The sequence below is a fragment of the Perissodus microlepis genome, chromosome 17 (assembly GCF_051167445.1).
Source record: "Perissodus microlepis isolate ML-2025 ecotype Zambia chromosome 17, ASM5116744v1, whole genome shotgun sequence".
Taxonomy (NCBI): Eukaryota; Metazoa; Chordata; class Actinopteri; order Cichliformes; family Cichlidae; genus Perissodus; species Perissodus microlepis.
In genome coordinates, this window is record NC_140477.1 from 29761499 (window position 1) to 30236543 (window position 475045).

At 40.1% G+C, this 475045-nt stretch overlaps 20 protein-coding genes, 6 long non-coding RNA genes and 2 pseudogenes across 40 annotated transcripts in view; 14 read left to right on the top strand and 14 right to left on the bottom strand.

Moving 5' to 3' along the window:
* Window positions 1-43635, top strand: part of atp11b (ATPase phospholipid transporting 11B) — a 50355-nt gene extending 6720 nt beyond the window's left edge. Inside the window, exons 2-31 of one of the 3 annotated variants that reach the window (XM_084911052.1) lie at window positions 2069-2185; window positions 3976-4065; window positions 5280-5360; window positions 5692-5799; window positions 7356-7484; window positions 8238-8341; window positions 9742-9789; window positions 9986-10050; window positions 10183-10264; window positions 10345-10495; window positions 11522-11719; window positions 11971-12129; window positions 12262-12449; window positions 14050-14118; window positions 14317-14390; window positions 14588-14691; window positions 15523-15704; window positions 19526-19729; window positions 19863-20016; window positions 20156-20258; window positions 20355-20500; window positions 21265-21324; window positions 21807-21934; window positions 22248-22386; window positions 22787-22810; window positions 23756-23821; window positions 24499-24602; window positions 27422-27587; window positions 34771-34934; window positions 40026-43635. In XM_084911052.1, the coding sequence (XP_084767178.1) occupies window positions 2069-2185; window positions 3976-4065; window positions 5280-5360; window positions 5692-5799; window positions 7356-7484; window positions 8238-8341; window positions 9742-9789; window positions 9986-10050; window positions 10183-10264; window positions 10345-10495; window positions 11522-11719; window positions 11971-12129; window positions 12262-12449; window positions 14050-14118; window positions 14317-14390; window positions 14588-14691; window positions 15523-15704; window positions 19526-19729; window positions 19863-20016; window positions 20156-20258; window positions 20355-20500; window positions 21265-21324; window positions 21807-21934; window positions 22248-22386; window positions 22787-22810; window positions 23756-23821; window positions 24499-24602; window positions 27422-27587; window positions 34771-34934; window positions 40026-40107 (3489 nt within the window). In that variant the 3' untranslated portion in view covers window positions 40108-43635. Of the gene's footprint in view, window positions 1-2068; window positions 2186-3975; window positions 4066-5279; window positions 5361-5691; window positions 5800-7355; window positions 7485-8237; window positions 8342-9741; window positions 9790-9985; window positions 10051-10182; window positions 10265-10344; window positions 10496-11521; window positions 11720-11970; window positions 12130-12261; window positions 12450-14049; window positions 14119-14316; window positions 14391-14587; window positions 14692-15522; window positions 15705-19525; window positions 19730-19862; window positions 20017-20155; window positions 20259-20354; window positions 20501-21264; window positions 21325-21806; window positions 21935-22247; window positions 22387-22786; window positions 22811-23755; window positions 23822-24498; window positions 24603-27421; window positions 27588-34770 lie in introns of all 3 variants that reach the window. The other 2 variants (XM_084911051.1, XM_084911055.1) reach the window with 2 other exon arrangements.
* Window positions 43636-45469: 1834 nt separating this feature from the next.
* mccc1 (methylcrotonyl-CoA carboxylase subunit) lies at window positions 45470-60409 on the bottom strand. Its single transcript, XM_084911056.1, has 19 exons — window positions 60141-60409; window positions 59613-59656; window positions 59209-59348; window positions 57913-58008; window positions 57663-57784; window positions 57434-57581; window positions 57113-57234; window positions 54540-54651; window positions 54241-54322; window positions 53997-54124; window positions 53736-53919; window positions 53353-53462; window positions 52937-53153; window positions 52770-52856; window positions 49945-49994; window positions 49598-49735; window positions 49043-49150; window positions 47532-47603; window positions 45470-47433 (listed from the first exon to the last, which is right to left on the bottom strand). Exons 1-19 carry the CDS (start codon window positions 60194-60196, stop codon window positions 47302-47304), a joined length of 2148 nt encoding a protein of 715 aa, XP_084767182.1. The 5' UTR covers window positions 60197-60409; the 3' UTR covers window positions 45470-47301.
* Window positions 60410-60892: 483 nt separating this feature from the next.
* On the bottom strand, window positions 60893-65197 carry lamp3 (lysosome associated membrane protein 3). The gene is made up of 7 exons (XM_084911057.1): window positions 65060-65197; window positions 63466-63582; window positions 62970-63049; window positions 62256-62381; window positions 62002-62074; window positions 61726-61896; window positions 60893-61211 (listed from the first exon to the last, which is right to left on the bottom strand). The coding sequence occupies exons 1-7, from the start codon at window positions 65145-65147 to the stop codon at window positions 61072-61074; spliced, it is 795 nt and encodes a 264-aa protein (XP_084767183.1). The 5' UTR covers window positions 65148-65197; the 3' UTR covers window positions 60893-61071.
* Window positions 65198-69845: 4648 nt separating this feature from the next.
* ankmy1 (ankyrin repeat and MYND domain containing 1) lies at window positions 69846-77132 on the top strand. Of its 2 annotated transcripts, XM_084910809.1 has the most exons (20): window positions 69846-70240; window positions 70382-70528; window positions 70595-70784; window positions 70977-71026; window positions 71110-71348; window positions 71427-71643; window positions 71749-71910; window positions 72027-72082; window positions 72230-72731; window positions 72837-73015; window positions 74141-74312; window positions 74447-74587; window positions 74688-74789; window positions 74922-75029; window positions 75118-75240; window positions 75424-75525; window positions 75758-75887; window positions 76030-76096; window positions 76239-76393; window positions 76612-77132. In XM_084910809.1, exons 1-20 carry the CDS (start codon window positions 70007-70009, stop codon window positions 76818-76820), a joined length of 3285 nt encoding a protein of 1094 aa, XP_084766935.1. In that variant the 5' UTR covers window positions 69846-70006; the 3' UTR covers window positions 76821-77132. The 2 variants fall into 2 exon arrangements, with proteins under 2 accessions (XP_084766935.1, XP_084766934.1); XM_084910808.1 differs by having other exon boundaries at window positions 71110-71643.
* Window positions 77133-78779: 1647 nt separating this feature from the next.
* Window positions 78780-82936, top strand: LOC146369849 (E3 ubiquitin-protein ligase RNF14-like). The gene is made up of 7 exons (XM_084910131.1): window positions 78780-79047; window positions 79500-79630; window positions 79749-80684; window positions 80884-80962; window positions 81103-81312; window positions 81782-81948; window positions 82036-82936. Exons 1-7 carry the CDS (start codon window positions 78894-78896, stop codon window positions 82168-82170), a joined length of 1812 nt encoding a protein of 603 aa, XP_084766257.1. The 5' UTR covers window positions 78780-78893; the 3' UTR covers window positions 82171-82936.
* A 1583-nt stretch (window positions 82937-84519) lies between these two features.
* On the bottom strand, window positions 84520-106571 carry zmat3 (zinc finger, matrin-type 3). The gene is made up of 6 exons (XM_084910132.1): window positions 106360-106571; window positions 99435-100177; window positions 99202-99342; window positions 98585-98751; window positions 96620-96723; window positions 84520-93601 (listed from the first exon to the last, which is right to left on the bottom strand). The coding sequence occupies exons 1-6, from the start codon at window positions 106481-106483 to the stop codon at window positions 93393-93395; spliced, it is 1488 nt and encodes a 495-aa protein (XP_084766258.1). The 5' UTR covers window positions 106484-106571; the 3' UTR covers window positions 84520-93392.
* An 830-nt stretch (window positions 106572-107401) lies between these two features.
* On the top strand, window positions 107402-132040 carry pik3ca (phosphatidylinositol-4,5-bisphosphate 3-kinase, catalytic subunit alpha). The gene is made up of 26 exons (XM_084909828.1): window positions 107402-107823; window positions 108227-108301; window positions 112410-112516; window positions 112729-112897; window positions 113184-113310; window positions 113630-113839; window positions 114227-114321; window positions 114418-114573; window positions 115518-115763; window positions 116115-116200; window positions 116777-116882; window positions 120153-120305; window positions 120437-120571; window positions 122678-122802; window positions 123427-123508; window positions 123742-123906; window positions 124183-124286; window positions 124420-124591; window positions 124715-124821; window positions 124904-125025; window positions 125455-125533; window positions 125633-125803; window positions 125978-126095; window positions 126737-126888; window positions 126996-127158; window positions 127303-132040. The coding sequence occupies exons 3-26, from the start codon at window positions 112461-112463 to the stop codon at window positions 127408-127410; spliced, it is 3207 nt and encodes a 1068-aa protein (XP_084765954.1). The 5' UTR covers window positions 107402-107823; window positions 108227-108301; window positions 112410-112460; the 3' UTR covers window positions 127411-132040.
* A 43-nt stretch (window positions 132041-132083) lies between these two features.
* kng1 (kininogen 1) lies at window positions 132084-137804 on the bottom strand. 3 transcript variants are annotated; one of them, XM_084909831.1, is made up of 9 exons: window positions 137639-137804; window positions 137349-137448; window positions 136250-136396; window positions 135862-135978; window positions 135671-135746; window positions 134171-134340; window positions 133963-134073; window positions 133792-133890; window positions 132084-132812 (listed from the first exon to the last, which is right to left on the bottom strand). In XM_084909831.1, exons 2-9 carry the CDS (start codon window positions 137412-137414, stop codon window positions 132489-132491), a joined length of 1110 nt encoding a protein of 369 aa, XP_084765957.1. In that variant the 5' UTR covers window positions 137415-137448; window positions 137639-137804; the 3' UTR covers window positions 132084-132488. The 3 variants fall into 3 exon arrangements, with proteins under 3 accessions (XP_084765957.1, XP_084765956.1, XP_084765955.1); XM_084909830.1 differs by having other exon boundaries at window positions 132084-132815; window positions 137349-137445; window positions 137639-137803; XM_084909829.1 differs by having other exon boundaries at window positions 132084-132815; window positions 137639-137802.
* Window positions 137805-140427: 2623 nt separating this feature from the next.
* On the bottom strand, window positions 140428-148270 carry LOC146369853 (E3 ubiquitin-protein ligase RNF14-like; annotated as a pseudogene). The gene is made up of 7 exons (XR_014797376.1): window positions 147521-148270; window positions 146939-147069; window positions 145896-146831; window positions 141948-142026; window positions 141600-141784; window positions 141217-141389; window positions 140428-141110 (listed from the first exon to the last, which is right to left on the bottom strand). The product of XR_014797376.1 is annotated as an E3 ubiquitin-protein ligase RNF14-like (transcript).
* Window positions 148271-149706: 1436 nt separating this feature from the next.
* stxbp3 (syntaxin binding protein 3) lies at window positions 149707-159498 on the bottom strand. Its single transcript, XM_084910324.1, has 19 exons — window positions 159396-159498; window positions 158006-158055; window positions 157722-157803; window positions 157532-157608; window positions 157369-157441; window positions 157166-157266; window positions 156142-156287; window positions 155587-155680; window positions 155196-155320; window positions 154963-155061; window positions 154819-154876; window positions 154637-154702; window positions 154304-154384; window positions 154013-154148; window positions 153535-153641; window positions 153356-153454; window positions 151050-151135; window positions 150609-150757; window positions 149707-150328 (listed from the first exon to the last, which is right to left on the bottom strand). The coding sequence occupies exons 1-19, from the start codon at window positions 159439-159441 to the stop codon at window positions 150225-150227; spliced, it is 1779 nt and encodes a 592-aa protein (XP_084766450.1). The 5' UTR covers window positions 159442-159498; the 3' UTR covers window positions 149707-150224.
* A 787-nt stretch (window positions 159499-160285) lies between these two features.
* Window positions 160286-167922, top strand: LOC146369855 (fibronectin type III domain-containing protein 7-like). Its single transcript, XM_084910323.1, has 11 exons — window positions 160286-160534; window positions 161762-162022; window positions 162928-163188; window positions 164257-164520; window positions 164985-165239; window positions 165324-165581; window positions 165732-165986; window positions 166275-166529; window positions 167285-167545; window positions 167741-167770; window positions 167891-167922. The coding sequence occupies exons 1-11, from the start codon at window positions 160429-160431 to the stop codon at window positions 167920-167922; spliced, it is 2238 nt and encodes a 745-aa protein (XP_084766449.1). The 5' UTR covers window positions 160286-160428.
* A 2736-nt stretch (window positions 167923-170658) lies between these two features.
* Window positions 170659-213315, top strand: fndc7b (fibronectin type III domain containing 7b). The gene is made up of 62 exons (XM_084909347.1): window positions 170659-170712; window positions 170807-170825; window positions 171020-171280; window positions 177355-177437; window positions 177584-177636; window positions 177953-178233; window positions 178361-178621; window positions 179026-179295; window positions 179611-179874; window positions 181456-181574; window positions 182027-182168; window positions 182509-182772; window positions 184105-184365; window positions 184554-184808; window positions 185568-185822; window positions 185948-186208; window positions 186301-186564; window positions 186689-186949; window positions 187057-187317; window positions 187452-187709; window positions 187884-188144; window positions 188766-189023; window positions 189748-190008; window positions 190208-190474; window positions 191353-191616; window positions 191772-192029; window positions 192126-192386; window positions 192694-192954; window positions 193655-193915; window positions 194427-194690; window positions 195033-195293; window positions 195735-195995; window positions 196233-196493; window positions 197054-197323; window positions 198101-198364; window positions 198455-198715; window positions 199473-199736; window positions 200415-200675; window positions 201044-201304; window positions 201519-201779; window positions 202386-202646; window positions 202759-203016; window positions 203282-203539; window positions 203620-203880; window positions 204148-204197; window positions 204488-204698; window positions 205029-205289; window positions 205466-205726; window positions 205852-206112; window positions 206541-206801; window positions 207030-207290; window positions 207400-207657; window positions 207834-208097; window positions 208240-208500; window positions 209513-209773; window positions 210000-210260; window positions 210358-210615; window positions 210806-211066; window positions 211195-211482; window positions 211931-212167; window positions 212379-212444; window positions 212537-213315. Exons 1-62 carry the CDS (start codon window positions 170659-170661, stop codon window positions 212827-212829), a joined length of 14700 nt encoding a protein of 4899 aa, XP_084765473.1. The 3' UTR covers window positions 212830-213315.
* Window positions 213316-215709: 2394 nt separating this feature from the next.
* henmt1 (HEN methyltransferase 1) lies at window positions 215710-221357 on the top strand. 2 transcript variants are annotated; one of them, XM_084910045.1, is made up of 9 exons: window positions 215710-215811; window positions 216063-216175; window positions 217648-217782; window positions 217915-218097; window positions 218204-218390; window positions 219219-219381; window positions 219497-219581; window positions 219691-219848; window positions 221172-221357. In XM_084910045.1, the coding sequence occupies exons 1-9, from the start codon at window positions 215728-215730 to the stop codon at window positions 221279-221281; spliced, it is 1218 nt and encodes a 405-aa protein (XP_084766171.1). In that variant the 5' UTR covers window positions 215710-215727; the 3' UTR covers window positions 221282-221357. The 2 variants fall into 2 exon arrangements, with proteins under 2 accessions (XP_084766171.1, XP_084766172.1); XM_084910046.1 differs by lacking the exon at window positions 215710-215811 and having other exon boundaries at window positions 216098-216204.
* A 44-nt stretch (window positions 221358-221401) lies between these two features.
* Window positions 221402-243025, bottom strand: eeig2b (EEIG family member 2b). 2 transcript variants are annotated; one of them, XM_084910048.1, is made up of 11 exons: window positions 242740-243025; window positions 236017-236137; window positions 234548-234577; window positions 233992-234108; window positions 233586-233632; window positions 232863-232957; window positions 229047-229145; window positions 227894-228122; window positions 226400-226536; window positions 225762-225831; window positions 221402-224089 (listed from the first exon to the last, which is right to left on the bottom strand). In XM_084910048.1, exons 1-11 carry the CDS (start codon window positions 242883-242885, stop codon window positions 224047-224049), a joined length of 1134 nt encoding a protein of 377 aa, XP_084766174.1. In that variant the 5' UTR covers window positions 242886-243025; the 3' UTR covers window positions 221402-224046. The 2 variants fall into 2 exon arrangements, with proteins under 2 accessions (XP_084766174.1, XP_084766173.1); XM_084910047.1 differs by having other exon boundaries at window positions 229047-229148.
* A 1267-nt stretch (window positions 243026-244292) lies between these two features.
* Window positions 244293-256220, top strand: LOC146369859 (mitochondrial adenyl nucleotide antiporter SLC25A24-like). Of its 2 annotated transcripts, none has more exons than XM_084910226.1 (10): window positions 244293-245030; window positions 246814-246940; window positions 247029-247116; window positions 248118-248229; window positions 251600-251758; window positions 252577-252729; window positions 252885-252992; window positions 253523-253690; window positions 253874-254024; window positions 255257-256220. In XM_084910226.1, exons 1-10 carry the CDS (start codon window positions 244851-244853, stop codon window positions 255436-255438), a joined length of 1428 nt encoding a protein of 475 aa, XP_084766352.1. In that variant the 5' UTR covers window positions 244293-244850; the 3' UTR covers window positions 255439-256220. The 2 variants fall into 2 exon arrangements, with proteins under 2 accessions (XP_084766352.1, XP_084766353.1); XM_084910227.1 differs by having other exon boundaries at window positions 244921-246716.
* On the bottom strand, window positions 250270-250810 carry LOC146369860 (uncharacterized). Its single transcript, XR_014797363.1, has 2 exons — window positions 250523-250810; window positions 250270-250438 (listed from the first exon to the last, which is right to left on the bottom strand). It is a non-coding gene; the product is annotated as an uncharacterized LOC146369860 (long non-coding RNA).
* Window positions 256221-257327: 1107 nt separating the features above from the next.
* Window positions 257328-259143, bottom strand: LOC146369861 (transmembrane protein 69-like). The gene is made up of 3 exons (XM_084910228.1): window positions 259018-259143; window positions 258423-258467; window positions 257328-258328 (listed from the first exon to the last, which is right to left on the bottom strand). The coding sequence occupies exons 2-3, from the start codon at window positions 258465-258467 to the stop codon at window positions 257546-257548; spliced, it is 828 nt and encodes a 275-aa protein (XP_084766354.1). The 5' UTR covers window positions 259018-259143; the 3' UTR covers window positions 257328-257545.
* A 2563-nt stretch (window positions 259144-261706) lies between these two features.
* tm4sf4 (transmembrane 4 L six family member 4) lies at window positions 261707-266039 on the bottom strand. Its single transcript, XM_084911173.1, has 6 exons — window positions 266009-266039; window positions 265572-265786; window positions 264445-264534; window positions 263241-263389; window positions 262547-262727; window positions 261707-262223 (listed from the first exon to the last, which is right to left on the bottom strand). The coding sequence occupies exons 2-6, from the start codon at window positions 265740-265742 to the stop codon at window positions 262209-262211; spliced, it is 606 nt and encodes a 201-aa protein (XP_084767299.1). The 5' UTR covers window positions 265743-265786; window positions 266009-266039; the 3' UTR covers window positions 261707-262208.
* Window positions 266040-267664: 1625 nt separating this feature from the next.
* Window positions 267665-280264, top strand: LOC146369863 (uncharacterized). 2 transcript variants are annotated; one of them, XM_084909087.1, is made up of 12 exons: window positions 267665-267899; window positions 270824-270977; window positions 271055-271208; window positions 272002-272208; window positions 273385-273537; window positions 273619-273709; window positions 274779-274950; window positions 275853-276009; window positions 276592-276774; window positions 277141-277225; window positions 278310-278405; window positions 279582-280264. In XM_084909087.1, exons 1-12 carry the CDS (start codon window positions 267800-267802, stop codon window positions 279725-279727), a joined length of 1698 nt encoding a protein of 565 aa, XP_084765213.1. In that variant the 5' UTR covers window positions 267665-267799; the 3' UTR covers window positions 279728-280264. The 2 variants fall into 2 exon arrangements, with proteins under 2 accessions (XP_084765213.1, XP_084765214.1); XM_084909088.1 differs by having other exon boundaries at window positions 267791-268155.
* A 245-nt stretch (window positions 280265-280509) lies between these two features.
* On the top strand, window positions 280510-289528 carry tm4sf1 (transmembrane 4 L six family member 1). The gene is made up of 4 exons (XM_084909089.1): window positions 280510-283086; window positions 286039-286107; window positions 286609-286751; window positions 288359-289528. Exons 1-4 carry the CDS (start codon window positions 282907-282909, stop codon window positions 288555-288557), a joined length of 591 nt encoding a protein of 196 aa, XP_084765215.1. The 5' UTR covers window positions 280510-282906; the 3' UTR covers window positions 288558-289528.
* Window positions 289529-293089: 3561 nt separating this feature from the next.
* Window positions 293090-307999, top strand: cp (ceruloplasmin). The gene is made up of 24 exons (XM_084909086.1): window positions 293090-293411; window positions 294999-295243; window positions 295335-295547; window positions 295803-295976; window positions 296124-296215; window positions 297343-297505; window positions 297598-297736; window positions 297826-297965; window positions 299589-299729; window positions 299816-299860; window positions 299961-300175; window positions 300717-300867; window positions 301019-301231; window positions 303040-303244; window positions 303749-303888; window positions 304078-304206; window positions 304440-304546; window positions 304631-304686; window positions 304788-304859; window positions 306348-306439; window positions 306546-306685; window positions 306769-306825; window positions 307563-307668; window positions 307756-307999. The coding sequence occupies exons 1-24, from the start codon at window positions 293251-293253 to the stop codon at window positions 307779-307781; spliced, it is 3222 nt and encodes a 1073-aa protein (XP_084765212.1). The 5' UTR covers window positions 293090-293250; the 3' UTR covers window positions 307782-307999.
* LOC146369866 (uncharacterized) lies at window positions 295440-299254 on the bottom strand. Its single transcript, XR_014797273.1, has 3 exons — window positions 299141-299254; window positions 295818-295888; window positions 295440-295536 (listed from the first exon to the last, which is right to left on the bottom strand). It is a non-coding gene; the product is annotated as an uncharacterized LOC146369866 (long non-coding RNA).
* A 24681-nt stretch (window positions 308000-332680) lies between the features above and the next one.
* LOC146369867 (uncharacterized) lies at window positions 332681-342237 on the bottom strand (annotated as a pseudogene). The gene is made up of 14 exons (XR_014797297.1): window positions 341909-342237; window positions 341117-341323; window positions 340904-341014; window positions 340570-340669; window positions 339522-339589; window positions 339352-339422; window positions 338724-338864; window positions 336695-336795; window positions 336480-336511; window positions 335326-335471; window positions 334199-335243; window positions 333368-334017; window positions 333222-333275; window positions 332681-333136 (listed from the first exon to the last, which is right to left on the bottom strand). The product of XR_014797297.1 is annotated as an uncharacterized LOC146369867 (transcript).
* Window positions 342238-402817: 60580 nt separating this feature from the next.
* On the top strand, window positions 402818-405310 carry LOC146369868 (uncharacterized). The gene is made up of 3 exons (XR_014797455.1): window positions 402818-403042; window positions 404147-404258; window positions 404988-405310. It is a non-coding gene; the product is annotated as an uncharacterized LOC146369868 (long non-coding RNA).
* Window positions 405311-408882: 3572 nt separating this feature from the next.
* Window positions 408883-411821, bottom strand: LOC146369869 (uncharacterized). 2 transcript variants are annotated; one of them, XR_014797278.1, is made up of 6 exons: window positions 411396-411821; window positions 410805-411297; window positions 410161-410312; window positions 409805-409913; window positions 409586-409699; window positions 408883-409443 (listed from the first exon to the last, which is right to left on the bottom strand). It is a non-coding gene; the product is annotated as an uncharacterized LOC146369869 (long non-coding RNA). The 2 variants fall into 2 exon arrangements; XR_014797279.1 differs by having other exon boundaries at window positions 410161-410317.
* A 15730-nt stretch (window positions 411822-427551) lies between these two features.
* LOC146369870 (uncharacterized) lies at window positions 427552-435188 on the top strand. The gene is made up of 6 exons (XM_084911201.1): window positions 427552-427933; window positions 428438-428476; window positions 431282-432319; window positions 432414-432569; window positions 433920-434009; window positions 434627-435188. Exons 3-6 carry the CDS (start codon window positions 431297-431299, stop codon window positions 434942-434944), a joined length of 1587 nt encoding a protein of 528 aa, XP_084767327.1. The 5' UTR covers window positions 427552-427933; window positions 428438-428476; window positions 431282-431296; the 3' UTR covers window positions 434945-435188.
* A 17459-nt stretch (window positions 435189-452647) lies between these two features.
* On the top strand, window positions 452648-455563 carry LOC146369871 (uncharacterized). 3 transcript variants are annotated; one of them, XR_014797288.1, is made up of 6 exons: window positions 452648-453074; window positions 453173-453665; window positions 454158-454309; window positions 454557-454665; window positions 454771-454884; window positions 455027-455563. It is a non-coding gene; the product is annotated as an uncharacterized LOC146369871 (long non-coding RNA). The 3 variants fall into 3 exon arrangements; XR_014797289.1 differs by having other exon boundaries at window positions 454153-454309; window positions 454557-454884; XR_014797287.1 differs by having other exon boundaries at window positions 454557-454884.
* A 3792-nt stretch (window positions 455564-459355) lies between these two features.
* On the bottom strand, window positions 459356-461657 carry LOC146369872 (uncharacterized). Its single transcript, XR_014797429.1, has 3 exons — window positions 461433-461657; window positions 460217-460328; window positions 459356-459487 (listed from the first exon to the last, which is right to left on the bottom strand). It is a non-coding gene; the product is annotated as an uncharacterized LOC146369872 (long non-coding RNA).
* Between the last annotated feature and the right edge of the window lie 13388 nt (window positions 461658-475045).

Sequence of the window (475045 nt, forward strand, 5' to 3'; positions counted from 1 at the left end):
CAGTCATTGAACTGCATGTGCTGCATTCATTTTCACGACGGTCAGATGGGAGAAAGATGAAGAGACTGAGAACATTACAAAGATGGGTGCTAATGGTTTACATGTGTCCCTGAAAAGAGGTTGATCTTTCTGGGAGTGTAGTGACGTGACCCAGATACATTCCTTTTTGTGTGGTCGGGTGTGCGTATTGCGTCACTTACATTTGTGAATAACAGGAAACGCCTCCTTTAGTCGTCTGTGTACAGCAGTTGGGTGGGGTTTGTCAGACCAGTCAGCGCCAGAAAATCTTAGAAATGTCACTCGTTGAAAAGTTCACCTTGTTTGTCATTGGTGTTATTTTTCTTACATGTTGAGGGTGTAGTGACTATCAAAGACCTACCAGAATATGCTGGAGATTTGAATTGCTCAATCTGAATGTAAATATGTTAGAGGTTTGTTTTAAGTAGCATGTTTATGAAATATTTGCAAGTGACTTTAAACAACAAGTGCTGCTTTAAAAAGAAATGGAATGCTTTAAATGTGAAATTTTAATATGCAAGTAAAACATGAAAGGTTGTTATGTAATTACATACAGTTCAACCAGAGTATTTAAGTATGGAAGTTAGCTTTGGACAGATTTATGTTAGGGTTAGGGTTAGGGTTAGTTATTCATGCCTTACCACATTGTTTGCAATAAGGCTTGTCTGCATCCAAGTTGATGGCATTGCTTGTAAAGTTGTTTTGCTTTCATAAATGTGTTATGTTTTCTAACTGTCTGAAAAAGTGAAAATGATTTGACTCTAGGGCTGTGCGATATGACCAAAATCTCATATCCCGATATAAGACATCTATCGTCCCGATAATGATATAAATCACAAGAATGTAACATTTTCTGTAAATTCTGTGAATCTCGGGCAGCTCAACTTGCGTGAAGTGTTTCCAGCTGGGCGTCATGTACGTGGAGTTGAGTGTTTTAACCGATGCATGAAATGATACATTTTTAGACATAAGTTGTAACGGATGCCTTTTTTTTTTTTTTTTTTTTTTTTTTTTTTTTTTTTTGGAAGTATTTATTACACGGCGTGCTGCGGGGAAAAGCCTGTTCTAACGTTTGAGTCTAAGGTATATTTTTAGCACCTGATGGCTCTCTTTTGCTTCTCATCCGTAAATACTCTGCTCTTTCACGTGATTCTGTTTATTTTGAAAAGTCTCAACAGGATCTTGAGCTTTATTGTGAAAGAATAAAATATTGTGGAAAATAAACAAGCGGACACACGGTGGTTTTACCGTCGTGCATAAAAACAGGCACTTGTCCGTCTGTAGTGTGGTTATCTTAAATATAAGAGAAAGAGAGAACTTTAAGAAATTAATATAGCCACTACAGTGACCATCAAAACGATGAAAAAATATTGCCGTAAACAGTTTATTTTGCGACACCACGAAACAAACGATAGCGTAAAATGAAATGATAGACGTTTTTATATCGTCATCCGATATATATCGTTATATCGAACAGCCCTATTTGACTCCATACTAAAACTGCAGAAATTTTTACCAAGTTTGTTGCATTTGGCTGGCTTTTCAGACATCTGCTTTTTAATGGAAACATACAGTCATCATAAAACAAGGAATGCCACATTGCCATATTCTCACTCTTGATATGTGTATTTACATTCTGTAACAATAGCATCGTGTCTGGTATTGCTTCTCTTTCTGTCTCTTACTGTAAAATCTATCAAGCCCCAAACTAAGCTGTGCTGCACTCGACAAAATAACAGCCCACAGAGAAATCACTTTACACTCCCAACTATACAGCAGCTGAAACCACAATGAATAGAAGCACAAAACGTTGCTCCAGGTGGACTTTAGTGCGGTGTAGACTTGCAGTGGTTTATCACACCACCAACAGTATTAAATAACTTGGTTTAAAATAAGATCATAATATTGCAATGACATCATTAACTGCAATTTTATAGTTAGTGTGGTGTTGAAGTGATGATGTTTTAAATCTGGGTAGCTATACAGTTTTGTTTTTTTAACCTTTCCTTACACTTGTCTGGTGTTTCTGCCTCACCCTTTTCTCCCTCAGGGCTTTGACCCCCCTCATCAGAGTGATACCAGGACAGTGTATGTAGCTAACCGTTTCCCCCAGAATGGCCACTACATACCACAACGCTTTGCTGACAACAGAATCATCTCATCCAAGGTATGTTACAATTATGATCTTAAAATTTGTGTCTAAAGTGCAAGAGAAAAAAAAAACCCCTCTTGATATGAACGCTAACATTTTGCAGTCACAGCAACTATGGCTACAGAAAAATTGTCATTCAGAGAAACTCTAAACTCAGTCTGGTTTCGGACACCAGTGTTGACCAGTGCTAAATACATTAGTGTGTATCTCTGGTGTGGTAGGAGAGAGATAAGCTTAAAGTGTGATTTGTTGATAACAGGATTAGCACAGACAGAAAACTTGTGTGTTGGTGAGAGGCTAAGTAGGTTAGCTAGAGCACTGGCAAGACAAAAGGATAACAAAGAAAAGGAGCTAGGGCCTGCCTCCAGCAATCATGACTGTCATTGATTAGCCGGTAGATTAAATGATTGACGGGAGGGTTAAAGCACCTGCTTTAGTCAGGCATTGATTTCAAACTGATTTTGGATAAGGTTAATTCTGCCATTCGTGTGTACTCATACAGTTAAGTCCATATGTGTTTTATATTTTTCCTCTTTGCACAGCAATAGATTTTTTTTTCAATTAAGATTAGCTTGAAATGCAGAGCTTTGATTCAAAGGGTTTAACAAAAACATTGCATTAACTGCTTAGTAATCACATTTTAATATATGGTCCCCATTTTCAGCTGCTCAAAAGTTATTGGACAAGCAACTGACAACCAGTTTCAGGCAAGGCTTCATTATTTTATGTTAAATGGGGGTGACATATATTGGCTGTTGATTCCAAATATTCAACTTGTATATTATAGCTTGTCAATGGAACTCCTAAAATGAGCTTGTGATGTATGCGACACACACACACACACACACACACACACACACACACACACCGTTTTTGCTCACGATCACGTTTTTATTTATAATAACAATGCGCCGTGACAGCTCGTCCCGGTCCAGCCCTTTCAGGAGATGAGAAGAACTTCAGGAGGGGCCACATCTACAATCTAGTACAATAACCCAGGCATGTATGGGTGATAGTGGAACTGGGCTGCTAGTGTTTACTGATGATGTGACTGCTGATAGAAGCAGCAGGATGAATTGTGAAGTGTACAGGGCTATACTCTCTGAGCAGAGAGTATCTCAACACAGCATTGATGATGTCCATAGGATCCAGAAGTCATTGACAGCAAAGGATTTTCATTCAAGTATTAAAAATTCCTGTAATTTAAAATGATGCTTCTTTACTTCTGAGCCTATGGAAATTTGGGACTTGATTCAAGTCTTGATTGTTGGATTTTAAAATCCATTGTGGTGGTGCACAGAGGTAAAACTACCAAAACTTTCATTCTTCAGAAACTTATGGACCTAACTGTCTGTAGTATTTTATCTTAATAAAGTAAGACAAAGACTTAAACGGCACATTTATTGAGTAAATTACGCAGAGCAACCAGTAATCAGTTTATCTGAAGCACACTTTAGCTCAGCACAGCTGCTGTACTCCTTTATCTCAAGCTCCAATTTGGAAATGCCAGTGAACACTATAGCCATAGACAAGATCTTTTACAGGGGTAATCAGAATATCATTTAACTATATTATTGTATTCATGTAGGGTCTTAAATATGGCCAGTATAAATATGACACAGTAAAAGTGTTTTTTTTCTGCTCTAATTAACAGTTGCTACAGTAGTTTGAATACCTCCAATACACCATCTATGTATTTGCAATTCAATTCCTCTGTTTTACTTAGTAAAAAAGAACCTTTAGTAGCAATTATTCTGTCTCAGTAAACCCTGAAAGATGTTTTCTTTTTTTTTTTTTTATTTCAGTATACAGTTTGGAATTTTGTCCCCAAGAATCTGTTTGAGCAGTTCAGAAGGATAGCAAACTTCTACTTCCTCATTATCTTCCTTGTACAGGTAACGACACACAAATGCATGTGAACACTCCTTGACGTATTTCCTCCTCTTAATACAAATGCCTGTGCTCGTTCTTGTGCTTGTGCTTCCGAGCATTGAGTGACTCATCGACTTCTAGGTACCAGAGCAGAGACTGGTCTGCCTCTGTATGAAAGCGACACACTTACTCACTTAGTAATATGTGTGTCTTTGCAGCCAGCCCTAAGCATTAGGCCTTCACTGTGCATCAGTCATTTTATGCTGAAGTAGGATTTGGCTTTCAAATTTTTAGCCTTCTGATTTATTCTGCACTGTGTAGTGAAGCCAAAGCAATCGCCTTGACTCTGTCTACTTCACCCACTCAACTTGTCAGTGAGGCTGAAGTCAGCTTAGCCTCAAATCACTGAGAGAGGGGCCTCTTTTCATCTAAGATGGCCAATTTGACCATTTAAAGATTGCTTTAGATGGGTTTCTAGATGACTGGTGAATTCTTCTGTTAGTGTAGCCATTTACAGAAAGTGTTAAAGTGTTAAGATATCTTTGATCTTTTCCTTGAGGCGTCTTCCTTTTAAGCAAAGTTTCACTTTACATTCAGTGTTGCTTGCCTAAAGCCTTTGTGGTTACGCTTGAAGCCTAACAAATGTTGCACATTTTCCTCACATGAAAAGTTTGCAGTGCATTTGTTTTTTTATGAACATGCATTGTTTACATTCATGTTGCTTTCTTTCTCATTTGTCTGCTCAAGGATTTTTTTTAGAGTAATTATTTATTTTGTTTGTTTTTTTTTATTGGATGACTACTTCCACCTGTAGATTAGTGCAACAGTGTGAAAGAGTTGCCAGAAACCTGCTTATGAAACCCCCCCAATCAAAACTAATATCCACTAATAAAAGCACTGCTCAATGGCACTAAACCATTTTAGCTTGGTCTTCAGTTTCACACACTTAGCTCAGCATTTCGTTGTGATTATTAAGACCAGGATATGGGGTGAGGAAATATAATATCCCAGTGACCCTGCTTACAAAGACAGTAATTCAAAAGTGTGTGTGAGACTTGTTCTCATCTGATCGTTGACCTTTAAGGGAAGTTATACGGGTTTCCTGTTTATGCACATTGGCCACTACTTCTGTCGTATTTTTCAAGTTGCTTGTTGTTGCAAAAACCACTACCACTTTTACAGTCCCTTTTTTAGTTTGGCAGCATCTCTAAACTCTGTTTTGTATTTTTCTTTGAAGTTAATGATAGATACGCCAACTTCCCCAGTAACCAGCGGCCTGCCTCTGTTCTTTGTGATCACAGTAACTGCCATAAAACAGGTGAGAACATAACCACATAGCCGCTTCCTCTTCCTCATGAAAATGTGGAACAAACATGCATGCGTCATCAATGATTATTGTCTATTTGTAGGCAAAGCTCAAAGCTTTTGTTGTTGTACAGAGCACATTTGAAATTATAAAGTATTGATTGAGAACATTTGAAGCATTCCTGTTTCTGACATTAAACAAGTTTGTTTAGAATAACTTGTTAAATTTGGTGGCCACTTCTGTTGATCAGTTTCTAGTAGTGCCACACACACAACCATAGTCAGTAAATAAGATTATTTTAACCAGCTGCCATCTGCAGTTTGTAACTGGTTGTGTTTCACAGGGCTATGAGGATTGGCTGAGACACAAGGCTGACAATGAGGTAAATGGGGCTCCAGTGTTTGTGGTTCGCAGTGGAAGTCTGGTCCAGACGAGATCCAAGAATATCAGGGTAAGATCATCAAAGTTGTAAAGGACCTTAATTATGCCAGTTATTCCAATTTAGAAAGAATTTCTTTGGTCCAAGAAAATTAAGGTATCAAGAAAAGCTTTTTGCAACTCTTTACGAATCGATGTAACTAACTTTAGCTTGGATGTTAAAGTGTCATTTCTTTAAATTTGTTCCCATCTAAAGCTTATAAATTCACTCTAATACCTAATTTCCCATGGTACAGTATGTGAACACTCAGAGACCTGTTCAAATAAACCCTGAAACGGTGATGTGATTCTGTTCTATGTATAATTGTATTTGTATAACTAGCTGCAGCATTTGCCCTTCAAACACTGTGTCATTTTATACCTTGGCTTGTCTGGTAATGGTGGTTGTGTGATGATATAGGTTTTTCCTGATCTTATCTGACACTATGGAAACACTGTGGGGTTGCATGTCTGGGGTCATCACTAAAGACATCTCTAAATGTGTACTTTAGTAAAAGAATAAATGAATCACTTGAGGGGTTTTTTCCTCACAGGAAACTAGGTGCCAACAGGAGTGAAATTGTTTAATCTAATACAAAGGATGACTAGTTGCTTTGTGTTTGGTGACCTTTCAGAGTTAATTGTCCTCAGTCTATGGAGAACTACATCGCTTCTAACCTGCTACTCACAAACAACATCTAACTGCATAGCTTCTATTAAATAAGTAACATATGTAGTGTTGTATTACTCTGAAAAGACAAAAAGCTAAAAATTACAAACTGTAATATAACAATTAAACATATTGTCTAGAGTGTGAACAATACAGAGTTTTTGTTTGATTTCTGTTCCCACACAGAACATTTGAAACACTCCCAGCGAACTAAAATGTTTCACAACACTGCACTAACCAGTGAGAATGCTCAGTACATTTCTTGGCCAGGCTCTGGAGTAGTAGATAACATGGAGAATGTACCTCTAACATTTCCATTTACCTAGGCAAATTTTCAGGCAAAACGGTATTCTTTATGTCTTTATGTGGTACCACATCCTCAAAGCACACCTGACTACAGGACGGCGTGTAGCTCTTGCAGCGTGGGCCTAGTACCTGGGTCACATTGACATCAGAACACATTGTCACAATACAAAAACGGCTCTGGAGCTTGTTTAGAAGCAGAGTGAGCCAACGTCCTCCAAAGGGTCCAACTGTGTTTTCATGTACGCTAAAGACCACAGAGGTCAAAAACAACCAAAAATGAACACATTTGCAAATTTCGATAATAGTTGCACCCCAATCATTTTTAACTTGCCTACAATATATTTCTTAACAAAGTCATTTAGCTATTTAGTTTTAAACATTTTTAGATTTCTAAAATATTTGTGTGTGTGTGTGTGTGTGTGTGTGTGTGTACTTAGTTTTTCTCCTATCTGTCTGAAAACGTGTGATAATATTGCCTAAGTGATGCTAAACGTATTTTAACTCAATTAAACATCACCGTAAATGTGTGAATACAATTATTTGACAATCCAACTGAAATATAGTGAAAAACTGAACAGACTTTACCCCGTGCCTGCTTCTGTCTATCCATCTAGGTGGGAGACATCGTCCGTGTGGCTAAAGATGAAACGTTCCCAGCAGACCTGGTGTTACTGTCGTCAGATCGTCCAGATGGCACCTGTCACATCACCACAGCCAGTCTTGACGGAGAGACCAATCTCAAGGTCTGACAATAATATGAGTGGTGCTGTTAAACATACTTGGAGGTGTTTAAATCTCTTTAGCTTTGTCACTGTGAGTTTTCAGAAGCTATTTTCACCCTCTTTTCTTTGTCGCAGCTCAAGCAAATACTAGATTTTTGCTTTGTTGAAGTGACACTTTGTGTATATTTCTGTTTGGGTCATTTAAAGTATTATTTACATAAAAAACAATATTGAATTTCAGTTGTTGCAAACGTGCTGACATGAATGCATGGCTAATAACCTAGTCAGGAAAATGTGAAACCAATTTTATAAATCGTCTGTGATCTGAGTCACTGCAGTGAGTAATTGCTCGTACTAGTGATGGTGTTGATATACAGGAAGGAAAGTTGACGATATTGCTGAGAGTCAGACATCATAAGGCTAATGGCCTGCATATTAAAGCCCTATGGATGGAGAGCTCCTCACTGAGCCTCATTCATTAGCAGCTTATGGAAACAGTTTACATAGAATAGGAGTTCTTTTCCTATTCTATGTAGTTTGTGTCTGGCATATTAATGATCCCAACTTTGAGAGTGTGCTGAGTTTTCGTTTTCTTTTTTTTTTTTTTTTTTTTTTTTTTTTTTGCTTTTCCTCTCATTTTATCTGTGAGTTTTCACTGTTTTTTCTGTTATAATTTTCCCATTGCTCACTCAGAAAACCACATTTGTCCCACTTGAAGCAATGCTTCCCAGCCATCACTAATTAAACTGTTGTGTGTGTGTGTGTTTTTTCTAGACCCATTACTCTGTGGCTGAGACATCAGTGTGCCAGTCAGTCTCCCAGCTGGAGGCATTGCAGGCTGTGGTGGAGTGTCAGCAACCAGAACCTGACCTGTACAGGTAATCGTCAATTAAGTGTACAGATCCTTCAAGATAAATCTAATCTATTGTGTGGATTCAGACAACAGATGTTTAAAAAAGGTACTTAGTCCCATTAAACCACATAAGAAAAAAAAGCAACAGCAACTTATTCTGGGTAACTAAAGCAGTCAGAGGGTTATGTAACAATTTGAAAAAGCTGCTCAGAAAAAAACATGTTTACCAAACGTCTGAAGAAAATCTCGTAATACATGAACAAGGCATCTCTCCATATGTGCAGGTGCAAAAGTAAAAAATATAAATGGTTGCAAGTGCAGGTGGATACTTAAATCTGAGGAAGAATTGCCAAAAATCCGGAGGTAAGAGGGCAGATGCACCAGCTTGGGTTGTGTTTGGGTGGAAAACCCTGATTGAGTATACAGTCTTAAAAATTCCACTATGATAGCAACCTTTCCTGTCTGTTTGAGAAACTAAAATCTGAACTGTTACCATTTTTTTTTTTTTTTACTATTAGAGAGGAATGCACATTGTGTCTGAAAACCTTTTCAATGTGGGATCCTATTTGATAAAGTAGCTCAAGAATTGCCTGCGAGTTAATGTTCAACTTGAGGTTGGTGGATGAAAAAAACCCAAAACAAAATCTAGCCAGGAAATTATTGTCACAAGACCACAGCTGAACTTTAAATGTAGGATGAAGATTACAATAGACATTTAGACTATTCAGTATTTATCAATCATAAGATGTAAAATGTTTCGTCATGCTTGGACAAATGGCTTCATTATGTAACTCTCCATAGGCCTAATTTATATTCACAAAGCACTGATTTATGTTGACTGTCCATTAGGGTGGGGTTTTTTTTGGGGTTTTTTTAGGTCTTTATTGTAACTTGTCTTTTTTTTGTGGCATCTTGACTGTAGAATATATAGATGCAGTATTAGAGGTCCATTACATTACATTTGCTGCTCATTATCACAAAATGCATAATAATAAAAAAAAGAGCTTTTGTGTTGTCTTTTTGGGAAAATGCATTTGTTTCTTTATTATTTTATTGTTATTATATATTATTAAAATTGCATCTGCCACACATTGGATCGATATAGTCTGACCAAAATTCAATCTCTGAATGTCAGCTTTCTCTGGCTTTTCTGTTTGTCATTTCTTCTAAGTGCTCTATGAGTCACAAAGCTTCCTTAAGCTGCAGAGGCATTAAATCAATTACTTAAATATGTCAGAGAATGGTGGATGAATAAAAATATAAACATAGGCTTTAAAGTAATTTGGTCATCACAGTGCATGTAAGTCTCAGGTTTTCTGTTCTTTCCTGAATTTTTCCTTTTACTTTGTGCATGCGAACAGAGTATCCTGTTTGGTTTATCAATCCACTTAACTCTGTTTTTTCTTTCTTCCTTCTTTTTCCCAGATTTGTTGGTCGTATGACGGTGACTCAGCATGGGGAGGAGATAGTTAGGTGAGATGAGTTTTCTGTCTATTATAGTACCAGCTATAAGCACTAGAGCTAAGGATACAGCACCATTAAAAGAGAGTGAATGTAAAAAATAAATGAAAATTGTTACTTAAATATGGAGACTGTGCATTCATTGTAAGATGCATAATGTCATTGGATACAGATACAGATGTATTTTTCTCTTGTTTGTATTTGTCAGACCGCTGGGTCCAGAGAATTTGCTGCTGCGAGGGGCCAGGTTGAAAAATACTAAAGAAATCTTTGGTGAGTCAAAATAAAAGGAACAAAAATAAATGGTTCAGCAAAGCACAAACTTCACGTAAGAATGAGGCCGATTAAGAATTCACATTTTTCGCTACATTTGGAAGTATGATTTACCTTTTTGTGCTATTGCAGGTGTGGCTGTTTATACAGGCATGGAGTCCAAGATGGCACTCAACTATAAATGCAAGTCCCAGAAACGCTCTGCCGTAGAGAAGTAAGCTATTTTATTATTGCTTTTTAAGATGTGCTTAATGAAGTCTCCAACTTAATATTTCCCAATGTTCACGATGTCAGGTCCATGAATACCTTCCTCATCATCTACCTGATCATCTTGCTGTCCGAGGCCATTCTCAGCACCATCCTAAAGTACGCCTGGCAGGCTGAGATCAAATGGGACGAACCTTTCTACAACCAAAAGACAGAAGCGGAGAGAAACAGCAGTCCGGTTAGTCTGCTTTGTTTTCACGACCAGAGGAATGCATTCTTATTGATCTGTTTTTGTGAAGACTGCAGGCTATCGACTCCAGAGATTAGATGAGTTGAGATTTTAGTTGACATTCCACTTCTTCTCTCTGTTTACATTTGCACCCTGCGCTGTCCTTCACTTTCTGATCCCCGTAAAAATTATAAGGGGCCTATAATATAATGTAGATGTAAGTTAATTAATGGTAAAGATTCTTTGAATTGACATGCACAGTACGTCTACAAAACTACTTGTGTTAGTGTTTCTAGATTTTGTGACAAGACACTAGAAAGGAAATGCCTGTCACTGGGCCAGCCTGCCAGCCTATCAGCCAACCTGCCAGCAGTAATCAGTCACGGGGAACAATAGCCCTTATGTATTGAGACAGCAAGAGATTAAAAAAAAAAAAATCATAGTTGTGCACAAGCCGTCCTGCTTCCTGGACACACAGGAAAAAACCCAGGAAATAATAAAGCTCTTGTAAAGTCTGAACTCTTTCTAATATCCCGGTCCAAGGATAGCTAAACTTATATTTGTAATATTAAATCACACATTTCTGAGAGTCCTTCTCGTGTCTATAATGCAGACAAACGTATATCTAAGTCATTAATTATAATTTCTTTATTTTAATTAGCATGTTAGTCAGGCTCACATAAAGGCTTATACAGTGCAAACATGGCTTTTAATAGCTGCTCATATGTTCAGTCTGTGCTCCTTATCCTTTCTTGTCAGTTAAATAATCAGTCCCTTAATGTCAGTGAATTACCTCGCCTACTTCGGTTTCATTATTCTGTATATGGCTGAGATATATGTAAGCGAATTTATTGAAAGACAGTCTTAATATTCTCCTGCATTTTTTTGTAATGCTTCTCTCATACAGTTTATATAATTTCTCTTTCTTGCAGCAGTGCAAACGACTTGCATGTATATAAATTTACTTTATACTTTTCATTGTACTGCTCTCTTGTCCTCTCTTTAAATAAAAAAGAATCTGTCATGTTCTTTCAGATCTTAAAGTTCATCTCAGACTTTTTGGCTTTTCTGGTGCTCTATAACTTCATCATCCCTATCTCGCTCTATGTTACTGTGGAGATGCAAAAGTTCCTTGGCTCTTTTTTCATTGGCTGGGATTTGGACCTTTACCATGAGGAAAGTGACCAGAAAGCTCAGGTCAATACCTCTGACCTCAATGAAGAGTTGGGACAGGTATGAAAGAGGAATGAAGATGCCTATGTATGCATATTACAAAGCACACCCTGAACATGGATATGCATGGATATCCTGCTGTATCATCTGAATTTTATATGAAATATCATGAATTTTTAGTAATTTAGAAATATGAACCGGTTTGAATCGGTGAATTACGTTTATGTACATATTCAGTATACAGCATACAACTATGCCGACTTTAATGGTTAGTGTACTTCAGTGAGCATCTGTGTGTTTCTGTTTTTCAGGTGGAATATGTGTTTACTGATAAGACGGGCACACTAACAGAAAATGAAATGCAGTTCCGCGAGTGTTCGATTAATGGAACCAAGTACCGGGAAGTTAATGGCAAACTTTTACCAGAGGGAATGACAGACGACTCACCAGATGGTTCTATGCCTCCCCTGGTATTGCATATATATATTGCAGGCCTGGTTCTTTTCTTTTTCTGTTTTTTTTTAAATAACATGCTGTGTTTGTATCCATCAAGAAAAGAGAGAGAGAGAAAATAAAAATTTATGTCTCATCTTTCCTTCCAGATGGGTGACGAATTGTTATTTCTCAAGGCAGTGTCACTGTGTCACACAGTTCAGATCAGCTATGACCAGTCAGACTGCCTGGCTGTGGGAGGAGACCCATTCTCCCATGCCAACGGGTTCTCTTCCAGTCCCATGGAGTACTACGCCTCTTCACCGGATGAGAAAGCTTTAGTAGAGGCAACAAAAAGGTAAGGTGACACTTGAGCTTCCTCTTCTGCAAGTTTCAGGTTCACAGGTTAAAATTTATGCACAAAAAACAGACTGACGAAGTTGTTGCTGTGCGTTGTGATGTTAGACATTAAGAGCTGGTGGTTGCACCGGACTGCAGAGGTTGCAACACAGGAAATGTGTAAATTGTAGTCTGCATCCCAGTAATGCCACAACAAAACGTCTTAAAGGTCTTTATTAATTTAACCCCGGAGAACCCATGGTGTCAAATTTGACCCCATGGTTTCCCTAGTAAACCAATGGGGTCGGATCTGACCCCATGGGTTCTCCAGGGTTAAGGATTCCTCAAATCTTTCTTAGTCTTCTTTAAACTTTAAATATGAGTTCGGTTTTGTCTGTGCCTTTCTAGATGGGTCAGTGATTGGCACTGGCACCTCACAGCAAGGTACCTAGTTCAAACCCCAGCTGGGGTCCTTTTGTGTGGAGTAAACACGTTTTCCCTGTGGCAGTGTCACTTTCCTCCAGATACCAGTGACATGCATGTTAGGTTAATTGGTGATATCCTAAATTTGCTGTGGATGTGATGTAGAATAGGTGCAGTCTAAAGTGCTGAGAACTGGAAATGTGCTATATAAATGAAAGTGTATAAGAATCCTTGCTTTGACATGATTCATGCTGTACTGATTGTGTTAGCTGCAAAGGGAAATTTGGTGGGGGGGGGGACACTGAGGTTGGGCTGCTGACCACTTGTTCCTTTCAGTGTTGCAATAATACTATATGGGCAGCAATTCAATATCCAGGAAGCGATTCAAAAACCCAAGCTGACCACTGTGGGAATATGTCCTGAAAGGGCAAACGCGGTATTGTGAGCGCATTCTGCTTTGCTGCTTAAACATTAGGCAGCTAAAGAAACTGGAATCAAAACACCACCTCTAGATCTACAAGAAAACCTTGATAAATTGATAATTTCTGCATGTAGCTCTTTAGGACCAAGCTATGGTTTGCTTGTCCACGAGTGTTTTAAGGTCTACTTGGGTCAGACTGACGTTAAGTTCATCGTTGGACGTTTAGCATAAGGCTCTGTTTGGATGTGTGTGTGTCTGCCCATTTTTATGAGAGCTATGTGAGTTCGTCTAAAGAGAACTGCAGTGCATCAATTGCACATGCGCCGGTCAGGCAGACTTCAAGTGGGCTTAAAGGAAGCATAACCGGAATGACTGCCTGTCTGTGCTGTCTGTGTCGTCATCCATTGTAAATTATAATTTGTACCTTAAAGTAAATCCACCCATTGATTCAGGATCCTGTTTTGCAGGAACACCCTATGAAACTGGAAGTCCAGACAGTAGAGTTCAGTGCTTAGAGTGTTTTGTTTTTTCTGCTGCAAAACAGTTTAAAAAAAGTTTCTAATGCTGTGTAAATTTCAAATAAAGACAGAAAGCAGTCATTTAGACTTAAATTCCATTTATTCAAAGTACAGAGAGAATGGATGGATTACTGAGTGAATTATGTATTGATTCGGTGTCCTGAGAAAAATGCTACAGCTTGCAGTTAAAGGTAGTTGTTGTAAGATGTTAATATAAGTGCTGGGGTTTGTTTTATTTTTTATTTTTTCTCTCTCAGGATTGGAGTGGCCTTCACTTGCAGCAATGGAGATACCATGGAAATCAAAACTTTTGGCAAGTTTGAAAAGTATGTCACCTTGTTCATTTTTAAAATCGCAAATAAGATTACAGTGGATTGTTGTTTTTCTTAATCTCACTCAGATGTTCCATGCTCTCATAGTTTTTAAACTAAAATAATAAATAATAAAAACCTGCTGCCAAAAAATAAATCGTCCCTGTTCAAAACGAGTAACTATGTCTGACGGGTCTTTGTTTGGACACTCAGGTATAAACTGCTCCATGTACTCGAGTTTGATCCTAACCGCAGGAGGATGAGTGTCATACTGCAAACTCCCTCAGGTAATACCACGTTCTTCAGCTGAACTTGTACGTTTGTTGCAAGTGAAAAAAATGAATTTAACCATTAACAATAAAAACGCTTATGTTTACAAGTATAATATAGTAAGTTTTTTTTGTATTTTATTTTATATTTTTATTGAAAATTGACATTTTAATGCATATTTAGCGTATATGTTCTTGCTGTGTTGCTTTTCAAGGAGGCAAAGTGTTGTTCACCAAGGGGGCGGAGTCTGCCATTTTGCCTTTCGCGACTAGTGGTGAGATCGAAAAGACAAGGCTGCACGTTGATGAGTTTGCCATGGTAAGATTTTTGTTATTTATTTATGTGTTTGTTTGTTTTCCTCTCTAAATATTAACCAGATGCTCATATTTTCACAATCATGATACAGATTCATCACCCCTTAAGCACAATATTTTTGGGGGGGATTTTTCATCTGTTGCAGAAACACATTTTTTTTTTACCATTGAAGTCACACAGATCAGCTGCACATGTATTATTTAATAGGATACAAATGACTTACCTGTCTAGAGGTAATATGATTATCAATATGAAACTTCCCGATATCCCTGTGGTCAGATGTCTGAGACAAATTGGATGAAGTTGATACATCTGTCTTCAAAAGAAACCTTTAAATATATATATTTTGATTTATGTCCTCAGATTTGTGTCTGTATGTGTAGGCCTGACATTTTTCAGTGTTACAGTGATTACTTTTGGCTCTGTGGCTCTCTGTTCCCATTACATTGTAAATTCCTCGCCACAACAGACACACACACACACACGCACTGCCCTCACATCATGTCATCATACGTTAGTACCCAGGAGTCGGTGGGTTGATTTGTGGTCATCTACCCCTCAGGCTCGCTCTGTGATTTAGAGTCAAGCTTTAATAATTTGTTTTTCTCGTCTTTCTTTCTCTTTGCTTTTTTGTTTCCTGGATTCATTTCTTCCCATCATTCTCTTATGATTTTTTTTTTTCCAACCTTGCCGACATTTGACCTTACCATCTGCCCAAACGTGGTGTCTCATTTTATCCTTCATCATTTTATTAACCTTTCTTTTGATTTTTCTTCTTTTTCTTCCCTGTTTTGAATCATTTTTCTGAACTCCATTCTCCTAATTTAATTATAGAAAGGTTTGCGAACCCTGGTCGTAGCATGCCGCCACTTCAGTCCAGAGGAGTACATCGATGTGGACAAGAAACTAAACAGTGCCCGCACCGCGCTGCAGCAGAGGGAGGAGAGACTGCAGGAAGCCTTCAGCTACATTGAAAAAGACTTGCAGCTCCTGGGAGCAACAGGAGTGGAGGACAAGTATGGAGACTCAAAACATAAAATAAAATATCTTGACATTCTCATCACATTCATAATCCGTGCTAATCAATACAGAAAGGATTTTGCATTGATTATCCACACCTAAACCAGTATTAACCCTTTAAAGCCGATTGGAGCGGGCACGCTCTGTTTTGCTTAACTATTTTTAAATCCCTGTAGAACCGGAACCGCGTAAGCTAGCGCAATAATTTTTTTTGCGTATGAAACCGGAGGAGTTGTACTTACATCTTATGCCATCAGCTTGTCCTAAGTCACGGTTTCCTTCCACACATAGCTTTGCAAAAGCTGCATAAAAAGCGCTTGCAGGAACAAAAACGTAATATTCCAGAAACATACTTTGCCGATCCGATCAGTTGTTCATAACACTTCCCACATTGAAACAGACGTCAGCGCGAACGATCGCATGTCCGCCATTACCTGCCCGAAACCGGAAGTGACGTCATTTTTTTGCAGAAAATGTAGTTTTTTTACTTGTAGGCCTTAGAAGCCTATACTGGTGTTTTTATAAGTCATGTTTGACTTTATGCTTTTCTGAATAGTTTCTGGGATGCTTAGAACTCAAATTGCACTGCTTAAAATAGTTTATTTTGATGCACATGCTGTTTGCAAATTTGCATCATAAGACTGTTTTTCGTTTTTTCTGCAGTATATAAAAATTGGTGTATCTCAAAAATAAAACTATGAAGACACTCAAAATAAATTTCCTGTTGTTGTAAACTATTTTTTGCAACTTTTTTGTATTTAAAGTTTTGAGGGATAAACCTCTTAAATTTCTCCAAGTAGAAATATATGTAATTTATTGCACTTTTTTGCAATTTATGTCGTTACTATGGACTTAATGCATACATATTATTAAAATGTGGGCTATAACAGTTGTGTTGATGTATAGCAACTTGAAATGCTCCCAAAAATGGCACTACAGCATGTAAAAATATAAAGTAAGCTCTGGCGGCCTTGGTTCTATGGTAGGTCTTAAAGGGTTAAGGACAAACACAGTCTCGCTAAACTAATAATACACAAAGCAGGCTTTTGATGTGTGCTTTGAACACAAAGTAATAATCTACAGTCTAGGCTTAAGTAGAGTCAAGTGAACTAGGTAGACTCAGGTCTTACTTTTTTTTTTTTTTTTTTTTTTAACACAATTTTTGCTATAAATTAAAGCATCAATTCTTTTAAATCAAGAAGAAATTGTTTAATTTGGTCAGTACAGTCAGTACACTGAAGTACTGGTTGTGGTTTGCTTGCTTTTCCAAACACTTGTGTGACAGAATTTCCCAGAGGAACCCACCCGAGGGATTAATAAAGTTTTATCTTATCTTAATCTGAGTAAATTTTTAGGAATGTGGGGTTAAGATAATGTTAATTGTAAGTGTTGCTCACTTTTGGAAAATGCTACATGGTTCTGGGCATTAAATTAGATCAATTTAAACAACTGACTACTGCACTATTTGAAGATGGTTAACTTTAAAAACAGGATGCCATTGTACAGGAGTAGATGATTTATGTGCCACACAGGCTTCTGGATTTTTTGTTTACGCTGGCCAATTTCGGTTGACAATTTGTCTGTCCACTTTGGTGATCGAGATCTGGATATCTGAGCAGCTATTGGATAAAATCAAGAACTTGAAGGACCAGTAGGCTTATGCCATGGCAAAACATCTGTCACCCATCCATCTGTAATTTATCGTGGTTGAAGACACTTTTAAGTTTGTGAAGATGTTTCACCTCTCATCCAGGGGTCCTGGTTATTTAAAGTGTAGTTGGGTTACGTTAAGGGTGAAACCACTCTAAAGGTGCCAATATACCCTCCGTCGTGGCAGGAAGCCGCTACAGTATTCTCATAAACGCCAGGTTTCACCACTCAGACAATATCGCGTCATGCGCGCTAATAAGGAGGCGAAGTTGTGAAAACCATCTCCCACACAACAAGCAACGCGGTGAGCATAAAAACTGTGAGACCTTGCCCCGTAATGAGCTGAGGTGTGAGTTGACCCATGCCATTTTTCACACCTTGGCTCATGTGATAACTCGCAACCTCAAAATGGGACAACCCCCTCCGGGGATTAAATACATTGCACACGCCACCTTTTGGTTTTAGAACTGAAGCTCCTTTGAGAGATGAAGTGTCTTCTCAAATTGAAAAAAGTACAGTTGCCTTCTTTTTAAAAAATCTTTTATTCCAGCTCTTAAGACTACCATGACTAGGATGAGACCTTACACAGACAGGTATTCACCTAATTTGGTCTCAAGGTGTAATGGTTAAGTCCTATTGGTAGCTTTACCGGCACTTTAGACATTTTTGCAAGAATCACGTGACCCTGTAGAGTTTTGGTCAGAGATTCATTTGTCATGTTTATCACTATTTGTGAGCCTTCTTGAGTTCTCAATGGATTTGAAATCTCAACAGTTTGTGCAGTACAGTGGTCCCTCGTTTATCTCAGAAGTTACATTCCAAAAATAACACGCGATACGTAAAATCTGCGAAGTAGCCAACTTTATTTTTTACAATTATTTTAGATGTTTTAAGGCTGTAAAACCCCTCACTACACACTTTATACACTTTTCAAAGACTGGCATGGACGTTTTCACACTTTTCTCTCTTGTTTAAACACTCTTAAAGCTCAAACCTTTGTAAAAGAAAATGACCAGTATTATAGAATGAAACCAAAGGCACCCGCAGTTGCCTTTGACGGTGCAAAGCTTTTCGTCGACATTGTTGTGTTTGTTGGGGAGAAAGCTTACAAACATACAGTACAGCGCTTCAGAGTCACACTGCTAGCGATCAAAGATTTATGTAAATTTGACAAGCTGAACGCATTCTGTACTGTACAGAGACACTGCACGAGATTGATCGACAATGGTGTACAGCCAATCAGGACGCAGAACACAATGCGCTGTTTAAAAAAAAAAAACAACAAAAAAAAACAAAACAAAAAAAAAAAACCATGGAAAATTGCACACAAAAAAATCTGCGAAACTCCAAGGCCACGAAAGGTGAACCGCGTTATAGCGAGGGACCACTGTACGCCCAACTACTGACAACAAAACTCGGAACCTTATTTCTGTAATTCACACATTGCAAAAAAAAAAAAGTACGTTTTGAGAAATGGACATCATCCACAGTGGATCAAATCTGCTTGTGTTTTGTTGTTGCTGTCGTTGTTTTAGGCTTTTTTTGTCTTGGGCTTCCAGCCATGTAACACCCCCCCCCCCCCCCCCAAAAGAAAAAAAAAAATTCAAAACTGAAGAAACACACAGGCAAAACGGACAGATAAACACAGTGGGAAGATTTTTAACAGACAATAAATAGTCAGCAGGGAGAAGAAGACGTCACCTCACTGAGCCTCTCTGGAAATGAATGTTGATGTGTGTTTGCAGCCGCTCGCCATCTGCTCCTCACATAAGCCTCTTGCGTCTCCCACTTTGTTTATCTTTTTGCTCGCTCTCCCTTTTTCCCACTTCTCTGCTTCTGTATCTGAAATGAGATCCTCCCGGGGATCCTCTGGTATGGAAGATGAGACGAAGGGTTCCCTCCAACATCTGTGTAACATGAAAAATGTAATGCCGATTGGCATGAAAATATTAGATCAGATCAAACTGTCTTTGAATCTTTCGAAAAATAACTGCAGCGAAAAACACAAAGTAGTCAGTCACCCTCTGCTCACCAGTTCTTGCTAACCCTTCAGTAGATGTGTTAAATTATGAAGCTTAGTTTGATCAGTTCCATCAAGTTACCCACACTTTGTCTGCGTTACCTTGAAGACCAAAGTGTTTATTTTCTCTCTTTCTTGTATCCCTAGACTTCAGGACAAGGTCCAGGAGACCATTGAGGCTTTGCGACTCGCAGGAATCAAAGTATGGGTGCTGACAGGGGACAAACATGAGACGGCAGTCAGTGTAAGCCTGTCCTGTGGCCACTTCCACAGAACCATGAACATCCTGGAGCTCCTGCAGCAGCACTCTGATAACGAGTGTGCTGAGCAGCTCCGCAGACTGTCCAGGAGGTAGGTGTGATTCTGCTGAAAGTAATGATGTTATCTGACAGCATACATGTTGTTTAATTTTGTGTGTATATATATATATCCCCCTGACCTCATATTGTGTTCTTTTTTTAACTTTTTCTCTGTCTGTTCACAGGTTAAGGGAGGACCATGTCATACAGCATGGATTGGTTGTAGATGGAGCTAGTCTGTCTTTAGCATTGAGGGAACACGAGAAGCTCTTTATGGAAGTGTGTAAAAACTGTTCAGCTGTGCTGTGCTGTCGCATGGCCCCACTGCAGAAAGCTAAGGTATTATTGTCTTGTAAGCATTTTTAATTGTTTGTGGGTGGATGGAGTTCCTTTGTTTTTTTTTATGTTTGTTTGTTTTTTGTCTCTGCAAATTTTCTGAAGCTCACCTGTGATGCCATTGTTACTTTGTTATGTCTAGGTTGTGCGTCTTTTAAAGACATCTCCAGAAAAACCCATCACCTTAGCTATTGGGGATGGAGCCAATGATGTCAGTATGATACAGGAAGCCCATGTGGGCATAGGTAAACACCTAGCTCACGTACATACAGACTGTATTGTCTCACACGACATGGTATTAGTGTTCTGCAGTGTGATCTCCAGTATGTCTGTCTCTCCAGGTATCATGGGGAAGGAGGGTCGTCAGGCCGTGAGAAACAGCGACTATGCAATTGCCAGGTTCAAGTTCCTGGCCAAACTCCTGCTGGTCCACGGGCACTTCTACTACATTCGAATAGCTACTCTTGTACAGTACTTTTTCTACAAGGTAAGATCTAGAAAGAGACTTTCTACTTCCGCTGTAATCGTTCAGTCCCACTAGAATGAAAATACAAGACACATTCCCTGTGGCTAAGAGAAATCAGTGTGTTTTTATTTGTTTTGTTTTGTTTTTGTTTTTTTTAATTTAGCAACAAATTGCATGTATTTGCAGTAACTCTTTTAAGTCAAAAAGGAATTGCACAGGTTGCCTGGTGGGAGTCAACCCAGCTCCAAACAGTGGTGCTCTGCAATCATTCTCAGATTGGTGAAGGTTTACAAAATATTGCTGTGTAATTTATAAATGCTCACAAATTCAGTCTCAGTCTGAGTGCAGCTGGTCTGTGATGCATCTCTTTGCAAAAGAAGACTTTGCCTAATTGGTTGCCAAATGGTTGTATTCTGGTTATTTTCCTATCTAAAACAAGTTTGCACAGGGCCTGTTTTTACATTTTCAAATAACAAATCACTTATCTGTTGCTGTGTAATTGCCAACTTAACCCCATTCAGATAGCAGACTGACTCTTTTATTGTCATTTTATCATTGTCGTGATACAATTACTCACTGACTTGGTTCCCATCTTCAAAGACACCATTTCAAAGGCAACGGGACTACAGGTTCACTGCACACAGTCACAATAATTTAGCTTGTGCCGTGGCCTCCGACCACTGTTTTCCCTAGTGTGACCGTAGCATAACTAAGAGCGTGTTCAGTGGTGTCTCCTGTCACTGCAATATTTTTAATGTTTCTTTCCTTCACTCTGTCTTTTCTAGAATGTGTGTTTTATCACGCCGCAGTTTTTATACCAGTTCTTCTGTTTGTTTTCACAACAAGTAAGTCTCACACTCTCTGTATCTTTGTCTTTTTAATGTCAGTGGTGTTTTGGTCCTGGTCCTTATTAGGTATCGGATTGAGTGCATTTTTATAGATTTTTTCTTTTTCGATGTCTCTTGTAGTGAATCTGTGTTAAATAAAAACGAAAATGGATCTTATTATTTATAGGCTTTAAAATTAAGAATCAGAAGTCTATTGAATTTCTGTCTTTTCAATTATTTATGTAGCATGGTTTTGGAAGCTAGTCCCAAAATATTATTAACCATGTAAGACTATAGTTTTTACTGGGAGGCCATATTATAATCCTCTTGCCTCATCTTCTAGTACTGTGTGTATGTTCCTACTCATTTGTTTTTCCGCTTTGCTCCAACTCTGCTCAGCCTCTCTCCCTGATATCTTTAAGGTCTGTTGAACGAGTTGTGGATATCAGTTCTTGTTAATGGGTCATTGATGAGTGAAATGCTGTCTCTGTCCAACCTAGACTCTGTACGACAGTGTTTATCTGACACTGTACAACATCTGCTTCACCTCGCTGCCAATCCTTGTGTACAGTCTGTTTGAACAGCTGGTCCATCCGCATGTATTGCAGAACAAACCTGGCCTGTACAGGTGAGCTTATGTCATCTCCAGGTGAACACTACTTTGTATATTGTTTTCTGTTATGTCATCATCTACGTACACAGTTGGCCTACTGGTTCTTTTTTTGTGTGTGTTAATTGGAATTTTATGTAATGTTTTTAAATTGGCTGTTAGCATCTAGATGCTGCTTGTTACATAAATCATTTTATTTTTCAGAACCGCTAAATTGTAATGTACTTATTTATTCATCACAGTGAAACATGCAACTTTGCTTGGATCCTATGAATGCTCTTAAGGATTATATTAAAAAAAAAAAAACTTTTTATTTATTTATTTTCTGCAGGGATATTAGCAAGAACTCTCTGCTCTCTTTCCGGACCTTCTTGTACTGGACTGTGTTGGGTTTCTGTCACGCCTTTGTCTTCTTCTTTGGGTCCTACATACTAATGGGAGAGGACACCACACTTATGGGCAATGGACAGGTATGTGTTTTCATGCTCTATGATGCTGATATCAGTCAAATGTTAGTTCAGAGCAAAAACGAGAAAAGTAGCAAACAGATACTATAGAGTAACCGTTTGTGATTGCATCTTGTTGTGTTGCGGACATTAACGGGACTGTTTACCCGCTGGTATTTTTGCACTCGCGTCTTCCCTTCATCTTGCACTTTTCTTATCTGTCTCTTTGTCATTCTTTTTGTTTAAGAGCATAACAAATCTTCCCTTTTCTGTCCCGCTGCATATCTCATCATCTTTCTTTCTTTCTGAAGTTTGGTATTTCCGAAAGCACTCACTTTTACTGCACTCTCTTGGTTGTCTTTTTCTTCTGTCCTTTGTTGATTACGCCTTTTCCCTTTTGCCTTCATGCTGTGCATGTCTTCAGATCTTGCGAGCTAACAGGCAGCTGGTAAGAGTCTGCTCTACAGATGAATGCATGTCTTCTTAGGGAGCTAATGAGAGAACTCCCAGAAAGATTTTCTTTTAAGTGAAATATTAAATTAGTAGTAATGATGCTATTCAAGAGCATGAATTTAAATGACTAGTCCATAGCATTTACATTAGTGGTGTCTTGAAATATGCTGAATCAACTCATAGTAGAGTTACATGGCTTGGTTTAATAATTTCCTACCTCTCCTGTACCCTTAATGGCGATTTTTGAGTATATACAGTATTTTACAATATATTATATTTTGAGTTTGATGACCATTAGAATAGAATAGAATTTCTGCCTTTTTCAAAGCGTAGCTGCATAGGCAGAAACCATCGTCACTAACATCTAGTCAGATTTTTCTATAAGTAGGTAGATATCAGTTAGGGGGCCGAGTTTGTAAAAGATTTTAGTTTAAATCATAATTCTGAAAGTAACGAGCACAAACTTGAACTGTATTCCTATCACAGGACCAGAAATGGTGTTTACTCCCCTGTGTGTCACTATTAGCCCTCAATGTTCAGACTCCAGCAGGGTCCTGAATTGGCTGGCAACAAAATAATGTCTCCCACAGCTCTCAACCTATAAGTAGAACAGTGGAGCTACTGATGGTACTCACACAGTTGGAGGCCGAGGTCTTATTTTGGGCACCGTGATGCCGAAAGAACTTGTTAACCAAGGCTACAGTCATAGTGAACTTGTCTCTCTTTGCACCACATGTGTAGACTAAAGCTTGTCAGTGATCCAAGGGAACAAGAGCAGTAGGGTAACAACGTCCCTTATACAGATGCGAACACACAGTCTGTACATTTATGCAAAGCTTCTGTTTTCCTCTCCTCATGAAATCATTTTCAGGAAGTGCCAAACTACATTGTAATGCTGTTTATTATTATTAACTGAAGTACTGTATGTCTGTTTTTGTAGATGTTTGGGAACTGGACATTTGGAACACTGGTCTTTACTGTCATGGTCATCACTGTCACGTTAAAGGTAAATGATATCAAATATTATACCCTATCAACAAACCACTGTACTCTTTCTAAAGAAGCAGTTGTGTTTGGAACATTTTGTAATGTTTACGACACTCATGGTTACATTTGAAGCTTTCAGAGTAATGAGTGGTGGGTTCATATAATAGCAGGCACTCTCCCAGTCAGATTTGTATGTATGCCACCTGCTGAGAACAAAGCAGCAGGAAGCCAAGTTATTCAGTGAGTGTAAACAAGGGCTGGGAAAGAAGTATCCAGTGACATATCTTCAGCTTAGCTGGAGTTTTGCTTACATGTAGGAATTTATAATAAGTTGACAAGCTGACACTGAAGTACATCAGCAATTTATTTTTGAGTGTTTGAGTCTTTTCTCATGTAATGCCCTCTAAGGATGATGGCTGCTGTTTGCATAGCAGAAAGCTGAGAAACACATGCAGTTTCAAAAGGAGACATTTGTATTGTCAAAGTCCCGTTAATGAAATATGTTGAAAGATGTTGTGATGAGGATGATGTCAGTGGCCATTAATTGGAGAAGATAATTTATCAGTGTCACCTCAAGGTCTCTCTTTATAGCACGGAGGAAGATTGCTGTAGTTTATTGATGCACTGCCTGTCCCTGGATCCATGTTTTACACCCATCTTTCTTTTCCTCCCCCTCCTGTATGTGTGTAACGTCAGCTTGCATTAGAGACTCATTTTTGGACGTGGATGAACCATTTTGTGACATGGGGCTCAATTGCCTTCTATTTCATCTTCTCTCTCTTCTATGGAGGCATCATCTGGTAAGAACACCTTCTTGGCAAGTTCTGTTTGCTTCTGGAAAGTGATGCTTTTAAACTCAGTTACTTCCTGTGTGCTGTATGTTTATGTCAAATAGGTCTGGGCAACATGAACAAAAAAATGCTCTTACCACTTTTTTTTTTCAGGTTTTTTTCTCATATATATTAAACATTTAAATATTATTTTCTGTTAGAAGCTGAGCATGACAAATGTACAATACACAGAAAAATAGAACAATATACAGATCTGTAATTCTGTGTGTCTACAGTCATCTAAAATATTAATTCTGACCAATAAGATGATTTATATAGATTCAAACAGTTTTTGGGGGGAACAACACCAAAAATAAACAAAGCTTTCTGTATATATCATCAGTAAAAATTCAGGAATCTTTCAAATATAAAAAAGAGAACATAAACTAAAGTGATATATTCACACAATTGTGGTGTGCTAATGCTTCAAGACAACAATCCGTCCATCCTTTCACTTATCCAATTCAGGGTTGCGGGGGCGGGACTGGGAGCTATTCTAGCTCCCATAGTGCGACAGATGGGGTTCACCACGTATAGGTCGCCAGTCTGTCGCAGGCCTAACTGTCAAGTTTTTCTAAAATATAAATAAAAACGGTTTGAGAAAGCACAAGAAGTACAGGACTGGCTCATTGAAATGCATTGTATTTGACCACAAATCCGATCAGGTGGTGAAGTATGATAGCTTTTCAGATCTCTCTACACTCCTGTGTAGCTGGGACAGTGCTGTCTGAGAGAAATGTTTACAACTAGTTGAACCAGCAGCTTCAATCAACATTTTCAACTGTGCTTACTTGCATCATACAGATTACAGTAAGGTATTGCATTGTGCAGGTAAACAGTTAGCTGTGCATGGTGTAAGGATGTCCTTGCTTCAGGTGCTTATGTGGCATTTATGTGGAAACGTGCTTTCAACTCATTTTGCAATGTATGTTGCTCTGCTTCTTTATCAGGCTTTAGCAAAGTCCTCAGACTCTTCTTTTGAATAATAAGCTCGTCCTTTTATGGCTGTCATGTTCAGTAACGCTGTCCCTCGAGTTTTCGTTACAACCCTAACGCTGCAGTAGCACAAACATTAGCACATGTGCTGCTGCCAGCGGCTCCTCCTACACTAATGTCAGTGTTCCAACCATGTCCGTCCCCATGATTGGTTCGACAGGGTGCTATTCTCACTGTGATTGGCCTCTCGTATTGTCTGTGAAAACATGGATGTAGTGAGTTCTATCGGCTTTATATTGAGCATTGTCTCATATTTCTATTGAGGGAAAAATTACTTCATAATAACTATTTTAGTGGGTTTTTTTTTTTTTTTGTTTTGTTTTTTTTTATTTATTATTATCTCTTTTATTGGGACAGCTGTTGAACATAACAGTAGTTTACCTTTTTAGTGTTTTATTGCTCAGCCCTGATGTCAAACTATACCTCACACTAGAGCAGGGCGATATGACCAAAAATATTTATCACGATATAGATTTGAAAATTTGCGATAATGATATAATTGACACTAGACAAAATACTTTACAACTCCACAATTTTATTAGTGCAAAAAAAAATCAATGTATTTTCACTTAAACAAGCAGCTGTTTTTTATGTGCATTAAAGTTATATAAAAATGTAACAGTGCAAATGCAAATTCCTTGCTGACAGTTTAACCAAAAGGCATTTCCAGTGGAAATTGGCTGACATATCCTGAGCATAACCAAGTATAATATCCACAAAACTTAAAAAGAGGTTATACACACACAATACGGTAATATTATGTTGAAGCACCGTACGTATCACTCCGCGAGGCGCCTGCCTACGATAGCCGTAATGCTCCGACAATCCATCAAGCGGTGTGGGTTCGTAGCTTAGCAAAGTCGTACTAAAACATTTGACAGATTTTCGAGCGCCGTGTACCACATAAAATCATTTCAAGGTCAGTAAACACAACCAGAATTCAAACATAAGGCACACGGGATTATAAGGGGCACTGTCGATTTTCAGAAAAATCAAAGGATTGATTTTAAGTGTGCCGTATTTTCCAAACAACATGGTAATAACGACGGCCCGCTAGCACGCTCTACCAAAAATAGTGCTTTGTTGTGTATCTGACGGACGAAAGCTAAACCAGTTCCACACCACTGAAGTTGCAGCATTTTTACAAACCAGTTCTGGTTCATCCGTTTCATTCAACGATCCGCTTTCGCCCTTGTCATTCTCTGTCGTCGCCGTGCCTTTTTCGCCATGTGCGTATGAAAACAAAGGCACTGCGCATGCGCGTTTTACCCATATTCTATCGCGATATTTCATTTTCTTGTCGTTGCCCAACATTATACCGGTATTACCGTGAACGGTATGATATGGCTCAGCCCTACCTCACACGACTGCTTTGTTTTTGTTTTTTCTGGTAGTCTGCTGAGTTGAACAGATCAGTCTCGACCACGTTACACAGGCCAGTGAACTCAGACTTGCAGGAGCCATGCTGATAATATTGGACCATAATGGATATTTGTAGTCTGACATCTGCACCAGTCATTAAACTCTGGTGTCAGGAAATAATGAAATTACTCTAAGAGCATGACTTCCAACTGCCAGTAAAACCTGAATTTATGGTGAACAGGGCAGAGTGGAGGCTGGCTGCCCATCTCTGCTGCTGTTTTGTTTTGTATGATTCTCTTTTTTTTTTTTTTTTTTTTTTTTTTTTTTTTTTTAAGGCTAACCAAATGTTACTGTTGCTTTTGGACAAACTGGCTTGTAGATGTTTTCTAAGCATAAAATAGACATTGTTTCCTCTCCCCTTGCCCCCTCAGGCCATTCCTGCACACCCAGGACATGTACTTCGTCTTTGTGCAGCTGCTGTCCAGCGGTTCAGCCTGGTTCGCCATTATCATCATCGTCATAACTTGCCTCTTTCCTGATGTGTTGAAGAAGGTCTTGTACAGACACCTGCAGCCCACCAGCACTCAGAAGAGTCAGGTAATGAGGGGAGGAGGTGCAGGAGCAGTATTATAAAAAAGAAAAAAAAAAGTGGAAAGTATGAATGTGTGATGGTAAGACATTTATAGGTTGTTGCCTGTGAGCCAGTGCTGGCTTAACTCTGTACTTTCTCTGGTTCACAGCAGCTGCCTAAGTGCTCTTTTGTTCTACTTGCTGTTTGGACTCTACTGTAGTTACTGAGAATACTTCACCCACTTCTCTGTTTTCACTTGCATTGAAATCGTTTTAAAAAGGGTGAAAGCCAATGAAAGATGACAGTATTCTTAAGTAGTTAACAGACTTTGAGAATAAGTCAGATATTGTTAGTTTATTACCAGATCTATGTAAACAAGTCTAAAAAAAGTTTCTGTGGGTTTGGGGTTTCCTGCAGGCTCAGAATGAAAAAATTGGCAAAAGGGCCAAATGCTTTCCAGTAGTTAAACTTGTGTGTCAAGCGTTAGATTTAATACATAATCCTACTTGTTTCACACAAAGGGAAATTATATTTCCTGCTATTTGAAAAGAGCCTGGAGGGAAGAAATAAACTAAAATGCCACTGAAAGTTAAAATGTGACAGAGGCAGGGAGGAGAAAAGGTTCTGCCCATCGTGTTGTTTAAATGAGCCTATGTGGTCACAAGTAATCAACTTGGCAGCACAAGAAGGACTTGGTGTTTATACACACATTGCATGACTCTCCTTTGATCACAGACACGCAGACCAGCTCCACACTGTGCATGGTCACCTTTCAGAGGACCCACACTGTTGCTGTATTGATTTGTCCAGCTGGAGATTGCTTATGTTTTAGTTTAGACCCTTCTCTTTCGAAATTTGTCCAGTCCTACATGGAGTTTGTATTTTCTGCTCTAACCTTTGTCCTGTTTTGTCTGTGTGTGCGATTCTGCGAGTGGGTTTGTGGTAGTGTGTGTGTCTGTGGTAGTGTGTGTGTCTGTGAGAGAGAGAGAGAGACTTTGATTTTTAACCTCTCTGTGTGTCTTCATCCTATCCTCTGTGTGCACTCTCCTGGTGTAGATGTATTCCAACCGTGTGGCGATAGGTGATGACTTCATCGCTCTGCAGCCTTTGTCCAGAGCCAAGAGCCAGCTGGGCAAAATTAGGTAGAGGAATTGAGTGATTCAGCCGTGGACTTAAAATACACCCAAAACAAAATTCAAAATATTATAAGGAGTGCCTTATTCAAATGCAATATTCTTGTACTGTGTGTGTACTTGTATTGTGATCCAGCTGTACTTATAAATCTATATTTCTATGATTTTTCAGCTATTAACACAGAGTTGCTGCCCTGCTTTTGTAATTGAAAACGTATCAATTCTTACCCTTTTTAGGAAGCTGTTCTTTGATAATGTGGCGTGACCTGACAGTGACATCAAAGCATGCTGTGCACCTCTCTTCACATTAATTCTGTTTGGCCAAAAATACACAGTGTAGTAGTTAAAATCCTGTACACAGCACACTGCAAAAAGTCCGTAGAAAGTAGAAGTATTGCTTTATGGAATAAGCACTCCTATGTAAGATCATTCATACAAAACTCAAATGTTCTTTTTCCCAGGTCTCAACTTTATTTGGTCATTTTTCTAACACTGGCAGTACCACAACTGCAGCGTTGTGTACTGTCAGTTTTAGAGTAGGAGCCTTTGTTTCATGCCTGTAACTGCGTGCTCTGCACAAGCCAATCAGCATTCTCTGTGACTGGGATGTAGAGAATATATAAATGTGTGGTTGGAGATCATGTCGAAGAATCGGGTTCAAGCACTTCAGCCGCTGCATGTGTTGCATTTTCAGTGAGAGACTGATGTAGAGAATGTGTTCTGAGACCGCTTTCCACTCCTGCCTGTCACAGCATGCCGCTGTCATTACCCCACCACCCACTGCATGTACAAATGGATAAATGAATGGGGGAGAGAATGAATGAATGCCGAATCACCTGTGAGGGCTCATAGACTCTTGACTCTTTCCCTCAGCGCTCATAACGTAAGGGGAAATGTGTTGGGGAGGCGGCTCTGATCGTCATTCAGTCAAACCTACCTCTTGACCATCAGCAAGTGGTCTTGTCACATGAGCACAATCTGGAATGCCCCTCACATGTTAAAGTGACACATGAATCAGATGCATGGTGCAGCCCATCAATCCACTACTTTTATCTATATGGCATGGTCACCTATCTTGATGTATGCCCAACTAAAACAACTCAATCTAGGACACGGAAACGCCCTCCTTAGCTCAGCGTTATCCACCTGCATGGTTTTAGGCAGATCCTCAGGGCAAGACTGCCACTCCCACAGCTGCATGACAGACTCTTGAACTGGTTTGGACTGTTTTGTACAGCAGCATGTTGCTATGAATGAAACCCTGTGTTGTCTCACGTATTTTTCATTGATTGAATTGAAGATCTTGCTCTTTCGTAGTTGATGTCAGGATAAAAACCTGTAAGGAAAATGCTAACAATAGCATAAGCTCTATTTGATAACACAAAGGCCAAAGAGCCAAATTTAGGGTGGTTCTCTCTTAATGAGTGAACATGAGCAAATGGGGAGTTTTTTTATTCTTTTTAACTGTCCAAGGTGAGCAAATCTTTGGTTGATACAGAGGTCATATTTAGTTTTGCTATTATTACTTTTGTTATGAGCAAGGATCATTGAATTTTTATTGCTTCTGCATGTTTTTATAGCTTGCTAATTTGTATGGTTCAAAAAACAGTGGGCTGGATTTACTGTTCATGCTAGTTTATAGCACACTTAGTCGCTGGTTTATACACTATCAAAGTAAACTGAATCTGCAGGCTGTAGTTAGTGGGGCAGATAGATTGGGTTGTGAGTTGCTTTTTGTCCTCACTGACAAACAGCCTGTAAGTTACAGTCAAGTTGAATCAGTTATCTGAAACTGTTGTAACAGCAACTAAATGTGCCATCTATGACAGTAGGGTTTATTGCCTCTCTCGTTAAAAGTTTTAGCTAGGCGTACCTAATAAACTACCGTCTGAATGTGTTTCGGGCTGCTTGTATAAAGATAAAGCTGGTCTCATCTCAGAAACTAAATGAGCAGAAACCAGCTATTGATTTGGAGAGCACAGGTGAGGGTACAGAGCACATTATGCTAAACAGATTCACTCAGTCTGAGCGATTTGTTGAATTTCTGCGTTCAAAATCTTAATGGTATATTCATGTTAATGTGCTGCATAATGCAGTATGTTCAGCTCTGCTGAGATAATTCCGGAACTATTCAGTTTCCTTTTGTTTTTTCTTAATTAGATTAGATAGAGGTAATCGTAAAAGAACCCAGAGGGCTCTCTAGGGTTTACTGTTGTTTGCCTACTCTGCAGCTCTGATAGATTCAGCAGCAGGTTAATTGCTTTGGATTCTAATAGATGTGCTTCTATCTCTGTTTCCCTCAAGATGCTTGTCATATGAATGAAGCTTCTTTCTGCTCATTTGTTGCCTAGTTTCACGGCCGTTTTTGAGCGCACTGGCCGTCTAGCCACTGTGCTTAGTTGTCTTTAACTTTTGTAGGAAATGAAGCCCTCCACTAGTGCCCTCATCAAAGCCCTTTACATTTTCTAAAAGACTTATTTCACTTATTCTCAACTAGTGATTTCTGATTATCTCGCAGTCCTAATTAAATTGTGATTTAAATGTGCAGCAGGGGACTTTGAGCAAAAAGCAGGAAGCAGCTGGACTTGTCAGCTCTTCTGCTTTGTCGAGAAGGTCACTTGTGAAGGGCTTTAAGAAGGAGCGGCATTGATTTGGCCTCTCTGTATGAAGTAATGTATTCAAGTACACTGTAGAGTGAAGGTCAGAAATTCCCCCAATTAACTGGCCCCCTATAGTGCAGCCTGGACTGGCTCTTGACCGAATGATCGCTTGCTTGCTGACTAATGAATCCTCCAGTTAGTGAATAAGCAGCACTGGAAAACATATCCACTGTACCTCAAATTGTTTTCCAGCTGTACGAGACAAAAGCTGATCTGCATGTAAATCAAAATAAGAACAAATATTTGATACCTTTAGACAAATTGCACAATTAATGAAATGTAGCAATTATTTGATCCAATCATCCAAATCGTTTTGTTTCAGTAAACACCTAAAGATTGAACATGAGATGAAACTGCTAAGAAGGATGTGTTTTGCAGTGCACCTGGTTTGTTTTTTTAGTGTTCAGCCAACCGTCCGCAAGGTTGACTGTATGACTAGCTAGTGGGGCTCACTGTAAGCATCTTGTGTCCTTCAGATGGAAGAGGGTGAGGGTTCAGTCGGCCCAGAATATGACCCTGTTAAAGCCCAGCGGAGCCCAGGGGAGGACAATTGGCACCTGCTAGCTGCTTATCCTCCCCCTGCTGCCCCCGGCCCAGACTCATGCTCCCTTAGGTAGTACCGTACATGTACTTCACTTCCATCTGCCCCCCTCCTTGTACAATCACTGCCTGGGCATCGTCTTCACCTGAGGACCAACCAACCCTGTGCACCCTTTCATAGCTGCACTCAGTTGCACAACCTGCAGCCCTTGATCATTAACCCATAACTGTTTGTCACAGCTGCTCCCACACAGCCTTTTAACTCGTTACTCAAATAAGATTCCTGTTTGTCTTTGTGTCTGTCCCACGTTGTATATGAGTGACCCCATGCTTTCCCAGCCAGTCACAATTAACTTCATCCTTCCCTTACCTGTCAGTGAATAACACCGTCCTTCCCTGCCCAGATGTGACTGACCCTGTCCTCCCCTTACCCAACCATGATTTTTTTTTACTCATCCTTTTCCCAACCCGGTCTCAATTCACCCCTCACTGGTTTCTGATCAGGTATGGGTTCAGAGTTTAGACACAGAGAGAATGCTGTTGGCATGCTGACTTTGTCCTTGCCATGTTTTCATCTCATACGCAGTGATATATCTTTGCTTGCTTGTAAGGGTTTTACATCACCTTTAATTCCTTTTCAATTATGACTTTAAATATCTTTTTTTCCCATTAGTTCCATAATTTAATAGTTTTTGTTTCCGTGAGTTATTTTTGTGAGTGCTAGAAACCAAGATTATTCTATCACGCAGATCGACGTGCACTTTCTTGTTTCTCTTTAAAGCAGCAAAATGCTGTGCTCAGTAACAGGACAGAAAGCAAGAACTTAGTTGAAAGCTGTAATTAATATTGTGGTAAGTCAGCCAGAGGATGACGTCAACCATACAGCTGTCACTGAGGCCTTGGCTATTTTAATGGCAAAGCCTTCAGCTCTAGCATTCATTTTTCAAAAGGTTTACATGAGAATTATTAATCTTACAGTCTGGTCTTGTTTTAATCTCTGAATTATGTGACTGCCTCTTTTTTTAGAGGTTAAAAAATAAATAATAAAACCCAAGAGTTGGTTGAAAACACTGCAGTGCTGAATTTGGCTCTGTATTTACAGGCTCTGTGATGACTCATTGGTTCTCCACAGGTTGATGCAGGGGTTCATTTCAAAATCATTATTGTTAGTTAATCTAAAGACAGACTCATATGGTGCTGTCTACTTAGAAAGGATATTTCTCCAACAGATAATCAGTAGAATAAGGTGCGTAATGTTCATAGCTACAGCTGTGGTTGTGCTTCTTTTCCTGTTTTCAACAGCCCCAGCTTTTCTTTTCTTTTTTTCAATAGAGAAAACGCTGTACAATAGAACCTGAGTCTAAAAACCAGACATTTATAGTATAACCTTGGAGCACCTGACAGTGTCAGAGTAATTCATATTCACCGTGACCTGTCTTTGTTTTGCTGTCTCCAGCGAGGAAGCAGAAGTTTGGATTCATGCCTAGCATGTCTCCAGTTTCAGCTGCAGAAAAGCACAACATCCATAAGTGAAAGCACACTGGAATCCACGGGTCACTTACCCAGACACAAATGACTGTCAGCATTACCACATTAGAGGGGACATCGTGAAATGATCGAGTTTAGAAACCGTTTTGTACAAAAGCCAACTTTGGCGATATCTCAACTTTCTGATTCTGTACTATGACACAGTATCGAACTGTACCTGTGTGTTACTGGACCTTCAAAACAATCAAAACCTTTTTCCTCAATACTATTAGCATAGTAGATTTATGAATTATGTTCATGTAATACACAGTAATAAATGGGACCTACACTTGAGAGGTAGTAGTAGGGAACACAATGCCAGCTGAATAAGTGTAACTCTACACCACTGTCACTTTTTCCTCGTTGTCTCTACTGCATCACCTACTGTCAGGTGCTTCCTTAGGTCAGCAGACAGGTTTCTCATTTAATTTAGCTTTATCTACGAGTGCACCACTGGCTCACTAAGCAATCTAGTTTTAAAAAAAGTTTGTTTGTTTGTTTTTAAATAATCCCAAAACATGTAGTCTTGCGAAAAAAGTCAACTTAATAGCGAGCCAGCCTGAGCATAAGGAAGTAGAGAAAAATGGGCTTATGGTTAGTTTATGTTAAATGTTTATGTTGATGCTAAGTGATCCATCACAGATGCGACAGCCTAGCAGAAAGACCTGCGTTGAGTTTTCGAGGCTCTGGAACAAAAAGTCATCTTTCCTTGAAGGTTTGTTTTGTAGTCGTAGTCTAATGCCACAGCTTCTGCTCTGTGAACAAAAATCCTCTGCTGAGGTGCACAAGGAGGAAAAGAATAGCTTTGGGTGGTCTTCATTTGCTGCAGATGCTACACAGCCTATCTTGTGTAATGCCCAGCTACTATCAGGAACCTAGAATAGAACCACTGCAGGAACTTTATGTATTTAGCAATTGATATTTGGTTTTGGCACAAGGCCGAAGACACTTGATCTGGTTTAATGTTGCCCAAAAATTATACAGCAGATCATTTTTAAGTTTAACTACAAACATATGTTTTTTCTCATAGGATTTTGTTTTGTTTTTAAGTATTTATTTACCACATTTCAATCCCTGATGTAGCATGTTTTGAATGTTTTCCCTTGTACATCACTGTTGCTGTGACAGCATGCAAAACATCATCCTCCAGTCACTCTTTTCATACCAGTCATCCTGAATTGTTTTGGTTTTGATCTTTCTTTGTTTTCTTCTCTTTCTCCACTCAAATCTTGTTTTTTTTTCTCCTTAATTTTCTGTGATTTCATTCTGTGCCACCTTTTTCATTTTTGTTTTATTCACTTTCTCTCCCTCTGTTTCTGCGCTTCTTCCACTTTTTGCCTTCCCTCCAGTCTCTACCAGCCTCCCAGGTGCAGAACCTCAGCTGCATGGAATCCCTGTGCTGCTACCAACAGGGGCAGAGCGGCTGTACCCGCCTGGCCCGCCTCCTGGAGCAAATGACTGGACGCTGCAAGGCCAGCGCCAACAATTGCCACACATCCAGCCGCAACAACAGGTGGGGAAGACTACGACATCGAGAAAGCGTGATTTTGAATGACGAACCCTCGGCACCTCTTGGTGTCAGAAATCTGGGCTTCAGTCCCGACCGTTGTAGCCCATAATGTGACTGCAGGTCAACTGTAAGTCTTGTTCAGATTTATAGTAATTTGAACTTAGTGGTGGGGAAGCTGGGCTCCAGGTGTTCCTAGAGGCTGGTTTTAGGCTGAATCTTAGCAGGACTTTGGGACAGCAGCCAAAAGAAGGAGTTAGAGGCTGAACATATGTGGATCAAGCCATCATGGACTGCACTACTATGAGTTTCTCATTTCCATCAAAGTCCGTGTTGGGAGTCTGGAGTCTGAACATTCTGATTAACCAGACAGAAGGGTGTGCTTAATGTCATATCCACAGAAATGCATCAGTACTCCATAGAACCAAAACCACAGGGCGATTCTGATGGCTGTGCTGTCTTACAAAGCATGCAGGTGTGAATGTTTGGCAGACTAACAAGGAGAATCTGGGTTACAGTATTATTTATTAATACACGATATACCGGTGTCCAGCGGGTCTGTCTTGTGTAACCCATATTTAAGGGTTTGTCTGTATGTTAACCCATGTGTCTGTGTCCTAACAACATGCTGTGATCTGTTTGTCTTGTCTGTTACCCTTTCCAAAATATTCTCCAAAAATCACATGGCAGTGAGTCTGATTAATAACCAAGGAATAACTAAGGTTTCAAGGAATTTTGCAATGCGCTTTAACAGATAACCCAAGCACTGCATTAAAGTCGGTTTGTTAGCCTTGTATTCACTAACAGGCCCTATTTTTCATTGAAAAGCTACTTCACATGAGATGAGACCAGACAATGGTTAACTTGTCCAAATAATAATGTGGATTTAGATATTTCTGGGACTGATGAGCTGTCAAAAACATTTAAGTGGTAAGCCGAAGCAATGAGATTGAACAGTAACTGCAATGCGAGGTCTTTGCTGCAGAGAGAAAATGAAATATTCCAGTTTACAGCAGAAAATGAGCATTTGATTATGCAGATTTCTTCAAAGCTGCAAGTCCACTTTGTGACAAAAGGATGATGAAACGGAAACAGTTTGATTATCTCTTTGTTTGTTTGTTTGTTTTTTTTGGGAGGGGGGGGAGGTGCAGCTTTAACAACTTCAGTTTATCGGTCTGACCAATCTGCAGTGAAATCTGCAATCTGCAATCTGTGTCTTTTCACCCGAACCCCGGCGACTCTGTGGGGTCATCGATTTATCGACTGATCAGCCCTCTCTGCTGAGCAGTCATTATTTGTTTAAACAGCTTGGGACCCTCAGTATTGATCGCACTGAGTTAGATGGTGTGAGCATGTGTATTTGTTTGTTTCTAACTGTTTGTGTGTGTGTGTAAAGGTCATGACAGCATGCAGGGCAAATAAGGGATTCAGGGGTCTCCCCGTAGCCCGCATGGGGACTAATAAATGACAACGTCTTATGTGAAGAAGTTGTTTTTAATCTTTTTGAACATTCTCATAGTAGAGACATTGTTCCTGGCTGCAGTTACATCTTTCAATCAATAACCTCTGGTTTGGCATCAGATGATCACGTTAGACTTTGCTTCAGCTGGTGAGATGATAAATTGGGTCCCATGCTTTAATATTTATACCCTTCATTATTCCCTCAGCTGTGGGGGGGTTATCTACCATGAAATGTTTTAGCAGATCTGATGTCAGGGTCATTTTGCTGAAGCCCCTTTGCTTCAGGGAGAAACTGCCACTAAATGCATGATTCAATTTAGATGAATTTCTTCCTGTGGGAATGATTGATTTTTGTTTTCTGACCTTGGCACAAACCAATCAGTCGTATTCTTCCAAGTAAGGACATGGCTGCCAGTTTGTTCTCGCCAAAGAATAAATAATGAACATCTAGAAAATGCTTTGCCTAGCTGTGCTTCATACTGTAAATACAAAAAAACAAAGTGGAGTAACAAACTCGTAGCTGATTCTGCAAGTTTATTTTCCTCCCTCCCCTATGCGTTCCTCTTCTCGCTCTTCTTCACCTTTTGGGTGTGATGGCAAAAAGCAGGAAACTGCAAAGAACGCCTAAACAGGTAGTGAGAGCCAGCTAATATTTGGCCTTAATGCTAGGATACTGCCATAGAGGAAATGGAATATATCCACCCATTCCTATATTCTATGCTTAATGACTGGAAGGGACATATAGCAAGCATATGTAGTACTTATATAATACATGACGCATTTATCTCATATTTATTGGAAGCCCAGTTACAGTTGGCTGCTGTACTTGGCCTGTTGCTGGCCAAGGTTAAATATTTTCGTGACAAAGCAGAAATTTTTTGTTTTTGGATTTGAATGTTTTTTCTGGAAGTTTTAGGGGAAAAATGCAGGTTTTATAACAAAAAGACTTCCTAAACAGAAGAAGACTGCTTAGGACACCAGAGGGGCTGCTGGGATGTGTAGTCTCAGTCTCAGTTTTGAGGTGGGTTTTTTTTTTTCTCCCTGCTACTTCCTCCAATCTTTTTCTATCGGATCCTGAAGCCTTATTATGCTTCTGGGAAGAGGCCATGATTGAAGGCGTGCTCGTTTTAAATCCCATGGTGTTCCAGTTGGGTGGAGTTATCGTCCCTACAGGTTCAAATTACAGGAACAAAAACATGAATGCCCAGAGTGTGTCTTGTTGCATGGGGGCTGCTGTTGCCTTTGGTATTTTGTAAACAATATAATCATGTATGTATCTATCTGTGCCTACACACACACACACACACACACACACACACACACACACACACACACACACACACACACACACACACACACACACACACACACACACACACACAGAGTTTTTCTGTCCTCACTGTGTGCGTCTTTGTCCTTCCGTGTCTGAAATCTGCATAATGTTGTTCGACCTTCCAGATTAATTATTCATGTACTGTTACCGTCCCCTGTGAGCCGTCTTGTCAGAAATCTGCTTGTTCTTTTCCTCTTCTTGGGTTCACGCTGCCACCGTCTTATAACCCCCCAAAAAACAGTTTTAGGTGTTAACATAGTTCATCGTAACCCAGGGAGCAACGATGGTTTTTAGTACTGAGATGCTTCACTATAACCCCCCACCCCCACCCCCCGCCTGTGAGTAGACAGCTGAGCATGTGACAGCATGTGAGAGCGCCCCCAGTCAAACCATTTGAGTCATGAGTCTATTTAAAGTCCCTGGGTGCCCCTGTAGTTTCTTTTCTTCTGTTTAGCAGGTATTAAAACAGTTGTCTTCATGTTGGTGTTAGACTAAAGGTTGAGAGATATACTTTGAGTAGACCTACTGACATCTTTTGGGGGGGTGTTAGGTGAGAGATGCAGCAACTCTGAAGTTGGACAACACAAAACAGTTGATTTTTGTAAAAGCTGTCAGTTGTGATGTCAGTTCAGATGTGGTAGCCAGGCTTGGAGGTGCTGTTTGACGTCAGTGGATGCTGAGCTGTGGTCTCTCTGTTACTCCTCGCTCGAGCTTTGAGGCGGAAGCTCTGATCGTGAACTCTGGTTCAGCTTTGATGTGAGTCAGCACATTGGAGGCTGGTGTGTTGTGACTTTTAAAGCCGTTTCAAACAGTGTTTGCTGTGTTCATGTTTTTCTGGTCCCACATAAACCAAATGGATGAGACTGTATGGACGATTTGTTTGTTAGATATTTCCAAAGGAGTCTCAGCTCACCAAGCTAATAATAGGGAATTGGCTGTAACTCAGTCATGTCATATAACGTTATGCACTGTATGTGTTTGTGTTCAGTACTAAAGAATAGCAAATCAACCCTGCTGTTGTATATTTAATAGGCAGGATATCAGATGCTAATGATTATTTTGAAGCTGATAAATGATGAAAGAATGTTTCTGATGCTTGTTCATCTTAATTTTATTTCTCTTTATGATTCTACTCATGAGTTGAGTAGCTCAAGTCTCTCCCCAGCTCCTCAAAGGGAAAACACAGGTGGAGAAAACAGCTAAACCTGTCTTAAACACATTTCTGGAGGCAATTGTTAGAAGAAGCACATCTACTGTATGAACCTGTATGTAGAACCCTTGTTGTAATGTTGAGTGTCAGGCTTTGCATTTTATTCTGGTATCTAATTCAGTTCCAGCCAGGATCGTGCCATCTTTAAAACTGACTGATGGTGCGTGTCCACATGGGTGTTATTCTTTGTGAGTGATCACCCCAATTCCCAGCACTGGAATCTCGATGGGAGAGCCACGATATGATTGGCAAATACTCCAGTAAGGGTGCAAACACTGACGTGTAGCTGATTGGCCGTTTGCTCCCACCACAAACATCCTAAAGTAAATATCGCTCTAAATGGCACAAGTAATGGGTGACATCACCTTGTTTTCCATGAGCCCCGCCTCTTCATAGTGTAAAAAGCTACAGCCACAAAAAGATGAATGAAAACGTCCCATTATTAGGGACCCCAACAGGTCAGAAACACCAGCAACTAGAAAAACACTGCAAAGCACACAAAATGCAAACGAAGTGGAAAAAAATACAATGGAAGTAGGAAAGAAAATCTCAAAAAACACAGAAGTGTTTTGGGGAACAGCTGTGGAAGTGACAGAAACCAACACATGCGACACACCGAGACACGCTTAAAAGAAGCAGAGGATTCCTATGAGGGACAAAATAGATGCTGTAGATACATGTTTGTCTCCCAACAACACTTCTGTTTTGCTTTGTCAGGGTGTGTGGGGTTTGTTTTCTTGCAATGTGTTTGACCTCTCGGGGCCACCGTACAGCTTTGGTAAACAGTTGTGCCTTCTTTGGTTCAGTCACTGAGTGCAGGACTTTTAAATTGTGGGCCGTTGCCGATAAAGATTAGTGCGAGTTACTGAGGAGAGACTTGTGATACTCACTAACACCATCACACCATTACTAACCTCACTCATCACTCACTCACTCTTCTCTGCTTCTTCCAGCCTGGTTGTGTAGATTGTAATCACCAACCTGTGGACAGCAGTGTAAGCTAGTGATAGCTCAGCCCCACTCTTACACCCACACGCAGAAACCCACTTAGGCCAGCCTTCTAACCGTCACTCACCCTGCTGCCTGTTTTCAGGTCTTGGAGCGACACGGAGAACTTGTACTCCAACGATCGCAGCATCCTGACGCTGTCGCCCATCGAGGCCACCCACTGCTGACTCCCGGGGCCGCTGACTGTAGCACAGGGGGCCGGGGGGAGAGCCACCACTCCATTATGAGTCATAATCACACCCCCCGCAACCTCAGCCACCATTTTCAAAACAATTTCATTTTAAACTCGGTTAATTCCCAGCAGGATGCAGCACTGCTACAAATGGGATAAGGATCCAAAGAACTCGTTTGAGTCTATGCTGAGAGGAACGTCAGATGGGAGCGAAAACTCTGAAGGAAATGGAACATGTGGTGCGAGCTATTTGTGCAGCTACGTTTACGCTTGAAGATCCGGTCTGTGTCTGAGCTGTAAAATGCCTGGATTCCTGCAAGCGGATCTGCAAGTCCATCAAACTGGAAAACATCCTCCATAAAATCAGTTTTTAGTCACGTGAACTCCTCTGGAGCCCTTTCATTGTCAAAACAGCGATTTCTGACTGAGTACACTTTTTGCTGCGAGTGTCAAAGTGAGCATCCAGAGGATTTGTCAGGTCGACAGCAAGCCAGGATCATATACGTAGCAAAACATCCTGTTGCTTCCATAAACTGCTACAAAAACTCTTCATTCAGACCTCCCACCACAGCCCTGCAGCATCCAGAACATGAAGCCTCATCTCTACCGCGGTACCAAAGACCAAAAAGGATTCCGACTGGAGTTTAAAAGGAAAAGTGTTTATTTTTTTGTGCCTGATTGTACAGAAGCTTATATTGTTAAAGGAGACTTGTTGTTGTTCATGCTGCTTTTGTCGTCTGTTCTGGCCTCTTTGTCCCCCCCCACCCCTCCCAGTGCACCACTGTGAAAGAGGCCCAATGTTTTAAAAAGCCATACGTTTTTGAAGAGGTCAGATTATTGGAGGTACTGCAGATGGACGCTTGTGGGAGCTTGTTGTTAAATTTGTTCTCCTCGAATGCCTTTTGTCACCCAGCCCGGCGACCAGAAGCATCTCAGCATTAAAGCCCACGAGGTCTGGCAGAGTCATCCATGTCAGCTGCCTAAAAATACGTCCGATTTGACACCATTATTTTATTTATGCTTTTTCCGGTGAGGCTGTAACAGTGAGATGCTTTTCCAAACCGTGGCTGATGCACGTCGACCCAAGACAGCAGAATGTGTTAAAGTTCAGAGGGGAAAGGAAAAGCAGAGCATTTGCACAAATCACATATCAAAATTATTTTGTTGGGTTTCTTTCTTTCTTTTTCTTTCTTTCTTTTTTTTTTTCATTGGGAAAAGTCATTGTCACCGTTCACATCTGAAACCATTTGAATCACATTTTTTGCTGTTACATTGTTATTTTATTACCCCCCCCCCCCCCCCCATGTGTGTTTGTCTCCACCTGCTGTTGGAGGTGTGTGTGTGTGTGTTTTGTTTTTTCTCTGTTGGTTGAAGGAGGTACGGTCCATCATAGCCGTTTGTACGTATTTGAATGATCTCAGCGACCACCCGGCACTACCACTTTTACTCATATCAGCGTATGTGCAAGCAGGATGTTGGTGTGATATTAAATACTTAACAGGGCCAAAAAGGATGTTTCACTAAGATCACTACCACACTGTTGCTCCACATTTTACACAGTTGACGAGTTGACCTCATATCTGCTAATAAAATATCTACCTTGATGCACCGCTGGGCTCACAGTGGATAAAGGAAACTATAACTTAATGCAGTTTTATAAAAGTATTCAATAGATTACAAAGTTTCTGTGAACACAGTTGTGTTATTCCACCGTGTGTGCGTGTTGTGTTAAACTTGATCTTGATTTAACAGAAAGTCTTAGTCATGATTTCTGAGCGTGGAGCTGGAAAGACCAGGATGTAACCAGCAGAGCAAGTTGCATTATGGGAGCTGTAGGAACCACTTTAAGCCAGGATATCCATGCCTCTGCAGTGTTTTACTGGGACTCCTTGTCTGGCTGCTTTTTGAACTCAATGTGGATGTTTGATTCACCATCATCCCTTTAATACCTTTTTAAAAAAGGGACTAAAATACGCTGATTTCTTTTAGTTTCCTTTTTTTTAAACTAGAAGATGGCTTTAAAAACACTTGGCGCCTCGCACAGCGGCATCTTTTCCCTGACCCTCCACGTCTTTCCAGCTCCACGACCCTCCTCCTGTAACACGCATTCAGTTGATCTCATGTCAAAACATTCCCTCTGTGTGAGATCTTGTAAGAGCCAGTGCACATCACAACTTGAAACATTGTTTGCTACACACACTAGCACATGACTGATGTTTTAAAATAGAGGTAAAAAAGTCCTCTAATGCTGGGGAAACAGCCCACATCACAGCGAGCTGAGGTAGCCGCGTGGGTGACGTTACGACATTCGTTTTTGTTCAGGTTGAACCCGTACACTCGTGTGAAGCAATAATCATCATTGTCACGATATGAGTCTGCTAAAAGGTCAGGTGATGTCATCACTGACCCCACCTCCCGACACCACATCAACCCAGATAACAGAGCGACCACTGAGCTCGGTGTTTGGGGGCATCAGCACTGCACACTGCAGAGTTTCTGCATGATATTTTGGAGCAGATGGCAGGAGGAGGAAATGCGAGTCCTTCCTGACCAAAGGCAAGTGACACAAAGCCCAAAACACCTGCAGTGTCAGTGCGGTTCTGATGCCCCCTTGTGCTCAATGTGGACACCAGTAGTGTCCAAAATAATGGTGTCACATGTTGGAGGTGGTGGTTACGTGGCTCCAAAACAGCCTCCCTTTTCAAAGTAGCAGACTTGATTACATAACAGTCTCTGTTAGACTGAAACAAAAGTAATAACAGCTCGAAATTTATTCTCCACACTCCACCACAGCCGTGACGGCTGGAAATGTTTTTAATTAATGTAATCCACTACTAAGTGGCACCAAAGTGATCTTTTCACGGCTGTTTTCTCTGCCCCGGGTTCCAAACAGCCGTGAAAAGAGCTTGTGTGAAAACACGGACCAGATCCTATAAAGCGCTGCAGCACTGACGTCATCCGGAGGCCTTGTATCTGAGTTCAGATACAAGGCCTGGAGGGGTTTTGTAGAAGCAGATGATTACTCAGTCACATAACTCAGAGTGGTGACTTAATATTTCATCACGCCTCAAGCCCCCGTGATCGTCATGTCCATCCACTGAGGCATGAGCATGAGTGGAAATTGGTACTAAAGATCAAACCACTTGTTTAAGTTGAAAAGTAAGATCAGAGCTGGAGGCTGATGACTTCAGTGCCAAGGTGCTCTTTCAAAATAAAAGTTTGCAGACTTGCATGAAGTTACAAAACCCCTGATCGTAAATAGAGGGAGTTCAGATTGAAATGTCAGCTGCCAGTGTCGTGCAGCCTGTCACTCGGAGCCCATCAGAAAGATGCGGGGATGCATGTCAGCGCTCAGTCTGACTTCGTTTGTTCCCTCCTCATCAGTAAGTCGTGCTGCACCTGAGCATTACTACATAATTTCTTCTGTTATCTGATGCTGTTTGTCTGTCCTCTACTGTCTGTAAACCTGTCTTATAGCTGAAGATGCTGTTCGATTTACGAAATAAAAACATTTTTAAAGTAACAGGTCTGTGGCCTCCACTCATTTAAAAACAGTCGTGGGAAGTTGGACCCTCACCAAAGGCAAGTGGAGCAGCTTACCACTGATAACGCTCCATGGAGTTAATGAGGGAGAGATGGCACAATTAAGACGTGCAGCACATAGCTGAGAGGAATGAACACAGACTCCACCCACATGAAGATCCATGAACATGCTGGGATACTGTCCATTTTTACTGCTTTCATCAATAATGTGAAGTGCTGCAGTCGTAAAAAGAAATTCCCTCAGTGTGAGAATTTTTAGGCAGAAAACCAGAGTTTAGTGCAACCTTTCAGTTAGTGTTCATGTCCTCATGTCACATCCTTGTAAGCTACACTCTATGCCCTACTATTGTGTTGGTCCCCCTTTTGTTCTCAAAACATCCCCAACCCTTTAAGGCATGGACTCCACTAGACCCTTGAAGCCGTACTGTGGTATCTACAAGGTTGACAGTAACGCTTGTGCAGGTGGTATGTGTGAAGAGTAATATCCACATGGCTAGCAGGACCAGATGTTTCCCAGCAGAACATTGTTTTTTAAAAAACGTTCCTGTGCTTCCTGATATCCCACTCACTAACAGGTGCCATGATGAAGAGATGATCAGTGTTGTCAGTGGCCATAATGTTATTCCTGATCTGTTTATACTGCTCTTTAATGTATAATTTTATTTTATTTTTTTTAATTCTGCATCGAGAATTAGAAAAAGAACTTTAAAGTAATGCATCTCTCAAATCAACTTTCTTGTGCCATTAGCATTTTTAGCATGCTGAAGAACTGAACTAGTCTGAAATGATCCTTTTAATTTCACAGTAAATTCAAACAGGGCAGTTCAAGCCATTCAGCCACGGAGTGATGCACCTTGTAGGCTGAGATCAAGGCTAAAGCCAGGAGCAGAGGGTGACGACCTGAGCTCAAAAATAAAGCCAGTGTATATTTACAGTCTGGCCTCTATGGATAGATCTCCCCCTCCTAAAGACTCATAGTGGGATGTGGGGGGGTTTTCCACCAGGAAAAACCCTAACCCTTACTGACAGGGGTGTGGTCCTACTGACTGACAGTTTGTCCCAAATAATGCCTGCTAGACCTGGTCTGCTATGAATCACTAGACTGGACCTCTTATATGTGTGCATCCATGCTGTTGGAGTGTATTAGTAGTACAGATCATTTCAGAAGTGCTCTGGTTCATTGCTTAACACCAATTGGTTCTTAGTTTATAAATACCAGTCTTCTAACCAAGCTAAGTAGGTTAGCTGAGAATGTAGCAAACCATCCTACCATCCGTGTAAGTCAACTGCTAGCATCAAAAACAAGCGCCAGCACTGAAGCTTCAAAATGCAGGGGCCCAGACCACTGAGTGAGATCACCATGATTTAAACAAGGTATGAACAGGAACTGGCACGAGGTAATCACCAACCCATTTCCTTTATTGTGAGCACAAACACACGCCTTTAAGTTTCCGGCTGTTCTGTGTTTAACAGGCTTAACAAGCTTAACGGAGTGTGTTGAACAAACAGTTTCAGCGAGTGAGAAGTGCTGCAGTGGCTGCACCTGTAAAAGCAGGTGCACGTGGACCGTCTCAGCTGTTTCCAGCGTGAGGCAGCGATGCTCACGTAGCGTGAAGCCCGAGTCACAGTCGCGTGGATGAAGTTAAGATCCTCGGTGAAGCAGGCATTTTCACATCCCGTCACACAGCATTTAGGGCTCGGCACAGGCGCGCAGCTGTTCCCATTAGTCACACTGAGCTCTGAGGGAGGCGACGCCAGGACACGACAGCCACAAACACTCAAAACACAGGCGTATCAGTGACGACACGGGACAGTTTATACTTTAAAAAAAATTTATTACAGAATTTGACTAGTTTATTATTTTACACCTACAAACAATCCAGGAAATGTGTTCATACTGACAGTTTTAGTCTACAAGATCTCAAAGCACACCGGTTAGTGAGAAGAGAGCGATCCACTTCACCGCCGTGTCTGTGGCAGATCACTCCCTCACTGGATTTACGCGGATGCAAACCATCTGTCCGCCAAAATCTCTCCGTGACCGACATTTCATCCTTCAGGAGCTACTCTGAACCGAGAGACAAGTGCGTGCAGAAATGCTGCACATGAGACTGATTCGTCGCAGCAGCAGAGTGGAGGGTTAAAGGAGACCTGTGGTTTTTTGTTTTAACTGTGACAGAGGTATTGTGAGTGTGAATAATGGAGTTTGGAGTCAGTCTGGAAGCACAGAGTGGCCAGATTTTAATTAATAAAAACAACTTGTGCTCACGTTGTCAACTTGACGCAACCTTTCCTGTACAGCGATGCTCTTTCACCCCTCCCTGAAAAGCCCAGACTAAAGCAAAGAGCCTCTGATCAAAGAGTAATCTGGCTCGAGGAGTGGTAGCTTTTGGTGCCAATTCAGGGAACCGACACATGTTTGATGACTCAGCAGCAACTGTATAAGTCGGCGCTTGTAACAAGCCTCCTCAGAGGAGTTTAAGCCATTAATGAGAAAGCTGTTAATGTGCCCTGACATGAGCTGAACTTGTCAAAGTTAGGAGGGTTTAATCTGCGGAGATGGCGAGAATACGAGAGCAGAAATTCAAGAGAAAAGCTCCCCACTCTCTTGTTGCTACAGTAAGGCGTTTCTTTCCTAAACGTGACCAAAATGCCACAGAGCTGTGGACGTAGAGGGAAGAACAACCTGTGAGATCAACAGCACTCACCTGCCACCGCTGCTGTCTCCATGTTTGTGATATGGAGACACAGACAGGGATATCTCACCTGATCTGCCTGATGTTCGAAGGTTATTCCCTTCAGGTCTCTGTGGCGTTGCAATCAACCCCCTAGCCTGTGTCTAATGTTCAAACTGCCTTTTTTCCTTCCTCATTCATTAGTTTTCATCTTAATTACAATTGAAGATCAATAGAAATCCCCAGCAAAGATATTTTTGTGGTAAATAATCAGATACATTTTGAAAATCAACATTTTTTAGAATTACTGATGATTATTCTGTTGTAACTGAGTAGCCCTACTTTCTTCAAGAATCCTTCAGACAGTACTTGATAGAAAAAAAGTCTAATTTCTCATCTAGAAATTGTTTAAATACACAAACAGTAAAGAAACTAAAGGCAGGACTCAGTCTAACAGAAATACAGGATTTCGCCAGGTTTAACCATCACTGCACCTCCAACAAGCCTGATGCCGACCAAAACTGAAAGGAGAGATTATTCACTGACAGCAGCAAGAGAATATGGATCTGCCGATGAAGACGAATCCAGATCAGCTTCTAGTGGAATAAAACACTCGTTTGTTCTCTCTGCGTAAATCACACTCGCTGCACTGCAGACTGTATATTTCCCCGATGGTCATCCACACCCCACTGCGGTGGTTTCATGCCCCCCGAAACTTTGAGAAATGCTGACATGTAGGCAAGAATTGCTGAGTAAAAAGAGCCGCTGTACATGATAGAAGTTTTAGCAGGAAGACATCCAGCAAACACGCGGCTGCCACATCGGTCTCAGACTGACCCAAACTCTTTGTCGAACAGATGATTTAAATCCTGCGGGAGGCCAAAACTCGCTCACACTGAGTAGCTTTCCCTCCAGCTCTTACACGTGCTAGCCCTCTTCTACCTTATAGTGTAACTGTGGCTTTGATGCGTTTACTGGCTGCTCCCCTCCGCCTGCTCTTCCTCCTCCACCAGCTCAACCAGAGGAGCGTGGCGGTTGGCCTGAGAGCCCTCGCTGAAGAGAACCTTCTTGATCACACCTGACTTTGGCGCCCGGATCGTATGCTGCAGAGGCAAATACAAGAGGTGACATCATTAGAAACTCAGCAGTGTGTGTCTGTGTGTGTACACCGGCTAAAAGGGAAGAATCATCAGTGCCTCACCTCCATCTTCATGGCTATCATGACCATCAGTGGGTCTCCCACAGTCACCTTATCTCCGGCCTTCACCAGCACCTGGACACAGGAAAAGCGGCTCGTTCACGAGGGACGTTCATCTCAAACCAATACAATAAAACCAAACCAATAATGTCACTCAGAAATAAAAAAGAAGTAACACAGTATTATGACTTCTTCCTTCATGCCTCCTCCACAGTCTCATTGCTCCAGCTGCTAGTGGATTTGAGGGAAGCAGTAATACACCCAGACATGTCCCTATAACTGTAATAAACAAGGCAGAGGGATTTACTATCACTCTCCAGTCATCACCAGTTGCTTAACTTGTTGTTAAGCAGCATTTGCATCTGTCTGAGCAGTGAGTTAACTGGAGGCATGAAGCAGAGACATTTTATTGTCTGCTGATTTACAGCAGGTGTTAAAAGAAGCTGACAACATTAAGCAAAGTTTATTTGTTACCTTGTTGTGAGTTGAAGAAAAACTGGGGCACCAACTATGATTGTCCTTATTTTCTGCTGTACATGATTACATGCTGATGCTGTTCATGCTGTTCAAGCAGCAGCCAATCAAAAGAAGCTAAAGCTACTTTTTCAAACAGTGGATGAACTAAAGAGCTATACCAAGGCCCAGAAAGATATATAAGAGCTCCAAACTATGGATCATGCAAAGATATTCTAGATAAAAACATACCAAAATATAAATGTGATTATTTTCCTATCAAAATTAAGCTAAACAGACTGATACTATTCTAACCTTTGTATAACAAAGGTTAGAGGTGGGATAACTTACCATCAAGACTAGGAAATATTCACCCTCTGAAGCATGTAAAGCTAATAATAAACAGACTGGACCTTTATGTCTTACAGCTGTCTAATTATAGTAATAAGCCTAGAAGGCACCCGTACAGTAGATGTGGGTCTGTTTTTTAAATACCAGAAAGTACTAAGGTCTAAACTACTTACTGGCTCAACATTTATCCTCACAGCCATGACAGTGGCATCGATCTTTTAGCTAATTATCAGCAAAAAAAAACAGAAAAAGGTCAGCATATTTCCTAAAATGCCAAACTTTTGTACCCTGACTGGATGGAGTTCGTGGCCTTAGGCTCCATTAATCAATCAAAATCCTTTATTTATCCCTAAGGAAATTATGTCATGGACTTTGGGTTCCTGATGTCAGAATAGTGGCTGTGATTGATGTATTTTTATGTGTCCAGATACAAAATAAAGCTGAAGAACAAAATAAGAGTATGGAATTTTTCATCTGCACTGTGTGTGTCATTTCCACATATTAGGACATCTCGTGTCATACTGGTTCAGCACTGAGACATTCAGAGTGGATTGTCTGACTGTAACGTCTAAAATTATATACATAAGCTCTTCAGCTTGAGATTGACTAAGACTGCATTTTAACTGGTAAAGAAACTTTACTGGACAGCTTTTTACCCCCACAAAAAACTATTAAAACACGAATATCCTTTACGCAAAAGAAAAAGTCACCTTCTCTATAGTTCCAGTCATGGGGGCCACGGCTCCACCCTGAGCTCCTGAACCGCCAACACCAGCCCGATACTTTGGCACGGGAACAGACACCTGAGAGCTTCCCTCCTGCAGCGCAGAGGTAAAGACGTCAGAAAGTGCAGTGACAGTTCGCTGACAGCTGAGGTGAGAGGACTGAAACAGGTTTTTAATTCCCCCTGATGTCAGACTGTCAGAGTGATGTCAGAGTGGAAACAGAGACAGTTTGTGCGGCGACAGGTGAGACGAAAACATCTTTAAACCTCCAGAAGGAGCTTTTGCATAGGCAAAAAAAAAATCAGCTGTAAAAAAAAAACTGCTGAGGTTAAAAAGGCCACTTTTTCCTCCACTTCTGCTTAAGTCACTTTTCTATGTTTGGGAAACATTTAAGCCTTGTTTGGGCCATCAGTCACCAAACATCAAAGAGTTTTGCATAGAAGACACTGCAAGCAACATGATAGATGATAACTTGGATTTCAGTGGTTTTGAGGAATATGTAAAATAGAAATCTGTATACTGTGCATGTCAGATACATACAGTGGAGAACAGGTGCACCGTGTTGTCCAGGATCACAAGTTTAGGGCGGGACTCGACGCCATTGACGGTACAGTGCAGGAACGATGCCCCGCCTTCCATCTCCACCTCCCCTGTGACGTGATTCACCTCGTCACCAATCTAAAAAGAAAGCAGAAGTGATGCATTTGTGGGAAGTAACCTGGGTTTGTTTAAGCACCGACATCCCACATTGTACTACTGTTATTTACAAATTTGGAGAACTTTACTTTTATTGTAAAAAGAAAACTTTTAATAAATACCCAAAATATACAGATTATAAAACAGAATTGGGTATTTGTAGCAAAAAAGAGTTAACTTTCTCAGCTCACCTGCATACTGTAGCTCCCATCCTGGTTGTACATGATGACCACATCAACTTCTAGTTGGTAAAAACAAACAAACAAAAAAAAAAAGTGTTAAAAACAGTATTGAGATAGAGACGGGAGAGACTGACACAGTCTTTATTAAAATACGTCCCTCAGCTGCTGCTGTCTGCTTTATTTTTAGCTTTTCGGTGACATTTTTTAATAGGAACACTGAATAATGAATACAAGTTCCTTAATAATGTGTCACAGACCAGACAGGCTTTTATTTAATTTTTTACACAATCATTAAATCGGATTATGAGTCAGTCCCAACTGTACTCGACTACAAATTAACACATTTCTACAATTTCATTCATTCCTGTTGTTCTTTAGATTTAAAACCTCCAAAAACAGTCCAGTGACTAAAATCCATAGCCTGAAGTCACCACACGCACATGCTTATACACGTGTATCTGTATCAACTGCATAAAGACGAATCAGAAGCAAAAAGCAAAAAGAAAGCCACTAGCGTCACTAATAAAAATCACTCTTTTTATATCAGTTTTGTTGATTAGATTTCCATTTACTTGCACACACATTTAAACACAGATCTTTGTTTAATCTAATGATCATAAATAATTGAAAAGCTTAAAATTTCTGTTAAATAAGGGAAACTGGACAAAGATGTTCATGCTTACATGCCCCCAGTCTGAACCAGTGTGTATCCATGCCCACATGTGGAGCACATATATGCATTTCTGCAAATATAAAATCCAGATCTCTGTTGAGCCAAGAACTAATTAATAACTGTTGTCGATCTTTCCGAGTTGACTTTTAATAACTACTTCTTGACTTTCAGGCCCCATTCCTACAAGACTCAAAGAAATTTCACTATTAATTAAATGTGACTAATTTACATTCACCTTTTATGTACCACAGGCCTTTAGGCTGGTAGTAGTTAAACCATTACTTAAAAAGTCATTACGTGATCCAGCTGTGTTAGCTAATTATAGGCCAATGTCCAACCTTCCCTTTATCTCAAAAATCCTTGAAAGAGTAGTTGTCAAGCAGCTAACAGACCATCTGCAGAGGAACGGCTTATTTGAAGAGTTTCAGTCAGGTTTCAGAGCTCATCACAGCACAGAAGCAGCTTCTTCCTGTGGCCTCTGACAGCAGAAACACCTCAGTGCAGCACTTGACACCTCTGATGACAACATTTTACTACACTAGTCTAGACTATGCTGTTAGTGTTAAAGGAAACATGCTGCACTGCTTTGAATTGCATCTACAGTAACTACAGTTAGGTTCATAAATATTTGGACAGAGATAACGTTTACTAATTTTGGTTCTGTACATTGCAACTAATTGCCAATAATTCAATGGGTTAAACAAAAAGATTGCATAAAAAAATCGGAGGAACTAAAGCAATTTTTTAACATAATTTCTTTCTTTTAAGGGGCTCAAAAGTAACTGAACAAATTAAATAACTGAAAATAAGTCCTGAACTCATGGACTTCACCAGATGCTTAGTTTCCTCCTTTTTAATACTCTGTCAAGTCTTTACTGCAGCGGCTTTCATTGCAGCTTAATTGATGATGACATAAGGAAGGAATTGCCCACACCTGCCCATGAAATAGCCTTGTGACCCCATTGTTCAATTACTTTAAAAAGAGGCTTGCACATATTAAGGAGCTGAAACTCCTAAACACTTCATCCAGTTTGAATGTGGATACCCCCAAATGAAAACGGAGAGTCTACATATTATGTCCATGTCTACTGTATAACTATAATTAGAATATGTTTCAGTAAAAGGGGGAAAAAAAAACCTAAACTTGTCAGTGAGTATATGGACCTAAGTGTGCATCATGTCATGTACACAAGGAGTCCTCCTGACACACAGAAGTCAGTGAGAAAACACTGCACACATTTGCATTGCTACACAGATGATACCCAGCTTTATCTGTGAAACCTTATTAAAAGAATAATTAAATTACAAGCGTATGTTAAAGACATAAAACCCTGGCTCACCTGTATTTTCTTCTCCTAAATTCAGATAAAATTGAGGATACTGTATTTGGCCCCAAATATTTTAGAAACATGATATCCAACCAGAATTTTACTCTGGATGGCTTCTTCTAAAAGAACATAACAGGTAAGAGTACAAACGGGGATTAGAAAGAGATCAGGTTTCCCCCATATTACCTTTTCTTCATTGGCTCCAAGAAAAATCCACAATTACATTTAAAATCATGTCAATAATCAGGCCCCACCATATCTTAACAACCTAAGTCCAAGTACCATAGTGTCCAAACAGAGCACTTTGCTCTCAGACTGCAAGCTCACTTGCGGTTCCTAGAGTTTCTAAAAGTACAAAGGGAAGCAGGCACCTGTCCTGTGGACCCAGTCTCTGGAAGACACCCTTTATTTTTAAAATTAGACTCAATCCATTCATTTTCTAATAAAGCGTACAGTTAGGGCTAGATCAGGTGACCCTGAAGGCTTGCCTTAGTTATGCTGCTACAGGCTCAGACTGCTGGGGGCTAGCTATCAGTCTAGACTCATAATAAATGTAGTGAGACCTTTGAAGGAATCCATTAGGTGGGCTATCACAGATTACTGTCACCAGTTTCACACCGAATAAAAAGTAAAATCACAACCTTCTCCTGACTTACGATGTTAAATAATGTTTAGAAAAGAATTTCTGCAGAACCGACACACACGGTAAGGTTGACCTTTTCCATATAAAATCTCAGAAATTCATAATCTGACCCTATCAGTCATTTGTATTAACCTGCCAGTCATTGCAATTTAATATCTGGCAACAGAGTCACAGTATGGCTGTCACTTACTTTTATCTCCCACCTGTAGTGTCACATTTCTATTAAACAGGATGTTGTTTCTCCAACCACAGCTAGAGCCAAATGGGGAGAAAGGATCTGGAAAACACAGATGCACAGACTTAGTTTTTCAGCTGTAATTTGTCCTGATCCAAACAATATCATCTCTGTCTCCTCACCAGTGGAGCTCTGGGTGAATCCCAGTGTGTGGTTCCTCTCCTGTAGTATCAGGCCGAGGGCTGCCTGACAGATTGTTTCCCCAGAAGGTGCTTTCGGAGTGGGGAAGAGCTCAGCGTAGTGCTGGGGGATGAAGCTGGTGCTCACATTTCCAGCCTCGAACTCTGGGTGGCCCGAAAGATTCAGCAGGAAATCTATGTTGGTGTTTAGTCCAACTATCTGAGGGCACAGACGAACAGACAGGACGCAAAAACATCATTTTCAAGTGTTCGGCACTGATTGTTGAAGCTCGCACATACAGTGGCTATAGTAAAAAAAAAAAAAATTAAAATCCTGTGCTCATTGAAAAAAAATAATTAAAAAAATTCAGCAGCACGACATGCAAAGCATCATTTAAGAGTGTGCATTTGTATCTTACATTGTACTGTCGTAAACAATACCGCAGCTTTTTTAAGGCAGCAGATCGGTCCTCTCCCCACACCACCAACTTGGCAATCATTGGGTCATAATGTGCCGAGACCTCGTCCCCTGAAACCAAACACAGATAAAAAGCTCCCACCATTTAACTTTATTAGTGCCTTACTGCAACAGATTCCCATTTCTGATGTTGTGGGCCAGTAATATGTGGGGCTCAGCAGTGAGGAGCTCCAGGACAGAGCAAAAGCTTTGGCACCACACTTGAGAGAACTGAGCAATCCACCATCGTTAGGACAACATCTACCCTTAGCATAGAAACGAATACCCTAAAAAAGAAAAATAAATTTATTTTTTACCCTATTTATATATATAGTTGACTCCTACCTTCTCTGACGCCAGTCTCTATACGTGTATGTTGGTCTGGTGGGGGAGTGGAGAGATGCAGCAGAGGCCCTGCCCCAGGAAGGAAGTCATTATTTGGGTCTTCAGCATAGATACGAGCCTCAAATGAGTGTCCCCTTAGCATTATGTCTTCCTGAAGGAGAGGCAAGCGCTCCCCTGCTGCCACCTGGAAAAGAATTTCACAAATCAGTTTTTTGTCACCTCAAAAACATTCTGCTCTCCCCTTCCTCCCTCCTTCCTCACCCTGAGCTGCCACTCCACCAGGTCAGTTCCAGTGATCATCTCAGAGACAGGATGCTCCACCTGCAACCTGGTGTTCATCTCCATGAAATAAAAGTTGTGCTGGGCATCCATAATGAACTCCACCGTACCTGCACAGAGAGACAAACAGAACGATGGCCCTTTTTCTCCCTGCTTGTGCAAAAGCTGTTTTACTGTGAGTCTGGATCACTCTGGTGCGATGAATGCAGGAGAGTGAGTGTTTTACCTGCTCCAACATAGTTGACAGCCTTGGCTGCTCTAACCGCTGCTTCTCCGAGTTTTCTCCTCACTTCAGGGCTTATACCAGGCTGAAAAAAAATGCCACAAAACACAGAAACATGTTCATTTAAGTGGGAAACAAGCTATTATTTACTTCACTAAATGGAAAAACAAGAATTATTTTTCCAGAAATAGCCGATCGACCTATCACGAGGTTAACCTCTGGCCAAGATCATTTCAGTTAGATGTGTTGATCCAAATGTATTCTTTCTCCTTAACTTTGTTCAAACTTTATCACTCACTCACCCCTGGTGCTTCCTCTATGATCTTCTGATGTCTCCTTTGAACGCTGCAGTCCCTCTCAAACAGATAGACGGCATTGCCATGCATGTCCCCAAACACCTGGACCTCCACATGTCTTCAGGACACAGGAATATGATAACTATAAAAACTTGTCAACATGGAATTTTACTGTTGACACATCATATTCTATAACCACGTAATTTGTTTTTAAAACTGCAATACTAGGGATGGGTATCGAAATCGGTTCTTGTTGAGAACCGGTTCCCACTGTTTCAATTCCTTGGAATTGTTTGCCATTTTTGCAAACGATTCCCTTATCGATTCCAGTCGCCCCGAATGACGTCACCACGTTGCGGAGCGTCATTTACCTGGCAGGAAACATGGCGGCTCAAACGCTCAAAAGTTTGGTTACACTTTACGAGAACGGATGACAACAGGGCAACTTGCAATACTTGAAAAGTAGATATTTCATTAAGGGACTTAAACACTACGAATATGCAAAAGCATTTGCTCACAAAACACGCGATGACCTTAAATGAATGTCGTGTTTTTAATTCCGATCCGGACTCGTGAATCTCAACCCAGCAGCAGCGGTAACGTTTGCACGTCCTCTCCCGTTAATGCGGCAGGTAAATAATCAACTAACAGTGCATATTATGTTAGCGCGATCTGCCTTATTACAAAACCTGCCATTACTGTGCATTTAGGTCACCATGATGAGACAGACAGAGTCTGGCTGGCTCAGATGCTGGCAGTTCTTGCTGCAGTCTACCGGTAGCATCTCCTTTCAGGCCAGGATAGACGAATGTCACCGAGCAGTGACTAAGTTTGTGGTCAAAGGCTTGCACCCATTTGCCACAGCAGATGCCCCCGATTTTCGGTAAGTGAATGTGTTTAATTGTAGGCAGGGACATTACTGGATATTCTTGTGTAATTGCTACAGAATAATTGATGTTATACTTTGTTATTGCTACAGAAGAATATTTATTTTATTATTTTACATTTACATTTTTTTTTTATTTATGTAAATGTAAAATATTTATTTTATTATTTTACATTTACATTTTTTTTTCCTGGGGACCCTGTGACACCCCATTGAAGAGCTGTAGGCTGGATCTCTTAAAATCTCACTGTTGGTTTGTAAGGCCATGTTACTCCTAAATTTCTATCTTGTTCAAAGAGAAGATATAAAACAAAGTTCTAAGCTGATCGACCTTAGTGTTCTCCTTTTTTAAAAATAAGAATCGATAAAGAATCGAATCGTTAAACAGAATCAAAAATGGAATCGGAATCGTGAAAATCGTATCAATACCCATCCCTATGCAATACACTACAGAAATCTATGAGAACAGTATATAGCCTCTGCCGACGGCACTCAATACTAACGAAGAAGAACATAGCAGGAAGACAAAACAGGAGGACGGAAGAAAACGTTTTTTTAAAATGCTTTCACAGTTTAAAAAAATGTGAAAGCATTCCACAGAAAACAAAGTTGAATGCAGACTGCGCAGCTGAGCACGACAGCACTACTGCAGAGCATCAGCATTTACAACGATGGCACCCTGGAGCTGTGACGTCAACTCTGAATGGGTCAGTTTTGGGGAGTTACATTAGTGCATCTTGTTGACACCTTGTTTATGTTAATGATTGTCCAGTAATCTTTATGTTATCGTGAATATCCCCAATGAAGGACAACAAAAGGATATTTCTATTCTATGATATTCTATTCTATAATAGCTTATCTGTCGGAAACTCACTGTCTGCTACTTTTTTTTTCCTCTTCCGCCTAATGTTAGGTAGTTAATCTGTGGGTCAATATCAATAATTAATTATGTCTATAAACAGTTGAACAGTGCATCAACCAAGAAACTATGATATACAACCACATTTTTGATTAGTAACTGTCTTTTCTAATTCTGTTTTACTAGTATTAAGCACATGTGCATAGATGAGTTGGTCCTGTGAAGAGGCTCATGCACAGTCATGACAGTCATTTTAGCCTGGTTATCATCTGCAGCTGGGAACAACATATCAAACATGAGAGCATGTCCAATCATAAATTCATAAACTGAATCATCTCTAAACTCTGAAAACTTCTGATTTCAGACTGGGTAAAAAAATAATTTTGATTTAATTTGAAGCTTTATTCGAACTTATGGACAGAAGACATTTGTTAAATACTACTAGCAATTTAATTTGCATTCCCAAATATTTTTACTTATTTCATTTTTATTCTGACGGTCCTTTTGAGTAATGTTAAAAACACATTTGATTATTTTCAAATTCATGTTTCCTGGGTCATTATTCTAATTTGCTGTGGTAGGACGAGACAACAGAGTGATATTTACAGGTGGGTAGACGTGAGCAGGCGGAGCCTAGAACAGGAGGTTTGCCCACAGGAAGTGGAGTTCAGAGTTATTAAAACTGTTGTTGACTAATCGAAGAAGAACTGGCAAATTAGTCGACTACCAAAATCATCTTTAGTTACAGCCCTACCTCTCTGTCACAAAAACAAGACAACATTTTGGCCACACGGTGGTGCTGAAAACTGCCTGGTTAACAGTTAAATGTGTTACCTGGGGTCCTCCACGAACTTCTCAATCAGCATGACATCATCATTGAAGGATTTTCTGGCTTCCCGCCGTGCTGACTCCAACTGCTCCAAGAAGTCAGAGTCTGAGCGTGCAATACGCATGCCCTGCAAAATTTTAAAGACAGATGAGTTAGGGTGGCAAGAGTTTAGAGACCACTGACTAACTCATAGCATAACTCTGTTCTGGGCCCAACTTAATGTCAATCTGTCACGGTGTTGACGTGTATCAGCTGATAAAGGCTGGCACTGAGATCAGCTGATCTGCCAGGATTGGACAAAAGCTTGACTTGATGCATCCTCTCACCTTCCCCCCTCCTCCACGAACTGCTTTGATCATCACAGGGTATCCAATCTGGACAGCCTCTGCCTGCAACTTCTCATTAGATTGGTCCTCTCCATGGTAGCCACCTATAATTGGCACGCCAGCAGCTGACATGATATGCTTCGATGTGCTGAAAAACAAAGTAAAATAAAACACACATGGTTATTATTTCTCTTTCCTATAAATTTGGGTTACAGCAAAGAGACCAAACCTTTTAATGCCCATGTCTCTGATGGCAGATGAGGGAGGCCCAATAAAGATGATTCCTTCCCGTTTACATGCTTCAGCAAACTCTGTGTTTTCTGACAAAAAACCATAGCCAGGATGGACCGCCTGCAGATACAAAATGTCAGCAGCAAATAAGTCGATTTAAAAAGAAAACACAAAAAACAGTTACAACACAGAAATCAGACATAAGTGATTAAAGAATGCTAAATCCTATAATGAAAAGAATTCCTTACGTGTGATCCAGATTTTTTGGCCACTTCCAAAACTTTGTCCATAGAGAGGTAACTCTGCTGGGAGGGTGCAGGGCCAATATTGTAGGCTTCATCTGCCTTGAATAATAACAAAGCAAATACAGGTTTAAAAAACAAAAACAATGTCATATTTTATCAATTAAGGTCAAGGTCAAATTTATTTATATAGCACATTTCAAACAGCTGATGCTGCACAAAGTGCTTAACGATATAAAAATGGCATTAAAAAGCAATAATGTAATACAATAATAACAATAAAAAACAATAATAGGACAATAAAAGAATTAAAACAATAACTAAAACTAATTCAAATAAGACCAAAATGCTTGGGTCATAGTGTGTTAAAAGCCAGGGCATAGAAATGTGTCTTTAGTAATGATTTAAATTGCTCAAGTGTTTGTGCAGATCTAATATTTAAGGGAAGACTATTCCAAAGTCTGGGACCTGCCACAGAGAAGGATCTATCACCACGGGATTTGAGATAAGTCCGTGGGATGGACAGCATTAGTTTTGAGCTAGACCTCATGGTTTTTCCTGGAGCATAGGCAGAGAGGAGCTCAGACAGGTAAGGAGGGGCTCAGGCATTAAGTGACTTAAAAACAAAAAGTAAAAGTTTAAACTGGATCCTGTAGGAGACAGGAAGCCAGTGTAAAGAAGCTAAAACTGGGGTTATATGCTCTCTCCGTTTGGTACCAGTTAGCAGGCAAGCAGCTGAATTTTGAACCATCTGAAGACGATGGATGGTGGCCTGATCTAGACCATAATACAATGAACTGCAGTAGTCTAATCTGCAAGTAAGGAAAAGGTGAATAACACGCTCAAAGACGTTAGCTGGGAGGTATGGCTTTACCTTGGCTAGCTGTCTTAACTGAAAAAAGCAGGACTGAACTACTGCACTCACCTGCTTATTCAATTTAAAAGAACCATCAATGTAGACACCGAGGTTTTTTACATGTGTTTTACAATACGAGGAAAGGGCGCCCAGAGTGCTGTCGATATGATTAAAGTTGCCAAAAATGACAACCTCAGTTTTATTTTCATTTAGCTTTAAAAAAATTTAATGACAACCACTGTTTTGACATCGTCAAGGCAGCGCAATAAGAGCTGGGGATGGTCTGACCCTGCTTTTAAAGGTAGATAAATCTGCAAATCATCAGCAAAACAGTGAAATGAAATGCTGTACCGCGAGAAGATGGAGCCCAATGGCAACAAATAGAGGCAGCTTCAGGAAATTATACACAACTACTTCTTATAAAGTAAAAGGATCCAGTGTCTCACCATAGCTACATGCATGGAGTGTGTGTCTGCATCACTGTACACCGCCACTGAGCGTACACCCATCTTCTTGGCTGAACGCATCACACGGCATGCAATCTCTCCTCGATTGGCAATCAGCACCTTTTCTATCCTTCTCACCCCTGGAAAAGACAAACATCACTGCTCCAAACAACCTCAGCAAGGTGATGGAATTGGACGTACAGTGTGTGCAAGTCAGTATTTGTAAAATTTCAAAAGCGATCAGTTCAGAGATTAATCAAACAAACATGCTGAACACTATCAGCTCCTGAAATGGCTGCATGTTGCTTTTCTGTGTAGTGGATGTGATTTTTGGACTTTTTGCATCACTCTTTGTGGTTACTCAATCTTTTGGAAGTTTTGCATGTATATTTATGCATCCTCACCTCCTGAAACAAGCCTCACGCCTCTCGTGCTCCATGACAGCTTCCTGTGGAGAGACAGAAATAACAACTTCAGCACCACTCATTACTACACAGGCTGAGCTGCTGCTAGAGCAACACAGCAGTGGCACAGACAGTTTATCACAATAAGCATTCAAGAAACACGTTGCAGTCAGAAACAAACTCCAAGCTAATTTGAGCTAGTTAGACAGCATGCGAGGTTGCGCCCACAAATATGTACATATTGTGCTAGCACCATTAGCAACGCTAGCAGTCAATTTGCTAGCCGTTTAACCTTGGTCCATTCTCATATATATCAGGACAGCGTTTCGATGTTGAATGTAAATAATATTTTCTGCAGGTCATAAGTCGTGTCCACAGGCTTAATGCTAGCGCCGTGTGCTTAGCTCGGAGAATAACATTAGATAGCCTCCCAAATTGACACCTGTAAGCTATCGTTAAAAACGAGTGCGCTAATTGTCGAACCCTCTCTTAAGACATAACAGCCCTTCAGTGCTTTTAGGTACTCACTGCGTGAATATCCGCAGGCCCTGTAGAGTTGGGAAACTTAAAATAACTGCAGCCATAGCCAGCTGCTAAGGCTAGCTGTGCTAGCTAGCTGACAGGCTGAATGAGCGCCTGAAAAAAAAGGTCTCGGTGCTGGACTGGATAAGCCAACAAGAGAAATGTGAACGACTAAACTGTATATCTCAAAACCACAGCGACTCTCCGGTAAATTTCGTTATCATTATTTTTGACCTCTCCAAGGACTCGTAGGGGCGACAGCCAATTAGAAGGGAAGGATAAGGAGGCGGTGAATAAGCTGCAGTTACCAAAAGTCGTCAGCAGATAGCAGCATTTCTCTGTCGAAAAGCTTGAGAATTAAAAGTTAACAGGGACTCAAAGTACACATTTTACTGCATTCAGAACGTTGAATGCATTTATTTTGTTATGTATCCCTTAAATTATTTCAAGTATTTTTAATTTTGTGCAGTAAAATACAATGAGTATTAGTTTGCCCCCCCTTTCTTAAGGTTACAAAGCATGACGAATAGAGACTATTTAACAACGATGTTAGTCTGCACTCTCGCACCCATTTACTTTTATTGGCATTATTTATAGCTTTCTACTGCGATTAAAAGTATTCCACTCTTAAATTTTGAACAACATTTGTTTTGAACACAAATATTGAACATGCAGTGAAGACAAATATATAGAATTTAAAATTACACAAGATATTAATAAAAGCAACAACAACAAAAAAGTTTAAAACAAAAAAAAGACAACATTTTAAAAATGTTTTATTTATTAAAATTGTAAATACCAGACAAACTGTCTTTGCTGTTAACAGAAGAATGTGAAAAGCCCAATGAAGGTTTGGGGAAAGAACAAGTGTATGAACAAGTCAATAGCACCCCCCACCACCACCCCCAGTTCAGTTTTACAGTGAACTCGTCGCCATTCAAATCCGTTCGTATCCATCTCTGCGGCGATCTCTGACGACAAGGAAGCTCATCAAAATGATAAGAATGAGACACACCACGGCTGCCCCGATGATGATGGGAATGATTCTCTTGTTATAGTCAGCCCAGCACTCCACCTCTGAACCATGGAGAGAAACAGAGCAGCATTTATGTCTGGGATTTAAGTAAAATATGAGGACCATTTTTTAAAAATTCTTCTTTCCAATAAAAAATTTCATGTCTAATATTAAACTTTTAACATCTAATGGGATGTCTTTACACACAGTCAGATCATAACAGAGCTCTCATTCTCAAACATGGGAACCTATACTGACCACAAAAAAGGCTGTAAACCTGAAGGGTTGTAAGACTTTGTCCAATTTGTTCATTTTTTCTGCCTCAACTTCCTGTCTGAGAGATTCTCAGCCAACATGGGTTAAACAGTCTTAGAATGAAGCTGCGCTGAGGAGAAGGAGCTTAACAGACAGTAAGCAGCATTTTACGTTGGACTCCTTTGACCTGAGATTGTCTGTCTTGGCTACTCTGTTGAAGAAGTGCCACTTATTTACATTTGAGGATGTAAACTCTAAAAACCTAACTTTGGGCAGGAGATGTTTGGTTTCCATTCATTTGTTGCTGTGAAAGCTAGTCACCTTTTCCATATTGTCCTTGAGACAGGTTGAAGGCCTGCATCTGCACAGGAACCAGCTTGATCTTCAGCTCAGACGACATCAAAAGCAGATTCTCAGACTTGCACGTGAAGCTTTGACCGTTAGCAGTTTTGAACAGCTTTTCATGGGCCAACACACCTTTGTAAGTCTTGTCTGTTGGGAAGAGGATGAAGCACAAGAGTAGTTAAATTTTCAGTTTATGCTGGGCATCTGAATCACACACCAGCTGTTTGCTGCGTCTTTTCCTTTGGCTCTTACTGGAACAGTCTTTGCAGACAGGCATGGGAGACAAATGAGCATTCAGCTCGATGACATAGAAAACAGTCTTCTCCTGGGGACAAAAACAAATAAATTTGAGCTGATTCATAAACAACAGAACATTACAGCCTCGATGTGAACGTGGATAAGGCAGACCTAAACTGAGTAAAACTGACTATGATGTGAAGAAAGGTATCCACAGCAGGCATGAGGATGACATGGAGAGTTCACCCAGCAGTGAATGAGTGTTGTACCTTTTTGAATTTGAACTGCAGGCTGGCACCATTGTCTGGCAGTGTGAGAGAAAGAAGAGCCTCTTCTTTGCCACAGTAACCACTGACCCTAACTCTGGATGGGTCCAGGTCAAAATACCAGGTTTTCTGATTTCAAAAGGAGAAAAGTAAAGGCTCAGGATCAGCATTACAAGTCACCATCTCCTCTCACTTTCTGTTTGATTTCTGCGTTACATTGAAAAAAAAAAAAAAAAAGACAAGCAAATCTTTCCTTCTGTGCTGGGTCACATCTGGATCAGTCAGTGAAAAATAGAAGCGCCTCACAAATGACTTAGAATCAGATGATGTCTGTTAAATATTGTAGCCCAATCAATGTCACGCCCAGTGTCTCAATTTTAATCTGTATTATTATAGCATAGAAAGAAAAAAAAAAAAAAAAAAAAAAAAAAAAAAAAAAAAAAGATTACACTGAGGTCAGGTGGAAACGACTTTCAAACTGATTGACTCCCATGTGAAACAATCCAACTGTAACTGAAAAAAAAAAAAATAAGCTGACGGCAGTTGGAAATTTTTGCGGTGAGAAACCAGCTTGTGACACCTCACAAAGACATGCTGATACAAACACACACTTTTTGCAAAAACTGCTGAAAAGCAACAAAATAAAATTCATACTAATACACAAAACAAAGCATGCCATTGACCACACACACACACAGTGCTGAGACAGTCGCTGACCTTGTTTTCAGTGACCAAGAACTCTGCTCCCATGGTAATTCTGATGCAGGGTTTTCCTCTGTCTTTGTTCACATAGTTTCCTGCACCCATATATTCAAAAAAACAACATAGTTTTGAACTCAAGCATGCAAAATTATAATGCATACCACTTTCAAATATTTCAGTTAGTCACCTTTAAAGCCATCACATCCGCATCCTTCTCTGAATAGTAGTCAACAAATGAACATGTACTGTAGGCCATCTGTTTTGCACACACACGTTTCCCAAATTCTTCACGTATGCACAGTGAACTATGAATCAATATTGCTTGCAATTCTTAGCCTTCAAAATATGAAATGAATCAGCATGACAGATGATCATTTGTGTCAGGTTTAAAGGTTATTTTATCTTCCTTACGTCCCTCTACCTCTTGTCCCATTACACCAGCATCTCTTCGTCTGCTGTAAATGAACAGGGGATTTGGACCATGCATATACATGGAATAAAACAGATGTACCTGTTTGAGGAGTGGCCTCAGATGGCTGCAGGACTGGCCGGTAGATCTGACCCTTGGAGTGAAGCTCAGACTCCAAAGCAGGCTGGATGGAGCCGCTAGTGCTCTGAAAGTGGACACCTGGTAGAAGATCACACCTGTTATTTTCATTGTCTGGTCATACCCTGTTTTTTTTTTTCTTATCCCTTGCATAAAGTTGTATATCATTTAGAAATGAATAAATAACCAGTTGAAGTCTTCGCAAAATACAACACAGAACCCTCTTTCAGTAAGTACTTACCTGAAAAAGGGGGAAAAAAAGAAAGAAACTATGGTCAAATGCATTAAGGGGGGAGTGCAGTAGGTCCACTATCTTGAATGCCCTTCACCCATTAACTCTAGTCCAACACAGCTACTTCTTTATTAACCCAGAGAACCAGAAACAATTGAGCACCCCAGTTATTTGGAACAGTCTGAACCAGTATAGGAGCACAAGTTGGATGAGTCGGAGTTGGAATACTGTTAGTCATGATAATAAGTGGAGCAGTATGGCTCATTGCAAAGTGCTTTACTGTTCGGATAAAACTTACTTTAAAGAAGTCAACATACACTATACACACAAACATGCTTTTAAACATACAGTCATCCATTCATTTGTACTGTGCACATATGCTTCTATACAAAGGTGTGAACACATAATAAGGAAAAGCTAACTTATAAAAATAAGTTTTCAGCTGCCATTTAAAACTGACTAGCCGACAATGGCTGTTCCAAAGTTTTAGTAGCTACAACTGCAAAAGCATGGCCACCCGTGTATTTAAAAGAAATGATCGGAGAGGCCGACAAGGTCTGTGGCAGATGCAGGAGTAACAGATGCAGGAGCCTGTCCATGTAGGTCTTACACGGACAAAAAAAACAAAAACGTCAGCTGATGGGTTTTTTTTTTAATGTTACAGCTCTGTTAATGTTACAGCTCTAGAATTCTTGAGTCAGCAGAGCCTTTTACACACTGCATGCCTTAGCACTCAGCAGCTCTGTGGTTTGTCACTTTACAGCCAAGTTGCTTTGGCTCCCAAACATTAATATTATTATTTAGCATTTTTGGTCTTCATTAATTTCTGAAATGTTATGCAGGTAAGTGGGGGGAAAAGGCTGTCTTAATGAGTGTGGTCAACAGTAAAAAAAAAAAAAAAAAAAAAAAAAAAAAAGTCAAGTAATTTTAAATGAGTCAACAAAAACAGCATTTCAGAAGGTGCAGATTTTAATGACACAGATAATTGTGCATGCAGCATGAGTACTTCTGCTCAGGTCATACCACTCTTTTTTGCTAAAACCACAGAGTGACAAGCGCGACTTCTTAGGGACAGCTAAAGACCACTGTGTGGGAGAGGAAACCAGCGCAGTCTCATATATGACGTTTACCACACTACACTCTTGCAACGAAATATTACCATTTAAACAGAAGTGGAAACAGCAGTATCAAAAAGAGTGAGAGTAAAACTATTGAAAATGGAAGAACTTTGGTTTTGACATGTAAATAAAAAACAATCCTGTCAAGTGAGTTTAAGGTCAGCTGTCTGTGGATGGTTGAACTCAACTTGAATGCTATTAGACTTACCTGGAACGACAGCAGCCAGGAAGAAAAGATACCATCCACCTCGGTGGCCTTTTAGCATGGCAGTTAGAAGACAAAAGAGAATAGCCATGCCACTGGATCAGAAGTGCAGCAGCTGTGCCTTGATGTCTAATTGTGAAACTGTTGAACACCTAACACCTAAATGAAGGGTGCAAAGGAAGTGAAGTGACAAAGGGGGTGGGGCAGAGACCGCTGCCTCACTCAGCATTGACACATCTGAAACTTTTGTTTTAAAAAGACAAGTTTTGAAGCCTTACAGCTGTTAAATGCAAGTACCTTTGTATTTAGTGTTCAGAGAAATCAGGTTTTAAATTCTATGAAAGTGTTCTGTTCAATGAATTTCGTATTTTGTAGGGAAAATATTACTGGTCTACTGAAAAAGAAAGAAAGATTACAATTCCCAGTCACATATTAAAGGAAAAAAAATGAACCAAGAGAGCAGAAACTCTTTTAAATGTCATAATCATTCTGTTTCCCGCTATTAATTTACATGGCACAGGCTGGCACTAAAGTGTCAGTTACAGGAAAAGGGTCAGGCAACACATGAGCATGCTCACAGGGTAGAGCTGCTCCCCTTAATCACACTTGACATGTATAACTTTTCTTTCTAACAATGACTGCTTCAACAGCGCCACCAATATTTATATCATTAGGCTCTGTACCTTATAGCTCAATTTACTTTAAGGAGATAGGATTCAGCTATAGGCGATTGGGGTTGAAAGACTATTTAAACAAGAACACAGAACGACAAAAAAAATTCATCAGACATTAGTTATGTAACCAGGTTTTTGCATATATTTTGTCTTAGAGCATTGTCCAGCATGTCTATGTACATGGCATCACAAAGATGCAATAGGATCTGGATATACTGGGTCCTAGTTCAAGCCAATTCAATAAGTCAAGACAAATTCTTAAAGATTTGAAAGTCGATCAAATAAATAAATCATCTTGATGTCTCTGGTAAAGCAGAAAAAATAAATGTCCTCTGGAATATTCAGAAGCTTAGCCTGGGAGTCAGATGATGTTTCACTTCTCATCCAGAAAGTTTCTTCAGTTCTAAAACTAAAAAGTGAAGAGCCCCAGGTATTTAATCCCTAGTGGGGATTGTCCCCTAAAAGGGCTGTTAACCCATTATTAATCGTGTGCCTCGTTACATGAGCCAAGGTGTGAAAAAAGGTCGTTACCAGTAGAGGTTTCAGGTGAAAACACTATGAGACCTTGTTGCGCCCTATCATGTGACCTACTCACTGGATAAACAATGTCACTTGGGGTTTTGGGGCCTGGCAAGGGACTGCATTGTAGATGGCTGACAGTTGGTATTGTATGCCACTGTCTCTGTTCAGTGATGGCTTCTTTTACTTCTCTATCAAACCATCTGCCTTCTTGTTCCAAAATCGGAACCGTGGCATCCTTGAAAGAGTGACCTTTATCCTTTAGATGCAGATGTAAAGCAGAGTCTTGTCCTGTCGAGGTCTTTCTCCAGTGTAGAGGTCTGAGCACGCCTCACTGTACTGCACAGTGGTTGGCTGAAATTGTTTTTAACGTGAAAACAGAACAACACTGCCCACAAGCAGTAAGACTGGTGACTGCATTAAAATACGAAATAGGCACTAGACTTTTGAAAATGTCAAAGCACACAAATCACAGCTCATCTCTGAAAGTATCCCAAACATCAACACATCTATGGCATCATGTTTCCCTTCAAACTTCAGAGCCTTAGCTCACATAATACCTCTTATCAATCATAAACTTAATGTGTTGTCATTTTGCGCCAGCTCAGGTTTCTCAAAACCTGAGATGTCCTTCTCTGAGCTTTCACCTTCCTTTTTAATCAAAATGCTCGACTGTGGGAAGTTAATTTTTAAAATGATGTTCAGAAAATAGAAATTTTACAAGAAATCCACAATAAAATAAAAAATATCATTGCATTACGTCACTTTCTGTTATTTAGCAAGATCTGATGTCCAGAAGCAACAGAGGATAAAAGGAGGAAAAATGTATGTAGCATGTTTCTTTCATCCATAGCACTTAAATAACCTAAGGTTATTATTAAAGGAACCATTTTTGAGCAATTTATTACTTAAAACATCTCTAGAGCAGCAAAGTGATTAAACTGGAGCCGGAAGCACAAACTAGGAGATAATCAGGAATTAAACAATGGTGCTTAAGCAGGCAGAGTAAACATATTGCACCACAAAGGCAAAAAAATGAAAGAGATACAGACCACTAACTACGGGAGTGGAAACAGAAGGGTAACAAGAAGCAGGTGTTGATAGTCAAGACAATGAATTAGGGGAGGGAGTGAAAATTAAACACAATGCACAAGTTACAAATAAGTATCAAAATAAAAGAGGAAATGAACAACATCATGGCTGAAACAGAAATGCAGGAACACGAAATAAAGTCAACATGGAGGAATACAGAGGATTAAAAGATGAGGATTAAAAAACAATGATATCTACAAACCAAAACACAGTAGTCAAGTAAACAACTAAAACATGAAAACAAGTAAAACTTAAATCAACATGAAAAAATAATCTGGGAAAACACAGAGAACCAAATAAGACCAGAAAAGCACTGATAATAAGGAACAATAATAAACACCTTTCTTTTGTTTTCTGTATACTCCTGTTTGTCTATAATCCCCCTTGAATGAATACTGTTTTTATTTATTCCTGCTGTCTTACTCTTTATATATTGTAAAGGAGTAAAATACTCCTGCACCACACAAAGGAAAGCAAATCACAGTGCGCAGTAGCGGTTTAAGATACGGGCGACACGGGCGGTTGCCCGGGGCGGCATCACGGGCATCAGCAAAAAAAAAAAAAAAAAAAAAAAAAATGCTCGTACTCATGCTGACCCGACGTCATGCCAGCGCATATTGGGAATGGCATAGGCACCGATCGGTTTTCTATCGCCCATTTGCTGGGAGTAATGGCGGCCTCCGTTAGCGACGTGCGCCTGCTGCTTGCGGCACAGGGAGGAGAGGCTAGGACGGCGGGGGATTCACTGGCTGGCTGGAGCAGCATCTAATAACCAACAATAATATGATACAGACTTATAATTTGCACCGATGTTTTTTCGAAATTCTATACGCGAAAAGTGAGCGCGAGAGCCCTCGGTGCGCCTGCTCGCTGCTGAAGTCAAAGTAAAACTTTATTGTCATCTCTGTTACATACAGTCCAGTATATAGAGAGACGAGATGACGAGGCTCCAGTTACAGCAGTGCAAGTAAACAAACAATAAATATAAGAAGAGTAAGAAAATAAATATACACTTTAGGACTCGGGGTAAAGGGATCAATAACAATTTAAAATTTATAATTTACAGTTTGATGATTTAAAGTCTCACACACAACCCGTCGAAAGGGGAGGGGGCCGGCTGCTTCCAAATAGAGCACATTTCATTCATAATGATGTAAATCCAAGCCCATCATGTATTCATGATTTGAATCCTGGGTTGTGCGAAATCCTAGAAATACACCTTAGACAAAGTGAATCTGTGAACTAAGGTGTAGGTCTATTAGATTATGTTGTGGTGATCCTCAATATGGGGGATTTGTGTTCATACTGCAGTGCAAAATTAAAAGCAATGGAAGATGGACAAGAAAAGTTCAAAGCCATCAGGTGCTCAGTTTAGAAAAAAGAGAAAAGAAGAGGAGGAGAAACGAGCAAAAGATGCAGGTAAGCAGAGGTGTCATTGGATAATGGCAGGTCATCCTGAAACAATCAGAATCAGAATACTTTATTAATTCCTAAGGAAATAATGTGGGTTACAGTTGCTCCAAAAAAGAAATTGTAAAAATAGTAACAGTAACAGACTAAACTCCAAACAATACATTATGTTACAGATTTTAGTCATTGTCAATTGTTGATTTGTCCTGTTCTCATTGTATGACGAATTATGATGGCTGTTTGGTAGCCGTTTGCATACAATGCATACTCTCTCTCTCTTCATGTGTGTGTGTGTGTGTGTGTGTTCCTCTGGTGAAATTCAGTATGGTTTCAACAACAGTTTTATGTTAATGTACAATCCTTAATATGTTTGTGTGTGTGTGTGTGTGTGTGTGTGTGTGTGTGTGTGTGTGTGTGTGTGTGTGTGTGTGTGTGTGTGTGCGGGGGGGGGGGTATTTTCAACTTTTTGCCTCGGAGAGCCTCGGCCGCGGGCTTGGACCTCAGAGGGTTAACCCAACAAATCATTAAAAATTAAGTTATACATTTTCCTTCATGACAGTGGAGATTTCTAACATTTTGTGTAAATTCAAGCATGTAACAATTTGATCTTTTTTTCTACCAAAAAAGTGTGAAACACAAGTTAGACTTGAGTTTGTAAATGAACCGTTCCATGTTGTTTACCTTTCTGGATTTTTTGGTCTACATATTTATTTATTATACAAGCTGTACAGTACATAAAATCAAAATTCACATGTTTTCTGTAACCAAAATGTTAATTAGATGGGCTACGGAAAATAATTAAGTTTTAGACTATACTTATATGAAACATGTATACTTACTGCACTTGAATCCTTTTAACCATATGTAACACCTGCATATGTGGGTTTACCGCCCCTGGTAAACAAAGATAATAATATTGTCCACATTGTAACCAAAAATTAAAAGTGTATTGATTCATAAGAATAAATTTATTTATTTACGTATTTATTTGCTTTATTTTTACATAAGTACAACCAAGCAGAGCAAATGTTTTTGTTTTCCTTCTTTCTTGCGCATGCGTGAGATTGAGAAACCCACTTCTCCACCTGCGCGAGCTCTGCTGTTGTCATGACAACCAGTTGCTTGCTGCAAAGTTAAAACACAAATCTGACTTGTGAGACCTGAAGTTGTCGCTTCCAAACAAACACTGTAGTTAGTCGCTAAAGTGAATTGTCGCTGCCCTCAACCGGACTCGGGAGAAAACGCCCCGGGTAAAATGCTGTCGACGACCTTCACAGGTGTGGCACCGGCTGCGGGGCGAGGAGGTGCGGAGCTGGTTACGACACCGGGGTCAGTTAGACAAAGCAACGACCGCGGAGGTGCTCGGGTCGGGAGGGAGATATCAGAAGGAATCGGTGCGCAGGAGTGGCCCGACGGCTCCAAATATGAGGGAGAGTCTATAAACGGCCTCAAACACGGCAAAGGAAGGTACAGCTGGACAAATGGAGAGGTAGTGTGTGACATATTAAAGAATTAAACAATTTCACTAGAGCATTTACTACCCCTTGGCTTTTAGGGTGTGAACACCTTAAAGCCAAGCTAAATGTAATTTAGATACAAATACATGCGTGGGTTGTTTTCTTTGGTGTAGTACTATGAGGGCTCTTTCTACAAAGACTACAAGCATGGAGATGGACTGTATTGCTGGCCCACGGGCCAAAAGTTCATTGGCAAGTTCTACCTCAACAGAAGGGAGGGATATGGTCAGCAAGTGTTCTCCGATGGAGCTGTCTTTCAGGTAAGCTGAACCGTTATTTAGATTATAGATACATCATAAAACAACGCACCTCTCCCCTCCTCTCAGGGCTTGTACCACATGGATCAGAGGTTTGGTCCAGGTGTGCTCAAATATCCAGATGGGCGAGAGGATGTGGGTCTGTGGCTCAAGGACCACCTGCTAAGGCTGTGTACCCCTTTGGAAGAGGGATTTAGCCTGAAGAGTTTTCCTGAATATTCTGCCTACATGGATCTATCAGTCACTGAAAAATCCCTTACTCAGGTACATGCTGTGTCACCTACAGTAATAATAATGAATAAGAAATAAGAGCCTAGAAATAAGAGCAGTGCTTAATGCTGTGTCATGCCCTTTCACAGCTGTAACACAGATGGTGTTTACAGCAGAAAATCTGATGATTAATATTTTACTGCGTACATCTAAACTTACCATAAATGTACCCTTCTCACACCTCAGTCTACCTCTGGTAGTCTACAGCAACAAAAAAGGACACACTCTGAGGTAAGTCACAGCTTTTAATGAATAACTGGATGAGCTCTCTGAGTTAATATGACGCAGATCAGTTAACGCCTCATCACCTTCAGGGGGATGAAGACAGAGATGTGCTGTTAGATGAGATTTTCATCTATCCACCTGGCATGGAGAGTTACTCAACAGATGGGGACCACTTGCCACTCCCCCCTGGTCGAAGGACAGAGCTGGATCGACATTTTTATGGCGAGCTGTGGGAGCCGGACGCTCATCCTTACCAAGGCTATGCAAGAGACCCACTGTCCACAATGCCATTACAGGCCCGCCTTCAAGCTCACATACACAACCACAGGTCAGACTGGGTCCAAACACTGACAATTAGGTCTGTGAGTCTGCAACATTCGTGGAACTTTATGTGTTTGTCTCTCAGGCTGCAGGCTGAAAATGTGGGCTGGGACACGGCAGCCGTTCTCTCTATGAACAGGGACAGTTTTGGTCCTAAAGGGCCTTTGGAAGTCAGTTCAGAATTGCTTATCCAGCACTCCTCCAAAGGAGACCTGCACGCTGTATCACAGATCCTCAGGACTGGTTTAGTCTACCCTGATGTAGCAGATTCGCACGGACACACAGCTCTGATCGCTGCCACCGTAACACATTACTAATTTTTGAACACAGCAAAATAAAAGGTTTTAACATTTTGCCCGTGGTTAAAATCTGAAGTAGTCTCATGTCTCATATTCTGTTTCTGTCAGGTAAACTGCCATAATGATGTGATCCACCTGTTGTTGGACATGGGTGTTGATATTGACAAGATGAACTGTGAAGGCATGTCTGCCCTGGCTGTGTGTCATGTCCTCTACTATCCTTTTCAATCTCTGCACATCACTGGAGCTGAACCACCTGCTAGAAACCAAGTAAGATCCAGCACGAGGCACCGTGACTTTGGGTTTTATCAAAAGTTCAACTCGTCTCAGATACCTATGGTTTTCTCACAGATATTCTCCCTTTTTCTTGACATTTATTTTCCCAGATCAGCCAAGTCGACCTCAATATGGACACATCGTTAATTAACAACCTCTCTGACCAGTAGGATTGTAGCTAATGTCCCTTCACTCACACATTGTTCACTATTAACGATTTATATTCACACACATTGCTAAATGAAGCCAAACAACATAACTGATTATGAATTTATTGATAAAATACTGCTGTATTTATTTCTTGTGTTTTCAGATCAATAGAAGAACCAACTGAACACATTTCACTTCTCAACCGTAAAGCATCCAGTGACAGTGAACTCCTCTCTGAGCGCAGGGTCGGACTGAATGATTGTGTCGCACACGCTGAACACACACAGGGGGAGCCGAGGACAGAGGAAAGAGAGGACAGACACTGTGAGGAGACAGAAAGTATGAGGAGCAAAGGGAAGCAAAGAAAGACAGAGAGCAGATATGATCAGAGAAGGGAACGAGGAGTAAGTGAGGTTGAAGATACAGAAAGAGAATTTAAAAGGGGGGACAAGAAAGACAAACAGGGTGAGTCTGCTGAGACCAACGAGTTAAGCACAGATTACCTGGAAGCGGAGAGTTGCGAGGAGGATGAGAAAGATGTGGAGGATATAGAGGGTAGTGATGAGAGTGGAAAAGAGGACGTGTCTTTTGTAGAACGCTCCATTCAAGTGCTGGATGGTCACATTAAACTGGGCACCGTGCAGTGGAAGGGAGCTCAAGCTAAGGTAGCAAGCAAGGGTTCATGAGTAATGCGGAGTGATGCTTCTCTGTGATTGGTTTGATGAGTTGGTTTAGTTCACTCACAACTGTTAATGTGTTTGTCTCTGCAGCACGGCAAAGATCTGACCTCAAAACAGAGCTTTGACTCCACCTGTTGTCTCAGAAGCTACGAGATTCAAGTCACAGACAAAATGATCCAGCTCGCTGCTGAAGCTCTGAGTCGCACAGGGGTTTCCATGCACTGCAGCACGCAGGAGACAGTACGCAAAATGGCTGCTATGAAAATAGAGTCAGTCCTTTTTCTTTCTGCCTCATTTTACTTTTTATTTTGTATTTAATTTGCTGCTGGCTCTAGTGATCACTCTGATGTTCTGTTTCACCCTGCATATACATCCATCAGGCATAACATTATGATTACTGAAAGGTGCACTGAATAACACTGATTATCTTTTAATTATACCTGTTAGTTGGTGGGATATTTTAGGAAGAAAGAGAGCATTTTGTCCTCAAAGTTAATCTGTTAGCAGCAGAAAAATGGACAAGCGTAAGGAGAAGTGAGCAAATTTGACAAACGTTTATTGGCTAGAGGATGGGGTCAGATGTGGCTCTTGTGGGGTGTTCCCAGTCTGCAGTGGTCAGTATCTACCAAAAGTGGGCTAAGGAAGGAACCATGGTGAACCAGCATCAGGATCATGGGTCGCCAAAGTTCAGTGATGCATGTGGGGAGCAAATGCTGGCCCGTCTGTACTGATCCAACAGACCAGGTACTCAAAAAAGTTATTGCTAGTAAGTTGCAGATAAGTCAGAGTGCTCATGCTCACCCTTGGTGAAAATACCAAAAATGGACACGTGAGCATGAGAAGAACATTTATTCTGTGTGTGCGTCGCTTACCTGGAAAACTCCTGGCTGCACTATGTGAAGAAGGCAAGCTGGCATAGACAGTATGATGCTTTGAGTAGTGTTCTGCTGGGAAGTCTTGGGTTCTGCCATTTATGTGGATGTTACTTTGACATGTACCACCTACCTAAGCACTGTTGCAGATCATTTACACCCTTTCATGGAAACGGTACGCCCTGATGGCTACACCCTGCCACAAAGCAAAAATGGTCCAGGAAAGGTTTAAGGAGCACAACAAGTTGGAGGTCAGATCTCAATTCAGTCGAGCATCTTTGGGGTGTGCTATACAAACAAGTCAGATCTATAGGAACCTCACCTAGCAACACAGAGGAGGTAAAGGATCTGTTGCTAACATCTTGGTACAGATCGCACACCTTAAGGGGTCTAGTGGAGTCCATGCCTCGATGTGTCAGAGCTGTTTTGCCTGTAAAAGGGGGACCGGGACAATATTAGGCAGGTGGCCATAATGTTATGTTTGATCAGTGTAAGTAACCTGTGTGTGTTCTGTCTGAGCAGGCACCGCATTCGTTTGGGCACCATGAAACTGTTGTTGGACCGTGGAGCTGATCCCAACGCAGCCAGGATCCCCATGCCCGTGCTCTTTTTAGCCATTATGGCAGCTGACACCGAGAATGTGAGGAAACTGCTGCTGTGTGGAGCTCGCACTGACATCCCTCTTCCACCAGAGGCAGGAGCTCAACTTTTAAACAAATTTAAATAATATTTTGTACAGGCACAAAAGAAAAAAAAAATCCACAAACACAGAAAGAAAAAAAAAAGCACCTACATTAAACTCACCTGAAAATCTGCTTGTTTGTATAGAGGAAAGGCTTGTATCCCCTGCATGTAGCTGCAGCACTGCCAGGTCCAGCAGGTCCCAGAATCACACAGCTGCTGCTGCACGCCATCACCGACCCAGACGTACAGGCGTGTGACCAGGACGAGATCTACGAACCAGACAAGGTGTGTAGGTTTTAGTGTCCTGGGTTTTAGAGGTAAATGTGTTTGTGTTAGTTAACCTTTTTTTTTCTTTTTCTTTTTTATGTACCTATATATGTTATAGATTTCCACAAAGGCCACAGAAACACTAACTACCAGCCCACATCTCAAAGAAGGAGGCCGCACCGCTCTACATTTTGCCTGCCAGAGAGAAAGTGACTACAGGGTCGGAATGCATACAGTCACAGCTAAACACAGCACCACTATTTAATGATTACGTTACTGCTGCATCAAAGCAAAATGCGGAGAACTGATGAATATTTAAGGTAAAAAAAACCACCTTTATTTTCCTTCCCAGAATGCCAGTGAAGTGGTTGCCATTTTGCTCTCCCACAGAGCCAGTACAGACCTTCTCTGGAGCGGCCACTCACCTCTCTCCTTGGCTATAGCAAGTGGCAATGATATGGTACGACCTCGCTGTGCATGCACACTCACACATGCACGTGAGAGCCAAACCTCTCTTTGTCCCACACTATTCGTTGTTCCTCGTTTAGGTGGTAGATGAGCTGTTGAATGCAGGTGCAGATCCCAACTTACCCCTGGGCTGGAGGGTGGGCAGCGCGGTTTGTGCCCTCACCAACATCAACTACCACTTAGTTGGGCACAGAATTAAGCTGGTAACCAAACAAACACATAATGACGACGAAACGTTTTTAAAAATTAATTTATTAACATTTGTACTTTTTTTGTGCAGCAATCAAAGATAAATGTGTTCTTAATGACTTCAAATGAGTCACTTTTGTTCAGCTTTCAGAGAAAATAAGTTTTCCTAACATCAGTACGGCTTTTGTTTGGTTTAGTTGGACATGTTAACTAAGGCTGGAGCTGATATTTTGATGCCAGTTACAGTGTGTGGCATTGTTGGAACTGCAGTCGATTATGCACGCTACTCCTTCAAACAGGTAACACTCCAGCCATACTACATTGAATGCATTTAATGTGAATTGCTGAAGAATGTCCAGTGACTATCAGCTGTAGGTACTGGCAGTGCTGCACCTTACTGGTTCATCCAGTATTTTATGTTAATCATGGAGGGCCATGCTGGTGTACACGGGGGCTGAGTGAGAAGGCTTTTTAGAGTTTTATTTTTATATATATTTTTATACTCCTGTCTGCCTTTATGTTCCTATTTAGGACTCACATATTGCTTATACTCCTTTCCACGCTCTGAACATTCGGGAGAGAAAAATATTCGAAGCACGGCAAAAGCTGCTGAGCAAGATGGAAGACTTGATGAGGCAGGTTGCTGCTGAGAGGGAAACTGGTAATATAGAGAGAATAGCTTCCACTGGATACTTGGTGTAATGCACTTGTCCTTTTATTATTGAATATGCCTCTAAATCATAGAGTGTGTGTCCGTGCATGTGCGTGTGTGCGTGCGTGCATGTGTACTGCATGATTGGCAGGAGACCTTTCCTCCAACAAGGCTCTTGCCAGCAATAAAAGCCTACCAGAGGAAACACAAGAGCACAGGTACACATACACTCACATTCATCTACAGTAAGGTGCTGCTCTAGTTCCTTTTTCCTGTTGTCTGTCATTTAAACTTTTACTTCAACTAATGTCAGTTTCTAGTAACTTATTTGTGACTCTTTTCGTGTAAACCTGTTCTCAGGAAACCAGTGTTAAAGTTCTGCTTTCACTGCGGTCGCTCAGTGTCTGTGAATCTGACCCTGGGCAGGCGCTGCAACAAGGTCTCCTACTGCTCCAGGGCCTGCAAGCTCAACTCCTGGGAAGAAAGACACAAGAAAGAGAGCGTCCAGGTATCAGGTGGGAGTCAGAGGCCCTCCTTCCAACAGTTAGAGCCAAACTTCAGCAGCCTTAAAATATTTGATGACAGTTTTTCACAAGTGCTTTGAATATATGAATCACTTATCTGAATAATAAAATGATGTTTAGAGAACAATTGATGATACAGAGAATTTGTGAAATGCTGATTTAGTTTTGGAAGAATAGAGCATGTAAATACTGTATTTCCTTCTTTCCAGCATCTGTTGACAGTGCCCAGAAAAGTGCTGTGTCAAAAACCCAACGAAGTCCCAGGGCTTTGTCTGCCATCTTGAAATCCAAAACAGCCCCCAGGCCACTGAGTGTCCAGTTCAAATCCCAAACAGAACTAAAGCTGTTGAGCAAGGCAGAGAAAAAGTTGGAGAGCCAAAATCCACTCAATCTGAGGGAAAACTACAGCCACAACTGATGGATATTAACATTTCTGTTTCATTATGTCTAATATTGACTACCTAATTTAACAAAGCACTTAGATCACATCACTGTATGTGGTTGAATGGTGGTGGCAGCATTTGTGCCATAATATTTCTCATATTTGTAGCTGTCAGATTACAATATAAAATAGCATTAACTGTAAATTGTGTTATTATTAACTTGTGCTGTTGAATCAGATTACCTTTGTCATTGTCAAGTGTAGTCCCTGCGGCTCAAGATAAAAAGTTTAAATAAAATTTAAAAAATATATATATAAAAAATGAGGTCACTGTCTTGTCAAAATAAATGTTTTTGCTCATGTTCTTCATTCCCATGATAATATCTCGCTGAGTGTTTCATGAGAAAGGTAAAGCATGACAGTTATGCCACATGTGGTCTATCAAAGTTCAGTCTATGATGAGGAACAAGGGTATAGATGACAGTTTAAAAAACAGCAAATGGACCTTAGATTAAATTTTTATAGTTAACGTCATTCTAATGAATATGATGATAGCTTCTGTTTTTCACTTAGCCAGTCTGCGCAGTTCTTGTTACTTATACATTCATGAAGTATTAAAGGCTCGCCTTACTGTCAGTGAAAGTAGCATCACAAATAATTCGTGTCTCATTAGATTTGTGTCTTCCTGGTTTCAAACTGGGGATCTTTCACGCATTAGCCTGAATTGTGAACCGCAACACTAATGGAGCAACTTTCTATAGGAAAAAATCAAACCCTGAATATTTCATTATAAGTAACTTTTCTTTAGCCACCACCCTTAGGTTGTAATATATGCCTACTGACTGGGGAGATAAGTGTTATGTCTTCCTCACTTTAGAGCCTGACTAGATTTTATTTAGGTGTTGCTATCACAAATCATCATGATCCCGAGGGTTAAAAACAAAACAAAAGCTGGAGCAGCTCTTTTTTCCCCACTCTCAAGACCATCCATTGTGTCATGAATAGGACAGAAACTCCACTGTTATCCCTAAATCTGAGATCCAACTAATGGATGGACTCTTCTCTTCAGCATCTGAATATAGACCTTTACAGAGAGGCTGAAGAGTGTGACCCTCCTCTTTTTTTTATAAAGGGAAACCACCACCCCATCTACCAGTCCAGAAGCACTGTCACCAACTTACATGCAGTGATGGTGCTGAGCATAATTCCACTTTCAATGCTGTTGGAGTTTTGTTTGAGGTGAAGGTTAAAGGTCTTGGCTGGACAGTCCCAGTGCAGCCTCACTGTATATTATACTACATGACTATTCAGCATCCTCCACCACCACCCTGATCCAACTGAACCGCAGGTGCTAATCAGTTGACAGCTCAGCTCCTCTTATTGTGATGATTCAGCTGTGACCTGTGGTTTCCTGATATCAAGTGCAGGTTTGGGCAAACATAGTGTTTGTTATGGACAAACTGATTAGCAGAAATATCCAAAATGAGGACACTACCCCGGCCTTTCCTCGTAAACACATCCCTCAGGTCTCAGTGTCATTGCCCACTTGAACAATTAAGTCACAAAGGAAGACAATGGAGCCACTGGATGTTTCCAACAGCCCACCCACCCCGTGGCTACTCTGAAATACATGGCCAGTGTTTCTGTATGATTTTCTGCCTGTGTGTGTGTGTCTGGGGGGGGGGGTGTAATTTTATGTCACATCTTAATCACAAAATAACTCTCCCTGTCGGTTATTTTGCATTTGATACATCAAATAGACTCAAAAAATCATTTTGTAAAATTCCTGTTTGGATGCATCATTCAGACATTCCCAGTAACATCATAACACAGACTATTTGTGCAAAGAAAGGCTCATTAAAGGCTCGTAATGGTACATGCTGAATTGCCTGTTAGACTGGTTTTCATTAGCAGCAGGTTTACAGTAGGCTGAGGTTGCTGCCTGTACTTTGTTTCATACGTCATCATACGCTGATGAGTCAGAGGGACGGACAAACAAGGACCAGGAACAGGCTGGTGTGACCCAGAGTCACCTCAGCCTCAACAAGAAGCAGGAAAACGTATTCAGAGAAGGAAGGCTTCTTACAAAACCAGACCGAGGAGAAAGAGATGACTGAGGACTTGGAGGAGCAGGAAGACGAGCTGCTCGCTCTCCAGAGTATCTTTGATGCGGACGAGTTTGTTCGGGACGAGTCGAAGTCTGCCGGAGAAATCCGAGTATGTGTCGAGCTTCCTGTCGGCTTCAGCGTGGCTCTCAGAGAGGGTAAATCAGAGGGTTGTCAAACACGCGACTGCTGGACCGAAAAGGTCCGATCTGATGTTTTTGGAAAATGTTGGTTTGGAATATTAGGAAGCACCTTTACTGGTACAGCCCTAATCATCTACTTAAGATAAAAATGGGTTTTATGTAGCCAATGATGTAAAATGAGTTAAACACTTGTTCTGCATTAGGCGAGCCAGTAACAATGTAATGAGCATGTTTTTGTTGGCCTTAAATGGGAAGAATGATGTATGAATTAAATATATCTATATTAAATATACCTTTGAACAGCTTAATGTCATCAAGCATCATTTATAGCTTTTGCTATTTGAGTTCATGTGACAGAATATATCAAATATTTTCTACTGAATACACCCAAATTATTTAAAAACAAATAAACAAACATTACAGAAAGAGAATAGTTCATCTGATGAGCTCGTATTTTTCTTTCTAAGGTGAAAGTCTGCGTCGGTATGATATTTCTTTCCTTCCACCGCTGCTTTTGAACTTTGGGCTTCCTGACGACTACCCCTCCTCGTCCCCTCCCTCCTTCAGCCTCACCTGCAGCTGGCTGACTCGCACACAGGTAATCAGCAGTCAAGTCATTGTTGGTCACATGTTCATCCTGCCAGTGTGTGAGAGGTTCACAGGACATTGTAGAGGCTCAGTAAAGATGACAATCTATTCTCCCTCTCCCTCCACAGTTGGCTGCACTGCGTGCTCATCTCGCTGATCTCTATGAGGCCACTGGGGGAGCTGTGGTGCTCTTCTCCTGGGTGCAGTTTCTCAGAGAAGACGCTCTGAGGTTCCTGAACATCCACAGTAAGCTGGATCTTCCTCCTGATGAACGCAGCACCCTGCATTATAACCAGGACCAACACAATGCTGAACTCTCAGAACCAAAGAACAATTCAGAGCCAGAGTTCTCTGTACCATCCTCGGAAGTTCAGGAGAATCCTTCAGACGGGAGCAGCACAGACTCTCAGGGAGCTTCGGCTTTAGACTCCTGCAAGCATGACCAGAATGATCTGAACTCTCACCAGAGCCAGAGTGATCTAACCTCAGATTATCAAAGAGCTCTTTCTCCAGAGCCTGCACTCCAAAACCAAACCACACACACTCCAGATGTGACAATCCTCCAAGGCTCAGAGTTTAAGGTTGATCCCCAGGATGATCTTTCTTCATCTGCAGAGAAATCCAAGCATCATCAAAGTGTCCGGGAAGATTTCTTAAATGAAGGAGATGCTTCTCTCTCATCGCTGCTTCCCTCCACCTCCTCAGGCACGTTAGATCCAAGTGATCTTGGAGCTGCTTCTCTGCCGGTCCAGCCCACAGATTCTCCTCAGAGTGAAGAGCAAACCCTCTCTGGTCTCTTTTTATCTCCATCACAGACTCTGCTGTCCCACATTTTGATCTATGATGCGGCCCAGAAACACAAAGTGTTTGCCACCACCGTCTTTGACTGCGGGGTTTGTTTTATGGGCCGACTCGGGTCCGAGTGCGTGAAGCTGTCACCGTGTGGCCACGTCTTCTGCCGGGCCTGTCTCTGCGAGTTCTGTACGGTTCAGATCACAGAGGGGAACGTCCGGGGTGTCACCTGTCCTCAGGCAGACTGCGCTGGTGCCCCTACACCTGCACAGGTAGAAGCTACACGCAGCCTTCAACCTGCAGAATGGTTTCAACAACTGTAGTGTTTGGTCCTTTTATCTAATATCAAAACACATTTTAAAAGCTGTTAAAAAGAGCTACAGGTAGAAGGATCAAGGACAGAGGAATTTCGATCAGCTGACCTCGGCCTCACTTTGTGTCTCTGCTTTTTCGTCTCTGTTGTGTTTGTAGGTGCAGAGTCTGGTAGGGGAGAAGCTGTTCAGCCGCTATGACCGTCTCCTGCTGCAGAACACTCTGGACAGCATGTCTGGTCCGTTTCTGTTGCTGTTAAACTGAGTGTGTCGTAAAGGTTTTCATACACTGATTGGAATGTATTTATTACATTTCTGTATTAGACCAGGCAGAAAGAACATCTTTAGCTCTTTTTCAATAAATGTTTTTGTCTCGCAGATGTGACGTACTGTCCTCGAACATCCTGTGGCTCTGCTGTTATTTTGGAGAAGTCCAGCAATGCAGTGCTTTGCTCTGAGTGCGGCTTTGCCTTCTGCGTCACGTGCAAAATGACCTACCATGGATTAGAAGAGTGTGAAACCAAGAAAAAACATGCAAGAGATGCATTGCAAACCGTTTTAAAAAGCCTAGACTTGCCACAGTCACAAGGTACACAAAGGCACACTATTTCAATGACTATGTGGATATCTCTTATGTTTACCAAAAATCCAAGTATGTTTTTTAAACTGATAATTTTTTGGTGTACTGGTTATTAATGTTAAAGTGGCAATATTCAGTCACAGGACGAGTGGTGTGAATGTTGTCCTGTTTCAAAGAAAATCATAAAGTCAGTCATTTCAAAGCAGGAAGTACAAGAATCAACATAGAGATGTCCCAGTATTGTGTCTCGTGTCAGTGCAGGACTCAACAGCATCAATCCAAGTGCAGCAGCCTCTGTAGAGGTGTAAGATTACTTTACAGTACTTACAAGTCACAAATGCAACTGAAAAAAAAAATATTTATTTGATCCGATTCTAATAGTAGCACTTTGTTTGATTAATCTTTAACCCTACACTGAAGGCCTTTTGTGTGTTGATGCAAATGTTGTTTTGTGCTCTGTGCTATCTGTGTCTCTCAGAGGGGTTGAGTGCTCTCTTGAATGACTATAAACATGGCAGTAAGGAGAGGAAACGCCTGCTGGTGAACAGATATGGTAACATGCTGGTAACGCTGGAAAGTAATCTGAATGACACCTGGTTGGCCAACAACAGCAGATGCTGTCCTCACTGCTTCAGCAGAATTGAGGTATTTAGTCATGTGCGCACGGAGAGTTTCTGGCTGTTTTGAAGTCATGTGACTTTGCCTGCTCACATGTTGTGTTTCATGTTGCAGAAGAATGGAGGATGTGACCACATGTTATGCACTCAGTGTGGACAGGACTTCAGTTGGTGCTGTGCTCTCAGACTGACAACAAAAAATGGAAAAACGCACTTACAAGAATATGTCTGTGAGAACCACCGAAAATAGCCTCCCAGTGCTTCCGCTACTTTCACCAGCAGCCCATCATTTTGTCACATTAAAATCTGTTTTATTTAAAAAGATTAAAAGAGAAATGAGATCTGATTGAAACAAAAAACAGAAATTTACATCCTGTGAAGTGTTTTGACCCAGACATGTCATACTGTATCATGGTCAGCAGAGGGCGCTAAACAACAAGAATGACAAAGCAGTAACATGACAAGTTCCTTTTGGTAACTTTAGAAAAGCTAATATGTAAAACAATCTGTTTGTTTGTTATTTTCAATAAATTGATACATGAATTTAACAAATGATGATACTGATTTATTTAACCTGGATGCTATAAAAACACTTCAGGAAAATATCCTCTATAAAACTATACAATAGCAAACCTGTAATGTAGAATATCTTATACACATATTTCTATATGAGACGTTCTTGCAGCTGTTTCTTAGATTCTCTGAGATCTACAGTGTACATATTAATTATTAATCTTAGTCTACTCTTTTTTGACTTAACCTCATGTTTTATCACTGTTGCATATGTAAAATCACAGCATAATGTCCTCACTATGTGCCTGTAAAACATGTTCTCCCTAGTTATAATTGTAGCTCACTGTTGTCTTCACTGTCAGTAAACCCACTGTTTTTGTTTTTCAAGTAATGTATAAAGCGTGTGGTTGTAATTACTACCTATAGCCACAGTTCCAGCAGTCTGGAAAAAGCCTTTTTTACTCCAAAAGATTAAGTTAAGATTCATTAAATAATTAAATAAATGTGCAATTCATTCATTAAAATGATAAATGAAATAAATATATGAATACACAATTAAATGTCAATTCATTTCATTTAAAAGATAATTATTTATTTCAAATTTTAATAAATTAAAGACGCTACTTTCTTTACTTACTTTTTGATTCATGTATTTGTTTAATTCATTTTGGCACATGTGGGTCTCAAGACTCATGCACACATTTTCTTTTATTATTAAATCATCCAGTTCATACCAGACCATTAGAATATTGTGTCTGACACCTCCAATTTTTGTGTTCAGTAATATCAAGGCTACACTAATAGAGATTGGTTAATATGTGTTTACAATCATTACGGCGTGCCATGATGATCTGGTTTAATCTCTAATGGTGCCTTAGGACCAAACAGGTCGAGAACAGTATGAGTCTGTAAGCAGGTTAAAAGGCTCATAGCGGTCCTGTATACTTCATTTCTACAGAGGTCAGTCTGTGTAGCAGATAGTGGCGAAGAAGAGAAAAGCTTATAACCCTTGAACTGCATGTCTCATTTCCCTTGCAGCAGCAGGCTACAGGTAGATCCTGAACATTTGGCTTCTTCACACTCACCAACTTCCTGTTTTGAAACGTCCCCCTCCATTCTTGCACTGTTCTGTCACAACACTGGAACAAAGACCACTGCTGCACGTCCCCAGGTTGCCTGAGGCACAACTGGGAATCTACAGATGTCTCATATATCAGGCCAGCATGTTTGACTTTCTGTGTCTCTTCCAGGAAAATCCCGCTTCCACCCCAGGGGGAGGTCATCACTTCCTCATAAATGTCTAAACAACACTTTGCTTTTCTAAGGCAAACTGTTGCAGCAGGAGCCCTGGCCTGGAACTCCTGCTGCACTTGTACTTGACAAGCCTCTTGGTGGTTCTTCTGAGAGAAAAACAGCAAATGAAGAGGCACTCAGAAAATAATCATGTCAAGGACTATAAAATACAAGTTATATGTTTCTACTGAACTATGGAGAGCAGTCATTTAACAAAACAATCTCAAATAAAATGAGGAGAAGGACTGCATGGTGAGTAAATAACACAGAAATCTTCTTTCCTGGAACTGAACAGGTAAAAAAAAAATCAGGTGAGGACAATGGAGGCAACACAGACCTCAAAATGACACTCTGGACAGGTCACCAGATAACACAAAGAGACAGACTAACCGCATGTCTGCATGAAGCCAGAGTACCCAGGGAGAACCCACACAAGCACAGGAGAACATGCGAACTCCATACAAAAAGGCCCCGGTGAGATGGTGGAGTCTAACCCCTTCTTGCTGTGAGGCAACGGCTCATTTCATTTTTTAATCTTCTTCACATAGAACAATTAGCAGATGTTATAACTGACATGTATTACAACTCTGGGACAATGTGAGATCAAGGAAGAAGGTGCCAGTTGACTTTATGCATTTGCAAACAAAGAAGAAATTGTCACTGTGACAACTTTAACCCCTTGCATTGGGGATTTTATATATTATTTATTTATTTATAGTTTTATTATTACATAAAAATATAATATAAAGCATCATGAATTCATACCGACAATGACTCCTCTGTGTCTTTTGTAAACTTCATTAGTCCTGCCCGCATTCAGTTCCAGTAATTCTGCAGATACCTACCTTTAGTCGCACCAGATTTGTGTTACTTCCTTTATAATTACAGACCTTCTACTGTTATTCGTGCAGAAAAGGTAAAAAGAAATGCATATACAGTGCAGCACAAGTCTTGAGTCATGCCTCATTTCTTAATATTTTGCTAGAAATATGGGACACAGGTGCGCTGATTCCTTAAAACACCTGCAAATATGTTGTGTATTTTAATCATGCTTCAATAATATTGAGGTCTGTCAACTGGCGAGGCCAGTTCATTGAATTGAATTACTGATGAGGCTTTCATGGATCATCTGCAGCCCCAGATATATCTCTCAGGTCTTTGCTGGATTTATTTTATGTTGTGGACATGACTTTCAGGTAATGATCATCTGCTGTAGACAGTTTTTAGGCTTCCTGCATCTTCTTTTGTCCTCCATTAGCCCAGTTTCCTCAATTTCTTTGAGAACACACTGCACACCATGCTGTGATTAGTCAGGTTTTCAGTAGTAGTAGTTTCAAAGTTGTCCAAAGGATAGCTTTGAAAAAAAGCCTGGAGAACTGTTGCTGGAGACCACTTTAAAACTGACATGAAAGGCTGGCTCCTTGGAAGCAAAACATTAAAAAGAGGGGTTGCTAAAGACTTTTGCACAGTACTGCACGCACACATCAGAACCAAAGACCAATAACAGCCCTGAGAGATGGTTGTTGTTTCAGTCAGATTCATACTGATGTCTCACTGAGCTGACTGTCAGACGTGTGCTGAGCTGTCAGTTTGAAGCAAATCCCTCTTGAGTCTTCTAGGACCACTGATGCAATGATGTGAAGTAGAACTGCATAGCCTTGCATTTATCATAATGAATTGTAAATATCGCTGTTTTAATGCAGAGTAAAACTTTTTTTAAAAACGCCATTTTATAAATCATTATAACAGTTTTAAAAAAAAACCCAAAAACAAAAGAACGAACAGATGAAAGAGCCATCCCATCCTTGATGAAAGCTAACGACTTGTGCTAATGGCCTGTGCAACACATTTCCGGCAATCTGTTCATACTTTTTTTGTGATATCCCGCTGACAGATAAACAATACCAGGGGCACAGAAACAGCTTTCCTGGCAGAAGTAATATCAAGGATAGTGAGTAAGGCCTGGTTATCAGTGCAGTGGAAACTAGGCTATGGAGGAGCGTCTCCTCCCTGTGAGTCAATAACAGCATCAACATTTATTTCCCCAGGAGCGGTAGGAGATGGGTCGTGGAAGAGAAAGCTTGAGATACGAATTCACTGTAATAATTATTAGCTTAGATCCATTATAGTGATCGCCACATTTATTCAGAACTCCCCCCCCCCAATGCACACACACACACACAAGTTGTTCAGGCATCCATTTAGTCAGTCAGTCAGTCAGTCAGTGGTATATTGGCAACACTGTTCAGAGGCACTAAAAGTATGCTGAGGTTTTCAAGGAGATTACAGGAGCATTATGGGAGGTTTGGGGGACCCCACACTGTAAATGAAGGTGTGTGTGTGTGGGGGGGGGGGTCCTGAATTCTGCCAGTGCATGAGACTGAATCCGTCAGGATACATACACTTATGACTGAGGCAAGCCTAAACTATTTTAATTATTAAAAAACTAATATGGTAATGGAAGGGAACATACAAGACATCTGGGCAATGCTAGGATTTGGGGAAATATGATTGCTCGCTTTCTGGCTGAGAGTTTCATCAGAACATTTGAAAAACTCGCACATCTGGGTGACAGAATTGAAGCTGAGACCAGGAGCTTATCTTAAAGGGTTGAAAATACAGCCAAATGGTTTTCCTGTCTCTAAAACCTCTAACATCTACCTATCAGGAACTTTAAACTTTACTGGTTAACAGATGTCACCTTTTCTGGCAACTTCTAGAGTTTGGATATTGTCCCAGTGCTTAAATGTAAGTAAGCTGAGGTTTGTTCTGTGGTAACAGATTGCTTGTGAAAAATCTGTGAAAGATCTTCTTAAAAATAAGTTTTCCCCAAGGCTTACAACAGCTAAAGGTCAAGAAAGACCCTTAACTGTGTGTGGTTTCATTGGGAGTTATGAGCTGTAACCACAGTCTGGAACTGGTGTGTGCTCAGAGTGCTGTCAGCGTGAGCTGTTAGGAAGCCGTCAGAGCAGAGAGCTGCAGAAAACTGTGATTAAAAGTAGTTTGGCAAAAATGTAGTTCCACTACATAAGTCAGTCTAAAATCACAAAAAACATGAAGGAGACTGTGTGCACAGCAGCGTGTGTGTGTAGTAATTAGTGAGTTTTAGAGGTGTTGGGTTACAGAGCTTTGAACAGAGCCTGGGGAGCTGTTTGTATGTTGGGCTAATTTAATTACCTCTTGGATCTATAGCACAGACACAAGAGTTGAATCAAAGTCTCAGAATGAAAGTTAAAAAAAAAAAAAAAAAAAAAAGCACTCACAAAACTTACTTTCTCTGGAAATCCAGCTGTAAAAACAAGTAGAAATGTCTCTCATTTTTTGTGAAGAATCCTTATTATGTGTTTGTTGCCCTCATTTGAAAATCAATGGCGTAGTACCACTGGTGAGCATGGCCAACTAATCCCGACTGTGTGCCTATATGTGTAGCTAAACTGAAAAAGTGTTTCAGATCATGGTAAGCCATCCATTTGGATCTAGTTCTATCCAGACACCAGACCTGACCTGACCTGAGCAAACCTTTTAGTGTTTATGGTGATGTCCTTCACTTTTCTGTGCCCATTAACATGGTGTCTTTAAAATTAGACACTCCAGTTCACCTAATTCTGCAGTCGCATCAGTAAAACCAAAGAAAACACTATGGAAATAGAAAAAACGCAGCAAAGCCTTAACAAAAAAGGGGGAAGCAGTTTGAAGGGGTTTTGAGGAGACAATAACGTGATGGACCAACTGCAGAAGTGACGAGCTAACAATAAAAGCTAATAGCCAACATGCAGCTACAGTGTTATATGAGTCATTCAATTAAACACACATTACTTGGATCTTTTTCTCCCTCATAAGAATCCTTCACTTCTTGTAAACAGGTCTCAGTGCAGTCTTTCACATGTTTTTGATTTCTGTCACTTCTTCAGATCTTCGGTCATCTTCCCAAAAACACTTCCGTTGTGAATTGTTACTTTTTTTTTTCTATTGGTGTTTTATTCAACATTTGTGTGTTTTGTGTGCTTTTGTATCATTTTTTTTCTATTTGCTGGTGTTTTCCTAACTTGCAGGGCATTTGACCTTTCTGGCCCATATGGAAAAGGAATAGAAAAAACTTATAAAAGACTTGCATCAGATGGGGCCTACTTCATATAGTGAATCATATAAGGCTTATATGATTTACACATAAAAGTGGCCACTTTCATATATTGTTTTAGGAAGTATCCAAAACATACAAGTTTCATTTATATAATTTTTCTAGGGATCTTATATCTGTTTTCACTCTTGTATGCTTTTCATTTCAAGACAGATACAAACTTTATAAGATTATATATATATATATATATATATATATATATATATATATATATATATATATATATATATCTTTTCCATATAGGGGGGGCACCATATAATTCAGCATGAAAAGCAGAATTTGAGTCAAGGGTTTCTACCTAACCGCACAGTGTTGCCCATCTACCCTCATCTGCTCAGTCCAACAGTCCAGCGCATGGATAAAACACAGAAATGACAAATATCACACACATTTGCAACAGCTTCGGCTTCTCACCTCGTAAATTTTAGCATAGGAGTTCATTAGAGGCAAATAATGACAACAAAGACTAAACAACATATGGTAGAACACATTTTCTAAATAAACATCAGTGTATTTTTATATTCACTGCAAACGTGGGATTTTTTTTTCCAGTACCATTTTGCAGATTCCTCACAGCACACAGACATTTCCAAACAACCAGCTGTGTAAACTTCATTAAATACTCCTGAACAGCAGCCTTATAGTCTCAGCCTGTGGTAGAAAGATCTTAACAGTTATTAGGTATGACTGTACTCATGCACAAAATAAACCAGATACATTTTATACAGTGCGATACGTAACACACTCTGTCATTTACTGCGAAGCACTGAAGTTTAACTTATTAACCTGTGCTGCTGAAGTAGAGCCGCAAATAGATAAGTGAAACCAATAATTATTAAGTATATTGTACTCACATTCTCTATAGTTTCTAACAAGTAAACATAGAATAGAAATGGATACAGTGCCCCAGATATTTGAACTGTTTCAGCACATTAACATACTAAATAATAACTAAACAGTCCAATTTAAATCATTTGTACCGGTTAATGGAAATATGTTGATGTAAATACATTTATTTCCCACAGTGCTTTTATTTATTTACGTTTTATCCTTTGCCTGTGTGAAACATTTGTCCAATTAATAGAAATCCTCTGATGCAAAAACCCCAAAAGACAAACAACAAAAAAACAACATAAAAACGTTTCAGCGCTACAATATCCTTCCAAAAATAGTCTTGTGTAAAAGGAGCACTTAACTGGTGGGCTGCTGTGTTTCAGCTCATTAAGTGCAAATTGTGTTTGCCACGTTTTTTCAGGCTTAATCGTTTATTTTCAGCAAGACCCTTCTGCTTCTGAGATTTTCCTGCTACACAATAATTTTGTCATTTTTTAAGCTCTTGAAAAGAAAACAGACGTTTTAGAATCAAATGTTGATTACAAACTCTTTAAGTCCTTGTAAATCCTCTTGAGGCCCGACTCGTGTGACATATCGATCGGTGCGTGCACACTGACACAGATTGTTTCCTATTATTTCCTGTGCACGCTGCCCTTTGAACCTGGAGCTAACGCCAACCTTTCTACAATACTAGATAATTAGCCTGGCATCACCTACGACGTGCGCTTATGCAAATTAGTCTGTTTCAATGCTCCTGGATGCAATTAGACCTGTAAACACTCAGAGCAACGTGTGGCGTCATGTTGAGGGAAAAATGTAAAGTGATTACAGCGTTCAGAGGGGTGAGTCAGTGCATCAAACTCGCCCTGTAGTTGATAACCGGCTGTAATTGGACTGGCACAAACAAGATCAGGTGGAAATCTATTTGAAAGTTGGGGGATGGCAGACGCATTCTGCCAGAGCAAATTAAACATTAGCTCCAAGATTTAAATTCAATTCAGTTCAGTTTAAGTTTGTTTATATAGCGCCAAATCACAACTGTTGTGACATTTTATTTATCCCTTAGAAGCCTACCTGAAGCTCTTTCTGTCAAATTTCAGGACTGCTTATGGAACAAAATGACTGGGTGTGCATCAGAGGTTAGTGATGGTGGTCTCTGCCTGTGCAGCTACCTTTGGAAAAACCTGCAAACTGTTCTAATTGTCATCAACCACGTCTTTCCTGATGTACACTGAGGTGTCAAAACTCAACATGAAGGGAAGGGAAGGTCATCAAATGTCATCTTTGTGGGGGAAAAACGACAGAGATCTCGCACACGTTGGTGGGAATATGCAGTTTTCCACTAGTTCACCTGCCACTGACCCACGTGTGTCACGTATGCTGGTAGCCTACAGCCCACATGAAATTAACTTGATTGTGTGACCATGGGTTAATGTAAAGTTAATGAATAAGATGCAGAATAACAACAGTATGTGTAAGCGTAATAGCGCCATGATACCGATCCCTATCCGTCAAAGAATTCACCTCTACATCCCTGTGAGAGCCACATGATTCCCCCAGAAACAACCAGTACTTCACTTTGTGTTGGTTTTGACACAGACCAGGGATTTCTGGGGCATCTTGATGGCAGCTGATACTTTGCTGGTGTGTGGCACAAAGACTGGTTGCGTTTAATGTTTTTTAATGTCATCAATAGGTTGTGTGAGTTACAAATAATGCTGCCCATTTGCCATCTAAATTTATGGTAAATGGGCAGCATTTATACAGAAGTTACGCGACAAACTTACTATCAAACAAGGAAATATTAAATATCAGTGCCTCATGTTAAGTGGTAAAAAGCCACAAAACAGGTGGAATTATCACAGAAAGGGGTCCAAACACTCCACTATGAACATTTCTGTCTGGATCTTTAGGCTGTATTTGTAGGAGCCCACTAGCTTCCTGTGATCTCCTCGTTTTCTCCAGCTTATCATTTCCTGCACTTGCAGAAGGTGTTCAATAGCTGCACTGGAGTGTGACTCTCATTTTGAGTCCAAGAGCCTGTCAGCGTAATAAAAGGTAATGCTCCCAGCGCTTTCATGTAAGACAAAGCGTGTTATTTCTAGGAGGAGGAGAGCTATTAACAGACTGCAACTCTGCCTCAACATGCAAGACTAGCTCACCCACGGCTTTTTGTTCCTGTTTCATTAAACTGTGCGGCAAGGTGGGCTAATAAACAGGCGAGCACTTTATTTTGAATGCCTTCTGCTTGTACGTCCCTCTAGCTCTGCTTTGCTGTTGCGTTTTAATCCCCAAAAATGCCACAGCGCTTTGTTCTCACAGTGCTATTCTCCCGAGCATCCTAGTGTGTGGTCAAGTGTGTGTATTTGTGCTCTGGAGACAAATATAAGATGTGAGCAGCTGCCTCTCCCTGCAGCAAACAAAGCCGAGCAAAGAGAAGGCCAGGATGCTGCTTTCAGTTCCGCTTTCCAGCTCATCTAATTATATGAACTGATCAGACTGATTTAATTACTGAGGAATGGTTTTTTTCCGCAAAAGCAGATTTAAAGGGAAGGTTTTTCTTCTCTTTTCAATAACAAATTATTGATTTTTGAACACTGAGAAAAAAACACAGGTGTATGCTGATAATCTTTTTCTGTTACAATGGGGGAAAAGCACCGTTCTATTTTAAAGGATTAGTAAGAAAGGCTTTGAATGACAAGCTTTTCTGTTTGAATATGTACATTTTGTGACCCCTTTTTTTAGCAATTTTAAATGTGACTATAGACTTTGAATGCCTTGTGACAACTGTGTTCAGCTCAGGACCATTAAACTGGAACAGTTAATCCAATTTAACTTCAATTATATAACTTTTTTTTTTCCAGAACGGGCTAAACACAGGAACACAGCTGGATCTCCTCGTATGTGGAAAAAGCAACACAAAAAAAAAACATTGCGGCACAGTCCATGTTACTATTTAGCAGTCGTTGCACACACTGCAGTAAAACCTGCTTACGTCCCCTCTGGGAATCAAGACTGGGAGTATTAAATGACATGTCTCACAAGCAGAAACATCCAGGAACGCTGCAATTTGCGAGTCAATTTGAAGTTTAGAGTTAAGTGCGTTCGGTTTGAAAGCGTTTGGGCGTTTGAGCGTTTTTCGAGAGGAAAATTTTGTCTTGTTCTCGTCATCAAAGCATGTTTCACCCTTAGGGGCAGCCTCTGCTGGTACTCTGTTCTCCTTCCTTCCAAAGTAAAAACGATGAGACTAGCAGCTTTTTAACCAGAACTGACGGTACCAGAGTTACTTACAAAGGCGCCATCCAAAGTGGTACGGAGGGCCCACAGTGAAATCCACACACAAACATACAGTGCTCAAAAAAGAAGACATTCACTCAGTGCACACTTACAAGATTCCTGATAGTTGTTAAATAGATTATGAGAGTTTACAAGAGATGGTGAGCTAACACTGATCAAATAATCAATAGGATTCATGTCTACTATAGTCTATTTACATCTATAATGCAATATTAAGAATATTTACATAACATTTGTGAATACAGAAAAATCCAATCAATGTGACAGATTGGTTTTTTACTATATTGCCAAAATGGCTAGCCAAAGCTTACTCTTTAGCCTAACTTCCTCCAAAGGCACCAGCAAGGCTTGCAAGAGCCTTCAGCCTGATACACACCTCAGGACAAGTAAGAAGTCAGCTAAGGCTCACAGTTTCATATAACACTGTTTCATTAGGTGAAGTTCATTGTGCTTTTTTTAAAATTAGCAAGTAGTGCTTTGGATTTTATTACATCTGTTTGGTTGTAAAGATGCTGAATTTGTGTCCCGTGTGGCTCTGTGGTTGTAAGTTTTCCCCTGCAGTCCCTGCTGCAGGACCTATAAAAAATACCTGCAGGGCTAAATGACTCGTAAGAGTTTAAAAAAATCATCTCAAACTAAAACTTAGTAGTTGTTTTCCCAAGTTTTTGTAACATAAAGTAATTGCCCCCTCACTCAACCTTGTCTGCATTTTTGTACTTTTCAAGCTTTCTGCGTATCTTTGTCTTCGCTGAGGCTTCTTGAGCCTCCTCTCATGTCCACCTGACTTTCTGCCTAAAAAACAAAACCCTGATTTCCCCTCTTTCAGATTTCTTTGTATTTCTTTTGCATTTACCTGTGCCCTGAGTCAGAATGTAACCCACTTAAAGCTTTGGAGGAACTGGAGCAGAAAGTATAAGAAAGGATAATGGCTTAAAAATGTAGTCTGATTCTGTGGCTAGAAAACAGATTTTTTTTTTTTTGTTCAAAGTTTTAAGATTAAAAATCTACAATTTCCTCTGCATGTTATGAGCTGATTAAATACACACTTTCTAGAGCAATACAAGGATTAATGGAATCCAATTTTAGCCTCCTGTATCAGAGCAGATGTGACACGAAAAGCTGGGCTGTCTATCAGGAAATAGGGATCAAACTGTCAACCCTGCACTTTGTGGACAATCTGATCTACCACCTGAGCCACAACCAGCCACCTCTATTTATATATTTCCTATCAAATTGAAAGATTATGTGTTTAATCCATACACCAAATAAAGTGCAAAAAGATCTTGATGTAATCACTCCACTAAATATGCTCTTCAAAAGTATGGCAGTATTTTCAGTTTCCTGCCCTGCGTTCTTGTACTCTTTACATGTTCTCTTCCCTTCCCCTCTTGTGTCTCTTAGCTGTAGCCGAGGTTCTCCATCTCATGGCGGTATCTTAGCTCCGACACTTTTGCTTTGTGCTGCTTGCTCTCCAAATGCTGCCTGAAGTCCGTCTCCTGCTCGGCTCCGCAGTTGCACATGGAGCAGTAGAACTGTCCGCTGGGAGTCACGCACATGGCCAAGTCCCGGGGGATGCGCTGCCTCGGTCTGGGGTTGTAGTACGGCCCTGAGGGAGAGAAAGAGAGATTACAGAGATGAGATGGATGGCTGCTAACTGTTATTTTTAAGAGATGTTTTATTGCAGAGGAAAGTCACAATACAGTGCCAAGGGTCCAACTTTAGGTTTCAACTAGTGCCTTATACAGTGGCAAAATGAGATGAGAATCAACCTAGAACATATTTAATGAAATACTAAAGCTCCCAGAAGAAACCCATCCTAGCACTAGAATAACATGGACAAAGGTGGTTTACATCTCGCTGGCACGTACCAGCATGGTAACTATGCTTTCAGCCTAACCTGCTCCAGTGATGGTTACAGTATGTTTCATACTAGAGCTCACTGGGTAAGAAACCACTGCACACTTACAAATCAGTTCTCTGTAAGACAGCCTCATCATTCCTGGAACTAAAATGTTTTAATGTCTCTACATTACCCCGATGAGCAGTAATGAAAACACATTTTTAGATGCAACTTTTCCCATTGATGCAAACAATTTTGCGTTTTTATTTTATAAGCAGTAACATATGACCCTGAAACAGGGCACCTATTTGTACCTGCACATAGACTAAGCCTACATTTGAATTCTGTTGATTATTTCTTTAATCAGATCCTCCTGTTTCTTAATGACAGAGCTGTGATATTAAAAAGTACACAGTAAGCATTTGTGTTGGCTTTCCTACCAGACTTCAAATAAGCTAAACTTTATTAATACTGTAGCTTTTCCCAGAGTATAGTTTCTTTGTTTCTTTGTAAAATCACTCCCTCTGTTGACAGTACACTTGCCTATAATTGTGACTGGTTAGATGCACCACAATAAAGTTTACATTTTTGATTCAGGTTAAAGGATGGACTGAACATAGGACATCTCACAATTCCTTCACTTTTTTTTTCTTTTTTTTTTTTTTTTGCTCATTTCTAACCAAAAAACCCAGGAAAACTATTAGGATTCCCCTCCCTCATTATTAGGAAATGCTAGCATTTTTTGACTATGACTCTTATCTTTTTATAAAATACTACTGGTAAGAGTAGATGCTGCCAGAAGTACAAATACTTTGTTACTGTACTTATGTAGAATTTTCAGGTATCAATACTTTACTTGAGTATTTATTTATATGACTACTTTTGACTTTTATGCCCTTTTTAAACAAATATCTGTACTTTCTGCTGCTTACATTTTCAAAACAGGCTCATTGCTCATTGCTGACAGATTTGGGTGGAGTTATTATATCACACTGCGGACCTTCAAACATCAAACCGATTTGAGCCTAAACCGAAACACGTGAAAGCTAATCCTGTTCGTTCAACTTTTACTGGAGTATTTTTAACATTAATATCTGTACTTCTACTTAAGTGCAGAACATGTGTAGCTTTGCCACCTCTGGATGCTGCTATAATTGTACATTGAAAAAATGAAATGGGCATAGGAAAATGCCAGCATTTTACTGTCTTAAATTTATCTGTTAAATCTTCGACTTTTAACTTCATATAAAATGCTACTGATATTGTAGTTGAATGAATTCATCTGCAGTGTTTGTTTTTTTTCTGTGATAAAAATGCATCCCAGACCCATGTGTGTATGAGTGCTGTGTGTGTGACAAATGTACACAAATGTGTACAGAAAGAAAAGCTGAAAGGCGTCTGTGATTACATGATGGCAGAACACTGGAAACAGAGTGTTGCTTGTGTTTTAACAACACAGAAAAAGGAGAAGAAAATAGAGAGAGAGAGAGAGAGAGAGATAAAAAAGACAGAACGAGAGAGAGAGAAGCTATTTTAGGGATTGTCCATCAAGAAAACTGATTGAATCAGCAGATTTATTTATTTTTGCCTGTGGAAGAGCGTGTCAGCGGGAGACTAAGAGGGATTTGCTTTACTGTATGACTTGTGATTTATCTTGTTTTATCTCAAGCTGAAGTGCAGGTGCTTATGTGTGTGGAAAGACAGAATAGGAAACAGACACGTGCAGAAAGAGATGGTAGCTTGACGTCAGCAGAAAGTCTGACATTACCTTACTCTGTATCTGTTTTCACACATGTACACGATGGTGAAAGCAGACACTCACACAAACACAAAGAAACCACAGTTAAATAATAATTATAGAAGAACATTCAGCCTTAAAAAAGAAAGAAAACATGTGTGACCATGTAAGGGTCATGCACTGGACATATGTAGGTGGGTGCACGAAAAACGGTAGAAAATCCAATGACATGAGAGAGCTTTAGGAGAATAACTCCTATCTGTGACATCATTTAGTTTTTTTTGACAGTTTCCACACTGACTCAGCAAACAGACACTGCCCTCAAAGGCTGCTGAAAATGACTACGGGTCATGAAAGCTGCTGTAACATGAATTATCAGTATATGGAACAGGTCTAGACCTAAGAAAAGGATTTTACAGCATTCGCTATATCTCTTTAGAAAGACTGTTGGGGTGTTTGCAAGTACAAAATCAGCTTTTAGAAGATAAATTGGCATTTTGAACAGTGGCCTCTCGGGGTAGGTACCATACACAGACAAGATTATGTGTTTATCACATTTTATGCCGCATAAAAAGACCAATTTCAAAGGCTAGTGTGCATCAAATAGAGTTGTTTGAAGACACAACCAGTAACTCAAATAAAAGAATATAAGATCATTAAAGAAACAGCCAAGTTTACTGCTGATTGGTCCTCAAGCCGCTGTGTATGAACAGGTGACATCTATTCTAGGACTGCTGAATATAGCTTGTTTGTAGTGACGTATTTTCCAACCACCGCTTAAGATAACACAATAACAGACATGACCCTCAATAGCCAGACATATTATCGGTCAATTCATTAAATAACTTCAGAATTTGCTTTGCTAGTTTGCAGCCTTTGAATAGACGTGAAATAGGACAAACTCTCTTGCATTTCTTTGCATTTTACTGACCGAGATAGCTACAACAATGCCACTTAAATGAAGAGTTTATCAGATGACTTTTGATAGTTATCTTTAAATTATGCTGATGTCGCTTTTTAATTAGCATTTAATTTTCTTATCTTACCTGGCATGGAAGCGGGTACTTGTGGGCTGCGACGGTTTTTCACTAGCCGGTACTCACTGCCATCTTTCCTGTTCCTTCTTGGAGTTGTCTCATTGCTGCTTTCCCTGTAACAGGCAAAGCTAGAGTCAACAATTGTTGGTTCCATATCACATGTAATGTCAACATGGCTAGCTTGAAACGGGGCGTATTTTGCCAAAGCCCTGAGTCACCCCTCATCTCTCTAAGATGTTCATGTTATTTTCAAAGATGGTCTTGAGCAGTAGTTCTAGTTCTGTAGTTCTGTCAAACTCCAGTCCTCTAGGGCCAGCATCCTGCTTGTTTTTGAGATATCCCTGCCCTACTGCTGCTGAATACCTGGATCAGGTGTGCTTTGCCAATAAGAAGCTAAAAGGGCAGGTTAGTTGGAAAACAAGCAGGACAGCGGCCCTCGAGGCCTCAAGGTATGGAGTTCCATACCTGTGTTCTACAGGCTTGGTCTTGCAAAGCTTTGGACACAGGCTGCTTTTTCACTCATTATCAGGCCAATTCTTGTACCTGACCATTTCCAGAGGAATGTTTTTTGTTTGTTTGTTTTGTAAGCCACCTAACACTGACCTATGAATCATTCAAGCATAAAAAAGGGACCTAACTCTAGGGACAAGCCAGTGTTATGTCCATACATAACAGACAACTTACCAAATTTGTCTTTGGTAAGTTGTACCTTTAGGGACTTTGGTCTAGCTGCCTGTTGTAAAAACACATAATTTGTTCTTATCTCTTTAGTTGAATCTATTAAAACTGCCAAAGATAACACAGTTCGAAATAATAAAATAGCAATTTTGTAGCAACGCAGTGATTCCAAAAGTGCGATCAGCAGAAAACAGCTAAGGAAACTGAACAAGTGGAGGACTAAAAAAATGGGCAGGCATAAAAAAGAGCTATCAACAGCAGATGAACAGTATGTCCTGTCCACAACAGAAAAAATATCCAGCAAACACCTGGCAGAGAACCTGAGAGATGCATTTGGTCCTTCAGTTGATCCATTTAGGCCTAATCAGAAATGATCTCAGTGGAAGGGTGGCTGAAGTTGTTTTAAAGAAGGGAAACAGGGAGAAAAGACTGAGGTATACCAAATTACACAAGAACAGGACTTAAAGTAATTATCAACAGGCCTGTTGGAGTTATGATTCCAGATGTGAAATGTTTGGTTCAAATGTTGATAATATCTACAGCGAAGGTGAGGAAAGAGGTACAACAACAAGTGTCTACATCCATCTGTAAAACACAGTGGAGGTTCTGTCATGGTTTGGGGCTGAAATTCAGCCAGTGGTGCAGGATCTTGTCAAAATGGATGTTTTCATCCATCAGTGTGATGACCACAGAAAAGTTTGGTCAGACTTTGATCCACCACACAGCACCATCTGGAAAGCATCTGATTGGCAACGGCTTCATTTTTCAGCACGACAATGATCCCAAGCACACTGCTAATGCAGTAAAGGCACACCTTTGAAAAGAAACTCACAATGGAAGACTATCAATCATAGACTAGTTTACCCAGAGCCTCAACATTAGTGAACAGTGTGGGATGATGTTGACTAAAAGGCAGCCAACATCCAAAGAAGAGCTTTGAATGTCCTTTAAGAAGCCAAGAGAACTATTCCTGAAGTTTGAGAGAAACTGTGTTGCAAAATAAAGGTGGTCATACAAAATATTCAGCTGCATGCTTTTTTAAAATAATAGAAACTGCTTTTGCTTATATACTGTTTTATTATACTAATTTTCTAGCAAATTGTAAAGAAACGATGGATGGCTCAAGATATTTGCACAATGCAATGTATATCTGATTGCAATTGCTATATTTCTTTTTCAGCTAATGCTGAACAAGGTATTGTCTGTAGTGGGCCTCCACTCCATTATGCCTGCGTAAAACACAGTAAGGATGAAATCTCTGTCCAATAAAGCCAACATGTCTTCACCCAAACCTACATGGTACTCGCGTTCTGTTGGGCCTCAGCCAGCCGTAGTTTCTTGGCATGGTTCTTGCCCTGGTAGTGGGCCTGCGCAACTGCTGGTGAACTGAAGGAAGCGTCGCACAATTTACAATAGTCATTCTCTGTGGCCAAGATGACCCTGGGCGCCCCCTTATACAGCGCCTGCAGAGACAGGACAAAGCAGCACAGTGTTTGTGGTGAGAGGAGATTTGGAGTAAACACTGTGAAAACAAGGAAAGAAATGTTCCATTTCAGCAGGAGGAAGAACTCATTGCCTTTAAAATGAAAGTAAGGCCTAATGGAAGCTATGAGTTATGCTATTTTTTGTCAGAAAGATTGTTATTTTATTAGCAAACATAATAAAATAATTTCACTGGTTACTTAGAATAAATAGACTTTTAAAAAGCAGGGATTGAGGGTACAGTGGTGAGTGGATGCTTTGAGTGTCTGCTGTTTAAATGAAACAGAGTGACTATGCAGTTCTCTACCACCTCCTCAGAGCAAGTGACCGCTATCATCCGAGAGGCCACTTCAGCAACAGCACACCCACCTCCTAAGCTAACACTGTAGCATTAAGGTAGGCTGGTACTAGTTCTTAAATACGGGCCTTACCTGCCTGCCTGCGTCACTGTCGCTGGACCCTGAGCTCAGGGCCGTCTGGCCCGCAGTCTCAAAGGCTTCTGGGATCCTGATGGCCGGTGGCTGCTGACTGCCAGCATAGAAATTTCGTAGCTTTTTACTGTGGTTCTTTCCCTTCAAAGAAAGATACGAGATGTAGATTTTATTTGATTCTTCACATGTTTTTCTGTGCTATTCTGCATGTCTGAATTTGGCTTTCAGCTGACCTGGTAGTGAGCCTGTGCCTGCTGAGCAGAGTTGAGGGTAACGTTGCAGAGTTTACAGTACAGCGGTTTACACAGTTCTTCTAGTCCCAGAGAGTCCTCCTGCTCCTCTGTCCCCAGCGAGGAGCCCTCATCCTGGGGCTGCTCACTGATTGGGGCTGCCTGGCCTGGGAGTGGACCGCAGATGAGGCTGGACACTGTAGCTGGGATGAGGGCTGGTCCTAGGGGCCTTGGGGGCATCTGTGAAGGGTCAGGGCCGGGAGCAGGAGGTGAGGACAAGGGGCTGGGAGGGAGGGGAAATCGACCTGCTGTTGGTGCCACTACAGGTGGAGGCACCAGTGCTTGTGCAGGGTTCATATGTGGAGGCCCCAGCTGCTGTGTAAGGTCCATGGTTGGAGGCACTATTGCTTGTGTGTGATCTACTGGTGGGGGACCCAGGGTGTGTGCCATTGGTGGAGGCCCCAATGACTGACCTGGAGGCATTGGAGGGGGGCCTAAAGTGTGTGGCGGGGTAATGGGAGGAGGCCTTAATGTGTGAGGTGCATTTATGGGAGGCGGGCCTAGACTCTGGCCATGAGCCATAGTTGGAGGTCCAATAGACTGAGCGGGTGCAATGGGTGGTGGACCAAGAGGGTGTGCAGGTGCCATTGGCGGAGGTCCCAATTGATGTAAAGAATCCATGTGTTGGAAAGGCTGCTGGGGATGACTGAAGAGACTCAGGGGAGGCTTCAACATGGTTTCTGGACCTGGGTACATTAGAAGCAATACAATCAGGTCTGCATTACACACATAAACACAGATATTAGAAAACAAAGACACCTCCTATAAGCAAATCCTTGATAAGGATATCAGCAATGACGAAGGCAGACATTAATGAAAAAATACAGTCACTTACATGCACTCTATATTTTATGCAACTTCTTTCCATTAATGTTTAATAGCCTTATTGGCTTTTAGGCACTTGTCTGTTTTACTATATTGAAGCAGGAATTGTGTTTGAGACTGAATGGATGACTCGTGTCTCCATATGTGACAGACTGGTAAATTGTCTCCGCTGTGCTCCGTCTCCGTGGGATTGGCTCTAGCCCCGAGGCCCCAAGTTAGACAAGTTGTGATGGATGAATGGATCATCACAACTTTCTATTCAGTCATCAGCTAATGTATCCCACTGACTGACTAATGGTAATTTGCTCTCTTTTCTTTGAACAACACCATGACATTTTCTTGTGAGTAAAGCGTGTGAAAAAACTACAAAAAGGCCTTCCACAACACTAGGTTCAGATAATCATGTTCCTCTTTGTGTGAACTGTAAACCAGTTTATGATTCTATTCTTTTTACCATTATTATATTGAGCTTTCTGTTTGTCCAGTTCTTTAGTTTATGACCAAATGCAGCTATAAACAAACACTGTAAACGCAGGGAAAACTGTACTTGCTATACATCAGCATTTTAACAATTCCATTGTGAGCATGTTGGCCTGCTGATGGTATCATTTTGCTCAAAAGGCTGCTGTGCCTTAGTACAGCCTCAAAGAACTACTGTGATGGCTGTGATCTTGTTCTGCATCAAAATACACTCTGAAGAATGTTATGTTAATGCTTATATTTCAGAAAAGCATTTTGGGTTTTTTTTTCTTTCGCACGTGTTAATTTGCAGGAGCTGTGGTGGAAAGCTTTTACACCTGGTATGATTTTGAGCCAGTTGTTTAAAAAGAAAATTCTTTGTAAATGACAAAACATAAGCAAAATCATCGAAATGCCACTTATTTGGAAATATGATCTCCATTTTATTTAAGTAAATGAATGTGGAAGAGTCATGATGCAGATTTAAGGAGATACTGTTGACTGACCAGTCATCAAACATACACTGTGAGGGAACTCAGTGACTGCAGTACATACGTCTATAGCCCCAAGGCTGGAGAGAAATTACCAAACAGAAACACATTCTCGGACAGAGGAGCTTCACATTTCAGTGGGCACCAGAAAGAGTAGTCTGAGTTGCAGTGCCTGCGGTCATGCAAACAGGACATTACATACACATCTGTTTGCACACACACAAACAGAGGCAGCGACAGTAAAATACAGTCTGAAGTGTGACTACTTGGATAAGCTGATACAGTGTGAGTGTGTGTGTGAAGGCTGGGAACAACTATGTAAGTGCTACATGAAAAAATAGTAATAAAAAGGGATGATATTAGTAATGGTGCGGCACTAATTTCAGTTTGTTCTCTTTTGATGCGCCAGTATCATAATATTAGTAATATAATATATCCGTGTGTGTTTGCATGTGTGTGTGTCAGTGCATTTCCCTATATTGTCAGGTCAGTAATAGGCCAACAGCTGTGTCAAAATTCACTGTGCTGGAAGCTTTCATCATCCAATCGGACGCCCGATAGAAGTGAATCATGCACCCAAAATAACACCCCTGGCTGTTTGTGTTTCCGACTGCTGCTCACTGTCAGTCTGTCTGTCCAATATGTCTAGCTGCCCATCTGTCACCTGGCCTGGCTGACCTCAGGAGAAAGGTATGCTAGACAAGTCACTGACCTTACTATAGTGTCGTCAACTGCAAGATGAGACTCTGGAAGAGCGAGCAGAACTGGGTGTTGTGCCCCACACATTAAGATGGAAACCTAGACCATGCAGTTTCTGGAAAAAGTGCGGTGGGATTGTTGCTGGGATTGGCCAAAAGATTTGAAGGGAGATGGCTCATGAGCACATTGGCTGCTACTTTAATTATTCAATTCAATTCAAATTTATATATATAGCGCCAAATCACAACAACAGTCGCCTCAAGGCGCTTTATATTGTACAGTCGATCCTACAATAATAGATACAGAGAAAACCCCAACAATTATATGACCCCCTATGAGCAAGCACTTTGGCAACAGTGGGAAGGAAAAACTCCCTTTTAACAGTAAGAAACCTCCGGCAGAACCAGGCTCAGGGAGGGACGGCCATCTGCTGCAACCACCTGGCCACAAGTGTGTTGTACCTGTGATAGCACCTAGTTTGTAACAGGTTTTTATATTCAAAACGCAGTCAGCCTGTTCAGGGACATTTAACTTGTTGCAGTAATGCTGTCCCTCTGCAATGTGGAATAATTTTGTAAACAGGAAAATGTTTGCAGTTTTCCATCTGAGATTGTGAGGATTTGCTGTATTTGAACTCACCATCTTCACCATGCAAAGGAGAGGCGAGCAAGCTCGCAAGCAAAATGCCAGAGGACAGTAACATACAGTAAGTTCATGTTGCAGCTGTGTGTAATTAAGCTTTGTATACAGTCACAACATATTGACCTTACATGTTTTCACCTCATGAAAGGTTCACGGTGCTGTTTTTGGAGCACCCTGCAGAGGTATTCCCAGGCATCCATTGAGAGCATCAACACTAATTCATTTGTAGTAAACAGGAGTAGAGGTGGTTAACACAAATGTGAGTCAGTAAATAGACAGTTAACAGAACAATAATGCTTCATTGCCAGAAAAATCCAACTCATACTTAAAGTGCATTGCAAAGATCAGCACAGCAAATGGAGCCTTGAGAGCAAAGACGGAGAAATACAACAGGAAAATCTGTTATTAATGTTACAACGATAATAAAATTAATGTTTTACCAATTAAAAGATTAAAAGTGGTCCCAAAACCCTTCACATAGAAAAACAAAAACATTCTTGATAGTTTATGCTTCAGACGATCATATTTTCACTGGGGACGTTGGATGAGAGCAGTACAGTATATTAAACTACATGAAACACCAATGCCCGGCAATGTTCGTTAATCGCACCAATTGCATATGACAGCATCGGCCTTGTCGGCAGCAGCCTCGAGAGAACCCCGGATCGCCGAGTGAAACAGCAGCAACCCAGAAACCCCCACCACAGGACGGCTGACCTTTTTTCTTGGGTCATTAAACAATTCAGGGAACACAGCGTGCCACCACACAGTAGTTTGAGCATTTAACCACATGCTTTGCATTTACTGTATACCAGTTAAAAATATAAGATAAGCCCGAAGATGTTGCAGCTCTACCATCACTGCCTCCAAGAATGACACGTTAACTTGCAAAATAACTTTACAAGGAGGTCCGTTTTTTTGAGGAAAAACTGTTTTGGTGTCCTCTGTGGATCTCTGCAAATTATACATTACCCCCCCCCCCACACACACACGCACACACACACACACACACAGCGCAAAGAAACTATTTTTGGCACGACAGTTTTGTGTAAGATCTCATTATGCGGCATATTCTTCTAGATTAATGTAACTGGGCTATGTGCTTGTTGGTGAATCTCCATCTGTTTGCTACAGAGCAGTGTCTAAACAGTCTTTTTACACAATCACCATAATTGCAAGTCTTTTCTTCGTCTGCACTTCAGTCCCTCTGCTAGTCAGAGAGACCTTTAACACCTCTGTACATTTGTAACTTGAAGCCTCTCACTCCTCAGGCTCCATCATTAAAATCTTAAAACACGGTCACGTTTCGAAGCACTTACAGTCAATCTGTTCTTGAACTCGAGAAATAAAAACATCAAACAGCTTTATTTTTGTATTTTTTCCACACACTCCTTGCGCTTGTTGGCATTTTCAGCTCAATTAATGCGTCCTTCTCTGAAAGTACAGAGAACATAATGACCAACAGAGCCATCTACAACTGCTGTGTATGTCACACACTAACATTAAATCCATTTGTTCATATTTTGCCTTGATCTGTGTTGTTGTTGTTTTTTTCGTTTTTGTTTTTGCTTGATCTCTTGTTTTTGTTCCAAAGTGTGAAGCCAAAATCAGCATCTACTTAGTTTAATGTCCTATTATGATCCTATGGACTGTAGGCAATGATTGATTGGTTTGAAGGAAACTGAGCACAGTTATGATGCTCAAGCAAGGAAGATGATCACACAAAGATGGCATAAAAAACAACCTGCATTTCAAGTGTTGTTTTTTGCTCCTCATTTAGCACACATGAACAGAGTTATAAGGAAAAAAACCCAAAAACCCAAACATTGTCCAACTGTGCTTCTATTTTGGCTCTTTTGTCTTTCTGTAGTTTTCCTGTGAGCTACATAGGTCAAGGTGAGCTTGCTTCTTTCCTTAGACCCAGATCTGCACCCACGTAGTGCAGTCCTCAGAGCCGCGGACCATATTCAAACATCTACAGCAGTGGACCTTGCTGCAAAGTCAAAAAACATTTGTGGTTTTGCATTTGAGGCTTTTTAGATGACACATTCAAAACCAAGCTTATATAGCATTACTCTAAAGGCCAAAATACAAGATGAAAGTGTTGTAATCCTCACAATTTTCTAACAATGTTGTTCTCAAAGTCAGAAAAGTAATTTTCAAAAATTACTTAAAACTAAATCGGAAGTTACTCACTAATCAGTCACTTGTGATTTTTTTTGAGCTCGACTCAAAAGTTCTTGGTTTAGAAGCAAAAAACAAAAGAAATCTCCTGTCTTAGAGCCTGAGAATCTGATGGCCTCCACCGAGAATCTCTAAATAGGCCAAGTGTTCATTTTCTCTAGCGTTTCTCTTGTCGTTCTGTGATGTGTCACATCAATTATAGAGCAATGAGAAGCGCATGCCTCCTGCACTTATTCCATCTGCTTCACTGGGCACTGGACAAGCAAGAGTATATGCAGCAAAGACCAGATACGTCTTACTGTACTTTGCAATTTACCCACTGTACCATTACAATAAAGCCTCAGGTCCATTTTTATATATCAGCCGCAGTCACAATTTGAATATCATTCAGCTATCACTACTACTAGAGAAGACTTTATGTTAATAGAATGATCCAGTGGTCCAATATCTACCATGTCAGTGTTATTTGCCTTTAAAGACTCACAGTCACATGGCCAATCCATTAAGCTGCTACTACTACATTGATTAGTGTCCATTCTATCTCATAGAAGATAACTATCATAATTTCAAAACATCTTGCTGGGAATCATGTGCATATTTCTGGCTGCAAGTGTTATTATTGGCTTTGGTAACTGATAAAACTTTTAGTCAGTAACATAGAAACATTGACAATAATAACAGTACCAAAGTTAATAGTTAAAAGTAGCGGCATTATTAAACTGAAAAACCATTCACAGAGAAAGGCACACAAAAGGTCTATTTCTTTATTTCTTCTTATTTTTCATCACTTAGCGGGCTGATGCATGAAAATGGTACTTATTCCTTTTTTTTCTGTGGCTGTCCCATTGATGGGGTACTTTTACACCCCCAGATCCACCTACATTCATGCATTACTGCAACGTGAATTCACTGTGACATTTTCACCATGACTGAGAACCTTAACTGAATATGACAAGTCACTGTTTGATGACACGGATATTATCAAGTGGGTTGATCATTCTCATGCGGTAATCTTCATCATCTATGACAGACACTGACCTCGAGTCCCCTAAAACCAGCCAGCAAAGCCCGCTATTACAGCGACTTTGCAGGTCCAGGGAAGAAACACTTTCCGTATAATTGCCACATGTCACCATCAGCTGTGCAGCGACTCAAGTAAAGGAGACCACAACGATTATTTCGCTTGTTCTCACAGACAGCGGTGCTCGAGATAGAAAACTAAGCATTACATTAAGGTTTCGCATATTTCAAATCTGGAGTGTTCGTGGATGAAGCGATTCGGAGCTCTCCTGTAGTGCGAGAGGCTACAAGAGTATCGACAACCTCAGATTTTGCATCGCAGCATCCATGCTCTATAACCTGAACAGAATGGTGGCTCGTGAACCCCCTCCTCACACCCGCCGGTATGACATTAAGATGATGACAGCAGCATCAGGGCAACCGGCTTAAACATCCTCGCTATCATATGCAAATGTCTCCGATTAGATTTTTCTCCATCCTCGCACATATGCGCATGAGAACTGCTGACAGTCAGAGGGCAGGTCCTGTCTGGACCAGCCTCCCCTTACCTGGCAATCGTGCGAGATAATGGCTGCTGTCACCGTAGCTGACAGGCGGCGAAGTGTAGTTTCTGCAGTATTCTGCACTCTGGTAGTACGCGGCATCCCCGCTCTTGAGCTGCAGCGCCATCATCGCAGGAACATCCCTCTGCCAACTTCTCCTCTCCAAAAAACCGGGCAGCCAGGCAGGATGACAGTCCCTACCAACGCTCAGACGCCGCGGCTCTCACCGGAGGGGTGCCCGAGAGAGGAGAGTGGAAATTCAGAAGGCGACACCAAGGGAGAAAAAGTGCTAATCCTCGACTTGCATGCCAGATGTGCGGGTGTTTTCACATTAAACATCAGCAACGATGTTCTTATTCTCTAAACTAGATTTTAATGACATAAACCCAGCCTGGATTCCCCTAACCTCCCCTCTCCTTCTTGGTACAGTCCATTTCCGATGCCACTGCTGCTTCTCTGCTCCTTAACATGGGTGGCAATCAAGACACATCGTATAACTATGTTACACCTCTGTCATACAATCAGATCACCCCTGCTGGCAGAGAAAACATCCGCACTAACTCTGGCATTAAAAATGCGAATAAGATGTACAAATAAAACATAAACAATTATTAGTTTTATTAATAATTATTATAATGGCAATAATAGTGTTTTGGTTGTTTGTTTTATGTCAACAATCATAGTATCATCGCTTTCTCTCTCTCTCCCTATATATATATATATATAATATATATATATATATATATATATATATATATATTAGTTTTGTTTTTAGATTTTTTCTTCTAGCTGTTTTTTTCTAGCTATTTTTCAGTGCTCTGACTTCCGCTCCCTGTAGATGAAAATTATGCCTATGGTCCACTTTGTAAAAACAAAACAAAAAAGTGTGAGGCACGCCCACAAACACACTAATTTGTCCTATTTTTGTAACTCACTGCGACAATGTAGTGCGATTCTCTAATAGGATCTGTTTTGCTGTTTGAAATGTAAGTGAGTCACACGCCTCATACCACAAATATATGACACCGATAAATCCCACGCAGTTTCACTCTCGGTGCGTGTTTGTGTGTGTGCGTGTTTGTGTGTGTTTTATGGGAAGGGAGGAGGGCCCTAGACAGACAGCGTGGCTGCATTGTCGCAGCAGCAAGACAACTTGTCCAGTCGACCAGCAGTTTAGCTGGTCATAACATCCTCAGGTGGAGTCCCCCTGACCGGACAGGCAGGTCTGTCTTTACTTACTGTGTGGCTTATAATTCAAAACAAAAGCGAGCTGGTTGTCAGTGCGGGGCTGCTGTCACGGATAGCTGGCGCAGAAGCTGACAGACGGATAACAGCCTGCTTTGACCGGCGCCGGGAGCCACCGTTGGGAACCGGAGGGGTTGGCTAGCAGGAAAGCTGGCTAACTGGCATTAGCCGGGGGAAGCCTTTTAGCTCACGAACACGTCGCCGTGTTGACGCCAAGCCATATGGGTAGGTTCTTCCATTAAATTAGCTATATCTGCACCCCTCATTAGACACACGACCCGTTCTTTACATTGGGAATATATTTTTCCCCAACACGGCTCACTATTAGCTATTAGCTAACGTTAGAAGAAGGGGGCTAACGTTAACAATTTCCAGTCTGGCGTACATTAGTCGAATGATAATGTTTGTAGTTCCTCAGAGGCGGAATGGTTATAAACGCTGTTGTCGAGACTGTGTAATTGTTTTATCTATAGCGTGAAACGTTGTAAAGTAGTTGTCATCTCTGAGCTGTCATTCCCAAACACAGTGTTAGCTAACCTGCTGCTAGGCAGTGTGAATCACTCGAATTGCTGCTGATGCAGGCTGTGTGTTGTTGTTTGTGTTATGATTTTCTCCTCAAACATTTCAGTGACAACGTGAAGATGGATTGAAACATGAAGGGTGGAACTGCCCCATCGTCCAAATAGGAGGGCGTTTTTCTAAGGTATGTTTCACATTCATCTCCCGGTGTCTCAGTCTTCTGTTCACTGTCCAGCAAAGACGCTTTATATGTAATATAGTCATGTCTCCGGTAACTGATAGTTGAATCGGTAAAGCTCACTCTGTAGACTGAGGAAACTAGATGTCAATCACTGTTTACCCATAGCTTCCTTTGTTTTGCAGTGTGGTGCAACTGGCCAAACCTAGTGTTAACCACAGGGCTATTGAGCTGATTGTTGTAAAGACCGAGCATATGTTTGATCTTGCCAGCCTGCTGTGGCTAGCCCACACATCTATTGTATAGTTGTGACAGTATTCAAAGCAAGCTTGTGTCTAGGCCAATGTTTCCCCTTGCCCCACATCCTGTGTTGTGAAGAAGCTTCCTCTTTTGTCCTGAAGTGCTTAGCTGCATCCTGATCAGGGTTACAGATCGCAGAACTGCTCAATGGGTGGGTTGTTCTTACTGAGGGTTTTCTATTTTAGCTTGTTTTTGTAAATATTCGTGGTGCAGTTCTTTGTAAACAGAGTTTGCCGTTTTCCTTTCTTGTAACTAGCAGGCATTTTTTTTCTCTCTGTCACAAACCTTAAGTTGGGCAGAGAACTTAGAGCAGCTGTAGCATTACTCCATTCAGGGGGTTTCCCCTGTTTCTACTCTTGCTCCTCTTATTTTATAACTTTGATCATTTTGTCCCAGGGCAAAAGGCGACTGGGTGTTTGCTGTTAGGGCTTCTCAAGTGTCAAATTGCCTGCCTGTGGAACTCCGGCTTGCTTCATCAGTATAGTGTTGTTATAAATTTACTTGTATGTTTTCAGTTTTTAAGTTAGTCTTAATTTGTTCTTAGTAATTTAATCACACTGGAACTTATTTATTATACTGCATTTGGGATATGCATGGCTCTATTTTAAATTGATATCAAAATTATCTTGTCTTCCTCCACTCACCAGTCATGGTAGATGCCTACCCCTTTCTTAGCCTGGTTCTTCTGGAGGTTTCTTCCTGTTATAAGGGAGTTTTTCCTTCCAACCATTGCCAATTGTCAATGTATTATTGTAGGATTCTTTATCTTACAAGACCCTGCTGTTTGAATTGAATTGAATTTATTCATAGAATTTGGATTTTTTTTTTTTTAATTTTATTGTGTGACTTATGTGTTTTGTTTTGTTTTTTACAGCAGTGCTGGTTTGCAATAGGTGCAAAAACATTAACCTGTCATTTAGCTCTCCAAATTTCTAATTGGTATCATACATTGAAAAAGACAAGGGGTAGGGGGTGAATGTGGTGATAAAGACCTCCACAATTAAACTCTACCTGCATATTATGGATATTTCCTGTGGTGTCCTCCCAACAAGTCAGACCCTCAGTACATTTCCAAAGTTGGGCACCAAAAGGCATCTTGCCAGATGCCTCACTCACTCACACCATGTGATCTAGACCCCAAAAGAAATGCTGCAGGCCCAGGCGCCTATTGTGTAGGGCAGTGGGATGTAATGGCAACATTGGTATTGTAAAATTAGAAGTATTGCCTGATAACTCCAGTCTGATGCTCTTTGTAGCTATCACAGGCTCTATTAGTGTTTAGTGCCATCACATTCCTTAACTAACTGTTCTTTTAGAATAAAATGAGCAGTAACAGCTGCTACCTGCTTGACCAATATATTATTTTTTTTTCTCAGTGAAAAAAGTTACTCTTACTACTTTTTCTAAACACTAACTAACTTAACGTTTTACTAAAAAAATTTCATTAAATATAATTTTTTTTCCATGTAGATAGGTTTTTTTTGTTTGGTTTTTTTTCCTCTCTTCTTCTACTTTCTTTCCTGGCTCAGAGTGGGTCTGTCTATGCCTGATGTAGTATTTGTGTTGGCTGACATAAGTAGTACTTGTCTACAGTTCACAATGGGTCTCATTCACTAATATGTGCATGGAAATGTTCTTACCCTGCACAAAAAATTAGGTGCATGCAAAATCACCATCAGATTCATGACACGTGTGCACCGCCAGCTTTGTTCTTACAACTCTGTTTGTGTTAGTGAATCAGATTCATTCCAAATCCACAGGCTTACGCTGCTGCCTGCAATTTGCATACTATCTACATGCTGCTGTGTTTCTCTGTTTATAAAGAAATACGTTTACATTTAAGTGAAGTGGAGAGCAGTGGCAGGGGCAGTGTTGTGCAGTAATAGAGAAACCAAGAAAGGAGATGAAAATCTACTGGATATATATATATGTATGTATATGTATGTATGTGTGTGTGTATATATATATATATATATATATATATATATATATATATATATATATATATATTATTTTTTTTTTTTTTTTTTTTTTTTTTTTAAATGCGACACCCAGGGTGAACTAATAGGGATGCTGAATATCTTTTCCCTTGAGACACTCCCTTAGCCATTGACTGAAGAAAACGAAGAGTTTTAAGCACAGATTGACCATTCAAACCTTAAGCTGACCATGGCGAATGTGTGTCTGAGTGGCTTGGGTACAGTTACTATGCGGTCATCAGATTTCCGATCTTATAGTAAGTATTGATGTGGATGTGTTGAAATGCAGGGTATAGGCATCTTGTTACAGGGTGCTACAATTTGATAATTTGTGAAAGTGGGATAGAAGACATAGGCATTGTTATTTTTAGGGTTGTGGAGAAAGTCTTTGGCTGGATTTGATCTCTGCCTTAGAGAATCAAATAGACGCTCAACCCTCCTGGATTCCCAAAAGGATATGGTTGACTTTTGCCTAAAACATTTCAAGTGTGCTCTGAATTTGGAATGTTTTCACAGATTAAACATGCTCTCACACAGCAGTTTCTCATGGTTCTTCATGTTTTAGAGGGTTAATTCAAATCTGAATAACTTTGTTAGAACAGGATAGTCAAACAAGAACTTAAAAAAACGAACTCATCAAGAAGGTTATATACCTTTTAAATACAATCTAAATAACTTTTTGTCAATGAAGTCTGATGGCTTTGAAGAAGCTGTTATATTGTAACAGATATCACAAAGGACTGGTAAGGTTATTGTTGCTGATCCCTTCCATAGTAGTACATTACTTGGTGTCTGTGCTTGTAGTTCTGTCTATTACGTACCCTTTATAGTCTTAATATACTGACTATAGGGGTATCTCATAACTCCACTTCAAAACATCTCTACTAATGGTTTCAGGATAGCAAATGGTAACCCAGGCAGAAGTTTGACTTGCTAACAAATGGACTGGAAATTTTACAAGGTGATGCTCTAAATATAGGAGAGTGCAAGACTAGAACAGTGATCAGGAAATGTGACTGAATCCAAACAAAGGTTGTCTTCATGACAATGCTAAACCAAACAGACAGTAATTGAGTAAAAATGTATTTTCTTGTGAGGGCAGGGTGGAAAACCAATGTGACAGGAATGTTACTCCAAATTAGCTTCATGTATAACAACAGATGTTTAAAGCTGAATAATTTAATATTTTAGATTACTCTTGCTTTGGGTAAAGGCTATATAGAAATTAATTTTTGATAATATGCTTTATGGGTCTTTGTGATCAACTAGTAAGCATTTGTCTATAGTAATGTTATCTGTAAGGTAAATCTCTTTTTAAAAAAACAAACAAACAGTTATGCCGGTAATATACTCTTGACTGACAAACTCTTCCAGTTTTTGCACATTGCTGTGTGTGCTGCGCTCACAGAACTAGTTTCAGCCCTGCTTTAATGTGGTTGATCGAACATGTTTGTTCTCTTTAACTCACTGAGCACAGCTGAGCCTAAACCACAGTGACTTGGAAGTAAAGCAGATTGAGCAAACAGTGCTGGCAACCATTCAAGCAGATGTAGCTCCTGTTGGGCCATAACTCATCAAATTTCATGCATTAAGGTGCTTAATGGAGTGTTTAAAGTCACAATGAACGTGCCATAGGTTACCTTGTGTTTGTTGCTCATACGCATTCGAACAATATTTGCCAGTCGGTCATGTTTTTGACTTGATATATTTCATGAACAAATACATCATATAAACTGTATTGAAGCACTCTAGTTGTTTTGATTGGTGTCACCATTGCAACTTGAGCTTAACAGAATTTCCTGTTATTTGCTCTAATGAGTGTTGCTCTTTTCCAGGTTGCACTCTGCAGCTTATCTGTGTAACTGAGCTGGGAGACAGAGAGAAAGATGCCTCCCAGGCCATCCTCAGGGGAGCTATGGGGCATCCACCTGATGCCCCCCAGGTATGACATGCTGGATTGTTCTGTGAAAAGAAATGAAGTTGCTATCACTGTTGTACACAGAAGGACTTTATTAGCTCTTTAATTTCCTTCATTGGAAATAAAAAAATAAATTGTATTAGTATGTATTTCTTTTGTAAATGCCATATCCAATTCCCAAATAAATCGTAATGTTGAAAATGAACATTTTGTAATGATGATGGGCTCTTCTGCAGGATTCTGGTGGACTGCCTGCTGCCCAATGGGATGATTCTGACCCTGGAGTGTCTCCGTGAGGCCACGCTCATCACCATCAAACATGAGCTGTTTAAGGAGGCCCGAAAATATCCTCTCCATCACCTCTTACAGGAAGAGACATCCTACATCTTCGTCAGCGTTACACAGGTGAGAACTCTCACTCAGTTGAATATCTAAACTCTCTAAATCTGTGTTCTAGTTTTGTGAAAATTACAGGGGTAACCCACTTTGTTTTAATTGGATGGTTTTACAAAAAAATAAATGTTCATCTTTATTCAAGACCTTTAAACACATTTGTGCTTTTCTGAACCATCCATTTTACACCTATAGAGAGACTGCTGGCTACCACAACAGTTCATTGTTAGCTTTCATGAAAAACAATAAACGAAAATGGAATATAGAACGCAACCTCTTGTTTTTTCCGTTCCTACAGGAAGCAGAGCGGGAGGAGTTCTATGATGAAACCCGGAGGCTGTGCGACCTCCGACTCTTTCAGCCTTTCCTCAAGGTCATTGAACCAGTTGGCAACAGAGAGGAAAAGATCCTCAACAGAGAGATTGGTGAGAGTTTCATTTCCAACATTGTTATTAAAAATAAATAAATGATAAGTCAATTATATTATATTATAATATAATATATCATATCATAGAATATCTTTATATGTGTCTGTTAAGTTAAAAGAAATCTAAGTGTAGCAAAACAGTCAATTTTAAGTGAGTATTTTTTTTCCCGTTTATTACTGATTGTTGATAAACCAAAGAGAGTGTGAAGATGCAACAATCTGTGAATTACTTAGAATTTTGTTAGGAGGCAAGCTAAAAGATTGTCTGATGACTTTTGCTAAAACTTTTAAGCCATTTCTTGTTTCTGTTCTGTTAGGTTTCGCGATTGGTATGCCTGTGTGTGAGTTTGACCTTGTGAAGGACTCTGAGGTTCAGGACTTCAGGAGAAACATCCTGAATGTTTGTAAAGACTCTGTGGAGCTGAGAGATGCCAGTGGGCCCCACAGCAGAGCGCTGTACGTTTACCCACCTAATGTAGAGTCAACACAGGAACTTCCCAAACACATCTATAGCAAACTGGACAAAGGTAGGCAAGAACTTTTGTCAATGATCCATATTTTTTTCTTTTATTTTCTCTAGGGAAAAACATTTTGAAAATGCAGGGCTCATATGTGTGTGTGGTTTTTTTGTTTTTGTTTTTTACGAACATTATATATAAAGAAAACTTTTACATGTGAAATACAAAAAAACAGGAATCTAGTGGGCATTTTAATTTTCTTCATGGTTAATGTAAACTATCCGGTCTAATGATTTATCTATAGCAGTTATTAGGTTTATGTAAGTGGTGTAATGCTATTATATTAGTCATAGTACTCAGATGAATATCCTAACCCTTACGATAGTTAATTTTGTTTTGTTTTTTCAGTGCAATGGAAAAGTGTTTTGATCTATTTTTGTGTCTCTTTTTTGGTAGGTCAAATTATTGTTGTAATATGGGTGATTGTTTCTCCAAATAATGACAAGCAAAAGTACACACTGAAGATCAACCACGACTGTGTGCCTGAACAGGTAAGATACCTGAGCAGTGTGAATACCAGCCATACAACAGTCCAGTAATAAATAATACTCACCACCTTTAATATCTGCATGTATGGTGCTCTGCAGGTGATTGCAGAGGCCATTCGTAAGAAGACACGAAGCATGCTGCTGTCCCCAGAGCAGCTAAAGATGTGTGTTCAGGAATATCAGGGTAAATACATCCTCAAAGTCTGCGGCTGTGACGAGTACCTGCTGGAAAAGTACCCCATCAGCCAGTACAAGGTAAAGAGGCATACCGCACAGATAAATTTGACACAACACTGAGGATCCCAGCTGTGCACACAAACAGCCATGTAATTACATAATCATGAACAGCTGGACTTTCCGATATGTCCAATATTTTTTTATCTTAACTCACTGTTTGCTGTGTCTCTCATAGCTATGTCCAAAAAATACAGTTTATTGAGCAGTTTCTGATGCAAAAACTGCACTTCTGTTTTTTTTCCTACCCAAATCCTCATTCAGCAAACTTCTATGGGGGAAAAATCCTGGCTGATTGCAGCCACACACACCTAGAGGTGCAACCTGGGCTTTCAGTCAGTGAAATTTGCCCCTATAGGGATGCTGGCAACTTTATCCTGCAGCGATAACACTGTGTGGACTGTGATCGTTCGACAGTTTCTTGTAAACCTAGAGGAGTTTTTATCAAAAGTTTAATCATTTACAAACATGGTACAAGTGAGTATTGATCTACTTGCATCGTAACTAAACCACAATAGAATACAGTGATTGACAGACCCATACTGAAACCCTAACACTGAATCAGCCCTGCTGCCTTAAAGGAATAAAAGTCATTTTAATTAAAGAAAAAAAGGTCACACAGTCTTTTGGGTCAATATTTATCAGTAAATCCATTAAAGATCTTTTTATTCTAAGTATTGTAGATATGTAAAATGTGTCCATTACTTGTAAGAATTCTATTTTATGTCATTTTGCGAGAACACTCTCATAAAAAACATGTTTCAGAAACATACCTTCAGAGAAAAGGTGAAAAATCCAGAAACGTGCCATTTTCTTTTTTCTTTTGCAGTTCCTGGAAAATGACCAGTTGACATCATAGCATCACACCTTGACACTGTGAAACTCTATCTGCTCAGTAGCTCTGTGTAGACTTTCTACTAACTGTCCTTCTCTGCGTCATTCCCCGTCTCTGTCTCTCCCTCTAGTATATCCGTAGTTGCATCATGCTGGGCAGGATGCCTAACCTGATGCTAATGGCTAAGGACAGCCTGTACACCCAATTGCCTACAGATAACTTTGTCATGCCATCATATTCCCGACGCATCTCCACGGCAACATCGTATATGAATGGGGAGGCAGCTGCCAAGTCTCTGTGGACCATCAACGGGACTCTACGAATACGAATCCTGTGTGCCACCTATGTTAACGTCAATATACGGGACATAGACAAGGTGGGGCCAGTTCAAGTGTGAGGGCTGACCTTTTTGTTACCAGTCAAGCCACCAAAGAACAGAAGTTACATTTTTACAGTTGACTTAGCAATTGTTACATAAGTACATGAACTGAAACTAAGAATTGCTTGTGAGTAGTTTCATATGACAGTTTGCAACATCTTACCATTACTTACATCCTGTTAGCAGTCATTGCTGAGATCTGGTGTGAACAGTGATTCTCAATAAGGGGGAAAGCAGCTCTCATGTGGATTTGTGGAATCCCATTTGTGAATCTATTTAAACTGCCAGATTATTTTTCTTCTTTAACTTTCCTCTTTGATGTATTTTGCTTTCCTTCTCTATTTATAGATATATGTGAGGACAGGCATTTACCATGGAGGTGAACAGATGTGTGACAATGTAAATACACAGAGGGTACCCTGCTCTAATCCCAGGTAATTGTCCAGCCTCTCAGTTCACTATATTGAACCTTAGATGGAAAACCTCAGCAGTCGATGGTGACAGTCAATTTTCGTGCCAGATAAAGAAAATGAATCCTGCTTTAATTCACTTTTGTGTTTTACTGAAGTTTCCCTGTAGACAGTCTACACTACTCATTTACATTAAACAGTTGGAGGCAGGAGGGTAAGTTAACAGTTTAGCTCAGGATAGTAACATTAAACTGCCAGATTATATTACTGTGAATGCTGTGTTGGTCTTCACTCGCTCTCAAAGTAAAGAAAATTGTTTAGATGAATGTATATTGGAGCCTTTGTGTGTTAAAACAGACATCTGACATTTGTTTGTGTAATTAAATTTTGTTGCTTAAAATATACTGTGACCTCAGTGAGAGGTGTGCCATTGTAATGTGTGTGAGCATTTATTTTTCTCTGAGATAGAACCTGGAAATAGTTTGGTAGATCTTAGAGATTTTTTTTAAGAACCTTTTTGGAATATAGCTTAAGATGCACCTGAGATTTTATTGTTCATATATATCTGGACTTTTCTAATTGCTTTCATTCTTGCTACAGGTGGAATGAGTGGCTTACGTATGATATGTACATCCCAGACATCCCCCGTGCTGCCAGACTCTGCCTTTCTATCTGCTCTGTCAAGGGCAGAAAGGGAGCCAAGGAGGTAGGAAAGAGCTCCGAAGCTCTGCTTAAGTTCATCATTGAAAGGAAATTGGCTTGCAAAAATAGAAAGTGTCAGTTGGTTGTCATTGTTACGCCTTTTAGTTGGTTTTGGTAAAATTGTAAAATTCCATTTTTAGTGAAACTTTAATAACCTGGGTAGTTTAAGGTATTTTTGATGATTACAAATGATTTAAAATAGACAGCGAATCTCTTGCAAGCCCCAAATAAAGGATATGTGTATTCATTTTTAAAATGGTAAATGTCAATAGGCACCTATGTAAATGTGTGTGTGTGTACGTGTGTGTGTGTGTGTGTGTGTGTGTGTGTGTTCATATCTTTGTGGGGACCAAAATCCCACAAGTTTGAAGGCATTTTTGAGACTCAAAATTTGGTTTTACTGTCAGGGTTACAATCTGTTTAGAGTAAGTGGCTAGAGAAAGCATTATCTCAATTAGATGTCCCCACAAGATATAAATACCCGACGTGTGTGTGTGTGCTTGTGCATTTGTGTGTGTGTGTGTGTGTGTGTGTGTGTGTGTGTGTGTGTGTGTGTGTGTGTGTGTGTGCTTGTGCATCATGAATGAACCTGCTGTGCCCTGTGTGTCAGTTTGTCTGAGTATATGTGTCCACAGTAAATGGATGCTGTGGTATCATTTTTGGCTCTGTTTAATTACTAATCAGCCGTGGGCACTGTGGTGGCAAAAAACATCAACAGAAACACAATCGGCTGGAGGGACTTTTCCATTCATATAATAGGTGTAGGCATGTGGTGAAGTGCTAGTTATTCTCACATCAGAGTAACATAATAACAGGAAGTGGTGGATTCCAAATTTGTTTTTTCAAATTTTTGATCAGAAAATCATTTGTGGTGTTTTTCCAAGCTGCAGAATGACCTCTTCTTGATACTTGCAAAGTGGCATTAAAAGTCTTTCTACATGTTGTTTACACCACATGGTGTCTGTGTTTACCGTGTGGTGTAAAACTGGCATGGGTCTGTTTTTGTGGATGTGGCCAATATACCATACTTGCTGATTTTTCTTTAATCTTTCCATCTCCTTCTGATGGAAAAATTGAGGGAAGAGCTAGATGTGTGTATGAGTGTGTTTGAAGTGTGTCCCAATGGTGGATAATGTAACACATGCCTGGGGCGAGTCCCGTCTCTTGTTGTGCCAAGTTAAGTTGAGGTCAGGTTAGTGGATGCTTTTTCATGCCCCACCTGAATTAAAGATAGACACTCCTTTTACAGCAGCCCATTGTTCCACAGCTTACTATAAATAGGTGCATTTTGACTGGCTGCTTGCATGTTGTAACTCTATCTGTCACTCTCTCTGTCATCTGGCTCAAATGCTGCCCTGTAGTGAAAATTCACTGTGAAGATCAAGATGTTATCAGAAACGTTTTACTAGCCTTTGTCAGCTCTTTAAAAGGCAGCTTTGATGGGAATGGCATGGTTAAATACTAGAGATGGCACGATACCACTTTTTTATGTCCGATACCGATATCATAAATTTGGATATCTGCCGATACCGATATGAATCCGATATAGTGTGTTTTTTAATCAATAAAACTGTTTTTTTAATATCTTGCTGCTTTTTGTATAAGTTCATACTCAAGTTAAAAAAAACAACAACAACACAAAAGCTATTCTGTTATACCTGTATGTAAAAAAAACAAACAAACAAAAAAAAACCATTGCACCCAAAATATTTCATAGATCAGCAACACTGATCAATCTAATAAAGTTAAACCTACTCCATCCTCCCTATTCTGGTATTTTAAAGAGTACTTAGCAGAAATATTAAGCAACCTAACTAATAGGGTTGCAAACTCCCAGCAAGAGAAAATAGGGAACCAACCTCTTCCTCATGATGCTTAATCAATGTAATCAACTTTAATTTGATGCAGGGTGAAAAAAATTCACAGAAATAAATTATTTTTCAAGAATAATTAAATAGATTCAACATCTTTCTTCAACAGAATTGCAGAATTCACAGATGGTACCTTCCCAAAGGAAAAAGTACTACAGCTTACTAGGGTATATTAGACTTAACAGTTACTATATACAGTAATGGACTTCTATACATTTTACATCAGATTAAAACTTTGGGTGTAAGATTCAGATAATTATTAAATAATTAAAAGCTAGATATTTTAAATGAGAATAAGAAAGAAAAGTATGTCTTTGTGCCCCCTTTTCCCTGTTAATACCCTATCGGCCCCCCTGGCTAAACTTTGCTAGATCCGCCCCTGCACAGTTACCAGCCGTCAGCTGCATAGAAAAAGATCCTGATCTAGAAAGTAATATTAAATAAATTCTAACAACAGCTTATCAAGCTTAAACGTGCTGCTGTTGTTCAGCCGCTGGTTTCCTCTTTCTGGTGCAAAGTGGGCCAAAAACAAAGAAGAGAGACAGACTCGCGACAGAAAAGCCGATCAGCTGATCATTAAGCAGTTTCACGAGGCAGCCGCTCCATATATCGGTTGTTAAGCTTAACGCGGGAATGCTTTACAAACATTCAGAGATGAACTTACACACTTGCTTTACTTCTCTCTGACATAACTTCCTCGGAGATGAAATGTTTGCTAGCAGGCTACAAATACACACAGCCGCTCTATCACGTGACCACACTGCTCCTACGTGCTACGGTTATGAGCCGAGTTACGCCGTGTCGCAAGTTTTGTGAGGTGCTTTTTTGATATTTAATGGATCGGATTACATTTTTTATTTCTCTCCGATATCCGATCCAGTAATTTAGGTCAGTATCGGACCGATACCGATACGTAATATCGGATCGGTCCATCTCTATTAAATACATTGTTACTGAATAACAAAGATAATTTAACCACAGTTCCATTAAAATAAATATCAACCACATTCACTTACATATACTTAACCTTTCAGAGTTAGCAACTGTGGCCATTATTTCATTATAGTTAAGAAGGCAATTTAACAGCATCCACCAAAGAGCATCACTTTTGTCTCTCTAACCAAGAATGAAACCTAACCTTTGGTCTGGGTGCCAAGGAGCCTGCCGAGCCCGTACAGAGTTTCGACAGCATGGATGATAAATTACCAGTTTTAAGGCTCACTGGACCAAGTGTCTTAGTATCCTGTCTCTTGTCTGAACCCCTTTTTGGGCCAAGTTCTCTTACTGTATCATAATTATATTTAGTTTTATGTGACGTAAACTTTAGTCAGAGTTGTCACGTGTTAAAAATCTCTGTGATTTGAAATAATATACATGGTATTTGTGTTTGTCTTGTTTCCCAGGAGCATTGTCCACTAGCATGGGGTAATGTCAACTTGTTTGATTATACACACACGCTGGTGGCCAACAAGATGGCTCTGAATCTCTGGCCTGTCCCCCATGGTCTTGAAGACCTCCTGAACCCCATCGGAGTCACTGGGTCGAACCCAAATAAGGTATTTGCGTATAACATCTTGTCAATAAATGTAACAAACGAAACAAATAACCAAGCTGTAACCACAAAATGAGGAATACGAATGTATTTCGTTGTTATAAAAAGTATTTTTTTTTATCTTTATTTTTCCAGGAAACACCATGTCTAGAGCTGGAGTTTGACCACTTTAGTAGTCCTGTCAAATACCCAGACATGAATGCAGTGGAAGATCACGCAAACTGGACCATCTCAAGGGAACTAGGGTTCAACTACAACCTCTCAGGGCAGGTAATATAAGACTGTAAAAAATGTGTTTAGCTAACTTTAAGCCAACATACTTGGTTGCAGATAGGGTCCCCACAGCCTTTATATAAGAAAATGTCTTCCAAACTTATCTCTGTGACCAGCATGAGTCTTGCAGGTGTGAACTCTGTAAAGCAGGTCAGGAATATAAGGACTATTAACCCCATTGTACTTGTTACAGGCAGTTGTGAATTTGCAAAACAGACATATACTTTAGATACATTAATATTAAATACAATAAAATATTCACTTTCAGATACACACTGGCAAAACATTTATTTTGCAGCTGGCAGAGTTCAAATATTTGCTTTCTTTTCACATGGCTTATACATAATACTTGTATGTAGATTGAGATATTGAGTCATTTGTTTAAAAGGTCAAAGGTGTGTGCTTTATTGTACTGAGATCCAATGTCTCAGGCCACATTTGGAGGTTGGCTGGGCCACAAATGACTGCAGTGTTGTAGCACAGTATGTCCAAATGTGCCTTAGGTTAAAATGGAGTGAAGCCTGCTCAACAGACCAGGAATGGAAAGACCACCACTGCCTCACACAGTAATCGGGCCTGACTTTAGCATGTGCCTTTAAATGTTCAAGTAAAATGTTGAAATGAGATCCAATAACATGGATGTGGACATTTTTTTTTTTCTAATACTGGGTGTGAATTGACACTCCAGGAGGTGTCTGTTTATGATTGGCTCTCCAAAGAACCCTGTTAATTCCAGGTATGAACAGAGCCTTTGTTATGATCACATGATCCTCACACCATGTAGTATGAGTTGAGCATTCCTCACATTTAATACACACATCATGAATAACTTAGCACATCACCTCACACTATTCACGTCCGCTCACATGCCACAGTGCAAGCACAGATATGTGCGTTGTGCAAGGTCAGCTCTAAATATAGTTGGGTGTTATTCATGTCTATGTTATGTTGGTGTGCAAAAATGCAGTTTGTCTCCACAAAATAGTGCAGCCTCTAGCAAAACATTTGCATGCATTTAACATTATTGGCAGCACAGACGCAATTAGCACAAATTATTTTGTTAGGGTTTTCCACTGTGTGAGGGGTTGGTCATGTCGAGCTGTGCTGTGAACAGCTGTAGTCACAAAGTGCTAATGAAGCCCCACCAAACTGTAAACCCACTGAACTCCAAACACACACAGAAACATGCGACAAAAAACCCACAGTCCACTCCCCCCCCTTCAGTTTATTTTGGACATTTATGGAAAAAAAAATATCACTGCTGACTAGATTAAACTTAATTAATTCAGTTATTTCCAGTACTTTGCAAGGCGCAGTGTAAGTTAATGTCTTTATTTATTATGACGGTGAACATGATGGCGTGTCTTATTTGATTTCTATGTGAGAGAAAACCGTGACTGATGTGTTAAAGTGACAGGTTATTGGAGTTACTGTGCCATGTGAGAGGATGTGAACAGTGTGAGCTCATGTTTTATTCATGATATGCGTGTCAAGTATAATAGCGCCCGTCTTGTGCTATGTGATGTGACGCTAATATCGCTCATCCAGAAAAAGAATGAGTTGTCTGCAGTATTTATTAAGGATGTTTGTTAATGACTGGACAAAGGGCAAAGCCAGTTTCCAACAGATTTTATGCTTGTCTTATGAATGTGATGAAGGAACGAAGGGAAAGCTTTAATTCAGGATTAGAGTTCATTGTTGGGGTCGTATAAAAGTCTGAGTCTCAAGATGAATTTACACTGTATGTGGTTGTGCTGTGTTCCAGCTGCACTCCAACTCTGTCTCAGTGTTTAGTAGAAACATTTCACAGCTAATCTGTCATTTTGCAGCTGTGCCTCTAAAATAGACTGTGACTTTTCAGACTACTTTTTGTTTTACAAGCATAAAAACACAATCATGGTTCATTTACACATGGAGCCCCAGTGAATGTGATACATTTTTGTTGCTTCCTAACTTTTATGTGATCAAAGCATTATCTTGTTTGCTGGTGTTGTTGTGAAGGTATTTTATAACCGCGTTAATAGCTTGTTAATTGCTGCTACCGTGTTGAGTCTAATGTAAAAATGTAGTGTTTGAATGTGTTTTATTTCTGGTATGTTTTAGAGCAATCGAGTGGCCAGAGATCACGCCCTCACAGAGAGTGACACCGAGCAGTTGAGACAGCTGAGTAACAGAGACCCTCTGTCAGAAATCACTGAGCAGGAGAAAGACTTTCTCTGGAGACACAGGTACCCTCTCAACCAGCAAACATGGCACTACGCTGTGTTACTGCATACTTTATTTAGGGCCAATGCTTCCATTGCTATATTTAAATGTAGAGTACTCTAAAGCCCCAACTGGGATCGACTCACCATGGTTTGCCACAATTTTTACAGATTTTCCATTAGGTCAGTTGGTACCAGGTACTAAAATGTGTTGTCGTCACACTGCGTGCAACCAATTAGCTGGTCAGTGGTGTCACTCAATGAGTCATGAGAGTGTCTCATTCATGAAAATCAAAACAGTCATTTTTGAAACCCAGCAACGAGGGAAATGGCTACAAAAAACAACACTGTGGTCCCCGAGTCTGAGAAAAAAACCACAGACCGAGCAGCAGGTATATTTTTGCCTCGATGTCCACCTTTGTTGTAGCATTCGTCACAGGACTCTCTTCAATGTTGCTATAACGACAACCACACACATTTGCTGGTACTCAATTGCATTGGAAAACAAGTTGATCCAAGGCGAGTTGTCGCAGCCATGGTGAGTCCTTCTGAGCAGGTACTAATGGAAAAGGGGCTTAAATGTAAAACAAAGCTGGTTATGAATGAAACTCCAGTCCAAAGCACAATGTCAATCCTTTTTTTAAACAGGCACTACTGCATGAACATCCCAGAGATCCTTCCCAAGATCCTTCTCGCGGTCAAGTGGAACTCCAGAGATGAAGTAGCACAGGTAATTTCCTGCCACATAATTGTCTATTCCATCTCAGACATAGAATATTCAAGGATGTTTAGTTTATGTACACAGTTAGATTGAAACTGCTTTTGAAACTTGTCAGTTACTTTGTACAAAGCATTTCTTTGCATAATCACCAACTTGTTAAAAAAAAAAAAAAAAGCTTTTCATTTAAGTAAGTGTGTTACTAATGAACACATCTTCATCATTCTTGGTTTGCCTGTTTCCAGATGTACTGTCTGTTGAAGGAGTGGCCGTCTATCCGTCCTGAGCAGGCCATGGAGTTGCTGGACTGTAACTATCCAGACCCCATGGTCAGGCACTTTGCTGTACGTTGCCTTGACAAATACCTGACTGATGACAAATTGTCCCAGTACTTGATCCAGCTTGTACAGGTAGGTCCAGTCAAGTGTTGGATCTGTTGAATTTTAAGAACTGATAAATGGAAAAACTGGGTTAAAAAGGAAGACACCAAGTATGTTTGGAATCTCATTACTGGAGTTCCTCCTTTCAGCCTGTGTGTTTTTGTTCGTCCTGTTCTTCTTTGCTAAAGACTTTCTGGTCTGTAATGCCTCGGGTTGTATTTGGTGTTCAGTGTACAGAGACCCCGTGGTGGGAAGGCATCAAGGACTGCTTCTTATTCTTTTCTTTCAATCTTTCCTCTCTTCTAGGTTTTAAAATACGAGCAGTATCTTGACAATCCCCTGGCCCGTTTTCTCCTCAAAAAGGCCCTGACCAATCAGAGAATAGGACATTTCTTCTTCTGGCATCTCAAGTGAGTCAGCATTCAGACTACTGTTTGTTTTTGTTACATGTACCTTCCTTTCACTGTATCCCTCCAGAAGGCTTAAACACTAATCTTTCCTCTCTGCTTCTCTCTCATTTTTCTCGATGTGGCTTTGTTGCAGGTCAGAAATGCACAATAAAACAGTGAGCCAGAGGTTTGGGCTGCTGTTAGAGGCTTACTGCCGTGCTTGTGGCATGTACCTAAAACACCTCAGCAGGCAAGTAGAGGCCATGGAGAAGCTCATAAACCTCACCGACATCCTCAAACAGGAGAAGAAGGATGAGACGCAGAAGGTACTGATTAGGACAACACATGTCAGAACTGCTGCTTACAGTATAAGGAACATGCTGTGGAACTGGTTCCTCATCTGTGTGCATTTTGGCTTTTTTGTGGTTGTGTACGTGTCTCTCATGCAGGTCCAGATGCGGTTTCTTGTGGAACAGATGAAGAGGCCAGACTACATGGATGCCCTGCAGAACTTTACGTCTCCTCTAAACCCTGCGCATCAACTTGGAAACTTGAGGTCAGAAGCAAGAGATTATTTTGTGTGTGTGTCTGTGTGTGTATCTGTTCAGTAACTGGAATCTTTTTGAATTTGTTTACAGGTTAGATGAATGCAGGATTATGTCGTCAGCAAAGAGGCCTTTGTGGCTGAACTGGGAAAATCCCGACATCATGTCTGAGATGCTCTTTCAGAACAATGAAATCATCTTCAAAAATGGAGATGGTAACGCTGACACACAGAAAAAGTCATTTACACTGACGACACTTTGAGCAACACTACCAAATTTCCATTAATATATTTTGAGAAAATTAGTGGAAAGCTTTTAATGACTGCCTACATTTTTAGCTGTCTCTCGGTCCTCCTCCTTTTGTGATAGCTTTCTGAGAACTGCTCACACTTTGTGGTTTGTTATATGAAGGCTGCAGCATGTTTGGACGACCCTGTCCTTAATGTTGCTGATTAGAGCATGCAGAGTTTCTTGGCGAGCTTTGTCTATTATAATTGGAATAATTGATCCTTATATTGTGTACTTGTTTCATTTGTAGGTATCCAAGGATGCAATTAACTGTCTCTATTGTGTGTGTGTGTGTGTGTGTGTGTGTGTGTGTGTGTGTGTGTGTGTGTGCGCGTGTGTGCGCATCTGTGTTGTAGACTTGCGCCAGGACATGCTGACATTGCAGATTATTAAGATCATGGAGAACATTTGGCAGAATCAGGGACTGGACCTACGGTACTACTTTCTTTCTCTCCTGTTATTGCTTTGTGTGTGTGTGTGTGTTATCCTTGTGACCGTGCATTTGGCTAAGAAGAAAATGTGTTTTGTCTTCAGGATGTTGCCCTATGGCTGCTTGTCATTAGGAGATTGCGTGGGTCTCATTGAGGTGGTTCGCAACTCCCACACCATCATGCAGATTCAGTGTAAAGGAGGCTTGAAAGGGGCACTGCAGTTCAACTCAAATACTCTGCATCAGTGGCTCAAGGACAAGAACAAGGGCGAGATGTGAGTTTTGTCCTGATACTTTGTGCAACGTCTCCGTTTGGCACTAGTGAGCAGTGTCCGATAGAGAACTTTTAGTTTGTGGATGGACATTATTTGATTTGATTTTAGCCATGTACTAATTTGTAATTTCTCTTTAAAAATCCAAGTTAATTGTGTGTTTGTGTGCTTTTGCAGGTATGACATGGCTGTAGATCTGTTCACAAGGTCTTGTGCTGGCTACTGTGTAGCTACATTTATCCTTGGGATAGGAGACAGGCACAACAGCAACATTATGGTCAAAGATGATGGACAGGTGACTTGAATTTGCACACATACGCAGCAGGGCTGGGCGAAATATTTTAACAATATATATGTCGAGAGAGACAAATATGTCAGGAAAGGCATCCTGGTATGTTTTAATATCCATATTAAGCGGGTCTTGTCTAGCATTCTTTGTCTGGAGGGGAAGAGAGACGTGGTTTTAATGTTATTTGAATCAGGTCTTTCTTTCCTTTTTGGGGACACAACACTTTAAGTCTGATTTCAGTAACTTGGCATCCGTTTTAACAGTGGCTGCAGCTTTGTGCAGCTGCTGTGTGGCTCTCTGGTAACTCTCACAAACTCAACAAAGAGTTCCTCATTTTCCAGAACAGGGGCTGGCATGGCCACTTTCCTTAATGCTAGAGTTACACTGGAGACAAACAGTTGTTGGAAACAGTGGAACAATCAGAGTTATTGGTCTGTGAGCAATGAACTTGCCACTGTCAGTCAAAGCGACTTTGGTGCATCAAGCTGGTCATAAACCAGCAATATGATGGTATCAGACCATTAACAGTTAATACAGCCTGTGATAAATCGTAAAAATCGCTAACTTGGTGCTGGATTTAACCTCAGAGGAAGTTTACTTGTTAGTTACTGACTTTCTCTGTTGGGTCTTTATTTGTTCTTCTTCAGTTATTTCATATAGATTTTGGCCATTTCCTGGATCATAAGAAAAAGAAGTTTGGCTACAAAAGAGAGCGAGTGCCCTTTGTTCTGACACAAGACTTTCTCATCGTCATCAGCAAAGGATCCCAGGAGTGCGCAAAGACCAAAGAGTTTGAAAGGTACTCCAGTAATGTGTTTGTGTGTATGTTGTCTGGTCACTTCCTCAGTACCACACGATTGTATAAGAAGATTCACTTTTGTTAATCAAAGTCTACAATCACTTTAGGTTTCAGGAGATGTGTTATAAAGCCTACCTAGCCATCAGGCAGCACGCCAACCTCTTCATCAACCTGTTCTCCATGATGCTCGGCTCTGGCATGCCTGAGCTGCAGTCATTTGACGACATTGCCTACATTAGAAAGACGCTGGCACTGGAGAAAACCGAGCAGGTAAACGTGGCCATTCTCTAACCGTGTTTTGTTCTTTTAAAATCTTTTCAGCCCCACATTTGGCTTTCTTAAACTTCTGAATATGTGTTTTGGATGGTTTGTTTTCTAATCTTTTATCTTGTATTGTTTTTCTTCACGCTGCAGGAGGCGCTGGACTATTTCATGAAGCAGATGAATGATGCTCACCATGGAGGGTGGACCACCAAGATGGACTGGATATTCCACACAATTAGACAGCATGCACTAAACTGATGCTGCAGACAAACCCAATCCACCAGTCCCAGCATGGAGTACTTCAAGCAGACGAGTCTTTCAAGGCTCTTCTCGTTTACAGCAGATATCACAAATGGCTCCCTGAGGATGGATGCTTGCTTGCTGTTTTTTCTTTACAGCATTTTTCTTTTTCTAAACGAGGTTCCTGTGTTTCTGTGTTTTTTGGGGGTTTTGGTTTTTGTTTGGTCTTGATGATGCCGTCCAAGTATCCGCTGCCTGTTTCAGGGTCTACATGGGAGCATTTTCCTGTTGCTATGGAGGGGTACCCACCATGGCTATTATGCTTCCTCTGTATTTTTTTTTAAACCACAACAGGAACAAACTGGGCAACCAAGGAAAATCTTATCCTTTTACTCCATTGCTCAGTGATAAAAACCAAAACCCGGAAAACTCAGTGTAAAGATGACATTTTTGCCAAGGTATAAATGTAGCCACACAGTTCAACCTGCTGCCCCCTCTGCTGTATTAGTGCTGCACACTTTCTCCACCTAGAATGGAGGTTGTTTTTTTTTAATCTTGTCACCCCTGAGGAGCTAGTTGGCACAAGAAATAGTCTAAATTAGCTGCGGTTTGTTGTACAGTACGGGATAACTGGTGCACGGGAGCCTTTATGATGTCTTCCCCCATCTTTGTGGTGAAGTCGCCCCTTCGCAGATGATTTGGAGTTGTCTCTCCTTCCTTTGAACTCCTTGTGTGGAAACGTCAAGGTTGCAAATCTGCAGGAGAGTCTTTGAGTTGTTTTGCACGGATCTGCGGGCCTCCACCCTCCACTCCAAACAGCCTCATTGAGTCAGCACTTCACCCCAGAGATGGTGGTGCAGCTTTAGACTCTTGCATAAACTTCAGGGTGATGATGCCTCTCCATCAAAAAAACAGCACTTAGAGAATAATATACAGATTTATTATGACTTTTTAAATTTATTTATGTATCTAGTTTCTTTCAGTTTCAGCAAAAGGCAAAACCTGAACTTGACTCTTCAGAAACACGGTATTTTTTTTTTCATTGTGCGTGTGCGTGTGTGTGCGTGTATCTGTAAATATAATTGAGGTTGAAGCATCTGTGTTACATGTTTGCAGCTTCACACTACCACCAGTGCTACTGCTTACCCCTGTTACTTTACCCCTCAATTTTTCAATTTTGTTATATTCACAAAGTAAGACTGTTGTTGTTGTTTTGGGGGGTTTTTAAGCTTTTTTTCCCTTATATTTAACATCTAATTTGGCCTTACCCGATTCGTTGTGGCTAGTTTACAGCCCTACTTGGGATAATTTGTTAAATGATGCAAAATGGAAAGCGTTAAAGTGCCAATCTCACATTTGAATAATGGGACCTATATTAAGCCTCTGGCTGTGTTTTTTTGTTTTGTTTTGTTTTGTTTTGTTTTTTGGCAAGCAGAGGCCCTGGGGAATGTCAAGTCTTCCTCTTGATTAAATGCCTTGGCATCACAGCACAACACTGCACACTGTTGAGCCCTACAAACTCTGCCTAAGCAAACCCTGACAGCACTAAGTCAAAAAGCATGGCAGGCTTAGAGAATGATTTGACCGCCTTAGCGGTCCTTTTGACCTTGTTAGACTGGCGGGTCTTGACACATCTCTCATTAGAAAGTTGCTAAAATGTTGAAGTATATTTTAAATTGTGTTTTTGAAACATTTGATTTGAGGCTTGCAGTCTTTTGCCAAGTGGAGACACTGAATTATGTTGGTCTTGTATTTTTGTTTTTGTTTTTTGGTTGTTTGGGGATTGTTTTGTTTTTTTACATTTGAAAATCACATTGAAATAGTAGCATGAGTGTCTCGAGGGGGAGGTTAGTTAGTTACGAGATGAAGTCCTCAGAAATTCAGCTGGAAGCCTCTGAAAGTGGGCGCTGGCTCAGCAGATATCGGATCGTTTATCCAGGTGGCAGAAAATGTATTGAAAGATGAAAAATTTAAACAGATTGTTTGCACTTTGGGGCAGCTTGGGGTCATGTGATTGGCACAATGAATATTCATATTAATGCTCAGTTTGTGTGTACAACCCAAGATGTGAAAAAAAGGTATAAAACCGTTTTGGGTTGGGGGGGTTTTGGGTGGGGGGCCTATGAGATACGAAGAAGAGTTAGCAGTGTTACATGAAGCAGCTTGGAAACTCTTGTTCCATAGTGTCTTTTGGGCAGGCCGTAGTTGGTGGAACTCACGGTGTGCTCTGCTAAGGAGAGAATGTAGTATTTTACAAGAAATGGAGCCTCTCACGGTGCATGTAGGAAAGACACTAGGACACTACAGTATGAGACCCGGTGTGTCTGTGGGGAAACAGTCTGCACTTTGCCGCTTCAACTGCTGATTGTATAGAAAAGCCAAAGTTGTGTTCTGTTGCGATGCGGCGCGCGCACGTGCGTCACATCATTGCAGCATTAATGGCTAGAATGTATTCAGTCGCTAACATTGATGACTCATCTTTTTGCATCAGTAACGTGTTTCTATCCCTACACAGCAGGTCATCAGCACAGAACGCATTCCTTTGTTTTCTCTATGTGCCAAATCGGACAGCATCGCTGATGTCTGCAAAAGCTAATGCTTGAACAGTGTCATGCAGTGAGGCATATTACAGACTTTTACAATTTAAAAAAAAACAAACAAAAAAACAAACAAAAATACAAAAAATATTGTGGTATGCACTTAAAGAAAAACTCTAGTTCTCAATGCCTTTTTGTCCAGAAGGACTCTATAAGAAGAAAGTTAGCCTAGTATGCATGCAGCATAACCAGTATGTATGTATGTATGTAAGATGTACATTTTGAAGCAGCATTAAGCAGTATGTATGTACAGTTACAGTCTAGCCTTTTTTCTATGGTAGGCTTCATGTGTAGTGTTCTCTTTAATATCCATGTACTCTCCAAACAAAGTGTGCGAGCGTGTGCGTGCTCCGTTCTGTACAGGTTGCAGAGCTTCATTGGCGGGCTCCAATGAAAACCCTACACACTGTGTGTATGTACATGTTCTGCGTCTGTGTGATGACACTAGCAGCAAAGGTGTCTTTAAATGTTTTATAAATCATTTTCTCTCCTGGCTGGTTTGTGCCAGAGAAGAACAACAAACGGACACACAAAAATGCTGTTTTTTGCATCATTTGCAAGGAAACATAAATGAGGGTAAACTTAGGAGCTTTTTTTTTTTTCTTTTTCATAAATCAGTCGTTTTACTTGAAGCACCATGAATCGAAACCACAGCTGTATTTTGTCAGTTTAGATTTGAGGTGTAAGGGGTCTGTGTGTGTTGTACCGATTGCTGAAGCATTGTGTACAGGTTGCCTGTTTGACACCCTCAGTAAATGTTAGTGATGCCGCAGAAATGCATTTTCAGCTAATGAAGAACTAAAGTTGCGCTTGAGTTCAAATTTTCTGAGATCAGGTGGCAGCTTTGACGTCACAGGGGAAAACGTAGGAGGAAATGTGGGCGTCTTCTTTAGACCATGCTCGTTTAAAACGTCTTCTAATCCCTCAGCTTTGGTGCTGAAGTGGTGCAGTACCTCTGCAGTAACTGTTGCACTACCATTTTCTCCCTGAACCGATTTTTTTTTTTCTATCCTTTTAACCATCACATGGCTCAGCACAGGTTCAGATTTACAAATCATGCGATCACAGGATCTGATTTCTCTCCATTTGTTGCAGTTTAACTGTATGATTGGGTTATGTGCAGGGGACAGCGTATCACAAAGATACGTCGCTGTTGTTTTGCAATCTTGCAGAGTCAGCTGACGTCAGAGATGACTGTTGGTTGTCTTTAAACCCCCTATGTGTCCAAAGAACCGAGAGCGGAGGGAAAATAGTTCACTGTGACCATAACAACACAAACACCAAGCAAATGTAAAAGTCTGCAGCCTCTGTGAAGACTATAGTGTACTGCTTCTAGTCTGAGGTGTCTCTGTTACTGTTCCTATTTGTTTACCTGGTGTTCATGTTATTGTGTCCACCATCTTTTTAATTGTATGGAACCCGATATTTAGAAATGAAGCAACGACGGTCCCTTTCTCTCTCAGTGAATTGAACAGATGTGGAAGGGTTTGAACCCTTAGACTTGCAGGGAATAAAAATATGGACAAAATATGTGAAATATTGATCATTTATATTCAATTTGGAGGTTCAGAAGTGTCTCAGACTCTCACACATGGCTACATGCTCTGTGGTTTCATGTTAATACTTTTTTCTTTGTTTTTGGTTTGCAGTACTAATATATTTCCATAACATACCATGTTGTCAGAACTCTAGCCTATACTATGAATGAATGTACGCCGGGCCAATGTATTGTTACTCACAGCCTACCTGCATGATATTGGGTGAAGCTGAATACTCTTCCTGCTGCATTTTGTTTTCCTTTTTTTTTTTTTTTTTTTTATATTGTAGTCTAATAGGCAGCCATACAGACATTTATAAATGAATGCCTTAAGTTTGCTAGTTTCTAGGACAAGTTTGCCCTCACAGTAACCTGCTTTTTTAATTTATAAATGTATGTTGTGTTTTGTTTTTGGGTCACTGGTCGAAGAGTAAAGGTTTGTACCCCGACTGACTGACTGACTCATCATCTGAGTGTTCTGTGAAGATGTACAAATAAATTTGTTAAAGATTGACCCAACTGTGTTTGCTCTGGCACTACAAACCTTGCAAAACATGAACATTTTCCACCAAATTTTAATTTTATTTTAAGCTTCAATGTGTAAGCATTTTACATTCACACATAGAGCAGTTTGTGTGCTGGTTTATCCTTTGATGAACTCAACTCTTTGATTCCAAACAGACATCACTTTCTTGAGAGCCATAAAATTAGAGTTCTGTCTTAATTTCAGTTTCTTTTCCTCAGTTTTCTTAAGACTTACAAGACCTTAAAAAAAATGTTATTAACTGAACCCATCTGTTGTATCATTTGAAACCTGGCATCTTACAAGATGATCATCATCTCCCAAAACTCCATGCAGCAACTAGAGAACTAGTCTGCAACAAAAACAAAAAACAATCTGCTGGAAGAGCGCAACAAGTGGAAATTTTCTGTTATGAATCTGGCTCCCTTGAGGAAAGAAATTATGACAACATGTCTGTATCGATGAAGGTTCCATCTGCTGGGGGCTGTGGAGAAGCCGCTTCTACGGTAGCCTTGGTAGGAGCTGCAGAGTGGTGAGGCTTCAAAGCTTTCCAGGGCTTGGATGGGCAGTGGAAGAGGTGGTCTTTCGCATCTGCGTCACGCGAAACTGACGGTGTGGCAGATGTGGTGTCCTCCTCAGATGATTCTTTAGTTTTAGCTGTGGTGGGGGGTTGTGAGGGTGAAGATGTAGCTGTGGCATGGGGTTTGACATCATACAGGAAGTGCCTGAGAGGAGACCAGCCAGGAGGACGACGCCTGGCGAACTTCTGAAGAAAAAGCAAAGGATTTATAAGAAGATGGACTCGCTAATGGACCTTCCTTATCGGTGACCTCTGTGCAAAAGTCTCAAGCCATACCTCATTTGTTTATCATTTAATTCCAAGTAGCCTGACTTTCTTGTAAATTGTTGAAATGCTCTTGAACTGCAAGTATTTCTCCAGGCTTTCTTAAGGTCAAATATTTACTTTGGACATTGGCTGCTTTTTCACTCATATTCAGTCCAGTCCTTCTACCTGATCATTTCAGAAGAATATTCTTTCATTTGTTAAGCCACTTCACACTAACCTAACATAAAAAGGAATGAGCGAGTGTTAACACATAACAAAGAACTTAGCAAAGAACCCATTTTAAATTCTATCCTGGCTTTAAAGGCTGAGTTCTCAAAGTAAGAACCATAAATCTTCACCATTTCCAGCCACAAAACCAAGATGATTTTCTTCATATATCCGTACTTTGCAATAATTTGGGATCAACTGTAATGTGACAAAAAATTCTGTTTTCTTTTTAAAAATTAATTATTTTCTGTACGTTGACAGTGATTTCTGCGGAGTGATTAAAACAGAGCGTCTAATACAACAACCGACTGAAACGAGAATTCAGAACCTAGTTAAACTTTTCCATTAAAGAAATGTGCTCACATTTCTTTTCATGCAAATTGGTGCGTTTCTTTTAGATGGATAACACTTAATTTTCATAATTATAAAATGAATTTCCGATAACTTAGATGAAAGACTAAGATGGAATAATTTGAGGTGCACAAATTGGAAGGTTGGTGGTTAGATTCCCAGCCCTTCCAGTTCAAAATATCCCAAAGCAACCCAGATGGTAAGCCCGCTGGTACATCCAGTGGAGTGGGAGAGTGAATATTAGCCAGTACAGTTACTATGTGAATGGTTTTCATTAATTTCCTGCATTCTTGTCTACTCGCTCATGTTTGATCATCCTGTGAAAAGAGGGACTTACAGAGGGTGGCAATTGACCCGGTGCACACTCTATGTGTGCCTGTGGTGGCTCAAGTCTCCAAGGTGCTACATCCACTGTAGAGTTGCAGTTGGCATATTCCTGCAGATGCACAGAACACACAGTGAGAAGCACATCTTGGCTGGGGTGATTTGTGCATTAGTTTTGGTTTACCAGATTCTTTTCGTCTGGGATGCATATCTCGTTCAGGTCTGTGTGTTCAGCCTTGGAACAGACGGTCTTCTTCATGTCAAAAATCAGCTTAAATCTGAAGCCGGCAACCACCTACACAAATACACGTGATACGTAAAGACAAAAAAGGAAAGAAAAAGAGATGCCTGTCCTCCCCATTTTCCCTTCACTTCCATGCCACCTGCTGTACCTGTCTGGTGGCGTGGTCAATATTGTGCAGACTGAACAGGTGGGTAGAGTCAGACATGGAGTTGTACTTGGAGATGGAGACAGAAAGGGGAACCTTAAGGTCCTCGGAGTCTACATCGATGAGCTCTGGGCAGCCCATGCAAGGTGCTTTCTCGGAAACGATGTGCCCTTCTACAGTGGAGAAAAATCTGAGTCATGGAAAAGCATAAACTCATATTCCAATAACTGCTCAAGGTTCAGGCAAACAGAGTTGGATAAAGCTTTTCAAAAAGTGTCTAATGTTATTTATTTATGATGTTTTTAATCTAGTTAATTATTTAAAGAATGCCCCGAATTCAGGCTCCCTCTGGATGTGTTTAGATCAACACGACATGATCTCAGTGTGCATGATGGAACACAAAACAGTCCCAAATAGTCTGTAATACAAACAGTCCAGTGAGAGAAAATATACTTTTTGTTTGTTTTTGGAATCTGGCGGTCAGGGTGCATTGGGAGGAAAGCAAAGCCTCTAGAAAGCAACCCAGCTGCCTAATGGTTAAGACACCAGTGGGTATCTCCTAAAACCCAGTCCTGAGATCCCTTCCCAGGTGCTTTATCCCCCATACTCACCTTGACACATGTGACCTTATACTTCACATAATGGTGGGTTGGGGCAGTGCCTCATAAAGGATCTGTGACAGAAATGACCGCATCCCTTGATTCACACCTCAGTTCATATGACCTTCATTGACTCACATCAGCACCAGGTGGGTCAAAAATGATCAGGACCACCTCCAAGGAGACACTCCCACCAGGGGTTAAATACCAGGGACTGTCCTTGGGTGATTAAACTGAAGAAGAACTGAATCAAAAAGTCCACCAGCCTTCATTTCAAGCCCTTTTCATTTATCATTAAAAACTAGTAAATGTGCTGATGCCACCTATTTATTTAACCTAGCTTACTTTATTTCTTTACAACCAAATCGCACATGAAACAATCAAATACTATTTTAATGTACAAATACAGTTTGCAAGCTGAGCCTTAAAAACCTGCAAAATATCCTGTGAGTGGGACAGAAAAACACAGGATCGATATACCGAACGCCTATATTTGACTGATTAAAGTCTAGACTGCGTCACTGCCTTTTATGGTGTTATAAGTTAATATTGTGCTTGCAGATAGTGTTGGCATGTTACCCAGTCAGCCCCCTTCTGTTTCCCCAGCAGCCCGCCAGTGCCCATTTCCCTCAGTGACTCACTGTTAGGTGGCTGTACTCTGGTAAACACATTCATGGTGTAAGAACTGTGGATATTTTTGGTTTTGATAATGATTTAAGTTCCTTATGTGGGAATTTTGTCTCTGAAAGCAACTGGTTCTGTGTTAAAATGAGGTCTCAGTCAGAATGGATTCAATAGACCATGTTCTGCAGCAAGACAATAAAAAAACCCAAAGAAAAAAACAAGCTTTGAAAGGACTGTTAAAAACTTTAATCTGATGCTGAGTTTATCCACCCTCACTCACCAATCTGGCAGTCCACCTGCTTTGTCTCAGCCTTTGTCTCTGACATGAGGACGGTGGCGTTGCAAGAAATCGGCCCCTGGAGGGACACGACAGACCGTGCGACGGCTTTGTTTTTACTAAGCATTTAACAAGAACTTTAATATTTTCATACCACGAGTTGTTAAATGGGAGGAGGAGCTGATTATTGTTACCTTGCTTCCAGACTGCAAATAGTCACAGTCTGTCCAGGGTTTGCTGCTGTCAGCTGTGCACTCGCTCTTCCAGGTAGTGAACTTCAGTGAGTACACTGAGTCTGAGCCATTCTCTGACTGGAGACACACACACACACACAAATATATGTAATCAGTGTGCACCAGAAGTCAAAGTGCCACAGCATGTTTTCTTTGAATTTCTTGGTAATCGTCCCAGAGCATTAAATCCTCTTGTTTTTTAGCTTTGTAAGGAAAAACAGCCACAAGCTCAGTTTTAGTTGAATCCAACAAGCTTGATTCCCACTTATGTAACTTACGTAACAAAAAAGCTCATAAATTCTCATAGTATTGTTCTTCATGGTAACACATGTGTCTGCAGTCACTGTACCTTGCTGGCTTTCAGTATCTGAAAGAGGGCCAGCTTATGGCCGGTGCTCAGCCTCTCGTTGAATTTGTCCACAGCGCTGTGGACAGCCTTCTCCACAGACGGGTCATCACAAAAGATCAGGACACCAGACTGGACCTCCGCTGCCTCCTGGATGAAAAGAAGGAAGATGATGCACAGAATGATTTTTTTAGAATAAAGCCAAAATGTTTTTGTAAATACCAATAGGCTCATTTCTTTTAAAATTGACAAAAATTTAGTGTTTTCCAAAAGTGTTGTGATTTGTCTGATTTATTTTTAGCTTCTTTTTTTCTGTTTCTACGTTTTTCTGCAATTTACTCAGAAGTAAATGAGGCTGTAAAACTTCATGTGTTCAGCTTTCAAAAACGTTGAGGTGACTTACTTTCCTTATTTGCGTATATTCGCAAGTTATCCTTTAACTAATACTCTGCATGCAGGACTTTTCAGGTCAATACCCCGATATCAGAAAACAGCAGAGCACTTAAAAAGGTGCTGCACCACATTTGAAAGGCTTCTAAATTGTGGCATTGCACTGCAGCTTGTGCTAAAGTAAAAGATGTAAATGTTTCTTCATCCTCAGATTATCTGCAAAATGAAATTGCGTCATTTCAAAGGGTCACAAGAACTGAAATAAAGTACAGTACAAACAAGGCAAAGTCAGTGACCCTGCAGGTTTGTACTGCAGTGGATTTGCACTCCAGGATCGGAATAAGGGAGTAAGAGTTGATCGTTATTTGCTTTTTGTGGTTTTAAGACATCCTACTTATGTACTGAGTGTCCAGATTACCAAACTAGTAAGGGAATCTACCAGAAAATATAAAAAGATGAAGCACATATCCTCCAATTCCCAAAGTAAGTGATGCTCTTGCTTTGACATGAGGCATCCGACAAACTTAGCAGTTCTGTTTTTAATACTTTTAGCTTATATTTATTAAAAGTATTTAAAGATTTTAATGCAAGATCTTTGCTGTGGTGTTTAAAAACATCCTCTTTTATTTGACAAAATGATCTGATCACCCCCAAGCAGCCTTATTCGTATATTCTAGGTTTCAAAGCAGGAAATCTGGTGTTTCCTCCTTACCTGCCCAAAAACTGAGCACAGCAGGCCCAGCAGGCCCAGCACACACAACCCCACTCCACTCCTCATCTTCAGATCCTGCTGGATGTTTGACTCTGTTCTGCTGTGAGACACAGAAGAGACAAATATCACACACCACCAAACACTGTAAGCCTCAGGTAACCACAGCGAGGCTGAAATGACCTCCAAATAACCTCCGAACACTGATAACTTTCACCGGATCAATCTAAAAATGCACTCCTATGCACAATTTGCTCACTTCAAATTATTTGCTATAAAAAATGTCCTCTTACAGTTTCTGAAGGTGTAGGCCTGCTGTCGATCCCGCTGAGCTCGTAGAGGAAAAATTCCACTCCTCTCCACACTGGGATGGACGGCTGAGTGAAGGTCTCCTGAAACTGTGGGTGGGAATCGTCAGAAAGACATTGACACACACATGGACACATGCACAGGGGACAGGAGGGCACAGCGGACAGGAGGGACACACACACACACACACACAGAATAATGCTCAGAAAGCTCAGTCAGTAAAAGGAAAGTAAATGTTTGCTCATTTGTTTGCCCTCCTACCTATCGACCAAATGTAACAGTCACTGTCTGAGAGATAAAGGCAGAGAGAAAACTGATGATATAACTCCTCACATTAGGCTTAGTGACTGTGACATTGCAACCATTAACACACATTAAGCCACATAAAGTAGAGCTGACTGGCACTGACTGTAGGGAGAAGGAAATTTTAGTGTTTAGGGACCCCTTTGTGTGCGGTCAGTACTTTGTGAGTGTGTGTGTGTTGTGTGTGTTTTTAACTGGTACTTTGCCCCCGTCGACCTTTATCCTGAGCCGCACCGATTTCCCCACTGCTCATCTGTGAAACAAGCTGAGATGTGTGCACTCTGTATCCTACAGTCAGTGTTTCATTTCTCTTTGGGAGGTTTGCAGGGGCACAATCAGTTCACCAAGTGCATTAAGAATCAGCTTACCTGACGACAGATGACAGCATCCGAGAGTTCATGTCCTCTCTCCGGCTGCTCATCTGCTCTGCATGAACCACTCACGTAAGGATAGCAAGTAACATATTATCGTGTCACAGATTTTAAAGACGGCTAAAACATGGAAATTAATTAATAGTGTAAAAGTGTACAGCAGATTTATAAGAGCGCAAACCTGCCCTCTTGTGGTTATGAGTCAAAATTACAGCTGCACTTGTGCTGGAGACAGATTATCAAAGTACTTAGAAAATAGCCTGACTACAGGGTATCTTAGCTTAGTAGCTACATGAAATCAGGGGGAAATACTACATAGACTGTACATTAAAGATGACACATGGTTGAGGCCCACTGTCTGTGGACTTTGCAAGACACACACACACACCTGCTAATTAGTTCTAAGCTATAACAGCTATTAGAACTGAAAATGATGCTTCTTGGATGGTCTGTGCCATCATGTGATGGATTTAGTAGACTAGCCTAATCACCATAAGCAAGGCCTACCAAATAATTGGCTACACATCCCTGTGTTTGTGCATCTGTCAATTAAAGTGACCACATCTTAGAAAATACATCAATTAAAAAAATGAAACAAACATTAACAGCTGAGTTAAATTAAGCAGATATCCAGCTGTCTTACAAATAAAAGACTGGCTGCAGAGACTAACATTTTTTGTAAATTTTAAGTTTGTTTGTTTTGCTTTGTTTGTTTGTTTTTTGTTTGTTTTTAAAGTTGGACATTTTTAATATCAGTGTCTGTGAGGACTGACTCGCTTTTGAGACCAGCCTCAAGTGATCATTAGAGGAACTGCAGTTTTGCCTTTTCATAGGTTACCACCTGGTCCACTGTGGCGATCTACTTTCTAAAAGTCACCCTGAAACACTTATGAAATTAAATATCTTGTTTGTTTAATTATACAATTGTGTTTGTGAAATACACAATCAAGTGATTGTGTATTTCAAATTTTAGGTACCAAGCAAAGCAAATCTGTGCAAGCCTTGAGAGCAAAGTAAAAAATCTGTGTTTTTGACTTGAGAACCAATATAAAGGAAAGTGTTTTGCCAACAAAACCGGCCAACACCTTTAGAAAATGCATTGCAGGTGTTTTCTTCAGTCAAATCGTGCAGTGAAAACCTATAAAAAAATATATTGAGTATAGCCAAGAAGTCAATTTGACGGTTATCACTACCATTATCAGTTGATTTAGTTTTCTGTGAATTCATGCTTCTTTATCTAAGAATTCCTTCCAGCACACACTGTATGTGTCAGTATAAATTTTCTAGAAATTTCAAACTGATTTCCAATTTACTCAGTTTTATTTATATGGTACCCCTGCAACAGTCACTGCAAAGTATATTACACCATAAGTTAAAGATCCTACAGAGAAAATCCCAACAATCAGATGAACGCCCATGAGCATGCACTTGGCAACAGTGGGAAGGAAGAACTCCCTTTTGATAGTTCGGAAGAATAAGTCATCTGCTGTGACCAGTTGGGGTTGAGGGGGAGGTGATGGAACCATGTTTCAAGGTGTTCTAACTAAAGGATGAGCCTGCATTTTCGGAGCTGCAGTGGTTCCAGTCTGGAGAGTTAGTAAATTTGTCTTTTTTTAATGAAGCATGTATTTTGTTTGTGCTAGCAGGAAAAATAAAGGTGTAACCGATACAATTAAAAAGTATTCTTGCATTGTGCAGTCTCCTTCTGTGGGTTATAAAGGCAAACTGCTGTTTAGACATTTATGAGGAAGTGATGAGGAAGTAGGATTTTTCCTGGGGCACACAAGAAAATCAAACATGCTGGCGTCTTTGTTGCACTGTCATAACAGGGCAGTGGAGGAAGGGGAAAGAAGACACATGTTCAGGATCTACCTGTAGGCTGCTGCTGGAATTGAAATGAAACATGCACGTCAAGGTCAGAAGCTTTACCTGTAGTTGTTGCAGCTGCATATATCTGTGGCAGTGTGAACCTGTCTTTTCCCTCAGAGTTCAAACGTTACAGTGATAATGACTGCACAGAGCATTTTTGTGCCATAACAGTACTTAACAGCAGCACACATCTAAAAGCAGAGGAATTCATCAGTCTGGGAAATACTTGCTCAGATAATTTGGTTCATCAGGAGAAAAAGAAATTTGTGTTTTTGAACTGTTGGTTTGAAAAAACAGGGTTCTGGAAAATGTGTCTGTTTTCTGACCACATAATTTGTCCATTAACTGAAAGAATAATTGATCAGTATATTGACAGTAAAGGCCACAAATTATAATGAGTTAGAACATACACCTTTGGTGTAAATGCTTCATTGCGGCCTAAGGCAAATAAAACAGCGCAAGAGGGCAATTTTTGTTAAGTTACAGCACTTTGGGTTTTCTAAGGAACCAAAAGTTTGTTTTTGTGCCTGTTTTTGTTGCCCCCTGCTGATTATGAGACAGTATGACACATGGTGTCATTTGGGAATGACTTTTAAGGCAAGAGCAGAAACCCGTGGTAACAGGAAATATAATTTTTTCCATTTTCTGACAAAGACAAACATTTTAAAATAACTGCTGTCTTGTGTGCATTTATACAGGTTTTCTTTAAAGATGTACACAGTAAATATTTAAAAATGCAAATAAAAAAAAAACACATTCAAGTAGCTGATAGCTGGGGAGGTTAGCATTAGGAAGAGCATTGACCCCCATAAAAGTGTTCGGTTGTTTTTTCTGGAGTCAGTCTGGTGAGGCAGTTCCAGCAGAAAATCTTCTTACAGCGAGTGCACATCATCCGGTTGCACCCTCCATCCTTCTGTAACGTAAAGCACAGCACACGTATGAGCAAATTCAATCAGAAACTCTCTCTGAACTGCTCTGTGCTCTCAAGTTTGTACGAATGTGCTCAGGTGAGTGCAAACCTCTATTCTAGTGAAGCATTCAGGACAACTCTTGCTATTGTTGGCAACCCAGTTGTTGCTTAGGTTTTTTTCCATAATGGACACCAGTAAATTGGAGCCATATCTATTTTCCAGCAGGCGCTTCCTCTCCCTGCTGCCACTGGCATAGTCCTCCCAGAGAGCCTTCACCCCCTCTAAGAGACACATACAGGACGCCAGCATCTACACTTGGACTAAACACACATCTGCATCGACTCAAAGCAATCATCCAGTTACCTCCTGTACTCTCAAACCTCCAAAGTCTCATTTGTGAAACAGTTTTACATTTACTGTGACTGGATGTTGTCATTTTTATTATTCTTTGAAACTTTTTTCTTGTGGTCACACAGCATATATCTGTGTACCTTGTGACTGTGGCAGGTCTATCTTTCTGCATATTTTTTCTCGGTCTCACACTTCCCCGTTCCATGGTATGTTTTTCTGCATATGACACAGAAGGCAAAGCCGCACTCAGAGCAAAGCGCTGCCTTGCTGGATTTCTCCAAAATCACGGCAGAGCCGCAGGATGTTCGAGGACAGTACGTCATATCTGCGAGACAAAAAGATGCCAAAAGAAATGAGATATTTATGAAAAAGAACTAAAGATGTTCTTTTTACCAGGTCTAACCCAGAAATGTAATAAATAGATTCTGATCAGTCTATGAAAGCCTTCATCACACAATCAGTATAACAGCAACAGAAAGAAAACAGACCAGACATGCTGTCCAGAGTCTTCTGCAGCAGGAGACAGTCATAGCGGTCAAACAGCTTCTCCCCTACCAGACTCTGCACCTACAAACACAACAGAGATAAAAAGCAGAGACACAAAGTGAGACTGAGGTCAGCTAATCGAAATTCAAACACAGAGGTTTCATTTGAAACCTCTGTGTTTGAAACGCACAGTAAGGAAATGGTCAGCAGAGACTGAAGAGGCCCTGAGGGACTGTTTCCGTTCTACTGTGTGGGACAACCTCTGCAGCCCCCTGGAGGATGACCTCAACAGCATCACAGACGGCATTACAGATTACATGAACTTCTGTTTGGACAACACAGTAGCCATCAAAAAGGTACAGTGTTTTTCTAACAACAAGCCATGGATAAATCCTGAAATTAAGGCTCTCCTCAAGGAGAAGAAGAGTCTTTAGATCTGGAGACAAACAGGAGCTGAGAGCTGTCCAGAAGAAGCTGAAATGGAAGATAAGGCAAGGAAAGGAAAACTACAGGAGGAAGATGGAAGAGCAGCTGCAACAGGACAACATCAGAGGGGTTTGGAACAGCCTGAAGACAATCTCAGGACAAAAACCAACCCCTCAGGCTGCAGGAGACTTGGGGTGGGTGAATGACCTAAATAATATTTTAATAGGTTTGATCAACCACCCACCCCTCCCACAGCATCGTCCCCCCTGCTGCAATCTCCTTCATCTTTAGGGACTGCCTGTCCTTCATCTCATTACTTCACACCTCTCAGCTTCACACCTCCCAGCTCCCAGTCATTACACCTACCCCCAGCTTCTGTGGACTCCAACATACACCACCCTCCCCCAAAATCCACTCTTTCTATATCAGCACTTCTAGTGAGGAACGAGCTTCGCAAGATCAAGGTGCGGAAGGCTGCAGGTCCAGATGGCATCAGCTCCAGGCTCCTGAGATGCTGCGTAGATGAACTGTGTGGCATCCTAGGATATCTGCTCTACCTGAGCCTGTCACTGGGGAAAGTATCACAGCTGTGGAAGACATCCTGTGTGGTACCGGTACCAAAGACCTCCCATCCCAAGGACCTCAGCAGCTACAGGCCGGTAGTCCTGACATCGCATTTGATGAAGACCCTCGAGAGGTTGGTTCTCTACCATCTGCGCCCCCTGGTGAGGTCTTCATTGGATCCGCTACAGTTTGCTTACCAGCCTGGCATTGGGGTGGAGGACGCCATCATCTACCTCCTGCACCGAGCTCTGACTCACCTGGAGAAGCCTGGAAGCACTGTGAGGATCATGTTCTTTGATTTCTCCAGTGCTTTTAACACCATCCAGCCACGACTTCTGAGAGACAAGCTGGAGCTATCGGGAGTGGACCAACACATGTCCCAGTGGATACTGGACTACCTCACAGAACGTCCACAGTATGTGAGGTCACAGGGCTGTGTCTCTGATACGCTGGTCACCTTCCAGAGATTAGTGAATAAGGTCCTCTATGGCCTTCCCAACTGTAGTGCTTACCTAGATGATCTGGTAATATACACTAAAACATGGTCGGACCATTTGTACACTCTGCGCCAAGTATTCCACCGTTTAGCTCAGGCTTCCTTAACCCTCAATCTAGCTAAATGTGAATTTGCTAAGGCCACAGTGACGTACTTGGGCAGAGAGGTGGGAAGCGGGCAGGTGCGACCTCTTAACGCCAAGGTTGCAGTGATTATGGAGTATCCCACGCCTACCACCCGGCGGGAGTTGCGCCAATTCCTGGGAATGGTGGGTTATTACAGGAACTTCTGCAAGAACTTCTCCTCCATAGTCCAGCCGTTGACCAACCTGCTAAGCCCTAAGGTTGATTTCCTATGGTCTGACAAGTGTCAGGATGCCTTTGAAAGTGCAAAAGCCCTCCTATGCCACACTCCCGTGCTAACTGCACCTGACTTGACGCGTCCATTCAAATTAGAGGTTGATGCCAGTGCTGTTGGGGCTGGGGCAGTACTGTTGCAAGAAGACTTGCAGGGATTGGACCACCCCATTTGTTACTTCTCCCGCAAGTTTAACAAGCATCAGGTAAATTACTCCGTCATTGAAAAGGAGACATTGGCCCTGTTGCTAGCTCTTCAGCACTTCCATGTGTACTTGGGGTCTGGCACATTACCCATTGTAGTGTACACTGATCATAATCCACTTGTATTTCTTGCCCAAATGTTTAACCACAATCAAAGACTCATGCGATGGGCCTTGCTGCTACAAGAGTACAATTTGGAGATTTGGCATATCAAAGGATCAGAAAATGTACTAGCTGATGGCCTCTCCCGGTTGTGAGTATGACTTGTTTTGTTGTCTGTCACGAATATGGAAATCTGTATATACAAAACGTGGTCTTGTATTTTAAGGGGAGGGGTGTTATGGCCCGGGGCCTTGGAGGGAGTGAGACTGCCTTTTTGTTTATGCAGATCACAGTGTGCCAGACCTCGCGGACGATTGGCTGCCTGGAGATCCCATGACCACTCCAGGACCAATTGACTGGCTGATTGTCTGCACCTGGGAGTATAAAAGGCTGAAGATCCTTCACACTATGGGGAACTGCTGCTCTGAAGTGACATGCAGTGTCCTCCTCGTTGCCTCTCACATGAACTTTGTTTGTTGAAACTGTTTGCTGTGTTGCTCTTTGTTTGCTAAACCAGCTGAACTTAGTTTCATTAGAGTTTTGTGATGCTGGCTTGCCTTAGTTAACCCTTAGCTTTTATTTTGTGTGCTGCCAGCTTGCCTTAGTTAACCTTTAGCTTTTACTCTTGACTGTTTTTTCTTTATGTAATAATTGTTTGCCCAGTGGTCTGTTGAACAGCCCTGTCGGTTTTCTGTTCAAAGTTTGAGATTAAAACCTTTTTCTTTACTCAGTTTTGTGTTGGGGGCTTGTGTATGTTACTCCTTCCCTGGGAACTGTGCTGGCACCGTTCCTCTTCACCCTCTACACTGCAGACTTCTCCATCAACTCCCCACGCTGCCACCTACAGAAGTTCTCTGACGACTCTGCCATAGTCGGCCTCATCACAGGTGAGGACGACTCAGATTACAGACGGTGGACTCTGGACTTTGTAGACTCTTTACAGGAAGGGTCAGAGAAGACTCTACCTGCTGAGGCGGCTGAGGTCATTTGGAGTACAGGGAGCACGTTTAAAGACCTTATGTGACTCTGTGGTGGCATCCGTCATTTTTTACAGTGTTGTATGTTGGAGCAGCAGTTTATCGGCAGCTGAGAGGAAGAGGTTGGATAAACTCATCAGGAAGGCCAGCTCTGTTCTGGGATGCACCCTGGACCAAGTGCAGGTGGTGGGAGACAGAAGGACTCTGGCCAAAATAACATCTCTCATGGACAGAGTCTCCCACCCCATGCATGTAAATGTTGCTGAACTGCAGAGCTCCTTCAGTGACAGACTGCTGCATCCTCGATGCATGAAGGAGCGTTTCCGCAGGTCCTTCCTCCCTGCAGCTGTCAGACTGTACAATCAGAACTGCTCCCAACAAACATAGATGTTTACATCTGCGCTGCAACTGCAATAAGTTAATCAACCGATTCGCACTACAACCTGGTTTGCCTCTTATCTGTAGTTGTTTTTATTTAATTTAATAACTGTACAGTACTCTGTTTATAGTAACCATTGTCCTTAATGTAAATATGTAAGAAAAATTGTGCATGGTTCTGTGTCCTGTGTACTGTTTGTTTGTATATGTGTCTTTCTGGCTGCTGTTAAAACCAAATTTCCCCTTGTGATATAGAATAAAGGATTATTCTATTCTATTTGACAAGAAAGGACAGTCATCAGTTCTCCTTGTCTCCTCTGTCCTTGATCCTTCTACCTGTAGCTCTTTTTAACAGCTTTTAAAATGTGTTTTGATATTAGATAAAAGGACCAAACACTACAGTTGTTGAAACCATTCTGCAGGTTGAAGGCTGCGTGTAGCTTCTACCTGTGCAGGTGTAGGGGCACCAGTGCAGTCTGCCTGAGGACAGGTGACACCCCGGACGTTCCCCTCTGTGATCTGAACCGTACAGAACTCGCAGAGACAGGCCCGGCAGAAGACGTGGCCACACGGTGACAGCTTCACGCACTCGGACCCGAGTCGGCCCATAAAACAAACCCCGCAGTCAAAGAAAGTGGTGGCAAACACTTTGTGTTTCTGGGCTGCATCATAGATCAAAATGTGGGACAGCAGAGTCTGTGATGGAGATAAAAAGAGACCAGAGAGAGTTTGCTCTTCACTCTGAGGAGAATCTGTGGGCTGGACCGGCAGAGAAGCAGCTCCAAGTTCACTTGGATCTAACGTGCCTGAGGAGGTAGAGGGAAGCAGCGATGAGAGAGAAGCATCTCCTTCATTTAAGAAATCTTCCCGGACACTTTGATGATGCTTGGATTTCTCTGCAGATGAAGAAAGATCATCCTGGAGATCAACATTAAACTCTGAGCCTTGGAGGATTGTCACATCTGGAGTGTGTGCGGTTTGGTTTTGGAGTGCAGGCTCTGGAGAAAGAGCTCTTTGATAATCTGAGGTTAGATCACTCTGGCTCTGGTGAGAGTTCAGATCATTCTGGTCATGCTTGCAGGAGTCTAAAGCCGAAGCTCCCTGAGAGTCTGTGCTGCTCCCGTCTGAAGGATTCTCCTGAACTTCCGAGGATGGTACAGAGAACTCTGGCTCTGAATTGTTCTTTGGTTCTGAGAGTTCAGCATTGTGTTGGTCCTGGTTATAATGCAGGGTGCTGCGTTCATCAGGAGGAAGATCCAGCTTACTGTGGATGTTCAGGAACCTCAGAGCGTCTTCTCTGAGAAACTGCACCCAGGAGAAGAGCACCACAGCTCCCCCAGTGGCCTCATAGAGATCAGCAAGATGAGCACGCAGGAGGGAGAGGGAGAATAGATTGTTGTCATCTTTACTGAGCCTCTACAATGTCCTGTGAACCTCTCACACACTGGCAGGATGAACCCGTGACCAACAATGACTTGACTGCTGATTACCTGTGTGTGAGTCAGCCAGCTGCAGGTGAGGCTGAAGGAGGGAGGGGACGAGGAGGGGTAGTCGTCAGGAAGCCCAAAGTTCAAAAGCAGCGGTGGAAGGAAAGAAATATCATACCGACGCAGACTTTCACCTTAGAAAGAAAAATACGAGCTCATCAGATGAACTATTCTCTTTCTGTAATGTTTGTTTATTTGTTTTTAAATAATTTGGGTGTATTCAATAGAAAATATTTGATATATTCTGTCACACGAACACAAATAGCAAAAGCTATGAATGATGCCACATGTCAGTATTCTGTTCAATGATATATCTAATCTAGATATATTTAATTCATACATCATACATTCCATTTAATGCCAACAAAAACATGCTCATTACATTGTTACTGGCTCGCCTAATGAGTTCAACTTATTTTACATCATTGGCTACATAAAACCCATTTTTATCTTAAGTAGATGATTAGGGCTGTACCAGTAAAGGTGCTTCCTAATATTCCAAACCAACATTTTCCAAAAACATCCGGATTGGACCTTTTCAGTCCAGCAGTCGCGTGTTTGACAACCCCGGCGCCTCTGATTTACCCTCTCTGAGAGCCACGCTGAAGCCGACAGGAAGCTCGACACATACTCGGATTTCTCCGGCAGACTTCGACTCATCCCGAACAAACTCGTCCGCATCAAAGATACTCTGGAGAGCGAGCAGCTCGTCTTCCTGCTCCTCCAAGTCCTCAGTCATCCCTCCACTTCCTCCTCGGTCTGGTTTTGTGAGAAGCCTTCCTTCTCTGAATACTTCCTACTGTGGCTTCTTGCTTGACTCTGGGTCACACCAGCCTGTTCCTGGTCCTTATTTGTCCGTCCCTCTGACTCATCAGCGTATGATGTAAGAAACAAAGTACAGGCAGCAACCTCAGCCTACTGTAAACCTGCTGCTGATGCAAACTAGTCAAACAAGCCAATCAGCATGTTTGTTTGTTTTTTAGTACTAATACTCCTTAATAGTCCATTGTGCACTTTTATTTGCAATCCATGTCTCTAAGAACCCAACAATACAGTACACTATTAAACTCCTCTCTCCTTTAATTTACTGGAACACATTACAGAAGAATACTCCCTGCTCCTCTGTGAACGTTTCTCCTTTAAGTTCCTCACAAAGCTTCACAGACATGAAGAATTACAGTATATTACTGTGGGGTCTTTACCTTAAAATATAAAGCACTTTGGGGCAGCTGTTGTTGTGATTTAGCACTATATGTATCTGGAACGCTACATCCAGATGAACAGAATAGACTCATGGGGGAAACATTTTTTCTAAGTATGGACAGAAAAAGCATAATAATAAAGTCTCAATTTTTTGATGAAGGCCACAAATGCAATGAAAGCTCCGAAAAGGACAAGATAATAATTTTTCATAATTTACATTTCTCACACAGTCAGCTGAGGAATATCATAGGCTGTTCTGGATTTCAAGATGGCAGACAAAGCCCTGGGACTTCGTTGGGTTTTTGACACAGCACTTTTCTGGGCACTGTCAACAGATGCTGGAAAGAAAGAAATACAGTATTTACATGCTCTATTCATCCAAAACTAAATCAGCATTTCACAAATTCTCTGTATCATCAATTGTTCTCTAAACATCATTTTATTATTCAGATAAGTGATTCATATATTCAAAGCACTTGTGACAAACTGTCATCAAATATTTTAACACTGCTGATGTTTGGCTCTAACTGTTGGGTGGAGAGGCTCTGACTCCCACCTGACACCCGGATGCACTCTTTCTTCCCAGGAGTTGAGCTTGCAGGTCCTGGAGCAGTAGAAGACCTTGTTGCAGCGCCTGCCCAGGGTCAGATTCATGGACACAGACCAACCGCAGTGAAAGCAGAACTTTAACACTGGTTTCATGAGAACAGGTTTACACATAAAGAAAGAGAAGTTCCTGAAAGCTGTGTTTAGATTAGGTAACAGAGAGCAGAAAAATAGGAACTAGAGCAGCACCTTACTGTAGATAAATGTGAGTGTATGCGTACCTGTGGTCTCCTGTTTCCTCTGGGAGGCTTTTACTTTTGGGAGGGACACACACAAACACACTTATAATTTAAAGCCATTTTCAACAATGAAAGCAAGTGTTAGCAGGAGTCCTTAGCAGTAACATACAGCACTGTGCTAACGTTTTGCACCACTCCTCATTTCCGGCCCTGTAGATGTTGATCCATCCTCAGCAAAAATGGTCTCAGTGACTGTCAAGGAAGTCAAGGAAGGGAAGCAGGGAGAAATGTCTGGGGTTTGCCAATTTACACAAGAACTATACTGAAAATCAGTGGCAACAGGTCTGAGTAATGACTCTAAAAATGACATTTTTGGTTTGAATTGGTATGTACGGAGGAGGTCAGGAGAGAGGTACAGCAGTGAGCGTCTACAGCCATCTGTAAAACAGGGTGGAGGCTCTGTGATGGTTTGGGTTTGCATTTAAGCCAGTGCCGTTGGAGATCTTGTCAAAACCGATGGAGTTACGAATTCAGAAAAGCACTGTCAGATTTTCATCCACCATACAGTTCCATACGTGTAAGTGGTTGCGTATGTAGGATCAGTGAAGCAGGACTTTCCTGTGAGTGTTTACATGTCACCCTGATGCAAAGACCTGTTAATGCTGTTTACCCAGCTTAGCCAGGAATTTAGGAAATTTGCGTTGGTTTTCTCTTGTGGACATTTACTGGCTATTCTGATGTTTTAGCTCCATGCGCAGTCTACAAATGAGGCAAAATGAACTCTTAAGACTTGAACCACTTCATCCATTTATTAGTCAGCTGTTCAAGGAAAACGTAAATACTCAATGTTAAAAATAGTCTTCAAAAGTCATTAAAGTGTTTATGAACAGAGGTGAAAAAGTCAAAATGGCATAGCAGGGGCTCAGTGCTTACATACATATATACATCAGTGATGTGCGACTTTGCACCACTTTTCTGTTTCTCAAGGTTTCTCTTAGAAGCCTTTCAACTAATTTTTTAAGACAAACAAACAGACGGGTTAGAGTAGGATGAGATCAGTTAGTATTTAAATACTATCCAAATGTTCAAATCACAATGTCATAATCGCACCATGTTCTTAGCTCTTCATGTGGAAAATCTGCGTCCTATACCTTGCACTATAAACATGGGCTTGGATTGAAAAGCTAATTAAATGACTGTAAGGAAATTCCCTTCACAATTCCACTGAGGAAGTTAAGATAAGTGTGCTGTGCTGAGTGATAAGGGATGTAGAGAAACAAGCGGGGTGGAGGCCGAACTTCTCAAGCTTTGGTCTCGACCTCTAGTGTGAAGCTTTCCATGGGTCCTTTGCTCAGGGCCTTGATGTCATCCAGGAGAACGGTGGGGGTCAAAATGTGGGAAGACCCTGTATAGGATAAAGATAAATAAATTGCATTAAAAAAACAAACAAACAAAAGAACAGTCCTGTCATAATTCCGCTCTGCTCCAGTAGGGGGTGTAAAACAGCAGGAAATAACGTATAATAAGTGTAATCTTAAAACTCAGTGGAACCTTCCCGATAATCGTCACAATCATAGCTCTCCTTAGTTCATGTGCTGCAAGCTAATATTTCCCAGCATTCTGACTTTCTGCGCGCCTGTTTGGTACGAAGCATTGTCCAGCTGTTTCCTTGCACTGAGTCTTACCAATGATGACCTCGCAGGATTTCATTGCCCTGTTGACCTCGTAGGCGCAGCGCATCTCAGAGAAGCTGATCCCTCCTATAACAAAGATGATGAGACGTGAGCCAGTCCGGCGGTCATCCTGAGTGCTGGCTCTGTGCTTCTGCCGTGCGCTGTGGAGAAGAAGGAGGGGCATCGGAAATATTAACTGACAGAGCCTTAAGGAAGAAAAAGCAGACGCTGCTTCTTACTGTTGAAACTGGAAAATCGACCTCATTCACCTCAATCAACCCTCTAAGAAACAGAAAGTGGATGTGGAGAGATAAATCACACAGACTGACTGTATAAGCATAACTAAGTGACACGACAACACAAAACTGTAGGGTTGTTAAACTGTATATTCTTCAGTTAGAAAGAAACCAAAACAGCAGCCCAGTTCCAGCCTGGTCACTCACAAAAACCCACCTCACAGCCCCGGAGCCATTCCAGGCAGCAGGACACTCGGACTGGTGCGGCCACTCTTTGGTGTCCAGTTTGTTCTCCACGACATCCTGGAAGTAACGCATGTTTTAGAGATCATGTGACATGGAGAGCAAATCTGTTTTGCAAGCCAGTAACAACAAACAACAAAGTGCAGTAACCTTCACTCGCTGAGGGGTCCTACCTACATTTAATTTATATGCACATGGTCCAGTGGTCATCTTCTAAATGTTACGCAACGTGTATCTCTTTGACCATCATGCGCATACTTCAGTTTTCTTTATATTTGGAACACAAGTTTCAGTCACTCTGTAAAACGATTTATTTTGTGGGTGACGTCACAACTTAAAAGCAGAAGTCGTGCCATTAACAGAGCTAATTAACAGAAGAACACATGATGAGTAATTTTGGTGCCAAGGGAAGGTGTGATAATAACGTAACTACATCATGCATTAGTAGATGTCAAAACACAGGCTACTGCTTGACAAACAATTTGCTTTCCTCAAACTCAAAGTCTCACTGTTTTTTTGCATCATGCACCTTTATGCTTAGAAATACTTGAGACTAGCAGACGAGCTTTAAGTTATCTGCAGCAGATATTCAGCTCCCACACGTCAAATCAATTTGTCTTCTGCTGCAAGAGGAAACATTTTAACCGCATTTGACAGGAAACCAGGTGCTCAGGTGAAGACCACTGATGTTTTTCTTTTTTTTTTTCATGTAATAACAGGAAATGCAAGTGAAGATGAAAAGAAACGAGCTCATGTTACAGATCATTTTACATGGAGTTAGATTCTAATCTAATATAAACTGTTATTTTCACAGTAACCTGTAAGATGATTACTAAAAAGCTCCTCTCAGTTTTGTTTGCTATTAGGAGCCTCCTCTTCATTGGATACACTCCATCTGATTAACAACATGGATTTACAGAACTGAGACTGAGTGAAGAGAAGAGTTTGGGGGAAAACTGCTAACGGGGGTATTTCCACCTCTCAGTTCCACACCCATTTCAGAGAAACGGCTTCGGCAGCTGAGTTTTAAGAGCAAGTATATATTTTCTTTTCATGATTTGTGGTTGACAGGTCACATGACTTACCAAAGTGAAAACAAAGCACAGTGAAAAGGTACATTTAGAAAAGAAAACCAAAAACTGGCAGCACAGCGAATTTCACACAAACAAAGGACAAAGATTTTCACCCAACATACTTATAAGACAATAAAAACACTAGTCCTGAGGGACTGAGACAGAAACAGAAGGACCATCCTCTGAAGAAAAACAACAAGGCAACAACTAGTGCCTTATTGTGGTTTACACTTGCTAGGATGCAGAAAACGGTACAGAACAACACAAACTTGTGTGACACAGCTTATCAGATGACCCGAATCTGATAACCTCCTTTTGTTCTGCTTCCATAGTTGTGCTCATGAATGCCCCTTAGACGAGGACTGGGGTAGCACAATGAAACAGATTCAATTCAATTCAATTCAATTCAATTCAATTCAATTCAATTTTATTTATATAGCGCCAAATCACAACAAAAGTCGCCTCAAGGCGCTTCATAGATACAGAGAAAAACCCAACAATCATATGACCCCCTATGAGCAAGCACTTTGGCGACAGTGGGAAGGAAAAACTCCCTTTTAACAGGAAGAAACCTCCGGCAGAACCAGGCTCAGGGAGGGGCGGCCATCTGCTGCGACCGGTTGGGGTGAGAAACAGATACAGTTACATGTTCAGTTTGGCAAGATGCAAGCAACTACTCAACTACTCTAATGACGGCTCAAGGCTGGGTCCACAACAGAGTCAGCTCACACATGTTCAAATGCCCCAAATCAGCAATGAAATGAACAAATGTTTACAGCCTGAAATAAAAACTGCTTTTGGCAATGGATAAATTCCTTTATAACAACTGTGCGCCAGGGTAACTTTTTATTTATAACTCACACATTTGTACTTGCTCAAAGCTTTGATTGACAGGTGTCGAAAAAGTTCATTCCACCAACTGAACTGAAACCTCTACACCCCGTCTGTGTGTTGGTGCCTGTAGAGCAGTTTTACTTTCACTGTCTAAAGCATAATATGGACTCAAGTGAGCTACAACAAAGCCCGCAAGTTTCTACTTTAGTTTCATTGAATTTAGTTTTAGATAGATTAATAAAATCCATCACTTAGCAATCATTAGCAGCTAGCAGAATCAGTGAATTGCAAAGGTACAGTTTATGGATGCTTACTAATGTAGAGACAATGGGTGCAAAGACAAGCTAGGATACCACATGATGATGTCACTGACCTCCATCACATCTTTTATGGTGGGGATCCATCTGGAAAGGCTGTATCTCTCCTCTTGGGAATGCTCTCGTCGGTTGGGTTTACGAGAGAAGAAACTGGGCTGGAAAGAAAAGTACATCAATGAAAATTTTAAAAATGGATAAATCAAAACACTGAAACGTTTTCCTTTTCTCAACCTACCGTTATGATGATGGGCACACCCAGCTCTTTCCAGTTCAGGATATACTCCGGTTCTCCCTCGATCTTTACATGCTCAATAAGTTTGTTTAAGTTTTCCTCGGTTGTCCCTGTTTACAAACACCAAACAACCAAAAAGCAAAAAAGACAGATGGACAAATTAGCACCTCTACCTTTTAGTCAAAAAAAGTTTATTCTATCGCTGTCAGCGTTAATCTCGTTAAAATGACGTTAACGCCATAACCGCATTAACGCTGCAAATCTCCGTTAGCGAGTTAACGCGGATCGCCCCGTGTGAGGGGCTGCACGGTGCTAATGCGTTAACGAGCTAACCGCGCTACCGCTGTGCAGGCCTTGTGTGGGGAGATCTGCGTTAGCTCGCTAACGGAGATTTGCTGTGTTAATGCAGTTATGGCGTTAACGTCATTTTAACGAGATTAATGCTGACAGCACTACTTTATTCACGAGAAGGCTGATGTACCGTTCAGGCTGAAGATGTAGAGCAGCACAGCTCTGATCTTGTCATGTTTACTGTATGGGTTCAGCAGCACAGGCAGCAGAGTCCTCATGGGATCTTTCACCTTTAACCCATCCACATCGGCGCCTACTGCAAGGTCCTGCACAGAAACATACAGCATATTACACATAGTACAAATGATACACTTCCCTAAAGCTTTGATTAGAAGGTCACACTCGGCTGCATACAGTAACGGTACTCTGCAGGTCAGGAAGAGTGTGACTGCTAGATCCTGATAACAGAGCATAAACAGACCTGTTCAGCTTTGCAGAGTTTCTCCACATTGTTTGCGAAATGTTTCATGCAGTCCTCAGCCAGCTGCAGATGAATCGTTTTCTAGAATCCAGACAGAAAACTGTTAAAAACATCAGGACAACCCTATGTAATAACAGGCTGCAGAGGCGCCACACCCGACCACAATATAAGGATTGCGTAGCCCTTACAATAATAATAATTGTTGTAAGAGTTGTATCTGTCTTAAAACCAACAAAAAGATCCTGGAGAAAATTCTGCTTTAATCTCACATTTCAGATGAACACATAACTTCGAAGTAAGTTCAGTTATCCCTACAAAAGTTTTACTGCATACCTCTGTCATCTGTTTACGGAACGCAGGCATCTTCTTCATCATTTGAGCCAAATTGCTAATTGTGATCTGGGGAAACAAAAAAACATACATATATATTAATATATATGAACACATTAAATGTTTGCTCAAGATATGCTTTTCAAAACGAAACGATCACACAAGCAGAAACCACTGCACTGTACCTTCTCATCTGGCTGTTTCTTGCTAGCAGATATCTCCTTCACCATCTTGGGAATTTGCCTGTCGTAGGGAAAACAAAAATGTTAAGATGAGTGTTCTGACAACAAGAAGAAGATATTGCCATACTTCTGGTTTCGCACACTTACGCTGAAACCTCTGCGATGTGCTGGTGCCTCAGCTTCACCCAGAGCATGTCATCCTCATTCAGCAAGGCTTGCTTCTCTAAGCAGTCTCTAGCCTTGTACCTGGACACAAAATGACCCAGAATATCAGTATCTAGTTTCTCATGAGCACAAAAGTATGAAGCAGTAAGCAGATTGTACACATATATCTCTATATCTATCTCTCTATATAAAATAAAGGAAGCAGACTGTATTACTTATAGGTATCGTTTTCTATATCAATGAGATCGTAGGCCATGGCCTGGTAGGTCAGCTCGTGCAGGATGGGGGTCACAGGATCAAAGCCTCTGTCGACTATCAGCAACTGGGCTTGGGTCTTCTCCTGGTGATGTAGGGGGAAACAAAAAAGTTATATATTATTAAATTATATATAAAAACGGGGATAATTCACTGCCACGGAGCAAGCTGTCCAAACTTTTGCCTTTTCAAATTTATAGTAAAGGGAACTGTTTAATGTGCTTGAGGCAAAGGAGGGATTATTTTATTCTTTCATGTGATAAACAATACAGTATTTTCAAATTCCCATTTACTCCCAGGGCTACGACCTTGTTTATCCTGAAACCATCCTTTGTTCGGCAGGCCTCTCACCTTTTTCTTGCCACTGTCATCCAGCTGGTAGTGTGTGGCCAGCTTCCGGTCCACCAGCTCTGCAAGGAGTTTGGCATTCTCCATGTTGCCGTCTCTAGTTATGATATAAATGTTGTTTCCGTGAGTCAGGTGAACGTTGAGGTCAAGGTTAATCCAGTAGTTATAAAACACAAAACTGTATTTTCTGTAAATAACAGCTGCACTCTGCTCTTTACATATCTTTACACTCTTACTTTCATCAGGCTGAATAGGATCAGCGCTGCTGTGAGCGAGTAACCTCACTTACTCAGCTGCCAACTGATTCTTTCTACACAAAGCTATTTCTTTGAACAGTGAACGTTATAAGATATATCTCTACTATATTCACTCGGAACAAACACATTCTAAAACCAGTCTGTTCAAAGAAACAAGTGATACCAACGCTTTGTTTTCAAGCCCAGCATTATTCCTGCCATTAATACGGAACCTATTCTGACTTTTTCTCGTAAAAAGTTTCACTCTGCTTGGGGGCTCGGGTGTATTGTAACCTAAGACACTACATGTTGTCTGACTTACTTCTTGTATCGGATCCCTGGGTACTCGTCTAATGTGGCACAGAGCGTAACGAGCTGGTCTGCCAGTGTCTCCAGTGTCTTCGTTTTGTCCTGACTCTTGGGGCTGTAGATGCTTCGGAAAGCCCCGGGATTATCGCAGGTGAAAACCTTCAAAGTATTTAACACCACAGTGTAAACCACAGCTGTCATCATTAAAGTTCCAGAAGATACAAATTGAGCACAAGGATCATTTTTAATTTCTCATCGTTTCCCGAACTCGAGGCTATAATACATTAAGCACCTGCTTGTGTGTTTCTTTGTCTGATCACATCTCCTAGATAATCAGCAGATGAGCAATCAAACCTGGTACACAGGTATATCTTAAAGGTTCTCATCTATATCAGAAATTATGACATCATTGTGTTTCCTAACATCCGCCTAGTAACAGGCTAAAGTGACCCATTTTCAGAATATATGCACATATACCACCTTTGACTTCAATGAAAACATCTAATTCACATCAACATATGATGAATTACACATGATACGATGGCAGCATGTTGCCTGCCAAACACGAAGCAAGCGGCTAATAAACAAACAAACCCCGTTTTAAGCCTTTGTGAACCTACAACACCTGGTGAAAGTAACAACTCATATCTGCAAAAGCTGAATTCACCAGTGTTTTCTTTCGCTCACTGCAGCAAGACAATGCCAGTAACGCGTATACAACAGTAGTTTTCTGTTTCTGCAACTATCCCACCTGCAGTCAAAACCCATTGAGAACACACAGTGAATTATAAACGGGAAAGGTTGACAACGAAGCCGCTGAAATGCTATAGCAAGGAAAAATGTGAAGCTACAGGATTTACTCTCTTTAGGACTTCAAGAAACATCCTACACGAGGCAAATTCCCTTCCTTCAACAACAGGCAAGTGCACAGCCTGCGTACGTGCCTGTCAACTGAGGGAAATTTTGACAAAAAGAGGAAATGGACTATTACAAAATAAACTAAAAAAAGAACACTTGGCTAAATTTTAAACACTTACTTGTGCTTCCTGAGGCATGAAAGAGATGTTTATTTCCTTGCAGATCCTTATGTGTTTTCCACAGGCTTGCCTCATTTTGTTGAACAGGTCATCAGGGCAGTCTGCAGATCAAAAAAGCTTTCAGTGCCCACTTTGATCGTAAAAGGTATATCTGCTATTTGGCTGATGAAGCAGATTTAAGCACCAACACAGGAGTTACCTACAGTCAGTGAAATAGACGTACGCAGCTTTGTATTTGGGTTTGGGCTTGAAATCCTTTATAAAGGCATCCACACACTATGAAAATAAATTAGATTTAAGAACTCACAACAGAGTTTGGCAGTGATATGTTAAAAAAATGAAAATGAAAAAGTTTTAACAGCAAACCTTAGCAGTAGGTGTCATAAAGTAAATGGCCTTCATTTCGAGAACAGGCTCTCTGCTTTTGAACAGGTCCTCCACAACTAGAAACAGAATACTAGTAGTCAATAGTAGCTAAAGACATACACGCACAAATTATCTTTGATCAAATAGCTTCATGATGTAAAAATAAATAAAAGGACATCATTCCACCTACTTGTTATCTTCTCTGACATCAGATCGGACATTTTGCAGCATGACGAGAGAAGCTTGGTGGTGAAAGGATCCAGAATCAATATCTGTGAAGAAGACAACGTGAAAATGCTCCTTTAATTATGCGTTAAACAGTAATATACTGCCATGCTATGCAGCACCACATATCGAGACAAAGCGTATGAGTGAGAATCAATCATATCAAAGCTGAATCTGTAACTCGGAGCTTGTCCATTTATCCAAGTACAATCCTGGGACTCTGTACTGAGCACATGGTGGGTTTCTTACCTTCCATACTTCAGAGTTTCTGCAGTCTGTAATAATTGTGTCCTGTATTCCTGTAAGGAGCACATAGCATGACAACATGAAAAACACAACAATAATCTGAAAACAAATTATCGTTCATGATGTCACTGTTTAAGCTACCTCTTAGTTCAAGTGTGCAAAACAGAAAGTGATGTAATCAGAACTGCAAATATCCATTATCTCGCTACTTATGCATCAAATTAAAATATATTAGAACGTTTATAGCCTAATGTATAAAAGTTATGCAGTTGTGTTTCGTAATATTTCAGAGTCTTGGTACAATTGTACAATTGATTTTTCATATGTGTTTGGGTCATACCACGTGAGCGTGAAAGGGTGTGGTACTAGTCGTTTTCTAGATAATGGAATTTTAAAACAGCTCCTCAAAAAAAAAGTGCCAGAAAAACTCAGATCCCGTCACTTTTTATTTTTTTGTGAGATAACATTGAGGTCCTGGAGTTTTACATATTTTATCTTAAGTAGTAAACTTAAACTTAGTTGGGGGGTTTTCGGCATTTAAAAAAAAAAATTGATTAATTAAGAAGGAATGACCTTTGAATTTTATCTACGTACTGCCAAGGTTAAGTCAGCTTTCATGAGTGGAGTATTAAGAACAAAGGCTATTTCTGTCTAACTCTGTTACTTGATTATTAGCCTGTTATTGGGCAAACCTGAGTGATAGCACTCTCATTAATTTAGGGACAACTGTTCAGCGACTTTATGGTCATTTTGTAGCCTGTAGTGCGTAAACTTGAATCATTCATACATCTATCCCAGCTGTCACAGGGCGAAAGGTGGGGTCCAGGTCACCAGTCTGACAGAGTTCTAACAACACATGTCAGCAGCAACAAAACTTCATTACCGCTGTTCTACTGGGCTGCATTAGTTTTAGCTGCTTGTTTGACCCTCATTTTAACGGCAACCCAAACCAGCCTTCTTGGTGACATAACCTTACCACAGCCAACAAGAGGAAGGCAAGACATCAGGATAAGGATACAAATCATACGCCAGGCTTGTAGCAATCCCGCTGCATAAACGAGGTGCGGTTGCAGACGTACAGTGACCTCACCCATGGCTACTCCTACAAACAAGTAGCCTAAAAAAGTCGTTATGCTCTGACCGGGCCAAGTGTTAGGTCAAGTTGCGTCTGCGGCTGTTTCCTCTATCGGTTCTACTGCGTTTCGTAAATTTGTAATTTTCCGCTCAAAGGGAACAGCTGAATGAAAATGTTCGCTGTTATTCCAAAAGCTAAAGTCGCGCAGGAAGAGGTTAGCTAAAACAGCTCACAGTTCACGGCCTGTCACGTGCTAAACAAACGCCGTTGTGCTATTTTTCAAGAGCAAGAAATACTCTCCTGTTGGAGTAAACTTACTTTTCCATACTATTCTTTTCAGCCCGTGATCTGAGCCCGTTGCCATCTTGTTTTTTCCCCACTGCGCCGCTTCCCTTCGAGAAATTCTCGAAGACAAACTCTGACGTCATTCGCGTCACCAAGTGTGCGACAGTGAGTTGTAGTTTTTTAGTGATGAAGCGCACAAGACATCTATCTATCTATCTATCTATCTATCTATCTATCTATCTATCTATCTATCTATCTATCTATCTATCTATCTATCTATCTATCTATCTATCTATCTATCTATCTAACGGTCTATCTCTGTTACTGTCAAAAAGGTGGCTCTGAGGCCTCCAGACAGTAATTATGTCCATGTCACATTTAGTGGATATATCCTTGAGTGCAGAACATGATGCTTTCAAAGGTAGGTTTTTTTTCATGGCATTCAACCTACACCGGCCCCATCTCACTGCTTCAGTATAAAAAGACATTTAACCCCCCCAGTGGGAGGGGCTTGCTGCAGGTATTTCAGCTGGTAGATGTTTAAGAAAAGATCAAACCACTAGAGAGAAGTGTTTTTAAGAATCAAAGAGAAGCTATCAAGAGAAGGAGAGAAGACACAAACCAGAAAAACTGGTGCTATGAAGTGGCTGGAGATTTTTGTATTACTGGGCATGTGCTCACAGGTATTGTAATAAATAGTGAGGAGATAATTGTTATAGGAAATTGATCAGAACACTTAATACATATATTTTTATCTTAATTTGCAGGCTGCAGCCCAATCAGGTACTGTATGTTGTCTTTTACTATATTCAACTATTGGCGCTTTATCACAGAACAAGAAAAAAAACTTGACTTGTCTGAAAGAATCTTTTTCTCAGGGTGCCAGATGTGTCTTATAATGATTTTTGCTCTACTTTCATTAGATTTTAAAGTGTCTGTGTTCTCTGCAACATCAAAGACTGTGACTCTCAGATGGACCAGGTACTCTGGAGCCACTTCATACCAGATCACTGTAAAATCACAGAGCAAACTTGTCGCTTTTGCATCATTTGGTCCAAACACAGTGATGGGCTCTGTTACCTCGCTGCCTCCAAACGTTATGTATAACTTTGTAGTTGAAGCAATGAGTGGTTCCCAAAAACTCAGCACTGCATCAGTTGAATCATCAACAGGTGAGACATCATGCACTTCAGTCCATGCTCATGCTGTTTAAGATATGAAGTTGTGTTGTCCTTCACTATCTATTTCTAAAACAAACAGTTTTTAAATTAATTTTATTGAACATGACTTTGTCCTAGTAAGTTGTTTCATTTCTAGAGTGTCCAGGCTGTGTAGCTGTTGCATAGAAATGCAACCAGTACCTTTTTAAAGTTTGGAGAACACGCTACAGCAGCTGATGAACCCACTGTATACCACAATGAAATCCTACAGTATTTGTAGCAAGCTTCATTTCTGTTGCATCACATAAGAGTGTTAAGATTGTAGCTTATAATTTGAATGGAAAAAATAGAACTGATTCATTATGAAAAGGATGTCATTTAGGAAGTACACTTTCCAGTGTTTCTTAAGTTTTTCAAACTTCACGCTGGACTGGTAATACCTATTATTAGACTTTTATTACACAGTGTCTTTAAGTGTCCGTTCTCCATAGAGTTCAAGGTTGTTAATTTTGAACTTACAGTTTCCCAATTAATGTTATTTGAGTTGTAAATTTCAAAGAATAGCCTGTAAAGCTTGATGGGTTAGAGCAGGGGTGGGCAATCTCAGTCCACGAGGGTCGGTGTCCCTGCAGGTTTTAGATCTCACCTTGGGTCAACACACCTGAATCACATGATTAATTCGTTACCAGGCCTCTGGAGAACTTCAGGACATGTTGAGGAGCTAATTTAGCCATTTAAATCAGCTGTGTTGGTTCAAGGACACATCTAAAACCTGCAGGGACACCAGCCCTCGTGGACTGAGATTGCCCACCTCTGGGTTAGAATGTTTGTAAAGCTGCCATGTTTAGGCACACTGATCACTGATCTAAATAAAATTATGTAGGCAAAAAGCTATGCTGGAACCATGAAAATAAGTAATTTTGCAATGCAAATATAGCTATCTAGATCTGTTGGCAGTTTTACTGCTAGTATTACTGCCATTTTTCAGGCTAGCATCACTAGTATCACTTGAGACATCACTAGTAATAAACATGTGATTTATAGTTATGTTCAGTAAATGTACCAGGGGAGATTCACAGACGATAAAGTATGGGGTAGTTTTGGTTGCTTTTTTAATTAAAAAACCGCTTAATTAAACCACTTAAATCTAAAGTTCAGCACACAGACACATACAGTAAAAATTAACTTAAGAGTGGACTTGATACCATCCCTGTTGTGAATTGTTTGTGCCTCTTTCAGCCCCTGATATGATGGAGCCCATTCTGACAGTGAAGTCACTGGATAGCACAACCTTGACAGTGGAGTTTAACTTGAGAAACGGGGTGTCTCATTACATCATACGTGTCGAGAACAGCAATGGCTTCTTCAGAGAGGTTGCAGCATCCTCCTCTCCAGCTGAGATTGAGTCCCTCGCGCCGTACACTGAGTACTCGCTCAGCATCATGGCTGTGAACACCGCAGGCCGCAGCCAGCCCTCAATTCCTGTAACTGGAAAGACAGGTGGGATTTTCAAATTACTCGTGTGAAATGGGTCTCACACCCCATGCCCTGCAGAAGTCACTTGATCTGTTTTATTGTCTAAACAGCACAACCACTATATTCAATTGTTCAAGTGAAAGGTACAGTATACACACTCATCTTCAACCCTACGGGCCTCCATGGCATTGGTGGTAACCATACCTGACCCCTCTATGTCAAACATAAAGAGCTGAACTCTTCCTGAGTAAAGGGTTACCAGCTCTAATCTCATCTTTACGGGGGGCAACATTCGATTCTCACGAACATGAAACATGAACTTGCAGCTGTAGCCTCTCAGTGGTGCACTGAGTTTACTGATCTTGCACCAGTCAGCAGGTCTTGTTTAAAAATCTCTTAAGATTGCACCTGTTCAACTAATCAAGTCACTTTGTGACAATCATTTTTTAATAATTCAGAGAAATGTCCTCTAAACTTTTTCATTTATGCAAACTTGATTAACTTGAAACAGAAATGAAGACAAAGTTATGTGACTATTACCAAAGTAATACAGAGTTTATCTATTAATAATACCGATTACTTGCTTAATATATTAGTATTAGTACAGTTTTCATCGATAACATACAATTACTTGAACCTTTCACGCTTTAATACTAAGCAACTTTCAAACTGATTCTTGAACGTGAACACAATCAAACTCTGAAGCTCTGCCTCACCTAAAATGATCAAAGAAAATAACATGAGCGCACAGTCTGAATATGTAACAACTGGCAAGAGCTCTAAATGTTGCACCCACTATTAAGTTGACGTTACACTGACTTCCTTCACATAGTCTTGGATTAAACTTTTGGACTTTCAGTAATGTGCTACAGTATTCATCTCCCACACCAGTTACTACATATAAAACAGTCTAATCTTGTCTTTCACAGTTTTGGCTCCTCCTCAGCTTTCGTCCTCCTCTACGAGCAACAGCAGCATCATTGTATCCTGGGATCCAGTTGCACATGCCGTCCAATACACCCTGTCCATATGCAAGCTTGATTCAAACACAAGCATGGGCGTGTACAACACCTCCAATACCAGTTTGACCTTCTCCGGCTTGGATGCTGGCTCACTCTACATCATAACTTGTTTTGCTTGGGATCTTGAAGGTCGAAAGGGAGACAGCTCGAACATTACACAGGCTACACGTAAGCAGGCACTGAGACAGTTGTCTGTTTGTGACTGTACACTTTGTGTTTACTCTAGCATACAGAGTGTTATTCAGTAAGAGCCCTGGACAGCATGAAGAATGCTTAACCATGATCTAGGGTCAATGCTGCAAAGCAGTAAAGCCACCAAAAACACACACAGTATTATAATTCTGAGGAGTCTTACTGTGGCAAATTATCCATAAGGTTTAATGAACATGCTGCTTAAAATATAGGAGCACAACAGGTATTAAATACTTGTTTTCTAAACTTAGATGTCATGATCAGGCTGTGTGCAGGCAGGAGAGGACCCAAACGCAAACTCACGGGAAAACAGGACTGAACTCAAAATACAGCTTTATTGCTGACAGAGGATAAAGGCGATACAAAATAACATGAAACTAAACTGGGAAGTACTAAGAAACTGACTCACGAGGAAACACACGGAGGGGCACACAGTCATGAGGGAGAACGTGACACAGAACTGAGGGAGACGCAGACATAAATACACAGAGGGTTAATGAGGGAAGTGGGAGCACACGGGGAACACAGGTGACACTGATAATCATAACAAGACACGGCAGGAGTAAATGCAACACTGACGGGAGACTGTCAAAGTAAAACAGGAAGTACACAGAGGTTCAGACAGGAGGAGAGAGAGCACGGACATAACGGGCTGGGGAAAACATGGAATAAAACACAAGGAGGGGAAAACAAGGGTTCACAGATACACAGAGGGGCACACAGGGGGTAACCAAATAAGGAACATCTTAACTAAACAACCTAGGAACCAAGGCATAAATAAAGAACAAAATACAAAACACACGAAAACTAAGAATACTGGGCCAACATGGCCCAGGACCATGACATTAGAACCTTGAAAACTTCCTGTTTTAGTAGACATTTGAAAAATACAATGAAGTAAAAAAAGCAAAATTTTCCACTTAATTACAACAAATAAAAGCATGCATTCAAAAATAACCAAATGCAGTTATATCACACTGGTTCCGGTGTCTACTCCAGTTTAGTCCTTCGCTGGTTTTGTTTTTATTTTTTGTCATTTAACAGGACCTCGGACCCCAGCGTCTGTCAATGTGTCTGTGGTGATGAATGGCAGTGTGGCTGGACTCTTGGTGTCTTGGGAGCTAGACCAGGAGGTCTATGGACCCATTGAGTACAATGTGATGAGTGACCTAAACTTAATGTGTAAGACCACATCCAGCTCCTGCACCCTCTCAGTAGTGGGGTGTGGAGAGGTACACACCATCCAAGTCACTGCCTCAAATGAGGCTGGGCCCAGCTATCCATCTAGCCCTGCAGTCTTCATCACCTGTGAGTAGAAGAGATATGAATGTGTCATCCACATAATGTTTTTTAAAAATATTGGAATTACCTTCCGGGTATGAAGCCAAATGCAGAAACTTGTATTGTTTCTAATGCATTGATTTAATTCCACATTACAAAAGTTGAATGTATCCTGTAAAATTAATGACCACTAAGGGTAACTATGGACCAATGGAAGCAATACTTTGACCTCTGAAGTCTGACCCTTTATAACCACAACATTTTAAAACTCATAAGCAGATAAAACAATTTCAACATTTTTTTTATATCACACTGTTTATATATCTTAAAGAAAACAATTTATTCATTAAAAATCTTCAAACTTTTAATAACTACAATGCAAAACATGCTATAAAATATGACACACAAGTTTTTTGTGTTCTACACCGAACCCCTACCTGGCACTATGAGTGTGTGACTGTGACTAAATTCCCTGCCGTCTTGTGCTGCAGTCCCCTGCCCACCTGAGTCTTTGGCACTAGTGGAGTCTTCAGAAGGCAACTGCACTCTAACGTGGAAAACCGTGGTTCATGCTGACAGCTACATGGCCCTTATCGAGACAGCTGGCAGCAGTGTGGAAACCTGCAACACCACCAGCAACAACTGTACCTTTCACTGCCCGTGTGGGCAAACATACCTCCTGTCTGTGCTGGCCTTCAACCACGCTGGCAGCAGTCCTCAAGGACAAGTTCTCAACTACACCACTTGTAAGTAGCAGCAGAAAATTATACTTTTTAGTCACGATGAGATGCATTTTCTTCACTCTCTGATCATTCATAAACTTCTTTTAGTGGTGTGTTGCCCAGAGGATGTGTCAGTGTCAGCGGTGAGCACTGACACTCTGGACATCAGATGGATGCCCTCACGGGGGGCAGTGCTGTACGAGACCCGGGCTGCACACAGTTCAGAGGTCATCCTCTGTAATGACACCGCACCGGTGTGCGTCCTCTCTGGCCTCAGCTGTGACACTGCCTACAGTGTGGTGGTGATTCCCTGCAATGATATGAGCGGTTGCAACCTTGCTTGTAAAGCTCACACCAAAGACACAGGTAGAAAACTTGTGTATATAAATAAGGGTATAAAAACATATCCAAGGAGAAAAAGTCCACAATATCTAAAAAAAGATGTCTCCTCATAATTTTGAGGGGTCCTTAAACAACGTGGACACCATTAACTCAGCCTTCTCTCCATTCTCGAAGCTCCCTGCATGCCAAACAATGTGATGCTCAATCCAAAGAACTCCTCCTGCGTCACTGTCAGCTGGACAGCAAATAACAGAGCTGCTAATTACACTGTAAGCGCAAATGGAGATGATGACAAACACATCTGTAGCACCAATAAAAGCAGCTGTGACATCACTGACCTTTCCTGTGGCTCCACCTATGAAGTAAGCGTCGCAGCAACCAGCACAGCTGGTCCGAGTTTACCCAGCTACTCTGAGTTTCTAGAAACAGGTGAGCAGTCGAATGCTGTCGCTCACGAACGGTCAGTGCTGCTTCCTGACCTTTCTTGCTTAACTTTACAACTTTGCATAACTTCATATGTGACTTTATTCCAGGTAATTATACGGGACCTAAAAGAGTTTATGTTCAATTAAACACTTTGCTCATCTTTACATCAATTTTTCTAGTTTACAAGACTCATATTTAGACACTTTTGCCTAGCTGCAATATAAAAATATACTGAACTGTACATTAATTGATATGTTATAACTGTTTCCCACACCTCATCTTCTATCCCAGAACCGTGTTGCCCAGTAAATCTGACAGTGGATCAGGTGACCCAGGCAATCACCAACGTGTCGTGGTCTCACGCCAAAGGGGCACGCTTGTTCATCGCCACTCTGACATCATCACGCGGTCATGCCCGCTGCCATACCCAGGACTCCCACTGCCTCATGGGATGCATCACCTGCAGCACCAACTACACTGTCACCATGGAGGCAATTAGCCATAACGGACGCAGGTCCAACTGCACCTATCAGGGTTTCTCATCAAGTGAGTGATGTCTTCTAATAAACCGTGACAATAAGTAACAAAGAGTGGTCAGTGAAAGATAAAAGAAAACATAAAACAGAAGAGGTGTGGACAAATTTAAAGGCTAAAATGATCTGTCAGAGAGCTCTGACAAGTTTATTAAAACATGCACACATCTATTGTGGTTTTACTTTGGTTACTCGTTTGAAATATGTACATAGTTTCAAATAATCATGGCAATTTACGTGCATATCATGCAATGACCCAAAAGATAAGGCATCAGACTCCTCTAACGGCTTTGGTCACAACCCCCAGCCACCTGCTGATCAAACCTTCTGTTTGCCAAGGACAGCCAATCCAAAGAAGGCTGGCTTAAAAAGAGGGTTGCCTTCAAAGGAGAAAAGTTAAAACAACTCTTTTAGAGAGAGGATGAACTGAGGAGCTCTGGCAATCATGTGGATCATGCAAAATTACTAAAACAGAGTATAAGACTAAAAATATGGAGGTGCAAAGGAGCGTAGTAAGTCACGTAAAAAAACTAATTTATGACTTAAAGGCCTTTATTTTATGTATTGAAGTAAAAACTTACAAGGAATTGTGGATTTTTTTTAGAAGTATCAAGACAAGTGTATACAAACAGAAGATATGCCTACCGATGAAAGAGCAAAATCAAAGCTGTTACAGTCATAGTAATCTGTTTTTCTTCAGCCTTTAATTGCAAAGTAGTATTCTAGTCACAAGACATGCATCACTTCATTAGCATGTCTTTGTCGCAGGTCCCTGCTGTCAGTCTGGTGTCAAATTATACAGCACGACCAGTAACTCTCTGCGGGTTTACTGGCGCAGCACTGGGAGCAACCACAGCTCCATCGCAGAGATGGTGGGGAGCAACAGCAACTACAACTGCACCGCAGCTCCTGGAGACAACAGCTGTGACTTTGGCAGCGTCCAGTGCGGGGACGTCTATCATGTAGTGGTCGCTCCACTCACACAAGAGGGCAGCAAAGTCCAATTCTGCCCGGAGAGACTGTACTCGGGTAATTCAAAGTGAAATTGTATAAAATTAGACTTTGTGTTTATTTTATTCCATTGATTATATTATTATAGCGATCCCAGTCACACATTTTCCTCATTACTTCCATGTTTCATCAGGGTAAAGTTTTATATAAACATGAATCATGAATCAAAAAAAAGTACCTCAGATTTAGACTTTTCTGTTTCTGCTCTTTTAGTCACCTGTTTAGGAGACAACATTGGCACAGGTAAGTTTGCCATCTCTCTAGATTTTTTTTAAATTTGGATTCAAAAAATGTTATTTTGGATTGCAAAAAAAAAAATGCAAGCATTTTTTTCTAAATATGCTTCAATCTCTTCTTCATCAGTTATTTACAGAGGGAAGAGAAGCGTGGACTAGCATGTTTAGCAACAAATGGTAAGCAGCTGGCTAAAGAGAGCGCATATAAGCTATAGCAGTGGTGTGAAAAATAAAGCCTGAGGGCTCGAATCAGTAAAGACTTCAATCTGGTGCACTGGACAGCTTTGGAAAATTTGAAGGAGGAATTTTTAGCTTTTCCTGGTGATAAAGATCCCTGATACCCACAGACATTTATACTTCACTAAAGTCTACCTGTTATAGATCAACATATGGGTAAAAAAATAAAATAAAAAAAGGACATTTTCTGTGAATTAACGAAAATTTAATGTTTGAGTTACCAGAACCTTTTCTGTAATTTTACACATGTATCATGCAGAAAAAAAACTACACGAAAGGTATGAAATATAAAAAGATGAAAATTATTAAGATAAGATTCAAAAGTCTTCCATCTGAAACTTTGTCAGCACCACTCCTTTTTTAAAAAAATGTACCATAAATGCCACATACAAGTATCAGAGTTCACTTTCTGTTTTTATGGTGCTAAACTGTGGAACGGTCTATGTCTTGAATCTATGATAACATTTTTAATGACAGTTAAAATAATTGACCATCTTTTGTCTCTACCGTCCTTTCTATGAATCCTGCTTGTGTATATTATTGTCTATCTTCTGGCTACAAAAAACACAGCCACACTTGACATTGTTGTCATCAGATTTGAGCACATTAAACCAATGAGCGAAAATAAAAGTACAAATATTACAGGTCAGTATTCAGTTTTCATGGGTTTTGATCTTTTTCCTCAACAGAAAACATGTTCATCCTCCTCTTCCTCATCCATCACCCCCATCCTCACCGGAATGATCCCAGCCTCATAAATATATAGAGAAACAACCACAAATGTTTAGCCATGAAACATGTTGGTGTAATGTTGTTACATGATTTTTATGTGGCATAGGAAAGCAAACCCACAGTCTGCTCCAACATTTAAGATTCAAATCTGTGATCTGTGAAAATCACACATTAAAGTTAAAGTAACTAAAGTTATGTTAAATTGGGGAAATTCTAAATTAATTTTAACCACAAATTACTGGATTTAATAGGAAAAAGATTTTTTTTTTTTTAAACTGGTAAAAATTGCAATTGATAGTTGATAGTAAAACATTTACCATGCTTGAATAGCTAATTCAAACTACATATGATGGATTTTTCTTCTTCAGTTCAAGAAATTTGTCATAGAGATGACTGAAGCACAATAAATGTGTAGCTCATTGTCCTCCTGACAATCAAGGAACACGAACTGATATATTCATCTTTAAATACATGATTTTTATCCTTTTAAAACAACTAGTCAGTTCTCTGTTTTATATTGTTAGGATGTAATGAACTGCTTTCAGTACGTGTCATTGTCTCAAAGTGATGGAAATTCCAGGTAATAAAGAACTCCCAGCATCATCATCATATAGTGTTTTGTTTTGGATGTAGATATGTGATCTGTAAATCAGGATGTTGATAATGCTTTGTTAGTTAAATCTGTTTAACAGTCACATGGCAGCAGTTACTATATTCAGCCTGTCCTGCTGACATTCAAACCAAGCATGAGAATGGGCAAGAAAGCTTGTTTAAGTGAATTTCAATACATTAAACTGATGATGTAGAAGTCTCAAACACTCATAACCTCATGTATCAACGATACATTTGGCTTTAAAGGGTTAATTCTGTTAGAAGCTGTTTTGTTGTGTCTGAAACTTTCCCTTCTTCAAGATCAACTGTATTTTCTTCAAACTGATTACACATCAGTGAACACTTGGCTCTCTGATGAGAATGTTATATTTGGTAAGGCAAACAGCATCATCTTCATCTTTGTGTTACATTTGAAATTTAATCAAATCTGATCAAGTTGGGTGACATGTTTGAAGTCTGGACTTACATGCAGGTAATATGTTAGACTGGACTAAAATGTTACAAGTTATAGATATATTTATCAATACATTTATAAAGTTCTGACACTGTAAGTGAACCAGAAAATCGGATAACCAAGTTGCAGAGAAAGCAATTTAAGAAGAGGTCCCAGAGCTCTGTGCCACTGCCTCCAGCTCTCCCGTAAACAGAGGTCTCTAAAATCAGAAATTTGGCCTGTAACATCTTTTGGTTTTCACACTCCCCTATCTCCAGAGTGTCAAACATAAATGGACAATCATGCATAACATACAGTAGCTGTAAATATAGGGATTGTTTTTTAACTTCAGAGTATAAAAGACATTAATCAGAATGTCCTTGTGATGTAGGAGTTTGTGGTCTTTCCTTTTTTGCAACCAGCCTCAACTAGACAACTAGAGTTTGTGTCACTCCCACATTGGCTTCATTTTTCAGCTCTGCCAGTTGCCACCTGTTTCAAATGTCAAACCTTGAGGTTTTTTATTAGGTCAAGCTCAATAATACCGGGAAAGATACACTGGCTTTATATAATGCATTGAAAAAAGTTTTCAAAGTCTCAAATTACAAAAATAGTTCCCAAACACCAGACATTATTCCTGCTGAAAAACTGCTGCCACGTTTTACATTGAAAACAGAGAAAACTTCCCTCCATCCCTCTTTTTGTTGATTCAGGGCATCTCTGGTTGCCTGGGGCTGCTGGAGGGGCAGCCTGCCCCCATTTAGGGAATACTGATTGGTTCTCAGGTTGAGTGGACCAAAGCTTAAAAGAATCCAGCAAACGTTTTGTATTTGACTCCCTTATATAGTAAACTAATTTTAATCCTGCTCTCATTGTTAAAGATGGGGTTGTTGGGAGCCATAGGGTTTTCTTTAGCTTTGGTAACTCTAACTCAGGTAAATACAACTTTTAAACTTGTTGAAATTTATCAAATGATCAATATTTATCAATAACAAAAGAAAAATAATGTTCTATTGTTTTTATTTGCAGACACATGAAGGTGCAGAAGGTAAGAAAATGAAAAAAATGTCATTTAAATAATCTATCCATTTTTTTTTAAATACAAAGGCATGATTGTGAATAAAAAAGCACTACAGATGGATTCAAATAATAACAAACTTTTTTTGTGTGTGTAGCTGCATTATTTGCTCCTGTACAACCTTTAATAACAAAGCTTACTGCATGTGTTTCCATTTATTCCAGGGTGCAAAATCTTGTCAGCAAGTGCCTCAAATGCATCATCAATTCTAGTAAAATGGGAAAAGCATGCTGGAGCGACCAGTTATATTTTGGAGCTTCGAGAGAAAAACTCTCCACAGTCTGCACCGATTACAGCGCCCATATTTGGACACCAGACTGAAAGGAACGTCTACGGTCTAAAACCAGGAACTGAGTATAATGTGACTGTCAAAGCTTTTGTCTTCTTCAGTGTGGCGTGTGTGAATTCAACCCTGGCTTCCACAGGTAAGTTCAACATTTTTATCAGGGGTCAGTGCCCACATGCATAAATTCACGTAAAACTGCAGTATTTATAAACACATCAAATACATCCACAATGAGCTGATAAAGAACTTGAGTGACTAAAAAGCTATTCATGAAAGAATACCTCATAAAAGAAAAGCCAGTTGTCCCTTTATGCTAGAACGGTGCTATTATGCACAGACTTAATACAGATCAGCACTACTTAGCACCCTTAAGGGAAATTATTAAAATCACACTTTAATAGCATTATGGTATTATTTTCTAAATCACTTCACTCTTCTCCTCCGCAGTGATTTAAAGAAGAGAAAAGCACATGGTAAGTTAATGTATTATTTCTGACATGTAGCTTAGTGCTTGAATAAACAGAAAAAAACCCATTTGGTGAAGATAGAGACTCTGTAATTCCTTTGTGCTTTTTTAAATTTAAGTTTTAAAAATATGGCAAATAATTTTAGCTAGTATCTGCAAATTTCTGCTATGTTTTGTTTTGTAATTTTGTAATTTTTCTTTGCACAACGATGAAAAGATACAAACAATACATTGCAACACAGTTTGTAATTCTGTGTTGGCCACACTGACATGTGTACCTATATGTGCACATGAGTGATTTACAATAAGGAAACAAAAAAACTAAAAATACCGCAAACTGAATACAATGTTGATGTGTCTTGATGTTTTGCTTCCACAGAAGATATTACACAACATATTCATCATACGCTACTACACCACAGGAAGAAAGTCGTGCTCCTAAAGGAACAAATGTCAACCAGGAATCAGTCATGGAGCAAGAAAATGAGAAATGGTTTTGTTAAATGATTTTCATGTGTTGAATGAAAAAACAAGTGTAACAGCAGTTCTTTCTGTGTGTTCTGCTCAAAACATGTCAGAAAGGGCATGTGGTGGAAAAATCTGCGTAACCACACAGGTGTAGCTACCTGCTGTAGCAGCTGCTTGTGAACATGGGAGAGACCTCTTCACTGTATGAAGTAACCAATAAAATAAAATTTTTTAAAGTTTAAACCCAGGCAGGAGGCATGTTGGTGATGAAGTGCTAATGAAGACACCGCTCTGTGAATCTTTTCCTGATCTGCCTGTTTGCTTTAAATTCTCTTTGTGCTATTTATGATTATGAGAATTAAATTTTAACTTTGTGCAGCATGTGTGTAAAAATGAGCCTACTGCAGATAGGTGGTTTCCAGCATCAATTTGCATTTGAGAGTAAATAATTAGTTCGTGTGTAATTTTATGGTAATAATTATACAAGAAATATCTTCTCAGTGACAACATGTTGTATTCTATTTATTCCATGTCAATAGTGAATCTAGTTCTAATAAAACTGAATTAAAGTTCTTTAACAAAACTGATATTCATGCTGTTGGTTATCAATGCAAAACACCTTTACTCAGTACCATATTCACTCAAACTGGAAGCCAAAATGATTACCTCTCATTTGTTAATACACATCATTCCTTCTTTCTACCAAATACCAATGATTGGAAAATTACTCATTACTAGAACATCTCTTATTTCTGTTAAAGATTTTTGTTTCCAGCAGAGATGCAATTACCTGAAATGTAAAGCTGAACGTCATCAGTATGCAGACTGACTTTAACAATGAGGGAAGCTATATTTGATGTTAAACCCACAATTACAGTGAGTTAGAAGAAATTCATTGCTGCAGTTCAATATTATGGTGTTCACATATTTTTAATCACCAGTATCGCAGAAGAACACACAGAGAAGAGAGCTCAGATTAATTAAACACCCTACAACATGCCTTTACATAAGACAGCCCATATGGAAAAGAAATAGTAAAAACTTATATGATTTACTCATGAAAGTGGCCACTTTCTCATTACTTTCATATATTGTTTTAGTAGTTTCATTTATATAATTTTTCAAGGGATCTTATATCTGTTTTCACTCTTGTATGCTTTTCATACAAGTTTCACACAAGACAGATAAAACTTTATAAGATTTATATATATCTTTTCCATATGGGAGCTGCACCTCTGCAGCTTTGCACGGCGCTCCTCCCAGAAACATTGGTTGCCATGGACTTTTTCGTAGCGCAAGTTTCACTTGGCTGAAGTCTATGAAATCACAAATGGCTCTGGTATTATGTTCAGCGTACTGTGAACAGTGCTGGTTATCAGTAAGGAAACTGTAACTCTCTGTAGGGAATAGTTGGCATTGAATAGTAAAACATGAGCCGTGACTCTGGCAAAAGGCATTTTGTCGAGACACCTAGATCTTAGCAGCTTGTGTAACAAACACCAAATTGAGATGTATAATTTCCTTGCAAAAAACACGCACATAATAAAAAACCCACCACATTAACATTCATTTCTCAAAGCACTCAAAACATGAAGGGAAATTTTTTTCTGTGTGTCCTCAAACCTGTTGAGGCTTTCTCAACCTAGGTTAACTTCATGCCATGATGGTGACTGTGAAACCATATTTTGTCACAGTATAACATTTCATCAGATCATGTCTCATGAGGTTAAAGAGACATTTAGTAGTCAGGGGAACCCTGAGTTCCAGTGCAGGGCTGCAAACAGGAAATTACTCAGGAATCATTCAAGTAATCATTACATTTGTGAGCTCCCGTAGATTCTTCTCCGTTTACAGGCGTTGCTCAGCTGACCTGTGCTGCTTCTGTGGCTTTGACATTTACTGCTCTTTGTGAATTTAACAAGCAGTTTTCCACGATGTATGGAAGCAGTTGTTACATGAGCCACCGTGGCAGTTTTCCAACCCTTTGTCAGTATAAAGCTTCACTTTCAATTCTGCTGAACTGCAACCAAAGTCTTTCTAGAAACAAATCCTGCCACGTGGCAACCTTCTGAAAAAGCATCCCAGAACCTATTTCGGAACTTCTTTTATTTTCAAGTATGGATGTACTTAACATTTGAGTTTATTCTGTTAGTAAAGTAAAAGTGGTGTCAATGATTACAACAACTTTTCATCTAACTTCCACATCAGAAAGAACTACATTTTGAGTGTGGAAAAGTATGCCTCTCTCTTCTATCTTGTTCAAAGTATGCCTTTGTGTCTTACTTTGTGCCAAACTGTGCCATTTCCTGTATTAGGTGCAGTGTAATTAAACTGTGGATGAATACCTGGAGAAAGTACCAGACTGAAAAACATATTTCCATAATGCTGTGAAACTTCCAACAGATGTCTGAACAATGACCTTCATCATAGTAGGGCAGTGGTTCTATAGCTTCTTCTGCTATGTCCCTTCCATTGTGCAACTTACAAATAATTACATTTCATCCTTACAGGTTGTATTTATCAAGTTTATTTCTTTATTTATTACAAAAAGTCAACAGCTTTGATCACTTATTTTGCAGAAAATACTTGAACTCTACTCTAACTCTACTATAATGCTCTCAAATACTTCAGTGATGAGAATTTTAAATGCATTATTCTAAGTTTCTTCTTTTGATTCACAGCATTTCTCCAGTATTATTATCTGCACATAGTTATGGTTAATTTCTTGTCAACATGTTCTTATGTTCTTGCTTTAGACATTATTTTTGACAAAAATGTAGAGAAATGTGATTATTATTTAAACATGAGTTGGTTAAGGTGCTGGGATGACATGTTAACACCTAGCAGTGAGCATAAGGACCTGACATGAAAGAAGATTGAACTGTTATTGATTAACATAATAATTCATTATTATTATTGTTATCACTATCATACAGAGATAACACGATAAATTGGGAAAAAATGCAATTACGCACTAACTGAAATCAGTGTGAATTTTTTCTATATATTTTTATTTTAGTATGTGCATAACATCACTAATATGACCACTATTATATTGTCTAGGTACACTGTATGTTATACTGAATAGATGATGATGACGACCTTAAACTCTAATATTACTTGATTAAAAGCAGCATTTCCTTCAACATCATCTGCACCATTTTCACTTATACTTCTTTCAACAAAGCAATATCTCATTTTAATATGACTCACTTCACCAGATAGGTGCCTGCTTATTTGTGTAACCATAAAAAGTGAGGTTGGAAAACTGCAAAGTGCTCCTATAAACCATTACATTCACAGTAAAACTACAGTGTTTTATACACTACTGCTCAATAAAGTGTTTTATATTGTAAAGAAATACTGTTATTTTCTGCAGAAGAAGCAGTGCCAGATGCCAGTTCTGACAGAAGGCCTTCATATTTGTAGAAACAGAGAAAATAAAATGTCTGTCTGAAAAAAGATTTCTATTTTTCACATAATGTGTGTTTTAAAAATGTTAGCTAAACTGCAATAAAATGTTGGGGTACAAGTCTTACAATTCATGTGCTTATCTTTCTTGATGATATCAAACTTAAACCTTAAAACTCATGGTCTGTTGTGGTGACCCTCGCATTCACTTGCTTCTTCTGCGAATTAAACTTATACATTCCATTTGGTAAAACATGGCCTTAAATTGTTTTTTCTTGTTTATAACTAGTGCCAACTTCTGTACACCTGACTTCATTTCACTGCATGTTTTTCATGTTTTTACTCTGGTCATTCACCCTCCCCTGCAGGAGACCTATGCCCACCAAAAGAGCAAGCACCTAACTTTGAGGCGCCCTGCAGTAGGGAAATCAGAGATTGAATATATGTATCCTACCAAGCAGCTTTCATGCATAATATTGTCGCTGATTTGAATGCAGCCGTCATTAATTCACCTCTAGGTTCCTTACAGTGTAAAGCCAACTTTATATAAAGATGAGCGTAGCCGTTGTGATGTCAGAAGTTGCACCAGGGTGTAAACATGTTTATTTCTGTTCTAAAGTTGTGCATTTTAACATGGGCGTGAATTAGCATTGACTTGCTTTTAAACTCAAGTGGCCATTCCATTCAAGGATCTGCAGTTTTTGTTATCTGGTCAATGGATTCATTTTTAACCACTGAAGATTAACGCTTGGTGAGAAGCCAGAGGCAGAAACAACCCAACCCTTCTGTGTTGCAATGTCATTTTTATGGAGGCCGATTTTTGGGAAGTTGCAACACAGGATCCTTAACACCGACCTGTAATATTGTCTACCTCAGGACAATATCACGGCTAAAATATCAAGATGTTCACATCATTTGTTCATAATTGCTCTTTTGCCTAAGAACATCTAAAGTTTCCTCACAGTATCCTAGCCCATATCCATTTTCACACTGACTTCCTTTTTTGTAATACACGAAGAGGAACCATAGGCCTTTATTCAAGTGTGACAAAGATCTTTTTCAGCCCAGCATGTAGCCTACATAATGTCAGCTCTGGGATTAAGATATCTAGGAAGAAATCAGCTTCACTTTTTGTTTGTACTAAACACCTGCAAAAATTCAGTTTATGAATTACTCAAGTTTGTAAATCTCTATGCGTTAGGAAGTTCATCACATCTAGATGAAGTCCCAGTTTACAAGTTTACATTCCTGACTTTAGTTTCAGGTGCATTTCTTTTCTTTGCTTAAGCAGCCCCTCCCAAGTTCAGGTCATTTACCGCGCTCTCATGTATTGTTTCTTGAAGAAAAAGAAACCACTAAATGAATAACGATGTGTAAACATTCAGTTACTTCGACAGAAAAGAAAAAAAACAACTGAACAAATGAATCAATCATGCTTGGGTTAATGAGCAGTAAGGCTTAATAGGTCAGTAACATTATGTCGTAAACTACGGCTCCAAATATTAGGTACGACAATGCTGTGTTAACATGTGACATATGACTTATGTGGATGAATTAATATTTTTTCTCTTGTGATTTAATAAACACGGCTGAACTGAGAGATCCTAAAACTAATCTTTTGTTTTCTGTAGTTTAAAAAACAGAAGACTTGCCACAATGTCATACAATAAATGAATTCTTATCAATGATTTTGAACAACAAAAAGACTGTTTGATATTGCAAATAATAAACACAAAATAATAGATACTACAAATAGACAGCAAGGAAATGCCTGGATCGAGGTTATGGCTGCTGATAGACTGAACAAGAGGGAAAAAAGAGAGAGGAAGTGAGAGAGGTTGATGACCTTCCTGTCATCCTCATTTCAGGTAAACTATCATCCATTTATCCATCCCGCCCTCCATCCCTCCCTCATGCTGTGTTCCCAGAGCAGCTTATGCTGCCTGGGGCTGTTGGAGGGACAGCCTGCCCTCTATTTGAGGAATACTGATTGGTTCTCAGGCATACTGAGTTAAAGCTCAAAAGAATCCAGCACACCTTTTGCATTTGACTCCCTTGTATAGTAAAGTAATTTTAATCCCGCTCTCATTGTCAAAGATGGGATTGTTGGGAGCCATATGCTTTTCTTTAGCTTTGGTAAGTCTAACTCGGCTAAATATAACTTTTTATGTTAAAATCTATAAAACTGAAACAGTTGTATGATTTTTCATTGTTTTTGTTTACAGATACTTCACATTGCAGAAGGTAAGAAAATGGAGACATTTGCGTGACTATGCAGGTCTAAAGAGCTATGTATTAGCATAATTTGGTCATTTTTAAACTTATGACCATGATAATGACTAGACTATAATAGAATAGAAAATATCATTAAAGCTCAAGATGTCACACTGGCTTCTGTTCAGTGTGACATATATGTGGCTGTATTATTTGTTGCTGCGTAACCTTTAATGTCAAAGTTTATTGCAGCGCATTTCCATTTCTTTCAGGATGCAATATCGTGTCAGCAAGTCCATCAAGTGCCTCATCAATTTTGGTAAAATGGAAGGAATATCCTGGAACAACAAACTATGTTTTGGACCTTCGGGAGAAAAACTCTCCACAGTCTGCACCAATTATAACGTCCATATCCGGATCCCAGACCGAGAGGAACATCTTTGGTCTAAAACCAGGAACTGAGTATAATGTGACTGTCAAAGCTTTTGTCTTCTTCAGTGTGGCGTGTGTTAATTCCACTCTGGCTTCCACAGGTAAGTCCAACATTATTACAACAACACTGATTGATCAGGATTGAGAATACTGTCATTTTTTATGTGGACTCTGCAGACTTCCTTTAGCAGTTTATGTGAAATAGTCTCGCCTGCTCTTTCCCACCAGTCCCTGACACATCACAGATAGTTGAAGGGCGAGCACTATCAAGTACTTCAATCAAAGTAACATGGACAACAGTGCCTTCAGCACAGAAATACTATCTAGAGGTGTATTCTCAGACCACTGGAACCATGATGAACTTTACATACACCAACACCACAGCTGTGGTAAGAAACCTGCAGCATTCCTCCAACTATGACTGCTATGTCTACACAGTTAACCAGGCAGGCCTGGGAAGCAGAAGCAAAGTGAAGACCATCACAACCTGTAAGTGACCAACTTCAATTAGAATGTAGAAATGTTTTAGGGTGGATGGGTATTTTATAGTCGCTCTCTGAAAAACAGGTAACTCTTGCAAATGTTTGGTAAATTTAAAAAAGAGAACATTCAAAGAGATCTCATGACTTTTTCAGGGGGTCAGGAGCAGATATTCCAAAATAAATGCATAGAAAGTGAAAACTTACATTAAAGCTATGCACCTTTCTTTAAGTGAACTAGAAAACACATGAACTGATCCTTTAAACGTGGCTGTATGCATTTATAAATGGTAGCTTGACCCTTTTTAATCAAAGGTCTCTAAGAATTATAAACTTGTGTAGAAAAAGTATTTCACTGATTTGTGTCAACTATTTAAGAGTATTCATATCTGAATAAATCCCACTCTCTTTCAGTGGTGCAGCCTCCAGTGGGTATTACTGCAACACAGACTAACCAGGTTTCGGCAAGAATAACGTGGGAGCCGGTGAATACGGTCCTTTTATACCATGTCAGGATTCGCAACCTAGATGATCCCAGCAGTCAACCCTCTTCATACAATGTCTCAGACACCAAGCTGGATGTTCAAGGCATTCTCCCATGCTCCACCTATCTGATATCAGTGTCCTCATACAGCATGTTCTTGGTGACGAGCGAGCCCACGGACTACACATACACCACCAACAGTGAGTCTGCAGAGCCACACAATATCAATAACTTGGTGATTAGGATCTAGGTCAGCCATTCTCTCTGAAGCGTCCCTTTCAGACACTTAGAATATGATCCTCAAGGACAATTCAGATGTTCTGAAAACCTATTTGTTAGGTTAGGTGGAGGCTGATGGGAAAAGAGACATGTGAGAAGATTATTTGGGTTTTATAGCACTCTACTATTAGATATGAGGTTTCCCTTCAAATACAGATTAGAGGCAATGTAGCATCAAACATCAGTGAAATGATATAATTTTCTGAAATAAAATTATATTAATGCGTTGCTTGCAGAGCTGACACCTGTTTCATCGGTATCAGTGGACTACAGCTGTACCACTAACTCTGTCACCGTGTCTTGGCCGGCTGCTTCGGGGGCCACGTCCTACAGGGCCGTGGCAGTTGGCAGTAATGGCACACAGCTGGAATGCACCAGCCAAAGCATCAACTGTCCGATTAAAGGACTGAGCTGTGGCCAGGAATACAAGGTGTATGTAACGCCCATGTCAGACAAATGCAAGAACTTAATCAACAACACCTCAGCCACTTTTAATACTGGTGAGACCGAATAAACACACACACACAAAGAAAATAAAGCAATGTGGTTCCCTTTAAAGTCTGTTTTTATCAGGGTTTTTGTGAAGTGTGTAAGCAGCATACCCAACCAGCTGAGCCTTTGTTCACAGCGGGATTGTTTCCTTCTTCAGCTGTAAAAGCTGAAATAATCCATCTTGTTTTAAATGAGGAAGAATCTGAGCGCTCATATTCCAAATACACGTATAGGTTTGGTATTGAAAAATCTGGCATTTTACTTTTAAGTTTTAAAATAAAGAAGCCAATCTGAAGAGGGGCTAAAAAGAATGAAGAAGAAATATAAAGGAGTTTGTTTTAACAAAGAAATGTAAAGCAGTGATTCTCTATTGATGTCCCACAATTAGGTATAATTGTCCACAAATCAAACCTAAGGGGCATAAGGTGGTCTAGTAAGTGGTCACGTATTTCAAGCTTCTACCTTGTAAGGGAACTTCTATAAATGTCAGACTTTCAGAAAGCTGCTCTTGAACTACTGGAGACAATATACAACTCTTTTCATAAGATCAGCAGAAGGCCTCATCCTGTTACACAAGCATGTGTAAAATGTTTTTAATGCTCCTTTAGATTAGACGTTGAAACACTGAACATGTTTATCGGGAGAGACGATTCATAACTAGCAGTATTTTTACCTATTGCATGATTTCTATTGGTAAATATTTGGCCCTCCAGCAATAGTCAACTGGATGTCAGGACTTTATTGTCTATTTTGGGCAGGCAGTTAATCTTTTCATCTCACATATCCCTCCATTCAGTCGGGGATCTCGGGGCTGAGAGTACGTGTTCAGCCCCACCCAATGGGTCACATTGTGCTCGGCTAAGTTGTCGTGACTTGGATGCTGCTGAATATAATTTCATGACAAGCATGTCAACCACCCACGTATTTAATACGGGACAATGAATCCTTAAGTCAATCAAGTGATAAAACACCTTTTTAAAAAGAGCAAATCCCTGGAAAGGGCAAAGAAAAACTCTATTTTTTATAATAACAATAACAACCTCCACCAATCAGCTACAAATTAATTTTAAGACAAGGATTGATGTCAAATTTAAAAAGAGGGCTTTTTCCAAGTATATTACACCCACTTGTTTTTACCTCAGGATAGCGATTACTGGTGTCACATTGGTCTTGCGCCTAATGGGAATACTTGTTTACAAGTTTTTCATTCCAAGTTCACACACTTGTTTTAGTGATCACTAGGCGTCTCCTTTGAAAACTGGGTCTCCTTTTGAGATTTGCTGTCTATATCATATTGTGTTGTGTTCAGCCAGTTAAGAATGAGCCTGTGTATAAATGAAACCTGAAACATTATACAGTGAAAAGCAACACTGGAGCGCAATCTTTAGTATCAGGGCGTTTTAACCTGAACAGAGATTTGAGAAGTTCACCTTTGATGAGGATATTTAATCCAACTAGTTCTGTTTGTTTGTTTTTAGCTCTCCTGCTATCCATCCATAGATAGCTCTACCATCCATCCTTTATATACAGCATATACGTCAAGTCTGTGATGTGCTATTTTTTAAATGACTCTATGTCTTCCCTTTAAGCCCCTTGTCCTCCAGCCAACCCGATGTTGTTGCGGGACTGCAACAGTGATGTCATCATTTTTTCATGGAATCAGACAAACGAAGTAAACCACTACTTGGCCAGGGCAGTCGACTCCAAGGTATTATATTTTAGATTTACAATTGGTTATTTTTGTCAAATAATAATTGCACAACCTTTTTTCAGCCAATAAAAACATCTTGCTGAGAACTGAATGAGAAGATTAATTTATTAAGCTTTAGAAAATCTGGTAGGCAGATTTCATGCAGAACTAGATAGTCTGTTTGAACATTCCCAGCCAGTTTCTTAAACTAGCTCCTTAATTTTTGCTTGTTTAACACTGTTTTTCTCATCTCTTCAAATTCCCAAGACTTTATCTACCTAAGTAGAAAACAGAATCATAGAAGTTGGATTTCAAAAAGAAAGTTTTTGAGAGTCTTGACATACACATTATCTTAAAGTGGTCAGATCAACAGAAACCTAAAAAATTTTCCTCAAATGTTGATCTTTCTGATAAACTAGAACATGTAAATTAGCACTGGCTAACTATTAAATATTCTTCTTTGCACCCAGGGAATGGTCAGGGAATGCATGACTCAAGAAAACAATTGTTATTTCACAAATACATTCTGTGGACGGTACTACTCCTTCACAGTTCAATCTGTGTCTGGGAGTTGCTCAAGTGGCCTCAGCTCTCCTGTTGGCGTTCGCACAGGTATGATTTCAATAAATCTGCAACATAATTTTGGGTAACTAATATCCCATTTTCTAGTGAATGATTTGACAAATTTATCTCACTGGGGCTAACTATTTAAATAGTCTTTTATCTGCAAATGATTACATTGTTAACATTCCAAATTGTAACAGTTTTTGAACAGGAAATTTAACGTATTCCTGGTTCTGAGAGAAACTGAAGTGCGTTCTCATATAAGCTCTCTGTGATGAATGTGATGAATCCAATTTACAATTCAATATCAGTTGTGTTCAGCTTCTCGTTTATATAAATGAAAACATTTTAGTACATTTATGCAATTCTTTATTTCCACTCTTTCCAGCACCCTGCATTCCGCAGAATCTGGAAACAGTAGCCGACTGCAGCGTTGACAGTTTGCTCAGCAAGTGGGACAATGCTGAGGGGGCACTGTACTACACCGTGGCAGCTGTGGGCAACTACAGAAACAGCAGCTACAACTGCAGCTCAGTGTCCAACAGCTGTGTTATGAAGGGCGTCAAGTGTGGAGACCATCTGACCGTCACCATCAGATCTTTTGACAATGACTGTCCCAGTCCAACAGTGCTGGGGCCACCGGCTGAGACAAGTGAGGAACACATGTTAGAGCAGGGGTGGGCAATCTCAGTCCACGAGGGCCGGTGTTCCTGCAGGTTTTAGATCTCACCTTGGGTCAACACACCTGAATCACATGATTAGTTCGTTACCAGGCCTCTGGAGAACTTCAGGACATGTTGAGGAGCTAATTTAGCCATTTAAATCAGCTGTGTTGGTTCGAGGACACATCTAAAACCTGCAGGGACACCGGCCCTCGTGGACTGAGATTGCCCACCCCTGTGTTAGCGCCTCAGACATCTGCATTTGCATTCACTCCATTAACCCAAAAGAGCACAGACCCATTTTTACTGCCAGGAAAACTATAATAGAGCCGATGTTAAAACTTTAACATGACTTTCCTCAGTGTGTAAAGGGGCAGTGACACAGGTTCTTATGGGTTAATTAGTTTATACAAATCTTAATGATAACTAAGATTTTATCAGTAAAACATATTTAGTATGCCAACCAAACCAATCTCAGTGTTATATTTACATATTTGCATATTTCGATTAATTAAATGTTTATTTTTAATAGCATTGGATTAATTGAGCCAATATTTTATATGCAACAGGATAATCTGTATTGTATCTACATTACTCTAAGTTGCATTACTGCAAATTCAGCTGTTTACATATTAAAGTATGATAGTAATAAAAAAAAAGGGATGGCTCACAATTTACTTACTAAAGAATCAGTGTGTAGTATTTAGTGGTATCTTGCGTTGAGGTTGCAGATTGCAGCTAACTGAATACCTGAACCTTACCAAGCATGTAAGAGAACCTATGGTGGTAGTAATGTTTACACAGGTGGTTATAGTAAAACATGGCAGCACAACATGATGCAGTCTATGGTGGATGACCCATTCCTACACAGCTATGCAAGATTCATTCTAAGCTTGACAAATGATTAACTGCAAGTGAAAACATTATGAATATATTATATTACATGTCTTTGTTACATTTTACCACAGGATATATATAGAATATAGCCAATAAACAAGCAAGTACTAATTCTATTTCCAAAGAACAATGTTTTTTAATGTCTTGCTGTATAATTTAATTGATTATCTTAAATGTTTTGGACTGTTGGTTTGTTAAAAAAAACAAACTGTAAAAGACATGACCTGAAACTGTAGGAAATTTTGACTAGAATTTTCAAGCCTTTTATAAAGTTGAAGAGTAATTAAAAGAAATCTGTAGATGTACTTGCAATAGAAAAAAAACAAAACAAAAAAAAACCTAAAAATAGATCGCTTACTTAATTCTAGTACTGTGAAAGTGTTCCAGGTTGGTATTATTATTAACTTGCTTGCTTTCTACCTCAGCCCCATGCACTCCCCAGAACATCTCAGCAGAGAAAAATTGTGCAAAAGACTCCATCTCTGTGAAGTGGGAGATGAGCAACGCAGCACTTTTCTATGTTGCAATGGCAAAGGACAGCAATGGGGTCATTCATAGCTGCAACTCCGTGGATATGTTGTGTACGATCAGTGGCTTGAAGTGCAGCACCAGCTACAAAGTCTATGTTATTGCCTCCAACTTCATGTGCAACAGCTCTGAGAGTGACATGTTTACCATAGAGACAGGTAACCTCTAGTGAAGATGCTCATTTAGTTACTTTATGTAAAAGTTGCCAAGATGTGCATCTTTTTTCTGAGTGAGCATTAATGACTAAAATGTCACAGTCATATTTGCACATTTCTGTTATTTTATTAAAAGTTAAATACAGTTTTGTTTCTTTCTGATTGATAATGGCCCACTTGTGTCATTTCAGCTCCCTGCCCACCAAATAACCTCACTGCCACCCTGGACTGTGCAGCCAATGAGGCTCTGATTTCGTGGCATGGAAATGTGAATTCCTACACTGCTACCATTATAGATTCAAGTCAGCGACTTTTAAGCTGCAGTTCCACTGCAACCAACTGCAAAATACCTAACCTGAAATGTGGCGAGCTCTACACTGTGACTGTCAGCCAGCATGACGGCAACTGCTCCAGCATGCCCTCTACGCACATCTACATGGAGTCTGGTAGGAAAATTTTCAAAATACATTAAAAACTGACCTCATGTCAATTTGTCAGATCTAGCGTAGTGCTGATAGTCTGAAAAGGCCTAAAATGCTTTTTGTACACAGAAAAAGCAGTTTTGATTTATTGTAACAAAAAGGTGTGTTCCCTCAGACTATCCTGAGACCACAAGAGTCATTTTGCTCCACCAGCACCTGACCAGTAATCACTAACCAGGGGCTACATCCATTTATGAAGTCTAGAGTTTAGCAGTTTGGAGTCAACTGATTTTGACACTAGACAGAGAACTGACTGAGAAACTGAGGGACACTACACACTTGTACAGTAGACTGTCAATCGCATGGTAGACCTGCCAAATTTAGCTTCTTAACTCTAATGAATGACATTAATTAAAGTGATCAACATGTTATATTCACTAATGCTACAACACTGAGCCCTATACTAGCAATACTAGGAAAGTATACAGAGGTCATAGATCTTGAAGAGTCACCCCCTGCTGGCCACTAGAAAGAATGTAGGTTACAGGCGCTTTAGCGTTGGCTTAGTTTTCACACCCAGATACAAATGATCTCTTTTCTACTAAGACGGACAGTGAGGCTCTAATATAGTGGATCTTTGCCTTTCCATTTCCCTAAACATACTTTCGATATTAAGTTTGACAGAAGTATTAGTTTTGAATATAAAATTAAATGAAAGTTATTGATTCACCAATTCATTTCTTAGCTGCCTGCCTTCACCCACCCTTCTTCTCTTTTGTTCAGTTCCTTGTGGACCAGCCAACGCAAGTGCCAGGGTGGACTGTGCATCAGGCAATGTGACAATAAGCTGGAACGCATCCCAAAATGCAGAACGTTATATCGTCAAAATCTCAGATGGCACCATGGCGTTGACATATAACACCACACAGACAAACCTGGCAGTCCACACACTGGAGTGTGGCCAGGAGTACACAGTGAATTTGATGTCCTTCAATGGCAGCTGCGTCAGTCGTCCTTCAGAGTTATATTTCAGGGAAGGTAAGAGAAGTTATCTCTATAAAGTTTTTTTTATTTCATTGACATCAGTGGTTCTACTTTGCTACCTACTAAGATAGTTTCTTCATTAAATAACAGCTGAGCTAATCAGAAAATTTCACTCCCAGTTCCATGTGTACCCACTAACGTCAAAAAAAGGAGAAGCTGCAGCCAGAATTTTGTGGACGTCATGTGGCAAGCAAGTCGGGGTGCCATAAACTACACTGCTACTGCTCTGGATGCAGATGGCAGTTACTTAAAGTGTACATCCAATGAGACATCGTGCAGGCTGGTCGATGTAATGTGTGGACATGTGTATAATATCAGTGTGGTTGCTGTGGATAACACGTGCACCAGCATGAAGAGCCGCACATTGCAACTACAGATAGGTACACGCTGACAAAAATATAAGTTAACACTGCTTATGTGCAATCACTGTCAAACTTACACCATGCATGTGTTCTGTGTCGTTCCTCTGCAGAGCCCTGCTCACCCTCTCAGCTGACCGTCTCAGTGAACTGTAGCAGTAACTCTGCCAAGTTAGCTTGGCAGAGCAGCCCCAATGCAGTGTCTTATACTGGCAAAGCCATAACCGCAGACGGTCACAATGTGACCTGTTCCACAACAACAGAACTCAGTTGTAATTTGGAGGGTCTGCAGTGTGGAAAGATGTATAACTTCACTGTGTCAGCTTCAGATTATTACTGCCAGAGTCCAGACAGCAAGCCAGTCATCCATACAACTGGTAAGAAGCAGTAGCACCTCTGCTTTTATTCTACGTCCTAATAACCCCCTCGTACTTATCGAATCCCAAACAGCAGTTGAGATATTGCAGACGAGTAAGTCTAACTGTTTTTCTGTCATCTCAGCCCCATGTACTGTGCAGAATATGCTGACCACTGTTAACTGTACCACCAACATACTGACCATCAGCTGGACACCGGGATCCATGCCAGTGAACTACAGCACCACAGCGGTGACGACAAATGGCACTACACTTCGCTGCGTCACGCAGAGTTCTAGCTGTACGATGCCTGAGTTACAGTGTGGACAGCAGTACAGTGTGAGAGTCAAGCCCATCAGCAGCACATGTGAAGGACCCAGCAGTGTCCCGGAGATTGTAAATTCAGGTATTTTAGTTGACTTGTTAAAGTTTATGACTCTACGAGCCATGATCTCACTCGGTCCGTCTTCCTTGTCTTCCTTTTCCTCTTTGTCACCATCATTTCTCTCACAGTTCCCTGTGTTCCTGTGAACATCCAAACCCTGGTGGAATGTTCCACTAACAGAGTGTGGGGATCCTGGGATGCAGCTCCTGGGGCAATGTACTACATCTCCACACTGAAAGGAGCAGGAGGTTTCTCTACATCCTGTCAAACAGCTAACCAAAGATGCCTCTTCTCTGGTCTGCAGTGTGCTCAGACATACATGTTCAGTGTGATGGCCTCCAACAACAGGTGTAACAGCTCAAACAGCGTCATGGACACAGCAACAACTGGTAAAATATGGACTAAAATATTTTTTGTAGGGTGTGAAAGCACAGCTTACAAATTAGATTTGCTAACAAGTGATTCTTCAGGTTGGGCAAAAGAAGATTATCTCAGCGTTCATTTTCTCAACTTTGACTTTCAGCACCCTGTGACCCTACAAACGTGTCTGCTTCTCTGAACTGCCTCTCTGATGTGGTGACGGTTACTTGGAGGGCCAGCGCTGGCGCAAATTATTACACAATCCTGGCTGAGGCCAGTGGGCATGTCAACTCCTGTAATTCCACTGGTACTTCCTGTGAGCTAACCAAGATGCAGTGTGGGAATGACTACACTGTGACTGTTCTGGCAGGGGACACAAAGTGCAACAGCTCCATATTTGCTAAAACCAACATTACAACAGGTACTTTCAGTTTTGCTCGTTGGCACAAAGAATGACGTCAGGATAAACTGAGTAGCTCAAATTATCCTCATGCAAAAAAAGAATGAAATCTTAAACTTCCTAAAACTGCCTACAATTATAGATTACCAGAAAGATTCCTTTAATCAGCACATCTGTAATGTGTTTTGTGTGCAGCTCCCTGTGCTCCAGTAATCCAAGACCACTCACTGAACTGTAGCTCCAACCAAGCTTTGGTCACCTGGGTTAAGGATGAGGATGCCATGACTGTCATGGTCAATGCAACCTCCAGTATGGGATACTTGCAGTCGTGCAGCTCATCTTCCAACAACAGCTGTGTCCTGGATCTGCTGTGTGGAAACACTTACACTGTAAAGGCTGTCGCAAAAGGACCTCAGTGTCAGAGCAAACCCAGCTCTGCTTTTCAGATTGTTACAGGTAAAGAATATAAGAAAAAAATTTCACTTAACAATTGCTGTTTCTTTTTGATGTCTTTCTCTGATTTTCTTTTGAAAACAATTCAGTAGTGGTGGTTTTTATACTTTAAAACAGTACAGTTTTTATAGCAAAAGAAAGAAATCTGTCAGCACAACTTATATATAAAAAAAAAAAAGTTTTGTTAAAAAAAAAGAAATTTGTAGCCCATTGCCCATATCGTCTTTTTTGTTAATTCACAGAACATGTCCTTTTTCACCGTAGACCCAATTTAAAAAAACGCACACACACACACACACACACACACACACACACACAGAGAAATTTTTCTACTAAATCTTGGAAAAAAAACAGATAATAGTACTTTCTATCATTTATCTATTACGTAATTACTTTGATGTAGTTTAAAAGACCTTGACAGAGGTCTTTATTAGCAGGAAAAGTGTAAAACATCTGAAAATACAGTTAAAAGTCCAAGTCCAACCAGCTGTCCAGATTAGAGTCTTTGCTGGGCCAATTCTGGCCCCCAGACCTAATGTTTAACAACCCTATCATAAAGTTTAGGGATGGGTTAAAAAAAAGGTTGAAGGTATTCAGGAACTGAACTTGTCTTCTCTCACACAGCACCCTGTACCCCTGCAAACGTGGAGTACCAATACTCCTGTGACACTGGCATTGCTTTTGTGAGTTGGGATGAGACTTTGGGCAGGAAGAGATTCTATGTGCATGCTCAGTCTGGAAATTTCACAGCCTCCTGCAGCACCAGCCAGACTGACTGCTCCCTGCCCACGCTGCTTTGTAGTCGCACATACAGTGTAAAAGTAGTAGCTCTGGCTGACTCCTGCAACAGCAGCGTGCCCGGCGTAACGACTATACAGACAGGTAAGACGGAGAGGATGTGGATGCAGGTGATGTATATACAGCTGGGAAAGTCTGTGGGAAATTCAAAAATACTATTTCTGATTACCATGAATACAATTTCCAATTTCCCCATGTTCCCTTTTCTACTATCGTAAGTATCCAAGTGTAGTAAACTGTATATAATACAGTAAATTCTGTATTTCTTTTAAAACACTTAGTTGAAATGCCGAGTAATGCATTGGATTAAAAATTATTTAACACATTTATTTTAAAAAAAATATATAAATGTAACTTTTAGCAAATACATGGCTTAAGATAGCAGTCCCCAACCCCCGGGCCACGGACTGCTACTGGTCCGTGAAACGTTTGGTACCCGGCCTCGAGAGTTGAGGCGGGCGTGAAATTTATGGTTTTCAGGGGTTTTATCGGTTTCTATCCTTATTTTTTTTATCGTTATTATCGTTAACTTGTTTTCTCTGGGTCTTTTCCTGTGTGTTATGAATAACTCTTCTTTTTTTGTTACCAGTACTGGTTTTATTTTGTTGTATTTATCCGCGACACCTTAAAGGCCGGTCCATGAAAATATTGTCGACATAAACCGGTCCGTGGGGCAAAAAAGGTTGGGGACTGCTGGCTTAAGAGATACCAGGTGTAACTTCCTAAAAAATGAAAATGAGGGTTAATTAGGTGGTGTTTGTACTCTGCTTTAAAGACTCAGTGGTTTTTCCTTTTGTTTTCCTGTCAGCCCCTTGTGCTCCAGTGAACGTCAGTGCTTCCCTGCTGTGTGACAACAACACTGCGGCAGTGAGCTGGCAACACAGTCCTAGTGCAGTGTCCTACAGTGTGAAGGCAGTTGGCAGAGACGGCGACCTCAAAAGGTGTGCCACAAACAGCACAAGTTGCCTGCTACCCAACATGCACTGCTCTCAAACCTACATTATCACCGTCACTCCCTTCTCTATGCGCTGCGAAGGCAGAGAGAGTTTCCCATACACCTACAATGCAGGTGAGATAATGCCAAATAAAAAAATAAACTGGATAAACTTGGCTTTAATCAACTTTATGCATTCTTTAAAATAACCGCTAACAATATTTATTTAATAATTATTATATCTATCTTTTATTAATTCAAAACAAAGATTTCGCTTTTAATATTTTTAATTAGATTTAGATTTATAACCCGTCCAACTTTATCTTTTTCGCAGGTTCCTGCCCTCCCACCAACGTCCACATGTCTCTGCAGTGCGATGGAAATGTGGGCCGTGTGACCTGGGACCCTGCCCTTCGAGCAGATCTCTACTTGGCCACAACCGCACCTTCTCTCACGGACAAACACATCCACAACTGCTCATCCAATGGAACAAGCTGCTCCCTTACAGACCTCCACTGCGGAGAAACAGTCGTTGTCACTGTTGTCACCATAGAGAGAGGCTGCACGAGCCAACCCAGCGTACCATTCACCTTACAAACAGGTCAGAGAATTGAACCATCCATCCATCCATCCAACTTTTGTAGTGTTCAAAAAATACAGCTACCATAGAACTAAACGTCAGATACAATGTACAAATCTGTTTGCCTGGTACTTTTGTGCATCAACATTTTATTAATATGTTATAATGGCTCACATCTGCCACGTTTCAGTTCACCCATATGCAGACCATAACACAGAGCAGAAAGTGAACTTATTTTTGAAAAGATATAACAAAAGTCGACAAAGGGTAAGGTTACTAAATTCAAAGGGTACAAAACCTAAACCAAAACCTAAACAATGCAACAGAACTAGGAACGAAAGAACTTGCAAGAAAGAACCAGAAAAAATGATAAACAATCATATAGACAGTTGTCCTGTCAGAAGATTACTGCAAATATAACCAACTTTCAGGAAATAAAATAGAACTTACGCAGATTTTGTCTTACCCATCCATCCATTCTCTTTCGCTTATCCTTGTCAAGGGGCAAAACCCTATGATAGGCTGGGATATGCTCTTGCCCTCATAGGGCAAGAGGCGGGGTACACCCTGGACAGGTCACCAGGGCTAACACAGAGAGGCAGACAACCATTCACACTCACGGACATAAAAAAAAAATTGCTTGTTAACACATAAGATAAGCAAGACAGTTGAACGCACAGTGATCTTAACACTAATTAATGCCATACCAATAAGTTGATTCTGTTCATCTGGATGTAAAGTTTCCAGTGGGAGACTAATTAGGGAAGTTTTTCAGGTAAAATCAAATCCAAAGACAGGATCTGTTGCTGCTCATATTCTATTTCTAAAATTGTGTTAAAAAAAATCACTGGGACACTAATTATCAAATTGTCTCTCTACCTGTCTCTCCCCCTTCTTAGTCATCTGCCCACCCACTGGTGTGACTGGAGTGACAAATTGCAGAAACAATGACATCACAGTAAGCTGGGACCCAAGTCCAGAAAGCGGAGTGACCTACTTCATCTACTCCCAAGGAAACAGTGGGATCGCTTATAACTACTCCACAACTCAGACTTTCTATGTGATGAATGGGCTGCAGTGTGGACAAGCATATATGCTCTCAGTGGCTGCCCAGGACCCTGACTGCACCAGTCTCTTGAGCAAGCAGATAGAAACTGAGACAGGTTAATATCTGGATATTTCTGGGTTTGTTCACCAACAAAGTACTGGTTTGACATCCTTTGCAAATAATTAACCCCAGTTTGGTCTTTTTTTTTTAATGCAGATGATTTTGTTCATTTTTCACATAATGACTTGTTGTTAATCTCCTTACTTCCAGTTCCATGTCCTCCAACCAACCTGACTGTCAAAACTGAATGTGCCACCAACTTAGCAATTCTGAAGTGGGCACCGAGTAGACATGCCATCTCTTACACAGCCACATTAACTGGTACCCACGGCCACTTAGTTTCCTGTCGTACCAACAAAACAACCTGCTCATTGAAGGTGGATTGTGCAAAGCAGTACTCAGCTTTTGTGGTTGCTTCCAGTACAACATGCAACAGCAGTAAATCAGATAATCTAACTTTTGTCTCAGGTACATGACATCTGCTTTTAGGGTTTGATTTTCTTTTAAATCTCAAAACTATTAAACAGTCAACTGATAATCTTCCCTTCTCTTCTCTTCCAAAAGCCCCTTGTCTGCCTGACAGGGTACAAGCAGAGCTGGACTGCAATGCTAACACCTTTGCAGTGGAGTGGAGGGGAAGCCTTGGGGACATTGATTACACTGCAATCGCCATCGGCAGCGACAAGACACGGAGAACTTGCAACTCTACTAGCACCAACTGCGTCATCCAGAACCTAACTTGTGGCCTCATTTACAGCATTGTCGTCACTACCTCGTCAGTCGACTGCGGCTTCATTGAAGGCTCCAACTATGCGATACAGTCAGGTAGCAAATATTCTTTGACCAACATTAAAATTGGGGCAAATGTTTTGAAGTCACTAAACAAAATCCATAACAACGTTATAAAACATATTACAATTCACACATTTTGAGAAGGAGCAAGATTCCTGAACGTCCTGAGTCATTTAATATTTAATATTTATTTTTAGGTTTTGTGCAGCAACATTCATACAGTATACTTCTATCCCTTCAAATTTTTCATTATAACCTTTATCTAACCTACTTTCACCCCTTTTAATAACTTTTAAAACCACCCACATCTGCTAGTTAATCTTCCTTGCTTTGTCTCCAGCCCCCTGTAAGCCAAACAGCGTGATGGTGAATTTGCAGTGCATAACAAACATGGCGACTGTCAGCTGGGCAAACTCAGGCCCAGACCAAATGCAGGTGGTGTCAGCGAGGGACAGCAGAGGAACAGTCACCACCTGCAACTCCACCAGCTCCAACTGCACCTTCAGTCAACTTAAGTGCGGGGAGATATATGCTATCGGTGTGGTCGGTCTCACAAGCAACTGCAGCAGTGAACTGGCTTTTGCCCAAAGGCTCAACACGGGTAATTTAGCAAATAATAATGAACAGATTGATGCACTGTATCACTGTGACAATTCATCAAGCTTGTTTATAACAAATGCAACAGGTTGTTTAGACTCAGTCACATTTAGAAGCACAAGACATAATGGTCTGTGTCATGGCATAATTGAAACCTCTATTAAGTTACAGCACAGCAGAATAATAATAATACAGACTTCTGTAATGAATTATGATCAAAAATAAATAAATAACTTTCATTTTTCTAAATTAATTTGCTTAGAAGAGCCATTATTTGTGATCTGCACACAAGCTGTTGTGAATGATTGTTAAAATAAAGGCAGAAAATATAGCCAATCATAGCCAAACACTCCCCAGTATTGACATAATTATCAAGGCTATATGAAATAATAAATACCCCCAAACCCTATAATTTAATGTAAAAATATTTTTAAAAATGTAAAAATGTTTCTATAAAACTACTAAAAACTGAAGAATATTTTAACTGCATTATTTTTTTTTTTACTTATGCAATGAAGCTGAAGCAGCATTTTGAAATGGTATTAGATTTAGGTGAAGCTGATTTGACTTCTGACATCATAGTCATCCATCACTGAACCTGAACAAGTGCATGCCATTAGTGTAGAATATTACAAGCCTGAGCACTGCAGGAATAAACTATATCACACTGATCCATACACTTACCTGTTTCTGTCCTCCATCAGCTCCATGCATTCCCACACACGTCACAGCAAGGGTGGACTGCAACACCGGCATCACTGCGGTCACATGGGATGCTGCGCTGGGTGCCACATCTTACAATGTCTATGCTCGGGGCAGTCTGGGCTACAATACTCAGTGTAACAACACCGACACCAACTGTGACTTCCTTAACTTGGCCTGTGGACAAGACTACAACATCACAGTGGTGGCTCGCCATAACACCTGTGTCAGCATGGCCAGCGAGACTGTCAAGGCCACCACAGGTAATAAAATACAACCTGTCATACCCACATGACAAGCTGCTCACTAAAAGTAAATTGTGCACAGCTGTAATGTTGCTAATGCAACATGAAACAACAGTACATCAATTTTTCACACCTACTTTTAGTGTTTCTTTGTGTTGCGGTTACTTTTAATTTACTTTATAATGAACATAGCATTAGCTTTTTTATTATTAGCGGCTAAGCTAAATGTTAATGTTATATAAAAAAAAAAAGGTAACAGCAATTAAATAAATCCCCCCCAAAAGCTACATGTTAAAAGTATTAACTTTTCAAAGTTACATCTGTGTCCCTAGTTAACTGCTAACCTGCAGTTATCCTAACAGGAAAACCATTTACTATGTCAGAGCTTTTAAAGTTAAAGAACATTTCTATAGAAATAACTCCTGTTCCTGTGAAAATGAATCCCTGAAACTCAAAATGTAAAAAAGAAAAAAAAAAACATTTTAAAAAACTACACCTGCTGTTCTTTTTTTTCTTCCCTGTCTGTTAGGTCCTTGTCCCCACAGTGGTCTGAGAACATCCCTGGACTGCAACACCAACACAGCTGTGGTATCTTGGACTACAGGAATTGGCATCCTCTACTACAATGCCACAACTGAAGCCTTCGGCTCCATAGACAAGCAGACCTGCTCTACAAATGGCTCCTCCTGTAATATCAGTTCTCTGCAGTGTGGGGAAAGCTACAAAGTGAGCGTCAGTGGGCAGGGACTATACTGCACCAGTCCTGCTCAGGACTGGCAGAGAGTGAACACAGGTGGGGTCAATTACATCCTTACAAAACAAGCTGACACCTAACTGGAAGATAATGGATAAAATATTCTGTGCATATTTGCATACACTATCCAAAATGTTTTGATGCTTATCAGCTAATTGTTCTCTTTATCTGTTTTAACATACTATGGAAACCATTTCTGCCCAAGCATCTCACTAACTAGTGTTAATATTAGTTATAACATGTAACTGTATGAAAGGCAAATACAAATTATTCCTGATTCATTCTGACATCTTTTTAAAATCTCAGGATCTAGCTCTAAACAGAAACCTCTATCAATGAACCGTGAAAAATAATCTCACTCACTGCTCGTTTTTCCTCCAGCTCCCTGCCCTCCCACCCAGCTGATGGTGAACTCTTCATGCAAATCAAACAACATCTCAGTGTCCTGGCAGCCCTCTCAAGGCTCAGTCTCCTACATGGCAGTGGCTGAAAATGAACAGGGCCGCCGGTGGTCGTGTAACACCAGCAGCACCAGCTGCCAAATACCTGGTCTGCTCTGTGGGCAACAGTACAATGTCTACGTTGTCGGTATTGATGACAAGTGTACTGGAGCCAAGAGCGACATGAAGAAGATTCGCACTGGTAATTTGTCTATTGTTATTCAAAGCTTTGCACTATATTCACTGATTTATTCATCAGTTTCAGAAAAAGGGATTTCACATTTACTTTGTATGCTTTAACAATTCTTTGCTGCCACTGAGCACTAGCCAAAAACAGAAACAGACAGCTGCCACACACTTGATCTTACTCCATTTATGACATATGAATCATTTAAATGTTGCTATAAAGACATGACATGGTGTAATTGTGACATTGGTTAACACTTATAAACATTCAATTGAATTCATGAGCTAAATTCATATGTCTAAGATGTTTTTTGTGTTTGTTGTTATTTGTTGTAGCAACCATACCCTTAAATTAGACAAAATATATTCTTAATAAACATAAAAAATTAGCAGTTCTGTGTCTCTGTTAATGATTTCTGGTACCATACAGAAAGTATTGTGTTTGCTTTGTTTCCAGCTCCGTGTGTGCCACAGAACATACAGAACCATCTGGACTGCCTGTCTGGTGTCCTGAACATTACCTGGCAGTCGACAGGTTACTTTTTGAACTTCCGCGCCTCTGTGGTGAACAGCAAAGGTCAAATGAGCGTTTGCACAACTCCTACGCATTACTGCGTTGTACAGAACATGCAGTGTGGGCAGACCTACAATGTTACAGTGGTGGCCCAAGATGAAGCTTGCAACAGTTCCCATAGCCCCACAGAGCAGGTCTCTACAGGTCGGTGCAGCTCCTGTTGGCAGTTCTAGTGCACCTGCTCTAGTATTCAGTGTTCAGCTATTCAGATCTGATATCAGCACCTCTTATCTATATCTATTTATCTTTTAATAGCTGTTTTCTTGTCTGTGATTAAAGGGATTTTTTTGGTTCATACATCACATAATAAAGTTTTACCTTCTTGTTATTTGCCTTCAGTCTTTACCTCAACTTCTCCTCTTTTTCTGCCGTTCCACTCAGCTCCCTGCCCTCCCTCATCCTTCCTTTCTAATGTGAACTGTGGCACTGGCGTCGTATCTGTCACCTGGAACAATAGTGTGGCAGGGGTGATGTATACAGTGTCTGCTGCAGATGCCAAAGGTGCCAGACACAACTGCAGTACCACAAACAACGGCTGTAATCTCAACACACTGGCGTGCGGGATGCAGTACAATGTCACAATCACACCATCCAGGAATGAATGTGTGGGCAAAGACAGCCAAACTAAAATGGTCAAAACAGGCAAGTATCAGCTGTTCTTCTGTTTTTAATCATATATTCCTCACTTCCATCCCATATCATCCTCTCACTTGTACAGGCTGTTGTTATAAACCCTATTCGCTGCTTATTTCTGGTAAGCCTGTGGTCTTTAGAGGCCATTTGATGCTTGTTAATGCCTCTTTTGGGATGCCAGTTTTATTATCTTGCAAGTTGGCTTTAATTCTTCTCTTGTAGAAAATCCAAACAAAGCACAAAAGATGGCTTTGTGCATTTAAGGTTAACCAAAAAATCTGTCATAATTTTAGATCACAGTTCTAACTCATGCATAGTGATAGTGACGACAGAAACACACCAGATACTTGGTAGCCATTTTTTAACGGTCATTAGTTTAACAGACTTGTTACAAAAATGCACAGATAATAAAATATTACGACATATTTCAGCAGCTGAGATAATTTCTGGACTGCAGATTTGAGCATCTGTTGATGATATCTACAGAATATAATTGTAAATCCGGTGGTCTGTGTAATCTATGAACATGAATACTGTAAGCACCTAATTCTGTCCCTGGTTGCCTCCAGTTCCTTGCGTACCCCAGCTGTCAGACGTGGAGATCGACTGCTTGACGAACTCAGCGTGGGTGATGTATAATGAGTCTGCCGGGGCCAAAGAATATGTTGTGGTGGCAACAGACACCAGGGGTGCTGTTCAGACATTTGATTGTAACTCCACGTCAGATGGGATGTGTTCTCTGCCACCGCTTACATGCAGCCAGAATCTCACCATTACCCTGAAGGCCAAGGACCAGCAGTGCACCAGTGCACCCAGCAACTCTGTCAAAACCGAGACAGGTAAAGGAAAATTATAACGAACGTAAAAGCAAACACCGAAACTGTAAAACCAGGATAAAAGGGACGTCACTTTAACTAGAATATCACCAGTGCTCTGATGCACTGTGGATTTAAATAGACTTAAACTGATAATATCAATTATATCATAATATGTTAAAACTATTAAAAAGAAACCATTTAAAAGGCCAGTAATATGAGGCATGAAAATGGTTCTGCTCCTCTGAATCTTTGGTTTTTGGCTCATACAGCTGTTTATCCATTGCTCTGTCTGCAATTTAAAGGATGTGTGAAATGCACTCAGTGATCACCTAATGGGGGGGACAAATTGTGCTCGAGGTCAGCGCCACATTTGTCATTTTACAAGCAGTAAGCGGTAAATGAGCTACTACATAACTGTTGTTCTGGTTTTGTTATAAACTGCTGCTTCTTCCTCTTTTTCGTTTGGCTGCTTCCATCTCATCCTATCACACCCACCCTCTGCATGTCCATCTTCCCCACATCTGTGAGGTGAAAATTGATAATGTGGATACAGCTTCACAGGCATGAAATATTTACAGTTAAAATACTCTGTTTTTACACTGTTTTATGGGTTAAATATGTCTAACTTGACTCTGAGTGTGAATGTGTCCAAGTTATGAGTTAATTTTCCTGGAAATGTAGCCCACGCTGGGTTTTTCATGTGTAATGTGTTGTTGTGTTGTGTAATCTCAATAATATTCAAGAAAGGACAGAAACAGAAGTTCAAGTCTTTACCTCAGAGTATTCCTCTTTCTACAGCTCCCTGCCCTCCTAATGGCGTAAAGGAATTAGTGAACTGCAACAACGGAACAGTCACGATTACCTGGTCGACTGTCTCAGGTGCTTTAACGTACACGGCCACGCTGGAAGACGTGTACGGAGACAGTACCACGTGTTGCACTACATCAAACACTAGCTGTGATGTCACACATCTGCCATGCGGCGAAATTTACATCGTGCACGTCATGGCTGAGGGACGAACCTGCAACAGCTCAGAGAGCGAACAGCTGATGTTTAGGACAGGTACAGTGTACACAGTAAATTACATAAAATATTCATTAATATAACTGGGAGGAAAAAAAGAAAGCAGACGTATATTTCTGTCCCACTCAGTGCCATGCGTTCCTGAGAATCTCAAAGCCAGCCTGAGCTGCAGCAACAATGTGGCTTCCATGTCATGGAGCTCTATAAAGGAAGGACAGCTTTTCAGTGTAAAGGCAGTGGGTACTGACGGGCATGTGGACGAGTGCAGGGTTCCTGACAAGCAGTGTGAACTGACCAATCTGCACTGTGGACAGTACTACACAGCCACTGTGTCTGCAGAGGACATGACGTGCAAGAGCAAACCGAGTGAGAATGTGACGATCAAGACAGGTATGCACTCTGACTGCTGAACCGTTTTATTGCTGTGGTTTTATTTTGACAGGAACACCAGTTACCCAGTGATTTTGAAACTGTCATTGAAAGTTTAGAACTTTGCATCTACTTACGGTACATTAAATTCAAATTCTACTTGTTTTTAAAATGGTGATGCCAGTTTATTTTTCTCAAAGAATTTTTTTTTTCATGCAGAAGAGGTAATTATACATTCACCTACTGGTCACTTTATTAGGTACACCTTACTTGTACCAGTTTGGGCTTCCTTTTTTCTTCCTGGCTTAGATTCAACAAGGTGCTGAAACATTTCTGAGATCTGGTGTCTGTGGAGGCTTTTTAAGTACAGTTAATTTAAAGAGATGATTTGACTTTGTGACATGGTGCAGGATCCTGTTGTAAGCAAGAATCAGAGGATGACTACACTGTGGTCATAAAGGGATGGACAACAGCAATATTTGAGTAGGCTATAGTGTGTAAGTGTGCTTAGTTGGTACTATGAGGCCCAAAGCGTGCCACGAAAATATCGAACACACCATTACGTCACCATCAGCCTGAACAGTTGAAACAAAACAGGATGGATCCATGCTTTCATGTCTTTTCTGCCAAATCCTGATACTACCTTCTGATTATTGCCGGAGAAATTCAGACTCATCACACCAGGCAACATTTTTTCAAATCTTTCTGTGATATTAATCACAAACTTTCAGGCATTACAGCTCTGCTCTAAACATTGACAATTGTCTCTTCTCATCAGTGCCGTGCACTCCAGCAAACGTCTCCTCTGTGGTCGACTGTCAGGCCAATTCTCTCATCGTTTCCTGGTCGAAAAGCTCAGGAGCCGATTCCTACATCGCCACACTGCACGACAGCACCAATCAGGCCACAACATGCCAGGCCACAACAGAGGGCTCCTGCAATGTGACAGGACTCGGCTGTGGACAGATCTACCATGTTTCCGTAGTGTCTTCTGATGGGTACTGCAACAGCCCGCCCACTCCTGTTGTTGACACACCGTCAGGTAGGACAGAGAGGGAATTCAATGCATTTTAATTATAGAGAATTATCTGCGGTACAACATGAAAAACGCGTCACATGTGTAAACTGAGAAAATGTACCATTTTAATAAAAACATTGCTGTGACTTTTGGGAGAGTCCCGTCCTTGTCTGATACAGGATTCTTGCTGCTCAACAGTCCTGTTTCTTCTTTTATGCAAAGCACATTTTAAGCCTGACTTATTATCTTTGTATACCCAGTCAGTTGTTGACTGACTGCCATTTAACCCAATTAGTTGGAAAATGTTCCTCATTATTCCTGGAAACATTTTCACCCCTTTGTTCCCGCTACTTAACTTATTTGAGAAGTATTGCTGCCATAAAATTCAAAATGAGCTCATATTTTTCTTAAAAATTAACATTTTCTCATTTCAAACATTTCATATTCTGTCTTTCTGTGTTCTATTGTTAATAAAATATGAGTTTGTGAGGTCTGCAAATGATTTTACCCAGCATAAAACTGCTTTAGAAAATTGAGTTGTAGTTTTGTGTAGTTAAAATCTGCTTTTCTTTTTCATATTTGTCAGTTGCGATACAGTGATTGATGATGTTCAATTTTACATTTTAGTAAAATGCTCCGTCCCTGGCTTTTACATTTTTACTATTCATATAAAGTTTCCTGTCTTATCTGTCTTTCCCTCAGTGCCCTGTAATGCAATAAATATCAGGGCATATATGGACTGTGAGATTAAGACAGCTGTGGTTTCATGGTGGCCGAGTGATGGAGCCTTGTCATACATCGCGATGGCCACTACAAAGTCAGGTCACAACGTCACCTGTGAGACCAACAGGACCTCCTGTGACCTGACAGAGCTGCTCTGTGGACAGAGCTACTCCGTGTCTGTCAAAGCTATAGGAAAGACCTGCAGCAGCATCGCTAAAATGACAGGACAGCTGGTCACTGGTGAGCAGCACCACAGAGGCTTCACGAACCTATATAGCACATCTTTCGTCTTGCCGAGTTTTTCCACCTTTAAAAAAAGTGAAACAAACTGCTAATTTATTGAAATTGTATAATTATGTTGACTTTTCCCACTTAAAACCAACCAAAGTATCAGTAAAAGTGATAAAACACAATTAACCAAAATGACCCTAAATGCACTAAAATTCTTGAAACAATAAAGTTTCTGCTTTTTTCTAACATTACTTACATTACTTAACTTTACTACAGTGGACCAAATCTACGCTACCTTCTTGCATTTAATTTGAAGCTGCAGTTCGAACACAAAAAGCTACATTTTTGTCTCAGTTTTCCTCCATCCTCTCTTTTAGAGCCTTGCATCCCAATCCAAATCACCACCCAGTACAGCGTGACAATCGGCCAGGTGCAGTGGGACATGACCAAGGGTGCTAATTACTACACAGTTACGGGGCAAACAGACCAGGGACTCACCACCTCCTGTGTTACCAATGACACTTACTGTGCATTGTACAACATGAACTGTGGCCAAATGTACAGCATCGTTGTCACAGCAAACAACTTTGTGTGCCAAAATGTGTCTGCCTCTACTGAACAAGTTTTAATTGTGACAGGTGAGAACACGTGCTAAACAATTTTTTGTTCCCTGATTTATTTTGGTATCAAAATATCTTCATGTTTTCCTCCATGACTACTGATGGGCTCTTTAAATTTGCAGAACCCCGCTGATAGTTTATTAAGTCACTTTGGGCAGCCTTTAGCTTCACCAATTGGACAGAATATATATCAACATCCACACTAAATCATTCTGCATGTTGTGTCTCTCAGAGCCGTGCCCGCCCAATAACGTGCAGACAAGCGTTAACTGTCAGAATAACCAGGGGATGGTCTCCTGGGAGACAAGTTTTGGTGCAGTGGGTTATGAGGCTCGCTTCGCTGGCCGTGACGGACACTCGCTGTCCTGCCATACTAATGCCACTTCCTGCAGCGTGGAAGGACTTCACTGCGGAGTCATCTACCACACTAATGTCATTGCTATTGGGGAGAAAGTCAATAGCAGCAGGTCCAACACTGTCCTGCTGTATTCAGGTACCCTACCAGCCTAATTTTATTGACATTGTATGCTGAGACCCCCTTCTCTCTTTCCCAAACTTTATAACTGCAGTTTTCACTTATAGCTGAACAGTTTTAAGATGTGTTTTAATGAAAATAATGTAAACTGCGAGAACTTGATTGAAAAAAAGCTAAAATGATAGAAGAAATGAACTAAAAGTAAGACACACGTAATAAACAGAAAATATCACGTGCCATCTCTTGGTCTGAAGACAGCCAACCCCCTTAAAAAGTTTTCTTTTGCTTCTTTGAAGTGTTTACTTTTATAACAGCATCATAGCATGCAGCCTAGGCAACAAACAGCGTCTTGCTTGCTGTTTTAAAAAATCAGGGACATATTTTATTTTTAAAAAAGGGCATAAAAATCAGGTATTTTGAGCTACATCAACTACATGCCCATGCAGAGAACCTGTGCTTCTCAGTGAATGTGTACTCGTCTGCCAAATTGTATAACATCTATTTTCTGAAGTGGAAACTTGAATAATAAATATGATTTGGAGCCGTGCATTCATGGAGATCATTGCAGCTTTAAAGTCGATGTCCTGCATGGCAGTACTGATGTTGTTGTTTTTTTGCCAATAGCTCCCTGCGCAGTTGCAAAGTGCACAGCTAACCTGGACTGCTACAATGACACAGCCACAGTCTCCTGGAGTCCAGTCAGTGGAGCAAACTCCTACATGGTGACTGCTGTTTCAGCAGATGGTTCCCTCGCTTCCTGTGAGAGTACTGAACATCAGTGTAATCTGACAGAGCTGGAGTGTGGACAGGTGTACAACGTCACTCTCGTAACCATCAGCGACCACTGCCGGACTGAGAAAAGCACTAATATCTCCTTTAGCACACGTGAGTTGAGCCGCGTCTCATTCCAGAGAAGTTAAAATCACGTTCTTAAATTTATTCTACAGTGTAAAATAAAATCATTAAAACTATTTTCACTCTTTGAATTACGGCCTAGGCCCCTGTAAGCCGTCACGTGTGGAAGTGGATCTACAGTGTGGGACAAGTACAGCCAACATGCATTGGGAGGAAAGCGCGGGAGTGGAGCTCTACATGGCTACTGCCACCAACATGGGAACAACACTGAAGTGCAACTCCACCAATTCCACCTGTCAGTTCTCTAACTTGACCTGTGGGGACACCTATAAACTCTCTGTCATTGCATACAGCAACAGGTGCTACAGTGAAATCAGTAGCACTGTGGAGATTCAGACAGGTACAGTAACTCGTTAGTACTGATTGACTGAATGAGTGATTTGTACTTTAATTACTGCCTGATTGAATTAATAACATGCTTTATTTCCTATTAATTGGCCTAACCTTTAATTATTCTGTATATAAAGATAGGTAGGGAATTTTCATCCACAAAGACTCTTTAGATTTACTCTATTAATCAATTAATTACTATTAATTTCCCTAAATTTAACAGTTGCTAGACAGCAACATCCCTCAGAATACCAATGTGACTCTTCTTTTGTCAGAACCCTGTAAGCCAGATGGTTTGAGGGTCCATGGGTCATGTAACAATGAGATGGTGCTGCTGTACTGGTTTAAGGCTAAAGGAGCATCGGCATATATTGTGACAGCAGACGGAAACCTGGGATACAGCACGTCTTTACAAACTAATGACACAATGATAGAGACCAACCTGCCCTGTGGACAGCTGTTCACATTTACTGTAAAAGCTCAAGATGACTGGTGTGACAGTCCTACAAGCCGGCCTGGAAAATACATGACAAGTATGTGTCTCATTTAGAATTTTTTCACACATGATAACATGCATAATGCGTGATGATTAAACTGTTAACCTTCTCGTCAGCCCCCTGCGTCCCAGCACATGTACAGAGCTTTACACGCTGTGAGAAGAGCCTGGGCTCAGTCAGCTGGGCCGCGAGCGATGGCGCAGAGTCCTACATGGCCATTGCAGCAGGACAGGATCGCCACGTCCACACGTGCACCACAAACACCACCATCTGCACCTGGAATGATCTACACTGTGGTGAAACGTACACAGTTTATGTCATTGCCATGAACTACGTATGCACCAGCATGCCGAGCAACAGCACTTCAATTCGGATGGGTAAACAAGCTTTTAAACAGCAGTAATATTTCTGGAATTGTTTTAATGGGGATTTTTTTTTTAGAGCACATGAAAATGAACGCACTGCATGCAGAACAGTAGCAGTACAGAGCTGAATATCTGTTAGTTTTAAATTGCTGACATTTTATACCATTTCCTAGCACTTTCATTTTGTCGCTCTAGACAAATCAATACAATTAAATAAAGAAATAATAATCAAATTAATCAACACTAATAAATGTCTAAACTTATGTCTTCTCTTTTTAGCACCATGCATACCTCAGAATCTGACATCATCTCTTAATTGCACTACAAAGGTGAATATTATTTATCTGGATTTTCTTTTAACTCTTTAAAAAGGTTTCTGCTCAGTAAATTAAAGACATACCCAGTTCACCTGGGTAAAAATGTAAACTCATAGATCTTACTCCGTGGTTGATTGCTTATATAGCTTGAACTCTCTTAAGCAAAACTTCGTGTGATTTTATTAAGTAGTCTTCAGGAAAAGTGTCAAACCTTCTTGAAGGACATTCAAAGTAAGAATGCTATCTTGATTTCTGATGAGGATTGAATTGTATGATTGAATTGTACTGTAATATTTTCTAAGGTGGGATCACTGGCCTGGAATGCCAGTGAAACTGCAGAGTTTTACATCGTGACTGCAGAGAACAACATTGGCCACAAAGTGCAGCTCAGTACCAATGATACCTGGACTTACATTTCTGAGTTCCACTGTGGTCAGGAATACTTCCTGTCTGTTCAGGCAGCAGATTCAGTGTGCACAAGCCGCCCCAGCCCACCTTTAAATCTTACATCAGGTAAAATCCGGTTTATACTTGGAAAAATTTGTTTTCAAGCCAGTAAGTAAAAGGGCAATGCATATATTATATTTCTTTGCAAAAATGCACGATAACCGTAAAAACAATTGTACATAAAGGATTTTATGTTGTAAAATGCATAATTTCTTACATATACTAAGGAACTGTAATTGACAACAAGTGGTAAAACAATTTTTATTGCCGGTCAGTTAAACGTGATTTTTACAGGCAGACCTGGAGTCATTGAAATATGTGCTGTTAAAATGGAACTGTGCACCATACTTGAGACCCTTTTTTTATAATCCAGTCTTTTCTCCTTTCTTCCCAAAGAGCCCTGTTCACCCACCGGTATCTCCAGCTTCATGAACTGCATCTCCAACATTGCTGTGGTGTCGTGGACTGGCTCGGCTGGTGCAGAGTACTACATTGCCAAAGTTAGGACGGAAGATGGACAGTCCTCGAGCTGCTGGTCTGACAGCGAGCAATGTGCCATGCCCAATGTCCTCTGTGGGCAGAACTACACAGTGACTGTGGTGGCCTCAAACAGGAAGTGTAACTCTGATCCCAGTAAAGGTGACCCACTGCGATCAGGTGAGGACAAATCAGTATTTTTGCTACGCTGTTATTATTTTTACTCTGAAAATAGAAAGTGTGTAAATAATTCAAAGACAGATCTAATTTAAGTCTTTTTTAAATGTAGTTCTGTGTTCATTTAAAATGTATACTTAAATGAGTTTCAATTTCCTATTCTTCACACTTCTATCTAGTTCCTTGTGTTCCGACTAATGTGGAAGTGAAGATGGTTTGCTCCAAAAATCAGGCTGTTGTGTCCTGGAGTGCTAGCAATGGGGCTCTTTCTTACAAAGTGACAGCACAGAGCACACTGGGGTCCATGTCCATCTGCCAGACTGCAGGCCTAAGGTGCACTTTGACCAATCTGACGTGCGGACATGACTATTCTGTCCAGGTGGTGGCAGAGGATGAAACCTGCTCAAGTCTGCCCAGCCCAGCTATAACTTTCCATTCAGGTAAAACAGTGAGATTTTAAATGAATCTCCTTTGGACTGTGTGATGTTCATGATGTCAGTGTGTCATAGATTTATTGCTCTTAACATGTGCATGTACTCAAAGTGTTACTCCCTTCTTTTGTCAGTTCCCTGCACACCCAACATTGGCACAGTGATTCTGGACTGCTTCACCAACTCGGCCCTCTTGGACTGGGCCTACACTGAGGGTGCCTTGTATTACAATGCAACAGCACAGTCATCCAGTGGCCATGTTTCCACCTGCAGCTCCAACATCACCAACTGTGAGCTGCCAGGCTTACAGTGTGGTCAGATCTATGACGTGATCACTGTGGCCTCAAATTATGAGTGCAGCAGCCCTCCCAGCTCCACACTCCAGGTGGAATCAGGTAAAAAAAAAAATCTATATGCAATAAAAATAAGTTAAAATTGTGAGGCAATGATTTGCTGTAGTGTACCACTTATTTGGTAGTTTCACAGTAATTTCACACTGGCGGAAAATATATATTTTTGGCATATTTCAACTTCTAGGGGGGCATAAGCAAATGCAAAACTCAGTATTGTGGGAGTTTAGTTGGGTCGCTTACTAGTGCAAACTACATGTCATTTTTTAGGGACCTGAAGATGTTATTAAGTTTTCCATTATAAAATTATTAGGTTTTTAGGTATAAAAGCCTTGATGAAGCTTAAGGAGCTGTTATGTTATCTGAGTCAGAAGTGTAAGCACCTAGAAATGGAGCTAGGGTTGCAGCTAGCCACTATCATTACACTTACTACCTCCTCATTGAGCTATTTCACTTTGTCCTTCAACCACCAGTGCCTTGTCCTCCCGAGGATGTTGTGCATGTACTGGATTGCTCTACTAACACAGCTGTGGTGGAATGGCAGGCCAGCAGAGGGGCGGACTACTACATTGTCCAAGCCGTCGGCATGGAAGAAGATGAAACGAGTTGCGAGACAATGTCACAGTCCTGCATCCTCGCAGACCTCTTATGTGGCTTCACCTACAACATCAGCGTGATTGCTGTTAATGATGTGTGCAATGTGTCAAAGAGTGACACGGAGCAGATGCAAGCAGGTACAATAGGGAACGTTCACGTCTGACAGCCAGTTACGACATGCTAAGTCCATAATTTTCTTAAATAGGAAAATAAAAATACATAATATTTTTTGTGATTGTTTAAATATACTACTGAACAATCTAATATTTACACACAGATGTTGTTACTACTAGTTATTATCACTGAAAAGGTCTGTATGTGATCATTGCATCTGTACTAATCGTTCTTTCCCTGTGTTTTTGCAGTGCCCTGCATACCACAGCTAGTGGAGGCCGAGGTTGTTTGTGAGTCTGGTGCTGTGGCAGTGTCTTGGGAGCCAAGTAAAGGAGCATTATCCTACACGGTAGTTGCCCAGGGCCGCGGTGGCTACGCTTCAGTTTGCAACAGCAACGACTCAACCTGCCTGCTCGGTGACTTGCTGTGCGGCCTCAACTACTCGATCACTGTTACTGCTTCAGATGACACATGTGACAGCACTGAAAGCTCTGCTGTGGAGATCAACACAGGTTAGAAGATTTCATTTATCAAAATATGATGGATTTTAAAAAAAAAATCATGAATATATAGTATAAGAGAGTGCAATTAATATTCTTCTGTATTCACATTTGTCTTTAGTGCCATGTGTGCCTCAGAAAGTAAGAGCTGAGATGGTGTGCAGGAATGACACAGGAGTGGTATCATGGGAAGAAGGGGAGGGTGTGTCCATCTACAAGGTCCAGGCTTTTGGACCTGATGGTCACAAGTCAGAGTGCGACACAACTGAAAGCAGTTGCAAGCTACCCAACATGCACTGTGGCCAGCTCTACAACCTGACAGTTACAGCTCAGGATGGACGCTGTGATAACAGCCAAGCCCACCTCAGCCTGCAGTCAGGTAGATGGGAACTACTGTGTGTGTGTGTCATCTGTGTTTTAAGATGTCTTCAAAGCTTAGCCAATGATAGTAATGATGAAAAAAATGATTATATGTTGTTGACATGTCAGTTGTCTTACTGCTCATATCATACCTCATACCTCAGCAATGCTTTAGTTCCTCTTTTTCTTTCACAGTGCCGTGTAAGCCAACCAGCGTGAAAGCTTCTCTACGATGCCACTCAAACTCTGCTGCAGTGACATGGGAGGGGGCCAGCGGAGCTCTCCTATATACTGCAGTGGGTGTTACAGCAGATGGCCGTTACAGGGTTGAGTGTAACAACACTATGACCTTCTGTGATCTGAGTGAGCTGCAGTGTGGGAAGACCTACAATGTTAGCGTGTTCAGCCAGGATGAGTCCTGTTCCAGTTTGGAGGGCAACAAAGCTTACGTACGAACAGGTATCAAAAGCAGCGGAGGCTCAGATATGAACTCAGTGTAACAGCTTGTGACTTTATACAATCTACATACAGATGGCAGGCTTAATAATTTATCTGAGTAGTTTAAAAATACTCAAACAACTTGTGTCTCTGCCACCCTCAGCGCCTTGTCCACCACAGAATGTGGTTGTTGGTGCACAATGCGGAGCAGGTTCCATGGTTGTGTCCTGGTCCCCCAACCCTGATGCCCAGTACTTCCACGTGGCTGCAGTAAGCAACACTGGGGCGAGACTCTACTGTAACTCTACTGGAAATAGCTGCACTCTAAATAATCTGCCCTGTGGACAGCGCTACAACATCACTGTGCTGTCTATAAGAGATGGTTGCCAGAGCAAACCGAGCGCTGTGGCGGAGTCTTCTTCAGGTAAACTTTTCTTATAAATACAAAATGTACTGATGTGCTGGAGACGTGATACACTTTCTTCATGTCTTTGTGGCTATAAAGAGTTTAATGGAATCCCTTCCTAAAGGGTAAAATCAATGTTCAAGTTTAGGTCTGCACATCCATAAATAAGATCCCAAATATGAGACGGTGTATTAATCTGAAAAGCAAAACATCTGCAAATATCAATCTGATAATAAATATTTGTTAGTTTATTTCATCTTTAAAATCAAGGCTTAAGATCTGAATTATGACAACAGCTGCACCATCAGGTGCAAAAGCCAGCAAACCATGTATGTAACATTTCTTTAGAGATGGTGTTATAGAGAGAGTTTCCAGATGTGGGAAGTGGGAGGAGTCCCGGCGCATAACTGCAGTTCAACATGTTGAAATAAGAAGCTGCAGATCTAACCTTTTTTCTTAGCCAATTGTGGTGTTGACAACATGTGTGTAAGAATGTTTCGATAATTATTTTGTAAGTTCATCTCTGACTCTCTAAATCCTTTGCATTTCATTTTTATTTCGTTAGTGGGGTTTTCTGGGGTTTAGTTAGTGGGGGTGGACTTTTTCAAGAAGCAAAGCAAAAATCAGACGAGACTAATAAAAATGTATATGTTTATCTACATGTTTGACATATTTTATTGGTGGGGATAAGAAATAATGTAGCATAGGCGGAGACACATATGCCCAACTCCAAGCAAAGCACATGCTAATTTCTAATGCAAACATAAGATTTTGAAGTGAAAATCTGAGCTTATGGTGCCAGTGAACATCTGTAGATGATTAAATATATATATATTACATTTACCATGCGCATTAATGTTTTGCCTGATCTTCGGCTTAAGCCACAGATTTTTCACAGGATGTTAACCGGTGGGTTCTACTGGCAGTATAGAAATAGATATGCTTTCCATCTTTTTTTCTTTTATGTTGAATTAAATGTGGATCTCCTCTGGAGCAACTCGCTCATTATGTTGCCTTTCACCTTTAATAGCTCCATGCATACCCAGGAACATTAAGGGCAGTCTGGACTGCATATCAAACAGTGCCTGGGTGACGTGGGACGACTCGATGGGAGCAACCAGTTACTTTGTGCTGGCCCGAGCAGCCAATGGTCACAACTCCAGCTGCACTACCACCTCATCTCCCTGTAAAGTCCAGGATTTGAACTGTGGGACACTTTACACCTTTAAGCTCAAGGCTATCAACAAGCACTGCAGCAGTATTGACAATGCCACCTTTGAGCTTGAGACAGGTATTTACCAGGAATCTCTGCACTCTGGATCCCTCTGTTAAGTGTGTGGTGTTTTGTGTGTTTTTGTGAGGTTTCTACAAAGTATTTTGACCACTGACATCTCTGGGTGAGGCCTGCTATCTATATCTTTTCAGCTTGTTTTCAGCTGTTTTATCGTTTGTGACAGATTAGACATTGGAAAGGATTTTTCCTTTTTCTAATTATTGGTTTGAATTCTTTTCTGTAGGTCCTTGCACTCTAACATCCATCAGTGCAATGAGCCAATGCAACAGTGACACCATCCTAGTTGAATGGAAGGTGACTGCAGGGACGCCAGTCTATGTGGTCACAGCTGAAGGTGATGACAACTCTGTTGTTACCTGTAACAGTACCTCCACTTCATGTGTACTCCAGAATGTTCACTGCGGCATGCACTACAGCATCATAGTAGCAACTTCCTCTGATAAGTGCAGCAGCCTCAGAAGCCCTCCAAAGAAGGTCCAAACAGGTATTCTTCAGCTTCCCAGATTTGTCTGCTAAACTACAGTAGAGTTTCAGTACAAACACCCACAGAGATTTGAATCAGATAACTCTGTCTTCTTTAGCACCTTGCGTCCCAGCCAATGTAACAGTGGTGCCATCGTGCAAGGACGCTGGGGCCAAAGTGAGATGGGCGGACTCTCTGGTGCCCACATCATACCAGCTGATAGCCACAACTCGAGATGGACACGTGGCAACCTGCAACACCTCAGTGAACAACTGCTCTTTGGTTGATCTTCACTGTGGTCAGCTGTACAATTTAAGCATCACTGCCAGAGGGGAGAACTGTACCAGCTATCCCAGCAGTTCATCCTTTAAAACAGGTACAAATAACTGATCAGTTTTTTTCTGTCATCTTATTGAGCTTTACTTCTTCAAGTCTTTTGATTAGTTTGTGTTACTGAAAAGGGTATCCTGTTTTTTAGATTCAAAATTTCTAAAAAACTGCGTTTAGAAATTGGGCTGCATGCTACGTTCCCCTAACAGGAATCCTCTCTCTCTCCTTCCTATCAGTGCCCTGTGCACCCTCTGATATCGCAGTGGATATTGACTGTCAGACCAACTCGGCTGCCATGTTGTGGAACAAAAGCACGGGTGCTGTGGAGTATTTTAGCTTTGCACAATCCACGAATGGAGTCGCCCTGTTCTGTAACAGCAGCAATCCCTCCTGCACCTTCAAAGGGCTGGAGTGCGGTGGCGTTTACAATTTCTCTGTGACAGCCTCTAACAGCATCTGCAACAGCTCGTTCAGCTCACCTCTGCAGGCCGGAGCAGGTAAGTCAAACATTTATATTTAACCACAAGTTTGGGGAAAAAAAAGAATTTTTTAAATGTGTTTCTACTCCTACATTTATGGTCAATTTGCAGCGTTATTGATAAAATGCTTCTTCCTTCTTCTTCAGTCCCGTGCCCTCCTTCTCGTGTGAATGTCCGTATGCAGAGGATAGACAGGCTATACTGGGCCATGATATCATGGAGCAAAGTTACATGTCCTGATGTTGATTATTTGGCGGAAATCAGCGGTCAGATTGAAAACAACCCACAAGCCTTGATGACTGTCTCTTCTTATTGGCTACCCAGGCCATACTTTGAATTTCCAGTGCCTTGTAGCACTGCTTTTAACATCACAGTGCGTGCCAAGAACTCAGCTGGTATCGGCAAGCCATCGAGTCCCATTACTGCACTAACAGGTAACTTTCTGTTCTCATTTGTAGACTTTAAATGGAACAGGATGTGTTTTTGCATGGATGTTTATGTGTTCACAGCAGATGGCTGCAGTTCCCTGGTTCCGCTGGAGGTCTCTTCCTATTAAAAGGGACTTTTTCCTTCCCACTGTTGCCAAAGTGCATGTTCATAGGGGGATTGTTTGATTGTTGGGGGTTTTCTGTGTTATTGTAAGGTCTTTACAGTATAATGCACTTTGAGGCAATTATTTGTGACTTGGCGCTATATAAATTAAATTTAACTGATTTATTTTGAATTAAACTAAACTTATACCATAATGTCAGCTTCCAGTTATAGCGATTTATGCATCAAATGCAATAATAACAAAAGCCTGACATTACAGTATAGATAAAATTTTAACTATAGCATTACCCTTTCCTTCGGTTAACAGCATTTTCACTGTTTCCTTCCCAGCCCCGTGTGCTCCACAGAGTGTGATGTACACTGGCAACAGGCAGTCTGCTGTCCTGTTCTGGAATGCTTCAGTGTTTGCTACCAGTTACACGGTCTACAACATATCGAGAGGAACCCGTGTAAAACTATGCAACACCACCGAACTTTCCTGCCAGCTGACCGACTTCGATCCTAATGCAACTATAGTGACAGCTAGCAATGCTGTAGGGGAGAGCAATCCCAGCCAAAACATTACAGGTAAGACAGACAGCAGTGGTCTGCAGCCTGCACGCAACTTAGGAAAACAGATTTAAATGTTTCTACACTCCTTTGTGTTTTATGTAATTCTTTATAACTTTGTATAATGCCACTAAAAATTAAATGTGGTTGGTTCTTTTTCTATATATTGCTATTTAACACAATCCTCTTTGAGACATTTTCTTACGAGTGCTTTCCTCATCTTCCTCAGGTCCAGTGACAACTCGCAGAAGAAGAGACCTGGAATTTGTTCAGTTCTATGCCAGTTTAGAAGAGGGTTAGTGTGTTTGTATTGGTGTAAAACAGCATCAAGATAGTGTTGCTCATGTAATCAATCAGCTGTCACTCACTTCCCTCTGTCTCTGTTAGATCTTGAAATCCCAGAGGTGCTGACATTAACAGTAAGTGGAGTTTCTTTGCATGTGAGTTGGACGACAGTGACGGGTGCCACCGAGTACACACTTATGATTGAGGAGGAGCAGATAGAGGGAAAAGCCAGCAAGCCGGCGAGAGTTCGAAGAGTGGAAGGTGACTCTTACACAGAGACTGATCTCAAACCCCAGACTACCTACTGCGTCAGGGTGGCAGCCAAAAATGCCATCAACCAAAGCAGCTACTCCCAATCCAAGTGCAGAAACACTGATGCTCTAGTGGGCTCTTAGTGACACACACACACATGCACGCATACACACAAATTCACTTAAATAGACACTGGACTAAAGAGAAATACTATCATATGCCACTTTGTAGCATCCATAACACAACTCATGCTGGTTTGATCGTACACATACTTTAGGAAGATAATTGTGAAAAGGAAGTAATCACGCATACAAAGTCATGATAAAATTATGTTTCTTAAATGTCACAAAGAGATGATGATCAAACCTAACAACCACTTATAGATTTAAATGCTTCTGAATTTTCTGTGGGAGTAGTTTGTATATTTGCATAAATGTAGCTCTGCTGAAATTATACAGTATTTATCAAAAACATGCTTATATTTTTGGGGTAGGTTATTCGATTCTCTGCATGATTGATGAAAAATGTAGTGTAAACAAATAAAATGGTAATTTATAAAGCTATATTTGTAAAGCCATGCAGTATCTGATCTTTTTGATGTACTATGTGACTTCTCAGATTGTACACACGCCGACAGATGCTTTTGAACAATCCCAGAAATTAAAGAATAAAAAAAAGGTTGAAAACACACAAAACAAAGTTTCATTTTTTCCAACTTGGAAAGCACACCATCTTTTAACTCTGAAGCTTTACATATCAGGACAATGAAGCATCATCTGGGCCTGTGCAGGTCTGAAAATTATTTTAGAACAACTTCAGATAAACAACAGAAGACATTACATTATGTCACTATTTATTCAAAAAATGCTAATCCAAATTACTGAAGTAATGTGTATTTTCTCATACTCAAAATCAGAGGGCTTCACTGGGATTTATGCACTGACAGGCAGATACATTGATAGCTTTAACACTTAGAACAGCCAGGAGGGTCATTTTGATCTTAAGTAGAATTTGATTTGGGCCCCCCACCAGCACCAGTCCTGCCCACCTCAGCACCACTAGTATTATCTATATTTTGTTCATGCTTTATCATTTGTGCGTTAAACATCAAACACAACTATTATCATAACTTACTAGTGTGCTGGAAGGAAATCAAGACAATGTATGATTCCTGTTCATGTGCCTCACAGCTGTTCCGTATTTCCCAAATGTGGTAGAGCGCAGTGATATACTGTGAAAGGAAATGATGCAACTGAAGCCTGGCAGCATCTGGTATATATGAAGCTTTGGTCATTTGGATAAACTGGCCCAGAGGGACAGACCACTGTGTATTATGTAAAGCCCCACAGCACAATGAGCACACAATAAACCTCACAAGTCTATTTTTGGGTTTCAAAACTTTCAAAATTAAATGTTCTGAATGCTGTGATAAAACAGTTTCTGTTTAAATAAATTATTTCAGTGTAAAACTGGGACTGTGTGACGCCTCAGTTGTTTGAGGTGATCCTGACGGATCAGAACTAACTGATAATTAAGGACAGTCACGTTTTATCATATGAACAACAGTATGTTACCTGAAAGTATTCAAACACTGTATTACGAGTTCTTGTCTCTGTGGGAAAGTTGTATTCACTATATATGTTTAGGGGTTTTCGTGGCTGCAGTGAGTGATGCTGCAAGCAGTGTTTTAAGAGAAAGATAGAAATAAAATGGTCTTCTTGTTTGGATTTTGCAAGTACACAAGACCTCAAGTCAGTAAGAGAAAAGCACCCTCTGCAGTACAGCCCATGCAGCAGTCCATTGTCCATAGCACAATCCATTTTCACACAGGAATACACCATAACACAAATATTTTTTATACACATGCTGTATGTCTCTTACTGGATATTTAAGTATCGTTTTGTTTTTAATGGGCATATGGAAGCATGGTTATTTTCATATTTCCATAAAATGTTAACCTCTCTGATAGTTTTTTTTTTATTTTTATTTTTTATTTTTATTTTTACATTAAATACTGAAAATTCTTGATAATACATCTATCTCTGCCTGGCATGCCCCCCCCCCCCCCCCCATAATATTGGTATATGTTTAACACACACAAAATATACATTTATCAAACTGGTTTGTGTGACATTTCAAGTGCTCTTTGGGGCCCCCTTCTGGTGTTGAAATCCCATTTGCAATTCATTTGCTCGGATTAATAAGGTGCTCCACACTCTTCACTCTGCAACCCATTTGGTTCTCCACCCGTTCCACCACACACTGCTCTGCTCAGCTATGGCTCAATGCGACCCTGCAGTATTTTTTAACCTTTTATCGTTATATATTTAACTGGAGCTTTGCAAAAGGTTGTCAACAGCCAAAGAAGAGCTTTGAATTTCCTTTGAGAAGCCTGGAGAACTGTTAATGACAACAGCTTATAGAAATCACAAAACAAGACTGCCTAAGAGAGTTCAGGCAGAATAAAAGTGGTCATATCCATCCAAATATTGACATTCTGGCTTGTTAGACTTGTACAAACTCAATTTATGCCTTATACTGTATTAGCATGTATGTGTATATGTTTTCTCTATTTTCCATAGCAAAATGTAAAGAAATGCAGGTTGGCTCAAGGCTTTTGCGCAATACGGGATATATTTGTGGTGGAAAATGGACATTTGTATTACTACATAATTGCTTTGCTTATATTATGTGGAGTAGAAGCAAAAATATTTAAAAATAAGTCATATATTTTACTTTCAAAGACATGCTCAAGCCTGCTGAAGCCTCGATTAAGCTTTAAGGGACTTTTCCAAAGCCAACAATTATTAATTTAATATAAAAAAAATAAATTTTGACCAGTTGGATGCACTTCCACAACAAACGCATGGACCAGCCAACTCTACCACTTTTGAAGCCATGTGTTGCCGATATATTTTAAATAATGTAAGAACAGAACCATCTTTGCTCACCCTCCCCTCCCCCCAAAAACGGTCCCGACTCTATAACAACAGCGCCCTCTGGCGGCCGGCGGGCGGGGTTATAGGACTGACGAGCCAAAGATGGATCTGACGTTCAGTCCGCCGCTTCACAAGCAGAGACATCAATTTGTCGTCGATTTTGTCAAGAGGAACAAACCTAAAAAGGTGGCTAATGTCTTCGTGAAAAATACATTGTTTTAAAACTTTAGCTTAAAAGCAAGAATTTGTTTTAGCGACGTTTGACCACACCAAGGCTAATTATGTTAGCAAACATTTTCACCAAACCAATTAAGTTAGCTACTATAGCGCATAATGAACTTCGTTGCCTTGGCTTTTCTTAACGCTTTGGGTTCACTGTATTTACAATTTATTATTAAATTTATTTAACCGAGAGTCTGCGCTGTGCCTTTGTTTAGGTGGTGGACTTGGGCTGCGGTGAGTGTACCCTCCTCAAAATGCTCAAGTTTCACCACGAAATTGAACTTCTGGTTGGAGTGGACGTGAACGGTGCCAAAGTCAAGAAAAGGATGTATGTATGCATGTCTGTTCACGCAAATGGTGAGAGTTAAGATTAGACCGGGGTTAAAGTAATTTAAAGTGTATTCTTTGGCGAATCTTGTGCATCAGTGCACCAACATATATTCCTCTTAACGTGTTAACGGAGACAACAGGTCTGTCTAAGGCTATGTCGGAGATTTTCCGTTTCATAAAATAATCCCGTCCACATGTAAACGCAAAAATGAAGGTAAACGCTGCTAGGAACATGCCAAAGCAACATGTATTCCTAACCGTGTAGAAATGTTGGCCAATCAGAAGTCTAGAAGCCTCGGTGGGAGATAGTAAACAAAGATGGCGCATAGAAGCAGAACCAGTCCTATGTGTGGAGGGACAGTAACTGTGTGTGTATGTGTAAGCATTTAAACACTGCAGAGAGTAAAATGAACAGTAAAAGTCTACACCCATTGTAGAAATTAATTTCACCGAAACAATAACGTGGCGCACAGTGTGACGTCAAAAAAGGCGCACACCTTTGACGCTGCGTTTTCTCCGTTTTTGTCGTCCACACGTAAATGCAAAAACGGAGTTTTCAAAAATATCCACCCTGGCCGGAGTTTTTAAAAATCTCCGTTTTCAGTGACCAAAAACGCCGTTTACGTGTGGACGAAAGGTGCAAACGCATAGAAACATCTGCGTTTTCAAAAATACCCGGGTACGTGTGGAGGTAGCCAAAGACTACATGCAAAAAACGAACAGAAAATTAAAAACTAGACCTTTGGGAAAAAAATTGACTGAAAGGACTTTATGAGGTCATTAAAATATTTCTGTAGAGTAAATATCCTTAGAGTGGGTGTTTAATTTGGTAAAATTTGTTATCACAAACTACAAGATGAAGGTTTGATCGACGTTTTTGAGGCTTTGGATGTCTTTAGGCCTGTGAGTCAGCTGCTTTCAAAGAGTCCTGTTGTTTATATTGTAACATTGCTGATTTTCACAAATTCCCACCTCCCGCATTTGTCTTAAATAAAATGATAAGTACATAGTGTAAAACTAACACTGAAACTAATAAAAACCAAACAAAAGCTAAACATTTTTAAATGATAAAAACTCAACTCGTATAAGAAAATCTTCTCTATTCTGGCCCAGTCAACATTCAGCATTCGCTGACATTGTCTGCTTCCATCTGCTTCCTTTTGACTGAGTCCTCTGGGACCTCAGAACATTTAAAAAACACTAATTAAAACAGAAATGGAAAACAGTGTGACATCAGTGAGAACAAATCAAGTGACGGTCATAAAGATTGGAATGATTAAAAAACAAAACAAACAAAAAAAAAAAAAAACGCCTCTGAGACGGGAGACCAGTTAAGTTTAACTTTAAAAATTGGTTAAAATTTAGTGATTTAAAATGATCTTAAAGTCTTGCTGTGATTATTGTCTTCAATAAAGATGAAAGCACCAGGCAGCACAGTAATGTGCAGGCTCTGCTTGAATGTTTCTTTAGGCATGGATTAGCTCCTATATCAACTGACTACCTGGAGCCAAGTTACGATCAGCTGTGCGTTGAGCTGTACCAGGGCTCAGTGACCCAAAAAGATGCCCGCCTCAAAGGATTTGATCTGGTCACCAGTATAGAGCTGTAAGCTGCTGCATTCTCCTCACCCTTTTGCGTTCTGTTCATCATTACAAATGTTTTTTCTTTCTTTGCTTTTATGCTCGTCACTCTGTGCTGCTTCTTGTAACTGTGTTTTCTATCTGGCTGTGTGTGCAGCATTGAGCACCTCACTCCTGCTGATGTGGAGCTCTTCTCTGAGGTGGTATTTGGTTACATGACCCCAAAGATGGTCATCATCAGCACCCCAAACTCTGAGTTCAACATCTTCATGCCTGGAGTGTCCTGTTACAGGCACAGCGACCACAAATTTGAATGGACCAGAGCAGAGTTCAGATCCTGGTACATTAACTTTTTTTAGTCATGCAAATAAATTCATCCTGAAACACTGTAGGAACCTATCCCCTACTGAGCATACAAGACAAATTTAAACTGCATCCCTTCTCAGGGCTATGAAGGTGTGTTTGGACTACGGCTATGAGGTGGAGTTCACTGGTGTTGGAAAAGCCCCACAGGGCCAACAGGAGGCAGTTGGGTTTTGTACCCAGATCGGTGTGTTTTACCAGCTCGGGGGGAGAGATTGCTGCAAGACGTTGCTCGTCAACGATGCAGAGGATTTGTTTCCATATACATTGGTAAGTATATTTCAATATTAGTACAAATGAAAAAGCTAATTATTTCTGTAGTACAAACAAAAAGCATTAGTGTTAGTGCTGTGGTATTTGTGTTTTCACTAGCATTTCCTGAGCTGCTACTATTGGAATTATGCACTATTAATATTATTAGCTGCTGCAGCTGGTCTTTTTGATTTATGTGATCATCGATTCATATTGCCATCTGGTAAACAGGAAACAGCTGTAACCCATCTCTTCAGTCCTGTCAAGTCTTTTAAGCCTTGTCTCCCATTGTCCTCTAACTTATTTGTCTACTGAAACATCCTCTGTGTTTTCTGGGTCATGCCAGAAGGGAGGGAGGGATGGATGGATAGATATATAGATCTTTTTTTTATTTGCATTTTTGATGAAAATGCACATGTGAAAATATTTGATGAATGCACATTAGTTACTTCCTCATCAGTTTTTATTAATTAGTCATTCCAGTGATTTGAATACACCTAGCAAACCAGAGGTAAAAGCAATATTTGATGATGCAGTAGCAGCAACATTTGAGTGCAGTAGATTGCTTTTAAACTGGTATGAAATGACAGTATTTACCGCCCTCTGCTGGTGGCTGCTTAAAATTGCAAACAGCTGGACATACCTGTAACACCAGCGTGATTAATAGTGATTAAGCAAAAATTACATTTCTACACCTCTCTAATAATAACTTTGTGGTATTAATCAACAGCATTAGAGCTTTTATCCTGAATATATGCTTCCCCAGGTTTCTGTTTCATACAGGTTTTTGTGATGCTGCCTGTCTCCTTTGACTTTTGACCTGTGCTTTTTCCTCTGCTCTGTCAGCTTTACAGAGTAAACTACCCCAGCCTATGTGACAACAACATCTTGCGCAGGGTTCTGGTGAGTGAAGTGCTGTACGGGGCAGAAAAACTAAAGAATAGATGGATGGAGGAACAGGCCGGCGGGACATGTGATGCAGTTGCACTGTGTCAAACTGAGGGAGCAGGTGAGGAATTCCTGTCAGATGAAGCAGACAGGGTGAAAAGCATTGTTTTATCATCTTATTTAAACACAAGTAGAATACACGTTTGTTTAAAATGCACCCAACTGTATACCTACAGCATGTGCAGAGGAGATGAAAGATTTAATGGAATGGAGTGGTGCATCAGACAGTGCTGAAAAACAGGGGTCCTGTACATCATGCAGGTGAGCTTCCTCAGGAGGATGCCAGTATGTGGTATTAAGGGGAGGCAGCATCTCCCAGCGTTTTATTTTATGACTTTTTCTTTATTGACCTTTTTGTGTGTACTAATAGGATTGTGGCTGTACCACTGGATGTGCTGTGGTCCTGCTGTCCTAAAGTCAGCGTGCTAAGTGGAAGCCTTGGTAATCTCAAACATCTGCTGATGGATGAGCCGAACATTAAACTGAGCCAGGATAGCTCTGCTGTGCTAGTAAATCACTGGGAACAAGGTATTGTTTGATTCATTTTCTTTGTGCTTCACTAAATGTTTGAAGTGGTTGTTAGATTGTGTTAATTTTTCTGTGAATATGAATATTTTCTTCATTCATTGATGCAAGTTTGACTGTAATCATCTCGTGTTGCATAATAATGAATGTAAAACAGTCTGGCTTAAGCCCAAAATTAAAATCTGATGTTTTTCATCATTGACCTGTCTCATATGCACTGGTGCATATCAGACAATTAGCAAGGCTAATGGAGGCTCAAGTTGATGTGGCACAAATAGAGCCTCAGGTCTTGTGCTGACAAACAACCCTCTGTAAATGAATCTGCTGTCTCAAGCAAATGTGTGTTATGTACCGTACTGTGTGAAAATCCAGAGCCACACCTTCTTTATATTTTACTTCCAAGGAGCCAGACTTTCTTTTACATTTTTAAAGTGGTCTTGAGGAATAGTTCTCCAAGCTTTCTGAAGGTCTTTCAAAGTTATTCTTCGGACATTGGCTCCTTTTTCCCCCCCACTCATTTTCAGTCCAGTCCTTGTACCTGACCATGTTCAGAGGAAAGTTCTGAACTGTGAATCATTCAAGCATCAAAAAGGCACCTAACTCAAGGGATGAACCAGTGTTGTCTAATAAAAGGCATAACAAGACAGCTTGGTAAAGAAACTCAAGTTAAATTAATAATTTTTGTAATTAAATTTATTGTTTCTCTAGGCACTTTATTATTAGCAGTCAGTCACAAAAACATGCCCTCCTCTCATTTTCTGTAGTTAAATCTATGAAAAATGCCAAAGATAACACAAGTTGAAGAATAAAGGTGGTCATGCCAAATATTGATTTTAAAGCTCATTAGAAGTCCACAAACTGTATGTATTTCCATGTATGTTTCTACATATTTCCCATCTTCCTAGCATAATATAGAGAAAGGAGGGTGGCTCAAAACCTTTGCACTTACTCGATTAAGTCAGAACACACATGTCAAGCCTCGATGAAATAATCCTATGGAGGGCCAGAAACTGTTCTCCACCCCTTTGCATAACTGACTAAAACTTCAATAGTGTCAGCAGTGACAGTATTAAGTGTATGTGTGTGGAAGGGTATTGCAGCCTTCCACACAAATGCAGTACTAAGAGGTTGTGCAGCAGAGATCATCAACTTGTATCCAATGCTCACAAGAATCATTTTAGCCACATTGACCACAGAGTGCTTTGCTCACTTCCCTTCACAGCTCACATGCATCGTCAGCTAACCATGCAGCCTTGTGTTCGTTGCATGAATGTTTGACTGAATGTTTCTGTGTTTGTGACTGTGATGCTTCATTGGGATTCTCAGACCAGGAAGAAAAGGAGGATGACTATAATTTGGATGACAGTGGGTATCCAGAGGCCAGTCTGCACAGCCACAGTGTTGAGCAAGAGGAAGACTGGGAGGAAAATGATTGATGTGGAGGATGTTTTCGAGGTATATGTATGATTACTGGGTTCATAATAAATATGAGAAAAACTTCAGATTGTCATTACTGCACCGTCTACACACATCAAAATGACAAAAGCACAGGCTAGTGAACATTAAATCATTTTATTCTACTGTAGACATTTTAAGCATCCAGTACACTTGTTAAAGAAGCAAATGTTGGTCAAAAGAACAAGTCTTTAACAGGGAACACACTGGACCGTGTCGGAACATCACTATACAGAAGAATACACCTTAGTTTTGTAGACAACAGCTTCACAGAAGAGAAGAAGCAACCATGTTTGTAACAACATGTTAGGTACCGAGATGAACATACCTGTTTTACACAGGTAAAACAAGGGATTTTTATTTTACAAAACAAAACAACCGGTCACCATAAATCATACACATAACAGTCATATGTAGTGAAAGACTTTTAGAAACAAAAATCTTAACAAAAATATGGCACGATATCAGCAATGAAAGATTCAAAAACAGCCGTGTTCGTTACATGTGATCAACATCAAACCAAAATAACACTGATTTACATTTATATCATATACACTGATGCTTATGCAGACATCTTCTCTTTGAACAAATGAAATTAAGTCCTACGTAGTAAATGGCAAGCAACATCCCTCCTTCAGCGTGGAAATGGATTAGAAGATGGTACAGCTCAAATGAGGAGAAAACATTACAATGTGTCAGGCTCTGCAAAGCTTGTCACGGCTAAAAACAACACCATAGTCATGCAGAGCACGGGAACGTAAAGACAGAACACTGACGTATAGTTAAAACACCATACACTGATGACACTTTGTGCAGATATTGATACAAGATGTATAAGAGTTAATCTAGAAGAGGCATTGATCCTACTTCTACTATGGCTTACGACAGGAGACAGAAGATTAGATGCTGTACAGTCTGTTGTCGCTGATTATGTGTCTAATGCTTTCAATGTGCATAGACCTACAGGCTCCCAGGTAATAACGGTTGTTGTGTACTTTGGCTAACTTGTTCAACTAAACTGTGCACTCACTCTCCTAAGAGGCTAGAGATGGAAAGTCTACATGCATGGCACTAACGATTTTAAAACTGGTGCATCTGAGTGCTCAAGACTGCCTGCTGATATGAAGCTAGCAGATATACACGTTACACCTAATTACTGTAATACTCTGGGTCTTTTCTTTGAAGTACAGGTGCTATTGAGGATTTCCTTCATGGCAGTGAATTACTTAACTAATCCTTTTCTGTCCTATATTTTAAAACTAAAGAAAAAAACCATAGTGTACAACAGCTGCACCAGTCAAACAGTTAATGTGTCACAGGATCTTTCTTGTGCAAGCATCCTGATCCACAAGACAGTTCATAGTGATATAGCTACAAATAGATATACATCTGCAACAGTGAATATTTTAATATATATATACCCTTCCATGTCAGTATTCATCAGAGGCTACTGTTATTTTATGCATTCACTGCCATGTAAATGCAAAGAGCAGTAACAAGATAAAAGAGGGCAGTCTGGGACTACATACTTCTGCCACACTGTTATGATTAATACACCTGGATCCAGAAAAACAGATACGTTTGATATTTTATTGACGATATTGAAGATATGACTCTTTTTATTTTTGTGTGGAGACACTTAACAAAAACAACTATATGAAATTTAGTTTGCGATTGTTGCTTGTAGCCAGTTACCATTGGGAGTTCTCCACCCTAAGAACTATTTAGTCTTATTTTGTTATACAGAGGAAGAAACTAGAGAATGAGGTTGCCAATTAGGGAAATGATCAGATTTTAATGTAGTTTTAGCTTCACTTCAGGGGTTTTCTTGATGCTCTTTTGCTTCTATTTAGCTGCAGTATTGATGATGCTGTGATTTTTGGTTTAGTTTCCATCTCCTAATTGTAACATGGTTAAAGCTGTTAAAAAGCACAGTCTTAATTCTCTACAGTGTTTATATAGCAAAACAAATATTAAATAGCCAAGTCACCATTGACTAAATATTTTTGACAGCTCTGCATTTAGACAACGGGGGCCTCTGTGATTACATTTGGGGAAATTGTCCTCTTTTCTCTGTGTGGGTACCAATGTGGCATTCCTCACAAGAGATTATGTGTCCCTTCACTGAGATAACAGCGTTACTGTTACTGCTAATAAAAGTGGCCGGTGTACCAGCACAACAAAGGAATAACCACATACACTCACACACATTCACACATCAAATAGCTCAATTTTTCATAGTAAAATATTCTCACCGGAGTGCCAACGACTACTTTTTGAGTAGCTTATCAGCAGAGATTCAATCCTATTTGATAAAGGAAGTCCAAAACAAACACCAAAGGAATGTCCTGATAGGATGTGATGTGTTTTCAGTCCGTTCTGATCTTCCCATCCTTGTGCCGTCTGGAGAGGAAAGGTAGATTTTTCACTTCATAAAAGTTTCAGTTGGTTTTACTTTGGATGTTTGGAGTTTGGATAGCAGGGAGCCAGAATTTACATGTACAAGTGTTTTAGAACAATCTGGTCACCGTGTTTCCCCCTTTCATTGATTCTTTAAGATAAAACCTGTCCACTTCTTTCTCCTAATGATATCTTAACCGATATAAACACAGGAAGGGCACTGGTGTAATGTCGACGGATCACTGAGTGATCAGCTTAGACACATGCTGATCGAGTAGGAATGAAGGTTGAAATGGAAACGGTCTCATTTCCAGTTGTTTCAGGTGTAATCAGAGATGCTGCACGTCTAACGCTTAATCACCACCTGCTCGTACGCTCCACCACCAACCCTAAGAGGACATGAGGAGGCAGAATTGGCAATCACACACTTGTTTAAATCTTCATTAGTTATCACAAAAGGTACCAAACTGAAATCGTGTTATATAAAACCAAGATGGGGTGGGAGGTACAAAATATCATCTGAGCTCCAAGGCTGGTCTGGTAAACAGTTGTTAGAAGTTTTGTTACATTGAGTTTAATTGAAAACAAAAAAGTCCCCCTCTATCTCTCAGGTTGTGCTTCATTGCAAAGTCTATGGTCATCAGAACTTGCCTTTGCTCTGCACCAAACCTGTAAACTTTAGGAAGAACCACTATCAGCTTTTTGTCTGTATTAACATTGAGACAACTGTGCTGTTGTGAAGTCACTACACTGCATTCCAAATTATTATGCAAATGATATTTGTCGTTTTCCTTTATAGTCGATTTAATGACAGTCAGTGTACTTTTCAAGTCATCAACCGTCAGAGCACAATTCAGATTTTATTGAACAAACCTCCCAATGACAGCTGTGGTTTTGCAAATTTAAAACAAACAAACAAACAAAAAACCCCTCAAAATGCACTGATCCAAATTATTATGCACAACAGTTTCAAAACATTTTATTGGTTGTAAAGAACTGAAAATTGATAAATTTGCAGCATGAGAAGGTCATATTTACTGAAACCATAACAGGCCAAACTCCATGTTAACTCAGGACCCCTTCTTTGATATCAGTTTCACATTCTTGCATCCATTGAACTTCCAAGTTTTTGGAGAGTTTCTGCCTGAATTTCTTTGTAAGATGTCAGAATAACCTTCCACAGCTGCTGTTTTGATGTGAACTGCCTCGTCACCCTCAGATCTTTTGCCTGAGGATGTTCCAAAGGTTCTCTACAGGGTTGATGTCAGGGGAGGATGCGGGCCACACCATGTGTTTCTCTTCTTTTATTCCCATAGCTGGCAATGCCAGAGAGTGGGACTGCACCCCTCAGTAAGACTGCTTGAAAATTACTCTTGATGTATTTCTGGGCCTACTGTAACCATTCCTGCTTGTGAGTATTGGTTAGGTGGTGGCCAAAATGGTAGGTTTATGCACAACTGCAAGCCTCTGGAGGCTTGAGCTTGAGGTTTTCGGGACTACCAGCAGCTTCAATTACCTGCTTGCTGCTTTGTAATGGCATTTTAGCAGCTGTTCTGTGAATCTGATGAATTTGTCTGGCAGAAACCTTCATCTCTATGCCTTAGTCTGCACGAACCCATCTGTGCTCTGACTCAGCCACAGGTTTCTTCACAGTACAATGATCACGCTTAAGTTTTCATATTATATCTAATGTTTTCAGACCTTGTGTAAGGTATTGCACCAACACATTTCTGCAGCAGAGATCCTTTTACTTTCCCATATTGCTTGAAACCTGTGGCATGCTCAATGATGTGGAACATCTTAAGTAGTTTTCATTTTATTGGGCTCACCTGGCAAACTAATTATGACAGCTGTCTGAGATTGATATCAGTGATCCAAAGAGCCCAGAGACACAATACCATCCATGAGTTTAACTGAAAACAAAAGATTGAATGTTTACGACACTAAAATCTTATTTGCATAATAATTTGGAAGGCGGTGTACACTCATCTCTCTGGAATCATACCCTCAGAAATCCCTACACTAGTTTGCTTGCTTTCTTCAGGTAATTGTGATGCTCACCTGGTGGGAAGGTGATGACTTCCAAGCGCTGTACTTCCCCCGGGTCCAACAAACAGACGCAGGCCTTCCTCTGAAACGGTGTTCATAACATTTGGTCAGTACACGGAGAACCCACATCCTCCTGTATAATTCTTGTCATGACGAGCAGCCAGTTGCTAGGCAACCTAAAAATAATCATCTATTGACAGCAGCTTTCCATTTGTAGCTTTGAGCTGGATGAGACCTTGGAAGGGAAAACAATGCCTCACTCCTTAAAGTACACACACACACACACACACACACACTGACTCATGGGAAATGAATATGCAAATGTGCCGTGCATTAAACACATGCAGTAGTAACCTAGAATTGGGATGAATCCCATTGTTTTGTTTTGTATTGATTCATCTATTTTAGTTATTCATTAAGCTGAAATCTCTGTAGATCCATCAGATACTACCTGCTTCTGCCTGTGAAGATTTTCTTCATTTATATACTTCACAGAGATGCAAGTTTTGAAACTGACAATTTATTCTTTATCTAAGAGACCAGTTTAAAAGGAAAGGTCCCATAGCTCATGTTTATGTCATTTTAGTGTAAGGATAAGAAAAGAAAAACAACAACTGCAAACAAAAAACAAAAAAGTGGACATGTCATACCCTCAGCACTTGAGTCCAGTAGGCCGGGTGTAAAGTCCTGACTCTGGAGAATCTTTTCCACAACATCGTCAGCATCCACCCGAGTGTCGTCCATTCTCTTCAGCTGAGACTCCATGGAGTCCTGTTTCACTGGGTGTCTGAAGGGAGAATACACAAGAGTGTCTGGAGTGTTTGAGGACAGCTGCTTTTACTGCAGAGTCAAACTGAAGCTTTGCTTCCTGTACTTCACATTTCATTTTGTGCTAATGAAGTGGAGTGATCAACCTGCTTACTTCTGCTTACCCAGTCAAAACTATACAGTGTTTCAACTACTGTTTCAATCACTTACATTACGTCCATTGTAATTAATTCAGTTTCCAACACTAGTGGCGTGTGTTTTAATCACCATAAATGTAAAGTGAAGTACATTTTTTATACATTATAATAAAAGTTTTTAAAATATTACCTGTAAATACAGTGACGAGGCAAATTATTTAGAAGTCAACTGATCTAAAAGGTCATGACTGTGTCTGAACGTATAGTAAAGAGCACTAGAACTGCTGCTGCTAGTGCAGTGTGCCTTCTGACTACCCCTCTCTGCTCATCTGTTAATGTAACTTGCTGGCAATGTGGTTAATACTGAAAACATCTGTGATCAACTAGGTGAACACTGCTTATTAAGATTATTATCAAGGTTAGCATGGTAGTCACGTATGCATTGTAATTTTGTGGACATCTTATCTGTATTGACTGTTTTCTGGCAAAAGGTTTGAGTTTTTAATCACTCGATTCGTAAGTGTAGGAAGCTCAATCATTTCCTGCTTCCTGAGTTTGATAAATTTACTTACAGCTGCATGTCAGAAAAGTAAATATGTGGTTAGGTTAGCAACAACGTAACAGGAAAAAGCTATCCTGTCACCACATGCACTTGGAGCACCCTTTGTTAACAACAATTCACACATTAATTATCATTCATTTCATCCTTGCAAAAAAAAAAAAGACTAAACGTGCCATTTTGCAGAGGACAGAAGCATGACAATACTTCCTGTCTTTTTCTTGTCACAGTGAGGTATCTTAGCAACAGGGCAGAATGGTAGTTTATTTAGAGGTGCAGATATGATATTCTCCTTATCAAGTCTCTGCAAGAAAACTGATAAGTAAATTCCCATAAATGCATCCTAAGCTGCATGTAAAACTAGCCCCCAGGAATACTCCTCTGCTCGTGGTTGGACATTTTTAGATCCCATAAACACACTGAGAGTCTTTCAAAGAATAAAAGCTCACATAATGAAACCACAAATACACTTCCTCCAAAGCTCTTCTACTCTGACAGCTGCTTCCTGAAACGTGACACTGGTCTCAGGGGTATTAAGTATAACTCCTACCATAAAAGCCTACCACGTTTGGCATGCTAACTGGATTCTCTCATCAAATATGACAAAGAAACATTTGTGTATACTTTTAGTACACACTGCATAAATAAATCATTTCAGTCTGCAGCTTTAACCGGTTTACCTGTTGAGCCGTTCACAGGAGGATGCACTCCGCACTGGTGTGCCCGGAGCATTGCCGGAAGCTGCTGAGGAGGTTGGGTGCTCAGGCAAAGCTGGACAGGTTCTGGATTCTCTGTCTTCACTGGGCTCCGGGATGCTACCAATACCTGTTGAAGCGCTGCCTACTGAATGATTTCTCCGGTGGCTGAACTCTGATATGCTGGAGGAGCGGGAGTGACCGGTGCTATAGCCTGAGAGACATGGGCAGTGACTGTATTAACATACAGCACCAGTAATTTACTTGATAAGCTCAGAGATTGTAACAGGTACAATTTTCTGTTTACAATTCCCCTTAAATGCATCATATGGATACAAATCCTGCACCAGTGTTTTGTAGCACTGCAAAGACCTGCTGCAGATATATATTCCTAATATAGCACATGGGTTAAATCTGCATTGCAACATTAATAAACATCAATTGATACGTACCCACACAAGTCCAATATTTTCATTACTAACTGGAGACAAATGACTTATTTAAGCTCATAAATGAATCAATCCATATCAAGTGCATACAGAGTTTTTGTTCTTTTTAATGCACTGTGCAGCAGATTTGTAACTTGCTCTGTACTAAATGATTTAGCCGTTCACGTGACACCCACACTCATGCTGTTCATGTCTGCGGGAAGCCAGCTAAAGCAAGAAGAGATCTCGGGCATCAGGTCACTTCCCACACACTAATGAGAGGTTTGAATAAATCTATCAACCATTTCACATGGAAGGAAATACATTTTTAAATTCTATATGAGCGGGTCATTAGAGCTGAGCTCAGTGCATCTCTTCACTTCCTCTGATCTTTTATTACTGTTATCCGATCTGCCTGCAATGGAAACTCGAGCCCTGGCTCTGAACTGCGCTTCTGGAGTGTCACTGAAATATGATTTTATTCTTTCCCTCCTCCTCAATCCAAAGGCCTTGTTTTCTCATTTTGACCTTACACTCCTATTATTTAGTACAATTGATTGCAGGCGAACAAAAAAAATTAGCATTATGTTTTATTTCTACTACTCGCTGCTAGCTTGGATGCATACATAGACTATCTCTAAAGCAAAATATGAACAACAGTAGATGATAACTACAAAAACAAAAAAACGGTTTACATTTTATACCCTTACCTGAGAGTTTTGACTGTTGGCTGGCGTAGCTGGAAGTTCGGGAGTGGCAGCAGCCACCAGGGTCATCTGACACAACAGGGCACTTCCCTTCCCGATTCTCTGCTGGATTAAAAAAAGGACAGACCCAGATGTTGGATGTGGATTTGAGTAAAAAACATGCACGTACAGCTTCTATGAAGCATCCTGTAAAAAAAATAATAAAATAAAGAAACTGCCTTCAGATAAGCCCATGCTGTGGACTCGTTTAACATAATCACTAACATTTATGTATAGTATTCAAAGTGAAAGTAGGTAGTGGAAGCTGGAAAGATATTCATGCGTAGAGTGAAATAATTCACTATCTCTGAGTTAATGAGCCAGTGGCCACAGTTGGCATGTGCAGGGACAGAGTCACTTCTGCTCAGACGAAAACAAACATATTTCCATCTGAAAAGAGCTCAAGTTAGTTCTGCGACCAAAAAGATGGTCTGCAATGCATAAAATCTCTGTGAAAATATATCATCAGAAGGGCAAAGCTGGATGCTAGTTGACAGCTTGGATAACAATTCTTTGAATTTAAGCCTTTAAAGAAAAAAAAAAAAAAAGAAAAACACGTGCCACAGTTTTAATGTCAAATGGGCAAAAAGTGGGATCTGCCAAAAAGCAATAACATTTCAGAGTTCAAATGTCTGTGGGAAGGTCTCAGCAGCCTCAGCAACACAGCAGAAAATAGACTACATAGAGGGGGATAACAACCAGAGACACATAAGGGGAGGTGGTCACAATGACCTCACGGCTAGTTTTTATATTCTTTCTTCTTCTTCTTTTCTTTTAACTCCAGGCATTCCTCTAATTTAGAGAAAGAATTCCCTTCTGCACTGCACAAATCCACAGTGATCACAGCCAGAAACAGCAGCTTGTCCAAAACATACAGACTTCTTACACCTCTCCTAAATTCTTTTAAATGACACAACAACAGGTTTGTGTAGATTATCTCTGCTGGACAAACATCCACCAACAAAACATGATCAAAGACTCTCATACAGGACTTGAACTGGCGCATCTTGCACATATACGAAACATGGGCATGCACCGCTAAGGCATGTTGGGAATGACACCAAGTGCATTGCACATGCAAACACACAACCCGTACCAGAAAGACTAGCACAAAAGTCCTATTTTTAAGCACGTAAAAGCCCCCTGGGTTAGAGCAGATTGTGGTTCATCTAAAAGAAAGCTAGTTTAAATTATACATGAAAGAGCTCTGCTACTCTCTGAAGCTTCCAGGAAGAACAAGCATTAAACACAGCAATGCGTTCACACATGAACACACATACTGAATAAGAGTGAAGAAGGCGCTGAAAGGGAAATCTTCAAGAGAAATGGTTTTTGTAGTAGGGGATGGGAGCAAAGTACAGTAGGAGTTATGGCGTCTACAATACAGGAAAAATCAGACAGGACAGTCTGCAGTTTGACAAATGAATATCAGCAGCGACGCGTGACACTAATGACAGCTAAAAACATTACTGTTAAGATTATGATGACCTACTCATGAACACTTTGTTTTTATTATCTTTTAGCTTTGTCAGCTACACAGAACAGTACAGCGTGGGCTACAGATTGCCCCTAACTGAAATAAATTTTAGCTTCTGCCTTTATCTTACAAGCTACAATGCTGGGAAGCTCCTGGAAGCTCTCCACGATCTTCCTGTATAAATCTAAACCAGATTAGCAGGAACTTGACACATCAATTACAGCCCCCTCCAAAAGGCCCGGTCACATTCACCATCTACAAGGGATGAAAACTCATCACAGATGAAGGTCTCTTTTAAAAAAAGTGTGTGCCTGCTCTGCCAGGTCTCCCCTGAGAAAAAGACTTTAATCTCAAGAGACTTCCTCATTAAATAAAAGGTTATATTTTAAATAGATAAATAAAAAGACTAAAAATAGGACAGCAACCTTCTTGTGACTAGAATCCACCATTGCCTTGTGACTGCACTGGATTCTTTTACTTTTTGACAACTGATTGCAAGCGGTCAGGGCATCCATTTTCGACTACGTCATTTGGTGGGAGCCGACTTGTCTCCAACAACTACAGTTTGACTCGAACTGACTGCAATCATGCTCAGACAGCCTGTCAAATGTTTGCAAATAATCATAGTCTCATTTATAAATGCAGACAGATTTCCAACACGTTGCAATCAATCCGAGTCTGTCTGCACTGATCAGAGCAGCTCGTCTGTACCGTCAACTGGTTGTTTTCTATAAAACAAATGTGATTCTGCAGGCTAATTGCTGTCCTGCAGCAAAGTCAGCAGTTGCGAAGGAATTTCTGTTTTAGACCTATGAGGTTCTGGCTGGACTGTGTATGTAGACAGCAACAGATTTGTAATATGACACGATATTATCACAGTTATTTGCTATATTATCACAAACGGGTTCCACATAATTGACAACTTGACCCGATTCTATTGCAAACTTATAGCAGACTGATTGCAGACTGATGTACCAAAGTTGCTTTGAAGAGAAAAAAAACAACAACAACTGGCAAGTGACCCAACCCTCATCTTCAAAGCAGCTATTCTAAAGGCAACACAATTGCAAGTATATTGCAGACAGTCACAATCATTTTGCTTGTGTTACTGTTTTCGTTGGTGTGACAGCAGCATTAAAAGACAAAGAGTGAATTAAGTTATCAAACACTTCACTAGATCACAGGTAACTCACAGGTCAAAGCTAGTAAAGGTTTGTGTGTTACTTTTGTTACAGGTGTCATTCTATGGTGGTTTATAAAAGAAAGCTGGGTCTGCAGGTTGTTCTGCTCTGTGGTAACACAGATGGGCTCTCTACAGTAACTGCGTTTTACATTTTCATTTCCAAATTTTATTAGATCAAACAGAGCTGCTCTGTCTCTACTCCTGACCTGGTTTTATCATTTGCATAGCTTCCTGTTTTCTCAACTATAAAGCAGCGACTCATTCAGAACATGAATTTGTCACCTATTCATTCCTTCATAATCATGTTTCCTGTCTGGGTTCAGCTCGAGAGACGACACTAAATGACTGAAAAACATTAATATATTAATTTGACACAATTTCCCAGGAATACATCTAAATGAAGAAAAATTATTTATCCTGGAAGTGATTCAATAGCTTTAGAAACGTTTGCTTCTGCTGGCATGGAGACTATTATTTGTAGCGCACTGTATTACGTTTTGATCAGTTTGAACCCAGAATGGGTGAAAATCAAATAAAAGGAGCCTTTAATGGTGGTACATCAAGCCAAACAGATAAATCTGCTGAAGAAAATAAATTCTGAGCAGTGGAGGAAAACCTTTACTGAATAAAACTTTCATCACTTTGCTTTAAAACACTTTCATTTGTCCATCTCGAATACTCTTCTTTTATTTGTATTAGTTGTTTACTTTAGTTGATTAAATATTACATTTATTTATTCATACATTCATTCTTAGTTTTGTTTTTGCTGAGAAAACCAGGTTGTCAATGCTCATTTTTGTCAGTCTGTTGATAACAACTTTTCCTCCTCCTCCTCCTCCAGATCAATGCTAATCTCACGAGTGATCGTTCACGACTCCAACTGATGGAAATCGGTTGGACTAACTGAAAACTTAAATCCCTGCTGACACAGCAGACAGGAGTGGCTGCACGATCTTAGATAATAATAACAACTGAAACATAGAAGTGGAGCTAAACTCTGAAAGAAGAAATTCTCAGCTTGTGATGAAGTGCGATCTGTCAGGTGCCGGCAAATGTTTGGCAAAGCCAATGAGAAGATGAAGCAGAGAAGAGGAGTGTAATGTGGCGTGATTGGCCTCACCGGAACAGCCTTTCTGTGAATCCCCTCCCTTCCTCTCTTCCAGGAGGCTCTCTGTATCACCCTGGATCGCGATCATTGTTGCTGTGCAGGGAGGCCTGATGACAGAGGCAAAACAACTGGCCTTTATTTTCTACTCCTATACTTAAATGCATCAACTAAACCCTAAGCAAAGACAAAAAGACAAAACTGCTAAAGGATTAGAAAATACAATATAACACATTAAGTACAAGCTATTACTCAATGCTTTAAATAATGACAGCTTAAGCTCACAGTCACTTCAGAGTAGCAAAATCCTGTATCCAGAGAAACCTTTAAGTCTCAATGTTTAAACCTGTAAGTAGTACGCACACAGCTAGAGCTCTTGGAACAGCAAGCGGCAAATTACAGCAACAGTTCTGTGGTAATAATTTAGCCATATGACACTGAATAACTGAGGAAATAATAAAGACAGAGCACAAGCAACAGCGCTGGTGCATCAAATGTAGCCGTTTTGAGAGAACAAAGAGGTTTTAAGTTACGGTGCAGGAAAGGTCATTGGGTTGGTTTTGTTGTCCTAGCTGTATTATCCACAAATCCAGATAAGCACAGCTCACAAAAGAGCATGATTAGTGTTTTAGTCCGAAAACGATTGGATTTAAATGACTTTCCAGTTTAAACATTTTTCAGTCAACAATCTCTGCTCACAGACTCTGCAGAGACGTACAAAAAATTGCCTTAACTCACGTTTTAAAACAGGGATCCCCCGACATGAGCTGTGTACTGATGATAACCTATGGAGAGAAAGAAAAAAAAGTTAGCTTAGGTTTTACTTCCATTCAACTTGGCCAACTTCAGAAAAGTTGCCCACTTTTGCTTTGGAGTCAGCAAAAATGTGCTCACTGATTGAGGGGTCATAAAAAACAGCAAATAACGACTGTGGGCCTGCACGAATCTGCACGATCCTTTTTATTTCCCACAGGTGACACCTCTCATCTATGGCCATGGATTATTTCTGGCTCCACTGAACGACTCATCTTTACTAGCAACATTTATGCAAAAACCTTTCCAGTGTGATTCTCTGAGTTGAGGAAAAACACCGCACTTGTGTCACTGAAGTCACATCAGACTGCTGCGGGTGCGACTGTGTTACCTTGAGTATGGAGTTATCCTGACGAGTATTTTTGGTATCGTAGCCTTCCAGCAGACATCTGCGGGTTGTATTCCCTGAGCCGGCAAACTCTGCTAAATTCAGATCTGCAAAACCAAGCTGAAGGAGAAAGAAAGAATGACACAGGGTAACCTTTGTGTTTTGTTATTTGCCCCTGAGGAGACGGATCTTTTTCCCAGTCAGCAATATGACAAACTCCGGATGGAAAATGACATCAAGAAGGACAGGAGACAAACTTGAATAAAACAATATCAGCAAATGTTACAGTTCACTTTTTCTTCAAATGATAAGCTAGGAAAGGGATACCTACTTGAGTATGTATAATAATAGGGTTTAGTTTGCTCATTAAATAATTACTTTCAACTAAATAGAAAAGGCATAACATAATGAGCCAACCTGCAGGCAGTGAAGGCCATCTGTTTGCTACATGCTCACAAGGCTAGCTACTTCAATATGGCTGATTACTGTAAAATCTGGGTGACCTGGAGGTTCAGCTCAGAGGACAGGGGTAGTGCATTGTAAGCCTGTAATGAGTTACCTTTGCGTATGCCTTTCCACCCTTCAGCTCCTGCATAAGACAAGCAAAAACAAAAACATAACATTAATAAAATGACTTGATACTGTTAAAAAAAGGTTCCATAAGTTATCTCCAGCTGTCATGCTAATGTTTTATATTGAACTGATCCTTGAAGTTTTTTTGGGGGGGAAACACTAAATTAAAAACATCAGTTTATTCTCTACATTCCTGATACTGTAATTTAAAAAAGGTATAATAATTAAAAGCTAAAGTAAAAGGCTGAGGGGATAAAGGTAAGGTAAGGTAAAACTGTACAGTTGTTAAACACAATGTTCTTATCACCAGAAAACTTTCAAAGTTGCATCCAAAAAGCTGTGATGGGAAATTTTCAACAACATGAAAAGAAAAAAAATTACATTGGTAAAAAGGAAGCACCCATGTAGGAAACATAGGGATTATCTGACTACTTAACATTATGAGTCTCCTAAAACAAAGGGAGAAACACATCAGAAATAGCTTTCAGATTCAGTTTAATTGGATTTTAGTTTATATTGCATGAGATCATATGTCACCTCAGGGAACGTCACATGGTAAACTCAAAATATTACAAATATAGAAACTAAGCCAACAATTCCTCTTTGTGCAATAGTGAGCATGAAAACATGCATGCTCACAGCCAGAGACTGTGCAAGAGAGAAAACATGGAACTCAGTGTATCCTGAATAGAAATCTATTGGAGATGGTTATCTAGGAGATTGTGATTGTCCTGCAAGAAAACAGCCATTCACCAGCTGAATTGGGGAAAACACTTTTTTTGTGTTTTATTCTTTATTTGTCAGGGACAATGCACAAAAATACTGATCTCATAAGAAAAAAAATTGGATTTTGACCAGATTTAGATACTAGCTGATTTCTATCTGCAGTCTTTGGGCAGGTATACATAATAATAAACAAACTAGAGTAGAGATCACTGACAGTGTACACTGTGTGATAGGGGGTATATGTACATGTACTAGTTACTCTAGTAAAGCTAAAGTAAATTATTTTCCTTAGCGTACTGTGTCCGTTACAGGAGTTTGCACAACTTTTGTGTAGTACTCTGAGCCAAAGAGCCAGAGACATTGGGTTGTTAATGAAGCTGTAGTGCCTTGTAACGTTGCACAAACTTAGTGTAGACAGTGTAACTTGTGTGGGGCCAGAAAAATAGCTTATTTTGAGGAAAAGCCAAAAAACCCCAAACTAAACTCCTGAAGCAGCTTTTTTCAGACATAACAGGTGATTTATACATCCAGTTTTTATGTCCTGATTTCCACTATGACTCAAGTAATGGTTAAGTCTCTGTTCATTATCACAACGTCAGGAGGCATCAACTCAGGACAGGGAAACTTTGTCCAGAAGGACTGACCAGGCTTAGGGTGGGCAGCTATCTACCGTGACCGGTTGGGGTGAGATGAGAGTGGTGGGAAAAAGGCTAAATCATAATACTTTACCTTTCTGACAGACACACGACACACACAGGGGTCCAGAACACCTGTGCCTGCGTTGGCGCTCATCTTGCACGGGAAAGAGAACCGTTTCTTCCATCGGACACAGTTTGCCTGCACAGGTTCGCTGTATGGACACACAGACACCAGCTTTAAGCACCCAGTAAGGTCACATGTTTGTTTGATTCGTATGCTGGAGCCTGAAAAGCTAATTCACAACTTGGCCTCTAGATTTAAACGAGGCTGGCGCAAACACTGGCATGATTGATAAAATCATTTGAGTATTTTTTATTGTTTTAGACTCTACTTGCATTGTACGCTGTATACAGAAGGGATTTGGGAAATAAATATTTGCATTCTAAAGAGCAAACAAACCAACAAACATATCAGTTCTAATCTATTGTAATTATTTGATTTGCTACCAAAACAAACACACAAATGTATCGCGACATTTTAAGTGAAAGCCAGCCCAAATCATGTATACAGCCACGCAACCCGCCCTCAGAAACTTCATTTCATAAATTTCAATCTCTCTGTTACGTAACAAATGAAGTGACTTCAGCTGAAAGACTGCTGGATTAACATTTCCCGGATCTCTTCCCTGCTTAAGGGCATCCATTCAAGCTGCCAATACGAGCCCATGTGCTCATTCTCAGCACCTAATAAGCAAGCTATTTAATTGCAGCCTTAATTTCTCCTATTGATTCATTTAACTGACAAATCCAGGGGCTTTGGTAGCAGGTGTGGTGTTTACTGGCACGAAAGTAAAAAGAGAGCGGCAAATCCTCCACCGTCTAGAGATTAAAACGACTGTGAGGTGCAGCCTGCTGTCAGTGAAAGGATGAGACGAAGTGAAAGAGAAAGACTGAGCGTGGGCAGAATTACGATACCGCAGATGGCCTCACTTTCACTGGCATCTTCTCCTCTCCCACTCACCTAACCAGCTTCCATCTGGTAGCTTACACACCATTCATTTGGTTTGACTTCGGCTGGATTTCAACACACACAAAGACTTTTTAATACAGTATAAATAAAAATGATGTAACAAGCCTGAAATCGGAAAGGAGCGTTACGACTACAACAATTAGCAGGGTGTGCAGCTCCTTTTTAAGATGGGCAAAACCGAATGAACATACAGGGCTGCGTTTTGCCCTGTATCCCTGCATTACTATAAATAAAAAGCAGCAGATGCGTGACTAATGTTTCACAAACGCTGACTCCATCCTGAGGTTGATAAATCTCAGACAGCGAACTCCCCGAGTCGAGAGGGAACTCCCAGCCAGCTGGACACACCGTGTGCTTCGGGAATTCTGACTCGAGTTTATGCGCTGTGGTTCACTGCACTTCTCAGCGCATCAAAATCCTATTAGCGTGCGTTATGACTAAGTCTGGTTTTAAGCACAAGCAGAGGTCATCTCTGTCATCCCTCTACACGGCTCGGGTCTCTTGTTAAACGACACATGCTCTTTAAAAAGGCGACTGCAGGCAGACTTCATACGGGAATGCTTCCACAAATACAAATCTTTTCAACTGTTTGGAGGCAAAGCTTTCAGACCTCGATTAGATCACTCTGGATGTTTTCACTGTCATGTTTTCAAAGATGCATCTTTATAGAAATAGAACAAACTGTTTTTTCCAGAAATGGCCGAGCAGATCAGATGAAAAGCTACACCAAAGGAAAACTTCCCTTCCACTTCCAGTTTGGAAGATTAAAAGAGTCTGAGAGGAAATTTAGTTTTTGGGGCAGTCTAACATAAACCAAACTGATGTTAAAAAAAGAAAGAAAGAAAGAAAAATCCTATTAAATCAGCAATGGGTCGAGTATAAAACACTGTCGAGCCAATTAGGGATTAATTAGGGACAGAACTTTGTTGTTTGGCTTCATCTTTATTTTCCTTCTTTTCTTAAAGTGGTTACTTACACGTGGAAAAGACCGCAGATTTCATAAAAATAATAAAAGGATGACATTGATATGACATCTGAAAACATCCTAATTCACACTGTCAAGCACAGACTGGACCTTTTTAGCTAACAGAAGCCTGTTATATAATCAGAGTGAAGCCCATGTAATCCCTAAAGCCTACAAAAACTACAAAACAATGTGTGCTGCTGCTTTTATCCAGTGTTAAAGACCCGTCTAATTTATGAGTGAAAGGCATTAATGGACATGTCTGTAGGAACAGCTTTAAGTTGACACAGTTAACATACTTAAGGGGACAACTCTGCAAAAGGTCACTTCTTGTCATGGCCAAAAGCTGGTACTTCATGATGCGGTTCCTTATAACAACTATAATGTGTATGTGGTCAAATATTTTGACACTTTTGGTTTGCAGAGTTTACCAGTTTATATATGTCACACCATGTGTGCTGCCACCTTATAAGCTAAAAGTCGAGTAACTCCTCATTTACATTCTTTCTTCTGTTTGAAATGTGGCAACCTGCATTTATTTTAGACAAGCGGAGCTGTCACAGGGTGCTGTTTGAGTATGAAACATTTCTCTCAGAGATGTGCATGTTTAGGTTTATTCAAGTCTGAGATTTAAGCAACCCCTTTTAAGCTGTCCAAGCAGCTTTTTCTCAGCCTCTGTTATTTGTTAGTTTTAAATGACTTTTTTGGCTTGCAAATCGTTTCGTTTCCACACAAACCACTACAACTGGCTGAGGTAAGCTGCAAAGCTCATGTGTCACAAGACCACCTATTAGCCAATAAGAAAAAGACACAAACCATGTGCAGCTGGGTTGTCATTTCCTGGATGTTAATTGTAGATGTACAAACAGAGATACTGCACATGTCGATTCTGTTTATGGGAAAGCTGTATCAATGTGGCCAACACACGCTCAGGAGTAGGTGGGCCTTTTAATGTGCATACTTAGAACTCTGAATTTTCAATTGATTTTCCTGTGGTTTGGTTTTTAGAGTGATGCTGCAAATGAGTTTATGTTGCAGGAGCCTTAGATTTTTTTCATTAAAAAAATGAAAAATGTGCATCTTACGTTGAGTCCAATGCTACAATATAACGCTTAAAATTAATATTTCAATTCTGAAGCTCTGCTGTAAAATGCAGAAAGTAAAGGTATTACTCCATCGCTTGAACAACTTGTCCTGTCACTCTGAATTGACAAGAGAGCTGCAAATGAGTCATTTGGCTCAGAGTCTCTTCTCCTTAGCGCTGCTGTCCATCACTGTCTTAATGTTATGGGAAGCTTCACATATATCTGAGCAACACTGGGCAGCTCTGTGTGTTTTTATAACTAAAATCCAAGCACATACTTAAGTTAACTGGTACTGCTTACTGACAGCGAAATAACAAACAGCGACATAGCTAACTGTGAAATATAAATTTCAGGCTCTTATTGATACTTCTTTCCCTTTTAGGGTCACCAGAGCGGCTCATTGGCCTCCATCTAACCCCAACTCTAATCTTGTCCATTCTGGTCACTCCCATTGAAAATCTTAACATCTTCAACTTAGCCTTTTGTCTTTCTGTTAGTGTCACAGTGTCCAAACCATCCATCATAGCAGGTCTCACTACCATCTCTGTTTCACTCGTGTTACTATCCCTCTGTCACAAATTACCCTGACACTCTTCCTCACCCTGCCTGCACTCACTTCTTCACCTCTCTTGTGCAGTGTCTGTTGCTTTGGATGGTTGACCCCAGGTATTTAAACTAGAGATGGCACGATACCACTTTTTTATGTCCGATACCGATACCGATATCATAAATTTGGATATCTGCCGATACTGATATGAATCCGATATAGTGTATTTTTTAATCAATAAAACAGTTTTTTTTTTTTATATCTTGCTGCTTTTTGTATAAGTTCATACTCAAGTTAAAAAAAACAAACACTAAAGCTATTCTGTTATACCTGTATGCAAAAAATACACTGCACCCAAAATATTTCATAGTTCAGCAAAACTGATCAATCTAATAAACTTAAACCTGCTCCATCCTCCCTATTCTGGTATTTTAAAGAGTACTTAGCAGAAATATTAAGCAACCTAACTAATAGGGTTCTAAAACTCCCAGCAAAAAAAATAAAATAAAATAAAATAGGGAACCACCTCCCACCCTCCACCTCATGATGCTTAATTGACGTAATCAACTATAATTTGATGCAGTGTGAAAAAAAAATACACAGAAATCAGTTCTTTTTCAAGAATAATCAAATAGATTCAACACCTTTCTTCAACAAAATTGCAGACTGCACAGATGGTACCTTCCCAAAGGAAAAAGTACTATAGCTTACTAGGGTATATTAGACTTAATAGTTACTATATACAGTAATGGACTTCTATACATTTTACATCAGATTAAAACTTTGGGTGTAAGATTCGGATAATTATTTATTAAAGCTAGACATTTTAAATGAGAATAAGAAAGAAAAGTATGTCTTTGTGCCCCCTTCTCCCTGTTCATGCCCTATCGGCCCCCCTGGCTAAACTTTGCTAGATCCGCCCCTGCACAGTTACCAGCCGTCAGCTACGTAGAAAAGGATCCTGGTGTAGAAAGTAATATTAAATAAATTCTAACAACAGCTTATCAAGCTTAAACGTGCTGCTGTTGTTCAGCCGCTGGTTTCCTCTTTCTGGCGCGAAATGAGCAATAAAAGAAAAACAAGAGAGACGGACTCGCGACAGAAAAGCCGATCAGCTGATCATTAATCAGTTTCATGATTGAAGTAGCAGCAGAAGAGGGAGAGAGAGAGGCGGTCACTCCATATATCTGTTGTTAAGCTTAACGCGGGAATGCTTTACAAACATTCAGAGATGAACTTACACACTTGCTTTACTTCTCTCTGGGATAACTTCCTCGGAGATGAAATGCCGGATTGCTAGCGAGGCTACAAATACACACAGCCGCTCTATCACGTGACCCGCACTGCTGCGATGTGCTACGGTTATGAGCCGAGTTACGCCATGTCGCAAGTTTTGTGAGGTGCTTTTTTGATATTTAATGGATCGGATTACATTTTTTTTATTTTTCTCCGATATCCGATCCAGTAATTTACGTCAGTATCGGACCGATACCGATACGTAATATCGGATCGGTCCATCTCTAATTTAAACTCATCTACCTTCACCGTCCCTTCTCCTTGCATGTTCACAGCCATACCTGTCTCCACTCAGTAACACATGTATTCTCTCGTTTCTTTATAACTTTCATTGCTCTTCTCTCCAGTGCATACCTCCCCCTCTCCAGGTCTCTCGCTGCAGATCACAATGTCATCTACAAACATCATATTCCACAGAGACTCCTGCCTGACCACATCTGTCAGCCTGTCCATCACCACTGCACACAAGAGAAGACTCAGAGCTGATGTCTGATCTAATCCCACTTCCACCAGTCAGTCCTAACGCACACTTCACCACTGTCTCACTTTCCTATACCACCCTCACATACCTCTCTGGCACTCCTGACTTCCTCATGCAGTACCACAGTTCCTCTCTCGGCACACTATCAGATCCTGTCTCTAAACCCAAAAGGACACAGTGACCTTCTCTATACTTCTCCATGAACACTGAACAAACATATTGACAGCGCTCAGCATGAAGCCATAGTGCGGCTCACACTGTTTGCAGAAAAGCTGATTCCTACCATGCGACCTGTGCAATCATCTTGCAATCAAAAGTGGTCCTGAGTGCTCTGGACAACCATTTAGTTACCACAAGTTGCAAAAAATTCAATACAATCATCAAGCAGCCTTGCCAAGCTAAGTGTATCCAGTGTTGGATGGTTTTTCGGTTGAGTGGATATAATGTAAGTTTGCTCGGATAACATTACCTCATGATGGCGGTCCATAAGATGAGCCCTCTTGTTCAGAGTATTTCCAGAGATAATAAAATATCGAGATTTGATGCCCCTGTATCCATACATGTATGTATGTATGTATTGCAGGAAAGGCATTTAACAGTCTGAGTATACAAAAACTGAAATGTAATAGTGTATAAGCCAGTAATCGTCTGATTACTCAATCTGAGAGTTAATGAAAATAAAGCTAATCAGATGAGATGATTATCTTTGCTCGTCTCAATTTGATAACACTGATGTTAACTACATTGGCATGATCTTATAAAGTTTAGGAAGAAAACTTCACACTTAAAGTTTAAGTTGCTGGCCTGGTAGGTGAAGACTGGTCAGCTATACACACAACTATATACAAGAAGTGAAACAATTTTCTGACGCAATGGGGATATGACAATATACACAGTCCTTGCATTAGGACTCGGGTTCGTATGTTGATTAACGGAAGGTTGATTAAACACACTGAAACACATCCCACTACTTCAGTGAATACATCATGATAAAATATGGAACTGACACCATTGAGTCAGCACCGAAAAGCTTAAGGAGTAATATTCAGCTTTGTGACAGCTATGTGACGAGTGAGCTGCCCTCAGTACTTAATTCCACAACTAAGCGAGGAAGTGGGCCTAAAATTTAACCAGGGAATTCCAAATGGACACTTGTTTAAATGAACGTTACCACCAAACACCCAAAGCTACAAAAACTAAGCAACGCGATGCTGCAAACTAGCACCGACCAGAAGAAACTAATTAGCCCTACACCATTAACGTTACATTGGACGTTAACTATGTTCTTGTAGCCCATTAGCTTAGTTAGCTGTTAACATTTCCTAAAGGCATGAGTTAGTTCACCCTGCGGACTGAACAGCACGCCGTCAGTCAACGTTTGAGTGGCTGAATCAAAGCCAAGCACCCTCACCGAGAAGACTCCTCGGAGAAGCCGCCGTCCAGCAGCCTGACTTTACAGAAGAGGACACCGTTGACAAAGGGGACCGACGACAGCTCGTCCAGGTCAAAATCCACCTTGAACTTGAATTTCTTCTTTTTCATCATCATTAAATCCATACACCGCTTCAGTGCCTTTGAAAAGATGCTCCGGTGTCGCCCGTCGCTGACATTACTGCCCCATTGTTGTGAAGCACAGACAGAACCAGCTTGGTGTTTGTGGGAGGATGGTGAAGCTACTGGTGACAAAAGTCCGTCATCGGCTCAGAGTACTGGCAGAGCTCTATCCTATCTTGATCTTTCAAAATAAAAGCGCGCGTTTCATGTGCAGCATGGCTTGTCCTGAAAGAAGGAAGTGGCGTGAAAAAGTTCAAAGGTCTTCTTTGGATGTTGGCTACCTTTTGTTTTGTTCTCTGATAAAAATGATCCCACGCTGATTCAATAATGTTGAGGCCTGGGCTTTGAGGAGGCCAATCCATGACGGGTAGTGCTTTTATAAAGTTTACCTTTTTAAAACTTTGTAAAACGTATTTGTTTATCAGATTTTTTTTTAAATTACAAGTTTGGGTCCTTGGAAACAAAAATATAAATAAATAAGATTCAAGATTCAAGAAGTTTATTGTCATGTACACCGCAAAACACAAATCGTTAAGTAGAGCAATGGCATTCTTACTTTGCAGGTTCCCTTCACACGACTAAAAGAAAGCAATAATAAGTAAAACAGTAAAACAGTGCTTTGTAGATCTTGTAGCTTATATGTGGATGTATATGTGGATGTGTGTGTGTGTGTGTGTGTGTGTGTGCGATTCTGATTTTGAGTCTGATGATCCGTGGGGATTTTAAAATTCAAATAAATGTGTTGCTTCAATTCCAAGACCTGTTTTTGTTTTTAAGAGCTAACACTTTATTTAAGCAATCTTCTTTTCTCATTCCCAGGAGCACACAAACATTTGCCTTTTAATATGTCAGCCTTTTATCTGTTGCCGTTTTGTTTCTTGGTTATTTTACTTTGAAGCGATTGATGACTAACCGGATGTGAAAGGATGACAGCTTTATTTTTGTTGCAAACCGAAGCCCGCCTCCTCTCTCGGCAGCACTGATTGGACAGATTACTACAAGAAAGCAAAACCAGCTGCTGTTTAGTTATTTGACGTTTGTCTCCATCTGGTGGTACATCGTAGGAACTGTACAGCCAATAAACTCTGTTGCACAACTTGCACAATTTAACAGCACATGTGTTATTCTAGAAACTTTTCCCATCCCTAGTAGCGGTTAAAAGGCTGTTCCCAAGCAGGATGAGAGAAAAGGAAGTTCCAATTAAACATGAAGATGTACAATTTCTCTGAAAGATTTTAAACAAAATATGTCAAAGTGGCCTTGAAGAGCACCCCTCCCGTGCTTTGAGGCAATTACAAGCTTATGGGGTTAATTTTGCCCAGAGCAGCTGCCGGATTCTTTTGAGTATGACTCACCGGATAGACAAAGATAAGTTATACCGACTTTGTACTGCAGACCGATGGGTACAGGATGATGATCCTTGCACACTAGGCTACTGTACAGTCTGAACGCGTGCGTGCGCTCGCGTGGGGACGTTTCCACCACAGCAAACCAAGTAAAAACGCCTAAAGGTGGACAAGACTTGAGAGGATGAGAAAAAGCTATAGTTGACTTGTGAGGAAATGTTGAAATGCCGCCCATGAGTAATAGTAACAGAGCAGTGCGCGTGTGTTGTTGTTGAAGGGTGTGTCTCCGTGAGCGTGTGCGTGTGGGCACTAAAAAGAGGAGGTCTCCCAAGGCGAAGTCAACAGAGTCCCTCCACCGATCTGTACAGCGCTCCTACCTCATCCGCAAAAAGCTCTCTGTTGGCCAAATCTGCACATTATCGTGTGCCCGCTGGACTTTACACCCACGCCGACCCATAAGGACTTTTCTATCACTTCCCTAGGCTACACCGCGGAAGTCCTGAAACCAGAAGCGCAAGCCACAGGAATCAGTTGCCACATCAGATTGCTTACCCAGTTTCTGTTAGCGTGTGTGTGCGTGGAGCTCTACAGGCCTGCGACGTTTTTCATTTATAGTTTTAAGATGTATCAGGTGGCGAGGAAGCTCTTTTTTACGGACTGTCGATGCGCTGACAATGCGTCGAAAGCATACGAAGAGCTGTTCGCCAAGCTGGACACTAACAAGGATGGAAAAGTGGATGTGTCCGAGCTGAAGGCAGGCCTGGATGCTATGGGCATCAAGGCTGAGAAGGGGGCAGCTCAGGTAGAGTAACGGATCCAAACAGGAGTGCGCAGAAATCCCAAATACGGAGAGAAAACCACAACAAATATTTCTTGTAGCGGCAGCGTTAACCTTAAAAGAAGTGAAATTACAGCCGCCAGAGCAGCCAAGTGCAGTCAGATTTACTCTTAGAAGGTTATTTATTTGTTTTCGTTACTGATCTTTATGATGACTGGATTCTTATTTTTTGTGCGCATTACACTGACTTTTAACCAAGTGTCCGATTTTCGCAGGCAAAGGTCTGTCTTTGAGAGGATGCACGTGGTACCAATTTTTTGACTGACAAAATAGTGCAATTATATAATTATCTCATCAGCTGATTGTTACACCCCAGGTTATTTTGGACCTCTAGACACCTAAGATTTGCAGTTCAGCCAGAGATAAAAGCGAGAGCTGTGTAGTGCAGCCTCAGTAATATTTTCACAAGTTGGAAAAAGTAAAAGTTCTCACGGGCACCTCATCAGCAGAAGTTCAAATTCCCAGGAAGCTTTGGGAGCTTTTAAGGACTTGCTCTTGCTCTTAGAACTGAAGAAGCTTCTCGGATGAGAGGTGAAACATCTTCAAGAAACTTAAAAAAGTCCAGACGCTTTTCTTCCAATCTCCTTAGAATACGATAGCCTGGATGACTGAGAATCTTCACAGACATACTATTAAGTACTTGTTTTTCAAGTTTATCAATGCCTAGTTAGGGTTAAAAGCATTTCTTAAGCCATCTAGATTCTAAATATTGTTGCACGCCCTTCCTTTCTTTGGTTATGCATCTTTGAGCAAGGCAATTAAGTCCATATACCTGCACAACAGGCTCCAAAAGATCTGACAGCAGTCTTGTCCTTAAACTAACACTAAACCTCTCCTCCACAGTCACAAACAGTCACTTTTGTGTAGCTGCTGAAAATGCTCTTACTCTGAAAGTGCAGTATCTGTGAGAGGTTATTTCCATGTGCATGCTTTGTTGTCATGGCTTAAAAGTCTTTTCTTCAGTTTCTTGAAAACAGATTGAGTAGTGAAGACAAACTCTGAATTCTCTGGAATGGCACTCAGGACACCCAGGCATCTGTAAAGAGCTGAAGGGATTGGAAAAAAAACTGCTCTAGAATTTTTAAAGGTGTCTCAAAGGTGAACTTTTACTGTGGGCCGAGACTGTAAGTGGAAGGTCCCACCTTTACTAATCAAACAACTGCACATTCCCCGCACATAACTGTGTAATAAATGGGTAGTAAGACAGATAACCTAATTTGGTCAGTGCCCTCATTCAGAGCAAAAATTCATCTGTCAAAACTGTAATGCTCTCCTCCTTTGTGCTCTCATACAAACATACTGACAGTTCTCAGTTGCTGGTTTACTTCTTAACAAAGAGTCAATGCTCATAACAGATTTGGTACCAGGCGTTATTTTTGTTTCCATTAATTCGCTTCAGCCTGGAGAAACAATGGATTTTTTTTGTCTTGATCTTGGGACATCGTCAACACTTGTGAAAGCGATGGCAGTAACTCGGGCAGACAGAAGGCTAAAAACACAGAGAGTGAGTTGAGATAAAGTAAAGGAGCATTTTGCTGCGTTATTCTGCCACCCACCGCCACAATCAGCCAGCTGCTGTTTGAGCAGGAGATGGAAGACTCCCCTTATGGCTCAGCAGAACCCAGAGCTCTCCCTCCGCCTTATGAGGAGGTCAAACACCCGGCTGCAGCAAACAAATGAGGTACGGCAACACGAAGCAGAATGATTGCTAATATTCTGTGTGTGGGTGTTTTTTTTCCCCCTTTAGAAAATCATTTCTTCTGGAGACAGAAACAAAGATGAGGGGCTCGACTTCAGCGAGTTCTCCAAGTACCTGAAAGAACATGAGAAGAAATTACAACTGACCTTCAAGAGCTTGGACAAAAATAAAGATGGTACGGTGCCATTTTATTATGTAGCACATTTTAATATTGAAAATGCACAAAAAGAGAAAAAGTACAAATAAATGCTTACTTTCTACAGGTCGTATAGACATTACAGAGATAAGGCAGTCACTTGCTGATCTGGGGCTGGAAATCAGCAAAGAGCATGCAGAGAAAATCCTTCAAAGGTATTTCAGCTTATTTATTTATTTTTTATAGCTGTTACTCCACAAGCAAACTGTGAACTTACAGCAGTGTCCCAAGCGAGACGAGAAAGAAAGCAGCCTGACGCGCCGCAAGTTAAAGGTGGGAACCCGTGTGAGCGACTGATAACTGGCTCAGTGTGTGGTTTGGCTGAAAAGAGGAGTGAGTGCACATGATAAAGAGCTGGCAAGATGTTTTACACTCCTGACGCGGCGTGTCGACACCAGAAAATAATATTTTCGAATTGCAAGTGCACGGCTGGTCGCAGACTTTGGACCAAGCCACGTCTTGTCAGTCAGAATATGTTTATTGGTGTGTTTAATGTCATGCTGATACTCAAACTCACTACACATTTGGATGTAAAGAAAGAGTAACACATGGTTTTAACACACAGCAGCAGTTTAGTGAGAATGAAAGAACTACTGGTATTGATTAAAACTCTGAAAACAGAATTACAGTTTGTTCCATAAATCCTTCATTATTTACAGAAACTAGGAAATAAACCACGTTACTGGTGGTTTTGGCCAGGCCTGCACGCTTGCTCACTTCACTCATGTATTATAGCATGTGCGTTAATTTATCATGTTATTTTTTTAATCTTAATTATATTTATCTTATCATTATTTTATATTCAAAATATCAACACACACACACACACACACACACACACACACACACACACACACACACACACACACACACACACACACACACACATAAATACAGTCAGTTGTCAGTTGTGGTTCATGCTGCAGCACTGAACTGTAATGCACAGGATTTGCATAAGCAAAGCTTGAAGCTGCACATGTGCAGGAGTACACATAGCAGTTGAACTAGAGTAAACACAAAATGCAGTAACTGATGAGTGAAGTGGGGCTGGAGGGGCCAGTGAAGACAGTAGCAGAACATGAAAGAAAAGCAGTGGCATATTAAATACAGTATGGTTTAGTTTTTAAATCACAAAAAAAAAAAATCTAATCTACAGTATTGATGTGGATGGCACCATGACTGTGGACTGGAATGAATGGCGAGAGCACTTCCTGTTTAACCCAGCCACCAACCTGCAGGAGATCGTCCGCTACTGGAAGCACACCACGGTGAGGAGCGCTACTCACTATCTCTACATTATGCTGTATGTGTTGCTGTTGCTTTAGCGTTTGCTTTGTTTGCAGTAGTTGGCATTAGTTTCAGATGGTTGCAGTTGTTGCTGATGTTTGAGTAGTTGGTGTGGTTGCAGTGGCCGGTGCAGGCAATTCCAGGTGTTTATTTGCTCTACTTCAATGGCTGGTTTTGTTGCAGAAGATGTCGTATTTCTTGTTATTATTGGACATGGGTTGGTGTGTGTTTTAGGTAAAAAAAAAAAAAATATATATATATATATATATATATATATTAAAGTTTAAACTCTGCATACTGTTAATATTTTAGTTGCAGTGCAGGCTTCTGCCACAGAGAGGTGACACGCAATAACGGATTTGGGGGACTTTTGGCAACAGATGAGTAGTGTGATTCGTTCATGACCAGAGCAGATGAAAGGGGGGAGGAGTCTGTAGAATTTGTCACTTGTGAATGAAATGAACTCTGAATGGTAAAAGAAATCTTCTTGAATGGAGCAAACATGAAACTCTGACATTTTATTAGATTATCAGGGAATAATCAAACCCTGAAGGGCTGCTGCCTATATTTAAGTACAGTTGCGTGCTAGAGGAGAGTCCACTTTCAGTCAGTTTTTAATCTCTAGCGTTCGCTGAGTTCATTCACTGGCATAAGCTCGGAAGTCTAATTAACCTTTGGTTTCTAAGCTTGGCAGAGATGAGCTAATTTCAGCCTGAGCTGTGGGTGGATTAGTGTATCATTTAGGAGGACTGGAGGAGGTGAGAGGAAGACTAGTTAGTCTAGAAAGGAACAGGAGAGAAGAATCCGAGATGATGCGTCTGTGAGACTTGATGACTTGTTGGGAGCATCTATGGCAATGAAAAGGTCTCATTATTTCCAGCGTTCAAGCCTAAGCTTTTTGGATTTAGTGCGTTGCTCTGCGGACTGTCAACCTCTGTCTGGGCCCTTGATCAGAATCGTGTGAAGGATCCTGACGGGTCTGAGAACTGGTGTTTATAGGAGGGACCTTGTCCTTTGTTAGAACTGCTAGAGCTAGCAGCCTTATCAAAGGCTTGAGATGGCCTTGGCTCTGCTGCAGCCTCACCAGCAGCAACAGCAACGTCAGGAAAGCTGGTTTTTCCTCGACTTGGAAGATGATTGGCTGTATGAGGTGGATGTGGACATGGTAGGTTCTTGTATTCAGATGTTGAGTTTTGGTTGTCATCTGGTCATGGGTAAAAGTATTATTATCTTTAGCTGAGGCATGGTTGAGGTAGTTTAGAAATAGTGTAGCAATTATGTCCACTGGAGAACACAGGTTAATATTTTCACCTTTACATCATGTCAGGTATGAAGAGGCCCATCCGCTGACTAGCATTCTTTAAAACCACATCATACCTGACGTAATGCACAGGTAATATAAGCTTCAAGGGTGCCAAGGCAAATTTCTAGCCAAATCCTCACCTATAATTTTATAACACAGTGTTCTATTTGCAGATAAAACTAAAACTAATGTTAGCCGTCAACTCCTGCCTTAAAAATGTCTTAAGGGGGGAGATTTGTTATTTGTGTTTTGTTTAAAAAAAGGCTGATACATTACTGCAGTGGTAAAAAAACAAACAAAAAAAAAACACCCCCCCCCCCCCCCCCCCCCGCTGCATCTGTGATCTCAAAACGGCAGCTTTACGTCAGTGACGTGCGGTGATGTAACCGATCTCGCAGCATGGACCTGTAGTTATGCAAGTTTTGGATAAGGATATGGCATGTGTCCCATCCTTCTAGGCATTACGTTTAAGGTGAAGCTGGGAATGTGTGGTTATGAGGCTGCCCAGCTTAGCTAAAAGTTCATCTGCAGAGCGGTCTAGTGGGTTTTAACTTTTAATGATGAGTTTTGACACCTTTACATTTATTAATAAAGACGTGGTTTAATGATTGCTAAAATAGTTCCTTGGTTTTCTAAAGGGTGGCTGCATAGGCAGAAACCACCTTCACTAACGTCTGATGCTGTCACGGTTGTTAAAGAGTGGACTCAGGCGCGGAGCTCAGAAATAATGACAGTGCATTTATTTACAGTGCAGCAAGGTGACAACAGTTCAAATGTGCAACAATGGTTATAGTGCGTCCCTCCTTCCGTGTAAGCCCGTGCGTGGTAGTGAGTGCCCGTCTCTCCTCCAAGTGCTTCCTTAGTGTCCGTAAATCCTCCGTCAATCCCTGGGTGAACACACACACACGACAGCAGAATGAGTACGAAGATCAGACAGCACTTCAATAACGTTAGCGACTCGAAAACACTACCAGGCTTAGTGCAATACTCCAGCGCTGTCTGTCGCTCAGCCACACCATTAAGTAGCCCTGCTGAAGATGGTAGTTGATTGGCAGCAGCTGGTGGATTGACTGCAGGTGCGGCAGCTCCGGGCGACAGCACTTCCGGGTCGGAGGTAGCCTGTTGCTAGGTTACCTCCTAACACATCACAGCGGAGCCGGAGGGGAAGACAGGGCGGTAGGAGAGACACATACACACGCACACAGATATACACACACTGGCAGGTCGACCGGTCAGGGCGCCGTCAGATCCTGACAGATGCAAACCATTTTGTTCTATAATAAGGCTTGAAGTGTGACAGAAACCGCTTAGTTCAGAAAGGGCCTTTAAGGGTTCTTCCTTCCTTTTAAACTGCATTTAAAAGGATTCAAAATGGTAGTGTAAGAGACAAAATCAGAATATAGAATAAAGCTCTTATGTTTTGACAGTAGTATCACACGCAAATCTGCAATTTCACCAGCTTTCAGGGACTATTTAGCTTTCTTTTACAAACTTACTGTAACAGCATAGTATCCAAATGATTGACCTAGCCAACATGTCAGCACCCATTAGATTGTGTTAAAGCCTTTATTTATTTTACATTTTGGCCATTTCCGTGATTTTTTTTTCTGTATATTTTGGAAAAGGGGGTGGCGCTAATTAGCCAGTGCTAGCAAGCGAGCCCAGTTATCAAAGAGCATTACCGGTACTTGTTCACTGTGAAAAAACAAAACAAAAAACCCCTTATAACTGAGTAGTTAGCTTGGGAAAAGAAAAGCGCAGGAGCAACTTATGGTCTTACTGGACCTTAAAGGTGGAACTGCAATGGGGGTATTTTTTTAAATTTTTTATTATTAATAAATATATGTTGGATTTATTATTTGATAAATGTATTCTATTTTTTAAAGAGTGAATATTTTATTTATTTTTGTAAATAATAAATAATTCTACTAATAATTACAGAGGTTACAGGATTAAGACTGTCCCAGAGGCTATGTGCATCTTTTGACAGTCTATTCTCAGCAGTCAGTCTCTTTGACTGTGACTTGATTGTACTGTATTGGGTGTAGGTTTTGGACATTGGTGACAGCCTCACCATCCCAGATGAGTTCACAGAGGAAGAGAAGACGACAGGTCTGTGGTGGAAGCAGCTGTCTGCAGGAGCAGTGGCGGGTGCTGTGTCCCGTACAGGAACCGCCCCTCTGGACAGAATGAAGGTCTTCATGCAGGTGGGTCAAGATTTCTTTTAAATTTTATAAAATGCCTGTTGGGTTGTTCATCGATCCTTTTCTCCAGGAATTGGATTTTTACTAAATGTGTGCATTGGTCCATGTGGTGATAAGTGTGCTTCAAAATGCTGGTCTTGTGTTAGTTTGGGTTATCCTGTTTTAAAAAAATACCATATAAATACATTCAGCAGACACTTTATTAGGTACATCTTGCTAGTACTGGGTTGGATTCACTTTTCCCTTCAGAACTGCTTTCATTCTTCATGGAAAAGATTCAGCACGGTGTTGGAAACATTCCTTAGAGATTTTGCTCCATATTGACATGACGTCATCACATAGTTGCTGCAGATTTGTCGGCTGCACATCATGATACAAATCTCCCGTTCCACCACATCCCAAAAGGCTTTCTATTGGATTGTGATCAGTACAGTAAACTTGCTATCATGTTCAAGAAACCAGTTGATTTAAGGTTAGTGACATGATGCATTATGCTACTGGAAGCAGCCATCAGAAGGTGGGTACACAGTGGTTATAAAGGGATGAAAATGGCCACCATTAGCACTCAGGTAAGCTCTATTGGTAGCAATGGGTCCAAAGTGTACCAAAGTAAATATCCCCCACACCATTACACCATCACCACCAGCCTGACCCAATGATTCATGGCAGGGTGGGTCCATGCTTATATGCTAACCACTGTACTATATTCAAACTCACTTAAATCACACTTCTTCTCCATTCTGATGCTCACTTTGAATTTCAGCAATTGAATTTCGAGCCCTTGCTGCTTTGTTACAACTTAAAAGTGCTTTTCCCCCCAGGTGCACGCTTCTACAAGCAACAAAATCAGCCTGGTCAGCGGCTTTAAGCAAATGCTAAAAGAAGGAGGGGTGACTTCTTTGTGGAGAGGAAATGGTATCAATGTCATGAAGATCGCCCCCGAGACAGCCATTAAATTCATGGCTTATGAACAGGTAAGTTCTCCTCTTCTTTACAGACTCCAGTATAAATCGCTGCTTATGGTCACGTTAAATGTTACATGTTGAGAACTTCTAACACTAGCAGTCACTTTTGTCACTGATGTGTGATCCTGCTGAGCCGTTCGGTTTTCATGTTCCCGTGTCACCAGTATAAGAAGCTGCTGTCCAGTGAACCGGGTAAGGTGAAGTCCCACGAGAGGTTCATGGCAGGATCGTTGGCTGGAGCCACCGCACAAACTGCCATCTACCCCATGGAGGTGAGTGGAAGTGTAGTCTTTACAGCACAGATGCATGAAGAGTGCACGTGTGGATGATAGTAACAGGAGGAGGCACCACAGGAGGGGCAAGCAAGTTTCCATATCAAATATGGAGACACATTGGGGCAGGGACAGCTTAGTAAGGGGCAGAAATAGCTCAGTAGGTAAAGTGGTTGCCTCATGATCGGAAGGGCGGGGGTTCGAATCCACTGAACGGCTACACTGAGCAAGGTACTGTCCCTACGCGCTGCTCCCCGGGCGCTCCATTGGTGGCTGCCCACTTCTTCACTGAGTGAATGCAGAGGAGTAATTTCTCTACGCGGACTAACACATACACCCACATTATACATGGTGTGTGCAGTTTCATTGGTTTGTTAATTACCTCATGTGTCTTGTTTTATCATATCTTAGTGTCCAAACAAATTTGAGATGTCTTAACCAATCCAGTAGCATAAAAGATGCAGTAACACGTTAAGTCAAATGTGCAGCCTGATGTAAAACAGCTACACTAATCATCTTTGTCTCTTCAGGTGATGAAAACCCGTATGACCCTGAGGAAAACCGGACAGTACTCGGGAATGTTTGACTGTGCCAAGAAAGTCCTGAAGAATGAGGGAGTGAAGGCGTTTTACAAGGGCTACATTCCCAATATTCTGGGCATTATCCCCTACGCTGGGATAGATCTGGCAGTGTATGAGGTAAATCCTGATGAATCATTACTGTCTGGAAAAATGTTCGGAAGGTTTAGAATCACCTACAACACTATACTTCCATAGAAAACTCCATTTTCATCTGTTTAAGCATCACTTGTGTGCTGATTTTACAAAATATGATGCATCAACGCTCACTCTCATCTGTCATTCCTGTGTATTCCATACCAGAGCTTGAAGAACTTCTGGTTGTCCCACTATGCCAAAGACACAGCCAATCCAGGGGTTCTGGTGCTGCTGGGCTGTGGTACCATTTCCAGCACCTGCGGCCAGCTGGCCAGCTATCCCCTGGCTTTGATCCGAACCCGCATGCAAGCACAAGGTACGGTGAACCAAACCTTAATAAAGAAATAGCCCCCCTTATTAATGCTTGCATTTAACTTGTAGTACCATAATGCCACTGAGTTGTTCAGAGATTATAAAGTGTTTTACGAGGAAATTCAAGATTTTTTCATGAAATCTTTGCTTAAATGGAAAATTAATAAATCTATGTGAGTTCTTTATAACTACTCTGTTTATTAGACATTTGAGCCATGCATGTGCTTCAGTATTCAAGAGAGGAAACGGTAAAGGACCTGAATGAGTGCTGAGACCATTTAAAGTAAAACTACAAGAGTACAAAATATCATAAACAAGCCCTTTATCTAAATTTTACTTGCAGTAATGTGAAAAAAGCCCCAAGTTTTTATAGGACATAATTTAAAAACATGATTTAAAAAACATCACCTGATTCTTAAGTGCTTAAGTGCTTGAGGTTTTCCGTTTGATTTCATTAGTCTCTCGTCATTAAGCTTTGCTGCATTTGTGCACAGCTCTCGTAAGGTTTTGCTTTTTTTTTTGGAAATTTCTCTGAGCATCATACATTCTGTGGATAATCTTTTTCACTGCAGGATGATTATAACCCTTCCCAGACTGATGAGCAGCAACAGTTGCGTCTCTAAGACCATTGCTGATGTTTTTCCTCCTTGGCGTTGTGTTAACTGCCAAAACTTCTGCTTTAATACAGGTGCTCATACTGGCTGATGATTAGTAATCAAGTGCATTTGATTAGCAGTATCGGCTACTTTGTTTTTTACCAACTGGTTCTGCATTTTACAATTTTTTAAAAAATAGCACTGTAAAATATGTCAAGTATTATTGTTTCTTTAGAAGTTGTGTTTAAATAATTTAAGACTTCCAAATGATGATATATAAAACACCTGAAACATGGTGGGCCACCAAAAAGTATCCACATAAATATACTGGAATAGGTTTTATTTTGCATTCGTCTCTTAACTTCAATGAGGTATCATTCAAATAAAAGAAATACTTCAAAACTGTCCTATGGAGGGGTTAAATAACCTTAAAACCGTGGTTATGAGGTTTAACTGAGGACTTTGTGCTTTATTCTGAAGTCATCAACATTTACACTTGGAAAACAATTTTCAGTTCTTTAATCTAAGCTAATTTCAAACATATGCTGCTTATAAGCAGCCAATACTTCTAAAATCTAGAGATTTTAAACATGAGGAGATCTTTTTCTTCACTCATCTGGCTTTACCTTTCTTTTCTCAGCTTCTGTTGAGGGCTCAGAGCAGCTGCCGATGAATCTGATGGTGAAGAAGATTATGAAAAAGGAGGGCTTCTTTGGACTTTACCGCGGCATCCTGCCCAATTTCATGAAGGTCATACCAGCCGTCAGCATTAGCTACGTGGTGTACGAGTACATGCGGTCTGGTCTGGGTATTCAGAAGTAGGCAGCAGAGTTCTCAGTGACCACATGTGTTTACGAGTGTAAGAAAAGGTGCACCCAACTTTTTTTTTAAATTTCAAAACACTCCCTCCTTTTTTACATATGTTGTTTGCCCTTGTTTACCTGCAGTCCACTGAGACCGCAGGCCTTTGCTCATACAAAGAAAATCCTGCAGCGCTAACTCAGGGCTGACAGTGAGTAGGAAGATCTCTACAAAGTTTCCAAATGTTGGTTGTGTTTATTGTGCACTCCTAGCTTTATGTACTCCAACAAGCCACATGATCTACTTCAGATCAGTTCATCTCTGGCTTTGAAAACCAAGAACACTTATCAGGGTAATTTCTTTTTGGTTTAATTGTTGATTAGAAACGTTACTCTAATATTTAATCAAAAAGTCCAAGAAGTCACCTGCTGCAATCTTCTGTTTTTTGTTTATCTTCTTATCATCAAAAATAATCTGACCAAGTCCCGCGTGTGGTGGGGAAACTGTTTCACAAAGAAATCTGAAGAAACTAAAACAAACAAACAAGTGCAATACTGTATTTACACATTGTGTGACATCTGAGAGAGGTTTGACTTTTTAATAAGGGGTTTCATCTGAGGGTCATTGGTTCATTAAAAGGGTCTTTTCATACGGGACAGAGAAGGAGAACTGTGCCTTATATGTTTTTTTATTCTCAGATATCTGTGGACTTCAACACCCCTGTTTTCTCTTGCCTTTCTTTCAAATATGTCTTTATTAGGCGCTGGTGTTTATGTGAATAAATCTGGATACAAATGTTAAAAGATGTGCGTGCATTTCTTTTCAAACAATAATAAAATTATTTGTTGTCCAGCTGAGACAATTAGTGTACAGTGAGCCCAGGTTTTTATTCTACACTGTGTTCACGTCTCTGGCCTCGTGTGACACTCGATCGCTGAGGCTTTAAGTAGAGATTAGTCCACTTCAGGGCTTATGTAATAACTGCTTTCCCTGGTGATGTCAATACTACAGTGTAACAGTGGAGCTGCTAATTTGAAGTGCAAATGTTGCCTAAAAAATATGCAATTTTCATTTAACAACTCAAAACGTAATATGGGCAAATTCTTTGAATCAGGTAAGAAAAATGGGCTATAAGACCATCAGCAGGAATCCAATTATTCGGAAATGGAAGAAATATAAAATGACCATCAATCGCCCCCAGTCTGGAGATCCATGCAAGATCTTACCTCACTGGATGAGGATGATCATGAGATAAGAGGTAGATCAGCTCAAACTGCACAGGAGGAGCCTGTTAATGACCTAAAGGCAGTTAGGACCACAGGCATCACGGACATCATTCATTCAACACAACACGCTGTAATAGGCTGAGATCTTGCAACACATGTTCAGGCCAGTCTTAAGTTTGCCAGTGAAAATCTATGATTCTGCGATGAATTGGGAGAAAGTGTTGTGATCAAATGAAACCATAATCGGAGCTCTTTGGCATCAAATGAAGAAAAGAAATGCTGAGTATGACCTAAACACCAGCATCACAACAGTCAGGCATGTTTTTCTGCTATGGGGTTCAGAGCAACTGTTTGTTTCTTTTTTAATATTGTCGAAGTGAGCAAACTTACAAATTTTGTAGGAGATAGAACAATTATCTTCCCCAGTGTGTGTCAAATATTAACTCAGTAAGAAGATTACAATTTCAATGTCTTTTATTTTCCTTCTTGCTTCATAGAATATGAACATCCTTGACTTTGGCGTCTCCTAGTGGTTTTAAAAATCACTGACACATGCTTCTTCTCTATAATACGAAAGACTAGGTTCAAGTTTAATGTAATGGCTCTATGTGGAAGACAAAACAGTGTGGAACAAATTTTGTCCACATTACCATGAACAAGTGGAACACATGTTACTAAAAGGTGGACAGACAGACTTGAATTTTATTTATTTATTTATTTTTATCTCTGGTTTGCTTTAACAGAGTTCAGTTTGTAACATGATATTTAACACAGGCAACTTCTAGAAACAGAGATCAACCCAACAGGTTCAGAGATCATCAATATCAAGAAAAACTTTGAAGTCAGATCACCCAAATAAAGATTTAGCATAACCCAGGGATGCCTTGTCCAGCCAAATGTCATCAGTCTCTGAAAATGCTCTTCTCTGGGTATGAACCGTTCATTATAAGGGTGCCTAAGAGAGAAAAAAACGCAACAGTGGTCAGGATGGCGCGCAGGGCTTTGAACCAACTGGGGTAAGTGGGAAGGAGAGACAGATCATAATGGAGTGAGATTCCGAGTCCCATGATGACCATGGTGGCAGCAGGAACAATGCTGTCACTCATCAGCATGGCCACCCAGGCCAAGAGGGAGGGGATGACGCTGTTGGCCAGGTTTATCCAGTCAGGTTTTGCTGGGCTGCTCTCGGGAAGAGCGAATCCCCATCTCGCTCCACCAAGGAAAGAAATGATGGAGGCAGCATAGGCTAGCTGGGCATAAGCCAACTCTGGGTAGTAGCTCTCAGTCACAGCCATAAACAAGGTGGGTGAGACGAAGGGGACAAGCCCCGCAAACCCCAGGTAGAGGGCAGGTTTGGGACTTTTCAACAAGTCCTTCATGTCATAGCGCAACAGATCGAGTTCTCTAGGGGGAGGTTTAGGCAGTGCTCGCTTTTTCAACCTCGCAACAGAAGTGTGGAAGTGTTGGCTCCTCATCCAAAAAGAAGCATCATGATTCTGGTTTCTCTGGAAGAGGCCAGTCTTATTAAAACTAAACACAGCAAGAGCTTTTGCTTGTCCTGTTCCTGTTCCTGCAAACCAGAGACTAGCTGGTGAAGCCCAGCTGGAAGATACAGATCCACAAACAGAAGCCCCAGTCCCAGCTGATGGCCAGCATTTTTGCACAGGACCTGCCCAATGTAATACCTGAAAAGATATTCACGATAACGTTTTTTTTTGTTTTTTTTTAAGTTATAAAACTACAAAAAGCAATGAAAAGGTAAAATCATGTGTATGTTACCTTCTGGGCTGCAAAGCTGCCTTTTCTGAATATAACAGAAAGCATCTAATGAAAAATGGGACAAAGGAATGGTTAAGATGAGCACACAATAAAGGTCACATAAAAACACAGGGAGGAATTTTTAATGTTGACAAATCTTTTGATTTTAAAACATCTGTAAATTTCAACCTTGTCTATCAAGCGTTTTTAAAGGAATATGAATCATAATAAATAAAGGAATGATAATAATAAATGTATCAATTGTAGCAATAACTTCAGACTGACGACAGAGAAAATCGTCTGTTCAAGGGTACAGGTGGTGTGAGTTGTCAAACTAATCAGTCTTTTCCTTTGCCTCTCGCTTACGCTGCTAGGTGAAGTGTCTCCGGTAGTTAACGACACTTATACAGTTCAGTTACACATAATAATACATTGTATCACATAAATGAATAATTAGACGTAAATTCGAGGATTTGGCACCCCTGCCGCTTTGTAGCGGAGTCCTCCTAGAAGGACCTACATGTGTGTCTCTGTTGATAACACCGGCTGATACGTCAAACAAACGTTACACGGCTAAAGCGCCAACATCTGCGGTTCAGGGAGATGACAACATTACCTTTATTTCAGCAAGTAAACTTCATACTTTTAAAGCTGTTTCTCCTCAGGGTCAGCGAGCACCCAGCCTACCCAGCTCTGGTACACAGCTATTTACTTCCGTGTTTGAACCTTGGTTTCTGCAATTTCAGTTCCGCTACAGTGGTGTTGACAGAAACGAGTTGTCGTTCAATTTGCATTTGTCTCTTAAATTCAATGAGGTATCATTCAAATAAAACAGAAGTACTTCAAAACTGTCCACGGAGCGGGTTAAATAACCTTAAAACCGTGGTTATGAGGTTTAACTGATGACTTTGTGCTTTATTCTGAAGTCATCAACATTTACACTTGGAAAACAATTTTCAGTTCTTTAAGTAAGGGTTGGGATTTATAGTACAACAAACAGCGGCAAATTCTGTTTTGTTCGTTTTTTCTTTCTTTTTTTGTTTAACAATTTGACGTAAAAACAATACGTCTTAGACGTAATGGAAGGCCTAAACATAACTAGGACACATAAAGAAAATTAAATGTAAACTTAAACAAACGGGAAAAAATACTAGACTTGGTTATTTACATAATGAGGTTGCTTAATATGAAATTATTTCACATTTGTGAAAAGAATTTGGCGTGACTGCATTGTGTGGCAATAGCTGATCAGTCCTGCACTGTAGTTTGTAGGAACTTTAGCACATAAAAAAAACCCAACCTGGCCACCTGACATGAACTATAAACTACAAAGCAAAACAGTCTAAACTATACTATGAAAATGAAACACAGCTCTTGTGCTTGATACAGTGCTTTCCATCCTCATGCATCTTATTTAAATCTAAGAATTTTGGTCTTATTTCCAACACAGTTAAGTCAGCATTCTTGTGCGTACAGTCATTAAGATCTGCAGCTGGACGGCAGTGGACTTTTCAAAGAGCAGATTTCGTGTCCTGGATATGCACGTGATTATTCTTCAGTGTGAACATGAAAACTGGTCCTTCGGCTGTTTAGAAGATACACAGGATTCCTTTGTGAACTTCCAGCCATCATTGGTAGATTTTGTGGTTTGAATTTATTTCATTTGGGCATAGTCTGTAATTTTGTGGCGTTTAAACTCTTTAATAATTCAACTTTAAAAAAACAAAAACAAACAAACAACTTATTAATAACCGAATTTGAAATAAAAATGGAACCGAGTAAAGCTCTTACCAGCGTGCATTTTCTTCAAGTCCCAGTTTTTGCTTCCTCCTTATGGATAACTGTGCAGAGCTCAATGAATGTGTCTGAATCTGTGTGAATATCTTTTAGGTATAAATGTGATTAAAAAGTGGAAAAAAAAAGTAAACTCAGAAAGAAAAAGTATTGCGCTTAGGTACAGTTTGTGTAAATTTTATGTTATTTTTATTTAGCGAACTTTACGTTGACTGAAAACAGCATTTAAATTGCATTTACCATTTTGTTACATTAGTGATAAACATGTAGTCAGAATTATATTTTGTCCTTATTTTGATGTTTACATGAATGCTGTTAGAATTTTAGAATTTCCAGTGTGCGATCAAGACAGACAGTAGTAGTTATTATAGTTTTGTATTTTCTACTTAGGCTTTATTTTTATTTCATTTTGACTCATTTTTGCTTTTAATTCAGTTTCGTTTCAGTTAATTTCCAGAGTGGATTTTCTTCTTTCAAAAAAAGTTTGACTTGTTTAAAAAGGTTTAGTTTAGTTTTTTTAGTTTCTGCATTAGTTTTAGTCTTTTTATTTGTGTAAAGCATGAACCATGAAATAATTGCGAGAACATTCTAATTTTTTGCAACTAGAATGTTTGTTGAACCTTCTAATAATCAAAACCAAATATGAATAAATAAATAAGAAAGAATTGGCATATAAAAGATCTCACCCTATGGTAAGCCCGAGCCCTCCCACAACCTTGATCAGGATAAGTGGAAGAGAATGGATGGGTGAATATAGGAGGATGAATATAGTAGTTCAAGTTATCATTAAAAAATAACTTTTACTACAATTTATTGGTTAAAATTTCTTGTGCAATTTATTCTGTTTTTTCAGTAAAAAAAAAAAAAAGATGATGTAAAGGTTTTAAACACTCACAAATACTCGTGTATCAAATACAATACACTTGACATTACAGTTTTAATTATTATTAAAATATCAGAGCCAAGATTTAGGAAAATCAGCACTGGCATTACAAAAAAAAAAAAAATTAAATAAAAATACAGAACCTTTTCAAGTTTCATATGTCTCAATAGGCACATTGATCAATACCTCATCAGGTAATCTGTAATAAAGCTAAGGACATTTACTCCACATGTTTAGTTTAGTTAGTTCTCCAAGCTCACAATATCATTTCAGGTAGTTTTTGTTTTAATTTTTGAAAATCTAGTTGTTGTTGTTTTTTTTAAATTTTTATTTAACTAAAATGTTTTCCCCCACACCTACCTTTAGATTTTATTCTAGTTTTAGTTAATTATAATAGCATTTTTCTGGAGATGTGTAACTTTAAGTGTGTGATACTGAAACTGATGCTGGATGATATCAATATAAATCACTTGTTGTCTAGTGAACCAGTGAAAGATAAACTTTATTAACATGCCATAGAATTAAAAGTTTTATGAGAAAGGGGAAAATATCCGCAGTGATTAGTTTGGGTTGAAAGCAGTAAATGTAATACACATAAAAAAATAGATTGATTTAAGAAATGAACCAGTCTTTTAATAACGCCACTCTCTGTAAGACGTTATTTTTTAATGGTGTAGGTAAATTTACATCTTCCCCAGCAGGAGGCAGTCAAGCAACAGATAAAACTCCTTCTCTATAAAAGAAGCAACTTTTAGGAGTTACATTTGTTTGACTACACAAGAAAGAAAATTGAAAAAAATAAAATATGACATAAAATATTACATTAAATATATTTTCTTATTGAATTAAAGCAAGTTTAATTCTAAAAAACTAACCCACATAGCAGGAGGAAATCAGGGACTACAGTGGCTAGTATTGGAAATTATTTGCAGCATAGCAGATTCAGATTTCATATTACGAAGACAGACTCATCTGTGTTCATTAAAAAAGAAATAGGAAACTCTTAAAGAGCTCGTGTCATTTCCAGTGTTTTCTGATAAATCCCACATTGGAATCAATGAGCTATTTGACAAAATATCACTGCTATATTACTTAGTCTTAAGTCAGCAACCTTCAGCCACACGAAGTGCTCAGTGCTCATCACCCTGAAAGACAAAAATTATTATTATTTTTGTGTGTGTGTTTTTAAATCTCTGTTTATTAACACTTATCCTCAACCTATAAGAAATTACATGATATCCTCCAGCTCTATGAAGCTAATGTAAGAACAATAAAGCATGAAGCCTGTAATTAAAACTGCAAAAGAGGCTCCAGGAGCTTTAGAGGCCAAGTAAGGATTTTGTTATTTTTTTTTAAATCCTTAAGCAAGTAAAAATGTAACTGAAAGTAAGATCTTTATTCTTGTCATAAAAGAAAATAGAAAACTGTGCTCAACTAAGGAGAAACTCATAGCAGAGTAGATACTGACCCCTCCACAGCAGTCCCCGCACAGAGCTCCCAGCAGGCCGTTTATCACCTGAAAAGCACACAGCGCCACCTGGATCAGACCCATGGCCAGCAGCACAGAGAAGAGAGACAGATGCCAGGGCACCACACCCGCTGGCTCTTGACACACAGTATCCCTCAAAGTTGCGTTGCCTAGGTAGTCTCTGTAGAGGAAGGGTTAAAAAGGAAAGAGCAAATATGTGAGATGTGTCGTGAGCCACAGTTTACCTTAAGATACAAGAGACAAGTGCAGCAAAGGTAGCACTAATACACTTCGACTCTTAAATGTTCAATTTAAGTTTACATTTAGTTGTGCTTAAAATAAACAGCCGTCCCTACACTGTCATTGGCACAGAATTCTTAGTGTTTGGCTCTTAGCAAATCAGTTGCCAGATTTAGTGTGAAGCCCTTTTACGAGACAGTATTTGTATGTCTCTCTGTTTGTGTCATGCATCTGTACTGCAAACAGAATCCCCAAACAGGCCCCACACTATCTGAAACGAAGTCTTCACTGAGCACTGAGAATTGGAGGTGCTACAAATTTAGCCTGCATGTATTCCAAAAGTGTACCCAGCTGAAAGAAAGGACATGCTGATCATTCCATTGCTATGGACAGAGTGATAAAAAAAAAAAACTACTGAACGCATTTTAACACTTGATTATTCTCTATGTCTCACCCATTGGAGAAGGGATAGCCCCAGTCGAGTGTGGTGCCGTTTAAAAAAAATAAACACTTAGGTCCACGGTTGATGGCCACCGCTGAGACTATAACTGAGTAACCGGCACCAACAACACCAATACCTGCAAACAGCATCGAACTCAACATCTGCAGAGAGAGAGAGAGTGGGGAGAAGCATGGTCAGTTACTCATACTGAATCAAAACATTTAACAATGCCCCTAACCCCCTTAAAATAAGACATCAATGAAGTTATTGTGTTAGTATGCAGAGGCCGTGCTCAAGGCCAGGTGCACAAAGTAACACTTGCACACATTCCTGAAGTATCGATCAATTGCGTGACCCTAACAGTACAACGCAGGCTCTGTGCTACACAGCTGTGCGGGGTGTGTTACCATGATCGAATTTGTAGTACTTTATGGGAAGGTGTGGCTGTGTGTTTTCCCAATTTATTGCTGTGTAAATCATGAGGGGATGTGTGTACATAGTTCATCTGTGTTTGTTTTCCATTACACGCTCAGAGTATCTCAACGCTGAAGTTAACAGGTGACTGGTAGACCCTCAAGCATAATACCTGTAATATAAATGTAGTTTTTAATAGTTTTAAAACTGTTAGGAGGAAAAAAAAAAACAAATGACAAAGAAAATTTAGATTTTCTGAAGATTCCCTGAAGACCCTTGTCCTCAGAGAACAGAGGTCTAACATTTGTGCCTAGGCTGGAATTTTTAAAAATCAAATTTTCACATTCCTTTTAATTTAGATTAATGCCCAATTAATTGCATCAACTTACAGTAATATTTGAAGACATTTCCGATCACATTTGTGCACTGGGTCATGCTCTAGGTAGCAATGATCTAATGCAGCTGTATGCTGTATATATATTTGAGTGCCTTTTCAGTCTTGTTAAATGTGTGTGTGTTTTTCACTGAGCTTTACTTGTCCAAGCAAAAAGGCCAGGTTTGGCCTAATGGTCACACCTTTTTTTAAACGCACCGCATATTCACTTTATTCCATGTAGCTGCCTCCTTTTAAGCATCTTTTTGCACTTTTGTTGTTTAAAGGGCCAGTTGATTAGTGCCATTGTTGATGTCACTAGTTACACTTGCTGTTTATGTGTAGTCCAATTGAAACTCAACATCTCATTTAAAGGAGAGACTTGTTTCAGAAAAACAGATCAAAATTGAACGTGAAAAATCTTCTCACCGCGAATCTCCGACCACAGCTTTCATTGCCACAGCAACCGCAGCAGTCATTGTTCTTCAGACCCAGGAAGACCAGAGCAGGGAAGATCATCTGCCAGCCAAAAACACACACAGTTCACACACAGATCATTAATGAACCGGTCATTCATTAAAGCTGTAACAAAATTGTTAATAAAATATTGATATCAACAACTACATATATAATATTAATATATTAATCTTTGTGAATCATAAGTTGACTCATAAATTCTTAATTTTTTCCCCTAAACTAATTATTTAAAAAAAAACCCACATATATATATATATATATATATATATATATATATATATATATATATATATATATATATATATATATATTTTAAGACGTGCAACTATTCCTCATTCATTTTTTTCATGTCATTTACGTTTGGGATTTACAGTCTAAAACTGACTGTGTATCTAATGATAAACTTTCCTTTGTGCAGTTTTCATATACACATAATAATAACAACAATAACAAAAAAAAAGCGTACAATTTATTCACAACACCTTTTGACATGCAGTGCTTAACAAATGTATAAAAAACAAGAAAACACAAATATTTTAGAAATGTGCCAAAAACTTGTTTAAACCTAAATTTGGACTGGCATAACATTCAATCAGTAAAACATATTTTTCGGTTCACCATAATTAGGTGTAATTCTATACTTTTGTAATTTTCCCTCTTTTTTGTAAAACAATAAATTAGAGAATTCATGGATAACAACAATAATTATATTTTAACATGAAAAAATACTGATTAATGAGTTTGCATGTACAGATGGATTCACTATTACAGAAGCATAAAAATTATTTTGGTAGTTACTAATACTGTTAATTTAGGGGAGTTGTGACAGCGGTGGTCTAATTAACTGGTTAAGTTCAGTATAACACATACTTTGCAACTTTCTGATATTCTGCAGGTATTAACCATTTAATTCCAAACTTACTGTTAGATTATTTACTGAGAATAAGTTTAGCTATACCAATAATTACTGATAATTACAACATTCATGGCTAACAATCATGACATCATGAGCTGAAGATGAATATTTAATTCATATTTTAAAAACATAATTTCATTGTATTGTTCACTAATGCACTCACCAGCACTCCAGATCCCAGAATGCCTCCAAAGTACCAGACCTGGTCTGTGATGTTTTGTCTGTCCACCGACTTTCCTCCGGGAAAGAAGAGCAGGATGTTGCAGAGCACACACACAATGCACAAGGGTATCAGAGTGAACCCCAGACATCTGGCAAAGCCACCCGAACACATTCTGACGCTGATGTTTCGACAGCTCCCGATGACACCAACAACACCTGAAGTTAGAGAAGCAAACTTTAAAACTCCACCTGGGATGCTGTTTCCGTTGAATTATCTCAGCGAAATGATTCAGACTTAAATTAAGCCCAGTCTTTATCCACTTCAAGGGGCTCAAACGATAAAATGTTGAGATTGTGGCACTGAAGAATATCACTGCACCTATTACATTCGACCTGTATTAAGTGCAGTGTCCCCAACACACCCTAAAAGTTTCTCACCAAATCTCAGACCTTTTGAATGATGCGTCTGCTTCACCTGTCCCAGATATGTGAGAATAGTTAATAATTGAATGAGCCTTTATAGAACCCCCCTCTCCCCTCTCCCCACCCCCCACCCACGCCTTCCCCTCACCCTCCCTTCACCCCATCCCCGCCTATCTCTGTGTGATCTCATTGCTTCAATTTTACATTAGGCAGCTGTAATATGGCAGGATCTCTCCCAGTCGTGCACGCAATGTGCAAACACACATGCATATGCTCATGGCTGCATGCAAACACACCAAGAGCCATTAATGCTGAATTACATACCTGTGTGTGCACACAGACAGCAGTGAAGACACAGCGGTCACACTAGTTAATGTTCTACATTGAGTTCACATGGAGACAGAAGAGGAAGTGACAGACAGTTGGTCTATACAGTGAGGCCCTCTTAGCTGTTAGTCACCTGACACAGTGAGTAATTTTGGAGTGGAACATTATTATGAGCAATGTTCATCATTAATCACCGTAGAAGTGTCAGAAACACCCAGTAGAAGTACAGTGGACCACAGCCTTTCTCGTAATAAATTATCTATCGATTAAATACGAAAGCTTGTCGGGTGAATAACATGTGAATTCTGTCTTTAATCAACTCTCATTGTAAATGAAGGCATCTATTGATGTTGATTGGTTAAATTTAATTTGGTCTTTTCAAGGTAATCTGGGTGAACTACTTAACAACAAGGATCTGGATTAGACATTGGTCTCTGATATCTATTTTTGTGTGAACCTGTCCCTGTGATTTTAGTTATGATAGAGACATTACAGAGAAGCATCAACTATTGGATCTTAAGCTGGCCTAAAAACCCTTCCACAACATCATATGATTGTGGATACCACACTATAACTTCCAGTTTTCATATCAAGACAACCAGTGAAATTAAAGACTACTTTGCAGTAACTGTTCAATTAAATTCCTGGAGATGTTTCAAGATGACTGCTGAGCAATCAGACTTGCTTCTGGAATGCTTCTGGCTTTTAATAGAGTGAATAAGAAGAAAACATGTTGACAAAAGACATCTAGTATCACATAAAAAGCATTCCTTGTTTGGCAGAAGTAAACAAATACAGTAAACTATATTTGGCTTCCTCAGGTGGATCTACAGTATTTGGTCAGTCTCTTTACACATTTTTAAATATACCTGTTACTATTGATAGAGACAATTATCCGTTACTGTAAGCTTTAAGTGAACTCCCAATAAAAGGCTAACAAATGTGAGTAGCTGTTAGATAACTATAAAACTTTAAACACTTGGATTGTGAATTGTATTTTCTGGCTGTTATTTTGTATTTATTGAATTATTAAATTAAATTAAATTAAATTATTAAAATTCTATTCAAGTACAAAAGTGCATTTTGTTATTTATTTATTGTTTTAACCTTTGTTCCACCTTTTAAAGAACCCACATATCTAATGGAAAAACAATTTCCATTAGATATTCCATTATGAGATTTCGTTGTAGTTTTTTCTGTTAGTGTTGAGATTGTGCCAGTTCTCAGTTTTCCGAGTGAAAACTTAACCTTAAAGCAATTCATAAAGTGGCACATAAACGCAGCAGTAACAACAAAAACAACAATAATACTGATTATCCCGCCGATCAACGGCATGATCGATGTTGTCTGCGATAGCTTATCTTGTCTGCCTTGTCGACATCAGAGCAATCGATCAGAGGAGTAAAGTCCAGTTCTCTTTTTTACTCGTCCGTCATTTTCACGTAGTTTCTGCCTCAGTCGCTGATATTTGAAACCAGAATGGGAACCGACTTGACTTTTTCCTCTCGTCGGTCCCCTGTTGTGTGTTTACACGGCTGTGTGGCCTCCAGCCAACCTTTAGCTTCCAGTATAGGACTGGGTAAGTGGGTGGAGTGCCGTGGAGAATTGAAACGAAAAGACAGCCAAAGACTTTTATATTCTTATTTCGAAGTATGAGCACAAAGAATCTGACTGCGTGACGCAAAATTTACCAACATGTTTGTAACCCAAAAGACAAAAAATAAAGGGTGACAGTAAAGATTCAGTTGGTATCGTAAGCGCTAATCTGATGCTATTAAACCATCAAATCTCAGCAACTGCTATGAAGACTGTGCTGAGCCAAAAAGGGATTTCCGGTATGTGCCAAAACATCATTGCCCGTATTTAAACCGTTATAAATGACTTACTTGCCAATAATCTGTTAAACATATGTCAAACGTATCTCTCATGAAAGATATCAAGTAATTTTGAGCCACAAATAAGAGATCTGGCCAAGAGGGCGGCGGCCAAAAAGGACTGGATTTATTATAGTATTGGTCATCAAGAGTCATAAAGATACTTGTAAAACAGACAATTTCTTAATCGTATATATTATATATTATATATATCTATCTCTATGTGCTGTGAATACTTAAAAGCTAGATGAAAACACAGGTGAAAATGTATATATATTTTTATATTGGCCACTAAAATTGGATGCACCTGTATTCCAGTCAAAATCCTTCTCCACCTATAAGCTATATGTTTGAAGCCACCTCAGTGTTTATGTTTTGTCTATAAGATGTTAGAAAGTCTTAGATACTGGTTTGGTCCAACCAGCAATTTAAGACTGAAAGATATTCAGTTCACCGATGGATCCCTTTGTAAACCCTTGCAGCTGGATACCAGAACCTTATGTCAGGCATCCTTGTGGGACTTGACAATGCATTAGTTAAAATAGATACAACAGAGCATATAGGTCAGAATCCCGATTATAGGTATAAAATTGTTATTGTGTCGATCATTTCTCGTAATGTCTTGTTTCACCTAATACAGTTATTTGCTCTTTTATGTAATGTGACATCCTTTTCTGCCAAAGCTTGATTGTGATTGGCTGATTTGTTTAAAGAAATCAATACATCTCACAATATTGATTAGTATTCCAGTTAGAGTAGTATTCCTATTTGCATGTATATGATCCCCTCGCGGAGCTGGTTCTATCTATGCTTTCATTTCTGTTTAATATATTCTGGTGCTTCTGAGATACAAATATAAGTAGAATATAGTTTGCAGAGCCCCGAAACTGACAATATCTGTGGAGTCCTCAGCCATTGGATATGGATCGTGGATCTTTTGAGCCACTATTGATCATGTGCCTCATCACATGAGCCAAGGTATGAAAAAAGGCGTAGGTCATTATCAGCAGAGGTTTCGGGTGAAACCATTGTAAAACTTTGCCTCACCCTGTCATGTGACCTATTGACAACACCTGACACAAGATGTGATTTGGGGTTGAGGTGAAGGTGACTAGGAGGGGATCTCAAAACTGCATTTTAGGTAAGCCACCTCCTCTGATCTGTCCAAGATGGTCGTTCACAGTGGACATAGATGGCCTCTTTCACTCCTCTTTTAAGCCATCTGTCTTCTCTGTCCAAAATGTGAATATTGGAATCCTCAAAAGAGTGACCTTTATCCTTTAAATGTCTTATCCTGTCGAGGTGGGGGCTGTTTGGTTTCGTCAGTGTAGAGGTCGGAGCACTCCAATGGGTAACCAATTTTTGTCTGAGGGTGTGGCTGGGTCTGAAGTGTACTGGGATATCGTGCTTGGAGATTCAGAGAATAATATCTGCATGATTAAGCTCTAGCAGTACTTAATCAAGAACAGGGAAAGGGAGCTGGTGGTTGAAGTCTAAAGCAAAAATGGTTTGCATGACATAAATGAGATGGTATTTAAATTTATTTAAAAAAAGAGTTGTGAACAGTAGAAAATTCTAAACACATTTCAGCATTACCATTTTAAAAAAGGAGTGTCAAATTAACTTATAAGAGAAAAGTGTTCAGTCACACATATTCACTTGTATATTGATTATATAACCAGTTATTAATGTGGGCCAAAAAAGGCTAAACAGTAATTACACATTTGCTTATACAAGTGAGCATAAATCTGGTTTGTTGGTATTTTGTGACATCTACAATAAATATATAAGCTCATTTGTAAATCTAAAAAGCTAAATTGGGCTGTGAGAAAAGAATTCAGCTAAAACATGATGTGGGAGTGTTCTTTTTGTCAAATTATGCTGGAGTGTATGGAGGTAAGGACCTAAATGCAAAGACGCTGAGAGTTAAATATCAAAAGCTGTTTATTTGTAAGCTGTTGTAATAAAAAAGTGGAAAGTGGAAACAGATCTGTAACAAGAAACAGGTGAAACTAATCAAAACTAACAAGAGAGATCCACAAGTACAAATAGGCGCAGTGATTTCTATATGAATACTTTTAGAACAACAAAATTGTCGTAAAATTGCATGCAGCCAACAGGAAGAAAAAAAAAACAAACATACAAAAACCCCAAAGATGAGCATTATTACTGATGCTCATCAGGGATAAACAAAGACATTAGATGCTATGAAAAAATATTTTAAACCCCCCTACTATCTGAGCACAGAGGTCAGAGGGGTTGTTCCAGGAATGGTGACACTGTGACTTGACTCATCATTAGGAGGTGAGTTTACATAACATAACATGCTTTGGACCAGGTTTGGTTTGCAGCATAAGTTACTATGGTGATGTACCCTGGTAAGAAAAGAACCACTATCACAGTATAGAAAGCCCTGGGTTAGGTTATGTGGACAAAACCAAATCCAGCTTTGTTGTACAGGCCTCAGAACACCAAAATAAATAGTGAAGAATTAAAAGCCCAAGAAAACGCAAAACCCAGGGTCCAAGATCCTGGACCATGACAATTTCATGCTAGGAATGCTGTTGTGATCTAATATGTTGCACAAACCAGTCACATCCATCAGTCATGGGTACATATTTGTGTCCAGATGTCCTGAAGCGTGGTGGCAATGCGGCAGATGCTGCAGTTGCCATAGCAGCAGCCCTGGCAGTAACAGAGCCGTGCAGCACCGGCCCTGGTGGAGACGCCTTCTGCTTGTTCTACAACGGAAACACTGGAGAGATCAGAGGGATTAACGGCAGGTGGAGAATCCTTTGGTGCTTTCCTTGTTTTTCCCTATGTGTGCAAAAATAAACCGAACCTCTCTCTGTGTCCTCAGTGGTCATTCTCCCCGAGCACTGACCCTGGACTTCCTGGAAGGACAAGGTTACACCGCAGAGAGGCCTCCTTCAGTGTTTGATGCTCTGAATGTTACAGTCCCTGGGGCACCAGCATGTTGGTGTGATACTGTGCAGCTGCTAGGAAGTCACAAGGTTTACTTATGTTTGTCTTCTATATCTGTGACATGGGAGTGTTTTATAGAACACTCTGGCAGCCCGTCTGAGATAAATCATTTGACTGAGGTAAATACCTATAAACCCTGCAGAAGTGACCAGCATGCACAAACATGCCTGGAAATAGGACTTGACTTTGAACCAAAGAGACATCAACAAAGAATGGAAAAGCTTATCATTGCCTCTGTAGAGATTTCCTTTATCTGGTCACAGCTGCAATAACTTGTCCATCTAAGGTTAAAATTGATGCAGGTCCTTGAAAGTGGGGACAAAGTCTATCTAAAAAACAAACAAAAAAGACTCCCATTATATTCAAAGACTCCCATTATATTCAGAGACTCCCATTATATTCAGAGACTCCCATTATATTCAAAGACTCCCATTATATTCAGAGACTCCCATTATATTCAAAGACTCCCATTATATTCAAAGACTCCCATTATATTCAGAGACTCCCATTATATTCAAAGACTCCCATTATATTCAGAGACTCCCATTATATTGGAAGCAATAGAGATCAATATGACTTGTTCATTACTTCTCACCTTATATGTAGGTTAAATGACGTGCAATGTAAATATCACAGTATAATGGCGGTGAAGGAAAATCAAACACATTGCTTGATGACTAACATTCAAATGAGTGGAATTCCCTCAGAAAATTGTAAATTAGTTGTATCCTTTGCTTATTTTGTCACGGAGCAGTATCTCACTCTTCCTGTTCAGTTCAGTTTCCTGTTACATGCATGTGTTTCCTCTGCCTACTTTGCTAGCTGTCCTTACAGGAGGTCCTGAGTGGGGCTGTGGAACTAGCAGAGGTGGGGTTTCCTGTGGCTGAGTTAACAGCTCACCACTGGACGAACTGGGTGTCTGCTTTGAGAGATGCTGGAAAGGAACTGGGTGTAGAATTGATGATTGACGGTCATGCGCCCAAATGTGGACAAGTATTCCAAAACACTGGCCTGGCTCGAACTTTGAAGGTAAATCCACAGGTCACTTGAGGAGCAGAAGGTCATTTATTTCTAATAACTTGTGTTATTCACACAAGAAGGAAACACAACAATGTAGAAGTTGTGAGAAACCCCTGTTTGTTCTGTGTCATTATATGATTTTTCTAAATTTAACTTAGCCTTTTATACTGCAAGGCCTTGGATAAACCCAGAGGTATCATAGGAAGTTAAATCTCTAAGAGAAGAGTAATGGAACAGTGGAGAGGAAGTAGTGAAAGCAGAACAACAATAGATAATGGGGATTAGATAGAAATGGATGGATGTATGTGATACTTTTAAAAGCTTGTCTTTGGGCAGAAAAGCCCCATCTGAGGATATAAGGGCAGCAAAATGGCTCATGTGGTGTCAGCATTCTGGCTGTACAGCTTGGCAAGACCTGGCAAAATTCGACAGGGTACAGTGTGTAACAAGATAGTCAGTAGAGGGAAGAAAGGATTTGTGTGATGTATTGCTTCTGACAAATAAAATGGTGATTATGTTTTAAGTGTAGTTTTAAAAGTTACTGTGAGTAATTTGTTATGACCTGAAGCCAATAAAGCTGGACTTAAGCTTTATTCAGCTACTGAAATGCGAATACTGCTATTTTTTAGTGCTATGTGTCAGTACTGTAAGTACTCCACCTTCATGTGAATGTCCAGCCATGACTCTGTGTCTAATTTTGTATATGTAATGGCACATTTATACAACTATTGTCATTTCATAGATTCCGGAGTCAGTCAGACTAAAGAAAACTATGGCTTATGTCATTGTGCGTGGTTGCCTGCTTGTGAGTCACCACTAAAATATGCATTGATTGAAATCAATTCAAACAATCAAGCATTTATAATACCATAATGCAGGAAGATGGCCAAATGTGCCCTATCTCAACACCCACAGACACACGCACACACCTACACTCATGACCATGAGGCAGTGGAAAGAACAGCGATGACCTCAGCCTCATTGATGATTAGATTCTTCGATTGTTCTTCGACAGTTGTGCGTGACTTCACTGTGGGGCAAAGTCACAAGCACACACACACACACATTGACTGGAGTGAACTTTTAAACGCTGGACAAGTGTTCCTCGATATCATGTTAACCACCATCTGTAAAACGTTTTGTACTGTGGCTGAGTGAGCAGTACATGAGCTCATGTATCGACAGGAGCTCGGTGAGCGTGGCAAGTCTGCTTTCTACCAGGGCAGAGTGGCCCAGGCCATTGTTGACGTCATCAACCAAAATGGGGGAGTCATGACCTTGGGTGACCTGAGCAGCCACGACAGCGAGGTCATCACCCCCATAAGCACAGAGTACAAGGTCAGAAACCAAAGATGCCGGTCATGTGTGTATTTTAATAACACGGTCAGCAGAATGAACTTGACTTCACTGTGTGTTTAGGGTGTACGTCTGTGGGAGCTTCCTCCTAACAGTCAGGGACTGGCTGCCCTGCTCATGCTCAACATCCTGGAGAACTTTCCTCAACTCAAAGGTAACCACAGGGACAGTGAAGAAGTCCCTGCCAGGTGCATTATTGCCTGTTGTAAAATCTTTAGTATACAGTAAATATGAGTCTGGAGAAGTGGCTGAGTCATAAAAATAAAAACCATATATCTCCTACATTTCCATAAATCACATTTTATAACCCAACCCAGTTAGTTACAGTGTTCTGCCTGTTTGTCCCAGCCCAGCACGGGGGAAATAAAAAGCTGCTCAACAGAAAAACTAAAGAGACATTCAAAATATAAATAAAACAGGAAAATTAAAATGGATTTTCCTGCATTATGGAAGTCAGCTCGCTGGTGATTTCACTGGCCCGACCTGCCGTCCCTGCGCTGGAACACATCGCAGTGTGCTCTGATCTACCTCTGACCAAAAAGGGAAAAGGATATGCTTGTCCACAAAAACTAACCTCCGTGAGGTTAATTTTTTTCCAAATAGCAGGGATGCCAAACATAAGGTCCCGGGGGCCAGAATCTATCCAGCAAAGACTCTAAACCGGCCCCCTGGACCGCTTTGGAAAATATGAAGAAAGCTTTATCTGTAACTGTAACTGATAAGGACCTTCCCCGTGGCCATTTATACTGCACCAAAGTAATTATGTGATAGATATAGAGTGAAATGCTAGAAATGTTTCTGTTTTTTACGCTATTTACTACAGATTCTTTCCCCCATGGGCTCCACATTTATAAAAAGGGATTTTTTTTTGTGAATTAAGAAAATTATTCCATTTTATATTTACAGGAGAGACTGGACAATGAGCTATAGGAACTTTTTTCTATAGTTTTACACATTAATTTCTTCTAATTTAAGTCCAAAGAGTCCTAATTAATTTCTTTCTTTCACTACAGCACCACTTCTTTATCACGTAACTTATGTTATCTTATGGATTAAATATGTACTACTTCTTTACACTGACAGAAAGTAAATTGTAAAATAAGTAACTGTTTTTGTTTTTGTGCAGTCAGAGTTCATGAACCTGCATACTTGGCTTTTCCTGGGCCCTATAATACATTTCTATGTGTTTGTGTTTGTGTGTGTGTGTATGTGTGTGTGTGTAGCGAAAGGCCATAACAGCTCTGACTATATCCATGTACTGGTTGAGGCTGTGCGATTGGCTCTAACAGATGCTCTGCGTTACCTGGGTGACTCAAGTCATGTGACTATCCCTTTGGAAACCTTGCTGGACAAGGGCTACAGTCACCAGCGAGCACAGCTCATCAGCACGGACAGGTGTGTGTTTCTGCGTGTGTATATCTGTTAGTACCAGTGTGTACCAGTCGTCCTCTGTTGACTTTAGATAGGTCTGTAGACTTATACTTCCCCTGACCTGAGCGCCCATCCCTTCACGTCTCTTCCCTCACATTCACCCAGGGCGTGTGTCGTTGTGTGAGTGTATATTTTAGAAACAATGTGTTATATTGTTGAGGACTTTGAACTTGATCTGGTCTTTATCAGGGGAAAGACAAACAGACTGTAAAAGTTAACAACAACACAATAATTGTATTAACATATATTGATGTATACCGGGTATTAAATCCTGCTTTTTTGAAATTGCCGAGTTCATTTCGGTGTCACTGCACCATCAAACACACACAAATCCACACACTAATTCAACGTCTTGCTTCCATTGGTTGTCAACTTAACCTAAATGAGTCAACCAGGTCCAAACGAGGCGTCAATTTGATTCTGATGTCTTGTTATCCTCACAACCTCTTCACACTTTTAATGTTTAGATGCTTCTAATAAACTAGGCAATAATGGGAAGTCATATAAAAACAGGAAATTATAAATATTTTTTACTGCACTGCAATAATCTGGTTATTGTAAAAGAAATAGAAATCTACAGATAAAGGTACTTTAAGGCAGGAAAACCCCTCACTCCTCGTTCATACCTGTAATATTGTGTTTATGGCAACATTTATTGCATAAGTATGAAACCTTTCAATTATCTTTGCAAACTTGGTAATTTGGTTTTGTTCTTAAACCAACACAAGTTTTCTTCTCAGTCTACTTGAGTCTTAATTTTTCTTTCATTTTCCAAATATTTTAATAAATAAATAGTAAAAAACAGACCTGTCAGGTGAACTTATTAATGAATATGATTGTTCTTGTATGTTTGTGTGACTTTGCAGGGCCATGGAGCGAGTGGAGCCCGGCCTGATGACAGGAAGTGACACAGTGTATTTCTGTGTGATAGACAGTGAGAGGAATGCATGCTCCTTTGTCAACAGCAATTGTATGGGCTTTGGGACGGGGCTGGTCCCTAAAGACTGTGGATTCTCACTACAGGTCTGAAGGGTCAGAAAGAGAATTTGTGCGCATGTAAGGTAGCAATGGTGTTTATCTGTTTGATTTACTGAAAGACTAGGAATTCTTCTAAATCATGGAAAAATGCTAAGAATTTAGTGTAATATGAGATTATGCTTCAAATAATTAGGGTCATTTTTTAAATGATCAGCATAAAACAAGATCTTGCATTACCACTTTCAGCTGATTTCTCAGCTTGCCTCTTATATACTGCATTAATAAAGCTCTATAGGTTTTTATAATTACAATAAACTTCCCAATAACACAGCAGCACATATGTAAGAGAATTTTACATGAACATGAATGCTGCTGTGTGAAGCTAAGGGAAAAAAGACATATAAAATGAAGCCTGGGTGGAAAAAGTTGTAGATTTTCATATTTCATTACCTTAATTTGCATGCTCACATTACCTTACAAGCTCATTTTTGTTGTGCATGTAAATGTATTGATGAAGCCATGAAGACATTTTAGCCTCCTAAACTGGAACCACATAGACTGAAGCATAAAGCATAAGTGTTTAAGCTAAAAGGGTTGAATTCTGATTTCTTTGTTCTATCTCTGCAGAATCGTGGCGCTAACTTTTCCCTGTGCCGTAATCACATAAACTGCGTCGCTGGGAGGAAGCGGGTGTATCACACCATTATACCTGCACTCCTCACCGATTCAACAACCACATCACAAAAACCCCGGCTCCTTGCTGCTCTCGGCGTGATGGGAGCTTTTATGCAACCACAAGGACACGTACAGGTACAGAGTCAGCAAGCGTCACAGAGCAACAATGTGGGGCATAAGTGCAGAAGACATTTGTTTCTTAACACTTTTTCTGCCAGAGTATTGCCTTTAACTAACCAGAATCACATCCAGACCTCCCTGAATATTTTTATTCTAATAATAGACACACACACATATATATATATATATATATATATATATATATACACATATATACATATATATCAAAAGAGAGAGCAGAAGGTTTGATTTTTAACACGAATATTTTGTCATTGTCAGAGCTAGTGTTAATTTAATGTCACTACACTTATATCCAACTTGACTTCAGTGTCATCAGATATATGTCGTTCAATCTTGTGACCAATGCTGCTCTTGCGTTAGGTGCTGTTAAACATGATGGAGTTTGGGATGAATCCTCAGCAAGCCCTGGATGCACCTAGAGTCTATGCAGAGTATGACCACAAAAGTAGGCCTGCACAAAAACACACACACAAACACGTTATAGCAAATGTTAGAATCATTTGCAAGCTTAAAGAGCAGAAGAACATTATGTCTTGATTAATGATCAGTAACATTGTGTGTTTAGTCAAAATATTGATGAGATAAGTCATTCGGACATTCATTTATGCCACTATAACAGATTGTTTGCATGAAGTGAAGCACTATCGCTTTGGATCAGTGCTGCCTGCTACACGGCGATGTGGAACTCGCTTCATTGTGGACAGTTATGCTGGTGTTGAGCCCTAGTGCTTCCTGGGTTGTTCTTGAACATGCTAACTGATTTCCTCTGATCTGAGGGTGACATTTGGCAAAGTGGTGACACATCAGAATAAATTGCACTTACGTACAGTTGTTTGAAATGATGATCTGATGATCACTTGTGTGGAAATGGCTCAATTGGACCTTTCCAACAATTCTTCTTTTGAGAGTTTCACTGAGTTCTTGGCCTTTCTCTTTGTTCCCAGTATTGGTCAGACCAATCTTTTTATAGTGGCAAAGAGAAACCACTAGTTGTAATCAATCATGATCATTAACGCGAAGTTAAAGGGCTCTTTGTGATGTTAAGCTAAAAGATTCTTCAGCACCACAAGATTTAACTGCATTTATATTTGAACCTTTTTATCATGTGTGGAGAAAATCCTAAATAAATTCAAACTTGTGGACCCAATTCTTGTTTTTAGCTATTAAAGATTTATGCTGAACAATCAAGTGTGTTCAAGTGTATAATTGGCTCATGTGCTTGTGTATTTTTTATTTTTGTCATATGAAATGCACATTAAGCTGTTTGGTAGTTAATGTGCCATTGAAACACATGTAAACATAGCAACTAACTTTGCCATAAAATATGTTGCCATGCATTTTATTAAGTGGTTGGCTGGTAGTCAAATCAGCTGTTCAGCATGATGTAGCATTATTTGTTAAGTAGATGAGATTTTCGTTAAAAAATGCTGATGTCATCTCTCATTTTTTTCTTTTGTTTTTTACTTTTGGAAACACTTGAGAAGAAAACTCCTCTAAATTATGTTGTATGTGGTCACATTTTTTCCCAGCTGGTCAGTGGTTGGTTAACCTGGAGGAGGGGATCGACCAGAAGGTAGCTGAGGAACTGAAAAGACGAGGACACCGTGTCAACTGGCCAGTGTCAGGTACTTTACGCACATAATTAACTGTTTGCTCACTATTAATAGTTCCATTCAATTTTTCTGTGTGATTTATGTCATACTTCTAAAAAACTGATCATTCTCTTGAAAACGCTACATCCCGATGAACAGAATCAACTTTTTGGGATCATTCTCTTGCTCATTAATGAAAGCGATTGAAGAAAAGCAGGAAAAACACCTTTGTAGTGCAAAATGTCACCAAAACATTTACTTTCGAAGGCCTTTGCTCTCAGTCGTAAGTCAAGGTAATACGTTTCAGTTCTTTAGTCACGACTTATATTATGTCATTAAAAGTTAATGTGTGACATTAATTATTATATTGATGTGCAATACACTAACGGCAGTAAACAAATGAGACCATTTCTTAGAATAACCATGAGGTTCAAATCAGCGGCATTAGACCGCAGTTCTCATAAACCCTTTTGCTTCCTGTTGTTAACAGGATGTTTGTACTTGTTCCTCTTACGTGCTGCTTACGATGGCTCTCTGGTTTTTCTGAGTGTGAATATGATGCGTGCATCAACTTTTGCCTATCCAAGATTTTCCCACTGTGATAGTCGGATCATAGTGCGATCAGCTTCTTGTACAACTAGCAGCACAGAATATAAAATATGCGGAAGAGTTCACATTTCTGCATTTTGAAGTTAATTTTGTATCAAATTCCATGTTGTGGTTTAATGTTAATTTAAAACCATTAACAAAATTTATCATAAAAGACTCAGTTCAGGATCATTTTAATGAAGTATTATTTGATAATAACAGGTTTTAGCTAGAGGAATAAAAAGTCAAATAAAAACAATCCTCCCCACTGTCCTTGGGTTTTACTGTATTTTCTACAAAATGCTAACCAGTGAAGTCGGTTTTAACCTTTGAACTTTTCAGTTTAAGTTTTTGTGATTAATGATTTACAAATCTAAAATATCTAACTGTTCAAAACTTGTCAGTGACGAAAAGAACAGTGCACGCATCTTCCTACTGCTCATCTTCATATCCTCTGGTTTACATGTTCTACCTATTTTCAGACTCTGACTAACACTCCAAAAACCTTGATTTCATGATGCTAGCATGCTAATTAGACTTAGAATGTGTTTCCATTTGTTGTACCTACAGTCCACACAGCTCAGCGGGTTTTTGCATCTTCCTTTTCATTCACACACACAGGCCACAAGAGGTCTCAGTTTGGGCGGGGGCAGATCATCGCAGTGGGGGATTGGTGGAATCCGTCTGTCACCCAAGGGGATCGTCCTTCCAGGGTGCTTTGGGCAGGATCGGATCCCAGAGCAGATGGATGTGCTCAGGGGTACTAGAAAATGCTCTTGCCTTGTTAATGTTGTAATCAGAAGATTTCATCATAGAACTACTTGAAAAGAAATGCCTGCAAATGATGTGCAGTACACAGGTTGTTATTTGTCAGCTGATATTTGACAGTGAGCTTTATAACTCTTTCAAAAACCATTGTACCTTCAAGAAGCGCCTTATGGAATCATGTTTTTATGTCTGTGTTCATTAGATGTTGAGTTAAAGCACATTTGCTGGATGTAGAGTTTAGTATAAATCAGCACAACCTCAGATTATTTATAATGTGAAAAGTGACAAACAGGAAAATCTTTATCTTTGCTGCATTGATGCCAAAGATGTCCTTCCTCAACTCTGTGTTTTGGCAGAGATAATTATCTGTTTCAGTCTCTTTAATTAGCGTGTGCTGATTTGTTTGCTAGAAATGCAGTGTTGTTCCATACATAAACCTCCGTCCACAATAAGTTATTATTCCATTTTTACTCTGCTCTGAATTATGTACATCAGTATTATAGTGTCATCGTTAAAAAATTCTATTTTGCATAATGTTGCTGTTCCTTTTGTTTCTGTGAGTCATTTTCTGTTATTGTTAACATCACATCAATTAAAACATCAGTATTTCAGATTTTCTGTCAGTGAAATACGCTTCATCAGTTTGCATTAACTTAAATCTGCCAAATACATACAGGTGTACATTTATTTTAAGTTGCTGTTTGAATCTTTGGTTCTAATTTTATAGTTGTTTCTGAATTGCTTGCAGCTTTAGCCCCTGATGTCAGAATCAAACAGCAGTACAAAACATATTTTATGAATTGTGCTTTTACACTGTTAGAGTAGAAGTACACCGATCAGGCATAACATTATGAGCACTGAGAGGTGACGTACATAACACTGATTATCTCTTCATCATGGCATCTGTGAGTGAGTGAGACATATTAGGAAGAAAGTGAATATTTTGTGCTTGAAATTAATGTGTTAGAACCAGAAAAATGGGCAAGTTTAAGGATTTGAGCCAGTTTGACAAACTGTGATCTCCAAAACTACAGCACTTGTGGGATGTTCCTGGTCTGCAGTGGTCAGTATCTATCAAAAGTGGTCCAAGGAAGGATGAGTGGTGAATCGGCAGCAGAGTCATCAGTGGCCAACGCTCATTGATGCACGTGACGTACGAAGGCTGGCCTGTGTGGTCCGATCCAAAAGACGACCTGCTGTAGTTCAAATTGCTGAAAGTTGAGTCCATGCCTCGATGGTTTAGGCCTGTTTTGGCAGGAAAAGAGGGACCAACTCGTTTATTAGTCAGGTGGTCATGATGTTATGCTTAATCAATATATTAGCTTATTTTCAAACCTACTTTTGTAGAGCTTGAGAGTAAAAACATGAAGCTGCAGAGCCTAATAGAGATCTTATCTTGATTTTAATCAAGTGGACTAAACTAGAAGAAAACGTTTCAAAAAGGGCTTGGATGTAGAGATGCTCGGGGTGATTCTTAATCATTGTTCTTGTAAGACGTTGTGACTTGGCACAAAAATCACAACAAATCTCTTCCTGCTTGGAAGCTGAACTTGCTTATTGCCTGACCTTTTTGGTGCAAGGCAACAAAATATATAAACATAATTATCAGAATCTCAAAGGCATTTCAGAGTGTGAGCCATTTCTGCATGTTTGCAGTGCCTGGTTTCAAGCAGGAAGGGTGAAGTGATTTACATTTGTGTATGAGCTTTATCTTTTAGTGAATTTTTAGCCCCTGGGAAACGCCCTGCTGCCTCCCAGTCTAACACACAAACAGAACACATAAAGACAGAGGCACAGTGACAGAATAAATTACAGTGCATGCTGTGGCTTCAAATCCGTGAAAAACTCTCAGCAAGTTGGTAAACAGCTTGAGAACCACTTAGCTGCCAGTTCACACATATCCACCGCACAGATTTCTCTTTGTAGAATAACGATGTTGGACTTTGTTTCAGTGTTGATCTCCTTAGAGTCCCTGGAGCCACCATGGTACCACATGTTTGCTCTCAAACATACGCTCTGGTCTTACAAAATCTGCCTGAATCGACGCAGCTCTTTAGTCCAGGTTGTTAGTGGTCAGTACCAGCTTACCCTGCAGTTGATCTGGATGTGCTGAATTCCAGCTGGATTATAAAACAGCTCACAGTGTTGAGGGCATCTGAAACACACACATGTATCCATACAGAGGTCACATTATGCTTTATTGATCTATATACACCTGCAGACCTACGGCATCATTACCTGAAACAAACAGGTAAATTGTATCAAACGCTTTAAAGCCATGACTGCCTACCCTATAGTGTGGAAACCTTTAATACACATTTTGCATCCACCGATCACACAAACACTGCTGTTGTTGTCCGATGACAAAAAAAGTTTACTTGTTCACAGATTTGAATATGTTTTCACCTCTTTTAGACTTTCAACTGGATTTTTTTCTCATTATGGGAAGACTGGAATTTCCACTCCCCTGATATACTAAAAATCGACACCACCATGCAGTTTTAACCAATAAATAAAATAATTCGAGCAGCACCTTACATACCAACTAATACCAAAATAGATGTGGTAGGAAACTCAAAAAGTCCATTCTCAGCTAAGGCTGGTGCTTTGCAGTCCTGCAGGTTTTTAGAAAGCGATCTGGATTCCCACTAAAACGTCCCACTTCCCACTAAAACTAAATATTATAGACTATCCCAGATTATGGATCTGCTCTTATGATTAAGTCACTGTGAGGGAAAGTGGCTCCTTGCTGTGTAAGTATAAGAGTGCTCTAAAAGACCCTGCTATCTAAGAGGCTGTGGGAAACACACACACGCACGCACGCACGCACGCACACACACGCACGCACACACATTTGTGGGTTTCTTCATTATATTTGTGCCAGAGTTCTATTGGGTCACCCTCCAGCTTCCTGTGAGTGTGTACTTCCTCATACGCGTGTCATGGCAGAACCTTCTCAGCAAAGGAAGGAAAATCTAACACACTAGCAGTTACACACACACACAAGCACACACACACACAAACACCAGGGTCTTGTCACTTATTTTCCTTTCCTGCCTCCCCAGCTGCTCGGACCCTTCCCTCCCCTCTTTCACTCGGTCTCTGCCTTCCTCAGCCCATTCTAGCTCTCTCCTCTCCACCCTGTGGTTGTGAGCGTGGATTTTCTGGGGGGTGAGCGATGTGTTGTTCGGTGGGTTTTGCCAGGTCTCTGGGCCTGGCTCTGTTGCCTCTGGCCCTTTGCTGTATTGTGGCAAACCTGCTGCTGCTCTTTCCCATGGGAGAAATCACCTACATTAAGCAGGACCGCCTGGCCAGCTACATCTGGTACTTTGGTGGCCTAGGAGGTGGGGGGCTGTTGGTGAGTACAAAAAAATAAAAAAAAACCCTCTTTGATCATCTTCTGTCATTTTTAATTTGTAACATTATAGTTTAGGGTTTAAGTCTGATTGGATCATCAGATATCTGGAGGTTGAATCTGTTTTTAACTTCCGGTCATGGTGGTGACTGTGCTCAAAGATTCATTTATTTAATACTTTGTATTACATGGAGAATTGGCAATCAATAATAGAAAAATTAGCTGGTTATTTATCTATATTTTTTGTATGTACGACATTTTGAGGTTTGAGGTTTTAGACAACACCCTGTCCAAATTCTCCAAAATAATTGATCGTAATAGTGTTTGTTTTTTCATTTTTTGCTGTTTCAACGGTTGGCAGCTGTAGTGGAGAAGAAGAAGAAACTAGAAGCTTGTGCGTCTGAAGGTTTATTTGTGTTCCATTTGATGAGCTGTTACTGAAATCGTGACATCACATGGTATAGAGTTCAATGTCCTTTTACTAAAAGTTCAGCTTGGATGCTATATAATAAGCATTTTTTTCGTACTCTGGAAAATTTAAAATATGTGGCAGCAATGTGATTTGGGACAGATGCCAGTGGTGTATCTATCTCCTTTAGATGAGGTGAAAGGGTGAAATTCAGTGATTCTCAGTGTAGTGAGATTTCCTTTTCATTTGTAGCCAGCCATTGTTTATCATGAGTCATTTTCACTGCCGTGTGTAAGAAGCATTCTCTCGCCCGTGACCATGTGACTCTGAAACGCTACCAGTTAGCAGATGAAATCCTTTAAAAGCGTGATTACAATTGCTGGATGCTTATGTCACCTTCCTGCCTCCCTCATTCAGCAGTAAGTGCAGCAGGTGCTGGCACATGTAGTCAGTGGCAGTGCCACTATGTGTAAGAAAGCCTCGCTTTTGTTGATAAGTTGATACTAGTCAATACCCATTTATGCTTTCAACTTGCTTTTAACTTCTACTAAATTAGTTTAGTTGTAGTTGAGAGGATTTTGGTTGAGTTTTGATTTTACGTCAAAAGTTTGTTCAATTCTAGTCGTTTTCCCATCAGCACCTTTCAGACAGAGTGTTTGCAGTTGCTCAGTGAGAACAATGGAGTTTTGTGTGCATCCACAGTTAATCCGTCTGCTCTGCATGCCGCTGATCTGATGGGTTTATGCTCGGACTGAGCAGAACGGAGCCGTTCTTTTAATTTGGTTTTGTGGAGGAACAGAGGAGAGACTGTAATTCCCCCCCCCCAGACAAGACCAAGTGTGTTAATCAGCAGAACACGTGCACATTTTGAGTAAAGAAAAAATATGCTCAGAGTGTCTGTGAAAGTGCTCAGGGTTTGTACAAGTTGTAGCATCAAGACTTTGTGAAGGACAACACGATAAAGACTGGATGTTGTGCATTCCACTATCGCCCTTGCCTATGTTTCTGATTTTTCAGTTTGGTCTTAACTGAAATGTTCAAGCTTTCAAAAACAGGCACCACTTATGGCAGGTTTTGAACCTTTTTAAAAAAAAGTATGGTATGAAGGCCTGTGAAGTTATGAGAGAGAGAAATTTAAACCTTTAAATCCTGCATAGAATAAAGGAAAGAAGCCTGAAAACCATACTGACTTACACTGTATATTCTCACTTTCCTGCTCTTTCTCTGTAATATGTCACGTCTTTAACTGCTAAAAGGTTCTCAGTGTAATTACTTTTAAACAAGCCTGATAAAATACTTATAAAGGGCAGTCTGACTAAAATCCATCTTGGGCCTCTTTGTCTAAGAAAGGGATGATTTTTAGTCTGAGTTTGTGTCAGTCTTTCCCTCTCTGGGCTTTATCTTTCTCTGTGGAAATGACCAAATGCTGAGAGTCAAAGAGCAAACTGAACCAATCAGGGCATAATCTATTTTTGGGTTACTCCCTTCCTCTCCCTTGCTCTTCTGGCTTCCTTTTTCCTTCTCTTCCTTTCTCACTGTGCACCTCCTGCCGCTGCTTGTCGTCAGCCTCCCCTGCTGCCTCTGTTATAGGATGGGGCTTTAAGAGGGATGTCCAGGATGTGGAACAACACTCTGATCCCTCTCTTTGTTTCTGTTCATACGTTAATGTGTTAAACCAAGGGAACCGCCTTTCCTCTTTTACGATGTAGTAGGAGAGCAAAAGATACCGACACAGGGAAGAGGAGGACAGAAAATAAGGGATGAAGAAGATAAAAAGTCAATTCCTGAAACAAACAGATGTTGGATTGCCTTTAGTTCTTGAGTTGTACACACAAGTACACTATGTGGCAGCTGCCGCAGTTCACACTGCACTTTATATGGCCTGTGCTCATGTTTGCCCATCTCAAATTACTCGTACCATTAGGACGCAGAAGGGTCTGTCATAAAGTTATGTTTGATGTGCACTATTAATTAACTCCAACTAGAGCAAACGGTTTCTCTCTGTTAGGGCAATGAAGAGAAAGCAGGCTTATTCATGTGGAGGTTGGCCATTTTGTTTTGGACCAGAGTCAAACAATGTACAATATGTATCATTAAAGTCACTTTGAATTTGGATCTCAGGGAGAATAGTCACATTTTTCACCACCTACATGAAGTCAAGAATAGCTCTAAGACTAAGTCCCATTAAAAAACTAACAGCTGAATGAACATTACAGCTTCACGCTGATTGTGTTGAATATATGTGATTCGTTGTTAGGTGACATTTGTACAGTATTTAGTGCGGCAACATGACATTTGAGGATAGAGTGTGCCTCATGTTGGCTAGATTGTAAAGCTCTTTGAGAAAACGTTGTGGTATATGCTGTATGAATGAAACACAGGATTTGACTTTTGTAAGCGGTGATCAACAGTAGGTGGCAGTAGAGATGCTGGTATAGAGCACTGAATTACTCTGGCAGCTCCTAGTAACCAAATGCAAAGATTGCTGTCATTGGGTGTTAATAATGGTCAATAAAACAAATAACAAATACTTTCTGTACTTTTAGATGCTGGTTCCAGCTGTTGCCTTCACCACGCTGGGGAAATGTAGTTGCTGCTGGAATGAGAGTTTAATGGTAAGAGACGTGTTAAGCTGTAAATAATGCTTAAAAATCTACAAAGCAGACGCTGTGCTGCACAGAAAATTGTGTTCACAACATGCAGGCCGTTATTTCCAAACTGCTGGCTGCCATTTTCATTTTCTTACATCTAAATGTTTTCCCTTTTTTTTCTCACTACTTGTTTGATTACAAGGGTAAAGTTTTTAAGCTGCCCAACACTGTGTCCTTATGAACTGAATGCTAATTCTAAGCCAGCTATGATAACTCAACAAGGCCCCCATTGTTAGGTAACACTCAACAAAGTAAGCTTGGCTCACACCCTTCAGGCCACAGGCACAGCTGCAGCTACGCATGTGTGTGTGTGTGTGTGTGTGTGTGTGTGTGTAGCAGCTGCCTCCGTATCTCATTTATGAAATGCATAAGTGAAGCAGCTTTCATTCAGGCAGAAATAAAGCTGCACAAAAACACGAAAGCACGTGTTTAAAAATCCCTTTGTGTGCTGCTGTTCCTCTGTAGATGTGTGGGTCAGTGTTGGCAGCTGTGGTCGGTCTGGTGGGGTCTGCCTACTGTTTCATCGTATCAGGGTATGCACTCCTGCAGGGCCCCCAATGCTTCACCTCATATGGATGGTCGTACCCCTTTGCAGACCAAAAGGGCAGGTAAGGATACATCCTAGCGCTTTGTGTATGAAGATGTAGATGCCTGCATATGCCTGCCGGTATAGCGTTTCGTTATCAGTTAATGTTGTCTATGAAATGTCATAAAGTAAGTATTCAGGTAAGATTTTGAAATGACTTGTGCAGTCTTTCGTGCTTTTCACTTTCGTATTCAGTTTATTATTTCAGCTCTCTTACGTCTTCTGAAAGATTATCAGTATTTTGAATACAAAGGTAATTTTTTATATAAATACCTGTATAAAAACAAAACAAACAGTAAACCAACTGTATTTTTTACTGAGCTTTCTAGTATAGCTGAAAAAGCTGTAAGTTGTAACTCTAACTTATAATGCTGCAACACTGAGTAATAAAAGAACGATTATTAAAAGCACGCTTTTACACAGAAACTGTGAAAAGAGATTATATCACATGCATTATTATTTACGCATTATTACTATGTATTATATCAGGTAATTAAAATACAGAAGATCAGTCACCTTCAGTTGTGGGTCTCTGCCTTCACGTTTTTCTCCATTAACTGAAAAGCATGCTGGAATGAGATCAGTTAACTTGACCGTTGAAGAATATCCCGTTTGGTTATCTTGAGAAAATTTGCACTGTGCATTTGTGCTGTTCGATTAGTTTTGCAGCATTTAGCTGAAGCTGAGCAGAGAGTATAGCCATGTACTGGTATAGTCTGGCATTTTTGCTCCATAACCAGCGGTTTGCACATGGCTGTAAACCCTATATTTCTATATATTAAGATATTGGTTAGATGTTGCAAAGTTGATGTTTTTCTGGAGTATAAATAATGTTGTATCATACACTTTAGTTATTGTCGGTGGCCTTTCAGGCTGAAACGATTTGTGCATTCATTTATTCTAAAAAAGAACCAGATTGTTGATTTGACCACTCTTAAAGCTTTTGCTCTCTCTCTGGTAGTTTATTATGATTCTTCAGTCTACAAATGACCTCCCTCACTTGCACTGTCCTCCCTTAAGGCCTCATCTTTAAAATTAGAGTAGGAAAGCTTTTAATTTAACACTTTGAATCAACTCATCACATTTTGTCTGCTTCGTTTATCAGTTCGCTTCAGTTTTATTTATGTAGCACCAAATCACAACAATAGTCTCCTTAAAGTGCTTAACCCTTTCATCCATAATGGACAGCTATTCAGAGGCAGTTTTCTTGTATTTGTGTAAATGTTGATGGTTTACTTGCACATAAACCCCTACAATGGACACTGATATGTCACTCCATACTATAGCCTGCTGCCCACTGGTCGTTTAAATTTCAGTCAGAACATGGTATATTGTGTTTAGGTGAAAACTAGAATTAAATTAAAGGATTTTAAGTGTGCCTTATAGTGCGGAAAATACGGCACCTAAGAAAAATACGCAACAGTAGGAAGGAAAAAGTCAGGCAGAACCAGGCTCAGGGAGGGGCAGCCATCTGCCATGACCAGGTTGGGGTGATTTCTGCATTTGAGTCTTTGCTGCCTTTCTGGAGAGAATGTAGCGCAACAGCACTTGCTCTAATTTTCTGGATCAGTTATGCCTTCACCAGTTTGTGACTTGCTCTTTGATAATCACACTTACTCTCTGTCCCAGGTATCTTCTGCAGCCAGAAACGTGGACACGGTGCCTTCAGCCGGTTAACATCATAGAGTGGAACATCACTCTGCTGTGTGTCTTACTGGGCCTTGCAGTGCTGGAGTTCATCATCTGTCTCCTACAGCTGGGAAATGGCCTAGTCAACGCTGTCTGCCGGCCCTGCTGCTACAAGCAGGAGTACAGTCTTAATGCTTAGATTCACCTGCACAGACATACCACAGATGCATGCAGATACAACCATAGCGTACATGTACAGTACAGTAATGGACACAAGCACAAAAGGAAGTCTCCACACATAACCTCACTGCAACGTGTGTGCGTGTGTGTGTTTGATTACAGCACCACATCTCCAGTCAGCCAGGTTACATTTGTAATCAGTTTATTTTCAAGTTCTGAAATTAGTCAAAGTCACCAGTGGTGCCAGGATATGTGTCTGCAACAATGTAGCTCTGTATGACTTTTTTTTATTCCAGGACATTGTAACTTACTTTAAAAGCAGGCATAGCAAGCCAACATGTACAGATAGTAAGAGAGGATGGGAGTATTAGGTTTACTGAAGTAAAGTCTGTCAAACGTGGTGCACAGGCTTGCTCAGTTTCTTCACTGTTATTTTATGTTGTATGCTACACAGCTGTGTTAACATTTTTAAGGCCTGAAGAGAACTACGTTAATAACAGAGCAATCAGTATCAAATCAACTGCCTGATATTGTTTGATAATGTGAACATTACCTTCTTTTGGGTATTTCCTTTCCCTGGTTAATGGTGTTTTTGCAAGAAACAGTGCGTGTTGCCATGATTTTAGTCTTTGAATGTGCCGTCTTGGCTAAAATGAAGCACAGTGATGTGCCCGTTATGTCTAATTTTATTTTTGTGGTCCCAGGACTTGCAGTGTGTTGGATCACACATGCAACACAAGCCGATTTTCTTTTTGTGCATGTGTGTGTGTGTGTGCGTGTATGTTTTTACATCTATTTTAATTTTCAGTATACTTTGTTGTAAATTGTTGTCTTAATGTTTCTCAGATGCTAGTCCAGTGTTAACAAACATATATATATATATATATATATATATATATACACACACACACATATATTTTAGTGGCATATTTTTTATAATGTATGGTTTGTTTGTGCTGCCTTGAATAAAAATGAACAATTTCTGTTTTATATGTATGTATCCAGAGTTTTATTATTTTACAAACAAAAACAAAACAAAAAAAACTGTTGCTTCTGCAGAGGGGAAATATCCCAGACGCAAATGCAATCATGTCCTTTGAGGTCAAAATGTGGATTTTTTTGTGTGCAGCTCCTGTGGTGTGTTGTAATCAATACTAGTGAGTACGGTGGCCCCTAGAGACAAAGCACGTACAAACTCCAAAACACTTGCAAACTCCAAAACACTTGCAAACTCCAAAACACTTGCAAACTCCAAAACACATGCAAACTCCAAAACACATGCAAACCCCAAAACACATGCAAATTCCAAAACACAACGGAAGTGCTCCAGGACGCTAGGGGCAGTGTTGAGCTTGTTACCTAGTAACTACACAAGCCAGGAAGTACCAATGACCGGATTTGGGGTCTGCAGCCTTAAAGGCCGCATTTTAAGGCCGATTACGTCACAGCGACACAACGAAGGCTGTCCCAATTCAAAGGCTGCTCGAAATACGGCCCTCAAATGCGTCCTTAATTTCCCTGAATTTTAAGGATGGGTCGGTGTAGCCTTCATGGCCCAACATATCCCAGAATGCATAGCGCGGCGGCGGTGTGGATAATTTTGCCGAAAAAAAACAGCGGAAGCGGAGCCACCGAAGAGTAAACTTTCAGAAGTAAGTATTGAATATGATGTCACTTATTTATGCGCAAATGTTTTTATAATGAAGAACATTAAAACATTACTGTTGGCCACATGTCGGGAAAGTTATGTGACATTAGCGATGTTTGTACTAACTTGGTTTTAAAGCCTTTACTTCAAAATATACGCCGTTCAATAGTTGACTTTAATCTTACAGAGAATGTGATGATTTTGTGGATAATTAAAGTCAGTCATATATCCACAAACACAACAAGCTGAAAGTCAGTGATGCTGCTCGGTTTGCAGTCCTGAATATCACAGCACAAGCAGGATTCACTGCACTGTTAATGTTAGCTATGTTATATTGCTGCCTCTGTTCGGTGGTGTCGAGCCAAATGGACTTTAACGTGTGTTTGAACGAGCTGACGGTTCACTCGTTAAGCTGAAAGAAAGATGCTTTAATCACAGGAGTCACACATGTGTCCACTGTACCATCTGGGAACTCTTCTTGTTTAGCACTCGTAATAACACAAACACTAAATCCTCCTGTTTGTAGCAGTGTATACACCTGAGACTGTCACCTGTCTGTCTGTCCTGCACTCTCTCTCTCTGTTTCTTTCTCTCTGATTGTGTAATAAAAGTATGAACATTCATTTATAAGTTACACTTGTGTTTGAATCCTGCAGCTTATCACACATTTGATTTCCATGTGTGACAACTGCAAGTGTCCAGAGTGAGGACAGACTGAGGGACCCACTGCTGCACATCATCTGTGAGGCTTTACACCCCTGATGATCCACCAGGACAAACTCAGCAGTGTGTGAGGAAGAGGAGGAGGAAGAGCCAGCAGCAGCTGACAGATGGAGAGAATAGACAGACTGTTCCCTGTTTGTGAAGGACTGCTAGGAAAGTTTAAATAACTAATTGTCTGTCCTGAATCAGTCTTATTAGGTAATGTTCAAATAATTGTATCATTCCAGTGTTTTCAGTGTGGAAGAAAGTACTCAGGGCCTTCAAGTTACACACTATGAAAGGCAGCAACAAGTTTAATGTTCAGAAACCTAAAGTATGTATCAGCAGCAGAATGGAGCTAAAAATAAATGTTTGTTTCAGTTCTATGAAGCTTTGAGTATTTTGGATTAGTAGCACTGCTGTGTTTGTTGCATCATATTGCTGTAATTGTTTATATGCTTTATATATTCTGAGCTAAGTTGATCTATAGAGTTACATCATATTCTATAAGGATGTTATGTGTTTGTATACTTTCTGCCCAGTTTGACCCATTTAGCAGAAGTCAGCCTGTTTAAGGCTCTGATATCTATTCTGTATGACTTAAAGCAGTTATGACATGGTCTGATTTTCTCACCCAATAAAGGAATATTTCATATATCAGTCTACTCTTCATTTTATCAGAAACAGTTATCACAGCTTGTACATTTTCTTTTTATAAATATATGTAAGCAATGAGCCAAATTTAGTAATGCCAACATACTGAAGGAACAACATTTGTCTCTTATATATGATACACCTATATATGCACTGTCAAAGATACTTGTCTTTGAGTGAAGATTTAAGGTGATAAGACATATAAATAACTGCAACTTGAATCTGTACTGAGGCTCAGTATTTGACACAGAGTTCATGTTCACTGCTGTAATAGCTAATAACGATTAATATAATAACTATAATATTGGCCATATTATATTTACATTACCAAAGTGATATGACTTTAGTCTCATGAACAACATTAGCTAATTGTTATTTACTAACTAATCTTAAATGACTGTTCAGTACAGAAATGAAGCCCAAAAATCATGTTTTACTGTCCTGTGGTCTCAGCCTCAGATACTTATCAAATCACACAAAGCTCTTGTAGAAACAAACAAACAAATGAACAAAATATGTTCTCCTTCATTTCTGTCAAACAAAGTTGTATGACACGTTTCCAGCAGTTAGTATCATGGTTGCTAGGCAACCTGGGAAGCACAACGGAGACTAGACGTTTATTTTGCAAATTGAGCTCAACACTGCCCCTAGCGTCCTGGAGCACTTCCGTTGTGTTTTGGAGTTTGCAAGTGTTTTGGAGTTTGCAAGTGTTTTGGAGTTTGCATGTGTTTTGGAGTTTGCAAGTGTTTTGGAGTTTGCATGTGTTTTGGAGTTTGCAAGTGTTTTGGAGTTTGCAAGTGTTTTGGAGTTTGCATGTGTTTTGGAGTTTGCAAGTGTTTTGGAGTTTGCAAGTGTTTTGGAATTTGTACTGAGTACTAGAGTTTCCAGAGTTGACTGATACTGATATTTATCAGATTGAGTAATTGTTGCCTTTAACCATGAGAGCCATGCAAATTGGTGCTCATTTTTTAGCAGTGTCCCCTCCCTAAACTGTGTGCACAGCGACCGTTTTCTCCTTGTTCTGAGAACCTTTACACAAAGATAAATTAGGAATAGTATTAATTAATTATCATAAACTGACTTTTAGCAAAGTAAAAAATCCAAACACAGAGACATCTTTATTGGCTCAGTAATGAATCTGGTTGTGACACAAGGTCGTTTTCAACATTTAGCCTCTTGCATTTAAAATCAAACATTTACTCAAAAGTCCACTTTTACGTAATTGGCTAAATATAACGTCACTGGATTTTTTTTGCTGAACAGAAAAAAACTCCGATTTGACACAGATAAGAATCTTTAGATTCTTAAACGAACGATGTTGATTTTTAAAAACTTTATTTTGTGCTGTAGTGAAACTCTACAAGGGAGTAAATGATGAAGGTTAAGCCTAATCTCTTGGTGTTTGGATTTACGAGAACAAAACTGTTTGTGTTCTTATGCAAGTCTCGCCTGCTGATCGAACACCTGGCAGTCTGATGGTCAGTGACCCCTCGGTCCTGCTTGGCTGACCTCAGCCTGCGAGTCATCTGACGCAGTATAAAGACACAGAGCTTTAAACGTCTCTGAGACACACTGGTTGACAAACATCCAAGACTTTTAATTCTCTGCGCCGTGGGTCTTTATCTTCATTCAGTATTAATAATAATTCAAATAAAACTAAGAGTCATCATTATCATCATCACCACTATCAGCTTTTATTTTGGACAAAATGCTGAGGCTGGATTTAAGGGCTGTTTTGCTGTTGTTTTGTGTGGTAACATGTGTTTCTGGGATGAGACGAGAGTACTTTTTAAAGATAGAGGAGGTGTCGTGGAACTATGCTCCAACTGGGATGAACATCATCCAAAACCGCTCAATCCAGGACGATGAGTAAGTGCGCACGATACATTTTCCATTTTATTACAGAGTCATAAATCAATATGAAATAAAGAATCAAAATGGGTACAATTAACCCCCCCTCCCCCCAACACGACACGTTAATATTTGCTTCAACAGCAATTGACAAACAGGAATGATCACTTATGGGCAGCAGATACTAATATAAGAACACAGTTATAGCCTACTGAACGTATTGCACTGCATATGACAAATATATAAGTTAATATGAAGACACTGTGATGAAAAAATGGCAACTATATATTTATAAATGTACTTCTTGGATAATTTGGCATCCTGGTGTTGCTCATGCTGAATCACTGTCATGGGTTATTGGTTATTTACACGTGTGCCATCACAGTGTTGGTAGACGTGCTTCATCTTGTAGTCACAGGACCAGACTTATCAGCATAAAATTAAAGTCAGCATAAAGTTTTTGGTGATAAAAAACGACTTATTATTTATTATAGAGGTGGTGCTTTTGCAGCTGGCCTTTTGCACGTGTATTTGTAGGAGTTTTTCTTTATTTAATATTTAAACGAATCATGCAAACTAGATTCATTAAGTGTTATTCATTTGGAGCGAGAGGAAGGCTCGGTGCTGTTAGAGTAGTGTGAAAATTTTTATTCTGTCCTGTAACCCTTTCTTATTCCTGTAGCAGAATCTCAGTTGTGCTCCTCTATGAAAACCTACTGGCCTTGTTACGAAATGATGAGAATCGAGCTGATCTGAACTTCACACGTATACAAAAGAGTTGTACCCGTTGTTTTACTGGTAGCCAAGTTACTTTTTATAGTGAGCAGATAAATTTGAAGTCTGACATTTTTACCCAATAAAACGTCTCTGCATGTCTTTCCTCGACAGTCACTCTGTATTTTTTTCTGTCTTTCTTTACTTCTCTATGTCACCGCTGTTATATCACATATTGAAATGTCTGTCGGGGAATGTATGAGTGTGTTGGATTAATGTCTACATCTTGCAATAGCCTACATAACAGGCTTTTCATATGCATCTCTACGCACAGCCTCACACAGTGCGCGTAAAGGTGTTACTCAACACATTCTCATTCCCGACGCGTTGGTACGTTACGCTGTGGGAGTGAGAACGGTCTCGTTACTCGCTGCGCACAGTTACGCAGTTGAGCACTTACTAACAGTATCATCATTAGCACTCAGCTGTGTTTTATGTTTTATGTTCTTCTACACTTCATATATCTTATCTTATTTCGGTGTATTTGGGAAGTGTTCGCCAAAGTGCAGCCTTTCTCTTGGATAAATCGCGCTCCAGTCTCAACCTGCCGGTTACATCATGCATTTTATTTTATTCATATATATCAAAGCATAAGCATATATCAAACATATAGATTCTTTTTCAGCTCCCCCTCTCTTATCTCATTTGCTGTGCTATTTCAGGAAGAAAGATCCTGCGCATTTTTGCCATTGGGACCTTAACCTTTTAGTAAATCTGACCCATGATGTCAAAGAGTGTTAGAGACACTATAGAAGCTTTACGTGTTTTAACTTACATAATGACACATACGCAAAACCACTCTCATGCATCTCTGCCTGAATCCCTCAACAGAGAAGCCTCCGTCTTTTTAAAGAGCGGTCCGCAGCGTATCGGCTCAACCTACAAGAAGGCTGTTTATAAGCAGTACAGCGACGCCACCTACAGGACGGAGTTGACAAAGGCAGAATGGCTGGGTTACCTCGGACCTCTGTTGATGGCTGAGGAGGGCGACACACTGATTGTCCACCTGAAGAACACAGCGTCCAGACCTTACAGCGCCCACCCACATGGTCTGAACTATACTAAAGGCAACGAGGGTGAGAAATGCACAAACGGATGTACTACTAGAGTGGAGTGGAAAGGTTAACACATGCAATATGTGATTGTGTTTGTGGGTTCACTCCTCAGGAGCCCTCTACCCAGATGGCACGGGTCCAGAGCTGAAGCGAGATGATTCGGTACCTCCTGGTCAAACGGTGACCTATGAGTGGACCCTCGCAGAATCCCACGGCCCAACATCACATGACAGCAACTGCATGACCAGATTCTACCATTCCCACGTTAGCCCGCCAAAAGACATCAACTCAGGGCTGATAGGGCCCCTCATCGTCTGTAAGAGAGGTACATTTACTCCAGTTTACTTAAGTACAACTTTAATATATTTTATTTATAGTCCAGTGTCTTTCAGAGCCAAACATTCTACCTTTTACTCTTGTTAACATTATGTAACTATGTTTACATTATAGATTCATAATAGAACACAATAGACAGTTTTTAAAAACTTGTTTATTTTTATATTTATATCTATTTTTCATCCCCCTTTTCTTTTGTTTTGGAAAGCACTGCCTGTCTTTCTAAATGTCCTCTCCTCTGCAGGAACTCTGGACTTACATGGCGATAGTTCAGCAGACTACCAGTATGCTCTGCTGTTCATGGTGTCAGATGAGAACTTCAGCTGGTACCTGGATGAAAACATCAGGACATACATCACAAATCCTGCCAGAAACCTGAAGGAGGACGAAGACTTTATTGAGAGCAACAAGATGCATGGTGAGAGGAAGCATCAGAATCATAATCAGAAAGACTTTATTTATCCCAATTAACATATCATGCTAACAATTAGCATATCACCAGCATGCACACTTACAAGCTTGCATTTGCATCCCTGCACCATTTTACCCTCACTATGTATTACAGGTATTAATGGTTTGCTGTATGGTAATCTTCGTGGACTGAGCATGTGCCAAGGCAACAAGATCCAGTGGCATTTGTTTGCATTAGGCAATGAGGTAATCTATGTTATATTATCACATCTCTATTCTTAATATTACTGTTACAGAGAATATTTTCAAAATATTCAACTGAGCATTTAATGTAATCATTTAGTTCAATTTATAATGTTTACAAACATTTAGAAGAACAGGTTGGTTTTTTTAGGGGGTTCCAAAGTGGACCATTTGCCTCTATCTCACCCTGTTCCCTGTTCACACTGACCCTCCTCTTTCACTGTATACATGAATCTTCTCTGTTGTCTTCCTCTTTCTCTCCTGCCTTTCCTTCCTCTGCACATGTCCATAATATCTCCATCTTGTCTCTTGAACTTTGCCTCCAAACAGCTTAACCTGAGCTGTCCTTCTGATGAACTCATTTCTAATACGGTCCATTCTGGCCACTCCCCACAAAAATCTCAACACCTCCAGCTTGGCCTCCTGTCTTTTCATTAGTGCCACAGTCTCCAAACCATCCATCACAGCAGGTTTCACTACTATCTTGGAAACCTTCCCTTTCACTCTTGCTGCTATCCTTCTGTCACAAATCACCCTGACACTCATCTCCAAGCACACTCCACCCTGTCTACACTCGCTTCTTCACCTTTCTTGTGTGCTGTCTGTTGTTTTGGATGGTTGGCTCCAGGTATTTAATTAAACTTGTCCATCTTCCCTCCCTCTACTCCTTGCATGTTCACCTTTCCACCTGCCTCACTCTCATTAACACACGTTTCTGCTGACATTCCTCTTCTCTCCACCTCTCCAGGCTCTCTTCCACTTACTTTCAACTCTCAGGAGACAGTTTTTCAAAGACAGAAGGGGCTGTGGGCATTATCCTAATTGTTGCTAACTAAACCATGAGACACCTGCAAATACAGTCAGTCTCACAGCGGTTGTTCCAACCGAGTGCTTTCAAAGGTTCAGCTTTTTTAAGGATTTAAGTTTGTGTTGCTGAGACTGTTGCAGAAGTTTTCTACTGATAGTCTTTAATCAGATAAGGTTCAAGTTTAATAAAAATGTGAGCATGTGTTACTTTCTGTGTTACAGATTGCTTTCATTATTATTATTGTTAGTTTCAGAATTGCAAAAAGGATTTCTAGTACATTCACCTCCTTGTGTAACATTACTTAAATATTATTTATCTACAGGTGGACATGCATTCAGTTCATTTCCATGGTCAGATCCTGACCACTATGAACCATCATACAGACACAATCAGTCTTTTTCCTGCTTCTAGCACCACAGCTGAAATGGTAGCTGACAACCCGGGACACTGGCTGCTGGCATGTAGTGTCAATGACCATCTGATGGGTGAGATTATGAATTACAATTCAGGGAAGGATACATTTCTGCACACTGATTAATAATGTATTCAACATTGTTTTTTTTGTGCTTTTGTCTAGCTGGGATGCAAGCTTTGTTTGAGATAAAGAAGTGTTTCCCCAATGTCCACAAGCCCCGGCCTTATGGAGAGCAGCGACAGTACTTCATTGCCGCTGAAGAAGAAGTTTGGGACTATGCTCCTACAGTGCCTACAGATGGGTTAGTTACTGTACAAACTGACAGGAATGTAGAGGACTGCTGGTCTGTAGAGATCTTTCTTAATTTGAACTTTGCTTTTGTGTGAGCAGTGCGGCAGAAACGTTTGTAACCCGAGGTCGAAACCGCATTGGAAGCCGCTATAAGAAGGTTCACTATGTGGAGTACACTGACAACACCTTCATGACAAAGATGCTCCGCAGCCCAGAGGACCAGCACCTTGGAATTCTGGGTAATTCAAGCTTGAGAGGTTTTGGAAAGTTTGATGTTGCTAAAACCTGGATCTCAGTTTGTCCATTTATTCGGTAACACAGGCAACTCCGGGGAGAGTGCTCTCGTACAACACCTCACTTCTGCCCCGCACAGTCATCCTGCAAACATTTTTCCTGCAGCACAGCCAAACATGTATCTTAAAGAAATAACAACAGTGTCAACCTGTCACTGTAAAATAACATTTAACCATCGTTACAATACCTTTCGATCTATTGCGTTTGCAGACAGAATGACACAAGCGCACAAACGCTAACACAACCATAACTGCCTCTGTAGTGGAGATATCAAAGATAGGCACGGCTGTGGCACTGATTCAGTCTTTGAGCACTACGGTCACCCCGGTGTGTCGGCCAGAACACCACTTAAGGCCAAATTGTCCCAGAGTATGAAAGAAGGAGGGAGCTTGAGGTTCCGTTTGAGGCACTTTATTGTCACCACTCAATTTCTGGGGCTGTAAACACAGCGGGTGTACATAAGTGTGTGTGTGTGTGTGTGTGTGTGTGTGTGTGTGTGTGTGTGTGTGGTTTCCTACAAAGGAAATAAACAAGGGAAATAACGATAATTAAAGAGAATAGACAAGTCAAATACTCAAATATAAACATAATACAACATAGTTACCATAATCACATATAAAGATCAGAAAAATATAATACACTTCAAACTGCTCACACTATGCAACTAAATAGCATTAGTTCGAGGTTAGTTACTTCCGGTAGTTGTACGAAATAAAAGCGTCCCCCATTATAATCCACTATAATGCTCTTATTGTGAAGGGCAAGCGGGACGCTATACTTCCGGTCAAACTACGTTCGCTATTTTACTAATCCACGTACCTAATTGTTCGCTACAAACTCCGCTACTTCAAAGTAAACAATCACAAGCATCACATACAACATACAGAGAAGGTCTGATAACACAGGAATGACATTATGGACATATGAGCGACCGTACATGCGTCAACAAAGCTAAACCGGGGTAAGCTAACAACATAAATTAGCATATGAAATGAGGGCGAACTCACGCGTTGCATGCGTGGCCTACCGCTCCAACTACGGACTACATTAGCTCCTAAATGGTAACATACTATAGTACTGACACAAACAAAGGCAAAATACAACACAGGTCACTACTTACTTGTCATTTACGCCCACCTAACATTCCCCAGGAATCAGTGCATCCCCTTCGGACCAGCACTGCTCATCCGACATTAACTGCCCACCTTACTAACCAGATGATGTCACTAGAAGGTGGGCTGGCCCAAACTGACAGAAGACTGGCTATTACATGAACTTATAAACACCAGTAAAACTATCCTACGAACTTTGGGGCCTTTTATACAGCCTCAGTTAATTACAGGTTTTTTGAATGAATTGCTTGTCAGAAATACAGTTATTGCAATTCAAAAGCACAGCAGAGTTGTGGAACATTTCCAAAAACTGCCTTAACTCATATTTGAACAAACTCATTTGGTTTAGTGTCTTAAACCATGTTGATAATCCCTCTAATTTTATGAGCTGTTATTATTAAAAACTATATTGCACCCTAACAGCATCTTATGCACGTTGCACGTTAATGTTTCCAGGTCCTGTGTTGAAGGCTGAAGAGAAAGACACTATCAGGGTGGTGTTCAAGAACAAAGCCAGTCGGCCTTACACAATACAACCTCATGGAGTACAGTACAGCGTGGAACAGGATGGCACACTGTATCACAATGAGTTGGAAGGTTAATGCATGTACATTCATAAGTAATGCTATCAGTGTTAATATCTGTTTCATCCATCTGAAATCCTCTTCTTTTCCTCTCTTCAGAGTCTTATACAGATAAGAAACTGCGGGAGCTGAAGAGGCTGCCAAGTAAGTGGAAGTCTGCAGTTGGGTACCATTTAGCATTTTGTTGATGCTATTATTATTGCTAATGAGAATTCTCCATTTCTCTGTGGAAATGCATGAGTAGGGGTGGTGACTCCTCCCCCTGCTGCTCTGGTCAGACCTGGGATGGTGCACATCTATGAGTGGATGGTGCCTGTAGGTGCTGGACCCGTAGAAGGGGAGGCTGACTGTCTGACCTATCTGTACTACTCTGCTGTGGACCCTGTTAAAGATACCAGCTCTGGACTGGTGGGGCCACTTCTCATTTGTCGACCTAAATCGCTGAAGAAGGGAGTACAGGTGAGAGGAAAGACAAAAAACCCCAGCAAGTCAACATATTGTGTGGTTCAGGTTACAGAGCAAGTTACATCCTCCTGAATTTGGTATTATAAAGGTAGATATATTTGGAATAAAATGATTCACACCAGGCTGTGCAGTGGACATATAAATGTTTTTTAAATTCAAATAGAATTATCAGTAAATTACACAGAAAATATTGATGAAACAGGACTCGTTCTGCTGGCCTGAAACAAGTGTCTTGTGTTAGACTGAAAAAATGTTGCAGTTTCTCATAACAAACAGAATGAATCTTCCTGACATCCTGATATTCCTGACAGTGGCATCCAAAGAGGCGGATCGTCTTAAAATCAATAAAATGTGCTTTTGGCTTTAGTCATCTAATATCCACGGCTCCTGTCTCCAGCCTGGAAAATCTCTTCCTAACCTGAGTGTTCAGTCCCACACTAACATCACAGAAAAGAAAAAAAAAAACAATGTTTTGTGGCCTTACTGGATTGATGAAGCAAAATCTGACACATCACCTCTCTCTCTTTTCATGCAGAAAAACTATAATAAAGAGTTTCACCTCATGGCTACTATATTTGATGAGAACCTGAGCTGGTATCTCGATGACAACATTAGGACTTTCACTACTGCTCCCAACACTGTCAACAAGGAGGATGAGGGCTTCATCGAGAGCAACAAAATGCATGGTGGGTACAGTGTGAAGTTTCATTTTAGTCACCATGTAATAGTTAAATTGGGGACAGCTGTTATTATGAACTAATGTCCCTTCACTGGCTCAGCAATTCACCATAACGTACCTAATCGCTGTGTGTAATATTTCTGTGTATTTCTTTTTAGCCATCAATGGGTTCGTGTATAACAATCTCCCAGGGCTGACCATGTGTAAGGGCGATAAAGTATCATGGCACCTGTCAGGACTGGGGTCAGAGACAGACATCATCAGTCTTTACTTCCAGGGCAACCGTTTCATCTATGAGCAGAACAGACGGGACACCATCAGCGTATTCCCTCACATCTCACACACTGTCACTATGGAGCCGGACAGCATGGGTATGGAGCTTTGAACCCTTATTTATGTTGTTCTGTTTAGTTACACTTTAGGTGTGGCCCATGCATACAAAAAAAATTAAAAGCCCAAAGTTCAAGTTCAAATGAAATATAGAGGTAGATGGGTTGAATTGATTTATTGGCAGCTACAGCAGCTGTCAATAGGAAACTTACATTAATCATTTGAAAATGATTGACACTACTCTCTCTTTTATTTTAAACAGAATGGCATCACAACAAAACAGATTAAACTTAATTAAAAATGTCCGACTATCTGCTGGTCTGACCTAGCAGACACATGGATTTACCTAGATGGGTGATGTCAAAGATGCACCCTGTGGGCCAGAACTGGTCCAATCAAAGGTCCACTGGATATTTTTTGAAAGATGTGGAAACTCCACAACAGTGCAGAATAAATTTGTACTTTTACCTTAATGTCACCTTAAAGAACTGTTTGTCTGTCTTCCTTCTCTCATCCCAATGCATTGTGGCAGATGGCCGCCCCTCCGTGAGCCTGGTTCTGCTGGAGCGTTCTTCCTGTTAAAAGGGAGTTTTTCCTTCCCACTGTTGCCAAAGTTCTTGCTCATAGGTGGTCATCTGATTGTTGGGTTTTTCTCTGTATGCATTATTGTAGGGTCTGCCTTACAATATAAAGCACCTTGAGGGGGCAGTTGTTGTGATTTGGCGCTATATAAATAAAACTGAATTGAATTGAAGTTGCCATGACAGTGGTTGTAAGAACCATTAAAGTGGACATGAAACACTAACTGTATTAAGGTTAATTTATCCCATGGAGTAGTGCCATGTCTGTGAAGCTGGGTTTAATAAATAAGTGCTTGAAGTTACGGTTTCTAGAGCATGTGTAGCGCCGTTTTGTCCGAGTAAAGAATGTGACATCACTGGGTTGGTCTAGTTGGCTGTTGCTAATAGTCTTACATTAATTTATTAGCTAACTACAGCAGTGACAGAACTGATAATTCAGTGGAAAACAAGACTAAAACTAAAAATCAGTCGAATGACCTTCATGCAATTTAACCCCCAGTTCTACTGAGGTTCTCTCTTTTCCCAAGCAAATGCAAACAGTTTACAACGTATCATATTACTATGTGTGCATCATGCCATGAATATAAGTAGGTTTCCTACCGAAGCATGATTAGGAATCTTAACATCCATCAGCATGAGTCACTCTGATACATAAGTCTGAATCATTGCTGAATTTACATTTACAGCCTTCTTACTCAAAGACATTACCCTGAGGAAATGTGCTTAAGTCAGGGAGCTATGCTGGTGCATTTCTTTGATTTGTGACAGATTAGCATACACATATCCATTGATGGCTGCACACAAACATGCACACATTGATTTTTGACAGTAGGTTGCAGTTCTTAGTAGACTGACTCAGTGCACAAAAGCTAAAAGGTACTGTTGAAATGTTACATATTTTTAAGGCATCACAGACTGTTCATCATTTGTTTTGTTGGGTAGTTCAGTAAATGGGAATGATTTCAGAATGGAAAAGTAAACATGAAATACAATTACCCTTACTATGACCTTGGCCATTAAATCTTCAAGAAGTGTTGAGTGAGAAGACTTGAGAGCTAATTCCAAAAAAAGGACAAGTGTCATGATTTGGTGCATTGCAGACTGAGCTAGGAACGTAAAAAAAAAGTGGTTTAATTGTTAAAAAAACAACAACATTTGGACAAAACAACAAAACCAGAGAATTTAGTGAAAAGAGCACATTTGTGTTCTATGTAAATCCAACAGTCACATTGTGTGTTACTGTATCTCCGTGCGTGTATGTGTTTTAGGTCAGTTTGAGGTGGTGTCTGCTACAGTGAACCATTACCGTAATGGGATGAGGGCCAACTACACGGTAGAGAAGTGCAGCATACTTCATCATCAGAGCGAGATGATGTTACATTCAAAAACCTACTACATCGCTGCCATGGAAATAGACTGGGACTACGCTCCAAACCGCACCTGGGAGGTGGAGATGTTCCGCGGCATGGAGAGGTATCAGCTGTAGGGCACGAGCATGAGAGCTGCCGCAGAAACAAATACAGTATACCAGCAGCACATATATGTAACTCTTGTGCGTCTACCTTTATACAGTATACATTATGTATTTAATTTAGTAAAGTTTAGGGAAAAAAAGTGTCCCATTGTTACATGAGAATGCTCATTATTCTAAACATGCAGACTCTGAGTATCTTAATGCCTTTTATGGTAATAAACTGTTTTTGGACATTACAATAGGAACACAAAAATAACAGTGACCAACCAAACAGATGTCAGTATTATATTATAAAGTTTATTCTGTATATAGCAGAGCACTATACTATTTTTAGGATATGAAACTGTCGTAGATTGTGGTAGGAGCGCTGAGAAAGAATTAAATAGTAATGCTGGCAAATCGAGTTGCCTTTGGTTGCCTCTTATATAACAGTGAAAACTTGTTATAGTGGAACTGCAGCTGTTTTAGTAAATAAAAATGTGTTGGTGACTCTCTCGCTGCAGTCCTGCCCCCATCTTTCTGGACAAGCAGGGTGGATTCATAGGCTCTCGTTACAAGAAGGTCGTCTACCGACAGTTCACCAGTGACAAGTTTACCAAACAGGTCGAAAGAATCGCTGACATGGAGCATCTCGGCATTATGGGTGAGTATATCGAAGAGACCACTGACACATACTGCACAAATTCATATTTTTCCATAAAGTTTTTGAAGCTCTGACGAGAATACATTGTTGGTGCAGTAAAAGCCACTGATTGTGCTACATATTGTAAATAACACATGATGTAACGTCTTAAGCTCCAGTTGGTACTTAAAACATTTGCCTTCTCTTTAGGGCCAATGATTCACGCTAATGTTGGAGACAAAGTGAAGGTGGTTTTCAAGAACATGGCAACCAGACCTTATTCCATTCATGCACACGGAGTCAAAACAGAAAACCCCAGCGTCCACCAAACCCAACCAGGTACAGAAATGCCTAGAAATAATAGAAGCGGATGGAACAAAGGGACACAATCAATAAACAATTTCAGTCACTGTGGAACTTTTTTATGATTTCAGCAGAATAAATGTGTTTTTTTGAGAACATAGAAAGGGCATACAGTATTCCATCTACTCTTCTTTTCTCTAATGGATCATGCCACGTTCTTAATGTATAAATGGTGTCCAAAACATTGAAAACTACAATGTGTTTCTCAGGTGAAATTCACACCTACTACTGGTATGTCAACAAGAACACTGGACCAACAACAGAGCAAGAGGAGTGCTCTGTGTCAGCGTACTACTCTACTGTTGATGTTGCAAAGGTACGATGATGTAGGCAAGATCAAACACAGCACAGGCAATAACAAGTACTCACAGACTTACATGTTGTCCCCCTGCCCCTCCAGGACCTTTACAGCGGACTGATTGGTCCATTAGTCATCTGCCGCCGTAGTTGGGGCAGGTGAGTATCTACATGTTCACCTGCTTGATGTACAGCACAGCACACATTCTGTTTATGCAGTACCACATAATAAAGTATGATAAAATCTTTGCGTCTTCCAGGACTTTAGGACTGAAGAAGGAAGTGGAAGAGTTTGCACTGCTTTTCCTGGTTTTTGACGAGAATGAGAGTTGGTAAGTAGCAGATAGATTCCCTTTGAAACCTCTGCTTCCTCTATTCAGCGGGCAATACATGCTAAAATGACACAAATTTGATGTAAAAGGATCCAACCCAATTTCTTAATTCCAATTCAAAATTACATAATCCTCCTTAAATTCACATGCTTGCAAACTCACTGAGGGTAAATCAGATGGAATGGATGCAGCTGAGTTATGAGAGACAGGTGACATCAATCAGGAGAAGACACTTGAAAGTAAAACACAAAGCAAGGTAACTACAAAAGCAGAGTGGGACATGAACACCATAACTGAAACACGTGAAGACTGACACATGAATCAACAGAACAAAGGTTAATACAGCCATTTTTTTTTTGCCTTAGCTGGCTCGACAAAACCTAAAATTCCAGTAAGAGATAAAAAGTATTATGATGGTGGTCATCAGCTTACCCTGTTAAGCAGTGATTTCCGCTTCAGGCTCTGTATGCACTCTGCGCATTTAAAGGGGCGTTTCACAAGTCATGTGACTTCTCAAAGGAGTCCACACAAAACGATTCCCATGAGTGTCCCCTCCTGATAACTAGAGATGTTATCAGGTGATAAAATGCTGAACATTACATAACATAACATTACAACAAATTACAAATTTATGGAGATTGATTGTGCAGAAAAAACATCGATCTTTAATGAAAAAAAAACTTTACCCTGCACAGAGCTGTAAAATAAACATTTTAATTCAAGTTAACTATTTTATCACCGATTGAGCCTCTGTTTGTTTGTTAATAAGTAATCATAAGAAGTATATCAGTATGATAAGTAATTATTAGTTATTTCTTTTTTATAAAACAGAAAACTCTGACTTTAAACTCAACACAGCTCACTAAGCCATTAATCTCACTTTGTAGGACAGTCCTCAGGAGGACAGTGACTACAACTGTAAATTCATGAACCAAACCCCAAAAAACAAAAAGAATGAAACCCACTCCTAGAAAATCACAAGGTAATGGGGCGACCGTAGTTTATGTGGTTGGGAAGCTCATCTGTAACCGGAAGGTTGCCGGTTCAAACCCCCAGCTCTCTCTGTCCTGGTCGTTGTGTCCTTGAGCAAGACACTGTACCCAACCGCCTACTGGTGTTGGCCAGAGGGGCCGATGGCGCGATATGGCAGCCTCACTTCTGTCAGTCTGCCCCAGGGCAGCTGTGGCTACAACTGTGGTTTTCCTGCACCAGTGTGTGAATGTGAGAGTGAATGAATAGCGGAATTGTAAAGCGCTTTGGGTGCCCATATAAATGCAATCCATTATTAAAGAAAAAACAGAGCCTCAGTCACAAAAGAGTAAATAAAAACAACGATCCAACACTAAATACGCAAACAGAATTCTAAAACAGAAGCAGAGATCCACTCTGAGGGCGAGGACAGCAGGATATGATGTTTAGCTGAATTTTCCTGCAGCGCCGCCTGAAACAGGAAGGGCTGTATTTTTATGACTGCTGCTTAAACTACAGGTATCTGGATGAAAACATCAGAGCACAGATCAGGAACCCTCGCCCAAACTTAAAGGATGATGAAGACTTTATAGAGAGCAACAAAATGCACGGTGAGACAAGCAGACACGTACAAAAGGATTTTTGAACTTTTTGTTTTTTCATCTACACATAAAAATATATTTATTTTCTTTAAAATCTGTGCATGTTTGTGTGCAGCCATCAATGGATATGTGTATGGTAACCTGAATGGTCTGAATATGGAGGTGGGCGATAAGGTGTACTGGTACCTAATGGGAATGGGCAATGAAGTGGACATACACACAGCACACTGGCATGGCCATAGTGTGGAATATAAGGTATATAGAAATGATTCAAAAATACCCTCTCACACAATCACACAGTATATAAACGCAGTTCACAAATGCTCTTTTCTCTGCAGCTGGGTGGAGGTGCTCACCGTGCTGATGTGTATGAGCTGTTTCCAGCCACCTTTCAGGTGAGATTTCAAAGGAATGGCTTCTTTTAAGAGCTGAGTCTTTCCTCTTTGACGTTAAGGTCTGGTGTGTTTCACTTTAACACTAGCATGAAGGTGGATGACTTTAATTGCATGTGGTCAACCATCCAAAGGAAGAGAGAAGAGAGGTTATGAAGAGAGTGCAAGCAGTGAGGAGTGGGCGGAGATGAGTGAAAGTTAGAGAGACACGGCTGAAATGCACTAAATATACACATAAGGTAACAAGGAAATGGCACACAGGATGGAGACACAGCTGAACCTAATTAGACAAGGCAACGGGAAAGCAAAACCAGATATGTGAAACATGGAAACACAAGACCTACACAATAAAACAGGAAACTGGGGAACATGACACAGGAGTGAAGAATAGGCAGACGAGAGACATGTTGGACCGAGGAAACATGGATAAACCACAAGGAGGAGAAACAAGACACAACACACATAAGCACAAACACAGAATGGGGGCAAAGACATGAGGGGAGCCTAAATGTACAACGGTAAACATGGTGGTAATCCTGAGGTTATTCTGAGAATAATAAACCATCACACAACAAGTCATAAAAACACAAGAAACACAAAAAGCTGTGTCAAAAGCACCCAGAACCATGACAACCACCTTAAAACACAAATTCTAAGCAATTCATCCAACAGAATTAGAAAATTGAACTCTAATTGTGCAGCTATTGAGTCATGTGATTTTCTATCTACTTTCTTTTCAGACAGTAAAGATGCGTCCTCAGTATCCTGGTACCTGGCTGCTCCACTGTCACGTCACTGACCACATTAAAGCTGGCATGGAAGCCATGTACACTGTTACTGAAAAACGTAAGGAACCAGTCTGAGCAGAAAAATTCAGGCAAATAAGAATTAGGATGCTGTGTTGGTGATAAGTTGTTTGTTTGTCTTTGACAGCAAAGAAGAGTGGAATCTTTGGCTGAAGGAAAAGCGAGAGACGAGTAAAAAGATGATGTCAGTGCCTCAGTTTACTAAATGCCTCCGTTAATGATGTATAGCAGAAACTTAACATGGAATCAAGCATTACCAACAGCTATTGTATAATAAAATGTATTTTTTATAATCATTTTTGCTCAGTAACTTTTCTAAAGACGGCCAGACTGTAGTGAAAAAATAATTAAAAAATACATTTAAAATCAAAGTTACTGTGTTTGGGTCTCAGTATCAGTACCAGGGGACACTGTGGCCTTACAGTTCACATTTATGGAGCCATCAGTCACAGTTGTCAAGATTGTGTGTGTGTGTGTGTGTGTGTGTGTGTGTGTGTGCAGTCTTTCCTTTTTAAGTATATGATTTGGTAATTGTGTTTGACAAAAAAACTTTCTGATTTGATGAGATTATCAATTCGATTCAATTCAATTCAATTTTATTTATACAGCGCCAAATCACAACAAAAGTCGCCTCAAGGCGCTTCATAGATACAGAGAAAAACCCAACAATCATATGACCCCTTATGAGCAAGCACTTTGGCGACAGTGGGAAGGAAAAACTCCCTTTTAACAGGAAGAAACCTCCGGCAGAACCAGGCTCAGGGAGGGGCGGGGCCATCTGCTGCGACCGGTTGGGGTGAGAGAAGGAAGACAGGATAAAAGACATGCTGTGGAAGAGAGACAGAGATTAATAACAGATATGATTCAATGCAGAGAGGTCTATCAACACATAGTGAGTGAGAAAGGTGACTGGAAAGGAAAAACTCAATGCATCATGGGAATCCCCGGCAGCCTACGTCTATCCGGTTGTTCAGTCTGACGTCACTAGCCGTGTCTGGGCCTAAACTCCGCTGCAGGTCCATATATCAAACGATCACTATGGCAGTTGAAAAACTGTCTAAAGTCTTTCATCTTTAATAAAATGATCAGCGTTCTGCTCTACCAGGTGTAATAATTGAGTTTAACATCCAGGCATCCATGAAAATGGAATTTATGACATTTAACGGAGTTAGAAGTTAGCAGGAAGTTAGCTCGCTAGCTTCTATCTAAATACAATATAGCATGTCCTGACTGGGGGGTTTTGGAAACAAATGAAAACGTACAGCTCTGCTATCACTTCCAACATAAATGAAGACAGAAAGCTAAACAGTAGTGACGTTTGTAGGGTTACTGAAGTTTGGCTAGCTGGTATATAATGATGTGCTACGTGACCGCTAGCGACATAGCTATGTTAGCATAATATAAACAAGCTAACTTTTTTTCCACTCGATAAAAGTTAACGTGAGTGTTCTAGGTGGTCAGGAACAAATGTAATCGCATGGCAGGATGCTGTAAAAGGACCAAACTTCAGCCAGGAGAACAACTGAGATAATCCATCCACAATATGAGGTTAGTCATTCATATACTGCTGCATGGGCTGGGCTGTAGTTACATCCTAAGGTTTTAAAAACTGAGCTTAAATAAATGATTAGCGGTAATAAAAGCCGAGGGAGGTCAACAGTGATCACTGACTGTTTTAGGAGCTTTTTGAGATTAAATAGAAGAAAATACATAACATTAAACATGTTAACAACACAAAAGCCATATTAAACGCAGACTACTTTAGGCCCGGAAGTAGGATTCGTCATGTCATCACTTAACAATCGGATTATCAGTGCTCATGGTCACAGGATCTTTGCATTTTTGTAGTCAATAGATTTTAAGTACTTGAAATATGCATTGTGACAAACTAATTGCAGGAATTTGCAAAGATAAGACTGACATTTCCCTCAGATATGTCCATCAGTGTAACAAATGAGTTTTACAGAGCTTTTGAAAGTTTGACTTGATTTGGAACAATGCTCATCTACGGAATTAAGTGGTCATACTTCTTATCTCCTCCCCCTGTATGTATCTTTGTTGTTGTGAATTTAAACCCCAGATAAGAATTCTTTCTTTCTGAAAACAGAAAATGTAAGTATGGGGTTAGATCTTGGAGCATTTTACTATAGCCACTACGTAATCATGGGTCATGTGTAGACTTCTTGTTGCTATCATAGATTTTTACTCTTCTTTGGTTTTGTGAGTGTATTAACAAAACCATGGTGATGATTGTGGTGTTTTGTTGTTCTAAAAATGTTTTTTTAATTAAGAAATAATATGCATGTACTAGCTTGTATATAATCTTAATGTTATTTATACATATATATATATATATATATATATATATATATATATATATATTAGTATAAAGTCATACAGTAGGTTTGCTTGGATTCTAAAATATTTTAAGTTTGCACTTATCATGCGACATCGTTTGGGAATTAATGTTAAACAAATTTTAATTTATATTTTAAAACACTACTATACACATAATAGTAGTAGCAGTCACATTCTCAAAAAACTTGAAATCGCTTGTGCTTACTTCCGTTAATTCTTTCTTCTTCTTAAGCTGAAACACTGCTGGCATCTTTGCTGCCCTCCACAGACAAAGTGCAGACTGTGCAAATAAACAGTTTTTCGAATTTTAGACGAGGATGCTGCAAGAGAAAAGCTAATTTAAATGTCCCCTGCATGATATTTGGAAAATGTTATATTGTCTGCTTGCTAGATTTGATAAATGTAAATTGGGATGTGATACACTGCACTGGTATGACATTTTTCCTGATTACTGTTAAAATATACTGTAAAGTATTTACTCTGATACTGATATGATGTAATTTGTGTTGTACACTCACAACTTTACGTAGTATCCTTAGACTCAGAATTTCATTAACTGTAAAACATGTGTTCATTTATCAGTAAAACATGCAAATGCCACTCTTTAGTAAACGACAATCTTTTCCTGCAGACACATTATATCTTTCCAAAAACAATAATAAATACATAAATCAAAACCAAAACCAAATTGAGCTGAGTGTTTCTTTTTATTCACAGAACACAGCAGCCTTAAGGAAATGCTCCAAATTCGTCAGTTTACACAGTTGATCAAAGTGGAATTTTAGTGACAGGGTTCAACTTGGAATTTCCAGTAAATTTAGATTAAAATTCTCAATGCAGAGCCTGAGGATGTAAATCCAAGTACCCAAACTTATTAAACCGAGTCAAACTTACAATCACTGCAAAGCTAACTGCAATAGTCAGTGCACTGAACAAATAATCTCTTTAGACTGTAGCATAATTACATGTAACATTCAATACATTTAAATAACCCCACATTTTAAAATATGAGGCAGAGGTGTGTTCATAGACAATTTGCACATTCCAAACAAGTTTAAAGTGATCACATTGCATGTGTTCATTTCCCTCCCTACAACAACTGAACTAATAATTTGGTTTCTTACGTGCAAGCAAAGAGTCTCAGTGCGATTCACAAGTGAACTTACTCAGCGTCAATTAACGCTGTCAGTGTGAATGGATTTATTTTCCACCTGTGACTTTTAGTAAATGTCAGTTGCAGTGAGATTTATTACTACATCAATTTGACCACAAATAACTCCTAAAATTGCCAAGTATCTCTTAAGGTGGATAAATTAATTTAAATAAATACTATCTACTGTAGTTTAACCATCTGGCTAAAATGGTACCTCTGTGTTTTGTATTGGAGGATCTACATAAAACTCCCACTGCTACTATGGATAACTGATTGAATAAGGCTACATTATTATATGTCTCCCTGCCTTTAAACACACATTCAGAAAAGATCAGGGTGTAAAATTCTTCCCGCGTTCTTCCTGCTTTTAAATCAGTGTCAAAACACATCGTTGTGGCTACTCCAACAGGAGTTGTGAGGTTTAATCTCTGTGAATACAACCACTCGAACAGCACAAAAATCAGAGCAAACTGAAAGGTAACTTGCCAAAATCCAGATTGTGTTTAAAGGATAAAAAGAATGTGGTTGAAACACACGCAATCATTTTTATTTTCAAAAGCATTTTGTTATTGAAGGAACTGTCCCAGCTGCTAGATCACTACGTCGTGTCAAATACAAACTGACAATCTAGCAAAATCTGTTGTTCATTCAGATCATTTACGTTGTTTTTCATTTTCATTAAGACTAACAAATCTTTTTATTAATGTCCATGTCAGTTTTGACAAAAATGACAGAGCTAAAATGAAATTGTACGTTTCACTTTTTTCAAACAAGTGACCTGTAAAGTTCAGTCTTTGTCAGTAAGTGAGCTTCTACAGCTCAACAATTAACCCTCAAGAAACCCTGTTTTGAACTTGGGTGCAATCCAAAGCATATCTTTTTCATAACACATCACTACTTCTGCAGCACCATACCTTTAAAAAAAAACAAAAAACCCTTAAGTTCCTCAGAGAGAACAACCAGGCTGTTAGTTTCATGTTGAGGTTGATGTTTTTAATGAACACCTTTTATTGCATGTAATGCACAGACACACCAACAGAGGGCAGTAATATCCCTTCAACATACATTGTAAAATTACTATTACAACACTCCCACTTAATTTTACCATGGAGTTCACTTACTTGACTGCCATTGCTTATTTCTTTCAAAAAACAACAACATTATGCACCTATATCACAGTGTTACTAGAAAATAAACATTTTCTCTTTTGTTTTGAACTCACACAAAAAATGTACTGTGTCCATCTTAGACAAAACTATTATTCTTCATTACAGTTAAATGCTCGCCATCTTAACATAAGCATAGTATAGGCATGTTAAGCATATGATAACCCTTTTAAACTGAACACAGTCCAATCTTCCCTCTGAGATACTCAAACTTTTGTCTAGGCAGTGGTTTGGTTAACATGTCAGCCTTCATGTTTTCTGTACAGCAGTACTTCAGCTGGATTTGTCCATTTTGCACACATTCACGAATGTAGTGGTAACGAATGTCTATGTGCTTTGTTCTTGCATGATCGACTGGATTTTGTGCGATTGCAATTGCTCCTTGATTGTCCTCCAGGATCACTGTTGCTGTGGTCTCCATTCCAAGCTCAGTTAGTAGTCGTCTTAACCAAACTCCTTCTTGTGCAGCTTGGCTCAAAGCAATATACTCAGCCTCTGCAGTTGCTTGTTGCTTGTTTCTTGCTATGCCAACTGACTGCACCTCCTGCAAGTAGAAAGATGTTTCCAGTTGTAGAACGTCGATCGTCCTGATCACCTGCCCAATCAGCATCTGAATACCCAACCAAGGTTCCTGTTTCTGTCCTTTGATATTTGAGCCCCAGGTTTAGAGTTCCTTTCAAATATCTCAGGATTCTTTTTACAGCTGTCAGGTGTGTAGTGTTTGGGTTTGCATTGAACCTTGACACCACACTCACTGCTTGTGCAATATCTGGTCGTGTGGCCATAGCAGCATACAATAAACTTCCAACCATTGACTGATACATGCTTGGGTTTACAGGTTGACTGACATCATCACTCTTTCTTAATTTGACATTTGTGTCAGCTGGAGTTGCTACTGGATTGGCACTGTCCATTCCATACTTTTGTAGTATGTTTTCAATATACTGTCTCTGATGAAGCATAACATGGTTTTTGTCCTTGTCTTGGATCACTGAGATGCCCAGAATGTAGGATAGCTCACCCATGTCCTTCATTTTGTAGTGTTTCTTCAGAGTATCCTTTAAGGTCTTCATGCTCTCTGCTGATTCTGTAATCAAAATCAGATCATCAACATACACAGCCAATATTTCCAACTCCTGACCTGTTCTAACAAACACACACTGATCTGAAGTACTCTGTGTAAAACCAATACTTTTCATGAACTCTGTAAAAGCTTTGCTCCAGCAACGTGGAGACTGCTTCAGTCCATATATTGACTTGTTTAGTTTGCACACTAGATGTTCCTGCCCAGGTTTGATGTAACCCTCTGGCTGCTCCATGTAGATTTCCTCTTCCAGGTGTCCATTCAAGAATGCAGTCACAACATCCATTTGATGCACATTTAGATTGTTTTGCACAGCAAATGACAACAATGTACGAATTGAACCAAATCGTACAACTGGAGAGAATGTTTCATCATAGTCTGCACCATAAATCTGTGAATAGCCTTTGGCAACAAGTCTGCACTTGTATCTTTCCACTTGTCCATCACTGTGATGCTTAACTTTAAAGACCCACTTTGATCCAACTGCTTTGCGATCCTTTGGTAGATCCACTAAATCCCATGTGCCATTTTCTAGCAGTGACTCATATTCCAAATCAGCTGCTTCTTTCCACTCCTTTGCATTTGGACTTGACATAGCCTCTTCCAGTGTATTTGGTTCTGTGACACAACAGATGTTTGCATAATGATCAACTGTAGCTGCATCAGCAAACTCCTCAAATCCATATCTCTTTGGAGGTCTTCTGATCCGCTGATCTCCTTTTGCAGCCTCACTGGCGACAGTCTCCTCAGTACTTGTTTGTCTTTCACCCGTGTGTAGTGTCACCTCATTCCCCAAACCGAGATCTTTCTCACTTTGTTTGCATTTAAACTCTGTTTCATTGAAGACCACATCTCGTCGAATCAGTATTTTTCCTTTTTCCTCATCCCACAGTCCGTAGCCTTTTGCATTGGTTGCTGTTGCGAAATCAGTTTTACCCCTTTTCTTTTATTCGTCGAAACTTCCAGAGACGGCACCGGAACTCAGTAGTCATTTCACAAAACCTTTATTCATCTTCATTTAAACATGCACTTCTAGAAGGGAAGACGAGGCCGGTGTGTCCCTCTGCAAATCTTCACCTCTTTGTTCGTTACAGCCAGCTTTATAGAGGCGTCCCCATCATAAAACCCCCTATGGTGTGCTGCAAACTCTGTGTCTGTATCTATGTGCACGAGCACATGAATGCCTATGTGAGCGCACATGAGTGAGTGTGCGTGTGGATGTGTGTGCGTGACACTGTGGGTGTAGGTGACTCCCTAGATCATAAAACCCATCTCCCTTCCAGACCACAGTTATCCAGTTACAAATGTTGAGACCCCCACTCAAACATCCTCTAGGTAATTTCCACTCAGCATTAACTCCTCTGTTTTACTTCCACAGTTCAATTGGGGGAGGGGTCTCCTACAATCTACTCCTAAGTTCACGACACAATGAGGCCTTTATTATATTAAGGGCAGTGTCAGTGTCTCTACAATAGTTCTACATTCTATGTTAACACATTTCTAAACTCTAAAATAAGCTAAACACTCCTACAAATCCCCCTTTTTATCTGCCCTATGGCAGATAAAACTAAACTAAATCTCTCACCATAATGTTTTCATACTGTGACTCCCCATTTCCCAAAAGTGGCATCATGGTGTCTGCCTTTGTATCAGATTCTCCCACAGCACGATTGATGAGTCTTACGAACAAGGCTCTGATACAAGGCACACAACAACACCCACATGTCACTAATACTGCAATAAAAACAGACAAAGAAACCATGATTGACATAATGAAACCTTTCCATTGCCCAAAGACAGAGGTCATCCACGCTTCCAGCGGGTCATCTAATCCCGAATGCTCATACATTGTGGTGGACAACGTCTTTAGGCCTTCCAGAACTCGGGTCACAGAGCCGTCAGGAACTGTGTTATTTGGAATAAAAGTACAATACATATCCCCAAACATCGTGCAAACGCCCCCTTTTTCTCCCAACAACATATCTAACGCCATCCGATTTTGTACTGCCATTAAAGATGTTGGACTCAACTGTTCAGCAAGCCCTTGCATTTAATGACAGCACAAAGATCAAATGTATACGAGATTGTGGACCCTTTAACGTAGTCCAACTCTACACCGCCATAATAATCAAAACACTCATCTGATTTACCTGTTTCACTACGTTTGGTTCGCTTCACCGTGGCCTGTGATGGTGGAGTCGCTGGAATGGATTCAGGTCTGTCTCTGGGCAATTCACTTATAAGAAAAATCACAGTTAAAATAACAACAGTCACACCTAACACTACCGTTTCTCTCCAATTCCCCCTCAACCAGCCTAAAGAAGTTGACATGAGTTAAATGTAGATGAAAGGCTCGTATGTTTACATCTCTCCCTCGCAGAAGGCTTCTCTGCAGAGGATCAAATCTGCATGGCAAAGTGACACACTTTAGGTGATCTTCATCCTTGGGAAAAGTGGTGTCAACTATTTCCCAGTCTCCTAGTATTTGTGCCTCACACAGAATCACAATTCCATCGCTGGACTTCCTCTGTGCTGTCACTTTTGGAGCTTGGCACGCTCTCTCCATCCCTCAGGTTCTCATGTTCCAACGCTGCTGAAGATTTAAGGCAGAGCACGTCGTACACCTTAGTTGTCTTCCTCAGCGTCAACATTGACTCTCTCATTTTATTTAAGATTTTGCTGTGGGAAGTCTCCTCTTGATCTCCTGGAAGCTCAGTAGCACAGCTCTCTGTGCGATGTCTGCTGTGCTGAAGATGATCTCTGGTGGTGGAAGCCTCTCTCCTGGCCTCAGCTCCCATCTTGTGGACGATCCTCTCAGCCACTCCTTCTCGTCATGGCACCTCACGACATCTACAGATTAAAAAATAACACTCCTCTTGCCACATGGCTTTCACCATGTGTCAACTCCCCAATGAGACATGCACACGAATGTTGCACATTCTCTCTAAAACAATCTCTAGGGTTTCCCACTTGGAGCAGCCATACTCCAACCTGTAACCCTGTGTAAAAACATTAATCAGCAGTCACATGTTAAGCTTGTTTAACTCCCAGCTCCACCTGGAGCCTGTAACCTGGAAGACAAATCTGTTAAATCAAACTTCACATTTGCAACCAACTATAGATCATGAGAGTGATAAAGTACTCAGCATAACAGACAAGTATCATGTGCAGGTTTTCTCCAATCATTAAATCACTATTGTTACCATAATTTGTCCCAAATCATGAATCATCCCAATTTATTCCACAATTTAATCTGTGACTTTCCTTAAACAATATCACTCCACCCATTTTATCACTATGAGCTCAATAGCCCATCTTCAGCTATTCCATAAACACTGCATCCCTTATTTGTTTTTCTCATGTCACTTGTCCGCTTCTGCTGAATCCTCCACATGCAGAAGCGGACTGCATGTGGAGCACAAAGAAAACAAACATTAGCAACACACATGGATCGTGTGGTGGGCAGGCGTCGGCCATCCACATTCCAGAGGTGCCATAAAAACACCATAAAATCAACCATCCATAGCTGTGGAAAGAAGTGACACTAGTTTTCAACACAGAAAATTTCTCACATGTTATTCACATTGTCAAAGTAACCTTCACATTTTCCCAACAACACAGTGTAACAGCATCACCAACTCATAACCTGTAGTAGAGGAACAAACATCCACCAATTGTTCTGTTAGAAATCACATCATCAAATCACATGAAGAACTGTAATGCTGTAGAAAAGAAAATGCAAATGTTAGCGCTGCGCAGGTGTGTACACACTTTCTCACAGTAACTTCTGTGAGCAACACAAGCCCATGAATAACACACCCCTGGTAGATTCACAAACATAGAAAATGGCATTTAAAAGGTTAAACCATCACGCAACCTCGAATGTTGCTGGCATCTTTCTGCTCCTGTAAAAGGAAACACATAAATTCATCCACCCTTTTGTCCTGTCTAGGTGGAGGTTAACCTTGAGTCGTGGTCAAGTCTTGTCAGCTTTTGTCAGCTTTTACCAGTCAGTTTTTTCTCTTTCACTCATTCATTCATACATTCATTCTTTCTTTGCTGATAGTGGAACCTATCGTCGCATTTAGCTTCCACTCTCAGCAAAATGACGTCATTTCAAAAAGAAAAAGAAGAACTTTAGATCGTATTACCTCGCTGAATCCTTTTTAGGCAGGGACTCTTATTTTCTAATTGTCCCAAATAAGTGGCTTTCTCCAGAGCCCATTTTAATGTGGAGAAACTCACTTGCAACAATTTTCTCGATAACGTGTAGCACTTTTTAATTCCCGACGTGCAGATCTGCTTAAAGAAAAGAAATTCACAAACAAAAATCAGTGCACTGTTCAAAAAATAAAAATAAAATGAAAAATGACAAATAAAACTGAAAAACAAAAGAAAATAAAAAATACAGAAGCCCGGTCTTAAGACTTGTCACAGAATATTCTTTCTCTTATAGGTGAGAAAACACCAAATCTAAAACTTGGTGCCATGGTGAAACTTTCCCCATACTTCAGAAACAAAAACAAAACAAAAACAACAAAAACAAAAAATCTGCTAGTTTCACTCATTTAAACTCTGGCTGCAGGATTCTGTTCACCCTTGCTATCATGTTCCCCAAAATAATACTAATTCAGTCGTCTATGTATCAGTTTTCAACCCACTCAATAAACCAGACAGGATGATGGTAACAGTATTACCTACTTAAAATTGTATTTAATCTTCATTACGTGTGTGTGTGTGTGTGTTAGTCGGGTTAATACATTTTCTGTTTTTATGTATCCTTTTATGTACCTTCCCCCTTTTTTCTGAAACAAAACTCCGTTCACTCCAAATTTTGTTTCAGAAACATCTAAATGAAAAACTCTGTCATAGTCAGGCACAGCTAAACCCCAAATGCTTGCAGGTTACCATAGGCAACCACGCTGAGTGTTGTCAACCACTTCTACAAATGCCCTCTTTTAATGTGTTACATTTTGTGTATGATTTTGTGTTATCTCTGGTGCATATTATCTGCATGTGTGGTGTCACCTTTCCATTTTTCTAACAGTGCACTTGCATACCTCAGTGCTTGTCTTCCTCCCCCTTTTGTGGTGGTCTGGACACTGTGTCAATCCTCCACTTCCAGGCAGTCGCTTGTCTCCCTGGATTCCTTAACCCAATTTGATTCCCCACACTAAAACAGCCGCCTCAGCCCTCTTCTGCTCCTTTTCTTCTCTCCCACTTTTCAGTCCAATGGCAGTCAGTTTTCTTCAGCTTTGTCCCATGTATCTCTTTGTCCCACTGTCTCTTTCATTGCCATCTCGCTCCAAACATGGCAAATGTCAAGCTCAGACAGTCTTCTCAAAAGTCCTTCACACACAGTGAGGTTGCAGCTTGCTGGAAACGCATCTCCATCCATCCAATCCAGATGGTGGTTCCTCTCTTTCTGATGCCGTTTGCCCACAGCGCTGCTGGACCTCTCTGCTCAGAACTCTGGTATTGTCTCTTGGACTTCTGTCCACTGTTGATGTTCATGCTCGTGCTTCTGGAACTGCACTCTGTGTCTTCAGGGAGAGATTAGCTTCCTTGGAGCTCGCTTATTCAGGATGAGGACGGGGAGCTGCAAAACAATTCAGCCAAAAAATTCTGGCTGGGTGTTTCTATTTTTTCTAATGATTTTAACCTATAATTTTCTTCCGACTGCTGCCCGTGGAGAATTGATCCAGGTCCATTCCCCACCTATAATCGACAGACTGAGAGACTTTCATTATTCACTGTGACTACATATGTTTTCATCACTCCTAAAGCAACACATCTCTGCTTATTTTGTTTTGAACTCTACTGACTTTAAACCCCAAAAATGAAATTTTTATTTGGTCTTAACCGCAAACACAAAAATCTTCTTGATGTTGTTATTAATTATTTTCATCCACAACACTCCAAATTATGTTTTCTTTTGTGTCCAGCAGGGGAAGAAGGTGACCTGTAGGGTCACTGCTTCCCCCAGTTGGAGACAATTTCCCACTCACACTTCCACACTTTTTATTTTCTTTGTTTTCATGATTTTCTTTCTCTTTTTTTTTTTACCCCGTTGTTTTACACCCACACATTAACCTGTTAACTCACTCCTCCAACCTCATTTTCCTTTCACCCCAACAGCTCTCATACAGTCAGCAATCAAATTCTCCATTCATCCTTGAGTACTTGGTCACCTTTAAATGTCACTGTTAATTTTATCAATTTATTTATCATTACTTTAACACTAATCCACTTTTTAATTTGCTTTATTTACTTTAGTTCATTTTTCTCCTATTTGATTACTACGATTTCTTGACTATTATTATTTCACAGAAAATCAACTGATCTACTTTGTCTCCCTTTTTGTCATCAGGGAATTCACACACACACACTCACAGGCTGGTCACTAGCCCCCACCTTTTCTTTCTCTCTCACACACACGCACATTTTACTCTTCGTTCGTTCCACCTGTGAACCCGCCCCTCGAGGCTGGCTCACACACACCTCATGCTTCTCGCAGTCCCATTCAAACTTTCTGCGAGACACTTCTGCTGATTCAGGACAACGCCCTAATCAGAACAAAGAGCGGGTGCCGTCCGCTCTTATACACCTCAACCTAACTAGGACAATTAGGCTCACGATCTTCAGATCGCGCCACATTTGCCTCACGGACTATTCAAACTGCGCCACGGACTGGATACCGCAGTTTCTCTTCCCCATAAAAAATAAAACCAAATTAAACCCCCCAATTGACTTCACAGTTTGCAACAATTCGCGACACGGCCTCCTGCCGCAATTTCTGCACACCACAAACACACACTTTAGACACAAATTATTTTTGTTACTTTAATTGACTCCCGTACTTCAGACGAGACGCCGACTCTAACGGCGCTTTCACACACACTACACCGTCTACACACACTGCAGTCAGTGGGACGAGCCAAGCAGTCGTTCTCTCACTAACAAAGCAACTTGCCCCCACTCTCATGCATGTTATCAACCGTGACTAGGATCCAACACCTAGCTTTAGTTATTTAGGGCGCCCCCGGTGCCCAGGTCACCACCCCGGCAAATCCCAAGGACGCGTCCGACCAAGGGTGGAGTTGCCAAACTCGGAGCACACACGGCCCTTAGCCGGCGACAAAGCCTTTCAGCCCCGCTTTCTAACTAATAGTAACACAAGTTTCCTGCTTTAACGCACGAGGACGGATCACACACCGCCACTTTTTTCCTAATAACTAAGATGGATCACACACCGCCACGGATGAAACACCGATTCTATTAATCCGTAACAAACATCTCCTGCTTTAACGCACCGAGATGTCCTTACGGGGCGCTAAACATCAACCTGAGTTCTTATCAAAAGTCTCTTGCTTTAGTCGCTCACAGTACGCTAAACATCAACCTGAGTTCTTAGCAAAAGTCTCTTGCTTTAACGCACTGAGACGGACGCTAGCCGCCTTTTTTTCTACTGAGTGAATTTACACTGCGATACGTTCAACTTAGCGAACAGATAATTTAGGCTTTAAATAATATGCACGGTTCGAAAATAAACAGGTCGTGCTTACCTTTTAATCATGTGAGCTAGCTCTCTGTTCGCCTCGTTTCAGGATCTCAGCTCTGCCAATTCATCTCTGCGCCTCGAGGAATCCCGGGTTTCGGCACCAAAACTGTTGCGAAATCAGTTTTACCCCTTTTCTTTTATTCGTCGAAACTTCCAGAGACGGCACCGGAACTCAGTAGTCATTTCACAAAACCTTTATTCATCTTCATTTAAACATGCACTTCTAGAAGGGAAGACGAGGCCGGTGTGTCCCTCTGCAAATCTTCACCTCTTTGTTCGTTACAGCCAGCTTTATAGAGGCGTCCCCATCATAAAACCCCCTATGGTGTGCTGCAAACTCTGTGTCTGTATCTATGTGCACGAGCACATGAATGCCTATGTGAGCGCACATGAGTGAGTGTGCGTGTGGATGTGTGTGCGTGACACTGTGGGTGTAGGTGACTCCCTAGATCATAAAACCCATCTCCCTTCCAGACCACAGTTATCCAGTTACAAATGTTGAGACCCCCACTCAAACATCCTCTAGGTAATTTCCACTCAGCATTAACTCCTCTGTTTTACTTCCACAGTTCAATTGGGGGAGGGGTCTCCTACAATCTACTCCTAAGTTCACGACACAATGAGGCCTTTATTATATTAAGGGCAGTGTCAGTGTCTCTACAATAGTTCTACATTCTATGTTAACACATTTCTAAACTCTAAAATAAGCTAAACACTCCTACATTGCATATCCGAGGAAACGACCTTTCACTGCCTTTTTGTCCAGCTTCTTTCTCTCTGTGTCTGGAACATGAGCATAAGCAACACAACCAAATACTTTCATATGGCTAATGTCTGTTTTTTTTTTCATACCATCTCTGATAGGGTGTTTTGTTCTTTAAAGCAGATGTTGGGAGCCTATTCTGTATGTAAGCTGCAGTAGCAACAGCTTCTGCCCAGAATGTGTTTGGCAACTTTGCATGTGACAGCATGCTTCTAGCTGATTCCACTAGAGTTCTGTTTTTTCTCTCTGCAACACCATTTTGCTGTGGTGTGTGTGGTACAGTCATTTCATGGTGGATGCCTTGAGCTTTCAAATATTCTTGAAACTCTTTAGATGTGTATTCCCCACCATTGTCAGTTCTGAGTCTTATTACTCCCTGTCCACATTCATTTGAGAAGGTTCTTTCAAACTCTTTGAACTTGCTCAGGACTTCCGTTTTTTCTCTTATGAAATACACTTTACAACATCTGGAATAGTCATCAATGAAAGTTACAAAGTACTTTTTTCCTCCTAGTGACTCAGTTTGAAAAGGACCACAAACGTCACTATGCACTAATTGCAACTTGCGTTTTGTTCGTATTTTTCCCACTGATTTGTAAGGTTTTCTTGATAATTTGCCCTCAACACAAGCTTCACAAAAAATGTCCTCCTCTTCATTTGTAAAGCTAGCTCCTTTTACCAAGTTTTTGACTTTTTTCAGATTTGTAGTGTGACCTAGGCGCTGATGCCACATACTTGCTGGAACTGAAGCAGTTGACGCTCCATGACAGGTTGTGCAGTTTCCCTCAATATCCAGCTGATACAATCCGTCAGATCTTTGTGTTCCCATTCCATGGAGAGCTCCATTCTTTCCTCTTATGTAGCAATAAGTCCTTTTGAACTTCACTGTGTTTCCCTTCTTGGCAGCAGCTCCCACTGAGAAAAGGTTCATTGATAATTTGGGAACATACAGCACATCATACATTGTGACATCTTTTCCATTACTAACTCTGAATGACATTTTCATTGTTATGTTGCCCAGACCTAAAGCCTCAACTACTCTGCCATCACAGAGTTTTACTGTTTGTGGTTCTGAAAACTCTTGGTAGTTCTGTAGAGCTTCTTTATTCCATGTCATGTGTTTTGACGCTCCTGAATCAATTAACCATTCTTCTTGTTGTGCATCACTTTTAAATGACTCATTTACAACAAAAGCTCCCTCATATGAGTCCTCTTTTTCCTTATACAGCACACTTTTAGCCTTGTGGGCCTTGTATTTCTTTTTAATGCTTGGACAATCACGCTTGATATGTCCTTCCTTCCCACATTTGTAACATCTCCATGAGTCGGAGCTGTTTGCTCCCACTGTTTTTGATCCACTCTGTTCATTTCTATGCATCTGAGATGACATCGCTGATACACTACTGGACACAGTGGTGTTGTCAGTAAGCACTCGCTTTTGTTCCTCATTTATCAAGGCTTGTTGAACAAACTGTAATGTCAGACTGTCCATCTTTGTCTCCAAAGCAGTAAGAACAGTTGCATAGCTGGGTGGCAAACTACCTAGAAGGGTGACAATTTGATCTTCCTCTTCAATTACAGAACCTATTGCCCCTAGCTGATCAGTAAGTTCCTTCATCCTCTTTAAATGATCATTGAGATGTTCTCCTTCCTTCATTTCACACCGGAAGTACTTCTTCTTCAGAAATAGCTTGTTAGCAACAGTATCTCTTTCAAACTGTGCTTTTAGCATCTCCCATGCTTCTTTGGGGGTCTTACAGTTTGTTATCAAGTACAATTGGGGTGTACTTACATTCAGTACCAGCACTGAAAATGCCTTTTCTTTCTTCCGTTCAAATTCAGCTCGTGCTTGGGCATTAGCATCCGCAGCTAACTGCTCCGTCTCCTGTACCATACCCCACAGTCCTTTTGCCTTCGACAGGTGCTCCAGTTGAAATTTCCAAGTTGCCCAATTCTCCGGTCCGCTCAGCTTGTCAATAAACAGTCTATCTTCCATTGTGAATCCCACAATTCTGTTTATGACTCCCAAAAGAAAACGTGTTAGCAGCTTCCCTTGGCGACCTCTGGGCCCATAACCTGATGTTTTTAACGAACACCTTTTATTGCATGTAATGCACAGACACACCAACAGAGGGCAGTAATATCCCTTCAACATACATTGTAAAATTACTATTACAACAGAGGTAACCCCAAAGTCAATCTGTTGGTCCCAAATCATCCAAGTTGGATGTCGCCTCCCGGTAGAAGCACTGTCTTGCTGGGCACCGTGGTGTAACGGGGGTCCAGTTTGGGCACAAAGCCTTTAAAGTCTCTGGAAGCCTGAGTCCCAAACATGTCTAGCACCTGTCTGTTCATCAGAGCAAACCTAGAAAATCAGAGAGAGAAAAGGCCCTGTACAGTTTTATTGAAGACAACACGAACAAAGCTGATGTTGAATAAAAGTGACAACTTATCTAAAATATTGTTCGTTTATATGAGATTCCTGCAAAGTAACTTTGATATCTTCTTGTATGGTTTGGATCAAAGCCTGATTAACAACAAGCACTCCAAGTACACAGGCCTCTGCAAGGCAGCTCAATCTCTGGGCACTATTTACTCTTAAGGGTAGTAGTACTGTCATTTTCATATATTCATTTTGTTTTCATTGGTATTTTTAAACGTACTTTGAGAAGTTTGTAGTGCAGCAAAAATCAGATAACATCATGACAAAGGTTTACTTTAAATATACAAACATTTTGCAGGAGTAGGTAATGGATAACAGGAATTGATTGGTAAATAACTGGACATGAATAACTTGAGTTTATTATTACACTACATTACATTTCTAACTAACTAGCCAGCTCATTCTCTTTCTCTCCACAATTCTTTGCAGGCATCTCATGCGTCTCATACTGGGGTCAACTTGAAAGAAAGGCAAATGAGAAATATAAAAGTGAGGTCAGAGGTCAAATGTGACATGATATTTGGATGCAAACTGTAATGTGATATTTAGAATCCCCACACACCAGTATCATTTCTGAAATGTTGCCAATACAAACGAATTCAGTAAAATTGTAAGCATATTTTTAAAGACACTTTAAGTATGACCTTATTTGACCTTGAAGAAGCGGTCAGAGGTTCAAAGTAAGATGAAATTTACAATGTCCATACATCCATACCTGCCCTGAGTTAAACGCAGCAGGAACTTCCAGTATGCTGGCCTGAGGTTCTGCACTTCCATCACAGCCTGTGTAGAAGCCATGGCCTGGGGTATGGTTAAATAGACTGAAAACTGCTAATTTTCTTGGTTTGGAAAATTTCACATGGGGGGGGGACTGCTGGCTTCTCGTGGCTGCACATCATGAAGTCTCCTCCTGTCACTTTGGCAGTGGAATGATTACACATTAGACTCAGCGGGGCAGAGCTGTGCTGCCGCAACCACACTGCGGGGCGGCAGACTGTCCTGTGGTCAGCAGATTTCACACAAGCACGCGACTACACACACACACACACTGTCCGGCCCTGATTCAACCTGCAAGGCTGGAAACTGCTGTTGTAGAAACTGTTCTGCACTTGCACACATGTCAGCCGTCATGGTGGTGGGAAAGCGGCTAATTACTCAGCGTTATTCCCATCAGCAATCTGTGACTCCGCTATAGAAGTCCAAGTTAAATACGCCGTGGTTGACGAGCAGCTGCGTTAATGAAAAACTTGAAGTTGTAATTTTTACAATTTTATGTCAGCTCCGTATCACATGTGCGAGGTGAAAGATGCTCATTGTGACAAACCCACACATGATTCGCACTTTAACCCACAGTTCCTCTTTGCTTCGTGAAGTGTTGGAGCTTTTTTTTAGCTCGTGTTGACTTTACAGCCCGCAGCTCATTTTGGTTCAGTCTCTCACCTTCACAGCACAGCAGTGCTTAATGCACGCAAAGTTAGCAACTACCTCACTGAAATATTGGAGAAGAAAAAATGCACATCAACTTAAAAGCTCATGAGCTTGCAGCATGTCTGCTCCATCCTAAAATTCTGTTACTCAATATTTGACTTCCACTGAACTAAGATACACAATTATCAGTCGCACAGATTTCTAGCTCAGCGAGTGTGTGTGTGTGAAGAATAGGGCTGCCACAAACGATTATTTTGATAGTCGACTAGTCACCGATTATTTTTGCGATTAGTTGACTAATCAAATCCATTGGATGTAAAACGTACAGCTTATTGCACCAGCACCCATCTGCTCTCATATAACTATCATTAGCTTGCAGCTTTAAGTGTTTAAGGTAAATAAGGTAATAAACTCCTTGCTATCTAAAATATAACAGGACACCGGAGTAAATTCTCGAGCATCTCACACTTCTGATGATCAGTTGTCTGCTTGATGTTTATTCAGCTGTGTAAAAACTATAACTTTAATCTCAGCCAAACCGATTCACTCAGGAACAAATAAAATACTAAAAAAAGCCAAACAATAACATAACAAGTTATCTAAGTGACTTATATATCATGTTTAACCTGAGTAGCGAAAGACGGCAGTGGGTTTGAAAACGATTTGCCAGGAGTCCGGTGTTCTCACGGGCTCTAGTGAGCCTTTCCCCCAGCTAGCTATCGTGCTAGTGGGTAACAGACGTCTCCGAAAACGTCGGGGCGCTTTTGAAAGTATGTGGTGTCTTGACAAACTGAGCAGATATTTGAAGTTTACACAGCTACATTCTCGCCTGAAAATATGTTAAACTTTATTTTGTGACCCAAAAAGAATAATAAGAGTAATATTAAAACTAACTAGCTGCCGCCATTGTTGGAACCTGAGCTGGGCTGCGCTATGAATTCTGGGACACAGCTTCTTCTTCTTCGGGGTTTAACAGCAGCTGGCATCCTTGTACATGCAGTGCTGCCATCTTCTGTTTCAGTGCGTTATTACACTCTTAAATCCTACTACTTATTCCTGCGTCTTTTGGGATCTTACAAAGCTTCAAACGACGCGTCGACTATTAAATTAGTCGTCGACGATTTTAATAGTCAACGTAATCGTGACTAGTCGACTAATCGTGGCAGCCCTAGTGAAGAACAGCGTTCAGTGTAAGTGCCAGATTTTGGTGCTGATGAACTTGTAGATGGGTGATTTATTTCAACTATACAGACAAAACAGGATGGATAGGATAGAGATATCCAGTTCAAGGTGATGGGAGGGGCTGTAGCCTTCCCCAGCTGTCATGGGGTGAGAGGCAGGGTACATCCCGGAAAAACCATCAGCCTGTCGCAGGGCTGACACAGACAGACTAGATAGAAGCAGTTTTGCTGATATTAAAAATAGGTGTTGTCGTTGTTAAATCTGTTCCTTCCTGTCCTCCACAGAGCAAGCATCAGCAGGGATCCTTTCTACGACATGCTGGCCACCAGGAAGAGGAGGATAGCCAACAAGAAATGATGATGACTCACCCTCACTTACGTCAAGTGTCAGCAGCATTGCTGTCATCAGAGGAATGCTTGTGTGTATGTGTGTGTGTTTAAGAGTCTCAAAGGCGTCAGATTCATACGTTCTCCGTCAGCCCTGCGGGACATGCAGTAAAACATATGGGACTAACGTGGATCATCCCTACTTCTGCCTGAAGATTTGTCTGCACCTCAGTTCTTGGCTGTTGGGAATTAAAGATTCAAATTCAGTCTGCTACAGGCAAAAAATATAATAAAAAAAGAAGGTAAATTCTCACCACACTAGACGACGATGGAGAACAGCATGAGGACTTCATGTAACTGGAGATAGCCATAGCTGTAATCATTAGTCTTTTCGTCATGCCCTAATGTGAGACTACCCCCTGCTGGACACATAAGGTGCTGCAACACATTGGGAGGATTTGAAAGCTGAATGTTCAGCTCCCAGCCACTCAGACCAACTTGTCTGGTCTCAGCGTTTTATTACCTTCACCTCCTTCGACAACTGCCAACAATATTTTGTAGATAATTCGCAACTACAGAAAGCCTCAAGCTCATCAGTCAGCTGGTCTGATTGATGTAGCATTTAAGTGACTGTACCTGTATATGCAAACATACTCAACATGGGCTCGTACACGTCCATTTACGATATTTCCTTTTTAAAGGCAAACCAAGTCGTGTGTAATGAAGCCTGCCAGCAGTAACGCATCATATTAACTCACATAGTGAAGATCCACCTCTGCGATCGTTTCTTTTGTATTTATTTTCTCATCTTTTCACAAAAAAAGCAGCCCTCCCCTCCGACTCACATTATGCATGTATAGTATATAATTTACATACTGTTTTGTTTTTTCTGTATTGTGTTCACGTAGTGTGGAAATCATAATGGCTGTAGCCTTTACCCGTTCTTTTTTTTTTTCATTTTTAGTTTGACAGCTAACAAGTTTACAATAGTGGAAGAGGGTCAGCTTCCCCTCACACTGTTATTACTGAGGTTCAGATAGTATATGTAATATGAAAGAGAATTAGGACAAACCCTTTCAAAATAAGATACTGGAATTTGCTGGAATACGTGTGAATGCTCTAACTGGAATCTTGAGGACCGTTTTCCCCAGACAGATCAAACCGCCCCACAAAGCCAAAACTTTCCTCACGGGCGCAGCTCTCAGCTCTAAGCACGGTTTGGCGTTTGTGCAGGAAAACGGCTCTCGAATACTTTGATGTACACTTTGAATAAAAAATACATGCTGATAAGAAAACAGCTTTTTGCGTGCATGTGAATTCAGCGAGCAGTGCTCGACTCACCAAACTTACCAGGTCTTTGGTTATTTCAAACATGGATACAGTGCTGTGAGAAAATTAGGAGTGAGCTGAACCCAAACAGCTAGAAAAGTGTATGTAACAAAAACCTGAATACATAAGAGTGTCGTTAGTGGATCTACATTATAATTTAACCGTAGTGGAAGGTTTGTTCAACAAGAGTCTCATACAGTCTAGTCCAGCGGTCCCCAACCCCCGGGCCACGGACTGGTACCGGTCCGTGAGTCATTTGGTACCGGGCCGCGAGAGTGAGACTCGGGTGTGAAATGTATGGTTTTCAGGGTTTTTATCGGTTTTTAGCGTTATTTTGTTATCGTTTTTTTCGTTAACTCGTTTTTCCTGGATCTTTTCACGTGTGTTATGAATAAATCTTATTTTTTTCGGTACCGGTACTAGTTTTATTTTGTTGTATTTATCCGCGACACCTTAAAGGCCGGTCCGTGAAAATATTGTCGGGCACAAACCGGTCCGTGGCGCAAGAAAGGTTGGGGACCGCTGGTCTAGTCTATATCATACAAAAGCACACAGGGGCTTTAAAAAGCAAAATCCCTGCAACTCATCTCAATCAGCATTTTTTTCCATTCATTTCAATGCAGCTTGTAAACAAAGTCCAAGACCAAGAACAAATTACAATTTCTGACATTAACAAATGTATTTTAAGGCGTTTACCTTATACAATGTATAAATTCGTACATGCTAAACTTAAAGGTATAACAGCAGTTTTTCTTCCAACTTTTGTCTAGAGTTGAAAAGGAAAAAAACAAGAACAAAAAACAACCCAAAGCATATTCATCACTGAATTTGTGTCCAGAGAATATGCTCAAAATTAGTTCTTCTAAAAACACAAAACAGAAATCTGAGAATCCTGATACAGGATTTGGGTTTTTTTACATATAAAAGTAACTGATATTACAGTTCAAAATTAAATTCACAGTATTTTTTGACGCTAGACGACAAACCGTATCTTAAAAAAAAAAAAAAAGGGAAAAAGTGGTCTATGGGCAGAAATCTGTGCCATCAGAAACTGAATTTGAATAAGTTAATGAATGAAGAATAAGTTGAATAAGTACTGACGGGAATCTACAGCATCTTGAGCTGAATTAAGACTTCAGAAGTCATTCGTCATGTCGAATGACCAGCGGATAAACTCTCAGGTTGGTAATAAATGTATTACATGTATAAGAACAAGCGTCATGTTAACAAATGATAGCCGTAAGGTAACTTTTATGCTTATTGTAGCTGTTAGCTAAAAACGCTAATTTAGCGTAGTTTGCCCTGAATTCAGCTTTGACAAACAAATATGATCGACTGTTTCTAGTAGAATTCCAGAGTTGTCATCTTGTACCCTCTCAGAGTGCCCCCTCTGTATGCTTGCAGAGACCCCTACAGTAGGGAAACATGCAAAACGGTGTCCAAACCTTTGTATTTTAGCTTTATTTATGTCTTACACAGCATCCCAACTCTTTAGCTAACTTAATAACTTTAGCTAAAGTGAATAGTTAGTCTAATTCAATAGTGCAGCATTACTGGATCACCTCTGTTTGAAGTGATATAATATGATATACAACTATCACTGAAACAGCAAACTTTGTAAATAAATAAACAACACTTCTCATTCTCTAAACGTTTGGCCACAGCTGTAGATTACACTATCAGTGCTTGTTCACTCTTGACAATAATTACATTTCTAAATTTACTTTGTGCATTTACAGGTAAACAATATCTAATATTTTATCTAAATGACTGCTTTGTCTTTGAAAAGGGTGAAGAGCCTGAGGCCGGTGACAGTCCAGTTCTACTCTAAGTACATCCTTACAGTGGCTCACAGGACAAGGCCACATTCCTGTCCTGCCAGAAGAGAAGAGAAACTTCAGAGTCTTCATGCAGTTCAACCACACCTGTCATATTCCATATGACAGGGGTCTCAAACTCCAGTCCTCAAGGGCCAGTGTCATGCAACTTTTCCATGCCCTCGAGGACTGAAGTTTGAGACCCCTGCCGTATGGTGTTCATGCTGTTTTCTACCCCACAGTTACAGCATGTCTGACTGCCTGTTCAGCATATGCAAAAATATATGATGAGTTTAAGCATGTGATGACTAAGGCCTTCCATTATGGTGTTTGTCATCACATGTCACAGACATCTGGATGATCATTTGGAATAAACAAAAAACTAAAAACTTGTTACTTCATCTTTTATCTTTATTATTATTATTGTTCTTATTTTACATTTTTCATTGTTAGGCATTAGGTTTATTTGTAGTAGTCCTTTCCAACGTCTTTCCCTCTTCCATGTTACTGTGTCAGCTTGTCAGCATCTATTTGGGTTTGGAAGTGGAACAGAAAGTAAAGAAATCCAAAGTGCCATTAAAACCAGGAGAGGTTCTTATATTTCAGAAGAAGGGATTAATTCAAAAGAAATGACCTCAATGCCATATTTTATTTAGGAACCCTGGAGAGCACTTTGCAAAATAACACATTCTGATAATTTCACCCTCAGATGAGCCAAGCTACGACTGTCAGGGAAGGTGATGTAGGTACAGAGCATATGAGAGTGGTTAAGTTAATGTCTCTTGTCTAGATGAAGGCACAAGAGGGATCAATGGCAAGGCGTAGAGATTCAGTATCTTCAGTGGACACTCCATTTCTGGCACAAAACACCTGTAAGAGATGGTCGATTTAGGAGGTGACCCGACAACTTCAGCATGTCAAACATAGTAATGGAGCAGTATGTTTTTTTTAAAAAAAAAAAATCTAATTAAGCATGCACTCAGTACCCTAAGAATTATTATGGTAGTTAAACACAGTGATAGTTGTATATCATATTATATCACTTCAAACAGAGGTGATCCAGTAATGCTGCACTAATGAATTAGACTAACTATTCACTTTAGCTAAAGTTATTAAGTTAGCTAAAGAGTTGGGATGCTGTGTAAGACATAAATAAAGCTAAAATACAAAGGTTTGGACACTGTTTTGCATGTTTCCCTACTGTAGGGGTCTCTGCAAGCATACAGAGGGGGCACTCCGAGAGGGTACAAGATGACAACTCTGGAATTCTACTAGAAACAGTCGATCATATTTGTTTGTCAAAGCTGAATTCAGGGCAAACTACGCTAAATTAGCGTTTTTAGCTAACAGCTACAATAAGCATAAAAGTTACCTTACGGCTATCATTTGTTAACATGACGCTTGTTCTTATACATGTAATACATTTATTACCAACCTGAGAGTTTATCCGCTGGTCATTCGACATGACGAATGACTTCTGAAGTCTTAATTCAGCTCAAGATGCTGTAGATTCCCGTCAGTAACACTTTCGGTCCGCCAGTAAAACGTAGTTCTATTAATCTGCGCTTGAACCGGAACCGGATGTAAGTTCCAAAAAACTGAATTTTGGAACTGAAATTGAATTGTAGAACTGAAACTGAAATTATTCGAGAGCTGAATTTTTAAAGGATAAAATGCAGTTTCAAAGTAAATCAATTCATTTTCAAAATATAAAATTCAATTCAATTCACCCAATGTATATACTAATATATATATATATATATATATATATATATATATATATTCAATTCAATTCACCCAATGTATATACTAATATATATATATATATATATATAAATAAAATGTTCTCCCCCCCCCCCCCCATTTTTGCACATGTCGAGGAGCGTGTCAGGCTACATTTCACTGTGTGTTATACTTGTATAACTATGCATGTGACAAATAAAGAACCTTGAATTTCAATTTAGTGATGATCATTTTCAAACCATAAATTCAATTTCAAATTAGACTAATTCAAATTCAGTTTTCAAAAGCATTTATTCAAGTTACAATTCAGATTCAATCTGAGCAATTCAAATTCAAATTTAACTTATTCAAATTCAGTTTCTGATGGCACAGATTTCTGCCCATAGTGGTCCACCACCATGACAGCAATAGCGTGGTGCTTCTTTTTGTTTTTCAAATGTTTTTTTTTTTTTTTAAAAAAGGGAGAGAGCGGCATGACAAAACTAATTTCAAAAAACAAAAAAACCCTCTGCATCTGGTGAAGAAAGTTAAAGTTACAGAGTGAATCTTAGGCTTCACAAATGGGAACGAAGATGAAAATGAAAGCTGGGAAATGTTCTCAAGTCTTTCCAGGGTTAACATGGAGGTATCAGTCAGCAAAGCTCTGTTCCCACCACTGCACTCATCACCCCCCACCCCACCTCCCTCCCTCCCCTTGCACAAATAACTCCATTAGTTTCACAGCTCCCAGTGGGATCAAAGAAAGAAATAAAGTAAAACATTGCAGCTGTGTAGATATGGTGACATCTTAATCATCACGTCATTCCCTTTGTTTCGTTCCTCTTCGATTGATGTTAACACGTTTTTTTCAAGTCCTGAGTTCCACTGAGCAGCAGTTGAGATGTTTAAGCTCCAGGCTTTGTGTTCATACAAGTATATATTAATATTCTTCATCATAAATGTTCAACACCGTTTCTTTAACCAATAGCTAGGAGAAATTACGGCAAATAAATAAGCCCATTTGAGAAAACAAAAGAAAAAAAAAGAAAGGGGGATAGTTTAAATTTTAAAACACTTTACTTAAGGTAAAAATACAATATTATTCCTAATGAAGAAGCACCACGTCAAAAAAGTTGATGTCATTCCTCTGCTGTTGTTAAAATTCGGTTGATGGATCTGAAATGACAAAGATGAGGTCTTAGTGAAGAGAAAGTATTAGTAGCTACATCAACGCTGACCATTTAAAAAGACATCCACTCACAGAGTCAGTGTTTCAGGTCACTGGGAAATCCACTGCCGCTGATTTCGCTGTAACCTACAAAACAGGGTTTGACGCTTTAAAATTGGACTAACTTGTCAGCACCATTTAATTCAGCATTCCTGTGATTTTGGAGAATAAATGAATACCTGGTTGTCCATTGAGATGGCCGTAACTTGAACCGTTTGCCGGTGTGGTTTGATTGGAATGTAGTCGATGGCCACCGCTGCCGTCAGCGTAGTCTGTGCAGCGACGTTTTTCCGGTGGAAAGCCATTGTCATGTTCAAAGTCTCCGTCAGAGTGGTGTCGCTTGCGGCTCTCCCATTCCTCGCTGCTTACTGAGTGGGAGATGGAAGCAGAGGAAGCAGAAGAAGCTAGTCCATGATTTGGTTTCCCCACCGCACTGCCGCTGGTGCTGGGCTTGGAGCTTGTGGGATAGTCCCTCAGAGATCCATTCCCATTAACATGAACTACGCTGCCGTCAGCGTCGTCTGTGCAGCGACGTTTTTCCGGTGGAAAGCCATTGTCATGTTCAAAGTCTCTATCAGAGTGGTGTCGCTTGCGGCTCTCCCATTCCTCGCTGCTTACTGAGTGGGAGATGGAAGCAGAAGAAGCTAGTCCATGGTTTGGTTTCCCCACCGCACTGCCGCTGGTGCTGGGCTTGGAGCTTGTAGGATAGTCCTTCAGAGATCCATTCCCATTAACATGAACTACGCTGCCGTCAGGGTAGTCTGTGCAGCGACGTTTTTCCGGTGGAAAGCCATTGTCATGTTCAAAGAGATCAAGCTTTACGGCCAGCCTAAGACAGAAAAAGTGACCCATTATCAATAAAATGATGAAAATTCTTTCCGTTTTTAAGAAAATAATAATACTGATAGTGAGCTTTAACCCCATATTATTTTCAAACAAAATCTAGCTTAAAACAAACACATTTCCTTCTGTTTTCATTAAAGGATTGAGAGAATGATGGCAATACTCACCCACTCTCACGGTGTCTGTCTTTATCCTTTGATTTCTTCCTTTTCTTACTCTTTTTGTGTTTTTTAGTGTGGCGGGCCTCAGAGCTGTCGTCCCTGTCTTTGCTGAGAGTCCTCTTGCGATTTTGATCCTCTTTGTCTGGAGAGGAAAGGCGAGCCCGTGGCGGGGAGCCCTTGAACTTGTTTGTTTCTGGTGCTGTAGAAGGTGAGAAATTTCCTTCCTTGTAGTCCCGTCTGTACCGGTGACGATCGTCGTCGCTTTCTCGTTCGTGACCCCTATCCCTGTAGTGTCTTTCTCTATCTCTGCCAGAGCTAGAGTACAGTCTTTGCCTGTCTCGGGAAGATCGTTTTTCATTGCAACTAGAACTAGGCTTGGACTGATACTGCTCCTTAGTATCCTTACGTCCTTCAGTCCCTGTTGTTGCACATTTATCTTGTGGTAGATCCTTGGCTTCATCCTTGCTTACGCTAACTTTCTGTGGAGCTGCAGAAGCCCCACTGGTGCTTTGAGAGCAGCCCGGCTGAGGGGTAAGGCTGCAGGGTTGCCATCTTGCCCAGAAGAAGAAAGAGCGGAAGCAGATTCTTTAGCTGCAACAGAAGGGGTAGTTGTAGCAGTAGCTGAGGGTGAAGCGCTAACGGCGGAGGATTCTGTACAGTGAGGCAGGGGTTCAGATGGAGTTTTAGCCCTTGTGACAGGAGTGGAGAAATCCTGGCTTTCATTAGCAGCAGGATGAAAGGCATGCCGCTGACTTGGTTTAGTGGACGCGGAATAAAACGAACGTCTGGTTGGACGTCTGACGTAGACTGTGAGGAGGACAAAGAGCTGGAGGAGGAGGAACTGCTGGCGGAGGACGGCTTGCAGTAAGAGGAGGAAGAAGCAGATGGGCAGTTTGGTTTGCTTAGCCCAATTGAAAATGAAAGCTTCTGTTGTTTGTCGCTGTCTGGAATCATTGTGGGCCGGCTTACTGAGTGGGAGATGGAAGCAGGGGAAGCAGAAGAAGCTAGTCCATGGTTTGGTTTCCCCACCGCACTGCCGCTGAAGAGAACTCTGAAGGAACAAGTTTTTAGAAGAGAAACACTGGGTTTAACAAAAACAACAACATTATCAGTACCCTCAGGTGAGGAAGTACCTTGTTCATGTGTGGTGGCAGCTGGGGACCTATGAAGCCAACACTGTTGTGATGCATGGTGGCAATGGTGCGTGGGATCACCACCGGCTGGGGAGATGACTGACCAGATATGCCAGCGTTATGGTTCAAGTGGCTGTAGTCTAGGGCTGCCACAAACGATTATTTTGATAGTCGACTAGTCACCGATTATTTTTGCGATTAGTCGACTAATCAGATCATCATCCATTAGACGTAAAACGTACAGCTTATTGCACCAGCAGCATCTGCTCTTATATAACTATCATTAGCTTACAGCTTTAAGTGTTTAAGGTATGTGCTAACTAAAAATAAAGACAAGATGATAGTTTATTGAATTTTAATGAAATTTGCAGATTGCTTCCGTGAAGTTTAATAAACTCCTTGCTATCTAAAATATAACAGGACACCGGAGTATATTCTCGAGCATCTCACACTTCTGATAATCAGCTGTCTGCCTGACGTTTATTCAGCTGTGTAAAAACTATAACTTTAATCTCAGCCAAACCGATTTACTCAGGAACAAATAAAATACTAAAAAAAGCCAAACAATAACATTTTTAAGTTATCTAAGTGACTTATGTATGTTTAACCTGAGTAGCGAAAGACGGCGGTGGGTTTGAAAACGATTTGCTGGGAGTCCGGTGTTCTCACGGGCTCTAGTGAGCCTCGCCCCCGGCTAGCTATCGAGCTAGTGGGTAACAGATGTCTCCGAAAACGTCGGAGCACTTTTGAAAATATGTGGTGTCTTGATAAACTGAGCAGATATTTGAGGTTTACACAGCTACATTCTCGCCTGAAAATATGTTAAACGTTTATTTTGTGACCCAGAAAAATAATAAGAGTAATATTAAAACTAACTAGCTGCCGCCATTGTTGACAACTGCGCTGAGCCGCGCTGTGAATTCTGGGACACAGCTTCTTCTTCTTCGGGGTTTAACGGCAGCTGGCATCCTTGTACATGCAGTGCTGCCATCTTCTGTTTCAGTGCGTTATTACACTCTTAAATCCTACTACTTATTCCTGCGTCTTTCAGGATCTTACAAAGCTTCAAACGATGCGTTGACTATTAAATCAGTCGTCGACGATTTTGATAGTCGACGTAATCGTGACTAGTCGACTAATCGTGGCAGCCCTACTGTAGTCCCCAGTTTTTTTCACATCTGTGCACCTGATGACATGGAAAAAAGAATATTAACCATGACAAAGCATCAACATTATAACATTAGGTTATAATAATACATTTTCTACAAGAAAAGTGGGAATAAACATGTCTACATTATTAAATAATGATGGGAAAAGTTCTGCTGAAGGAATAAGCCTAGAATGTTTAAAAATACCGATGTTTACTCACTTGATGTAGAAGAGGACATAGGCCTGCTGGTTGAGAACGGTGCCAATGTCACTGACTGACACGGACGAGTCATTCATCAAAAACCAGTGCCCATTGCTGGCCTGTGAGACAGAATGAGAGAGATGTGACACAGCAGATTCAGTTTCTGAATTGAATTTGAGCTAAAAAGAAGAATCTTATGGTTATATAGGGGTCTTTTTTTTTTTTTTTTTTTTTCTTTCAATGCATATGTAACACTTCTGGAGTCGTTACAGTATACTAGGACCAGTTAGGTTCGACTACTAGAGTAGTAATGAGTGTAGCATGTGATAAAGACCACAGACCAGTAAATACGTTTAAATTGCCGGCTTGTTATTTCGTGAAGACAGAGAATAGACAGTTAACACACATTACATAAAACATTCAAAATCACACATTTAAGGAAAACAAGATATTTCTTTCCCCTTTTTTGTTCAGTATGTTCTCTTAGTTCATCCTATTTATCTCAAAACCTTTTATTTGGCTTTAGAAGGATGTTATTTTCAACCTAGGTTATTGTCTTATTTATTTCAAGTTCTAAGTTCAAGTTTATCCTTCAATCTATTTGAGTTAACACTGTGTTATTTTAAATCAAGTTCAATTCTTTTAACCCCAAGATTTAATTTAATCTTGGTCTAGGTTCACCTTTAAATTTCAACCAGTTCTTATTCAAAATTATTTACATTTCCATTAACACCATTACAGCATTAAAATGTAAGGTTGACCAAAATAAATTACAAAAACATGTAAAAACTGAAAACAATTCAGCAAAAGGCTGAATGAATCCCTTAAACAAACAAATAAACAAAAGAAAGTTGTCTTTGTGTCCTTTAACTATTAATCCTGGAATTACTCCGAATGATTATCCAGTGCTTTGAAAGTCCGCTGTTCTTTTGCAGAGGTGTATGGATTAATCCTACCAGTTTTTTCAGCGAAACAGCTCAACGTCCAGCAGGGGGCGTTTTCCCTTTTTCTGCTCGGTACAGTTCAATGGGTCCGTGGGTGGCTCGCCATTTTGTTTCTCGCTCAGCGGATCAAACTCCGATTCTAGCTCGGCATTTCCCGATCCAAACCTTAATGGCCTACCATAACAACAAAATAAAGTGCATAAACATTCGAAGATAACACACGGGTAGCCCTTAAATAACAGTAAAAGTCCATTTTTCCAGCTTATTTAGCCGTAAATGAGGTGACGCCAATATGGCGCGCTGAAACACCGTCAAAGGCCTTTGAAGTAAAGCCTGTGTCGGTTAAGCACGAATCCACCGTTTTTAACATAAAACAACATAAATCTGCTACCTTGGCTCTCCATTTGCATGAAATGAGCAATATAATACAACAAAACATTTCTTGCATGAAATAAAATACAATTTCTGAACTCACCAAGTCCCGTTCGGTTATGTTCACAACGTCACCAAGGCAAGGACAGGTCGGAAAAACAAAAATACATTCTCCAGAGTACAAAAATGGCTTCAAGTAGATTTCTGGCTTGTTTTTACTATTTTTTCACTCATTTAAGCAGCAGCTCTGCAAGGACTGTCTGCATTTCTAACTCTCCAGCATCAAAAAGAAGGAACAACCCTATTGGGTGTGGCTATCACAGGAGTCACGCTGCAGCGTGCCCTTTCACAATAAGAGTCTGAACACATATTTTAGCCATTTTATCTGAATTAACATAAAACACCATGAATTAGCAAGTTCTGTACCCTTTTAACATGTTTTTAAACACAAACGAAATCCTATACCATGAATTATATCATTGCTGATGTTTTTAATGAATTTTCTAACCATTATGATCTATTTATTGACTATTTATCAACTGTAATATTTTCTTATGACTGTTTTTACTAACAGGCTTTTATTTGTTGTTAGCTATGTTAACCAGGGTTACACATACAAAGTATTTTTCTCTGTTTGCATTCAGTTTTCTGCTGAAATGTGTTGTTTATGGTGTGTGTTTGTTTGTACTAAGCAACAGCAGCATTCAAACAGATTCGGGCACAGCCAGTACCTTAATATAGCAGAAATAGTGTCCAGCATGACAACTCAATCCAGAGTGAACCAGCACAGCATACAGCCTGTAGAGCTGGGGCTCCCCGTGGGACTGAGACATGAAGGGCCGCAGATCCAGATGCTCCAAATACTTCACATCCTGACGACCACCAAACAAAAAATTTCAAACATTACATGCAAATATCCTGTTTTATAATAAAACAAAGCATCTGTCATGTATCTTTATGACTTAAGCAGACACTATTGGCCATTTGCCTTTGTGATTTTGCCTCCACTGAAGTCTGCAAAGCGTTTGAGTGAGATGGTGAGCACATTGGCGCTGCGATGGATTGTGAATCTTTTTGAGGCCGATACCATTTTGTTGCACCTGAAGGAAACAAACATTCAGCTTGTTGACAAAAATCACACCTAAACACTAAAACTCATCATGGTTTGGCATCTCTTTGACTTACTTGGTGCATTTGTAAGCATTTTCGCCATCCAGCTGTTCTAGCTTGACAAACTGCTCCAGAGCTTTGGAGACATTTGGAGCAGTCTATATGAACAGAGAGAGAGAGGAAAAACCTCACACTCCATAATGCAGAGAACACATAGTAGCAACGTCACTTTGAATGTTGTCCAATTACCTTAATTTCCAGAGAGATATCCAGAAAAGGGTCAAATGTATCTGAGACAGCTTTGCAGTTTAAACATTTAACTGAAACAGAAATCAGTGCTATGAGTATCACACAAGCTGTAAGACATAAAAAGACAAATAAAAGAAAAATAAATCAAACCTTAAAAAACAGTGACTTACCTCTGGATCTTAGGTACCCGCCAAACACTTGATGGATGAAAGAGGTTGCCTGCGTTTGCCTGTCCAATCTATAATAAAAAGATAAAGCACAAAAGTTAACTAATAAGGACAGTGCAACAATTAACTGACTGACCATTTATTTTTTAGCATTTTGGAACCAGACGATCACTTTACAGTATTCAAGTAGCAGAAAAGACAATAGGAGGAATTGGAGCACAATTAATTACTTAAGAGGCCATCTGCTGCTACACGGGAAGAATTGATTTGATGAGAATTGACACTTTAGGTTCTTAAAAAAATAAATGAATTAATAAATTATTTTTAGGAGTCTAACAAGAAGCACAACACTCAGCCCAGTGCATCTGTTAAACGTGTAGTTTTGGTTAAATGTGCACATAGACTTCGAAGCTCTATAGTAACACATAGAAAAACCTGGATTTTCTGAATTTTGCTGCTGCAATAATAGCACTAATGCCATTAGGGTGAATAAGAGATGACCTGAGGGGTTGAGTGCTCCTGCTCACACTGCTTACCCTGTTGCCTCAGAAGAAATCTATACTAGACACTAAGTCTGGCAGCTCTCCCCTATAATCCCAGACACCTGTTTTACTACACGTTTAAGCCGCTTCTGATCTTTTCAAGCCCTGTTACCAAAACAAGCTACCATACCCAGTGTAAGAATACTTTCTGTGTTGGAGCAGTCAAGTTCATTAAAAAACTTGATATAATAATGAGGTATTATATCAAGTGGCTTGCCTAGTATGTAAGCTGAGGTGTCAGTCAGGCAAGAGACTGAGGAATCTGCATTTCTGAAAAATACTCTCAGCAATTGAAGCATTAATAGTTAAAAGGAACTAGTATAAACTGCACTTCCTGAAAAACAGGATAAAGGATTTATTTCATATTCTCCTACTGTCACGGTGTTACCTCTACATAGCTAATTATGGATCTTACTACATAATAAAGTGTAAACACTGTCAAGCCCAAGTAAAAATATTTTTGTGTGTTTAATTTGTTTAGAATGCATACAATGTAAAATGACACTCACTTGGTTCCAGGTAAGCAGGACTTTTGCATAGCATCCACTGTGCACCGCAGGAATTCATGAGCATCTTCCTGGCTTCCATAGCGGAAGTGGTTTGCAATCCCTGTGTGAGGGGAACGAGGAAAAACAGAACCAAAAAACAAAGCAGGAGGTGAATTATTGTAAAGGATACCACAGTTAAATGCAAGTTTACACTTATTTAAAAACAGAATTCAAAATCCCTCCAGATTATTTCCCTCCAAAATTACAAAAGGTAAACAGTCACACAGCGCCTCCTATCATTAAAATATAGGTAAACACTTTGCACAGAGCACAGCATCAACAGTCATCCACTTACACCCAAGCTCATTGAGTACACCAATGGGCTTAATGACATTCCCAGAGTTGGCAAAAACCTGAATGATGTGGTTTTGCATGGTACACATCATACAGAACCCTGGCTCATGACCTGCAGCAGAGACAGAGACAAAATACTGAGTGAGTAAGGAGTGATACAATGTGAGAATCAGCGCAGGACTGCGTAACACCACTGTTGGTGAAATAAACTTACATGTTTTGGAGTGCTCCCGCGTCAGCATGTAGTTTGCTAAAGGAGGGGTGTAGCTGAGACACTGCAGGGCTGAGTTGAGGAAGCAGGTGTTCCCCATGTTCTGGAGGCCTGCACCAATGTGGTGAACCTGGGCCCACTTTAGGCTGAGCCGATCTGGTGAGAACAGCACCTTCTGGGGCAAGTCAATTCCATCGCTACTGCTCATCACTGACACACAGAGCCACAATTATTACTAAAAATCTGTTTCAATACATTTTAAAAACGACATAATTTAATGCTACCTTACTTATACAACCACACACTGGCACATGGCAAAGTCATGTCAGGACATCACAGTAATAGCTACAACTATTAACAGTTATATAATGTGATTCTGGCCACTGTGAACAACTCCTAAACAGGCTCAGGAAGAAAGACAGGACAGTTTGCCTTCTCCTTTGTTTCTGCTAAACAAGTTGGGCTGCCGGTCTTTATATAAAAACAGCAATTGCATCACGAGCTGAAGTGACTGATCATGCAAAGCTGGATGCATTACATAACTGGATGAATGAACGGAGAAGGGAAGCAGCAACACAACACCCGCAAAAGCAGTTGTCAAACTTGTGTGAAAGCAGAAGCAAAAAGATTAGCTGTATGTTATTAAAACCAATTCTGACAAATATGGGTAAATAATGGCTAAAAAGTGTGGTTCCATATTTGCTAAAACAGGTTGGAAAACTATTCTGTCTGACAATAAAAATCTTCAAACAGCTTAAAAAGACATTTTGAAAAAAAGCCAGGCTTTGCTCTGACCTTGGTCCTTGGGCCGGTCCACAGAGGAGGGTGTACTGTTGTACACAGCAGCTCCAGGTCCGAGTCCGGCTGACTCGTGGTCAGACTTTTCTGAAGATCTGTCAACTATGGTCATTGTTCATAGCTGCATTAGGAACATAGACACATACGTTTATGAACTGAAAACAAAACAAAACAAAAAAAAACAAAGTCGTTGCTAGGTTTGAATTTTCTCATTGTTATTTTGGAAAAAGGGAAAGGGAAAGAAAACTTAAATACTACATCAATCCTACACTGGTTAGGTAGCAGTACAGTGAGTTTGGACAACAACAACTAAATACAAAAGCCACATTAACAGATTATACCCAATTTCGCTGTGCAAGAAACTGCACAATGACAAAAAAAAGCTCTAAGTCTCTTATAGCTTATAGTTAAATAACGCTATATTAAACACTGCCCTCATACCATCGCCTAAACTTTCAGCAAACAAGTATCAGAAATTGTGTTAGACTGGATGATTTGTTTACATTCAAAAACAGACTAGCATAAGTGAGAGCCAAATATTAGTTTTTGACCATTTGTTTTTATTTGAATCATCTTGTCAGATTCCTTTTAAATAACAAACACCAGGAGACAAGAGTAACTTTCGACATCTAATTTAACTCTGTCCAACTAACAAACTTAAAATATCGACAAAAATTAGTGTTTAGAAAACTCAAGAGGGGAAATGCCAGATAATCCACTCGACCGAGGAAATTTCCAAGTCGGAAGCACGTTTACAACAGAAGCAGCTGTTCCCTCCCACCTGCTCTTACAGAGTGGCTCACATTGGCTAAATGACGGCTGCTAGGCCTTTAACACGCAGCGTCGCAAAACCTCAAGAAAACACACAAAACACCCTGATCATATCAGACGGAGAGCAAGTTGAGAGCTTACCAGTCTTGTCGAATTCCGAGATGGAATGACGCGCACTTACAGAAGATACAAAAACCATGGAAACCACACACACACACACACACACACAGATAAAACATATTAAGGATTGTACATTAACATAAAGCTGTTGTACACACACACACACACACACATATGAAGAGAGAGAGAGAGTATGCATAGTATGCAAACGGCTACCAAACAGCCATCATAATTCGTCATACAATGAGAACAGAACAAATCAACAATTGACAATGACTAATTAATATTAAAATCTGTAACATAATGTATTGTTTGGAGTTTAGTCCGTTACTGTTACTATTTTTACCATTTCTTCTTGGAGCAACTGTAATGCACATAATTTCCTTAGGGATTAATAAAGTATTCTGATTCTGATTGTTTCAGGATGACCTGCCATTATCCAATAACACATCTGCTTACCTGTATCTTTTGCTCGTTTCTCCTCCTCTTCTTTTCTCTTTTTTCTAAACTGAGGACCTGATGGCTTTGAACTTTTCTTGTCCATCTTCCATTGGTTTTAATTTTGCACTGCAGTATGAACACCCATCCCTCAACCCAAGGATCACCACAACATGATCTAACACACCTACACCTTAGTTCACAGATTCACTTTGTCTAGGGTGCATTTCTGAGATTTCACACAACCCAGGATTCAAATCATGAATACATAATGGCCTGGATTTACATCATTATGAATGAAATGCGCTCTATTTGGAAGCAGCCGCCCCCTCCTCCCCTTTCGGTTGTGTGTGAGACTTTAAATCATCAAACTGTAAATTTTAAATTGTTATTGATCCCTTTATCCCTAGTCCTAAAGTATATATTTATTTTCTTACTCTTCTTATATATATTGTTTGTTTACTTGCACTGCTGTAACTGGAGCTTCGTCGTCTCGTTGTTCAGTCTGACGTCACTAGCCGTGTCTGGGCCTAAACTCCGCTGCAGGTCCATATATCAAACATCACTATGGCATTACTGAGAGTTGAAAAACTGTCTAAAGTCTTTCATCTTTAATAAAATGATCAGCGTTCTGCTCTACCAGGTGTAATAATTGAGTTTAACATCCAGGCATCCATGAAAATGGAATTTATGACATTTAACGGAGTTAGAAGTTAGCAGGAAGTTAGCTCGCTAGCTTCTATCTAAATACAATATAGCATGTCCTGACTGGGGGGTTTTGGAAACAAATGAAAACGTACAGCTCTGCTATCACTTCCAACATAAATGAAGACAGAAAGCTAAACAGCAGTGACGTTTGTAGGGTTACTGAAGTTTGGCTAGCTGGTATATAATGATGTGCTACGTGACCGCTAGCGACACAGCTATGTTAGCATAATATAAACAAGCTAACTTTTTTTCCACTCGATAAAAGTTAACATGAGTGTTCTCGGTGGTCAGGAACAAATGTAATTGCATGGCAGGATGCTGTAAAAGGACCAAACTTCAGCCAGGAGAACAACTGAGATAATCCATCCACAATATGAGGTTAGTCATTCATATACTGCTGCATGGGCTGGGCTGTAGTTACATCCTAAGGTTTTAAAAACTGAGCTTAAATAAATGATTAGCGGTAATAAAAGCCAAGGGAGGTCAACAGTGATCACTGACTGTTTTAGGAGCTTTTTGAGTTTAAATAGAAGAAAATACATAACATTAAACATGTTAACAACACAAAAGCCATATTAAACGCAGACTACTTTAGGCCCGGAAGTAGGATTCGTCACGTCATCACTTAACAATCGGATTGCAGCATAACTAAGGGAGGATTCAGGGTCACCTGGTCCAGCCCTAACTATATGCTTTAGCAAAAAGGAAAGTTTTAAGCCTAATCTTAAAAGTAGAGATAGTGTCTGTCTCCCGAATTCAAACTGGAAGCTGGTTCCACAGAGGAGGGGCCTGAAAACTGAAGGCTCTCCCTCCCAGTGTTGCCAACTCCTCAGTAAGGAAAATCGCTATTGGCTGTCCTAAAAGTTGCTAGAAGTCGCCAAATGACGTCATCGCCCAATTTGCATAATTGGTCATGCTAATGTAATTGCAACCTATGCTGTTGGAGAGAGAAATAACATCGTGGAAGAGACATAAAGTGAGTAAAAAACGTCCTAAATGCAGTTAGAATTTATTTAGAACTACAATTTAAATTTCTTTTAGCAATTATTGTTTTTTAATGTCACAATTCCAACCCTGCTCCTTTATCCGGGCCTGGACCGGCAAAAGTGACCCGAAATTGGCGCTCTGGTGGAGTTACTTTGTGTGTGAGAGTGTGTGTTTATAAGTAGTTTTAAACCTCGTGATCCACAAAACAGCATCACAGTAAAAGAAGAACTGACTGCGTTACAGTCAGTGCTGGAGCAGCGGCTTCGCTCATGCGCGATTCATTTGCCGTTTGGACGCACAGGTGTGAACGTCTCCTGCCCTGATAGCAGCTGGGGGAGGACTATCCTCCGCCTGGGAGCGTTTTGGCACGGGTGAGGTGCCCACGGCAGCACCGCTGCTTGTTGAGAGTAAGAGCGATACGCGTTTTCACGTCAAAAAGTCGTCATAAATAAGTCTCCAATAACACCAGAAAAAGTCGCCAGATTTGTCGCTAGTCGCTTTTTAGAAAAAAAGTCGCTAAGGGGGTCTGAAAACTCGCCAGATATAGCGACAAAGTCGCTAAGTTGGCAACACTGCTCCCTCCCATTCTACTTTTAAATACTCTGGGAACAACAAGTAGGCCTGCAGTGCGAGAGCGAAGTGCTCTAATAGGGTGATATAGTACTACAAGGTCCTTAAGATAAGATGGGGCCTGATTATTTAAGACCTTGTATGTGAGGAGCAGGATTTTGAATTCAATTCTGGATTTAACAGGAAGCCAATGAAGGGAAGCCAAAACAGGAGAAATATGCTCTCTCTTTCTAGTCCCTGTCAGTACGCTGCAGCATTTTGGATTGGCTGAAGGCTTTTCAGCGAGTTTTTTGGACATCCTGATAATAATGAATTGCAGTAGTCCAGCCTGGAAGTAATAAATGCATGAACTAGTTTTTCAGCGTCACTCTGAGACAGGATATTTCTAACTTTAGAGATGTTGCGCAAATGGAAGAACGCAGTCTTACATATTTGTTTAATATGTGCGTTGAAGGACATGTCCTGGTCAAAAATGACTTTAAGGTTCCTCACAGCTTTACTGGAGGCCAAGGTCATGCCATCCAGAGTAAGAATCTGCTTAGATACCATGTTTCTAAGATTTTCAGGGCCGAGTACAATAACCTCAGTTTGATCTGAATTAAGAAGCAGAAAGTTAGCGGCCATCCAGGTCTTTATGTCTTCCTGCAGAGACATTCCTGCAGTTTAATTAATTGGTGTGTGTTACCTGGCTTCATAATAGATAGAGCTGTGTGTCATCTGCATAGCAGTGAAAATTTATGCTATGTCTTCTAATGATGCTGCCTAGGGGAAGCATGTATAATGTAAACAGAATTGGTCCTAGCACTGAACCCTGTGGAACTTCATAATTAACCCCAGTGGGTGAAGAGGACTGTCCATTTACATGTACAAATTGGAGTCTATTAGATAGATATGATACCACATTATATCTGTGATATCACACAGTAAATATTAATTCATGAAATTCACAAAAGAGGAAACTTGGATTAAAGGGATGTGGAAAAAAGAAGCTGAGGAGGCTGAGGGCCAGGTTCAGTTATGGTGCTGTGCCACATGAGTAAATGATTTGTTTCCCTGCATGCTGTGTGGTGCTGCTGGTATTTATAAGTTAAGAAAATGCGGAGCGATCCGTGTAAATTGTGTGCTGAAATTAGACCTATTATTCGCATGCATTTTGAGGGCAGTAAATATATTATATGATCCTTTGAAATAATCAACAAAAATGTATTTTAAAAAACTAAAAAAATTGAAAATGTCCAGATTTTAGTCCTTGCATATTATTATGTTTTGAGTGACTGTGCATGTTTGTGTGCAGAACATCTGATATTAAATGTGTCTTCATTTAAGTTTTCTCAAGAAACAGTGAACAATCAGACAGTTTTGACACAATCAAATACTTTGAAGAAGGAAATAAACTCTCATATTAGAAAACAATGAACAAGTGGTTTGATTTTGGTTCTGAGGCTATGCAGTTGTGGCAGACTGAGGCAACCGAATACAAAATGCTCCTGTGCAGAAGGAATGGGTCACCCAGACTAGACAATGGAGGGACTCACCAAGCGGTATATTAAACAGCTCAGCAAGGCTGTGCAGCAAAACCCACAGTAGACACTCAGTGGTGAGCAGCTGCTGGAGTACGTCATTGTGTCAGAGGATCCAGCTGTGGCCATCACAGTTATTCAGTCTTTGCGGTAAACCTCTGTGTAGATTATAGGTCACTGGGTTTCCTTCTCTGAAAAGTTAATGTTTCAAAGAAACTGCAGGAACTTTTTTGTTTTACAACAATCATTACTTACTAATTACTGACCATAGGTCTGGTTTTTCTTTTTATGTGGCCTTTTTCAGCTTTATTAGATAAATTTAGTAAAGAAATGACAGGAAAGCAGGGGCAGAGAGAGAAGATATGCAGCAAAGGACTGTGGGTCGGACTCAGCTATATGGCATGTGGGTACCTACTCAACACGCTGAGCTAAACCGGTGCCCAGGTCTGGTTTTTTATCCAATTTTCAGGTCAAAATTTCTAGAAGCTAATTTCTTCTACAGATGTTAAAAATCGTTAACCGCTAAAACTTCTTAAGTTAGACTCATGCAAACATCCTCATTTAAACATCAGTCTAAGTAGACATAATGGGAGTTTTACATGTATGTTCATGTGTCATACTTTAATCATACAATCATGCTTTATGTTTAAATTAATGATTATGATCCAAAAATTGGTTAAGTAATTGTCTAAGATGGCACATCTCATTCATGTGGTTCATTTATGCTACAATTTATTTTTTAACAAATAAAGCAAAAACATTAGTGGGAAAGTGAATTTCACAATCTAAGATCTTTAAATAATCTTAAAATATAAACAACGTTTGCAACTTTTGCACTGTTCTCTCCCGGTTACACTTTTTAATTAGGCACTGTATTCCCTTTATCATACTTTATGTGATGAAGTATAATGAATGCCAGCTGTAAGCATGTCAGCAGTGAATGAAAACAAACAAACAAGCAAACAAACAAAAACGGGTCTTAATGGTTATGTCTGTGGGCATCAGTGTTGGTCAAGTTACTTGAAAAAAGTAATCAGTAACTAATTACTGATTACTTCCCCCAAAAAGTAATCCCGTTACTTTACTGATTACTTATTTTCAAGAGTAATTAATTACTTAGTTACTTTTTAAAAACACGATTTACAACCTGAATAGGTGATAAAGCGATAGATCTTTCAGCCCAATTCTACTTTTTCTGCATAATCCATCATACAAAATGTAATCAAATGGAAAAGTCTCTTTTTAAAACTTGTTTTATTAGTTTTAATCTTTTAACTTTATGCATCAAGCAAAAATTTAATTATATGCAACATTCTCTGACTGGAAGAAATTTGTTTAATATTTAAACCTATTTTCTGCACATTCCAGCACATAATTTTTTTTTTGTTGTTGTTACACTCAGTCTTTCAAATAGATGCAAGTAAAACACAGCAGAAAATAAATAAAATCAAAGACAAGCGGTCCTGTTGCTCTATTTTCACCTGTAAAGCAGGAGTGGGGTAGGCGGAGGTTTGCCCTGGTGCAGGTGTGCCGCAGCGGTCAGTGGAAGAATCCGCGAGTTTCTCTGTGAATTTCCCATTACGTCATAGCGCACTCGGTGCTTGCTTGGAATTTTAGGGGGGGTTTTTTTCGCTGCAAAAAGAAGTTTTCTTCCCACGCACAACGGACACTAATGTTTTTGTCACTTTTTATGGAATTAAACTTAAAATAAGGTCAGTACTTCCACGCTTTAAACGCTGCACGCTCATACTCTCTCCGCACTCGATATATGATCCATTGTTGATCTGCACACAGCTGTTGTCACGAACGTCGCACTTGCTTACGTCACTGTCATGAGACATTCTCGCAAAAAAATCACGGTTTTAGTAACGCAGTAACGCAGCGTTCCTACGGGAAAGTAAAGGTAATCTAATTACCGTTTTTGCAATAGTAATCCCTTACTTTACTCGTTACTTGAAAAAAGTAATCGGATTACAGTAACGCGTTACTGCCCATCTCTGGTGGGCATAGGTGTGCAATTGAGATAAAGTTCTTAAAGCACATAGAATAAAGAACTTTTTAAAAACTTATTTAAATTTCTTGCTGTGAAACACAGCCAGTCATTTGTGACATGTGTCACAGCCAGTCATGTGGTTGCATTTGGAGTAACCAGTAAGACTGGAAAGCACTACATAAATGCCAGTCCATTGCAATACTTCAGTGAGGGCTCAGTCTGGGCCACCATTAGGTGGCAGGATTGCCACTTTAATGAATGTAAGAATTCCTGCAGAGCTGAAGACACAAATTAGTGTAAAGCAACTCAGATGTCCCAGACACGTTTATCTGTTTTACCAAGTGTGAGGTCTCGTTTTCTGTAAACTTGTACATTTAATGTACATCTCTTCTTATTTCCTGCATTAAATTTACATGAGAACCATGGGAAATGTAGGCTGTTTAATGCAGATGTCACTGTGCTGTATAGTATTATACTTCAAATTTCTTCTTCTGAAACCCAGGTTCCACTTTTCTTCCAGCTGATGTCACTGCTGCAGCTCACGGGGATTCTGTGATGGAAACGCGACCTTTTGAGCCTGGCAGTGTCCCACAGCGGCACCTTTAGGGTGGCTGGCTCCGCTAGCAGCAGTAAATCCACAGGTACTGATGAGAAATTCAAAGCTTCAGTCGCTGCTCATCTGAAACACGCCACACAGAAGGGATCCAACAGCTCCTATAAAATGTGTCCAGAATTCTTGGAGACCATATGGTGCAAAGAAAAAAAATGTGCTTGAGAATACAGCTCAGTATTCTTTAAACACAAAATGAGATGAGTTGCTTTCAGAAACTCCCAAACTCCTGTAGGACCCTCAAACACATTTTAAAAGTAAATATATGTTTTGACAGGCATGTGAGGGGCCAATTGTTCTCTGATTTTGCCCTTTTATTGTTGAGGGGATCTGAGATTGTGAAGATTACCTATCACATTCACACAACTGGCACAAACCAGAAATGTATATGCCACACACACAAGCACGCACACACACACACACACACACACACACACACACACACACACACACACACACACACACACACACACACGCAGACTCTGCCTTACTGAGTGCAGATCAGTGTCTAAGCAGCCACCTGCAGTCCCCCATTAGCTGGCAAGGAAATGGAATTGAAAAGATTCAGACCATGAAATGTGGCCAATAATGCCAGCTCTGATCTAAACCTGTACTGAATCTCAATGATGTAGTAACAGCACTGACACATTCAGCTTGTGAAACATTACCTGACACATCACTCTAAGCTATGGATCTGTCCCCGCTGCCGAAGCTGGCTGAAGCTGTCACAGCTGTCCTCACTGATGCGGCTAATTTAATGCTGCGCATCAGACGGCAAACCAACAAAATCAGACGTGCTAATGTCGCAGCGGCAGCTTTATCCTTGGCATCATGGTGTTGGGTTTTTATTAAGTATTGGTAGAGATTGTGTTTCCCTTTGAGTTTGTTTGACATCTTGCCTTGATGTGCAGGTGTGTTATGAAATGTTGACTCAACAGTGTCCTTAAGACACCGGTGTATTCTGATCTAGTTTTTTTTATAGTGGCTATATAAATACGGACCTCTCAAATATATTGTTTCATTAGCAAGGTTTGAAAAAGATTATAGCTTACCAGTCATGAGAGTGAAGTAAACTGGTTAGGGAATGCAAAAATTAAGTAAAACTGATCACTATTCCTAAAATCCTAAATGTGGCAAGCTAAGCTACACTACAGTCTACTCTTCACTTTGACTGGCTTAATATGGATAATTAACTTCATTGTAGGGCACTTTGTTACCCACTTTACCAAGTTCATGACAAGTAGATTTTAATGAAGTAGCGCAACGTTCACGGATCGCCTGTAGGTTTGACAAATTGTTGAATGCCCAAAATGTCTCTGCATATTATCGAGCTACGGCCTGAAACGGAAAACGCAGCATTAATTTTACATTAATCTGCATCACTCGACAGGTGCATTGATCACTTGGTTTTGTAAACGTGCACCACTTTCAACTGTGGGAGGGCATCACCTCCTGTCCTCTCATGAAGGATGATTCAGTGGATCCCCTTCTGAAGGAAGTAGTTAAAATGAATCACAGAAGCACTTTTGCTTAGTTTTTTTAAAGAATTTGACCAGCCAAGCAGGCATTTATGGGTCTCTTCACTTGATTCAGATCATTCCTAGCAATATATACAGTTCAACCACAACCTCAGTAGATTGTCTCGTTACCCACCTGATTTTACTCCCATTCCTCGCCATCTAACTCCTCCTTGCAGTTATTTTTGGATTGTGTTTGGATGGATTCTTCCAGTGTTTGCCAGACTTTTTTGTTTGTCATTAATTTCCATTAGATGTATTTTTGTTTGCGTTTTGTTTGCGTAAAGTTTCTGTTCAGTGATCATTTCAGGACACACCAGACCTGGCTGGTTGTGCTTATCGCAGCATTTTTAGCACTTACTCAAAAAAACTCCAGTCATAGGCGCACAGCCGCTTTTAATACTTCTTGGTCAGAACCAACATAATAGTAAAAAGGCTGCAAAATTGTAGTAGCAGTAGTTAAAGTTTAAACCAGTTCCCATCAGTTAACAAGTTCTTTGTTTGACAAAAAAATATTTAAAGGTAGCAAGAGGTGAAGACAGGATTAAAAAACAAAAAAGAAAAGAAAAAACCCAGCTTCCCTTCTCTCACCAATCCCACTTGGTATAGAGCAGATTGCCTAGGCTCAGATGCATGTCAGTAATTAATTCATTCTGTGAACAGGAGAATTTGCAGAGAGATTTTGCAATAACAATAAACTTTCATACTGCAAACATTCAAATTAGGGTTTGTACCTTTACAAATGCTTTCAGTTCACCTACAGGCAAACAGTATTAAACCCCAAAGTTTTTTTGTTATTTTTATTACTTTCTGCATATGAAGCAAGATATATGGAATTATGTAGCAAAGAAAATTTTGATAAATAACTCTAAGTGTGTCTTATATTTTAGATTCCTCAATGATGCCGACCTTTGCTTTTTTGACCGTGCTGCAAACCCTTGGCCTTCTCTCAGTAAGCTTCATGACATAGTCACCTGAAATGGTTTTCACTTCACAGGTGTGCCTTGTCAGGATTCATTTGTGGAATTTCTTGCCTTCTTAATGGGGTTGGAACCATCAGTTGTGTACACAGCTGACAGTCCTATTTGACAGTTGTTAGAATTCATATTATGGCAAAAACCAGTCAGCCAAGTAAAAACAAACAACAGTCCATCATTACTTTAAGAACTGAAGGTGAGTCAGTCTTTGAATGTGTCCCCAAGTGCAGTCGCAAGAATGATCAAGTGCTAGGACAACACTGGATCACCTCTGCTGCTAAATCACCAGCCTCAGAAATCACAATTTAACAGCACCTCACATTAGAGCCTAGATTAATGCCACACAGTGTTCCAGTAGCAGACACATCTCTACATCAACTGTTCAGAGGAGACTGTCCGGATCAGGCCTTTATGGTCAAATAGCTGCTAAGAAACCACTACTAAGGAAAAGGAACAAGCAGAAGAGATTTGTTTGGGCCAAGAAACACAAGGAATGGACATTAGACCAGTGGAAATCTGTATTTGGTCTGATGAGTCCAAATCTGAGATTTTTGGTCCACCCGCTGTGTCTTTGTGTGATGCAGAAAAGGTGAACAGATGGTCTCTACATGCCTGGTTCCCACTGTGAAGCATGGAGGAGGAGGTGTGATGGTGTGGGGGTGCTTTGCTGGTGACACTGTTGGGGATTTATTCAAAGTTGAAGGCACATTGAACCAGCATGGCTCCAACAGCATCCTGCAGCGACATGCATCCCATCCAGTTTGCATTTAGCCTCCAGGCTGTATAAGCGCTATTTGATCAAGAAGGAGAGTGATGGAGTGCTGCGTCAGATGGCCTGGCCTCCACAGTCACCTGACCAAACCCCAATCGAGATGGCAACATTCACAGTAATTGTGAGTGCATCAACATGTATGATGAGGTGAAAAAAAAGGGCACCAAAGAAACAACAGACTGAAATTCTGTACAAGGACCGGACAGCAGAAGACTGAATCAAAATGACTTTCTCTGTTGATGCTTCCTTTTGACCATTTGGGACAATATGCAAAACGTTGAGCCAACAGTGGCGCTTCCCTGCTCTCTCTGCAGAGTTGCATCTCATGCAAAACAAAGAATTTGGTGCTAGTTTTCCAGTTTGATGGAGCCCCTTGTCCCACTAGATAACTAGATAAAAAAGATAAAACAGGATCCTGTGAATTTTGATCAGCTTGGAGAACTAATAATGCAAGAATGGATCCTCATTAGTCTGGATTTGGCCCAAAGTTCTGATATCTATCATGTCACAGAGAACTGCAGAATGTAAGAAGAAGAAGAAGGATCAACACTGTAAATATTCTTTTCATAACTTTGATTTAACTATCAATAAAATTCTTTGAAACCTATGAAATACTTATAATTGTTCTTCACTATAGTAAAGAGATCCATAAAAAATAATCCAAATAAAAACTGAATGAAACAAAATGTTTTCTTCTGCCAGCTTCTCACTACTAAAGATGGATACTAAATGCTTGTTCTGGCTCCGGCTGGACAGAGGACCTATCAGGACTAATCACCTGCGACATCAGCATGTTAGAAGCAGAAGGCTGGTGTTGCCTGCAGTCATATCTCTCCCTCACCAGGCTCTCTGAGCAGATTCAACATGAGCTTAATTAATGATTTGATAACTGCAGAGGCGTTAAAAGGAGCATGGAGACGAGCATTAATCCCATATAAAAGAGCTAAACTGGTTAGTGATGTGTGGTGAAGAGGCTTCTTACATGCTCACGCTTATTCTGATTGGCTCAGTGTGAGCATGCTGAGAGTAAGACCGAAGTAAGAACTTAAGAAAGCAGATGTTTACGGAAGGGTGTATCAGTGTGAACCTTCACACTGCAGGGAGCAGCGGGTAGTTATTAAATCTAGATGGAGATGCCATCTGTAAGATATGCAAGTCAGTTTGGATGGATAAAGGTGGGAGGACTGGGCGCTGTAGGGTTGTGAGTGGTAGTTCAAAACACCATAGGTGGATTTCAGAGGGCCCGGTGGCGCCTGTGTCCGGCAGCCTCGCCTCTGTCAGTGCGCCCCAGGGCAGCTGTGGCTACAATGTAGCTTGCTATCGCCAGTGTGTGAATGTGTGTGTGACTGGGTGAATGACTGAATGTAGTGTAAAGCGCTTTGGGGTCCTATGGACTAGAAAAGCGCTATACAAATGCAGGCCATTTACCATTTACCATTTCTGAAAAGCTTCAATTTGCACAAGTGGTCAAGGAATCCACTGAGCTTCACCTGCTCTGAAGGAGACCACAAAATGAACAGATGCGGATGGATGAAGTTTGGTTATTTCACTTGAGAGAATATATTTTTGTTGTAAAAACTTTTGCATGAAATACATTGCTATGAGTTTTTGGTACCAACCAGAGGACAATGATCACAGTTTTTTATTTGCATATGTATTTTTTATTACCTCCGGCAAACAGGTAATGTCAGCATTTACATGCATCTAAAACTGCTGAAGCTGCTGTGACACTCAAAGTATAAATAACGGCTTTATAACCAATTAGCTTGACCAGTTTCAGTTTGTGGCCTTCATCTGGATCATAAAAGTATTTGCATGTGCTTTATTAATATGTTGTTCTGTCTGAAAATACAATAGCTTGAAAAGTTTTAAATAAATTCTGATAAAACGTTATCAAATTTGGCTTCCATCCACCCAGGTGTTGAAGGTCTGTTTAACAATTTACTGGTTGAAAATTGACAAAAAGCCTTAAAACTTAAACTATGATTCTTACAAGTATGGTGTGTATGGTCAACATATAGAAAGCACTGTATTAAGATTTTAAAATATCAAGTCAGATTTCACCTCTGACCTCTTCTTCAAGGTCGGTAGATTGATCTGAATGTCTATGTGATAATAATGTTATATAGAGGAGTTTGAAATGCTGGTTCTTAATGCCGTTGTTTGTACTGACAACAAACGTGCATACAGGGAATGATGTATAGTCAGAAAAGGTCAAATTTTCATAAACATTGTTTTATCTTAAAATTCTACTACCTTTGTTTGTATTGGACACATTTAGGACATGATACTGGTATATGGAGATTCAAAAATCACATCACAGTTTGCCTCCAAATACGTCACATTCAAACCTCTGACCTCACTTTTACATTTCACATCTGTCTTTCTTTGAAGTTGACCCCAAAATGTGTTATAAACAAAGTGAAAGAGAAAGAGAATGAGCTAAGGTTAGTTAGAAATGATAAGATCAGGTTATCCATGTCCAGTTGTTCTTAATTCAGTAGCTATTATTCATTATGTACTTCTAAAATAAACATGTCATACTACCCTTATCTGATTTTAACTGTAGTACAAACTTCATAATATATGTTAAAAATGAAGAAACCAAAATAAAAATATATAAAATACATTATAATTCCCTTAAAACTAAATATTGCTCAGAGAGTCAGCTGCCTTTGCAGAGGTTGCAGAGTGCTTCTTGTATTTATTTATTGCCATTTTAGTCATGAATATTAATGGTTTAAAGTAAAAATAAATCACCAAAAACTCCAATAAGCTTGAAGCCGAGAGATTTACCAGAGGGCAGGTGTGGTAGTATTACAGTGCGGCTCTGAACACATATTAAATGTACCACAGACTGAGCATTTAAACAATGAAAGAATGATGATCATTTATGTACAAATCTTCTTGCTGTAGAAGAAAGAGAGTTTTTGTTTGAGTCATAGAGCATGACAATGTATCGCATTCTGCAGCCAGACTGGAAGAAGCTTGGCACTTGCATCACTTCTGCTGAAACAGAGCATGGCAGATATCAGGGGGACAACATCTTTGTGGCTCTCTCATTGAACAAACCCAACGAAACACATCACATTAATTCTTTGCTTTGCCATGAGGAGGCAAAACACCAAACAAGCCAGCTGTCAGCGAAAGAAAATCCCCCCCAGGCCAGGTATAAATCTGGATAGTCCAAGAGTAAAACCACACACCAGCAGTCAGCAGTAAAATCCCTCCACCATTCAAAAGCATAATCGCCCTAATCCCACATGTATCTGTCTAGAGGCTCGAGACTTGGCCTGAATCTGTCCTTCCACTTAGCCATTCCTCTGTGTCTGTGCCTTTGCTCTGTTTGTGTAAATGCGTTTGTTGTTGGGCATTATGTGGCGTCTTCAGCATCAGTATGAAGCTCTGAACAAACACAGTGCTTCCCTTCACTTGACATTAAGTTCATCATTAAAATGGGTATAAAATCAAATAACCTCAGACAGAGTGCCTCTTCTTTTTAAAACAGATTTACGCTATTCATCCAAACGTATGCGGAAATAATACTCCTTGAGTAAGATTTACTCAATAACTTCATTCATTTTGAGATGCTTCTAGAATTTCTCCATTGCATATATTTTCCACTTCCAGAAGTTTTATTTCTACATAAATGTCATTTCTCTTTTTTAAGCGCTGTCTGGTTACTGTTTTATTTTGGAATGCCCACGCCACCAAAAACAAGTTTGTGGAGAATCGATCCCAGTATGCAGAGTTCCAATGACTAATTGTGACCTCTCCAGCAAACTGCAATCACACAGTATTGACTCCATTTGTGTTTTGTCAGTCTTTGGTTGTGAGGACACTGCTGATGATCTCAAACACTCTCACAATGTTGCTGAATAATGTTTTATAGATCATTTAAACATCAGCGACAGTCAAGTGGAGCGTGCGTCTGTCCTCTCAGTAAGTGAGTGAGACAGTAGAGAGCGGTGAGGAGGGCTGTGCGAGTGCATCGCAAAAACACATAAATATGCCTGACACCAGTAAACAAAGCAGCATCTGGCTGCAGTTTAAAGACTTTTTTGTCTCGGTCTCGGTCTTGGTCTCGTCTCGACTTTGTCTTGGTCTGTCTTGGTCTTGGTCTCGATAACCCCTGGTCTTGGTATTGTCTTGGTCTTGGTTTACGCGGTCTTGACTACAAGTCTACACAGATCGTGGTATAGTTGAAAGATAGTTTCAGTTTCTTGTTCTTAATAACAGGATTTGCACTTGGTGTGGTCTTTTGTTGCTGTGGCAGTTCTCCTTTGAAATTTGCTGCGTTGTGTGTTGAGAGATGCTCTTCTGCAAACGTTGGTTGCAAAGAATCTGTTTTATTTCTGTTCCGTTCCCATCAGGTCCTGAAGGCATTTTTGCCCAGAGAACTGACACTCACCAAATATTTCCTTTTATTTATTTATTTATTTATTTATTTATTTATTTATTTATTTATTTTTTACCATTCTCTGTAAACCCTAGAGATGGTCCTGTGGCAAAATTCCAGTAGATTTGCTGTTTCTGAAATACTCAGACCAGCCTGTCAGGCATTAATAGCCATGTCACTTAAACCACTTTTCTTTCCCATTCTGACGCTCAATTTCATAAGGGATTTCTTGACTATGCCTACGTGCATAAATGCTGCAAAGTGACTGGCTAATTAGACATTTCTAGCAATGAGCAGTTGAGCAGCTGGTTCTAATGAAGTGGCTGGTAAGTGTATATCATCATACAATCTGCCTGGATTCAATTTATAAATGTATACATTTAAATGTCCGCTGGGATTTGATTGTGTAGCTGGAGGGTAAATTGTGTGGTTGTCTTAGCACAAACATTTTGCAAGTAAATAAAAAATGTAAGTCAAAATTTGCTTGTAAAAGCTTTTAAAAACAAATGTGCATATTTTAAACAACCAAAATAATTTGAACCAAACAATTCAATCCTAATATTAATCTTGATGCCTGATTGACTGTTTAGACATATTTTAAACCTCAAATCAGAAGAAATAGCTCCTATGGAAACATTAATTAATTGATGAAAGTTTTACAATGGCTTTTAAAAGAAGACCATTCACCATTTTAAACCAGATTCAGACTGATTAGTAAAGGTTCTGGTCACCAGTGTTGGTCAAGTTACTTGAAAAAAGTAATCAGTAACTAATTACTGATTATTTCCCCCAAAAAGTAATCCCGTTACTTTACTGATAAAAGTAATTAATTACTTAGTTACTTTTTAAAAACACGATTTACAACCTGAATAGGTGATAAAGCGATAGATCTTTCAGCCCAATTCTACTTTTTCTGCATAATCCATCATACAAAATGTAATCAAATGGAAAAGTCTCTTTTTAAAACTTTTATAGTTTTATTAATTTTAATCTTTTAACTTTATGCATCAAGCAAAAATTTAATTATATGCAACATTCTCTGACTGGAAGAAATTTGTTTAATATTTAAACCTATTTTCTGCACATTCCAGCACATAAAATATATATTTTTTTTGTGTTTACACTCAGTCTTTCAAATAGATGCAAGTAAAACACAGCAGAAAATAAATAAAATCAAAGACTAGCGGTCCTGTTGCTCTATTTTCACCTGTAAAGCAGGAGTGGGGCAGGCGGAGGTTTACCCTGGTGCAGGTGAGCCGCAGCGGTCAGTGGAAGAATCCGCGAGTTTCTCTGTGAATTTCCCATTACGTGGTAGCACACTCGGAGCTTGCTTAGAAGTTTAGGGGTTTTTTTCGCTGTAAAAAGATGTTTTCTTCCCACGCACAATGCTAATGGACGCTAATGTTTTTGTCACTTTTTATGGAATCAAACTTAAAGTAAGGTCAGTACTTCCACACTTTAAACGCTGCACGCTCATACTCTCTCCCGTACTCGATATATGATCCACTGTTGATCTGCACACAGCTGTTGTCACGAACGTCGCACTTGCTTACGTCACTGTCATGAGACATTCTCGCAAAAAAATCACGGTTTTAGTAACGCAGTAACGCAGCGTTCCTACGGGAAAGTAACAGTAATCTAATTACCGTTTTTGCAATAGTAATCCCTTACTTTACTCGTTACTTGAAAAAAGTAATCGGATTACAGTAACGCGTTACTGCCCATCTCTGCTGGTCACTGTTTCCAAATTCAATTCAGTTCAATTCAGTTTTATTTATACAGCGCCAAATTACAACGACAGTCGCCTCAAGGTGCATTATATTGTAAGGCAGACCCTACAATACAGAGAAAAACCCAACAATCAGAGAAAAACCCAACAATCATATGACCCCCTAGGAGCAAACACTTTGGCGACAGTGGGAAGGAAACACTCCCTTTTAACAGGAAGAAACCTCCAGCAGAACCAGGCTCGGGGAGGGGCGGGGCCATCTCCCATGGTTGGGGAGAGAGAAAGAAGACAGGATAAAAGACATGCTGTGGAAGAGGGCCAGAGATTTAAAGGCCAGAGCCTACAACAAATGAAGTTAACTACACAGTGATTAATTTATAATGCAGATTTCATGCATTGTGAGATACATGCATATTAAGTGAATAGAGAGGCAGAATTAACACACATTTGATGATGAAATAGTAAAAATTAAAAAAAAAATAGCTCTGGTAATACCAGTTTGTGTACGTTTTAGATAAAGGCCACTTTATCTAAAGCAAAAACAACCATATGGGTCAGATAAAGTGCCATTTTTCTGTTTTTGTGTTCCTAGGATGTGAGATACCAAACAATGGATGGTAACTTTCCTGCAGAACCTCTCCTGCTGGTATTTCATGACAACCTTGAAGACTGCTTTGGTGTTCAGAAACATTCAGGAACAGCAAGTCTTTTTATTACTTGGCTAACCTGGTTATTGGTGAGAGTAAAACTCACTTTTCGACTGCAGATCTAAAGAGCATGATAGTTCATCATCATACTTTTTTGGGCAACAAGCAGTCTGACCTTTGCTTTCTGCTTCAGGTTTAGAAAGATTAATTCAAACACTACATTAGTATAGTACTTGAAAATTGGAAAGTCACAAGTAGAAACTGAGATTTTCTCAAGTGAACAGTTGTTTCTTGAGCCACTTAACACTGCCCTGTGAATTATTCAACCACAACAAAGGCATCCAACTCAAAGGATGAACCAGTGTTACACAAAACAGACGACCTTAAGAAACTTAAGGGACTTTGTTATTAGCCTTTAACAAAATCACAATATTTCTTCCAATTTATTTCACCCAGTCTTTAAAAAATAACAAACACAACACAATTTAAAAGGCATAAAATAGTCTTTTTCAACAGCAAGGTGACTCAAATAGAGGTATTAGATGAAAACCTGACATATCTTGGCATGGTGTGCAGTGGAGAACAAAAGAAGAAGTCGCAGGCTTAAAAAACAGACAAGTCTGAAAATCTTTACGAAATAGGAAAAAGAGACGTGACACAGGACCTGAGATGAATCTGGATCTTCAGTTAACACATCTGCTGCTCACTGCAGTGTTAATTCTGGCAGAAAATTCAGATTCAGTTTCAGTCATGGTCTTGTGCCTAATATTTCACTTAGTTTTAGTCATAATTTAGGCATCTAAGCTTAGCTTTACTTGACTAAATAAGATTATCATAGACTACACCTTAAGTTCATTTAGCAGTCATAGATATAAAGTGTAAAAGCTTCTTATGTTTGTACCAAGTTTTGAGTTTACAAAGCACTTTATTTTCCTTCACATCAAATGCGGAGTGTGTCCATATGTCTGCTCTTCTCTTCCTGACTTTTTGTCATGTTTTCATGAGAAAGAGGGAGCATGGAAGCTCCCCTGCCTCCCACACTGTTTGTTAGCAGCAGATCAAATGTGCACATCTAACCTTACTCAAGAAGGCAATTACTTTTGATTGGATCACTTCCAAACTCGTTCCGCCTTTCTACAAAACTTAACTAGTTCTGATTGGATCTTGTCTCCAGAACATTTTCATCTTGTTTTATTAGCTGATGAAAGGGTAAATGCTTTTCATCATAGTTTCTGTCCTGGTGTGTTTTCATCTTGTTTTAATCAGAAACAAAAACTATGGTGATAATTATTGGTCAATGAAATTAAGACTGGTTCATTAATGGTGCTAAACATACTTGCAATAAAAGCATACCTGATTAGAAAAAGACACAGTGGGACACTATCACTCACTGACTGGCCTCCCCAGAATGTGGACATTATTGAAGCAACGTGGGATCAACTTGAAGGAGAAGAAAATAAACGGCAGCAAACATCCAAAGAGATTTGTCCTTCAAGAAACCTGGAGAACTATTCCTAAAGACTACTTAAAGAAATGACAAGAAAGCTTGACTAAGAGCGTTCAGACTGTCTTGAAAGATAAATGTGGTAATACCATACATAGACTTTCAAGTTCATTAGAGTTTTATAAACTCAAGGGTTCATACACCGTTTTCAGGGTCAAATTCAAGCACTTTTTAAGCACGTTCAAGATCCATTTTCAAGCTTTTCCAGCACATTGCCAAAAAACACAATATATGCTTCACTGTGCATCACCTCAATAAGACAATGTAAAAATTTTAAACAAATCATCTTAGATTGACTTAAATGTACCTTTTCACCTTTGGTTAAAAACATAGAAAACGTCACACAAAATGCTGCAAAATTAATTCCCTATAAAACCATCAGTAAGATGTTTAACTGTGTTGCTGTCTGTATTATTGTTTAAGTCCTAAATTATGGCCTTTAAAGTATTTGTCCCAAATGCATCATGTACAGTAAGACAGGAATGGAGAATAGAGGAGGCTTTGAACAGATGACATAGCCAGTTCAATTCAACACATAAAACTTTAAGAATGCAAAAGCATCTGTCTAAAAGCTGTTTATTTAATCTATCATCTGTGATATTATTATGTACAGTTATAATGCATTGTTCATCTCCCTTAAATAAACAGGCAGCCTCAAAATAGGAAACATTCATATACGAAAACACATAGATATTTGTCTGTTGTCTCAGTGGCTGATAGTGCCCCACAGGCCTCAGTGTGAGCTTGAAGAAATTTATAATTTTTAAGTTGCTTAATGTGTAAGCCCTGACAATAAAAAGATTTTGCATTAAAGCCAGGAAACTTGCCAAAGGCGCCAAGTTAATAGTCGAAAAAGCTGCAATACACAAAAATATAAACAGTATTCTGTTTCCTTGGTGACAACTTCGATTTTACCCTTTACTTAGAAAGCCTTAAGTTGGCTAATTATGTATCGAGCTAACGTTTAAAGCTTTCACTTGAGGGAAGTAACTCACATTACTGCAACTGCTAAGTAATGTTAGCTAAGTACACAGCATATTCTATAAATTACCATGCCATAACTAACTGCTATACTAGCGCTGCTGTATTGCATCACACTCAGTGCATTTCAATAATGTATCCCCTGAGTTTGCTAGCTAGCAAAATAATAATCAATTGTAACATCATATGAATCAAGAGTGGAAACTCCACCATTGTGAAAAAGTGCAAATCCTTTTTGCAGACTTTTCAGGTGTCTACTCATGAATTTGGTCCTTGTCTTATCCATGATTTCTATTTGTATCAGATAGTAATTTGTTGTGAATAAAGTACAATTACAATTTCAAGCAGTTTTAAGCACCACATCTGAAACTCAAGCACTTTTCAAACCTTGAAAAGACAATATTAAAATCCAAGTATTTTCAAGGCTTTCAAGCACCTGTACTAACCCTGAAACTCTGTTAATGTCCTATATACTGTATTTCAATGTATGTTTGCACATTTTTATAAATTATTTCAATAAATTTGATGAACATAAAGAAATGAGGGGTATGTCATTGGGGTGATGGTTGGCCTAGTTTCTTCTTTCTTCTAATTAAACTTCCTGCAGTTATTCTCTTCTCTAGTGAGCGGAGTTCTGTTCCCACTCCTCAGGCTGACACTGTTGCTGATTGTCATCATTAACGCCACTATATGAGGACCAGGTGATCCATCTAGCCTCTGCCAGATAGTCTCCCTTTCTCAAGTGGTAACAGGCCAAATCTAACCTCCTCGTACTTACCTTTCGCTCAGTTCCCTGCAGTAACCATTTCAATAAAGACTACAAAACCTTCTCTGAGTTTCTTTTGGTTCTGCATTTAGTGTATACACTTAGTGTATTGTGTTGCCGTTCAATACTCTGGCCATATGATGAACCCAGGTAAAGTGTAGAGTGCATGTGGAGCCCTGAGGAGCATTCATTGAAAGCTGATTAAAAATTATCTGAAAGCAGAATATCTATTTTGCAGTTTCTCTCTCCAGAAGAAATGTTTCGGATTATTAAGCAGATCGGTGCACACATACTAACAACAGGGTAATTAAAAGATTTAATTTTAGATAAAGACAAGATCAGTACTTGTAACAACACATACATACATTGGAGAGATGAGGTTTTTTTTCCCTTTGTAGTCGGTGCCAGATTGTTACCAAGAGACCACATCTTAAAGGTACACAAATATTGATTAAAGCAGTTTTCCCTTTAGAATTGAATCCTTGTTATCCACAGTTAGAGTAGCACCGCATAAAAAGAAAGGGCCAAAGAAATGTCTGGGGAAAGAAAGTCCAGTTGGAATTTCAAAGCTTGTTTTTTCCTTTCTCTTCGTTTTTAATGCCAGCTGGCCATCCTGTCAAAAAAAAAAAAAAGACAGTCTGAATGAAGTTTAGCCAAGGACATATTTACGTGCTGACATGTCTATTCTCTGTAGTCAAGCCTCTTGATGACAAAGAAAAAGAAAAAAAATCCTACCTCGTGTTGTTGTGATTGAACGACCTTGGGTTTATTTGCTGCTGTCAAACTCTTGAAACAATGTGTTGGAGAATCTGAGGACTTTGATTCTTAAGACTCAAATTTTTCAGCAACAACATTCAACAAAAACACAGATTAAGACCCCCTGGAGATACAAGCATCTACTGCTGTCAGACTGCTGTCTGTTTCATGTTTCCTTTTAAATAGTATGCGTGCAGCACACTTCTCGTACAGTTTTAAATACACTTGGTTCCGTTGTGGCGATCAGTTTCGTGTAATTGCATATTCAATATCTCGGTATTAACTTCAGCATTACTCAGGCCTCCAATAATTTCAGACAATGTCTCCAGCAATGGTCACTCTGATTCAGTGACGACCTTTCAGCCTCCCTTAAAGTAATTATGAACTCATTGCTGCAGGCAGCATGTTCTGTCACCATGTAACCGTGTTCTGTTTAAATAGATTTTCCCTGAGAAAGTTACTCTTTAGTGCCCCCTTCTGGCATGACCTGGTGTAACATGTGCAAATCTGTCTCTGTTCTATGATGTCATCAGAAAGTGCATGCTATTGTTTGGGGAAAAGACTTCTCCTGTTCTCCTGTTCTCTGCTGTAGTGGCAATTGTCTCCCTTAAGATGGTCTTTAAGGGCATTGTCGTTTTACTGTAATGTCCTCTGCCTCTAACGCCTTGCTAGAGTCGACATTCAGACTAAACTCCTCTTCAAAATGACCACGCAGACAAGAGGGTTTGACTTCACTCCCTTTACTTAGGCCATTTGAAGTAGGAGTTTAGTCTGAATGTCGACTCTAGCAAGGCATTAGAGGCAGAGGACATTACAGTAAAACGACAGCCTCTCAAAGACCAGTCTCGTGAGGAACTGGACAGCAAGTAGAGCTATCCTCCAGAAACAGCTCAGCTCTAAGATTCAGCTGCAGATGTTGGAAAAATCCAATCGACAGCAACATGTCACAGAGAACCAGCGCATCAATGAAAACCAGATCTAATATATCTGGCTCCTCCAGGCATTCCAGGAGTTCAGCTGCAAGTAAGGCAGCCGCCGCACAAGCACGTGCAGAAGCTGAGGCGGCTAAGGCTGAAGCAGCATTTGTGGATAAGGAGAATGATCTGAAGTTACAGCAAGCAGAACTGGAAGCTTCTATGCAGCTTCGAAAAATGCGTCTTGAAGCGTCATTGGATAAAGTACGCATGGAAAAAAAGGCTGCAGCTGCAGAAGCAAAAGCAGAAGTTTTGGAGGCTGCAGTGATTCAAGATAATAGCGAGGGTCTTAGTGAAATAGATGTTCCTGCTGATGACCCAGTAACGCGCACAAGGGAATATGTGAAGGGTGCCACACATGGCAGCCAAACCACGCCCATTCTAGAAACCTCCAATGATAACACGGAGATGAAACTCCCTCAGCATTCACCGACCATAGACTCCTACCCCAAGATCTTTACGCCAGGATCTGATGTACATTTTCGACCAAACCTCAAGCCAGTTGCGGCACCACACATCCAAACACAAACCACACCCATAATACCAAATCTAAAGGATCATTTCCCAGGCAAAGCTGACCAAAGTGAGACCTACACCCCTAAACAAGAACCAATGGTCAATTATGCACGACAGCCTCTGGACAGTGGCTACACCGGCACCGCCTATATCACAACCCCAGACAACTCCAGCCACCCACAGGAGACCACATGCCAGGAAAGGGGTCCACTGTACACTCCACTAGAAATGGAGCAGAACATGTCAGACCTTGTTAGATTTATGGCTCGACGTGAACTGGTGTCTACAGGGCTCCTTCACTTCAACGACCGTCCCGAATGCTATAGAGCCTGGAAAGCATCGTTTATGAATGCCATCAGAGGCCTCAACCTCTCACCAAGTGAACAGCTTGACCTCCTTGTGAAAAGGCTAGGTAAGGACTCAGCTGAACATGCTAGACGAATACGATCTGTGTATGCGAACCAACCAGCAAACGGACTGAGAGCTATGTGGGATAGGCTCAATGAATGCTATGGTGCACCAGAGGTCATCGAGGGTGCCTTTTTGAAAAGATTAGACAACTTTCCCAAGATTCCAAACAGAGACGGTCGTAAGCTAAGAGAGCTGGGAGACTTGCTGTCGGAAATACAGGCTGTCAAAGAAGATGGTGACCTGCTTGGGCTTAGTTATCTGGATACCCCTCGTGGTGTTACCCCTGTGGTGCAGAAGCTGCCATTTTATCTCCAGGAAAAATGGCTTTCTCTAGGCTTTAAGTACAAAGAAGATCCCTATCCCTATCCCCCATTCGGCGTCTTTGTGGACTTTGTGTGTCGGGAAGCACGGATGCGCAACGACCCTGGCCTCACACAGACAGCATTCAGCAGTGAGTTATCAGGCGCTAAGCAATCGTCTAAAGCCGAAGGTCACAAAGCTGTGGCAGTTTTTAAAACGAGGGTCTCTCCGGATCCTCTGCCCCCTTCCAACGGTACAAGGACTGCATCGTTTGGCACCCAATCTGGAAGCGAGTCATCCACTAGAGATGATCCAGCAGAACGCTGCCCGCTACACAATAAACCCCACCCCTTACCCAGGTGTCGTGGGTTTAGAGAGAAGCCAATAGAAGAAAGGAAAGCACTCTTAAAAAGGCACGGAATATGTTACAGGTGCTGTAGAGCCACACATTTGGCAAGGAATTGTGAAGATGACATCTCCTGCTCAGAGTGTGGGAGCAAGAGCCACATTGCAGCCCTCCACCCTGGATTTGTTCAATGGTCCACCAACACAGCACAATTCGCACCAGATCAGGGCGGGGAGGGAAACTCCAACCTGAATGAAGCTGATGTTTCCACAGCACGTACTGAGGTCTGCGGAAACTATTCCGCAGGGCGTTCCTGCTCAAAAATATGTCTAACCAGGGTGTACCCAACTGGTTGCCCTGATGCTGCAGTTACGGTATACACAATATTAGATGATCAGAGTAACAGATCACTTGCACGTACCGAGTTTTTCGACTTATTCAACATTTCAGGGTCTCCTTCACCATACACTTTGAAGACATGTGCTGGAACACAAGAGACAGAAGGCAGACAAGCACATGGCTTTGTGATCGAATCCATCAACGGCAGTGTCACACTCTCTTTGCCGCCACTGATTGAATGCAACGAGATCCCAAATAACCGTGCAGAAATACCAACACCAGAGGTAGCATTAAACCACAGTCATTTGAAGGCCCTTGCAAAACACATACCAAAGCTGGACTCCCAAGCTTCCATTCTGCTCTTGTTAGGCAGAGATATCATTAGGGTTCATAAGGTCAGAAGACAAGTGAATGGCCCACACAATGCACCCTATGCCCAGAAGTTGGACCTGGGTTGGGTTATTGTGGGAGATGTGTGCATTGGAGATGTCCACAGACCTACTGTTATCAGCTCTTGCTACACTAACGTACTGAAAAATGGACATCCTTCTATCTTTCAGCCATGCCCAAACAAGTACTCTGTAAAAGAGAAATACAGTAGTGGTGGGTCCCCTTCATTTCCCCTGACATGCAAACATCCCCTTGCCAGCGAGAAACAGGCCACTTTAGACTGTAATGTGTTCCAGACAACAAAGGACGATGACAAAGAAGCTCCTTCAATTGAGGACGGACAGTTCATCCACATCATGGAGCAAGAGGTTTACAAGGACCAAGAAAACAGGTGGGTGGCTCCCCTGCCTTTCAGATCTCCACGACCAAGGCTCCCTCATAACCACGAGCAAGTACTTGAACGTCTCAAATCTTTACAACGGTCTTTCAGAAGGAAGCCTAAAATGAAAGAAGAGTTTGTCTCGTTCATGGCAAAGATCTTTCAGAATGGGCACGCTGAAGAAGCCCCACCTCTGAAGCCTAATGAGGAGCATTGGTACCTGCCTTGTTTTGGGGTTTACCATCCCAAGAAGCCCTCTCAAATAAGAGTCGTCTTTGACTCTAGTGCCCAGCACAAAGGTTTGTCTCTGAACCAAGTACTCCTAACGGGACCAGACCTCAACAACACCCTGGTAGGAGTCCTCCTTCGGTTTTGGAAAGAACAGATCGCCTTCACTGTAGATGTACAACAGATGTTTCATTGTTTCATGGTGCGACCTGAAGACCGGAACTTCCTCAGGTTCCTCTGGTTTAAAGAGAACAACCCAGAGAAAGAGATCATGGAGTTCCGTATGAACGTGCATGTCTTTGGAAATAGTCCTTCTCCGGCTGTGGCTATCTACTGTCTTAGACGTGCAGCACAGGAAGGCCGGAAGGAGTATGGGGAGGATGCAGAACAGTTTGTCACTCGTGACTTTTACGTAGATGACGGGTTAAAGTCCTTGCCCACAGCAGATGCAGCTATTGATCTGCTCAAAAGAACTCAAAAAATGCTGGCTTGCTCTAACCTTAGGCTGCATAAGCTGGCTTCGAACAGCAAGGAGGTCATGAAGGCCTTTCCCAGTGAAGATCATGCCACAGACCTGAAGGATTTGGACCTTACTGCTGACACTCTACCAATGCAGCGTAGCCTTGGGCTGTACTGGGACTTGGATTCAGACTGTTTTACTTACCGTGTCCAGGACGAGAGAAAGCCATTCACTCAACGAGGAGTTCTCTCAACGGTGAACAGCCTGTACGATCCTCTAGGATTTGTTTCCCCTGTGACAATTCAAGGAAAACTGCTGCTTCGAGAACTAGCCTCACAATCTTCAGACTGGGACACTCCATTGCCAGCAGAAAAGGAAAAGGTGTGGGAAAGTTGGAGAGATTCTCTGCAGGAGTTAAGACATCTGAGGATCCCCTGACCGTACTCAAACATGTCACCACCTACTGTCAAGTTAACAGAACTCTGTGTCTTTTCAGATGCTTCAGAGAAAGCAGTAGCTGCTGTTGCCTACTTGAAGACTGTGGATGCAGATGGGGGATGCTGCACTAGATTGGTTGCAAGTGAAGCCAAACTGGCCCCACGTCCAGAGCATACTATACCTCGGTTGGAGCTTTGTGCAGCAGTCATGGCAGTAACTCTGTCTGAGGTCATCACCTCCGAAATAGACATTGTATTTGACGCAGTCACCTACTACACAGACAGTAAGGTGGTGCTCGGATATATCTACAATGAGAAAAGAAGATTTTATGTATATGTGAGCAATCGAGTCCAGAGGATCAGACGAAGCACAATGCCACAGCAGTGGCGATATGTCTGCACAGAAGACAATCCCGTAGACATTGCCACACGGTCTATCACAGCAGACCGCCTTGAGAACACAATATGGTTCTCCGGACCGGCATTCTTGTCTCGACCTGAAGGGGCGTCACCTGTGGTACAGAGGTTTGACCTTTTGGAACCAGATCAAGACAGTGAAATCAGGCCTCAAGTCACAACACTGTCGGTCACAGTCCTCAAACGTCTTGGCTCTGGGCGGTTCAATCGCTTCTCATGCTGGAGTTCCCTCATAAGGGCTCTTGGTACCCTTATTCACATTGTTCAGAGCTTCAAAAAAGGAAAGGAGTGTGTCGCTCAAAAATGTGAGGGTTGGCATCAGTGCAGCACACCCCCAACCGGGGATATTCTTGAACAGAGTAAGCTAGTCATTATCAAAACAGTTCAACAAGAGGTCTATAGAAAAGAACTGGAGTATCTTGCATCAAACGCCAACATTCCCAAGAGCAGCTCATTCGTTGCCCTGGATCCTTTCATTGACTCAGACGGGCTATTAAAGATTGGGGGTCGCCTCATTGAGGCAAAAATAGGGTTCCACGAAAAACGGCCACTGGTTCTGCCTGGACGGCATCACGTAACCACTCTCATAGTGCGTCACTTTCATGAGCAGGTACGTCACCAAGGACGTCTCTTCACTGAAGGAGCTGTCCGATCTGCAGGTTACTGGATCGTTGGTGGCAGGAGATGCATTAATAGACTCGTTTTCGAGTGTGTCACTTGTCGAAGGCTGAGAGGGAGGTGTGAAGTTCAAAAGATGGCAGACTTGCCACCAGACAGGCTCAGCATGGAACCACCTTTTAGCAACGTTGGCATTGATGTGTTTGGGCCCTGGTCTGTATCAGCCCGTCGCACGAGAGGAGGCCACGCTGACAGTAAGAGGTGGGCTGTCCTCTTTACCTGTCTGTGTGTCAGAGCTATACACATTGAGGTAATTGAGTCATTGGATTCCTCCAGTTTCATAAACGCATTCAGAAGGTTTATGGCGATTCGAGGACCTTTGAAAAACATACGCTCCGACCAGGGCACTAATTTCACCAGAGCTTTCAAAGATATGGGGATTCCCTCAAATCTTGATGGGAAAGCCATGGAGAGGTTTCTGTCAGAACACGGATGTACGTGGACCTTCAACACGCCACATTCCTCTCATATGGGAGGAGCATGGGAAAGGATGATCGGCATCACACGTCGTATCCTGGACTCGATGCTTCTTCAGATGGGCTCCTCCAAACTCACACATGAGGTACTCACAACATTCATGGCTGAGGTCTCAGCCATAGTGAACAGTCGACCACTGGTGCCTGTGTCAAATGATCCTACAGATCCTTTCATTCTTACACCGGCTTCATTGCTTACTCAGAAAGTAGGTCCATGCCCAGTACCAGAAGGAGATTTTGGACATAAAGACCTATTGAAGCAACAGTGGCGCAGGGTCCAAAGCTTGTCTAACACATTTTGGGACAGGTGGCGGAAACAGTATCTGTCAACACTACAGTGTCGAACAAAGTGGACTTCTGACCGGCCAAACCTTAAGCAAGGAAGTGTGGTGCTTCTTAAGGACAGTCAGTGCAGTAGGAACAACTGGCCCTTAGGTATTATCGTCAATGTGTATCCCAGTAAAGATGGAAGGGTGCGCAAAGTGCAAGTGAAGGTCATTAAGAAAGAGGGACCAAAGCTTTACGAGGACCTTTGAAAAACTGAGGTCGTGAATGAGATGATCTTGCTCATTCCTCCAGATGACTGAAATGTGTTTGACCTTGTCATATTAGTAGGTGAAACCTGCTGAGTTTCAGACGGGGAGTGTTCTGTCACCATGTAACCGTGTTCTGTTTAAATAGATTTTCCCTGAGAAAGTTACTCTTTAGTGCCCCCTTCTGGCATGACCTGGTGTAACATGCGCAAATCTGTCTCTGTTCTATGATGTCATCAGAAAGTGCATGCTATTGTTTGGGGAAAAGACTTCTCCTGTTCTCCTGTTCTCTGCTGTAGTGGCAATTGTCTCCCTTAAGATGGTCTTTAAGGGCATTGTCGTTTTACTGTAATGTCCTCTGCCTCTAACGCCTTGCTAGAGTCGACATTCAGACTAAACTCCTACTTCAAATGGCCTAAGTAAAGGGAGTGAAGTCAAACCCTCTTGTCTGCGTGGTCATTTTGAAGAGGAGTTTAGTCTGAATGTCGACTCTAGCAAGGCGTTAGAGGCAGAGGACATTACACAGCATAAAGTCTTTTCTTCAAGCTGTGCTGAAGGTTTTATTCTTTCAAACCAGTGAATGACATGGAAAGTATTAAAAGAAGGATTTAATGAATAATAAGCTTAAAAAATGAACATCAAGTGGATTGAAGGGCAGACTTTGGGAGTGCACGAATGACCCGTTTCAATCAGAGATTGTATATTTGTGTCTCAACCTCCTTATATCAGCAGAGTGACGACATTGTATTAAGTTCAGGTAGACATAAAATCCCTGCTTCATTACTCTTAAACCTAAACTGTGTCAGTACAAATTAAGTATAAGACTATTGAGATGATTTTTCCCTCTTTTTGTAATTCACATGAGATACAGTACATGAATATAGATTTCCATATTTGTCTGCAGAAGTGGATGATGTGATGACATACTGTGATAATGTTGAGAAATGAGGACTCAAGCCTGGAGTCAGAAGCAAGAGTTATTTCAGCCAGGCTTATTTATGAATTGGGAGCATCTGGGTTTAGCAGAATGCACCACAGAGAGCTGAGATTGCTGGAGGTGACGCTTACATGGTAGTTGAACTAGTCTGGCTGGTAACAGTGGTAGGAAGGTTCGCCACAGCAGGACAACCACATGCAAGATAAAATATTCTCCTCTCCTGTGCTCTACACACTGTTCTTGAAGGCCACTTGAAGTTTGGACGTCTGCAGTGACTCTGCAGAAAGTTGGTGACCTCTCCCTCAGCATCCGCTGACCCTGCTCTGTGATTTTAGGTGCCCTGGCACTTTGTGGCTTAGTTTCTGTCGTTCCAAGTTTCTTCCACTTTGTTTTATTATCAGTAACACCTGACTGTGGAATATTTAGTAGTGAGAACATTTCTTGTTGCGCAGGTGACATCCTATCATGGGATGATTCACTGAGCTCCTCCTAATGTTTGTAGAGGTAGTCTGAGGCTTGTTTTATACAACTGTAGTCACAAAAGTGATTGGAATACCTAAAATGATCAATGATCTGGATGGGTAAGTGAACACTTTTGGCAATATACTCTGTGTATTTCAAACTTAGAGGTTTGAATAGAACAGTTTTGTCCTCTATGGGTAAATTTCTTTCATAACTCTTCCAATTGAAGGAGCGTGGCCACTGACTGACAGTCTACTGGGCATCATCCACCGCTTTGTGTCATTAAACTGGGCCTCTTCTCTGTGTGTGCACTGTTCGTGCCTCTGAGGTCTTTTAAATTGATTATATGACTAATATTGTTGCTTACTACACTGAAAAAAAGGGACTGGCCAGCATTTGGATTTACGTAAGCATCTTGCGTGTATTTAACGCAAGTGCCTCATGCTTTAAAGTTAAGTGTAACTATATAGTGTAGAAACTACATGATATGCAGAGAGGCTAGATTAAATTGTTCATATCATGTTCAAGTGAAGTAAGTCAATAATATAGCAATGTTAAATCCCGCGACACTGCACGGGTTTCAGTCTCGCGCTCTTTGGATCGTGGTTTGAGGAAGGCATCCATCTCAGTCAACTCGAGCAGCCACCTCTACTTTTTTTGGTAAACCGAAAAAAGTAAATTGGGTGGTTGTTACATTAAAAAAAGTCTAACTTGTAATTTGAACACAATAATTTCATGTTTCTATGAACGTAATTAAATCATGAAGGATCTGTACGAAATTCAACAACTTAATTTGTTCTTGTTGAGATGACATGATATAATCTAGTAAGAGTGGTTAGTTGCTGAACTCATGAAATTCACAAGATCACACAAGATTTCAAACTGCAGGAAAATCACTGGAGTTATAAGAGGCAGACAACTACACACACATCATGTGTATGCTATTGCTGTTTATTGTGGATTAACCTGTCAAGGACAAAAACAAAAAAATTCTACATCAAATACAGGAAATCATAGCTTTCCTTAGGTTAGTGCTGTTGCTTCGCAGTAAGAAGGTCCTGGGTTCAAATCCACATTATGGCTAGTTTGCAGTGGTTTCTCTCTGGGTATTCTGGTTTCCTCCCACAGTTAAAAGTCATGCAGTTATTAGAGTTAGGGTTAACTGGTGATTCTAAATTACCCATGAATGTAAGTGCACATGGTTGTTTGTTTCTATGTGATAGACTGGTGAGCTGTCCAGGGTGTACCCTGCCTCGTAACCTAACACTTCAGGGTTATTTCCCAGCCCCCCTGCAACCAGGATAAAGATAGGAGGATGGTAGTTGTTGTAGACCCATTCAATTTTTATGATAACCAGGATCTAGACTTTGTTGAACATGTCATATGTAATATGAAGACAACATGTAGTATTTAAGTGACCAAGTTGTATTGGGGTAAAAGTTATTGAATAGTGTTGAAATAAAATGACAAAATTGTGAAGGATTAAAATATTCCAAGAGCTCAACTTACTTCATCTGAACATGTTTCAATCACGTTTTATGAACACAAAATGCACAGGTTCATTGACTATGAATAAGTTGTGTTGATTTAACTCATTTGTTTAAGTGTCTGCCAAAGCAAAACATTTGTGTGCAACCAATGTCCACTATTGAATCAAGTTAATCCAACATGGCTTTTTTTCATTGTATGTGGTACAGTAAGCCATGATACAATAGCACTTGTGTTTACTCTGCCTCACTTGTTCCCTATCAGCTGTTTACACCAAGTTTCCATTTGTTCTGAACTGAACCTTTCCAAAGCTTTAGACTGTCTCATGAGCCACACACAGCTCTCATTTTGGTGTATGACCACTCCCTGCAAAATGCCACAAGATATTCAGATAAAAAAGGCACATACAAGTGACACTGCTGGTACACTTAGGTATAAACTGTAAAAGAGTCAGTGGAAATACATGATGATTGCTTCTAAAAAGATCAAATGAAAGCACAGAAATAAACCATGTATGAGAAAATGCCTCAAATATATGGGATTTCTATTTTTTTCCATCTTCAGCTTTTTGTGACAAACAAAGAGCAAACTTGCAGTATTTCTTAGGAAAAACTCCCAGGTTGCTTCACTCATCTGAAGCCAAGAGAATACAATGGAGACTGGTGTCATCCAAAGATTTACAACAGGCAAACAGCAACCTAAGCTTCACTGTACAATGGAAATGGCTTTGATTCAAGTTTAAATGTCCCCAACCCAATCCTAATCCATGCAACAATGACACAAATAATTTTACTTTATGTTGAAACCATTCATTTAAACCCTTTAAGCTGTAAACATTACTGTGACAGAGGCAGACAGCTAGAATTGTATTTTCCCCAGACTCCATATAAATGTGCAACTTTCCTTTGTGATTTGTTGGTAAGCAGCAATTCTGTGAGAGAAAACTCCCCTTTTGGAAATTACAACCTTCCCCGCTGTCCTTGGTTCATCCCTTGTGGCTTTTCTTTCATTAACAAGCTCTCATCCTTTTTACAAAAAGCTGATCTCATGTCACAAAAAATCTATAGTAGAGGAACGCAGGGAATAATAGAGAAGTTAAATTGATCTGTAAAGCTCTCAATTTGCTATTGTTCTCTTTTTTATCTGGGCAGTCTTTAGAGTTTTATTTTGAAACACAATACTGCAACAAACGTGCAGTGCTTCTTAAACCACAGGTTAACATATTAACATATTAATGCCGTGACATTAATATTGCTGAACACAGTGGCTGTTGGACATAATTGACAAAGGTTGCTCTATACATTATTTAATATACTGCATTGAAACGGGTCGTGAGTATATCGACGATTATACATCTTTTTGTTTTTTAGCTCTGCTTTAACATAACACTAACGCTAAATTATTACTATAACACTACATAACGCTATGGATGCTGGTTTTTGTTGATGTTAAACATGGCGACTCTGCTGGATCACTGTCATTAAGTCAGCACAGCCATGTGCTGTCACTCACCCAGCCAGAATATCAGGGAAAATTGGCACCTTTGCCCTGGATGCAGAGAGAATTAAAATGAAGTGATCAAACATTTACAGACCAGACACTTTTTGTTCTTTGTAATGCAGAGCAACCACTTTACTATTCTCTGCATGTTTTGCTTCGACTCGTCTCAAACCTCAAAAACTTTTTAACTTTTAAACAGAAAATACAAACATGTGACATTGCTATTCAGCTCATGTGCTCCTATTAGAAGCACTAGGTGAAGCATTTCAAGGATCTGAAGATCCCTTACAGATTATTGGACCAGATAATCTTTATTTTAATGAAGGGGCAATTTAATTTGCAAACAGCACTCAACACAACATGCTAAATTAATAATAAACCCCCACCCCCAGAAATGCTAATATATTACATAACATAAATTAGATACTGTCACAATAAAAGCTGAAATGAGTTGTAGAAGCACTCAGCTAGATACTCAACAGCTGAGGGAACAAATGATCTCAGGTGTCTCTCCTCATAGAAGAGTGCCTCACTGATGCTGGTGCCAGTGGTCTTTTGGCAAAGTTTTCATGTCTTTCTTTTTGTTTGTTTTGGATTTTTTTTTTCTTTTTACTGTCTTCAGGGGGCCAAACAACAAAATAATCATGAGGTAAAACTAGGCGTGTGTCGTTATGATAAGTGAGGCTTTTCCCTGCACAGTCAAGAGATTCGTTGGATGAGGATTCAAGAGAAAATGATTAATTTCTTTATTTGCAGTTTATATGCATTAGAGACTTTTAACAAACTACATATTTTGGACATATTGGGCTAGCTTTTCCCACAGTCTGTGAAAACACCTACATGAGGATAATGTATGCGACCTCCTGTGAATCACTGCTTGTATCCAAATAAGGATTTATTTAGGAGAAAAGTTTGTAAGTTTAACGTTTTTTGACTTGCTCCAACTTGAACAGTTTGCTTTTTGCTGCTGCCTTTAACATTCAGCCGCTGATATTTACAGACCAATCTAATCGGAAAAAAAGCAATAACAATAAAATTGATTTTGCTCCATTTGGTAAATACGAAACTGGATTAAAACCAACAAAACATCAATCTTATACAAGGTATTTGTGTTAAACAAACAGATGATAATTGTAAAACTGATTTTAAAGTGTTTTTAACATCCACATTTTAATTAAGACCTGCTACACCATAAAAATGAGCAAACATATTTAGTGCTGTTCTGTATTTCAGAAATGAGGACCACAGCTGGAGACAGCATATGAAGCACAGAACATTTGCTGAACAGAGCAGCAGTTGAAAGAAGCTGCTTCACCTCTTTGGGGATTTATTCAGATGCTGAACTTATTTCCTTATTATTGTTCAAGGCTGCTTCAGATTGGCTCCCATTAGTGGTGTGCGATACCACTGATTTAATTTCCGATCTGATACCAAGTAAAATTCAAGGTGGTATCGACGATACTGATCCAATACCGATACTTTGTACAAAAACGTATTTTATATATTGTATCTTTTATTGTATCTCAAATTATAGCATCATCATGATTACAGGACATCATATTACTTATTCCTATCACTTAATAATGCAGAATTCATCATTTAGAAATAAACAAACTGAAGTTGTGCGCTATTTGAACATGTTGCCTGCCTGCAGCACTAAAGGACTCCGCAGAGATGTCTGTCCCCTAGCAGCACCTGTCCCTGTCCACTGCTCCTCTTCAGTTCGCCTCAGCATAAACTCATCATATTCTGTGATATGATTTACTCTGAGGTGTTTGACAAGGTTAGTGGTGTTGCTACAACACCTCACTTTCTTGCCACATGTATCGCAAACCACGTCTCGGCTGTTTGTGGAGGTAAAATACATCCGAACGTGACTCCACTTATGCTCAGCCATTGTGAGTGCGCACGCCAAGGGGCTGCAACACATTTCTACAGCCGTATTTGGCACATGACTATGGAAGGCGGAAGAGAAAGTAGTTCCTTCCAACATAGACAATCCGAACGATATAGTTTCTTTCCACTGTGTTCCTGTTAATGATAAACCACAAATTTACCCTAAATTACTAAAATATTGATATTTTAATATGAGAATCGATTCTAGAACATAAATGGCTGGTATCGGAGGAATCGATATTTCACTATCGATCCGCACATCACTAGCTCCCATCATCAACATCAAACTAGCAGAGAGCAGAGCTCTGCACTTCAATTGTTTGCAGTCACAAACAACTGTATCTTAATAGAGATGCATGTTAGCAGCTGAATAAATAGTTTTGTCTCTATGACGATTTCTGAAAGCAAATTATGGTCATGATTTAAAACAAATGTCAGTGGTAACTTGACTCAGTCACATTCATGCAGATCTTTAATTAAAATAAAGTGTGGATTATAGAGATATATTGTATCCACGTAGTGGGAACTGAATTAGAAACAAAACTAATATGCAAAATTATTCACTGGATTTAGCTTGTTTTGGTATCCGTGTGTTTGTTTGGTCTTCTGCTTCTAAATTGAAAAGGTAAAAATCAATAACAAATCAATGCAAATCAAACTTGCTCTTGCTCTTGACGAAGGCGGTCGCACTTTTCTCCTCTCCTCCTCTCCCTTAGCTTCCCTGCTTAGCCTCTTATGTCCTTGTCTAGTCTCGTGTTTTTTGTATTACTTTTCCCTGGAACACTCTCTCACAGTCTGTTCTCTAAAACCTAAAAGAGGAATTATGGATTTGATCAACTGGTCCCTAAATGCAATTGACACCCCTTTCTCAACGAGAAGTTTGGGCTTGGAAGTTCCGCTTCCTTGGAATTAAGGAAGCGGAACCGGCTGTTCAAACCCCCACAAGGCTGCCCGCTGGGATTGAAACGATGGGATGAGGCGTGAGTTTCTCAAAATGGGCTCATTGAGTGCAGCACGGATAAGATCTTGGAGAGACTTACGGCTGCCGTGAATACTCAGAATAAGATCTCTGAGTGCAGACTGGATTACATCTTGGGGAGGCTCACTGTGGTCGTAAGTCAGAATCGGCTCTTTGCGCACAAGATTGACAACATCACGGAGCGCAAGTTTGATAACATCATGGAGAAGCTCATGGCTCTCCAACGGGAGATTGAGAGACCAGCGTTGGACTGTTAGAACAGCTTTGAAATTCATATGAATTGTTCGCACTAAAGTAAAAAGTTAAAAGCACCATCACTTCATGCGGATACCCTTTCAGCGCCAGCTGCGGTCGCAAGGCTGGAGCCGAACAAAAACACCCTGATAGCGACTGCGTTTAGTCTGTTCCTTTCCATTCCATGCAAGGCCACCTGGGTTGGCTGGAAGACTGTTTACTTAGCCTAGCAGGGCGAAGGACACTGTCTCAGCTGAACTCTGGACACGCACACACATACATATACACTGATATGCACACACTCATCCCCCCTCCCTTTCCAAACGCCTTCGATGCTTGTTCCCTCCTGGGGAACACGGCGGATCTGAGCCCGTGCTGGAATGGTAGCGCTGGGCAGGATGGCTGCTGTGTTTGCTTCGGATTACTCCTCACCCCCCACCCAACCCTGTGGCTTGTCACGTGTTCCATAATGTTGTTCTGTGGACATTTATGTGCTTTTTTGTGCAGAGGAGTTTTTTTGTTTCCTGTTCTCATGCTGTCCTCCCAGGAGCCCAGCATGAGTAGAGGTCTGTTTTTTTCCTCTTGTACTTTGTAGTGTATATTTCAGTGTTTTTTTTTCTGTAACGCTACCGATCTCCAACCTGTATCCCCATGTGATGTCTGTGTTGTGATGTCCTGCACGTGGCGAATAAAGCCTTGATTGATTGATTGATTGATGTGTGTATGTGTGTGTCTGTCTTGTATTTATATGTACTCCTACATACTCCTGTATTACTTACATTAGTAAGCAATTTCTGAACACAGACATAAATAGTTAAAAAAAATGCTACATCAAGTACAAACTAATAGTTTAGGCTCTATTAATAGTTAATTGAAAATCCATGCAAATCCATGTAAATTATTAACTTAAGAATTAAGCTTATTTATGTGATTAAGATATGCACTATACTTGGTGAATAAACAGTGGTGAATGGGGAGCAGTACATCGAGACTCAATTATGTCTCTGCTGTCAAAGGAGCTTGCAAAGAAAAGCGTCTGGACTTCTTTAAGTTACTTGAAGACGTTTCACCTCTCATCCGAGAAGCTTCTTCAGTTCTAAGGTCAAATGGTGGAGAGTCCCAGATATAAACCTAGTGGGAGTATCCCCCCACAGAGGGACAAAAGGACCCCCTGATGATCCTCTAATCGCCTGAACCAAGGTGTGAAACTGGGTGTGGGTCCCAATCAGCCAGAGTTTCGGGTGTGTTCATTGTGAAACCTGGCCCCACCTTATCATGCGAATTCCTGAGGTCAGATGGCCCAGGATGTGAGTGGGCGTTAAGGCGTCTGAGAAGGGATCTCAAAACTGGATTATAGATGGAAATGGAGGAAGTGGAGGAAGTGGAAAGGAAGGCTCTTGGCTCTTTCAAAGGAAGAGTACCCAGCCACTGGTACAGATATGTGGACGACACCTGGGTCAAAATCAAGACACAAGAAGTGGAATCCTTCACTGCGCACATTAACGCTGTGGATAAAAACATCAAGTTCACCAGGGAAGACACAAAGGACAACTGTTTGCCTTTCCTGGACTGCGCGGTGCACATTGAAGAGAATGGCAAACTCAACATCGAAGTTTACCGGAAGCCCACACACACGGACCAGTACCTCCTCTTTGACTCCCATCACCCTTTGGAACACAAACTTGGAGTAATTAGGACCCTACACCACCGGGCAGAACATGTTCCCTCTAAGCCTGAAGGAAAAAAGAAGGAACACACACATGTAAAGGAAGCACTCAAAACGTGCGGCTATCCTAAATGGGCGTTCTTAAAGTCAGCAAAGAGGCACAGAAAAGAAGACCAGACACCAGCGAGGGAGGATAAGAAGGACAGACGCAACAACATTGTCATCCCCTATGTAGCCGGTGTATCAGAAAAACTTAGGAGAGTTTTCTCCAAGCATGACATCCCGGTGCATTTCAGACCCAGCAACACACTCAGACAAAAACTGGTTCACCCAAAAGACAAAACGCCAAAACACAGACTTAACAATGTGGTGTATGCTGTACAGTGCAGCGAGGAATGCCCAGACCTCTACATTGGAGAGACCAAACAGCCACTTCACAAGCGCATGGCACAACACAGAAGAGCCACCTCCACAGGACAGGACTCAGCAGTCCATCTGCATCTTAAGGATAAAGGACACTCTTTCGAGGATGCCAATGTTCACATTTTGGACAGAGAGGACAGATGGTTTGAAAGAGGAGTGAAAGAAGCCATCTATGTCCACTGTGAGCGACCATCTTTGAACAGAGGCGGGGGTTTACGACACCAACTCTCTGCCATCTATAATCCAGTTTTCAATTCAATTCAATTCAATTTTATTTATATAGCGCCAAATCACAACAAAAGTCGCCTCAAGGCGCTTCATAGATACAGAGAAAAACCCAACAATCATATGACCCCCTATGAGCAAGCACTTTGGCGACAGTGGGAAGGAAAAACTCCCTTTTAACAGGAAGAAACCTCCAGCAGAACCAGGCTCAGGGAGGGGCGGCCATCAGCTGCGACCGGTTGGGGTGAGAGAAGGAAGACAGGATAAAAGACATGCTGTGGAAGAGAGACAGAGGGTAATAACAGATATGATTCAATGCAGAGAGGTCTATTAATACATAGTGAGTGAGAAAGGTGACTGGAAAGGAAAAACTCAATGCATCATGGGAATCCCCCGGCAGCCTACGTCTATTGCAGCATAACTAAGGGAGGATTCAGCCCTAACTATATGCTTTAGCAAAAAGGAAAGTTTTAAGCCTAATCTTAAAAGTAGAGATAGTGTCTGTCTCCCGAATCCAAACTGGAAGCTGGTTCCACAGAAGAGGGGCCTGAAAACTGAAGGCTCTGCCTCCCATTCTACTTTTAAATACTCTAGGAACAACAAGTAGGCCTGCAGAGCGATAGCGAAGTGCTCTAATAGGGTGATATGGTACTACAAGGTCATTAAGATAAGATGGGGCCTGATTATTTAAGACCTTGTATGTGAGGAGCAGGATTTTGAATTCAATTCTGGACTTAACAGGAAGCCAATGAAGGGAAGCCAAAACAGGAGAAATATGCTCTCTCTTTCTAGTCCCTGTCAGTACTCTTGTTGCAGCATTTTGGATTAGCTGAAGGCTTTTCAGTGAGTTTTTTGGACATCCTGATAATAATGAATTACAGTAGTCCAGCCTGGAAGTAATAAATGCATGAACTAGTTTTTCAGCGTCACTCTGAGACAGGATATTTCTAATTTTAGAGATGTTGCGCAAATGGAAGAAAGCAGTCTTACATATTTGTTTAATATGTGCGTTGAAGGACATGTCCTGGTCAAAAATGACTCCAAGGTTCCTCACAGCGTTACTGGAGGCCAAGGTAATGCCATCCAGAGTATGAATCTGGTTAGATACCATATTTCTAAGATTTTCAGGGCCGAGTACAATAACCTCAGTTTTATCTGAATTAAGAAGCAGAAAGTTAGCGGCCATCCAGGTCTTTATGTCTTTAAGACATTCCTGCAGTTTAACTAATTGGTGTGTGTTATCTGGCTTCATGGACAGATAGAGCTGGGTGTCATCGGCATAGCAGTGAAAATGTATGCTATGTCTTCTAATGATGCTGCCTAAGGGAAGCATGTATAATGTAAACAGAATTGGTCCTAGCACTGAACCCTGTGGAACTCCATAATTAACCTCAGTGTGTGAAGAGGACTCTCCATTTACATGCACAAATTGGAGTCTATTAGATAGATATGATACAAACCACTGCAGTGCAGTACCTGTAATACCTACAGCATGTTCTAATCGCTCTAATAGGATATTATGGTCAACAGTATCGAACGCTGCACTGAGGTCTAGCAGGACAAGCACAGAGATGAGTCCACTGTCAGAGGCCATAAGAAGATCATTTGTAACCTTCACTAAAGCTGTTTCTGTGCTGTGATGAGCTCTGAAACCTGACTGAAACTCTTCAAATAAACCATTCCTCTGCAGATGATCTGTTAGCTGTTTGACAACTACTCTTTCAAGGATTTTTGATATGAAAGGAAGGTTGGAGATTGGCCTATAATTAGCTAAGACTGCTGGGTCTAGAGATGGCTTTTTGAGTAAAGGTTTAACCACAGCCAGCTTGAAGGCCTGTGGTACATAGCCGACCATTAGAGATAGGTTGATCATATTTAAGATCGAAGAATTAATTAATGGCAGGACTTCTTTGAGCAGTTTTGTAGGAATGGGGTCTAAAAGACACGTTGATGGTTTGGAGGAAGTAATTATTGAAGTTAACTCAGAAAGATCAATTGGAGAAAAAGAGTCTAACTTAACATCAATGGTACTAAGAGTAGCTGTAGATAATATTACATCTGTGGGATGATTACTGGTAATTTTTTCTCTAATGATAAAAATTTTATTTGTGAAGAAGTTCATGAAGTCATTACTAGTTAACGTTAAAGGGATGGTTGGCTCAACAGAGCTCTGACTCTTTGTCAGCCTGGCTACAGTGCTGAAGAGAAACCTGGGGTTGTTCTTATTTTCTTCAATCAGTGATGAATAGTAAGATCTTCTGGCTTTGCGGAGGGCTTTCTTATAAAGCAGCAAACTATTTCTCCAGGCTAAATGATGATCCTCTAAATTTGTGACACAACATTTCCTCTCCAGATTACGAGTCATCTGCTTTAGGGTACGTGTTTGAGAATTATACCACGGAGTCAGGTACTTCTGATTAGAGACCTTAGTTTTCACTGGAGCTACAGTATCCAGAGTCGTACGTAGTGAGGAGGTGAAATTATTAACAAGATAATCGACCTCTGTTGGGGTAGCATTCAGATAGCTGCTCTGCTCTGTGTTGGTACAGGGCATTGAAGATGATAACAGTGGGTGGATTATATTCTTAAACTTAGTTACAGCGCTTTCAGAAAGACATCTACTTTGATAAAATCTACTCTCCACCGCTGTGTAATCAATTATTGTAAATGTAAATGTTATCAGGAAATGATCAGACAGGAGAGGGTTTTCAGGAAACACTGTTAAATGTTCAGTTTCTATGCCATATGTTAAAACAAGATCTAGAGTGTGATTAAAGTGGTGGGTGGGTTCTTTTACATTTTGAAAGAAGCCGATTGAGTCTAATAACAGACTAAATGCCATGTTGAGGCTGTCATTTTTAGCATCTACATGGATGTTAAAATCACCCACAATAATTATTTTATTTGAGCTCAGAACTAAATTAGATATAAAGTCTGAGAAATCAGACAGAAACTCTGTGTAAGGCCCAGGTGGACGATAGATGATAACAAGTAAGACTGGTTTCTGAGTTTCACAGCTGGGGTGGACAATGTTAAGCATCAGGCTTTCAAATGAATTAAAAGTCTGTCTTGGTCTTTCATTAATTAATAGGCTGGTGTGAAAAATTGCTGCCACACCGCCCCCTCGGCCTGTGCTTCGAGGTTTCTGGTAGTTAGAATGACTCGGGGGTGTTGATTCATTTAAACTAACATAATCATCCTGCTGCAACCAGGTTTCTGTAAGGCAGAGTAAATCAATTTGTTGATCAATTATTAAGTCATGTACTAACAGAGACTTGGAGGAGAGAGACCTAATATTTAATAATCCACATTTCACTGTTTTACTCTTTGGTTCAGATGTGGATACTGTACTGTTCTTTCTTTGTAATTGTTTATGTTTAAGTTGTTTGTTGCTGGTTTTTAGTTTGTTTTTTGTCTTTTTGGAAGCTGACACAGTTTCTATGGAGATGGGTTTTTAGGGGGGTAGCAGGAGGAGAGAAGCTGCAGAGAGGCGTGTAAGACTGCAACTCTGCTTCCTGGTCCCAACTCTGGATAGTCATATTTTGGGGGGTTTAATAAATTTGTCCATATTTCTAGAAATGAGAGCTGCTCCATCCAAAGTGGGATGGATGCCGTCTCTCCTAACAAGACCAGGTTTCCTCCAGAAGGTTTGCCAATTATCTATGAAGCCCACATCGTTTCTGGGACACCACTCAGACAGCCAGCAATTTAAGGAGAACATGCGGCTAAACATGTCACTCCTGGTCTGATTGGGGAGGGGACCAGAGAAAACTACAGAGTCCGACATTGTTTTAGCAAAGTTGCACATCGATTCAATATTGATTTTAGTGACCTCCGATTGGCGTAACCGGGTGTCATTACTGCCGACGTGAATTATGATTTTACTGAATTTACGTTTACCCTTAGCCAGCAGTTTTAAATTTCCTTCAATGTTGCCTGCTCTGGCCCCTGGAAGACAATTGACTATGGTTGCCGGTGTCTCTAGCTTCACATGTCTGAGAACAGAATCACCAATTACCAGAGTTTGACCCCCGGCGGGTGTGTCACCGAGTGGGGAAAAACGGTTAGACACATGAACGGGTTGGTGGTGTACCTGGGGCTTCTGTTTAGGACTATGCTTCCTCCTCACCGTGACCCAGCCGCCCTCTTTCCCCAGCTGCTTGGGGTCTGCCGGGGAACAGCTAGCGGGGCCTACGCTATCTTCGGCTGCACCAGCTACAGGTGCCTGGCTAGCTACGGGTGAATGAAGGGTGCGAAGCCGAGTCTCCAATTCAGTAATCCTGGCCTCCAGAGCTGCAAATATGCTACATTTGTTACAGATATCATTACTGCTAAAGGAGGCCGAGGAGTAACTAAACATCTGACACAATGAGCAAGAAAGTGCAGGAGGGACAGGTGAAGTAGCCATGGTGCTAACGAGTCGGCTACGAGCTAAGCTAAGCTAGCGAAACAGTACAGAGACAGTGAGTGAATACTTTGGCTATAAATTAGGTAGTGAGTACACAGAAAGTGTGCTTCGGATGAAGCGCGTGAAGATTATACTATGAAAGAAGAATGTATTTAAAAGTTGTTGATTAAATTGCTAAGGAAATAAGCTACTCAGAAACACCACTGTGTTTGAGCAGGAACAGGAAGTGATACTCTACCGCAGAGCGAGCGTTTTGAGATCCCTTCCCAGACGCCTTAACGCCCACTCACATCCTGGGCCATCTGACCTCAGGAATTCGCATGATAAGGTGGGGCCAGGTTTCACAATGAGCTCACCCGAAACTCTGGCTGATTGGGACCCACACCCAGTTTCACACCTTGGCTCAGGCAATTAGAGGATCATCAGGGGGTCCTTTTGTCCCTCTGTGGGGGGATACTCCCACTAGGTTTATATCTGGGACTCTCCACCATTTGACCTTAGAACTGAAGAAGCTTCTCGGATGAGAGGTGAAACGTCTTCAAGTAACTTAAAGAAGTCCAGACGCTTTTCTTTGCAAGCTCCTTTGACTACGATGACCTGGATGACTGAGAACCTTCACAGACATATGTCTCTGCTATATTCACAACAGAAAAATGAAAAAGATGAAGCACAAAGAGATAAAGATGATAAAAATTTAAAGAAAAAATGAAATGAAAGAGGAAGTGGATGGTCTCCTCTTTCAGAACAATGGAAATTCAGAGCAGCAAGGTGTAAGCAGGTCATCAGCTTCAGGGACGACCTGCCATTGCTTCATCAAGGAGAATCCCAAATTAAAAGGGTATTGATTTAAGTAGATTTGTTGCTCTATTGCTTCCGGTTTTACTTTCTTTTTTCCTGCCACTTGCTTGCTACCTGCTTTTCTCAATATCTTCCTCCTTTGTTTTCTGTTCTCAAACTGATCTCCCTGTTGGAGCTCAGTCTGGGGGGAGTTTTTTTTTTTCTCCTTATCTTTCCTCATGTTGTGCATTTTCCATCGTTATACCTCTCTGACCTGTCTTCCCCATGTGATGTTTTTGTGCAATGTATGTATGGTCGGAGGGTAAGATGGCGCCGCCATTGCGTGCAATTGGTTGGCAGCCTTAACATGAAATTTCCCAATAAAGTTATCTTATCTTATCTTCTCCATCTTTATCTTCATCTTTAATCTCTCTCCTTGCCCCCACCCCTCTCTTTACACCTATTTTTCCTCTCCCTATCCCCCTCCGTACATGTCTTCTTCCCTCCCTCTCTTTCTATCTCACATCTGGGAGTAGAACAAGAAACTCTACTAACTTGCAGTTATGTAGTTATAGGTTTAAGTTTCTGGGTTACTGGATATGCCATGATGCGCCCAGCACTTCTTCTCCACTTCTGTTGTTTCACTCCCAGTGTGTTTATATACTAATACTGCATGCCATTAACCTTTAAGTCATGGTCCCTAGGATCTGTAGGATGTGTTGTGTTTTGCTGCCAAAAAACATTTTGCTGTTTGTATTTGACATTGATATTAGTAGTCATGGGACAGAATTTTATGCCTTTTAAAAATGTTAATGCCTAAATGATACAATTTGAATAGCGAATGTATTTTATTCAAAATTGTAGATTTTAGATGATGCTTTCATTGTAGAACTTCCAACTTTCCATCCATCCATCCATCCATCCATCCTCTTCCCTTATCTGGAAGCTGTTCTCACAAACATCAGTGTAATTATGAACAAAACCGGGGAGAGAAACAGTGTGCAATCCACCCTTTAACAACAATGGCCACGATCTTGAAAGTGGCCATTTTCATCTCAGCTACTTCACTGTCTGCTGCAAACTGCTCCAATGCAAGTCGATGACATCAATGTGAACACCACCAAAAAGCAAAGGTGTGATCCCAAGGCCACTGAATCTAAGAGAAAAGGTTTGAAATAAAAAGAAAAGCTGGCATACCAGAAGAAGGGGAAGAATGGAAAAAAATAAATCTCACCACACTACCTTAAGATGTTTTCAGTTACCATCAGACAAACCTAATGGGGCTATAGCAGCTGATCATTTACTTCAAAGTGCATCGCCAGTAAAACTGAATGTTACCTTTAAATTAGTGACAGAGCTCTACCAGCTACAACTGATGTAACAGGTAATGCAAAACCAAGACTGTGATGTTACAGCAATGGAGACTTTAAATATAGCTTGTTTGGACTGTTTTGTATCTAAAACCATACAGTACAGCGAGAAAATAAAGCATTCTGTGTAAGTGGTAGCTGAAGTTGTTAACTGCTCTTAGAACAACTTTTCCAGTTTCCTTGGCTGTGTATCAACTGATCTTTCTACCTCATCTAACTCAAGTACATGATAAAGGGGATTAGTTCCTCTCTTTGTGTCTAAAACACAGGCAGAGCTGACTGCATGTACTGATCTATAGACATGCACAGGACTGGTGGACCATTTCAGGATTAGAGCACAAGAGTGAGTTTTTTCTCAGTGGTGTCTGTGCAGGCTAAAAGCTGCTATAACAATAACTGTTTTTCAAGACTCTTAAGCTGTTTCTAAAACATGTCACCAGACAATGAGAGGCCAGAGCAGTACTCATTGCTAAATTATGTAATGTAGAGTTTCTTGCGCTACTTTGGTCTGAAAGAAAAAAGAAAAAAAAAACCCACAGATTTTTAAGAACATGCATTATATTGTCAAAAATATTTACTTCACATGTATATGAACTGGAGTGACGTCCCATTCTTAATTCATAGGGTTTAATATGATGTCAGCTGTAACAGCTTGAACTGTTCTGGGAATGCTTTCCACAAGCTTTAGGAGTGTGTTCATGGGAATTTTGGACCATTCTTTCAGAAGTGCATTTGTGAGGTCAGACACTGATGTTGGATGAGAAGGCCTGGCTCACAGTCTCTGCTCTAATTCATCACAAAGGTGTTCTGGTTGAGGTCTTTATTGACTGTGCTTTGTGCAATGATGTACAGTCATGTTGGAACAGTAAGGGCGATCCCCAAACTGTTCCCACAAAGTTTGGAGTATGAAATTGTCCAAAATGTCTTGCTTTACACATTGCATCCAATATTTTGCATTGCACTTGGTGATGTAAGGCTTGTGTGTAGCAACTCTGCAGTTGCCTCAGCATCCGCTCACCGTACACACAAACCCCATGACTGGACTGGTTACAAAGGTGCATCTTATCAAGGTACCACCCTAAAATTCACTGAGCACCTGAGAGTGACCCAATCTTTCACAAATGTTTGTAGAAGCAGTCTCCGTGCCTAATCTTAATTTTTTACACATGTGGCCGGGGAGGTGATTAGAACAGCTGAATTCAGTGATTTGAATGGCTGAGTGAATACTTTTGGTAAAAGAATGTATATTTATGACATGATTGTTGTAAGAAAATCAGGTCACTGTTGTCAGATTAGCATGGGTACAAGTCAGTTTTGTATCTTTTTCATTATATTATAATTTATTTATCCTGATGTTAATGTCACTGACATCAAAATTGTCCATTTCAAGAGTGACCTGTGCGGAGCGCCATGCAGATGCTATGTTATGTTTGTCTTGTGTAGGATATACACTACCTAGCTCATCAGCAGCTGCCTTCCTGCAGTGTGTGCTTTCAGTGCTAATTGTAATAATATGTAATATGTTACTGCATAGCTGACTTTAAAATGATATTAATGTTGATGTATGATGTTATGTCATGATTTAATGCCAAACACATGGTTTGTGCTTCGTGCTTGTCACCTCAGTGTGATGAACCCTCTGGTGGACTTAACTGCATGTCAACACATTTAACCCATCTGGCTTTTGGCATTCCCGCTGGGTTTAGAGCAGTGAGGTGTGCTGGTGAGCATCACATAAATCACAGCAGAGGATGTAATCATCATGCAAAGCTGATCGCAAGAGTCAGAGGGGACGCCTTGTTTGACTGTAGATATCGTATGTGAATGTGTCAGGCTTTCCAGGGGTGGCTGTAGACCACACACGCACATGTGCACACACACACACACACACACACACACACACACGATTATCTGACTATCAATGTCTCCTCCTCTATTATTAATGCTCCTCATAACCCTCCATCCATCCATTGCTGGCTTAGACTATATATTATGAAGCTGTTTAATGAAACATAAATGGATGCGGTGGAGTTACAATAACATGCCTCTCTGACTTCGCCTCTGACGGAGAATCCTGACGGTTTTGTGGGGTGAGCCGCTGCAGCTGAATGGGCTATAAGAACTTATTACTAATAAAACACAATATCTGTCAGAAATATCCTCTTTAGCACTGAAGATATTAAGATGTGAATCATTCATTTCCTCCAAATACAAAAAACCTAATTGAGTCTCCTTTAGCATTTCCATTATTCATGTTTCTGTGGATTGTGGTCACATTTCCAAGGTAGGGTGGGAATCCAGAAGATCAGTGTAATTACAGTATGAGTAATGACCCAGCAGTGACTCAGACAGTGGTGATTTTCTCCCAAGGTCCCATGCATTATTTTGCTCCTTTATTCTTCAGCTTCTCGACCATACCAGCTACCTCGTATATCACACAACTACTGTATTACTCTGCCATTACTGAGCTGCACCTTCAATAGGGATCTTCTGCAGAATAACAAAGGACTCCTGGCTAGATTCCAGCTTGCAAAGCGCCGATAGCGCTTTGGTGAGAATAGTGTTTATTACCTACCTTGCAGGTGGTGGGTTTAGTAGATATAAGTCTACTCTTATCAGTGGGAAGCACAAAGAGGTGAACAAAGTGGTGCCCTGAAATGTTTGATTTCTGACTGAAGATGTGAGTCACTGTTAAATATTTTTTTATGGTGGAAATGAGCTATAGGGAAAAATAGCAGCCAGATAAATTCAGTATTTTTGTTCTTTTTGACTCATCCATTAGGCATTTACAGCTGTATTTTCAATGCCATGACTCTATAGTCCAGTTCCAGTAACCATCATACCTAAATAAAGTGTGCCTTTTCATTGAGAACTCAATATATTATTTAACAATTCTAATAATACAAGCTATTTGTTGAAAAGGAAACTTTGGAAAACGTGTAAACCAGGCCCCGGTAGTACGATGCAACTTCAATATACACAGGGTGTCACTCTGCACTGTAAAATCTAATTAGTTCCCAGAAATAAAAAAAGAAAAACAATTATGTAAACTCGTTGCATAAAAATTTGAGTCAAGCTTAATTAAGATGACAAAGTTAGGCCAACTTTTTCATTTTGAGTAAATGGATAAGTGATCAATTTGTTAAGTTAACCTATGTTTTCCCTTGGACATTCAAATGAAAGGATTGGGACTAGCAGCATCTGACTAACCACAAATAGGAGCAGCTGATTCCACAAGGGAAGATAAAACTATACTGGCGATACACCCCAGGAAGAACTGACACGGATACAAAATCAACACAAAATATCTTTGACAGGAGTCTTTTACTAGGACTCCCCACTTCAAAAACACCTCCAGAGGCCACTGAAACAGTTAAGAATAATATTAGTCACATAATTGTATTGAAAAATACTCTCCCTGACTTAAATTAGCTATAGTAGAGAGTAGCCAGCACCCTCCTGTGATCAGCAGGATAGGCAGCATTAGCTGACTGGACAGAAAGAATGGACAGAATACATTTATTCCTCGCTGTATGGCCCAGAAACACAACAGTTCGACATCATCACCCAGACTAATGCATAACTAATAATGACCCACAGGCAGAAGGAATTTTCAGATTCCATAAAAGCTGAGATATTTACATTGTTTTTATCAAAGTTTTAAGTTGCTGATGTTTATGTCAAAGCTTTAGATGTTTTCTTAGCCAAGTCAACTTTTAAGTCTTGATAAAATTGAAACGTTATGAAAAAAATTCAGAAGAGGAAATGAAATACAGAGGTAACCCATTTTTGTACCAGGCTGTAAACATTTTACAGTTTATTTTTGCTCTAAAGTCTAAAGTATTTTCGCATAGTTTGGGCACTGACTCGCTTCTGCAGCCAACCTCAAGTGATTTAGAGGAATCTGCAGAGTTTGCTTTTTCTTTTCTTTTTTTTTTCTTTTTGACACCCAGAGTAAGAATAACAATGTCTGACTACCTCAGCCTGCGACTTGAAACATCCAGTGTCATTTTGGTTAGAGTTACAATCTATACCAATACTAATGTCCTTTAAAGATATCCATCTCATTATTTTTTTCTCAGCAAGTTGTCCCAATTAAATTTGTTCCAATTAAAATAGACTGTACATTGCTTTAAAATATAAAAAAATAATCATACCTGCATGTGTTTTTCAGTACACATTTCTCTTTCCACTAGCGGATAGCCCATTCATCATAATCTGGTAGCCTCTGCACAAAAGTAGAGAGAAAGAAAGAAATACTGTCAACGTCATCCAAAAAACTGTCCCGGGTTTCACTGTCTGTTTGATGGATGAGCCCATTTGATGCTCTGCTTACGTATCAGTTTCTCTTTAGCTACTGTCTGCCTCTGTTTACAGGTATGTAACATGCGGGCTGTTCTCCTGGGTTTTTTTGCACAAAGTTTATCCATCTGTTTGTGCACATGCTTAGACATCCGACTGTCTTGGTTTCCTAATAGAACAATATCCCATCGAAGGAGATCACTTTGACAGGAGGATGGCTGAAAACCTAGCAACCTTCCTCTGCTCTTCTCCCCCCGCTGACCTTTCACATCGACAGTATCAGCATTTATTTTGTCAGAGCAGCATTTTGAACTAGCATCCCATTTGGTCTCGCATTAGAAAGAAGAGAAAAAAGGCAGAAAGAAGGAGCAGACATCTGAGACAAAGGTGCTTCACAACATGGTTCCTGCTGATTAAAGAGAAGCAGGCCCGAGAGAGGCGAGCTTCAAAATCAAAGACACGGGATTAAGTTGACCTCAGAGGGAATCTCAGCCTAATGCCTTGGCTTTGTCCTGCTAGTCTTTGTCGGAGAGTAAACAGCTCACACAGAATTTCAAAGTAAATGAGGATGTATGCCTCGAGATTTTTCATCTGGATGCCATGTAACCAGCATCACAAGTTCCCGCTGAGTGCACCAAGTGACTATTTTTCTGCACGGATTAATTTGTTCTGAGTGTTTTATTTTGCTCGCCTACCACAGCCGGAGCTGTTTAAAAGGAGGACTCACAGCTGTCCTACGCTCTGTACCCATAACGACTTTAAGCCTCAAAACTAATCTGAGTTTCTCAGTTGAATTTCTTTATGACTGTGAGCAAAATGAGACAAATTGTGTAATTTTTCTGTACCACTAATCTCTCATACAGGGATTGTGAACTGTGTCGACACTGAGCCAGAGAAAAGTAAAAAAAGATCCAGGAAGCCCTCGCCTGTCTTTGTAACTAGACATATAATTACTTAGCTTTTAACACAAAATAGATTATAAACTATATTTAAAGAAAAACGTTAAAAACTTCAACACCATCTTGATGTTGATACGTGTGATATTGTGTTGAGTAGCTGACATTAAAAATGGTATCAAAATGCAATGCAATAAATTTCCAAATAATTCAAATGGAAATGACAGAATAGTAAAACAAAAATAAGACTTATAATGTGTAAACTGGATATCAGCTGTCAAAATGGTTGTGAGTTAAGAAACAGTCTGACCCACTCATAAAAGCCCAGAGGTCAGTACTACCAATTTAAATTACCATTTTATTTGATTTTATTTTTGGAGATATGCTAACAGGAAAAACAATGTGCTCTTTGAGGGAGGGCATGGGAACAGAAATAAAGAGGACTTAACCCCCGTGTAACAGTGACACTGATCAAGTCTCTGAAATCCCAAAAAACCTCCAGAGGATTTGGAACATAAGAGTGAGACTGGCTTGGTGAAGAAACTTTACTGTTTTGTCTCAGTGATACAACACAGAAAGTTAGCACGCAGCATTGATAGCCCCCAGGCACATGAAATGGAGACTGAGCATAACAAAGTAATATATGATCACACTAAAATCGTGTTTTATTATCATTTAAGCATCAGAATAAACTGCTATTTTGTTTATTCATAGAATAAAGCTAGAGAACATGTTGTAAAGGCTCACCTTTCAGCACATTCACTTCACCAGATGCACCTTGTTTCTTTTCCTCACCTTTGATTGGGGGTGGTGCTTGGCCTTAATTGCACTCACCTACCCCTCACTCTTTCTTCACTCCTACATGGGGCGGCAGCTGAGGTGAGTTTCTCTTTGAGTCTCCTGAGTTCATGTATCATTTTGAGTTACTTAAATCATACTTTATGTCCTTTTTAGAGATAGCAGTCCATGTGTCTTTCCTTTACCCGTTATCCAATAAAAAGACAAAACCTGCAAATGATTGATGACTGCTTATTCTCATTCTAATCGGATGAGCCCATGATGATGACTACTTAAACCCTGAACCTTCCTTCCTCCAAAACAGAACACAAAAGCTATTTTGGTCACAGTGGGGCTGAAGCATGACCCTGGACACACTGCCAGTCTGACAACAATTCAGAATGACCAGCACCATGTGCATGTCTTTGGACTGCTTGGGGGGAGGTGGTGTCAAACCCAGGATCTTCTGAATATGAATATATAGAATTTATTTCAAACATGCAAATATAGCTGAAATAACAAGAGAAAAAAAAACCCTTAAAAACATCAAGTTTTCTTTAATATCTCTACATGTATACCCCTTATTTCAAATTTCATTGCTTGCAAATCAATATTCAGAATTTAACATTATATGATCCATACATTTGTAACTATAATCTACACTCATATACAACACATAAACATACACTCATAAACCAATTTCAGCTTGTAAACCAAAACAACAACAAACTACATTTAAACATAAACGAAGCGCCCTGTGGTTAACACCCACTTAATCTCTGAGCTTATTTTATATCTATGTGACAAATACTTTAATGAACACTTTAAGCTTGGGTTACTCTTGCCTTGATCCATAAAAATGAGGACAAGGCTTCAATAGAACACAATGAGACAGCTCAATCACAGATTTCCTGTATTCATGGAATTTATTTTTAAACATCCGTGTGAATTTTTGTATTGATGTACTTTTCTTAATTTCATCTGTACAGGTGTTCCACACAATAACTCCTGTGACTATAACTTGTGACTTCTTATCACGAGGTGACAGTGCTAACAATATCATTGTACTGCCCTAAGAAAAAATGATTAGGGCTTTTGAGGCAAAATGATCTATTCTCAGTGGGTAAGAAGCCCGGCGTGCTGGCTTAACTTAGACGCCAAACTGAAGCTGCAGCTCAACCAGGTTAAGGCACCTGATCATTTGTCATACTATATATTATTAGTAATACCAAAAACAGAAAATATATGTTTCCATTTTATTATATTTTTACACATTTTTACTTGGGTTCTTAATTGATTTCAGTTTAATGAACTTGACCATCTGTAAAATAATCCCCAGACTCCCATTAGGCTTAAAAGAAAACAAAAGCGAGGGTAGTTAGGGAACGGATTCCCATCTGAATTCACATAATTTTTTTAAACCATCCCTCTCCTTTGAGACAGAGAGTTTTGAAATGTAGATTTGGCAGTTATTATTACCGCAGCATTTACATATCATTATATAGTATATGGTTCATATTTCCCAGAGATCATAAAAATGTAAATGTTGAAGTCTACCAGGTGTTTAAACGACCAATGCTTTCAGACGACCAGGAGTCATTAAACAGCCAAGAACTTCCTGTCTCTTGCTCAGTTATTTGTTATGAGATTCTCACACTGAAATCACATTTTCCTTGCTTTTGTGAGACCGTGCAGTGGTGCCGTGCTGCGTGAGCAGGAAGAACTTTGAAGGTGCAAAAACCATTTTTACAAGCAGCCACTATTAAATCACAAGTACAGCTTCATTCTGTGAATATGCACACCCAACTCTCTGTGGAAGGACACGCTCTACAGCAGCATAATGTATGTCGTATCTGCATTCAGTCCATATGCTCCCTCTTTTCTCCACTGGTCAAGAGGATAGTCAGCGGTGGTCTCAGAAGGATTAATTATAAACCCTCTAACAAAACAGGCTAATGAAAACCTGTCAATCTGTCTGCTCATCTTCTGATTCGCTGCCGCTCTCCTCCTCATTAGAAGAGCACGAGATAACAGAGATGAGCAGAGCTAACTGTCAACCCAAATCCATATTTTAGTCATGTTCGTGTTAAAAAGCATTTACTCTATAGTTGACTTCAGTCAGGTGTACTGATGCATGAGAATGAACACTGCTGTAAGGGCTGAAACTCAGGAGAGAGCTTACAGAATTATCATGCTGCATCAGTGATTTGGCGCTGTTTAATGATATTCTATACATCAGGAAAACACACACAGTTCGCTATCCCGCTGCTGTCCTCTGCAGCCTTGAGCATTTTTGCAGCTATGACTTCATAACGCTTCCTCATTGACATTCATTGGAAACATTTAGGTGGCAAACTATTGCTTGATGGTTTCACAGCAATGAGCTGGTGAATTCAACGTGGCTTTTAAAAAACTACTCAAACACTGTTATTTTGTCCCTGTGAAATGCTGGAAAGTTTTTGGCATGCTGTTTCGGGAGGAGGAACCAAGCATTAAGTTTCCTACAGGAATATTGATGTCTGAAAACTGTATGGTACATCTCAGTTTACTCTAAACTCAGGTGCATGTTTTGACTGATGAGCTCTTCTTTCTACAGCAACATTCCTCCTCCTCTAAAGTGCTCTGCTCAAATTAAAACTTGACACTGTGTGGTTTTCATGACTTCTGGCTAATGAAAAAGGTGGTGAATGCACTTCACCAAAAGTCAAAAGGCAGGTGCTGAAAAATGCAATGTGAATTATGTGGAATAGAATCTGCAGGATGTGAGAGGCCGCAAGTTTGAGTGCCAGGCAAGACTTTGTAATTTTCTATCAGGATAGATTCCAACTTTGAAACAAGGTGTGAATATTTGAGTTTTTTCATTTTCCCCCCTTCATGCCATGACTCTGTTACATGAGCTTTATGCTGTCTATCAGTGAATATGCAATCTTTTAGAAGAGATTTTTTCAGGACCTATTATAATTTTATATACAATAGAGCGACACTACTGTGTATAATCACCAAATAATGTAAGATTTGTGCCTTAGCTGCCTTACATTAACAGCACTGATGTGATTACCCAAATCGTTTTTTTCTCTAATTTTTAATCTAACAATGTGCACAAGCTCTTACATGGAAATGATATTTTTAAAGCTAAAATATAATGAATAAAACACATTTGATTAAGATGTCAGCTTACAACATTTTTGAAAAGATTAGTTTTAGCAGATGAATATTATGCCTCATTCATTTCCGACTGCCCAGAGAAGTCCAGTGTGCCGACTCAAATTGGGATATAAACATGTGAAATCAGTTTGTTCCAAGCCTAATAAATAACAGTTGAATACGTTTTTGACAGGTTTCTAAAATATTTGTGTGTCCTTGTTGTTATGACAACTTAAACTTGTTAAGAACTGTGCGCAGTCTTAAGCAAATCTGAAATCCATCCATCTCTTTTCTACCACTTATCTGTGTCTTGGTCACAGTGGCCATAATCTAAGCAGAATCACCCAGACCTCCCACTCTATGGCCACCTCCTTCAGCTCTTCTGAGGGGATACCAAGGCATTCCCAAGCTACCTAAGAAACATGGCTTCTCCAGCATGTCCTGGGTTTCCAAAAACCTCATCTAGGAGGTGAACAGAAGACATCCTGGTCTGGTGTCTGAACGTATTCTACTGATTCCTTTTGGCATGGAGGAATACAGAGTCCCTCTCACATGACCAAGCTCCTCATTTCATCTTTAAGGAAGAGCTCAAATACCATTTTCATGTCTACCCAAGTTATTCTAGGAGCTATGCTGTCTGGGCAATTTGCACCTTTACCGACAGAACTTTTACCTCATTTGAATCAGTAAAACCAGGATCCCATTGAGGGATTTTGTTATTATTTGTCATGGACTGCCGGGGCAGACCGTGTGGAGTGAGTAGAGGACCCAAGAGCAGACAGAGGCGAGGAGACAAAACTGGACTTAACAAAAGGCGAGCCTTTACAGGGAGTGCAGAATTATTAGGCAAATGAGTATTTTGTCCACATCATCCTCTTCATGCATGTTGTCTTACTCCAAGCTGTATAGGCTCGAAAGCCTACTACCAATTAAGCATATTAGGTGATGTGCATCTCTGTAATGAGAAGGGGTGTGGTCTAATGACATCAACACCCTATATCAGGTGTGCATAATTATTAGGCAACTTCCTTTCCTTTGGCAAAATGGGTCAAAAGAAGGACTTGACAGGTTCAGAAAAGTCAAAAATAGTGAAATATCTTGCAGAGGGATGCAGCAGTCTCAAAATTGCAAAGCTTCTGAAGCGTGATCATCGAACAATCAAGCGTTTTATTCAAAATAGTCAACAGGGTCGCAAGAAGCGTGTGGAAAAACCAAGGCGCAAAATAACTGCCCATGAACTGAGAAAAGTCAAGCGTGCAGTTGCCAAGATGCCACTTGCCACCAGTTTGGCCATATTTCAGAGCTGCAACATCACTGGAGTGCCCAAAAGCACAAGGTGTGCAATACTCAGAGACATGGCCAAGGTAAGAAAGGCTGAAAGACGACCACCACTGAACAAGACACACAAGCTGAAACGTCAAGACTGGGCCAAGAAATATCTCAAGACTGATTTTTCTAAGGTTTTATGGACTGATGAAATGAGAGTGAGTCTTGATGGGCCAGATGGATGGGCCTGTGGCTGGATTGGTAAAGGGCAGAGAGCTCCAGTCCGACTCAGACGCCAGCAAGGTGGAGGTGGAGTACTGGTTTGGGCTGGTATCATCAAAGATGAGCTTGTGGGGCCTTTTCGGGTTGAGGATGGAGTCAAGCTCAACTCCCAGTCCTACTGCCAGTTTCTGGAAGACACCTTCTTCAAGCAGTGGTACAGGAAGAAGTCTGCATCCTTCAGGAAAAACATGATTTTCATGCAGGACAATGCTCCATCACACGCGTCCAAGTACTCCACAGCGTGGCTGGCAAGAAAGGGTATAAAAGAAGAAAAACTAATGACATGGCCTCCTTGTTCACCTGATCTGAACCCCATTGAGAACCTGTGGTCCATCATCAAATGTGAGATTTACAAGGAGGGAAAACAGTACACCTCTCTGAACAGTGTCTGGGAGGATGTGGTTGCTGCTGCACGCAATGTTGATGGTGAACAGATCAAAATACTGACAGAATCCATGGATGGCAGGCTTTTGAGTGTCCTTGCAAAGAAAGGTGGCTATATTGGTCGCTGATTTGTTTTTGAATGTCAGAAATGTATATTTGTGAATGTGGAGATGTTATATTGGTGTCACTGGTAAAAATAAATAATTGAAATGGGTATATATTTGTTTTTTGTTAAGTTGCCTAATAATTATGCACAGTAATAGTCACCTGCACACAGATATCCCCCTAAAATAGCTAAAACTAAAAACAAACTACAAACTACTTCCAAAAACATTCAGCTTTGATATTAATGAGTTTTTTGGGTTCATTGAGAACATGGTTGTTGTTCAATAATAAAATTATTCCTCAAAAATACAACTTGCCTAATAATTCTGCACTCCCTGTATTTAGGGCTGAAAACTCACGGAAAAAAACAAAAGTAACTGAGGGAAAACCTGAACATAGACTGGGAAACTATGACTCTTACTGTGATTTTATACTATGACAAGGGGTAGAGGAGATAACACAGACGACGCAACACTGAACACAGCAAGACTGAGGACTAAATACACACATGAGGTGATCAGGGGAAGTGGAGACACATGAGGACACAGCTGACTAGAATGAAACATGATGACAACACAGGGGAGAGTAAAACTAAATGCAGTGAACAAAGAACACCAGACTCTTTCAAAATAAAACAGGAAACACAGAGATATAGACATGAAACGAACTTGACAACAAGAGCCACACAGACATGATACATGACAGGTAGGCGCACGAACCAGGAAGACTGAGTACAGGGGGAGATGACAAAAGGAATTTAACAAAGGACTAAACAGCAACCTGGAAATTAGCTAGATGAGCCAAACTGAAACTAGAACACCAATGAATACAAAATGATACATTAAAAAAAAACCCACATACTGGGTCACACGACCCAGTACCGTGACATTATTTGCTGCCTGCTTTGTGTGAAGAAAACAAAGTAATCATCATTAAAAAGTGTCAGAACTACTATCCAGGATGAAACAATGAACATCCATTTGTACATCAGGAAGCAGCCAAGTGCTTAGTTAATACCTCAGACAGCAGAAACCCAAGAAAGAAGAGGAGCAAGAGGAGGAGCCATCATGAAAGGACAGGCCCCTGCACAGTATGTACCATCGACAGATGGAAGAAGTGGCTGACATTCAGTAATCCTACTAGTGGATTGAAAGCTGGACTGAAAGACAGCACAGAGGCACTAATCATGTCAGCACAGGAACAAGGTCTGAGCACAAGATCCATAGAGGCAGGGGTCTATTACACCAGGCAAGACCCCAGGTGCAGGCTGTGTAAAGATGCCCCTGAGACAATCCAGCACATGGATACATGGAACGCCATAACCAAGCGGCTGCCATAATATACAGAAACATCTGTGCCGAGAATGGCCTAGAAATTCCGAGGTCAAAATAGGAGACGCAGGAAGTCACATGTCCTGAGACCAGGTCAAGCACGCAGGACCATGACAGGTTTTGCTATCATAATAAAACATATCTAGAAATGGTGTTTTTAATTTCACACAGTAGCTGCAACTTAACTACACATTGCCCTAAATGTTGCTTTTTCCATGGAATATTTTTGAGCTGTTGTGGAAAATGCTTCCGCTGCTTGTGGATGAACTTTTTCTCCTCATCTTCTTCTAGCAAACTCTATTTTTATCCTTACTCACAGAAACCAGTTTCCATATAACACGGTAAAGAAAGCTCCTGTCAGAGTAGAGACACTAGCACAGTGTTCAAAAGCAATGCCTGTAGGCTAGATCTGGGAGCTCTGACTGTGAGCAAAAGCTGACAGAGACGCAGAAAAAAAATCATGTAAATCCATTCTTCGAGGTTCCAGCTGAATCATACGATGACAAACGAAACAAACAGGACCCTGTAGAAGCAGGTCAGGAGGAAGCTGCCATTTAATTTCAGTCTCTTTATAAACACCATGCATGGTCAGAGAAGTTATCTGAAGGATACAGAGTAATTATTTGATAGTACTGAAATTGTATCACCCACTGCAGACTGCTGAGGTTCCCTATGGTCTGTTATAGTTGGGCTGTTTCATTCCAGGATTAAACAGGGATCTGCATCTTGCTATAGACAGTGACATCTATCCATGGGGCATTTGGATACGTGTTCACAGAATCGGTTGTTTTCACTTTGAAAATTTAAAAAAGTAATCTAGAGCCAGACCAAAATGTAATGGGTTTTTCCAATGGCTATGCTCCACATCTCTCACAAGGTACTCAGCTGAAATCCAGCTGGGTACCTTTTGCACAATCTTACTGACACACAAACAAATGGCTCTTTAAACAGACTCACCTTGGCCTTGAAGAAAAAATAGTGCTCTTGAATTTATAACTGGCTGAGATCTGTTCATGCAGCCCAGTTCACCTCCAGATGTGGTCTATTAAATTCACATTGTGTTTTTCACATATTTGAATTTACATCTTTGTTTTTCATTGGCAATTACTAATTTATATTAATGTCGTGATAATTGTACATGCGGCACAGAAGATAATAGAAGAAGATGATATATATAGGCATAGTTATCATTTTAGAGAAAGTTGCTGACATGTGGTGTTACATTAATATATATCTTTAATAATTGAATAACAAATAACTTTTCTGCAAAATACCAGCTATTGCTCCTTAGCATCAGACAGTTATTACCCATAATAATGTGAATACATCAACAATGTAAAGGCTATGCTGTCTTCCATCGCATTAGCTTACCTGATTGATGAGGAGGCCCGGATGCTGTTCATAGATTCCAGGATTCAGTAACACGGTGCAGATATTTCAGTTTCTTCTTTTCTTTTTGCCACAGAAAGGAACCTGAAAGTGTGATGAACATATTTGATAGTTACTAATATAAATACCAAACTCCTCTGTCTGCAGACAGTATAAGGCTCCAGTCACAGAGGCTTAGAGACCTCCTGGCAACAACTGTTACCAAGGGAAAAATGTTTATCCCTCAAGTGGCTGGTAAGTGGCTCTCGGAGGTTGTTGGCTGTCAGTGAAATCAGCTGCTAAATCCCCAGTCATGTAGGCCTAGAAATCAGTTAGTGACCCGTTGGGTATTTCATGGGTATGACCACATCATTAATTACTCAATCAATCTAATCTAATCTAATCTAATCTAATCTAATCTAATCTAATCTAATCTAATCTAATCGAATTAATCAATTAGTGAGTTTGTTTATAAAACACTGCATGTATATTAAAGGAAAACAAGAGTGTTAAATGTTATCTCAAGTGAAACTCACAGCAAACGCTGGAACAACATATGGCACTATATTACAGTTTATCTATTTAAGTCAAGTACTGTGTGTGTTATGCGCACTGTGTTTGGGATATTACTGATTGCAATGGCTGTCATGGAGTGAGATACTGGAGTTTGCAGGTCAGAGTTATGAACAGGAGTAAACTAGAAAATACCAGATCTTCTGAATCCCTGTTGGATAGTAGGTTAAAGAATGGAAATTTACACAGAGAGTGGGCTTGGTAAACCACTGTCTGTAAAAGTAAGAATCCCTGAAGGTCCATGTGTGTGCGTGTGCTCATCTTTAGTTGGGTTCATATCTGTTTGTCTAAGTCCTAACCTCTCTGAGGCACACATTGTCTGGTTTTTCTATATTTTGTGTACACTTCATGTTTTCAATAAACTATTTTTTAAGCTGTTTTCTTTTGTATAGTTTTGATTGTATTAGGAATAGTTTGACAGTCACGTTGGAGAGTAAATTTGGTCTTCTTCCAGCTTCTTCCAGACCCCCTGGCAACAAAACGTGAACTGTATATTCCATGGACTGGTTGGCGAGTAAATGCTGGAGGTTGCTGCCAATCAGTTCTCCATTTTTGGTTTGATTGACTTTTTTACATTTGACTACTGCTCTGCAAATAGTTGGCCAGTGTTTGCAAACAAGTTGGTGCATTTTTTAATGCAAACATGTGAAAGTGTCAATCTGCTAGCAACAAATCAATCACAAGAAGGCTTTTGGTGCAGCACTTTCTTTCTAACTGATATCATATAGCCACTGTTGGCAACCTTCAGCAATCAGTTGGGGAATACAGATTTTGCCTTAACACTTTAATTTGCCAGGCAGTCTCTGGGCTGGTGTGACTGAGGCTTGAACAAATGAGTTGATGTCAGCAAGAAGTAAAAAGCCCCCCAAAACAATAAAACACTGGAAACCTAATATTCCAAACAGCAAAGCTTTTGGCTCACAGGAATTTCTTCAACATATGTTTACTTCATTTGAAAGTTTGGCCACATTTGTTACGCACATAACGTCTCATTTAAAGGTCTCTTTCTTCCGGGAATTTCAGATTTTTGGACCTTTGCTGTCACTCGAATAAAAAATTTTTCCTTCCAGACTCTCTACTCTGTGTTGCTATGGAGACCGCAGGAACAACACGTTCTCACTCCCAACTCGTCAAACGTGTGACGCATGGTCAGGCTCCCAATGCTTCGCTTATGGACGCGCAGGGTACCCCCCTCTCGTCGAGAATTGACGTGCAGGGTCCTCTCATTGAATACTATAGAGCTCCCTAAACGTTGCTTATTGACGACAAGAGATTGCCGCGGAAGAGCCTGTTGTCCGTATATTTATACATTTCCAAAATCACATTGTAGTGACGTATACAGAACATAATACATTATATAATGTAAGCAACTACCTGAGAAACAGCAGATACAGCAGAGAAATTAATTATAGGCTATTACTTTTGTATCGTTTATTGCATTTATGGAGGGAGTGGTGCATGCTGGGTAATGGCACAGCTAGCGACTGGGTGACTTTATTCACCCGCTTCGGCTGTTATCAGTCCATACAATGGGCGTTATTAGCACAAATCAGTCCCATAGATATGGGCCATCTCCTGCTAGATTGTTCAGAAGGTTGTTATCATCCATCCAGATGGAGGATCACTAACAGGAGCGTGGAAGACTCCAGAATCCACTCTGGCTGGAATCCGGTGAATACAGCAGTACAGGTAAGACCATTTAAACGGACAGCATTTATAGAATGACTATTAAAAGTCAGCGAGTGTCAATAATGTTAATGTGGTTATGTTAGTAATACACCGAGTGCTAATATAACAGCTTTAAGATGCATTTGTAGATATTGTTACGTGTTTTACCGTCTTTATGGTGCTAGCTTAAAGTTAAAGTGTAAACGTTAGCTTATATTGGAGGAAAGCTGTTACTGGTTAAACGATGTTAGGACAGAAATATTAGCTTCTGTCATGACTGATGAAGTTACTAGTTAATAAAGTTTCCAGTAAAGTGATTAATCGCAACCACAGATTGACAGCAAATATCTCGATTAGCTTCAATGCATCTATAATAAATATGTGCAAGTTTCAGTGCTTCGTTTAAACTGTATGATACTTATACTGACCCAGGGTCAGTGTAAAATACAATCCTAGCTGTGTGAACAAAGCCTGGCTCCTTTAATCCTGCATGACAAACCTCAGGATGCAGGTTATTATTACTCTTTCCTGCTGGCACACCTGAGAGTCAGCTAGAAACTTACAGTGACGTGGACATCATGCAAAGACTGCCAGACTCTGTAATGCTGTAAATGATCAGTGACTCATGTTAACACTAAACTTTAAACAGTACCTCTGTGTCTCTGTGTGCTGAACATCTAGGATTGAGTCAGGCTGCATTGACTGTGGGACTTTAATGTGTTAAAAGCAGGTTGAAGACGGCTCAGAAACATTTGAAGATTAAAATTTAGCATTATGGCTGCTGGTGGTTTGTAAAGCCTCTACTCAGCTGTATTTTTGTTACTAATTTATGTTTGTTGTTGTTTAACACAGATTTCAGAAGAGCAAAGATGCTTAATAGTTTAACTAGATTGGAAATCAAAAAAGTCCAGATTCTTCTTCCACATAAGTTTCATTTGTCAGTGTGGGTCTGCTGAGTCACCTGAAGAACTCATTTCATTCATTCTCCACATGATGTTCATTTACAGAAATGTTTCACAGGAACTGATTCCTCCCAAAGGGTGAACTAGTGTGTTTCCATAGATTACCTCTGTATGAATGTACTTCTTAAATGAAGGCAAGTGTTTGTCCTTTTTTGTTCCTCAGGTACAGTACGTGATATTAAGGGCAGGCGGTCATCACTGGGGGAAGACAAGAAGCAGACGTACTTCCAAGAGGGAGCTGCAGTGAGGACACAGCCAGGTCACTGAGGTCAGAGGTCAGAATCTGAAACAGCTCAGGTTTATATTTTAGGGGTTATAAAAAAATCAAAATGTATTTATAAAGAAACCTTTAAATAATAGTCATAATTATGATTATTATAAGAAATATCAAACATTTAAGTGGATTTTCTGTTACACATATTGTCTTAGCCCTGCGATAAACTGGCAGCCTGTCCTGCCTTTGTCCTGTATCAGCTGGGATAGGCTTCATCCTCCCACAACCTTGAATTGGATACATTGTATTCCAATTATGTAATCTCATCATTTACAAACTCAAGGTATCTAATCAAAATATAAGTAATAATTATAAAATGGGAAAGCAGAAATAAGTATGACATGAATGTAAATGTGTGAGCTGACATAGAGGACAGCTACATGCAGTCTGAAAAACCTTTGTTGTCAAGTTTGCAGGTATATCAGCACGAGACATTCTTACATAGAAGAGACGTTAAAGTCTCTAACTCAGTGAAGCATTATTGGTCCAGTCTGTTTGGATAAATATAGTAAGTTGATGTATGTCCATTTATTGACACATTTTCTTAAGTGCTTATCCAGTTCAGGATCACAGTGGAGCTGCAGCTGGATATGTTCAGTAAATAAACCTTACAAAAGTTAACAATAAACCTGCATCCATGTACGTTGTTGTCCACAGGATGAGAAAATCAAGCTGGAAGACTGTGGAACATGTTAATAAATGTTTGTGTTTATCCCTGTGTCTTTCACAGGAGGCGCTGGAAGGTTTCCCTAATAGTTCCTGGTGAATCAAAGCAGAACCATAAAGGTTGCTGGACTGCATGATGGCCTTACCCCTGAGCAGTCATCCTGTTAAAGGAGGAACCAGTTAGAAGCTGTTTTCAAAGTAGCTGAGCAGATTTCATCTCAAGTAAGCGATTAACTGTTTGTTCATCTGTTCTGCCACTTAAAGAGCATTTAAGGACGTCTTTTGAGTGTCCAGTTGAATTAATTCTACTGGCTCTCATGGTCATTTGTGATTATGGACATATTTTTCATGTTCATCCAGCTATTTAGTAAATTCTATCTATTTAGTAATATCTGTCAGCTATACACTGTAATATAAATATAAAAATATCTAAATATCTCCTGCCCTTTATATTTTAATGATGTAAGTCTGTTATCGTGTTACATTAGCATTCCTCACATATCAATGAGATGCTGTACAGTACAATCCTCCTGACACAGCAGAGGGATAACGACGGCTATTCAACATTGTTACACGACACATTCAAGCTGCATGATGCAGACAAAGTGACTAAATCATCTTTTTTGTGGTCTATTGTCTTCAAACCAGCAGACAAAGCCGATGGCAGAAGATGTTTGGAGAAGAACTTCAGGCCGTGTACTGAAAAGGTATTTTTTTCTTGTTATCAAAAGACATTTGGAGTGACGGCTTCTACAACTGGTTGCGCTAAAGTAAAGCTTACAGTCTAAGAAATCACAGTGTTGATATTCAGCACAAAGAGAAAAGCTCACTTGTTTGAATTTATTTACAATCATAGTTTTTATAAATTCTGACTGTAAACAGCTTTTACAGCTTTGATATTGTTTGACACTCGATATCAGGTGATGGGATTTAATTTAAAGGTTTCTGTGTCCCTATGAGCCATTTACACTGACCAGTGTTTCACTTTAACTGTAACACATTCATTATTTAGTTCCAGCAGAGAAATAACTGAATGTAAAAATGGCAGCCCTCAGGCCAGGTTTATAGAGATATATGCATGCATTATGAAATTTATGTATCCCAGATAATTGTTATTCATCTAGTCATGGCAGACCCACCCCTTCCTCCCAAGTTAACTGCAACCCAAAAGAACTAGTGGTATTTACACACTCACAACCAGTGGGGTAAAAAGAGCCACCAAAAAGCTGTCAGCCACAGATGTGCTATAAGAGTTAGAAACTCTACTTATGGAGAAACTTTCTAAGTCTAACAGGGGACAGGTACTCCTGCCCAAATAACATGATATAACCCCACATACAGCCCAGCCATAAAATGAACCAAGTCATTTAGTTAAAGACAGCATGGGACCAAATGCATGTAACCAGCCTGCACCAATCTGGCATTTCTTCCTCCTGAATTAAATGAATGAATGGATGAAAGTTAAATGACTACAAACCTAAAGCCACTAGTTCCCACACTGGAGCTCCCTGACACTGTGTGTTAACCGTATTTAGCTTGTATCAACAGTTGTAACAGGCTAAGCCACCTGAGACACTGCATTGAATGATTGTTCCTGTCTTAATGATTTCAGCTGACTGGTTTCAGCTCAGATGTTCTGCTTTTTCATTTCAGTAGATCAAAGCAGCTCGTGCTCCTTCTGCTTCCATTTTAGAAGAAGAAGAAGAAGGCGAAGGCTTCAGCGAAGTGGTGTTCATGGTCTCAGTGAACAGTCACGGTCACACACTGCATGTGGTTTTAAAAGCAACATGTCTGTTCACCACAACAATGGAGATGTGTAATATTAGTGCAGCTACGGTTTGTTCTTGAACATCAGTTCTGTTTTCTACTTTGATCACTTAGACCAAAAAAGTGTTGTTTTCAGATTCTTTCTTTTACATCTATAAACCACCTGTTCATTTTTTATTACAATTAGTTTCACGTGAATGTTAGTGTTTCCTTTATGATCTTTTAATGCTTACACTACACTGTACAAGTCTACATTAGAGACATTTCTGTTACCTGTTTCTGTTGACTCAGAGTTGTGAAATGTTCTTTTATTTGATACACAATATGAAGTTCATAATTTTCTTACAAATAAAACTCTAATGACAAACATGAACAGCTGTGCTTATTTCTGAGACATGAGTTTTTGAATGTGTTGATATTTAGACAGTGTGCATCTGTATGCTGAAACTGTAATGGTGAACCTGAGGTGATGGTCAACAGAAGGCAAATATATATCAATATAAAACAATATTGAAGTAATGTCTTTACCCTCTGCAGCGTGTGCACGCAATCACCTTATTCACTGTAGTAAACGTGCACCGCTAGCTCACGTGACTGTCTCCATAGTTACATCATATATTATTAGCTATGTAAACAGCTTCCAAAGATACCGTCATAGCTCTCTGCAGCTGTAACACTTTCACACTTTGCAAATCATTTCACGTGTTTGATAGTTATGAAGACAGAATATGTTTTTAAGGTCATGCTAGGCGGTTAATGGTGGTTGCTGTGGACTTGGGTGGACCGCGTCCGATTCCTGTTATTAGCTGTCCGCCGTAGGAAGGCTGCGTTCCATTTACAAGTAGTGACAGTCTGCCGCAACTCGAACTCAAACCCCGCTTTGTTCTTTAATTATAGGCCTTTTATAGCCGTCCATGACACGCACACACACACATAAAACACTTTGCCTCACAATGACAGTGCAACTTTACCTAACCTAACCTTTAAAGTATCTGATATAGGATAGAAAAATGAAGCAACCAGAGATTTAATGATGAAGACTCTGGGTTCTGTAGTTCACGTTTTACAGTCCTGAATGACTCTTTGCATATGATTTATTGAAGAGGAGTTTAGAATGCACTTTACATTTAGACTGTTGCTGTTTAATTTTTTACATTGTTACCGTGTTATGTCATGAATAAGGTTCACCTGCTGGGGGTTTGATGGATCAGCTGGACAATACAGTCAAAGACAGACTTCATTCATCATATGCAAGAATCCTAATTGGATTTTTGTTTTCACTCATATTTTTGAACCAAATATTGAAAACAATTCTGACAGACTGGATGCCTGGTCAGGGTGTACATTACCTTTTACTCAAGCATCCCAGGACAGAGCCCTGCCCCACCATGAGCCTGGGTGGATACGTGGTTATAATATAAAAGGACCAATACTGAATATGAATATTTCATGAAAATCTAATTATAATACAAATTCCTAGGTGTTTGTTATATCCAGCAAGAGTAATATTGATTACATATGTCTGAATTGCTAACCCTAACCCTAGCTCAACAGACCACAATGCCCTGGACTGTCAGTATTATTACATGCTGTGAACATAAGTAGCTTTGATCACAGTTTATGTTGTAAAAGAAAAGGAATATTGAAAAAAAGATCAACATTGTGATATTATTTCTTCCAAACTGACCAGAAACATGCTTGTCAGACTCTCACAGCAAAGGATCAGACTCGCTGTGCATGACAGCTCAGGCCAATGATGTTTGTTAGATTGTCAGTTGTTTAGTGCTTCTGTACAGTTAGGGTCACCGTCTCTATTTCAGAATAATTAATATGCGGAAAACACTAAAAGTTGATTGTCTTCCAATATTCTAGCATAATTAAAAAACTTTGACTTTGTAAGTACATATTGTTACAGTCCTAATTCCAATATAATTCTTCATAACTCCTGCTTTGAAATACTGAACTTTGAAATTTACTTGATGAAAGATAATTTACAGTGGCAGTCTGTCAGGATAATTCTGACTATAAGATCACTGTATTAATCTGAATCCTTCTGCAATGTGCTGTGAATGAACGCTGATGCAACTGACTGTGGGAAAGCTGTTAATAAAATTAATCTGTGACACATGCAACACATTCACAGAGGAAGAGGACAAAGGGAGGACACGCAGAGGCTGTGTTAAAGTCAGAAATCCAAATCTTTATTAAAAAACAGGCGGCGGTTACAAACAGGAAGACAAGCAGTCCATCAAACAGTCTACAGGGTCAAACATACAGAGAATTCAAACAGCAGTAAAAAATAACTGGACACTGAAAAACTTAAAGCAATGTGTGACGCAATAAAAGGAAGCAGCGCAGTATATTCACTGAATTATCATCAATTACAACAGAGAAAAAGAGAAAAGGAGAAAAACGACGATTTCTAAGAAAATAAACCTTGATGGAAACATACAGAATGTAAACTGTGTGAGTTTGGTGAACTTTGTTAGTAACAAATGAGGTAAAAAAAAAAAAAAAGAGAGACAAAAACTCAGTATTCATTAATAATTAGAAAGCATCTAAACATTCTGGTCATGGATTTTTACAGTCTTAGTTCCGCTCGCTGTCATCATGATCATGATCAATGGCGAGGTCCTGAGGTGGGTGGGGCTGTCTCTGGTGATGTCACCATGAAGGAACAGCATCTGGCACGTGTTGGTGAAACATCCCAGTACACTGGTGTAGTTTCCTCTCCAGCTGTTTGACATTTGACACTTGAACATTAAGGGGAAGAAGAAGAAACAGTGTTAGGTCAGGTGACCACATGGTTTCTAAAGTAACTGACAGGAAGTAACCAGGCCGTTAGAAATGGATGGCATGTGTTTAGAGTTACTGTAGTTGGGTAACTCTACTTACCAAAAGCAGAAGCACACAGATGAACAAAGCTGCTGAATGTTGCAGGAACATGCTCATGTGTGGTGGTCATTCAGTGCTGCAGGTTAGACAGTCCAAGACTGATATCCTGCCCATCTGAGAGTTTGAAAACACACATGCAAAGATTTATTTTGTATTACAGTCAAAGTTGGATGTTCATTTTTGTCCTTTAAAAATGTTTGTGTATTTGAAAGCACTAACATTTAAGGATGACTTGGATCGTCTCCTTTAAAGGGGAGACAAGTGTATCCACTGATCCACGTCACTTTACCTGGATGATGACTCCTCTCTCCCTCACTCAGAAACACTCCTAATATAACCAAGCAAATAAATAATATTGAAGATTTACTTACATCATTACAAAAACAGCAAAAACATCTCCCTTTGATTCCGTTTCTCCATTCCTGCTGAACATCAGGCAACAAATATCACAGTAAATCACAGTAAAATGTAAAGCACATATTTTCTTTGTCTAACCTCTGCAGAGCCCCTGTCAAGAAAAACATATCTGTAAGCATAAAACAAATATACATTTCATAACACGTCACCGGACAAACCTCGGTCAGGTGATTTCCTCTGTGCAGTGCAGACGAGCATCAGTCAGCAAGTCAAGGTGGTGAGATGGACTGGTGTCCTTTGTGACTCTGCTGGTTCTTCTGAGGAAACACCACCGTCTCTCCACACCGTCACCATCTGTGAGCACAAACTGCTGCTCTGCCAGCATGTAGGAAATCACATATCACACACACAAGGGTGAAGAAACATTAGAGCTCAACTTTGGATACTTTAGATCTAAACAGATCAAACTAGCTCTTAGTTTCAACAATCAGTGAACAGACAAACAATGATACCAAACTGATTCTGTATGAATACAATATGGTATTTTCAATACAGGTGTCAAATTAATTTATTAAAACTAATACAGATATATGTATATATTTTTTTGATAAATTAGTTTGCTAAATTATAAGAATATATATATATTTTTTTCATTTAACAATTGCAACTGAAAGAAATTAAATATTGAACAAAAATATATTATCACATTCTGAGCATGCTCAGCATGCTGACAGACTTGAAGTTGCTACAGATTTTAAGAAGTGATAATTATAGGGAAGAAACTTCTCTTTTTCATCAGTTTAATCAAACATTTGATGCCTCAGCTGTCTCAGTCCTATAGCGTTCTGCAACTACAACTAACCTGAGGCTTGGATTTGGCTGCAGGTGCCCCTGTACATCCTTCTCAGCAGCACACATGTGGGTACCATTTAATCACACTTCTTCCTGAGCTTTGCTTCATCACAAGACCAAAGGTGGCATCCCGTGTCACAGTCTTATCATCATCCAGAAGAAACATTTGAAGAAACATCATGGAGAAGAAACATTTACACGCCTCCTGGTTTTGTTTTCTGATCCTGCAAAAAGACTGAGGACAACAAAGCCCAGAGAACACGAGATACACAACATCCAACATTCAGACTCAACAGCCTCCATAAATGAAGAGCACCAGGTTGGTTCAGTTATAGTAGATATAAGCATACTTCACATTACTGGGTATGAATAATAATGAGGAGGCAAACTTTGAAGATGCAGAGCATGATGTCCCATCATCAGACTGTAAACAAACATCCACCAGGCTTCTTTGTTGGCAAAATTGATGATTCTCCCATCAGGGATCAGTAGAGTGTATTAACCTGTGGTATAAGCAGCAGTCACTGAAATATTACTGTTTCAGATAAGAAATCTACCACATAAAAGCCAGGGTGGGAGGGATCTCTGCAAACTGACTTACCTCTGCAAGTGTGAAGCTCAACAAAAATCTGACTCTCCCATCACAGACAAACAAAAAACTCCAGCTGGGAGATAGAAAACGCTGTCTGGGTCCTGCTGGATGTTGCTGGTCAGAGTCCCACATTAGCAGAGTGCTTCTTGGTCCCACTGACCCATGTGGACAGTGACTGTGGAGAACTGTTCTGGAAAACAGAAAAGAGAATTAAAATAACAAAAAGCCAAACAGGATTTCCACAAAGACTCTCTTGGAATCAGCAATCAAAAAAATCACTGGTTCATATTTCAATTAAATATGAACAGGTTCCTTAAATGTACGCAGTTCAGATCTGATTTAATTTAATTTCCTTCACACAGCACATTTGTCCAGGCTGACAGGTAAACATAGAATTAATCTCAGGTAACATGACTCATAGTAGAGATTCAGTAAGAAAGATTGCCAGGTCTAATATTATTACCACACAATCCACGGACACACCAACAGCTCAGATTTCTAGAACTATTTAAATAAATGTCAATCTATCCATTCATTTTCTTCTGAATATTCAATTCATGTTCACAGTGGGAGGGTGGGGGGGGGTGTCGTGGAATTTTTTAAATAAAGTCTGCAACACAGAAAGAGCTGTGATCAAGCTATTTATTACTGCGCACAGGAGAGCCAGCACACATCAAACATCACAGTTCACAGTCAGCTCTGCCACAGAAGTTGTGCTCCCACTCCTTTATGCATTCCAAGGAAGAGGGAGGAAGTTAAACTGATCACACCACACTTCACGCGCCTCGCTATGAAACCTAACGGATCAATGGTTATGCTGTTTTGTGCCCTTGGCCTTATCAGCACCTGTAAAGGGAGTTGTTTTCTCAAACTGCTGACGCTGAAGTAAGTTCATCTAGTTTTAGAAACTTTCACTGAACAGTAACAGTGTCACAACTAAGCATATGCATAAGCACTTAAATACTTTAAATGAGAATAACAGAAAATTTCTATTACAGAGGCTAGAGCCTGTCCCAGTAGTCATAGGTAGAGCACACCTGGACAGGTCACCAGTCTGTCAGAGGACTAACACAGAGACAGACATCAGAGTAACAAATCTATTTAAAATTAATGTAAGTTTGCTGCAGCTGTATGTATGAACATGTGTTTCTGTGCTCACAGTCCACCTCTCAGGAACCTGGAGTTCATTTTAAGTCTACTTTAAACAGACCTCACAAAAGGCTGATGTGGCTGGATCAGTAGTCTGATTTAAGTACGATACCTTTGGCCAGGGATTAATCTGGTACATCGCTTCACTGCAGTCTTGTGTATTTTCCCCACACCTGAATTAAAAAAATACTGATATATACAAATAACAGCTTCAGCTGATGCAGCCTGACTCAATCCTAAATGTTCAGCACACACAAAGACACAGAGGTACCGTTTAAAGTTTAGTGTTAACCTGAGTCACTGATCATTTACAGTATTACAGAGTCTGGCAGTCTGCTTCTAGCTGACTCTCAGGTGTGACAGGTGTGCCAGCAGGAAAGAGTAATAATAACCTGCATCCTGAGGTTTGTCATGCAGGATTAAAGGAGCCAGGCTTTGTTCACACAGCTAGGATTGTATTTTACACTGACCCTGGGTCAGTATAAGTATCATACAGTTTAAACGAAGCACTGAAACTTGCACATATTTATTATAGATGCATTGAAGCTAATCGAGATATTTGCTGTCAATCTGTGGTTGCGATTAAACACTTTACTGGAAACTTTATTAACTAGTAACTTCATCAGTCATGACAGAAGCTAATATTTCTGTGCTAACATCGTTTAACCAGTAACAGCTTTCCTCCAATATAAGCTAACGTTTACACCGTAACTTTAAGCTAGCACCATAAAGACGGTAAAACACGTAACAATATCTACAAATGCATCTTAAAGCTGTTATATTAGCACTCGGTGTATTACTAACATAACCACATTAACATTATTGACACTTGCTGACTTTTAATAGTCATTCTATAAATGCTGTCTGTTCAAATGGCCTTACCTGTACTGTTGTATTCACCGGATTCCAGCCAGAGTGGATTCTGGAGTCTTCCACGCTCCTGTTAGTGATCCTCCATCTGGATGGATGATAACAACCTTCTGAACAATCTAGCAGGAGATGGTCCATATCTATGGGACTGATTTGTGCTAATAACGCCCATTGTATGGACTGATAACAGCCGAAGCGGGTGAATAAAGTCACCCAGTCGCTAGCTGTGCCATTACCCAGCATGCACCACTCCCTCCATAAATGCAATAAACGATACAAAAGTAACAGCCTATAATTAATTTCTCTGCTGTATCTGCTGTTTCTCAGGTAGTTGTTTACATTATATAATGTATTGTGTTCTGTATACGTCACTACAATGTGATTTTGGAAATGTATAAATATACGGACAACAGGCTCTTCCGCGGCAATCTCTTGTCGTCAATAAGCAACGTTTAGGGAGCTCTATAGTATTCAATGAGAGGACCCTGCACGTCAATTCTCGAGGAGAGGGGGGTACCCTGCGCGTCCATAAGTGAAGCAGAGGGAGCCTGACCATGCGTCACACGTTTGACGAGTTGGGAGTGAGAACGTGTTGCAAATTGATGAAAATGGTTCCTTTAGCAGCTGTTAACAATAAATGAATTTGTGAAGACAGTGGCCTTTTTTCATTCACATTTCATTGTTGCAGTGTGCCTGTGAGGGCTAAGAACATTGATTCAATTCACCCCTGAGTAATTCTTCTTTGCACTTTTCATTTTTACCTAAACACCTAATCATTCAGCCTCGTTCCATCATCTCAGAATCCAGTGTGGTTCTGGTTTGTGCTGCTAAAGGACAATAGGCCATTCAACTGCTTTTTAAAAAAAATAAAGATAATGTTCAGATCACCTTGAACTCAAAACACTGCATTTGCCTCAGGTTGTGTGTTCAGCCGCATTTCACTCAAACCATATAACATAAACACTCTTGTAAGCTCTGCCTCAAACACTTTCTTCTTTGGTTCATGGCCTTGCCACAGTTGATAAAATAAGTTTGCAGTCTTCAGGGTTTTAGCCTGAGTTGCTCCTTGAGGCTTTCATAGCTCTGTAGTTGAGTTCAGTTCAGTAGTACCAAATCACAACAACAATCAAGGCCCTTTATATTGTAAGATCTCCCTATGAGTAAGCACTTGGCGACAGTGGGAAGGAAAAACTTCCTCTTACCAGCAGTAGAAACAGGCTCTGCTGTGATCAGTTAGGGGTGATGGGAGGGAGACAGAACCAAAATCACACCAAGGTGTCGTGGTTCTGAGTCATTTTGTATTATGATATATTATTTAAAGTTCATTTAGTAGCTCTGAGTTGATTCTGTTTAGATTTAGGCTCCACTTGTGTCTTTTTCCTGTGTCCCTCTCTGAGTGTCTGTGTTTGTGTGTGTTTGTGTGAGTCCTTATGTCTTGTTTCCCTCCCTATGATTCATGCAATGTTTCCCCTGAGTGCCATGTCTTCCATGTTATGTCACTGTTGTGTTGTGCTTTCACATGTACTCTCTTGTGTCCCCTCTGTTAGGCGGCCTGGGTCGTTGACCCTGTGGTTTTGTGTATTTGGTTCTTTGATTGGGTTTATTATATTTTTCTTTGTCTTATGGGTTATAGGGTTGTTCTGAGTTTAGGTTCTCTGTGTGGTTTATGTTAGAGTTTTAGGCTACGTACACACGTACACGGGTATTTTTGAAAACTGAGATTTTCAGTTTTCGTTTAAAAAAAATAATCCCGTCCACACGTAAACGCAGAAATGAAGGAAAACGCTGCTAGGAACATGCCAAAGCAACAGGTGGCGATATATTCCTAACCGTGTAGAAATGTTGGCCAATCAGAAGTCTAGAAGCCTCCGTGGGAAATAGTAAATGTAAGCATTTAAACACTGCAGAGAGTACAATTAACAGTAACAGTATTGTAGAAATTCATTTCACCGAAACAATAACGTGGCGCACACGTGGCGTTTTCTCCATTTTTCTCGTCCACACGTAAATGCAAAAACGGAGTTTTCAAAAATATCCACCCTGGCCGGAGTTTTTAAAAATCTCCGTTTTCAGTGACCAAAAACGCAGTTTACGTGTGGACGAAAGGTGCAAACGCATAGAAAAATCTGCGTTTTCAAAAATACCCGGGTACGTGTGGACGTAGCCTTAGTCTTTTGGCTTCTGTCTGTGTTCATTAGTTTATTTCTCCCCTGTCTGCTGTATCCGCTTGTCAAGTCCACATCTCTGTGTTATGTTTCCTGTTATGTGTCTCAGGTTAATGTATCAGTTTTTGCTTCCCTTGTCTCGTTAGCCCTGATTTGCCCCAGCTGTGTTTCCCTCCTGTCTCTCATTCACTGATTGCTCCCTCTGTTTTTTTAAGCCCTGTGTTTTCCTCTGTCTGTGTCATGATCTACTGTCTACCATGCTGTGCGTTTTGCCTGTCAACTGTTTTGTTGCTTAGTTTATGTTCTCAGTTACGTTAGGTTTCTGTTTTCTACTATCCAGCATTAAAGCTGAGTTTTTTTGAGTTTACGTTCCAGTCCTTTGTGAAGCTCACTTGTCAGTCTACATCTCAGTGTTTCCTGTTTTATTTTGACAGTCTCGTGTTCCATGTTTATTACATCTAGTTTTGCTTCCCCTGTGGCGTCCTGTTCATTTGTGTCGGTGTGCTCCCCGTGTGTTTCCACTTTCCTCTTTATCCTTCTGTGTATTTAAGTCCTCTGTCTCCCTCTGTTCACTGTTGGATCGTCTGCTAATCTCCCCAGCGTTTCCGTGGTTCAGATATTCAACTATTTCCAGGTTTTGTGTATTGTAGGTTTTCCCACTGTAGATTTTATGTTAGTCTCTCCTGTAGTTGTTTCCCTCATTTGGTTTACGTTTGTGTGTCCGCCGCAATAAAGGTTCGCCTTTTGTTAAGTCCAGTTTTAAGTCTTATCGTCTGCTTTTGGGTCCACACCTCATTCACTCCACACGATCCGCCACAGATTGTGACATGAGGAAGGAAGCCAGAAATTAATGATAACTAATGATTAAATGCAGAGTGATGTAAAAACACATTGAGAGTGAAAAGAGGTGAGTGAAGAAGAAACAGTCAGTGTAACATGGTTAAATAACCTGCTTGAAAGAAAGGAATTTTGGACTGAATGTGAACTGCCACATTCAAAATTTAACCAAGAAGCTCTCTCTCTCTCTATATATATAAATTTTATTTATTAATATAACAATCACTTCAAGGTGCCTTAAGAGTGCCGACTGCTAGTTTACAGAGATTCGTGCACACTCCTTCATTCAGTAACTGTGCATAGCAATAAGTGCCATGATGGGGATCAAGATAAATTTGTCAAACGTATCTTGCACTCAACGCTGCTACTTCTTTCCTGCTTTCCATCTTTCATGCAAAACAGTGCATTGTAGCACTATGTATAATGTATAATGAAAAGTGTAAAATGAAGACAAGTACAGGTGAAATCTAAGGTCAGCTGCCAGCCTCAAATCTTTCCTTCCTGAGTAAATCCTCTAAATTAGAAGCTGAAAAAATTTTAACTGAATAAGTTAAATTTTTGAAATGTGAATACTAATATTTGTTAAGCTGTAGTCTATAAAAATGATCTAAAGCAGCAGTAAAATATATACTTTAAATTCTGACTCAACTTTTGTCAATGATCTCTCCTTTCACATTTCACTTCCACCTGTCATGTAATAAGTGATAAAGGACCTACTTTATTAAATGCAAAAGTTCATCGTTCTTAACTGTTGAAGGTGCAAAAACACTATCACGTGTCTGAGTGATGCATTTGAAGACCATCATCGTCATACTATATACACATCGTCATATCAGGAGCTGCCCTGTTTGCTGATAACCATGCTGAAAGTCATACCATATACCCACTACGGATGCATGACTACTGATTGTGGTTAAGATAAAAACACACACACATGCTGACAGTGTTTATTCTGTATGAAATCAGCAGTTTTACTTACTTGCAACATCTTCCCAATCACACATTTGGAAGCAAAACTGAAGCTCGGGCAGGACAGTTGGTAGTTTTTTTATCCATTTGTCAAAGCATCTGGCACGCCTCATAACATCTCAACAAAAACATCACACATGAGTGCATTTGACGGGCTTCTATTTGACGATAATCCAGAGAGTGTGTGGAAAGCTAAAAGCATAGTGAAGCAAGGAGGAATGATTTTTTTTATCTAATTTCCTATTTAACTGTCATCTTCACTTAATCTCATTGGAGTGTGATGTGCTCACCAACACACTCTCCTACCTTCTATGGTCTGGGAAGGGTAGGAGACAATAAAAAGGCTCCAGGTTTATATTCCTTTTACAAAACCATAATTGGATACGCTGACATGTGTCAGTGCGGTCAGATAGAACAGTGCAGTCGGATCCTGGCACTTTAATCATCTAGCTGTGTTATAAAGTATACTTGCATTAGGCTAGGATCCAGCATGGTCTCTATTGCAGCATATCTAAGGGAGGATTCACAGATACACAAAATTACAAATCTTATTGTGCCAACTGCACAGAGGCTTTAGGTTTCATACTGTCAACTGTGCGATCACTCAGCATGTTGTTTAAAAAAGTAAAACAAAAAACACATGACTTTTATTTTTGAAGTCAATCACTGACAACTTCTGACCATCTGCTAAAAAGCCTCCCAGGTACGGATGTCTATGTCTGTGGTAAGAGCAAGAATCAAAGCGACACTTTGTGGTCCCTGTTCTCTGCCAGTTGAGAAAATGTGAACCTTTTTTGTTTTTAATGCAAATATATCTATTTATAAATACATTAAAATATATTAAATATGTTAAAATGCATATTAGATGACTGTATTCCATTTTAATGAGCACAATCTGCAATGGCAACTTGCTCATCTAAGTGGTGCTGTTAGTTCCACACATTAAACTGGACTATTCAAGTAGAATATTCTCTTTCCTGCCGTCTGTTAAATCCACATTAAATGAAGGCAGTAAATTAGCGAGTAAAGCCTGTTAGACTAAAGCTCAGGCGTCAGACGGCATTTTTTTCTACTCTGCATAGTGTAATGATAGTGGAAATCTCAATATGGTGATCTCAGGCACACGGCCCCACCCACTTCCTGTTCAAACCCTCTGTTTGCAAGAGGCAGCCAATCTTAAGAAAGCTGGCTTGAGTAGAGGAGGAGGGAGCTAAAACAGCTTGTTTCAGACACAGGATGAACTGTGGGCCTGCAGCTGGAGATAAATAAGCATTATTTTGAATACTGAATCATGGATTTTGACTTTGTGGTTTTGGAAATGAACAGCTATAGGGAAACCCAAGTAAACAGGAATCATATAGGTACCAAGAATACCTAAAAAAAAAAAAAAAAATTCAGCAAACTATTGCACAGAGAGGGGCTGTCAACGGTAGTCCCAGTGTTTACTCTAAAGACAGACATCTACTATTTGTGCTCAAGTTCTCACTTCTTCGCTCTTTTGCTTCTACTCCTCCGAAAGGTGGTTTGTTTGGTTATTTTGCACTAGGCCCGTTATACCCCATACTCCGCTCTTCCTGGGATGCTTTTATTCTCTTCTGCCCCCTCATCTTTCTTCTTCTCTCATCTATAATTTCTTGCCTACCACCTACACTGTTCTGTGAAGATACATACTGATATTCAGCTACGCATAAAATCAGCACAGTTCATACCGCTAGTGGTGCAAGTGTTACTAATGGTTTTTCAAAGCCATTTTAATTGGCTTAATGTGAAGGCTCCTGACTGATGTGACAGTAATTTTGCCAGATCTAAAGCATTAACAAACTGAGGCCTTTGCTGTTCAGAAATCCCTCCCACTCCTTCCTACCAGCCCACTCACTGTAAGAAAGACCGTGAAAATAGACACAATGAAATTACAATCTCTTCTAATTATACAAAACCATTTAAATACTAATGGTTGCATAGTCTTTGTGCAGCACTCCAGATATTCTAATGATCATATGGCATAGATTAAATTGCTGGCAGAGCAGTCAACAGCTGATTTTGGCAGAAACTGTTTCTTTGTTTTTTGTTTTTTTTTTCTTTTTTCTTTTTGTGTCCCATTTGGATCTTTAGCCATCAGAATTGTTGTCTTAAGGCCAAGAAAGATGCCAAGCGGATTTATTTTACCAAGTGGATCATCATGGCCTTGCCATATTGGTCCATTTGATTGACCTTTATTATAATTATGTATTTAACGGGACAGACATGACTGGGGGATAGGACAGGGAGAAAGAATGAAAGAAAGAGAGGGAGAGAAAGAAAACCAGAGGGGAGAAGAGACGGTGAGAAAGGGGGGAAGAAAGAAAGAAAAACAAACAAAACACCTGGATCACCTGTATGGAGAAAAAAAAAACAGAAGAGAAAGCAAACAAAAAAAAAGAGCAACATAATAAATACAGCACCATCACAATAAACTAGCTAGCAGTAAATAACAGTAGATACTGAATATTAAACGATATTGTGCAGCACGCAAGATAGACAGCGCACAATGTGCTTTGAGGCAGCAGCCAAGAAAGGTGTAGTCCGCGTCTGTGAACACCCGTGTGTACACCTGTGTGGATCAGCATGCTTGCATTACAAAGGTTTCTCCATGTAACGATCTGCTAGGGAGTGTGGGGAGCCATAGCCCCGTCCCCCAGGGCATGAAGCAGGTATGGAGGAGATCCAGGCCACTGACATCCAGAGGCCCCAGAGTACGAGGACCCGAGGAGGACCACCAAAGGGGGGGAACCGTGCCACCCTGTTTCTTAATTTTTCTTTAAATTTTGGCTGTTATGATGATAGCAGTCATTGACTCATATAAGTCAACTTCAAGGTATGCAAAGAGGAAGCCCATACAAATGCTTTTGCTTCAAATATTAAAAACTTAAATGTAAACTAGCAAAATGGAACACACCAACAAGGGTTAGTGCCAGAATTGAAGTGAGAGCCCTCGGCAGCTCAGGGCCCGGCCCAGGTGAGCCAAATGAGGAACCTCCGTTTTAAGCTAATTATCACCAAGAGCTGCCAGCACTGCCTTCAGGATTGTGCAATTGGCATTAAAATAGGAAAATCTGTCATTTTCCCTGGTCCTCTACCAAGTGGACCTAATATTGACTTTGTGCAGACTGCATGTATTATATGAATCAAATACTGAATGCCACCTTTTGAATGAATTTTCCGCCTACTCGGCCCACAGACTGCTTTTTCCTGCTTTATTAGGTCCATCTCTAGTTTATTCTTTGAACTTCCTTTTTTTTGATTTCAGGTTGGTTCAAACAGCCTACTGAACATTTTTCAAGGTTGGGAGCACAGACTGAGAGGCTCTATGTCCTCACATCTCCATACTGGTTTAAAAGAAAACATTCATTTAACATTAAATATCATTATTTGATAATCTGACCTTCCACCACTTTAATTTTGCTCTAAAATTATAGTATAATAACTAATGTTTACCAGACTCCTGTGCAAGAAAGCGTCACTTTTCTTCTTTAAGCCCTGGCAGCCATTATCACTTGTGCATTATGTTGTAAAAACAGTCAGTGACAGAAATGTAGGGGCAAGTTAAGATCCCCTCTTTCCCCCCAAGAAAGCTGTGTCAGCTTATTTACCAGCACCCTTGTTGACAGATTACCTCTTTCTTGTTTACATCCAATGGGGAGAAAGTCAGGAAGTTTAATCTATGGGTACATATTGCTCAGAGAGTGCTTGGTTTGCCAACTTGCTTCCACACATCCTCACCTAAGTAATTTTTCTACAGTATAAACGTTGATGGATGCTCTGGGCTACCATGGAATGGTCATCCTTACAACACGAGAGCACTCACTTCTGATGAAGACATGGAACACAGAGGGTCAGTAACCCTTTGTAGTGCACAAACCGTGGGTGCATTAAGTAAAACTGGACGCTTCTTTAGGTTTGAACTCTTCAACCACACCAAAACCACCACACAGTCCAACAGTGGTCCTGTGGGCTTCATATAAACATACATTCAAGATGTGTTTTTTTTACCCAGTGGTAGAGAACAAAACATTTCAGTGCCACAGGCCTGTGTACACTGTGTCTCTGGGGTTGGTTGTGGTGGGGCTTCCATTGATTAGACTTGCTTTTTTCCAGCAAGTGCTTGGTCAGGTTGAGACCTGGGGAATTTAAGAGGCTGTGAATTCTTTGTCCTGTTTCTCACATCATTCCAGAAATATTTTTTGTCTGTGTGGCAGAGCTCATTATCCTGTTAAAAGGGGTCACCGCCAGCATGTAATGCCTCTACCATGAAGGGTTGTAGGGTTATACTTAGCATAAAAACCTTATTTAGTTAGGTGGTACCTACAACATTCACATAAATCACAAGATTTCCCAGCAGACAACTGCCCAGAGCATCACACTACCTCGGCTACCTGGTTGCCATCCCATGATACATTCTGCTGCCACTTCTTCCCAGATGACTCATAGTATAATGTAAAAGCATTTTTACTGCAAACTGAGTTTCTCAAGTTTCACAGCGATCACTGGACGAAACAAAAGCCCTACTGCTACATGCAATTCTCACATATCACTCCATTGTTAAAGTCTTTGAAATGTGTCCAGTTAGGTGCAAATATCAGATGAAAATCTTACCTCTTACCTTTGTGGCCTCATGAGAGGAGTCCCCCCACTTATATCATCCAGCTTCTTCGCCCTTATTCTCCAAACTGGAGCCTTAGATCCACTGTTATTGCTCTTCTGGCTATTGCAAGGACCCGTTTAAAAACGGGCTTACTCCCTCTACGCACCATTGACTCTGTGGCTTCTTGTACAAAAGAGCCAAAAACTCTCTATTTAGACAGGCATTTGGATAATGTTGTTGTGTATTATGTTGTTTTTGTCTGATGTATTATTAAATTCCCTGTAAAGCACTTTGTAATAGATTCTTGTCTTAAAAAGTGCTATATAAATACATTTTGCTTTACTTACCTACCTACTATGTCCACAATTGTAGTTGGTATACAGTCACACATTAACTGGAAGGATAGGTTTAGAGTTTTTATCTCTTACTCTTTGTTTACTCTGGAGCCTAGATGAGACACAAACCTGTTATCACTAGCTTGGGAGGCCAGTGGTCTGTCCTTTAGGCCGCTGGGGCTGCTGCAACTGTCAGACAGCCACCATCTAAAAGTAGGTGTTCTGACTTGAAATCTAATGGGCAGTCATCATTCAGGTTAAAACCTGATCATGGCAGCCAAGTCACTGCTTTTTTTTCCTGTTCGGAGTTCTGAATGTTCTATTTTGTCCTTTTGACCTTCCCTCACCAAAACGTGCAGGCACGACCTACTCATACCACAGACAGAATGATTTTAAAGCCAAAATATACAAAATTAAAAAAACAAAAATCAAAGTTCTCAGTCATCCAAAGTGCAAACTAGATAGGTTCAAGGGGAAATGTTGACAAAAACACAAAGAAATCCAGAGGGGGATTTAAGGAAAAAAACAATACATGTTTGGTTGGTTGGGTTTACATCTCCGGACTAGAGATTCAGGGACAGTGGGATTTAGACAGGTACAAACACAAACCAGAAAAATTTGTGACAGCATGGAAAACACAAACAAAAAAGTATTTTTCCATTGCAGACAATACAAACACAAAATGTTTCATATTTTTTCTGGTCAACTTCATTTCATTTGTAAATATACATCCTTTCCTGTCATTCAGACCTGCAACACGTTCCAAAAAGGTTGGGACAGGAGCAATTTAGGGCTAGTAATCAGGTACATTGGTTAAATAATGATGTGATTTAAAACAGGTGATGTCAGCAGGTGATTGTAATTATGATTTTATACAAAAGCAGCATCCAAGAAAGGTCAAGTCTTTAGGAGCAAAGATGGGCTGAGATTTGCCAGTTTGCGAAACTGGCGATTCTTGTTCACAAATACAAGAGAAAATTATTGAAATGTGTAAAACCAATGTTCCTCAAAGAAAGATAGGAAGAGACTTGGATATTTCACCTTCAACGGTGCACAACATAATTAAAAGATTCAAGGAATCTGGAGGAATTTCAGTGCGTAAAGGACAAAGGCGCAAGCCAAAGCTGAACAACAGTGATCTCTGATCCCTCAGGTGGCACTGCATCACAAATTGTCATTCATCTATAAGCGATATCACTACATGGGCTCAGGACTACTTTGGCAAACCTTTGTCAAGTACCACAATATGTAGTTACATCCACAAATGCCAGTTAAAACTGTACTGTTCCAAAAGGAAACCCGATGTTAACAGTGTCCAGAAGCGCCATTGACTTTTCTGGGCTCGGAGGCATCTGGGATGGACGATCACACAGTGGAAACGTGTACTGTGGTCAGATGAATCAGTATTTCAGGTATTTTTTGGGAGAAATGGACACCCTGGGCTCCGGACCAAAGACAAAAAGGATCATCCAGACTTTTACCAGCAACAATAGAGTTTTAAATCCTTTATTTATCCAGGTAAAAAATCTCATTGAGATTAAAAATCTCATTTCCAAGAGAGACCTGACATCATGGCAACAAAAGTCACATTTTGAAGTGCAAAATGCGACAACGAAGACCCCGTACTGTAAGACTTGTTTGCAGGAAGAATGGGCCAAGATTACACCTGAAACACTTCATCACTTGGTGTCTTCAGTCCCTAAATGTCTTTTAAGTGTTGTGAAAAGGAATGGCAACATTACAAAGTGGTAAATGCTTTACTGTTCCAACCTTTTTTGAAATGTGTTGCAAGAACCAACATTGGAATACATGTTTATTTTGAAAAAAAAAAAAACCAATAAAATTCATGAGCAACACATTAAATAATGTTGCGCTGTATTGTTTTCAATAAAACACAGGTCAAAGATAATTTAACAAAGCACTGGTTTCAGTTTGATCTTAATCCCAACTTTTTCTGATTTGGGGCTGCACATTTCAGGGTGATAATGCCAGCAGGATGAATCTGTGTGCTTTTTAAAAAAAATTCCATCTTCAATATACAGAACAATTTGCAAATGTAAAATCAATTTGTTGCTTGTTAAATGAACATTGACAATTCAGATAAATGCTGGGAAAGGAAGTGCCCCTCAAAATTATGTGCACATCCCTGAAGCTTGAGGTCAACTGCCAACTATGGTGATAATTAATATCATCAGCCTGCAGTTTGCCGCTTGCTATCGTTCAGCCTCGTCTCCACATAGTTTTTAAAGTAACCATTCTCCTGTGCAGAAGGCTGATGGCAAACCGTGAATTCATGCCTCTTACTGAGAGCACTAATGTGAGGCTTGCATTACTTCTTTTTAATAATTACCATTTTCAATCTTTGATAAGTCAGTGTCAAACACAGAGACAGGGTTTTTTTTTTCCTTTGGTCAAAAATAAATTTGAACCTTTTTCAGTCTTCAGTGATTATATGAACGATAAATGGTTCTGAAATTGGTTCTGAAATTAGTCTCAACAGATGTATTGACGTACTGATTACTGATTGCTGTGATATCACTGCCGACCATTAATGATTCATCTCCAGACTCTGCAAAGCTGGGTGAATAACAAAATGGGGGAAAATCTGCATGTGCAATCTGCAATGAAGTTAAAGTGAGTGCTGTGAGGCAGAACACCACCTGTGACCCTTTCTCCCTTACAGGCTGCACAAGGAAATGTACAAGAGATGATAAGACAGCAACAGTCAAGGTAAAAGACGGAGTCCCTTGAGGGCTTACCTGATTTGTTTGTTCTGCCTAATGTGGCTGCAATGGTTAAAAAAAGGGAAAAGGAGGATAAAAGGGAGAAATAATAATAATAATAATAATCTGGTAAAATGAATTAGTGTGTGCATGACTCATTAGTTATTTTTGGAAACGTTTCCCTGTGTCAGCAGGAGTTCATGCACAAGCAGGTTTGGAGAGTGGAATGACAGGTTTTTTGTGTTGTGCTCATCTTCGGGGAGCCCACACTCTGTCACTGCAAAGCCACCACAAGAAACAGACAGTGAACACATCTTAATCTCTTGAATTCTATTTTTAAATAAAATGTTGAGTTTCAGACTATGCTTAGCTTTAATAGTTATTAAAAGTATGATATTAAAATTAGTTTGAACAGCTTAAAAATGAACAGATAACAAAAACTATCAGCTGATGTGACTGGTTACAAGCTCTGATACTACACCAGAGATGCACAATGTTGTACTACTTACCCCAAAAATCTGGTGATGTCCGCTGATGTCACAGGTAGGGCAAAATCTCAGGAAGAAAAAAAGATATATTTGCAGAAAGGCTCTTTCCAGACATTTTGCACTGAACGTGAGCTGTTTGGGGATATGCAGTCATAAAGTTGTTTTCTTATACATGTAGCATTTCATTTCTTAGAAAATATACTGGCTGCTGTAAAAGAGAAATGATTGTTTTTTTCAGTAATTGGTTGCTTCTCTACATCAGAGATGTTACTGGTACACAGTTATATGTGCAATTACACTGGTCAACAAGCATTTTGCTTCTGATGTTCTTTCACCTGTACTTTAATAAATCTAACTTGCTGACTTCAAATGTAAAAAAAAAAAAAACATTTTCATCTAGCATGTGTAATTATTTAAAAGTTCTTTTCTAAGCATTGGACAGCTAGGATGGCTGGAGAGAAACAGCAATGCGTTTCAGCATTTAAGAAATACATTTGGGCTCGAGAAAAGTGAACCCAAAATTGAGCGTTTTTGTTGGTCCCGAAGTGTACTGATGGTTCATGTTCCATTCGGGAACTTTGTTTTTTGTATTTGGTTTCCTTTCTTTTATAATTCATTGTCTAGTCTTTACTCATTTGTTTTACTTTTTTCACATTTGTTAGCCTTCTGCAACAAAAACTACTTGTCTATCTTTGGAAGAAAACATAGATTGGGGTAAAACAGGATTTGGAGTGAGAAATGTGTCACTATTGCCCAAGTTGTATTTTCAAAACACAACTTGGGCATAATTTCATTCAGTTTTGATGTGCCAGTGTCTTTAGTTTAGTAATATAAGTCAATATATTTACAGGCTGCTGTATCCCATTCACCAGCCACTTGAGGTTGATGGTTTGAAATATATTGCATAGCTATATGCTGAAAAGTTTTCAGTTCATTTCTTTCTCTAAGACGTTTCATCTTTTAATGTTTAATCTCATCAGAAATCCTGTATTAAATCTTGACTCTAATGAAAAGTCAATGGGGATTCTGGTATTTAATGTTTTTATACATTACAGTTGAGCCAGCACTCATTTTTAATCTGTTTCATCTACCAGTAAGATTCAATATTGTGTAACAACAAAGTAACTCTGGCTAATGACATAAACAGACACAAACAAATCAAGCCTAGAAACAAGAATGCAACAAATCACAGTTCCATCGTGCCACAAAAAAGTACAAACAGTTATAGGATGCTGTACAGTTCATGCTCTGGAGGCACAGCACAAATAGAAAAGAGTTTTTACACCAAAAATCTGGTTTAGTTATAATCAAGAGCACAAACAGAGAACACAACAAGTCCCAAGTGTTTTCCTGTCAGTCAGTCTTTACTTTTTTTTTTAAACAAAAATGGAATTTGATGGACAGAAGCGAGGATGCAGATGGAGCGAAGAGACACTATACTGTTTTTTAATCATTTCCTCATTGATGTCCGGTGCAACCTCATGACAGCTCAATGCATCTCTTGTTCAATACACAACATCTTAAAAACTATCTTCCTCTGCCCAACACTATCTGTCTCTTCTCTGGGCTTTGCTTTGGATTTTCTATAATTCCACACTGTCTGACAGAACTGTCAATCACAGCAATCCAAAAGGCTTTGCTTGCCCTTACCATGAACCTGTTATCAGACCACACTGCCCACCTGGTGTCATGTCTTATGTTCAGGTAATTCTGAATCACCTTCAATTGTCCTTATCGCTGCTACCAGAGACAGACAGTACGTCATCTTTCCAACTATTCTATCACAAAGAGATTTTGGTTAAATTAAAATTAAACTGTGTCATTAATAAAATTTTTGATAAATGTTTACTGCCAACAATGTTTTTGTCAAGAAGGCCCGGAGGCCAGTAGGTGGGAGTGGACCCAAATGCAGACACAGACGGAACAGTCATAAGGTTTTTCACAAGCTTTATTATAAACACAGAGAAAGACAACAACACGCAGTGCGTACACTGAAAAAAATGTTTTTTTGGCCCTGTAATTATTATTTCAATTAGCTATATAAATTTTACAAAAAAATACAAATTCAGTGCTATTACTTTAAAATAGCAGTTTTTCTTGTAGTGCATTACTTGAGGATTGTTTGTAATTATGTGTCCTCAGTTTTGTATGTAAATTGAATCATTCGATCCAAGTAATATTCATTAAACCAGTTCATTGGCTTAATTAGTTGATATTTCCAAGTAAAATGTAATGGAGTGACATCAGTGAATATGGCCACCTTCTCTGCATTCGGAGCATGACGTCAAAGCCCCTCCCCACATTTGAGCGGTCTTTCTTCAGACATACCATGGTCCACATTTCGACGGTTGGCAGACTTGACGGAAACGGGAAGAAGTGGAACCATGAATGTAAGTTTTAAGCGGAACAAACTTTGTACGTTCCTGTTGGCTCACCTACTTAAGTCAGTTTCTCCGCACTGAAAGCAGCTGCGCTAGCAAATAGTGTATTTTCCTGCTAGACTTGCTGACTAACTTTCCTGGCAGGAGGTATGTCCAGAATTTCCCACAGCACTTTACAGCTTAGATGGCCACCTAAACAACACACGCCTGCTGCCTTAACTAACGTCTTTGTGAATAAAACGACCACGGTCCAGTTTAAAATAATTGCTGCACCATGAGGTGTATTTTGAAAAAAACAAACAAACAAAAAAACAAAAACGATGTACGCACTCGATTTCACTCAAGTCTTCATATTGACCTGTTTTAAATTTGACACCGAGCTGACATATGTAAAAAAAAAAAAAAAAAAAAAAAAAAAATTTATATCAGTGTGCATCCTTGAGTTAGTAGAAATTAGTTGAAAAGCATATAGATAACCTTTTTTCTTTTTTTTCTTTTTTTTTTTTTTTTCAGAACATAGGACCTTCTGACTGCTAATTTGAACTCCACAAGGTAAGATCAAATTAGTAACGATTAGGTTTAACTTGTCACATAATTTCTTTGTGTGGCAGTTTGGTTTAATTTTGAGATGGTCAATTTGTCTGTTTAAGGTGCCACAACATGAGATGGATGTGTAAGATATGTAGCTTTGAGTCAGAGAAGAGGTTGGGATTGTTAAAACACTACAGACTAAAGCATGGAAATGGTGGTCGCAGCCAGTCAGTCCCTTGTCTTCACACTGATTGCCCTTGCTCGTTTAAAACATTTAATGCCCTTAAGACCCATTTGTCTCGACACCATGTGAAGATGGTCACACAAAGTGGACCTCTTTCATTTACTTGTCTACTTTGCTGCTCTGTTTTTTTTAATTCAGAGAAGCAGTATTTTGAGCATCTTAACAACCACTTAAGGAAGTTTGAAGTAGTTGCATGTGTCTTCAAAAACTGCAACTTCAGTACAAATATTTATTCCACCATTGCTACACATAGACACAGAAAACACCAGTCACACCCTCTTGAGGATTTTAAAACTGAAGTATTAAAAAGCAAACCTAATGAACCCATGTTTGCTCAGGATGAGACCTGTGTGGAAGAGAGCTCAGAGCTTTGGAATGGGGAACCACAGGAGTTGTCTCAAGATATAAAAGAGAAATTTGGCCATCTATTTTTAAAGTTAGAAAGCATGTTCAATGTCCCAAACAAATGCATTGATGAAATAGTAGATGAGCTTCAGTTTATATCCACCTCTGCATCTGGTCCACTTTTAAGAGATGTGGTGGTGTCCACCTTGAAAAGCCATAATTGTGATCTGGATCCAGCCATTATCTCAGATTTAGTGAAAAATCTTTGTGAGACACACCCTATAAGTACTGCCTTGGGGACAGGTGGCCCTTTCACAACTTATTACAAGAGAAGAGAATTTATGAAGAAGCATTTTTCAGTTGTTGAACCAGAAGAACACATACTTGATAAAAAAAAAAGGGCAAAACCTTCCAGTATGTCCCAATATTGCCCTCCTTGGTGCAGGTCCTAAGTAAGTCTTTTCAAGAAAACACATTTGAAGGTGAAAAAAAAACTGAAAATGACTTTAAGTACCAGACATTTCGTGATGGATCTCACTATCAAAACAACAAGTTTTTCTCTGTAGAGGAGAACAGAGTGAGTCTCATCCTGTACGTTGATGACTTTGAGGTATGTAATCCTCTTGGGACATCTCGAAAAAAGCACAAAGTCACAGCTGTCTATTGGGTGTTGGGAAACATTCCGGTGCAGTTACGTTCCACATTGACATCAATCTACCTTGCAATTCTGTGTAAGGCTGAAGACACCAAGCAGTTTGGATTCCAGCGAGCCACTGTTAACAGATATCCAAAGCTTGGAGAAAGATGGTGTTTTTGTTCCAGCGTTAGGGAAAGCCATTAAAGGGACTGTGGTCAGTGTGGTTGCAGATAATTTGGGGGCGCACTCTGTGGCAGGATTTGTCGAAAGCTTTGCAGGGTCATACATCTGCCGGTTTTGCGTTGGGGAGCGATCCAAGTTTCAGTCCAATGAAGTGAGATCTGGGTCTTTTCATCAAAGAACCAAAGATCAACATACACTGCATGTACAGACAGCTGTGTCTAGTCCAGATCACCCTCATTGTTATGGTGTAAAAAAAAACAGTGTGCATTGTCAGAAAAACTTGAGCATTTTCATGTTACATCTGGTTACCCTCCAGATGTTTTACATGATCTGCTGGAGGGCATTGTTCCAGTGGAACTGTCTTTGGCATTTGATAACTTGATCAAGAAAAAATATTTTTCTCTCATGGAACTGAATGATGCCATTTCCAATTTCCCATACAAGTGGAGTGATAAAACAAATCGCCCTCATCTCATTCCTGCTAACTTTTCGACTCGAAAATCAGTAGGGGGCAACGCACATGAAAATTGGTGCTTATTACGTCTTTTGCCTCTGATTATAGGTTTAAAAGTACCCCAACAAGAGCCTGTATGGCAGATGCTGATGACACTGAAAGACATTGTGGACCTTGTCATATCTCGAGCCCATACTGAAGAAAGCATTTGCTATCTTGACAGCATCATTTCAGAACACCGAAGCAGATTCCTTGATGTTTTCCCCCAACATAAGCTCATTCCCAAGCACCATTTCCTTGAGCACTATCCTCAGCTCTTTCGGGAATTTGGCCCCCTAGCTGCCCTCTGGACAATGAGATTTGAGGCCAAACACAGCTTTTTCAAGAAGGTGGTCAGACACACTGGTTGTTTCAGGAATATTTTGCTGTCCCTTGCAAATAAGCACCAGCTCATGGTTGCATATCATCAATCACATTCTGTTAAACCATCACTTGCAGTCACAAAAACAACAGAGGTCTCTTTAGATGTGCTTAAGGATGATCTAAAAGACCTGGTGAAATGCAGATTCCCTGCTGTTACAGCTGTGCATGTTGCCAATAATGTGTGCAGTTTAGGCACCAACTATGCAGTGGGAATGTTGTTGTGTTGTGGTTCCACTGCAGGACTGCCTGACTTTTCTGAAGTGTTACAGATAATGGTGATTTGTAACAAACTGACTTTTTTCGTGAGACAACAAAATACATGGCACAATGAACACCTGAGGAGTTATGAGCTGGAGAACACAGGGAGTGTGCAGTTACTTGAGCAAAGAGAGCTTAAAGATTTTTATCCTTTGGCTTCATACACCCTTGCAGGAAAGAAGCCTGACAACTTTAAAGCACCACATTTGCCTATCCTTTTGAAATGTGAGGAGAGAAGCTTGTGAATAAATGTCTGTGTATTTCTCTTCTCTGTTGTTGCAGCTTCTTCCTGTTGATATGGCACCCTCAGCGAAACTGCGGATAATTTTTGGGGAGGATGATGTCCACAAAGTACTTTTACCTGCAGGCATCCCAAGCACACTTCAGGACCTCAATGATGTTCTTCGAGAGACATTTGATATTACAGGACCATTCACTGTTATGTACCAGGACATGGATTTCGACGGTCAGTTCTTCACTTTGACCTCGATTGAGGAAGTACAAGATAAAGCTAACCTCAAAGTAGTAAAAACTGAACCAGTAATCTTGAGTCTCACTACTGTGGACATGTCAGAAGTCGAATCTCCAGTTCCACTATCTACAGAAGCAAGCTCCTCCTCATCTGTATGCAACACAATCCTGTTGTCCTCCCCAGATGAGAGTGGACCATCCTACAGGTCTAAGCCATGGCCATTTAAGTTTGAAATACCAGACTTCTCTTATGATATAGACCTTGCACTGGAAGCAGGAAAGCAAGCTTATGAAAATGATGGCACACTTTTGAACAACCCAAGCGTAACTAGTAGCATTCTTGAGAAGCTTGCAGAGACTATATTTGGCTTCACAGCATATCCAACTGGTGTCCAGATTTTAGCTGTTGCTGAAGCCTTGGTAGCAAAATACCCATGCCTCAAAGAGCCAGGGTCTTTTAATGGCCTATATGATTGGCAACAGAGGATAAAGTATAAAATGGGCAACTACAGGGCAAAGTTAAGAGGTCGCCAATTAGCCATTCCAGAGCTCGAGGTGAACACACTGAAGAGACGATGCTCCAGTGAAGAGGGTTCACTTAAAGGCTTTAAAAGGGCAAAAAAAGCTGAAGTCAACTATCTGCCACCACTGCCATTCGGTGAGACTGAGGAAACCTTAGAGATGGAGAGACTAGATTTGCTGAAGGAAATGAAGAAGAAGAACAATGAGAGGGCAATTAATGAGAAAATGGAGAAGTCTTTCGCTATGAGAAGAAAAGAGGTTGTCAAGGATTGCCCCGCAATCCAAGACCTCTTAGAGAGGTGGCCTTCTCTGTTCTGTGAAAATCAGGTAAATCCAGTTCTTGTTCATGCAGCAACTAAGTGTATGTGAGATCTCATGAGTCATCTTTGACATGATTTTGTGTTTTTATCTCTCATTTCAGATCAAAGAGGAGTTTAAGCGAATAACCACAATTCATCTGGAGCGAACGTTTTTGTCCAGATTGGACGGGTACACCACCAAACTCCTGGAGATATTTCGAAGGAAGGGCGGGACTGCAGGGACCAAAATAAAACCAATGTTGGACTCACCGAATAAGGTAAAATTATTATTTTAATTACATAATCTAATGGAAAAGATGAGGTCATACACACTGAGAATGTATCACTCTTATTTAAAGGACAAGTTTGTTATTTTACACTTAAAGCTTTGTTTTCAGATTGTTTATGATGAAATTGAGCGATTTTGATTGAAATTTGGACACATGCTGCTGGCCCGAGCTTTTTTGGTTTCTGTGGTAGCACACCCCAACCTCCACAATGGCTTCATACAAAGACGTGAAACTCACCGAGTGGTCAGGGGTGTTCACTGATATGTTCACACACAAATCGCTGCAAAAATGCTTTCCAACAGGTGTTTTACCATTTGTTGTAAAACTGTGGACCTATTTTTTGAAATGCCTCACACCTGTACATTCTTCCGCCGAGAGCTTGAATAATAGAATAGAATAGCGACGGACTAATACCGTACATCACAGCACATCTAAAAGAAGTCAATGGAGTTGGACAAAAACTACAATAAAAACCAGTTGGAAAGTATCTTTTGCAGCGATTTTTGTGTGAACATATCAGTGAACACTCCTGACCACTCGGTGAGTTTCACGTCTTTGTAAACGACAGTTTTATGCGTTTTAGGAAGGATTGTTCCAGTGCACCTATGAAGCCATTGTGGAGGTGGGGGTGTGCTACCACAGAAACCAAAAAAGCTCGGGCCAGCAGCATGTGTCCAAATTTCAATCAAAATCGTTCGATTTCATCATAAACTGAAAACAGGGCTTTAAGTGTAAAATACTGAACTTGTCCTTTAATCTGATCAGTGTCTCTGTTGGCTGAAACTGTTCTCCTGATCCTGACACTGTGGCCACAATTAACAATTTATGCACATGATTGTCTCTACAAGTGTATACAAACCTGTCATCTCTCCCTTAATATGCGCTCAAAAGCAGAGAAATTTACAGAATTTTCAAGTGACCCTCTGAGTGCAGCGAGATCCCTTCCTGCTGCCCATAGACTCCAATACAATTATTTCCCAAAATATTACTCTTGTGTGTGGGAATTCCTGTCCTTGACTGGTTAATATTGTGATAGGAGGTACTGATATGTTGCGAAAAATTCATTTGCATGTCCAGTGATGAGGCAGAAAACTTTCCTCACTGGGCAGAGACAGTTTCTGGACCCACAGATTATGACATGCACTGGACTCTTGTCTTAACACACATCGTTGAGAAATTCATGTTAAGTTGCACGCTTCACAACGTTAGAATGTAGCTGCAGGCTTACATTCTCCATGGGTAACTTTCTGTTTACATCTGTATGTGCTGTTATGTATGTATGTTACATATGTTATGTTGTGTATTTTCTGCAATAAATTTTCTTTTTGGGTTTAATAGCATCATGTCGATGGCAGAAGGGACATTATCATTCGTTGCTTAGTTGAGTATCTTGGAGAGAGTGGAGAGGAGCTGATCAAAGACCATCAGGTATCTGATGATCATAATGACTGTATTAAAATTATTGTCTAACCTTATAATCTGGTCTTCACTTGTGATGATATATTGAAGGTCAAAGATTCTCTACACTTGTGATGTTTTTTAAAAAAGACTCAAGATTAATATTTTTAATCAGGCTTTTATTTCTTCAATCTTTATGCTCTTACCCTTTTATTTTTTAAATCATATTTAATCTTTATCTTATCTGCCTTAAACTTTAACTTGCCTTTTTTTTTCTGATTTTTTTCCTGACTATTTAACGATCACTTATTAACTTTATTTTATGAGCAAAAGAGTATTTAATTTGATTATACCTTTATAACCTATTTTAATGATTTAATGGTTCTGGTCTACCAACACGCGTGCCGTCCCATGGACAGCTCCAGGCTGGATGGCCCCCAAAAGTGATTTTCTTTGTCTCAGGGTCAGCCTCTGTGAAGCACGTTCTGTAACTTTACGTATGAAAAGTGCCATATGAATATTGTTTGATTTGAGTATACTAAATTGAGTATACCTCTTTTTTATTTTTACATTTTTTTCTCTTAACCTTTTCTTTTACTTGGAATCTATTCTAGTTATTTCTAATTGTGGTTTGTTTGTTTTCACAGAACGTCAGCCAAGACGCATTGAAAGAGGACTGCAGTAATCACATGATGAAGATCATCGTAATCCATCCCAATGTGGCACAGGAAAACCAAGATCCTGTGAACGTGTTGGTCATCATTGAGGGGACAGAAATTCTGGAGGGCTGCGGAAGAGTGACAAACGCTTGCCTCCTGCTCATGGGTGTCATCTATGCTGTCAACTTAAGTTACCCACTGAAACTGAAATATACGTTTGAGGTATTTCAGAAGCTGTTTCTTGAGCTTGACATCCTTAAAATGTCACCAAAGGTCCAGTCTCTCCACAAGAAACTTTTATCGTGAGTGTTCCAGTGTTATTTGTGCTTTTGTCCAGCACAATTAATTTGTTTGCATTTTGTCTGTTTTCTGACAGTAATTTCAAGTGTTGCTCAGTTTATACAAGTTCTTTCTGTCCTGAACGTTCTGAGAATGTCTGCAAAGGTAGTGATTGCAACTGTTAATGGCCAGAGTTGATGTATGTGTTCTGAAAGTTGATTAGAAGAAAGGGGACAGTGCACACTGAGTTTTTGAATAGCATGTTTTTTTTTTGTATATGTGTATATGCTCTGTTTTGAAATTTGCGAGCAAGAAGTTCTATGGCCATGTTTTTTGTGGTTATAATGTTATGTAGATATTTTAAATATATCTATGCCATTTCAACTGTGAAATAAAAGTGTCCCTTAAGCTGCAAATATTTGTTTTGGAAAATATTGATTTATTATTTAATAGAATAATAAGAATATTTATTCAATTCGATTAATATTAACTAGTACATTCATAATAAATATTACTTAATAATTACATAGAATATAACAAAGAAAAGATGAGTAAGAAACACAAAGAAATATCAGCAATGTTCACTTGGGTTTTGTAATTGGATGCAATGGTATTCTGAGTAAAAGTTACAATCTATAGATGAGTATTGCCAGTGCAATTTACTTGTGTATTTCACATAAAAAAATTGATGGTTCTAGTAAGTAAATATTACTTAGAAATAGCCCGAGTAAAGATTACAAGCACTTTCTGTGTGGAAAAAGTTGCCTAGCTTTTTTTAAGTAAATGTCACTCCAATTTTTTTTCAGTGTACTTGAATTTTTTGTTTTTCCAAATAAATAAAATGTTGTCAAGATGTTGCTATATGCTAAAAAAACAAAAAACAAAACTTCCTCCTGGATGTTCATATCATCTTTCAGAATCATTTTTGTCATGAGGAATTGCAAGTTTTCTCACCAGAACTTTTCTGAGGCCTGCCAAAAGTCCTTCCATGTGCCTACTCGAACTCCTCCCACAGAAGTTTTACTTCTGAAACTATCGAAAGGACTTCTCACTTGGCTCTCCTATACCTGTCAAAACCCTGGAAAGCTCTTTTTCTTCAACAAGACTGCCTCCCACCACCAGTGTCCACCAACCACTCCTCAAGTTGCCACCATAACAGGCACTGATGTCCTTATAACCACAACTCTGCAGCCACCTCAGCAATGGAGGTCTTGGAAATACCCCATTCAGACTCTGTCTCCACTTCCTACCACTTTGCAAGAGAAATCCTTCCAGACACGACAGTTAAAGATCCTTCAAAAAAAAGGTCTCCACCACATTTTCACAGCTCTTTGGGTTTTTTTTAGGTCTGTCTGACAGACTTCCCTACCATCTGATGCAGTTTATCACAGTTCCAGATCAGATGATACAAAAACAACTTTAGGCCTACGATCCTCTTCTATCAAGTATATTTATGAACCACCTTATGGGATAGAGTTTGTTGTGGCCAGTACATGAGTATAAAGAGTATAAAGTATAGACAGAATATAAAGGAAGAAACTGACATAGATCTAACTGAGATAGATCCTAGCTGGATTTAGGAAATAAGTGCCTAAAGTTTTTAAAACATGTCTGTCCATCTACAGGGAGTGCAGAATTATTAGGCAAATGAGTATTTTGTCCACATCATCCTCTTCATGCATGTTGTCTTACTCCAAGCTGTATAGGCTCGAAAGCCTACTACCAATTAAGCATATTAGGTGATGTGCATCCCTGTAATGAGAAGGGGTGTGGTCTAATGACATCAACACCCTATATCAGGTGTGCATAATTATTAGGCAACGTCCTTTCCTTTGGCAAAATGGGTCAAAAGAAGGACTTGACAGGCTCAGAAAAGTCAAAAATAGTGAGATATCTTGCAGAGGGATGCAGCAGTCTCAAAATTGCAAAGCTTCTGAAGCGTGATCATCGAACAATCAAGCGTTTCATTCAAAATAGTCAACAGGGTCGCAAGAAGCGTGTGGAAAAACCAAGGCGCAAAATAACTGCCCATGAACTGAGAAAAGTCAAGCGTGCAGCTGCCAAGATGCCACTTGCCACCAGTTTGGCCATATTTCAGAGCTGCAACATCACTGGAGTGCCCAAAAGCACAAGGTGTGCAATACTCAGAGACATGGCCAAGGTAAGAAAGGCTGAAAGACGACCACCACTGAACAAGACACACAAGCTGAAACGTCAAGACTGGGCCAAGAAATATCTCAAGACTGATTTTTCTAAGGTTTTATGGACTGATGAAATGAGAGTGAGTCTTGATGGGCCAGATGGATGGGCCCGTGGCTGGATTGGTAAAGGGCAGAGAGCTCCAGTCCGACTCAGACGCCAGCAAGGTGGAGGTGGAGTACTGGTTTGGGCTGGTCTCATCAAAGATGAGCTTGTGGGGCCTTTTCGGGTTGAGGATGGAGTCAAGCTCAACTCCCAGTCCTACTGCCAGTTTCTGGAAGACACCTTCTTCAAGCAGTAGTACAGGAAGAAGTCTGCATCCTTCAAGAAAAACATGATTTTCATGCAGGACAATGCTCCATCACACGCGTCCAAGTACTCCACAGCGTGGCTGGCAAGAAAGGGTATAAAAGAAGAAAAACTAATGACATGGCCACCTTGTTCACCTGATCTGAACCCCATTGAGAACCTGTGGTCCATCATCAAATGTGAGATTTACAAGGAGGGAAAACAGTACACCTCTCTGAACAGTGTCTGGGAGGCTGTGGTTGCTGCTGCACGCAATGTTGATGGTGAACAGATCAAAACACTGACAGAATCCATGGATGGCAGGCTTTTGAGTGTCCTTGCAAAGAAAGGTGGCTATATTGGTCGCTGATTTGTTTTTGTTTTGTTTTTGAATGTCAGAAATGTATCTTTGTGAATGTGGAGATGTTATATTGGTTTCACTGGTGAAAATAAATAATTGAAATGGGTATATATTTGTTTTTTGTTAAGTTGCCTAATAATTATGCACAGTAATAGTCACCTGCACACACAGATATCCCCCTAAAATAGCTAAAACTAAAAACAAACTACAAACTACTTCCAAAAACATTCAGCTTTGATATTAATGAGTTTTTTGGGTTCATTGAGAACATGGTTGTTGTTCAATAATAAAATTATTCCTCAAAAATACAACTTGCCTAATAATTCTGCACTCCCTGTAGTGTTAGTACAGAACTTGGCTTCACAGGGTTGATTGGTTGTCTGCAGCTAATAGACTATCTGCACTGAAATGGGAAAATCCATCTGTAGGGTGTAATGGTACTTTATAAATGAAAACAGTGTGGAGGACAGCCTGTGAGTCAAATGTCCTAGTTGTTCATCGCACTAAAGAATGGAGTCGGAAACTCTGATTTTTGCTCCTCCTGTACTTGGTGGTCCAATCTGCTCCTTGTCAACCAACACTATGTGTGGTTGGTCAGCAGCTGCTTGTCTGTCCGGAGCTTGAAGTCCCACAGTACTTTTGGTGGTGTCTCATTTCAGGACTTGAGGACTTTCAGTCTATATCTGTCACACCTATACTATTCCAGCCAGTTGGGTCATGTTGGGTGTGTTAAATTCCTCCCTGTCTTTATGGATCTGGTGCTTAGGGTCAGTTCTGCCTACAATGGTCAGAGCCTCTGTTCTGTTCTTTTTGCCTTTTTCTAGCTACTGCCAGCATTTCTTGATGATGTTCATGATAGTTCCTCTTCCTGTTCCTTATCACCTTGTCTCTGCAGCATAATGAGGCATTCTTAGAGCAGCTCACCTCGGCCATTGTCTTGTATTCACTAATGTTCTATATTTCATCCTGAATCGTGGGTCTATCACTCACTAATCCTCCCTCTTTCTGTTGCTGCACTTCGGGTGGAGACCTCCATGCATTATGATGAGTTTTCATGTCTTCACATCAGTGGCATCTATCTCCTCTTCTGACCAGCTTGTTATTCCAGCTGTTATGTGATGACCGGTAGGGAGTATAGATTGATGGTTTGGATCTTATCTCGGCAGTGTAATGGATGTTGTTAAAAACTGAGAGAATACAATCTCTTCATTTACCAGTTTGAGGACAAATAGAAAATGTTTCCAATGACATTTTGCTTTTGTTTGACTTGTGTTGTTAAGTTTAATAGCAAAAATATTTGGTGGGTACAGAGAGAGAAAAAATAAAAACTAAAAGGTTGAGTCCCAGCAGAGTGGTTTGGTTTAGGGCTGGAGGTGATAACTTGGGTTCAAGATGAAACAGGGACTTGGGGAGAAACCTGTGTAAATTCACAGGTTGTCTGAGTAAAGAAAAGGCTGCTCAGGAGTGCCACACAGAGGAGTTGAAGGTGTGCAAAAGTTTAATGTGAAAGTTTTGGGTGGAGAGAACAAATGCTGGATTCAGGCCAGGAGTTGAAGCACGGATTTGTGTGCTGTGGAACAAGACGTGAGATGAGCTGTCAGCCCTGTCAGGGTGCCCTCAAGGTTAAACAGTTTTATTCACAAATGTTGTTTTTTCATTAAAACAGATCCCTGTTTTGTGAATGGGATTTGTTTGATCTTTTGTGATTTTGAGAATAACCTAGTAAACACAATTAGATTTCAACAGAAGAAAGCACAAATCAATTTCTACATTTCTTTGTATGTTTTATGGTCCTTTGACACATTGTTTGAATTTGACTCTCGCAGCTGCTTATGTCTTATTTTATTACTTTAATCCATCTCTACAAAATAAAACCTTCGTTGATGATTCGTATTCGGTGCTCTGTGAACACTAAGTGTGTTGCATTTTAATAAACTAAACACGGTTTGCCTTCAGTAGGAAAGAAAAGTGTGTTGTGGCTCACCACAAGCCTCCAGTTTCATGCCCTCAATCCCATCTTTCTCCTCTCTTGCTGAGGACAAAACAAAAAGAATACATGCATTTAGATTTCCCACAAATCCCACAAATATTGCAGTCTTATCATGCTGATATGACAGCAATTATTTTGGCACTCCTGCTGTGGTTAGTGTCTAATAAATTACTGTTTTCTTATGTATATAGTGATGTATGTGTATATTTGTGTTTGGACTCATTAGCCATGAGCAACTAACACCTATTAAAGTATCATGTTATATCTGCAGGTCATCTGTGTCTGAATTGTCCTTGGGGCAGTCAAGTGTTTGAGTGGAAAAACAAAAACACAAAATATGATTATTTTTTTTAATAGATTTTAAATCTACACACTGGCATCAGCAAAAGTTACTTTAAACATATAATGTGTAAAAAAAACTTTTGATTATGAGCTTCTGAAGAAACTTCACAGGATTCATGATGATTGCTGCATCTCCCTCATTAAAAATGAATAGGAGTTATTTGAGAGTGTTATGCATATTGTTTATAACAAAATGCAATTTAGAAAAAAAAATCAGTCACTTCAAAACAAAAACGTTTTGCACAGAAACCAGTCACAGTGAATCCACACATAAATTGTCGATGGGGGTTTATGTGGTTTGCTGTTGGAACACAGGTTAAGATTTTATTCACCACAAAATAAACCACGGGCCACAGCCATTAGTCTATGCAGAGGTACTAAACGAGTACTGGGTGAATATATGCACAATGCAGACTGCATGCTGCGTACAGTCCTGTTAAAATTTTCTTTTCATATGACTGCAGATAGGAAAGAATACAACAGAAAAAAATACACACATTTTCTTCTTCAGTCTTCGGTGTAACGTGTTACAAAGTAACTTGTTACTGTAATCACATTACAAGTTTCTTCAGTAATCTGCATACCAGGCAGATAGAAAACTCCAGATTAGAAACAACTGTATTATAATGCTAACACAACTTTGTCCCTTGCAAGCACCTACACAGACAGTATGCTAACGCTAAGCTAGCCAAGAACCCAGAGTGACTTAAAGCTGAGTGAATGCTCACAACAGCCTGCAGTGTACATCAAAGCTTGAAACCAGGATCCTCCATAGCTGGTTACCAAGACTACATGAAGTAATCTCAGAAGATCTATTAGATGATGTGAATGCAACACTACGGACAATACCTACGGCGACCATTACCGATCGACATTACAGCAGCATCAGTGAGATGCTTGGCTACAAGCTGAACAGCCACAAGTAGCAGTACCCTCCATATGGAAGGAGACTATAGGCCAAGATCAAGGTAGCACGGAGGGAGGTTAGTCAACTATCAGAGCTGCAGAAAGGTGCAATGAAAAAGGTGCCTAAGAAGTACAGCAAGCTGTCCATACCTGAGGCTGTGGAAGACATAGATGACAGCTACAAGTACCTGGAAATCCCACAGGCAAATTGGAACCATGAAGAGGCTGCTAGGAAAGCTGCAACCACCAAGAACCTGCAGAGGGTCAGGCAAGTCCTGAGAAGTCAAACGAGGAAGCTCCTGAACAAGTATGGAGGGTTTCACCCCAAGTCCAGCACCATGAGGCTGTACGCTGTATGCTGGTGAGTGTCAGTAACAGTGTCCAGGATGAGACAACAAACATCCACGAATACATCAGGAGGATGGCCCCAACCGACTGCGTGCTCACTGAATACCTCAGGCAGCAGAAACCCAAGAAAGAGGAGGAACCATGATGGAAGGACAGGCCCCTGCATGGTATGTATCACAGGCAGGTAGAGGAAGTGGCCCTGAGACCATCCAGCACATAACAGCAGGGTGCAAGATGCTAGCAGACAGGGTATACATGGAACGGCATAAGCAAGTGGCCGGCTTAGTGTACAGAAACATCTGTGCTGAGTATGGAGTTGAAGCCCCCTGGTCAAAATGGGAGATGCCCCCTAAGGGTGATCTTGTGGGACTTCCAGATACAGACAGACAGACAAAATTGTTGTGGCTAACCAACTGGACATAGTAGTGGTAGACAAGCAGAAGAAGACAGCCGTAGTGATGAACGCTGCAATACTGAATGACAGCAACATCAGAAAGAAGGAACATGAGAAGCTGGAGAAGTACCAAGGGCTCACAGAAGAGCTCGAGAAGGTGTGGAGGGTGAAGGTAACAGTGGTCCCAGTGGTAATCAGAGCACCAGGTGCAGTAACTCCCATGCTAGGGGAGTGGTTCCAGCAGATCCCAGTAACAACATCGGAGATCTCTGTCCAGAAGAGCGCAGTCCTAGGAACAGCTAAGATCCTGTACAGTACCCTCAAGCTCCCAGGCCTCTGGCAGAGGACCTGAGCTTGAAAGAAAGACTGCCTGCAGGGGCGAGAGGGTAAATAAAAAATTTATACCTTCTGTAGACTGTTCAACTCACTGCTGAAAATTCCAGGATTATTTCCTCTACAGAGAGTAAAGTAGCATGTAAAGATGAGAGGCAAGTTGGCTCTTGTGTTTGTTTTCTTTTTCTTTTTTTTAAATACTCTGAACTATGCATCAAATTTAAATCTGCAAACAGATTTCTAATGAATAGAAATGGATAATTGATCTCCCTTACATCATTTCATTGGATGTGGAGCTGCACATGTTTCTAATGTTTGAACATTAAAGGCCACACTAATCACTAGAAACATAATCTAGCTAAACAAAATAACATGTATGTAGGCACTGGTCAAAAACAGAGCCCAAAATATCATATCAGGGACAGCATTTAATGAAATACAAAATCCAAATCACACAGTCCAAACAAAAAAAACAAATAAAAAAAACCAAAACTTTTTTTGCAGTATCTGATGTTAAGTACTTACAGCTTAAAGCTTCTGTTAGCTCTCAACCAGTAAATTGGATCCTACCAAACCTGATTTGACTGATCATAATTTTGAGCCTGCTTGGAGAAGGTCATAGGTCAGGAATTAGTTGGTGGGAGCTATTAGTCTATGGCAACTCTGACCTCCACTACTGTCATAAGAGAGAATTTTTTTTCCTGCAGGTCCATGCTGTCATATTTACCTTACCTTTAACCACAGCTGGATGACATTATCAGCTATAGTTATGCCTGCAAAGAATCATTCAGACAATATTCATGGCTATAAGGAGAAATGATCCAAGCTGACAACCCAGTTCAAGTAAGGATGCAACTGAGTATGAATAAACTTTGTATAATTTCTCTTAATAACAAATACAATTTTAAGAAAGACAAGAATTAAGAAAACAAGTCAAGAATACATCTCCAGTTTGTTACTTAGTGTATACTGATCATAAAACTCAGCAGCCATTCACACACGGAAATAAGGCTGAAGGCAGCCTAAAGGCATATGAACGTGCAAAACAGACACATAAGCTTATATTTTTAAAATTATGGGGTCTGCAGCACTTTTTTATATTCTTCATCATATATTTAGTGGCTCAAACCAAATTCCGTAAACTTTGGTGACCATTAAGTTATCTACAGTGTGACGATGTTCATGCAAAGTTTTGTTCAGATTGGCAGACCCGTTAAAGAGCAGATCAGGTGCATAGAGGCGTTCACACAAACACACACTATGAACATTGTAAGAAATGCTCAGCACAACCATAACTTATACATATTGCAATGTGCTCTTATGTGCTGAGATTTAGAGCCTCACTTGGTCAAATTCATGTCATAGGGTGACCCACAGCACAAGTGCGACTGTTTCTAGATTGATACATGGAAACAAGGAGAGTTAGAGATGATTTAAAAATGAAGACAAAACTTTTTTTAGGTATGTGACAAAGGGCACACAACAGGGACTCAGTTTCCACCTCAATGGTTGTTTTTAATGACAGCAAGAAACTCAATCTGCGGCATAGAATAAAACACAGGGATGTCCTCAGCAGGCATCTGCCTGCAAATCCACCAGCAGTACTCCCTGTCGTGAAATAACTCAGCTCCTCAATTGTGAAATGTGCTTAAATCCACAGGTGAAGTGAGATCAAAGTAGCGTTCCTGGTGTGCAGCACAGTAGAGTATTCCTGTGTGCTATCCTTAAAAATTGTGCAGTGAGGAAAGAAAGAGAATTTACCGAGTATACGTCCTGACCTCTTATTGGTCTTATTGTTTAAATACAGAAAAAAACTGAGGGATCCATGAAAAATAACAAATAAGAGCATATTTTCTACGTGATTACTTTCTAATGGATCCTATTGACTTTGAATTAAGTTACGAAGATATTTTGTTGGAATACTGTCAATATTTTATTATATTTGGATGAAAAAGGAGAAAAATGAAAAATAGATTGAAGTTATGTTTATAAGTATGGAGTGACAGACAAATAAGTAAACACACTACTTGCTGCCCATCTCATTGTTCCCTTGCTGCTTACAGCCTCTAAAGGATGAGGGTATTTGTCTTGGGAATAAATTATATACAGCTTAGTGAATATGTTCCACAGTGAGTAGTGTCATGCTGTTTACAAAAAGGGTAATAATTTATGACAGTAACAAGGCTAACAGGTGGGTCTGTATGAGTCCACACTGTGTGAGTCCTTTGAGGGCTGGTTGTCAGTTAGACAGCAATTTTTGGCAAGAAGAGTGAAGGAGGTGGGTTTGGTGGATCTGGACGGTTCCTGTCTCCCAGAAGAAGGCTTTTCGAACAGGTGCTTGCCGGGGTGAAAAAGGTTGGTGACAATCCTTGCTGCCCTTTTTTTCTTCGTGACTCGATGAGCGGCTGCTGCTGACAGCGTATGACCCACTCAGCAGTGCAGACAATGCTCTGCAGCTTGCCATCGGGGCCAGAGGCGGCCTGCTGATTGATAGGTCTGGAGGGCATCTGAGCATCTCAACTAATTATGATTAATGCTTCCGTGTCTAGTGGATCACAAACTGCAGATGCGTGAAATTAACTTTAATTACCGGGTTTGTACAGTTCAGTTGTTTTTGTTTTGTTTTGCTCTGATAGAACAGTGAGCTGCTCTGCGGATGAGCTAAATACATCAACCGTTTCAAAATGGCTCATGGTGTGCATTCTAAATGTACTGTGTAAATGATATATAGATACATACTTTGGTGTTACATAGCCACAGAAAAATGCATTAAGACAAGGATAATTCCATATTTTATCATTTTTAACATGAATACATGATCATCCTCTTTGCTTGTGCTCATATCTTTCTCTTCAATAGGCGTTTAATGTGAGCTCACAAAGCCTCACAAACACTGTTTTGTTAAGAGGCTCATACGGCATTTGAACTTAACACCTATTACATTTGTAGAAATGTTACGCCCTTAATTGGCTGATGTAAAAAGGTTGTCTACCTACCAACAGTTCTATCTTATAGACAGACTCCCTGATGTGAACATGATAAATACTCTTTTAAAGCCGCGTTAAACTGCATCATTTCATGCTGACTGACTCAAAGTTGAATATATCACACTTAATGGAGTCATAAGATCCCATGCAATATTCATGAGCCAGCTCTCACATTCAGCCAGAGTTGTGAAAACACGCTGAGCAACTTTAAAAAAAAATATCTTTCTTTCTCTCTGTGTCTGTCAGTTTTCTTTTCTTTCAATGTTTGAGTGTTGCCATGATGGTTTCTTTTTGGGGTTTTTAATATAATTACTTTTTTCTCACTGGGTCAGGGAGGTTTTGGTAGCTTTGTATGGAAGGAATCATAGCACTAATCAATATGAACTAGACTGGCCGTCCTTCCAGAGTATTGCAAGGTGTTCTGATCCCGGGACATCAGATGGCCTGTCACAATGGCATATAAATGCACAAAACCCTGCATAGATTCGCAGCTGAGTGTATGCACTAAGCAAAAAAGCGTGGAAGCATGCATTTCATCAAAATTACAAGGTCATTTATTCACATGGTCTTGTTCAGGTTTCCTCATGAGCACAAGCCTCATTGCCACTTCCTCCTCAGCCATGATCATACAAAGGTGCTCCCTTATTTCATCATTTGCATATAAGATGATTTACACTGAAATTATCACATATGGCAGTTAAAACAACTTCAAAGAAGAAATACAATTAGTCTCACAGGAGAAGTGGAGAAAAGAAAATATAGGTTTGATGGACTCATTTCTGAAATTAGAAACAAAAGAAACAATACTGAGGGCGAAAAATGAAGAAATCATGCAGAAATAGGAACGGGCCCCGATGGATGTAAAAACAAACCAAAACAGAGAAAATAATCCGATTACAATCGAGAACTAATACAATGCAATTCATCCAGGGAAGAAGAATATAATGTAGTTCACACTATGTTTGTGAATAGTAAGTTGTGTATATTGAAATATAATGTAATGTGCTAAGGCAATCAGGCTTGACTTGCTGCAACAAGTCAAGCCTGAAGAACATTTTTAATAATATTCCTTCTTCATAAACTTCATGCTAGCAGTCAAACTAGTGTAAAAAGTGGTGGCACACCATGGCATGACCCAAAATGATGTGACTGTGTACAATGAACTTGTGGTCTTGCTGCCTTTAAAATGCTTGCTTTAAAGACATGGACCAGGTCTGCAACCAGAGACAGCAATAAAATGTCAATAACACACTCAGTTTGTTATGAGTCTGTAGCTGGATGGGGTCAACCTTTTATCACCCAAATATCACACGGTATGTTATAATAAGTGGACTTATTATAACATACTGAAATTCTTTTGCTATTTTAGCTGAAAAGTTATAGTTCTCATATTTCAAGAACAATCTGAATATCTCTAAGCCAAGAAGTCGGTAGTGAGCAAAAACACATATAAAGTAAATTGCCAGAAATGATTAAGCTAGGTGGCTAATACGTATTTACATGTAAATTTGTCAAACTATTTCTTCTATTTAACTTATTTTCATGTTGGCTTGAAATACAATATCTCTGCTGCTGCTGTTACCGCAACTTCTGCATGCCTATCCATCCCAGAAACGGACATGATGGTCCGGCGTGTCTGTTACACGTTTTGCAGTGACATCGGGTTAGAATGCAAAGGTGTTCTTGAGAAGCTTTGCAGAAGAAGAGTATTTCAGCAAGACAATGACCCAAAGCTCACAACCAAAACACACAAGGGTTTGTAAAGAGGCAAAATATGAACACATATGACCCAGAGGTGAATATTTCACCACAGGTTAACAAAACACGGGTATCTTGTAAACTAAATACAAACCACCGGCAAAAGTAAAAGATGGGAAACTCGGTTAATGTAAAGTATACTGACTTTGCTGCATTGAGATTCCCTCTGTGGCGGCTGTATTTCTATATAGCAAATCTAAAGTGTTCATGTTTCATTTTACATAAAAGCAAATAAAATACTTAAATTATACTTAAATGCTTAAATTATTCAAAATTGCATCACATATCCATAATTGCATTACTCTTGACATTTAAAGGATATCGTCCATGGATGTACTCACCTCTGTCGTAGGTCTGGATATGCATAATCAGTTCACTTCATGCATTTCTTCTGATTTAAACAAAATGGATAAACTGAATAAATCCAATTCACGTGTCAAAGATGCATGTTAATGTCAAGCACAAAGTAGTTTCTTTCCTATCCAATATGACTGACTGTAAAGCTGGCTATGGTCCCTATTTATGACCATTCTATTTATTATTACCCACCAGGGTTTTACATAGCTCTGCATACTCTCAACTTTTGCCAACCATAATGCATTTCAGGCTTGAAAATTTATGTTCTTCTCTGCTTGACTTTATATAAACATATTTCAGGGAGTTATGGTCCACCACCTTATGAGAGGAGAGGTGCACTGTGGGGACGTGTGAACATTGTTTACTATTGTGCCTGATGTGCTCAAAGTGGAGTCCCATGGAAAAGACGCAGTGGTAACAAAAGTAATTTACAGTGATGAAAAATGCACTCTTGGTTAATGATTTGGAATAAATGCTTCAAGGCAACAGTGTGGACCATTTGTGAGGTTAATCAGTGGATTTATGGACAGTTACTGAACTTGAAGGCCTTCCCTTTAAGGGTTATTGTTCTGCTACATCAGGTGAAGTTAGTGTCAGCCATCTGGGCATCGGAGCTTATTCAAATAGACTCCTGTGATTTTATGAACACTAGCTGGGAGAGTGTGTTTTCCACATGATGCACTGCCTCTTTAAATATCAGTGTACACACAGTCAGGGAGGACAGTAATGTTGTGAAAGATTTTGTCTGCATGTTTTGAAAATCAATTTATCAATTACCCACAGCTTAGCTGCTTACATTAAAATTATGTTCATATCTATTTATTACACTCAGCGCCTGAACGTGTTTCAACAACATGGCCTGTGGCGAATCCTACCAGGACCGGATAATGAACGGAGCGGTCTTACAAAAAGCGGGCACTCGCCCTTTAGCTGATGTTGTTGCCGAAAAGCACTTCCGATTTGCGGGCCATATTCTACCTCTACCTCCTCATCACCTGGCCAAGATCCCCATTATATGGTTCCCGCGCTGTGGCAAGCAAAAGCAAGGCTGACCAAGGATCACGTGGCATCAAACGTTTATGGATGATAATAAAAACCGTCGACATCGCCTGGGATGAAGATGAAGCAGTTCCTGCTGACCGACGTCGATGGAGATCGTCAGCTGCCCGATGCGCCGCTCTGCATAGGAGGAACTAAGTGCTAAGTAAGTATTTATTACAGAATTTCAGCAAATATTAATGCCAGCAAACGGCCCTTTATTCAAATTCTGATGTAGCTAAACTGTTGATGTATTTTTAGCAGTGATGATTTAGTTTCGCCTTCTTCATTGCAACTACGCAGTAACTCAAATAACCCCTTGTTACAACCAAGGTACAGAAGTGCATCTCTGAACACATCGAACTTTGAAGTAAATGAACTACACCAGCAGAAGACCACACTCAGTACCACTCCCGTCAGCTAAGAACAAGAAACTAAGACTACACTTTACAAAGGCTCAACAAAACTGAACAATACAAACCTGGAAAAATGTTGTGTGGTCTGTTGAGTCTTGATTTGTACTGTGACATTAGGATGGTAAAGTCAGAATTTGGCATAAACAAGATGAAACTGTGGATCCATCCTGCCTTGTATCAAAGGTTCTGATGGTGGTGTAATGGTGCTACTCTTTGGGCCACTTGTGTCACATCTGCAAATTATTTAAATGTCACGGCCTACCTGACCATGACCATTTCTTTACCACCATAGTGTACTTGTCCTTTGATGGCTAGCATGCCACAAAGCTCTTTCTCTCAAACAGGTTGCTTCACCTTTAGAGTGAGTTCACTGTAATCAAATGTCCTTCACAGTCACGACATCTCAAAACAACAGAGCGCCTTCAAGATGTGACAGAACGGGATCATGCATCATAGCCAGTCAACATGTAAATCTGCAACAACTGTGTGATGCTATCATGTCAAATGAAGGTCCAACCCAGTACTAGGAAAGTGTACCTGATAAAATGGCCAGTGACTAAATAAAGCAAAACAGATTTTTGTACTAAAAAGGTAGATTTATATACAAAAGCAAAACACATTATCAACTTGGTTCCTGTGTTTCAGCTGGACATGACTTATTGAGGTGTCCACCAGTCCTCTGTATGCGCTTGCAATTCAGAGCGCCATCATACAAGATAAGAAATGACCCCTAAAAACACAGATAAACTCTCACTGTGGGCAGACTAATCGGTTGCTTCTTCAGGAGGCTCTGATAAGTGTGAAAACAAGCACTCAAAAACAAAACTGTAGACTTTAAGGCGCGCCATTATTATCATAATTGGACAACAAATCCTTTGAGTTTTTAACATGGATTCTGTCTGAATCTTTTGCTGTTTTACAAGCTTTTCATAGCTAATTAAGGCTTTATTTAATCTAAATTAGTCCCACTGAGATCAAAAATGCTCAATCAAGAAAGACCAGCACAAGACAGAGGCAGCAGCAGCAGCTAGATTAAGTATGCTTGTGATGAAGTGTGATTGCAGTCTTGTTCGTTAACACTTATTCTCTCCAACAGGAGGCTTCATTACTAACAAATCTGAGATCAGCTTAAAAGGTTATGAAAATGTCACGATGTGTTTCTGCTCAAATACCCCTTTAGATTTCAACTTCTGCTGCTGGCAGTAAGAAGTTGTGGTCATAAATGCTCCATTTCTGCTAATTGATAGTACTTGAATTCAGTTGTTCTATTTCACCCTTTTTCTTTATTTATGTTCAATTTTAATTGTTTCAGCACTTCCTTGGCCACCTGTAAGTAAGAAAATTAATGGAAAAAACATGACCACAGATACCTGCTGGACTATATTATTTTCATCTTTGTTCAACTATCCAGGAGAAAACTGCTGTTATGGTGGTGGGACATCCACCTGTATTGGAAAGGCAGAATACTTTTTACTGTTTAGGGAGTCTGCTCCCCAGACTCTCGTTTAGTCTAACAGACACATGCACACACACACATACACAGAGGGGTTTGGCTTCATCCCTCCTGGGGAGTAATTAGAGGTTAGCTTGGTCTATCTCGGAGCCCCTTTACTCCCCATCACACTCACACACGTCAGCAGCCAGAGATGTTGCTAAATGAGCGGGTGAAATATTTTAAGGAGAACTTAGAGCTATAAGATCCAAACAGGAGAGCTCTGGATGAAAGGTCAGCTCATACTACAAGACAGCCCCATTTTTCCTAGTTCTCAAAAAAGGTCAAGCTTTCCTGCCAACACGTTCTCACTCCCAAGTCGTCAAACGTGTGACGCATGGTCAGGCTCCCTCTGCTTCACTTATGGACGCGCAGGGTACCCCCCTCGCGTCGAGAATTGACGTGCAGGGTCCTCTCATTGAATACTATAGAGCTCCCTAAACGTTGCTTATTGACGACAAGAGATTGCCGCGGAAGAGCCTGTTGTCCGTATATTTATATATTTCCAAAATCACATTGTAGTGACGTATACAGAACACAATAAATTATATAATGTAAACAACTACCTGAGAAACAGCAGATACAGCAGAGAAATTAATTATAGGCTGTTACTTTTGTATCGTTTATTGCATTTATGGAGGGAGTGATGTATGCTGGGTAATGGCACAGCTAGCGACTGGGTGACTTTATTCACCCGCTTCGGCTGTTATCAGTCCATACAATGGGCGTTATTAGCACAAATCAGTCCCATAGATATGGGCCATCTCCTGCTAGATTGTTCAGAAGGTTGTTATCATCCATCCAGATGGAGGATCACTAACAGGAGCGTGGAAGACTCCAGAATCCACTCTGGCTGGAATCCGGTGAATACAGCAGTACAGGTAAGACCATTTAAACGGACAGCATTTATAGAATGACTATTAAAAGTCAGCGAGTGTCAATAATGTTAATGTGGTTATGTTAGTAATACACCGAGTGCTAATATAACAGCTTTAAGATGCATTTGTAGATATTATTACGTGTTTTACCGTCTTTATGGTGCTAGCTTAAAGTTACGGTGTAAACGTTAGCTTATATTGGAGGAAAGCTGTTACTGGTTAAACGATGTTAGGACAGAAATATTAGCTTCTGTCATGACTGATGAAGTTACTAGTTAATAAAGTTTCCAGTAAAGTGATTAATCGCAACCACAGATTGACAGCAAATATCTCGATTAGCTTCAATGCATCTATAATAAATATGTGCAAGTTTCAGTGCTTCGTTTAAACTGTATGATACTTATACTGACCCAGGGTCAGTGTAAAATACAATCCCAGCTGTGTGAACAAAGCCTGGCTCCTTTAATCCTGCATGACAAACCTCAGGATGCAGGTTATTATTACTCTTTCCTGCTGGCACACCTGTCACACCTGAGAGTCAGCTAGAAACTTACAGTGACGTGGACATCATGCAAAGACTGCCAGACTCTGTAATGCTGTAAATGATCAGTGACTCATGTTAACACTAAACTTTAAACGGTACCTCTGTGTCTCTGTGTGCTGAACATTTAGGATTGAGTCAGGCTGCATCAGCTGAAGCTGTTATTTGTATATATCAGTATTTTTTTAATTCAGGTGTGGGGAAAATACACAAGACTGCAGTGAAGCGATGTACCAGATTAATTCCTGGCCAAAGGTATTGTACTTAAATCAGACTACTGATCCAGCCACATCAGCCTTTTGTGAGGTCTGTTTAAAGTAGACTTAAAATGAACTCCAGGTTCCTGAGAGGTGGACTGTGAGCACAGAAACACATGTTCATACATACAGCTGCAGCAAACTTACATTAATTTTAAATAGATTTGTTACTCTGATGTCTGTCTCTGTGTTAGTCCTCTGACAGACTGGTGACCTGTCCAGGTGTGCTCTACCTATGACTACTGGGACAGGCTCTAGCCTCTGTAATAGAAATTTTCTGTTATTCTCATTTAAAGTATTTAAGTGCTTATGCATATGCTTAGTTGTGACACTGTTACTGTTCAGTGAAAGTTTCTAAAACTAGATGAACTTACTTCAGCGTCAGCAGTTTGAGAAAACAACTCCCTTTACAGGTGCTGATAAGGCCAAGGGCACAAAACAGCATAACCATTGATCCGTTAGGTTTCATAGCGAGGCGCGTGAAGTGTGGTGTGATCAGTTTAACTTCCTCCTTCTTCCTTGGAATGCATAAAGGAGTGGGAGCACAACTTCTGTGGCAGAGCTGACTGTGAACTGTGATGTTTGATGTGTGCTGGCTCTCCTGTGCGCAGTAATAAATAGCTTGATCACAGCTCTTTCTGTGTTGCAGACTTTATTTAAAAAATTCCACGACACCCCCCCCCCCCACACACACACCCCCCCCCCACCCTCCCACTGTGAACATGAATTGAATATTCAGAAGAAAATGAATGGATAGACTGACATTTGTTTAAATAGTTCTAGAAATCTGAGCTGTTGGTGTGTCCGTGGATTGTGTGGTAATAATATTAGAGCTGGCAATCTTTCTTACTGAATCTCTACTATGAGTCATGTTACCTGAGATTAATTCTATGTTTACCTGTCAGCCTGGACAAATGTGCTGTGTGAAGGAAATTAAATTAAATCAGATCTGAACTGCGTACATTTAAGGAACCTGTTCATATTTAATTGAAATATGAACCAGTGATTTTTTTGATTGCTGATTCCAAGAGAGTCTTTGTGGAAATCCTGTTTGGCTTTTTGTTATTTTAATTCTCTTTTCTGTTTTCCAGAACAGTTCTCCACAGTCACTGTCCACATGGGTCAGTGGGACCAAGAAGCACTCTGCTAATGTGGGACTCTGACCAGCAACATCCAGCAGGACCCAGACAGCGTTTTCTATCTCCCAGCTGGAGTTTTTTGTTTGTCTGTGATGGGAGAGTCAGATTTTTGTTGAGCTTCACACTTGCAGAGGTAAGTCAGTTTGCAGAGATCCCTCCCACCCTGGCTTTTATGTGGTAGATTTCTTATCTGAAACAGTAATATTTCAGTGACTGCTGCTTATACCACAGGTTAATACACTCTACTGATCCCTGATGGGAGAATCATCAATTTTGCCAACAAAGAAGCCTGGTGGATGTTTGTTTACAGCCTGATGATGGGACATCATGCTCTGCATCTTCAAAGTTTGCCTCCTCATTATTATTCATACCCAGTAATGTGAAGTATGCTTATATCTACTATAACTGAACCAACCTGGTGCTCTTCATTTATGGAGGCTGTTGAGTCTGAATGTTGGATGTTGTGTATCTCGTGTTCTCTGGGCTTTGTTGTCCTCAGTCTTTTTGCAGGATCAGAAAACAAAACCAGGAGGCGTGTAAATGTTTCTTCTCCATGATGTTTCTTCAAATGTTTCTTCTGGATGATGATAAGACTGTGACACGGGATGCCACCTTTGGTCTTGTGATGAAGCAAAGCTCAGGAAGAAGTGTGATTAAATGGTACCCACATGTGTGCTGCTGAGAAGGATGTACAGGGGCACCTGCAGCCAAATCCAAGCCTCAGGTTAGTTGTAGTTGCAGAACGCTATAGGACTGAGACAGCTGAGGCATCAAATGTTTGATTAAACGGATGAAAAAGAGAAGTTTCTTCCCTATAATTATCACTTCTTAAAATCTGTAGCAACTTCAAGTCTGTCAGCGTGCTGAGCATGCTCAGAATGTGATAATATATTTTTGTTCAATATTTAATTTCTTTCAGTTGCAATTGTTAAATGAAAAAAATATATATATATTCTTATAATTTAGCAAACTAATTTATCAAAAAAATATATACATATATCTGTATTAGTTTTAATAAATTAATTTGACACCTGTATTGAAAATACCATATTGTATTCATACAGAATCAGTTTGGTATCATTGTTTGTCTGCTCACTGATTGTTGAAACTAAGAGCTAGTTTGATCTGTTTAGATCTAAAGTATCCAAAGTTGAGCTCTAATGTTTCTTCACCCTTGTGTGTGTGATATGTGATTTCGTCCATGCTGGCAGAGCAGCAGTTTGTGCTCACAGATGGTGACGGTGTGGAGAGACGGTGGTGTTTCCTCAGAAGAACCAGCAGAGTCACAAAGGACACCAGTCCATCTCACCACCTTGACTTGCTGACTGATGCTCGTCTGCACTGCACAGAGGAAATCACCTGACCGAGGTTTGTCCGGTGACGTGTTATGAAATGTATATTTGTTTTATGCTTACAGATATGTTTTTCTTGACAGGGGCTCTGCAGAGGTTAGACAAAGAAAATATGTGCTTTACATTTTACTGTGATTTACTGTGATATTTGTTGCCTGATGTTCAGCAGGAATGTAGAAACGGAATCAAAGGGAGATGTTTTTGCTGTTTTTGTAATGATGTAAGTAAATCTTCAATATTATTTATTTGCTTGGTTATATTAGGAGTGTTTCTGAGTGAGAGAGAGAGGAGTCATCATCCAGGTAAAGTGACGTGGATCAGTGGATACACTTGTCTCCCCTTTAAAGGAGACGATCCAAGTCATCCTTAAATGTTAGTGCTTTCAAATACACAAACATTTTTAAAGGACAAAAATGAACATCCAACTTTGACTGTAATACAAAATAAATCTTTGCATGTGTGTTTTCAAACTCTCAGATGGGCAGGATATCAGTCTTGGACTGTCTAACCTGCAGCACTGAATGACCACCACACATGAGCATGTTCCTGCAACATTCAGCAGCTTTGTTCATCTGTGTGCTTCTGCTTTTGGTAAGTAGAGTTACCCAACTACAGTAACTCTAAACACATGCCATCCATTTCTAACGGCCTGGTTACTTCCTGTCAGTTACTTTAGAAACCATGTGGTCACCTGACCTAACACTGTTTCTTCTTCTTCCCCTTAATGTTCAAGTGTCAAATGTCAAACAGCTGGAGAGGAAACTACACCAGTGTACTGGGATGTTTCACCAACACGTGCCAGATGCTGTTCCTTCATGGTGACATCACCAGAGACAGCCCCACCCACCTCAGGACCTCGCCATTGATCATGATCATGATGACAGCGAGCGGAACTAAGACTGTAAAAATCCATGACCAGAATGTTTAGATGCTTTCTAATTATTAATGAATACTGAGTTTTTGTATCTCTTTTTTTGTTTTTTTTTTTACCTCATTTGTTACTAACAAAGTTCACCAAACTCACACAGTTTACATTCTGTATGTTTCCATCAAGGTTTATTTTCTTAGAAATCGTCGTTTTTCTCCTTTTCTCTTTTTCTCTGTTGTAATTGATGATAATTCAGTGAATATACTGCGCTGCTTCCTTTTATTGCGTCACACATTGCTTTAAGTTTTTCAGTGTCCAGTTATTTTTTACTGCTGTTTGAATTCTCTGTATGTTTGACCCTGTAGACTGTTTGATGGACTGCTTGTCTTCCTGTTTGTAACCACCGCCTGTTTTTTAATAAAGATTTGGATTTCTGACTTTAACACAGCCTCTGCGTGTCCTCCCTTTGTGTCCTCTTCCTCTGTGAATGTGTTGCATGTGTCACAGATTAATTTTATTAACAGCTTTCCCACAGTGAGTTGCATCAGCGTTCATTCACAGCACATTGCAGAAGGATTCAGATTAATACAGTGATCTTATAGTCAGAATTATCCTGACAGACTGCCACTGTAAATTATCTTTCATCAAGTAAATTTCAAAGTTCAGTATTTCAAAGCAGGAGTTATGAAGAATTATATTGGAATTAGGACTGTAACAATATGTACTTACAAAGTCAAAGTTTTTTAATTATGCTAGAATATTGGAAGACAATCAACTTTTAGTGTTTTCCGCATATTAATTATTCTGAAATAGAGATGGTGACCCTAACTGTACAGAAGCACTAAACAACTGACAATCTAACAAACATCATTGGCCTGAGTCTGAGTCTGATGCTTTGCTGTGAGAGTCTGACAAGCATGTTTCTGGTCAGTTTGGAAGAAATAATATCACAATGTTGATCTTTTTTTCAATATTCCTTTTCTTTTACAACATAAACTGTGATCAAAGCTACTTATGTTCACAGCATGTAATAATACTGACAGTCCAGGGCATTGTGGTCTGTTGAGCTAGGGTTAGGGTTAGCAATTCAGACATATGTAATCAATATTACTCTTGCTGGATATAACAAACACCTAGGAATTTGTATTATAATTAGATTTTCATGAAATATTCATATTCAGTATTGGTCCTTTTATATTATAACCACGTATCCACCCAGGCTCATGGTGGGGCAGGGCTCTGTCCTGGGATGCTTGAGTAAAAGGTAATGTACACCCTGACCAGGTATCCAGTCTGTCAGAATTGTTTTCAATATTTGGTTCAAAAATATGAGTGAAAACAAAAATCCAATTAGGATTCTTGCATATGATGAATGAAGTCTGTCTTTGACTGTATTGTCCAGCTGATCCATCAAACCCCCAGCAGGTGAACCTTATTCATGACATAACACGGTAACAATGTAAAAAATTAAACAGCAACAGTCTAAATGTAAAGTGCATTCTAAACTCCTCTTCAATAAATCATATACAAAGAGTCATTCAGGACTGTAAAACGTGAACTACAGAACCCAGAGTCTTCATCATTAAATCTCTGGTTGCTTCATTTTTCTATCCTATATCAGATACTTTAAAGGTTAGGTTAGGTAAAGTTGCACTGTCATTGTGAGGCAAAGTGTTTTATGTGTGTGTATGTGTGTGTGTGTGCGTGTCATGGACGGCTATAAAAGGCCTATAATTAAAGAACAAAGCGGGGTTTGAGTTCGAGTTGCGGCAGACTGTCACTACTTGTAAATGGAACGCAGCCTTCCTACGGCGGACAGCTAATAACAGGAATCGGACGCGGTCCACCCAAGTCCACAGCAACCACCATTAACCGCCTAGCATGACCTTAAAAACATATTCTGTCTTCATAACTATCAAACACGTGAAATGATTTGCAAAGTGTGAAAGTGTTACAGCTGCAGAGAGCTATGACGGTATCTTTGGAAGCTGTTTACATAGCTAATAATATATGATGTAACTATGGAGACAGTCACGTGAGCTAGCGGTGCACGTTTACTACAGTGAATAAGGTGATTGCGTGCACACGCTGCAGAGGGTAAAGACATTACTTCAATATTGTTTTATATTGATATATATTTGCCTTCTGTTGACCATCACCTCAGGTTCACCATTACAGTTTCAGCATACAGATGCACACTGTCTAAATATCAACACATTCAAAAACTCATGTCTCAGAAATAAGCACAGCTGTTCATGTTTGTCATTAGAGTTTTATTTGTAAGAAAATTATGAACTTCATATTGTGTATCAAATAAAAGAACATTTCACAACTCTGAGTCAACAGAAACAGGTAACAGAAATGTCTCTAATGTAGACTTGTACAGTGTAGTGTAAGCATTAAAAGATCATAAAGGAAACACTAACATTCACGTGAAACTAATTGTAATAAAAAATGAACAGGTGGTTTATAGATGTAAAAGAAAGAATCTGAAAACAACACTTTTTTGGTCTAAGTGATCAAAGTAGAAAACAGAACTGATGTTCAAGAACAAACTGTAGCTGCACTAATATTACACATCTCGATTGTTGTGGTGAACAGACATGTTGCTTTTAAAACCACATGCAGTGTGTGACCGTGACTGTTCACTGAGACCATGAACACCACTTCGCTGAAGCCTTCGCCTTCTTCTTCTTCTTCTAAAATGGAAGCAGAAGGAGCACGAGCTGCTTTGATCTACTGAAATGAAAAAGCAGAACATCTGAGCTGAAACCAGTCAGCTGAAATCATTAAGACAGGAACAATCATTCAATGCAGTGTCTCAGGTGGCTTAGCCTGTTACAACTGTTGATACAAGCTAAATACAGTTAACACACAGTGTCAGGGAGCTCCAGTGTGGGAACTAGTGGCTTTAGGTTTGTAGTCATTTAACTTTCATCCATTCATTCATTTAATTCAGGAGGAAGAAATGCCAGATTGGTGCAGGCTGGTTACATGCATTTGGTCCCATGCTGTCTTTAACTAAATGACTTGGTTCATTTTATGGCTGGGCTGTATGTGGGGTTATATCATGTTATTTGGGCAGGAGTACCTGTCCTCTGTTAGACTTAGAAAGTTTCTCCATAAGTAGAGTTTCTAACTCTTATAGCACATCTGTGGCTGACAGCTTTTTGGTGGCTCTTTTTACCCCACTGGTTGTGAGTGTGTAAATACCACTAGTTCTTTTGGGTTGCAGTTAACTTGGGAGGAAGGGGTGGGTCTGCCATGACTAGATGTATAACAATTATCTGGGATACATAAATTTCATAATGCATGCATATATCTCTATAAACCTGGCCTGAGGGCTGCCATTTTTACATTCAGTTATTTCTCTGATGGAACTAAATAATGAATGTGTTACAGTTAAAGTGAAACACTGGTCAGTGTAAATGGCTCATAGGGACACAGAAACCTTTAAATTAAATCCCATCACCTGATATCGAGTGTCAAACAATATCAAAGCTGTAAAAGCTGTTTACAGTCAGAATTTATAAAAACTATGATTGTAAATAAATTCAAACAAGTGAGCTTTTCTCTTTGTGCTGAATATCAACACTGTGATTTCTTAGACTGTAAGCTTTACTTTAGCGCAACCAGTTGTAGAAGCCGTCACTCCAAATGTCTTTTGATAACAAGAAAAAAATACCTTTTCAGTACACGGCCTGAAGTTCTTCTCCAAACATCTTCTGCCATCGGCTTTGTCTGCTGGTTTGAAGACAATAGACCACAAAAAAGATTATTTAGTCACTTTGTCTGCATCATGCAGCTTGAATGTGTCGTGTAACAATGTTGAATAGCCGTCGTTATCCCTCTGCTGTCAGTAGGATTGTACTGTACAGCATCTCATTGATATGTGAGGAATGCTAATGTAACACGATAACAGACTTACATCATTAAAATATAAAGGGCAGGAGATATTTAGATATTTTTATATTTATATTACAGTGTATAGCTGACAGATATTACTAAATAGATAGAATTTACTAAATAGCTGGATGAACATGAAAAATATGTCCATAATCACAAATGACCATGAGAGCCAGTAGAATTAATTCAACTGGACACTCAAAAGACGTCCTTAAATGCTCTTTAAGTGGCAGAACAGATGAACAAACAGTTAATCGCTTACTTGAGATGAAATCTGCTAAGCTACTTTGAAAACAGCTTCTAACTGGTTCCTCCTTTAACAGGATGACTGCTCAGGGGTAAGGCCATCATGCAGTCCAGCAACCTTTATGGTTCTGCTTTGATTCACCAGGAACTATTAGGGAAACCTTCCAGCGCCTCCTGTGAAAGACACAGGGATAAACACAAACATTTATTAACATGTTCCACAGTCTTCCAGCTTGATTTTCTCATCCTGTGGACAACAACGTACATGGATGCAGGTTTATTGTTGACTTTTGTAAGGTTTATTTACTGAACATATCCAGCTGCAGCTCCACTGTGATCCTGAACTGGATAAGCACTTAAGAAAATGTGTCAATAAATGGACATACATCAACTTACTATATTTATCCAAACAGACTGGACCAATAATGCTTCACTGAGTTAGAGACTTTAACGTCTCTTCTATGTAAGAATGTCTCGTGCTGATATACCTGCAAACTTGACAACAAAGGTTTTTCAGACTGCATGTAGCTGTCCTCTATGTCAGCTCACACATTTACATTCATGTCATACTTATTTCTGCTTTCCCATTTTATAATTATTACTTATATTTTGATTAGATACCTTGAGTTTGTAAATGATGAGATTACATAATTGGAATACAATGTATCCAATTCAAGGTTGCGGGAGGATGAAGCCTATCCCAGCTGATACAGGACAAAGGCAGGACAGGCTGCCAGTTTATCGCAGGGCTAAGACAATATGTGTAACAGAAAATCCACTTAAATGTTTGATATTTCTTATAATAATCATAATTATGACTATTATTTAAAGGTTTCTTTATAAATACATTTTGATTTTTTTATAACCCCTAAAATATAAACCTGAGCTGTTTCAGATTCTGACCTCTGACCTCAGTGACCTGGCTGTGTCCTCACTGCAGCTCCCTCTTGGAAGTACGTCTGCTTCTTGTCTTCCCCCAGTGATGACCGCCTGCCCTTAATATCACGTACTGTACCTGAGGAACAAAAAAGGACAAACACTTGCCTTCATTTAAGAAGTACATTCATACAGAGGTAATCTATGGAAACACACTAGTTCACCCTTTGGGAGGAATCAGTTCCTGTGAAACATTTCTGTAAATGAACATCATGTGGAGAATGAATGAAATGAGTTCTTCAGGTGACTCAGCAGTCCCACACTGACAAATGAAACTTCTGTGGAAGAAGAATCTGGACTTTTTTGATTTCCAATCTAGTTAAACTATTAAGCATCTTTGCTCTTCTGAAATCTGTGTTAAACAACAACAAACATAAATTAGTAACAAAAATACAGCTGAGTAGAGGCTTTACAAACCACCAGCAGCCATAATGCTAAATTTTAATCTTCAAATGTTTCTGAGCCGTCTTCAACCTGCTTTTAACACATTAAAGTCCCACAGTCAATGCAGCCTGACTCAACCCTAGATGTTCAGCACACAGAGACACAGAGGTACTGTTTAAAGTTTAGTGTTAACCTGAGTCACTGATCATTTACAGCATTACAGAGTCTGGCAGTCTTTGCATGATGTCCACGTCACTGTAAGTTTCTAGCTGACTCTCAGGTGTGCCAGCAGGAAAGAGTAATAATAACCTGCATCCTGAGGTTTGTCATGCAGGATTAAAGGAGCCAGGCTTTGTTCACACAGCTGGGATTGTATTTTACACTGACCCTGGGTCAGTATAAGTATCATACAGTTTAAACGAAGCACTGAAACTTGCACATATTTATTATAGATGCATTGAAGCTAATCGAGATATTTGCTGTCAATCTGTGGCTGCGATTAATCACTTTACTGGAAACTTTATTAACTAGTAACTTCATCAGTCATGACAGAAGCTAATATTTCTGTGCTAACATCGTTTAACCAGTAACAGCTTTCCTCCAATATAAGCTAACGTTTACACCGTAACTTTAAGCTAGCACCATAAAGACGGTAAAACACGTAATAATATCTACAAATGCATCTTAAAGCTGTTATATTAGCACTCGGTGTATTACTAACATAACCACATTAACATTATTGACACTTGCTGACTTTTAATAGTCATTCTATAAATGCTGTCCGTTTAAATGGTCTTACCTGTACTGCTGTATTCACCGGATTCCAGCCAGAGTGGATTCTGGAGTCTTCCACGCTCCTGTTAGTGATCCTCCATCTGGATGGATGATAACAACCTTCTGAACAATCTAGCAGGAGATGGCCCATATCTATGGGACTGATTTGTGCTAATAACGCCCATTGTATGGACTGATAACAGCCGAAGCGGGTGAATAAAGTCACCCAGTCGCTAGCTGTGCCATTACCCAGCATGCACCACTCCCTCCATAAATGCAATAAACGATACAAAAGTAATAGCCTATAATTAATTTCTCTGCTGTATCTGCTGTTTCTCAGGTAGTTGTTTACATTATATAATTTATTGTGTTCTGTATACGTCACTACAATGTGATTTTGGAAATGTATAAATATACGGACAACAGGCTCTTCCGCGGCAATCTCTTGTCGTCAATAAGCAACGTTTAGGGAGCTCTATAGTATTCAATGAGAGGACCCTGCACGTCAATTCTCGACGCGAGGGGGGTACCCTGCGCGTCCATAAGTGAAGCAGAGGGAGCCTGACCATGCGTCACACGTTTGACGAGTTGGGAGTGAGAACGTGTTGCAATTTGATAAGGTAATTGTGATTCCCGAAAAAGCAAAGTCCATTTAGGTTTCCTTTAGCATTCGAGATGTATGTGATTTAGCCCTGTGTTTACTGCTTATGAGGACTTACATCACAGTGCAACACTAGGAAACACCGAGGCCATATTTTCAGCCCGCTTCTCCCAAGTGTCAGAGAAAAAGAGTCTCAAAAAGTCTGTTTTTTGTTGATTTGCTGAAATGTGTCAGTGTCGCAGAGAGTTCAAAGCCTTGGTAACTATTAATCCATCACAGGCTTGGCTCCCTAGCCCCTCTGCTCTGACCTTGGGCAATAAACAGCATTACTGATGTATTACAGGAGCAGAAACTGAATAATTACATGGAGGAATTGAGGGAATTTGACACACAGCATGACAGGCTGGATGCTGCCCGCACAGATGGGTATAAATAGTAGATGTCATTGGAACCTTAAAACGCCTACAGATCTGATTGTATTGTGGGGTAAAATCAGTGTGGGTAGTGATTATGGATGCAAGGAGTTCACAGTGCTTAAGGATATTATAAGTACAACTGACCAGATATTCAGGTCCGTATGTGTTCTAGCAAAATTTCAATTCTCAATTCAATTTTTTGCAAGTGAGACTATTTTAAAGAGCTGTAGAGCAGCATGTAGGAATGCCAAGAAATGTTCACACTTGGACTAAAACCAGACATTCACACAGAAATCTTAGAATCAAGCACCTTATCTCCTCTTGTTGCAACATTCAGCATTTGGTCTGCACAAAGTTTCTGTTACACTCTTAAGTTGCCATTGTCAGCACTAGTTTCAATACTTGCTGAGTCATTAATACCTCCTGCTCTCTTTATCCAGTGTTTGTCCACCAGTGGGTGTCTGCATGGTTTCTGTTTGTCTCTTTCATTTGTCACTGACGGTGACAGCAGATGTCAAAACCAACAGCAATGCTCCATATTCATGCTAGGAGGCTCAAGAAGTAATGTTCACCAGCATATACCAAATCTGGACATCTAAATATACTGAGTGTTTAGACTATTTTAGAATTGTAGGTTGCAGGTTATGAAATTTACAAGTTATAAAAAGCACAAAACACATAAACATTGATGAAAATATGGAGAGAAAAAAAGCATCCTCTCAAATCACCATGAAGAACAAAGGCAGTTCTGAAAGCCCAAGAGGTCCCAGCCTGGTACTAACTAACTGTCCTGTGACCGTGTACAATATCATGCTGGCATGGAGCTCACTTCCCCCTCCTTGTGATGACATATGTTTGTTTTGCACTAATTTTTTGTCAAGTGCACATTATATCTTTCACTTTCACCTGTTTTTACCTCTGTGTGTGTGTGTTTCTGGATACATACTAATGTGACCATGTTTCATGCATTCAAGGAAAGGAGCTGGAGCAGCATCTATTGTGCTGCAGTTCAGTGCGTCTGACGAGGAAATTAAAGTGTATTCTTTTGCCCCACCTGCGTCACCCTACTTCTACAGCTGCGCCCCCAACAAAACAAACCGGTCAAACTCATATATATATATATATATATATATATATATATATATATATATATATATATATATATATATAAATATATATGAGAGAGAGAGGGAACGCTAGTGAGATTGAATTAGGGCATCACAAGTAAGCTTTAAATTTCCAATTCATCAAATTTCACATGCCGAGCAGTCGTAACCTTTGAAAACATCTCATCTTCTTCTCCTTTCCTGTGTTTCTTAGACCTTTCTCCATCTCTGAGAGTGTCACACATCATTTTCTTCTCTCCCTGGTGAATACAGCAATTTTAAATTTAGCTATGGTGACATAATGTGTGACAAAATGCTCAGAGACATTATGTGTTTGCTACTATTTTTTGAGCTATTTGGAAAGTTACATCTGAAATAACCTGCCACTTAAAAAAATGTTACTTCATCTATACTCATTTCTTTTCCATAGTGCTGGTGAGATGCTGAACTTTGACATCTGCACCAAAAACTCATAACATAACAACAACATGAGATGTGTTGAAGGTGTGATCAGGACTGTGGTATGTCATTTTCTGATTATGGAGCGAGTATCTCTATGCATGAAAAATTATATGATTTAACAGTATTATGCATTAATTTGCCTATCAGATTTAATTACTCAGTAAATCCTAATTGTTTTGGCCCATTTTAACCCCTGGGTATTCTCCTCTATAATTTGTGCTCTGTTATTACTTGTTACTACTACTATTTTACAGTTATTGCTCTAGTCTTTAACCTTTTATGCAATGGTGTTAGTATTGTTCATGTGACCTGGGATAGCTTGATATAAATTTGAAACTCCTTTATGTCTAAAATCCTTCATGCAATTCATTTAAAAAAACCCCACATTGATCAAACTTGTATTTCTGTGTCAGAAAGACAGATAAACCTGCAGAAATTACTTGTTTTAATTTGATTTAAATGTACCTGTTCGCTATTCAATCTAATGTTTTTCAACTTTAAACACCTTACCCCCTAAAAAGTTTCTAGAAACTTTCTAAGTTCCCTTGGAAGTGCAGGATTGTTCACATTAAACTGTCCTTAGTGGCAAGAAAGCCTTGGCGAGCACTGAACTGTGCCAAGTGAGGTTAAAATCCTTGAGACTGGAGCCAAAAACAAATCATACCCAACAAGGCCAGAGCCTACAGTGGGAGGCAGTAAAGACTGACAGGATCTTTTATTTTAAGCATTAATTTTAACTAACTAGATTGTATGAATAGGACTTAGTGTTTCATTAAACACATATCAAATACAGAGGACAGGTGTTTCAGTTTAGGTAAAAGAACATTCCAGTAGTAGACTGCTGTCAATGAAAGGCAAAACATGAACCCATCATCCCAACACTGAGGAGTGCTTTTCCAGTAAAAACGTATTTTTGCTGGAAAAGGTTCTACATTATTAAAACATAAAACTACAAAAGTCCATGAAGTACATGTTCAAAAGCACAGACTGACTGACACAAAAGGAAATAGCATGTTGTGCATATTCATATACAAAGGGATGCTTTGTGTGTCATGTGACTTTTGTTCAACACAAAATGATCCCTTTGAGAGCCACCTCAATAATCAGGGACGTTATTGAGATGATGATAATATATTGATAAAAATCTACGAGGAACATAAAAAATTCAACAGCAAAATGAAACATTAAATATAACATATCTAATGTGCAGTCATTACAGTACATATAAATAACAGCGTTAAAATATAATAACTCAAGTTAACTTTTATTTTACTACTCTGTCTAAACCCTGTTACTAACAATTTCCTGCAGCTTTAATGTCTTGTGTTATTTACAATAGTCTTGCATTCTGTTCTTATATTTTTTATATTCCCATTGTATCCCCATTTTTCCATCATCATCATCATCTGATATTTGATTCTAGTTTGATCATAGGGGTAATTTTATGGTCAGATGATGTATGAAATCCAAGAAACACAGAATCCAAAGCAGAAAGCCTGGCCCAACATGGTAAGTTGGATACCAATTGGATACCAATTATATCCAAATGGGGTTTTAGGTTTTCTAAAGCCAGTTAACACAAATAAAGCCTGACCGGCTGAGTGTAACTTGCTTTCTAGTATACCCCTCTGCTGTACCTCTTCCATAATAGGCCTTCTGTGTATATACTCTCCGGTCCTTCCTGTGTCCTTTGTCGTTGTGTCTGTTGAGCTACCGTCTGTGTTTCCTGTGTTTCCTGTCCTGCCCTTGCACTTGTGTGTTTACTGGCACCTCATTGCTGGTTTTGATTTGGGTATTGTTGGGACTGTTTATATTAAATTTGGAATATATCTTTGTAATAGAAATGGTGTACAGTTGATTCTATTGCAGATATTAACATCCCGTTAATGTATTTCTTCAATTCAGTTTAGTTTCATTGGTTTTATTGCACCAAATCACAACAACAGTCACCTCATTAATTGATTAATTTATTAACCTTGAAAACATGAAGCTAGCTCTTACCTACTAGTAATTTTTAAAGTAAGGTGAATTATCGAGCAACTAATAAGGATCAAGTGCTGACCCACTTCTATCTACTATGTAAATAGTACACACAGGTTGGACAAAAAGGTCTTTTGAAATTCATATTATGAAAGTCTAATTCTATTAAGTATGCTAAAGTTATTGTGTGAAAAATTACGACTTCATGAAATGACCTGTCAGTTTTGTATCTCAGACAATTGGATCTCTTCATTCACCTGTTTTCTTTTTTCCTTTTTTCTTTTTTCTATCATGTTTTCTTTTGTGAAAGGAGACAAGAAGTTTGCATGAATCATAAAATAATAATTTTTACACTCTTAGCTTATCTCAGCTTCCATTCTCTTGTCCTTGTCTCGTCCTTGTCCACTAAAGTTCTGTGATAAGCAGCTTGAAGAAACTCTGTTAACACCCTTCGTACTGTTTCATAGTTTTAAACCTCTTGTGTAATATCTTTGTGCTTTTTGTTTGCCTCACAAGCTCAAAAACAAGATTCACACACGTTCTGTACGTTGCTACCACTTCTACCTTCCTTCATCTGTCATGACACTTGGAGGTTGAAAAGGTGAGACTGAGGTCTTGTTGACATTCTGAGAGATGAGCTTTAGCGGTGAGCGGTCAGAGGGATGAACTCTGGCTGTTTGCAAGCACAATATCAATAATACATGAGGTGTTTAGTGAGTCTGTGTTCGCTAGATCACTTTTATTTATGGAGCTTCTTCTGCATAATGCGGCTGAAGATGTAATCAGTGGAACAGCAAAGCCGAGTGATCTATGTCTGCACTCTTATCGGATCACTGAAAGGTTGCACGCTGGCCGGGTGGGGACGATATGTACCAGTGTTCCTAATTAATGGTGGACATTGTGTAGATGTAGCGGTGTCAAAAACCATCCTCAGCCCTTCACCTCCTTCGACATCATTATCTGCTGTGGCGATAAGAGACAAAGGTGATGTTGAAAAGTGTTCAAGAAAATTTATTATCAAACTTAGAGTCCCCAAGGTGGCTTGGTGTTGATAATTGATATGTATCAGGAGAAATATTAAATCCTCTTATGGAGGTAATCAGGGCAGACCATGAAGAGATGGCTAATCTTGAAACTCTGTCCTTCACAGTGCCCTCCTAGTGTAATATACGAATATTTCTCCAGCATAAGAAAATAACTTCATAACAGTTTGAACTTTTACCTTGTATAAAATATTTGATGAAATTACAAGAAGATGTTATTTTTATTTTTTAAAATTTGTACCAACCCATTTACAGTCATTCGCGGTAAAACATATTGTGTCAAGTTAGCTTATTACTGCAAAATGATGTACAGGGTATTTATGAGTCGCGGAAATGTGGCTGGAAAAGGACCTTAGTTCAAGGAGACCACTGAATAAATGCTCCCACCAGCTAAGTCATGCCCAGTATGAGCATTACTAAGGATGCTTTTAAAACTGTCACTTCTCACATGATATGCTGTTGATTCTCTCACGAAACCCTGCTCGATGCCACACGTCCCTCTAGTTTGAAAACTTTCCCTCATTTCTGAAGTTGGTAATGAATTATAGTTAATAACAAAAAGACATTTATAGTCAGACAAAAATTTGAATATTCAACCTTTTCATGGAAATATGTGAATGGGTGCTGCCTCCACATGTGTGGAGACACAGAAAAAAACTGCCAAAAGAAAGCTTATGGGGAATTTGATTACTGTGAATGAACAGTTGTTTTACAATTGGTTCACGTTGGGTAGCATCACAAAGGTGTTTTGTGTTTTTGGTTCTTTTATTTTATTTATTTTATTGTGTTTTAGCTTTCTTTGTCTAATGGGTTACAGGTTTGTTCTAAGTTTAGATTCTCTGTGTGGTTTATGTTAGAGTTTTAGTCTTCTGGTATCTGTTTGTGTTGATATCCCCTCTGTCTGCTGTATCCCCTTGTCAAGTCCACGTGTCTGTGTTATGTTTCCTCTTTTACTTTGAAACACTGTCTCATGTCAGTGTTTCTGGTTTTGCTTCCCTTGTCTCATTAGGCCTGATTTGTCCCAGCTGTGTTTCCCTCCTGTCTTCCATTTCCTGATTGCTCCTTCTGTGTATTTAACCCCTGTGTTTTCCTTTGTCTGTGTCATGACCTCTGTGATTCTGTACTGTGTGTTCTGTCTGCGAGCCTGTTTAGTTTTTTGTGTTTTTTCAGTTTAGTTTTTTGGTCCTTTTCATGAATAAAGCTGTTTTGAGTCCTATCCCGCCTTCACGCAGCTTTCACTTGACAAAAGGATATAGTGGTGGTGTCCTGTACACCGTTATTATTATTTTATACTACTTTTTTCCTGTCACTGTTTGGTTAACACCTGAGAGAACTGGTTGGTTGGACTTGGTTAAAGATGAATAATTTAGCAGTAGGACATCAATGAAAAATAACCATAGTGGTTGATTTTTAAGGAGGTTAATGCCTCCTTAATGTTAATGGTCATTTGCTGTTAATGTAAGATTTGTGACCTTTCTGAGGTAGGTCTGGTCACCCTGGTAACTAAGGCTACGTTCACACTGCAGGTCTTAATGCTCAATTCCGATTTTTTGATCAAATCCGATTTTTTTTTTTGTCTGCTTGTTCACACTACAACTCGCTCTACTACGCTCTAGTGTGAACGCTCAAAGCGGCCCGCGTGCGCAAAAGAAGACGTCACACACAACGCGCTCTGTTTAGACCCAGAGCAAACAATATTGTTTGACTGATGGCCCTTAATATAAAGACTTCGGACTTTACGTTTCCCAATTTTTGCTTTAAGTTATTTTGTTATTTACATAATAATGTAAATAACCTAATAATTATCCTTGTTGCTGTTTTAGAGAGGAGCGGTGCTTCAAAGGATAGTTGCAGATTTCTGTCAGAATCTGCAGATTATACAGTACAAATAAAATGTTCACGTTTCTCCAACGTTGTCTTCCAGACAGTTTCACTAACATCTACACTGGATGGCCAGGAAGCGTTCACGATGTCTTCTCCGGCGCTGATAATTGCCGTCTGTCTTGTGTCAGTGACGTAAAAGACGGATTTAATGCGACCTGACCATTCAAACAGCAGTCGCTTTCTAAAACATCGGATATGTATCGGATTCAGTACCACATACGAAAGTGACCCAGATCGGATTTGAAAATATTGGATTTGTGCCGTTCACACTGTATTACCATGATCGGATATGGGTCACATAGGGTCAAAAAAGTCAGATTTGATGCGCTTTCGCCTGCAGTGTGAACGTAGCCTAAGACAATGGAGAAAAAGCTTTACATGGTAAGAGGTAGTACTCATTTATACTTCTGTGAAACCAGATTTTTTAAACGATCCTTTAATAACTTGATTCTTTTAAATTTTTGCAAAAATTTTAATGTATGTGTGATATGTGCACAGGGTATATAAAAAGTTTTTGGTTGGGGAAATAATGTGTAGTTCAGGTCAGGCAAATACTTGTAATAGTTTTGTAACTGTGTGGAGTTTGCAGGTCCTCTCCATGTCACTGCAGGTTCTCTCTTGGTATTCCAACTTCCTCCCAGATGCTTGATGACCCCCAAATTTTGATATCGATCTAATAAAAGTAAATACGGCGCCAGTATTGCAGATACCAATGCTGATACTTTTAACCTATAATGGCAGCTTATGTAGGGGAGAGGAACCAACTAAGATCCAGAATGGTAGTGGAATGTAAATGTGCCTGTCTCTAAAGCACTTTAGAGCCTATAGCACTGCTATTGCCTATAAATAAAATAGACATGAATCTATCAACAGACTGTAAATATTTCTATTTTCACCCTTTACTTTGTGTTTACTACAGTGTACATGGGATGGGCATAAAGCATACTGCAATATGCACATTTATGGTAGTGCTATGGTATGATACTGCATGTGATTTTTATATTGCACAACAATGGAGATCCATCGCACACAAATAAGCTAGTTAACTGCACACCTTGGTTATACACCATACATGTGTTGTATTGGAAGCAATTAAATGTTTGTTTTATGTGGATTGTGACAAGAAAATGATATAATACCACCAGCCTTATCCTGCAAAACAGTGGAAAAATGGGGATATTGGGCTAATGTCACCTGCATTACCCTATGCTGCAACTAAACTGCTAGAAATGGCGGAAATAGCACAACAGAGTTCGCATATCTACCTGTGTGCTCTTTGTTTGTTGCTCATGTTAGATTCACTTGCTTAATCATGTTTCTAAACTTGACAGTGTTTTGCCACCATAGAAGCCACGCTGCAATTCCAGATCAATTTTCCAGAACAATTATGATGGATACAAAGTGACAACAGAGGTCTGCGATGTCGTATATAATCAGGCGGGTGGCGATGTGTTTTCTGCCTGTAGTGCTGCAGTCTCATCAGATCACTAATCAGGGAGAAGGCTGCTGGTAATTATCCATCAGATCTCCAAAGTGCAGCAGGAAACAGCAGCAGAGAGTCAACGCTCTTTCTCTCCACCCGCCTCCTCTCTTACCACTGATTGCTGCTGTTTCACAGGAACGCATTAATCAACTCTCTTCATTCAGGTGAGAGCACGTTTATTCATAACACTTGACACCAACCTTGAGTGAGCAGTGTGTTAAATTCAATTTAGTCCACATGTTACATTAGAGATGAGCAGAAATCCTAATGGTATTTGGGTAATTTAGAGTCATGTGAGCATGGAGTGATACTGAAACAAAATGATTATTCAAAAAAGCCAGCAGTTACAGAGGATGCTCCATGGGAGTGTGAAATAATCTGACAGGCATGCAGACAGAAACAAAAATGGGCAATACCATACATGAAACACATGGAGTCCCACTTTTTAGATATTAAGTAGTAATCCAAAGAATGTCAAGTAGACATGGAGACAGGTTTCATTTGTACAGTGATTATCAAATGAAGAATCTCCCAGCAGCAGATATATTATTCGTTCGTTATTAGTATTCAATCTACAGTAAAATAATTTCATTGTTACTGAATGAAAAAATAATAAACTGTTGATTTTTCTCAGAAATTATATCAATGATTTCTGAGAACATTATCCTTAATTTGTTTTATGTTTCTTTGTCTTCAGAGAGTTAGAAAAACAAAAAGAAAAATAAGCGGGAACTACAGCTCAGGTTTTTGTTTTTCTGTCCACTGGCCAAGAAGTTGCCGGTTACTCCCACTGGGTAAACAAGTCACCCGATCAAAACGTGCGACATCACCTCATGAGGCCTGAGATGACAGTTTGAACAGAGAATCCAGTGTTTATTCAGGGGACTGCATTCTTACATAATTTTCAAGTAAACATATAAATCTTGAGCAGAGAAAAAGAAGGAACATGTAAAATGATGTCTGCATTGTGGAGGGAAAAATAGGTGAGCAGGTATGGAATTGTAAAATCAGTTGTAGTGGTTCAGAGTACGGAAAAGACTCACAACTCGCACTAATTTCTATAGAGAGCTTCAGTAGATTTTCTTTATATGCAGGCTGTGATCAGCTGATCTGGGCTACTGCTGTTCTGAGGTTTACTGCTCTTTGTGGATTTACACATCTGAATTTAACAAGATGTTTCATAAGATGTCCTGCCTCATTTCCGTCCTCTACACTGACAGTACACTGTTTATACTGTTATTAGACGGTATAAAGTTGGTATGAAGGTGGAATTCAGTGGATGAATCTCAGCATTATCAGCTTCTGCTAACCTAACTCTGACATGAAACCACAGTCAGTGTGCACCAGTCACAAATGCTTCTTTACTTTAAATCCTTCACATTACAGCAAACTAACCTGCAGAGGATTTTCATGCAGCCTTTAAATATCAGTAAGTCTACCTCGGTTTGTTTTGCAGCACAATTCATAACATAAAAAAAACATAATGTCACAAGCCTGTTTTGAAAACGTAAGAAGTAGAAAGTACAGATATTTGTTTAAAATTTAGAGCGTAAAAGTAAAAAGTTGTCAAAAAAAACCCAGACTCAAACAGAGTACAGATTCTTGAAAATTCCACTTAGCACTGGGAATGCCTGTGCCATTTATTGTGATTATGGTGGATACCAGAAGTTCAAATTTACCTATCTGTGATATGGACTGAGAAACACACAAAATTCCAAATTTGATGCAATCTTGTTGTAATGAATGAATATAGACACTGAAGTCATTTGCACTCATAAAACACAGTTTGGAAAAATGTGTATCTTACAACAAGTAATAATGAGCTAATCCATATGTTTCAATGAAGAAACTGAGATTCTGGGTTGGATGATTGTATTATTGCTGTGTGGGTTTTTTTGGGTTTTTTTTGTACTTCTGTCACAATTGCTTAGGCAATGAAAGGTTGCTGGTTCAATCCCAGACGTAGACAAGGAAGAGCATCTGGTGTAAAACTGCTATAGCAACACCTTGTGTCAACACAGCAGCTGAAGTCTTGCTACAGCATTTTGAAGACTTTGACAAGGGAATACGCTCCTATTCCCTTGTCAAAGTCTTCAAAATGCTGTAGCAGAGCTGACTTTGCTTAGAAGTTCATTTGCTTTCGAAACTTCTGTTAGCGATGTGAGTCATCTTTCCAGGACTTGCAGCCTTAAACAAGATGAACTCATTCCTGTCGTGAAAGTTTGGACCAAGAAGTAACTTCTCTTCACTCTCCAAATGTTGTAATTTGGAAGAAATTTGGTGATTATAAAAAACATATCCGTTTAGTCAGCTTTGATTTTTATCTGTGTTTAGGCTGACGGAAGCATATTAATACCCATCAATAATGTCACATAGAGCATAAAGAAAACCTTGCCTTAAAAGTTTAGGAACAACAATACATGATGTAAATTTATGTTGATTTAATTTGCTCCAGAGATGCAAAGTGCTGCTGTGTTTCAGCTTCATTTAACAGGGAAACAAAAGACCTCAGCTGCCTCTAAACACTGTTTTTCCACTGCATTTCCTGCACAGCAACAATTTTTTTTTCATTCAACTAGATTTGAACATACAAACAATCCTATATACAATGTAAAAGTTTGCTTTAAGGTCGTAAGTGATGATTAAAAGGACATTCAACACAACGATCAGCCAAAGTAGAGCTGATCTGTAAAAATCAGCAAGATTCTGGTTCAAAAAGAAACACATAAAAGTGTCTTTAACCACCCATCCAAACAGCAATGGCTTTGTTCCAACAGCAGACACAAAAGCAGATAAAAAGCTTTGCATCTCTTCTATATGACTGGGGGACAGAGACTAAACAAGCACTCAGAGGGATGGAGAGGAAGTCGTTAAAAAGCAGTTACGCCACTTAAAAGGACGGTTAGCAGAACCCATATCGTGTAATTTCCCCAGTTGGTCCCAGGAGGAAATTTATTACCCTTTAACCTCTTTAACCACCAGAGACTAAAGCTCTCAGCCAAGGTCTCACTCAGATGTCTGAATCACCTGGGCTGCTTCTGACAGCAGAACCCCAAACTAGCAGCTGTTACAGGACATGCAAGCTATATAGTTTCATTGAATAGTTGCTATTTCTCTCTGTGAGGACAAATAGGAATTCAGGATAACAACAGTAGGAACATTTTTCAAGCATTTTTTGTGTGTTTGAATCTCAGTTGGAACAACATAAAATCCATACATCCTGTCACAGGTAAACACAGTTTCCTTCTGCACAGTGATAAGGCTGGCCGGTCTAATACGGCAGACAAATTAGTTCCTACGAGAAACTACTTACAGGGTCATGATTTACACAAAGCAACATAGATACTGAGTTTTTCTTGCTTTTGGTTTACATTAATAACTGGCTCTTTTAAAAAAACAACAACAACAACAAAAAAAACAACAAGTCGATGACAAGGTGAAGTTTCTCTTTAAAGGAGTCCTATTGTGCTTTTATCCTTTGCTTTCTGTCATTGGTATTCTAAAGCCATTCTGGATATTAATGTCAAATACAGTCATTCACAATCATTTGGAATAACAACATTGTTGCATCACCCTGGTTACAGGTTCTTTTTTTCTGTTTCAGGTCTCATCACATCGGTGCTGGTGTGTGATTGACAGGTGGTTTGTGTTAAAACATTAATCTGTCTATCTCCATAATCCAAAGCAGGGAAACACCCCTACTGATGTCATTAAGAGATGCAGAGTATTATAAAATTATGGGATACCTTGTGGATGTAAATACCTTACTCATTTTATGGGTGTGTTTGCCTAAGGTTTTGAGGGTTCAGGAAACATATTCCAGCTTTCAAAAAACCTTTTTTTCAAATACTTGGTGAATAATCCGGCCCCATCACATTTTTAAGACCTCATAGTAGCACCACGCTACCATGGTGCCTGAGATATTTAAAAGTAGAGTGGGAGGCAGAGCCTTGCGACTTCAGGCCCCTCTTTTGTGGAACCAGCTCCCAGTTTGACACCCTCCCTACTTTTTAGATTAGGCTTAAAACTTTCCTTTTACTTAGAGCTGGATCAGGTGACCCTGACTCCTCCCATAGCTACGCTGCGATAGGCCTAGGCTGATGGGAGCTTTACTACACTGAGCATTTCTTCTTCACTCTCCTCTTTTCATTTTTATACACCTATTTGGATTTTAATAATTAATAGCCAACTATAACTTTCTCTTGCTCCCTGTTGTCCTGTCTGTGAGTCACAGCAGATGGCCTCCACTCCCTGAGCCTGGTTCTGTTGGAGGTTTCTTCCTCTGAAAAGGAAGTTTTTCTTTCCTGCTGTTTCCACGTGCCTGCTCATGGCGAGTTGTCTGATTGTTGGGGTTTTCTCTTTATTATTATATGAGCTTTCCCTTAAAACATAATCTACCTCGAGGCAACTGTTGTTGTGATTTGGTGCCAAATAAATAAAACTGAACTGAACTGAAGCGAAAAAGTAGCTGCAGCTATAAAGGTTAGTACAGACTGAATAGATTAACTTATGCATATAAATGATGTTGCTATGACTGTTCGGTTGGTGAGTCGTCCTAATTTTATTTATAGGGTCAGCATTTATAAATGTTCCACTGTCTACAGTCTGCAGTGAATTAATCACACCTTTCTCCATGAACAAGAAAACTGTAAAAGAAGTACAG

What these genes read in the sequence shown, in the direction of transcription:
- LOC146369863 (XM_084909087.1), top strand. Translation starts at nt 267,800, where the DNA reads ATGGGAACCGACTTGACTTTTTCCTCTCGTCGGTCCCCTGTTGTGTGT. An exon ending in AACCACAAGGACACGTACAG is followed by an intron (nt 276,775 to 277,140) that starts GTACAGAGTCAG and finishes CTCTTGCGTTAG; the next exon opens with GTGCTGTTAAACATGATGGA. An exon ending in TGCAGAGTATGACCACAAAA is followed by an intron (nt 277,226 to 278,309) that starts GTAGGCCTGCAC and finishes ATTTTTTCCCAG; the next exon opens with CTGGTCAGTGGTTGGTTAAC.
- ankmy1 (XM_084910808.1), top strand. Translation starts at nt 70,007, where the DNA reads ATGCTGTCGACGACCTTCACAGGTGTGGCACCGGCTGCGGGGCGAGGA. An exon ending in ACAGCTGGACAAATGGAGAG is followed by an intron (nt 70,241 to 70,381) that starts GTAGTGTGTGAC and finishes TCTTTGGTGTAG; the next exon opens with TACTATGAGGGCTCTTTCTA. An exon ending in AAAAAAGGACACACTCTGAG is followed by an intron (nt 71,027 to 71,109) that starts GTAAGTCACAGC and finishes CATCACCTTCAG; the next exon opens with GGGGATGAAGACAGAGATGT.
- LOC146369859 (XM_084910226.1), top strand. Translation starts at nt 244,851, where the DNA reads ATGTATCAGGTGGCGAGGAAGCTCTTTTTTACGGACTGTCGATGCGCT. An exon ending in CTGAGAAGGGGGCAGCTCAG is followed by an intron (nt 245,031 to 246,813) that starts GTAGAGTAACGG and finishes TTCCCCCTTTAG; the next exon opens with AAAATCATTTCTTCTGGAGA. An exon ending in GAATGAAGGTCTTCATGCAG is followed by an intron (nt 251,759 to 252,576) that starts GTGGGTCAAGAT and finishes TTTTCCCCCCAG; the next exon opens with GTGCACGCTTCTACAAGCAA.
- tm4sf4 (XM_084911173.1), bottom strand. Translation starts at nt 265,742, where the DNA reads ATGTGTTCGGGTGGCTTTGCCAGATGTCTGGGGTTCACTCTGATACCC. An exon ending in TTCTGGGATCTGGAGTGCTG is followed by an intron (nt 264,535 to 265,571) that starts GTGAGTGCATTA and finishes TTTGGCTGGCAG; the next exon opens with ATGATCTTCCCTGCTCTGGT. An exon ending in GCTGTGGTCGGAGATTCGCG is followed by an intron (nt 263,390 to 264,444) that starts GTGAGAAGATTT and finishes CTCTCTCTGCAG; the next exon opens with ATGTTGAGTTCGATGCTGTT.
- tm4sf1 (XM_084909089.1), top strand. Translation starts at nt 282,907, where the DNA reads ATGTGTTGTTCGGTGGGTTTTGCCAGGTCTCTGGGCCTGGCTCTGTTG. An exon ending in TAGGAGGTGGGGGGCTGTTG is followed by an intron (nt 283,087 to 286,038) that starts GTGAGTACAAAA and finishes CTGTACTTTTAG; the next exon opens with ATGCTGGTTCCAGCTGTTGC. An exon ending in TTTGCAGACCAAAAGGGCAG is followed by an intron (nt 286,752 to 288,358) that starts GTAAGGATACAT and finishes TCTCTGTCCCAG; the next exon opens with GTATCTTCTGCAGCCAGAAA.
- LOC146369861 (XM_084910228.1), bottom strand. Translation starts at nt 258,467, where the DNA reads ATGCTTTCTGTTATATTCAGAAAAGGCAGCTTTGCAGCCCAGAAG. An exon ending in GCAGCTTTGCAGCCCAGAAG is followed by an intron (nt 258,329 to 258,422) that starts GTAACATACACA and finishes ATATCTTTTCAG; the next exon opens with GTATTACATTGGGCAGGTCC.
- pik3ca (XM_084909828.1), top strand. Translation starts at nt 112,461, where the DNA reads ATGCCTCCCAGGCCATCCTCAGGGGAGCTATGGGGCATCCACCTGATG. An exon ending in GCAGAAAGGGAGCCAAGGAG is followed by an intron (nt 116,883 to 120,152) that starts GTAGGAAAGAGC and finishes CTTGTTTCCCAG; the next exon opens with GAGCATTGTCCACTAGCATG. An exon ending in CATCAACTTGGAAACTTGAG is followed by an intron (nt 124,822 to 124,903) that starts GTCAGAAGCAAG and finishes ATTTGTTTACAG; the next exon opens with GTTAGATGAATGCAGGATTA.
- stxbp3 (XM_084910324.1), bottom strand. Translation starts at nt 159,441, where the DNA reads ATGGCAACGGGCTCAGATCACGGGCTGAAAAGAATAGTATGGAAAA. An exon ending in GATGTCAGAGAAGATAACAA is followed by an intron (nt 157,609 to 157,721) that starts GTAGGTGGAATG and finishes TTCTGTTTCTAG; the next exon opens with TTGTGGAGGACCTGTTCAAA. An exon ending in CCAGGGATCCGATACAAGAA is followed by an intron (nt 155,681 to 156,141) that starts GTAAGTCAGACA and finishes TATCATAACTAG; the next exon opens with AGACGGCAACATGGAGAATG.
- mccc1 (XM_084911056.1), bottom strand. Translation starts at nt 60,196, where the DNA reads ATGGCTGCAGTTATTTTAAGTTTCCCAACTCTACAGGGCCTGCGGATA. An exon ending in TGGTGGAGTGGCAGCTCAGG is followed by an intron (nt 53,920 to 53,996) that starts GTGAGGAAGGAG and finishes ATTCTTTTCCAG; the next exon opens with GTGGCAGCAGGGGAGCGCTT. An exon ending in TGACTGGAACTATAGAGAAG is followed by an intron (nt 47,604 to 49,042) that starts GTGACTTTTTCT and finishes TCCTGTGTCCAG; the next exon opens with GTGCTGGTGAAGGCCGGAGA.
- cp (XM_084909086.1), top strand. Translation starts at nt 293,251, where the DNA reads ATGCTGAGGCTGGATTTAAGGGCTGTTTTGCTGTTGTTTTGTGTGGTA. An exon ending in CGCTCAATCCAGGACGATGA is followed by an intron (nt 293,412 to 294,998) that starts GTAAGTGCGCAC and finishes ATCCCTCAACAG; the next exon opens with AGAAGCCTCCGTCTTTTTAA. An exon ending in TGCCGCCGTAGTTGGGGCAG is followed by an intron (nt 304,687 to 304,787) that starts GTGAGTATCTAC and finishes TGCGTCTTCCAG; the next exon opens with GACTTTAGGACTGAAGAAGG.
- LOC146369849 (XM_084910131.1), top strand. Translation starts at nt 78,894, where the DNA reads ATGACTGAGGACTTGGAGGAGCAGGAAGACGAGCTGCTCGCTCTCCAG. An exon ending in GCTGGCTGACTCGCACACAG is followed by an intron (nt 79,631 to 79,748) that starts GTAATCAGCAGT and finishes CTCCCTCCACAG; the next exon opens with TTGGCTGCACTGCGTGCTCA. An exon ending in AGACTTGCCACAGTCACAAG is followed by an intron (nt 81,313 to 81,781) that starts GTACACAAAGGC and finishes TGTGTCTCTCAG; the next exon opens with AGGGGTTGAGTGCTCTCTTG.
- zmat3 (XM_084910132.1), bottom strand. Translation starts at nt 106,483, where the DNA reads ATGATGGCGCTGCAGCTCAAGAGCGGGGATGCCGCGTACTACCAGAGT. An exon ending in CAACAGAACGCGAGTACCAT is followed by an intron (nt 96,724 to 98,584) that starts GTAGGTTTGGGT and finishes TGCCTGTTACAG; the next exon opens with GGAAAGCAGCAATGAGACAA. An exon ending in AGTACCCGCTTCCATGCCAG is followed by an intron (nt 93,602 to 96,619) that starts GTAAGATAAGAA and finishes TCTCTCCCTCAG; the next exon opens with GGCCGTACTACAACCCCAGA.
- kng1 (XM_084909830.1), bottom strand. Translation starts at nt 137,414, where the DNA reads ATGAGGAGTGGAGTGGGGTTGTGTGTGCTGGGCCTGCTGGGCCTGCTG. An exon ending in ATTTGCAGTCTGGAAGCAAG is followed by an intron (nt 135,747 to 135,861) that starts GTAACAATAATC and finishes GTGTCCCTCCAG; the next exon opens with GGGCCGATTTCTTGCAACGC. An exon ending in CGGGTCAATTGCCACCCTCT is followed by an intron (nt 132,816 to 133,791) that starts GTAAGTCCCTCT and finishes CTTTTTCTTCAG; the next exon opens with AAGTTCGCCAGGCGTCGTCC.
- fndc7b (XM_084909347.1), top strand. Translation starts at nt 170,659, where the DNA reads ATGGGGTTGTTGGGAGCCATAGGGTTTTCTTTAGCTTTGGTAACTCTA. An exon ending in TAATATCTCCTTTAGCACAC is followed by an intron (nt 202,647 to 202,758) that starts GTGAGTTGAGCC and finishes ATTACGGCCTAG; the next exon opens with GCCCCTGTAAGCCGTCACGT. An exon ending in CACGGAGCAGATGCAAGCAG is followed by an intron (nt 206,802 to 207,029) that starts GTACAATAGGGA and finishes GTGTTTTTGCAG; the next exon opens with TGCCCTGCATACCACAGCTA.
- eeig2b (XM_084910047.1), bottom strand. Translation starts at nt 242,885, where the DNA reads ATGGATTTAATGATGATGAAAAAGAAGAAATTCAAGTTCAAGGTGGAT. An exon ending in AGGATAACTCCATACTCAAG is followed by an intron (nt 233,633 to 233,991) that starts GTAACACAGTCG and finishes TTCTCTCCATAG; the next exon opens with GTTATCATCAGTACACAGCT. An exon ending in CCAACAGTCAAAACTCTCAG is followed by an intron (nt 228,123 to 229,046) that starts GTAAGGGTATAA and finishes CATGTCTCTCAG; the next exon opens with GCTATAGCACCGGTCACTCC.
- henmt1 (XM_084910045.1), top strand. Translation starts at nt 215,728, where the DNA reads ATGGATCTGACGTTCAGTCCGCCGCTTCACAAGCAGAGACATCAATTT. An exon ending in GCCAAAGTCAAGAAAAGGAT is followed by an intron (nt 216,176 to 217,647) that starts GTATGTATGCAT and finishes ATGTTTCTTTAG; the next exon opens with GCATGGATTAGCTCCTATAT. An exon ending in GTGTCAAACTGAGGGAGCAG is followed by an intron (nt 219,382 to 219,496) that starts GTGAGGAATTCC and finishes GTATACCTACAG; the next exon opens with CATGTGCAGAGGAGATGAAA.
- lamp3 (XM_084911057.1), bottom strand. Translation starts at nt 65,147, where the DNA reads ATGGCTATTCTCTTTTGTCTTCTAACTGCCATGCTAAAAGGCCACCGA. An exon ending in TCTTGGTCACTGAAAACAAG is followed by an intron (nt 62,382 to 62,969) that starts GTCAGCGACTGT and finishes TTTTGAAATCAG; the next exon opens with AAAACCTGGTATTTTGACCT. An exon ending in TCAAGGACAATATGGAAAAG is followed by an intron (nt 61,212 to 61,725) that starts GTGACTAGCTTT and finishes TCCATGGTTCAG; the next exon opens with AGGTGGAGTGCTGGGCTGAC.
- LOC146369870 (XM_084911201.1), top strand. Translation starts at nt 431,297, where the DNA reads ATGGCACCCTCAGCGAAACTGCGGATAATTTTTGGGGAGGATGATGTC. An exon ending in CTCTGTTCTGTGAAAATCAG is followed by an intron (nt 432,320 to 432,413) that starts GTAAATCCAGTT and finishes CTCTCATTTCAG; the next exon opens with ATCAAAGAGGAGTTTAAGCG. An exon ending in TGTTGGACTCACCGAATAAG is followed by an intron (nt 432,570 to 433,919) that starts GTAAAATTATTA and finishes TGGGTTTAATAG; the next exon opens with CATCATGTCGATGGCAGAAG.
- LOC146369855 (XM_084910323.1), top strand. Translation starts at nt 160,429, where the DNA reads ATGGGCTCTGTTACCTCGCTGCCTCCAAACGTTATGTATAACTTTGTA. An exon ending in GAACATTACACAGGCTACAC is followed by an intron (nt 163,189 to 164,256) that starts GTAAGCAGGCAC and finishes GTCATTTAACAG; the next exon opens with GACCTCGGACCCCAGCGTCT. An exon ending in AGTTCTCAACTACACCACTT is followed by an intron (nt 165,240 to 165,323) that starts GTAAGTAGCAGC and finishes AACTTCTTTTAG; the next exon opens with TGGTGTGTTGCCCAGAGGAT.